The 532,131-nt window shown below is 47.3% G+C and overlaps 3 protein-coding genes and 1 non-coding gene across 10 annotated transcripts; 1 reads left to right on the top strand and 3 right to left on the bottom strand.

Moving 5' to 3' along the window:
- The first annotated feature begins 45,122 nt into the window (after positions 1 to 45,122).
- Positions 45,123 to 86,406, top strand: mtx3 (metaxin 3). 6 transcript variants are annotated; one of them, XM_038805570.1, is made up of 10 exons: positions 45,123 to 45,353; positions 47,978 to 48,047; positions 51,310 to 51,386; positions 55,789 to 55,881; positions 57,715 to 57,897; positions 59,603 to 59,679; positions 70,440 to 70,597; positions 75,898 to 75,968; positions 77,615 to 77,657; positions 80,784 to 86,406. In XM_038805570.1, the coding sequence occupies exons 1-10, from the start codon at positions 45,273 to 45,275 to the stop codon at positions 80,891 to 80,893; spliced, it is 963 nt and encodes a 320-aa protein (XP_038661498.1). In that variant the 5' UTR covers positions 45,123 to 45,272; the 3' UTR covers positions 80,894 to 86,406. The 6 variants fall into 6 exon arrangements, with proteins under 6 accessions (XP_038661498.1, XP_038661499.1, XP_038661501.1 ...); XM_038805571.1 differs by lacking the exon at positions 75,898 to 75,968 and having other exon boundaries at positions 45,124 to 45,353; XM_038805573.1 differs by lacking the exons at positions 77,615 to 77,657; positions 80,784 to 86,406 and adding an exon at positions 76,138 to 76,204 and having other exon boundaries at positions 45,124 to 45,353.
- Positions 52,919 to 53,118, bottom strand: LOC119970815. The gene has a single exon (XR_005461682.1). It is a non-coding gene; the product is annotated as a U2 spliceosomal RNA (small nuclear RNA).
- Positions 86,407 to 153,019: 66,613 nt separating the features above from the next.
- Positions 153,020 to 295,693, bottom strand: LOC119970637. Its single transcript, XM_038805569.1, has 13 exons — positions 295,481 to 295,693; positions 246,347 to 252,890; positions 237,107 to 237,202; positions 233,659 to 233,889; positions 218,996 to 219,018; positions 211,636 to 211,757; positions 206,187 to 206,336; positions 181,094 to 181,243; positions 179,388 to 179,535; positions 173,236 to 173,369; positions 164,723 to 164,837; positions 156,782 to 156,958; positions 153,020 to 154,641 (listed from the first exon to the last, which is right to left on the bottom strand). Exons 1-13 carry the CDS (start codon positions 295,612 to 295,614, stop codon positions 154,389 to 154,391), a joined length of 8,277 nt encoding a protein of 2,758 aa, XP_038661497.1. The 5' UTR covers positions 295,615 to 295,693; the 3' UTR covers positions 153,020 to 154,388.
- Positions 295,694 to 315,892: 20,199 nt separating this feature from the next.
- tent2 (terminal nucleotidyltransferase 2) lies at positions 315,893 to 426,978 on the bottom strand. Of its 2 annotated transcripts, XM_038805566.1 has the most exons (15): positions 426,623 to 426,750; positions 400,168 to 400,302; positions 398,743 to 398,856; positions 391,854 to 392,046; positions 386,653 to 386,767; positions 384,116 to 384,207; positions 383,951 to 384,014; positions 382,988 to 383,054; positions 380,405 to 380,481; positions 371,802 to 371,930; positions 363,081 to 363,124; positions 361,366 to 361,502; positions 342,700 to 342,791; positions 329,780 to 329,859; positions 315,893 to 318,104 (listed from the first exon to the last, which is right to left on the bottom strand). In XM_038805566.1, exons 2-15 carry the CDS (start codon positions 400,263 to 400,265, stop codon positions 318,024 to 318,026), a joined length of 1,383 nt encoding a protein of 460 aa, XP_038661494.1. In that variant the 5' UTR covers positions 400,266 to 400,302; positions 426,623 to 426,750; the 3' UTR covers positions 315,893 to 318,023. The 2 variants fall into 2 exon arrangements, with proteins under 2 accessions (XP_038661494.1, XP_038661495.1); XM_038805567.1 differs by lacking the exon at positions 400,168 to 400,302 and having other exon boundaries at positions 426,623 to 426,978.
- Between the last annotated feature and the right edge of the window lie 105,153 nt (positions 426,979 to 532,131).

Genomic DNA, 532,131 nt, shown 5'->3' with positions numbered 1-532,131 from the left:
GATTACGGGGATAGGGTGGAAGTGAGGATTTAAGTGGGTCGGTGCAGACTCAATGGTACAAATGGCCTCCTTCTGCACTGTATGTTCTATGTATGTTCTATGTGCACTGTAAATTCTGTGATTATCATCTACCTCAATGCCACTTTTCTGCGCTATGTCCATATCCTTTGATGCCATTAGTCTCCAAAAATCTATCAATTTCTGATTTGAATGTGTTCAGTGATTGAGCTTCCACAGCCCTCTGGGGTAGAGAATCTCAAAGATTCACATCCTCTGAGTGGAGAAATTCCTCCCTATCTCAGTTTGAAATTACCTTCCCCTTATTCTGAGACTGTGTCCACTGGTTTTACAATCATCATCCAGGGAAAACATCTTATCCACATGAACCTGTCATGCCCTGTGTGGTGAATGTCACTTAGTAGTTCACACTGTATTTACCAATACTATTGTAAGCGCAGTAGTGTTATCCGACCGCTAGGGGGAGTAGCTCTGGGAATGCTCAGGAGTTTGTACAGGGCTCCACCCTTGGCTCCGCCCACGACTCCTCCCCCTAGACTGCTGTATAAATAACCATGTCCAGAGCCAGCCTGAGTTCATCGAGAGTTCAACAGGTAACAGGCTGGCTCTGAAGTAAGTAGATTAAAACCACTGTTCATATCTGAAAGCACGTGTCTCGTGAATTGATGGTTCCATCAATTTAATCTTCTTAAGAACAGTCAGGATCGATCATGGAATCAGCCCTCAAGCCTGGACGCCTAGAACTCGACCCACAGGATGCAGAGTCAAAATAAATCTTTTCCCACTGGCTGCGGTGCTTTAAGGCCTACCTGGCAGAATCGAGCACAGCCGAAACAACAGAGGAACAGAAGTTAAGTCTACTGCACGCGAGGGTGAGCCACAGAATCTCTACGCAACTAAACTCGGCCGGTTCATATACTGCAGCGCTAGCGATACTCGATAAGATGTATGTAAGGCCCATTAACGAAGTTTACACACGCCATGTGTTCACGACTTGCTGCCAGCGGCCTACAGAATCACTCGCCGAATTTCTAAGGAGCTCAATAATTTATCAAATGACTGTAACTATCAAGCGGTTACCTCGGCTAAACATAGAGAACTTGCTGTACGCGACGTTTTTGTAGCGGGCCTCAGGTCTAATTATGTGCGCCAAAGACTGCTGGAAAAGGGGGCCCAAGACTTAGAAAGAACTGTGGAAATTGCTACCACGATGGAGGTCTCTTTCCGCAGCCTCACCTCGTTCCCCGCGGACCCCACAACCCAATCATGGGCCCCCGACCAGCGACTCCCCCAGGCCTGTGCCACGCGGCCGCCCAGCCACCATGCTGCCCCAGCCACCATGCTGCCCCAGCCAGCCACTATGGTGCCACAGCCACCATGCTGCCCCAGCCAGCCACTATGCTGCCCCAGCCACCATGCTGCCCCAGCCACCATGCTGCCCCAGCCACCATGCTGCCCCAGCCAGCCACTATGCTGGCCCAGCCACCATGCTGCCCCAGCCACCATGCTGCCCCAGCCAGCCACTATGGTGCCACAGCCTGCCATTTCTGAGGCCAGAATCAGCACCCGCGGCAGCACTGTCCGGCCCGCAACGCGACCTGCAGCAGCTGCGGGCGGAAAGGCCACTACGCGAGAGTGTGCCTCGCTAAAAGGGCCCCAGCTTCCAACTCCCCAGCGGCACAAAGTAATCGCTCCCCACACCCGCAGGCCCGCAGGGCCCGAAACGCTGCGGCCTATGCCCCGACTCCGCCCCCTCCCGCCACGTGCGATCCATGGGGGCCGTCATCTTGGAAAACCTCCAACACGCGGCCGGCCACGTGCGACTCATGGCGGCCGCCATCTTGGACGCCATCTGCCTCGCCGCCCGCCACGTGCGATCCACGGGCCCGACCTGCATCTCCACGCTCGGACAACTCACCGGAAGAGTACGACTACGAATTCAGAGGACAGTCATCACGGGGCCACTCCAACACAGCTGATCGAGCCGCCGACTACCCGCAACTCAGCGCAGTCACCCTGGACTAATCGCGCCCGAAGCATCTGCGAAATTCGATGGCAGAGGTCCAAATCAACGGGTACAGCACGCCGTGCCTTTTCGACTCCGGGAGTACTGAGAGCTTCATATACCCAGATCTGGTAAGACGCTGTTCGCTCCCCATTTTCCCCGTGCGGCAAACTATCTCTCTCGCTTCAGGCTCCCACTCTGTCCAGATGCAGGGGCGCACTGCCGTAACACTCACAATCCGAGGCGCTAGCTAAGCAAAATTTCAACTCTACGTCTTGCCCGAACTCTGCGCGCCACTCTTATTAGGCCTAGATTTTCAATGTAATCTTAAGAGCCTCAGCTTCGGCGGGCCCCTGCCCCCACTCACTATCTGCAGCCTCGCTACGCTGCAAATCTCCCCCCCCCTCCTCTCTTCGCCAATCTCACAAAAGACTGTAAACCCGTAGCCACTTGTAGCAGGCGATACAGCCTGCAGGATAGGGTATTTATTAGATCAGAGGTCCGAAGGCTTCTCAGTGAGGGGATTATAGAGGCCAGCAATAGTCCCTGGAGAGCTCAGGTGGTGGTCGTCAAGACTGGGGAAAAATTCCGCATGGTTGTCGACTATAGTCAGACCATAAATAGATTTACGCTCCTCGACGCGTATCCCCTCCCCAGGATTGCAGACATGGTAAATCAGATCGGCCAGTATTGGCTCTTTTCCACGGTAGATCTGAAGTCTGCATACCACCAGCTCCCAATCCACCCGGAGGACCGCCTACACGGCATTCGAGGCCGATGGCCGCCTCTTCCATTTCCTCCGGGTCCCCTTCGGCGTCACTAATGGGGTCTTGGTGTTCCAACGAGCAATGGACCGAATGGTGGACCAGTACGGGCTGCGGGCCACGTTTCCGTACTTGGACAATGTCACCATCTGCGGCTATGACCAGCAGGACCACGACGCCAACCTCCACCGTTTTTTCCAGATAGCACAGAAATTAAACATCACCTACAACAAAGATAAATGCGTTTTCCGCACAAACAGACTGGCCATCCTCGGCTACGTCGTGGAAAACGGAGTCCTGGGCTCAGACCCGGACCGTATGCGCCCCCTCTTAGAACTCCCCCTCCCCCATTGCCCCAAGGCCCTCAAACGGTGCTTGGGCTTCTTCTCCTAGTACGCCCAGTGGGTCCCTCAATATGCGGACAAAGCCCGCCCACTCTTTAAGGCCACACAATTTCCCCTGTCAGCTGAGGCACGCCAGGCCTTCAACTACATCAAGGAGGACACCGCCAAAGCGGCCATGCGGGCGGTGGATGAATCCACTCCATTCCAGGTTGAGAACGGCGCCTCAGAGGTAGCTCTAGCAGCCACACTAAATCAGGCAGGGAGACCAGTCGCATTTTTCTCCCGTACCCTCTCCGCTTCAGAACTCCGACACTCCTCAGTCGAGAAAGAAGCACAAGCCATTGCGGAGGCTATTCGTTACTGGAGGCACTACCTCGCAGGTAGGAGGTTCACCCTCATCACCGATCGGTTGCCTTTATGTTTGATAACTCGCAAAGGGGCAAAATAAAAAATGACAAAATTCTTCGGTGGAGGATCGAACTCTCCACCTATAATTATGATATTAAAAATCGACCCGGGAAGCTCAACGAGCCTCTGGATGCCCTATCCCGCGGGACATGCGCCAGCGCGCAGATTGACCGACTGAAAGTCATCCACAATGACCTCTGCCACCCGGGGGTCACCCGGCTCGCCCACTACATCAGAGCCCGAAACCTGCCTTTCTCCAACGAGGAGGTAAAAGCGGTCACCAGGGACTGCCCGATCTGTGCGGAGTGCAAACCGCACTTCTATAGACCAGACAGGGCCCACCTGGTCAAGGCTTCGAGACCCTTTGAACGCCTAGCGATTGATTTCAAAAGGCCACTCCCCTCAACTAACAAGAACATTTCCTTTCTAAACGTCGTAGATGAGTTCTCCCGTTTCCCATTTGCTATCCCGTGCCCCGACATGACCTCCCACACAGTCATTAGGGCCCTGCATAGTATCTTCACTCTGTTTGGTTTTCCCAGCTACGTACACAGCGACCGGGGTTCGTCCTCCATGAGCGACGAGCTGCGTCAGTACCTGCTCGACAAGGGCATTGCCTCGAGCAGGACTACCAGCTACAACCCCAGGGGGAACGGGCAGGTGGAGAGGGAGAACGCGACGGTTTGGAAGACCGTCCTACTGACCCTCCGGTCTAGAAAGCTCCAAGTCTCCCAGTGGCAGGAAGTCCTCCCAGACGTGCTCCACGCTATTAGGTCCCTCCTGTGCACAGCGACCAATCAGACTCCTCACGAGAGGCTCTTCATTTTTTGCAGGGGCACTACCACGGGGGTCTCACTTCCGGCATGGCTGAGGACGCCGGGCACCGTACTGCTGAGGAAACACGTCAGGGGGCACAAAACCGACCCCCTTGTTGACAAGGTGCGCCTGCTCCACTCCAACCCCCAGTACGCCTTCGTCGAGTTCCCTGACGGCCGCCAAGACACAGTATCCCTCCGGGATCTGGCACCCACCGGATCCAGCACCCCCTCTACCCCCACAGAAGGACCCCTCACCCTACACCCCATGCTGCCGCCCCCTCACGCTCCCGAGCCCACGAGCTCACTCCACCAGTTCCGTGCACCCGCGCCGGCCAGCCCCCAGTGCCCCCAGTCCCCGGTCGAACCAGAAGAGCATGAAGCTCGGACACAACCCTCCCTGGAGTCCGCCATTGTACCCCAGCACACAACACCCATCCAGCCACCGCAAGAGGCTGCAACCCCGGTGCTCCGCAGATCACAGCGGACAATTCGACCGCCGGACAGACTTACTTTGTAGACCACCACCCCCGCCGGACTTGATTTTTTTGCAGGGGGTGAATGCCATCTGAGAATGACCCAATTATTCTCACTCCCTGGGCTGGACTATCTATTTGGGACACTAAGTCCCCACACCGGCGAGAAAACAGTGGTGTTTTACGCCAGGAAAGCCGGCGCAAAACGGCCACTGATTCCCTGCTCCGGGGTGTCTAACAGCCAGGCAGCGTAGAGCTCCCAGCTCTAGCTTCCGATACGGCCCAGGGCATTGCCGGGTCTGTGGCCGCGCATGCGCACATTGGCGGCCTGCAGTGGCCGCCCCATGCTTCATGGCGGATGCTGCTCGCGGACCTGGCCTGCAAAAATAGTCCGTCCGCCCCCCCCCCCCCCCCCCCCTTTGGCTGGCTCATGCGCCTTGGACCACCCCCCTCCCCCCCAACAGTGCCCCCAGCCCCGAATAAGCACTCCTGCCCATGGATCGATCCTCTTCTGACTGTGGCGGCGCTGGACTGAGACCACACTTGACCCACGCTGTCGGGAACATTGTCGGTCAGGGACGGAGCACTGCGGGGCGGGCCTCAGGCAACGTAAGGAGGGCGTGGATACGGCACATGGCGTATTCTTAGAGTAAGCCGCTTTTCAGGGGGCGGAGCATCGTGAAAGCGGTGCTGCCCCGATTTAGTCGTCATCGGGGATTCTCTGGCCCTTCGCCGAACGAAATTTCGGCGCGGGGATCGGAGAATCCAGCCCACTGTTTTCTGTCTGTTAACCAATTCCTACTCCATACAAGCATATTTCCTGCAATCCCATGTGCTCTAATTTGATTTACAAACCTCCTGTGTGAGACCTTTTCAAAAGCCTTCTGAAAATTCAAATACACCACATCCACTGGTTTTCCTTTATCTACGCTTCAAGTAACATCCACAAAAGACTCCACCAAGTTTGTCAAACGTGATTTTCCTTTCATAAATCCGTATTGACTCTACCCAATTTTATCATTCTTTTTTAAATATCCAGTCATCACATCTTTTATAATAGACTCTAACATTTTCCCTACTACTGATATCAAACTAACAGGTCTGTAGTTCTCCATTCCCCCTCTTATACCCTTCTTAAAGAGTGGGATTACATTTTCCACTTTCCAATGTGTGAGATCCTCTCCAGAATCTATAGAATTATTACTTATTTATTTTTCCAATTTATTTTTCCAAAGCGGCAATTTAGCGTAACCAATCCATCTACCCTGCATATCTTTGGGTTGTGGTGGTGAGAACCGCGTAGACAAGAGGAGAATGTGCCAACTCTACGTGAATAGTGACCCAGGGTGGGAACCCGGGTCCTCGGTGCTGTGAGGCAGTAGTGCCAACCACTGTGCCATCTTCCGCCCTAGAATTTTGAAAGATAACCAGCAATGCAACCATTATCTCTCAACCCACCTCCTTCAGCACTTTAGGATGAAGCTAATCTGGTCCTGGCTTTTATCAACCTTCAACCCAGTTAACTTTTCAAATACTACGGCCGCGATTCTCCCAAAGGTAGACAAAGTGCCGACTCCGGAGTGAAACCCGGAGGGCGCGATTCTCCCGAGTTACGAAAAATCGGGAAGCTGGCGTCAAAAACGGGCGCGTTTGACGCCAGCCTCCGCCCCCCCCGACTGGGAACCGATTCATCCCGACCGTGAACTCCGGCATCGCGGGCTTAACGAATTTCGTTAAGCCCACTAGCCAAAGTTAGCGACGGCTGACGCGTCAGATGACGTCAGCCGCGCATGCGCGGATTGGACGACTCCAATGCGCGGATGACGTCATCACGCATATGCGTGAAACCCGCGCATGCGCGGGCCGTTATGCCCCTCAGCCGCCCCGCGAATGGATCCAGCGGGGCGGCGGAGGGAGAAAGAGTGCGCGGGATAAGTACCCGCTGCCCGCGATGGGTGCCATGGTTCCCGAGAACGGGACTTTACGGCCGTTTTTACGAACGGTCAGAGCAGGTGTGTTTTACACTTGTAAAAACGTCCGTAAAGGCCTTGGAAATCGGCCCATCGGCCAGGAGTGAATACGGCGGGCAGCGATTCGTGTTGGGAGGCGGGCGTGGGGGTGGGGGGGAGAATAGCGGGAGGGCGTTGGACCAGCGTGTCCATAAAAATTTACGCCGCCCGCTATTCTCCGATTTTTCGTAAGTCGGGAGAATCGCGCCCAGAGTGTTTCACTCTGGCATCGGAGGCCGCTCCTCGCCCCCTATTCTCCCACTCCCAGGGGGCTAGGAGCGGCGGCGCGTCAATCTTGCGCGCCGGGCCTTGACGCTTGCGTCAAAGCGGCGCCGCCTGAATGACGCGGCTGGCGGCGCCTAAATTACATCAACCACGCAGGTTGGCTAGCGCCAACCCGCGCATGCTCGGTTGCCATCGTCTCCGCGGGCGCCCCGCAAGACATGGAGGATTGATCTTGCGGGGCAGTGGAGGAAAAAGAGTGCGTCTTTCAGAGATACCGGCCCGACGATCGGTGGGCACCGATCGTGGGCCAGACCCCTCCTGAGCACCCCCCTGGTGCTCGATCCTCCCTCCGCCCCCCCACCGGCCCCACACGCAGCGGTCGCGCGATGTTCACGCCGGCAGCAACCAGCTGTGGTTGGCGCCGGCGTGAACCGGTCGTATTAGGCAGGCCGCTCGGCCCATTCGGGCCGGAGAATCGCCGCTCGACCGGAGCGGCGATTCTCCAAGCGGCCTGTCGCAAAACGCGACACGACGTTTTGGGGGGGTGGGAGAATCGCGTGCGGGTGCCAGGGCGCCGTAGTGTGAATCACCCAGCCCTCCCGCGATTCTCCCACCCGCCGTGGGGGGTCGGAGAATCGCGCCCTACTTCTTTACTAATACTAATTTCTATGAATTACTCAGTTTCATAAGTCCCTTGGTAACCTGTTATTTCTGGGAGATTTCCTGTATCTTCTTCCATGAAGAGTATATAGTTTCTCTGCCATTTTCCTGTACTCCTGTCACTGTCCGTGTGGAGTTTGCACATTCTCCCCATGTCTGCATGGGTCTCACGCCCACAACCCAAAACAGATGTGCAGGGTAGGTGAATTGGCCATGCAAAATAACCCCTTAATTGGAAAAAGAAACTGGGCACTCTAATTTAAAAAGAAATTCTATCCCCACATGTAATGGGCCCACATTTGTCCCAATGAATCTTTTGCTTTTCACATGTCTAAAGAAGCTTTTACACTCTGTCTTTATGTTCCTCCCTAGTTTGCACTCACATTCTCTTTTCCCTTTCTTTATTAGTTTCTTGGTCTTCCTTTGCTGGGTTCTAAATTACTCCCAATCCCCAGGCTTATCTCTTTTCCCAGCTACCTTATAAACCACTTCCTTTGATCTAATGCAATCTTTAACTTCTTTTGTTAACCACAGTATATTTACCTTACCCTTCGGGTGTTTGTGTCTTCGAGGAATGTATATCTGTTGCAGGCCATGGTATATTTCTCTAAATACCCGCCATTGCCAGTTTACCACCAAATCTTTTTGTGTATTTTCCCAATCCACCAGCCCCTCATTACTTCATAATTTCCTTTCTCCAGATTTATCGCCCTAGTTTCAGAATGAACTATATTGCATTCAAACCTAATGCAAAATTCTATCATATTATAGTCACATTTTATTTTAGTAATTTAAAAAAAAAAGTATTTTATTACAAATTTGAACCAAAGCAGGTTACAGCAAATAAACATCCCGAGAAACATACTTCCCAACAATCAACTATACAGTCTGTACAGATTTTTCTCCTTTTTCACCCCCCCCACTCCCCATCACCCACCCCCCTGCAATAAATAGCTCCTCAAACATGCGGCGGCATTCTCCCCTACCCGGCGTGACGGAGGGTGCCGGCGTAGGGGAGTAGCACCAACCACTCAAGGGTCGGGCCCGGGCCGGAGCGGTTTGCACCAGACAACTGGCGCAAAAAAGACATGGCTTCCGCCATGGCGGACGCGGAAGGAGAAAGAGTGCCGCCAGGGCACTGGCCCGGAGTCTGAGCGGGGGGCCCCGATCGCAGGCCAGGCCACCGTGGGGGCACGCCCCGGGGTTCGATCGCCCCCCCCGCACCCCCCCCCAGGACCCCGGGGGCCCGCTCACGCCGCTGATCCCGCCGTTCCAGAGGTGGTTTAAACCTCGGCGGCGGGAGAGGCCTCCCAGCGGCAGGACTTGGGCCCATCCGGGCCGGAGAATCACCGTTCGGAGTGGCGAGATTCCGTCGCCGCCACTTCCCGGGTGGCGGAGAATCTCTGCCACGGCGGGGGCGGGATTTTAGGCGGCCCCAGGCGATTCTCCAACCCTGCTGGAGATCGGAGAATTTCGCCCATGGTCACAAACATCCCCCACCTTTTCTCAAACACCCCCCGCTGAGCCCCTTAACTCATACTTTATCTTCTCTAACTGCAGGAAGCCGTACAAGTCAGCCAAACATGCTGCTATCCCCGGTGACGATGCCGACCGCCACTCTTCTAAAATTCCTCGCCGTGCAATCAGAGGGGCGAAGGCCACAACATCGGCCTTCCTCCTCTGCATGAGCTCCGGCTTCTCTGAAACCCCAAATATCGCCACCAAAGGGTCCAGGTCCACCTCCACCTCCACTATCCTGGCTAAGGCCGCGAACACTCCCGCCTAGAATCTTCCCAATTTTTCACAACCCCAGAACATGTGCGTGTGATTCGCTGAACCTCGCCCACACGTCTCACATTCATTTGCTACCCCCTGAAAGAACCCACTCAATCTCGCCCGAGTCATATGCACGCTGTGCAACACCTTAAACTGTAATCAGGTTCATCCTTGCACATGAGGAGATCCCGTTTAACCTACGCAGTGCCTTCACCACTGCTCACCTCACTGCTCCCCAGCCACTTATATATATCCGCAATCCTTCTCTCCCCTTCCAGAAACAACAGTTGCTCCAGCAGGGTGTATCCCAGCAACCTGGGGAACTCCTTCCAGACCTTTCCCGCAAAGTCCCTAACCTGCAGACACCTGAACTCATTACCCATCGGCAGCTTTATCCTCTCCCTTAGCTCCTCCAGACTGGCGAACCCTTCCTCCAAATACAGATACCTCACCTTGACCAGTCCCACTTCCCTCCACCTCCTGTATACACTATCCATCCCCCCGGCTCAAACCCATGAGACTCGCACAGCGGCGTTAGCACCGACATCCCTTCCACCCTAAAGTGCCTCCTCAGCTGATTCCATATCTTCACTGTGGACTGCACCACTGGGCTCCCTGAATACCTACTCGGAATTTTTATTTTTTATATTCTTTCATGTGATGTGGATATCACTGGCTATAGCAGGGTTTATTGCCCATCCCTAATTGCCCTTTAGAAGGCACTCAGAGTGCTTTATAGAATGAACATAAGAACTAGGAGCAGGAGTAGGCCATCTGGCCCCTCGAGCCTGCTCCGCCATTCAATGAGATCATGGCTGATCTTTTGTGGATTCAGCTCCACTTTCCGGCCCGAACACCATAACCCTTAATCCCTTTATTCTTCAGAAAATTACCTATCTTTATCTTAAAAACATTTAATGAAGGAGCCTCAACTACTTCACTGGGCAAGGAATTCCTTAGATTCACAACCCTTTGGGTGAAGAAGTTCCTCCTAAACTCAGTCCTAAACCTACTTCCCCTTATTTTGAGGCTATGCCCCCTAGTTCTGTTTTCACCCGCCAGTGGAAACAACCTGCCCGCATCTATCCTATCTATTCCCTTCATAATTTTATATGTTTCTATAAGATCCCCCCTCATCCTTCTAAGTTCCAATGAGTACAGTCCCAGTCTACTCAACCTCTCCTCGTAATCCAACCCCTTCAGCTCTGGGATTAATTTAGTGAATCTCCTCTGCACACCCGCCAGCGGCAGTACGTCCTTTCTCAGTTAAGGAGACCAAACCTGAACACATACTCCAGGTGTGGCCTCACTAACACCTTATACAATTGCAGCATATCCTCCCCAGTCTTAAACTCCATCCCTCTAGCAATGAAGGACAGAATTCCATTTGCCTTCTTAATCACCTGTTGCAGCTGTAAACCAACTTTTTTGCAACTCATGCACTAGCACACCCAGGTCTCTCTGCATAGCAGCATGTTTTAATATTGTATCATTTAAATAATAATCTCTTATGCTGTTATTCCTACCCAAATGGATAACCTCACATTTGTCAATATTGTATTCCATCTGCCACACCCTAGCCCACTCACTTAACCTATCCAAATCCCTCTGCAGACTTCCAGTATCCTCTTCACTTTTGCTTTACCACTCATCTTAGTGTCGTCTGCAAACTTGGACACATTGCACTTGGTCCCCAACTCCAAATCATCTATGTAAATTGTGAACAATTGTGCCCCAACACTGATCCCTGAGGGACACCACTAGCTACTGATTGCCAACTAGAGAAACACCCATTAATCCCCACTCTTTGTTTTCTATTAATTATCCAATCCTCTATCCATGCTACTACTTTACCCTTGCATCTTTATCTTATGCAGCAACCTTTTGTGTGGCATCTTGTCAAAGGCTTTCTGGAAATCCAGATATACCACATCCATCGGCTCCCCGTTATCTACTGCACTGGTAATGTCCTCAAAAAATTCCACTAAATTAGTTAGGCATGACCTGCCTTTTACGAACCCATGCTGCGTCTGCCCAATGGGACAATTTCTATCCAGATGCCTCGCAATTTCTTCCTTGATGATAGATTCCAGCATCTTCCCTATTACCGAAGTTAAACTCACTGGCCTATAATTTCCTGCTTTCTGCCTACCTCCTTTTTTAAACAGTGGCGTCACGTTTTCTAATTTCCAATCCACCGGGACCATCCCAGAGTCTAGTGAATTTCGGTACTCTCCCTTATTTCCTTAGATATCCACAGTCGATTTTCCATCTTTCTACCGTCCTTCCTTTTTGTTGGTATAAACCTGTGCTGAGCACTGTGAAAAATTGCTTGGAAGGTTCTCCACTGTTCCTCAACTGTTTCACCATAAAGTCTTTGCTCCCAGTCTACCTTAGCTAGTTCATTTCTCATCCCATTGTAATCTCCTTTGTTTAAGCACAAAACATTAGTGTTTGATTTTACCTTCTCACCCTCCATCTGTATTTTAAATTCCACCATATTGTGATCCCGCCTTCCGAGAGGATCCCTAACTATGAGATAATTAATCAATCCTGTCTCATTACACAGGACCAGATCTAGGACCGCTCGTAGGTTCCATTACATACTGTTCTAGGAAACTAGTGTGGATACATTCTATAAACTCCTCCTCAAGGCTGCCTTGACCAACCTGGTTAAACCAATCGACATGTAGATTAAAGTCCCCCATGATAACTGCTGTACCATTTCTACATGCATCAAGTATTTCTTTGTTTATTGCCTGCCCCAACATAATATTACTATTTGGTGGCCTATAGACTACTCCTATCAGGGACTTTTTCCTCTTACTATTCCTGATTTCCACCCAAATGGATTCAACCTTATCCTCCATCGGACCAATGTCATCCCTCACTATTGCCCGGATGTCATCCTTAAATAACAGAGCTACAACACCTCCCTTACCATCCACTCTGTCCTTCCGAATAGTTTGATACCCCCGGATATTTAACTCCCAGTCTTGACCATCCTTTAACCATGTTTCAGTAATGGCCAGTAAATCATAGTCATTCACGATGATTTGCGCCATCAACTCATTTACCTTATTCCGAATACTACGAGCATTCAGGTAAAGTACACTTTGCTGGCTTTTATACTTGTTTTGAATCTTAACACCTCGATCAGTAACCTCTCCTAAGTTATATTTCCTCTTAACTTTTCTCCTAATTTTCCTTGTCGTTGAACCCATATCTTCATGTAACAACCCGCCGTATCGCTTACCATTTACATTTTTACTTCTTGTTTTATTCCTTTTAGTATTACTGGGCCTATTCACTGAGCTCCCCTCAGTCACTGTACCTTGTACTGTCGCCCTTTTTGATTTTTGACTATGTCTTCTCTGCCTTACACTTTCTCCCTTACTGACTTTTGTTTCTGTCCCTGTTTTACTACCTTCTGACTTCCTGCATTGGTTCCCACCCCCCTGCCACATTAGTTTAAACCTTCCCCAAGAGCTCTAGCAAACCCCCACCAGGACATCGGTTCCAGTCCTGCCCAGGTGCAGACTGTCTGGTTTGTACTGGTCCCACCTCCCCCAGAACCAGTTCCAATGCCCCAGGAATTTGAATCCCTCCCTCTTGCACCATCTCTCGAACCACGCATTCATCCTATCTATCCTGACATGCCTACTCTGACTTGCTCGGGACCCAGGTAGCAATCCTGAGATTACTACCTTTGAGGTCCTACTTTTTAGTTTAACTCCTAACTCCCTGAATTCAGCTTGTAGGACCTCGTCCCATTTTTTACCTATATCGTTGGTGCCAATGTGCACCACAACAGCAGGCTGTTCACCCTCCCTGCCCCCAGAATGTCCTGCAGCCACTCTGAGACATCCTTGACCATTGTACCAGGGAGGCAATATACCATCCTGGAGTCTCGATTGCGTCCGCAGAACCGCCTGTCTATTCCCCTTACGAATGAGTCACCTATCACTATAGTCCTGCCATTCTTCTTCCTGTCCTGCTGCGCAGATGAGCCAGCCACGGTGCCATGAACCTGGCCTCTGCTGCCTTCCCCTGGTGAGCCATCTCCCCCAACAGTATCCAAAGCGGTATATCTGTTTTGCAGGGAGATGACCGCAGGGGACACCTGCACTGCCTTCCTACTCTTGCTCTGTCTTTTGGTCACCCATTTTCTATCTCCCTCAGTAACTTTCACCTGTGGTGTGACCAACTCGCTAAATGTTCTATCTACGACGTCCTCGGCATCGCGGATGCTCCAAAGTGAGTCCATCCGCAGCTCCAGAGCCGTCAAGCGGTCTAACAAGAGCTGCAACTGGACACACTTCTTGCACGTGAAGGAGCCAGGGACAGTGGACGTGTCCCTGAGCTCCCACATCGCACACGAGGAGCATGACACGGGTCTGGGTTCTTCTGCCATGTCTTAAGCCTTTGGTTAACTTATACAACTACAATTCCAAAAGAAAACAAAGAAAAGAATAAATATACCAATGAAAAGAAAAAGAAAAAAGAAAAACTACTTTCCAGTCACTTACCAGAGATAAAAAGCACCTCCTCTCCAATGAAGTTCATTTAAAAGTGTCATCAATATAGTAATGGAACAAAGAATTTGCCCACACCAAGCTCCTAAAAATGGCAATGAGATCATCTATTTTAATAATAATAATCTTTATTATTGTCACAAGTAGTCTTACATTAACACTGCAATGAAGTTACTGTGAAAAGCTCCGAGTCGCCACATTCCGGCGCCTGTTCGGGTACACAGAGGGAGAATTCAGAATGTCCAATTCACCTAACAAGCACGTCTTTTGGATCTTGTGGGAGGAAACCGGAGCACCCGGAGGAGACCCACGCTGACACGGGGAGAATGTGCAGACTCCGCACAGACAGTGACCCAAGTGGGAATCGAACCTGGGACCCTGGTGCTGTGAAGCAACAGTGCTAACCACTGTACTACCATATGAAGTTGGCTCAGAGCTGAATATTGGCCAGTATACAAGGGAGAATGTGTCCCACTCTTCTTCAGCGCAATGTGATCTCTTATGTTCACCTGTGAAGGCAGATGGGGCCTTGGTTTAACATCTCATCCAAAAGTGTAACATTCTCACAGTATTGCACGGAAAGATCAATTTAATATTTGTGATCAAGTCACTGGAGTGGGAGTTGAACTCACAATTCTTTAGCCCAGAGTTGAGAGTGCTGCCATGTACTGAGCTATAACTAATTAGTAAATGCAATGTAAATACAAATACATTTCTTTTCTTTCTTCAAAAGGTTCAGTGGTAGAGAAGGGTTAACTGGAGCATTAAGTAGACCATTTCACTGTGGCACACCTCACCCTCCAATACACTGAGGCCAATCGTGCTGACATACCAACCTTGGCAGGGCTGGCTTCAGTGCCAGTTGGCATACACACTCAGACCCTGCCCGGCAATTACCCTTGCTGATTGCAATAGATCATTGGATTTTTGTGGCACTGAAGATACATGCGTCATGCCCACTAACCTGGGCGGTGACCTCTGTCCAGGTGGGGCAACCTTCTTTTCCCGTCCCTGGGCATGAGAATTTTTGCCTGGCACTAACCTCCTCTATAAGGACTCTCGGCACTTATTGGAGAAACAGACGGCAGAGTGCCCACTCAGCTTGTCCTCCCGCCTTCCACAACCATCAGGGGCTGAGGCTATGACAGCAGAAGAAGGATAGTTATTGGAATCCTTCCAGGCAGCTCACTCAGCCTCTCCCACCACTCCCGGAAGCCTTCAGGGTGTTGTCTCTTCTGCTTTTAAGAGGTCCCACATCGGGCCCAGATCCAATGTATTCCCACCCTCCCCGCACTGTGCAGAGCCAACCAGCAGACACGGTTCACGTTGGTGAATCTCAATTGGCCACCCAGCGTAATATTGCATTAGGAATGCAATCTCAGCTGAGAATAGGCCTTACATCCACTCTCAACCACGCTGACTTCCTGCACACCCGAGGGTACAATTCAGGCTGCAATAAAGGTTTTGCCTTTTCAGATACCCAGTAATGTTACCCACATCAGGGTAGCAGATAATAAAATATCCCTAGAACATCCTCATGATTTCTAGCAACTGCTTTAGTGTTGTGGAGGTACATTATATATATACATATACAGGGCGGCATGGTGGCACAGTGGTTAGCACTGCTGCCTCACAGCGGAAGGGAGCGGGGTTCAATTCCAGCCTTGGGTGAGTGTCTGCCTGGAGTTTGCACTTTCTCCATGCGTCTGCGTGGGTTTCCTCCAGGTGCTCCGGTTTCCTCCCACAGTCCAAAGATGTGTAGGTTAGGTGGATTCACCATTCTACATTGCCCCTGGGTGGGATAACGGTGATAGGGTGGGAGGTTGGGCCTAGGTAGGGAGCTATTTCAGAGGGGCGTTGCAGACCCGATGGCCTCCTTCTGCAGTGTAGGGATTCTCATGATTATGGCTTTGAGAGCTATATCATTGGCAGTGTCACGGTCAGAGATAAATATCAGAAGGAACAATAACTTAAAAGAAGGAATTGCACTTGCTGGGGGTGGGGGGGGGGGGGGGGGGGGGGGACTATGTTTTAACCACCACTTATTTATCCATGGTATCTCTGCATTTTGAAATTGAGCAAAAATAATGAAACGTGATGCACAGTGACTTTCACTTCCGTGTTCCACCTTTATGTGCTTGCTGGCATTTACTGTTAACCACAAATTACTGAGGATCACATTTTATTTTTAGGTGGGAACAACCTGAAAGGGTTGAAAAGAAAAATTGATTTTGAGTGAAGTGTGTGTAGAGAGGGGAATGTTATTGAAAAATTTCACCCATAACATCTGGACTATATATGCAGCCATTATCACCCCAAGATTTATTTTTCATGTATGGCTAACTCAGATCAGATTATGTTTTATATATGTAACAGATCCTAAGATTGTACAAATAAATTTCTGATTCTAAGACCAAGACGTAAAGAAAGTTCACTTTACTGCTGGATTTAGTCACTATCCATCTTTAGACCTGAATCTCTTTCATCTATAAAATAAAAATACCAGCTCTTGACCTAAGCCCTGCACAATGTTTGATCTTCATGTACAATGTGCATGAAGGTTCATTCCACAGATGGCTGAGAAAATCTCCATTTCATTTCTAAACAATGTTTTACACAATAGTTTCCAGGTGTCTTATCACTCCTATTTTATCAACAAATTGTGAAAGTAATAAAGGATTAAAGAGCTTTTCTATCACTACCATTTTTGTTCCGTGGCTTTGGACAGTTAATTCATTCTGAAATATCTACCATTAAGCATTGCGAAGATCAGCCAGATTTTTCTCAGTAAAATACGCAGATGCAATCAGGGGACGGAATTCTCCGACCCCCTGCAGGGTCGGGAATTGCCTGGGGCCGCCGTAAATTCCGCCCCCGCCATGGCGGCGCCCCCCCCCCCCCCCCCCCCCCCCCCCCACCCCCCCCCCCCGATGGGCCGAAGTCCCGCCGTTGTCAGGCCTCGCCCGCCGATGTGGTTTAAACCACCTCTGTGTTGGCGGGAGCAGGCGGCGCGAGCGAGCCCCAGGGGGGGTGCCGCGATTGGGGGCCACCGATTGGCGAGCGGGCCTGAGCCGTGGGGGCACTCTTTTTCTTCTGCCGCCGCCACGGCCTCCAATTCCCTTTTGAATGCCTCGATTGAACCTGCCGCCACCACTTTTCTCTGGCAGTGCATTCCAGATCCTACCCACCTGCTGCGTGAAAAAGATTTTTGCGGCAATACTTATTGAGAATGTAATTACTCAGCACACAGACAATAATGCAGAGGCGAATCTTTTCTGGCACAATGGGCAACTACGCCACTTAGTGCAGGACTGAACCAAAGAGATCAGAATGATCCCATTTTCTGGTGCAGGGCTGGTTAATATCAGCCAGGACAACAAACAAGGCTCTGTGGCTAGACTGAAAGAGAGGATGGATCAGCTGATTTTCGTATTTGTGTTCAATGCCCTGTGTTAACAGCAAAAACTATTCATATAATTGACTGAGGCAATAGACAGAGGGCAGGGTTTTCCAGCCCTTCCCGCCAGTGGGATTTTCCAATCTTGCCGAGCATGAATCCCCCACTGCGGATTTCTTGGTGGCAGGACGGGCATTATACTTTAAAACTTTTTCCCACTGTGGAAGTAAGGCTTACAGGTCTATAATTTGATGGTTTGCCCCATGGCAAAATGCCACAGACATCGACGGGACTAGAAGACTCCCCTGGCAGCCAATTGTGAACTGTATTCACCGCTGGAAAACACCATTGTGGGCCAGAAAGTCCCACCCAGAGAGTAGATCGTCCGGCAATACAAAGTTTGGTGGGAATGTAAGCTGTGAGAAGGACATAAAAAGCTGCAAAGAGATATGGACAGATGAATTGAATGGGAACAAAGATGGCAGGTGAAGTATAACGTGGGTCAATGTGGAGTTATTTACTTTGGCCATAAGAATAGAAAGCAAAATATCTTTTAAAAGGCGTGAAACTTGTAGACGTTGATGTTCAGAGAGATTTGGGTGTCCTCATCCAAGGAACATTAGCATGTAGGTACACCATGCAATTAAGAGAGTAATGTTCTCTATGTTCTCTGGAGTTTAGAAGTATGAGAGGTGTTTGCATTGAATCATAGAAGATTCTGAAAGGTTAGACAGGGTAGATATTGTAAAATTGCCTTCCCTGGCTGGGGAATCTACAACACAGAGGCACAGTCTCAGGATAAAAGGATGTTCATTTAGGATAATCTGAGGAGAAATCTCTTCACTTATGAATCTTTGGAATTCTCCACCCCAGAGGGCAGATGATCCATTGTTGAAAACATTTAAGACTGGGATGGGCAGATTTTTAGTCTCATGGGGAATCAAGGGTTATGGGGAGCAGGCAGGAAAGTGGAGCTGAAACCCAGTATTAGCCATGATTGTATTGAGCAGTGGAGCAGGCTTGAAGGGCTGTGTGGTCTACTCTTGTTCCTATTTCTTACGTTATTATGTTTTTATATCCTTATTAAAATTTCATGAGGTAGAAATCGATTTGCATTGCACTGTTTTTCAAGTGGCTATTTCCTTTCTCATTTACAAAAGGAAAAATATTGCAGGTGCAGGAAATCTGAAATATAAGCAGAAAAACCTGGAAATACTTACGGTCAGCCAGCATCTGTCGAGAGCCAATTTGTCAAGCACATCCTCTCACTCCTTAAAACATATTGGCAGTCAGGGCGGCATGTGGCGCAGTGGTTAGCACTGGGACTATGGCACTGAGGACCCAGGTTCGAATCCCAGCCCTGGGTCACTGTCCATGTGGAGCTTGCACATTCTCCCCATGTCTGCGTGAGTTTCACCCACACAACACAAAAGATGTGCAAGTTAGGTGGATTGGCCACGCTAAATTGCCTTAAATTGGAAATACAAATAATTGGGTAGTCTAAATTTAAACAAAAAACATATTGGCAGTCTTTGATTAGCTAATGCACCTCAATGCTCCTTTATATCACCGCTCATTATACTTTTAAACTTTGGAAGTAAGGCTTTCAGGTCTATAATTTGATGGTTTGCCCTAAACCCTTTGCCTAAAAATGGCTATCACAGTTGCTATTTCACAATCTCCATGTGCTCTTAGCAGTTTTTTGCCATTCCTCTACTTTATAAATCTCTCTGCGCTGTTCGTTTCCTGAAACAAAATCAAATTTTTTTATTGTTATGACTGCTAGATTTTTTTGTTTTGTGTTAAACTGTGTCCTGTCACACGGGATCAGGGGTGACCTGGCAAGATGGATACAGAACTGGCTAGGTCATAGAAGGCAGAGAGTAGCAATGGAAGGGTGCTTTTCTAATTGGAGGGCTGTGACTAGTGATGTTCCGCAGGGATCAGTGCTGGGACCTTTGCTGTTCGTAGTATATATAAATGATCTGGAGGAAAATGTAACTGGTCTGATTAGTAAGTTTGCAGACGACACAAAGGTTGGTGGAATTGCGGATAGCAATGAGGACTGTCAGAGGATACAGCAGGATTTAGATCGTTTGGAGACTTGGGTGGAGAGATGGCAGATGTTTAATCCGGACAAATGTGAGATAATGCATTTTGGAAAGCAGGTAGGGGATATACAGTGAATGGTAGAACCCTCAAGAGTATTGAAAGTCAGAGAGATCTCGGTGTACAAGTCCACAGGTCACTGAAAGGGGCAACACAGGTGGAGAAGGGAGTCAAGAAGGCATACGGCATGCTTGCCTTCATTGACCGTGGCATTAAGTATAAGAATTGGCAAGTCATGTTGCAGCTGTATAGAACCTTGGTTAGGACACTTGAGTATAGTTTTCAATTCTGGTCGCCACACTACCAGAAAGATGTGGAGGCTTTAGAGAGGGTGCCGAAGAGATTTACCAGGATGTTGCCTGGTATGGAGGGCATTAGCTATGGGGAGCGGCTGAATAAACTCGGTTTGTTCTCACTGGAACGATGGAGGTTAAGGGGCAACCTGATACAGGTCTACAAAATTATGAGGGGCATAGACAGAGTGGATCGTCAGAGGCTTTTCCCAGGGTAGAGGGGTCAATTACTAGGGGGCATAGGTTTAAGATGCAAGGGGTAAGGTTTAGAGTAGATGTACGAGGCAAGTTTTTTACACAGAGGGTAGAGGGTGCCTGGAACTCGCTGCCGGAGAAGGTGGCGGAAGCAGGGACGATAGTGACATTTAAGGGGCATCTTGACAAATACATGAATAGGATGGGAATAAAGGGATACGGACCCAGGAAGTATAGAAGATTGTAGTTTAGTCAGGCAGCATGGTCGGCACGGGCTTGGAGGGCCGAAGGACCTGTTCCTGTGCTGTACTTTTCTTTGTTCCTTGTTCTTTAATTTCAGGTAAAAACCTAACGGCCTGGAACATGGGTGTGTTTGAAATTGTGACAAACTCAGCCTGGTAATTAACCCATGGCTTGGTTCCCATGGGGACAGGGGGTCCAGGTTAAAATGTATTCAGCATCAGGTGTAAGTTTTAACACCTGAACACAAAGGAGGAGGCAGCTGGCCTTACTGCTGCAGACATACAGAATCTGGGAGTGAGTTAGACCAAAGGGTTTGGGGGAAGCAGATTCACTGCAGCTGCTACCATGCCAAGCAGAAGGAATAGACTTGTTGGAGTAATATATGTTATACATTTGCTTATGCCGAGATGTACTTAATTTTGATGTTGAGAGGGCAGCATGGTGGTGCAGTGGGTTAGCCCTGCTGCCTCGCGTCGCTGAGGTCCCAGGTTCGATCCCGGCTCAGGGTCACTATCAATGTGGAGTTTGCACATTCTCCCCATGTTTGCATGGGTTTCGTCCCCACAACCCAAAAAGATGTGCCGGGTAGGTGGATTGGCCATGCTAAATTGCCCCTTAATTGGAAAAAACTTTGATGATGATGAATACTCAAAGTCGTCCAGTGATAACAAATAATTTATTGAGTAACCAATCAATTAACTGGTGAGTTCGATTCTTCAATACCTTTACTCATAGTTAAATTAAACAATATAGAATTAGATTAACTATGAACATTATACTTTGTACTCTGATATAACTATACACTTCTGTTCTCTAGCCACAACACACCCGAAGAGAGCGGGGAAACAGATTGTGCTTGTATTTATACTCCCTGTTAGTGTTGCCCTCTAGTGTTCTTCTGACTGTACTGACTGCACATTAACCCTTCATGTATATACATATACAGATATCGCTACAGGACTGTTAATCACCAAGTGATGGGCTGGTGAAGTCAGAAGCCATGTTTGACGAAACAAGGACTGAGAAAAGTTAACAGACCACGGAATCACCGGAGGGAACTTTGTGATGGGGAGTCCATTCGATTATTCTCAAAGTTGAGGGAAGAGGACTTAGTTTAAAAGTACATTAAAAGACCTTGATGAAGAGGGAGAAGTGACCCCATTAATGCTGGGAGAAGATGAACTTTAAATTTAGGACTTCATGGCTGGGATTCTCCGAGCCTGAGACCGGAGAATTGCCTCCAGTCACGCGCGTGTGGTCGACGTGGCGCCGGTCGGGGCCAATAAAAGAGGCCCCGCGGCGATTCTCTGCAATCGACCGCTCGAGTTCCCGCCGGCGTGGTTCTAACACGGGCTGGCATTCTCCCCTACCCGGCGGGGTGGGAGTTCCAGGCGTGTCGGAGTGACGTGAACCACTCCGGCGTCGGGCCGCCCCAAAGGTGCGGAAGTCTCCGCACCTTTAGGGGCCAAACCCTCACATTGAGGGGCTAGGCCCGCGCCGGAGTGGTTCCCACTCCTCCGGCTGGCGTGAACGGCCTTTGGCGCCATGCCAGCTGGGGCCGAGATGATTTTGCCGGCCGGCATAAGTCCACGCATGCGCTAGAGCATCAGTGGCTGCTGACATCATAATGGCACATGTGCAGGGGAGGGGGGTCTTCACCATGGCGGAGGGGGAAGAAAAAGAGTGCCCCCACGGCACAGGCCGGCCCGCCGATCGGTGGGTCCCGATCACGGGCCAGGCCACCGTGGGGCACCCCCGGGGTCAGAACGCCTCGCCAATCCCGCCGGTCAGGTAGGTGGTTTAATCCATGGCGGGGGGAGAGGGGCTGGAGAATCTGCCGAACACCGCGGGGGGCCCGCCGAACGCCGCGGTGGGCCCGCCAGCCGGCGGGGCGTAATTCCCGCCCCTGCCGACTCTCGGGGGGCGGATAATTTGGGACACGGCGGGGGTGGGATTGACGCCGGCCCCGGGCGATTCTCCGACCCCCCGGGGGGTCAGAGAATTCCGCCCCTGGTGTCCACTGCACTCATTTCGAGCGGTCGATTGCTGCTGCTATTGACCAAGATACCTATCTTTGAGCCAGGAAGTCCAGAAAAGGCTGCCATCGTTTATAGAACCCTTGTATTGATCCTCTCAGGGCAAATTTGACCCTTTCCAATTTTATAAATCCCGCCATGTCACTGATCCAGGTCTCCACACTTGGGGACCTAGCATCCTTCCACTGTAGCAGAATCCTTTGTCGGGCTACTAGGGACGCAAAGGCCAGGACACCGGCCTCTTTCGCCTCCTGCACTCCCGGCTCTACCGCAACTCCAAAAATCGCGAGTCCCCACCCTGGTTTGACCCTGGATCCAACCACCCTCGACACCGTCCCCGCCACCCCCTTCCAGAATTCTTCCAGTGCTGGGCATGCCCAGAACATATGGGCGTGGTTCGCAGGACTCCCCAAACATCTGGTGCACCTGTCCTCACCCCCAAAGAACCTACTCATCCTAGTCCCGGACATGTGGGCCCGGTGCAGCACCTTAAATTGGATGAGACTAAGCCTCGCACATGAGGAGGAAGAGTTGACTCTCTCCAAGGCATCCGCCCAAGTCCCATCCTCTATCTGCTCCCCAAGTTCCTCCTCCCATTTAGCCTTCAGCTCCTCCACTGACGACTCCTCCACCTCCTGCATTACCTTATAGATGTCAGATACCTTCCCCTCTCCGACCCACACCCCCGAAAGCACTCTGTCCATCGTCCCCCGCGACGGCAGCAGAGGGAATCCCTCTACCTGTCGCCTAGCAAACGCCTTTACCTGCAAGTATCTGAACATGTTCCCTTGGGGAAGGCCAAATTTATCTTCCAGTTCCCCCAGGCCCGCAAACCTCCCGCCAATAAACAGGTCCCTCAATTTGCTGATGCCCGCCCTTTGCCACCCCCGAAATCCCCCATCCTTGTTCCCCGGGATGAACCGATGGTTGCCACCCAGTGGAGCCTCCATCGAGCCCCCTGTTTCCCCCCGATGCCGTCTCCACTGTCCCCAGATTCTTAGGGTCGCCACCACCACCGGGCTCGTGGTAAACCTCTTAGGGGAGAGCGGCAACGGTGCCGTTACCATGGCACCCAGGCTTGTACCTCTACATGACGCCATCTCCATTCTTTTCCACGCCGCCCCTCCCCCCTCCATCACCCATTTACGCACCATTGACACATTGGCTGCCCAATAGTACCCCAGAAGGTTGGGCAGCGCCAGCCCGCCTTTATCCCTCCCTCGCTCCAGGAACACCCTCTTCACTCTCGGAGTCCCATGTGCCCACACAAAGCTCAAAATACTGCTAGTCACTCTCCTAAAGAAGGCCCTGGGGATAAAGATGGGCAGGCACTGAAAGAGGAACAAGAACCTCGGAAGCACCGTCATTTTGACGGACTGTACCCTCCCCGCCAACGATAATGGCAGCATGTCCCACCTCTTGAACTCCTCCTCCATCTGATCTACAAGTCTGGTGAAGTTATGTTTGTGAAGAGTCCCCCAGTCCCTGGCCACCTGCACCCCCAGGTACCTAAAGCTCTCCCCTGCCCGCCTAAGCGGGAGCCTACCAATTCCTTCCTCCTGGTCTCCAGGGTGCACCACAAACACCTCGCTCTTGCCTAAATTTAATTTATAACCTGAAAAGGTCCCAAACTCAGCTAGCAACTCCATCACTCCCGGCATCCCTCCCACCGGGTCCGCCACATACAGTAACAGGTCATCGGCATACAACGACACCCTATGTTCCTCTCCACCTCGCACCAAGCCTCTCCACCTCTCTGAACCCCTCAACGCCATCGCCAGCGGTGCAAACAACAAGAGGGACAGTGGGCAACCCTGCCTGGTCCCTCGGTAAAGCCGGAAGTACTCCGACCTCCTCCTATTCGTGGCCACGCACGCCATTGGGGCCTCATATAGCAGCCTTACCCATCTAATGAACCCTTCACCAAATCCAAACCTCCCCAACACCTCCCATAAGTACCCCCACTCCACTCTATCGAAGGCCTTCTCCGCATCCAGTGCCACCACTATCTCTGCCTCCCCCTCAATCGCCGGCATCATGATGACATTCAACAATCTCTGCACATTCGTGTTCAGCTGCCTTCCCTTCACGAAACCTGTCTGGTCCTCGTGCACAACCCCTGGCACACAGTCCTCTATCCTGGTGGCCAGGATTTTTGCCAGGACCTTAGCATCCACGTTGAGGAGAGAAATGGGCCTGTATGAACCACACTGCTGGGGGTCCTTGTCCCTCTTTAAAATTAACGAGATCAGCGCCCGCGACATCGTCGGGGGCAAAGTCCCCCCTTCCCACGCTTCATTGAGTGTCCGCACCAGCAAGGGGCCCACTAGGTCCACAAACTTTTTATAAAATTCCACCGGGAACCCATCCGGCCCCGGTGCCTTCCCTGACTGCATCTGCCCGATCCCCTTAACTAGCTCCTCCAGCTCAATCGGCGCACCCAACCCCTCCACCTTCTCCTCCTGCACCTTCGGGAAAGAAAGCCCGCCAAGGAACCTCTCCATTCCCCTCCTCTCCCCCGTTGGCTCCGACCGGTACAGTTCCCCGTAAAAGTCCTTGAAGACCTCATTCATCTCTACCCCCTTCCGCACCACATTCCCACTCTTGTCTCTCACTCCAGCAATTTCCTTCGCCGCATCCCGCTTGCGGAGCTGATGAGCCAGCATCCTACTCGCCTTTTCACCATGTTCGTACACTGCCCCTTGTGCCTTCCTCCACTGTGCCTCCGCCTTTCTAGTGGTCAGCAAATCAAATTCAGCCTGCAGGCTGCGCCTCTCCCCCAACAGTCCCTCCTCTGGTGCCTCTGCATACCTCCTGTCCACCTCCAGCATCTTTCTCACTAGTCTATCCCTCTCACTCCTCTCGCTCCTCTCCCTGTGTGCCCGGATGGATATCATCTCCCCACGAATCACTGCCTTCAGGGCTTCCCAGACCATCCCCACCTGAACCTCCCCCGTATCATTCACCTCGAGGTACCCCTCAGTACTTGCCCGGACCCTCCTACACACCTCCTCCTCCGCCAACAACCCCACATCCAACCGCCACAACGGACGTTGGTCCCGCACCTCCCCCATCTCCAACTCTATCCAATACGGAGCGTGGTCGGAGATTGCAATGGCCGAATACTCGGCCTCCTCCACTCTCGGAATCAGTCCCCTACTCACCATGAAGAAATCTATCCGAGAGTAGACCCTATGTACGTGGGAGAAGAAAGAGTACTCGCGTGCCCTCGGCCTCACAAACCTCCATGGATCCACCCCACTCATCTGATCCATAAACCCTCTCAGTACCTTGGCCGCCGCCGGCCTCCTACCCGTCCTAGAGCTGGACCGATCCAGTGAAGGATCCAACACCGTATTAAAGTCCCCCCCCATGATCAGACCTCCCGCCTCCAGATCCGGGACCCGTCCCAACATACGCCTCATAAAGCCCGCATCGTCCCAATTTGGGGCATACACACTAGCCAGTACCATCTTCTTTCCTTGTAGCCTGCCCCTAACCATAACATACCTATCCCCCTTATCCGCCACCACCTCCGATGCCTCAAACAACACATTTTTCCCCACCAGAATCGCCACTCCCCGGTTCTTCACATCCAACCCAGAGTGGAAAACCTGCCCCACCCATCCCTTCCTCAGGCGGACCTGGTCCGCCACCTTCAGGTGAGTCTCCTGAAGCATTGCCACATCTGCCTTTAGCCCCTTCAGGTGAGCCAGTACCCTCGACCGCTTCACTGGCCCATTCAACCCTCTCGCTTTCCAGGTGACCAACCGGATCAGAGGGCGTCCCGCCCCCCCTCCCCCGTTGACTAGTCCCATCGACTGCCCGCCCCAGGCCAGCACCCCCTGCCCGACCCAGTCCCCACAGCGACAACACCTCTCCTCTGTCCCCCCAGCCCCCACCAGCTCCTTCCTGACCCTACCAGCAGCAACCCGGTATTCCCCTTCCCCCCCCCCCCTCCCTTCCCCCCCAGGCTAGGAACCCTCCCAGCCGCGAACTGTCCTCCATTGTACTTCCGTGGGTCAGTTAACTTCTGCTGACCCCGGAAACTCCCGCCAATAACCCGACCCCTCCCAAAGTGGGATCATCCCCCAACCTATCCCTCCTCCAGGCACCGCTCCAGCGGGGGGAAGAACCAGTTAGGGCCCCGCCTCCCCCATCACCATCTCCGCCCCCAAGCCCCACAGCGCGGGAAACCAGAGGAAAGTCCGCACTTTCGCACTGCCCCACCACACCCTTCTGATGCAGCTCCCAAATAACAGCCCCACTCCATACCCTCAACCTGACATAGAATACAACAAACCCCCCCGACCCTCCCCGCAAGATACACAACTCAACCAATGCCCCACAGCAGAAAAAAACATAGCAGAACAACACCCCCATAAATAACCATATCAAAATTGCAAAAGTACAAAAAAAAAGAACATAGCAACAGCAGAATCCAGCACTAAGATATACTGCACTCATTTCTAATTCCTCCTGATTTCTGTTTTAAATCTGACGTGCCTTAGCCTAAAACTATGGCCTCTCATTCTAGAATGTCCAACAAGGGGTACCATCCGCTCTGCGTGTACCCTGTCAGTCCCCTTTAGCTCCCTATATAACTCAATTAGATCTCTTCTCATTCTTCTAAACTCTAGCGAGCATAGGCCTAAACTACTCAAGTCCCTCATCCCTGGAATCAATCTAGTGAACCTTCTCTGAACCACCTCAAATGTATTTGTATCCTTTGTCAAATAAGGGGACCAAAACTGTACACAGTCCTCCAGATGCAGTTTCGCCAAGGCCCTGTGCAGTTGCAATACACCTTCCCTACTTTTATACTCTATTCCATTAGCAATGAATGCCAAAATTCTATTTGCATTCCTTATTACCTGCTGCACCTGCATACTAACCTTCTGTGATTTATGCACGAGGACACTGAGATTCTTCTGTACCGAAGCATTCTGTAGTTTCTCTCCACTTAGGTAACAAGTTATCTTCATATTCCACTGACCAAAATGGATGACCTCACACTTATCCACGTTACATTCCATCTGCCAAATTTCGGTTCACTCACCTAACCTATCAATATCCATTTATACATTTCTTATTTCCACATTGCAACTTACTATCCCACCTATTTTAGTGTAACCTGCAAATTTGGCTAAAGTACCTTCTATCCCTGAACCCAAATCATTGGTTGGTTTTTGCCTCATGTCTAGACTGAAAGTCAGAGCATTTTGGTCACTAGATCCCAAATGTTCTCTTACTTCTGTTTTGTTTATTCTTCATGCCTCATTAAAAATAAATACAATATGTCTTTATATCTTGCGGGTTCCCTTTAGAAAGGAGCCCCTCACAACTGCAATAAACTTTGACAGGCCCCATTGTATATTCCAGTCAAATGAGGAAGATTGAAACTCCCAGGTTATCTCAGTCGACTAAACAGCAGGGGGTTCAGAATAACGCCAACAGCATGGGGATTGATTTCCCCATTCGTGCTGAGATAGGCTTGAGGCCTGCCTCCCTGGTCTGCCCGTAGATAAATCATGGAATAAGCCACGGGTCGGTGACCCTTGCATAATCGAGGATGCTACGTGGAGAAGAAGAATTCCATTCAAAATAATCTCACCCTACTTCTGAGTTTATATCTTAAAAACATCATGTGAGTTGACTCCACCGTCATAATTTGGTTGCAACCAAGTATTACCCACTCCTACACCAACTTGTTCCTCTGTGCCAACAGGATGAGGTATTATTACAAAGTTCACATATTTTATTTGTTAAACCTTTTGCTTTCATGCAAGGGCAATCCAGGTTACGCTTCAATTCCTTTCTTTCCCTTTTCTTAATTAGTCGTGACATAGAGTCTTCCTTCCATTGAGGCTTATTCCTCTCCCCTGCTATATTTGTTTAATTTCAGGCTTGTTGCCTTATTTATGCTTTCTGCAAGCTTATTGGTATCCCTCCAATGCAAGTGAAGTCTTTCCCTTTAATGTGCACATGCTCCAGAGTGCCATTGCTCAAGGATACCCTCTCCCGTATCCCCCATCTCCTCATCACAGGTGCACAGCATTGAATAAAAAGTGGACAGTTTCAGATGCACTGGGTTTTTCCTGCTTCACTCTATTTTTCCATCTTGTCCTACCAGTGGACTGACACTCCTGATCCTGACTCCTCTATGCCTATGGGGTGACATATGTCACGCAAGCCTCTTTCTTCCTTCGACAGGGTGGAGAATGGTCAGCCTGTATGGCCAGCTCAATTTCAGCATTTCTGTGCTTTATCGACACAATCTTCCAACACCATATACGCATTCTCTTAATATCTTGTGAGGCCCACATCATGATATGTCACACACCTACCTGACTTTGCAATTGCATGTATGGCGATAACCAAGTAATCAACTCCCATCTCAGAAAGCATATTCATATGCTAAGGTCTTAAATATGTATGTCTGCTCATGGCATTCACCAAATATTCCCCATAGCATTTACATTGCATACAAAAACTGGGGTCCATTCACAAAATACCAGTGACTTTGTAATAATACCTAACGGGAACATGTCTATTGATTAAAAGCCCAAAGTGGAATAACTTGTATGCTGATAAATGCCTCCGCATACATAAACTACCGGTGGTGCTCCCTTAACGTCACTTACTGGAGAATTCTGGAATATAACTCTGTGCATCTCATTATATTTTTGCAGGTCAAAATGTTTTAACACTAGACTTTCAAGGCCAAGCGACAGAGATAGCTACGGATAGCTGTTTGACAATTTTGATCCTGCTCTATCACTGGATCCTACATAATGAATTGAAGAACATTATACAGAGGTATTTCTCCTCGCCACACGTGTGCTACAGCCTTGTTGATTCAACGGACAATGTTAAACTGCTGCTGTACGTAAAGTTCAGAGTTCCTGGTAACATCTCGGAAGTAGAGGCAGTCAGTATCATTTAATCATGTTTATATTAATTTATTCAATTTGAGTGCCATTCGACAGACTTTGTTCTGCTCTGAAATGGAGATCGGGTTGTTGTATCCATCCTTCTGGAGCAATTCATGACAGCGAGTCATGAGGCTACTGGCACAAACCATGATTGCACTGTTTTAATGGTGAGGGAGTTTAGCTTAAGCCAGGGATGGGCAAACTACAGCCCGTGGGCCGCATGCGGCCTGCCAAACGTCTTTATGCGGCCCACCAAGATCAAGTCATTTAAAAAAAAAAATGTTTTAATTTTAAAAATTATTTTTATTTTTGTTTGTTTTTATTTTAAGGTTAATGGGGCGGGGGGGCTGTTGGGTTACTGGTATAGGGTGGATACGTTGACTTGAGTAGGGTGATCATTGCTCGGCACAACATGTGTTTCATATGAAGTTTCTACTTTAAAATATTAATTAATAAAAATTAATTGCTTTTTTTTCTTTAAACTGAGTTACTTTGTTTTTCAAATAAATGTGTTTCATGTAAAGTTTCTACTTTAAAATATTAATTAATAAAAATTAATTGCTTTTTTTTCTTTAAAAACCTTTTATTTTGGCTATATTAAATATTAATTATTTTACTTAATATACTATGCGGCCCTTTAAAATTGTGAATTTCTGAATGTGGCCCTTGCACGGAAAAGTTTGCCCACCCTTGGCTTAAGCTATTTCAAGTTTACAAATTTACAGTCACAAATTACAAAATTGCGCAGACTTATCAAGCAAATAACAAAAAAGGGAATATGAATCAAAAAACCCCAGAAGTTTGAGATGGGACATATACTTTCAGGAGGTTTGAGTTTACTTGAAGGCTACTTATGAGCATGCAAAAATGACAGGGAAAGATCGTCTGGTCCAACAAATGTTCAGCATAGAACATACAGTGCAGAAGGAGACCATTCAGCCCATCGAGTCTGCATCGACCCACTTAAGCTCTCACTTCCACCTTATCCCCGTGACCCAATAACCCCTCCTAACGTTTTTGGCCACTAAGGGCAATTTATCATGGCCAATCCACCTAACCTGCACGACTTTGGACTGTGGAAGGAAACCGGAGCACCCGGAGGAAACCCACGCAGACACTGGGAGACAGTGACCCAGTGGGGAATCGAACCTGGGACCCTGACGGTGTGAAGCCACAGTGCTATCCACGTGTGCTACCGTGCTGCCCACAACGGTGCAGACACGGTGCAGCCTCACAGTGTAATTCAAACACATCTAACAGTAGTAATTGGAATAATGCAAAGTCAACATGGGTTTATGAATAACAAGATATATCTGAAAATTAATTAAATTTAATAAGAAAGAGATTATCCTGAGAATAAAGAAGACTATAAAGATATTTGGAGATGAGGCCATTTCCTCACCTTGTCCAGAATTCTCCAGCCGTTAGGATTTTCTTTTCCCACCCACAGCACACCCCCACCCCCACATCCCAGCGGCGTGGGGTGGCTTCAATGGGAAAGGAAATCCCATTGACAAGCAGCGGGAGTAGAGAATCCTGCCCCTGTGAACAGCGCACCACCGAGAAACATGCGGCTGGGGGATCGGAGAATCCGTCCCTTAATTCCATCGCAGGATTTACTCCATTCAAAATCATTGGCCGAAATGTTCCGGTTGTTCCTGCCAGCGGGGTCTTCCAGACCTACCAATGATGAGCCCTTGCTGTGGGCCTCCCGACGGTGGAGGGTGTGAACAATGGAAAACCCATTGACGGTGGAGGGATCAGAAGATCCCATTGCCAGTCAATTGCGGACCACCTCCACCAAAATTCTCTTAGGATAGATGAGGAAACTAGGACAATCATCCATAGTGGAAGTTCTCCGACTCTGACTGTGATCAGCAGTGGTGGATGAATTTAGAGTTTGACTAAATTAACACAATAAAGGTAAAAGTGTAATGCCTCTGTTGAAATGATATTGAACTACAAGGGAACACAAAATATTCAAAAGAAAGCCATAAAATTCAAACAGATTATCAAGTACTATGTGTTATATAATTGTCCTTTTGGTTCATCGTAGAGCCCTGCTGTAGTAATGCGATCTAGAGCGGGAACAGAGAAGCAGCAGGTCTGAGAGAGAAGACACCGCAATAAAGTTACGTTCGCTTATCGAGTGTTCCTGGGTGTCATTCTCCAAAAATACAACACTATGCAGATTATTTGCAAAGGTGTGCCTCTTGACAATTACAGCTGCTGGAGAAACTGAGAGTGTATGTTTGAAAGGCAAATAGTATTAGCACCAAGAAGAAGAGAAAATAGTTAAGTGCACCTTTCTTTTCCGTACTTTTTGACATCTGTGGTTATTAAAAGCTTCAAAGGGCAAACAACTATAGGCATTTGGAAAGGGGTTAGCCAAGGGTCACATAAATGATGACGATAGCAGATGGCCTGGGATGAATAGTATTCTGAAACACCATGCAGTTGAGACCAATGGCACTAAATGCCTTGCTTTATCTCCCTCCTGTTGAAGGTTTCCTCAAGATTGAACTTCCTGATCATTAATTAATTTGTCTCCCATTCTTGCTTGGAGTTCAATTCTCTCAGTGTGACCCAATAGAAAGGTGACATAAGTTCATGTGCTTACTGTTCTTGAGAGTGGAATCTTCAGAGACTTTTCATCAGACACACAATTTATTTGCAGAAAGAAAGCAGAGTTCTGCACTGTCTTTTGGACATGCACTGACATTTTCACTGTACTACAAAATGTGCTCCAAAATAATAAAAGAAAAATATTCAGCCCATAAACCACTTAATTCATTGCATTCCGGGTTTCACCATTGCCAAACTCGAGACACTGGTGTACAGTAAATTGATGATACACGAGAAGACAGGAATGGAGGAGAACAGGGGAGGCAGTGCAGCCATGAGGGGAAGTGGTGGTGTAGTGAGGGGAGGTGGTGGTGTAGTGAGGGGAAGTGATGGGTTAGTAGTATTGTCACTGGAATAGTAATCCAGAGAACCAAGGTACTGCTCCCAGGACCCAGGTTTGAATCCCATCATGGCAGATGGAGAAATTTGAATTCAATAAAAAATCTAAGAATGACCTTGAAACCATTGTCAATTACTGTAAAAAAACATCTGGTTCACTAATGTCCTTCAGGGAAAGAAATCTGCCACCCGTATCTGTTCTGGCCTATATGTGACTCTAGATCCACAGCAATGTGGTTGATTCTTAACTGCTGCTCAAGGGTAATTAGGGATGGGCATCAAATGGTGACCTTGCTAATGATGCTCACATCCCATGAAATAATACAGGGGAAAAAATAATTGAAATAGCAAACATGAGTAGACTGATAATTGTGGAATACCATTTATATCCAATCGATGAAGATGGTGGATCTGGAGTGGGCAGAGACAGAAACAACTCAGGATTGTGCTCTGCCGAATTCCCACCTGTGGTGGATTCAAGACTGAATCTACAGGCCTTGGAGATTCAAACAAAACGTAGAGATTTGTTTGGAAGATGTTAACACTAGAGGCTGGGCTGTTAGACTGTGTGTTTGCCCATGCCAACGGTCGATAGCATAATCTCCTGCAATCGTTCTCTTAAAAGTGCCCCTGTTCAGCTACAAGGCTGCTTGTGAGGAAACACATCAAGCACTATGAATTGCATTCCAGGAGCTGCTTCCAGGAGCTGAACTGCACTCAGTGTAAGGGAGTTGGATCCCAGTGCTGCATGTAAGATTTCAAACCGAGTGGACACTGAGGGCCAAAATGGAAGATGGGTTTGCACAAGATTTCTCAAAGCATATTCCTCTACAGTGCCTGAGAGCTTTGTCACTGTAAATTTATTTCAGTTCCCTGGTGGTATGTTCACCAACCTATGCAGCAGGTTGCAGGAATTGAAAAGACAGAAGGAGATTTTTTTTTAAATTGGAAAGAGAAGCAACCAAATATAAATGATAGAATTAAACTTTGAACAATTTCATATTTGAAATATTACTAATGTGATGGGACAACGTATAAACAGTTGATATTATATACTTGGTTTTCGGAAACTTTATATCAAGGTTCCACTTTGTTAATTATTATATCAAGCAAAGAATTATGGAATTGTTGATATAAAAAACATGTGAAGAAGAAACAAGTCGTTTAAACGGTAAGACATCTGGTTCTCAACAGGTTCCAAGACAACAATGTGTTGTTGGAATTGTATGTTATGGGGAGAAGGTGGGATTGTGATCAATTGCAAAAGGTATGAACCCTAATGGGCCTTCCTGTTCTTAGAAATTTTTATTTTGTTCTCTGTACTCGTAAAATTTCACTCCTGGTCCACACCCAGGTTGGCAACCTAAAAGTGCCTGCTGCCATTGATTTGGGAAGATCGGTAAAACATGTTTTCAGACATTATCTAAAGTGGTTGCCAAGAGTACTATATCGTATGAAGGGAATTAAACAACGATTGCAAGTCTACTTAAAGAGGTAGTGAGAGCACAAGACAACTGACAACACATCTTTTTTGCGGGGGAACATGAAGCAAAAAATCGTTACAGTAAAATGATGCATTGACGTGGTACAATCACAACTTTGTTTTCAGATGAGACATTAAACCGAGATCTCATCCACCTTCTTAGATGCACATGTTAAAAATCCCATGGCACACTTCTTGGAGAAGAGCAAGAGCTCTTATCCTGGCCAGTATATATGCTTCAACCAGCACCTAAACACAAATGACCGGGCCATCAAAATGTTGTTTGTTTGTATTTGCTGTGTACAAATCAGCTGCTGCCTTTCCTACACTGCAATAGAGACTGAACTTTGAGAGCATTTCATTGGCTATAAAACACTTTAGGACTTGTAAGAGAACCACAAAAGGTGCTATATAAATGGATGTCTTTCCTTCAATGTTTGTCAGCTCTGGCTCTTCTGGTATAAAGGGTTAATAGCTATCATGCTAATAGCTAACGTACATCAACAGTGTGACCAGAGCTCAGAGACTTGATTCTGGAAGGGCCTTGTACATAGTTAATAAATGTTTGCAAGTTCAGAGACCTGGCCTCCCGCAGTTTATGTTCAACACATCCTGGGACCACTTCATGATGGCAGTGGTAAACCTAGCGAATAGCATGAATCCTCAACAAAATTGATGCTGGTGCACTCAGGAATTCACAGAAAGTATTGATATTTTCATAAATGACCTATATCGTTTGGCTGACAGATGCGAGAGTGGGACTCGAAAGGATGAATTCATCCAAGACGTCATTATGATGGTGTGCTTAATGAAGCCTTATCTGGTTTTGTCTAAGTCAGTACAATTAGTGAGACAGCCTGAACTACGGACGTAGGACCGAGTTTTAATCCAGGACCACCACGGCTTCAGGCCATTGACACAATCCTGTTTATGAGCAATAGAAGCACTAATGCTTCTGCTAAAAACAAGACCCAGAATGACGAGCGAGCGGTTGTCACCATGACTCAATGCTCCTATTGTGGAGGAAGAAAATCCCACCAGCACAAAGGCTGCCCTGCTATAAATCCAGAGTGCCATTCTTGCAGGAGGCGGGGCCATTTTAAAGCAGTAATCTACAACAAAAAGCTTTCAACTTCAATTCAAAAATTTACAGAGAGACCAATCTGGTCAATGAGCATCCTGAAAATAGATGATACTGACAAACACAAAGTGCCTTTCCTGGGCAAGGTTGCAAATTCCAAGAGGAGTTTTTGGAGTGCACATCAATGGCAACAAGATGAATTTTAACTTAGACATGGGAGCAGGGTGTCAATTCTCTCTGATACAGTACAATGGCTGAATCCCAAATTTTTCCAGTCTTTAACCATTCAGCTCCATGGTCTTGGAGCATCTCACTGAAGATGCCGGGGCAGATGACTGCCACACTCCGTTATGGGGAAGAGAAATTCCAGGAATGCTGATCACTGAGTCGGAGAACCTGCTCAGATTTACAGCTTACCATATTACATCCAAGCCAAACGACAAGTTTGTTTATCCCAAGAAAGGTCCCACACACACTCTTGGATTTAGATTTAGATTTATTATCATGTGTACCGAGGTACAGTGAAAAGTATTGTTCTGCGTACAGTCCAGGCAGATCGTTCCATACATGAAATATGATAAATACACAATGTAAGTACATAGACATCGGGAGAAGCATACTGAATATAGTGTTAGATGCATGGAGAGATCAGTTCAGTCCACAGGAGGGTCATTCAGGAGTCTGGTAACAGTGGGGAGGAAACTGTTTTTGAATATGTTAGTGCATGTTCTTAAACTTTTGGTGAGACACGAGATTCAATCCATGCTACTCCAGGGGTGACATCACCAGTAATACAATCCACTTGTTGGCGCTCAGTCATGAAATGAAAATTACCTATTGTCACAAGTAGGCTTCAAATGAAGTTACTGTGAAAAGCCCCTAGTCGCCACATTCCGGCGCCTGTTCGGGGAGGCTGTTACAGGAATCGAACCGTGCTGCTGGCCTGCTTGGTCTGCTTTCAAAGCCAGCGATTTAGCCCAGTGTGCTAAACAGCCCCAGTACCAAAGCCTAACAGCTCACTATGTATTTATAATCTTTATTATTGTCACCAGTAGGCATACATTAACACTGCAATGAAGTTACTGTGAAAATCCCCCTAGTCGCCACACTCCGGCACCTGTTCGCATATACTGAGGGAGAATTCAGAATGTCCAATTGACTTAACAGCACGTCTTTTGGGAATTGTGGGAGGAAACCGGAGAACCCAGAGGAAACCCACGCAGACGCAGGGAGAATGTGTAGACTCCATACAGACAGTGGCCCAAGCTGGGAATTGAACCTGGGAGCCAGGAGCTGTGAAACAACAGTTTCACAACCATCTGTGTGGACCTCAAGCAGTTGAACAAGGCAGTTGAGGGAGGGGTTCACCCTATGGCACCCTATGGCAATGAAAACTTAGCAAAACCCACGAGGAGCTTGATTTTCATTAAACTAGATGCAAACGGTGGCTTTCTGCCACCTCCCATTCGACAAGGAATCCAAACTGGTAATGTCATTCAACACACCCTTTGGGCAGGATTGTTTCAATTGCCTGCTACTTAGGATTGCCTCACAGCTGGCATTTTGGTAGGGCTAGAAGGAGTCATCTGTTATACGAATGATATTCTCATTTGTGGACTCACCAGGGTGAGAACAGTGTTACAACGCTTACAGGCTGCGAACCTTACACTTAAATCATAAATGCAAGTTCTCTGAACCCACTATCAATTTCTTAGGCCACATGATTCACCCACCTGACATCAAGGCAAATCCCAGAAAACTGCAGCCAGTTTTTAAAAAATTCATTCATGGAATATGGGCGTCGCAGGCTGTGCCAGTATTTATTGCCCATCCAGAATTGCCCCTGAGGGGGCAGTTAAGTGTCAACCGCATCACTGTGGGTCTGGAGTCACATGTAGGCCAGACCAGGTAAGGTTGGCAGATTTCCTTCCCAAAAAGGACATTAGTGAACCACAATCAACATGGTCATCATTCAATTTTTAATTCCAGATATTTATTGAATTCAAATTTCACCATCTGCAGCAGCGAGTCTTGAACCTGGGTCCCCAGAGCATTACTCTATGTCTCTGGTTTACTCATCCAATGACAACACCACTGCGTCACTACATGCCCTTGCCCGTTAAAGTTACAAAGCTTCAATGTTTCATGACCCTGGTCAGTCAGCTGGGTAAAGTTCCTGCCCAATCTTGCACACATTAATGAACTGTTCCAACAATTCCTGAAGCAGGGCCAGGCCTGTGATTGGGATGAAGGCCAACAGAGGGTGGTTGACACAATCAAATATATTCTCATGTCCATTATGACTCAGACCTACTCGCTACAGTCGCGGCTGGCACATCCATTGTCCTAGGAGTTGTATTATTACAAATCTGGTGTTGCAGCTCTCAAAGACCAGTAGATTCTGCTTGCAGGGTACTGACAGATATAGTGCAGCAGTATGCTATCACTTAGGCTTACAAAACTTTTTCAGGTTATGTCCGAAGATTCAGGTTTACTATCCAGATCTATCATAAGCCATTAGCCAGCCTGCTCAACACTGAAGTATTAGCAAAGATACCATTGTGAATTCAAAGGCATTGGATACAGCTCTGGAGGTATGACACCACTACAGAATATACCCAAGGTACACGCCAGACACAGCTGATGCTTTGCCTCACATCCTGTGGGGCAGTCTGCACAGAATAATAATGGCTGATCAGATGGTAACACTTTGGACAGTGTGGAAGTTTGGTGACGAGGAGAGGGCTGTACTCCTTTGCTTTTCTTTTTCGTCCTGTAGAAATTGGTTCATGCTGTTCTACGGGAAGGAGGTGAGCTGCTGGTGAGTGATGTGGCTTATTCAAAAAGGGATGGTGACAAAAAAATGAAAACTAGATGCCAATTAGCTTAACTTCTGTCAATGTTGGAGTCCATTATAAAAGATGTAACAGCAGAACATTTAGAAATGCATAATAGGGGCAGCATGCTAGCGTAGTGGTTAGCACAGCTGTCTCACGACGCCGAGGTCCCGGGTTCGATCCCGACTCTGGGTCACTGTCCGTGTGGAGTTTACACAGTCTCCCCATGTTTACATGGGTTTCGCCCCCACAACCCAAAGATGTGGGCCTCACGGTAGCATGGTGGTTAGCATCAATGCTTCACAGCTCCAGGGTCCCAGGTTCGATTCCCGGCTGGGTCACTGTCTGTGTGGAGTCTGCACGTCCTCCCTGTGTGTGCGTGGGTTTCCTCCGGGTGCTCCGGTTTCCTCCCACAGTCCAAAGATGTGCGGGTTAGGTGGATTGGCCATGCTAAATTGCCCGTAGTGCAAGGTTAATGGGGGGATTGTTGGGTTACGGGTATACGGGTTACGTGGGTTTAAAGTAGGGTGATCATTGTTCGGCACAACATCGAGGGCCAAAGGGCCTGTTCTGTGCTGTACTGTTCTATGTTCTATGTGCAGGCTAAGTTGATTGGTCACACTAAATTGGCCCTTAATTAGAAAAAAATTTAATTGGTACTCTAAATTTATTTTATTTTTTAAATGCATAATATAATCAAGCATGGCTTCATGAAGAGGAAAACATACCTGACAAAATTTTATAACTATTTGAGGTGGTAATGAGCAGGATAGATAAAGGGGAACCAGTGGATGTAATATACTTGGATTTCCAAAAAGTGTTCAATTAGGTACAACACAAAACGCAAGTTAATAAGATCAGAGCCCATGATGCTGGGGATAGTATATTACATGGTTAGTTGTTGCAGACAACACAAAGATTGGTTGGGTGGTGGACAGTGTAGAGCATAGCTATAGGATGCAATTCACCCAAAAGGGAACAAAGTCCCATTGTGAGCGGGTTTAGACACGAGTTTCCCGCCGCTCGCATTTTCGAGAAACACATGGCTATTCAACATGACTTGCATTATATAAGGGGCCTGAATGGGGAAAGCGTGGCCGAGGCTGTACATAGCCCCATTTCGTACAGAGGGGAGCTCCACTCGCTGGAACTCCCAGTGTAGCAAGAAATCAGGACACTCTCTGGGGCCCCCAAAAGTGATCCCCGACCACCCCTCCCAGCCCAAACGCACTATGGGAGGGTCTCCCCCCCCCCTCCCCCCCCCCCCTCCCCCTCCACAAGCCCCCTAACACCCACACAAGGCATCCCCAGTTCAATCACATGCAACCTGCAGTGGCCACTTTAGCAGTACCAGGTTGGCACCCAGGTGGCACTGCCTGGGTGCCCAGGTGGCACTGCTAGGGTGCCCAGCTGGCACCAGCAGTGCTAGGGCACCATCTGCCCAAAGGGCATGCAGCTAGGGGGTCTCCAAATTCCTGGGAGGCCCCCACGAGTGCCGTTCCGTCTGGTCCCTGTTTGTGGGGACCTGTGCTGAACAGCACTCACTCAAGATCCCCAAGGAAATGGGAATGAATCCCAAAGCCTCAGGTACCTCTGGAATCTACACTTTAGAGTGAGACTAGCTATTTTGTTCTAATATGCTAAAAAGTGATCCTGCCCACAATGGGTGGGATTTACATCACAACGTCTCGTGAGACTGCGCTAGATCTCACGAGGCGTTGCAAGTCGATAGATCCTGGGAGAGTGGTGTCCCGGCCTTTATTGGCCACGCTGTGCCGCGGTGACCTACGTTTCCGGCGCAGCATGGCCATTGGATTCGGCCCATAATCTCCAAAATGATATAGATGGGTTGCTGGAGTGGACGTTCAAGTGGCAGATGGAATTTAACACAGAGAAGTGTGAGGTCATGCATTTAGGGAGGTTAAACAGTTTTAGGGATCACACAATAAATGGGAATGTACTAACAGGTGTAGATAAAGTAAGAGATCCAGGTGTACAATACACAGGTCTCCAAGGCAGCAGTTCAAGTAGACAAGTTTGTAAAGAAAGCATATGCAATGCATTCCTTCACTGGCAGAGGTATGGAATATAAAAGTAAGAATATAATGTTGGAATCGTATAAAACACTGGTGAAATAAGGGAATTGGTATTTATATGCTAAAATGCAGATCCACAGGGTGGGTAACATCAAAGGGGAAAAAATTATATATCTACAGCACATAATTGGAGAAAGGGGCACAGTAGCAGTGTTTTTCAAACGTTTTTGGCTTGGACCCATTTTTATCATCCTTCGGGATCCACATGGGCTGGTCTTTGGGACCCATGCCAGCCAAACTTTGCAACCCACACCCCCTGAACTTCACGACCCACCATTTTTGCTTACCTTTAATGTGACAGGTGAGCCTGCTTGGTCCTCACAATCTCACTTGCTTTGTCATTCAATGTTACATTTGTGCTAAGGACTTCAGCAGATGATTTAAGATCTCATGGCAAGAGGTTTGTTCTTGAACCCGCCATGCTTAGTCTTCAAATGCCTTTGAAATTCTGAGAATTTTAATCTTTAATTTGCCATAATATAATTGTGTTATATATCCCTACTTATAAGAACATAAGAACTAGGAGCAGGAGTAGGCCATCTGGCCCCTCGAGCCTGCTCCGCCATTCAATTAGATCATGGCTGATCTTTTGTGGACTCAGCTCCACTTTCCGGCCCGAACACCATAACCCTTAATCCCTTTATTCTTCAAAAAACTATCTATCTTTACCTTAAAAACATGTAATGAAGGAGCCTCAACTGCTTCACTGGGCAAGGAATTCCATAGATTCACAACCCTTTGGGTGAAGATGTTCCTCCTAAACTCAGTCCTAAATCTACTTCCCCTTATTTTGAGGCTATGTCCCCTAGTTCTGCTGTTACCCGCCAGTGGAAACAACCTGCCCGCATCTATCCTATCTATTCCCTTCATAATTTTAAATGTTATAACACACATAAACTTTGCATCCTGATTTGCATTGGCACAATTAATAAACACATACCTCAAGAAATAATCTTTATACTGCTTTGTTCCATTTGTCAACTTATTCTTAATGGTTGTTCACCAGTGGCCCTGGAGCTTACACCAGCACTGCTGGCAGCTGCAAAATGGCAGAATCTCTCTTGCGCCCGGAGCACATGACATCAGCATACGGGATATGTGACCTGCTCTCTGCCGCCGCTTCTGAAGAAAAGACTCCACTGATTTTTTTTTTTGAGAATCTGCCTCTGGGTCAGCGTGCTGACATCAGGAGGAGGCAGTCTGCCTCGCTGGGTTCCAGGCCTGCACACTGCTGAGGGGACACACATGCGCAGGACAGCCAGCATTCTTAAAAACTGGTTGTGGCCGTTGGGCACTTCTACCCGCCATCTGGAACGCAGCGACCTATGGCCCAGCGACCCACCCGACACCCGCCCGAAGCCCACCTTCAGTAGCAGAAACTACCATCACAGCCACAGCCAGCTGCAGAGAACTATCTCCCCGAAAACAAGTTATTGCTAAAAGGGCAGCCAGTTAAAATCCAAAACACGAACCTAGAAGATTGCGCCTTTGCTGAAACTGAAGATGGTTTTCCCAAATGTGCACAAATAACCTGTTAGTAGTAATTATCTGCTACATTTAGTTTGTAGAATTATATAATATTGGATGTTGTTTGGGAGCAAGGGGCAGCTGAGGCTTTAGGAAACATAGGTAGTTTGGAACAAAGGGGTAACTTCATAGTACTGTGTGTATAGCTATCAGTGTCAATAAGTATACATCTTGTACAAGTTCATCTTGAACTTGTGCCCCGTGTAATATTCAATACCGCCCTGGGAAAAAGCCTCTAATTGTTCACCCTATCTATACCATAATAATTTTATAAACTTCTATCAGGTCGCCCCTCAGCCTCTGTCTCTCTAGGGAGAATAATCCCAGTTTATTCAATCTCTCCTCATCGTACCAGGCAACATCCTGGTAAACCTTCTCTGTACTCTCTCCAAGGCCACCACGTCCTTCAGGTAGTGTGGTGACCAGAATTGGACAGAGTATTGCAAATGTGGCCTAATCAACGTTCTATATAATTGTAACCTAATTTTCAAGCTCTGTCCCCACGCCGGCATGGGAATGGTGGCCTTTCATGCCAGAAAAAATGGCACAAAATGGCCACCGATTCCCCATTTTGAAATGAAAAATGAAAATGAAAATCGCTTATTGTCACGAATAGGCTTCAATGAAGTTACTGTGAAAAGCCTAGTCGCCACATTGCGGCGCCTGTTCGGGGAGGCTGGTACGGGAATCGAACTGTGCAGCTGGCCTGCTTGGCCTGCTTTAAAAGCCAGCGATTTAGCCCAGTGAGCTAAACCAGCCCCTCATGTGAATAAATGTGAATGCTCAGTGCTAGGTGCAAATTCCAGAGGAGTAGTTCATAGATCATAGAATTTACAGTGCAGAAGAAGGAGGCCATTCGGCCCATCGAGTCTGCACCGGCTCTTGGAAAGAGCACCCTACCCAAGGTCAACACCTCCACCCTATCCCCATAACCCAGTAACCCCACCCAACCCTAAGGGCGATTTTGGACGCTAAGGGCAATTTATCATGGCCCAATCCACCTAACCTGCACATCTTTGGACTGTGGGAGGAAACCGGAGCACCCGGAGGAAACCCACGCACACACGGGGAGGATGTGCAGACTCCGCACAGACAGTGACCCAAGCCAGAATCGAACCTGGGACCCTGGAGCTGTGAAGCATTTGTGCTATCCACAATGCTACCGTGCTGCCCCGAGACAGACACCATGATAACGTGCTCTCTATCAGATTGCTATCTTACCACACAAGACTCAATAAAAGATTCTGGTTTGGACAAGTCAAAGCATTTGGTGAGTTCCTTCGTCAAGTACAAAGGACCAAACACAAGACACCATTGCAAAATAACCTGGCTTCACCCAAACTCTTAATTGGTAGGAAATTACACACAGCTCCCAGGTTTCTGAACATGTCTAACAATGTCTCTGAACACCCTCTGAACATGTCTCAAAGTGGCAGAGATAGAAAACATGTGGGATAAAGAGGACCACTACCACACAAACTGGACTGTTACATCCAACTGTCAACACAGGATCTACTTATACTCCTGCTAGATCAGTCTTTGGAACATAGAACATACAGTGGAGAAGGAGGCCATTTGGCCCATCGAGTCTGCACCGATCCACTTAAGCCCTCACTTCCAGCCTATCTCTGTAACCCAATAACCCCCTTAACCTTTTTGGCCACTAAGGGCAATTTATCATGGCCAATCCTCCTAACCTGCACGTATTTGGACTGTGGGAGGAAACCGGAGCATCCGGAGGAAACCCACGCACACACGGGGAGGACATGCAGACTCCGCACAGACAGTGACCCAGTGGGGAATCGAACATGGGACCCTGCCGCTGTGAAGCCACAGTGCTAGCCACTTGTGCTACCGTGCTGCTCCATGTCTGTCTGGGTCCAGAACCAGAACTGGCCTGGTCAGGTTTTGAGTCAGTCCATTCATCCATGCTTCTACCTGGTGCACACTGACCATGGCATCCTTAGAAACAGAAAGGGCAGTACGCTGACACAGTGGTCAGCACTGCTGTCTCACAGCGCCAGGGACCCGGTTTTGATTGTGGCCTTGGGTGACTGTCTGTGTGAAGTTTGCACGTTCTCCCCATGCCAGTGTGGGTTTCCTCCGGGTTCTTCAGTTTCCTCCCACAATCAAAAGATGTGCAGGTTGGAAGAATTGACCGTACTAAATTGCCGCTTAGTATCCATGTGCAGGTTAGGTGGGGTTACAGGGGTGTCTAGGTAGGCTGACCTTTCAGAGGATTGGAGCAGAATCAAGGGGCCAAATGGCCTCCTTCGGCACTGTAGATATTCTATGAGATCTAACTGGTATCCACCAGCAAATGTCTTTCCAGGACAGGGTTGACGACCGGACAACCAAGAAGACAACTTGACCAACCTACTAAATGGTTCATAGCCTCCTCCGCAGGAAGACTGCCATCTTTGGCTTCCTCCAAATGAAGCAAGAACTCGATCACAGACTGGTCAGACCACTAAAGGATCTTTCCCTATGACTCAGCTGTACTGACAGCGACTTTGCGGGGGGGGGATGTTAGGTGGGATGTGTAAATATTTAATGAGTGGAATGAAAGACTTGGAGGAAGATATCGTATAAAGGGTTGAAAATATCTAACATATATCATCAGTGAGGTCAGATCGCATGTGACCAGAGCTCAGAGGGAGATGGCTCTTGAAGGAGCTTGTGCTCATCTATCTGTGTACACAGTTTCATATTGTTAACAAATGTTTGAAATTTCTTAAGAGGCCTCATTTCCCGCAGTCTATGTTAAACACACTGGGATTGTTTACGATGATATTTCAGCTCTAGCCTCCAAGCCACAACCCAGCAGGACTTGCACGTGAAAAGACACCCCATTGCCGCACTGTTGGAGTTGCTGCATTCTGGATGAGATGTTAAACTGAAGCCACACCTTCCCTCTCAAGTGGACATAAAAGATCCTTTGGCATTATTTTGAACAAAGCGCAGGGCAGTTCGGCCTGGTGTTCTGCACAATATTTTTTTCCCTCAATCAACATTACAGAAACAGACTAACTGGTTGTGGTACCTGTAATACAGTGGCAGTACCGTAATACATGCAAAGTGTTACCACATTGGTAGCACATTGCATGTATTATGGTGCTGCCACTGTATTACAGGTACCACAGTAAATCCCAGCTTGCTGGCTCCTCCCAGCAGGCCAGGTATAAAAGTGTATGCTCTCCTGTGCTGCTCCCACTCTGGTTCCAGCTGCAGGAGCACAACATCTTGTGCAATAAAGCCTCGATTGTTTCAACATTCTCGTCTGGTGGTAATGTTGCGGTTTAGCTCGCAAGGCTAAATCGCTGGCTTTTAAAGCAGACCAAGCAGGCCAGCAGCACGGTTCGTTTCCCGTACCAGCCTCCCCGGACAGGCGCCGGAATGTGGCGACTAGGGGCTTTTCACAGTAACTTCATTGAAGCCTACTCGTGACAATAAGCGATTTTCATTTCATTTTATCACTGGTCACTGTCACAGTGCTGTGTGTGGGATCTTGCTGTGCGCAAACTGCACTTCCGGCATTACAACAATAACTGCATTTCAAAAGTACCTCATTGGCTGTAAAGCACTTTGAAACATAAATGCAAGGCTTATTCTTAAATAAGAAGGGGAAAAGGGGGACAGTACACCACGATCTTGAAAGACGATTGTTCTTTTAAGGATGGGCGTTTTGTTTTGAAACGAGACACTGAACACATAGTTGATTAAAAAGAGTTGAATAACACCACCCTTGCAGTGTGTTAACTCTTTCAGGTATATCTAAAGAAATATAGATCTAAAATATGTACATGAACTCTTTTGGGCCAGACAACTATAAAACAGCAGTAAGTTTGAGAGTGCATGTGATTTATGAGGAAGAGGGGAGTTGGAAGGTCTCTGCAGTGTGAAGGAGGGTGAGTGTGTCCTGGGCTGACACACGGTTAGCGCAGCGCTGGTGAATGCTGGCCTCGCTGCATTAGCGGCAGCGACTGCGCTGCAACTGTGCCAGACGGAGGCGACTGGTTCCGGCTCAACCACGGTGGGGACATGGCGTCGCCCATGGAGCTGATGTGCTGGGGAGGAGACTGGGGTTTGCCCTCCGTTCACACCGACTCTCTCATCGTATTGGTAAAAACAAAACACACATACAGAATGTACGAGCGAGCGCCCGTGGAAGTCTCGGCTGTTCTATTTATTAATAGTGGGGCGCGCAGGGGGCTTCTTTGGCTGGAGGCTGTAGCTAAATCTAAATTGTTTACTGCCGACGTTGATTGTGAACAAAAGAAAAACCGGATGCATAACCTCTCACAGAAAGAGTAAATTAATAAAGCGTCGCCTTGATGAAGCTGCCGCCTATGTGTGTTTTCTGCAGCCAGGGCCGCGTAACCTGTCACTCAAGGTCAGCCTGCCTCCATCTCCTGTGACCCTGGGGGGGGGGGGGGGGCTGGGCATTTGTACAATCTTTTGCATTCTGCAGTCACTGTAATGAAACCTAATCCGGATCTGGCGCATTAGTTAAAGTGGGGGACATTTTGGAGTTTGGGATATGTAACTTGACTGTAAGTTGCACTATCTCACTGTGGGGTAGAGTTGCTTGTGAGGCAAGCTTAAGTGAGGCGCTGAGGGAAGCAGTGGGAGTGACAATCTTCTACACTTAGGGAGAGTATGACCTCTTTCACAGGTATAAGGATCGATTTGTGATTGTTAGATTACTGCAGAATATGTTGAATCCAAAATGAGTGGCTGCCACAGAGGAATAAATTCTGGACTGGTTGTTTGCTTTGTTTTATTGGGTTTTGGAGATTAGAGCAGGTTTGGAACTTTCTGTCACAGAGGGTGAAGTATTACAGGGCAATCCTGTCATTTCTATCTTCAGGAAACTGGAGGCCAGAACTCTTTTGTGTTGTCCCAATGCGCACCGAGTCCTATTCGTCATTCACTCCTGTACTCAGCTGATATTTTGATTTGGAAAAACCCTATACAACATCATTTGAGTGGGTACTAATGTTTTAGTTACCTTCGTCATTTGCCTGGTCCCAAAAATGAATTTTTCTAAATTAGCGTATAGTTTATCCAAAAAATGTTGTTGCAAAACAAGTTCCCATTTTACTGAAAATGACAAGAAGCATTTTCTTTTCGTAGCCACGTAGAATGGCTTGTGTTACAAGATAGGGGTGGCACACTGCCGCCGCAAAGCGGCAGGACCCAGGTTCAATTCCGGCTTTGGATGACTGGAGTCTGCACGTTCTCCCTGTGTCTGCGTGGGTTTCCCCCGGATGCTCCGGTTTCCTTCCATAGTCTAATGATGTGCAAGTTAGGTCGATTGGCCACGATAAATTGCCCTTGAGTGTCCAAAAGTTAGGAGGGGTTACAGGGATAGGGCGGGGGGAGTGGGCCTAGGTAGGGTGTACTGTAGGAGGGTTGGTGCAGACTTGATGGGCCGAATGGTCTCCTGCACTGTAGAGATTCTATAGTCAGGTGATGAGGCTCAGGTATGTCAGCTGAAGTTTCACATTCCCCATTTACAATATTGTTTTAACATCAGAATGGGTAACTGCAGCTGACATTCTGTGTGAGAAGTAGAGATCCATCAGATGGTTTGATTCATTTTGTGGGGAAGGCATCTGTCATACATATGGGTAGTCTAGACACTTGATTTGAACGGCTGTTTGATTTGAAATGTAGGAATCCATTTTTATTTTACTGCATGTTACACTCTGCTTCTTTTATCCTAACTTGCACAAGTCCTGCTGGCCCATCACTCCTGTGCTTGCTGACCTCTGTTGGTTCTTGGTCTGGCAATGTCTACATGACTTTGTCCCTTTCTATCACTGTAACGTCCTCCAGCTCTACAACCTACTGAGATCTCAGCATTCCTCCAGTTCTGGCCTCTTGTGCACCCCCAGTATCCTTTGCTGCAGCAATGGCAGCCATCTCAGCAGAGGCCCTAAGTTCTGAAACTCCTTCCCTAAAGCTGTCTATGTCTTTACCTGTTCTCTTCCTTAAAACTTCCCTCTGTGGTCAAGCTTTTGGTCACCTATCCTAATATCCCTCCATGCAGTTCGGTGTCAGATTGAATTTGTTTAAAGCCCCAGTGATACACCTTGGAATGCTTTGCTACTAAAGGTGATATATAAAAGCAAGTTGTTGTTTTAGTGTGTAATTCATACAGCCCTTCCCAATATGGAATCATAAAACAGTAACACATGAGAGCTTCATAACATTCACAGTGCAAAACTGCTGTAACCTGGCAGATTTATCTGACCTGAATAATGGTGCCTGGTAAGTAGCCCAGAAGAGATTACTGGCTGAAAGTCATATTTGGGGCAGGGTTTATTTTTAGCATATCTTCACACACAGGCACACAGTTTTTCCTTTTGGGGAATAGTGGGGAAAGGATTCCCAAGCTGATTATTAGCCCGTTGAACCTCTTTATGAACATTTGTTCCGTGACCAACAGGTCCTGGTGTTGGACTTGAACCCGTAGCTTCTGGTCCAGAGATAAAGGTGCTACTACATTGCCACAAGACCTCCTTTGGGGAAGAATAGAAACAACTTCATTCTGTATCCAACACCTTTCGAGTGTCAAGTGGGTGCATGAAACCGGCAGTGGATGCAAAGATTTAGACATAATGAAGGTCCTCACTTGGCTGAGTGGAAAATTCAACTCTTGGACACTTTGAAAAAGAAAAATGAAAGTGGCATTTCCCCGCAAACAATGTACATCTCTAACGTTTTCTTTTCCACTGCAGGCATATGCCAAATTTTCACGGGCTGCTCTGAAAGTGCACTTTATTAATAATCCATGGAAGACACCTACAGGTACCATTTTAAAATATGTTTAAATTGTGAGAGCTTTTAGTATTAAATTGAGTACCAATATTGTCATTAGGATCCCAGTAATGTATATTGGTAGCTTTGAGAATTTTTTAATATTATGCCCTGTCCGTTTGAATTTTACACATCGTCTGCAGTATATATTTATTCCTTACACGTTTATATTGGAAGATGATTTTGAGTTCTATCACATTTAAGGTGAAGTAATCATTGGAATAATGTGAGGTGATTAATTTAGAATATCATGTGCAAGACATGAATGCACTTTTCTCCATAGTTTATTGATAGAAATGTGCTAAAGATGCATAATGACAATATAATACAGAAAGTCCTTTCAGATTCTGCACTTTTTTCATTCGCGATTGAGAAAATTATTTCCTAAAAATGCCACAGAAGAAAATAAAAAAAATGCAGGATTTTATTATATATTCCAGAAGTCAAATATATCAAAGCAAACTAAAAAACAAAAATGTGCTTTTTTTTTAATATTGCATTTAATAGGTATTTTGAATGATTTTTTGGGATTTTGATTCAACATATGATGATTGTGGATAAAAATGAGCAGGATCCTTTGTAGGTTTGTATATCTACATTACACAGTACACAGGTTCTCTGATTGCTATTGTTTTAACACAGGTGGCCTTCCATTGTAAACAGTGTATAGAATAACGCTGACCGTAAAAATGTAGATCGTGAGGCGGAGGGGGGTGACATAAATTGGCCACTGCTTTATAATTTTTCATTCAAAAAGAGGATCTTCATTTGGGCCAACCCGGTTATTTTTTAATATAAGTAAAGCAAGTACATAAAGTTGCCATAGTCCCAGAAGACCACGATGTATGTGCTTTCGCCTTTGAGGGGAAGAGGTGACTGGTGCTGATTTAACCTGAGGAGCACCACACCTCAGTCGAGGGGCAAGACTGAGAAGGCGGGGCCTTCATGAGTAACCTCAGCCGGTAAATGAGTTGAACCTGTGCTTTTGGCCTCGCTCTGCAATATGAGCCAGCCACCCAGCCAACTGAGCCAAATCGGCCTGAGCTATATCTAGCCAATGATCATAGAATTTACAGTGCAGAAGGAAGCCATTCAGCCCATCAAGTCTGCACCAGCCCTTGGAAAGAGCACCCTACTGAAGCCCACACCCCCACCCTATCCCCGTAACCCAAGGCTCAAGTGATGGGCTCAAGTCGCTCCAGATCGGCTCCCATATGGGCCTCAAACACTGAGCTTAAATCAAGTCAGCAGTGAAACTGTAGATTTAATCTGATACCAAGCTGCGATTGTATGTCCCTCCCCTTGACTGATTGTAAATTAGCCAGAGAAGAAGCTGAAAATCCCAGAATAAGCAAATAAAAGATACAATTCATAACCAGTAATATATTCCTCACACTTCTGCCTTAAAATTCGCCCAGATTTTCCTTCGCTTTGATTATAGCAAGTGAACAAGAGCATCGTGAATGTAATTATTTATGTGATTGGGGATGGCATTGCTTAGTGATGTATGAAGTGATTTATTTGGGTATTATTGTTCATGGGTGACTAAACTTTGGATCGTCCCAGTGTAGATTATAAAGTTTTTAGTTATTAGTCTAGTCCATGAGGATTTTTAAAATGTGGAACAGGCCATTGATGTCCAACAAGCCTTTCAATTTGTAGTTTAATTAATTATTTCCTACTGATTCCAAAACTGTTTCAATTAACTTGTGAATCTATTCAAATAATTTCTTCAATGACCTTCCATGGTCATTTATTTAATGGGTATCTTGTTCCTTGCATGAATAAAGTCCACCTGACTTCCTTTCTTACTTTTGATTTCTAACTTTCAACCTGTGGTTGAACCCCACAACAGCATTTTGCCTGGAATAACATCAACATAATTTCCCTTCAAAAGATGTACCGGGTTTTTCATATGACGAGGTTCCCGATCCTGCCTCTTGAAGACTCTGCGGCAACAGATCCTCACTGATAAAGACTGTCCCACAGCCATTTAATGTTTCACGGTGAATTAATTGGCTGGAGTTGGGACTTTCACTCCTCTCTTAGGAGGAAATCCCACCTCCGAGATCTAATTAGCCAGAAGCTCTCTAGCCTGAGCAGCTCCAGAAGCTCCAGTGTACAGGACTGGGACGACAACCAGATCCTGGCATTCAGGACCAGTTCAGTGTGAGAGTCTCAGGGTGGGTGTGGAGAGGAAGTGAGACTTGGCAGGGTTGCGGGGAGGGGACAGGATGTTGAAAGGAGGCCAATGATGGACACCTATTCCCGCTCAAGGCCTGAGCAGGGTCGCTTTCCAGGCCTCCCCATGCTGCTGAACCTCTCCTGCCAGTCTGAATATTGAGGCCGGGTGGCAAATGGTCCTTAAGTGGTCATTAATTGTCCACTTACGGTCATTTTTCTATTCATTCATGGGATGTTAGGCATCACTGCTAAGGCATCCATCCATAATCACCTTTGAGGGCATTGAAGAGTCAACCACATTGCTGTGGATCTCGAGTTACATGTAGGCCAGACCAGGTAAATATGGCAGATTTCCTTCTCTAATTAAGCAGATTTCTTTTTATGACAATCGCTGATAATTTCATGGCACCATTACTGAGGCTGGGATTTGAACCTGTGTCCCCAGAACATTTGCCTGGGGGGTCTGGATTTCTAGCCCAGTGACATTGCCACAACGCCACTGTCTCAGCCTATTGAGGCAAGGGTAGGGTACGGGATGGTGATGGTAGGGCTCTCCTAGGTGTAAAATTGTGGAGAGACTGAGACGGATGGGAGGGCAGTAGGAAGGTCATCTGAAGAATTAGACAGCCTCACCCCTCCCCAATCCACTGGTGGACAACGTAAAATTCTACCCGTCAAAAATTTGTTAAACCAGTTACTGCCACAGTTTAGGGAAATATCAGGTTTTATCCCTAATCTGTACTAAATGAGTTAATATCAGCCAGGGCTGATCAAACAATACAATTGGTCTTAATGTCTCTAAATTACGGAGAGGAATTACATTGGCCAAGTTCCCAGTCCTGGTTGCTGACCACTGTAGCTGTGAGCATGAATTGACTTTAGTCTAATAGTCTTCCTACACCCACCATATAGATACACACACGCACACCCCGACCAGAGAGCTCTGCATTACATCTTCTTTTGAGAATCTTCAGGGGTTTTGCTAACGCTGCAGGACGATGTATGCCACACACATGGTAACGTCCTATTTGTGAAAATCGGTTTCTAATGTGATTTTCTCTCCATACAGGAGACATTCCAGTACTAACTTCAGATAACACAAATGTTGTGCAACCTGAAAATATTCTGAATTTCCTGAGGAAACGGGTATGTTTGTTGCATCGTACTAATGAAATGAAAGTCAATACTTGCAGAATATTTGTAAAGGTGCATGTTGGATTTTGCTCTTGTGAGGCATCCGTAAGGCATTTTGTAGCCTTATTAGAGTGCATCACAAGAAACACAATGCATTGTTATTACTGATTTTCATGAACCTTTCAGTCTAACATCTCATGTAGCTCTTGTAACGGGTACACAACTAAATCTTAGATTATATCTGAGATGTGTACGCCAGCTCCAAGGGTTTGTAAGGATGGATGATAGTCACTGAACCCATTTAGCTTAAAAGGAACAATGATACATTTGCATTACAATGGGTTCTTTCATGACCTCAGGATGTCCCAATGTACTTTCAGCTATGAGCTACTTGTAGTGTGTGTTGTCCATTATAAAGTAGGAACAGTGACTGTAAGATTCCCAAACAGCAAGTGATCATAACTAGATATTGTTTGTAATAATGACCGTGCTCTAGCAGCCCTGTTAGCCACAGCCGCTAATCCCGTAACGGCTGCTAAATCTTGGGAACTGACAAAATCAGGACATGCGCTGGTGAGATCTCAATTGGAGATCATACCCACCCTCCACACCATAACATCCCCCCCCCCCCCCCCCACCCCCCCTCCGATTTTCAAAAACAAAAATTAGTTATGATAACCACATTGGGGCACACAGAGTTATGGCCCCCATATGGTGCGGGGTTTGTTAGGGGTGGGGGGCGCGGGGCTTGTTAGGGGGGGGGTTGTGATTGCATTGTGGTGGGGAGTGCGGGGTTTGTTAGGGGGGGTGTTGTGATTGCATTGAGGTGGGGGGCGCGGGGCTTGTTAGGGGGGGTTGTGATTGCATTGTGGTGGGGAGTGTGGGGTTTGTTAGGGGGGTGTTGTGATTGCATTGGGGTGGGGGCACGGGGCTTGTTAGGGGGGGTTGTGATTGCATTGTGGTGGGGAGTGCGGGGTTTGTTAGGGGGGGTGTTGTGATTGCATTGAGGTGGGGGGTGCGGGGCTTGTTGGGGGGGTTGTGATTGCATTGGGGTGGGGGGTGTGGGGCTTGTTGGGGGGGGGGTTGTGATTGCATTGGGGTGGGGAGTGTGGGGTTTGTTAAGGGGGTTGTGATTGCATTGGGGTGGGGGGTGCGGAGCTTGTTAGGGGGGTTGTGATTGCAGTGGGGTTGGAGAGACCAGTGCATGTGAAGAGGGGTGGGCGTTGCCAGCTGGAATGCCGGTGAGGGGGTGGGTGGTGGGGGGCAGTGGCGATATCTTTGAAGTGGGGAGTGCCCTGATGCCGGTGTAAGTTGTCATTGTTGAAATAGTACTGTGGAACTTTTACACTCAACTGAGAGGGCAAATAGGGCCTCAGTTCATTATAACATTGAAATGTAACATCTCTGACCCACATGGAAATGTCCAGAGCGAGACTTGAATTTATAACCTTCTGACTCAAAGGGAAGATGCTACCACTAAGCCATTCTTGTGTGAGGCAAAGGTTATCTACAGTCACCAATCCTAATTGACATCTTTTTTTAAATAACTTTTTCTGAGTTACAAAGCCAGAGCTCAGACTGGTCAGGGGCGAACCCCTAATCCAGCTCCTTGCCTGCTCCAAAAACCAATTCAAATTCAAATTGAATCCAATTCATGGTTCCCACTAGAGAGACATACCAGATCTGAGCCAAAAGGCAGAGCAGATACTACACTTGATCTTAGCCAAAAATGCCGAGAAGCGATCCTAATTGATATCTTTAATGATGTCATGGACTAACCTGTAAAGTATGGTTTTTGAACTTTCTGTTCTAGGTATTTTATGGGTATTGTAATGCTCATTTTCACATGATACTATAATTGGCAGAATCACCTTGGCACCTGTTGTGATGTAGCCACATCTTTGCCATCTTAATCAGTGGGCCTATCAGGGCATATAAAGCGGTGGTGGACAATTATACAACTCGCTGGAGGAGGAGGAGGCTCCACAAATACCCCATCCTCAATGATGGAGGAGTCCAGCACACATATGCAAAAGACAAGGCTGAGGCATTCGCAATAGAACTGCCGAGTGGATGATCCATCTCCGTCTCCTCCGGGGGTCCCCAGTACCACAGACGTCAGTCTTCAGCCAATCCGATTTACCCCACGTGATATCAAGAAATGGCTTAAGGCACTGGATACTGCAAAGGCTATGGGCCCTGACAATATCCCGGCAATAGTACTGAAGACGTGCTCCAGGACTTGCTGCACCCACAGCAGAATATATTTGGAGGTGGTGCGATCCTTTTTTTAAAAAACATTTTGTTGAAGGCATTTTCAATATATACATAACCAAGAAGAACAAAAGCCAACCGTGACAACAGGAAACAAACCCCTCCCTCCCATGAACAAAGAAAAAGACCTACCACCCCCCCCCCCTCTCCATTCCCTCCACAGATTGACCCCCCACTTCACTCCCGTTAACTAGCCAACCAACTAGCATGCTGGCCCCCACTCTCCCTCCACCTTCTCCCCCCCCCCCCCCCCCCCCCCCCCAGCTGCCCTTGTCCCTCAGTTCCCCCAAAACAGTAAAACACACTTACTCACTCTGCACCCAGACTCATTAAGCCACCCGGCACACAGACCGAAGTTCCCCACATTAACATCTCCCCAAGTTTAAAAAAAAATTTAGAGTACCCAATTAATTTTTTCCAATTAAGGGGCAATTTAGCATGGCCAATCCACCTAGCCTGCACATCTTTGGGTTGTGTGGGCGAAACCCACGCAAACACGGGGAGAATGTGCAAACTCCACACGGACAGTGACACACCTCCTCTGGCTCTCTGCCACGAGCACCATCTCGGCCTCCGATGAGCTAGTCGGTCCTCATGCTCTCCCACTGCCTCCTCTACCTTCTGGTGTGTCAGACCCTGCACTTCCAGCCTCTACTCCACTCTCTCAATAGTTCCCCAAAGCGGCTCCACCACCTTCACCAGGTCCTCTGGAACTTTGCCTTCAAAAAGTCCACCAGCTGCTAAGTAGACCATTGGGCTGGCAACGGCACCGCAGAACCCTGCCACCATTTTTTCCTCTGTTGCATCTCGAATAATCTCTCTGCCAAGCTGCTGCCTCTTACTCGTTACGCTCCTCGTCTGGGAAGCCGTAAGTGTCTGAACACGACTATTTCTCAGTACTCACGCACCTCACACCAGCAAAACACCCTTAAATCGCGTGAAAAGGACCAAGCAATTCCAACTTGAGCGGGAGCCATCAAATGTGCGACCATTCACTCCATGACCGCCACCGGAAGTCCCTGGAGGTGGTGAGATTCTGCCCAATATTTCAGTGGGGGGGGGATGATCGGAGAAGAACCTTTTAGCCTTTCTCCCCCTTTTTCGATAAATGGCAAATTAAATTCAATATTTTGAAATGATGTGGCTCATTTCGGTAGGAGCAATAATGAGGCCACTTATTCGTTGGAAATTAAGTTAAATGGGCTAATGTTTGAAAGTGATGTGAGAATGCAGATGCATAAGTCGCTAACCATAGCAATATAAATTGATCGTGATTAGAGAGTGCAAACTGTTCACTTGTATTCAAATCTAGAAGATTCGAATTCAAAAATGGAGAGGTATTAAATCTATATAGAACCTTGGTTAGACCACACTTGAATACTGTGAATGATCTGGCCCCCATACTACAGAAAGAATGTCGAAGAACAAGAGGAGGTGCAGAGAAGATTTACAAGAATCCCAAGAATGGAAAGCATCACTATCCGGAAATTTCTCTCTGAACACCACACCTGTTGGAGGTCTTTAAAATGATGAAGGAGTTTTGATACAGTGGATGTGGGCAAACCGTTTCCGCCTATAATATAAGATCAAATAAAGAATTTAGGTGCAGTTCTTTTACACGGAAGGTGGACGTAGGGAGCTCATTATCACGTGGACTGGTTGAAACAGATTCTGGCACTTATAAGGGGAGATTTGATGCACGTGTGAGGGAGAAGGGAATTAAGGAATATTGGAGTATGGTCAAAGGAGGCCTGTGTGGAGCATAAACGTACAGAGCAATGTTGTAGACACTATACAATTATTTCTAATGGAACAAAACCTATGAACAAAATGTTATTTCTCATTTTGTTCTTATAAGCATGTGACCTAGATACTGGGCAATTGAGAAGTACATTGAGTCATAATTGTGCTAGGTGTAAAGCATAAATGAGAATACTACAGGTGCTGGATGTTAAGAAGGCATGTGACTATCTGTAAAATATATTGACCAGGAGGGTAATGGATAGGAGGGCCCAGAGCAGTGTGATTATTGAGCACAAACAGCATTATATATGGCACAAAGTAGGTTCCAAAATGCCTGAATTAAAACCCCAAGTTATTTGTTCAACAATTAATTTACTTAATTTGCTTAATTTGACAGAAGTACGATGCAGACTATGAATTATCAGCTAAAGAAGGAGCTGACACGCTGGCATTTATTGCACTGATAGAGGAGAAGCTGCGTCCTGCATTGGTAAATAATCCAACCAGTATATTCTCCGCTGGCATTCTTCAATTTGTCTCTCTGTAAAGTTATGATTCTTTATTTTGAGCCCTGTTAAAATTTTTAACTATTCTTTCCCCCATCTGGTGCCCCGCCCCGCCAAAATAAACCTGCATCTTTGCATCTTCGGCTGGAAATCCGTGTGTCAAACCTTTATTGATAATAATAATAATTAATCTTTATTGTCACAAGTAAGCTTGTATTGCAATGCAGTTACTGCAAAAATCCCCTAGTCACCACATTCCGGCGCCTGTTCGGGTACACAGAGGGGAGAATTCAGAATTTCCAAATTACCTAACAGCACGTCTTTTGGGACTAGTGGGAGGAAACCGGAGCACCCGGAGGAAACCCACGCAGACACGGGGAGAACGTGCAGACTCTGCACAGACAGTGACCCAGCCAGGAATCGAACCTGGGACACTGGTATACCTCTTCATTCACCTGAGGATGGAGCAGTGCTCTGAAAGCTAGTGTTTGAAACAAACATGTTGGACTTTAACCTGGTGTTGTAAGACTTCTTACATTGATTATTATAACATGGCTAAGATATAATGAGTGAACATAAACAATATTACCACGCTGTATAAAACCGCTGCACCGGATCAAAGCAGCTTAAAGATTTGAATCAAACCTATCCTCATCCACTTTCACACCTTGGTCATCCACCAGGATAATTATAGAAATACAGAGACCCACATATCCAGCTCAAGTCAAATTCTGGAGGGGTTTGTTGGGGGGTGGCTGGTGATGACCTATTCTTTTGCCTCAGATTAATATATTGTACATGCAAACACAGGGCATGGAGATATTAGGAATCAACATCCCTAAACGTAAGATGCTTAGAACACTTGGAGGAGTGACAGAAGCCACTGGACCTGAGAAGGTACCTAGGTGATTCTGCATTATAGAATAGAATAGAATCTTTTCACAGAATCCCTTCAGTGGAGAAAGGAGGCCATTTGGCCCATAGAATCTGCACTGACCCTCTGAGGCAGCACCCCACCCAGGCCCACGTCCCCGCCTTATCTCCATACCCCCACCTAAACTTTTGGACACTAAGGAGCAATATATCATGTCAAATCTACCTAACCTGCACTCCTTTAGACTGTTGGAGGAAACCCATGCAGACACTAGGAGAAGGTGCAAACTCTACACAGTCACCCAAGGCCGGAATCGAACCCGGGTCCCTGGAACTGTGAGGCAATGGTACTAACCACTGCCACCCACAAATCAGATGCACTTCAATAAAAATTACATTTAAAAAAATTTTCTGACTTCTCCACTAATTAATTGTTGCGAGTATTTTTAAATGATCATTGATTTTTAAAATTTCTTTTAAAAAAATTTTTAGAGTACCCAATTATTTTTTTTTCAATTAATGAGCAATTTATATTGGCCAATCCACCTATCCTGCACATCTTTGGGCTGTGAGGGTAAGACCCACGTAGACACGGAGCAAATGTGCAAACTCCACATGGACAGCGACCCAGGGCCCCGGGATTGAACCCGGATCCACGTCGCTGTGAGGCAGCAGTGCTAACCACTGGGCCCGTGCCACCCCTGAAATGCTTTCTCCATGTACTATGAATAGGACAAGATTAAGTAGGCCAGTAGTTATATGAATACTTCAACCTGATCAAATTCTGGGATAATTTGATTTATGGTTGAAGATATTTTCTGGAGGATTGGTTCACTGTGCAACCCAGGGTTATCATGGTGGTGCCAGTTTATCGTGCAAGTTTGACTTTAGTGTTTTGTACAAGAAATTGCAGATAAATAGTGTTTTATGGCCTTTCTGTACAGCTGCATACTTTCTGGGTTGATATTGAGAATTACTGCAATCTGACCCGACCATGGTTTGCTTCAAGAATCCCCTTCCCACTGAACTTCTACTTACCAGGGCAGATGTCAAGATCGGCAATGAATCAGATTGTTCTGACCAAAGGAGAACCACCTTTCTACAACCTTAAGGAGGTAGAAGCACAGGTAAGGGAGCTTTTTAAAAGGGAAAAATATATAAAACAATTTAATATAAGTTAATACAAGTTAAAGTTGAAATACCTATCCGTTTAAATTTGATTTCTTATCGGAAGACATTTATTTTGTCTTCCCTTCCCAAGATTTTATTACTAAAATCTGAAAATTTTTTTTTTTTTTAATTTAGATTACCCAATTATTTTTTCTATTAAGGGGCAATTTAGCGTGGCCAATCCAACTACTCTGCACATTTTTGGGTTGTGGGGGTGAAACCCACGCAGACACGGGGAGAATGTGCAAACTCCACACGGACAGTGACCCAGAGCTGGGATCGAACCTGGGACCTCAGTGCCGTGAGGCGGTTGTGCTAACCACTAGGCCACTGTGCTGCCCTCTAAAATCTGAAATATGATGCACTGTTGGCAATAGGGATGTTCAGTGAACATGTACATCTACTTCATTATTAAATATGAATTTCAGCTGTCTGTAAACCAATATAATTTAATCAATTTAAACTGTCCGAAGTATATAAAACCAATTAAAGAGCCAATAACAGCCAAGACCCTTGTTCTTTTTAAGTCAGCTGTGGAATGGGTCCATCCAAATTAAAATCAGGTGTTGCGAATATCTGATTTTGTGGGCTGGATTTTACGGGGGTGAGGTGGGTTGCTCTCCCCACCCTGGAAGGAAATTCGGCTGATCCAGCAAAGAGGAACTTGCCTTGCCCATAATAAACTGATTGGTTGACAGCTCTAGTTGCGCCAGCAGTGCCAGAGCTCAGTAATGGGCACTGCTGAGGATTCGGGCAGGACCGGGAAGAAGGGAAGAGGAATGCCAGAGCCTGGTAAATCCAGAGTTTTTGGGCAGCTAAGGAAAGGTGAAGGGGCCTGGTTTTAGAGGCCAGGCATGATCGAATGAATGTGGTGGATTTGGGGGGGTAGAGGTGTAAAACTTTAGGGGGAAGGGGTGCCCCGATGCAGATGAAGCACTCCCAAAAGGATGTACCTCCCTTCCTTTCCGAATTTCATGATTTTTCAGATGAGAACTGCAAACAATAACAATATCTGTTATAATTTATATGAAAAATAGTTCAGAGGTCACATGGCTAAGGAGTGCATCTTGAAAGGAAAAGATCCCTCCTCAATGCTGAATAAATTGGTGGTAAGGATAAAGTAGCTGTAATCACAGATGAGCATAGGCTCCTGAGGGGGATCCAGTTGACTGGTGGTGGTGTAACCTGAAGGTTACCGCATCTCAGGCAAGGGCGAGAAGGCGAGGCCTTTATGAATAACCTTAACTAGTACGGGAATTGAATGTGTGCTGTTGGCCTTGCTCTGCATCACAAACCAACTGTTCAGCCAACTGAGCTAAACCAGCTCCCTACAATTGGCATCAGTGTCTGTGATAGGGAGGGGAGGATGCATTGGCTCAATTAATCATGATAACTATCTATTGACCACTGTGGGTACAGCGTGCTTATGGGGAGAGGATTGGTTTGATCATAATCCCTTTGCATGAGAATATTCTGTCAATTCTCCCTATCTACAGTTGAACATAAACATATAGCAGCATGCAACTTATTTCAGGCAGCAAGACACTGCTCTGTGAAGTACCTCATTACTATCCTGTACCATTCTGATTTTCAGTTGATATATGTTTAAGAATTAACTGTGTAACTGGCTCAATTATGATTTCTGTGGCACGTTTCGAACAGATTTACAGAGATGCCAAGGAATGTCTGAACCTTCTATCCTACAAATTGGGAGAATCAAATTTCTTCTTTGGGAAAATGTGAGTATTGATGGCGAAGATATGACCTAATTGGTGTCTAACTTTGGTGAGGCCACAGCTGGAGTACTGTGTGCAATACTGCCCGCAACACTATCGGAAGGATGTGATTGCACTAGAGGGGGTGCAGAGGAGATTCACCAAGATGTTGCCTGGGATGGAACATTGAAGTTATGAAGAGAGGTTGTAAAGGCTTAGTTTGTTTTCTCTGGAGCAGAGAAGACTGAGGGGCGATGTGATCAAGGTGCTCAAGAATATGAGTGGCATGGACAGGGTAGATCGCGAGCAGGAGTTGGTATCCCTGTTGAACCCGGAGGAGATCATGAAATGCAGAGCATGAAATGCTCTGGGACAAGACGGATTCCCTGTTGAATTCTATAAGAAATTTGTCCATTGTGGTTAGATATGTTTAACAATTCCATATCTTGGGAGGATATTGCCGGGCATACTGGCATCGATCTCATTGATTTTGAAGAAGGATAAGGATCCAACAGAGTGTGGGCCGTACCGTCCCATCTCGTTATTGAATGCAGACGCTAAGCTGTTGGCGAGAAGTTCTGGCAATGCGTTTGGAGCCCTGTCTCCCAAGGGTGACATCGGGGGAACAGACTAGTTTTATTAAGCTATCGGCCAACATACGGCAATTACCTAATATTATTTTGACCCCCCCCCTCAAGACCTGAGCCAGAGGTGATTATTTCAGTGGACGCTTAAAAAGCATTTGATAGGGTGGAATGTGGGTGTCTGTTCCAGATTATTTGGGTCTAAATTTATATCCTGGTCTGTCTTTATACAGAACCCTCAACGCGAGTGTTCATACAAATGCCCTGAATATTTACAGTTGGAATATTTACAGTTGAATAGAGGTACGAGGCAGAGTTGTCCAATGCCCCCCCCCCCCTTGTTTGCCTTGGCAATTGAGCCTGTGGCCATAGCATTGAGGGAATAGAGAGGGAGGGAGGGAGCATATGGTGTCCTTGCATGCAGATGATCTGCTGTTATATATAACAGATCATCTCGCCAATATAGAGGGGATAATGAAGCTACTTAGGGTTTTGGCCCCTTCTCCGGGTATAAGTTGAATCTGGACAAAAGCAAATACTTTCGGTGAACTCCCCCAGGAGGGGAGCCGATATGGAGACATTGCCATTTCTTTTTTTAAAATAAATTTAGAGTACCCAATTATTTTTTTCCAATTAAGGGGCAATTTAGCGTGGCCAATCCACCTAACCAGCACATCTTTGGTTTGTGGGGGTGAAACCCACAGGGATGCACAATTTCCCCTCCGTCGCCCGACAAAATCAAGCCGCCACATCTTGTCGGGCGGCGGTGGAGAAATGCGGAACCGCGCATGCTCGGGTTCCGTCAATGGCGTGATGACATCACCCGCGCATGCGCGGGTTGGAGCCGGCCGCACGTCATCTTGGTGCGCTGCCTTAACCACGGTCGTTAAGGCTGCGACACCGTGATTCCCGGGGTCCCGCTCCTGGTCCCGCTCCTAGCCCCGATGGGGGGGGGGGGGGGAGAATCGGGTCCCGGGAACGGGCGTGAAGGCTGCCGTGAAACACGGGCAGTTTCACGGCAGCCTTTACGACTCTCCGCATTTGCGGAGAATCTCGCCCATTGTCTTTTCACTAGGCGAGGTCTGGCTTTCATTATCTGGGAATCCGGTGGCCCATGACTGGGCCTCACTGCATAGACTCAACTTTACTGTCCTTGTGAATGGGGTTAGGTCTGACTTGAAGAAGTGAACAGCCTCCCTTTGCCTTTGGCAGGCAGGGTCCAGTCTGTAAAAATTAATGTCCTCCCAATGTTTTTAGTTTTGTTTTAGGGCCTCTCGTTTTCCTTCCAAAATCATTCTTTGTGAAGGTTAATAAAACCTTCACAAAGAATGATTTTGGAAGGAAAACGTGGGCAAGGAAATGTTCTTGGGAGAGGCAGTCGGAGGCTTAGCGCTGCCTATTTTGTTATTTTTTTTTATTGGACTGTGAACATTGAAAAAGTATGGGGGAGGGTTAAGGATCCAGATTCCGTGCACGAAATGGAAGCGACGCTTGTAGAGATACTAGATGAGGGCTGTGGTTACGGCTCCGCTTCCGTCTCTCCTCGGAAGTTTCCCATGGCAGGTTGATGGAAAAAGTGAAGTCGTATGGGGTTCAGGGTGTACTAGCTAGATGGATAAAGAACTGGCTGGGCAACAGGAGACAGAGAGTAGTGGTGGAAGGGAGTGTCTCAAAATGGAGAAGGGTGACTAGTGGTGTTCCACAGGGATCCATGTCGGACCACTGTTGTTTGTGATATGCATAAACGATCTGGAGGAAGGTATAGGTGGTCTGATTAGCAGGTTTGCAGATGATACTAAGATTGGTGGAGTTGCAGATAGTGAGGAGGACTGTCACAGAATACAGCAAAATATAGATAGATTGGAGAGTTGGGCAGAGAAATGGCAGATGGAGTTCAATCCAGGCAAAGGCGAGGTGATGCATTTTGGAAGATCTAATTCAAGAGCGGACTATATGCTCAATGGAAGAGTCCTGGGGAAAATTGATGTACAGAGAGATCTGGGAGTTCAGGTCCATTGTACCCTGAAGGTGGCAACGCAGGTTGATAGAGTGGTCAAGAAGGCATACAGCATGTTTGCCTTCATCGGACGGGGTATTGAGTACAAGAGTAGGCAGGTCATGTTACAGTTGTATAGGATTTTGGTTCGGCCACATTTGGAATACTGCGTGTAGTTCTGGTCGGCACATTACCAGAAGGATGTGGATGCTTTAGAGAGGGTGCAGAGGAGGTTCACCAGGATGTTGCCTGGTATGGAGGGTGCTAGCTATGAAGAAAGATTGAGTAGATTAGGATTGTTTTCGTTGGAAAGACGGAGGTTGAGGGGGGACCTGATTGAGGTCTACAAAATTATGAGAGGTATGGACAGGGTGGATAGCAACAAGCTTTTTTCAAGAGTGGGGGTGTCAATTACAAGGGGTCACGATTTCAAGGTGAGAGGCGGAAAGTTTAAGGGAGATATGCGTGGAAAGTTTTTTACGCAGAGGGTGGTGGGTGCCTGGAACGTTTTGCCAGCGGAGGTGGTAGAGGCAGGAATGATAGCATCATTTAAAATGCATCTAGACAGATATATGAACGGGCGGGGAACAGAGGGAAGTAGACCTTGGAAAATAGGGGACAGGTTTAGATAAAGGATATGGAATGGCGCAGGCTGGGCGGGCCGAAGGGCCTGTTCCTGTGCTGTAATTTTCTTTGTTCTTTGTTGAAATGGAAGAGTATTTTTTAAAGCAAAACAATGTTTATTCTATGAACTCAAGTTAACCTTTTTAAAACATACAGTGAACATCTTAGTAACCATTAATTCAAATACAACCCCCAAAGAATACAACACTAAGTAATCCTTAAGCTGTCCTTTTAACATCGATAAGACTTTAAAAAAACTTTTAACAGAAGCACATCCGGTTAAAGTTACTACTGAGAGCAGTTATTAGTTTTAAATCACCAAAGGATCGATTTACATTCTTTAGATTACAGAGAGAGACTCTAATACACCTTATGGCTGTGACTGCAGCTATCCAGCTCTGAAAACCAAAGTAAAACACACCCTGCAGCAAACAGCCTAAAACGCAAGTAAAAAGCTGACAGACAGCCCAGTTCCACCCATTCTCTGACATCACTGCAGTAATGAACACTCATGTCTTAAAGGTACTCTCACTACAGATACTTACATACACTCCCATTTATAAACACCCATTTCTTAAAGGTACTCTCACATGGCATACGTTTTGCTTTTCCGGTTGGGAAGGAGGGTAAGTTTGGAATCATATTTGTTCTGTACTGTGGTTTTTACCATGTTATAATGAAACATTTTCTCAATAAGAATATTTATTGTAAAAATATTTCAAAGACCAGTCAACTACAAAGCAATTGTTTATATCCACTGTTCAAGGATTTGTTAAATTACATTTGTGTATGCTTTTGTGTGGTGCAAAAACTAAAATAGAACAGAAAATGCCAGAAATTCGCAGTTGTGCAGGCAGTATCTATTGAGAGTGAATCTGAATTGGGTAAATTGTCTTTCAAACAAAGATTATTTTTGCCAGTATTTTCGGTATATAAAAAGAATTTGGGACACTCGAATGACAAAACTGTTTGACTTCTGTATTTTGTTTCATGTAATTATGAGCCAGCTAGAGTTGGCATGAAGGGTATCTTTCCCTGCACAATTTCCAAAGGTAGGTTGGAAAATGAATCTGTGTCTGGATGTTTTATCCGGATGCTGATTAAACTGTATGTAACCGAGCCATGAACAGATCTTCCGAATGAAGTCACGTGTAAGCACCCATACTTGGCCGCCTTCTGTAAATCAGTACACAGTATTGTGTCTTTAATCACAGATAGACATAGAATTTACAGTGCAGGAGGAAGTAATTCTGCCCATCGAGTCAACACCCCACTTCAGCCCACAGCTCTGTCCCATACCCGTAACACAGCAACCCCACCCAACCTCTTTGGACACTAAGGGGCAATTTAGTATGGCCAATCCACCTAACCAGCACGTCTTTGGATGATTACTTTGATGATTTCATTGATTTGACTTCAGATGGCTTTGGACAGTTTAAGTACTGGGAAATTTTCATTGGTTCTGGCAAATGATCTGGGGCGGAAAAATGACCAAGCGTTGTTTTGGGGGAGAAAGCAAGTGCGATTCCTGCCGGTTCAGCAGTTGCAAAGCTGACTGTGATCTTTTCAATAAATGAACCCACACATGAAACCTGCTGGGCTGGAGTCCCAGGCATCTGATTTGCCCGACTTGGGCGTCAGCTGGGCGCTGCTAAAAAGGGGGAGCTGCATTTAATTACTCCCTCTGCACTCGCTCCCAGTCAAGCCAGGCGGATGCCAACACGGAGACCTGCTCCTCACTCCCTGGAAGGAAATGTGAACAGGCTTCTAGATGCCATGGAGGAGAGGCGGGGCACCCTGTACCCTTGTATGGGTAGGACACCCCAAAGTAAGGTGACTAACCCCGCCTGTGATGCGGTGGCAGCTGCAGTCAGTTCCAGCAGCCTTACCAGGAGAACCGGCATCCAACACGGAAAGAGAATGAATGAAGGCCTATGAGCTGCAAGGGTGAGTTCCCAGCTGTCTCCTCCTGGCATCAGTCCTGTCTGTCATCCCTGGAATGTCGCCATTATTCCACTCGCTGCCACCTCGCACCCTCCCAGCACCCAACCTCCCAGCATCTTCCTCTGAACCCCACCTAACTCCTCATCACAACCCCTACTTATCTAGGCACGGTGCCCACACATGTCACTTGCTGTAGACCCCTGACCTGCCAGGCGTCTGGCTCACAGTGACCTCTTTTTGACCTCACAGGAGAAGATAGCCAAGAGTAAAAGGGAGAGGGAGAAGATGGGTGGCGGAATGCCTGAGTTATGACTCCTAACCCCTACGAGCAAAGGGCAATGGAGATAACAAGGAAGGGCCTGGAGCAAGCCATGCCTGACTGTGAGCTTGGCCAATGCCAGACCTGTCTCAAGTGAGTTGTCAGTTATCCAGATCCTCGTCCTCCCCATTTACAGAACCCATGCCCCTTGAATTGCGAGATCTCTATCTGATGAGGCCTGGACAGCACCCCACTCAACCCTCAACAGCATCTCTCACAATCCACTAGTGCAGAGACGCACACCCCAGTGGGCGATCTTAACCCATAGGCTTCAGGGTAACTATCTGGTGAACACCACATAGCTGCTGTTGCAAATCTGGTGGAGGCAGGAACGCCTCAGGGATCAGGCAGTTGGAGGTCAACTGGATCCCAGGATGCAGCTGGCCCCCAACCAGATGCCGAGCCTCTGGAAAAGGCAGAGTCGGGATATCCAGGAAGGGTTGTCAGTGATACTCTTGCAACTGCAAGGCTGATTGGAGAGGTCCCAAAGCCTTCAGCCACAGGTCACGTTGCCTGCATTGTGTGACAGCCAGGCCAACACTACAAGGATGGCAACCGCAGTGAAAAGCCTGGGGCAGGATATCGAAGTCATGAGTGGTAGAGTCCAAGGCATGGCCCAGTCTCTGAGGACAATGAGAGGGCCTTGAAAGCATGACACAGTTACAGAGGGCCATTGCTGAGGGGCTTCAGAGCTTGTTCCAGACACAGAGGACCATGGCTGAGGGATTCAACGCCAGGTGTAGATAATAGTGGACCTCCCGGACTGGCAGTGCCAGGTGACCAGAGGCTTCTGGCGCTTACTCCAGCTGACCTCCATCCCAAGGTCGACAGGCTTTCTAATACCCTCTTCCTGACATGAGCAGATCTCAGAGACAGTGGGCAGAGCAGGGTGACACATTATGTACACATTATGTATTAGCGAGAAGCAGCACAGTTTTGTGATGGGGAGGTCATGTCTCACTAATTTGATAGAGTTTTTCGAGGAGATCACAACGATGATTGATGCAGTAGGCAGTGGATGTTGTCTATATGGACTTCAGTAAGGCCTTTGACAAGGTCCCTCATGGCAGACTGGTACAAAAGGTGAAGTCACACGGAATCAGACGTGAGCTGGCAAGATGGATACAGAACTGGCTAGGTCATAGAAGGCAGAGAGTAGCAATGGAAGGATGCTTTTCTGATTGGAGGGCTGTGACTAAGTGGTGTTCCGCAGGGATCAGTGCTGGGATCTTTGCTGTTCGTAGTATATATAAATGATTTGGAGGAAAATGTAACTGGTCTGATTAGTAAGTTTGCAGACGACACAAAGGTTGATGGAATTGCGGATTGCGATGAGGACTGTCAGAGGATACCGCAGGATTTAGATCGTTTGGAGACTTGGGGGGAGAGATGGCAGATGGAGTTTAATCCGGACAAATGTGAGGTAATGCATTTTGGAAGGTCGAATACAGGTAGGGAATATACAGTGAATGGTAGAACCTTCAAGAGTATTGACAGTCCGAGATACCTAGGTGTACAGGTCCACAAGTCACTGAAAGGGGAAACACAGGTGGAGAAGGTAGTCAAAAAGGCATAAAGCATGCTTGCCTTCATTGGCCGGGGCATTGAGTATAAAAATTGGCAAGTCATGTTGCAGCTGTATAGAATCTTAGTTAGGCCACACTTGGGAGTTTAGTGTTCACTTCTGGTCATCACACTACCAGAAGGATGTTGAGGCTTTAGAGAGGGTGCAAAAGAGATTTACCAGGATGTTGCCTGGTATGGAGGGCATTAACTATGAGGAGAGGTTGAATAAACTCGGTTTGTTCTCACTGGAACGATGGAGGTTGAGGGGCGACCTGATAGAGGTCTACAAAATTATGAGGGGCATAGACAGAGTGGATAGTCAGAGGCTTTTCCCCAGGGTAGAGGGGTCAATTACTAGGGGGCATAGGTTTAAGGTGTGTGGGGCATGTTTAGAGGAGATGTACGAGGCAAGTTTTTTTACACAGAGGGTAGTGGGTGCCTTGAACTCGCTGCTGGAGGAGGTGGTGGAAGCAGGGACGGTAGTGACATTTAAGGGGCATCTTGACAAATACATGAATAGGATGGGAATAGAGGGATATGGACCCAGGAAGTGCAGAAGATTTTAGTTTAGACGGGCAGCCTGGTCGGCACAGACTTGGAGGGCCGAAGGGCCTGTTCCTGTGCTGTACTGCTCTTTGTTCTTTTGACACGGCTACACCAGTGACACCAGGAAGTCGGCTGGGTCCCTTCAGAAGACGCCCGCTAAGGACATCTCAGGCTACAGGACAAGGAAGGCAGCAGGCTGCCTCCATTTCTGATGTGCATCCTGGGGTACCACCTAGATGTAGCGGTAAGCCTCGTAAGATTATGAAATTTTAGGATCACAGATTGGGTACAGGTGAAGTCAGACACCGTTAGTAAGGGAGTAGTAATGTAGCTTAAAGAATTTCACACCTCAATGCCTCTGTCTTTGACCCCTATCCCGCAGAGAGGGGAAAGCTTCCCAAGTGGTCCTCCTGCAGACCATCTCAGCAGTCCCAACAGTTAGACACCATGAGATCCACAGTAACAGGCATCCTGGAATCACTGCTTCTTCACTCACTGAATCCTTGGTCTTGTCCCTTTTCCCCCCTTGGATCAGTGGGACAAAGGAATGTACCTCCGACCCTCACTCAGACATGATCCCGGGGGTCCGTGTGCATTCAGTAGACAGACAGGAGTCAGACATAAACTGAACCGGACAGCTTACCTCCAAGTGAGTTGTCATCACCCTCTGGCCTTGACAAGCGATCACCCACACTGCCAATCCAGGCCCATCATCCTGGTATGATGTCAAAAGACCTTTGTTTGGGGGGGTCCTCCCTAGTCCTCTTGGCCTGCCACACAGTGGCTGTCGCAGGTCCTCCATACTCCGGGTCCTCCTTGGGCTTGTCCTCCACTCACTCCTGGTCCTCATCTACGTCAGAGCTGCACCAGGTTATGGAGGGTACAGCTGACCATGACAGTGTGGGAGGCCCATCGGAGGCTGTACTGAAGAGCACCACCAGAGCAGTCCAGGCAGCAGAATTGCAGCTTCAGCAGCCCTATGCCTTGCTCAATTATTGACCAGGTGGCACTGTGAGCCTCGTTATAACAGGACCGCACCTCGGTCTCGGGCCTCCGCACTGCTGCCATCAGCCACGACCATAATGGGTAGCCCTTGTCCCCCACGGGCCATCCCGGCAGCCTGGAGTGGTCCTCGAAGATCCCAGGGATCTGCGATTGCCCCAGTATGTAGCTATTGCGCAGGCTTCCTGGGTAGCATGCGTACATACACGTGATTTTGAGGCGGTTGTCGCACACGAGTTCGACATTGAGGGAGTGGAACCTCTTTTGGTTGATGAAAGGCACTCCCTGATATCATGGTGCACTTAAGGTGATGCGTGCCGTCAATGGCCCCCTGGACCTGAGGCATCCCAGCGATGGCGGTGAATCCTGCAGCCCGGGCATCTTGGTGGGCCTGGCCCGGAAATATAGAGCATCTGTCATCTCTCGGATGCACTTGTGGGCTGAAGATTGAGAAATGCTACACACGTCCCTGCTCAAACTCTGAAATGACCCAGTAATTATAATGTTCAGGGCTGCCATGAGCTTCCCGGCCACTGGGAGCAGTTTCCTTCTCCTCCACGAGGTGCCAGGTCCACAGCGGTCTGGCAAATGTTCAGCACTGTTTGGTCAACCGATGTCTCTGTCGGCACATGATGTCCGACAGCTCGTTGAGGACATCGGGGCCCTGTACACACAGGGTCTCCTTCTCCACTGTCTTCTGTCCCCCCCCCCCCTCCTCAGCCTGACGGGCAGCCAGGACCTGAGCCTGACTGGCGAACAGCCTCTTGTTCTGCCGCAGGTTCCAGCCTGGGTTGACCTTGTTTGACCCAGCGACGTCTGTCCGCCCCTGGGCATTAATCAGGATGATAGCCAGCTCCACTGGGTCCATCTTGGTACAACTCAATAATCTGGGAGGAATGGGAGAAGGAGAGAGTGAGACAGTCACTTTGATCTTCCATCCCTGGCCCTCAATCCCTCCCAAGAAGAACAAAAGGTTACATGTTGGCAGTTACTTAAAAAACAGGGAAGAAAATGACGCACACAAACTTCAGCAGGTGAACATGAAAAGTAAATGGAATGCATTATTCTTGCCTTAAAAAAGTGATCCAAAAACCACAAATATGGTGAACAGAAACAAAACCTGAATAGGTCCCCAAAGTAAGCTCACAATTGATCCAATATACAATTTTTAAAATATAATTTTCAGACAAGCACTTAATGCAGAACTTGAGTTAGATAGGTGAGGTAAAGATCCTTTACTTGATACAGGTCTCAGATTATGGGGGACACTGTCTACTTAGGGAAGGTACCTTTTGCAATTAACATTAAAAAAAAATTATCGGGAAATAGTCTGCAACAGTTGGCAGCTACATAAGTAACACTGGATAAACAGGCTGTTTAAAGTTTAAATGAAGGTAACAGGGAGCAGCTACTATACGCGCACGACTGGAAAATAGGGGACAGAGATTTAGAAGTAGCTTTGTCTGATAGAGGAAAGCCAGCAGTTATTATTGGAAAAGGACATGGAGTAGGTGTGCACAAGCCTTATGAAAAGGAGCATCACTGTAAGGTTGAGGATGATGAAAAGAAATGTAATTGCAAGGCATGGGAATAAGAAAAGGCAGCTCTGGAGTGCACACAAATTGGTAGTGAGCAGACTGGTAACTGCTACAAAATAATCACGACATTTAGCATGATTGCAAATTTTTAGGAAGAGAATGATATAGATTAAGGATGTTTGTATTGTGTGGGCAGTGAAGTGCAGCTGAAAGAGTGGTGTTTATCTTAATAGTAAACGCTTACTACATTTTAAGGAGTAAGTCCATGAATTATAATTAAAACACCATGATTCTTGCTGTTTTAAAAATAAATAAAGAAATCATTTTTATTGTCACTTTAAAAAAAATAAATTTAGAGTACCCAATTAATTTTTTCCAATTAAGGGGCAATTTAGCTTGGCCAATCCACCTACTCTGCATATCTTTGGGTTGTGGGGGTGAAACCCACGCAGACACGGGAGAATGTGCAAACTCCACACGGACAGTGACCCAGAGCCGGGATCGAACCTGGGACCTTTTATTGTCACTTTTAACCTCTCAACAGCAATCTATAGGCTTGAATTCAAAGTGTCCCCACCTTTTGTTAATCAATAACACAGTACTGTGGAAAAAGCCTGAGATTTCGAGGTGTTGTTCCATAACTTGTGCCTTTGCTTTATATTTAGACCAACCAGTTTTGATGCCTTTGCATTTGGATTTCTTGCTCCTCTATGTAAAGCAGAGCTGCCTAATGCCCACCTCCAGAAGCACTTACATCAGCTTCATAATCTGTGCCAATTCTGCGAAAACATCCTGGCTCAGTACTTCATACAAAACTCCACAGGTGAGTCATTGGATATAGTGGGTGGAATTTAGTAACGGCAACCAATTCAAGATCCACGCAGCATTTCAGTAAAGGTACAGTGGCTTCCTATTACGTAGGATATGTAAGATAATCCAGAAATAACATTGTGCCAGGAAAGGACGTAATAAAAATGTGTTAGCTGAGCAGAGGGGATTTGGTAACTAGCTTGCTTTTGCCAAACATACATTTGTATTAAAGTGACATGTCTGTGGATTGCAGTGGAAATTGTTACAGGTATTACGTAAGCCAGTTGTTTTAATAGCATCATTTTTGACTTTGAATAAAACATCAGTCATGGCAAAACAGTGACAGATGGAGTTCAGTATAGGAAAATGTGAGGTTATTTGCTTTAGACATAAGACACCATAAATCAGAGATGTTCTTAATAGGGATAAGCTGGGCAACGTGAATGAGCAGAGAGAGCTTTAGAGTCCTGAATACAGAAATCCCTAAAAACTAGTGGGCAGCCAATGGAATAATGTCCTCTCAAGACGCTGGAATACAAAAGGCTGGCTATGTTGTAGCTGTACAGAGCTCTGGTTAGACCATATTTGGAGTACTGCATTCACCTCTGGCTGCTTCACCTTAGGAAGGGTATATTGGTCCTAGAGGGTGTGGATTAACGAAAATGATACCCGGACTGAAAGAATTCAATTATTGATAACAGACGTCATAGATTAGACTTCTATTTCCTTTGATAATGAAGTTTAAGTGGTGTCTTAGTTGGAATTACAATGACTAAAGGCTTTGATAAGGTAGATAGAGATAATTCATTTCCTACAGTGGAAGTCCATTACCTTAAAATTGGGCCATTTCAGATGAGGTCAGAAATTACTTCTTCACACACAAAGTAATAGAAATCACTCTTTCCTCCAAAAAGCGATGAAGCTGCGTCCATTAAAAATAACAAGACTGATATTGATAGATTTTTGTTGGACTTTTGTTAGACAAGACTGTTCAAGGTTACGGAACCAAAGTGGGTAGCTTGGTGTTGAGATACAGATTAACAATGATATAATTAACTGGCAGTAGAGATTCAAGGTGCTGATTTCTGTTCCAATTAAGGTATGTTTCGTTGAAAGTTTCAAGTCCTTACCCCACTAATCTGAAACCCAAGTTTCCTGTATGTTTGTTGGATGAAAAAGGAAAGTTGAAATTCTTATGAGATCCAAGGGGTGAGAAGATATAAAAATATTATCTATCCACGTACGAGATATTATCTCTAATGGAGAAAGAATGTTTATGGTTCTTTTTGGACAATGGCTAGCTACTTATTTCTGCTTACAACTGAATGAATCTAATTCTGAGTTGTAGGTTTGTTTGGATGGGCCGGTGTTGTCACATCTTTATCTACATCAGCCCAGTTCAAAACATATTGCACCAAGGAAATGGATATGTATCTTTTCACCTGTCACCCTACATCCGTATCAGTTCCCTTCAGTTGGTGTTAATATTCCCTTCACACCTCAAAGCAGATGGTTTTACAGAGCAGAATTAGGAAAGACTCTGCCATCTCCTGTTTGGAGGACTGAAGTGTTCTGAATGGCCAAGGCGGTCTAAGAACTGGAAAAAGAGGGGAAATTCATGGTGAAGCCGTGAGATTGCTTCCAGTGAGGCAACATCCTTGAATGCAGCTTCAGAAGTTAAACCACTCAATAATCCAATCCCAAGAGCTTCCAATTGGAAGCTTCTGTCTCTTTTTAACCCCTGCGGCCGTAGCCAATGTCATTCCCAAGGCACCTGTTGTCCTGTAGGGCACTGTACTCCTTTACCTTTGTTCATGCACATTGTGTACTGTACACAGACTCGTACCGTCAATCCATGCTGTTGCAAGGCGTGCACAGACTCTGTATAAAAGAAATTTGAGGTCATCACGGTGGTGCAGTGGTTAGCATTGCTGCCTCCCGGCTCTGAGGTCCCAGGTTCGATCCTGGCTCTGGATCACTGTCCGTGTGGAGTTTGCACATTCTCCCTATGTTTGGGTGGGTTTCGCCCCCACAACCCAAAGATGTGCAGGGTAGGTGGATTGGCCGTGCTAAATTGCCCCTTAATTGGGAAAAAATGAATTGGGTACTCTAAATTTTTTTTAAAATGGTTTTCAGAGCATCGTGCAATGATGAAACGCAGAAGGGGACATTCGGCCCATCGTGTAAGGGCTATCCCATCAGTTCCCTTCCACTTTTTCTCCCTGTAGCCTATGCACTTTTCCGCTTTATGTATGTATTTATTCAATTCCATTTTGAAATGTATTATCGAATCACTCCCACCACCATTGCAGAACGCTGCATATCTTTGTTTTCCTCCTCATGTTGTCTCTGGTTCTTTTAAGAATTACCTTTCTAAATTTGTGTCCTCCAGTGGAAATAGTTTCCCTTTATTTACTCCATAAATGACACTTGATCATTTTTAATACCTATCAAATCTTCCCCGTTTCTCTGTTTACCATGTAACTGAAATCATTCAGGCCTTTCTAGTAAATGCCTTCTTCAACTTCTCTGAAGCTTTGACAACCTTCCGAAAGTTTGGGGCTCAGAATTGGCTTTGAATTATCCAGCTTGACCTAACCCATTGATTCATAATTGGTTCCTTGCATTTCATAGAATTTACAGTGCAGAAAGAGGCCATTCGGCCCATAGAGTCTGCACCGGCTCTTGGAAAGAGCACCCCACTTAAGCCCACACCTCCACCCTATCCCCATAACCCAGTAACCCCACTGGACCTAAGGGTAATTTAGCATGGCCAATCCACCTAACCTGCACATCTTTGGACTGTGGGAGGAAACTGGAACACCCGGAGGAAACCCACGCACACACGGGGAGAATGTACAGACTCCACACAGACAGTGACCCAAGCCGGGAATCGAACCTGGGACCCTGGAGCTGTGAAGCAACTGTGCTAACCATTATGCTACCGGTCTGAGCTAAGTTCCATTTGCCATTGTCTGTTCATTTCACCAATCTATGTTCTTTTAAAATCTGTTATAATCTTCTCCACTGTTAACTATATTTGTGTTTTGTGTCACCTGGAGACATTGAAATTTAGCCATGTATATCCAAGTCAATAATATGTTATCAAAACACCACAGTATGTTTTTGCCAGTGAGAAAACAACAGTTCATAACTACTTCTTTCTGTCCCTTAGCTAATTTTGTATGATCTCAGTTATGTCCCTTTAATCCTACAGGCTTCACTTTTGATGATAAGTCTCGAACAGACTTTATGAAACATCTATTGAAATAATACTAGAATACAAGACTAGGGATGTACCTCTGAGGCTGTAAAAGACTCTGGTTCAGACCCCATTTATAGTATTCTGAGCAGTTTTGGGCCCTGTATCTAAGGAAGGATGTGCTGGCATTGGAAAGGGTCCAGAGGAGGTTCACAAGAATCATCCCTGGAATGAAGAGCTTATCGTATGAAGAACGGTTGAGAACCCTGGGTCTATACTCGTTGGAGTTTAGAAGGATGAGGGGGGATCTTATTGAAACTTACAGGATACTGCGAGGCCTGGATAGAGTGGACGTGGAGACGATGTTTCCACTTGCAGAAAAAACTAGAACCAGAGGACACCATCTCAGACTAAAGGGACGATCCTTTAGAACAGAGATGAGGAGGAATTTCTTCAGTCAGAGGGTGGTGAATCTGTGGAACTCTTTGCCGCAGAAGGCTGTGGAGCCCAAATCACTGAGTGTCTTTAAGATGGAGATAGACAGGTTTTTGATCAATAAGGGGATATGGGGTTATGGGGAGAAGGCAGGAGAATGGGGATGAGAAAAATATCAGCCATGATTGAATGGCGAAGCAGACGCGATGGGCTGTGTGGGCTAATTCTGCTCCTATGTCTTATGGTGTTATAGAAAATGGGGATGAGAAAATAACAACCATGATTGAATGGCGGAGCAGACTCGATGGGCTGAGTGGCCTAAATCTGCCTCTATGTCTTATGGTCTTATGGAAAACTGACATACACAACATCGACTGCACTACACTCATGAACCCTCTCTGTCTCTTCAATCAAGTTCATTAAAGACTTTTACCGCCAGCTTGTTAGGTTTTATTTTCCCCATGTTCAGGCTGATATTTCCCAAAGTTCTTAGGTATCAATGTTTTCCCAAGACCGATGTTTAAGCTGACCGACCTGTTTTGAACAGAACTGTAACCGTTGCAATCTTCAAGCCCTCTGGCACCACTCCCATCTACAAGGAGGATTGAAATATTGTGGCCTGAGCCTCCACAATTTCCACCCTCGCTTCTCTTAGGAGCTTTGTTTTATTCAAAATGTTAAGGGCCCTTTTTATTTAATTCCACATTCCCTTTCAAGGCAAGGCTTTAACAGAGCAGTGCAAGTTTGAAATGAAAGGAAAATTCTAACACAGTGTTAATACAATGACTTACTGAAGAAGGACTCCACGATTCTAGAATCCTGTCTTCTCTCTCTTTTCCTCATAGAGAGTGTATTTGTACAGGGGCAGAAATCAGGTCATGGACTTCATATCTATGTTTAATCTTGTCCCTGTGGATTCTATCTGTTGACCTCCAAGGTACACTGACGGTATTGCAAAATCTGAAATGCATAGAAAGAGCTTTTGGGATGGATCAGCCATTTATGTACATTGTTTGCTTTTCAAAGCACTGCTTCATTTCTCATTCACAAGGGAGTTCAGTTATGTGGTCAGATTGGAGAAGTTTGGGCTGCTCCCCATAGAGAGGAGAGGATTGAGAGGAGGTTAGATAGAGGTGTTCAGGATCATGAGGGTCATAGACAAGGTAGACAGTGAGAAACTGTTCCCAATGGCAGACGGATTGTGCACCAGAAGATAGCAACTTGAGGTGAATAGGATAAGAACCAATGGTGACCTGAGGAAAAACTTGTTTCTGTGCAGCTAGTGGTTAAGGTCTGGAATGTACGGCCTGAGAGTATAATTGAGGCAGGTTCAACCGTTGCTTTCAAAAGGGAATTGGAAAATGAATCTGAAGAAAGTGAATTTGCAGGGCCCCGTTGAGAGGGTTCAGGAGTGGGACTAGCAAAGTTAGAGGGCTGCCATGGAAATGACGGGCCGAATAGCCTCCTTCTGTGCTTTAAATATTCTATAATTCTATCCATAAGGTAGCTTGCACCCTACTGTGTAAGTTGGACTTTGCAAGTATTGTTGCTTTCTCAGTGCCCCAATATCTGGGGTTGTAACAGTTAATTGCATGCGTACTTCTTTGTCTCACTATTGCTGTAATACTCTTCTTCCTGCTGTTTTGTTCTGTGTTTTTCTCCTGCTGGCCTCTTAGATGATATTGTGGATGCAAAACTACAGAAGTTGACGCAGCTTGTAAACAAGGAATCCAACCTGATTGAGAAGGTTGATTCTTTTAATTGCTTTTTCTATTGAACCTGTCTGTTCTATAAAGTGCTGTTAAATAGTGATTCACCCTAGTCTAGTTAGCATGCTTAGCAGCATATGTTAGATTAAAATTTTCCTACGAGTCTATTGCATAATGCACTACGATTGAATTATAATGCACTGCCAGGTGGAATGCTGAGTCATACAGACGAAGGAGGCTCCACATGAAGGCCCTTGTTTGTGCTGAATTGGAAGTACGTACACCGCAATTGTCCTGTGTTCCTGTCCTAAAGAAGGGAACAGTCACCCAAGATTCCAGTTTCCGATGACTATCCAGTAACTGGGTAAAAGGGGAGGCGGTATTGTCACTGGGCTAGTAATCCAGAGTTCTGAGGGCCACTTATCTGGATGGCTGATTTGTGATGTGGAGCGACGCCAACAGCGCGGGTTCAATTCCCATACCGGCTGAGGTTATCCATGAAGGTCCCGCCTTCTCAACCTTGTCCCTCGTCTTGGGCGTGGTGGCCCTCAGGTTAAATCACCACCAGTCAAGTCTCTCTCAATAAAAAGTGGAGAGCAGCCTATGGTCCTCTGGGACTGTGGCAACTTTCAATCCAGTGACCCAGGATACTGATCTGGGTACCCAGGTACGAATACTACCATGGCAGATGGTGAGATTTGAATTCAGTAGAAATCTGGAATTAAAACTCTAATGATGACCATGAAACCATTGTCGCAAAAACCCAACTGGTTCACTGATGTCCTTTAGGGAAGGAAATCTGTCACCCTTACCTGGTCTGACCTAAATGTGACTCCAGATCCACAGCAACGTGGTTGACTCTTAACTACCCTCAGCAAGAGCCAGCGATGACGTCCACATCCCATGACCAAATTTCTTTTTTCCTGAAAGTGTGTGGATGCCTGGTGAAGGCAGAACCCAACCTGGTGGTGATTCCCCAGCAGTTGAATATCCTGCTAATATTCACTGTGTAAATTCTCACACGGTGCTGGGTTAGAAACCTGATGACGCCTACAAAACTGCCAGCAGGCATTACCATGTTCATGGGAAGAGGGAAGAAAAATGGAAAAGGAAATTCCGACACGTATCTCAATTATGTGCAATGCTGATATTTTCTCACGCTCTGCCTCTCGTTGCGGAACGAGTCGCTAATTCTGCTGATTATATTAACTCGCATGTTTTATACATTCTGGGTCAGGAGTTGAGGATAGTGAGAGAAAATTGGTGTATTTCTCAACAGTATAATTTCTGATCCTAACTTTCAATTATGGCAGTGTTGAATTTATATATTTTAAATTATTGTCAAATAACCTTGAAGTAAATGTACTGTTATCACGGTATTATACAATATATTTGAATTCTTACAAATAAGCAGTGTTGAAATCTAATTGGCCTTCTAACAATATAGTGGTTGCATTGATCTGCAGCAGTACATGGTAGAGTGCCCTATTTCTATCTTATCGTCAGATATGACCTATTAAAGCATTGACCCATATTGTGAAAGAACAGTGTTTAGGAACAATGTTTTTTGAAGCAGATAAAAGCAATGATGTCAACTTAAGAAATGTAAATTGTCTAAAATTACTTTTATTAAATAGGCATGAAAATACATCTGTCAAACCTTTTATTTTTCCACTCCCTGTAGATGGACGGCAATCTTCGCAACAGCCCCCAACACAAACCGCAAGGTGCGACCCCTTCAAAACCAATCCCCACGAGCAGTGAAACCTGCTCGTCACAACATTGATTGTCTTGACTGCTTTTACTACCGATATATTTGCAGCAGGTCTTTGAGTTAATAGAATTTTTAATGTGGTCATGGGTCTAAGAGTAGGGAAATGAGAGATAAAAAAGAAGTGCCATTTTGAGGTGAAGTGTCTGAACATCTGTCCAAGATGGAGGTCGGGAAGCTTCCATGTAAAACAGCGGGACTCACCAGCTATTGTTTCCAATTCAGCAACTGGAGCTCGGCAAACCGTGTACCCTTTCAGGCATAACATTTCAGACACGCACCTTTTTGAATCTTCTGAACGAGCATTCAAGAGTTTAAAATGTTTCAAGCTCCAATAGATAATCAACTGCTGTTGGGGGTTCTAGCTTCACTTATTATAGATGGATGTAAAATGTGCCAGTTTCTGAAGGGTTGAGCAGGTGGCTACCAATTCTGGAGGCAAACATCATCTGGAAGCAGCAATATTTCCTAGAATACTGTACTGTTTAAGCCCTGCTGTCTACACTATACAGATACTGTCCAACTCTGGTCTGTCTTGCAACGAGTGAACAATCCCACCTTAATAGCTCTCATTAGTAGTGTGTTTGAACTGAAAAAGTTGTACCTCAAATAATGTTTCTAAAGGGCTGCAGTTACTTGGCATCAATCGATGCATCGTTGACTCCATAGTTTTAGTGGAGACTCCTTTAGTACAGAACGTTTAAAGTATTGTAAATAATGTTAGGATATTATTTTCGTAAAATTCCATAGATCAAGTAATAAAATAAGGGCAATATCAGTTGCATTTAAAACATTTTTGACTTGAGAAGTAGCAAATGCTTTTGAACTTTGTTCTGTTACATGAATGTATGTAATGGTTGCTAACTAGCTGAAGTGCATGAGAAAACAATCAATTAGAATCGGTTTAGATTCATACCCTATCAAATTTAGATCAGATGCTGCAGTGATTTGAAGTCATAAAACTTAGTGCAGTTACAACTGAACCAGTTAACTTGGGTTACTGTGTCGAATGTAATCTCAATTTGTGCGATGGGAAGTATCTCCAGGAGGGAACCTGAACAATTTTTAATGGACTGTTTATACCAAATTTCTTGGACCCCAATTATTCAAGAAAGGTTGCAACTCGGTTTAAACTGTAAATTGGAACATGAAAATGTCAATCTGAATGACGTGCTTTAATTGCAGTTCTCGTGTGATAATATTTTCGAAAAAGGACATTGTTGTTTGTGCCTTTCCTTTGTTAAACTCAGATTCTGTCTTGATAAAATATCGATAGCTCTCCTTATCTAAAAAAAATTGGTTTTCATGCTGAGAGAAAGCACTCAAATCATTGCATTAGCAAAGGTTTTTGTGTACATTAATATGCTTTGAACATTTAGTACATTTTGAGTTCGATACTGTCTGATGCTAAACATTCTCCACAAGAATACTTCATTTGTAAATTCAAAATCTGAAGTTTGGACATCCTCACGCCACGTGTACGGTGAAATGCAGTTTAAATACAAGAACAATGGTTTTCAGTAGGCGACCATATCCTTGAGAAATACAGTTTTTAAGGGTTTTTTGAGGATTGACAATATTTGCACGAGGCTATAGGTATGAATTTGAGTTTCTATTAATTATCTATCTTTCTGTGCTTAAAACAGAAGGTGCTGGAAATGCTCAGCAGGCCTGGCAGCATCTGTGGAGAGAGAAACAGGGCGTGATTCTCCGCAAATGCGGCGAGTCGTAAAGGCTGCCGTGAAACTGGCCGTGTTTCACGGCAGCCTCCACGCCCCCTCCCGGGACCCGATTCTCCCCCCTGGGCGGGGCTAGCAGCGGGGCCCCGTGAACCATGGCATCGCGGCCTTAGCGACCGTCGCTAAGTCCAAGCGTCACGCCGGCTGACGCGCACGATGATGTCAGCTGCACATGCGCGGATTGGATGGCTCCAACCCACGCATGCGCGGGGCCGTCATCTCCCTCGGCTGCCCCGTGGACTGATCCTGCGGGGCGGCGGAGGGAGAAAGAGTGCGTCCGTTTGCGGGCCCATGCCCCCCTTGGCACGGCCGTGGTACTCCACATTCTTCACGACAATTGCCGTGGTACTGCCGTGCCAATCGGGGCCCTGGATGCCCAGAACGGGCATGTTGCAGCCGTTTTTACGACGGCAGCAAGCAGGTGTGTTTGCTGCCGTAAAAACGGCTGTAAAGGCCTGGGAACTCGGCCCATCGGCCTGGGGAGAATCGCTGTTCGCCGTAAAAAACGGCGATCAGCGATTCGTGTCGTGGGGCGGCCGCGGGAGGGCGTGAAAAATGTTGGGTTCGCCCTCCCGCTATTCTCCGACCCGTCGTGGGCAGCGAAGAATCGTGCCCCCTGAGTTTAAAGTTTTGGGTGCGATATGATTTCTTCAGAACTGAAGGAAGATAGAAATGTGATGTTTTTTATGCTGTTGAAAGGCTGGAGCGGGAGGCAGAACAAAAGTGTGAATGGCAGAATAATTAACAACTCTGACCGAAAGCATGAAACCATGAAAAACAAGATCCAGACTGGCACATGGCAACAAAGCAGAATCAAGTTTGTGTGGGGGGAGGGGGGGGGGGGGGGGGGTGGTCAGAGTTGATGGTCTGAAATCGTTGAACTCGATATTGAGTCCAGAAGGCTGTAAAGTGCCTAATCAGATGAGTTGATGTTCCTCGAGCTTGCGTTGAGCTTCGAGGGAACTCCGCAGCAGGCCAAGGACAGATATATGAGCATCTACAGCAAGGTGGTGAATTTAAATGGCTACCAACTGGAGGTTCTTGGGTTATGCTCGCAATCTGAGGAGAGGCTTGCTCATATTTCTGTCCTCAGCCCTTTGCGGTGTTTCAACTCTGGACAAGTGCTTTGTTTCTTCACGACAATTGTCACCACTCCCTTTTGTTCCATGGCATCTTTATCATTTCATCTCTCCTATCCCCTACCCCACATCTTCCCTTTGGTTCCTCCTCCCCCTTGTCCCCTTCCCACTTGCAACGACAAAAGCCATCAAATTTCTATCATCTTTCAATGCTGAAGAAGGGTCGTATTTGACTAGAAAAGTTATCTCTTTCTCTCTCCACAGATGCTGCCATCTCGATGTATATTTCCAACACTTGCGGTGTTTATATCAGGTTTCCGCATTATCTTGATTTTTATCTTTCTCCAGTATTCACTTTAGATCTGAGTAACTGAATATTACACTTTCAATTATTTAGTGCCTCTCAAATCCTTTAATGGCTTGTATGTTTGCTTTGTGTGTGCTTGGTAGAACTTGAGCAGGTGGGAACACAGTTTGTTTGTTCGGTGTTACAGAGCCTGGGGATTTGTCTTTGTTTCTTGTGTAACAGCTAATGCAGCTGATATTTATGTTGCTGCTTTAACGTTTAGGTACCTATATTTCGTATATAGTCAGGATATGATTGCTCTGTACCTGAACTAGTTAGGATATTACTGCTGCATTCAGCACTTTATCGTTTAGCTAAAGCATTATTTTAGGGTGCTTGAACTTGAGACTGACCATCTCTGAATGTTTGTGTACATTTTCTTGTTGGAGTTTTCCTCAGTCATTTAAAAGTTTCTGATCAAGTACAATGCAATTACTGTTTTTTTTTAAACTTGAAAACCTATAAAGTAGTCGTAAATATGGGAATTGCAGGCCAGAGTCTGAATTGGTGTTTGTTTCCTGTTTCCTTGGTCTGATCAGATTTGGTGGGGTTTTTCTAAGTTACAAAATGTTCACTTCCAAACGCTCCTCTTACTTACCATTGTGGTAAATATAGATCTGCGCATTGGCATAGAAAGAGCATTCGACCCAAAAAAGGCAGGTAAAAGCTGCCCTGAGGAATATGTGTGCATACTTGGGCAGAGAAGAGCAGCCCATAGGGGTAGTTTACACATATGAAGGCAGTGAAGTAACTCCGAGAGAATAGGTGTGCCTCCATAGCTGGGCAAGTGTTGCTCTAAGACGCATAGATGCTTATGTACAGTGGTCCAAGATGCAAGGGATAGGTAATAAATGCTGCCCTTGCCAGCGACGCTTAATCCTAAGAATTAATTATAAAAGCTTACAAAGCAGCTTGAAGAAGCAGATGTTGCAAGGTGTTTGTAACATAAGCACAATTTTCTAAGTTTTGTGGTTTAATATTAATTTGGTTTAATATACAAACAAGGGATCCTGTTTATAGCTTTAATGCAGTTTTTGATGTTTGATGCCATAAGTAAGCTTGTTTTCCATTCACGATGAGGAAATTATATTTGATTCCAAGTTTGTGCTTCAAGGAACTAAGTTTGGTACTGGTGCAGGCAGTAGCATTTCTAAAGCAAGGTAACCTCTACTGCTTTTTAAAACTTCATTCCTACTGCGGAATAAATATTTATTTGGCATAATCTCTGCACCTTTCTCCAGTCTTTAGTTGAGATTTTTATCTCTTAAGATCTTTTGTTAACAGCATGGGACTATTTTAAAATGTTCTTGCGGCTCAAAAGATCAGTTTTTGAAAGAGGTGGTATGCCTTGGACTGACCACATGTTGTAACATGGTTGAAGCAATGGATCGACCATTGGTGACAAAGCTAGATAGGCACACCTGTTGTGCAGAGTGACTTGTCTGAATTTTTGTGACTCCTAACATGAGAAAAGGGAGCAGGACTAGGGCATTTTTGATCTATTTAAGCTGCTCTGCTATTCAGTAAGATCCATGGCTGATCTCATTGTGACCCGGACTCCACTGACTTGCCCATTCACCAAAATCTTTGACCTCCACCTCAGTCAAAAATCTGTCTAACTTGGTCCTGAATATATTCAATGACCCAACCTCCACTGCTCTCTGGGATAGAGAATTCCATTGGCTAACAACCTTCTGAGGTAAGAATTTCCTCTTCATCCCCGTCTCAAATGGGATATCTCTTATTTTCAAACGGTGCCCCCAGTTCTACATCTCCCCATGACAGGCATCATCCTCTCAGTATCTGCCCTGTAAAGCTCCCTCAGTACCTTACATGATTCATTAACTTCTCATTCTTCTAAACTCTCATGAATATAAGCTCAATCTGCTCAACCTTTCCTCGTAAGACAAACCCCATTCACCCCAGGAACCAGCCAAGTGAACCTTCTCTGAACTCCGTCCAATGCGAGTATATCATTCCTTAAGTAAGGAGACTAAAACTGTACACCGTACTCTAGGTGTGGCCTCACCAATGCTCTGTACAGTTGTAGCAAGACTCCCCTACTATTATACATCATCACCCTTGCCAAAAAAGCTGATGTTCCATTTGCCTTCCTATTACTTGCTGTACCTGCATGCTAACCTTTTGTGATTCATGTACAAGGACATCTAGATTCCTCTGTACTGGAGTATTCTGTAGTCTCTCACCATTTAACTAATATTCTGCTTTTCTATCCTACCAAAGCAGACAACCTCACATTTTCCCACGTTACATATGCCATGTGCCGACGTTTTGTCCACTCACTTAGTCCATCAATCCCTGTGACGAATCTTTGTGTCCTCCTCACAGCTTGCTTTCCTATATTAGTACCAACAGCAAAATTGGCTACAACGCAATCCGTCCCTTCAACCATGTTGATATAGCTCGCAGATAATCGAGGCCTCGGCACTCTTTGGAGCTGCTCTTGTCAGCCAGGTATGCACAAATATTCAGCTTTAATTGACGTCTCCAGTGTGTATTGCCCATCCCTAGTTGCCCGAGGGACTGGTAGTGGGTCACCACCTAAAACCACTGTTGTACAATGTGTGATTCTTTTTTTCGGTGGCAATTTGGTCCAACTGAGCGGCTTGCTTTTTAAACTGAATTCATATTCTCAAACTGACATAATGAGATTTGTTTTTGGTTTAATTAGTCCAGGTCTCTGGACTGTCAACCCAGCAACAACCACTCCTTTTATGCATACATATTCTCTCCAACAATGATGTAACCTCAAACAGGGTACTATGACAGGCAGTGCGTTGTTACCTCAAATTAAGTTCAATTGTGTAACAGGCCTTAGTTGTCCTTTTTGAAAAAGTGTTATGTTGTAAATTTAATAAAGAGATCTTGTATGAAAGATCCAGATAGCCAAAGTAGATTCAGTGCTTCAGACTGAGAGATGTCAGTGCTGCCCTCATGAAAATATAAAATTGCAAAAAGGTTATCTTTTTGAAAAATGTCATTGTGATGGATGGTAAAATATTCAAAATCATTAGCTTTAATGTAACCATGACAAAAATTTAGACTATCACTGTCTTCTAGCTGTGATTTGTTCTGAACTCTTGAGCAATATGCCTTAGATTTTAGGCGCTGTGGGTTCATTAACATTCCGAAAGAACCAGTTTGAATGCAGAGCAGGTTAGAATCGTTTCTCTGTTTGTTACTGTGGATTATCAACTAAAGAATAGTTTGCAGGCAACTGCCACTGATCATACCAGGGGATCTAAACGGGTAGTAATACAGGGGACATGAGAGCCCTCCCTCTGAATTAAGAGTCCTGTGGGGGGGGGAAAAGTATTGTAGCGGAAATGCTACATCATAAAGTGATACAGCCCCTTGAAAAGAGCTTTCCAATTAGCCCCATTCCCCTGCCCTTTCCCCACAAATTAATGGGCGATATTTCTCATTGCCGAGGGCAAGCTGAAAGATGTGCTGCTTTGTCTGTTATGCAGTACTGCTGAAGTGAATTTGTATCCTTTTCAAGGTTAATGGTGAGTTCCATTTGAGTTTAATTTCTCTTGGGTTTGCAAAAGCTGCAAAGTCAGAGCCCCAAATGAGATGCCTGGGCTTTGACTTTTTACAGTGACTGCAATTTCCAGGTCAGTAAAGTATTTTCCCCTCACTTTCTCTGTTTGTATTGCAAGTATACACTAATCCTTGTTTAAGTCAGAACATGTGGTACCCTATAAGAATGACAACATTATATCATGTCAGGAAGTTGGCCAGAAATGCCTGGAGAGCCAGTGCACTCGTGGAAGAGTGGGAATCTGATTGAGTCACGATCCTGTTGTACTTGCGGATGGGTTAGGTGCCTGTGCCATTTATTGTACTTGCGGAGTGTCTGTCCTGCTGGGAGCCAGGAATATTAGAGCAGAATTTGGAGCTTTAGCTTTCAGACCTGTTTTTTTTTCTAAAAGTTGAATTTTTTTTGAACAAAACAACATTGAGATTTTAAAATGGCTATTGGGAGATCAAGATGGTGGCCCTCACTTCTGTCAGCATGTTGACCTGGAACACAAGTCTGTGCGGGATTCTTGGCAGTGACATCCTCCCATTGGTCCTGCCTCAAAAGAGATTCATAATACAGTAGTAGGGGAATCCGAGAGGCCTGTACCCACCTTTTGTCAGAACTTTTTATTTTAACGACTGTAAAAAAAGTGTGGAGCCGGGTCCTGTCCCAAGCCCTGTTCCACCCCTCTCCAAACTTGCATCCTTTCCACTCTCTGTTCAGCGCAGCAATTTTGGGTTCATTAATATATTATTTTGCTGGAAACGTGTCAGTAAGTACACATTTTTCCCAATTATATGGTGTAATTACACTGCATTCTTGAATTCAAAGCTTGGCTTTCTCATTTTTTTCTTCATGTTATTGGTAAGGTCAGTTAGGAGTTTTGATATTTTGACTCCAGCAATATGTTCTGTGCCAAGGGAATAAATATCACTTTACAGACTCTTTGTATGTCACAGACAATAAGTTCACGTCTAGACGGGCATGATTTTAAAAAAAAAAAACACGCACTACACATACTTAAGACACGTGAAGGCCAGACCAGGTAAAGACAGCTGATGTCGTTCCCAAAGGGACATTAGTAAACCAAATGGATTTTTCCAGCAATCAATGATAGTTTCTTGTTACTGCGACTAGTTTTTTAAAAATTCATGAAACATATTTTTATTAATTCCACCAGAATTGCCGTGCCATTTTTAAAGGCTGCCACGGTACATAAAACTTTGAATGGGACTCCCCCATACCCACCCAATGCAACATACCCTCGGCATAGCCCAGGCATGACCCCCCCCCCCCCCCCCCCCCCCTTGAGCGAAACACTCACCTGCTCTCCTCTGGCCTGATAATGAAATTCTGATTTATTATAATGGTATTCCGATGTTGAACTTTGGGATTCCCGTTATGTCACTGGAGGGGACAACTGCGGCGAAACATCACACCAAACCCGCCCAAACAGAACGGGAGCAGAAAATCCCGTCCGTTAACTAATCGTTTGTATTTTTGCTAACCCATGGGCAGGGAGGGTCGGTAACCCAAGGGCACATTGAAAGTACTTGACAAGGGCCAGTAGAGAGATGAGAGTCTTTTAATAATGCAGCGAGATGCTTTGATCTGGAATGCACTATTTGAAAGGGTGGTAGAAGTAGATTCACTGGTAACTTTCAAAAGGGATAGGATGAATACTTGTCAATGAAAATATTGTAGAGCTAGAGGAAAGCACAGGAGTGTAGGACTAATTGGGTGGTTCTTTCAAGAGCTAACACAGAGAGTGGGCTGACTGGCCTCTTCCTGTGCTGTATCATTTTGTATTGTGTTAATGACATGGGCTGATTTAGGAACATTTGTTTTGTTTGCAACTTTGGAATGTAAACTGTTTTTGAAGGTTGCACATCTTGTATTGTATTTTTCTAAGCCTCTGCAGCTATTGCAATATTGAATGTACAAAAAAAGTCACAACCAAATAAAGATTCTTAAAGGTCTTTTTTTGTGTAATATATCACAGAATATGCTTATTTTTGTTGCTACACATCTGCCATTTATTTGGTGATTCAGGCCTTAAAACCCCCCACAGAAAGTCGGTAGGGCGCATGGGACAGTGGCCAGAATGAGCAGGTTCCTTGAGGGGATGGAGGATAGGTGTGGGGGGTTCCCCGGGTGGGGCCCGCGAACAATGTCCACATGTTCTGGGCTTGTCCCATACTGGGGGGATTGTGGCAGCTCTTAGCTGATGTCTGAGGTACTGAAGGTGAAGGTTGTCCTGAGTCCAGAAGTGGCGATTTTCGGAGAGTCGGAAGACCCGGGAGTCCAGGGGGTAAGAGGGGCCGAAGTCTTGGCTGGTAGCCCGGAGACCGATCTTGTTAGAATGGAGGGACTCGGAGCCACCGGAACTGGGGGGTGGGTGAGCAACCTTGCGCAGAATTCTTGGAGCTGGAAAAGATTAAGATTGCCTTGAGGGGGGGGGGGGGGGAGTAGGGGTGGGTGGGGGGGGGGGGGGGGGGGGGGGTTCTCCAGAGATGGAGATCATTTATTGACTTCCTCAAAGATGGTTAAGATGTCAGCAGTGGGGTGGGGGGGGGGGGAGGTTATAAGGGTTATAACTGGAGAGGTAGGGTGGAGGAAGAGAATGGCAGGATGGGTTGCGGTGTTATTTATCGGTTATGTGACTCCTTGTTTGTGGTCTTTTTCTTGGTTTTCGATTGTGTTTTTAAAAAAATTTAGAGTACCCAATTATTTTGTTCCAATTAAGGGGCAATTTAGCGTGGCCAATCCACCTAGCCGGCGCATCTTTGGATTTTGGGGGTGAAACTGACGCAGACACAAGGGAGAAAGTGCAAACTTTCCATGAACAGTGACCCAGAGCCGGGATCGAACCCAGGTCCTCAGCGCCATGGGTAGCAGTGCTAACCACTGCGCCACAGTGCTGCCCTGGATTGTGTTTTATTTATATTTATAAATACCTTAATAAAAATATATATTTGTAAAAGCCCCACAGAGCACCCAGACTGAGCCTAGTAAAAACCAGCATGAGACAAAGAACCATTCCAAGAATGTAAACCTGTGCTTGAGCATTAAAACAAACCTCCACCCATTACCCTCAGCTAGAGTTGGGGTGAGTGGAGAGGGACCAGGCAAGGAGGGTCGCAGCAGGGTTTCTGCCAGCAAGATGGGAGCTTACTGCTGTGAGGATCAACGGTTGATACGTTGCAGCAGGAACGCCTGTCAAACTAATGAGGGAGGAGGAGACATTTTAGTTTAGAAAAGGAAGGCAAGGTTTGTAGCAACTTATCCTGAACTGAGGAGATGCGAACAGGCAATATGAGGGCCTTTACAAGGGGGTAGTCATTCTCCACTGTGGAATTTCCAACTTCCCTCGTCTGATAAGGTGGGTGGTAATTGCAGTCTTAAGGGAGGAATGTTGGCTGGGTCCGATGTCTACCCATCGTTTATATGCAGTAGTTGACCAACGTTGCTGCTGTTAGCAGGGGCTGCAAAATCTATCACCATGCTGGTGGGCTTCAGATGTACCATAGGACGGTCATGTTCAAAGTCAGGGTCGTGGCCCGCGGGCAGGTGTCAGGAGGGTCGCAGGGCCATGCGTCGCGGCATTCCCGATTGTGGGAAGTAGTGCCCAATGGCCGGGACCAGCTTTTATAAATGCCGGCTGCGACCTGCTTTTAGAACGTCAGCCAGCCAGTGCATGCATATCCCCTCAGCAGTGTACAGGCCCAGATCCCAGCAGGGCAGATCGCCTCCTCTTGACGCCAGCACGGTGACCCAGGAGCAGAGTATTTTTTAATACAAACAGTTTTTTTTTAATCGATGGAGTCTTCCAGCCTGCGGCGGCGACAGAGAGAAAGTAACGCGCCCCGTACACTGGCATCACGTGCTCTGGGTGTGAGAAATTCCTCTATTCCTCCATTTTGCAGCTCCCAGCAGTGCTGGTGTGCTCTCCAGGGCCTCTGGTAAACAACCCATGAAGTCAAAGCTGGAAACAAGAACAAAGCAGTATAAAGATGATTACTTGAGGTGTGGGTTTATTAATTGTGCCACTGCCAATCAGGAGGCTAAGTTCATGTGTGTGATGTGTAGGGAAGTACTGGCAAATGAAAGTTTCAAACCCTGAAAACTTCAAAGGCATTTGAATACTTAAGTATGGTGAGTTTGAGGATAAAACCTCTTGCTATTTTTCAACGGATGTAGTGAGATCTTAAATCATCAGCAGAAGTCCTTAGCAGTAATGCAACATTTAATAATAAAGCAAGTGAGATCGTGAGGATTGTGGTGAATGCGATTCACACTATATATAGTTGCCAATATCACTCCATGTATATATGTTCGTTATCTACCCATTGTAAGTGCAGTTGCACTATCCGACCACCAGGGGGAGTCGCTCTGGGAGTACGCAAGAGTTTGTACTGGGCTCCTCCCTAGGCTCCGCCCAGGACTCCTCTCCCTGGGACCGATGTATAAAGATCAGTGTCTTAGAGCCAGCCTGCCAGTTCACCTGAAGTTCAACGACGAATAGGCTGGCTCTATTGTAAGTGTATTAAAGCCTCTGTTCAGATCCAACTACACGTGTTCGCTGAATTGATGGTTCCATCAAGAATCAAGCAGGCTCCCCTATTACATTAAAGGTAAGTGAAATTGGTGGGTCGCGATGTTCAGGAGAAAAATCCAGATAAGGACATTTACTACAATTGATCTCATGTGAGCAGAACTACAGGGGGAAATGAATAATACATGTACAAAATACAGGTGGCCTGAATGAAAATCTGGAAATGTCTTCTTTTTTTGCATAATCAAACAAAAATAAATAGGTATGGATGCACACGTGATGCAAAGTTGTTCTGAAAGTGGATTGGCTGTTAAGTATATTTCTGCATGGGCTTCCACTTTGAATTATTAAATATGCTAGCCCTGGTCAACATTTATCCATCAACTAGCATCACTTTCATAAAAATCAGATTAATTAGTCATTTGCATCATTTCTGCGTGTGGAGTCTATCTGCACACAATTTGGCAGGCTGCATTTGTGTAGAAAATAATGACAGCACTTCAGAAGAGTTTCATTACCGCCAACAGCATTTAAAAAATTTTAAATATAAATTTAGAGTGCCCAATTCATTTTTTCCAATTAAGGGGCAATTTAGCATGGCCAATCCACCTACCCTGCACATCTTTGGTGTGGGGGCGAAACCCACGCAAACACGGGGAGAATGTGCAAACTCCACACGGACAGTGACCCAGAGCCGGGATCGAACCTGGGACCTCAGTGCTGTGAGGCAGCAGTGCTAACCCACTGCTCCACCGTGCTGCCAACCTCCAATAGCATTTTCAGATACACCCGTGGATATGAAAAGTGCTGACAGATAAAAGGCAAGTGGCGGGATTCTCCGGTCGCTGATGCCAAAATCGCGTTTGCCGATCGGCCCGTGAATCAACATCCTCAGGAGGTTATCTGAGGCCCATCCCCCAATGCTCCGCCCCCGACCAGCAGTGTTCCCGGCAGCGTCGCTCGCGTGTGCTATTTTTTGTTGGGAACTCGGCATGGCGGCTGCAGACTCGGGAGGGGGTGGGGCAGGGGGGACTTTGGCAGGGGCTGGGGGCTCTGTTGGGGGATGGTCTGGGCGTCGCAAGCCTGGCCATAGGAGGGGACTATCTGGCAGGCCAGGCCCGCGCACGACTGGAGCCATGTTGCATGGCTAGGCCACTGCAGGCCGCCGCCGAGCGCATGCGCGGCCACGAACCCGGCAATTCTCCGGCTGGATCAGCAGCTAGAGCTGGGTGATCTACGCTGCCTGTCTGCGATGCCCCTCACCAATCGGAGAATCGGTGGCCGTTTTGCATGATTTTTAGGTCGTAAAACGCCACCGTTTCCACACTGTCGTCAGGACATCACCTGAAAATCGGAGAATCCAGCCTGCATTCTTTCCAACCATGGTTGCCGTGCAGTTATTGTTCACCACTCTCCCTTTTAAAAAAAATCTAAATCCAGCGGGCCAGAGGTAGCTCAAAGATGTTTCATGTCGAAAATGCCCTTCCAACAGAGAGAGCAATTAATTGTTCAGGCACTTTCCATCTATCCATGTGTGTGAAACATAATGATTTTCATGCAGGGCATATTTCTGTTTCCCACACCACAGTTGATCAGCAGCTGTGGAGTCTACAATATCGGACAACGGTATTTAATTTTGCCAATCTGACCAACTCTGTTCATTTTCAAATGGCTAATTATGGCACGACAGTAACAAGTTTGTAACAAGATTGTCTCATCCCCAGATGCCTACAACAAATTAGACCCAATTCAATTAAAATAAGGCTACCTAATTTACTGATCTGGCACGGCGGTTGGGATGTTTTGGCAGGAAAATTTGTCCTTGCTATTGATTCTTTGGTAATGGTTAAGAGCATGACTTATTGCAGAGTAAAGAAACCTTTTGGCTGTTAAAATGCCTGACACCTGATCTTGTGTTTCACATCTCAGTGCAGGGTGTTTGGGACGGAAGGTCAACAAGAGGCATCTGTCAGATGGCACTGTTTAATATTCAGCTCTTTGGCTGTCGTCCAGAACAAGAGTGTTTTAATATGCATGCAGCGTAGTCAGAAACAGTTTATTTAACCATGGAGTGTGTGCTGAAGAAAAGACTAATTATCCAGGCCACCCTTTCAAATCTTTCACTTGAAAATGGATAGAATAAATGGACTCCAAACCTCACAATGCTAGCATTGACCCATTGCGTCACCTTTAGCCAGTAGCCCTGCAGGGGAAAGAAGTATCGAAGCAATGGAAGACAATTGCCATGTTTTTTAAAAGGGAAAAGGTGGAACGTGCAAAGCCAAAAAGCCGTGGATGACAAAGGAAATAAAAACCTTTTTTTCCCCTTCTCTGTTTTATTTCAACCTGTGACAAATATCAGGAGCGAGAGTCAGTTCATAACCAGGGGGAATTCTGGAAAGTACATGAGGAAACTGGCAGAGTTAATAATAATAATCTTTATTAATGTCACAAGTAGGCTTACATTAACACTGCAATGAAGTTACTGTAAAAATCCCCTAGTCGCCACATTCCAGCGCCTGTTCGGGTACACATAGTGAGAATTCAGAATGTCCGATTCACCTGACAAGCACGTCTTTCGGGACTTGTGGGAGGAAACCGGAGCACGCGGAGGAAACCCACGCAAACACATGGGAGAAGGTGCAGACTCCACACGGACAGTGACCCAAGCCAGGAATCTAACCTGGGACCCTGGCTTTGTGAAGCAACAGTGCTAATCACTGTGCTACGTGCCGCCCAGTAGAGGTGACAAAGAGAGGTTTTGACAAAGGATGAACAGACAACAGGTTCAATTTAATTAACTAATAGGCCTGGATTTCCGTCTGCATGCCAGGTGCGCAGAGACTGGGGAATCCCCGGATCCATGGATCCATTTAAAAATGACCGCCCGGGAGCCAGATATTCGATCTGTGAATGGGGTTATATGAGAAGTCGGGCCGGCGACCCTGGAAGTCGTGAGGAGGCTGCCAGTTACAGAGATGGATGGGTGAAAGGCCTGCCTCAGGACTCTGGAGCTGTGTCCAAAAATTTTAAAGAATAACGCATTAATCACCCATCCAGCCCCCCCCCCCATGACCCCTCATACCCTCCATACTAACCTATGCCCCCGTACCCACTTCATTGCCCTATATACCAACTTAGTCCCCCTATCAATTTAGTGCCAACTCATGAATCCTCAACCACCTCCCTTTGCCCTTACACCCGCTGAGCCAATTCACCCAGTATCGACCATGGACAGACCTCAAAGACTCACCCACAACCCAATGATGTGCAGGGTAGGTGGATTGGCCATGCTAAATTGTCCCTTAATTGGAAAAAATGAATTGGGTACTTTAAATTTTAAAAAAAGGAAAAAAAAGGACTTGTAGCTGTCAACCAAACTGTGAAATGATAGGCACCATATTGTGATACTGGATGATTGTGAAATTAGTCATGCAGCAGTAATCCAGTAATGGAAGTTCACAGGTTATGTCGACAAAGTTAAATTGCAAGCAATGAGCGCAATTCAACGACCACGTTGTGCCCGGTGCGGGATCTGGGCGTGCCGGCTGAATAGCGGGTGGTTTGCACGGGTTGAACCATTTTATGATTCACCCAACCTGCTCTCAATGGCGAGCTCTGGATACTGCTTAAAAATGGCGTAAATATCATTAACGCTCATTTGCATTCATTTCAATTCCATTAACGAGATTGATGTCGAATGCAATGGCCTCCCAGGAATTACCCCACACCCCGGCAAAAACGAGATCGCCGTTGTCGTCTCGCGCTCACCTCCGCTTCAGCCGTTCCTCCCACCCAATCAATAACTGAAGTCCTTCATCCCTGGTAACATCCTGGAATATCATCTCTATACTCTTTCCAAAGTGTGGTGCCCAGAGCTGATAGAATTTATAGACTTTACAGTGCAGAAGGAGGCCATTCGGCCTATCACGTCTGCACCGGCCCTTGGAAAGAGTAGCCCACTTAAGCCCACATCTCCACCCTATCACACACAACATCTGAACACCCAGGGGATGTGACACCGCTCTGGGAACATGTTCACGGCCAGAGTGTGGGTGAGTGCCACGGGGGAGGGGAGGATGCCTGGAGAGATGGGCCAATGGTCCTGGAGTTAGCCCGCATTGTGGATGGAATTGACAGAGGCATCATAATGGTAATGTGAAAAGAAGTTTTTTAAAAAATATTTTTTATTCTCCTTTTTCACATTTTCTCCCAAATTTACAGCCACCAACAATAAACAATAATCAGTAACAAATATGTCAATCCCCATATCAATAACAACAATCCCATCCTCCCACCAAACCCCAAACATTAACCCGCATGTTCACACAAACAAATGACAAAAAGGAATCAGGAATCACCCATAGTCGCCATTAACACACACCGCCCCCCCCCCCCCCCCCCCCCCCCACCCCAACCCTCCCACCCACCCACCCCCCCAACTAATGTTCGCTGTTATCCAGTTCTTGAAAGTGCATGATGAATAATACCCATGAATTGTAGAACCCCTCCATCCTTCCCCTCAGTTCAAACTTAACCTTCTCAAGAGTCAAGAATTCCAACAGGTCCCCCCGCCACGCCAGGGCACAGGGTGGAGAGGCTGCTCTCCAACCCATCAGGATCCGCCTTCGGGCGATCAACGAGGCAAAGGCTACATCTGCCTCTGCACCCATTTCCAACCCTGGCTGGTCTGACACCCCGAATATGGCCACCTGGGGGCCCGGGTCCAGTTTCATGTGCACCACTTTAGAAATTACCCTAAAAACCTCCTTCCAGTAATCCTCTAGCTTTGGACAGGACCAAAACATATGAACGTGATTAGTGACCCCCCCCCCCCACCCCGGCAACATCTTCCACTCCCTCAAAGAATCGGCTCATCCTCGCCCTGGAGTGTTCTGTATACCCCCTTCAGCTGTATCAGCCCCAACCTCGCACACGAGGTGGAGACATTCACTCTCTGGAGCACCTCACACCAGAACCCCTCCTCTATATCCTCTCCCAACTCTTTCTCCCACTTTGCTTTGATCCCTTCCAATGGGGCCTTCTCCTCTTCCAAAATAGCTCCATACTACACTTCCAGCTCCTTCAGTCCTGCAAATCAACCCCAAAGAAACAAATCTTCTAGTGTCTTAATCCCCTTCTCCTCCCATTTCCAAAAATTTCCATCCCACCTCCCTGGCTCAAATCTGTGGTTCCATTTCCGAAAATTTCCATCCCACCTCCCTGGCTCAAATCTGTGGTTATGCGAAAAGAAGTTTAATGTGTTGTACAAACTCCACTCCCGATGGTGGCCCCCCACCAGTCCCCCCTACCCCAGTGCCAAGAGTGATCCTCAACGTGCCTGGCCCTCTTAGCTCTACTACTACGTCATGGTGTTTTCTCAGGATGCACATCTTGAGGTGGAGGCAGCCAGCTGCTTACCCTGTCCCGTGGCCTTTGATGCTCCTTCGGCCATCCTCTGGGGCCGAAGGGCCCCCGCCCACTTGTCGGCAGCACATGCACGGCCGTGCCACCTTGTCCCGTGTGCTGACTTTAAGAGGCGGCTTCATCAGAGGGGTGGAACCTGAGGGAGTTGGCGGCCACTGTCGCCACTCCATGGGACAGGTCCGACATGGCATCCAGCGCCTCTCCTCCCAATCGGTACCGTTAGGACCCTGGGGTTCACCTTAGGACGGAGGGGCAGCTGGTTCGAGCCACCGCTGCCCCTGCATCATCTGGCGTTGCCAGCCCTGGCAGTCCCCCATGGTCCACACGATCGTGTTGACATCCTCGGTGATGCTCCTCAGTGACTGGTACACGCTCTGCAGCACCTCAGCCATGCCCACCTGCGACTGGGTCAAGCTCACAGTGCCTCCGCTATTCCCATATGAGAGCGGGACATGTCCCGCAGAATCTCATCAAGGTCGCACTGGTACAGGGTCACATTCCCAGCGAGTCGCACATTCTGTTGAGACCCGCCGTCACCGACTGTGCGACGCCTTGGATACCTTCACTAATGGTGCCGATGTCTTGCACCAGGCTCTTCACTGTGGTCGCCACCCTAACAGTGTTGGCCTCGGTGCCACTCATTGCCAGCACCATCGCCTGTGCCTGTAGGAACTGGGACTCATCCAAACGGCTATGTATCTGAACGGCTAGAAATCTGCTGGAGTGACGCTGACATCTCCCTCTGAATGTTCAGGTTGGTTCCCATCATCTCCATCAGCTCCGGATAACTTTGCCCCACAGGCTCAGCATCAGACTGGGACCCAGCTGGGACCCAGACAGCCCTCCGACTGCTGTCTCGCCTGGGGGTTGCTGCCTCCACGTGATGTGCATCAGCAGCAGTGTGGTGCTCACCAGATTCTGCCCCAGAAGCCTGACTGCTAACAGGAGAGGGTGCTGTCTGGGATAGGCCGGTGCTGTCAGCTGGAGGACCTGTGGGAGAATGGACATGTGGTCAGTGCGAGGGATGGGTCAGTCAATAAGGCAATCATTATTCACGTTTGGAGCCTGGTGGTTCCTCACCTCTGCAGCGTCCACCAACCCCCCGCTTGGCTGACCGTTCTGTCCTCGGCCACACCGGTCACCTCCAGGGCACGCTCCTCGAAGGAGGTGAGGATTTCTATGTCCGGCACCACTCCGCCAGTCTGGGTCCTCTCCCGACGGTAATGGGAGGGATTTTCCTAAGGAGACACAGAGAGGGCATCGTTAACCTTACCTGTGGTTCACATTGGTGGGAGAGAGGGTTGAGGGGGGTGGGAGATGGAGGAAGAGCTGGGGGACGCATGCAGAGTTGTGGGGTGGATGCTCCCTTGGGGGAGGCGGGTAGCATTGGTGTCTACTCACTCGTGCTGTCCGGTGTTGACCTTCTTCCTGCACTGGAGGCCAGTCCTCCTGGTCACACTCCCCGAACTGACAACTGCCGCCATCTCATCCCAGGCAGCACTAGCTGCCCTATGGCTGACCCTCCAGGAACCTCGGGGGAATAATACATCCCTCCTGGTCTCCATGCCTTCTACCAGCCTTCCCAGGTAAGCATCTCCTAATCTTGGGCCGGTCTCTCGGCACCATTGTTACGAGCTGGCTGGCGTTGGCTGAGTAAGTGCAGCTTAAGTACTGCTCGACCTTGTTAGCGGGGGGCTGGCGAGCCCGGTCCCGGCGAATCAGCTGGTGAGCCGTCATTTGCGATGAGAAGCCCGTGAGGCTTCGTTAAGTGGACCAATTGACGTTGAATTGCGTTGCCGATCTCGCTGGGCTGAGTGCCGGTAGTTCACAGTAATTTCTGCTTGCTACCACACATTGAAGTTTTTACGGAGAATTGCACCCTTAGTCACTTTTTTTGGCCCTGGGGAGTTTCTCACCGGTTTAGCTCACACTTAGAATTTTTTTGGGGAATGGGGAGCTGAACTCAAAGATTGGGCCGCCATTTTGAACAGGTGTCCTGATCTCTAAGTGAGCTTGTGGGTCACCCCAACCCATGGGCAATGTCACCCCCCCCCCCACCCACCCCACAACCCCAAAGTGAGAACACCCCACTATGGAGTCGCTGGGGGTCCCCCCTCTTCGGGACCCCCAAACCTCCTTACAGCACTCCCCATCCTTCCAGGAACCCCATCCATCACCCCTCCAATCTTCCAGAGATTACCTGCCTTACCCCCCTTTCAAACCCTCCCTCCACCCTCCTTTCATGGGCATGGGCCTTCTCATGTGGCAGTGCCTAGGTGCTTGCGTTCCAGATTGAGGACCAGAGATGGCCACCCAGGGTTTTCTGGAGAATCAAAGGATTCCAGTCAGTAGATTGTAAGTAGGTTTCAGACCTACTTCCAGGAGCGTTGTTTGATCCCGCCCCTTTTAAGCAGAGTTCCGACTCTAACGTCTCGTGGAACTTGGGTGAATCCCGCGAGGCGCGGAGGCTGTCAGGAGGTCCGCGAGAGGCATCTCCTGGGATTCTGTGGCCGTGTTGTGCTCTCGCTGAGGGCAGCGTGGCAAGAGAATGTCGCCTAATCCAGATCGTGACATCCACCTCAGGAGTCTCGAATCTCGAGAGAAACCTCTCGTGAGGCTCACCGGCCTCGCCATGTCACCAAGTTTGGAGCGACAATGCCGGTAAATCGCGTCCAAAGATTGTGGGGGGCATTGGTCATAACCTTTCAACCCTCCTTGGATGCACGGGTAGTGCTGGAAGAATGGAAGGTTACCAACGTTATACAGTGCCATCATTCATGAAAGGGGAGAAAATTAGGCCAGACAGCCTAACTTAGTTGGTAGGGAAATATTGGAAACCGTTATCAGGATAAATTAAACTTCCATTTGGAAAGGCTTGGGTTAATCACCAGTCTGGATATGCAAATCATGTTTAATGTATGTGGTTGAATTCTTTGACTAGGGATTTAAAGTGATTGATAGAAGGATTAGAGGGGAGATGAGGAAATATTTTTTCAACCAGAGGTTAGTAGGGGTCTGGAACTCACTGACTTAAAGGTTGGTAGAGGCAGAAAACCTCAGCTCATTTAGAAGGTTTGTGCACCTGAAGTGCTGTATCCCTGCGTGATCGAAGCTGGAAAGTGGGGTTAGGCTGGGTGGCTCATTTTATTTACAGCTGGCACAGATGCGATGGGCCGAGTGACCTTTTTGTGTCATAAGCATGCCTTCAATTCCTGTTTTCAGAGTAGGAGGTAGCTTGCGGTGGCGATTCCTCAGGGGTAATTTTAAGTCTGTTACTTTTCAATTTTTATTAACGATCAGCATTTGGAGGAAAGGAGAAGCATTTATTAAGTGTGAAGATGATGCAGATGAAACTTGATGACATAATAATGAGTGATGAAGTTGGCTGTAGACTTCAGGATGAAATAAGACAGGATAGTAAAATAGGCAGAAGCAAAATAGACAGTGTTCTATACACAGGAGTATGATGTGATGCAATTTGGAAGGGCAAATGTGGAAAGGCAATGTACTTTTTTTTGGAAAAATTTAGATGTACTGAGAGATCTTTGTGTCCATTTATACAAATCCTTAAAGTCAGTAGCGCAAGTTGGTACGGTGATTAAAAATTGCTTACTTGGGCTCATGAAAGGTAGTGCAGAATATAAAAGGAAAGAGGTCGAGATGGAACTTTATAAATCGTTGGCTAGGCCTCAGCTGGAGTAACAGGGACAACTGGAGTAAGTAGGCAGCACAGTGGTTAGTGCTGTTGCTTCACAGCGCCAGGGTCCCAAGTTCGATTCCTGGCTTGGGTCACTGTCTGTGCGGAGTCTGCGCGTTCTCCCCGTGTCTGTGTGGGTTTCCTCTGGATGCTCCGGTTTCCTCCCACAGTCCACAGATGTGCAAGTTAGGTGGATTGGCCATGTTAAATTGCCCTTAGTGTCCAAAAACGTTAGGTGGGGTTACTGGGTTACAGGGATAGGGTGGATGTGTGGGCTTAAGTGGGCTACTCTTTCCAAAAGCTGGTGCAGACTTGATGGGCCGAATGAGATAGAGATAGAGAAATACAGCACAGAACAGGCCCTTCGGCCCACGATGTTGCGCCGAACTTTTGTCCTAGGTTAATCATAGAATTTTGGACAATTTGTCATGGCCAATCCACCCAACCTGCACATCTTTGGACTGTGGGAGGAAACCGGAGTACCCGGAGGAAACCCACGCAGTCACGGGGAGGATGTGCAGACTCCACACAGACAGTGACCCAAGTCGAAATCGAACTTGGGACCCTGGAGCTGTGAAGCAATTGTGCTATCCACAATGCTACCGTGCTGCCCTTAAGAAGTTAACCTACACTCCCTTATTCTACCCTAATCCAAGTACCTATCCAATAGCCGTTTGAAGGTCCATAAATTTTCCGACTCAACTACTACCACAGGCAGTGCATTCCATGCCCCCACTACTCTCTGGGTAAAGAACCTACCTCTGACATCCCCTCTATATCTTCCACCATTTATCTTTAATTTATGTCCCCTTGTAATGGTGTGTTCCACCCGGGGAAAAAGTCTCTGACTATCTACTCTATCTATTCCCCTGATCATCTTATAAACCTCTATCAAGTCGCCCCTCATCCTTCTCCGTTCCAATGAGAAAAGGCCCAGCACCCTCAATCTTTCCTCGTATGACCTACTCTCCATTCCAGGCAACATCCTGGTAAATCTCCTCTGCACCTTTTCCAAAGCTTCCACATCCTTCCTAAAATGAGGTGACCAGAACTGCACACAGTACTCCAAATGTGGCCTGACCAAGGTTTTGTACAGCTGCATCATCACCTCACGGCTCTTAAATTCAATCCCTCTGCTAATGAACGCTAGCACACCATAGGCCTTCTTCACAGCTCTATCCACTTGAGTGGCAACTTTCAAAGAACAATGAACATAGACCCCAAGATCTCTCTGCTCCTCCACATTGCCAAGAACCCTACCATTAACCCTGTATTCCGCATTCAGATTTGTCCTTCCAAAATGGACAACCTCACACTTGTCAGGGTTAAACTCCATCTGCCACTTCTCAGCCCAGCTCTGCATTCTATCTATGTCTCTTTGAAGCCGACAACAGCCCTCCTCACTATCCACAACTCCACCAATCTTCGTATCATCTGCAAATTTACTGACCCACCCTTCAACTCCCTCATCCAAGTCGTTAATGAAAATCACAAACAGCAGAGGACCCAGAACTGATCCCTGCGGTACGCCACTGATAACTGGGCTCCAGGCTGAATATTTGCCATCCACCACAACTCTCTGTCCTCTATTGGTTAGCCAGTTTGTTATCCAACTGGCCAAATTTCCCACTATCCCATGCCTCCTTACTTTCTGCATAAGCCTACCATGGGGAACCTTATCAAATGCCTTACTAAAATCCATGTACACTACATCCACTGCTTTACCTTCATCCACATGCTTGGTCACTTCCTCAAAGAATTCAATAAGACTTGTAAGGCAAGACCTACCCCTCACAAATCCGTGCTGACTATCCCTAATCAAGCAATGCCTTTCCAGATGCTCAGAAATCCTATCCCTCAGTACCCTTTCCATTACTTTGCCTACCACCGAAGTAAGACTAACTGGCCTGTAATTCCCAGGGTTATCCCTATTCCCTTTTTTGAACAGGGGCACGACATTCGCCACTCTCCAATCTTCTGGTACCACCCCTGTTGACAGCGAGGACGAAAAGATCATTGCCAACGGCTCTGCAATTTCATTTCTTGCTTCCCATAGAATCCTTGGATATATCCCGTCAGGCCCGGGGGACTTGTCTATCCTCAAGTTTTTCAAAACGCGCAACACATCTTCCTTCCTGACAAGTATCTCCTCAAGCTTATCAGTCTGCTTCACGCTGTCCTCTCCAACAATATGGCCCCTCTCATTTGTAAATACTGAAGAAAAATACTTGTTCAAGACCTCTCCTATCTCTTCAGACTCAATACACAATCTCCCGCTACTGTCCTTAATCGGACCTACTCTCACTCTAGTCATTCTCATATTTCTCACGTATGTGTAAAAGGCCTTGGGGTTTTCCTTGATCCTACCCGCCAAAGATTTTTCATGCCCTCTCTTAGCTCTCCTAATCCCTTTCTTCAGTTCCCTCCTGGCTATCTTGTATCCCTCCAGCGCCCTGTCTGAACCTTGTTTCTTCAGCCTTACATAAGTCTCCTTCTTCCTCTTAACAAGACATTCAACCTCTCTTGTCAACCATGGTTCCCTCACTCGACCATCTCTTCCCTGCCTGACAGGGACATACATATCAAAGACACGCAGTACCTGATCCTTGAACAAGTTCCACATTTCACTTGTGTCCTTCCCTGACAGCCTATGTTCCCAACTTCTGCACTTCAATTCTTGTCTGACAGCATTGTATTTACCCTTCCCCCAATTATAAACCTTGCCCTGTTGCTCGCACCTATCCCTCTCCATTACTAAAGTGAAAGTCACAGAATTGTGGTCACTACCTCCAAAATGCTCCCCCACTAACAAATCTATCACCTGCCCTGGTTCATTACCAAGTACTAAATCCAATATGGCCTCCCCTCTGGTCGGACAATCTACATACTGTGTTAGAAAAGCTTCCTGGACACACTGCACAAACACTACCCCATCCAAACTATTTGATCTAAAGAGTTTCCAATCAATGTTTGGGAAGTTGAAGTCGCCCATGACTACTACCCTGTGACTTCTGCACCTTTCCAGAATCTGTTTCCCAATCTGTTCCTCCACATCTCTGCTGCTATTGGGGGGCCTATAGAACACTCCCAACAAGGTGACTGCTCCTTTCCTATTTCTAACTTCAACCCATATTACCTCAGTAGGCAGATCCCCCTCGAACTGCCTTTCTGCAGCTGTTATACTATCTCTAATTAACAATGCCACCCCCCCACCTCTTTTACCATCCTCCCTAATCTTGTTGAAACATCTATAACCAGGGACCTCCAACAACCATTTCTGCCCCTCTTCTATCCAAGTTTCCGTGATGGCCACCACATCGTAGTCCCAAGTACCGATCCATGCATTAAGTTCACCCACCTTATTCCTGATGCTTCTTGCATTAAAGTATACACACTTCAACCCATCTCCTTGCCTGCAAGTACTCTCCTTTGTCATTGTTACCTTCCCCACTGCATCACTACGTGCTTTGGCGTCCTGACTATCGTCTACCTTAGTTGCTGGACTACAGATCCGGTTCCCATTCCCCTGCCAAATTAGTTTAAACCCTCCCGAAGAGTACTAGAAAACCTCCCCCCCAGGATATTGGTGCCCCTCTGGTTCAGATGCAACCCGTCCTGCTTGTACAGGTCCCACCTTCCCCAGAATGCGCTCCAATTATCCAAATACCTGAAGCCCTCCCTCCTACACCATTCCTGCAGCCACGTGTTCAACTGCACTCTCTCCCTATTCCTAGCCTCGCTATCACGTGGCACCGGCAACAAACCAGAGATGACAACTCTGTCTGTCCTGGCCCTTAACTTCCTTCTGGCATCCTTCTGCACTGTAAAGCCTATAAATTCTAAATTCTATCAACTCTGGGCACCACACTTTGGAAAGAGTATAGAGGTGATATTCCAGGGATGAAGGACTTCAGTTATTGATTAGGCGGGAGGAACGGCTGAAGCAGAGGTGACAACGGCAGCGAGATCCATCCGGGAGAAGCAAGTGACAACACCAACACCAGACCCATTTGGGTATTGCCCACTGTAATTGTTTCTCCGGCACCCAAATGTATATCTACCTCCCCAGTCTCCACACCCCCTCTCCCCCCATAAACAGTTGCCTACTTATGTGTTATAAATAATTTTGCCAGTTGTACAGAGTTGCTGCTGTTGAGCTGGTGCATAGTACCCTACCAGTTATTTAACTTTATTTTTTGTTTTATTTTTTATTATTACTTTTTTTGGGTATGTTTGTGTGTGCCCTTCTCTTCTATATGTATATATATGTCTTATTCTGTGTACTTAACGGTAAATATACTTTGTTCAAAAACCCAATAAAAAAACATTTATAAAAAACGTTAGTGATTGGGAAAGTTGCGACTGTTCTCCTTAGAACATAGAGGGTTAAGAATGATTTCAAAAAGGTTTTCAAGTTGAAGAGAGGTCTTAATAGAGTAGACAGAGAAAGGCAAGTGAGTCAATAACAAGAGGTCGTAGATTTAAAATATTTGGCAAAAAGTTCTAAATATAAAATGTTTTCACTCAGTGTTGCTGGGATCTGGCATGCTCTGCCTGTAAAGATGGAAGAAACTGATTCCACAGAGACTTTTAAAATGGGGTTGGAAAGATGTTCGAGGGGCACACAAAAAAAAGACAAAAAGCAGGGATGTGGAAGTAAATACACTGCTTCTTCAAAGAGACCAATTTTAATTGGTGTGTTGAATATTGCTTTGCATATAGAAGGTGTGTTTTTAATTATTTAAACATTTTGAAATTTATTTCTAACAATGCTTTGCAGTTAACTGTCAATTATCATCAACTGGTGCATTGTCCATGTCAACACCTCTACCAATCAGTGTCTACTTGCCAACCAATCAGCACTCATTCTCTTCTCATACTGTATAAATGTGTTGGTTTACCTGACATTGGTGTACTTGCAAATTGTCCTGATGGGTGCAAAATGAAAAGCTGTCTCTTTCTTCAGCAATTATTTTTTGTTCCTTATGAATGACTGGCTTGAACAACAAAAGCATGAAATCACATTGTGAAACAGCTTGTTCAAAATAAAATAAAATTCTCCATTTGACAAAACTTTTGGGAACGGCTCAACGCCTGTCGAGAAGACTCTCCCTAACATTGCTGTTGGTATACATACACCACAAAGCTATTCATCCATCACTGTCTCCAGGGCAATTGGGGATGACAATAAATGTGGGTTTGCCAGTGATGCACATATCCCATGAACAAATACTGAAAAAGTTCCCAGAATGTGGAGCCCCTTCAAAATGTTCCAGCCTGTTTCATTGGCCAAGTCAAAGGCAAAGCTATTGGAACTACACATTTGTTAATTGTCTTTTGTCAGCTTTGGAAATGATGACCAATTAGCTAACACAGCAAGTCAAAGAAGTTTATTGTTTCAAACGCAAAATACCATGGATGCTGGGGATCTGAAATAGAAACCCAACAGGTCAGGCAGCATCTGGAGAGAAAAACAAAGTTAACGTTTCAGATCAAAATTATTATTACTTATTTGATTGCAACAGTTAGTGCACTTCAGCCCCACTGAGCTGTACTTTATTATCCTTGTTGTCACTAACCCACACTGGTTTCCAGTATCCCAACAAATCAAACTGAAAATCCTCATCCTCCTCTACGCATCCTTCCATGTCTTTACCCAACCCTAACTTGGCAGTATCTTACAGTCATATGGTCCCCTCCTGTACTGCCTGGCCTTGCCTCCAATACATTCCTAATTCCTCTGCTCCACCTCATCTGCTGGCAAGTACAAGAGCCATTTCACCCCTACTCTCTGGAACCCTTAACCCCCTAAACAATCCCCATCCCCTCTACTTCTGCCAAGTGAAGCAGTAAATATGGAGGAGGGTGTCTTGAAATAAAGCAAAGGAAAGAAATCCAACTGGGAACGCTGGATATGTGCAATAAAAGAAAGCATTTGCTCATTACGTCATTTACATCACTTGGCTGACTCAATTCCTTATGCTTTAACGAGGCCAGCCAGTGGCTCCAAGTTATAGACAGGAAAAATGAGTATGTGAGAAAAAAATGTAACAGTCCCATTTTCTGTGAAGCTCCTAAGATTTATTTGATGAATATTATGTAATGGGTTGAAAAATCCATTAAAAAAAACACATGGCGACTAACTTTGATTTGTAAGATTATAAAAGCCGACATTGGTTAAAGAGCAATCAGGCTCCTAGGCAGGAATGGTTTAAAATTCTAACCTTGTCCGTATTGTGAGGAAGGTTTCCATCGGTTTGTCTCTGGTTGACATTGTGTCAGTGGCATTTTCTAAGAAACTGGTTAGTTAAAAACATCTATTGTTTGTCTGGGTTCTGACTCATTGAGGATTGTTGGAGCGGGCAGAGGTTGTACCTCTGGAAGTTTGGAGCACTGGCCAAGACCCAGCAAATCTGGATTCTAGTGTATTTCTTGAGCTTTCCACTGCCCTCATGCCCAATTTCTGGAAACATTTTACTACCACAGACACTAGTTTGACAAGATGGTTTCAGAGAATGGTCTTCTAAACATCAATTGTGAAAAACATGATCAGCAGAAGCCTCAGAATAGACACCCCAACCCACCGTTGCCGAAGTTTGATACTCTCCCTCTACCTAGCTTCTGACATAGAAACAAAGAAAATAGAAGCAGGAGGAGGCCATTCGGCCCTCCGAGCCTGCTTCGCCTTTCATTATGATCATGGCTGATCGTCAAGTTCAATACCCTTGATCCCTTTAGCCCTGAGAGCTATATCTAATTCTTTCTTGAAATTACATAACATTTTGGCCTCAACTACTTTCTGTGGTAGTGAATTCCACAGATTCCCCACTCTCTGGGTGAAGAAATTTCTCCTCACCTCAGACCCTCATCTTCAAGCTATGACCCCTAGTTCTGGGCTCCCCCAACATCGGAAACATTCTTTCTGACTACCCTGCCTAATCCTGTTAGAATTTTATGTGTTTCTATGAGATCCCCTCTCATTCTTCTAAATTCCAATGAATATAATCCTAACCGTCTTAGTCTCTCCTCATATGACAGTCCCACCATCCCAGGAGTCAGCCAGGTAAACCTTCGCTACACTCCCTCCATAGCAAGAACATCCTTTCTCATATAAGGACAGAAAAACTCTGCACAATACTCCAAGTGTGGCCTCATCAATGCCCTATACAATTGCAGTAAAACAACTCTATTCCTATATAGGGCAGCATGGTAGCGCAGTGGGTTAGCCCTGTTGTCTCACGGCGCTGAGGTCCCAGGTTCGATCCTGGCTCTGGGTCACTGTCCGTGTGGAGTTTGCACATTCTCCCTGTGTTTGCGTGGGTTTCATCCCCACAACTCAAAAAGATGTGCAGGATAGATAGATTGGCCACATTAAATTGCCCCTTAATTGGAAAAAAATAATTGGGTACTCTAAATTTATTTTTTTTAAACTCTATTCCTATATTCAAATCCTCTCGTTATGAAGGCCAACATACCACTTGCCTTCTTTGCTGCCTGCTGTATCGGCACGCTTACTTTCAGCGACTGATGCACATGGACACCAAGGTCTCACTGAATATTCACCTCTCTTAATTTACACCCATTTAAATAATAATCTGCCTTCCTATTTTTACTACCAAAGTGGATAATCTCACATTTATCCACATACTGGGAAAAAAAATTGTTGGGTACTCTAAATTTTAATTTAAAAAAAGAATAGAGCTGACACTGCAGCATTGATTTCTGTTTTGGCTGAGGTAGATTTGGCTCCTGAGAGTAGAAGGCAAACCACATGTGACTAAAACTGCCGAGAGAAACAGCTCGGGATTAATCATCGTCAGACAATAATTAAGGGCCTTCCTTTGAGCAGAACACATATCATAGCTTCCTCAGCGTATCAGGTTGCTGTAATATTGGGCCTGCCCCAGCTGTTGCTAGAGTTTGGGGGTGAGTGGAAAGGTGGGGGTGTGCTGCAGGTGACCTGCCCTATATGGCTGGAAACTCCTCCCCATTTCCCGATCTGACCTTGTCCTCACTAGCCAGCTTACAAAATGATGTGATTTCTTTAGGAGCCTGGGGTGCCTCCTTGAACTTGGGCTCCATTTGGAAATACAATGGGCCTCCACTCAAAATGGAACAGGAAATGCTGGCAGATTTGGACGCTGTACTGAAATAGGTCATTGAAATTTGGAGTATGTGTGGAGTCATTGGTAGGGCAGCTAATTCACATCGGTGAATTTGATCCAATCTGCCAGGATCAACTTATGAGGTGAACATTAAAAACAGTCATGTGGCTTTTTATCTGTACTGTCTCTAAGCGCTCGAGTTCTTCCTTTGTTCCCTAGCAAGTACTTGCCTTGTACGGGATAGGGAAAGTATAATATCCCACATGGGACTCACGGAATGATTATCCTCCCTGTGGCCCTCACAGTGTAAGAGCTCCCTCGCTGGGGGGGGGGGGGGGGGGGGTGGAGACTCTAAATAACTGTTTGATAAAGGTAGGCCAGTAAGGCACCAACCCCAGAGAGAGACCCGATAGAATCTACCGGGTAATGTACATATCGTTACTGTAAATAAATCGAAGTCCTTTATTTTACTGGGTTGTGGACTCCGTATTAAAGAAAGTTTAAAATAAATCTAACTTAACCCTTTAGGTTAAGTTAGAGATTTCCGGAAAAGACAGGAGACTGAACCTGAAGAACTCATTGAAACTTACAACATTCTTACAGGTTGTGGCAGGGTAGGTAGGATACCTCTTGAATCTAGAAGCAGGGGACACAGTCTCGGGATAAGGGGAAGGCCATTTCAGACTGAGATGAGGCGGAATTTCTTCACTCAGAGAGTGATGAATTTTTGGAATTCGCTACCCCTCTACTGCGGAAGCTCAATCATTGAACATGTTCAAGACAGAAATTATAGATTTCTAGATATGAATAACATCCAAGGATATGGGTGTAGCGTGATCAGCCATGATCTGTTTGAATGGAGGAGCAGGCTTGACAAGCCAAATGGCCTCCTCTTACTCATATGTTCCTATGTTCCTAACTTTGTCTGTTATCACTTGTGAACCAGAAGCACATTGCAAAGTCAGGACTAAAATGACATACACTGAAACATTGTTTTTTTGCAGATGATTTAATAATTTGCATTTGATCTGCAACTTATGAGGTGAACTAACCCAACATTAAAAACAGTCATGTGGCTTTTTATCTGTACTGTCTCTAAGCGCTTGAGTCCTTCCTTTGTTCCCTAGCAACTGGAACTGGGCACAGTTTTCAAAGTATTGTCAAACCAAGATTACATATGTTCAATCACTTCCTCTGTTTTGGCTTTGAAGCTAAGATTGCTATAGGCTTTGTTGGGCATTGATTGGTTATGTTGCCTGGATGAGTGCACCTCCAACAACATGTAACAAGCCTGACAACAGACAAAGCAGTCTGCTTGATTGGCACCCCATATACCACTTATAACATCCATTTTCATCACTACAGACACACAATGGCATCTACAAGATGCATTGCAGCAACTTAACACCTTCCAAACCCATGACTTCTACAACCTAGAAGGACAAGGGCAGCAAATACATGGAACACCACCACTTGTGAGTACCTTACAAACCACTCGCTGCCCTGTTTTGGAACTATATTGCCATTCCTTCACTGCTGCTGGGTTGAAATCCTGGCAATCCCTTGGTAACAGCTCTGTGGGTGTACCTACACCACATGGACTACAGCAGTTCGAGAAGGCGGCTCACCACCACCTTCTCAAGGACAAATATGGATGGGCAACAAATGCTGGCCATGTTCTGTGTAAGAATAAAAATAAATATTGTGCACTCAGTTTACTAAGAGTCCTCGGACTCTTTCAATTTAATCTTTTCTTGTTTCAACAAAATCAGAGAACATAGGTATTTCGAGATAAAATAAGACAATGGACACATTAGGCCACCTTCTATCATCCTGGTAGATGTATGATATGACAATAAGAAGTTGTTGATTAACCAAGGCAATCAACTCTTTATCAGTTAGTCTACAGCAGACCCAGAAAAGATGCAACAAAAATCTCTGTGGGCACCATAGGTTCAGAGTCACCTGCTCCTCCCAAGCACATTACACTGTCATGTCTCAAATTATTCTTACACTGCACATAAAATGTATGTGACTTCTTCCATCACCTCCCTAGGGGCCCTGTTCCATAGATTGACCATTCATTTACTGAAACGTAGGGCAGAATTTAATGTCCTCCTCAATAGCATGTTTGGCGCTGAAGTGGCATGTGTGGATCCTGGCACTCTCTAATCTCCATCCCAGATAATTTCATGGCTGGAAGACTAATGGAGACTTTCTTGCTGCCACAGCAACTGATATTAACCCAGCAGCAGGCAAGAAGGGGGCTTGCAACACTCGAAGCAGACTACAGTTCTGCACAAACTGTAATCTAGTTGTGAGATAACCATTGGGGATGAGAGACCATAATATGATGGAGTTTTTTATGCAGGGTGATAGTGAGGTCGGTGATTCTGAGACCAGGGTCCTGAACCTTAGTAAAGAATATCTATGATGGTATGAAGTATGAGTTTGCTATGATGGACTGGGAAACATTACTGAAAAGAAGGACAGTGGACAGGCATTGACAGGCATTCAAGGAACGAATGGGTGAACGCCAAAAGTTCTTTATTCCTATTTGGCGCGTGAGTAGAAAGGGAACTATGGCCAAACCATGGCTTACAAAGGAAATTAGAGATAATATTAGATTCAAAGAGGAGGCATACAAACTAGCAAGAAAAAGCATTAGATCTGAGGATTGGGAACATTTAAAATTCAGCAAAGACAGACCAAGGAATTGATTAAGAAGGGGAAACTACAATATTAAAGTAAACTAGCGGGGAACATAAAAACTGATTGTAAAAGTTCCTATAGGTATGTAAAGAGAAAAAGATTGGCAAAAACGAATGTAGGCCCCTTGTAGTCAGAAATGGAGAATTCATAATGGGGACCAAAATAAAGGTCGAGGAACTAAATTTGTACTTTGCTTCTGTCTTCACAAAGGGAGACATGAATAATGGACCACAAGTTCTGAGAAACACAAATTTCAGTGAGGGAATTAATATTAGTAAATAATTGGTTTGGGGAAATTAATGGGATTGAAGGCTGACAAATCTCCAGGGCCTGGTAATCTTCACCCCAGAGTATTAAAAGAAGTGGCTTTAAAATTAGTAGATCCATTGGTGGTCTTTTTTCAAAATTCTTTGGGCTCGGGAATGATTCCTACAGGTTGGAGCTAACCCCACGATTCAGAAAGGGAGGTAGAGAGAAAACAGGGATCTATAGACCAGTGAACCTAACTTCAGTAGTAGGGAATTTGCTAGAGTGTATTAACAAGGATTTCATAGCACAGCATTTGGAGAGCAGTGATCTGGCAAAGTCAGCATGGATTTACGAATGCTTGACAAATCTAGTAGAATTCTTTGAAGATGTAACCAGTAGAGTTGACATGGGAGAACCAGTGGTTATGGTGATTTGAGACTTTCAGAAGGCTTTCGGCAGGATCTCACATAGAAGATTACTATGTAAAGTTAAAGCGCATGGGATTGCGGGTAGTGCCTTGAGGTGAATAGAAAGCTGGTTAGCAGACAGGAAGCAAAATGTTGGACTAAGTGGGTCTTTTTCCAATTGGCAGGCAGTAACTAGTGGGGTACCGCAGGGTTCTGTGCTGGGACCCCAACTTTTCACATTATATATTAATGATTTGGAGGAGGGAACTAAAAGTATTGGGTTGGATTTGGGCATTGTGAATTCTCCCTCTGTATCCCCGAACAGGCGCCGGAATGTAGCGACTAAGGTTTTTTTACAGTTACTTTATTGCAATGTAAGCCTACTTGTGACAATAAAGACTATGTGCTGCGCCGGCATGGGAACAGTGGCGTTTTACGCCCGAGAAAACGGCGTGAAAGCTGCACCGATCCTCCATCTGGTGGGGGGCTAACAGGCATGCAGCGTAGAGCCCCCTGCTCCAGTTGCGGAAGCGGCCGGAGAATTGCCTGGTTCGTGGCTGCGCATGTGCACAGCAGCGACCTGCAGCGGCTGTGTCGTGCAATATAGCATTGACTACGCACGACCCAGCCTGCCAAAAACTGCCACTTTGGCCAGGCTCACCACCCCCAGACTACCCCCCGCCAGTGCCCCCAGCCCCCGCCAAACCCTCCCCTGCCCGCGAATCGGCTCCCCCCCCCAACTGTGGCGGCACTGGACTCAGTCCGCAGCCACCACACCGGGTCTCGAAAAGAAATAGCACACAGGCCCCATGCCGCTGGGAACTCGGCCCATCAGAGGCGGAACATCAGGGGAGGGCCTCAGGTGACGTCCTGAGGCTGTCCCGATGGCGTGCGGCGTACGAGTACACCGTTTTGGAGGGGATGGAGCATCACAAAAGCAGCGCCGGCCCAATTTCGGTGAAAACGGGAATTCTCCGGCCAATCGCCAAAAGCGATTTCTGCGTCGGAGACCGGAGCATCCCGCCCATTATCTCCAAACATGCAGATGATACAAAACTGGATGGGAGGGTGAGCTGTAAGGAGGATGCAGAGATGCTTCAGTGGGATTTGGACAGGCTGAGTGAGTGGGCATATAAGTATCATGTGGATAAATGTGAGGTTATCCATTTTGATAGCAAAAATAGAAAGGCAGATTATTATTTGAGTGGGTGTAAATTGAGAGAGATGGATACTCAGCGAGATCTTGGTATCCCTGTGCATCAGTCATTGAAAGTAAGCACGCAAGTACAAGCATGCAGTAAAGAATAGCCTTCATAGAAAAGCAACAGAGTATAGGAATAGGAATATTTTACTGCAATTGTACAGGGCATTGGTGAGGCCACACCTGGAGTATTGTGCGCAGTTTTGGTGTCCTTATCTGAGGAAGGATGTTCTTGCTATGGAGGGAGTGCAGCGAATGTTTACCAGGCTGATTCCTGGGATGGCAGGATTGTCCTATGAGGAGAACTAAGTTGATTAGCATTATATTCATTGGACTTTAGAAGAGTGAGAAGAGATCTCATAGAAATTTATAAAATTTTAACAGGATTAGATGGGGTAGATTCAGAAAAAGTGTTCCCAATGGTGCGGGAGTCAGAACTACGGGCAATAGTTTGTGGATAAGAGGTAAACCTTTTAGGACTGGTCAGGAGAAATTCCTTCACCTAGAGAGTAGGGAATCTGTGGAATTCACGACCACAGAAAGCAGTTGAGGCCATAACATTGTACAATTTGAAGAAGAATTAGATATAGCTCTTGGGGCTAAAGGGATCAAAAGATATGGGGCAAGGTGGGATCAGGGTATTGAACTTGATGATCAGCCATGATCATAATGAATGGTGAAGCAGGTTTGAAGGGCCAAATGGCCTCCTCCTGTATCTATATTCTATGTATGTTTCTGTGTATTTTGTCATGGTCCACTTTATCTATTCTCTTTCAAATCATAAAAGCAGCAATTATATCACCTCTCAACTTCTTTTTCAATGAGGGACATACCTATTTCTCCTTCCCCTGTGCAAAGAGGAACCTACTGGTTCACTAATTCCCTTTAGGGAAGGAAATCTGCCACCCTTACCTGGTCTGGCCTACATGTGACTCCAGACCCACAGCAATGTGGTTCACTCTTAAATGCCCTCTGAAATACTCAGTTATATTCAACTGCAATGAAAACACAAAATAGAAAAGAAACTGGATGGACCATCCGGTATCGACCCAGGGTCTGTAAACGACAACAGCACACCCAGCTCTGTCGACACTGCAAACTCCTCCTTACTAACATCTGGGGGCTTGTGTCAAAGTTGGGAGAGCTGTCTCACAGACTAGTTAAGCAACAGCCTGACATAGTCATACTTGCAGAATCATACCTTACAGCCAATGGTCCAGACACCATTATCAATATTCCTGGGTATGTCCTGTCTCATCGGCAGGACAGACCCAGCAGAGGTGGTGGCATAGTGATATTCAGTCGGGAGGGAGTTGCCCTCGGAGTTCTCAACATCGACTCTGGATCCCATGAAGTCTCATGGCTTCAGGTTAAACACAAGCAAGGAAACCTCCTGCTGATTACCACGTACCGCCCACCATCAGCTGATGAATCAGCACTCCTCCATGTCGAACACCACTTGAAAGAAGCACTGAGGGTGGCAAGGACACAAAATATGCTATGGGTGGGGGACTTCAATATCCATCACCAAGAGTGGCTCAGTAGTACCCCCACAGACTGAGCTAGCCAGATCCTAAAGGACATAGCTGCTGGATTGGAAATTCAGTGTACCAACAAGAGGGAAAAGTATACTTGACGTCACCCTCACCAATCTGCCTGCTGCTGATGCATCTGTCCATGACAGTATCAGTAGAAGTGACCACTTGTCAGTTGTCGAGACAAATTCCCGTGTTGTATGGGACTATGCTAAACCGGATAGACCTAAATTTATTTTTTTTAAGTGTTATGCTTGCAAATAATGGAGGCAAAATACTTTGCAGCTAGAGATGTGCAGACAGTGTACAGCCTACCATGCTTCCTAGTTCTACAATAGGTAACCCATTGATACACAGAATGCCGTGCTGGTTGACATTTGAAATTAGCAGAAGAAGCTGTTGCTCTGACAACAGTAGTGGGTGAGACCTGAGACTGAAGATCAGATTGGGGAATGTTATTGAGCCAGAGCCATATCCATTCACACAAGGATTTAGTACAACGGGACGTCTCAGACAAGAGAATTTCCCAGAAAAAAAAAGGCATGAAATTATGAGAATGTCAGTGAGTGTTACAAATTGGTTAAAGATCATTTAAAGATCATCTTTAAGATTCTTACAGCGAATGCTTTTCATATGAACTAATGGAGCCCATAGGATGATACAATCTGGTACTCATTCGTCATGGTATAACTAAAGCTTCCAGAATTTCAGACATTCAATCCTTCTGATTCTGAGCTCCCAAACACATGGCAAAAATATTGAGATGGCCCTGGGGGTTAGCTCATGGTAGGACACCGTTGGAGTAGGGGGGGGGGGGGGGGGGGGGGGGGCTACCTTCCACTTCCTATATTTGTTGCAAATAAATTGTACATTAGTCACAATTTGCAAGAATTGCAAAATCACGACAACCTTAAAAGTTTGTTAAAGTCGGAAGTAAAAAAGAACCTGCAAAGGTGGGGCACACAGACTCTCACTGGTGGGGAGAGTGCTGACGATCAAAATGAACATACTGCTGAGGTTCCTCTTTAAATCCTCTTCCTGTTTAAATCCATACCAATCTTCATCCCCAAGGCCTTCTTCCAAAACGTAGACAGTTTAATTATGCCGTTTGTGTGTGCTGGGGAAGGGGGGGGGGGGGGGGGGGGGGGGGGGGGGTAAGAATCTTAGAGTCCCCAAACCAACACTACCAAATCTGCAGGGGATTCGCTGGGCGGCAATAACAGAAAGAGTGAGGGGATGGGTACACGAACCCGCCTCGGAGTGGGTGCGGATGGAGGAGACCTTCTGCAAGGGGACAACCCTCTGTGCTCTAGCCACAGCAGCACTCCTAGCCCCCACAGGAAAATACACATCCAGCCCAGTAGGAACAGCCACACTGAAAATGTGGAACCAATTCAGACAACGCTTCATGCTGACCAAGATGTCCCCCCCCATGGCCCTCATCTGCGGAAACCACAGGCCATGCTAGACACAACCTTTAAAAAATGGAGACAGAATGGGGGATAGCTGACAGTTAGGGACTTCTATATAGGAAACAAACTAGCGATGCTGAATGAACTGACGGAGAAGTTGGAACTACTGACAGGACAAGAAATGAGGCACCTACAAATAAAACACTTCCTCCGCCAAGAGACAATAGGATATCCCAGGGCCCCCGAGACCACACTATTAGAGGACCTGATGAACATGGACAGTAAGGTGGGGGACTCTGTGGGAAGATATATGGACAGCTACTGGACAGAGCCCGAACACCACTAGACAAGACCAGACGGAATTGGGGGGACGAATTGGGGACAGAGGTGGGTTGGGGACTCTGGAGCGAAGCACTGACCAGGGCCAACTCCACTTCCTCCTGCGCAAGGTTCAGCCTCATGCAGTTCAAAGTGGCGCACAGAGCACACCTGACCAGAACCCGAATGAACAGGTTCTTCCCGGAGGTGGAGGACAAATGTGAACGGTGCCAGAGAGGTCCGGCCAACCACACTCACATGCTTTGGGCCTGTCCCAGACTTGTTTGGTTCCGGACAGTCTTTTCTAAGGCAATGTCCAAGGTTGTGGGAGTGAGGGTGAAGCCATGCCCAAATGTGGCAATCTTCGGGGTACGGAGCAGCCAGAGCTACGCATAGGGAAGAGGGCCGATGCCCTAGCTTTCGCATCCCTAATCACATGCTGGAGAATCCTGCTCGACTGGCGATCAGCAGCACCACCCACAGCTGCAGACTGGCTGGCAGACCTCTTGGAATTTCTCCACCTGGAGAAGATTAAATATACCATCCGAGAGTCAGAGGAAGGCTTCCTTACTGCATGGGGGCAATATGTCGGCCTCTTCCAAAACCTGTCCAAGGCCAGCAATAGCCAGTAGAGAGGGAAACTGGAAAGTTAAAAAAAAACTCAAAGAGGAACATCAGGACGCACAACCCAGAGGGAGGAGGAGGAGGAAGAGAAGAGAGAGCCTGAGTGGAACAGAAGAAACAAAGAAATAACGCGGGAGGGAAGGGGCAAACCCCCCACCCACAAAGTGGGCACAGCCAAAATTGAAAGGAGGAGAAAAGAAAGGGGGGATAAATGGGGGAAATGAGGAGGAAGGGGAACACTCCCCAGAACAAGTAGGGAGGGCATTGGGGAGGGGGGCGAGGAAGAGGGGGGGTTAGGAAGAGGGGGGCTGGGGGGCTAAGGAGGATTGTACGCCGAGCCACACGGCGACAATCGAAAGGTGTTGAGTTAGGCTTCTTAATGGTAGAAGACACATGTTTTTTGTCAACGTTTCCCTTCACGCCTTGCTCTATACAATTGTTGGTTTTGCTGGGTAATTTTACAATTATGTGGGTTTTTTTATTCCCACCATTATATTGAAATAAAACAGAAAGTGCTGGATAAACTCAGCAGGTCTAGCAGCGTCTGTGCTGAGAGGAAAAGCAGAGTTCGCGTTTCGAATCCGCGTAAAGAAGAATCATATTAGACTGGAAACGCTAACTCTGTTTCTCTCTCCACAGACGCTGCCAGACCTGCTGAATTCATCCAACATTTTCTGTTTCAATTTTAGATTTCCAGAGTCCGCTGGAATTTGCTAATATTTTACTTGACACCTTTTGGTTTTTGATGCCTTTTAAGGAAGAGGTGAGGTTGGACATACTTTTTGCCAATTCCCAACATTCTGCATCACTGCTATGAAGAAGGGAAATCTATTCGGAGCCAGCAAATGCGGGCACAAAGACCCGATAGGCATCTTGCCACATTGGTCCTCGAACCTGTGTCTAAGGAAAACTGCTCTTGTCATCCCAACTCGATAAAGTGAGTTGCAACAGAGATGGAAAGTTAAATTGGGACGGGTGTAAAACAGCTGGCAGAATGGATTCCATCAGCTTCCTTCTGGTGGGATTCGATTTAAGTTATCCCTTGGTCACCGTTTGAGGGAACAGTCTATATTACAGCACTAGACTACCATTTGACAGCGGATTAAAGTATAGCTCAGCGATGCAATCAAGCTGAACTTTCCTTTTCCAGCACAAAACAGACTGAACTATTTATTACAACCACAGCTTGGGGAATCATTCTTTGATTTTCTTTTTGCAATAACATGTGCTCTTTCTTGGCCAAATGACTCAATTCACTGCATAAATGTATGTTATCGTAAGACTGAGATTAGGAGAGTTTTTTTCTCTCTCAGAAGGTGATTAGTATGTGGAAGGCTGGGTCATTGGATTTATTCAAAACAGAGTTAGACAGATTTTTTAGACAAGGGAGCCGAAGGTTATGGGAGAGCAGACAGCTAGGTGTAGTCAAGACCATAACTAGATCAGCCATCATCTTATGGAATGATGGAATGGCTTGAAGGACTATAAGACCATAAGACCATTAGACATAGGAGCAGAATTAGGCCACTCGGCCCATCGGGTCTGCTCTGCCATTCAATCGTGGCTGATATTTTCTCATCCCTATTCTCTATAATGTATAGAGGATAAGGCAGCATGGTGATGAGTCTGTAAGGAAGGATAGACAATTGATAGGGCAACATTGTACTCAGTGGGAGGGGTTAAAGTGTGTCTGTTTCAATGCAAGGAGTGTCAGGAATAAGGGAGATGAACTTAGAGCATGGATCAGTACTTGGAACTACGATGTTGTGGCCATTACGGAGACATGGATTTCACAAAGCAGGAATGGTTGTTAGATGTTCTGGGGTTTAGTTGTTTTAAGAAGAATAGGGAGGGAGGTAAAAGAGGAAGGGAAGTGACACTATTAATTAGACTAGGGGGTGCCCATATTGGATTTGGTGCTTGGCAACAAACCAGGCCAGGTGTCAGATGTCTGGGTGGGAGAGCATTTCAGTGACAGTGACCACAACTCCTTGACTTTTACCAGAGTCATGGAGAGGGATAGGAACACACAGTATGGGAAGGTATTTAACTGGGGGAGGGGAAATTATACTGCTGTTAGACAGGAACTGAGGAACATCAAGTGGGGACAGTTGTTCTTGGGGAAATGCACAATAGTACTGTGGGGGTTGTTTAAGGAACACTTGCTGCAAGTGCTGAATAGTTTTGTCCCACTGAGACGAGGAAGGAATGGTAAGGTGAAGGAGCCTTCAATGACAAGAGAAGTGGAGCTTCTAGTCAAGAGGAAGAAGGAAGCTTATGTAAAGTTAAAGAAGCAAGGATCTGGCACGGCTCAAGAGGGTTACAAGGTAGTCAGGAAGGAACTCAAAAATGGACTTAGGAGAACCAGAAGGGGGCATGAAAAGCCCTGGCTGGAAGGATTAGGAAAAACCCCAAGGCGATCTACACTTATGTGAGAAATAAGAGGATGATCAGAGTGAGAGTAGGGCCGATCAGGGATAGTGGAGGGAACTTGTGCTTAGAATCTGAGGATATAGGGAGGCCCAAAATGAATATTTTGCTTCAGTATTCATTGGAGAGAGGGACTTTGTTGCTCATGAGAACAGCATGAACCACGTTAATAGGCCCGAACAGGTCGATATTAAGAAGGAGGATGTGCTGGAAATTTTGAAAAGCATCAGGATAGATATCCCTGGGCCAGACGGGATATACACAAGGTTCCTACAGGAAGCAAGGAGGAGTATGCTGCGCCATTGGCGATGATCTTTGTGTCCTCACTCTCCACTGGAGTGGGACCTGATGATTGGGGATAAGGGGAATGTTGTTCCCTTGTTCAAGAAAGGGAATAGGGAAATCCTGGGAATTAGAGACCAGTCAGTCTTACGTCTGTGGTGAGCTAACTATTGGAAAGGATTCTGAGAGATAGGATTTATGATTATTTAGAAAAACATAGTTTGATTAAAGATAGTCAGCATGGCTTTGTGAGAGGCAAGAGATGCCTCACAAGCCTCATTGCGCTGAATTCTTTGAGGATGTGACAAGACACATTAGAACATAGAACATAGAACACTACAGCGCAGTACGGGCCCTTCGGCCCTCGATGTTGCGCCGACCTGTGAAACCATCTGAAGCCTATCTGACCTACACTATTCCATTTTCATCCATATGTCTATCCAGTGACCACTTAAATGCCCTTAAAGTTGGCGAGTCTACTACTGTTGCAGGCAGGGCGTTCCACACCCCTACTACTCTCTGAGTAAAGAAACTGCCTCTGACATCTGTCCTATATCTATCACCCCTCAATTTAAAGCTATGTCCCCTCGTGTTGGTCATCACCATCCGAGGAAAAAGACTCTCACTGTCCACCCTATCTAACCCTCTGACTATCTTATATGTCTCTATTAAGTCACCTCTCAGCCTTCTCCTCTCTAACGAAAACAACCTCAAGTCCCTGAGCCTTTCCTCGTAAGACCTTCCCTCCATACCAGGCAACATCCTAGTAAATCTCCTCTGAACCCTTTCCAAAGCTTCCACATCCTTCCTATAATGTGGTGACCAGAACTGCACGCAGTACTCCAGGTGCGGCCGCACCAGAGTTATGTACAGCTGCAGCATGACCTTGTGGCTCTGAAACTCAATCCCCCTGCTGATAAAGGCTAGCACACCATATGCCTTCTTAACAGCCCTATTAACCTGGGTGGCAACTTTCAGGGATTTATGTACCTGGATGCCGAGATCTCTCTGTTCATCTACACTACCAAGAATCTTGCCATTAGCCCAGTACTCTGCATTCCTGTTACTCCTTCCAAAGTGAACCACCTCACACTTTTCCGCATTAAACTCCATCTGCCACCTCTCAGCCCAGCTCTGCAGCTTATCTATGTCCCTCTGTATCCTATAACATCCTTCAGCACTATCCACAACTCCACCGACCTTCGTGTCATCTGCAAATTTACTAACCCACCCTTCTACACCCTCTTCCAGGTCATTTATAAAAATGACAAACAGCAGTGGCCCCAAAACAGATCCTTGCGGTACACCACTAGTAACTGAACTCCAGGATGAACATTTGCCATCAACCACCACCCTCTGTCTTCTTTCAGCTAGCCAATTACTGATCCAAACCGCTAAATCACCTTCAATCCCATACTTCCTTATTTTCTGCAATAGCCTACCGTGGGGAACCTTATCAAACGCCTTACTGAAATCCATATACACCACATCAACCGCTTTACCCTGATCCACCTGTTTGGTCATCTTCTCAAAAAACGCAATAAGGTTTGTGAGGCATGACCTACCCTTCACAAAACCGTGTTACAAAAACATTGATGAAGGTCGGGCAGTAAATGTGGTGTATATGGATTTCAGTAAGGCATTTGATAAGGTTTCCCATGGTAGGCTCATTCAGAAAGTTAGGGGGCATGGGATACAGGGAAATATAGCTGTCTGGATACAGAATTGGCTGGCCAAAAGAAGACAGCGAGTGGTCATGGATGGAAAGTATTCCGCCTGGAGGTCGGTGACCAGTGGTGTCCCACAGGGATCTGTTCTGGGACCTCTGCTCATTGTGATTTTTATAAATGACTTGGATGAGAAAGTGGAAGAGTGAGTCAGTAAGTTTGCCGATGACACAAAGGTTGGTGGCGTTGTAGATAGTGTCGAGGGCTGTTGCAGGTTACAACAGGACATTGACAGGATGCAGAGCTGGGCTGAGAAGTGGCACATGGAGTTCAACCTAGATAAATGTGAAGTGATTCATTTTGGAAGGTCGAATTTGAATGCTGAATAAAGGGTAAAAGGCAGGATTCTTGGGTGCGGAGGAACAGAGGGATCTTGGGGTCCATGTACATAGATCCCTCAAAGTTGCCACCTGTGTTGATACGGTTGTTAAGAAGGTGTATGGTGTGTTGGCTTCCATTAACAGGGGGATCGAGTTTAAGAGAAACAAGGTTCTGCTGCAGCTTTATGAAATCCTGGTTAGACCACACTTGGAATATTGTGTCCAGTTCTGGTCGCCTCATTATAGGAAGGATGTGGATGCTTTGGTGAGGGTGCAGAGGAGATTTAGCAGGATGCTGCCTGGACTGGATGGCAAGTCTTATGAAGAAAGGTTGAGGGAGCTAGGGCTTTTCTCACTGGAGTAAAGAAGGCAGACAGGTGACTTGATAGAGGTGTACAGGGTGATGAGAGGCATGGATAGAGTGGATAGCCAGAGGCTTTTCCCCAGGTGGAAATGGCTGTCACGAAGGGACATAATTTTAAGGGATTGGAGGAAGGTACAGGGGAGATGTCAGAGGCAGGTTCTTTACACAGAGAGTGGTGGGTGCATGGAATACACTGTCAGCAGAGGTGGTGGAGTCAGAGTCATTAGGGACATTTAAGAGACTTTTGGACAGGCACATGGACAGCAGTAAATTGAAGGCGTGCAGGTTAGGTTGATCTTAGATTAGGATAAGTGGTCGGCACAACATTGTGGGCTGAAGGGCCTGTACTGTACAGTTCTATGTTCTATGTCTTTTCCCCATAACCCCTGATCCCCTTATTAATCAAGAACCTATCTATCTCTGTCATAAGACTAAATGGTCTACTCCTATTCCTACGTTCCTATATATGTAATATATACAAATTACATATGAATTAGGAGTAGGCCACTCGGCCCTTCGAGCCTGTACTGCCATTCAATAAGATCATGGCTGATTTGATTTCAGCTTCAACTCCACATTCCCGCCTCCCCCCAATAATCTTTATCCCTTTGTTTATCTTTAGATTTAGATTTATTGTCACGTGTACCGAGGTACAGTGAAATGTATTGTTCTGTGCACAGTCCAGGCAGATCGTTCCGTACATGAAAACATAGAACATATGATAAATACACAATGTAAATACATAAACATAGACATCTGGTGAAGGATACGGAGTGTAGTGCTACTGAGTAGAGATGATGCATAGAGAGATCAGTTCAGTCAATATGCCTGGTAACAGCGGGGAAGACGCAGGTTTTGAATCCATTAGACTTTTTTTTATCTCCTGCCCAATGGAAGAGGTTAGGAGAGTCAATAACCCGGGTGGGAGATCGAGAATCAATCTACCTCAGCCTTAAAAATATCCAAAGATTCTGCTTCCATTGCCTTTTGAGGAAGAGTCTTCCAAAGACTCCTAACCCTCTGAGAGAAAACATGTATCCTCATTCTGTCCTAAGTGGGTGAGCCCTTATTTTTAAACCGTGGCCCCTTTTCCTGAATTCTCCCACAAGAGGAAGCATCATCTCTACATCGACCCTGCCAAGACCACGCCAGATTTTATGGATGGGGTTCTCCGTCCTGCCAGCCCCATTTTCCGGTGCGGCACGCCCCTGCTGGCAGCGGGATTCTCTGTTCTCACAGCTGGCCAATGGGGTTTCCCATTGTGGCCACCCCCATACCGTCGGGAGACCCACGTGTGTCTGTGCACTGCCGACAAAACGAAGGATCCCGCCGACGAAGAATCTCGCAGTCGATGTTTTGATCAGGTCACCTCTTATTCTTTGAAACTTCAGTGGATACAAGATGGAATATATGGAAGTACGGTTACTAACCGAGCAGACTTACCCAATTACTCAATTATTATTTTTATTTTTTAAATTTCCAAACAAGGGTCAATTTAACGTTGCCAATCCACCTCCCCTGCCCATGGTTGGATTGTGGAGTTGAAACCCTCACAGACACTGGGAGAATGTGAAAACGCCACACGGAAAGTGACCTGGGGCCAGGATCGAACCCGGGACTTCAGCACCGTGAAGCAGCAGCGCTAACCACTGCGCCAACATGCCACTCTCAATTGTTGAGCAGAATTAATCACCTTTTTCACAAGTATCTTGACTGTGATTTTCAGGTCCAGCCAGCAGCCAGCCACGGGTGGGACTGGAAGCACAAAAGTCCTGCTCCCAGCTTCTTTAGTTCATCAAACCAATTGTCACTCTTGAATTTTCCAACTGGATTTAAATAACTCTTTTTATGTGAGTGAACTGAGTCCCTTATTGGTCCATTTTAAGCCATGTTTTATTTGCCTGTTGGCTTTTCTTTTGATTTATTTAGTTAGAAATTTAAAGAACTGGAGTAGGCCAGGAAATCCGTATGGGGTGCAGTGTAGCTCAATCCTATTTATTTGGATTAGGAGCCTCGATAACAGGGTAAACAGTCTGTGGAAGCACTATGGATAGAGTTAAATAATAGCAAAGGATACATCACTTTTATAGGAGTTGCTGTCATAATATACACCAGTATATCATGGTGCAGACACACACTGATGGACACACACAGGGACCAATCAACATGTACAAACACCGCAGCCAATCACCAGTTAGAATACACACACTATAAAGGCAGAGGGCACCACGGTTCCCGCTCATTCTGGGTGCTGCCTCTCAGTGTAACAAGAACTCATCCAGCCCAGCACAGACTCACACCACGTGCTGAGAGAATCAACTGGTTCGGACAAGGCTTAGGTCTCTAGTTTAAGTTAGCATCATTTAGACCCACAGTCATCGTGTGTTAGTTAGATAGAAGTTAGTTAATAAATTGAGTTGAACCTTCATCAGTGTTGGAAGTGTCTGTTCATCTCTCAAGTCTACACTAGCCAACACTTCAGTTGCCCACAGATCTACTGATTAAATTGATGTTTGGTGGGGAGGCTTAGAGTGTTGTGGGGGAGGGTGGTGTCCAAATAGGGAGATCAAGAAAGCAAGTAGCAAAAATAGCGAGTATACTGATTTAAATTTTCACAGAGTGTTAGAAGCAGGACAACACTAATGGTAATATTTGGGACAGTTTCTTATAACAATGGCTGAGAAATTTGGTAAGAAGTCTTACAACACCATGTTAAAGTCCAACAGGTTTGTTTCAAACACGAGCTTTCGGAGCACGGCTCCTTCTTCAGGTGAATGGAAAGGCTTGTTCCAGAAATGTTTATATAGACACAGTCAGAGATGCCCCGGAATGCGAGCACCTGCAGGCAATCAAATCATCAAAGATGCAGAGAGAGAGGTAACTCCAGGTTAAAGAGGTAAGACTTCTTACTGTGCTCACCCCAGTCCAACGCCGGCATCTCCACATCATGGCTACCATTGACACCGCAAACTGCCGGCTCAAAGTGGAGAGGATCTCCAGGAAGATCGCGCATATAGACACTGACATTCAGTTTCTACAAAGATGCAAAAAAGCAGACAAGATCCCGAAAGGACTACAGATCAAAAACCCACTCAAGTCGACTTACAACACAGACTACGCTGAAAGACTCTGCCACCGCACCTCTGTCACACTCCTCAAACACCTCGTACACCAACTCTACAGCAGTCGACGCAACCTGGAAACCAAGAGAGAGGCCATATTCTCAACTTGCGCTCAGGACACAGCAGACCAGCTGCGGAACACCGCCAAACAGATGAGACAGCAATACTATGCCACCTACATGCACACCAAGAACAGGAAGCTTGAGAAACTTGGCATCACCACCAGCAGCAATCAAGCTTCTCCCGGTACAACAGTCGAAAACAATACAGGGAAATCCATTGTCAACTTGTCAGACTACACCCTTCAACCAGACGAAATCGAAGTCCTCAGCAGAGGGCTCAATTTCTGCACCACCACCAAAATGGACCCCATCAGTCTCGCGGCAGATACGGAGGAATTCATCAGGCGAATGAGGCTCCGGGAATTCTTCCACAGACCCCAAGAGGCCGACAGCGAACCCAGGGACACGACCAATGAACCGGAACAGCAGACCGCGAGATCTGCAGTGCAGCAACCGAAAAGGAAAGAGTCAAATTGGACCCCTCCGGAAGGCCGCTGCCCTAGACTCGACATGTATGCTCAAGCCGTCAGAAGTCGTGTCAATGCCAGATTCATCACTCGCAATCACAAGGCAGCCTCAAACGTCACCCAAGCACAACGCAACGCCATCCGCACTCTCAAGACCAACCGCAACATCATCATCAAACCAGCAGACAAAGGAGGGGCCACCGTCATACTGAACAGAACAGACTACTGCAAAGAAGTATACCGACAACTCGACAACCAGGAACACTACAGGCAGTTACCCGCAGATCCAACCAAGGAACACATCCGCCAACTCAGCAGACTGATCAAGACCTTAGATCCAGACCTTCAGAACACCCTACGTGCTCTCATCCCACGTAATCCCCGCATTGGAGATCTCTACTGCCTCCCGAAAATACACAAGGCCAACACACCAGGCCGTCCTATCGTTTCAGGCAATGGGACCCTGTGTGAGAACCTCTCTGGCCACATCGAGGGCATCTTGAAACCCATCGTACAAGGTACACCCAGCTTCTGTCGCGACACGACGGACTTCCTACAGAAACTCAGCACCCATGGACCAGTTGAACCAGGAACATTCCTCGTCACAATGGATGTCTCGGCACTCTACACCAGCATCCCCCATGACGACGGCATTGCTGCAACAGCCTCAGTCCTCAACACCGACAACTGCCAATCTCCAGACGCAATTCTGCAACTCATCCGTTTCATTCTAGACCACAACGTCTTCACCTTCGACAACAAATTCTTCATCCAGACACACGGAGCAGCCATGGGGACCAAATTTGCACCTCAATATGCCAACATTTCATGCACAAGTTTGAACAGGACTTCCTCACCACACAGGACTTTCAACCGATGCTATACACCAGATACATCGATGACATTTTTTTCCTTTGGACCCACGGCGAGACATCACTGAAACGACTACACGATGACATCAATAAGTTCCATCCCACCATCAAACTCACCATGGACTATTCTCCAAATTAAGTTCCATTCTTGGACACACTCGTCTCCATCAAGGACGGTCACCTCAGCACCTCGCTTTACCGCAAGCCCACAGATAATCTCACGATGCTCCACTTCTCCAGCTTTCACCCGAAACACATTAAAGAAGCCATCCCCTATGGACAAGCCCTCCGTATACACAGGATCTGCTCAGACAAGGAGGAGCGCAACAGACACCTACAGATGCTGAAAGATGCCCTCGTACGAACGGGATATGGCGCTCGACTCATTGATCGACAGTTCCACCGCGCCACAGCAAAAAAACCGCACCGACCTCCTCAGAAGACAAACACGGGACACCACTGACAGAGTACCCTTCGTCGTCCAGTACTTTCCTGGGGCGGAGAAACTACGACATCTTCTTCGCAGCCTCCAACACATCATCAGCGAGGATGGACATCTTGCCAAGGTCATCCCCACACCCCCACTACTGGCCTTCAAACAACCGCGCAACCTCAAACAAACCATTGTTTGCAGCAAATTACCCAGCCTTCAGAACAGCAACCACAACACCACAAAACCCTGCCAGGGTAATCTCTGCAAGACATGCCAGATCATCGACATGGACACCACCATTACACATGGAAACACCACCCACCAGGTACGCGGCGCATACTCGTGCGACTCGACCAATGTAGTCTACCTCATACGCTGCAGGAAAGGATGTCCCGAAGCGTGGTACATTGGCGAGACCATGCAGACACTGCGACAACGAATAAACGGGCATCGTGCGACTATCAACAGGCAGGACTGTTCCCTTCCAGTGGGGAACACTTCAGCAGTCAAGGACATTCAGCCTCTGATCTCCGGGTCAGCATTCTACAAGGAGGCCTTCAGGAGACGCGACAACGCAAAATTGCTGAGCAAAAACTTATAGCTAAGTTCCGCACGCATGAATGCGGACTCAACCGGGATCTGGGATTCATGTCGCATTACATTCGGCCCCCCCCCAACAAGCCTGGACTTGCAGAGGCCTACCGACTGAACTGGCTTGGGCCAATTCACACCTCTTTAACCTGGAGTTACCTCTCTCTCTGCATCTTTGATGATTTGATTGCCTGCAGGTGCTCGCATTCCGGGGCATCTCTGACTGTGTCTATATAAACATTTCTGGAACAAGCCTTTCCATTCACCTGAAGAAGGAGCCGTGCTCCGAAAGCTCGTGTTTGAAACAAACCTGTTGGACTTTAACCTGGTGTTGTAAGACTTCTTACTGTGCTCACCCCAGTCCAACGCCGGCATCTCCACATCATGAGAAATTTGGATGTGTAGAGCCTGTTTTCTGAGTGCTAAATTATCTGCTCCAGCCTCTAGTATAACTGGAAGGAAGTACACCCTCATTATGAATTCAGAGGTGCGATGTCCACCACAATGATTTAAAAAAAAAAATTTAAGAGTACCCAATTCATTTTTTTCCAATTAAGGGGCAATTTAGAGTGGCCAATCCACCTCGCCTGCACATCTTTGGGTTGTGGGGGTGAAAGCCACGCAAACACGTGGAGAATGTGCAGACTCCACACAGACAGTGACCCAGAGCCGGGACCGAACCCGGGACCTTGGCGCCATGAGGTAGCAGGGCCAACCCACTGCACCACCGTGCTGCCCATCCACCACAATGATTACCATGCAATGCCCACTGGTGAAACAGGCATTGGAGCCTTTTGCCTACATCAGAAAATTAATTAATTTGCTATGAGATTACCGAAAGACATAAAATCTGCTTTAGCTAACCTCCTCCCCTAAATTGAATTATTGAATAACTCAGATATGATTTTGCAGCTTACTTTTACAATAGCATTTTATTTACATTGATTAAAATCAGTTCAGGTATTTCGCTGAAACACATTGAGCTGGATTCTCCGTTTTTGTGGCTAAGTGCCGGCTTGAACGAAGAATCTGCGGGAGGTTTACATGAAAAAAATCAGCGCCAACCCCTCACCAATTCTGGCACCGGTGAGGAGCTAGCCTCCCGCGCTGAAAACGGCCGGAGAATGGCCGGGTCCCAGGCCATGCATGCGCACGACTGGCGAGCTGCAGCGGTAGTGCTGTACAACATGGCCCCAGCCGTGCGCGGACCCAACCCACCATCCGCGACCCCACATCCCACCCCCAGGCCACCAATACCAGTCCCCCCAGCCCTCGCAGAAGCCCCCCCCCCCCCCCCCCCCCCCCCCCCCCCCCCCCCCCACCGGCCAGCGGCATGGGTCCTGGCCGAGTGTTGCGGCGCTGGACACAGACACCGTGGTGGGCCAGCAGATGAGGCACCAACGGCATTGTGACTGCATGGCGCGCATCACAATGACGCCATTTCAGAGGGGGCGGAGCATGGCTGACCGGCGTCAAACCGGAGCCGGCCCGGATTTCGGCGTCGGGGCTCTTTCTCCGCCCGATTGCCGAACATGATTACGGCATTGGGCAAAGGAGAATCCCGACCATTATTTGTTTTGCTATGTATTGGGTATGGAATCATTGTTATTTTTACTCTGAAAGGAAACAAATTCTTCAAGTGTTCAAAATTATTTTCAGTACCATTACATTAAGTTAAGTGAATACCTTACAAAGTTACTGTTACACCATTGCTGGGACACATAAACCATTGATCTGGACTTTGCAGTCATTGATAAAGCACAAAGACTCATAGAATTCATAGAATTTACAGTGCAGAAGGAGGCCATTCGGCCCATCGAGTCTGCACCGGCTCTTGGAAAGAGCACCCTACCCGAGGTCAACACCTCCACCCTATCCCCATAACCCAGTAACCCCACCCAACACTAAGGGCAATTTTGGACACTAAGGGCAATTTATCATGGCCAATCCACCTAACCTGCGCATCTTTGGACTGTGGAGGAAACCGGAGCACCCGGAGGAAACCCACGCACACACGGGGAGGATGTGCAGACTCCGCACAGGCAGTGACCCAAGCCGGAATCGAACCTGGGACCCTGGAGCTGTGAAGCAATTGTGCTATCCACAGTGCTACCGTGCTGCCCTCACTCATTGCTGATCCTGAAGAAATCCATTCACAAAGAGCTAGGCTGCGATTCTCCGCAAATGCGGCTAGTCATAAAGGCTCTGTGATGCCTCTGTGCCCCCTCCCGGGACCCGACTCTCCCCCCCGGGCAGGGCTAGCAGCGGGGCCCCGTGAAGCACGGCATCGCGGGCTTAGCGACCGTCACTAAGTCTGCGCGCCAAGCGTCACGCCGGCTGACGCGCACGATGACGTCAGCCGTGCATGCGTGGGTTGGACGGCTCCAACCCGCGCATGCGCGGATGATGTCATCACGCAGATGCGTCAAACCCGCGCATGCGCGGGCCGTCATGCCCCTCAGCCACCCCGCGAACTGATCCTGCGGGGCGGCGGAAGAACAAATAGTGCACGGTATCGGACCCGCTGCCCGCGATCTGTGCCCACTGTTTGCAGGCCCATGCCACCCTTGGCACGGCCGTGGCGCCAATGGTTGTCCGGGACGGGCACTTTGCGGTTGTTTTCACGAACGCTGAAAGCAGATGTGATCGCGGCCGTGAAAACGGCCGTAAACTCCGCGATATTCGGCCCATCGGCCTGCGGAGAATCGCTGTTCGCCGTAAAAACCGGCGAGCAGCGATTCATGTTGGGGGGCGGCCGGAGGGGGGGTGGGGAGAATAGCGGGAGGCCGTGAAAATTGTCAGGAAGGCCCTCCCGTTATTCTCCAACCCGTCGTGGGCAGCGGAGAATCGCGCCCCTAGTGATCTGTGTGGATCTCCCCTATCCTAAAGTTAATTTTAATCTGGTGCCAAAAAAGGAGATAGTCAGGCATCCAGCAAGTAGTGATGGCAGGGAATATAGTCAATCACATTGGTGTATTCTCACAAGCAAAAAACCAGGAAGAAAAATTATCCTTCATTTTTTAATAAGTTTTCCAAAGAGCAAAATTATTGAATGGGGCTTGCATGTTAGCAGCTGAAATAGCATAAATATACTTGCCAATAAATTCTGTGATTCTTTATCAGAATGAAAAAGTTTAATATCATGCAAAGATAAAATTAGTTTTTCTGAACCAGCAATTTATTTCAGCAATAATTATGACCTGGTGTACCACTGAATGTCAAAGGGAGATAGTCTATCTCGTTGGAGATTGTCATTGCCTGAAACTTGTGTGATGCGAATGTTACTTGCTTCTAATATCAATGGAACTGAACATTGTGCAATCATCAGTGAACCTCTGTAGTTCCAACCATGAAGGAAAGTTGTCAAATTAGTGATTGAGGCAAAGATTGTCATGGAGTTATGGAAACTCTGGAGTTTCCAAAAGGGCAGGTAGGGATCGTGATGTGGAAGTCCCATCGTTATTTTCAACAGATGCAATTTTCACCCGTAGGGGAAAAGCATGATTCACACATGAGGGAAACCCAAATCCAGCAGGGCTGGTTAAACTTAGTGCTGAGTTCAGATTCCATTTTAGCTGCTGCGTGGGGTTTAGCCCACAGCGTGGGAGTTACGGGATGGTTGGAAAGGCTTTTGAAGGGCAGCTAACGTCTGTGTAGCTGTCATGATGTGAAGTTATCTAAATCCCTAACCCTTTAAAGAATGAAAATTAAACAAGCTGCAGGTGTCAGTGAGAGTTAAATAGAACTCTCTTCTCGCATTGTGTTTGTTGACAATTGCTGACTTGAACTGCCCAACTTTGTGGAATAATTTAGTAATTCTTTTGCTGTGAGTGTCATTAAAAAGGCCAGCATTTATTGCCCAATCCCGGTTGCTTTTGAGAACTTGATGGTGGACTTCCCTGCCAACATCCTGGGGGTTACCAATGACCAGAAAATAATCTGCTACATAAATACTGCAGCTACAAGACAGGTCAGAGGCTGGGAATTCTGTGGCAAGTAACTCTCCTCCTGACTCCACAAAGCCCATCCACCATCTAAAAGGCAAAAGTCAGGAGTGTGACGGAATACTCTCCACTTGCCTGGATGAGTGCAGCTCCAACAACACTAAAAATGTTTAAAACCATCCAAGACATAAGGGCCCACTTTAATGGCACCCCTTCAACAAACATTCAATCCCTCCACCACCATGCACAGTAGCAACCATGTGTACCATCTACAAGATGCACTGCAGGAACTCACAAAGGTTCCTTAGGCACCACCTTCCAAACCCATTAACACTACCATCTAGAAGGACAAGAGCAGTAGATACATGGGAACCCCACTACCTGGAGGTTCCCTTCCAAGTCACTCACCACCCTAACTTGGAAATGTATCACTGTTACTTCACTGTTGCTGGGTCAAAATCCTGGAACTCTGCCTCCCCAACAGCACTGCGTATGTATCAACACCACATGGATAGCAGCAGATCAAGAAGGCAACTCACCACCACCTTCTTAAGGGCAATTAGGGATGGACAATAAATGCTGGCCTAGTCAGTGATGTCCACATCCAATAAATTAATTTTAAAACATTTCTGCTTGAACTATTGCATTTTCTGTGGTGAAAATACTTATACAGTGTTGTTGGATATGAGTTCCAGGTACTGACCCAGGGATATGAAGGAATGGTAAAATTTGTCTGAATCAGGATGGTATGTGAATTGGATGGAACCTTGCAGATGATGGAGTTCCTATAAATCCACACCCCTTGTTAGATGTTATGGGTTTGGAAGGTGCTGCTGAAGGATCCCAGTGACTTGCTGTGGAGCATTATTTACGTAATACCCGTTGCAGCAATAGTACACTAATGGTGAATATTTAGAAGTAGAAAATAGTGCAACAAAACACCTATTCTGGGAATAATTAAACACAGATAAAAGGCAAGATCATGACTGATGACAATAATACACATAAAGGGTGACTAGCACTTGGAATGATCAACTTCCTGGGGGTTACCATTAACCAAAACTGAACTGTAGCCATATAAACATTGTGGCTACAAGAGCAGTCAGATGCTGGGAATCCTGTGGCAAGTAACCCATCTCCTGACTTCCCAAAGCCTGTCCACCATATGCAAGGCACAAGTCAGGAATGTGATGGAATACTCTCCAATGCTTGGATGAGTGCAGCTCCAACAACACTTAGAATCACCATCCATGACAAAGAAACTCATTTGATTGGCACCTCATCCAAAAACATCCAGTCCCTTCACCACCAACCCACAGTGGCAGCGGTGTGTACCATCTACAAGATGCATTGCAGGAACTCACCTTCCAAACCTACAACCACCACTTTCTAGAAGGACAAATGCCACAGGTACATCTAGAATTACAAATGCCACACCACCACCTGGAAGTTCCCCTCCAAGCCACTCACTCTCATTGTCATCTTTCATTCTCACTCCACAGTATAAATATCTCCCACTTTCTCTGTCTTTTAACTTTGACAAAGGGTCATCTGGACTCAAAATGTTTGCTCTTTTCTCTCCCTACAGATGCTGCCAGACCTGCTGAGAATTTCCAGCATTTTCTCTTTGGTTTCAGATTCCAGCATCTGTAGTAATTTGCTTTTAGTCACTCACCATTCTGACTTGGAAATATATCACTGTTCCTTCCCTGGTGCTGGGTCAAAATCCTGGAACACCCTACCTACCAGCACTGTGGGTATACCTACACTACATGTACTGCCACACAGTTCAAGAAGGCGGCTCACCATTACCTTCTCAAGGGCAATTTGGGATGGGTAATAAAGACCGAGTCAGTGACACCCACATTGCATGAATTAATTTGAAAAAAGGCAGGGCACCAGCTCTAGGATCAGTCAAGAAATAGTTGACGCTAAAAGTTTTGTGGGAACCCTTCAGGCTTTCTGACCTTGTTACAATTGTCACCATCTACTCTCAAAAGATGTACTTAATTGAAATTTGTATTTTAAGGTGGGGTTTTCTGTTTGTGCGCTTGTCAGCCTGTGATTTGCCCCCCACCCACTCTCCTAGTTTTAATGGTCAGGATCACCATCAACTGGGACATATTCAAATGGCAGGCAGTGCCCCACTCTCAGAACAGTAGCTGGATATTGCTGTGCAGCACCAGTGTCCAGTGGCGGCGTGACTCACATGCTGCACACTTGCCCTTGGCTATCCTTGTTCCCACTTTACCTGTGAAGTACTTTGGCTAGTTATTTCTGGGGGAGGTTATCCTAGTCTCTAACGGTATTTGAATGAAGCTCTTCAGATATGTGCGTGACATTGGAAAGGCAGACCAGTTGGCGTTTTCCCCCTCTTGCAGTGATCTGCTTGATGAACATTTGGTGGAATATCAGAAACAACTTCATGGTGAACTGCTTTGCAGGACTCTGTAAGTCCAGTCAACTGTCTTCACTGTTGTGGTGTGGGCCATTCTGGTCAGTTGAGCATAGTCCATAAAGTAATTTACCGAACCTTGCATACCTGCATCTAACTTGACCCATTATAGCTTAACTTTTGAAGATCCCAAATATAACTGATTGTTGTTCAGTGATTTATCGCTCATTTGCGTTTCTTTCGCTCACTCGTGTATCCGTCACTAATTCTTGTACTCGGAGAGCAGTTAAGTACGCTGCTAAATTTTTCATAGTTTCCAACCTCAACAGCACTCAGTTAAAGCAGCTGTCAGGAAGGAACCACATGAAGCATGGTACATAATGTCAGGATTGTTCAGTTTCTCCATGGTGGGTACTCTGTCTACAGACAGCTGAGCCGTAATAACAACCTGTTAAAGATACATAAGCCAATCCGGGGGGGGGGGGGGGGGGGGTGGAGAGATCCCCTTTTACATTCTCTACCTCTTATGCATGATTCCATTCAATGCTATCAAGCAACCAATGCCATTATTTTCTCAAAAAGAGCTTCATTTTACAAATGACTAGTTTATAGCCTTGCTAATTCCTTGAAGTGTCAGGAAAATACAAATGAAAAAAATGCATAAATTAAGTGCTTATCCAGTGAGCAAAACTCAGACATGGTCAGACATATAACAATGTTCCCACTATGTGTAACTCGTTTAGAACTTCTAATTGCTGCATTACATCAAAGAAAGGCAATTAGAGTTGAAAGCTTGTGTAGCTGTGGCACGACCTCTCAAATCAGAAACATATGTAATATTAGTCATTTTATTAAAACCCCATCAGGTAAAACATGTGCTACTTGTATTACAGTTATCAGCACTGTAACAGCAGGATGATCTCTGATCAAAGGGGCTGCAGCTCATTAGCTTGATGGGGGGAAAACACAGAACAAAAGGAACAATTTTAACACTGATCATTAAAAGACTCCCAGTGTTTGATGTCAGATAGTGTCGACAGAGGGAATGTGCTATCATGTGGCAGAATCACCAGAACAAAATAGAACTGTAAAAACAATTACCTGACTTCCATTTTAGATCATCGGTTTCTGATACTTTTGGAGGAAAATTTAACCAGCAGTTCTGATCATATATAAGCTTTCCATGAGTATTCGATTGTGCAAATAACAGGAATTCCATTATAAATGTTTTGCGTCTTCATCGAATTCAGAAATGCAAGTTCCACCAGTATATGGTAATTGATTACTCATTTCTGTGTGAATGTAGAAATGAGTGACTGGCCCAATTCTGGCCCAATTACATATGGGCCAGAATTTTACGCTGCTCAAGTGGGCACCCAGAAGTGTGTGAATTTGTACAAGAAGACGAGGGTAAGCTGGCAAAGGATAGAACATAGAACATAGAACAGTACAGCCCCTTCGGCCCTCGATGTTGTGCCGAGCAATGATCACCCTACTTAAACCCACGTAACCCGTATACCCGTAACCCAACAATCCCCCCATTAACCTTACACTACGGGCAATTTAGCATGGCCAATCCACCTAACCCACACATCTTTGGACTGTCGGAGGAAACCGGAGCACCCGGAGGAAACCCACGCACACACGGGGAGGACGTGCAGACTCCACACAGACAGTGACCCAGCCGGGAATCGAACCTGGGACCCTGGAGCTGTGAAGCATTGATGCTAACCACCATGCTACCGTGAGGCCCCGAATACTTAAACGGTTGACGGTGGATAGGCAATGGCAGGCATTTAAAGAACACATGGATGAACTTCAACAACTGCAAATCCCTGTTTGACGCAAGGATAAGACCGGGAGAGTGGCTCAACCATGGCTAACAAGGGAAATCAGGGATAATGTTAAAGCCAAAGAGGAGGCATATAAATTCACCAGAAAAAGCAGCAAGCCTGAGGATAGGGAGACATTAAACATTCAGCAGAGGAGGACAAAGGGTTTAAGTCGGAAGGGTAAAATATAATACGAGAGTATGCTTGCAGAGAACAAAAACTGACTGCAAAAGCTCCTATAGATATGTGAAGAAATAAAGACTGGTGAAGTCAAATGTAGGTCCCGTACAGTTAGAATACAGGTGAATTCATAATGGGCAACAAAGAGATGGCAGACCAGTTGAACAATCTGCCTTCTCTAAGGAGGTCACGTATAAGCTTGTGGAAATATTAGGGGACAGAAGGTCTAGCATGAAGGAGGGACTGAAGGAACTCCTTATTGGACAGGAAATTGTATTGGGGAAATTGATGGGATTAAAACCCAATACGTCCCGCAGGGCCTGATGTTCTGAATCCCAGAGTACTTAAGAAAATGGCTCCAGAAATAGTGGATGCATTAGTGATCATTTTCCAGCATTATGCAGACCCTGGAAGAGTTCCATTGGATTGGAGGATAGCTAATGTAACCCAACTTTGTAAAAAAAGGAGGGAGAGAGAAAATGGAGAATTATCGACCGGTTAGTCTGACATTGGTGTTGGGGAAAATGCTGGAGTCAATTATTAAGGATGAAATAACTGAGCTTTTGGAAAGTGGGGACAAGATCGGTCCAAGTCAGCATGGATTTGCGAAAGATAAATCATGCTTGACAAATCTTCTGGAACTTTTTAAGGATGTGACTAGTAGAGTGGACAAGTTTGAACCAGTGGATGTTGTGTGTCTGGGCTTTCAAAAGTCTTTTGGCAAGGTCCCGCTCCATAAGACCATAAGGCATAGGAGCAGAATTAGGCCACTCGGCCCATCGAGTCTGCTCTGCCATTCAATCATGGTTGATATTTTTCTCATCCCCATTCTCCTGCATTCTCTCCATAACCCCTGATCCTCTTATTGATCAAAAACCTATCTATCTCAAGAGATTAGTGGGCAAAATTAAAGCTCATGGCATTGGGGGTATTGACATGAATAGAGAACTGATTGGCAGACAGGAAGCAGAGAGTGGGAATAAACGGGTCCTTTTCAGAGTGGCAGACAGTGACTAGTGGGGGACCGCAGGGTTCAGGGCTGGGACGCCAGCTGTTCACAATATACATTAATGATATGGATGAAGGAATTGCATGCAATATCTCCAAATTTGCAGATGACTCTAAGCTAGGTGGTAATGTGTGCTGTGAGGATGATGCAAAGAGGCTGCAGGGTGACTTGGACAGGCTGGTTGAGTGGGCACATACGTAGCAAATGTAGTATCATGTGGGTAAATGTGAGGTTATCCATTTTGGTGGCAAAAACAGGAAGGCAGATTATTATCTGAATGGTGGCAGATTAGGAAAAGGGGAAGTGCAACGAGACCTGGGTGTTATGGTGGAACAGTCGCTGAAGGTAGGCATGCAGGTACAGCAAGCGGTGAGGAAAGCTCATGGCATGCTGGCCTCCATAGTGAGAGGATTTGAGATAGGAGTAGGGATGTCTTGCTGCAGTTATACAAGGCCTTGTGAGGCCTCACCTTGAGTATTGTGTGCGGTTTTGGTCTCCTAGTTTGAGGAAGGACATTCTTGCTATTGAGGGTGTCCAGCGAAGGCTCACCAGATTAATTTCCAGGATGGCAGGACTGATGGTTTAGCACACAGGGCTAAATCGCTGGCTTTTAAAGCAGACCAAGGCAGGCCAGCAGCACAGTTCAATTCCCGTACCATCCTCCCCAAACAGGCGCCTGAATGTGGCGACTAGGGGCTTTTCACAGTAACTTCATTGAAGCCTACTCGTGACAATAAGCGATTTTCATTTCATTTCATTTTTTTCACATATGAAGAAAGGTTGGATCGATGGGGCTTGCACTCACTGGAGTTTAGAAGGTTGAGAGGGGATCTCAGAGAAACATATAAAATCCTGATGGGCTAGATGTGGGAGAATGTTCCCGATGTTGGGGACGTCCAGAATTAGGGGGTCACAGCCTAAGAATAAGAGGTAGGCCATTCAGGACTGAAATGAGGAAGAACATCTTCTCTCAGAGAGTTATGAACTTGTGGAATTCTCCACCACAGAAAGCTGTTGGGGCCAGTATGTTTGATATATTCAAGAGGGAGTTGGACATGGCCCTTGTGGCTAAAGGGATCAAGGGGTATGGAGAGAAAGTGGGAGTGGGATACTGAATCTGCATGATCAGCCATAACCATACTGGATGGTGGTGCAGGCTCGAAGGGCCGAACGGCCCACTCCTGCACTTATTTTTTATGTTTCTAAGACATTGGGCGCGCCTCCTGTTATCATCACGCACTTGCACTATTTTAGTCGGTGCAAACACGCATCAAATGCAAGCCCGCCGACAATTAGGAAACTAATCTAAAGGATTGAAACTCCAATTGACCTGGATTTTATTTACAATAAAAATTACCGCGCAATTTTAAAGTCAGCACACTGGCAACACGAGCAGGCGGCCAAACCATTTTGTCATCCAAGAATGGAATAAAAGGGAGCAGGAGCAAAGGCAGGCTGATTGGGAGCAGTTATTGAGAGTTTGGTGTGGGCTTGGACTAGAATATTGTAAACGTTTTGCTGCTGTCTTTTAAGGTTTGTGCATCTTGATTGGAGTTTCCAGAACATTTCAGTCTTGTGACATCTCTCTGAGATTTCCAACCTTTTGACATTCTCCGAGCACGGGTCAGCCCCATTACCATTTCTATAGATGGACCTTGTCTACACAGCAGGGAGCACCTCCTCTGGGGCGGAAGACTGGGACCAAAGAGAGATGAGGGCAGTGTTTACAGGCATCACCTTGGAGGAGAGGTGCAGGGACAAGGTATTCAGGGCCAGCAGGGAGGGCAAGGAGGACACTTCCATTATCCAGCTGGCAGGGTGTACAGAGATTGATCCAATAACCTTGACATAATAAAGGTCCAGTGTCGCAGGTGGCTTTCGCTTTCAAGGGAAGCCGTCATGTCCACTTGCTAGATGATTGGGCCGTAGATAGATTCCAAATATGTGGGTGGATACCCAATGCCCATGGCTCTCAGGGTTCATAGATCATAGCATCCCTACAGTGCAGAAGAAGGCCATTCAGCCCATTGAGTCTGACAGAGCACTCCTCCTGAGCGCACCTCCCTACCCTAACCCAATAACCCCTTAACCTAACCTGCACATCCCTGGCCACTAAGGGCAATTTACCATGGCCAATCCACCTAACCTGCACATCGTTAGACTGTGGGAGGAAACCGGAGCACTCGGAGGAAGCCCACACAGACACGGGTAGAACATGCCAACTCCACACAGTTTCCCAAGGCTGGAATTGAACCCAGACCCTGCCATTGCGAGGCAGCAATGCTAACCACTGTGCCACCATGCTGCCCTTACTGTTACTGTTACCCTTAACCTTTATGCCTCCGGATCTTTCCACGGGTCTGCAGGAAATCTTTGTGGAGTCTCTCTGTCAGCTGCGCAGACCTGCGTCAAGCTGGTGACTGATGCTCTCTTTCGGCAGATGAGAGCATTCATCTATTTCAGGATGGACCACACCAGCCAGGCTGAGCGGTCCAGATGCTTTGCAGCTATTGCACCCATGTGGCCACCAAGGCAAGAGTCGGCCATTTGAGCGCATTTGTCAATAGGAAGGGGTTTCATTCCACAAACATTCAGATAGTTTGTCACCACAGGATACAGATTCTACAGGCTTGTGGAGATAGCCTGGCAGCGCCCATGATGCCTACATACTGAGACATTCACAAGTGCCAAGGCTGTTCGCTGCTCCACCTCGGCTCATTGTTGAATGACTAGGGGTATATCTTTAAAAGGGGCTAATGATGTCACGCAGACACCCGATGTCAGAGGCTGAGGAAAGATACAATCGCTGTCATACCTCCAAAAGGGCGGTGGTGGAGAGGGCAATAGGTCTGCTAAAAATGGTTGGACTGCTTGTCCTGCAATACCCTCCAGAGTGAGTGTCGCTCATCTTCGTTGTCTGATATGTTCTGTGCAATCTTGCTCTCCTTGGGGGGGGGGGGGGGGGGGACCCAGGAGGACACTGAGGCGATGAACTCGCCTCAGTGGAGGAATCTAATGATAACTCAGGCGCAGAGCCTGGACAGGAAGATGGTGAAGAAGAAGAGGCTGAAATGAGGAACATTCAAGGAGGTAGGAACACCTGGGAGACTTTGATTCAGCGTTCCTTCAGCTTGGCTGCCAAGGCTTCCCTTCCATCTGAGATCAAGGGCACCACCACTTTGCCTTTGCCAGCGCTGCTGATTTTGAGAGGATTCCTGCCCTGATGGTACGATGTAAACCTACGGATGATGGCTGCTAGTGATGAAGTTGATCCATCTGATGGGGGTCTTGGCTGTGTGGTGCAGAATATCAGGGCCCCATTTCAAGAGGCGCGAGGCATTCTTATGGAGGCGACAGTGGCGCGCAAGGAGGTTTTAGTAACAGATCACTGTCTTTGGGGGAATTTGTTGGGGCACATTTAATCCTGTTTCCAAGGCCTGGGGTTAGGTTGGCCTTCTGACCCTGGAGATCTCGGGCTAGTGCTGTTCAATTCTGGTGTTCACAAAGGGGGACCAGAAGGAATGTCACTGGTGGGGGTCTCCCAGGAAATTGGAGGCCCCCAGGTGCTTGCCCGCTGGGCAGGGTGGCACCCTGACACCGCTGGTGCCACCTGGGCCCCTTGGCACTGCCAGCCTACACCCTGGCAATGTTAGACACCCAGCAGTGCCACCTAGGTGCCAGCCTGGCACTGCCAAGGTGCCCAGGTGGCACTGCTAGCTGGCAGGGGTGCAGCAAGGCTGGCTCTGCCAAGGTGCCAGGCTGGCATTTCTCCTGTGCAACGGATTGGACTCCCTGTGCAGGGAGTGTTGGTGCAGGGTGTGTGAGGGGGCTGGGAGGACCCCATTATAGGTGAGTTGGGGCTTTGGGGGGGGGGGGGGGTTTGGGTGTCTGCACGGAGGAGTTTCAGCGAGCGGAGCGCCTCAGTGCAGAAAATGGGACTGTGCAGCCTCGTTGGGGTGTTCCCCATGAGGCCCCATAGCTACCCAAGTGGGGGTTCAATAGCGTGGTGTTTCTCAGTGCTCCGAGCGCCGGGCAAACCCGGCTAAATGTGCTTGTATGGGACTCTCATTTGGGTAGATTGCACCCAGACTGTTTAAATTGTTTTTTTTAATCTTTCCCATGGGAGATCCTGGGCTGAGTAATAAGGTTTGGTAGCACCCACTACACCCTTTGTCATTTTGCTGTCTTGCAGTTATGGGATGGCTGTCTGTCATGGCCTGGATCTGGGGAGGAATTTAAATTGCGTTGCGAGTGTTAGTTGATTTCCCCTTAGCGCTGGGTTTCTCAGGTTATGGTTTTCTCCTTCTGTCATTTAGTTTTGAAGCTATGGGTATGATGAAAGTCTGTAATGTTGTCTGTATTCTGTTCGGGTACAGGCAGGTCATTTATCCATGGAGGGAGCTTGTTGGGGATTTTGTTCCTGATTCATTCAGTCTTGTTTGTTCCCAATTATGTAATGACTACTGTTTTATGGTGTATCTGTTGTACATTGATACCTATAGCTATCTTTCTGCTTTTGCTACTTTTGAGGCAATTTTTTCAAACAAAATGGAAAATTCCCAAGAAATAAACATTTAAGACAGAGAGGAGGGCAGCACGGTGGCGGAGTGGGTTAGCCCTGTTGCCTCACGGCGCCGAGGTCCCAGGTTTGATCCCAGCTCAGGGTCACTATCCGTGTGGAGTTTGCACATTCCACCCCTGTTTGCGTGGGTTTCACCCCCACAACCCAAAGATGTGCAGGGTAGGTGGATTGACCACGCTAATTTGCCCCTTAATTGGAAAAAATGAATTGAGTACTCTTTTTTTTAAAATGTAATGGTAGATTCAGTTAACATATCAGATGTTCCAATTGTTGGTGTTCTTTGAATCTTAGTTATTTATCCGACAGCCTGAGTTATAAAATTAATGAAATAAAGCATGGAGATCCATGGTATTGAAGGTTCTACAAATTCCACTACAACTACTGATTAAAGAAGCAGCACAATGGCAGGGTGGTTAGCATTGCTGCCTCACGGTGCCGAGGTCCCAGGTTCGATCCTGGCTCTGGGTCACTGTCCGTGTGGAGTTTGTACATTTTCCCCATGTCTGCGTGGGTCTCACCCCCACAACCCAAATAGATGTGCAGGGTATGTGGATTGGCCACACTAAATTGCCCCTTAATTGGAAAAAAAAAACTACTGATTAATGAGCTTGATTAGCACCCCACCCACTACTTAAATATTCATTCCCTCCACCACCAACGGACAGTGGCAGCTGGGTGTACCGTCTACATGATGCACTTTCAACATCTTCTAACCCTGTAACATCTACGACCTCAAAGGACATGCATGGGAACACCACCACTAGCAAGTTCTCCTCCAAGCCACACAACATCCTGAGTTGGAAATGGATCATTGTTCCTTCATTGTTGCTGGGTCCTGTTCTAACAGCACTGTGTGTGTACCTACACCATGTGAACTGCTGGTTTAGCTCAGTGGGCTAGACAGCTGATTTGTGTTGCAGAACAAGGCCAGCAGCGCTGGTTCAATTTCTGTACCAGCTTACCCGAACAGGTGCCGGAATGTGGCGACTAGGGGCTTTTCACAGTAACTTCATACTTGTGACGATAAAAGGTTATTATTAATAGTTTAAGAAAGTGGCTCACCACCACTTTCTCAAGAGCAATTAGGGATGGGCAACAAATGCTGGCCTTGATGCTCCTGTAATTGAATAAAAAGATTTTTTTTGTCAAAATATGTCACATTTTCTACCCTTTCTGCATTAGCATTAGGAGGTACTGCTCTAAAATAAAGTGTTTTTGATTTTTTTGACATTTCCTCCTATTTATCCCTATTTCTAACCCAGTTGATCCAGCAGCTGCGGAGGGAGCAGCTGCACAGACTGCATTGCGGGAGCTCTACCTTTTAATTGAACTAATACATCATCCGTGGCATTTCCCATGGGTGGTCTGCAAATGACTGAGAGCAGAACGGTGAAAAGTGTGAGGTAGCACCTGCTGCTGCCTTTTCATATGTCTCTCCCAATTTTAGGGACAGATGATTTGCAAATAGATGACTCCTTCTCCAATTGGTACCAGACTTAGTGATGAGGAAGACTACCATGACGTCACTGTTTCAATGAAACTCTCTTCTCCCCCCGCCCCCCGTTTCCTCACCTCTACTGACAAAGATCACCCCTCCGCTTTCCCACATCAGGGCTAAAACTGAGATCAGTGACGCTCAGGCATAAACCAACTTCGCACAATTTCTTTCGAAGGATCTTCATTCACCAGGCAACAGTTTCAAATGTCATGTGCAAGGGGGAAAAAATGCTCATTGGAGAGTCCAGTGGAGAAAGCCACTCGATTCTGACAGGCAGCCACGTCGTGTCGATGGAGAACGATGACATGTACCGGCCTAAGATTTGCTACAAAGCTCTATCTATGCATTCAACCCAATTTGACAAAACTGAAAACATGGTACATTAGTTTCAGGATAATTAGGAAGTTAAGATCAGCAGTACCACCTACAAATTCTGAATGGGTAAAGTCACCGAATTAAAGAAGATCAGTCTTACTAAAATCATTCAGACCACAGTTTAGAAAATGCTTGCAAGCTTCAGTGTGAGGTAAATATGATATCTCGTGACGTGATGAATGTACCCACTATAACAGCTGTACCATTATCCCATGATCTTCGGAATTGGTGCCAAACAGACAATCAGATTAACACCCTCTGGAGAGACAGACAAGTCTCTTTGTTGCTGTGTTTTGCATTCAGCTCATTAAAACAAGCTTGGTCGGCAGGACTGTAAATCTGTTTTAAAGTTATTATGTAGATAAAACAAGAAGTTTAATGGCCAGCTGAATCATTTTGAGTGAGGCTGACATAATGTTCAGACTGGCATTAACACCACTTGCATCCGCAGATTATCTGCAACCTGGGCCAACGCACATTGCATTGAGATGTATATGAATAGAATGGGTTGCTAATTAAATGTAAATGATTAGCATTAGTTCAATTATCAAGGCTTGGAGGCCTTTGGAAAATGACACACGGCAACAATGCCACACAGCATTGTTAATTAACACTTTGATAGGCTTGGGTTCTCGTCGCTGCAGAGGTCATGAAGAACAAACTGCTCACGCCAGACAGTCAAACAACATTGCTATCAACGTTTGGGAAAATATTGCAATTGTTTCAATGCATAGTTTGAGCTGCAGAGAAGAACAATCTGGAGCTGGATTCACCACCATGCCACATTTCTGTTTCACCCTGCCGGCGGGATGCTCTGTTACGCCGGCTGGTCAATGGGGTTTCCCATTGTGGGGCAGTCCCATGCCGTCAGGAAACCCCCGACTTTCGGCAAAATGGAGAATCCCGCCGGCGGAGAATCCAGCCCCTGATGTTGCAGGTGAGGTGGAAAATTTGACAGTGCAGCCAAAGGTCCATTGACTTTGGATGGGGATGTTTGGTGCAGAGGCGGACAGGAGCGGAAAATCCAGGCCACTATGTGCCTCAATTTTATCAACAAATCGTCTTTGTGGCACCTGGTCAAATTCTCTTTCTTTGAATTTATATATAAACAACATCCACTACATTCCCTTTATCAATACATTGCGGGAAAATTCAACTTTTTTTTCCTGCCCTTTGGGTGAAATCTTGAGGTTGAGGGGAGGCGGTAACGTAGTGGTATTGTCACTGGACTAGCAATCCAAAGACCCAGGATAATGATCTAGGGATCCGGTTTCGAATCCCACCACAGAAAGTGATGGAATTTAAACTCAATAAAATATCTGGAATTAAAATGTCTCGTCATGACCATGAAACCATTGTTGATTGTTGTAAAAACCCATGTGGTTCACTAATGTCGTTTAGGGAAGGAAATCTGCCATCCTTACCTGGTCTGGCCTACATGTGACTCCAGACCCACAGAAATGTGGTTGTCTCTTAACTGCCCCCTCGAGGGCAATGAGTGAAGGGCAATAAATGCTGGCCCAGCCTGCGACGCCTACGTCCCATGAATAAATAAAAAACATTTCAGTTTGCTCCGTTGGCAGTCCTGTCGAAAATTTAGGTAACAAAACTGCAGTGCAGAGAAAACATTGGGCATGATTCAGCGGCCCCGTCGAGCCCGACTTGGTGTCGGGAACAGGCTGCTGAATCTCGTGAGAGGCCTCTTGCAAGATTAGCAATGCTTGAAACATCTCTGGCGAGATACGTCGCAATGTGGTTCGCTGGGCATGAACTAGATCAGCATATTTAACTGACCAATAGTCCAATAGACATCTGGGATCTAATCGTCATGCTTTGGAGATCTCACCAGGGTGACATTTAATACTGGTCCACACAAATATGGATCAGTCATAATGGCACCTGGGGAGGTTCGGGTCTCCCAGGCCATTAGACACCCCGGGTGGTCAGGGACAGGGCAGAGTGGCTCTCCGGCACTTCCATGGGCACCTGGGCACTTTGGTATTGCCAGACTGACAGTGGCACTTACAGTGCCAGGGTACCCAGGTGCGAGGTTGCCACTGCCAGGGATCAGGGCGGGGAGGGCCTTACCAAGTGGAGGGGGTGAGGAGGTGCTCCCGGGGGCCGCCCCAAGTTTGGGGGAAAGGGGGGAGGAGATCAAGGCAGCCTTCTAAAATGGGACTCCAATCTGCGAGATGCTTTTCGCTCACCAGCAGGAAAACACTCTAAGCGTGGTCCTGGTGGAGAGAAACTCCCTGAGGCCAGAAAAATGACAAAGTGTTGTTGAATAGCGGGGTGGTTCTTGGCACTGCAGCCACTGAGTAACATTCCGCTAAATGCACCCAAAACCAGGCATAGAATGTTTTTGGTTGAATCACGCCCATTGTTTGTTTGAAAGCTGACTCTCTGATCCCAGTGGCCAATTTCACAATGTTTGTTGACATAAGTAAACTTAAAAGGGCCTGGATGATTGACACTTTTATTAGCTTGCTGTCCAGACCTTTATTTTCATAGGAAAATGTGATCAATGGATTTCATTCTTTCAGCTTTTTTAGAAAAGGCATCCCACTTTACACGGTGGTGTTCCATGATTGTAGAATGTTTACAGCAGGTCAATGGACATGGAAGTGCCAGTGCCCGACATGGGGTCATGATGGGATATGAGGGTGGGTGGAAGGACAGAGCCTCGCATAGGGGCATGAGGGGTCCTGGGGGTGGCTGGAAGGTCAAAGCTGGGCAGAGGGCATATGAAGCCATTTGGGTGGGCATGTGGAGTGTTTGGAGAGTGAAGAGGTTGTGAGAGGTGACGGATAGAGGATTTTGTGGGTTTTCTTTCACTGGCCTATTAAACAGCCCACTCAAACCTGACCCCCAGAAATGAAGATCCTGTCAAGGTGGGCACTTCCTTCCGAGGCTGGTGGACCGAGCTAGGAATCTTTCCATCTTCCTCTGCCTGCCTCGAGGATGAAAATCCAGGCCGTTACTCGAGAGGGGTAAGATAGGGAAACATTGAAACCTTAGGGCAAGATTTTTCCTGTGGAGTTCTCAAGCTGGTGTGTGGACCATGAAGGCCCAGAAAACCGTGGAAAATAGTTAACAATTGTGATTTTCCCTGTGTCATCCAAAGGATGGGGAATGACCCTGTACAGGGAGCTGCAGCATCCAGGCAGGCAGGGAGAGTCTTTAGGCCTGAAAGTCCAACCTCCCCAGCCTGCCATCGGGAGGCTACCTCCAAACAGTTAAACTGGCCCCTGCTGGCTGCAGGAATCTGGAGGCTGACGCGCCTTCATAGGCCATTAAAAACCTTGCTTGCCCACCGATCATGTGCAGATCTCTGTCACCTCCACAAAACCAGCCTGGGGGCTGGATGGAGCCTGGGAACAGAAACATAGGCTTGCCTGCCTCTGATCCCAACCCTGATGGGGCCTAAAAATCACATCTGCAGAAGTCCAATAGAAACCACTCTGTTCTGGATAGTTTTGCATCAATTAACACTCAATTTCAAATAAAGCATAATACTGCATTTTTTGACATTTCAAACCATTCTTTATTTTACTGCACACATATGTGAACAACATTTACAGTATTCCAAAAGAACAGTTTGCCTCTCTTTCTAGAAAGGCAAACGCAAGTACGTCAAGTTATACGCACAATTAATAGTTAGCATAGAGATCATTGTCCAATTCCTCAACAAACTGTGTGTAGTTTATGCCAGGGGTCAAGAGATATCATGGGCTGGATTCTCCGTCGGTGGGATCTTCCGTTTCGCCAGCAGAGCACTCAATCCCATGGATTTCCTGACGGCGTGGGGGTGCCCACAATAGGAAACTCCATTGGCCAGCTGCTGGGACGGAGAATCCCACTGTCGGTGGGCGTGCCACACCCGAAAATGGGTACGGTGGGACAGAGAATACCGCCCATATTTTGAAAATAAGTAAAAATTCAGACAAATGATCTCCATTTGCAAAGTAAGCAGATTTCATTCATTTATTGTTGCGCCTGTTAGATAATAGACCATCAAGAAGATTTCTTTTCACTAAGGGACAAGGGCAGGCTGACTTATATTTTGCTTGACTTTATGGTGAATTAATTTTGTGATTCATTCACAGACACAAGGGCATTTTTAGTTCAAAGATTCTGACTATGTTGCAATCTTAGAACCTAGATAATGGGGTGGTGCATGATTTGTAGTGCAAAAGCCAAGTTCAGGCGGCATTGTACAATTACCTTCTCTAAGCTTTCAACCAGCTATACTGCTGTATTTACAATCTCTGAAATAAGTTTTAAATCCCCTCAGTCCAGATGTCGCTATGTCTTTTTCCTCTGGTCAATTTTATATAGACTGATACCAAACTTCACAGATATCTGTGGATACTCACATTAGAGACACGAGTATTTTAACATTTCTACTTTTAAATGTCTTTATTCAGATCAATGAAATTATCCAATAACCCTGCCATGTATAATTATAATATCTTCAGATATCTAACTCAGCAGGTAGATTTCAGAATAAATGCAATGCATGGCATTGACGTGACAATTGATTTTTAGCTTATTTTTCATGAAACAAATATAATTTATAATAAATAAATCCACAGCAGCAGATACCATTAGTAATGAATATGTCATTACACCATCTAACAAGGCATCACTCCCCCTTTAATAGAGAAATTATTAACACTGATCTACAGTACATCTCTTTCAGAATATTCTTTAAGTGCAGCTCATGAACAGTTCTAGAGAAGAATTGTATGAGCTTTCTTTCACAAACTAATATATGGACGAGCAAGGCAATTTAACCCACTCTAGTTAATCCATTCAGGATAACCTACAGTTTCTCACTGTTTCTTAAATTACCATAAGTTTTATTTCCTCTATTGCTTTATCCAGAAGTCTATTCCACATGTTGATCATTCTTGAGAACTTCCTGACATCAGGCTCAATTTTGCAATTTACTCGTTTCTTCCCAACACAATTGTGTAATGCTAGCAATTAGCCTAATGACTTTCCTTCTGGTCTAGAATATTTGTTTTGTGTATCAATAGGCCACTCAAGGTGCAGTTGGATTAGAATATTAGAATATAAAATTAGAATCTTGAAAAGTTTTAGCACAATATAATTTGACTTGCACTTCAATGGCTTAAAATACATAATTCTGTATGTGTTGTTGATGTCTACTCACATCCTCCCACCCTCTTTCAAATGTACCATTAACTATTGATTAAAATGGTCAATTAGAAGGCCGACCTGATTGAGGTACACAAGATTATGAGGGGCATGAACAGGGTAGATAGGGAGGAGCTGTTCCCTTTAGTTGAAGGGTCAGTTACGAGGGGACATAGGTTCTTTTTTTTTTAAATTTAGAGTACCCAATTCATTTTTTCCCAATTAAGGGGCAATTTAGCGTGGCCAATCCACCTACCCTGCACATCTTTGGGTTGTGGGAGCGAAACCTATGCAAACATGGGGAGAATGTGCAAACTCCACACGGACAGTGACCCAGGACCGGGATGGAACCTCGGAGCCGTGAGGCAGCAGGGCTAACCCACTGCGCCACCGTGCTGCCCGGGGGGGGGGGGGGGGGGGGGGGCTTAGGTTCAAGGGGCAGGAGGTTTAGGAGTGATTTGAGGAAAACTATTATTACTCAGAGGGTGGTGATAGTCTGGAATGCACTTCCTGGGAGGATGGTAGAGGTGGGTTGCCTCACATCCTTTAATAAGTATCTGGATGAATACTTGGCACGTCATAACATTCAAGGCTATGGGCCAATTCTGGCAAACGGGATTAGATAGGCAGGTCAGGTGGTTTTTCAAGCGTTGGTGCTGTCTTGATGAGCCGAAGGGCTTCTGTGCTGTATTATTCTGTGATTATTCTTTTCATTAAGGGACAAGGGCAGGCTGACTTGTATTTTGCTTGATTTTGATTGACTTTATGGCGAATTTATAAAAAAGGATTGAAGAACTCCATGTTTCATTTTTATTTGTGGCTGTTATGGATTCCTAAACAGCTGCTGCTTTATAAAAACTTTTTTCTTTCTTTATTGAAGGCTGTCAGCATGTTGACAAATTTTGTACCAAAATGAGGCAGTGTGTCACCTGTGCATAATGTTATTCCTTCACAAGAAACATAGCACCTTTAAAAAAAAAATACACATGATTCCATATACAGAATGCAATTGAATGCAGCTCTCATGATCTTTCTTATTCCTCTTCAGAGGGTAAAAGGCAAGGGAGGAAGTGATTCCAGGTGTAAAGAATTTAAGTTATGAGGGAAGGTTAAGGAAGTTGTCATTTTTACGGAAAAACCAAGTCCGGTCATCTAGTTGAAGTTTTCAAGTTCATCAAGGGCATTGGCAAAACCATTTCAGTTAAATTAATCACCATTGTAATAGGGCCAAATACCAAAAAATGCATTCAAAATGAGGAAGTTAAAAGGAAAAGGGTAGGTCAAGGAAAATATTTTCAACCAACGAAAGGAAAAGAAAATTGTGGAATACGTTTCCTAGGAGGCTAATCGAAGTTGACAGCATAAATGGGTTCACTGTCTCAAGGGTAATTCGGGATGGCCTTGCCAGCGACTCAAATCCCATGAATAAAGGGAATAAAAGGGACAATTAATCACTTTTCAGGACACACAATGCTTTCGGGATTTAATGTGATGAGGGGCCGATGAGGCAGATTTATGATAAAGGATCTGTTACTCCTTAAAATTCTGAAATGAATAACAGCTCGGAAGTTAAATGACCGATATGTTAAAGCAACTGGGCATGGCAGATTGTGACTATTCTCGATTTGTTACTTTAAAATTCAGAATCATCTTTAGAAAAAAAAAATTCAAAGTATCCAATTCTTTTTTTTCCAATTAAGGGGTAATTTAGCGTGGCGCGCATCTTTTTGGTTGTGGGGGACGAGACCCACACAGACATGGGAAGAATATGCAAACTCCACACAGACGGTGACCCGGGGCAGGGATTGAACCCGGGTCCTCAGCGCCGTGAAGCAGCAGTGCTAAACACTCTGCCACCGTGCTTCCCCAATTCAGAATCATCTTGGCATCAAACTGGAATAGACCAGCTCAAAATTGAAATTAAACACATCAGCATTTCTGCCGTTCCTCCACATCATCTAACGTCTAGGTTGCCCATTCTGCAGCAAACCAACTTTTTAAAAAGATAAATGCAGTTCAAATTCTGGACAAAGCAGAAAGTTCTCAAAAGAGTTACTAAATGCCGAATGAGTAAAAACTAAATATTGCACAAAATTAAAAACCTTTTTCATCCGCCTACAAACGTTCACAAACTCAAACAATAATCTGCGTTTGCCTTGGTGCTAGCAAATAGAAATTCATTCCAATGCAACGAGTTGGATTCAATAATCAATCAGGAGTTAAGGTAAACTACTACACTACACAATATTCCTTCATTATAACACCCTCATGGCACTTGACCTCAATTTAGCCTTTTATGTTCATGGCTCCCTCACTGACTGGGTAACTGCGCTAGTCGAACAGCCCTGTATGATGTGCCACTTACTATTTTTGTATACCAGTGCTTGACTATTAAATATCTTTGTTTCTCATACTTATAAATCTTAATTTATTTAAAAAACTTTTGCCAATTTTCAACCATATAGTTAAACTACAAAATAATAGAACATGCCCTTGTACGTATAAACAGTCTTATGTACATCACAACGGTATTATATGAAGATGCAGAACAAGCATGAACTGGGAGTAGAGAAAACTGTCAAGGTAAGTATATTATTTTACGATAATTTTGTGGGAGAATATATTACACTAATATAACAGTTGTTACACAAATATAGCAGTTAGAAGTCAGTACATGTCGTGCAAACTCACAAAGTTCCAAGCAAATCTTACCAGTGAGGTAACTTTGTTGGGCATTGCTTTAATTGTGTTTTATCAAAACATCCCACATATCTGTTATAACTAACCTTGGGAGAAAGGATGATTGTTTTTGAACACTGCTTTCTTTGCTTTCTTCCTTCCAATGAAATTGGAACATCTTGTGTAAATAAAGTCAGTACTTTTAAGATAGAATAGGCTGCTGAAACAGTGGAGTATTTTTATTCATTTCCAGAGCAGCCAGTTTTCCAGTGCGGTCAGGGAGAGGAACTAGACGTGGGGTTCGGAGGAGCTTAATTAGAAGCCCACATTCTTTTTTCTTTATAAATTTAAAGTACCCAATTATTTTTTCCAATTAAGGGGCAATTTTAGCGTGGCCAATTCACCTAACCTGCGCATCTTTGGGTTGTGGGGGCGAAACCCACGCAGAGAAGCCCACATTCTTTAAATGTAGGAAGAGCATTTCTGCTCCTCCTGGCCCCACATTCAAAAACATACCCAGGGCAGTCCAATCATGCAGCGATGACCTCGAAAACAGGAGCTAGTCACAATGTTCTAGATAATAAGCTGAGCCGTACAGTTTCTCTGGAAAGGTTCTTCAGTGACTTTTGCAGAGAATGTTTGAAAGTTGAATTCCAAACTTTACTACATTTTTTATGTCAACCACGCGTTCATAAGCAGATCAATAAATTAATTGCACTGGTCATCATAAAAAAAATAATTGAATATTTCTCATTTAATTGAGGGAACCAAGATTGAGGAGTGAAATATGTGCACAATGTTACCCTTCAATTTAAATCTCAATTATTAAAGTATCTTGAAGGGACAATTATTTCAAATTCACTTTGTTCACTTCCACACTCCTATTGTCTATTTTGAAAGATACTTTTAGCTCATAGCGTCAAAAACAAGAAGTGCGTACTTAAAATGTTCACTTATTTAAAAGACCCGAGTTCACAAGGGCTTAAGGTGAATCATATGGTGATACGCCACTGAACATATCCTTCAAACCCATCGTTCATGTACCAACTATTTGGTGCAGCAATCCAACTGGCCGCATTCTCCTGCTCTTTCCCCATAGCCTTGCAAATATTTTCACTTCAAGTATTTATCCAATTTCCATTTGAAAGTTAAATGTTACAATGCAGAATATGGCACAATTTACAGAGTGTTTGGGTAGCACTACTCAAAAATTAACTCTTTCACCTCTGGAGACTCACGTTCAGATTCAACACAGGTAAAGGTGACCTGAAATTGGTAGCAGGTGCATTGTAATACATTTTATAGTGCACTAAAAACAACAGCAGCATGTACTTATATAGCACCTTTAATGTAGTAAAGCACCCAAAGCACTTCAGAGGAAAGAGTTACAAAAAAGAATTTGACGCCAAACCAATTAAAGAGATTTTAGGGCGGATGACCACAGATTTGGTCTAGGAGGTAGGTATTAAGGAACATCTTAAAGGAGGAAAGAGAATAATAATAGTATACATGCCAGTGATTATCAAGTCATCATCAACAGCTTTGGCAATCCCGTGTTAAGGATGATTCTTCTTTTGCAGATGGTTGGGAGGACAAGGGATAGAATCATAGAATCACAGAATCCCTACAGTGTTGATGGAAGCCATTCAGCCCATTAAGTCTGCACCGACCCTCTGAAAGATTACCTTACCTAGGCACACTCCCCTGCCCTATCCCCGTAACCCCACCTAACCATTGGACACTAAGGGGCATTTTGTTTTCTACCATGGTCTGACCATCATTTTTGGACTGCGGGAGGAAACCGGAGCTCCCGGAGGAAACCCCCGCAGACACGGGGAGAAAGTGCAAACTCCACTCAGACAGTCACCAAACGTTGGAATTGAACCTTCGTTGCTGATGCTGAGAGGCAGCAGTGCTAACTATGTGCCACCATACCACTCATCTGCCAGTGTTGGCTGCAGGTTTGCAGATGGCCTATGAGCTATTACAGAGCTCTCCCACAGTGAGGACATCAACTATCAGTTGGTGGAGGTGGCGACGGATTGATGGCTCGAGCAGCTTCCCTCAATTTCTATCTGTCTCGCTTTCCTCTCTCAGTGGCTGCTCGTGGTGAGTTGTTGACCTATCATAGCACAGAGGGAAGCTATTCGGCAAATAAAGTCCATACCAGCTCTCTGTAGAGCAATCCAATCAGTCCCATTCCACGTCCATGCCAGCTCTCTGTAGAACGATACAATTAATCCCATTTCCCCCATTCCTTTCTTGTAGTCTTGCAAGTTTGATTTCCTGAAATACTCATCCAATTTCCATTTGAAATCATTGATTCTCTCCATTCCCATTGCCCTCGCAGGCAGTAACTTCCAGGTCATCACCACCCACTGCACAAGACCCCCCCAATCCATATCTCTTGTCCAAAACTCCAAATCCGTGTTACCTAGTCCCTGTAACATCAGCTAATGGGTGTGTGGTGAATGTAATATATAGATGTATGCACGATAATTCACACTGTCTTTGTAAGCGCAGTAGCGCTATCCTACCACTAGGGAGAGTAGCGCTGGGAGTACTCAGGAACTTGTACTGGGCTCCACCCTTGGCTCCGCCCACAACTCCTCCCCCTAGTGCAGCTGTATAAATACCCTTGTCCAGAGTCAGCTTGAGTTCACTAAGAGTTCATCAACGGGTAACAGGCTGGCTCTGAAGTAAGTCGATTAAAGCCTAGATTCTTATCGGAAACATGTGTCTGGTGAATTGATGGTTCCATCAGGGTGCAGTCCATCCGGACCTGTCAGAATCCTGTATACCTCCATCAAATCCAATTGGAAGTTCTTGACGCCAGCTATGATGATGGATCATCATTTTAGTTGTGATTGGACACCTGCTTCCTAAATGTAATGGGGCAGACCTTCAGGGGGTCTTTGAAACATTCCTTGGGTCTCCATGCAAATGGGCTCCCTGGCGTAGCACTGAGCAGAGCATCTCTTTTGGGCAATCTTGAGCGGGGCAGTCTGATGACTTGTCCCTCATCCATCTCAGCTGCTTTGAGGTTATTCAGGTCTGCATTTTGTATATCTGTGTCTTGGAGAGTGCTCATTTTGTTTTTCAGTCCTCCCATTTGATTTGCAAGATCCTTCTAAGACCGCGTTGATGATGTTGTTCTAGGGTCTTGAAATGGTCCAAGTTTCAGCCCCATAGAGAAGTGTGGGGCCAACCGCTGCCCAATAGACTTTGAGTCTGATTGGTTCTGATATCACAATTATCAAACACTCGGGTAAGTAATTTACTGAAGGCTGAGCTGGCACATTGGATTTAGTGATGCACCTCTTCACCATTGTCAGTCTTTTCATAGCTTACAAGACACAGGAAGTGAGCATGACTTTTCAACACTTCACATGAATCGCAATTGGATATTGGATATGACACATTTGGGATGTGGGTTGGTAAGGACTTTGCTCTTCTTGGTGTTCAGGGCAAATCCCATGCTCACATGCTCTCATTGGCTTCAATAAATTTCTTTTGGAGTTTCTTTTGTTTGTGGCTTTCAGCTGGTAGAGATTGAAGTGATCATCACCATCAGTGCGATAAAGTTATTACCACACCTTGAGGGAATGTTGAGTGGTGAGTTGCAGTGAAAGATTGAGAATAGTGTTGATGTAGTGACTCACCCTGGCTTGATGTCTAGGAAAGGAGTTTATGGTAGAGCCATTGAATTTGCACTGCTATCTGCAGTCTTGTAGGAGACAGATGATGTTTGTGAACCTAGCTGGGCATCCACGTCACTGTAGCACCTTCCAAAGAGTAGTTTGATTCTTCGAGCCAAAGACATTTGTCAGATTGATGATGATTAGTTATGGTATTTTTGTGCACAATAGATTTACCAACAACTGTCAGTGAGGCTCTTTCATCTTCCCGGGATCAACTGAGAAGGATAGAACCATCCCTCGGCAGTAACGATCAGGGATACATTATTCTCAAATGGTTAGGCTGCTTAAGTGTTGGATTTGTTCATTTATTTCACAAATAAAGAAACAAGAGTAGTTCTTCAGTTCTATCAGATTGTTCTGGCATTTAATTTGATCAGGCTATGCTGTACCTTCATTTGCCTGCCTTTCTTCCATATCTCCTGACACCCTTACCGAAGATAGAAAACAAAAGCTCACTGGGGTCTGAACCCAGGCCACATGGTGAGCATGCTGAATTGCAACTACTAAATAATCAGGAGCACCAACCATTCCTCTATTGGCCTGGGGAAGATGGAAAAACAGTCAATGGAATAAACCATTAGTGCTGATGTGTCACTTATTAATATAATGTGTATAGAAACACAATAAGTGACCATCATTGTAGGTCCTAACCACCAGATCACTAGGAACCTCTGAAAGGCACCTTTCACTTTTTCCTTGCTTTCAAAGTCCATTTTCTTAGTTTTGAATGTAACTGACAATGTTTCCAATGTTGCCAAATGTACAAAGAAGAAAGAATAATCAGAGGTGAACATTAGAGCAATATGGGTCAACAGGTTACAATGCTTAAGGTTGTTTACAGGTTGATATCCAAATTTTATACATCATAACATGTTAATTTGTTAGTGAAGCCCTGCAATAATTATGGCTGTAGTATGAAAAGAAAACTTTCCAAGCAAGTCCATCCATGGAAAATACTTTGAAGTACCCAAAACAATCCAGATGGGAATGCTACTTTAGCAAGTATGCAATACCATGAAAAAGCTATTAATGTAAAGCAAAATGTGAAGACATTCTTCTTATCTCAGCAAACATAGTGGCTAGGATATAAACACATCATTAAATAAACTGCATATTTTAATTAATGAAGATGCTTAGATCCTGAAAATAACCTTTTACTAGCTGAGAGAATGCCTAATATGTATTGGATGAAAATGCCTTTTCTTCCAACAAGATCTACAAAACGTTTCCACTGAAATAGAGTGAAAGCAATGATCATAATACTTAAGTCTTTTAAAAAAAAAATCAAAATTAGGCGATAATACATAAAGCCTGGGATTGGCTCAGGTCAGACCCCAGTTCAACTGATGGAGATAAGACAAATAAATAAAAAATTCCAAGTGACAGTCAGCGCTTTCTCTTGGTTGAAAGTAGATTTTTGTAAGATTGATAGCCTCACAGTAGCATTTGAGCAAAATGCAACACATTTTTCTTTTTGCTCGGTTGGGCATATATAATTGAACTGCAGAGGCTAACCTTATTTGCCGATAATCATCCATACTGAATTATTATTAACTCACTTCTGATGGGTCAGGCATATCTTTGAATATGTAATAGGTTAAGTTTAGGGTGCCCTCAGGGGGGAAAAAAAACACTGCAATGTTCGTTAGCTACTGTTCAAAAACCTGGACAATTAAAGACTTTGATGGTGAGAAAAATGAATGCCATTAACTGCATTTAGCAAACTCAGGTAATTCAGCGCCAGTGCAGACAGTCAGAAATCCTGGTTGCTCAATAATGAATGCTGGGCATACGAAGCCAGTGAATTGGTGCTGGAAGGTATGAAGTAACTGTCCGCTTTGGGCATTGAAGAACGACAACTGACCAATGTCACAGTTCACAAAAACACCAACTCTTGCTGGGAAATCTGTGATAAGGACATCATGTGATGCGCCGTTATGAAGAAATTCATACATATGCCTAATAGAAAGAGAAGTAACGTTAACAAGATAACAGATTAGTCAAGAATGGAGCAGAATTAAATTAAACAATTAACAGGTTGCACGGAGTTTAAACATGAATTATTACTGAATCAACCATATCAACAAAAGTCTATGAGGAACGAGAACATTTATGTGTGTGAGGGATACAAGCAAACTCATTTTACAATTTATCGACAATAGTCAAATGACTGTGTCCATGAAAATAAATTACTTAGAGAAAAAATGTTCAATGCACCAGCAACCTTACCTACATATACATTACTCCACTATGTGTTGGGGTATGCTGTTTGAGGCCACAGGTCTTGTGGCAATGAACCATCAGTCCTGTGATAACATCAAGCTGGAAAAGCTACCCTGCAAACACCTTCAATGTTGCATTAACTACTGCTTTCAAGAAAAGGCTTCAGAAATTGCCTTAGTGGTTTAGTAAGTGAATGCACCACATGAATCATGCAGACCAGAAAAATCTCAAATTTGTTACGTGAGGGAGATATTAGGAAATTGGGTCCAGAAATGAAATGAAATGAAAATCGCTTATTGTCATGAGTAGGCTTCAATGAAGTTACTGTGAAAGGCCCCTAGTCGCCACATTCCGGCGCCTGTTCGGGGAGGCTGGTACGGGATCAAAGATGGGTTCAAAGATGCAGCAGGCAATTTAGGGGTTAAACAGACTGAGGGAATAAACCGCTGGAGCGGAGTCAGAGGGATACGCCCGCACCTGGCATGTGTTACATCATCATAATCTTTATCAGTGTCACAAGTAGGCTTACATTAACGTTACAATGACGTTACTGTGAAAATCGCCTAGTTAGCCACACTCCGGCACCTGTCCGGGTACACTGAGGGAGATTCAGAATGTCCAATTCACCATTTTCTGGGACTTGTGGGAGGAAACCGGAGCACCCGGAGGAAACCCACATAGACACGGGGAGAACGTGCAGACTCCGCACAGATAGTGACCCAAGTTGGGAATCAAACCTGGGACCCTGGCGCTGTGAAGCAACAGTGCTAACCACCGTGCTACCGTGCCATACCATATCGGTGATTTAGAATATAGAACAGTACAGCACAGAACTGGCCCTTCGGCCCTCAATGTTGTGCCGAGCAATGATCACCCTACTCAAACCCACGTATCCACCCTATACCCGTAACCCAACAACCCCCCACTTAACCTTACTTTTTAGGACACTACGGGCAATTTAGCATGGCCAATCCACCTAACCCGCACATCTTTGGACTGTGGGAGGAAACCGGAGCACCCGGAGGAAACCCACGCACACACGGGGAGGACGTGCAGACTCCGCACAGACAGTGACCCAGCCGGGAATCGAACCTGGGACCCTGGAGCTGTGAAGCATTTATGCTAACCACCATGCTACCGTGCTGCCCCTAAATTGGGTTTGCAATTGGATTTGGAGCCCAGTCCCCCGGGGGCCGTAATTGGGGTGTAGGACTAACCGGAGCTGCAGACCGGGAGTGGGGGCAGACATTTTAGCCTTCGCCTCGCTGATTGCTCCCAGACAGGTCATGTTGGGGTGGAGGTCAGCCTCACCACCCATTGCCTCAGTATGGCATGGGGAACGGATGGAGTTCCTGTATTTGGAGAAGGTTAAGTATTCCTTGAGGGGGCAATTAAGGGGTTCCACAAGAGTTGGGGTATGAAAGTACCCAATTCTTTATTTTTCTAATTAAGGGGCAATTTAGCGTGGCCAATCCACCTACCCTGCATATATTTTGGTTTTGGGGGTGAGACCCACACAAACACGGGGAGAATATGCAAACTCCACACAGACAGTGACCCAGAGCCAGAATCAAACCCAGGTCGTCAGAGCCGTGAGGCGGCAGGCAACCACCTACATCACAGTGCCGCCCTATTTGACTAGAGTTAAGGCTAGAGTTATTCTATTGAGCAAGAGGTTTGTTTGTCGCTCCATATCTATCTATACCCTTTCCTAACCATTGCCCAGAAAGGTTTAGGCAAAACTAGTGAGGGCTAACCCCCTTTAGTAGAAGCTTGAATGCAAATGTAAGTTAGGATACAATTGAGCTAATTTCTATTATAATGAATGAGCCCTCCCAATCCCACTACTATTCAGTGAATATGGGACAAACCATACCCAGCGGGTGTTGCATAATATCGCATGCACCATGATGTTCTGTTTTTCCCCAGTGAACTACTTCTTGTCGTGATGGAATTTGCTACTCCGATCCTGTAGGCCTCACATCGGTCTACTATTGCTTCCCAATAAAGTCGACCACGAGCAGGCAAAGATTCTCCAAGAACAGCAGAGCAGCTGTGGAAAGAGTATAGATTCACTGAGGTTAATAACTTACACAACACAGTAGTCGTTCTGTTTTCGATAACGAGCTTAGTGTTTTTGTTCAGTTGGCAGTTAGGTTTAGTAGAAGTAGGTGTTAGTTGTTCATGTTGACCTCACTGGTTTGTGTGTGCGTATTTGGGTGTAGTGTTTGAGGGCGACGGCAAGGACGAGGGTGGGGAGGGGGATGGAGGATAGGGTTGGTTCGCTGACGGTGACTGCAGATTTTTGTCTGTTTAATCTTGTTTGTGTGTTTGGTGGCCATCTTGGATGGGCCTGGTTTCTGTATTTTCTATGTAACTGTTGAATAATCCCTCGTGGTGGAAATGGCTGACAGTGGGGGATGGGGGTGGTTGGGGGGGGGGGGGGGGGAGGGGAGGCCCCCAATTCATTTGGTGGCCTGGAATGTAAGGGGGTTGAATATAAGGGGGTTGAATGGCCCAGTGAAAAGGTTGAGGATATTTGCTGATGTGGTGTTTTTGTAAGAGACTCAGTTGTGGGTCTGAGACCAGACAAGCTTGCAGAAGGGGTGGGCGGGATAAATCTTTCATTCGGCTTTGACAGTAGAGCCCGTGTGTGGCAATATTAATCAATAAAATGGTTCAGTTTTCTGCCATAAAGATCTTGGATGACCCCAATGGTAGACATGTTGCTGTCTGTGAATCTTTGATGGGCACCTTGGCAATTCTGGTTAAAGTCTATGCTCCAAACTGAGACGATTCGGATTTTATTAATAAGCTGCTGGTCTCCACCCCCGATTTAGATTCGCATCAGCTCGCTTTGCTGGTGCCTGAAATGGTGTTCTGGATCCCAGGCTGGGTTGGTCCAGACCCAAACCTCTGACTCCATCAACTCATCATCTGGGAATCCGGGTGGCCCGTGATTGGGCCTCACTGCATAAATTAAATTATACTAGCCTGCTTGTGGTGCCAAATCAGAGTTACAGAAGTGGGACAACCTTCCCCGGTCCTAGGCAGACAGGCTCACACTATTAAAACAAATGTGCTCCCGAGAGTTTTATTTCTTTTACAATGTCCCTCCACTTTTCTACCCAAGTTCTTCTTTGGTAAGTTAATAAATTAGTGACCTAAATTGTTTGAGCGGGTAAGACCCCAAGGATAGATAGGCAATCAGGAGGCTTGGCTTTACCCAATTTATTATTTTAGTATTGGGCAGCCAATATTCAGACAGTAATGTTGTGGTTCAGTAATCCGGGTTCCATATGGGGGCAAAAGGAGGGGAGTTCCTATACGTGTTCTAGCCTTGGTATAATAGTAACTGCATCTTTTCTGTTCTCTCTGGTAAGACTTTCCTTGAATTCGATAGTGGTGTCTACCCTGAGAATCTGGAATGAGTTCAGACAGCATTTTAAACTTAGTTCCATGTCTTTACTGGCCCCTATCTGCAATAATCAGGGGTTTGGATTCGACATTTAGGTCACGAGAGGAGAAACATTTGGAGAGTTTTGGGGGCCTGTTCGTGGAGGGAAGGTTTGTCAGCTTTGTGGAGCTGTCAGAGAAATTCCATCTCCCTGGTTCAGATACTTCCAGATTTATGATTATCCGCACAAGACTTTTCCCTCTTTCCCCTTGGCACCATCCTCCTCCCTGTTGAAGAGGATTTTGTCTTTGACCTGGTCTGGTGAGGGGAGTTCTGCCCGAGTGAAGGTCTCCTACTCCACCCAGTGCCTCGGCCTGGTCCGGTGACTCCATGGGCGCGATACTCCGAGGCCGCGCCGGTTGGGAGAATCGCCGGCTGCACCATTTTATCGCGCGACGCCAGTCCAACGCCATCCCGCCATTCTCCCAACTGGCGAGAACGGCCCCGGCGAGTTCTGTGCCGCGCCAGCCGGAGAATTGCCCTAGACAGTCAGAACGGCGATTCTCCGGTATCCCCGCCATTCTCCGGCCCGGATGGGCCGAGCGGCCGCCCCGACCCGACAATTTCCCGCCGGCACCGTCCACACCTGGTCACTGCCGGCGGGAACTGTGCGGGAATGCTGGGGGGGGCAGCCTGTGGGGGGGGGGGGGGGGGGGGTGGGGTTCCTTCACCGGGGGGGGGGCCTCCGATGGGGTCTGGCCCGCAATCGGGGCCCAGCGATCGGCGGGCCAACCTCTCTAAAAGAGGACCTCCTTTCCTCCACCGCCGCGCAAGATCCATCCGCCATCTTCTTGCGGGGCAGCCTCGGGGAGCACGGCAACCGCGCATGTGCGGGTGACTTCATTTACGCAACGCCGGCCGCGTAATTTACATGGCGCCGCGTACCCAGCGCACGTAAAATACGCGATGTCGCTCCTAGCCCCCCGGGGGCGGGAGAATAGGAGAGCGGGCTCCGACACCGGAGTGAAACACTCCGGTTTTCACTCTGGCATCGGGACTTTGTCTCCATTTCGGAGAATCGCGCTCCATGTCTTTCTCACATTTGGAGAAGGTCAGGTACACCATTAGGGGGTCGGTAGAGGGGTTCTACCCAAAATGGCAGTCATTCATTTCCCTTTTTCAAGAGCTAGTCACCGTCAGTTGCTAAGGGGTTTGGTTTAATTTGGGGGGGGGGGGGGGGGGAGAGGGTTAAGTAAATTTGTGCTTTTGTTTGTTTGTCTTCTGCAAGATATCTGTCACATATTGCAATAGGATAATTGACTTGGATAATTCAGGAAGTTTACACAGAAGCACTTCACACTTACAAAAATAATGCCTGCACTTAGTTCAATGTATTCACCAGTTCAACATCCTTCTATCAACAAAAGGTGATGGACACTTGGCATATAAATCATTGCTGATGGCTGAAGAGGCCTATCACCAAGAGGTAGCTTCTTCCACAAGTGATGTAGGCAAAAGGAGCATGAATAGGCCATCTGACCCCTTGAGTTCAATTAAATCATGGCTGATCTTCCACCTCAATGGTATTTTTCCACAATATCCCCATATCCCTTGATGTCTTTGTGACTAACTCCGGATCTATTGATCTCGGTTTTGAACATGGCAATGACTGCATCATGGAATCATTACAGTGCAGAAGGAGGCCATTTGGCTCATTGTGTCTGCACCTCCAGACTGAGCCCCCACAATCTTCTGGGCTAGAGAATTACAAAGATTTCCACGCTCTGGCTGAAGAAATTGCTCCTCATCTCAGTTTTAAAGGATCGTCCCTTCAGTCTGAGGCTGTGCCGAGTGACTCCCAAGTGCAATTATCAATATCAAGCCCTTCATGTCACACTTGAAGCGGTGTTTTGGCCATCCTGCTGGCTCTCTGGCTCCAATGGCCCCACCATACAGAAGGTCTTGGGTATGTAACCATCTTCCATTCTGCAGATGTGCCTGAGGCAATGAAGCTGCCTCTGTTTGATGAATGCTAACAAACTTGAGAGCTCCGCCTTTAATAGTTCTAAAATCTATCAAGACTAAAGACAAAGAGTATCACGGGATTTGTGTGGGAGTATCACGGGATTTGTGTGGGCGCATGGGACTCCGAGGGTTCGAAGAGTGTTCCTGGAACGAGGCAGGGATAGGGGGGGGGCTGGGGTTGCCCAACCTCTGTGGATACTACTGGGTGGCCAACGCAGCGATGGTGCGTAAGTGGGTAATGGACGAGGAAGGGGCAGTGTGGAAGAGGATGGAGGCGGCGTCTTGTGTGGGCACGAGCCTCGAGGCACTAGTAACGGCGCCGTTGCCGCTCCCTCCAACGAGGTATACCACGAGCCCGGTGGTGGCGGCTACCCTCAAAATTTGGGGGCAATGGAGACGGCACAGGGGGGAAATGGGGGGCTCAATGGAGGCCCCGAAACGGGGGAACCATCGGTTTGTCCCAGGGAGCATTGATGGTGGATTTCTGGGCTGGCACAGGGCAGGGGTTAGGAGGTTGAGGGACCTGTTTGTGGAGGGGAGGTTCGCGAGCTTGGGGGAGTTAGAGGGGAAGTTTGGGCTCCCCCCGGGGAACATGTTTCGGTACATGCAGGTTAGGGCGTTTGCAGGCGGCAGATGGAGGGGTTCCCCTTGTTGCCCCCACGTGGGGTACGGGACAGGGTGCTCTCGGGGGTGTGGGTTGGAGGAGGGAGGATTTCAGACATATACCGGGTAATGCAGGAGGTAGACGAGGCCTCGGTGGAGGACCTGAAGGGTAAATGGGAAGAGGAGCTGGGTGAGGAGATTGAGGAGGGGACGTGGGCGGATGCCCTGGAGAGAGTGAATTCCTCCTCTTCCTGTGCGAGGCTTAGCCTCATACAGTTCAAGGTGCTGCATAGGGCCCACATGACTGGTTCGAGGATGAGCAGGTTTTTCGGGGGCGAGGACAGGTGTGCTAGGTGCTCGGGGAGCCCAGCGAACCACGCCCATATGTTCTGGGCATGCCCAGCGCTGGGGGAGTTTTGGAAGGGGGTAGCAAGGACGGTGTCGAGGGTGGTGGGATCCAGGGTCAAGCCAGGCTGGGGACTCGCAATGTTTGGGGTTGCAGTGGAGCCGGGAGTGCAGGAGGCGATAGAGGCCGGTGTTCTGGCCTTTGCGTCCCTAGTAGCCCGGCGGAGGATCTTGCTCCAATGGAAGGATGCGAGGCCCCCAAGGATGGAGGCCTGGATCTCTGATATGGCGGGTTCATTAAATTGGAGAGGGTGAAATTTGCCCTGAGGGGATCAGTACAAGGATTTTTCAGGCAGTGGCAGCCTTTTCTGGACTTCCTGGCGGAAAGGTAGGGAAATAGGCCGATAGCAGCAGCAGCCCGGGGCGGGGTAAGGATTGGGGGGAGGGAGAACTGTGCACATGGGTTTGTGGAGGGTGCTATCTCTCTCTTTTTGTTTTTTTCTGTTTTCTTTTTCTTTGTTTTTGTTCTTTCCTTTTGTTTGAAGTTGCTCTTGAAGCTGGGGGGGGGGGGGGGGGGGGGGGGGGAGGGGGTATTGTTCATGGGGTGTTACCGCGGTTGTATGTTAATAGAGTTAAGATGTTTATATTTTGTATTTTGTAAAAATTTCAATAAAAATTATTTTTAACAAAAAGACTAAAGACAAAGACAAAATCAGATTGGGCGCAGCCTACCGGCTGTTCAGGCTGGCGGGAAATTCCAGTCCCATTTCAGCACATGGGTTTCTCGGCAACGAGGGGTGCTGTCACCGGGAAATTCCGTTGACAACGGCGGGGTCGGGAGATCCCACTGGCAGGCCGCCTCTGCCACAGCAAATAGTGGAAGTGGAAAATCATGTCCATTGTGTCCTTATCAGGAACCCTTCTACACTGATGATGCTACGACAGTCGGCAACATGGACAAGTCAGCTACAAAGACAAATGGATTGTCTCTCCCATTCCTGTAACTTGTTCTGCACGACTATAAGTAGCATGGGACATGGTGGTGCACCTCCATCGCTGATCACATTGAATAACATCCCGCTCGAAGTGGTTATAAAATTCTGCTATCTTGGGTCCACGGTGGTGGGCAACCCACCCCGTGATGTGGCACTCAATGCACACGTAGGGAAAGCAGCTACCAGCTGTGGCTGATTGACAAAACACTCATGGAAAGTCAAGCTGACCTTTAGAGGTGTGGGCGGGGAGCAAGCGAATCATGCGCACATGTTTTGGAATTGCGAAAAATTGGGAGGATTCTGGGCGGGAGTGTTCGCGGTCTTAGCCTGGGTAGTGGAGGAGGTGGACCCGGACCCTTTGGTGGCGGTATTTGGGATTTCAGAGGAGCTGAAGTTCATGGAGAGGAGGAAGGCCGATGTCGTGGCCTTCGCCTCTCTGATTGCACAGCGGCGAATTTTGCTGGAGTGGCGGTCGGCATCGCCACCGGGGGTAGCGGCATGGTTGGGTGACCTGGGGGCATGTTTGCGACCGTGTTTGAGGAGCTGTTCGGTGCAGGGCGTGGGGGGTGGATGATGGGGGGTGTGAAAAAGGGGAAAAATCTGTACAGACTGCATAGTTGATTGTTGGGAAGTATTTTTCCAGGGGTGTTTATTTGCTGTAACCTGCTTTGGTACATGTTTATAATAAAATAAGTTTTAAAAAAACGAATGGGCAACAAATGCTGCAAGCCCACACCCCGTAAAAATGAATTTAAAACAAGACAAGGTCGCAATAGACTGCAAATAAGTTGACTTTGGCTGTCTACCATTACTTGGAAAGATTCTGGAGCAGGAAAATTGAATACTGCCACAATTTTTACAACTACTTTGCTGCTGCTTCTCCTTGGTTGCTGGTTTGGTTCCACGGGAAACACAACTCATCTCCGGTCACTTGGGTTGGGGCACCTCACATATTGTTCCTCAATGAGTTCTTCAGCTAGGAATGGACACACTGCATGGGGTAGCGATTCCTGTAGGATCAGAACCCCCTAGCCGTCCTCTGCAGAACATCATCCACATTATCCTCCTCCTTCAACATGTCCAAAGTAAAGGTTACTGATGCCACTGTGTGAACAATGCTTCTGACTCCTCTGAATGTCAGAACCGCTGCCAATTTCCACACTGTCTTCACACCAACTTTGCAGCAGCTGTGGCACTGAGAAAAGCTCCTCGTTCAACAATAATGCAATTTAAAGGCTTTTTTTTAATGTGTAGAAAAACGTGCCAAGGACACAAGCATTGTGAATGGGTAACATGATAAATTTCACCCAATTTCACCCCCAATTGAGTCTGAATATGTTGAAGGCTTTATGGAGATTTTCAAGAGACAATGGAGTGGATTAAAGATGATGAGTGAGGTTACAGGAATGGAAGGAAGCAGATCCCAGGGGCGTGCACTGGGACAAACATCAAATACGGGCTGGAGGATTATCAACTCAATGAAAGGCGCTCTTTGATCTGCCCGAACGTGCTGGTCTTCCAGTGCAAAGAGTTGTCCTCAACTGAGTGTTGCAGGCAGGCACATTCCAAAAGTCAGGACTATGTGCTGAAGATGCCCTAAAGCTTGGGCAGCTGCTGCAGAGGTGAAATTGGGAATGGTCATTGTCTAAGGCCATATTACATAGCGGGGCTGAAATTTGTGTAGAACCCCTCGGGCTATATAACTCACACTGACTGTATATAGCAAGTATTAAATGTGCCACAATTGTATTGAATCACCTCAGAGTGCAACATGAATTATGTAGAAAATTTGAATATTATTGCACTCTCTGTGGTGGCCATCTTGAATTTTTTTGTCTTTCTTTTAGATATATCAATAAAGAATGCTTTTGTAAAAAAAAAAGTTGGGAGTTCGGAATATTTTCTACATTTTTCTCTTTCCATTTGGGAAACAGGTTGGTTTTAATAATAGAAATCATACAGAGCAGAACAACGCCATTCAGCCCTTCATGCCCATTCTGGTTCTTTGAAAGAGCCATCCATGTAGTCCCACTCCCCTGTTCCTCCCCCCAAACCCCTGCAAATATTTCCACTGCAAGTATTTATCCAATTCTCTTCTCAAAGCTATTAGCCGATCACCTAAAACCTCATTTAGAAAGGGAATCTCATTGCTTGGCGTCCAGACAGATGAAGGAACAGCTGCCAATGGTGGGACCAGGGAAACCAGGGATATGTCCAGCAGGCCGGAATTGGCCAGAATCTCCTTGACCGAAGGAGGTACTTGACTTTCACAAGAATCATGGAGATGAAGCTGAATCCGATCACACAATGACAGAGGACAATGGAGCTTTAATTTGTTTGGTCATCATTGCCCTTTTTCGGGCTATGTTACAAAATGTAAAGTCTTCAGCCAACCACCAGTTACAGTGTGACGGAATTGTTCTTTTCATGTTTTAATATTGTGGCTACTCACTCGGTCAGGCGACTTTCATTTTCCACAGCTAGCTCGTCAAAGTGAATGACTGTCCCGGCTTCAGACAGCTGCAAATGTGGAGGGACTGTTTCTTTGTTCAGTTGAAAGCGAGTATCTATTTAGTGACAAATTAATTTAAAAAATGAAATGCAGTCTATACTAACAATCCCTTTTCAACTTTCAAATTATACAGACTCCCCAAATAATCAAGTAAAATTCCAGGAATCCATTTATCTTCACCCCCCCCCCCCCCACCCCCCAACCAGCTTTGAGCCATAGATAGTCATCAAGCAGCACAGTGACCATCCAAAAAGTATGTAATCATTTCAGTCTACACTGAAGTGCATAGTTTTCAATCCTGTACCAATCGGTATTTGCCTTTCCTCCAAAGAGAAAACTCAAAAAGGTAAGAAGTAGCAGCATGGAAAAGAGTATATAGCCTCTCAAACCTGCTCTGCCACTGAATACATCATGGCTAATCTTCTTTCACCACTCCATATTCCCATCTATTCTCCATATCCCCGAAACACCAAAATTCTGACCATCTCAGCCTTAAATATATTTTTGTAGAAATATATAAACAGTGCATCTTCGGGGGTTGAGAATTCCCAGGGTTCACATCCCGTTGAGTGAAGTAATTTCTCCTCTTCTCAGTCTGAAACGATCGATCCATTATCCCGAGACTGTGCCCCCCCAGCCAACGGAAACAATCTCTCAGTATCTACCCTATCGAGCCCCTTCAGAATCATATGTTTTTATGAAATCACCTCTCCTATTCCTAAACTCCAGAGAGTACAGACTCAATTTACTCAACCTCTCGTCAGAGGACAACCATCACATCTCAGGGACTAATCAAGTGAATCTTCGCCGTAATGCTTCAAAGGCAAATATATCCTTCCTTAACATGGAGCCCCACCCCCACATATGGAAGGGGAACCTCCCCCAATGGAGCAGGGTAACCCCCTACCAATGCCCCCTGACATTGCCCTGTACTGGGGACAATGCCAACGGTGCAATGCCCAAGCATGTACCTCACCCCCCAGGTGCTACAGGCATCTCCGTGCCCCTGGCATGCTCATCACAACTTGTTTTTTATTTTTGAACACCAGTAGTGATTCACGCCAGCGGGACCTCGGTGGGGGGGGGCATAGAAACATCATGGGTGGACGATATGGTATCAAGACCAGTAATTATCTTATAATTTATAAAAATGTATGGAAGTGAGGTTCACGCCTTTTTGGGTCATTACGGGATTTGCACTCAAGGCGAAGGTCGCTGCTAATCTCCTACGTCATTAATATAAATTGTAAATAGATGAGGCCCCAGCACTGTGCCATGTGGAACTCCATAAATTACGGCGACCACCTTGTAAAAGCCACATTTATCATTACTCTGCTCCTGTCCGTTAGACAATCCTCCATCCACACTAATATATTACTCTCTACTCCTTGAGCTTTTATCTTGCATGGCACGCTATCGAATGTTTTTTGAAAATCTAAGTATACTATATCTACCAGTTGTCCTTTATCTATCCTAACAAGTTAAATTCTCAAAATGTCTCAAATAAATTTACGAAACACAATCTTCGTTTTGTAAAACCATGACTTTGTCTGATCAGACAATGATTTCTTAAGTACATTGTTAAGACTTCATAATAGATTGTAGCATCTTCCCAACAACTGTCCCGGGTGCACGGGTCAGGGATGTCTGCTGCAGGACATACTGAAGGGGGAGGGTGAACAGCCAGTTGTCGTGGTGCATATAGGTACCAATGATATAGGTAAAAAACAGGATTAGGTCCTACAATCAGAATTTAGGGAGTTTGGAGATAAGTTAAAAAGTAGGGCCTCAAAGGTAGTAATCTCAGGATTGCTACCAGTGCCACGAGACAGAGTAGAAATTCAAGAACAGTCATAATGAATACGTGGCTTGAGAGATGGTGCATGAGGGAGGGGTTCAGATTTTTGGGACATTGGAACAGGTTCTGGGGGCGGTGGGACCATTACAAATCGGATAGTCTACACCTGGGCGGGACTGGAACCAATTTTCTCGGGGGTGCTTTTGCTAACGCTGTTGGGGAGGTTTTAAACTAATGTGGCAGGGGGATGGGAACCAGATTAGGAAGTTAGAGGTCAGTAAAGAGGCAGCAACTAAAGCCAGTAAGGTACTAAATAATAAACTCATTGTGACTAAGGGGAAGAGTAGACAGGGAAGAGAAGATGAACGCAAAGGGACAGGTGGTCTGAGGTGCATTTATTTTAATGCGAGAAGTGTAGCAGGTAAGGCAGATGAATTTAGGGCTTGGATTTGTACCTGGGAATATGATGTTATTGGTATTACTGAGAGAAGTTGAGGGAAGGGCAAGATTGACAACTAAATATCACAGGGTATAGATGATTCAGGAGGGATAGAGAGGGAGGTAAAAGGGGTGGAGGAGTTGCATTACTGGTCAGAGATGATGTCACAGCTGTGATTAAGGAGGGCACCATGGAGGATTCGAGCACTGAGGCAATATGTGTAGAGCTAAGAAATAGGAAGGGTGCAGTAACATTGTTGGGACTTTACTACAGTGCCTCCAAAAAGCGAGCGTGAAGTAGGTGAGCGTGAAGTAGAGGTACAAATATGTAGACAAATTATAGAAAAATGTAGGAGCAATAGGGTGGTCGTGATGGGAGATTTTAACTTCCCCAACATTGAATGGGACTCATGTAGTGTTGGAGGCGTAGATGGAGCAGAATTTGTAAAGAGCATCCAGGAGAGTTTTTTAGAGCAGTATGTAAATAATCCAACTCGGGAAGGGGCCATACTGGACCTGGTATTGGGGAATGATCCCGGCCAGGTGGTTGAAGTTTCAGTTGGTGATTACTTTGGGAATAGCGATCACAATTCCGTAAGTTTTAGAATACTCATGGATAAAGACGAGAGTGGTCCTAAAGGAAGAGTGCTAAACTGGGGAAAGGCCAAGTATAACAAAACTCGGCAGGAGCTAGGGACTGTGGATTGGGAGCAGCTGTTAAAGGGTAAATCCACATTTGAAATTCGGGAGTCTTTTAAGGAAAGGTTGATTAGACTGCAGGACAGACATGTCCCTGTGAAAATGAGGGATAGAAATGGTAAGATTAGGGAACCTGGATGATGGCTGAAATTGTGAGACTAGCTAAGATGAAAAAAGAAGCACACATAAGATCTAGGCGACTTAAAACTGAAGAAGCTTTGGAGGAATATCGGGAAAGTAGGACAAATCTCAAACGCGCAATAAAGAGGGCTAGAAGGGGTCATGAAATATCTTTGGCTAACAGGGTTAAGGAAAATTCCAAAGCCTTTTATTCGTATATAAGGAGCAAGAGGGTAACTAGAGAAAGGATTGGCCCACTCAAAGACAAAAGAGGGAATTTATGCATGGAGTCAGAGGAAATGGGTGAGATTCTTAATGAGTACTTTGCATCGGTATTCACCAAGGAGAGGGACATGAAGGATGTTGAGGTTAGGGATGGATGTTTAAATACTCTAAGTCAAGTCGACATAAGGAAGGGGGAAGTTTTGGCTATTCTAAAAGGCATTAAGGTGGACAAGTCCCCAGATCCGGATGGGATCTATCCCAGGTTACTGAGGGAAGCAAGGGACGAAATAGCTGGGGCCTTAACAGATATCTTTGCAGCATCCTTGAGCGCAGACGAGGTCCCGGAGGACTGGAGAATTGCTAATGTTGTCCCTTTGTTTAAGACGGGTAGCAGGATAATTCAGGGAATTATAGACCTGTGAGCTGGACGTCAGTGGTAGGCAACTGTTGGAGAAGATACTGAGGGATAGGATCTATTCACATTTGTAAGAAATAGACTTATCAGTGATAGGCAGCATGTTTTTGTGCAGGGAAGGTCTTACAAACCTAATATAATTCTTTGAGGAAGTGACAAAGTTAATTGATGAGGGAAGGGCTGTAGATGTCATATACATGGACTTCAGTAAGGCGTTTGATACAGTTTCCCATGGCAGGTTGATGGAAAAAGTGAAGTCACATAGGGTTCAGGGTGTACTAGCTAGATGGATAAAGAACTGGCTGGGCAACAGGAGACAGACAGTAGTGGTGGAAGGGAGTGTCTCAAAATGGAGAAAGGTGACTAGTGGTGTCGCGATATACATAAATGATCTGATTAGCAAGTTTGCAGATGATACTAAGATTGGTGGAGTTGCAGATAGCGAGGGGGACTGTCAGAGAATACAGCAAAATATATAGATAGATTGGAGAGTTGGGCAGAGAAATGGCAGATGGAGTTCAATCCAGGCATATGCGAGGTGATGCATTTTGGAAGATCCAATTCAAGAGCGGACTATATGGTCAATGGAAGAATCCTGGGGAAATTGATGTACAGAGAGATCTGGGAGAGGGAAGTAGATCCTTGGAAAATAGATGACAGGTTTAGATAAAGGATCTGGATCGGCGCAGGCTGGGAGGGCCGAAGGGCCTGTTCCTGTGGTGTAATTTTCTTTGTTCTTGTTTCTAACTGATGCTCGGCTGCCTGGTATGTAGTGTTGGGTTGTCATCCAAAATATTAATCAACCTTTCCTAATGATTAACTTGTTGTGTATTTATGGCATTGTTTGGTTAACTCTACTTTTTGAGTAATGGCCATTTCTTCTCCAGGGCTTAATGAAGCTCGACTATTTCCTTTGCATTTCATTTGCCTCTTTCTTCTCATTTGCATAAAATGATCTGTCCCCATTTTCATGACTGCTTATCTGCCACAATTAATTTTCACAATTATATTTCTATCTCTGATTCATTCCCCAAGGCTCCCAGCTGATGTTTGGTCCTTTTAAGTAGACTCATGGTCAATAATATCTCCAATTTTCAATGTTCTTTCAAACACCACTCGATATTACAACCCACCCTCTATCCTGCAACATCTCTCTACAGCATTGCTACCTCACTCTACATCCTAGCTTCCCTGCTGCTCAGTTTCAATTCATCCAGTGTCTCATTCCTGTTCTTTCAGAACTATTCTTCTTCATTCCACGGAGTAAGAACAAAGTGTTGCCTCTTCTGCCTACCCTATTTCCATCTCTGACCTCATTCCTCTTCATGAGGGAGGGCAAAAAGAGGGCATGAGATTGTCTTGGCAAAGGAAAATCCAAAATGCTTTTACCAATACATAAAAGGGTGAAAGGGTGACTAGGGAGAGGGTCGGGCCTCTTAAGGATAAACAGGATCATCTACGTGCAGATCCACATGGGATAGGAGAGGTCCTAAATGAATATTTCTCATCAGTATTTATTGTTGAGAAAGGCACGAATGTTAGGGAAATTGGGGAAATAAAATGCGGTGTCTTGAGGAGTGTCCATATTACAAAAAAGGAGGTGCTGGAGGTATTAAAGCGCATCAAGATAGATAAATCCCTGGGACCTGATGAAATGTATCCCAGGATGTTGTGGAAGGCTAGGGAGGAAATTTCAGGTCCCCGAGCTGAGATATTTGAATCATCGACAGGAGAGGTGCCTGAAGATTGGAGGGTAGCAAATGTTGTGCCCTTGTTTAAGAAGGGCTGTCGGGATGAGCCTGGGAACTACAGACTGGTGAGCCTTACTTCTGTAATGAAATGAAAATGAAATGAAAATTGCTTATTGTCACAAGTAGGTTTCAAATGAAGTTACTGTGAAAAACCCCTAGTCGCCACATTCCGGCGCCTGTTCGGGGAAGCTGGTACAGGAAGTTGTTAGAAGGTACTCTAAGGGACAGGATCTATAGACATTTAAACAGGCAAGGGGTAATTAGGGACAGTTCGCATGGCTTTGTAAGGGGAAAGTCATGCTCGCCAATTTGATTGAGTTTCTTGAAGGGGTAACCAAGAAGGTAGATGAGGGCAGTGCAGTCGACGTTGTCTAGATAGACTTTAGCAAGGCCTTTGACATGGTACCGTATGGTAGGTTGTTGCAAAAGGTTAAATCTCACGGAATCCAGGGTGAGGTAGCCAATTGGACACAAAATTGGCTTCGCAACCGAAGCCAAAGGATGGTTGTAGAGGGTTGTTTTTCAAACTGGCGGTCTGTGACGGGTGGTATGCCTCAGGGATCGGCACTGGGTCCACTGTTATCTGTTATATATATTAATGATTTGAATGAAAATATGGGAGGCATGGGGCTGGTTTAGCACGGGGCTAAAGAGCTAGCTTTTAAAGCAGACCAAGGCAGGCCAGCAGCACGGTTCAATTCCCGTACCAGCCTCCCCAAACAGGCATCGGAATGTGGCGACTAGGAGCTTTTCACAATAACTTCATTTGAAGCCTACTTGTGACAATAAGCGTTTTTCATTTCATTTCGATTTTCATGGTTAGTAAGTTTGCGGATGACACCAATATTGGTGGCATAGTGGGTAGAAGAAGGTTACATAAGATTGCAACAGAATCTTGACCAATTGGGCCAATGGGCCGATGAATGGCAGATGGAGTTTAATTTGGATAAATGTGAGGTGATGCATTTTGGTAGATCAAATCAGGTTCAGTTAAATGGTAGGGAGTTGAAGTTGTTACAGAACAAATAGATCTTGGGGTACAGGTTCATAGGTCCTTGAAGGCGGAGTCACAGGTGGACAGGGTGGTGAAGAAGTCATTCAGCAAGCTAGGTTTTATTGGTCAGAATATTGAATACTGGAGTTGGGACGTCTTGTTGAAGTTGTACTTCATTAGTCAGACCATATATGGAATACTGTGTTCAGTTCTGGTCACCCCATTATAGGAAGGATATTGTTAAACTAGAAAGAGTGCAGAAGAGATTTATGAGGATGCTACCAGGACTTAATGGTCTGAGCTATAAGGAGAGGCTGGATAGGCTGGGACTCTTTTCCCTGGAGCGTAGGAGGCTTAGGGGTGACCTTAAAGAAGTTTATAAAATAATGAGGGCATAGATAAGGTAGACAGTCAACATCCTTTCCCAAAGGTAGAGGAGCCTACAACGAGAGGGCATAGGTTTAAGTTGAGAGGGGAAAGATTCAAAAGAGGCCAGAGGGGAAATTTGTTCACACAGAGGGAGTGAGCATCTGGAATGAATTGCCAGAGGCAGTGGTAGTGACGGATACAATTTTTTCCTTTAAAAGACAGCTAGACAATTACATGCGTTGGGTGGATAAAGAGGGATATGGGCCAAATGTGGGCAAGTGGTACTAGCTTAGTGCTTAGCGGCACGAAACAAGCTGGGCCAAAGGGCCTGTTTCCATGCTGTAAACATATGACTCTATGATGATTTTGCTATGCCCTCTATAACATTACCCTTTTGGACTCACTAATCTGTGCTCCTAGGGATACAGCGTCATCATTTTCTCAATTCACCTCAACGAGTTCAAGCTTGATGTTGAACTAATTTCCTGACACCTTCTCTTCCACATTTTTGTTTATATTATCTGTCCTTGGGATGTGGGTGTCATTAGCAAGGCTAGCATTTACTGCCCATCCTTAACTGCCCTCCAGTAATTGTAGGTGAGCTGCTGACAACTGACTGGCTTGCTGAGCCATTTTCAGGGGGCTGTTATGGGTCAAATAGAAGTGACTCTGGATCAGGTAAGGAAAGTAGATTTCTTCCCTGGAAGGCCATTAGTGAACCAGATGGGGTTTCATGACAATCTGGTAGTTTCATGATCGTCATTTATTTCGGATTTGTTAATTGAATTGAAGTCCCTCTAGCTCCCTCCCATGGTGGGATTTGAACACATGATGGCAGAGCATTAATCCAAGCCTCTGGATTACCTATTTCAGTAATTTGAGGAAGCCAGCTGTATTGGAACAAGGATTTATTGAACTATATACAATACTCTGCCCACGGCAGCACCCCTCTCCCAATCCAGTCCTTGTTGGGACAACCAACAATTCCGGGCCCTGCTTGGCCCGGCTTTTATATGTAGGTCTTTAACAAGCTCCAGCTGGATGGCCCCCGCCCCCCTACTGGGGAAGCTCTTACTCCACGTTTCCTACGGAGAGATCGACAATGGTTTCCCTGTGATCCTCATGGGGGTTCTGACACCCATCCAGTAACATTCCATCTGTGCTACTGACACCCACCCCCGTTGACTAAGGTGCTCCCGCCTCATCATTCTAACTCTTTCTCCTTCTGTCAACCTCTCTCTTCCTCCGGCTTTGACCTCATTTTCTTTCACTGAGAACTGTCACTGAGCCACATTGGGCCACCCAGATTTCTAAATCTTCTTTTGACTGTTTTATTTAATTGCAATTCTGTTTCTTTCAATATGTTCTTTTACATTTGTTGCACCTCATTCCGATTTCTTCGCTAATTAACCTGCTTAATTTGCCATTCTTGTTTTATTTTGTGCATAGAAATTTGCCTGCTCCTTCAGCTCAACAAACTGTAGCGCATCGAGATGTCAGATTGTATCAGTCACAGAAACAGTCAGCAACCTTTGTACAGTCGTCTAAAATTGCAAATTGTTCTTTAAAGAATGAGACAAAAATCCAGTAACTGCAGATTTCAATCGATAATTGCATCGCAAGATGTTGAAACAAATCACCTACTTTTAGTAGAAATCAGTGCTGGCTTGCTTGTATCACTCGTTCCTAGAGTGTTCACAGCTTTCACAAAGAATAGAAACTTCTCTTGTGGCTGTAGCCTGACTGTCAGCTCACACCCTCTGATCCCTGCTATTGACCTAAAAGAAGATGAAACGTAAAGTCAGTGTTACTAAACACAATTGAACATAAGGCAGATCTCAGCTTGCAAGGATTCCATCACGGTAAAACGACTTTCCGGCCTACTTGTGCCAATATATGATTCATCCCACCAAGTGCGAGTGAGAACCCAGAGTATTTGATTCTAAACTGAGCTTCGAACCTGCCCCTTTCATATTGGAGAAGAGCTTCCTTTGAGTCGGTTATCACCGGTGCCAATGTTGAAATGTCAACTTAGTTCAGTTGGTAATGTTTCCTCCTCTGGGGGCAGAAGGCTTAGGTCTGACTCCAACTCTGTGGACATTTTGCACACCAATACTGTATGGCAGTGATGTTCAAAACATGTTTGGTCAGCTTCTCTGATCTGACCTGCAAATCAACTTTCTCTTCAGAACTTGTGCTCCACACAGACCTCAGCACCTTCTCGATGTTTAATGTTCAAAAGCCTGGAGGATAGAAGAGGGCTGCTCCCTGATTGGGGCATTTAGTTGATAAGGATGCAGCTTTTAATAGGCCAAGAAGTCCAGCGAATTTAAAGAGCTGAATCATTATACGCTGTTCCCTCGTCTACTTCTATATTTGTCTAACTGTGTAATACCATCCAGATGGCAGGATTCAATGTCAGATTGACCATCAATCATCGGTACAATAATCTTGAGGCCCTTAACTCTCAGGAGCTCCATTTCTAACAGCACTGTGAGAGTACCTACACCACATGGGCCTCAGCAGCCCAAAAGGAGGCTCACAGCCACCTTCTTAAAGGCAATAGGAATGAGCAAAATTGCTGACCTTGCCAGTGAATCCATCACTCATGAGGTAATTTTTTCATCTGCAAAAAAACTAACAAAAAGCATATTTCTGTTGGAAATATTCCGAGATAACCAGAGGACAGGGAGGCAGAAAAGAAACAATAGGAGAGGACAGGGAGACAGCTGGGGTCAGAGATAACGGCTTGGAGTTTTAGCCCAGTGGCAAGTTCCGTGTGCCGATGGTGAGGGAGGCTGTTGTGATGGCAGGAAACCTGGGAGAGCTTGAAGAGGAGCGGGAGAGAGGGGGGAGAAAGAGACAGAACATGAAGGAAGAAAGAGGAAGCAAGGAAGCAGACAGCAAGAATGAGACACAAAGAAAAAGAGAGGAAGAAAGAGAGAGAGGAAGAGAGAGGAGGAAAGAGAGAGACAGAAAGAGAGAGGGGGAAGAGAGAGATAGAGAGAAAGAAAAAGAGAGAAAGAGAGATTGGGAAGCAAGTGAGAGGGAGAGAGGGAACAAAGAGGAGAGGGGGAAGAGAGATAGAGGAAGAACTAGAGAGGGAGAAAGAGCGAAAGAAAGGGAGAGAGAGCAGAAGAAAGAGAGAGGGAGCAGAAGAAAGGGAGAGAGCAGAAGGGAGAGTGGGAAGAAGGAGAGAGAGAGGGGAAGGGAGCGAGAGCAGAAAAAAGGGAGAGGAAGCGGAAGAGAGAGAGAGGGAAAAAGGGAGAGGGGAGAGAAAGGGAGAGAGGGAGAGAGAAAGGGAGAGAGAGAGGAAGAAAAGGAGAGAGGAAGAAAGGGAGAGAGACAGCGAGGGAGAGGGAGAGGAAGTATGGGTGTGAGAGTGGAAGGGAGCGAGAGAGATTTAAAGGGAGAAAGAGAGGAAGAACGAGAGGAGAGGAAGAAACAGAGAGGGGAAGAAAGGGAGAGAGTAAGAAAGGGGGAGAGAGGAAGAGAGAGGGAAGGGAAGAAAATGAGAAAGTAAGAAAGGGGGAGAGAGAGTAAGAAAGGGAAAGAGGGAGCAAAAAGAGAGAGAGGAAGAAAGAGAGGGAGAAGAGAGAGAGGAAGTAAGGGAGAGAGAGGAAGAAACAGACAGAAGGAAGAGAGAAAGAGGAAGAAATAGACAGAACGACGTGAGTAAAATGAAGAAAGGGTGAGAGGAATAATGAGAGCAAGAAGAAGAAAGAAAATGGGAGGAAGGAAGAGTGCAAGATAGGGTGAAAGAGAGAGACAGAGAAATAGAGCAAAAAAGGAGAGAAGAAAGAGAAAGAGAAGATGAAGGAGAGAGAGAGAGACGTTGAAAGAGAGGGGGAGGAAGAAATGGAGACAGTGAGGCAGAAAATGACAGAGGGAGAGAGAGAGAGAGAGAGAGAGATGAAGAAAGATAAAAAGTGAGGAAGAAAGAGAGAAAGGAAGAATGGGAGAGAGAATGGAAGAAGGGAGAGGAAGAGAGAGAGGATGAAACAGAGATAGACAGAGGAAGCAAGAGAGAGGAAGAGAGTGAGAGAAGAGAAAGGGAGCGAGAGAGAGAGGAAGAAAGGAAGAGAGAAGCAGAAAGAGAGAGGAAGAAAGAGAAATAGGTGAGAGAGAAAGGTGAAAGAGAGAGAGGAAGAGAGAAAAGAAGAGAGAAGAAAGGGAAAGAGAGAAGAGAGAGATAGGTGAGAAAGGTGAAAGAGAGAGATGTAGAAAGGGAAGGTGAGAAGAGAAGAAAGAAAGGGAGAAAGAAAGAGTGAGAGTAAGAAAGGGAGAGAGTAAGAGAGAGAGCAAAAAAGGGAGAAAGAGGAAGAAAGAAAGAGAGAGAAATAGAGAGGAAGTAAGGGAGAGAGAAGAATAAATAGAGAGGAAAAAGGAGAGAGAAAGAAAGGGAGAGAGGAAGAAAAGGGGACGAGAAAGGATGAAGAGAGGAAAGAGAGAGGAAGAGAGAGAGAGGAAGGAAGGGAGAGATGAAGAAAGAGAGATAAAGAAAGAGAGAGATGAAGAAAGAGAGAGACAGGAAGAGAGGGAGCAATAAAGCAAGAGAAAGAGAGGATGAAAGAGAGCAAGGAAGAAAGGGAGGCAGTGAGGCAGAAAACGTGAGAGAGGAAGAACGGGAGAAAGGAAGAGAAAGAAAGGGAGAGGAAGAAGGGAGAAGAAAGAGAGAGGAAAGGGAGAGGAAGAGAGAGAAAGGAAGGAAGAGAGAGGAAGAGAGTGAGAAGAAGAAAGAGGGAGAGAAAGTGGGAGAGATGAAGAAAGTGAGAGAGCGGATGAGAGAGAGAGGATGAAAGAGACAGCGAAGCAGAAGATGAGAGAGAGAGTAAGGGTGAGAAAAAGGAGGAAAGGGAGAAATAGAGGAAGAAAGGGAGAGAGAGGAATAAAGAAAGGGAAAGAAATTGAGAGGGGAGGAAAGGGAAAGAGAGGGGAGGAAAGGGAAAGAGAGAGGAAGAAAGGGTAAGAGAGTGGAAAAAAGGGAGAGGAGAAATGGGAATAAGAAGGGGGAAAGGAGAAAGAGGCAAAATGGGAGAAAGAGGGGCAAAAGGGGAGCAAGGAAGGAAGAAAGAGAGAGAAAATGAAAGAGAGCGAAAGGAAGAAACAGAAAGAGAGAAAGAAAGTGGGGAAGTGAGAGCGAGAGAGAATGAAAGACAGAGAAAAATTGAGCAAGTAAAAGAGAGAAAAAAAAGACAGAGGAAAGAAAGAGAGGGAGGAAGAGAGAGAGGGAGGAAGAGAGAGAGGGAGGAAGAGAGAGAGGGAGGGAGGAAGAGAGAGAGGGAGGAAGAGAGAGAGGGAGGAAGAGAGAGAGAGGGAGGAAGAGAGAGAGGGAGGAAGAGAGAGAGGGAGGAAGGGAGAGAGTGAGAAAGGGAGAGAGGGAGAAAGATAAAGAAAGAGAGAAAGAGGGAGGGAGAGAGAGAGAGAGAGAGAAAGAGGGGGGAGAGAGAGGGAAAGAAATATGGAGAGAGAGAGAGAGAGAGAGAGAGAGAGAGAGAAGGGGGAGGGGAGAGAGAGAGAAAAAAGGTCCAAACCTTTGTGAAGTTTGAATGGTCCAGACCTTAGCCAAATTGGTGTTGGAGCCTGGAATCCACAAGTCCTGCCCCTAAACCCGACAGACACAATTTTTACCCGTCTGAGAGATTTTTCAAACATCCATGGTTCAGGGAGGCAACTGCATGTTTAGAAGTATTTCTGGCTGGAAACAGAACTAATTTTAGTAAACCAGGTTTCTAAAATACAACTCGTGGGTTTGAGACTGTTGAGGAAAAAGTCTAAAGCTACCGGAATTATTTGGAGAGGTTAGGTACCCTTTTAGGAGAGATCAGTTACCATTGGGATTGTTAAGAGTAGGCGTTAGTGTGTGTAAATGAAGAAAAGGTCTTTGGAATTGTCAGTCTCTCCAGCCCTTTAAATACCCGGCTCTTTAAATTTGGAAACAATTGGCAACCTGCAGTTGATTAAGACAGTGCTTGCAATTTCAAGAGATGTTTGTTGATATAAGCCTGAGGGTTATCATTATAGGAATAGTGCTGTTTGATTGCTTTTACAACCTGTCATTATTATAGTGGAGCCCTGCAAGTTCACAGTTTGACTCACAGCTCTGGGAAGTTATATTATCTTTGATATGTTTTATAGGGGACTAGTACTAGAAGGAAATATTTTCATAAGGGATTAACTACTTGAATTAATTTAAATGTATTGAAGGGGCTTTTACAATGTGTATTTTTTAAACACAGTGAAGTCTATTTTATTTCATCCCAGCATGGCTCCGGATGTCTGTCTATGGTGGACATTGGATAGTTAGCATTGAGTATGTAAGGACAAAGTGTAGTGAGTGGGATAGGCATGGGCTGGTATGTGTTGGTAAGAAGTTGGCATGGTGGATATAAGGGGCATAGGTTGGCATGGAGGGTATGAGAGACCATGGGGGGGAGGGGGAGGGGTTATGTGGCGGTTGGTATGGGTAGACTTAGATGGTCCCTGGGGAGTGTGTAGGGATAAGACTTGAGGCTATTTTTGATTTTTTATTACAACCGGGATAGTCTCGGATCACTGTGGTGGGCCTTTCAAACAGTTCGCCTAGACACACAGCAACCCCCCACATGAAACAGCAATCTGATCATTTGGGCAGTTTCTGAGTCAGCTTTGCTGGGTTGGGAAATTTCCTGACTCTGTTCTCCCAACTTGGGAGAAAATTTGGCCCAAGAGAGTCAGAGAGAGAGAAACAGAGAGGGAGAGAAACAGAGAGACAGAGAGACACACGAGAGAGAGACACACACACACATAGAAAGATGCCAAGATAGAAAATAGGGAGAGAGAGCAAAAGAGAATGCAAGAGAAGATATAGAAAAGATCTATAAGCTGTAGGAAAGAGAGAGATGGCAGAAGATTATGCATAGACCAGGAGAGGAAAAAGAGGATCTAATAACTAGGAGTAGAAGATCCAGAACTGATGGGAAGAGTGAAAGGTGGGATACTGAGTGAGGAATGTCGGGCACATGTTCAGTGAGATGGACCAAGAGCATCCTCAGTGCTGGCAGACTTGTTTACCCTGCGTAAGAAGGCAATCTTTACACATTCGGACCCAGGAAATTTGATGGGGGCTAGGTAGCTTTATTGCTGGCCCAGTTTCTATCAGGCACCCAGTGAAATAATTCCTCAAAAAAGCTGACAGCAGCATGACCTGGTGCATTATTTCTCTCATACAATCGCTTTTACGGTGCTCTTGCCATCAAGGTCAGTAAAAGAGGCATGTGCGTGAACATGTGATCATGGAAGCTGTGGGGTACCTTAACATCTGTTGCAAGTTTCCAATTATGGGGACAGTAGCTGTAGCTGTTCTCTTTTGGAGAAGAGAGAATTAAGGGGAGACCTGATAGAGGTGTTGAAATCATGAGGGATCTGGACAGGGTAGATAAGGAGAGACTGTTCTCAATGTTAAAAGGCTCGAGAACTAGGGGACTCTGAATTCAGGTGATAGGCAAAAGAAACAACAGCAACATGAGGAAAATATTCTTCACACAGCGAGTGGTTAGGATCTGGAATGCACTAAACCGAGGAGGTGATGGAGGCAGCTTCAATTGTAGCTTTAGAAAAAGGAGAACTGGATCATGGCTGTAGAGGAGAGAGGTACTGGGCACATTGTTTCTGCAGAGAGACAGCACAGAAAGAACAAGACGAATGGTCCCCTTCTGCGCTGTACGCAATCGATCTCCATAAATTCCAAGCATCTGCTTTTGATAAAATGGCTGTTAAACAAATCCTGACGTCTTCGCAGGTGGAAGCAGACTGACCTGAAAGTCAACTTTTTAAAATCACTTTGTCTGTGGAACTCGAGAATAAAGTATTCAACAGCTTCCAGGTCTGCTGATGTCCAGCGGATAGTGGCACTGTCCCAGCACTCAGTACACTCCTCAACGTTAATGATGGGTGCTGATGGAACTATGGGAAGGACAAATGGGAAATTGGATCAGATACTGTCTGCTGCCAATATGGTGAACTATTTTCTTAATTGTTAAAAGAATACCTGCGCTCCTTCAAGATATACAGGCCAGCATGGTATTCCCATCACTGGAAGCCTGGGAAAACTCTTAACAATAAGGATGATCTTGGTCAATTTCAGCTGGTAAGTCCAGCACACCATGTGACTCCAAGCCACACTGACACAGGTCCAGGTTCAATTTCCAATCTATGTTGAGCTACAACTGGCCTTGATGGGGTAGATTTTATTTTTTAACCTGCAGGGTGGAGAAACCCAATGTTATCCACTCCGTCCTCCATTTTATTTCAATTGAATTCAGTGGCAACCCAATGCACGATGCCAGTGGCGGAAGTTACAGGTTACATTTACCCAGGTTTCCGATTTGGGATCGCTGAAGGAGGAAAATAAACCAGGGTTCCAGCACCTTATCATTCCTTAAAGGAATGCATATAGAAGCAGTAGGCAAGGACAGGCCCAAGGCCATGATGGAACAAAGTTAGAAACTCTACTGCAGTAAAACATGTGAGAATGCCCTTTGATGTGACGCTAGGGACAAAGCTGGTCTTGGCCTGCTGCATGTCTCCTCTTTTGGAGAGTTACACTTCCGAGAGGCAGGACAGGATCTCCAGCCTGAACCATTGTTCTCATTTTCTGCACATGTTGGGGGAGTGACAAATGACAAACAAATCAAATGAAATATGGCCTTGTTCAATGGCTCTGACTCTTCGCGAGCACGTTGATAACAGTCTCCAATTCAATGTTAGACATCTAGCTCGAGCCTGACAAATTGATATATTTTAAACCGGATATTTTGGCAAGATCATCTGCAGACAGGGGGCAGTATTTTGGGTTGGGGCCCCGACATTGGGGTCAAATGGGGGCCACGACTCTGCACTGTGGAGAAAACACTCAACCACCAGTGATTTTCCCAAAATGTGTTAATTAGTGTTCAGAGGGCAGGATCACTGTCCAATTAAGTACGGGGCTGGACTCTCAAAGCCCGAGTGTCAACAGCAGAGCTTGGAAGGAGATGAAGCCTGCTGCAGTTCAAGCAAGGTTGAGGGAGGGTGCGTCAATCTTGAGGCTTCCCGTCTCCAACTTTTTAAAACTGTTAAATGTCCTTGGCAGCCAGGCCACCGTTGTGCAGGTGAATTTCTCCACAGGACGGTCTATGGCCATTGCTGTATTCAGGCAGGGAGGGCCGCAAAACCTGAATGCAAACCCAATCTCTTCTGACCCGATATTCACACACACAGTACAGATCACTGAATGCTGATCCAGGCTGGATCCTTGACCTTAACATGAAGGCACTGTTGCCAATTCTCGTTTCTAAACCTCTTCATAGATTGGATAAGATACTCATTAAGTAAGGGTGCTGAACCTTGGAGGAGGGACCTGAACTCTTGGAAGCCATTTGTATGGAACTTCTGGCAAAATGTAATATTTAGCAAATGATCACTTGAGCGATGTTACAGGCTGGGTGTTCCTTTTTCTACTTAATTACTGGGATGGACTTACCAGTCTGAACTACCACCTTCTCACTGGGCAAACTGCATCCTGCAAAGTTCACGGCCATCACCCAGACCAGATAACACCGGTTTGGTTCCAGATTGTCCAACGTACAGTAACTCTCTTTCACAGCCATCTTGTATTCATCGGCTATACTTCCTTTAAAATAAAAGAGCGTGATCAGTTAGGGTCGATGCACTAAGTCATTATCCAGCTACACCATTTCTGCTGTAATTTATAATTCTCCGGTTCCACTGTGCAAATTTAAAAGCCTCACTTGAGTAGGTCCAAGAGAAAACACTGACATTCATCTTTCAGAGATTAATCCACTTGTCAAAAAGTATTATTTTCAGGACTTGATTGCATAACAATCTTTCTTCTGAAGAAAACATAAATAGATTAGGCAGCCTAGGGCATGCCTCCCACTATAGGGCCTAGCTACCTCCCAATAGCTACAATACAGGGCCTAGCTGCCTCCTGATATAGGCCCAGCTGTCTCCCGATATAGGGCCTAGCTGCCTCCCATTACAGGGCCTAGCTGCCTCCCGATATACGGCCTAGCTACCTCCTGATATAGGGCCTAGCTACCTCCCGATATAGGACCTAGCTACCTCCATCTGCACTATCAATTACAATGAGAAGAGAGTAGGATGTAATCGAGGCTTTAGTACACAGAGATGGCGAAATGGCTGTTGTTCTGAGAGCACACACATTTATACTCCGCCTACTGGGCGGAGCCAGCAGGCAGGGATTTACCCCTGTACCTGTAGTACAGGGGCCTTACCGTAATACCAATATATACAATATAATACAACAGTAGTGACTACCACATTCACCACCTGTTAAAAATGAGTCCAGCGGGGCTGGTGGAAACTATTTACATACAGGTTGGTATTAAAATTACAGAGAAGGTTACAAATTTAGACGATTGGGCGCCTTAACCTGTCGTTGAGAGCGCCGTAGTGTTGGTAGCAACTCAGGCGTCGGCTTGGTCTTCGGTGACTCCGGGAGCATGTTGAAATCCTCTTCATCCCCGGGTGGGAGCAAGGGGAGGACGGATCGCCCTGGAGCGGGGGCTGCGGTGGTGTGCGCTGGGGGAGGGAGGGTGGCGCCGGGGCAGAGGGGGGGGGGGGTGTGCGGGAACCCAGCTGGTGCCAGGTCTCTGAGGGAGACTGTGTCTTGGCAGCCATCGAGGTACGCCACGTAGGCGTACTGCGGGTTTGCATGGAGTAGCTGTACCCTCTCAACCAACGGGTCTGCCTTCTGGAGCCACACGTGTTTACGGAGGAGACCGGGTCCTGGAGCTGCCAGCCACATTGGGAGCGAAACCCTGGAGGTGGACTTCCTGGGGAAGGCAAAGAGACGTTCATTGGGGGTTTCGTTAGTCACGGTGGACAGGAGCGATCGAATGGAGTGAAGTGCGTCGGGGAGGATCTCCTGCCAGTGGGAGACCAGGAGATTTCTGACCGTAGGGCCAGCAAAACAGCCCTCCAGACCGTCCCATTCTCCCTCTCCACCTGCCCGTTTCCCCTGAGGTTGTAGCTGGTCGTCCTGCTCGAGGCAAAGCCCCTGTTGAGCAGGTACTGCCGCAGCTCATCGCTCATAAATGAGGATCCCGGTCGCTGTGGACGTAGGCGGGGAAACCGAACAGAGCGAAGATGGTGTTGAGGGCTTTGATGTTGGTGGCAGATGTCATGTCGGGCATGGGACGGCAAAGGGAATCGGGAATACTTGTCGACCACATTAAGAAAGTACGTGTTGTGTCGGTGGAGGAGTGGGGCCCTTTGAAGTCCACGCTGAGGCGTTCAAGGGGGCGGGAGGCCTTCACCAAGCGCGCACAGTCTGGCTGGTAGAAGTGTGGTTTACATTCCGCGCAGATCTGGCAGTCTCTGGTGATCACCCTGACTTCCTCGATGGAGTAGGGCAGATTGCGGGCCTTGATGAAATGGTAAAAGCGGGTGACTCCTGGGTGACATAGATCGTCGTGCAGGGTCCGGAGATGATCCACTTGTGCGCTGGCACATGTATCTCGGGACAGGGCATCGGGGGACTCGTTGAGCTTACCAGGACAATACAAAATCTCGTAATTGTAGGTGGAGAGCTCGATTCTCCACCTCAAGATTTTATAATTTTTGATCTTACCCCGCTGTTTGTTAAACATGAAGGCAACCGACCGTTGGTCAGTGAGGAGAGTGAATCTCCTGCTGGCCCGGTAATGCCTCCAATGTCGCATAGCTTCAACGATTGCTTGGGCCTCCTTTTCGACGGAGGAGTGCCGAATTTCGGAGGCATGGAGGGTGCGGGAATAGAATGCCACGGGTCTGCCTGCCTGATTGAGGGTGGCGGCCAGAGCGAAGTTTGATGCATCGCTCCCGACTTGGAAGCAGAGCATCGTGGCCTTGGCGATGTCGGCCTTGATACGGTTGAAGGCCTGGTGTGCCTCGGTTGTCAGTGGGAAAGCGGTGGATTGAATGAGTGGGCGAGCCTTGTCCGCCTAGTTTGGGACCCACTGGGCATAGTACGAAAAGAACGGCAGGCATCGTTTGAGGGCCTTGGGGTAGTGGGGGAGGAGGAGTTCCATGAGGGGGCGCATGCGGTCGGGGTCGAGCCCTAGAACTCGGTTCTGAATCACATAGCCGAGGATGGCTAATCGGTTCGTGCTGAACACACACTTCTCCTTGTTGTAAGTTAGGTTGAGGAGTTTGGTGGTGTGGAGAAATTTGGAAAGGTTAGCGTCATGGTCCTGCTCGTCGTGGCCGCAGATGGTGATGTTGTCCAGGTACGGGAAAGTGGCCCACAGCCCGTACTGGTCAACCATTCGATCCATCTCCCGTTGGAAGATCGAGACCCCGTTGGTGACGCTGAAGGGAATCCTAAGGAAATGGTAAAGGTGGCCGTCTGCTTCGAAGGCAGTGTATGGGCGGTCCGTCTCACGGATGGGGAACTGGTGGTAGGCAGATTTCAGGTCCACTGTTGAGAAGACCCGGTACTGCGCAATCTGATTGACCATATCAGATATGCGTGGGAGGGGGTACACGTCAAGCTGCGTGTACCGATTGATGGTCTGACTGTAGTCAACGACCATCCTGTTTTTCTCCCCAGTTTTCACCACTACCACTTGGGCTCTCCAGGGCTGTTGCTGGCCTCGATACCTTCCCATAGCAGCTGCTGGACCTCAGACCCGATGAAGGTCCTGTCCTGGGTGCTGTACTGTCTGCTCCTGGTGGCGACGGGTTTACAATCCGGGGTGAGGTTTGCAAACAGGGAAGGCGGGTCGACCTTAAAGGTCGTGAGGCAGCAAACAGTAAGGGGTGGTAGGGGCCCGCCAAATTTCAGGGTTAGACTCTGGAGGTTGCACTGGAAGTCCAGGCCGAGTAGCAAGGTAGCGCAGAGGTTGGGGAGGACGTAGAACCGGAAGCCGCTGAACTCTACGCCCAGGATGGTGAGGGCGGCGGTACAGTACCCCCAGACCGCCACAGAGTGGGTTCTGGAGGCCAGGGTGATTTTTTGGTTAATGTGGTATACCGTGAGGGAGCAGTGCCTCACCGTATCGGGGTGGATGAAGCTCTCAGTGCTCCCGGAGTCCAGAAGGCAGGATATCTCCAGCCCGTCGACCTTCACCTTTGTCGACGCAGTCGCGAGGTTGTGCGGTCGAGACTGGTCGATCGTGACCAAGGCGAGACGAGGCTGGTCATCAGCGGTTGCAGGCGATGAGCAGGAGGCCGACGGGCAGGAGGCCTGAGGTGGGTAAGATGGCGGCGCCCAAGGGCCGCACATGTCCTGGGGCAGGCAAGATGGCGGCGCCCATTAGTTCTGAGGCAAGCAATGCGGCGGCGCCCACGGGCCGCACGTGTCGTGGGTGGAGCAAGATGGCGGCGCCCATGGGCCGCACGTGGTCTGAGGAGAGGAAGATGGCGGCACCCACTGGGCAGAGCCAGCAGGCAGGGATCTACCCCCGTACCTGTAGTACAGGGGCCTTACCGTAATACCAATATATACAATATAATACAACAGTGGTGACTACCACACTGATATAGTGCTTAGCTGTCTCCTGATATAGGGCTTAGCTGTCTACCGATATAGAGCCTACCTGCCTCCCAATATAGAGCCTTGCTGCCTCCCAATATAGAGCCTAGCTGCCTCCCAAGTTAGGGCCCAATTGCCTCCCAAGTTAGGGCTTAGCTGTCTCCTGATATAGGGCCTAGCTGTCTCCTGGTATAGGGCTTAGCTGTCTCCTGATATAGGGCCTTGCTGCCTCCCAATGTGGGGCCTAGTTGCCTCCTGAAATAGGGCCTAGCTGTGTCCTGATATAGGGCCTAGATACCTCCTGTTATAGGGCCTAGCTGCCTCCCTAGATAGGGACATATATTGAAGCAATATGTGTATGGGATGTATGGAAAAGAGGGGTTTAAGTTGGAGGAGAAAGATAAAAATCTAAAGCTGTCAAACTCCACGTTGAGTCCTGAGGGCTGCACTGTGCCCAGCTGGAAGACGAGATGCTGCTCCTCCAGTTTATGCTGGGCTTTAATGGAGCATTACAGGCGGCCAAGGACTGACATGTGGGCATGACAGCAAGATGCTGAGTTAAGGTAGCAACAAATAGGAAGGTTGGGGTCATGCTTGCGGATTGAACAAAGGTGTTCTGCAAAGCGGACACCCAGTCTGGGTTTAGTCACCCTAATGTAGAGGAGACTAGATTGGGGACAATGAATACAATAGACCAAATTGAAGGAAGTGCAAGTATTTGGGGCCTTGACCGGTGAAGAGGGAGGAGGTAAAGGGAGGGGGAGTTGGGCGTGATGAATAAGTGAACCAGGGTTTCAATGAGGGAGTGGTCCCTGCGGTATGCTGACAGTAGACGCTGAGCAGAAGATATGTTTCGTGGCAGCATTGCGCTGGAGTTGGCAGAAATGGTGGAGGGTGAACCTTTGAATAGGGAGGCAAGTGCGGTGAAAAGTGAGGTCAAGGGGGACCCTGCCATGGTTCTGGGAGGGAGGGGAAGGGGTGAGGGCAGACACGAGGGAAATGGGTCCAACTCAATTGACAGCCATGTCAACCACAGGTGGGAGAAAACCACGATTAAGGAAATAAGCAACCATGTCATTTTCAAAGGTGACATCATTAGCACAGATACAAGAGGCAGAGAAGCTTGGAGGATGGGATAGAGTTCTTGCAGGAAGCAGGTGTGGGAGCCTTGTGTTTACTTGTGTTTACTTTTTGTTGCAACCTCCCACAGCTCTGACACATTCGCTTTCCCTTCAGTTCTGACAAAGAGCCAAAGGACTCTTAGGGTGGCACGGTGGTACAATGGTTAGCACGGCTGCCTCACAGCACCAGGTCCCTGGGTTCAATTCCGGCCTTGGGAGACTGTCTGTGCAGAGTTTGCATATTCATCCCGTGTCTGCGTGGGTTTCCGCCGGGTGCTCTGGTTTGCTCCCACAGTCCAAAGATATGGAGGTTAGGTGGATTGGCTATGCTAAATTGCCCCTTAGTGTCTAATGATGTGCAGTTTAGGTGGGTTTGCAGGGGATAGGATGGAGGCCTGGACAGGATGCTCTTTCAGAGAGTTGGTGCAGACTCGATGGGCCAAATGGCCTAATTCTGTACGGTAGGGTTTCTATGGTTTCTATGACTCGAAAGGTTGTCTCTGCTTTTTCTCCTTACAGATGCTGCCTGAGTTTTTCAGCATCCCCTACTCTTGTTTCAGATTCCAGCAACCGCATATTTTGCTTACTAATATTTTAAAGTTAGTTACAACATTTTAGCTTAGCTCAAAAGTCCAATGTCCAAGGCACAGAGGGTATGCAAAAAATGGGCTAAGGGACGGTGGACTGAGAACCATCTGATATTCCGATTTAAATGGTAGACTTTGGATGGTTCTGACTGTACCACCAGAATAGTGATGAGGATAAGTTAGAAAAATTACAACAACTTCTAACTTCTGGGTAACGAAGAGTGATGCCCCCCCCCCCCCCCCCCCTAAAAACGCAATACCTCCCAACCCCCAACAGGATAGCCCCAACTACACCCCAACGACCTTCCCACCCTCTCGATTACCCTCTTGATCACCGACCATCCTCCCGACCATCCCCAACGCCCGACTGCCCTCCTACACACCTGATTATCGCCCTGCCCCCCCCCCCCCCCGAACTCCACGGCTGACCACCACCCACCTTAACGACACCCTCTGCACTGATTAACTTCCACACACACCCTGGGGCGGCACGTAGCACAGTGGGAATAAGGCGCCGAGGACCTGGGTTCGAATCCCGGCCCTGGGTCACTATCCTTGTGGAGTTTGCACATTCTCCTCGTGTCTGCGTGTGTTTCACCCCCACAACCCAAAGATGTGCAGGCTAGGTGGAATGGCCACACTAAATTGCCCCTTTGGAAAAAATTAATTGGGTACTCTAAATTTATGAAAAACAAAACTTCCAGACACCCGACTACCCACCAGACACACCAACCATCCCTCCCAAAACCCCTGACCATGCTCCCACACACCTGATTTACCTCCTGACCCCCCCCAACATCTCGACTAACCTTCACCCTCCCGACTGCCAGCCAAGACCCCCCATTAATTAGCCTCCAGACACCCGACTACCCACCAGACACCCCAACCCCCCAAACCCACCCAACACTCTACGCTCCCACACATCCTACTAAACTCCTGACCTCCCAAACTCCCGACTACCCCCCACCACCCACAACATCCCAACTATCACCCAACTCCCCCCCACAACTGATTAGCTCCCATTCACCTGACCCATTCAACCACCACCCCAACCTTCCTGGTTATGCCCCCAAAACTCCCCACTGGCCACCAAATAAACAGCCCCCCCCCCCCCCTCGAATGATCACCTAACCCCCATCCACCTGATCCTCTTCCCACCAACTACCTGACTCCCATCACCCCCCACGACCACCCCCGACTCTCTACTAACCTGACAACTCTCTACTAATCATCCCCCCCATACACCAACCCCCCCCCTTACCGACCGCCCTACAAATCCCACCGACCACACAACTCCCCCACATCCCCTTCGCTGATCATCCCCCCCCTTACCGACCACCCCACAACTCCCACCGACCACACAACTCCCCCACATCCCCTTCGCTGATCATCCCCCCCATACACCAACCCCCCCTTACCGACCACCCCACACCTCCCACCGACCACGCGACTCCCCCACACCCCTTTCACTAATCATCCCCCCCATACACCAACCCCCCCCCCCATACCGACCACCCCACAACTCCCACCGACCACACAACTCCCCCACATCCCCTTCGCTGATCATCCCCCCCATACACCAACCCCCCCTTACCGACCACCCCACACCTCCCACCGACCACGCGACTCCCCCACACCCCTTTCACTAATCATCCCCCCCATACACCAACCCCCCCCCCCATACCGACTGTAGCCATGCTGGCCACGCAAAATGGACACTGAGCCAAACTAAAATGGAAGACTGCTGGGAAACAGACAGTTTAGCCAGAACAGCAGTCTGCAAAGAGCAGTTTGCATTCTGCAGCAGCAGAAACCAGTTTGGGCTCAGGTGAAAAGACCTTAGCTAGGTGCAAATGGCAAAACGCTTTGCATGCTAATGAGGCCATCAGACTTGAACACCCACACAATAGATACATTTGGTTCTGAATGGACACATTCTAATCAAGACCCAGACATCGAGGCACCAGAAACCTCCAAACAAAAGGACATAAGAAACGCCCCCTCCATCACGGAGACCCCCTCGCATTGGGGAATTAATCCAGTATCGATAAGAAATTGATCCAATAGGTAGAGCCCGCCCGAGAAGAGGGAAGGACAATGGAACCCCTATAAAAGATAGGGACCTCGTGTTGTCCGGTCTGTTAAACCCGTGCTCCGGCTCTGACTGACATCTCGCATCCTGACTCCAGCCGTTGAGCACCAGCCGCCGAAACCGTAAGTTCAACGCTCGCTACGCGATCCAAGCCCACTAGACTCCCAAGTACCAGAACGCTTGCTGAAGGCTGCAGACAAAACCAGGACGAAGGCCTCGTTCTCTGACCTTGCCTGTTCCTGTTAGATAAGTATTCTGTTTGCTTAAGTTTAGTTATAGCTTAGTCTCTTAGTGTGCATGAGTATTTATTATAACTGTGTAATAAATATTGATCGTTTGAACTTTACTAATCGGTGTATCGTCTTTATTACTTTGAACTTGACCTTGGAATACTTGTGACGTTGCCTATACGGCAACTGGCGACTCCAGAGCTAAATAATTACATAGAACAGAGCCTAGCAGTGTTAAGCACACGTCGAACTCGGAGGCGTGTTAATACACTCCAATAAACGCGTTTTACGCCCATAGTAAAACGTGCAACATTTAGTGGCGACATCCGCCGGGACCCTGTTGTAAGTGGAAACACCACAGTGTCCAGGACCCTGAAATTTGAATTAGAACTCCAAATTGCAGAGAAAGAAAGAGATCACAAGTATTCAAGGTGTTCAAAATAATAAGCGAAATTCGGAAGTGTGTTTAGTGCATGCGTACTAACAGGGCTGTAAGGTAAAACTGAAAGCTTTTTGTTGCGACAAACTTTCGGTAGTTTTGTGATCGGAAAATAGCGTAAGCCGTACCCTTTTCTCAAAACACCACCCCAGCAACCCCCTGTTCCAAATTATAAAAAGAGAGTCAGAGGAAATGGCCATGCAGGCAATGGAACGTCTGATGGATCCAGCAAAGTTTGTGGTCGCAGCGACCAGCAGCAGTAGCAGGGTAGGCCAGTGTCCCACGTGGGAGCTGGAACTCCGCAAATATCTGCAGGGAAAGGGATGGCCCCTTTGGAAAGAGTTTTGTGCAAATGAGGAGACAGGTCCCGGAAGTATAGGTCATACTTGGTGGGAGAACCTCTCTCAAATACACAAAAAGAGTTTAGGTAAAGCACGCAAGCCGATGGCGATTGTGTCCTGCTTGGCACAGTTGCGAGGCGCAGAGGAGGTCATCAGGACGCTCCGGACAGATTTAGAGGAAAGGAACCGAATGAGTAAGGTCGATGTCAGGGACATCGAGAAAGAAAACCTGGAATTAAAAGGGAAGTTGGCAGAGAAGGATAGAGAGGTGGATGATGCCAAGAGGGCTCACCAGTCTTGTCTAGCTCATCTGAACAGTTCCCAGACCCAGTATGAGAAAGCCTATCAGGACGTGCAACGTGCCGTTCTGATAAGACAGGAATCGGAAAAGCAGGTGGAAGCATTGCAGAGGCAATGTTCCGATCTCAAAGCAGCTTTGAGAGCACTCCACGCTGCAACGACCGAACAAAGACAAAGCACAGTTGACCACGCGAAATGCAGGAAACAGATTGCGGAACTGCAATCTCTGCTTTCGGTGCAGAATGGCTTCCAAAGCACCTTTGGAGCTCAGTTAGATGGGGAAAACGCCCCAGATTGGCAGGAATTAAGCGAGACAGCGCAGCGTTATGTTCAGGGAACATGTGCGCCCGCAGCTCAGCAGAAACGACAGGCACCCCAACCCCCCACAGCTCAGATCATAAACGCACCCATGAATCCCGTAACCACACAGAGGAAAGCCGAATCAGAAGGCGCCCCAGACATAACTTACACCACCCCTTTAACAGTAACCCAGCTAAGGGACGCTTGTGAAAAGATCACTCCGTTCCTCCCCACCGCAGACCCCCACCAGTTCTTTGCTAAAGTAAAACAGCAGGCTACCATGTACGGCCTGGATGAGAGAGAGCAGGTTAAGCTCACCGTGCTGAGCTTAGACCAGAGTGTAGTGGCAGCCCTCCCCGACCCACAGAACGTGGCAGGAGGCAGCCTAGAGGAGATGCACACTGCCATTCTAGATGCCATCGGGTACAATAGAGGTGACCCCGTAGAAGGATTGAATAAGTGCAGGCAGAAGAGATCCGAACACCCCACAGCATTTGCAGGAAGGCTGTGGATTCATTTCAGCGCAGTTTTCGGACAGCTAGATAGAGCGCATTTAACCCGCGAAAACATGGTTAAGTGGACGCGCACAATTATCTCACACGCAACAGAAGCAGGACAGAGCGCTTGCAATAGTTACGACCCCTCAGAAGAGGCCCATAACGAAAAATGGGTCCTGAAAAGATTGTCCCGCGCTTGGGAGCAATCGCTTCAGGCAAAAGGAAAGGTTAGATCCCCAGAAGAGGCTCAGGCAGCTGCAGATATCCAAGCAGTCAGAGAGCACCAGAAGCCCGCATGGGTAAATGAAGGCAAGAGCAGCCCACAACAGAAAGGACAGGAATGCTATAACTGTGGACAGTTAGGGCATTGGGCAAAAGAGTGTAATGCACCCCAGCGATCTCAGAGAGGCCAGCAGACAGGCACTCTGAACCGCAACAAAGCAAAACCCATCCACAATGTAGCAGTACAGTCAGGACCCACCAATGTGGACGAGACGAACTGACGGTGTTCGGGCTCCCCCACTTGGGTCTGTGACACACTATGGGACTCATCAGGGAGGCCCGTAGTCACGGCAAAAGTCAAAGGGAAGCCCATAGAGTTACTGTGGGACACAGGAGGATCCCGCACCACCATTAACTCCACAACCACGGCACACGCAGACACGTGGCCGACCACCTCCACCATCACACTTAGCGGGTTCACCGGACACTCGCAGCAGGGACATATCACAGCACCCGTAGCGATCCAGCTAGGGAACATTAGCACAAGACACCCCGTAGTTTTAGTAAATCTTCCCCGGACAGCAGAGCACATCCTGGGGATAGATTTTATGAACGCTCACAGCTTGTCGTTCGACCCAGTGAACCAGTGTGTCTGGCGAATGGCTAGATCAGACAGAGCCCCAGCCACCCTCACAGTAGGAGACTACGCTAATCGGATTAGCGCAGTGGGAGAGTACTCATTCGACCTGACTACACTCCACACCGACCGACAAATTAAGGCCCTACTAAACAAACACAGGACAGCATTTGCAAGTCACCGTCATGACTGTGGCAGAATGACTGGACAAGTTCATGTTACCGGACAGGACCCCCGACCGCAAAAGCAGTATAGATTTCCCCTCGAGGCAGAGGTGGAAATAGAAAAAGTTATAGGCAGCTTGTTGGACCAAGGTGTACTGAGAACGGTAGCCTCCACCAACAATGCCCCTATTTGGCCAGTGAGGAAGCCCGATGGATCATGGCGTCTGACCATCGATTATCGGGAACTCAACAAACTAACCCCCGCAGTAGCCCCAACGGTAGCTACTAGTCCCGAGACCATGCTCAAGCAGGGTCTCAACGCCAAGTACTTCACGGTATTGGACATCAGTAATGGATTCTGGTCAATACCATTGGCAAAAGCGTGCCAATACAAATTCGCATTCACTTTTAAAACACAACAGTATACGTGGACATGCCTCCCACAAGGATTCCACAATTCCCCCTCCATTTTTCACCGACAGCTGGCAAGTGGATTAGAAAAATTTTCCCGACCCGAATGTCTGGTACAGTACGTAGACGACCTACTACTGCAGACGGACACAAAGGCAGAGCACATTTCGCTTCTGGCCGAACTCCTAGAACTCTTAACTGAAATTGGCTGTAAAGTTAACCCGAAAAAGGCCCAAATATTGGAAAGTAAAGTGATGTATTTGGGATCAGTCATCACGCACGGCAAACGCGAGATCGAATTCAAAAGAATTGATTCGATCGTCAAATTGCCCCTTCCCCAGAATGTTTCAGCTCTCCGGTCGTTTTTAGGACTGGTTGGCTATTGTCGGAACCACATAGACGGATTCGCGACAAAAGCCGCCCCACTTTCAGACCTCCTTAAGAAAGGAGCCCCCTGGGAATGGCTTCCGCAGCATACAGGCGCTGTGGAAGAGTTAAAACGAGCCCTTAGTGCAGCACCCGCGCTGCTAGTCCCCGACCAACTTTCACCGTACGCAATAGAGGTAGCGAGCACCGATCTGACCCTCTCGGCCGTGTTGCTTCAGGAACGGCACGAGCAGCTAAGACCAGTGGCTTATGCCTCCCGACTGTTAGACCCGGTAGAACAAGGATTTTCAGCCTGTGAGAGGCACCTCCTTGCTGTCTTCTGGGCAGTACAGTATTTCTCATACATCACCGGACTCAACCCCATTACTATTCTGACCGAACACACACCCACACAGCTACTACTAGACGGTCGACTGAAGGACGGTTCAGTTAGCCAGATTAGGGCAGCTAGGTGGACCCTACTTTTACAAGGACGGGACATTACTGTAAAACGGACACGCACACACACATACTTAGCAGACAACCTCCAATACCCCGGACAGCCCCATGACTGTGAAATTGTAGCTCCCCTGCATAACACAGGACCCTTTTTAGCAAAAACACCCCCCAGGAAGATAGGAAACCCGAAACAAAGCCCCCAGCCCACAGACACGTGTGGACCCTTGAGGATTTATGTAGACGGTTCCTCCACAGTTTTAAATGGTGAGCGTATCACAGGATGCGGCATCTATGTAGAGGACGCGCAGGGGCGCGCTCTCGAAGAGATAGCTCTTAAGTTACCAGGTCACTTAGGCGCGCAGGCAGCAGAGCTAGCAGCCATAGCGTACATAGTGGACCACCCCGATTCTTTCCCCAGCCCAGCAGACATATATTCAGACAGCTTATATGTCTGTAACAGTTTAACCGATTTTCTGCCCCTGTGGAGGACACGAGGTTTTGTCTCCGCAGACGGAAAACCCCTTCCATCAGCCCCCTTACTCCAGCATATCCTAGAGAAAGCGAAGGACAGGACCTTCGGCATTATAAAAGTTCGAAGCCACCATAGGTCATCACCCCCTGGGAATGTAAAAGCCGACGCGTTGGCTAAGGCAGGTTCCAGGAGAGGACACTTATGGACCCCCCCAGCTAGCGCACCAGCTAGCGCCCCTGTGAGCGCAGTCCAAGTCCCACAGACTGATATTAAAGATCTCGTGGCAGCACAAAAACAGGACGGAGACCTCAGGGAGGTTTTCAAGGGAAACTTTGTGCCTGCTTACGAGCACTTTAAACACGCACTGATCACACATGAGGGTGTGATCATTAAGGACCAACTTTATGTGGTCCCACAGCAGGACAGGAATCAGATGATTGCCTTGTTCCATGACGGACACGGGCATCAGGGAATTGATGCAACAACGAGGCACCTCAGGCAACTCTGTTGGTGGCCTAATCTCAGGAATGATGTAACGCACTACATTGAGAATTGCCTGATTTGTGCTCAGAATAACCCGGAGAGGTATTCTAAGAAGGCACAACTTCGGCATACTCGCCCAGTTAACGGCCCTTGGACAAACCTCCAGATCGATTTTATAGGTCCATTGCCCCCTTGTAGGAATGGCTATAAATACGTTCTGGTGGTGATAGATACCTTTACCAAATGGGTAGAGGCATTTCCCTCACGAACAAACACAGCTAAGACAGCTGCAAAGATCCTGACCCACCACATCTTCACGAGATGGGGTTTACCCCGAAGTATCGATTCGGACCAGGGATCTCACTTTACAGGACGGGTCATGAGGAACGTCCTGACAATATTCGGAATCAAACAGAACTTCCACATTGCGTATCATCCACAGTCCAGCGGGATTGTGGAGCGCATGAATCGGACCCTAAAAACTACCCTCAGAAAAATGGTTCAAGAGAACAATTCCACATGGGATTCAGTGCTCCCCTTTGCACTCATGTTCATAAGGAACACTGTCTCCACATCTACAGGATACACGCCACACACACTCATGACCGGACGCCCTATGAAAGGTACAGAATTCCTTTTAGGACTGGACATGACAAGCCCCGAAGTGACGGCCCTCACACATGAAAAGGCAGTTAAAGATCTAGTTGAGACTGTGAGGTCTGCACAGCTCGCAGCCGCAGTCCAGCTAGGGAAACGCCGACAGCAACGGACTGCCTGTTTCAACAAGACCGTACACACCACAGAATTCCAGGTTGGGCAACAGGTAATGTTATCTGTTTATAACCCCAGCAGTTTTTTGGCTCCAAAATATTCCGGTCCCTACTCAATTTCGGACAAAATTAGCCCCTCCGTTTACAGGATAAAGTATCCTAATGGGAAGACCGCGTGGTTCCATATAAACCAGTTAAAGGCATATGGAACACAGGCCAACCATGCCCACCACGTCCTGCTAGACGCAGCAGAACACTTCACCCCGCCCACCAGAGACACTTTTCCATCATCCCCCTCACAGACCAGTTCATCCACGGACTCGCCCACGACTCCGCCCACAGACCACTACAGACCACGCCCCGACACGCCCACAAGCTGCCACAGCAGAGACAGTAGGACAGACACTGACTCTGAAGACAGCGACAGCACACAGCCATACAGCCCACACTGCACCAACTACGACCCCGACTCCAGTGACCCCATGGAAGTCACCTACCTCAAATATCCAGAACCACCACCCGACCCCGACTACCCCGACAACACACTCGACGCCACACAATGGCACAGGGACAATTCCTACAGACTTGTCCGCAATGACGAGAGTGACCCCCGGTCACACAACTCCAAAATAGCATGCCTGATCCACACAAGGGTGTGGGATCCGGGAGAGCAGGACGACACGGTGTCTGACTCCCGACACGGCAACCCCTTTGTGACCCTGTTCACAGAGGCAGAATCAAAGTGAGGTGTCCAGATGATGCAAGATAGGAATCGTTTGAGGGAAACGATGTCCTTTCTGATGGAACCTGCACGTATGTTTGTCTTCGTTTTATGTTTGTTTGTTTTCAGGAATGTACATTGTTCAGCTGGAGGATGGACATCTTCTTTTCAGCTGAAAAGATTGTGACCACCTCACATACACGTTAGCTTGTCCGCAGATACCTTTGAGAACTTCGGTTTGATTGGAGATCTTTTCCAAAGTTGTAACACTTGTGACAGCCTGGTGAGCAGCTCACCGTATCGTCTAAAATATCTGAAGACCAGCTCATGTCCTCAGTTGGAGCATCTTGGCTCCCTTGGTTTTTTTAGGTGCCCCTCTATTCGGCGAAATAGAGGCTGCAAGTCATGGTCAACACATTCGTACCCGTTTCTTTCCAGGTTACTCAGGCAGTGGACAAACGGCACTGAGGACCCGCCCTGTCTGAGAACCAACCCTTGGTCAGCCAAGCTCGGGTATGGCACAGCACGCCCTACCCGGGGATTCCATCCAACTCGTACCCGTCGCGGCCCATACGCAACTCATTCGGATGTTTGTTTCCAAGTTTGTTTTCATTTTAGGTTAGGTAGCCCTTCGGCCACCATCCCACATGCTATTTACATCCGGGAACATTCGGATGGTAAATCAGCAAAGCCTGCGAGACGGCTCGCAGAAGGAAGGATTGTTAGGTGTATGCTGGTCTTTAAATTCGCTTTTTGAAAAAAAAAATGAGGGGAGTCACAGGGTGTGACTTAGCCAGTCATTTTAAAGGGTCAATTGGGTTTTGAAAGACAGATGCACTAACAAGTAAAGGTCTTAAACTGTGTACTGACAGATACTGTGCTTGATCCCAAAGGTTTCAAAGGACGAGACAGAGGTCGAAGCCAGGATTGTCAATACCGGAGGAAGAAGGAAGAGAAAGAAGAAGAACAACAAAAGATGATGGAAGCCCACTTATTACTGTTTAATGTCATATGTATATGTGTGGAAACAAGACACGTTTCCCCCACAACCCCCACCGTAAATGTTTCCATTACAGCAAACCCCCAGTGCTCAGCTCTGATCAGCGAGGTTCAGACCTGGTGTACTAAATTCATGACGTGGTACTCCATGTCCTACATAATCGAATCACTGTTGGTGATCGCGATCCTCACCATCCTAGTGCAGACCCTCAGGTTGAGGAAATGGAAGAGGAGAGCCTCTCGTTCCAGCACCTCACCCATCTATAGAGTGCAATCCCCCATCTTCGGATTCCACCAAACCCCTCAACCCCTCACTGATTACAACACTCTGTAAATAAAATTCAGCCATGTATTATATTGTTCCATACTCGACTGCCGAGTTGGGAAGTGTGATGTTGTGGTGTGAATGGTTAAGATTTTAGAGTGATTAAATGTTTAAGTTAAGGTTAAGGTTAATAGTGATAGGTAGAGGTTCCCAATTGTAGTAATGCATGTCCCTTTTGACATAGGGCCAAGTAGAGATGTTAGTTAAAAAATTTTTTCTCTTCTTCCCATAGTTTAGAACAGAGTAGAACAGGAACTGGCAAGAGGTCAGAACACAAGGAGGCAAAGTACATAGGTGATCCTTCACAATAGTATGATTGTGAGGATCACAAGGAGGGAATGTAGCCATGCTAGCCACGCAAAATGGACACTGAGCCAAACTAAAATGGAAGACTGCTGGGAAACAGACAGTTTAGCCAGAACAGCAGTCTGCAAAGAGCAGTTTGCATTCTGCAGCAGCAGAAACCAGTTTGGGCTCAGGTGAAAAGACCTTAGCTAGGTGCAAATGGCAAAACGCTTTGCATGCTAATGAGGCCATCAGACTTGAACACCCACACAATAGATACATTTGGTTCTGAATGGACACATTCTAATCAAGACCCAGACATCGAGGCACCAGAAACCTCCAAACAAAAGGACATAAGAAACGCCCCCTCCATCACGGAGACCCCCTCGCATTGGGGAATTAATCCAGTATCGATAAGAAATTGATCCAATAGGTAGAGCCCGCCCGAGAAGAGGGAAGGACAATGGAACCCCTATAAAAGATAGGGACCTCGTGTTGTCCGGTCTGTTAAACCCGTGCTCCGGCTCTGACTGACATCTCGCATCCTGACTCCAGCCGTTGAGCACCAGCCGCCGAAACCGTAAGTTCAACGCTCGCTACGCGATCCAAGCCCACTAGACTCCCAAGTACCAGAACGCTTGCTGAAGGCTGCAGACAAAACCAGGACGAAGGCCTCGTTCTCTGACCTTGCCTGTTCCTGTTAGATAAGTATTCTGTTTGCTTAAGTTTAGTTATAGCTTAGTCTCTTAGTGTGCATGAGTATTTATTATAACTGTGTAATAAATATTGATCGTTTGAACTTTACTAATCGGTGTATCGTCTTTATTACTTTGAACTTGACCTTGGAATACTTGTGACGTTGCCTATACGGCAACTGGCGACTCCAGAGCTAAATAATTACATAGAACAGAGCCTAGCAGTGTTAAGCACACGTCGAACTCGGAGGCGTGTTAATACACTCCAATAAACGCGTTTTACGCCCATAGTAAAACGTGCAACACGACCCCCCCACAACTCCCACCGACCACACAACTCCCCCACACCCCCTTCACTGATCATCCCACCATACACCAACGCCCCCCCCTCCCCCCCTCCCCCCCCCTTACCGACCACCCCACAACTCCCACCGACCACACGACTCCCCCACATCCCTTTGACAGATCGCCCGCACACTGACTGGAAATTACCTTCTGCACTCCACTGTAGGCCCGGGAACCCGTTGCACTGCACTATTCCCACCCAAACCGGGTCCCGAAGTGTAAGTAAACAGGAAGGGAGTGGCAATCTGTCTGTGATTGGAAGATCAGGCCCTACATTTGTAGCTTTTAATACTTCAGCCATTCAAACCATTGGAAAACATTTGTCTCCATCCTATAAATAATCAGGTGGCTCTTTCGTACTGGATTGCTCAACATTAGTGAGACACACGGGCTTGATATTTTAAACATAACATCAGGCCTGATGTGGTTCCACAAGACTTTTGAAAACAGGGGTATATCAGCGGTATAATCAGACAAAATCAGCATGGATTTACGAAACGAAAATCATGCTTGACAAATCTACTAGAATTCTTTGAAGATGTAACCAGTAGAGTTGACCAGGGAGAACCGGTGGATCTGGTTTATTTAGATTTTCAGAAGGCTTTCAACAAAGTCTCACAGAGCAGATTACATATGTAAAGTTAAAGGGTATGGAATTATGGATAGTATCTTGAGATGGATAGAAAGCTGGTTAGCAGATAGGAAGCAAAAGATTGAAATAAATGGCTCTTTTTCTTTTTTTTTAAAATTTAGATTACCCAATTATTTTTCCAATTAAGGGGCAATTTAGCGTGGCCAATCCACCTACTCTGCACATTTTTGGGTTGTGGGGGCGAAACACACACAGACACTGGGAGAATGTGCAAACTCCACACAGACAGTGACCCAGAGCCGTGATCGAACCTGGGACCTCAGCGCCGTGAGGCGGTTGTGCTGACCACTTGGCCACAAAATGGCTCTTTTTCTGATTGTCAGGCAGTGACTAGGGGGTACTGCAGGGATCTGTGCCAGGACCCCAACTGTTCACATTATATATTAATGATTTGTATGAGGGAACTAAATATATCTCCAAATTTGCAGATGATACAAAGTTGGGTTGCAGGGTGAGCTGTGAAGAGGATGCAGAGATGCTTCCGCGGGATTTAGACAGGCTGAGTGAGTGGGCATATGTGTGGCAGATGCAGTATAATGTGGATAAATGTGAGGTTATCCACTTTGGTAGCAAAAATAGGAAGGCAGATTATTATTTGAATGGGTAAATTGAGAGAGGTGGATACTCAGCGACACCGTTGTGTCCTCATGCATCAGTAAAGAAAGGAAATGGTATTTTGTCCTTCACAGTGCGAGGATTTGAGTATAGGAATAGTGATGTTTTAGTGCATATGTATAGAGCATTGGTGATTAATGCACATTACTGCGAATGCTGGAATCTGAAATGAAAACATAATACTGGGAAATCTCAGCAGGTCTGACAGCATCTGTGGAGAGAAAAGGGAGCTAATGTTTTGAGTCTGGATGACTCCTTGTCAAAGCAAAGGGCATTGGTGAGGTCACACCTGGAGTATTGTGTGCAGTTTTGGTGTCCTTATCTGAGGAAGATATTCTTGCTATAGAAGGAGTGCAGTAAAGGTTTACCAGACTGATTCCTGGGATGGCGGGACTGTTATATGAGGAGAGACTAAGTCGGTTAGGATTATATTCATTGGAGTTTAGAAGAGTGAGAGAGGATCTCATAGAAACTTGCAAAATTCTAACAGGATTAGACAGGATAGATTCAGATAGACTGTTCCTGACAGTGGGGGAACCCAGAACTAGGGGTCATAGTTTGAGGTTAAGGGGTAAACCTTTTAGGACTGAGGTGAGGAGAAATTTCTTCACCGAGGGAGTAGTGAATCTGTGAAATTTGCTACCACAGAAAGTAGACGAGACCAAAAGGTTTCAGGATGCATCACAAAGGAAGATAGAGAGGGGGTGTAGAGGAACTAGGAAGGAATTCCAGAGTCTAGGACCTACGCAACTGAAGGAATGGCCACCAAATTGTGGAGCAATTAACATGAGGGATATTAAAGAGACCAGAATTAGATGAGTGTAGATATCTGGGAGGGTTGTGGGAGTGGAGGAATTTTAGTGATAAGGAGCGATAAGGCCATAGAGCCATTTGTAAACAAGGATGAGAATTTTAAAACCTAAGCATTGTTTAACTGGGAGCCAGTGTAGGTCAGTGGCCACAGGGATGATAGGTGAACAGAACCTGTTGCAAGTTTGGACACAGGCAGCAGAGTTTTAGATGATCTCAAGTGTATGCAGGGGAGAATGTGAAACGTCAGCCAGGAGTTTAACAAGGACGTGGGAAGTGCACACTGAGTAAAAATAAGAACAAAGTTTTATTTACAAACAATATATATACACTTCCCAGCTTACACCTACCAGGTTCCTCTTTGGTCGATGCCTTACTGGCCGACCTTATATACACTGGTTAATTAAGATACCCCCACCCCCAGTGAGGGAGCTCGTACTCCACATGTGCTGGCATGGTAGCACAGTGGTTAGCACTGTTGCTTCATATCGACAGGTCCCAGGTTTGATTTCTGGCTTGGGTCACTGTTTGTGCGGAGTCTGTGCAGAGTCTGCACATTCTCTCCGTGTGTGCGTGGGATTCCCCAAGGTGCCCTGGTTTCCTCCCACAGTCCAAATATGTGGAGATTAAGTGGATTGACCATGATAAATTGCCCTTAATGTTCAATATGGTGAGGTGGGGTTACTGGGTTACACATATAAGGTGGAGGTGTGGGCTTAAGTAGGGTGCTCATTCCAAGGGCCAGTGCAAATCCGATGGCCGAATGGCCGCCTTCTGCACTTAATTCTATGATTCTATGACAAGCATTCCTACCCCACAGGTCCCGTTGGGATATTACAGGGGTTATTTTAGAATAGCCAAGTCTAGAGGTTACAAATGCATGGATGATGAATTTAGCAGCAAATGAGCTGAGGCAAAATTGGGGAATGTTATGGAGGTGGAAATAGGCAGTCTTAGTGATGACTCATATATAGTGGTTGGAAGATCATCTTGGGGTCAATTATTACACCAAAGAGTCTGGTTTAGTCTCGGACTCTTGCCAAGGAAAGGGGGGGATGTATAAGTGGACTATTATACTCCCATGTGGAACGTGTAACAAATGTGCATTGTACCAGTAATTAATTACACCATTTGTTACAAACACTCGACCTTATAGATGGTTATGTTTTAAAATGTCTCCTTTGACTTCCAGTGAAACAGAACACTCTGGAGATTGGGATGGTGAGGTCATACTAAGCACCTCCTCTTGGAGATAGACCTATGTGATCTGGTTGCCATGGGGTGGGGGGGGGGAAATTCATACAGAAACTATTTAAATATCTAGTGACAGCTTACACACCTGGGTCAGCTGCAATATCAGAGAGAGCAAGTGTGTGAATGGACAACTAGGTGTTTAGAAATAATTTTCATCTCTCTATGAGCACTAGCTTGGAGTTTGGAACTCCTGAGGTTACATCAGGATTCAAAAGTGGCGCGAGGCAAGTGGAAGCAGCTGATTGGGTGAGTGCAGTCAGGTATGTATTTACCATTTTTATACTTAGAGTTTTTAAGGTCTATATTTTGTGGTTTATAGTTTGTAAGGCTTTATTATTAGGGGTAAGTCACGGCAGGAGAGCTCAAAGCCATGGGTCGGGATTTACCGATCAACCCACTGTGTGTTTTTCGGCAGTGGAGGAGGCACCCCACCAGAATTTCCTGGTCACGCTGTTGTTTACAGGATTACCTGTTGGCTGCACCTCCTGGCCGGGAAACCTGGGCGCCGTTGGTGGGACGGGACTATCACGCTAGCGTGAATAACCGGTAAATTCCACCCATTGTGTGCTCCTCATGATCTATGTGGGAAGCTGGGAACACTTCCGGTGCCCAGAGCCAGCATAGGTGTAGGATGTGTGGTCAGAAGGTTCAGGAATCCCAGATTTCTGAGTTAGGCCGGGTACACTGTGGGGCATTTGCAAGATGGAGAGTATCTTGGGTAGCACGTATAGAGAGGTGGTCACACTATAGGCTAAGACTCCAGAGGCAGGAAAGGAATGGATAATCTCCAGGCAGAGCAAGAGGACAGGCAGATAGCGCAGGAATCGTCTGAGGCCATTCCCATGCAAAACTGATATACCGCCTTAAATACTGTTGAGAGGAATGGGATCAGTTCAAACTGGATGGGTTACACCTGGGAAAGACCGGGACTGATGTCCGAGGGCAAGTAATAATAATAATCTTTATTAAGCTTACAGTAATACTGCAATGAAGTTACTGTGAAAATTCCCTAGTCGCCACATTCTGGCGCCAGTTTGAGTACAGTGAGGGAAAATTCAGAATGTTCAATTCATCTAACAGGACGTCTTTCAGAACTTGTGGGAGGAAACCGGAGCACCCGGAGAAAAGCCATGCAGACACGGGGAGAATGTGCAGACTCCGCACAGATAGTGACCCAAGCTGGGACCTGGGACCCTGGCACTGTGAAGCAACAGTGCTAAGCATAGTCAGGATTACAGAGACATGGCTGCAGGGTGACCTAACTCTCCCATCAAACTTACTCCCACATGAGGGAAGGGCTCCAACAATGTAGAGACATGGCAAATCTCTTTCCTCAAATAATCAGTCACGGATTGATCAAGCCTACCTCAGCTTGCGCCACCACTTAATTCTTCCTATTTTAATAGCTCAAAAGAAAAAAAAAGACTCAAAAAACACCACACATCAAGGAAAAGTCAGAAGGAACCCAGTGCTCCCCAAGATACATAAACAACGAGCATGGATTCTTACATTCAAAATAACAATAAACACAATAAAGACCAGATGCAGTTATCTCTAACTGTAGGGGGCTACCTTCAATCTCAGTGAGGACCTAACTCACCCTATCATCCAACTCCACACCAACCACTCATCACCCTACCATGGCTCTGCTCATCTTCATTATAAATGAGATAAGGAGTTAGGGTTTGGGTTGGGGTTCAAAAAGGACTTCCCTCCCATAACTACAAAGATTCTGACACATAATGACAAGGAAGAGTAAAACTGTGCATAGACCACATTCCACATAATCGACTCAATATGGTTTATACTAGAACTTGATAACGTGTGACACTCACCCTCCTGCTCACCCTCAATGCTCTTACAGGAGAAAAGACAACAAATAACAAACAACATGTCCGTGTGAAGTTCGCACATTCTCCACGTGTTTGCGTGGATTTCGCCCCCACAACCCAAAGTTGTGCAGGGTAGCTGGATTGACCACACCAAATTGCCCCTTGATTGGAAAAAAATAATTGGGTACTCTAAATTTATATAAGAAAAAATAAACAACCTAATCACAAGGGAGTAACGTCCAAGATTATTGAAGAACTGCTGGATAATAGCACCATCTATTTTGCTCTAAAAGACCAAAGCCATGACAGGATTGTTGAACATTCCTCAGGATCTTTCCACCGCCCGAGCGCCCAATGAATCCACAGCCTAGGCCCTGGCCAGGGGAGATGACTCAACACGATCGGCCACTTTAAACCCCTCACAATGAGCTTTGAGAACAGGATAATATGGGGCCAGTGGTTGGAAGGCCCAACCGACTCCAGGCCTCAAAGACAATACACACTGTACTCTGTGTCTAACTTCAAGATTACTGAAGCATGGGAGCCAATTTTCAAACTCAATCGGAAAAGCACTTCCCACCTCTTGCACCTGGCTCATGGACACTCCTCGTCCAGCCCCTACTTCCTGAGCCTATCAGGATAGACGACACACCGTGCAGCAGGATCTCAACAAATCGAAAAAGCACCATTACCAGGGAAAGCGTTTTCCCAAGCTCTGGCTCTGCTCGTCTTTTAATCCTTTATTTTATCCTAGTCCACATTTCATAATTGTGCTCTATCGAATACAAGGATTCTCTCCTGGGCCTCCACCATTCTCCCAAAGACACCTTGCAGTTCTTCAAAGTGAGCACCAAAGACCTGCTCCACGGAGCCGTGATCCTCATCTATAACAACATTCTCAATGGTGGCCATCATCCAGATGCACACAGCACCGCCGGAGTGAACCCCCACTCACCACAGCATGGCCGGGGTGAACCCCCACTCACCACAGCACGGCCGGGGTGAACCCCCACTCACCACAGCACCGCCGGAGTGAACCCCCACTCACCACAGCATGGCCGGAGTGAACCCCCACTCACCACAGCATGGCCGGGGTGAACCCCCACTCACCACAGCACGGCCGGAGTGAACCCCCACTCACCACAGCACCGCCGGAGTGAACCCCCACTCACCACAGCACGGCCGGGGTGAACCCCCACTCACCACAGCACCGTCGGAGTGAACCCCCACTCACCACAGCACGGCCGGGGTGAACCCCCACTCACCACAGCACGGCCGGGGTGAACCCCCATTCACCACAGCATGGCCGGGTTGAACCCCCACTCACCACAGCACGGCCGGGGTGAACCCCCACTCACCACAGCACGGCCGGGGTGAACCCCCACTCACCACAGCACCGCCGGAGTGAACCCCCACTCACCACAGCACGGCCGGGGTGAACCCCTGCTCACCACAGCACCTTTGGGATGAATCCCCATTCACCACAGCACCGCCGGGGTGAACCCCCACTCACTACAGCACGACCAGGGCGAACCCCTGCCCATCGCAACACCGCCAGGGTGAACCCCCGCTCACCACAGCACGGCCGGGGTGAACCCCCGCTCACCACAGCACGGCCGGGGTGAACCCCTGCCCATCGCAACACCGCCAGGGTGAACCCCTGCTCACCACAGCACCTTTGGGGTGAATCCCCGCTCACCACAGCACCGTTGGGGCGATCCCCCGCTCACCACAGCACGGCTGGGGCGAACCCCTGCTCACCACAGCACGGCCGGGGCAAACCCCTGCTCACCACAGCACCTTCGGGGTGAATCCCTGCTCACCACAGCATGGCCGGGGCGAACCCCTGCTCACCACAGCATGGCTGGGGTGAACCCCTGCTCACCACAGCACTGCCGGGGTGACCCCTGCTCACCACAGCACGGCCGGGGCGAACCCCCGATCACCACAGCACCACCAGGGCGAACCGCCGTTCATCAGCAACATTGTCAGGGCAAACCCCCATTCACTACAGCACCGTCTGGGCAAACCCCCGATCATCAGCAACAACACCACTGCAAGCTGCGGCCCACTCCAACCAACTCTGATCTCCACGAGACGATTCTCTACGATTTAAGTTTCTCCACATCTCAAAACCACAATCAGGATCATCCAGGGACATATATCCCAAATAGACAATTATGAGATGTGCAGTCAGATAAAATAAAGCATCAAAAGAGAAGCAGAGCCCAAGCTCGCAAAATCGCAGCTACGCCCCCACTCACAGTCACATGACACCCCCCCCCCCCCCCCCCCCCCCCCCGCCCCCGCCGCCTCATTGACATTTCTAGCAGGGCCATAAACACATTCTGTTGGTCAAATTTATGATTTAACTAGAATAGCAAACGTTGGGAAATACTTCCACTCTATTCACCATATTACTAACACACAGCAGCCAGAGGAAATCTTCCCCTGCGTTGTTCTTTTTATTTGTGAGATTGTGATGAGGTGAAATGGATAATTACTGGAATTAACTTAAATGTTACTGAGTAAATTTTTTAAATCAAAAACAAGATGTACTATTCATGAAATTACCAGAATTACTTCATAGTTACTGTTTACTACATTCTTGTAATATTCAAAAATGGAGACCAATTGATGTTAAGGCCCTACCACTTTGCTCTCTGTTGCCCTCTGATTCTTCCATACAGTACACCTGGAAATAATCAATGACATCTTCGTTCCCAACTTTCCAGTAGACGGTTATTGTGGTGCTTGTTGCAGTGTTTGGCTCCTGGGGGACAATTGTTGGGGACTGAGGAACTGAAAGCATATTCGTAAAAAAAACATACACAGTGATAAACCTCAAACGTGCGACATGTCAAAAAAAGGTAAACACTTTCTTAAATGTTACAGGCACTAATGGGTTAAAAATGTTTTCCTTTCACTTGCACTTCAGAAAGGAATGCGTGAACTGCGCTGATGTAAATGCACGATGAACAACAGTCTATTAAAAGCAACTGCACGATGGAGAAACTCAAGCAGTGTTTACCAGCATTTGTTGGCCCCTGTTTCATCCCTTTTAATGACTTTCCTCAGACTTGAATCCAGCCCTGACAAAGTCCTTGAAAAGGATGCAACATTGACTAATAGCCATGACAAAACTTTCACCTAAGATGCACATTTTTCTACTTCAATTCCCTTAAAATGTTTGGTGTGCAATTTGCACTTGTTAAAAGTCTTATATTAAAAGCCATTGGCACAGGCTCTGCTATTAACGGGTAGAGTGTGGGCAAGAAGGCTCCTCATGCTCCAGAAGGAGTGCTGAAAGAGTTCCATACCTTGGGGAGCGGGTAGCTGCAGCCTCAGATCAGCTGCCAGGAACCCCACCGCTCAGCTCTCTCTCTTGCTTCCTGCTAAATCCTTCCTGCTAAATCGAAGTTGCGGTGCAGATGCTGTCACTAAGCCTGCCTCTTCAATCTGTGTTCTATGTATTTTAAAGGGGTGGGAATGTGATCAGGTTTCCCCGTTCCGTTATTACCAAAACCTGCTTGCCCATTGAAGTGGGTACTGATAAGGATTAGGCCACAGGTTGCCATCCATCACTTTTCAGTCCTTCAGAATGTAGCTTCGCTTGATAGGAAGGCCCACTGCTTGAAGTAGTGATCACTGACTCCATCAAAATTACCTTTGTGCAAGCTCCAAACATCGAAAGTGCCTCTAGTCAGGAATTCAGTCACAAGTGTGGTGGTTGGAGAGAGACAAGTTTTAAAGGGCATCATCTACTTAAAAGAACCTGGGGTTTCCCGGAAGCGTGGGGTGGCTACAATGGGAAATCCCACTGGCCGGGGGTGGGAACGGAGGATTCCGCTACCAGCAACGGCACGTCACTGAGAAACACACAGCTGGGGAAGTGGTGCATGCACCCCCCTAAGTAAATGCAGAATCTTAGTCAACTTAATATAAGTTTTTTTTAAATGTTAACGGAGAAAACAATGGGATCTGATGGTTCCACCCAATATAATGGCAGAAATTTGAGATGTATTGGTCAAAAATTCCCAAAGATCTAAGATTTAAGAATCTTGCAATCCTTTCGATTGGAAAATTGCAAATGTCACATTGTATTTAAGAGAGTTCAGTCGGCCATAGCAATTTCAGACCATGCTCCGCACTGGGTCGATCTGGAGATGGGGGAGGCGCGGGACCAGCACCCGCTGTGGCGCCTGGACGTGGGGTTGCTGGTTGATGAGGTGTGTAGGAGGGTCCGGGGAAGTATTGAGGGGTATCTTGAGACCAATGACACGGGGGAGGTCCGGGTGGTGATGGTTTGGGAGGCTCTGAAGGCAGTGATCCGGGGGGAGCTGATTTCCATCCGGGCCCATAGGGAAAGGAGGGAGAGGAGGGAAAGGGAGAGACTGGTGGGGGAGCTCTTGGATGTGGATAGGAGGTACGCGGAGGCCCCGGAGGAGGGATTGCTGGGGGAACGGCGTAGCTTGCAGGCCAAGTTCGACTTGTTGACCACCAGAAAGGCGGAGACACAGTGGAGGAAGGCGCAAGGCGCGGTTTATGAGTATGGGGAAAAGGACAAGCAGGATGCTGGCGCATCAGCTCCGCAGGCGAGATGCGGCTAGGGAAATTGGTGGAGTGACGGATAAGGGTGGGAATGTGGTGCGGAAGGGGGCAGAGGTGAGCGGGGTCTTTAGGGACTTTTACGAGGAACTGTACCAGTCGGAGCCACTGGTGGGTTGGGGGGGGGGGGGGGGGGGAGGGAGAGCTTCATGAACAGGCTACGTTTCCCAAAGGTGCAGGAGGAGCTGGTGGAGGGGCTGGGGGCGCTGATAGAGTTGGAGGAGCTAGTCAGGGGATTGGTCAAATGCAGTCAGGGAAGGCGCCGGGGCCGGATGGGTTCCCGGCGGAATTTTATAAAAAGTATGCGGATCTGGTGGGCCCCTGTTGGTGGTGCGAGCCTTCAATGAGGCATGGGAGGGGGGGGGGGGGGGGGGGCTTCGCCCCCGATGATGTCACGGGCGCTGATTTCTTTGATCCTGAAGCAGGATAAGGACCCCTTGCAGTGTGGATCATACAGGCCTATCTCGCTCCTCAATGTTGATGCCAAGTTGCTGGCGAAGATCCTGCCCACCAGGATAGAGGACTGTGTGCCAGGGGTGATACATGAGGATCAAACAGGATTTGTCAAGGGAAGACAGCTTAACACGAATGTGCGGAGGTTGTTAAATGTTATTATAATGCCGGCTGTGGAGGGGGAGGCGGAGATAGTGGTGGCGCTAGATGCAGAGAAGGCGTTTGATAGAGTTGGGTGGGGGTACCTGTGGAAGGTGCTGGAGCAGTTCGGATTTGGGGAGGGGTTCATCGGGTGGGTGGGGTTGCTGTATGAGGCCTCGATGACGAGTGTAGTTACTAATGGAAGGAGATCAGAGTACTTCAGGCTCTACCGTGGGACCAGGCAGGGGTGCCCCCTGTCCCCCTTGCTTTTTGCACTGGCGATTGAACCTCTGGCTTTGGCGTTGAGGGAGTCGGGGAGGTGGAGGGGTCTGGTGCAGAGTGGGGAGGAACATCAGGTATCACTGTATGCGGATGACCTGCTGCTGTATGTGGCGGACCCAGAGGGGAGAATGCCGGGGGTGATGGAGCTATTGGCTGAGTTTAGGGGCTTCTCGGGCTACAAGCTGAATCTGGGTAAGAGCGAGGTATTTGTAGTGCACCCGGGAGATCAGGAGGAGGGAATTGGGAGGCTCCCGTTTAAGAGGGCAGTGAGAGTTTTAGGTACCTGGGGGTGCAGGTGGCCAGGAGTTGGGGGACTCTCCACAAGCTTAATTTTACCAGGCTGGTGGAGCAGATGGAGGAAGAATTTAAAAGGTGGGACATGGTGCCGCTATCGCCGGCGGGTCGAGTGCAGTCCATCAAAATGACGGTGCTCCCGAGGTTCTTGTTCCTTTTTCAGTGTTTGCCCATCTTTATCCCTAGGGCCTTTTTCAGGAGGGTGACTAGCAGCATCATGAGCTTTGTTTGGGCGCATGGGACCCCGAGGGTGAAGAGGGTCTTCTTGGAGCGAGGTAGAGATGGTGGGGGGCTGGCGTTACCCAACCTCTCGGGGTATTAGTGGGCGGCCAATGTGTCGATGGTGTGCAAGTGGGTGGTGGAGGGTGCAGCATGGAAACGGTTGGAGATGGCATCCTGTGGAGGCACAAGCCTGGGGGCACTGGTAACGGCGCCATTGCCGCTCCCTCCTACGAGGTATACCACGAGTCCGGTGGTGGCGGCTACCCTCCAAGATTTGGGGGCAGTGGAGGCGACATAGGGGGGAAGTGGGGGGTTTGATGGAGGCTCCGCTAAGGGGGAACCATTGGTTCGTCCCGGGGAACATTGATGGGGGGTTCCAGGGTTGGCACAGAGCGGGCATCAGACAGCTGAGAGTCCTGTTCATGGAAGGGAGGTTTGCGAGCCTGGGGGAGTTGGAGGAGAAATTTGAGCTCCCCTCGTGGAACATGTTCAGGTACCTACAGGTAAAGGCGTTTGCCAGGCGGCAGGTGGAGGGATTCCCTTTGCTTCCCGCGAGGGGGGTGAGTGATAGGGTGCTTTCGGGGGTCTGGGTCGGGGATGGGAAGATATCTGACATGTTCTGGGCATGCCCGGCACTGGAGGAGTTCTGGAAGGGGGTGGCAAGGACGGTGTCGAGGGTGGTAGGATCCAGGGTCAAACCAGGTTGGGGACTCGCGAATTTTGGTGTTGCGGTGGAGCCGGGAGTGCAGGAGGCGAGAGAGGCCGGTGTTTTGGCCTTTGCGTCCCTAGTAGCCCGGCGGAGGATCTTGCTACAGTGGAAGGATGCGAGACCCCCAAGCGTAGAGACCTGGATCAATGACATGGCGGGATTTATTAAGCTGGAGAAGGTCAAATTCGCCCTGAGAGGATCAGTACAAGGGTTCTTTAGGCGGTGGCAGCCTTTCCTCGACTTTCTGGCTCAGTGATAGAGTACTGGGTCAGCAGCAGCAGCAACCCGGGGGGGGGGGGGGGGGGGAAAAAAGGGGGGGGGGGGGGGGGGCGTTGACTATGTTTATTTAATTTAATTTATTTTTAAGTTATCTTGTTGTTTACTGGGTTTGGGGGGGGGGGGGGGTGTGATACATGCGATGCTACGGTCTTGGGGGTGTTATACTTATTATGTTGTTTTATTGTTGCTTGCTATTGTTTCAGAAGGTTGAGGGATGATCTAATTGAGGTGTTAAAACGATCAAAGGTTTTTATACAGTAGATGCAGAGAAACTATTTCATCTGGTAGAGGAATCCTGAACAAGAAAGGACATAATCCTAAAATTAGGGATAGGCCATTTATGCCTGTAAATAGGAACACTATGGGCGAATTGTCCCAAGCCTCCGTCAGCGGGTCCGATGGCAGGCATGGGGGGTGTATATGGCGGGAGGCCCAGAAATCATTTACAGTGGGGTCTTCTGCTGGTGGATGCCATGGCAGGTTGGAAATCCTGCCAGAGGCTGGCATAAACCTCATTTGTATCCTATTAATGGCCGACTCCTGCTCCTAATTTCTATGTTGCTGCAGTGACCGTGAAACCATTGTCAATTGTAAAAACCCATCCTGTATACTAATGTCCCTTTCGGGAAGGAAATCTGCCATCCTTACCTGCTCTGGCCTACCTGTGACTCCAGACCCACAGTATTTTGGTGGACTCTTTTTTAAAACTTTAAAGTACCCAATTCTTATTTTTTCTAATTAAGGGGCAATTTAGCATGGCCAATCCACTATCCTGCACATCTCTTTGGGTTGTGGGGGCAAGACCCGTGTAGACACGGGGAGAATGTGCAAGCCCCACATGGACAGTGACCCAGGGCCGGGATCGAACCTGGGTCCTCAGCGCCGTGAGGGAGCAATGCTAACCACTGTGCCACCGTGCCACCCTAATATGATCCACTCTTGAATGCCCTCTGAAATAGCCCAGCAAGCCGCTCAGTTCAAGAGTAATTAGCATTGGGCAACAACTGCTGGTCTCCCAGTGACACCCACACCCCATTGAAACAACTGCTGGTCTCCCAGTGACACCCACACCCCATTGACAGAATAAAAAGTAATTGAAAGTGATGGTCGTACCAGGCAAATTTTTTAGAGACTCAAATCCAGGCCTTGCAGATTTGACAGCAAGATCTTCGAGAGAGGAGCACCAACTTGGCTTTAAATCCATCGAACTTGCTGCCTCCAAGGCAGAAATCACACTGTGTAAACATATATTGATTTATCAGTTACTCTAATTCCTTATGAACAATTTGAATAAATTAGTTATTAACAGCAAGCACTGAAAGCAAAGCAAGATTTTTTCTTTTTTTAAATGATTCATAGAAAAGCTCTTCTTTATTTTGGAAAATGAAATGGTCCAGGTTGCACATGCCACTTTCAATGGAAGGCCACAAAGGATATTGACTTCCTTCCCACAGATCAAGTTGAATATTGAACTTTGGTGACATTCAACCTGAGGATCACCACACCTCAGGTGAGGGGCAAGGTTCAGAAGGCAGGGCCTTCATGAATAACCTCAGCTGGTACGGGAATTGACCTCGCTCCGCTTCACGGACCAACTGTCTAGCCAAGGGAGCTAATAGTACCTCACAATAGAAAAAGAGTAATACTGAAAACAGGCAGAATTGTTTTTTGCAGAAAGAATTTAACAACCAAGGCAATGTGAATAAAGTAGGACCACCCTGAGTGTACAAAATATTTCAAATACAGATATCATTAGGCTGTAAATAAGAATAACGAGGTCAATTAGGCAGTTTACATGGAACTCTACTTTATCAGAGGTACTGATTTATCTGAGGTAGATTATGAAAAGAATTTATCTTCAGAATACCTTCCACAAGAAAAACTTTACAGATCAGGGGCGGCATTCTCCCCTACCCGGCGTGACGGAGGGTCCCGGCGTGATGGAGGGTCCCGGCGTAGGGGAGTGGCGCCAACCACTCAGGGGTCGGGCCTCCCCAAAGGTGGGGAATTCTCCCCACCTTTGGGGGCCAGCCCCGCGCCGGAGCAGTTTTCACCAGAAGACTGGCGCAAAAAACCGGCGCCCCCAGCAGCGGGGCTGGCCGAAAGGCTTTCGCCGGTCGGCGCATGCGCGATGTGGGGTTCTCTTCCGCTTCCGCCATGGCGGCCGCGGAAGGAGAAATAGTGCACCCACGGCACTGGCCCGGAGTCTGAGCGGGGGGCCCCGATCGCGGGCTAGGCCACCGTGGGGGCACCCCCCGGGGTTCGATCGCCCCCCGCCCCCCCCCAGGACCCGCTCGCGCCGCTGATCCCGCCGTTCCAGAGGTGGTTCAAACCTCGGCGGCGGGAGAGGCCTCCCAGCGGCGGGACTTCGGCCCATCCGGGCCGGAGAATCACCGCAGGGGCCTCGCCAATCGGAGTGGCGAGATTCCCACCACCGCCATTTCCTGGGTGGCGGAGAATCTCTGCCACGGCGGGGGCGGGATTTTAGGCGACCCCAGGCGATTCTCCGACCCTGCTGGGGGTCGGAGAATTTCGCCCCAGGATAAAGTAAATCATTGAGATAAAAACTGAGGAGTCTTGTAAGATTTTTGGAGATACAATTCAGAAGAAAGATTAGGCTGGTAGGAGGCATCCTGACATCCCTTCTCAAAATAATCAATTGTTGGGGATGGAATATTAGTCATTTCCTGAGATGCTTTCAGCAGAGACTGAGACAGTGGGACACAGGACTTTACAACTAAATCAGTAGATTCTTCTTCATACAAGGGTGATCCACAGGTCGAGTAAATTTTCAGGAAGGATCTGTCCATCCAGATAATATAGCCATTCTCTGCCAGGGACCCTCGGCCTCTCTCTCTCTGTGTGTTAGAGAGACAAATGGTTGCATCAATACAGCTGGCCAGGACTTTCTCCTGCATTTCCTGCCTGCCATGGGTGTGATGGAAGAATTAGCAAGTTAGTTACCAACCTGTTTGGACGTGTCATGACAGTCGACACTAGACTTTAAAACTATTTTTTGAAGAAACAATGCACGGTGAAATTGAAAAACGTTAAAATCTCTCAGGATGAAAGAATAAAGAAGGGTTCATCTAATCTTCTAATTAACGTGGGTCACCATGAAGTTAGCAAGCTATGGATTCCTTTTGTTAGTGGAAGCATTTGTGATAATCACTAGACTAAAAGGCTAGTGTCGACTGTCATGACACGTCCAAACAGGTTGGTAACCAGACTTGACTCAAAAAGGAAGAGAGACAGAAAGCAGGAAATTCCGGGCTGGTTAATCTGTCATGGGGAAAATATCAGAATCCATGATTAAAGATGTTATGACAGGGCAGTTTGATAAATACAAGGTAATTGGGTATAGTTAACACGGGCCACGATCGAACGGCCTCGTCATGCCCGACTCGGTGATGCGACAAGGCCTCTGATGAGATTAGCGATGCTCGGGACCTCGTGATCTGGATCTCACACTTGCTGGGGCAAATCCAAATTTACAAATTTAAGTGAGACATTGGGCTCATTTAAATATGTCCGCACCCAATTTTCCCGATGCCCGGGAACGAATGCCCTCGCATAGGACACCTTGCTATGTAGACCAGGTGTAATGGCACTGGGGGGAGGTCTCCCAGGCCATCAAAGGCCCCTGGGAGGTCAGGTTCCTGGCAGGGTGGTACCCTGGCATTCCCGCTGCCACCCGGGCACCATGGCACTGTCAGCCTGACACTTTGGCAGTGCCAGTCTGGCACTGTTTGCATGTTCCCGCTGACGTGGGGAGGGAAGGCCAGTACGGTCGCTAAGGCGGGCAGGACCGGAGACCGGTCTGCCACCAGGCGCCCAACCCATTCCCGATCTTAACGAAGGGGAGTGGAGAATTTTGCCTTAGGATTCAGTTGTACAGGGCACTGGTGACAGCACATCTGGAGTACTAGTCTCCTTATTTTAGGAAAGGTGTAATTGTGCTAGAGGCAGTTCAGAAGTTTGCTGGACTAATACCAGGAATGGGCGTGTTGTGTTACGAGGCAAGGTCGGAGGGGTTAAATTTGTAATCACTAGAGTTTAGAAGAGTAGGAGGCAACTTAATCGAAATATTTAAGAACCCGAGGGATATTGACAGGGTGGATGTAGAGAGGATGTTTCCTCTTGTCGGAGATCTAGAACTAGAGGTTACTGTTTAAAAATAAGCGGGCGACAAAGATGAGGAGAATTATTTTCTCTGAGGGTCGTGAGTCTCTTGAACTCTCTTCCTCAAAAGGCAGTGGAAGGAGGGTCTTTGGGCGGAGAGTGTCAGGCTTTGACTGAAAATCGCTGTCCGGCTCTCCAGCTACACAGCTGAGTTTTTAGTCCTAATTTTCAGGGGCTCTGAAAGATAAAGAGTGGACGAGGCTTACACCATCAGTCTGTCGGGTTGGAGCCTGAGAGAGCCAACAAGTACAGCTCCTTAGAGATAGGGGCACCATCTTTAAAGGACACCCTGAGCTGCACAGAAAGTAAAGACCCCCAGCCTCCAACCTCTCGCACGGAAACGGAAGACCCCCCTCACAAACATCAGGGGCTCTCCACCACCCCCCCGCTTGCCAACATCAGGGCAACCCTCCCCACCACAATGGCAAAATCCCACCTCCCCTTCACAGGCACCAAGGCTCTCCCTCCCCCATCGCCGCAGTCGTGAGGACACTCTACCTTTCACAGGCATCAGCCCCCCCCCCCCCCCCCCAACACACGTGGGAGAGGCTGCCCAGAGAGCCCACCCTGGCACTGCCTTCTGGCACAGGTTGGCACTGCCATGTGGCTGTTAAATCTTACGAGCGGCCTCTCACGAGATTTGTGGCACTCGGAACACCTCACGAGATCTAACAAGATCTCGCGAGATGTTGCGATCTGCATCTCGCCCTCTACGCGAGATCCAAATATACATATTTAAATTAGCCATTTGGGAACAAATGCCCGGGAGACCTCACCAGGGAGCCGTTTAGCACTGTGCACACAGCCACCTGAGGGTTCTCCCAGGCCATCTGAGGCCCCCGGGTTGTTAGGCTCTGGGCAAGGTGGTACTCTGGCACTCCTGCTGGCACCCAGGCACAGTCAAACTTGCAGGGGCACTCCAGGGTGCCAAGCTGGCGGTGCCAACATGCCCTGGTGCTAAGTTTCCTGGGATTGGGTCCGGGGTTGCCTTGCCCTTAAGAGGTGGGGTGAGAGGCTCAAGGCCCCCCAAGAGGTAGGTTGGGGCACTGGGGGAGGGGGTTTGGAGGCCGTGGTGGGGATTCCGAAGGGGTCAAGAAATCAGGGCGACTTTTAAAAATGGTGCCCCAATCTCTCCCTGTACTAGTGAGCTGAGCTGAGCTCGTCTGTGCAGGAAGCGAGGTAAGTGCAGCCTTTCTGAAGCCAGAAAAAAAAACCAAGAAACCTGTTTGATAGCGAGAACCAGCCCACGAGACGCGCCCAAAATGGGACTCTGTTTATTGGGCATTAAATTGCGGACAGTATATTTAAATGAGGTCCCCACCTTCTCTGGGTGGGAACTTTGTTACTTCACTGGTGAGGGCTTGGGAAATTCAGGAATTGCAACCTCGATGAGAATAAATCCCTCCCCCTCCACCCACGTTTCAATGCTTTAAAGACAGAGCTAGATAGGTCCTTGATTAAGAGGGGATTAAAGATTATCGGGGGTGGCAAAAATGTGGAGTTGAAGTTACAATCAGATCAGTCATGATCTTATCGAATAGCAGAGCAGGCTCGTGGGGCCAAGTGGACTACTCCTGCTCCTGATTCATTAGTGAAAATGAAAATTGCTTATTGTCACAAGTAGGCTTCAATTAAGTTACTGTGAAAAGCCCCTAGTCGCCACATTCCGGCGCCTGTCCAGGGAGGCTGGTACGGGAATCGAACCGTGCTGCTGGCCTGCTTGGTCTGCTTTAAAAGCCAGCGATTTAGCCTGGTGAGCTAAACCAACCCCTTATATGTTTGTTTGTGTAACAGAGCCTCCATATCTGCTCTGGGGAGGCAATGGCATAATGGTAATGTCGCTGGACTAGTAATCCAGAGACCCAGAATCATCTCTGGGGACCCAGGTTCAAATCCTGGGCAGATGGTGAAATTTGAATTCAATACAAAAATCTGGAATTAAAACTCTAGAGGTGACCATGAAACTAATGCTTCATAAAATCCCATCTGGTTTGCTAATGTCCTTTAGGGAAAAACTGGTCTGGCCTATATATGTGACTCCAGACCCATAGCAATGTAGTTGACTCTTAAATGCCCTCAGAGTTGGTCAATAAATGCTGGCCTAGTCAGCGACACCCACATCCCATGAATAAAAATATATATATTTTTGAGGTCCTGGCATTACCAGGACAAATGTCATTGTGCAGGAACCAAGGTACTAATAAAGTCAACTTCTAAATAGTAACCTCCAAATTCAATACCTTCAATAAAGGTTTGTGAGGGTTTGTAAGAGTGTAATCACACCTTTGGCAAACACCTACCAACATGAGGTTTTGCTCTCCTTACCTTTTATTAAATACATTTAGAGTAACCCAATTATATTTTTTACCAATTAAAGGGCAATTTAGTGTGGCCAATCCACTTAACCTGCACATAGAATCATAGAATTTACAGTGCAGAGGAGGCCATTCAGCCCATCGAGTCTGCACTGGCTCTTGGAAAGAGCACCCCACCCAAGCCCACACCTCCATCCCACCGCCATAACCCTCAGCGCCGGCTCTAGGGTTGCTGGCGCCCCGGGCAAGCTGAACTTCGGCGCCCTTGGGGGGGGTGGGGCTGGGGGCGGGGTCGGGGGTCGGGGCCGAGGGGGGGCGGGGCCGAGGGGGGGCGGGGCGGGGTGGCAGGGCCGAGGAGGGGCGGACCCGAGGGGGGGGCGGACCCGAGGGGGGGGCGGGGGGGCGGACACACGGGGGGCGGACGGACCCGAGGGCGGGGCGGGGGGGCGGACCCGAGGGGGGCGGGGGGGGACCGAGCGGGGGGGGGGGGGGCGGACCGAGCCGGGGGGCCGCCCTGGGGCCGGGCGGCCACCGCGCATGCGCTGGTTGGCACCGGCCCAACTGCGCATGCGCGGGACCCGAGTCTCTGGCGCCCCCGAGCACATGGCGCCCCGGGCGACAGCCCGAGTTGCCGGTGCCTTGAGCCGGCCCTGATAACCCTTTAACCCCACCCAACACTAAGGGCAATTTTGGACACTAAGGGCAATTTATCATGGCCAATCTACCTAACCTGCACATCTTTGGATTGTGGGAAAAACCCACGCACACACGGGGAGGATGTGCAGACTCCGCACAGACAGTGACCCAAGCCGGGAATCGAACCTGGGACCCTGGAGCTGTGAAGCAATTGTGCTAACCACTATGCGACCCTAATCTTTGTAGAGATTTTTGGGTTGTGGGGATGAGACCCACACAGATACGAGGAGAATGTGCAAACTCCACACAGACAGTGACCCAGGGCCGGGATCGAACCCGGGTCCTCAGCGCCGTAGGCAGCAGTGCTAACCACTGCGCCACCATGCCGCCCCCTGGTTTCCTTAACTAAGAAAGGAGATACTTACCATATAGGGAGTGCAGAGAAGGTTCACCAGACTGATTCTTGGGATGGCAGGATTGTCGTATGAGGAGAGATTGGGTCAACTGGGTCTGTGTTATTGGAGTTTCGAAAAATGAAAGGGGATCTGATTGAACCGTATAAAACTCTGACAGGGATGTATGTACTTGATTCAGGGCTGTTGTTTCCACTGGCTGGGGGAAGAGGGGGGGGGGGGGGGGAGGGGGGTTCTAGAACCAGGGGTCAAAGTCTCAGGATACAGGGTAGGATATTTAGGACCAAGAGGAGGAGAAACCTCTTCACTCAGAGGGCGGTGAACCTCTGGAATTGTTTACCACAGGAGGCCAAGTTACTGAATATATTAAAGAAGGTAAAAGATAGATTTCTAGATTCTAAAGGCATCAAGGAATATGGGGAGTGTGGGGGAGTATGGGTTGAGTTAGAGGATAAGCCATGATCATATTGAGTGACAGGGCAGACTCGAAGGAGCGAATGAACGACCACTGCTCCTATTGTCTGTAGCTATGTTCTCATATTCAGGCAAGATTGCCGGAGCAATGTAGCAGTGAGAACACGGACTGTTATCAACAGAGTTTATCAGCTTATTTTCGTATTTGGAACAACGCATTTTGTTTAATCTTCTTGACTATGTTGTCCCTAAACTGATTATGAAGTTGGAGGAAAAGTATATAACATGACATTATAAACATTTAAGTCCTGGTATAATTTTGCAAACTTATACATTGTAGGAAGGTTCTATAATCCAAGCGGGGTTTAGTATAGTGTTAAAAACATTCCATGTGCATTAATCAGGAACATCAAGGCTATTATGCTTTTCACTGTAATGGCATCGCTCAATAGTGAGATTAGTACAAAAACCACTCTTGATTAAAGAGAGCATAGATTGATTGGTCCAAAGTACCTGTCATTGATCATTCTGAAGGACTGTAGATAAAAAGAGAAAGATTAAATGAAGAGTAAAAGCATCTACATGCTGTCAACAACAGGCATGAGACAAGAACACTCAAATTTCTCATCTGTGAACTTCAATTGGGATTAAATAACTGGCAAAAAGAAGTCTTAATTAAATTGACAGATTTTTGAGGGAATTAAATTAATTTTAAATTAACCCAGTTTCATGTAAATGACTGACATTTTATGCACCTAATTGCTTTCAATTAAATCAATATGGAGCATAAACATTTCAATTAGTCAAAAATTAAGAGGAAAATAAAGTAACTGGATGGTTGTTATCTGCATTGAGAGAGAAGCAGAGAAGCAGCAAAATGCACAAAGAAGTGGCTTAATCATTCCAATATTTGAAAGTTTCCAGGTCAAAGATGAGATCAGCCTTTGCTCAGTGTTAGTCACCTTGCTAGAGAAGGAAGTTCTGGTTTCAAAGCCATTTTAGAGAGAACATGATCTCAGCTAACATGTAAGTGCAGCAATGAGGAAATGCAGTAATGGATTTCAGATGAAGACTTAATGGAGACCCTTCCCACACTCAGGTGGAGGTATAATATTTGATGGCATTGATTTGAAGAGGAGCAGAGGAGCTCCCCTTGTCTTCATCAACAGCTGGTTTAGCTCACCGAGCTAAATCGCTGGCTTTTAAAGCAGACCAAGCAGGCCAGCAGCACGGTTTGATTCCCGTACCAGCCTCCCCAGACAGGTGCCGGAATGTGGCGACTAGGGGCTTTTCACAGTAACTTCATTGAAGCCTACTCGTGACAATAAGCGATTTTCATTTCATTTCATTTTCATAATATGTAACGACAACAATCTCTCCCTCAATGCCAGCAAAACTAAAGAGCTGGTCATTGGCTTCAGGAAGCAAAGTATTGGGCACACCCCTGCCTGCATCAACGAGGCCGAGGTGGAGATGGTTGACAGCTTCAAGTTCCTATGAGTGCACATCACCAACAATCTGTCCTGGTCCACCCACTTCGACGCTACGACCAAGAAAGCACAACAGCGCCTATACTTCCTCAGGAAACTAAGGAAATTCGGCATGTCTACTTTGAGTCTTACCGATGTTTCCAGATACACCATAGAAAGCATCCTATCTGGCTGCATCACAGCCTGCTATGGCAACTGCTCAGCCCAAGACTGCAAGAAATTTCAGAAAGTTAATAGCACCACCCAGTCCATCACACAAATCTGCCTCCCATCCATTGACTCCATCTACACCTCCCGTTGCCTGGGGAAAGCGGGCAGCATAATCAATGACCCCTCCCACCCAGCTTACTCACTCTTCCAACTTCTTCTATCGGCTAGGAGATACAAAAGTCTGAGAACAGGCACGAACAGATTCACAAACAGCTTCTTCCTCGCTGTTACCAGACTCCTAAACGACCCTCTTATGGACTGACCTGATTAATACTACACTCCTGTATGCTTCACCCGATGCCTGTGTTATGTATTTACATTGTGTAAATACATAGACACCTTGTGTTGCCCTATTATGGATTTTCTTTTATTTCCATGTACTAAATGATCTGTTTGAGCTGCTCGCAGAAAAATACTTTTCACTGTACCTCGGTACACACGACAATAAACAAATCCAATCCAATCTAATTAAAATCAGACTATCTGATCTTTTATTTTATGCTGATCATGGTGCCCAGCTGCACCCAAATTGCAATGATTACCGACATTATGGTCTGCATTTGCGATGTAATTAATTGGCTGAGTGGCACTTTGAATGTATAAGATACTGGAAAGTGAAATGTAAATAAATGTAGGTCTCTTCTTATGAAGTTTAACTTACAACAAAATGGAGGTATGATCGGTAGCAAATCATTCACAAACTGCTTCATTTTAGAAAGAAAATTCCGGTTATGGAAGTAATGTTTGAAATGACTGACATTTTATGCATCTAACTGTTTTCAATTAAAATTAATATGGAGCATGAACATTTCAATTAGTCGAAAAATTAAGAGTAGGAAAGTAGGAAAATAAGCTAACTGAATGTTTGTGATCTACTTGAGAGTGAAGCAGAGAAACAGCTTCGTCAGGGTCTCATTCTGCTGCGGGCAGGCATGAAATGAACTTGCAGCGTAGTTTCCAGTTGGAAGCCCAGTGCAAGTTAAAATGCTCCAGAGTGCGTTGGCTTCCGGAGGAAGTAACTGACTAATCATTAGCCCACATGGAAATGCACATGGTGACCCTCGATTTCAGCAGTCAATGTTTTGTGTGGTGGGTGATAACAGCTTCTGCACCGAGCCTTTGTCTCACCAAAGATGCAATCAGCAATCACATGACTATGGCAAGCCACAGTGCACAAGAGGCAGCAGTGCACAAAGGCATTTCTCCAAATATCCTCCCTTTCAGAGAAGGGAAACAAAACGCATTGTATGCACTGTCATTTGCAGTTGCAAGTTACCCACATACACCTTCTACAAAGAAAGTAATCACAGCAAACAGAAATCCGTTCATTGTAGTTTGTCTCATTTCCTTCTGTCTAATGGTACATGTGGTAAACCACTGTAATCTATAATATGCGTATTGTGGTAAATGGCCACTGTATTATATGTAATGTGGTAAACCACTGCCCGATGGCTCCACCTCCCCACGGGCCCAGTATAAAGGTGGCTGGTCTCCTCCTCCGATCCAGTTCGGGATCAGAGGCCAGGAGGCTTACAGTTTAGTTTATTAAAGCCTCAGTTACGTTCACCACTCGTCGTGTGTTCATTGATGGCATATCAATTTAATAAACTAAACTTCTAAGAGGAATTCATCACTCAAGCCTGATCACCTGGAGCTGGACCCACAGGCAGCCGACGCCACTGCAACATTCGAGCACTGGCTAAGCTGCTTCGAAGCGTACCTCGGATCCTTCACCAACCTCCAAAATAAGCAGATCCTCCACGCACAGGTGAGCCCGCAAGTCTTTCTTCTCGTCAGGGACACCCCCTCGTATACGGAGGCGATAATGCCGATGAAGGGACAATATGTTAAGTCCATAAACGAGGTTTATGCTGGGCACCTTCATGCCACGAGACGACAACGCCCTGGGGAATCACTAGCAGAATTCCTGCGCGCCTTGCGGGTACTCTGCCAGAACTGTGACTGCCAGGCACTTTCTGCTGCCCAACACGCAGAGCTGTTGATCAGGGACGCTTACGTCGCAGGCATGAAATCAAACTGCATCCGCCAGCAATTGCTAGAAGGGAGTACACTCGGCCTCCCAGAGACAGTGCAGCTCTCAAACTCACTGGAGGTGACCTTCCAGAACATGGAGGCCTACACCTCCGACCGCGCGGTACCCTTGTGAACCTCGTGGGCGCCGCCATCATCCGACCCGGGTACGGCGCAAGCCTGTGCCGCGCAGCAGCCCGCCAACGCTGGAAACCCGAAGTGCTACTTTTGAGGCTACAGTAATCATCCCAGACAACGCTGCCCTGCACGGAACACGACTTGCAACAGGTGTGGGAGGAAGGGCCACTTTGCGAAAGCCTGCCAGGCCCAATCACTGCCTAAAGCTTCTAGGCCCAGCAGCGCTGCCTGCTGCCTGTCGGGGCCACCCCCAGCTGCCACGCCACCCGCCACGTGCGACCCGTGGGCGCCACCATCTTCGCCGCCATCTTCGATTTCGGCCGCCACGTGCGACCCATGGGGGCCGACATCTTTAACACCATCTTGGACTCTACCCGCCACGTGCGACCCATGGGGGCCACTATCTTTGACGCATCCCCGATGCCACCCGCCACCCATGACCCATGGGGGCCACCATCTTGGGAGCACTCCGCAGCCTCCCGGGAGCCCTGCTCACCCGGTCATACGCTGGCCGCCGCTACCTCCGACGGACCTACCCATCACCTTCCGAAACTCACCTCCATCACGTTCGACCAGTCCCGGCCTCATCACCTCACAAAATCTACGATGACCGTCCGGATCAACGGGCACGAGACGGCCTGTCTTTTCGACTCCGGGAGCACAGACAGCTTCATACACCCAGATACGGTAAGGCGCTGCTCCCTCACAATCTTACCTGCGACCCAGAAAATCTCCCTAGCTTCCGGATCACATTCAGTAGAAACCCGGGGGTACTGTGTCACAACCCTTACTGTACACGGCGTAGAGTACACTAACTTCAAACTCTACATCCTTCCCCATCTCTGCGCTGCCCTATTACTGGAGCTCGACTTCCAGTGCCACCTCCAAAGCCTTACTTTAAAGTTCGCCCCCCCCCCCCCCCCCTTCCCTCACCATCTGTAGCCTCACGACCCTTAAGGTCGCCCCACCTTCGCTAACCTCAACCGGACTGTCAGCCCGTCGCTACTGGGAGCAGAGGATACAGTGCCCGGGACAGGGCCTTTATCAGGTCGGAGGTCCAGCGACTCCTATGAGAGGAGATCATTGAGGCGAGTAACAGCCCCTGGAGAGCCCAAGTGGTGGTCATCAAGACTGGGGAGAAGCACCGGATGGTCATCGACTACAGTCAGACCATCAACCGGTACACGCAGCTCAAAAGGTACCCCCCTCCCCAGCATAAGAACATAAGAACATAAGAACTAGGAGCAGGAGTAGGCCATCTGGCCCCTCGAGCCTGCTCCGCCATTCAATTAGATAATGGCTGATCTTTTGTGGACTCAGCTCCACTTTCCGACCCGAACACCATAACCCTTAATCCCTTTATTCTTCAAAAAACTATCTATCTTTACCTTAAAAACATGTAATGAAGGAGCCTCAACTGCTTCACTGGGCAAGGAATTCCATAGATTCACAACCCTTTGGGTGAAGAAGTTCCTCCTAAACTCAGTCCTAAATCTACTTCCCCTTATTTTGAGGCTATGTCCCCTAGTTCTGCTTTCACCCGCCAGTGGAAACAACCTGCCCGCATCTATCACCATCTATCTGACATGGTGAATCAGATTGCGCAGTATTGAGTCTTCTCCACAGGTGACTTGAAGTCCGCGTACTACCAGCTCCCTGTCCGCCCCGAGGACCACCAATACACTACCTTCGAGGCAGATGGCCGCCTCTACCACTTCCTCAGGGTCCCCTTCGGCGTCACCAATGGGGTCTCGGTCTTCCAATGGGAAATGGACCGAATGGTTGACCAGTACGGGCTGTGGGCCATGTTCCCGTACTTAGATAATGTCGCCATCTGCGGCCATGACCAGCAGGACTATGACGAAAACCTCCGGCACTTCCTCCACACCGCTAAACTCCTGAACCTCACCTACATTAAGGAAAAATGCGTTTTCCGCACAACCCGCCTAGCCATCCTTGGCTATGTTTTGGAAAACGGAGTCCTTCCTGACCCCGACCGCATGTGCCCTCTCCTGGAACTCCCCCTCCCCCAGTGCCCCAAGGCCCTGAAGAGATGCCTGGGGTTCTTCTCCTACTATGCCCAGTGGTCCCCCAATTATGTGGACAAGGCCCGTCCACTTATTAAATCCACCATTTTTCCCCTGATGACTGAAGCCCGCCTGGCATTCAATCGCATCAAGGCAGATATTGCCAAAGCCGCGATGCACGCTGTGGATGAGTCCATTCCATTCCAGGTGGAGAGCGATGCATCGGACTTTGGCCTGGCCGCTACCCTTCAACCAGGCGGGCAGGCCCGTGGCTTTCTTCTCCCATACCCTCCATGCCTCCGAAATTCGGCACTCCTCCGTCGAAAAGGAAGCCCAAGCCATTGTAGAAGCTGTGCGACATTGGAGGCATTACCTGGCCGGCAGGTGATTCACTCTCCTCACTGACCAACGGTCGGTTGCCTTCATGTTTAACAATACACAGCGGGGCAAGATCAAGAACGACAAGATACTGAGGTGGAGGATCGAGCTCTCCACCTATTACTATGATATCTTGTATCGACCTGGGAAGCTCAATGAGCCCCCAGATACTCTATCCCACAGTACATGTGCCAGCGCACAGGTAGACCGACTTCGGGCCCTCCACAATGACCTCTGTCACCCGGGGGTCACCCGTTTTTTTCACTTTATCAAGGCTTGCAACCTGCCTTACTCCATCGAGGTCAGGACCGTGACCAGGGACTGCCAGGTCTGCGCCGAGTGCAAACCGTACTTCTATCGGCCAGACAGAGCGCACCTGGTAAGGGCCTCTCGCCCCTTTGAGCGCCTGAGCATCGATTTCAAAGGGCTCCTCCCCTCCACTTGACGTAACGTGTACTTCCTCAACATTGTTGACGAATACTCAAGATTGCCCTTTGCCATCCCATGCCCTGACATGACCTCCGCCACCATCATCAAGGCCCTGCATAGTTTTTTCACCTTGTTCGGGTTCCCCACCTTCATCTATAGCAATCGGGGTTCCTCCTTCATGAGCGATGAGTTGCGTCAGTTCCTGCTCGGCATGGGCATCGCCTCCAGCAGGACGACCAGCTACAACCCCTGGGGCAACGATCAGGTGGAGAGGGATAACGCGCCGGTCTGGAAGGCCGTCCTCCTGGCCCTACTGTCTAGATGTCTCCCAGTCACCCGCTGGCAGGTGTTCCTCTCCGATGCGCTCCACTCCATCCGGTCGCCTACTCCTCATGAACGTATGTTTTCTTTCCCAAGGATGTCCACCTCCGGGGTCTCGCTCCCGTCCTGGCTGACAGTCCCAGGGCCCGTCCTCTTCCAGAAGCATGCAAGGAGTCATAAATTAGATCCTCTCCAGCTCTCTGAAATCACCGAGAACGTCCTGCTCCTCCTTGCTAATCCACAATATGCCTACGTGGCACATCATGATGGGCGGCAGGACACAGTCTCCCTCCGGGATCTGGCACCTGCAGGCCTGCCGGCGACCATCACCACCACCCCTGCCCATATCCCCCCCACCAACTCAACAACTGGGTGAAGAAGAGGACAACACACTCCCAGACACGCAGGTCTCGACACCGGTGCCCACACCACAGCCGGGACTGAGGCGATCATGGCCGAAGGTCAAGGCCCCCGACAGACTTGATCTTTAAGCCCACTTCACCCCCGCTGGACTCTTTTTTTAAACAGGGGGTGAATGTGGTAAACCACTGTAATGTATAATATGTGTTGTGGTAAATGGCCACTGTATTATATGTAATGTGGTAAACCACTGCCCGATGGCTCCGCCTCCCCTCGGGCTCGGTATAAAGGTGGCTGGTCTCCGCCTCTGACCCAGTTCGGATCAGAGGCCAGGAGGCTTACAGTTTGGTTCATTAAAGCCTCAGTTACATTTACCTCTCGCCGTGTGTTTATTGGTGGCATATCAGTACATGTACAGGTTGTTGTTGGTTGTTTGCCTGATGTCTGCTGGTCCCTGGTGCGATATTGCCTCCCTGGGGAATGTCATTGCCATGGCGAGTGTTGCTGCTGATCGGAGGGTCGGTCCGGTTCTTGATCAGCTGGCCAAATCGCCTCTTCCTCAGCTTCTTTGGTTGCACGTTATGTGTCGACGGTTGTGGTGACACAGCTGGTTGTTCACTTTCACTGTGTACAATTGAGGTGACAACTGCTTTACGCAGGTTCCAAGTGGAATTACTTTTGTCGAGTTCGCTGAATGTTCGCTCTCTGACCAGCTCTGCAACTTTCAACTCTCAGAATGATTTGGCTGCATTATCAAAGTGAAATGTGTTTCTGTTGTTTTACTCTGATTTTGTCACTCATTTCTGTTACTGCTTCTGAATTCAACAGCTTTTTAACTATTGGAAGAATATCTTGGGTGCGGCATGACATTAGCCACTGGACTGGACACTTTTCATGTCTTTAGTAGGTGTGTTTCTCCACTCGAAGATCACCCTGTACACACTGGATGCTGGATCTACTCAATTTTTAATGAACCCTTTGGCAATTTTCACCACTGCTTCAGGCTTTCCATTTGACTGAGTATAGTATGGACGTGATGTTTTGTGCTGGATTTCTCTATGATATTTACATGATGGGGGGGGGGGGGGTGTTGTGGTGTGGAGAAGATGAATGTGGGAGACAGAGGCAGACAAAGAGAGAGAGAGAAAGAGAGTTTGTGAATGTGGGAAGGGAGAGAGAATGTGTGAGTGTGGGAGAGAGAGTGTGAGAGTGCGAGTGAGAGGGCATGTGTGAATTTGGGAGAGAGTTTTTGAGAGAGTGTGAGCATGGAAGAAAGTGAATGTGTATGAGAGAAAGGAAGAATGTGGGCAGCACAGTAGCACAAGTGGATAGCAGTGTGGCTTCACAGCGTCAGGGTCCCAAGTTCCATTCCCCACTGGGTCATTGTCTGTGCGGAGTCTGCACGTTCTCCCCATGTCTGCGTGGGTTTCCTCCGGGTACTCCGGTTTCCTCCCACAGTCCAAAGATGTGCAAGTTAGATGGATTGGCCATGCTAAATTGCCCTTAGTGACCAAAAAGGTTAGGAGGGGTTGTTGGGTTACAGGGAGTGAGGGAGGTGGAAGTGAGGGCTTAGGTGGGTCGGTGTAGACTCGATGGGCCAAATGGCCTCCTTCTGCACTGTAGTTCTATGTCTTGTGGTGTGCATCTGGTTCACTTGCTGTCTCAGGATTCTTACTCACCCCTACACACCAACACACAATTACACCACTCACACAGCTTAAAGTTTGTACGAGTTTGGGAATGAACTGAGCAAATACTTGGCCGGCTTGACAAAGAAAACGGCTGACAAAAGGCGATTCCCTCCGTGCAGCTTGTGGGAGGGAAACGGGTCATGAAGACAGAGGAGATAAACAGGACTTTTAGGGAATTCTATACCGAATTATACAAGTCTGAGCAATCTGATAACATGTTGGTAGGTATGGAGCATTTTGTCTCTTCCATGGAGCTACTAGAGGCCTTGGAAAGCCAACGCAGGGCTCTTAATGCTCCCCTTTCTAAGGAGGAGGTGTCAAAAGCTGTTAACAAGCTTCAGCTGGATGAAGCGCCGAGATCGATGGCTTTAGGCGCGTATTTTACAGGGAGTTTAAGGATTTGTTGTTGGACTGTTGGTGAGTCTGTATTGTTTCTCTTTTGAATCAGGGCTGTTGCCACTGGCTTGTCACGAGGCTAATATCTCCTTGATTTTGAAGGTGGGCAAAGAGGAATTCGCTTCTTCTAGGCCAATTTCTCTTCTAACTGTTGACTTGAAACTGTTATTTAAGGTTTTGGCAAGAAGGCTGCAGGATATCATGCAGGAGGATCAGACTTGGTTTATGAGATTTTCTTGTAACAATATTAGAAGGTTGCTGAATATAGAACATAGAACAGTACAGCACAGAACAGGCCCTTCGGCCCTCGATGTTGTGCCGAGCAATGATCACCCTACTCAAACCCTGGTATCCACACTATACCCGTAACCCAACAACCCCCACCCCTTAACCTTACTTTTTAGGACACTACGGGCAATTTAGCATGGCCAATCCACCTAACCCGCACATCTTTGGACTGTGGGAGGAAACTGGAGCACCCGGAGGAAACCCACGCACACACGGGGAGGACGTACAGACTCCGCACAGACAGTGACCCAGCCGGGAATCGAACCTGGGACCCTGGAGCTGTGAAGCATTTATGCTAACCACCATGCTACCGTGCTGCCCCTATGTATGATACATATTTTTCAAAAGTGTCACTGGATGGGCTGGCGATTTCTTTATGTGCAGCGAAATCTTTTGACTGAGTGGAGTGGGATTATCTGGTGCATACATTGCGAGGCTTTGGGTTGGGTGAGAATTATATCAGGTGGGTTCAATTATTGTGTCATAGATCTGTGGCAGCAGTGCTCACCAACAGCTAAAGTCGACAAACTTTGGGCTTCTGAGAGGGACTAGGCTGGGGTTGTCCGCTCTCCCCCTTGTTGGCCATTGAGCCACAAGTGGAATCCATTAGATCAGATCCTCCATTATCGGGATTAGAGGGCGAAATTCTCCCAAAACGGGAAAAATCGTCAAACCGCCGTAAAACCCGGGCGGGTTTTACGGCATCGCGCCCCTTCCCGACGGGGGACCGATTCTGGTCCCCCGTCGGGGCTAGCAGCCCGACGTCGGAGGCTCCGACAAGTCGGGCTTAACGAAAATCGTTAAACCCGCTTGTCGGACTTAGCGCCGGCTGACGCGTCATATGACGTCAGCCGCGCATGCGCAGGTGGGAAGACGCCACCCGCGCATGCGCGGGTGACGTCACCGCGTTTTTGCGCGAAACCCGCGCATGCGCGGTCCGGGTTGCCCCTCAGCCGCCCCGCGTATTGATACTGCGGGGCGGCGGAAGGACAAATAGTGCGCGGGCATCGGGCCCGCTGCCCGCGATCGGTGCCCACCGATCGCGGGCCCATGGCACCCTTGGCACGGCCGTGGTACTGCCGTGCCAATCGGTGCCATGGTTATTTTTTTCCAGGTAGTCACGACGTTTTTACGAACGGCAGGACCAGGTGTGTTTGCCGTTCGTAAAAAGGTCGTAAAGGGCTGGGACTTCGGCCCTTCTAACAGCTGTGAATCGCTGCCGGCCGTAAAAAAAACGGCGGCAGCGATTCGTGTCGGGATTTCGGCGGGGGGGTGGGAGAATAGCGGGAGGGCGTCAAAAAAGTCGGGAAGGCCCTCCCGCTATTCTCCCACCCGTCGTGGGGGGCGGAGAATTTCGCCCAGAGTGTGCGGTAGAACAGCACAAGATCAGGCTTTCCGCAGATGACATGCTGCTGTTTGTGTTGAACCCTGGTGTTTCAGTCACCGCCATGAGTGGAGTGATAGATAGATTTAGTGCTTTCTCTGGTTATATGATCAACTTTCCTATGTCCCAGGCTATGTTAGTGTTCGAGGGGTAAGCTATGTCCTGTTGCTAACTTCCCCTTTAGGTGGTTCCCCCCAGGATATAAAACCTGGGATTTCAATTACCCCCTCATTTAGAAGTTGTATGGGGCCAACTTTCCACAGCTGATTGTGACCATAAGGTGGGACCTTGCTCGGTGGTCAGCTCTACTGATGTCTTGGTTAGGCAGCCCTAATTAAAATTAATGTGTTGCTCAGATTGTTGCGCCTCTGCAGATACTGCCCATATTGTTATCGGCTAGAGTCTTTAAGGAAATTAATGGAATGATTAGTACATTCATGCAGAACAAAAATAAATTTTGCCTCAAATTTGTTGAGCTCCACTTACCAGGAGCTAAGGGAGGGTCGTGTCTCCTGAATATCAGGCTACATCAACTGGCCTCTCATCTAAGATTCAAACGGGATTAGGTTAGGAAGGATCCTGCATTACCAAATTGAATGCCTTGCAGTCATGGGAAAAAAGACTTAGCAATCAATACTGATGAGGAGACATGGGGTAACATATGGGACTATGTCACTAAAAGTTTGGTTTGTAATAAAATGGATGAGACCGTCTTCATATTACGCCTAGTCTTAGATACAGAGTCGATGCTGCTGTATCCCTAATGTGCCGAAAGTCCGTGGTAGTCAAGGGGGCCCATATGAATTGTGTCTGGGCCTGTACCAAGATTGGTCAGGTATTTCAGAGAGCTGGAGAGGGTTTTTGAGAGTCTAATCCTGTGTTCCTGATACTGAGTTTCCCAGATGGGAGAGTCATCGATTCTAATGAAAAAAAGCTACACAATATCCTGACTGCTGTTCAGAAGAATATTCTATGCTTGTGGATTAGTGACAAATATCCTTCTATCCAAAACTGACACAGGCCGATTATGGAGTGCATCCCCATACAATTCTTGACATCTGTACTCCGTTCTAAGTCTGATGCATTCCGTAAAGTATGGGAACCCCATCTTAAATTCATAAGCTCCACTTTGGCTGACTTGCTCCTGTTGGGCTTTCCATGAGGTAACTCAATCCAATTCAATCAAATTCATTTCATGTTTTCTTAATCATAGAATCCTAGAATTTACAGTACAGAAGGAGGCCATTCAGCCCATTGAGTCTGCACCGGCCCTGGAAAGAGCACCCTACCTAAGTCCACACCTCCTTCCTATCCCCGTAACCCCACCTAACCTTTTGGTTTGGACACTAAGAGCAATTTAGAATAGTCAATCCACCGAACCTGCGCATCTTTGGACTGTGGGAGGAAACCGGAGCACCTGGAGGAAACCCACGCAGACACAGGGAGAAACTGCAGACTCCGCACAGACAGTGACCCAAGCACGAATCGAACCTGGGACCCTGGTGCTGTGAAGCAACAGTGCTAACCACTGTGCTACCGTGCCGGTTTGAATCACAATACTTTAGGGAGTGCAACCTGAATTGTTATCCTTCTGTATTCATATGATCTTGCCCTCTTTCCCAACTCACTGTGTTAACCTGTTGTTGGATTGATCCAGCATTTATTTTAGAGACTCTGGTTCCTCAAGTGTCCTGTTCCGAATTTATTCCATACTGTTTGGTGTGTATTTTACTGGCGATAACTCTTGCTCTGTCTTGTACCCATTTTGTACCAATTTCCGTGTCATTTATTGTTAAAAAAAACCTAATAAAAAATATTTTTCTAAAAACCTGATATACAAATGAAAGCCTTTTGTTTGTACACCATCGCCTAGTAAAGAGCTGCACATCTAAAAAGCATGGAGGCAACATAGGTCCAGCTTTAAGAAGCTGACTGTAGGTTCAAGTCTGGAAATGGAGCTGAACAAATCAACATTAAATACAATATAAGCCAAGAAATGCCTGCAAACAAACACTACAGCTACTGGCAGCAGATCCTTCCTGTTGAAGCTCACGGATAAACAAATGAGGAGACCTTTCCCATACAGAGCCTCTATGACACGCCCCAGGTGTCATGTAATGTGGGAATTGGCTCCCAATATGTATCAGCATTACAGGCGACAACGGTTACATTCAGGCTCTATATATTCTTGTGAAGATAGCTACAAGAGGCTTTAAGCACGCTATTTCAATATTAAAATAGTAATGTAGGAAATGTCAAATTGGCAATGGAGGATAATGTTATATCAGAGGCTACAGTCAGAATTGACAGTGAATAAATTTAAGTTGTTTGAAGGCATACAAATAGAGGTAGGGATATTTGACAGAGGTTTATGGTCAAGCACCTCGCCCGAGCATTGAATTTGACCGGTTTAGGAGTTCAAGTTGGATCAAACCCAGACACTGTGGGCGCGATTCTCCGACCCCACGCCAGGTGGGAGAATCGCGGGAGTGCCGGGTGAATCACGCCACGCCGCCCTGGCATCCGCACGCGATTCTCCCACCCCCCCCAAAACGGCACGTCGCATTCTGCGACAGGCCGCTCAGAGAATCGCCGGTCGAGCGGCGATTCTCCGGCCCAGATGGGCCGAGCGGCCTGCCGAATCCGACCGGTTCACGCCGGCGCCAACCACACCTGGTTGCTGCCGGCGTGAACAGCGCATGAGCGCTGCGTGTGGGGCCTGTGGGGAGCGGAGGGAGAATCGAGCACCAGGGGGGTGCTCGGGAGGGGTCTGGCCCGCGATCGGTGCCCACCGATCGTCGGGACGGCGTCTCTGAAAGACGCACTCTTTTTCCTCCGCCGCCCCGCAAGATCAATCCTCCATGTCTTGCGCGGCAGCGGAGGGGAAGACGGCAACCGTGCATGCGCGGGTGACGTCATTCAGGCGCCGCCGGCCGCGTCATTCAGGCGGCGCCGCTTTGACGCAAGCGTCAAGGCCCGGAGCGTGAGATTGACGCGCCGCCGCTCCTGGCCCCGGGGGGGGGGGGGGGGGGGGGGGGGGGGGGGGGGGGGGGGGGGGGGGGGGGGGGGGGGGGGGGGGGGGGGGGGGGGGGGGGGGGGGGGGGGGGGGGGATTAGGGGGCGAGGAGCGGTCTCTGATGCCGGAGTGAAACACTCCGGTTTTCACTCCGGGGTCGGCACTTTGTCTCCCTTTGGGAGAATTTCGCCCAGTGCCTCAGCTGCTTTGCTCATTTCCAATAGTGATAGAGAAGGCAGTGCCAGGCACATCAGGTAAAGATCAAATAAAGCCATGGTCTACATGCTGAACAGTGAACTGGGCTAGATCAGCAAAGTTGGTTTTGGTAGCAACTTAATTAAAATGCAAAATGCGCTGAGTTTATAATGGTGACTTTAATAAATAAATTGCTGTTCATACTTAAGGACACATTTTACTTGCATGACTGATTGGAGGGGGTGGCCAATAATGATATACATGTTGCTACTTTTCATAAATCTTAATGAATCATGAATTCAAATTTCATGGTGCATGCAATCATCTAACAACAACAATTAATAAGTAGATATAAATCTGTTGGCAATTAGTATACATCAGGACTAATGTGAAGTCAAGACAGAATAAATTATGGCAATCTTTAAACCATCTCCCACTTAACTTTTTCCAGCACTGAGTTTTATTCACAGCAAACAACATATTTCTAATAGTGGGCGGTCCCCCAGCCGCATGTTTCTCGGCGATTTGTTGGCGGCGGGATTCTATATTCTCCCTGCCTGAAAGTGGGATTTTCCATTGTAACTCCCGGGAAACCCGCGGGCGAGGGTGCATTACCGGCAGGAAAGTGAATCGCAATGACCAGAGAATTCCGGCTATTGTCTTTGAATATCTGGGGCATCTATCTCATGCTTTGTGCGACAAAAATTAAAAATTTATAACTCTGCACAATTTGATTTCTTAAAGGTTAAATATGAAGCTCCCTCATTTTGGTCCTGTATAATATTACTCTATTTGCAATATGAAGAGGTCTCTGTAAATATACCTTTAGGAATGTCATGTCATCGAGCTTGAAACACTTCTTTGTCTTCTCAACAGCTTCCTTTGCAGAATCAATACCACATCGATAATGTGCCATCTGGTCATACAAATGCTCCAGTTTCATTTTCTTCTCCTCTTCCAGGACCTGTGACATTTCTGTGTACTGTGACAGCAGCAACTTCATTACTTCCTCATGCTCCTCCTCAAGACATCTTTCTTCCTTGGCGCAGTTCTCCTGTCATTGTCAGAGAAATAATCATTAATGAAATTGTCCCAAGGTCCTTCCTTGCCTAGAATGATGTTTGTTGCTTATTCAATGTGCCACCCAAAATCTCCAAAAGAATCAGCAAGTACATTTTCAATTGTTGTATCAAGATGGGTCTGTCAACTTCAGTTAAAAAGAAAGAAATTAAAGAGAGAAGAAATTAAATAGATTTAAACTGGATATTTTCAGCTTTGTGTACACAATGAAGGGTTATCTACTTAAAAGTTCCACAGCAAGAGAAAATCCTGGGATTCCCAGTTGGCAGAACAACAGGTCGACAGCCAGTCCTCAGATATAGGTCAAGCAAACTCCTGTACCAGATGAAGTTAAAAGGATGATGCATGGCTTAGGGAAGGCCGCATCTCGAACACTAGCTTGGATCTTGCAGTCAGCAGCAAAATAACAGTGCTTCACCACTGATTGCAAAGAGAAGGACGCACAAGGATCTTAGGGTCCAGCAATCTCTGGGCAGTGTATTTCCCCTTTCCTAAAATCAGGTTGACTTTGGTGCCAGTTCAAGGGGATCTCCAGGCATCCAATAGAACTGATCAAGGAGGGTAAGCACATAGAAGAGTTCTCACATGCAGCAAACCAGGAGGTAGAATGCACTGAATGTTTCGCTTCTAATTGAAATTTTGCAAAATGAAATGAATGTTTGGGACATATACATGGGATTAATGTAGAAACTGAAATGTTAATTTATCATAATAGAGAAATGTGTGCCAGGATTCTCCAATCCAACGGCCAAGTTCTAACGCTGGCGTGAAAAGCGGCGCGAGCCACTCCGGCATCAATGGGCCTCAACTGGCAGGTATCCACCCCTTCCTTGGGGGCTAGTATGGCGGCGGAGTGGTGTCCTCAGCTCCGGCGCCCAAAGCCGGCGCGTCACGTCCGGTGCGTGGGTTCTTGTCTCCGCGCCGGCCCCTGGGAAATATGGTAGAGGAACATAGGCCCCCACGGAACTAACCCGCCCGCCCGCCGGGGTCGGATCCCCCCGCCAGGACGGACCCCGCAGACAGATCTCGGAGGTCCCGCCGAATGGGATCATACGTAACCCACGCCAGCAGGACTCGGCCGAACTCGGCCTGTTGAATCGCTGGGGGGGGGGGCACGGTGATCCCGCGGACACCTGGAAATCAGCGCCAGAGAATCGGCGAGCCGGCGTCGGGGCGGCATGGCGCGATTCTCACCCCCCCCCCCCCCGATTCTCCGATCCGGCGCGGGTTCGGAGAATCCCGGCCGTGATGGTCCCCAAATTTAACATGAGTATTCTAGGGCCACTTAAGGTGTTCGTTGTGAACTTTTGAACAATTCTGAACTTAGTGCGTCATTAAAAATCCAATGACACCTCATTCAACAAGGTATGACTTTTTCCAATGGATTTTACAGCTAGATTCATTGGGAAAAAGAGCAAATTCTGGTCAGCTCAGTGATTTTTTTTTTTTACTTGATTGTCCAAGGGGGGACTTCACCATTGCTCCCAATGGGGAAGTGCAGAATCGCCAACTGCAACTTGTGGATTTCCACGGTTAAATGCGCATTTGCGACTTCAGCGGTTGCTGTCAGTTTCAAAGCCGTGACAATGTCAAACCTGGGAGTTTCTCGGTCATTACTTTTGCAAATTCTGGGTCATTGTGTCAATTTTGATCCCTCCAGATAGCAGGCGAAATGGAGATGTTGAAGATTATTCAGAAGAAGGCAACAGGAATTGGGTGTGATATTAGTTAGTAAATAGAGATATAATTAGGGGGCAGCCACATAAAATACGAGAAGATTGGTCAAATGCCAGGAGGTTCTGCTTTTCAAGTAGAGTCACTGCCGTCTAGAGTAAGTTACCAAGCTTGCAGTGATTATGCACTCACGTTGGTCAAATATTTTGAAGCCAAGAGCTTTTAAATACTAGATGATGATTTGCTACAAATTATTGACAGTTTATATTGGACAATTACTGCAACCCCCCCCCCCCCCCCCCCCCCCCCCCCCGGGGCTTGCTTGACTGCCTTCAGAGGAGAGGGACACATTTCCCAATTTATGTTCCTAAAATAATGAGAGGTTTTATCTCTTTTTTTCTCCCCTCTAATGGAAGATTGAGTGGCTGGACGTGGAGGGAGGGAAGTTGGCGCACTGATGATATATGTCGGCTGCCCCATATTTGCCTTTTTCTGACCTTTTTAATATGTTTATGTTTGGTAAATGCTTCATTGCCAAATGAACTCAATTCGCACTTCAGTCTCCTAAACACAGTCTTCCCGGCTAATTAACATTTAGTACAGAAAATTGGTGCCTCAAGATGATCACCATGGCTTGTAATTTTTTTTTTAGAAATTTAGAGTACCCAATTCTTTTTTTCCAAAGAAGGAGCCATTTATCGTGGCCAGTCCACCTAACCTGCACATCTTTTGGGGTTATGGTGGTTAGATCCACGCAGACAAAGGGAGAGAATGTGCAAACGCCACACAGACAGTGACCCGGGGCTGTGATCTAACCCGGATCCTCAGCACTGTGCCGCCCCCTAACCTTGGCCTGTAAACTAAAGTTCCACTTGATGTCTACTTCTAAATCTTTTCATTGGTTGCCTTGAATTTTTCAACCATCCTGTGTGCAGTACAGTGCAGCAGACCAAAACCTTACTGCACTAGACCATATGTGAAAACATCATGCTCTTACCCACAAACAGCCACCAGCATCATTAATAGGTTTCTTAACAATGATCCAATGAAAGCTCTGAAGGATTAATTTGAGAAAACAATTTTTTTAAACATGCGATTTAAGGCTAACGTGTGTATTAAACATATCATAAAATATAGGTGCAGATGAAGATGAGGAGCACTGATAGGAAATTGGTTGCCGACAGGGAAGAATTTGGATCCAACAGATTTGTAGAATGGACAGAATGGTAAGTGTAATGTCATGTGTGGGAGTATACATTTAATGAAAAGAGGATGTGAATGAACAATGAGGGCTAAGAGTTCAAATATGTAACTCCCTAAATTGTGGATAAAGCCACAATTGGCCATTTTATGAGTAAAGAAGCAAATGATGAATTAATATCAACTATTGTTTAGTTAAAGTACAATGGCTGTCCCATTGCAGAAGAGGCATTAATGTGCAATTTTATGTTATCCAGTATTATATAGCTACTGACTTCACAATGGAAAATGTTGCCATTGTGTGCATAATAACTCACCTCAACAACATTGAAAACATCTTCTAGTTCAGTCACAAATTCTTCCGTTCTGTTTGCCCTTTCTTCAGCTGCTTCCACACACTCGTCCAAGTTTTCCTGTTAAGAAAAGCATTTAAAAATCGAAGACAATTGCAAAATTAATTTAAAAATTTAATATCTCTAATGCAACGGTGAACAATTTATGTCATCATTTTCCAGTCAGAAATCAGTCGATTGTTCACTTGCAAAGACATTTTCTCTCAGGGATTTAGTGGGGAAGAATTTCATTTCCTGCTGCAACCCTTATGTTTGAGCAGGAATGAGACAAATACATAAATGTATCTGTGGTGTTCTTTGTGATTCTTGTTCTCAGGATGGATGGTGTAGTGTTCATAAAGACCACAAGAAGCCATGTTAATAAACAAAGCTAACATTTATTTAGACTACTTAAATTAAGCTTGATCACTTACTCCTAAAGTAAACAATAATCTAATCTACAATCTACACTCAACTACACTAGTCTCAACACTCTGTCTAATACTGTACTGAACTCTCTATCACTGCTCTCTCTAGCTCTCCTCTCCAGCTTTCTCCCAGAGGTCTGTGAGTCAGTGCTTTATATCGTCCTGCATCTAGCTCCATCTAGTGGTTAATTATAATATGACAGTAACCCTTTGTCATCTGTACATTTCCTATAATGTCACAGTATCCTTGTATGGATATACTGAATGTGTGAAAGGTTTGATTAAGCTATACGCTAAGCTCGAAAATTTATCACCTTCAAGTTCCCAATACATAGTTGCCCTTGTGTGGTTTAAGTGCTACCAGTCTGAGTGCTTAATACATTATGAACATTAACTTTAATGTTTAAGAATTTCACTAATTAGAGGAGTGGATAGGACATCTCATTACAAATAAATATTATCCTCCAACAGATGATTTCAGCAACTAGTGGGGGAAAAAAAAGTCAGATTCTGACACCAAAGGAAGTCACGGGAAATGGGTTGAGTGTCATGTCAAGAGTCAGAGGAGCATGCTGGTCCTCAATAGTGATCTTAGCAATAAAATAGGATGAAAAGGTGTAGTGGCAATGTCCCTGGACTAGTAATCCAGAGGCCCAGGCTAATGCTTGGTTCAAATCCTGCCCATGCAGCTGGAGGAATTTAAGTACAATTAATAAAATCTGGAATGTAAAGCTTTTTTTCATAAATTTTAGAGTATCCAATTTTTTTTTCTTCCAATTAAGGGGCAATTTAGCATGGCCAATCCACCTGCCCTGCACACTTTTGGGTTGTGGGGGTGAAAGCGAGACACATGGAATGTAAAGCTGGCCTCAGTATGGTGGTCATCATTGATTGGCCTCAGGACCCTCCTGGTTCATTAATATCCTTTAGGGAAGGAAATCTGCCGCTCTTACCTGCTCTCATCTGAATGTGACTCCAGACCCACAACAATGTGGTTGACTCACAGTGGCCATCTGAAATAGCCTAGCACTCAGATCAAGGACAAAATGCTGGTCTTGCCAATGATGCCCACATCCAGTGAGAGAATAAGCGGAAAGCCTTTTGCAGACACCTATCAGAGCCAGTGGTATTATTTGCAAAACCAGAATTCCATGGAACTCCGGGGTTCTGAAGAAGAATCATATTGGACTCGAAACATTAACTCTGTTTCTCTCTCCTCAGATGCTGCCAGACTGGCTATGTTTTTCCAGCACTTTGTTGTGTTTATTTCAGATTTCCGGCAGCTGCGGCATTTTTCTTTTATTTCAGTGCATAATTCTCGTGATCCTGGAAATGTTAAATTAAGGTTGAAAATTTAGAAAACGCTCAGGCGGTCAGGCAGCATCTTTGGAGGGAAACAGAGTTGTTCCAGGTCAATGATCTTCCATTTCAAAACTCAATGATGAACATTCACTGAAAATTAACCAAGTTTCTGTCTCCATTAATGATGCCTGGCCTGTTGAGAGTTTCCCAGCATTTGCTGTGTATTCATTTCCCTTGTTCCAGCATCGAAGCACGGAAACAATTACACTTTAGGCAACAGAGGCCTGTAGCATCAATATTCTACTCTCCATCTCTAACTCAAATTGACCTAAAACGCAACAGATTTGAGAGTTTCCCTCTCAAGCTACATTAAAAACTCACAAAATATTCAGTGGGATAAAGTAAAATAAAATCATATAAGATTTAAAATGGCTCACAGAGGTAAACACAACACAGGCCTAAAACTAACATCCCAGAAAGCGGAAACATTTTATTGAGCAATCTTTCAGTGCTGTTCATCAGTGTTTAGCATTTAGCAATCATTTGGTTGGTGCTTTAAGAGACCTTAAATAATCCAAAAGTAATGTCATAGTCTTTGTTTCCTGTGGGAAAGATCTTCGACTTTTTTTTTTTAAAAAGCTGTTGATCGAGTAAATATTTTATTCATATTCATTTCTGGAATGCAGATTATGTAACTGTAAAATACAAGATACTCACTCCACCAAGAATGCTGCATGATCTAAAAAAGAAAATGGCTGTAAGGATGCCCCCATCAATTACAGGCCAGTTGATTTAACACCAGTGGTGTGCAAGCTTCTGGAAACAATTATTAGTAGTCACACAGAAAAACATTGATCTGCCGTTTCCGCGCGGCCGCTCGGCCCATCCGGGCCGGAGAATCGGCGGCCCTGCCAGTTCCTGCGGCCCGGGGCAAATGGCGCCGATTCTCCGCACCTCGGAGAATTGCGCGCAGGCGTCATGGCGCAGTTGCGTCGATTCTCCGGCCCGGCGCAGGGCTCGGAGAATCGCGCCCGTGTTGTTAGGCGAATTGGACATTCTGAATTCTCCTTCTGTGTACCCGAACAGGCCCCGAAGTGTGGCGACTAGGGGATTTTCACAGTGACTTCATTGCAGTGTTAATGTGAGCCTACTTGTGACAATAATAAAGATTATCATTAAACTTCCATCAATCTTGACAGGGCATCCACTAAGATTAAGAACATATAACTTAAAAGTGGACTAGTGAAATCTACATGTACTTGCACCTATGGTCTTCCTGGTCACTCCCAAAGGTGTAAGGAGGCCGAAGGGGAAGCTTCTGGGTCTCTTGGCATAAAGGTTACCAGGTCCACAATATCCGTGTTGAGCCGGGCCACCAAATGCAGCTCCTCGCGAGCATCTTAATTTTGGAAACCCCAGAATGTTTGTTACAATTCCATTAAGATTGGGCTTGCCCTAGATAGGGAACGTGTACCTGAGACCCCCAGGGATTATACCGTTCTTAACACTCTGTGCGTGATCACTGGCCATGTTGCGCTCGAGCGCGGTGTGGCCGGTGAATGCCGGGTGAGCCCTCTTATGGGCTTCCCCGAGGTTTTCAGGCCTCACAGGTTCACCCAGGTCCAGGGAGGCTTCGGAGTCAGGGGGCGGAACCAAGCGGCGACGCCGAACCTGGTTGTAAACTGGCTTTGCCAAAATTACCCTGTATCCACCAGCATCACGGGATCTACCGGCCTCCCCAGTGAGGCTGCAAACATGGACCAGGCGGAACGGCACATGGGGGAGTCTCCCAGGCCATCAGAGACCCTGGGTGGTCAGGGTCAGTGCAGGGTGGCCCCGGCCCCACCTGGAATGTGGGCACCTTGGCACTGCCGCCCTGACACTGCCAAGGTGCCCAAATGGCACTTCCAAGCTGGCTGGGTGTCAAAGTGGCATTGAAAGGGTGCCAGGGTGGCACGGCCATGGGTCAGGGGCTGAGGGGCGCCATGGCCATGAAAGGAAAGTGGAGTGGGGGGGGGGGGGGGGGGGTTTGAAGGGTGGGAGTGTGCAGGGCAGGTAAGTAGGGGCCTCCGGAAGGTTGGGGGAGGTGACACTTGGGACTCCTGGAATGGAGGGGGTCCTGTAAGGAGGCATGGGAGGGGGCCTGAAGGGATGGCGTCACTTGGGGGGGGGGGGGGGGGGTGGTATAGTGTCCATGTGTGTGGGGGGTGACATTGTCCGCCCATGGGTGGGGGTGTGGGGGGCCTACAAGCTCACTTAAGAGATCGGGGCACCCTTTCAGCTCCCCAGTGCTGAAAAATATTTTAGGCGTGCGATTCTCCGGAAAGTTTTCTAAGTGTTGTAGCGAGCGGGAATTGCGGCGAGCTTCCCGATGCTTGGCCCAGTGTGGCTGACAATGCTATTCAACATTAATTGGTGGACTTAGCAAGGCCTCACGGGCTTCTCGCCGCCAACGAAGGCTCACCAGCTCATTCACCGGCACCACGCTTACCAGACCCCAGCACGGTAACATTGTGGATAGCGCAATTGCTTCACAGCTCCAGGGTCCCTGGTTCGATTCCGGCTTGGGTCACTGTCTGTGCGGAGTCTGCACATCCTCCCCGTGTGTGCGTGGGTTTCCTCCGGGTGCTCCGGTTTCCTCCCACAGTCCAAAGATGTGCAGGTTAGGTGGATTGGCCATGATAAATTGCCCTGAGTGTCCAAAATTGCCCTTAGTGTTGGGTGGGGTTTCTGGGTTATGGGGATAGGGTGGAGGTGTTGACCTTGGGTAGGGTGCTCTTTCCAAGAGCCGGTGCAGACTCGACGGGCCGAATGGCCTCCTTCTGCACTGTAAATTCTATGTTAAAAAAAAACAAAGTTGAGCAGCACTTAAGCTGCATTTGCTCAGCCAACCCCAGCCAGCTCGCAACAATGGTGCCGAGGAGGCCAGCCAGATTCTGGGACGCTGACTCGGGGAGGCTGATCGACGCAGCGGAGACCAGAAGGGATGTCCTGTTGCCCCAAGGGTCCAGGAGTGTGAGCTATAGGGCAGCCAGTGTCACCTGGGACCAGGTAGTGGCGACAGTGAGCTCAGGAAGTGTGACCAGGAGGACTGGCCTCGAAATTCAGGAAAAAGGTCAATGACCTACACCCGGCAGCACGAGTGAGCAGACTCTCCCCACCTCAGGAGCGTAAACCCCTCTCCGCCTTCAACCCCCCCAACCCCTCCTGCATCCCCTCTGCCTTCAAACCCCCAACCCCTCCTCCACCTTCAACGTCCCCAACTCCTCCTTCACCCCCCGCCCTCCCAACCCCTCCTTCACCCCCGCGTCCTCCCAACCCCTCCTTCAACCCCCCTGCCCTCCCAACCCCTCCTTCACACCCCCGCCATCCCAACCCCTCCTTCAACCCCCCTGCCCTCCCAACCCCTCCTTCACACCCCCGCCCTCCCAACCCCTCCTTCACCCCCCCGCCCTCCCAACCCCTCCTTCACCCCCGCGTCCTCCCAACCCCTCCTTCATCCCCCCGCCCTCACAACCCCTCCTTCACCCCCCCGCCCTCACAACCCCTCCTTCACCCCCCCGCCCTCCCAACCCCTCCTTCACCCCCCCGCCCTCCCAACCCCTCCTTCACCCCCCCCCGCCCTCCCAACCCCTCCTTCACTCCCCCGCCCTCCCAACCCCTCCTTCACCCCCCCGTCCTCCCAACCACTCCTTCGCCCCCGCGTCCTCCCAACCCCTCCTTCACCCCCTCCCCCGTCCTCCCAACCCATCCTTCACCCCCCCCCCCGCCCTCCCAACCCCTCCTTCACCCCCTGTCCTCCCAACCCCTCCTTCACCCTCCCATCCTCCCACCACTGTAAACCACATGTGCAGCTAACGATGCCCCTTCTGTGTCTCCCCAGAAAAGGGGTACAATTGGTAAGGGTATGCAGGAGCAGAGGGACCTGGATGTATATAATATAAAGATCACTGAAGGTGGCATGAGGGCAGATAGCAGTTAATAAAGCATGCAGTATTCTGGTCTTTATTAATAGGGGCATAAAGAGCAAGTAGGTTATGCTGAAGTTGTCCTAGATACTAAGTGGACCTTTGAAATATTGTGACCAGTTCTGGGCACCATGCTATAGGAAGGATGTGAATACATTGGAGAGAATGCTGAAGAGATTTACAAGAATGGTTCCAGGAATGAGAAACTTGAGTAATGAAGATAGATTGGAGAGGTTGGGACTGTTCCCCTTGGAGAGAAGAAGGTTAAGAGGAGATTTGATAGAGCTGTTCAAAGTCACAAGGGACCTGGACAGAGCAGATAGGGAATACTGTTCCCGCTTGTTAAAGGATTGAGAATGAGGGCTCAGATTTAACATAATTTGCGAAAGAAGCAAACATAATGTGAGAAAAAGCCTCTTTACACAATGAATGGTTCGGGTCCGGAATGCAGTACCTGGGAATGGTCAATCAAGGCATTCAAGAGGGCATTAGATAACTATTTGAACAGAAACAATGTACAAGGGGTACAGGGAAAAGGCAGGGGAATGGCACTAAGCCAGGATGCTTGTTTGGAGAGCCGGTATAGACACAGTGGGCCAAATGGCCTCCTCCTGCACCATAACAATTCTGTGATTTGTGATCTAATATGAGTGCTGTATAGTAATCCTAAGTATAACTATCTAGCCTTTTTAGTACAATTAACAGTATTCTGACAAATTTCAATGTAAATATTAAACAGACAAATACGATTTTCCTATTTCTCCTTATTTTTCTCTCCTTGGCCTATTCTCTGCCCCTGTGACATGGACATAACCTGGTTGGAAAGGTCGGGCCTCTGTAACCAACCATTTGGAGATGCATGAAAGCCACTCAGAGTTAATACCTAATGCCTTCCACACCCTTACCCTTTTGATTTTAAGCCTCTGAAAGAAAGTCCCTTATCTCTACTCTGGACTTACCGGGCACCCAAACAAGCTCAGAACCTCGGGGCGGGATTTTCTTCCACATTGGCCAAGGCTGATGCCAGGCAAGGAAAGCGACATTGAGGCTGTAGACAGCAATGGCGGCTTTTTCTGTTATATAATGCAGGATTTGGAAGAAAAATAAAGGAGCAGGCAGGGGTTCCCTGTTTGATTCACTCACCCTGCCATCAACTGTACGAATCGTTGATCTGGGTGCCATTTTTAAAGTCTGTCCCAGTGCACAGCGAGCTCACCAGGAAACAATCTTTACCCAGGTGCACTCCCCCACACAGCACCTAGTTGGCACCACCCTGGCATTAAGATGACATCACTCTGGTATCATCTTGGCACTCCCTGGCATGATCCTCTCCTCCCTGTGCACTGTGCTCACCTCCGAGCTCCCCTCAAGAGTATTGGTCATTAGGTTCATGGCTTCTAAGGCCAGTCGTACTTCAATCCCTTTGCATGGGGGTATGATTCTGTTGTATGGGCCCGATAATGAGATGCTAATTTACCACAATGAGGTTCACAGTGAACATTGGGAATTATGACCCACCGCCGATGGGGGGAGAGGACAATTGCTTCCTGCTTTTACATTGCCGTGAAACATGACTTTGGCCTTCTCATGATATTTTCCACTCTCATCGTCAAACCCACCCGACTAAAACAGGAGAGGAAAATCGCTGCCCTGGTATATGTACAATTATAGGCACAACTTCATCCATCACTATAAACCACAGAATTTAGTACACCAACATGCAACAATACAGGGCCACTCATGTAATGGTTGTTATTGTAATAATCCACTCTCTCTTTACTGTGTGCCCACTGTGTGTTTGACAAAACACTTTGTGTTGCCACTAGGATTTATATACATGGATGGCACAGGTAAGAAAAATTAAAGAATAGGAAACATGAAATTCCTGTGCCTAATATTTTAATTGAGATGCTAATAAATATATTAATCTCAAATTTCAAATGCCCTTACTTGGCTCGGTTGGAAACTGTATATGTACTTAAGTGACAGACTTAAGTGTGAGGTAGAGCTTGAACCTTGAAATTTAATTAAGGTAGATAATATTTATTTATAATTCTATTTATTTGTTCTTACATGCTAATCCTGACTGCTCCATAACTCAAATTCTCACCTACATGTCTCTTGTGCTTCTATCTCGACTTAGTCTGGAATTAAGTCAGCCTTTCTGGTTGTCTGCAAGATGTGCATTCATAAACAAACCTCTTCCACTCTGCTCTCACTTGTGCACTAAGAAAATAGGTTCAGGAAATAACACTAGGAACTCAAACTAGTTCAATCATCTTTACCCCTGTATGTCTTCTACTGTCACTCGAGGTTTCAGGGAAGCTGAAAACCCCCTCCAAAGACTAGTCTCCATATTCATGCAGCTGGGTGATTAAAAAATAGCTCGGCAAAACTTTCAGCCAGGATGTGTGCTCCTTCTGACAAGACTATTTATATATCCAGTTAAAGAACAAGTTGACCCAAAGATAATAATGTCAGTCATTGCTGAGTTTCCATTGCTTTGTTTTGTAGAAAGACAATGAACAAATTCTAACAGGACTATACAGGATAGATGCAGGAAGGATTTTCCCGATGGTGGGAGAGTCCAGAACTGGGGGGTCACAGTCTGAGGATAAGGAGTAGGCCATTTAGGACTGAGATGAGGAGAAATTTCATCACCCAGAGAGAGTGGTGAGTCTGTGCAATTTACTACCACAGGAAGCAATTGAGGCCAAAACATTGTTATTTCAAGAAGCAGTGAGCTATAGCTCTTGGGGCTGAAGGGATCAAATGATAAGAGGGAAGGCAGGAAAAGGTCACTGAATTGGATGTTCGGCCATGATCACAATAAATAGTGGAGCAGGCTCGAAGGGCCGAATGGTCTCCACCTACTCCTATTTTTTATGTTTCTATGTAAACATAATCTAATAATCTATAATTATCACAAGTAGGCTTACATTAACACTGCTATGAAGTTACTGTGAAAAGCCCCTAGTCGCCGCACTCCAGTGCCTGTTCGGGTACGCAGAGGGAGAATTCAGAATGTCCAAATTACTTAACTGCACGTCTTTCGGGAGGAAACCGGAGCACCCGGAGGAAACCCACACAGACATGGGAAGAACGTGCAGACTCCGCACAGTGACCCAAGCCGGAAATCGAACCTGGGACCCTGGCGCTGTGAAGCAACGGTGCTAACCACTGTGCTATAGTAGTCAATAATTTTCTTTTGCACTCATTTGATAGGCATTGCACAAATTTTCAAATGTGACGTATCACGAATTCAATTCTAGCTAGAAGATTAAGGTTTGGTATAAGTCCAAGGCTGGTTTAGCACACTGGGCTATATAGCTGGCTTTTAAAGCAGACCAAGGCAGGTCAGCAGCACAGTTCAATTCCCGTACCAGCCTCCCCGAACAGGCGTCGAATGTGGCAACTAGGGTCTTTTCACAGTAACTTCATTGTGACAATAAGCGATTTTCATTTCATTTCATTTCCATGTGGAGAATGATCTAAATGTATTAATCCTTTAAAATTAAAGTTCTCACCTTTACTTTTACAACAGCTGTATCTATTGCTATGACATCATGATCTTGATGTTCTCCAAAAAGCTTATCAATTGCAAAAATTGGAAGCCCACAAGTAACGCAAAAGGTATCTGTTGGTTTTGGTGGTTTCTGTGAGGTTAGCACAGCTGCATCTTCTTCTCCTTTCCTTGCCTCAACATGTGTGCCTTCCAGTTTATCTTCAGCAAGTTCCTGTAATTCTTGATCCTCAATATCCAGACCACCATCACAGATTTCAAATGCGTCACCATCATCTATAATTTTCACATCCTCTAATAAAGGCCAATCGCTGGATTCTTCTATGGCTTTCCCAAATACATTCTCAGGGTCTTCATGAAGGTCTGTTTCATCTACCTGACAGGGGGCAATTTCTTGTGGGTAATGCTGTTGTGCAGTGTCTGTTTCATTATTTTCTGGCTCACTGGCCTTTCTAGGAGTTTGGGAATCTTGCTCAGTTTCCGACTTATACTCGCATGTTAATATGGCATTCACTGTTTCCTGTGTTGCTACTTCCAACGGCTCACATTCACTTTGTAGGGGTTGCACAGAGTTTCCAGTGAGGCATTCTCCTTCTTGCTTTTCTCTAGCGTGATCCACAATGGCTACATAATTATCAGGTCTTGATATAGTCGTGTCATTCATTATTTGAGAGCTGGCTACATCTAGTGCCTTTGCTTGTTCTTGATTTTCAAGGTTGACCTCTTCCTTTGCCATGCATTCGGTACCTGGTGGATACATGATTTCAGCAGCTAACACTTCCAGCTCATCACTGGCCCCAGGACTCTCTGTTAATTCTAAATGATCAGCAAAATCCGTGATTCCTTTCAGGGCGCCTGTACAAGCTTCTTGATCCACTTTCGCAGAATGATCTACTTCCTCATATTCTTCGATTACAATCCGTGGTGTTATTGCACCAATCTCTACAATGGGCTCAATGTTACTCGTTTGATCAGGCACCTTATTTTCAGCCTTTATTGACTCGCCAGATCCTTCACGTTCAGTTTCTTGTTGTAATTCGGCAAGATGGTGTCCAACCTCAGGCCTGCATTCAGGTTCTTCTTCCCCGGCAGATATATCAGTCTTAATCTGATCCACAGGTGTTTCCCCTTGGAATACGTCTTCCTGAATATCTTTGATTTTCACGGAGGTGGAAGTATTGCTCACTTCTTCTAATCCTCCTTCACTTGGGAGGTTTCCATATTCTTCAAAGGAGTAACCTATATTGGCAAGCTGTCCGGTATCCAAGTGATTTTCAACATTAGAGGCAGGCTTCTCAATATCTTCTACTAGTGGTTCTTCAAACAATGCTACTTTTCTGTTCTGTATTTCTTCACAGACCAACTCATTATTATTCTCTTCCAATAGCTCAGTTGCCTGACTTGGTTCCTCTTCTATTTCCTCATATTTCACAGAACCAATATCTGACAAAATGTTACTGCCCTCATAAATATTCTCGCCAGTCTCACATTTTTCTTCACATTCTTTCTGTACCTCCAAAACTTTATCAGGATCCATTTTTTGTGTCGGAATTTCTGCCCGACCCATGAACATTTGAAGAAACTGGCCATCACTTTCTGGAAACAATACATGTCTTTCTGCACCAATTGCATCATTTTGTGACACGGCTTCCAGCCAAGAAGGTGATCCCTCTGGTTTAGATTCTGTTGAAGACTCAAGAACATCATCCCTCAGGACATACTTTTCAAAATATAATCCATTTCCATCATCTGTATCAGATGATTGACAAGGGAATGAAAATTCAGGATTACTGCTTTCTTCATCTGAATGTTCACCATTTTGTTCTTTCCGTCCTTTAGCTTCCTCATAAAGATCTTTGTAATAAAACGCTAATGCAGGTGGTTCCTCCAGAAGCGCAAGATCAATCAATTTGGTTGATACAGGAAAATTATAGGAACGTGTCAGGACTCCTTCATCCATGTCAAATAACAACGAACCAGCCTCCTTTTGACTTAGTGCATCGGTCATATTTTTATTAATATCTTCTTGCTTTCCTTCACTGCATGGTTCAGAGATGGGTGCTAGTAGAGAAAATTCTGTTGCATTATTAAGGGTGCCAGGAGTTCCTGACACGTCAAACTCCTCAAAATTGAAAACCTCTGTATCTCCGGAAAATGATGTACTTTGCAGCTTTGACTCCGAAGGGTTCTCCACCTCTGGAATCAGCACTTCCTGTGATTTTGGTTTCACTGTTTCCAGGTCAATGGGGACATTTTCATCCACTAAAGTATATTTTTCAAAATAATCATCATCCCCATTTCCACCTTTACTTGCAGATGCAGCAACCATAGGGGATTGTTCAATGGAACTGGGATTAGAATCTTCAACGACAGAAGGATTAGCTGTTCCAACCATGGGAGGATTGGATGCGACCTGCTGGGAGGGATCGGATCCGACTGCATGGGAGGGATTGAATCCAACCGCATGGGAGGGATTGAATGCAGCTGTATGGGAGGGATCAGATCCGACTGCATGGAAGGGATTGAATGCGGCTGCATGGGAGGGATCGGATCCGACTGCATGGGAGGGATTGAATACGGCTGTATGGGAGGGATCGGATCCGACTGCATGGGAGGGATTGAATGCAGCTGCATGGGAGGGATTGAATGTAGCTGGCTGGGAGGGATCGGATCCGACTGCATGGGAAGGATTGAATGAGGCTGTATGGGAGGGATCGGATCCGACTGCATAGGAGAGATTGAATGTGGCTGCATGGGAGGGATCGGATCCAACTGCATGGGAAGGATTGAATGAGGCTGTATGGGAGGGATCGGATCCGACTGCATAGGAGAGATTGAATGAGGCTGTATGGGAGGGATCGGATCCGACTGCATGGGAAGGATTGAATGCGGCTGTATGGGAGGGATCGGATCCGACTGCATAGGAGGGACTGAATGTGGCTGCATGGGAGGGATTGAATGTAGCTGGCTGGGAGGGATCGGATCCGACTGCATGGGAGGGATCGGATCCAACTGCATGGGAGGGATCGGATCCAACTGCATGGGAGAGATTGAATGCAGCTGCATGGGAGGGATCGGATCTGACTGCATGGGAGGGATTGAATGCAGCTGTATGGGAAGGATCACATCCGACTGCGTGGGAAGGATAGAATGAGGCTGTATGGGAGGGATTGGATCCGACTGCATAGGAGAGATTGAATGCGGCTGTATGGGAGGGATCGGATCTGACTGCATAGGAAGGATTGAATGCGGCTGTATGGGAGGGATCGGATCCGACTGCATGGGAGGGATTGAATGTGGCTGCATGGGAAGGATTGAATGTAGCTGGCTGGGAGGGATCGGATCCGACTGCATGGGAAGGATAGAATGAGGCTGTATGGGAGGGATTGGATCCGACTGCATAGGAAGGATTGAATGCGGCTGTATGGGAGGGATCGGATCCGACTGCATGGGAGGGATTGAATGTGGCTGCATGGGAAGGATTGAATGTAGCTGGCTGGGAGGGATCGGATCCGACTGCATGGGAAGGATAGAATGAGGCTGTATGGGAGGGATCGGATCTGACTGCATAGGAAGGATTGAATGCGGCTGTATGGGAGGGATCGGATCCGACTGCATGGGAGGGATTTAATGTGGCTGCATGGGAGGGATTGAATGTAGCTGGCTGGGAGGGATCGGATCCGACTGCATGGGAGGAATTGAATGCAGCTGCATGGGAGGGATCACATCCGACTGCATGGGAAGGATTGAATGCGGCTGTATGGGAGGGATTGAATGCGGCTGCTTGGGAGGGATCGGATCCGACTGCATGGGAGGGATTGAATGTGGCTGCATGGGAGGGATTGAATTTAGCTGGCTGGGAGGGATCGGATCCGACTGCATGGGAGGGATTGAATGTGGCTGCATGGGAAGGATTGAATGTAGCTGGCTGGGAGGGATCGGATCCGACTGCATGGGAAGGATAGAATGAGGCTGTATGGGAGGGATCGGATCTGACTGCATAGGAAGGATTGAATGCGGCTGTATGGGAGGGATCGGATCCGACTGCATGGGAGGGATTGAATGTGGCTGCATGGGAGGGATTGAATGTAGCTGGCTGGGAGGGATCGGATCCGACTGCATGGGAGGAATTGAATGCAGCTGCATGGGAGGGATCACATCCGACTGCATGGGAAGGATTGAATGCGGCTGTATGGGAGGGATTGAATGCGGCTGCTTGGGAGGGATCGGATCCGACTGCATGGGAGGGATTGAATGTGGCTGCATGGGAGGGATTGAATTTAGCTGGCTGGGAGGGATCGGATCCGACTGCATGGGAGGAATTGAATGCAGCTGCATGGGAGGGATCGGATCTGACTGCATAGGAAGGATTGAATGCGGCTGTATGGGAGGGATTGAATGCGGCTGCTTGGGAGAGATCGGATCCGACTGCATGGGAGGGATTGAATGCAGCTGCATGGGAGGGATTAAATGTAGCTGCATGGGAGGGATCAGATCTGACTGCATGGGAGGGACTGAATGCGCCTGCATGGGAGGGATTGGATCCGACTGCATGGGAGCGATTGAATGCGGCTGCATGGGAGGGATCGGATCCGACTGCATGGGAAGGATTTGATGCGGCAGCATGGGAAGGATTTAATGCGGCCGCAAGGGAGGGATTGGATCCGACTGCGTGGGAGGGATTGGAATGTATCACAGAGGGAGGGTTGGACTTTCCCACAGTGAAAGGATTGGAGCTCCATGGATTAGAAGGATTTGCACTTTGTTCCAGCTCGTTGTGTTTTGACGCATCCAGTGATCTTGTTTGCTGTTCATCTTCCACTCTATTAAAATTATTTTCAAAAGTGTTTCTTTTCATAATCGGATTTGTTTGCAAATAGATCAGGTTGTCCTTCATTTTGCTACATGCCTCTTGATCCACAGAACAAATTTGTGCTGGAGCAACAATGTTTAATATCTCAGAGACTTCAGCCACAATATTGAAACTAGCTTTCTGATTTTCTGTACCTTCTTTATGGTTTAGTTCATCTCCTGTGTTCTGCGGCACCACTACCTGTGATTGAGAGGCAGCCTTGAGATCTCTACAAGTTTTGCTGCGTAAGGAACCATTCAGCTCCACATCTATCACTTCTGAAGATTCAGGATTTGTCCTTGGGTAGAACACATTTTTGCTTATTGCAGCTTCTTGCTTTTCTGGCCAGTAAGGCAATACCGTATCTGCAAATGTCCTACCAGCTGAAGCGCAAGACAGATTTTTCAAATCTCCAGTTTCCATGCCCTCATCTTTGATTGCTGATATGGAACTAACCGTATCCATACAAGTTACTGCTGATGGTAGACTTCCCACGGGGTTAGCAAGCTCTGAACTGCTGGTTACAAAAGTATTTGGATCTTTGCCTTCTAGATCTGCCATTGAATAAGATTGATCTTCTTTTACAAATATTTTACCAGCTGGACTTTCATTCAAGTAAGAATTATCCTTTAATAGAACAGGTATTGGATCCGTGTCAAATGCTAAACTTTTAAAGTCTGAAATAATTGTCTCAGGAGATGGGGACCAATGGATATCTGAGCCAGCAACTAAAGCAGTCTTTTTCAAGACTTCGGTGCCTGTGTGAATTGCTCCATTCGTTGTTATTTCCGTGTCTGCTGAAAGGAGGTTATCTGCGTCTGTACAAGGAGCTTGTGGAACCATGACAGGCTCTGAAACGATTGTTGCGCACAGCCCTGAATCCCCTTTGTTTTCTGGTGGAGCCAAACTCATTCTTTCCTCTGAGAAATATTTTGAAGCAGTTTCGGATTCTTCCTTTTTTCTCGGTAGTACCGAAGAGGCATTTATGTGTTGTTCAGGTGGCGCCGAAAATGAATTGTATAAGCTGTGATTTTTGAGATTCATGCGTTGCTTACTCCGTTCAATTGGATTTTCATTACATTTCCTTTGACCGTGTACTGGGGTATGTTGTTGCACACTCGCGTGAACAGAGGAAAATACCTCACACACTTCATTTCTATCCTTATTGGACTTTCCTGCTATTTTTGATGCCGTTGGGCTGTGCTCAATTGGTGACTGAAGCTCTGGCTGGGTTTTGTTAGAATCCTGCACATGCCTTGACTTTGACACTTTCTCTGTTGCAGTATTGAATATCACGGTCGGTTCATTTTTTCCTGGTTGGGCTCTCAAAACAGGCAAACTATTTCTCGGTTTCTTCGGGGCATCTTTTAATTCTCCTGACTTAGGGTCGGCCGTCTCTATGTGGCGTTTTTCAATTTTACTACCTTGGCGTTCATTCGCACACGGAGACTGAGGTAGTTCGTCCATTATGAATATTACTTTGCCCGGCGGAGCGCTCGTGGAGGTGCCATCCACGCTGTAAACATCAGAGACTGTGCTTTCTGATGCCCATGGTGTGGAGGATCGGCTACTTGACACAGTCTCCCAGATGATTCCACTGTCCTCACTTTGAACTGTCAGCATGGAGAAGGACGAACTGGACATAATGTAATTCACCTTAGGTTTGACTGACTGGTCTTTAATGGCATTCTTGAAGCTGTGAGGAAATAAACACACAGGGGTTTAAGGTCAAGTTGTGGTGTGTGTTTTCAAACTGCTAGAAAATATATCAATCTATGCAAGATTAAAAATTAACTATTAATATCAGACACAATTCACATGTCCAAACGTAAGACGTTAAATAAATTGTAAATATCTGAATAAAAAAGTGATGATAGTAATGCCAGCTGTGGCTCAGCGAGCAGCACAGGGGGACTGGACTGGGCTGGTAATGCAGAGATCCAGCGTACTGCTCTGGGGACCCAGGTTCGAATCCTACCACAGCAGATGGTGAAATTCGAATTCAATAAAATCTTGAATTCCAAGTCCAGTGATGATCATGAAACCATTGCCGCCCGATTATAGTACAAAAACTGTAAATCTGCTGTCCTTACCCGGTCTGGTTGACATGTGACTCCAGATCCACATTAATGTGGTTGACACGTTAGTGCCCTCTGTAATGGCCTAGCAAGCTATTCAGTTCAAGGGCAATCCCATCCCATGAGAGAATAAAGAAGGGCTCTGGGTTCAGGTCCCATTCCAGCACAAAAGAAAAATGATGTTATGCTCCAGGGTAGTACTGAGGGATTGCTGCACTGTCAGAGGTGCTGTCTTTCAGATGCCCCATTTGGATGTTAAAGATTCCCATGGAATCTTTCAGAGGAACAACTGAGGGGTTATCCCAGATGTCCTGGTCAATGTTTATCCTTCAATCAACATCGCAAAAACAGATTATCTGGTCATGTGGTCATTATTGTTGTGCACAAGTTGGCTGCCACACTACAACAGTGAAGACACCTAAAAAAAAAAAGTACTTCACTGGCTGTAAATCACTTGGGAGATGTCTGGTAGTTATGAAAAGCCCTATATGCAAGTTTTTATTTTAATACACTTGTTTGTGAAATATAAATTGTTGTGAATTTGTCACTGTAACAGACAATAAACACTTTTTTATTCTTCATGGAGGTCCCCGCCTTCTCAACCTTTCCCCTCGCCTGAGGTGTGGGTGATCCTCAGGTTATATCACCACCAGTCAGCTCTCCCCCTCAAAGGGGAAAGCAGCCTGTGGTCACCTGGGACAATGGCGACTTTACCTTAAACAATTTTTGAAAAAAGATACAATTAATACTGTTCAGAATTATTTTCGTGTAGGAGTTAACATTAATGTGAGCTTCGTGTAGACACCGAGTTTGATGGGCACCAATCATTTGGAAACCCCCCCCAGCTAATTGGATACTGTGTGCTGACCTTGCTCAACACAATGGGATGTTAACCAATGTCATGTTAACCTGCATATGGTCCCCCTCACCACTGATGTTTTAAGGCAGCATGCAGTACCTACAGGTTAGTTGCTAGTTTGCCAATTTTACACTTGTTTGACTTGTAAAAATATTTGACAGTGGTCTATCACACTGAATTCAGACTTGACAGTCAGAGAGTTTTGACTGCTTTTTGCAAAGCTATTGTTTGTCTCACTGATTGCTCACACTCGTATGTGGACTGGTAAATCTTATCTCTGGGTATGAAGCATTATTGGGAACACCAAGTAAGCCACATCATTGGGAATAAGCCACCAGAAGAGCGAGTAGGAGGAGAGGAGCGCTCAACTGGAGATGGATTCCACACAGGGTTCACAAAGCAATTCTCCTCATGCAACTTCATTGGGAAGAAATATATGAGACGCCTTCACCACCAAGGAGGTTGTTCCTGAGCCATGTCAGCCACTACAGCCACAAGTGCAGGCTCAAACCAGGCATAATAGCACTCCCTACAGCTGTCAACATTATCATCTTACTCAATACGCCACAGACAACGTCCGTATCGCAACAGTTGACATCAGCACCATTTCACAGTATTCAAAAGTATCAAGGACGCTCTCTAACTGAGAGAGAGAGAGACAGAGAGACAATTGCATCTCTTTCCTTATTGACAGAGGAAAATCTGAATGAGAGACCACAAGGTTTTCCTTACATGGCCGGTGTTTCCATGGTGCAATGTGCTATTGGCTTCAGACACATTGCCTTGCATGCTCCAAATCAGCAGCCTGGAATTCCATTTCATCACCGTACAAGAGGTTTGTGATCACAGGCAGCACATCTTGCAGGATATGCCAACAGCAGGCATGACTCTTTCATTCTGTGCCAGTCATTGTCATAGGCTTTTATTCTAATTAAGCATCCAAGTTAAAAGGCTGCCTGCTGGGTGACAAGGGTTATCCCCTCCTAACATGGGTCCTGACTCCAGTTAGGAAGTCATATGCAACTGCATAGCATGAGAGCCAAGATTCCACAAGGATTATCATGATGCAAAGCATCGGGTTGAGCCGTGCCCCTAGCCAAGTTGTTCCAGCATAGCTACAATACTGGCATCTACCAGGCAATGTGGAAACTAGACCAGGGGCGCGATTCTCCGACCCCATGGCGGGTGGGAGAATAGCGTGCCGCGCCAGTTTTTCACGCGACGCCGGTCCGACGCGCTCCTGCGATTCTCCCAAACGGCCAAATCGCTTTGGTCGTGTTCTGCTCGGTAAAATCCGGATAATCGCCCGAGGCACCCAAAATGGCGAATCTCCAGAACCCCCGCTATTCTCCGGCCCGGATGGGCCGAAGTCCCGACGGTGTGACCCCAGTTCACGCTGTCGCCGTCCACACCTGCTTTTTATAGTCGCCAGCCAGTCGTGCTGGCTGACGCGAGCAGTAAGGAGGTGAGCGGACCGTCCCGGAGTCTCCGCAGACTGGGGAAGGCATCCCTGAGAATGCAGCGGCCAGTGGGGGGGGGGGGGGGGGGGGGGGGGGGAAGGGGGGAGGGGGGGGGGGGAGAGGGAGTAGTGGGGGGGAGAGGGAGCGAGTGGTGGTGGGGAGACGGAGTAGTGGGGGGGGGAAAGGGAGCGAGTAGTGGGGGGGAGACGGAGTAGTGGGAGGGGGGAAGGGAGCAAGTAGTGGGGGGGGAGAGGGAGTAATGCGGGGGAGAGGGAGCGAGTGGTGGGGGGAGACGGAGTAGTGGGAGGGGGGGTGGAGTGGGAGCGATTAGTAGGGGGGAGAGGGAGTAGTGGGGGGGAGAGGGACTAGTGGGAGGGGGGAAAGGGAGCGAGTAGTGGGGGGGAGAGGGAGTAGTGGGGGGGAGAGGGAGCGAGTGGTGGGGGGAGACGGAGTAGTGGGGGGGTGGAGTGGGAGAGATTAGTAGGGGGGGGAAGAGGGAGTAGTGGGGGGAGAGAGGGAGTAGTGGGAGGGGAGACGGAGTAGTGGGAGGGGGTGGAGAGGGAGCGATTAGTAGTGGGGGAGAGGGAGTAGTGGGGGGGAGAGAGGGAGTAGTGGGGAGGGGGAGAGGGAGTAGTGGGAGGGGGGAGAGGGAGTAGTGGGAGGGGGGGTGGAGTGGGAGCGATTAGTAGGGGGGAGAGGGAGTAGTGGGGGGAGAGGGACTAGTGGGAGGGGGGAAAGGGAGCGAGTAGTGGGGGGGAGAGGGAGTAGTGGGGGGGAGAGGGAGCGAGTGGTGGGGGGAGACGGAGTAGTGGGGGGGGTGGAGTGGGAGAGATTAGTAGGGGGGGGAAGAGGGAGTAGTGGGGGAGAGAGGGAGTAGTGGGAGGGGGAGAGGGAGTAGTAGTGGGAGGGGGGAGAGGGAGTAGTGGGGGGAGAGAGGGAGTAGTGGGAGGGGGAGAGGGAGTAGTGGGAGGGGGGAGAGGGAAGTAGTGGGAGGGGGGAGAGGGAGTAGTGGGAGGGGGGAGAGGTAGTAGTGGGGGGGAGAGGGAGTAGTGGGGGGGGGAGAGGGAGTAGTGGGAGGGGAGAGGGAGTAGTGGGAGGGGAGAGGGAGTAGTGGGAGGGGGAGAGGTAGTAGTGGGGGGGAGAGGGAGTAGTGGGGGGGGAGAGGGAGTAGTGGGAGGGGAGAGGGAGTAGTGGGGGGAGAGGGAGTAGTGGGAGGGGGGAGAGGGAGCGAGTAGTGGGAGGGGGAGAGGAAGTAGTGGTAGGGGGAGTAGTGGGAGGGGGAGAGGAAGTAGTGGTAGGGGGGAGAGGGAGTAGTGGGGGGTGGAGTGGGAGCGATTAGTGGGGGGGGGAGAGGAAGTAGTGGGGGGGGGAAGAGGGAGTAAGGTGACCAAGGTAACCATGGTGACCAAGGCACCATGGTTCAGCAGGCCATTCAAGGGGAGGAAGTAAATAGGCAAGTTGTAGTTGTAGGGGATTCTATTATCAGAGGGATAGATAGTATCCTTTGTGAGCAGGATAGAGGGTCCCGCATGGTATGTTGCCTGCCCGGTGCTAGGGTGCGGGACATCTCTGACCGGCTTGAAAGGATATTGGAGAGGGAGGGGGAGGATCCAGTTGTTTGTAGTCCATGTCTGGTACCAACAACTTAGGCAAGTCTAGGAAAGAGGACCTGTTTAGAGATTATAAAGAGTTAGGATTCAAATTAAAAACAGGCCTCAAGGGTCATAATCTCCGGATTACTGCCCGAGCCACGTGCAAATTGGCATAGGGAGGCAAGAATAAGGGAAGTTAACACGTGGCTGAAAGAGTGGTGTGGGAAAGAGGGGTTCCTTTTCATGGGACACTGGCATCAGTTTTGGGACAGGGGGGACCTATACCGTTGGGATGGTCTCCACCTGAACCGAGCTGGGACCAGTGTTCTGACGAAAAGAGTAAATAGGGTGGTCAATAGGACTTTAAACTAGAGACTGGGGGGGAAGGGAAAGTCAGGGAACCAAGAGGTGAAGGAATCAGTGGGAAGCGTAGCTGCTTAGGATTACAAAAATCACGAAAAGACAGAGCTCAGGAGAGGTTACGATAGTCCCCATCTCACAAATATGACACAGTGTATGGAAAGGCTCAGTAAACCAAGGTCCACCACACTAAGAAAACAAAAAGGGACAGTCAATAGGGAATTAAAGGTGCTATATTTAAATGCCCGCAGTGTACGGAACAAGGTAGATGAGCTTGTGGCCCAGATTGTGACTGGCAGGTATGATGTGGTAGGCATCCCAGAGACATGGTTGCAGGGAGTTCAGGACTGGCAGTTTAAACATCCAGGATTTACAACCTATCGAAAAGACAGAGAGGTGGGTAAAGGGGGCGGGGTTGCCTTGTTAATTAGAAATGAAATTAAATCAATAGCACCTAAACGACATAGGGTCAGACGATGTGGAGTCTGTGTGGGTAGAGTTGAGGAACCACAAAGGCAAAAAAACCATAATGGGAGTTATGTACAGGCCTCCTGACAGTGGTCAGGACCAGGGGCACAAAATGCACCACGAAATAGAAAGGGCATGTCAGAAAGGCAAGGTCACAGTGATCATGGGGGACTTCAATATGCAGGTGGACTGGGTAAATAATGTTGCCAGTGGACCCAAAGAAAGGGAATTCATTGAATGTTTACAGGATGGCTTTTTGGAACAGCTTGTGATGGAGCCCACGAGGGAACAGGCTATTCTGGACTTAGTGTTATGTAATGAGCCAGAATTGATAAAAGATCTTAAAGTAAGGGAACACTTAGGAAGCAGTGATCATAATATGGTAGAATTCAGTCTGCAATTTGAAAGAAGGAAGGTAGAATCAGATGTAAAGGTTTTACAGTTAAATAAAGGTAATTACAGGCGCATGAGGGAGGAACTGACGAAAATCGACTGGAAGCAGAGCCTAGTGGGAAAGACAGTAGAACAGCAATGGCAGGAGTTTCTGGGAGTAATTGAGGACACAGTGCAGAGGTTCATCCCAAATCAGAGGGAGGATTAGGCAGCCATGGCTAACAAAGGAAGTCAGGGAATGCATCAAGGCAAAAGAGAGAGCCTATAATGTGGCAAAGAGTAGTGGGAAGTCAGAAGATTGGGAAGGCTACAAAAACAAACAGAGGATAACAAAGAGAGAAATAAGGAAGGAGAGGATCAAATATGAAGGTAGGCTAGCCAGTAACATTAGGAATGATAGTAAAAGTTTCTTTAAATACATTAAAAACAAACGGGAGGCAAAAATAGACATTGGGCCGCTCCAAAATGACGCTGGTAATCTAGTGATGGGAGACAAGGAAATAGCTGAGGAACTTAATAAGTACTTTGCGTCCGTCTTCACAGTAGAAGACATGAGTAATATCCCAACAATTCAGGAAAGTCAGGGGGCAGAGTTGAATATGGTTGCCATCACAAAGGAGAAGGTGCTAGAGAAACTAAAAGGTCTGAAAATTGATAAATCTCCGGGCCCAGATGGGCTACATCCTAGAGTTCTAAAGGAGATAGCTGAAGAAATAGTGGAGGCGTTAGTTATGATCTTTCAAAAGTCACTGGAATCAGGGAAAGTCCCAGAGGATTGGAAAATCGCTGTTGTAACCCCCCCTGTTCAAGAAGGGAACAAGAAAAAAGATGGAAAATTATAGGCCAATTAGCCTAACCTCGGTTGTTGGCAAAATTCTAGAATCCATCGTTAAGGATGAGATTTCTAAATTCTTGGAAGTGCAGGGTCGGATTAGGACAAGTCCGCATGGATTTAGTAAGGGGAGGTCATGCCTGACAAACCTGTTAGAGTTCTTTGAAGAGATAACAAATAGGTTAGACCAAGGAGAGCCAATGGATGTTATCTATCTTGACTTCCAAAAGGCCTTTGACAAGGTGCCTCACGGGAGACTGCTGAGTAAAATAAGGGCCCATGGTATTCGAGGCAAGGTACTAACATGGATTGACGATTGGCTGTCAGACAGAAGGCAGAGAGTTGGGATAAAAGGTTCTTTTTCGGAATGGCAACTGGTGACAAGTGGTGTCCCGCAGGGTTCAGTGTTGGGGCCACAGCTGTTCTCTTTATATATTAACGATCTAGATGACGGGACTGGGGGCGTTCTGGCCAAGTTTGCCGATGATACAAAGATAGGTGGAGGGGCAGGTAGTATTGAGGAGGTGGGGAGGCTGCAGAAAGATTTAGACAGTTTAGGAGAATGGTCCAAGAAGTGGCTGATGAAATTCAACGTGGGCAAGTGCGAGGTCTTGCACTTTGGAAAAAAGAATAGAGGCATGGACTATTTTCTAAACGGTGACAAAATTCATAATGCTAAAGTGCAAAGGGACTTGGGAGTCCTAGTCCAGGATTCTCTAAAGGTAAACTTGCAGGTTGAGTCCGTAATTAAGAAAGCAAATGTAATGTTGTCATTATCTCAAGAGGCTTGGAATATAAAAGCAGGGATGTACTTCTGAGGCTTTATAAAGCACTAGTTAGGCCCCATTTAGAATACTGTGAGCAATTTTGGGCTCCACACCTCAGGAAGGACATACTGGCACTGGAGCGGGTCCAGCGGAGATTCACACGGATGATCCCAGGAATGGTAGGCCTAACATACGATGAACGTCTGAGGATCGTGGGATTATATTCATTGGAGTTTAGGAGGTTGAGGGGAGATCTAATAGAAACTTACAAGATAATGAATGGCTTGGATAGGATGGACGTAGGGAAGTTGTTTCCATTAGCAGGGGAGACTAGGACGCGGGGGCACAGCCTTAGAATAAAAGGGAGTCACTTTAGAACAGAGATGAGGAGAAATTTCTTCAGCCAGAGAGTGGTAGGTCTGTGGAATTCATTGCCACAGAGGGCGGTGGAGGCCGGGACATTGAGTGTCTTTAAGACAGAAATTGATAAATTCTTGATTTCTCGAGGAATTAAGGGCTATGGGGAGAGAGCGGGTAAATGGAGTTGAAATCAACCATGATTGAATGGTGGAGTGGACTCGATGGGCCGAATGGCCTTACTTCCGCTCCTATGTCTTATGGTCTTATAGTAGTGGGAGGGGGGAGAGGGAGTAGTGGGGGGGGGAGAGGGAGTAGTGGGAGGGGGGAGAGGGAGTAGTGGGAGGGGGGGAGAGGGAGTAGTGGGAGGGGGGAGAGGGAGTAGTAGTGGGAGGGGGGAGAGGGAGTAGTGGGAGGGGGGAGAGGGAGTAGTGGGAGGGGGGAGAGGGAGTAGTGGAAGGGGGGAGAGGGAGTAGTGGAAGGGGGGGAGAGGGAGTAGTGGGGAGGGGGGAGAGGGATTAGTGGGAGGGGGGAGAGGGAGTAGTGGGAGGGGGAGAGGGAGTAGTGGGAGGGGGGAGAGGGAGTAGTGGGGGAGGAGAGGGAGTAGTGGGAGGGGGGAGAGGGAGTAGTGGGGGAGGAGAGGGAGTAGTGGGGGGAGAGACGGAGTAGTGGGTGGGAGGTGGAGAGGGAGTAGTGGGTGGGAGGTGGAGAGGGAGAGGGGAGGGGGGAGAGGGGGGGGGGGGAGAGAGGAGTAGTGGGGGGGACGGAGTAGTGGGTGGGAAGGTGGAGAGGGAGAGGGAGTAGTGGGGGGGGGGAGAGGGAGTGAGTGGGGGGGGGGGGAGGGAATGAGTGGAGTGGGTCGTCGACCCCCAGATTCAACATTTCAGCCACCCTGCCATGGCAGGACGGTGATGAGGACCCCCCCCCCCCCCCCCCCCCCCCCGCTCCGTGTGCACTGCTCCACTTCAAGATCACCGTTACCACTGGGGCACAACGGTATGGCACGACATTGATGGCTGTGCCAGCGGGTCGCTGAGTTCGTCAGGGACACTCCATCACGTGCCCGCGTGGGGTACCTGGCGTCGTAGTGGGGAGGACTACGGTGTCCGACTGTGGGGGGGGGGGGGGGGACTGCACACCCGGCACCGAAGTTTCACCGCTTGTCACCCCCAGTGACACTCGGTAACCATCACGATCCCTGTGGCAACGGAAACATCACACAGTCTTACAAGTTAGGTGCAACAGTGAGTTTAATGGTGACTATTATGTACAGATGCTCTCGCCCCTACAACTAAACTGTACCCTTCACCCGTACTAACTTACTCTGTGTCCCTCTTCATTGCCTTACGGACCCTACCACTACGTCGAAGTGAATGCCCAGATGATACAGCAGGAGTGGAGGCGGACTGCTGAGAATCACGCCCCGCGACATGTCTCCCCGTCGGCATTCGTTTCCTGGGGCAACCCGGCCTTGATGGGCCAGGCTGCTCTGCGGGCGTTTCGGATGACGTGGTGCCACCCTGCTCTGCACGCTGCCCACCCGATGCACCAGGGATGGGACGGGGGGAGGCCGAGCATTCAGAGACGTCCCGTGATGGAGTTAATGGGACGGGCCCCAGAACCTCCTCCTCCCTCGGGGAGCCCAGTGGCCCCCAGGCCTCACTGTGGGACGGAGGTGCGAGCGGGGAGGTGCCCCGTCGCCCCACCGACACCTGGCACTGCCAGTCTTGGAGGCCTGCAACGGAATCGACCAGGGTCCGAAAGTTCGCTGAGACGGAGTCCGGGGAGTGAGACATTCCTGCCAGGGACGTGCGTCAGGCGGTCGATGCTCTCCGCAACTGACTGCTGGGACTGTGCCATGGCCTGCTGGGACTGTGCCATGGCGGCAGGGACTGGGCCATGGCCTGGTGAGACTCGGCCAGGGCCTGTAGCACGCCGGCAATGTCATGTTCGCTCTGGCGCATTGCTGCCTGTGAGAGGGCAGCCCTCTCCTGGGCCATGGATGACACGTGCACGTGAAGCCCAATGCCTTGCAGAACCTGACCCATGGCCGATACCGTTTAACCCATTGCCTCGACCGCGGACGCCACCCGTGCAGTGTCGGCCTGGGTGGCTGCCATGAGCGGCACCACTCCCTGCTCCTGGACACGGTTTGACTCCTCTAACTGCGTCTGCAGCTGCTGGAAGACTGCCCTCATCCCGTCATTGTGTCCCTGCGTTTCAAAATACATCGGCTGTCCAGGTGGGTCAAGTAAATCCAGGAACCCGGGAAACGCCTGGGTTACAGCTGGATGCTGGGCCTGGGCTGCCCTCCGACCGTCCAGCCCCTCGGCTGCTCCGACCTCCACCTGCTGTACCGGCTCAGCTGTGTGGTGCACAACAGACCATGACCCAGGAGCCTCATCACTTAATTGCCCAACCGAGGTGAGTGTCTCTGGGATGGTGGATGGTGTGGGAGACGGCAGTGCCGCAAGCTCGAGGTCCTCGTCCGTCAGAAATTCAGGAGTGTCCTGGTCCCAGTCATGTCCCAGCGCAGGGCGCACGCGGCCCATGTACGGGTCAGCGTCAGGTGAGTCCGTTGACTGCGTCGCCGTCCTCTGTGCATCTGGGTCCACTAACCCCATCCTGTCCTGTCTCACGGCCCGACCTTCGGGCAACGCACAGCCACGAAAGTCGTCCTCTGTACGTCCTGCTCGAGAGTCCCGGATTTGGAGGATGGCACTCCTGGCCGACCTCCTGCCAACCTCTGGCATGCGATCCTGGGTGCGGTGGTCGTCGCAGATGGTCGCCTGTGTGTGGCACCAGACAGCCCTGGACGTTCGGCAGCTGGCCCTGGGGAACAGAATGATACGGGGTTAGTTCGACACGCTTGGCCAGGCGTAGGATGGTCCAGTGGGCAGAGTGTGAGGGGAGAGAGGATGGGGAGTCCAGTGGGTAGAGTGTGAGGGGACAGAGGATGGGGGGTCCAGTGGGTAGAGTGTGACGGGACAGAGGATGGGGGGTCCAGTGGGTAGAGTGTGACGGGACAGAGGATGGGGGGTCCAGTGGGTAGAGTGTGAGGGGACAGAGGATGGGGGGGGTCCAGTGGGTAGAGTGTGAGGGGACAGAGGATGGGGGGGTCCAGTGGGTAGTCTGTGAGGGGACAGAGGATGGGGGGGTCCAGTGGGTAGTCTGTGAGGGGACAGAGGATGTGGGGGGGAGGGGGGGGTCGTCATGCAGGGTTGTCTCATTTGGTTCTGTACCTCCAACCTCGCATTGCGCGACCTCCCGGGTGGCAGATCCCCCAGCAAGGTCCAGTGCCCTCTGCTCGAACACTGTCAGGGCGTGCATAACGGGTGAACCCCCTCCGGTTCTGTTGCGCTCCCGGCTGTTGTGAGCAGTCTTGTCCTGTTGGGGGGGGGCATAGATAGAGCATCACATTTAGGCAGGTATCATCAGGGCGTTCAGATATTGTTTGCACTGGAGTGCTGAACTGGTTGCATTTGAGTGCTGCAGTGAGAGTTTGGTGACTGAGGGAGTATAAGGGTTCATTTTTATTTAAAGTCTAGTATTTCTTTTATTTACTTAATTAAAAGTTACTGTTTGGTCTATAAGAAGGTAAATTTTGAATCAGCTTTAAACAAGGTTCTACTTGTAGGTACTTGCAGCTGGAGCTTGTTAATTAGTTAATTGGATTAGGCCAGTTTTCAGAGGCTAGAGTCACAGTATAAATCTGGGCTAGTTACAGTGCTGAACTGGTTGCATTTGAGTGCTACAGTGAGAGTTTGGTGACTGAGGGAGTTAGGTGAAGAGGGAGTAAGGTGATCCTTATATTTCATTTCCTATATTTATCAAAGAGCATGAAAGGAGCCAGGAGTTTAGAGTATAGCTGACTAGAAGCAGAGTCGGAGGGCGGAGGTCCAGTTGGTCTACGGGATAGGGGATGGAGGCTAGGGCAATTGCATGCTCCTCCTGTAGGATGTGGGTGGTGAGAGATACCACTGGTGTCCCCGCTGACTATACCTGCGGGAAGTGCACCCAAATTCAGCTTCTCAGAGACCGTGTTAGGGAACTAGAGCTGGAGCTGGATGAACTTCGGATCATCCGGGAGGCAGAGGGGGTTATCGAGAAGAGTTACAGGGAGGTAGCCACACCCAAGGTACTGAACAAGAGTAGCTGGGTTACAGTCAGGGAAAGGAAAACTAACAGGCAGACAGTGCAGGGATCCCTCGTGGCCGTTCCCCTTCAAAACAAGTATACCGTTTTGGATGCTGTTGGGGGGGGGATGACCTACCGGGGGAAGGCCCTAGCTGCCAGGTCTCTGGCACTGAGTCTGGCTCTGGGGATCAGAAGGGAAGGGGGGAGCATAGAAAAGCAATAGTAATAGGAGATTCAATGGTTAGGGCAATAGATAGGAGATTCTGTGGTCGCGAGCGAGACTCCCAGAAGGTATGTTGCCTCCCGGGTGCTAGGGCCAGGGACGTCTCGGATCGTGTCTTCAGGATCCTGAAGGGGGAGGGTGAGCAGCCAGAAGTCGTGGTGCACATTGGTACCAACGACGTAGGTAGGGCAAGGGGTATGGAGCTAATAAACAAGTTTAGAGAGTTAGGCTGGAAGTTAAAGGCCAGGAAAGAGTTGTCATCTCTGGTTTGTTGCCGGTGCCACGTGATAGCGAGGTTAGGAATAGGGAGAAAGTGCAGTTGAACACGTGGCTGGAGGGAGGGCTTCAGGTATTTGGATAATTGGAGCGCATTCTGGGGAAGTTGGGACCTGTACAAGCAGGACGGGTTGCATCTGAACCAGAGGGGCACCAATATCCTGGGGGGGAGGTTTTCTAGTAGTCTTCGGGAGGGTTTAAACTAATTTGGCAGGGGAATGGGAACCGGATTTGTAGTCCAGCAACCAAGGAAGCCGATGTTCAGGACGCCAAAGCACGTACTGATACAGTGGGGAAGGTAACACTGACAAAGGAGAGTACTTCCAGGCAAGGAGATGGGTTGAAATGTGTATACTTCAATGCTAGAAGCATCAGGAATAAGGTGGGTGAACTTAAGGCATGGATCGGTACTTGGGACTATGATGTGGTGGCCATCACGGAAACTTGGATAGAAGAGGGGCAGAAATGGTTGTTGGAGGTCCCTGGTTATAGATGTTTCAACAAGATTAGGGAGGATGGTAAAAGAGGTGGGTGGGGGTGGTGGCATTGTTAATTAGAGATAGTATAACAGCTGCAGAAAGGCAGTTCGAGGGGGATCTGCCTACTGAGGTTATATGGGTTGAAGTCAGAAATAGGAAAGGAGCAGTCATCTTGTTGGGAGTTTGCTATAGCCCCCCCAATAGCAGCAGAGATTTGGAGGAACAGATTGGGAAACAGATTTTGGAAAGGTGCAGAAGTCACAGGGTAGTAGTCATGGGTGACTTCAACTTCCCAAACATTGAGTGGAAAATCTTTAGATCAAATATTTTGGATGGGGTAGTGTTTGTGCAGTGTGTCTAGGAAGCTTTTCTAACACAGTATGTAGATTGTCCGACCAGAGGGGAAGCCATATTGGATTTGGTACTTGGTAATGAACCAGGGCAGGTGATAGATTTGTTAGTGGGGGAGCATTTTGGAGGTAGTGACCACAATTCTGTGACTTTCACTTTAGTAATAGAACATAGAACATAGAACAGTACAGCACAGAACAGGCCCTTCAGCCCTCAATGTTGTGCCGAGCCATGATCACCCTACTCAAACCCACGTATCCACCCTATACCCATAACCCAACAACCCCCCCCCTTAACCTTACATTTTTATTAGGACACTACGGGCAATTTAGCATGGCCAATCCACCTAACCCGCACATCTTTGGACTGTGGGAGGAAACCGGAGCACCCGGAGGAAACCCACGCACACAGGGGGAGGACGTGCAGACTCCACACAGACAGTGAGCCAGCCGGGAATCGAACCTGGGACCCTGGAGCTGTGAAGCATTATGCTAACCACCATGCTACCCTGCTGCCCCGGAGAGGGATAGGTGCGTGCAACAGGGCAAGGTTTACAATTGGGGGAAGGGTAAATATAATGCTGTCAGACAAGAATTGAAGTGCATAAGTTGGGAACATAGGCTGTCAGGGAAGGACACAAGTGAAATGTGGAATTTGTTCAAGGAACAGGTACTGCGTGTTTTTAATATGTATGTCCCTGTCAGGCAGGGAAGAGATGGTCGAGTGAGGGAACCATGGTTGACAAGAGAGGTTGAATGTCTTGTTAAGAGGAAGAAGGAGACTTATGTAAGGCTGAGGAAACAAGGTTCAGACAGGGCGCTGGAGGGATACAAGACAGCCAGGAGGGAACTGAAGAAAGGGATTAGGAGAGCTAAGAGAGGGCATGAAAAATCTTTGGCGGGTAGGATCAAGGAAAACCCCAAGGCCTTTTACACATATGTGAGAAATATGAGAATGACTAGAGCGAGGGTAGGTCCAATCAAGGACAGTAGTGGGAGATTGTGTATTGAGTCTGAAGAGATAGGAGAGGTCTTGAACAAGGGGCCATATTGTTGGAGAGGACAGTGTGAAACAGACTGGTAAGCTCGAGGAGATACTTGTTAGGAAGGAAGATGTGTTGGGCATTTTGAAAAATTTGAGGATACCCAAGTCCCCCAGGCCTGACGGGATATATCCAAGAATTCTATGGGAAGCAAGAAATTAAATTGCAGAGCCGTTGGCAATGATCTTTTTGTCCTCGCTGTCTACAGGGGTGGTACCAGAGGAGTGGCGAATGTCGTGCCCCTGTTCAAAAAAGGGAATAGGGATAACCCTGGGAATTACAGGCCAGTTAGTCTTACTTCGGTGGTAGGCAAAGTAATGGAAAGGGTACTGAGGGATAGGATTTCTGAGCATCTGGAAAGACACTGCTTGATTAGGGATAGTCAGCACGAATTTGTGAGGGGTAGGTCTTGCCTTACAAGTCTTATTGACTTCTTTGAGGAGGTGACCAAGCATGTGGATGAAGGTAAAGCAGTGGATGTAGTGTACATGGATTTTAGTAAGGCATTTGATAAAGTTCCCCATGGTAGGCTTATGCAGAAAGTAAGGAGGCATGGCGTACCGCAGGGATCAGTTCTGGGTCCTCTGCTGTTTGTGATTTTCATTAACGACTTGGATGAGGGAGTTGAAGGGTGGGTCAGTAAATTTGCAGATGATATGAAGATTGGTGGAGTTGTGGATAGTGAGGATGGCTGTTGTCGGCTTCAAAGAGACATAGATAGGATGCAGAGCTGGGCTGAGAAGTGGCAGATGGAGTTTAACCCTGACAAGTGTGAGGTTGTCCATTTTGGAAGGAAAAATATGAATGCGGAATACAGGGTTAACGGTAGGGTTCTTGGCAATGTAGAGGAGCAGAGAGATCTTGGGGTCTATGTTCATAGATCTTTGAAAGTTGCCACTCAAGTGGATAGAGCTGTGAAGAAGGCCTATGGTGTGCTAGCGTTCATTAGCAGTGGGATTGAATTTAAGAGCCGTGGGGTGATGATGCAGCTGTACAAAACCTTGGTCAGGCCACATTTGGAGTACTGTGTACAGTTCTGGTCACCTCATTTTAGGAAGGATGTGGAAGCTTTGAAAAAGGTGCAAAGGAGATTTACCAGGATGTTGCCTGGAATGGAGAGTAGGTCTTACGAGGAAAGGTTGAGGGTGCTAGGCCTTTTCTCATTAGAACGGAGAAGATGAGGGGTGACTAGATAGAGGTTTATAAGATGATCAGGGGAATAGATAGAGTAGACAGTCAGAGACTTTTTCCCCGGGTGGAACACACCATTACAAGGGGACATAAATTTAAGGTAAATGGTGGAAGATATAGGGGGGATGTCAGAGGTAGGTTCTTTACCCAGAGAGTAGTGGGGGCATGGAATGCACTGCCTGTGGAAGTAGTTGAGTCGGAAACGCTAGGGACCTTCAAGCGGCTATTGGATAGGTACATGGATTAGGATAGAATAATGGAGTGTAGATTAATTTCTTCTTAAGGGCAGCACGGTAGCATTGTGGATAGCACAATTGCTTCACATCTCCAGGGTCCCAAGTTCGATTTCGACTTGGGTCACTGTCTGTGTGGAGTCTGCACATCCTCACCGTGTGTGCGTGGGTTTCCTCCGGGTACTCCGGTTTCCTCCCACAGTCCAAAGATGTGCAGGTTGGATGGATTGGCCATGATAAATTGCCCTTAGTGTCCAAAATTCTATGATTAACCTAGGACAAAAGTTCGGCACAACATCATGGGCCGAAGGGCCTATTCTGTGCTGTATTTCTCTATATTGACACAGGGTGGGGGCAAAGTTGCAGCCACACCATGGCATCTCTCCAGGGGGTTACAGCGCTCATGTGGGCCTGTGACAACTTTGTTAACCACCTTCCACTCACTCTCGCCCCCCCCTCGTGCCTGCAAGGGGGGGGGGGGGGGGGGGGGGTGATGAGGGACATGGCGGGATGGTTGTGACCCGGGGGCACCCTCGTGGCACTTACCCTGGCAGCCCTGGTGAGGTCATGGAGCTTCTTGAGGCACTGCTCCCCGGACCGAGGGGTCTGCCCCACAGCACTGACTGCCGTGCCCACCTCAAGCCAGGCCCGTCGCACGGTGATGGAAGGGTGGCGATGCCCTTGTCTTGGGCAGAGGATGCCCCTGCGCTGCTCCACCTCATCGAGGAGGATCTCCAGGTCCATATCACGGAACCTCGGGGCGGCCCTCCGTGGCTCCGACATTTCCCTCCCTCCTTTCCGTGCGTGGATCGCGCCCTTTTACGACGCGGAGCGGCGTCATTCGGGGGTTGCGCGCTGACGACGCGCTTTCGACGTCACGCCCCCCTCCGTGTTCCTCGTGGCCCCGATGCTAGCCCATTCCCGGGGCCAGAATCAATCGCGATCGGGGCCGTTTCGCGCCGTCGTTGAACTCGACTGAGTTCACAACAGCTTTCCCGATGCGGTGAGACTTCGGAGAATCGTGCCCCAGGTATATCCTGTACACAAGAAACAGGACAAATCCAACCCGACCAATTACCGCCCCATCAGTCTACTCTCAATCATCAGCAAAGTGATGGAAAGAGTCATCAACAGTAATATCAGCAATACTGACTTCCGGTTGCGGTGATGCGGAGCTAAGCCGCACGTTCGGTAGCTCCCGCTAGTTTTGGTCTTTTGGGCTCTTTTAAGGGCCCGCAGCGGTGCTGGTTGGACTTTTCCCCGGGTGGGAACACATTCACTGTGCTTATCTGCCGGTGGATGGACTGGACCAGGAGCGGAGCGATCAAAAAATCAGCTTTGGAGCAGAGAAAGGTGCGAGGCAGGAAAAACAAGATGGCGGCGGGCGGGGAACCGGCAGCGTGGCAGCAGTGGGCGCAGGAGCTGCTCCATCGCTGCTTCAGAGAGCTGAAGGCTGAGATCCTGGAACCGTTTAAGGCCTCGCTGGACAAGCTCATGGCGACTCAGACGGCTCAGGGTGTGAAGATCCGAGAGCTACAGCAAAAGGCCTCGGAGAGCGAGGACGAACTCTTGGGCCTGGCAGTGAAGGTGGAGTTGCACAAGGCGCTTCACAAAAAATGGTTGGCAAGGATGGAGGAGATGGAGAACCGCTCCCGTCGCAAGAACCTGCGGATTCTGGGCCTCCCAGAGGGGCTGGAAGGTTCAGATTTGGGGGCCTACGTGGTTGTGATGCTGAACTCGTTAATGGGTGCGGGGTCGTTCCAAGGACCCTTGGAGCTGGAGAGGGCCCATTGAGCGCTGTTGAGGAAGCCCAGGCCGAACGGCCTGAGCTTCATGCGGGCTTCATGCGGCGAATGTTCACCTTGAGAGGGTCCTTGCTGGGGTTCTCCCGGCGGTGGCAACATTTAGAACATAGAACAGTACAGCACAGAACAGGCCCTTCGGCCCTCGATGTTGTGCCGAGCAATGATCACCCTACTCAAACCCACGTATCCACCCTATACCCGTAACCCAACAACCCCCCCCCCCCCCCCCCCTTAACCTTACTTTTTTTTAGGACACTAAGGGCAATTTAGCATGGCCAATCCACCTAACCCGCACATCTTTGGACTGTGGGAGGAAACCGGAGCACCCGGAGGAAACCCACGCACACACGGGGAGGACGTGCAGACTCCGCACAGACAGTGACCCAGCCGGGAACTGAACCTGGGACCCTGGAGCTGTGAAGCCTTTATGCTAATCACCATGCTACCGTGCTGCCCACTTCTTTGGCTTTTCTTTGACTTTCTAGGGGAGCGGTAAAATGTCAGCAGCAGCACCAACAGCGGGGGGGGGGGGGGGCTCAGGTGGGGGAACTGTCTATTTAATGTACATTTTCTTTTTGTACAATGATGACAGCCACCTAGTTTTGTTAAATATTTTTTGTTTATTTTTCTGTTATAAGTTATGTTAAAATTCTGTTTGAAAAACTTTAATAAAAACAATTTTTAAAAAAATGAGTGTCAGGCAATGACTATCTCCAACAAGAGAGGATTTAACCATCTGCCCTGATATTCAACGGCATGGCCATCACTGAATCACCTACTATCCATAATCTGGAAGCTACCATTGAACAGAAACTGAATTGGACAGCCATACAAATACTGTGGCTACAAAAGTAGAACAGAGGTTGGGAATTCTTCAGCGAGTAGCTCACCTCTTGACACCCCAAAGTCTGGCCATCATTTACAAGGCACAAGTCCGGAGTGTTATGTCTTCACTTGCCTGGATCAGCGCAGCTTGAAAAAGACTGAAGAATCTTGGTACCATTCAAAACAAAGCAGCCTGCTTGATTGCCATCTCATCCAGCACCTTAAACATTCACATCCTCCACCACTGATGCACAGTGATAGCAATGTGCACTATCAACCAGATGGAATGCAACAACATGCTTCTTCAACTGTACCTTTCAAACCTGCGACCTCTGCCATTTAGAAGGACAAGGTCAGCAGGCGCAGAAGAATGCCACCATATTGCAAGTTCTATTCCAAGTCACACACCATTCAGACTTGGACCTATATAGCCCTTCCTTCGTAGCCACTGATTCAAAATCCAGGAATTCTCCTCCCCCTAAGAGATCTGTGGGTGTACTACAACATTGGACTAAAGTCGATCAACAATGCAGCTCACTGCCACATACTTAATAATCTTTCTTGTTACATTAACAGTGTAATGAAGTTGCTATGAAAAGCCCCTAGTCGCCACCTTCCGGCACCAGTTTGGGTACACTGAGGGAGAATTCAAAATGTCCAATTCACCTAACAAGCACGTCTTTCGGGACTTGTGGGAGGAAACCGGTGCACCCAGAGGAAACCCACGCAGACACAGGAAAAATGTGCAGACTCCGCCCAGCCAGTGAACCAAGCCGGGAATCGAACCTGGGACCCTGGGGCTGTGAAACAACAATGCTAACCACCGTGCTACTGTGCCGCCCCAAGGGCACGTAGAGGTGGGGAGTAATTGTTGGAGTTACCATTGACTCTCACAGCCCATGAACGAATAAAATCAAAATCCCCATTCTGCATTCACCAACAGCTACACATAAACCTCTATTCTGATAACCACATTGACTTCCTTCACTCCACACTTATTAGTCACTTCAATACAAACATATATTCTAATAACCATTCCAAATTCCAAACCAAAATTCATCAAATAAATAATTTCAAGCTTTACAGGAAGTCTTACTCCTCAACCTTAGTTGATTATTTTACATGTTGCATTGCCCACGATCAGTGTTTGCTCTAGTTGCTTGGCCATGTGGTTCTGTGCAGAAACCTGAACACCGCGCAGCCCACACAACATTTGCCCTCTTTTGAATTACCAGCTGCCAAATAAATTTCAAATGAGTTGGCCGCACGCTACAAAAAAAGTATGTTGACGATGATCTGCATAAAAGGTGCAGATTTCTTATTTATGGTGATTGGCAAACGAACCAGAAATGAGATGAGGAAAAGATCATTTATGCAGTAAGTTATGATGATTAGGAATGCATTGCCTGAAAGGCTGGTTGAAGCAGATTCTAGAGTAATTTTCAAAAGTTAAATGAATAAAGGAGTAACATTTGCATGGTAACGGTGAGAGAGCATATGGGAATTGTTACGACACCCCTGGGCTTAGTGCGCGGCCAATTCCAGCCCTCTTGACCCGGAATCGCAACACAATTGAAATTGACAAATAATTCTGAGAAAACGTCTTCGGCCCTCGGCTGCCCAATAATGACAGTCACCAGGTTTGTAAATTTAAACACAATTAATTTTATTAGTAACGATAACTATGGTTAAATAGGCAGCAAATACAACAGGTTAATTATTATCTAATTACTAAACACCCCCTCCACTTTAACTCGCCCCACCCTCTTAGACCATAAGACCATAAGACATAAGGAGCAAAATTAGGCCACGGCCCATCGAGTCTGCTTCACCATTCAATCATGGCTGATATTTTCTCAACCCGTTCTCCTGTCTTCTCCCCAAAACCCCTGATCCCCTTATTAATCAAGAACATATTTATCTCGGTCTTAAAGACATTCAGTGATTTGGCCTCCACAGCCTTCTGTGGCAAAGAGTTCCATAGATTCACCACCCTCTGGCTGAAGAAATTCCTCCTCATCTCTGTTTTAAAGGTTTGTCTCTTTAGTCTGAAATGGTGTCCTCTGCTTCCAGTTTTTCCTACAAGTGGAAACATCCTCTCCAAGTCCATTCTATCCAGGACTCGCAGTATCCTGTAAGTTTCAATAAGATCCCCCTCATTCTTCTAAACTCCAATGAGTACAGACCCAGAGTCATCAACCATTCCTCATACGACAAGTTCTTAATTCCAGGGATCATTCTTGTGAACCTCCTCTGGACCCTCTACACACACTCAAGACAGACAAAGACAGAGAGGGCAAGAGGGGTGTAAAATAATGATAAAAGTAAAAAGGATAAGAGTCTTTGTTTCAGCCGATTGTCTTCTAGCACACCTTCCCCCAATTCAAGCTTTCAGTTTGAATTTTTAAAAATTCATTAATGGGATGTGGACGTCACTGGTTAGGCCAGCATTTATTGCCCTTCCCTAATTGCCCTTCAGAAGGTATTGGTGAGTTGCATTCTCGAACTGCAGTAGTCCCTGGGATGTAGGTACACACACTGTGCTGTTAGGGAGGGAGTTCCAGGATGTTGCCACAATGACAGTGAAGGAGCAGTGATATATTTCCAAGTCAGGGTGGTGAGTCATAGAACATACAGTGCAGAAGGAGGCCATTCGGCCCATCGAGTCTGCACCCACCCACTTAAGCCCTCACTTCCACCCTATCCCACTAACCCAACAACCCCTCCTCACCTTTTTGGACACTAAGGGCAATTTAGCATGGCCAATCCACCTAACCTGCACGTCTTTGGGCTGTGGGAGGAAACCCACGCAGACACGGGGAGAACGTGCAGACTCCGCACAGTGAGTGACCCAAGCTGGGAATTGAACCTGGGACCCTGGGGCTGTGAAACAACAGTGCTAACCACCGTGCTACTGTGCCGCCCCCAAGGGCACGTAGAGGTGGGGAATAATTGTTGGAGTTACCATTGACTCTCACAGCCCATGAACGAATAAAATCAAAATCCCCATTCTGCATTCACCAACAGCTACACATAAACCTCTATTCTGATAACCACATTGACTTCCTTCACTCCACACTTATTAGTCACTTCAATACAAACATATATTCTAATAACCATTCCAAATTCCATACCAAAATTCATCAAATAAATAATTTCAAGCTTTACAGAAAGTCTTACTCCTCAACCTTAGTTGCCTATTTTACATGTTGCATTGCCCACAATCAGTGTTTGCTCTAGTTGCTTGGCCATGTGGCTCTGTGCAGAAACCTGAACACCGCGCAGCCCACACATCATTTGCCCTCTTTTGAATTACCAGCTGCCAAATAAATTTCAAATGAGTTGGCCGCACGCTACAAAAAAAGTATGCTGACGATGATCTGCATAAAAGGTGCAGATTTCTTATTTATGGTGATTGGCAAACGAACCAGAAATGAGATGAGGAAAAGATCATTTATGCAGTAAGTTATGATGATTAGGAATGCATTGCCTGAAAGGCTGGTTGAAGCAGATTCTAGAGTAATTTTCAAAAGTTAAATGAATAAAGGAGTAACATTTGCATGGTAACAGTGAGAGAGCATATGGGAATTGTTACGACACCCCTGGGCTTAGTGCGCGGCCAATTCCAGCCCTCTTGACCCGGAATCGCAACACAATTGAAATTGACAAATAATTCTGAGAAAACGTCTTCGGCCCTCGGCTGCCCAATAATGACAGTCACCAGGTTTGTAAATTTAAACACAATTAATTTTATTAGTAACGATAACTATGGTTAAATATGCAGCAAATACAACAGGTTAATTATTATCTAATTCCTAAACACCCCCTCCACTTTAACTCGCCCCACCCTCTTAGACCATAAGACCATAAGACGTAAGGAGCAAAATTAGGCCACGGCCCATCGAGTCTGCTTCACCATTCAATCATGGCTGATATTTTCTCAACCCGTTCTCCTGTCTTCTCCCCAAAATCCCTGATCCCCTTATTAATCAAGAACATATTTATCTCGGTCTTAAAGACATTCAGTGATTTGGCCTCCACAGCCTTCTGTGGCAAAGAGTTCCACAGATTCACCACCCTCTGGCTGAAGAAATTCCTCCTCATCTCTGTTTTAAAGGTTTGTCTCTTTAGTCTGAAATGGTGTCCTCTGCTTCCAGTTTTTCCTACAAGTGGAAACATCCTCTCCAAGTCCATTCTATCCAGGCCTCGCAGTATCCTGTAAGTTTCAATAAGATCCCCCTCATCCTTCTAAACTCCAACGAGTACAGACCCAGAGTCCTCAACCATTCCTCATACGACAAGTTCTTCATTCCAGGGATCATTCTTGTGAACCTCCTCTGGACCCTCTACACACACTCAAGACAGACAAAGACAGAGAGGGCAAGAGGGGTGTAAAATAATGATAAAAGTAAAAAGGATAAGAGTCTTTGTTTCAGCTGATTGTCTTCTAGCACACCTTCCCCCAATTCAAGCTTTCAGTTTGAATTTTTAAAAATTCATTAATGGGATGTGGACGTCACTGGTTAGGCCAGCATTTATTGCCCTTCCCTAATTGCCCTTCAGAAGGTATTGGTGAGTTGCATTCTCGAACCGCAGCAGTCCCTGGGTTGTAGGTACACACACTGTGCTGGGATGTTGCCACAGTGACAGTGAAGGAGCAGTGATATATTTCCAAGTCAGGGTGGTGAGTGACTTAGTTATAGAACATACAGTGCAGAAGGAGGCCATTCGGCCCATCGAGTCTGCACCCACCCACTTAAGCCCTAACTTCCACCCTATCCCCCTAACCCAACAACCCCTCCTCACCTTTTTGGACACTAAGGGCAATTTAGCATGGCCAATCCACCTAACCTGCACGTCTTTGGGCTGTGGGAGGAAACCCACGCAGACACGAGGAGAACGTGCAGACTCCGCACAGTGACCCAGCAGGGAATCGAACCTGGGACCCTGGCACTATGAAGCCACAGTGTTAACCACTGTGCTATCGTGCTACCCTTAAACTCCATTTCCCGGCCCAAGACTCCAACTAATTTTTTATATCTCGCTTTATCCTCTGACAATCCTCTTTACTATCCGCAACTCCACCAATTTTTGTGACGTCTGCGATCTTACTAATTAGACCAGCTACAGCCCAAACCTGTAGCCAATGCAGATACAAAGATGTCAGTAAAGGCACCTTCAATTAACTCCCTTGCTTCTCCCGGTATTCTGGGATAAATCACAACCGGTCCAAACTTGGAGGGGAACCTCCAGGTCGTGGGGTTCCCAGGTATCTGCTGCTCTTGACCTTCTAGATGGTAGCAGTCGTGGATTTGGAAACTGCTGACTAAGGAACCTTGGTGAATTACTGCAGTGCATCTTGTAGATGGGTGGCACGGTAGCACGATGGTTAGCACTGTTTCTTCACAGCACCAGGGTCCCAGGTTCGATTCCCAGCTTGGGTCACTGTCTGTGCAGAGTCTGCCCGTTCCCCCCGTCTGCGTGAGTTTCCTTCGGATGCTCCAGTGTCTTCCTACAATTCCAGAAAGACGTGCTTGATAGGTGAATTGGACATTGTGAATTCTCACTCTGTGTACTCGAACAGACACCGGTGTGTGGAAACTAGGGAATTTTCTCAGGAACTTCATTGCAGTGTTAATGTGATCCTACTTGTGACAGTAATAAAGATTATCATTAGATTATACACAAAGCTGCCATTGTTAGTCAGTGCTGAAGGGTTTGAATGCTTGTGGAAGGGACAGCAAACGGACTGGATGGTGTTGAGCTTCTTGAGTGTTATTGGAGCCGTACTCGTCTAGCCGTGCAGAGTATTCCATTTCACTCCTGACTTGCGCCTTCTGATGGTGGACAGGTTTTGGGGGGTGGGTGTGGTCAGGAGGTGAGTTACTCGCTGTAGGATTCCTAGCCTTTGACCTTACCTGGTAGCCACAGAATTAAGATGGCTACATCTGTAATGATTTTCACTACAGATTCATTTAGGCCTCTACCGTTTCAGAAATTCAGCAGTTAGGCAGCTTTTCTGGAGAAACCGTAAGAGAGAAAGAAAGAGAGCAGCTTCTTTCCTCTGAGTATCCCGGACTCAACTGTCCTGTCTTGGTTGTCTGAATGAAATTATCCCACCCGGGCAGGATATAATTGCCTGTTACCGGGCAGAGTACAGTCTTTTGGTCAATTCATCGACCAACAGCCAGCCAACCAATCAAACCGAGTGCCACCAATTCCTCGGGTGCCGAGTTCTGCTGTCCGAAGGCTGACACAGTGTTCTCTTTTGTAACTTCTGAATCCCTCATTTCCCCTACTTAAAGGAATATGTTCATTAAGCATCCATGGACAAAATGATAACAGCAAAAGTAAAGAAATGGGAAATAGGGGAATCAACAGGAAGCCACTTGCAGAATGGACTAATTCGATACCTCTTTCACGGGAACAAGAGGTCAAAGCACTCCTTCAATGCGGTCATATTCAAACCCAATTCTCCTACAAGGTTCTTCCTTCAAGGCTGCAACTTGGAAGACAGGAGAGAGTGTAGCGATTCCATTTAGCACACTCTGTGGATGTTCTTGGAGGACAACCTCAAGCACCTCTGGGCCTAGTAGGCACCAATTTGACTGAGGCTGCAGCAATGTGGAATAGCAGGGCACTGGCAGAATGGCTGGCTGGCGAGGAGACAGGCAACCTTCCGGAGAGAGGACAAGTTTCGCTCTTGGAATGGCACCTCTTCATCTCTAGTACCCTTTTAGAGAATAGTATGCTGAATTGGTGTGATATCCTGGAAGCCCTTTCCAACTGAGCCGAGATGGCAGCTGTCTGAGCTTCCATAGCAGCAGGATGTTATAATGTCAGGATACAATTGTCGACAGGATGGTCTTGTTACTATAGAAACTAGACCGGAGGATATTACATACAGAGTGGTTAAGAACGCAGAATTAGATGGCAATGACACACTTGAGACCTCAAAGAGGAAAAGGAGGTAGAAGGTGATGATGAAACATTAAGCTTAAGGTGACGGTGGGGCAAAAATAATCTTTCTCAGCAGGGCTATAAATGATGCCATGAGAAGAGAGAGAGAGAGACGAGCAAAGCACTGCTCTATGAATTGGTGGCAGAGAGCTTGGCAGGGAATACATGAACGTGGGAGCATATTTCAGGGAGGAAAGAGGGAGGGGAGGAACAACTGAGATTTGCAGCATGGGAAGGGTGTTGAGGAAAGGGTGTCAGGAAGGTGGAGACAGCAGGAGGTGGCAATTTAGCTTTTAAAGGATATGGCGGGCTTCATCAAATTGGAGAGGGTGCAATTTGCCCCGAGGGGATCAGTACAGGGGTTTTTTAGGCGGTGGCAGCCTTTCCTGGACTTCCTGGCAGAACGGTAGGAAAAGAGGCCGGCGGCAGCAGCAACCCGGGGCGGGGGGGGGGGGGGGGGGGGGTTTGGTTTCGGGGGAGGGGAGAAATGTGTACATGTGTTCATTGAATATGCCGAGTGCTTACCTATTTCTTCTTTTTGTAGTTGCTGGGGGGGGGGGGGGGGGGGGGGGTGTTTGGTTTTGGGGGTTATTGTGTTTTTTCTCTTTTTTTGTTGTTAATACTGTTTCCTTGTTGTTATTTTCTGTTTTTGATATTTTTGGAAAATCGCAATAAAAATGATTTTTTAAAAAAAAAACTTCGCTTTTAAAGAAAATAAGTCCTTATATCTCTTTAATCAAGATGGGACAGATCTAGTGGGGGGGGGAAAAAGCTTCTCTATCGCACCTATTCTCCACATTGTTCCTGCCCAACCAGAACACTCAAGAGCCATACCACATGACCCCAAGATACCAGCCATCAGATTTGGAACCATGATGAGTGATACCTGAGGGAGCGATGTGGTAAGATGAAAATAAGGGCATTAAAGAGAGAAACAAAGCCTTTGTTGAGTCAAGGTGCCAAAAGGGAGTTAGAGATAGGGTAGGGTGCTGCATGGAGCAAAGGGGTGGATTGTTTCTTGAGGAAGAAGATAGTGCGGGGCACAAAAATGTTGCAGGAGTTTAAGGGGCAGTAAAGGAGATGAGGAAGTAAGTGTCCGGGGCAGCAGCCAAGATACTCACATGGGCAGGAGCATAGTATGTTTGACTTACATAAACAAATCATGAGCTAAAAGTCCTTAAAATAGAAATTGGAGAATGATAGCTGGAGTTGGAATTTTAGTACGGTCAGAATGGAATAGTCACGTATGTCATATAATTCTTAGCATATAAATGTCCACTCCCAGTATAGGAACATAATATACCCCATCACTCAATTTTGCAGGTTTATTAAAAGGAACTTGCAATTTTGTAGTACGTTTCACATGCTCAGACTGTCAAAGTGCTTCACAGCTAATGAAGTTCTTTTGAAGTTTAAGTTTAATGTCTGCAAAGACAGCTGCAAATCTGTGCACAGCAAGGTCCCACAAACAGCAAAGTGATAACTGACCAAATATCTTTATTTTTAGTGGAATTGGTTACGAGACACAACTCCCCCTTCTTCAAATAATGACACACTTGATAGTTCATCCCTGCAACCATAATGCACTGCAGGCAGGCTTGACAAGGCTATTGTGGGACTTCCGCCCCCTATTGGGGAGGAGGCACACCCTCTAGAGCTGCCCGTCAATTGGATTGGCCTAGGGGGCTTCCCCTTGATCCGCAAAGGGCAACCCCCAAAGATTGTATGGCATAGGAAGTGTACTATCAGCGTCAACTGGCTTGGTAACAACTCTATTTGGCCTTCATAGCAAGAGGAATCGAGTACAGGAGCAGGGATGTCTTGCTGCAATTATACAGGGACATGGTGAGACCACACCTGGAATATTGTGTGCAGTTTTTGTCTCCTTATCTGAGGAAGGATGCTCTTGCTTTGGAGGGAGTGCAGTGAAGGTTTACGAGACTGATTCTTGGGAAAACGGGACTGACATACGAGGAGAGATTGAGTCGGTTAGTTCATAAGATATAGAAGCAAAATTAGGCCATTTGGCCCATCGAGTTTGTTCTGTCATTCGATCATGACTGATTATGGTTCATAGAATTATAGAATTTAAAGTGCAGAAGGAGGCCATTCAACCCAGCGAGTCTGCACCGGCCCTTAGAAAGATCATCCTACTTAAGCCCACCCTATCCCTGTAACCCAGTAACCCCACCTAACAGTTTTCGACACTAAGGGCACGTTATCATGGCCAATCCACCTAACCTGCTCATCTTTGGACTGTGGGAGGAAACCAGAGCACCCGGAGGAAATCCACACAGACATGGGGAGAACGTGCAGACTCTGCACAGACAGTGACTCAAGCTGGGAATTGAACCTGGGACCCTGGCACTGTGAAGCAACGGTGCTAACCACTGTACTGCCGTGCCGCTGAACTTCCCTATGGCTGGGGATTCCAGAACCAGGGGTCACAGTCTGAGGATATGGGGTAAACCATTTAGGACTGAGATGAGGAGATAGTACTTCACCGTGAGACTGATGAGCCTGTGGAATTCGCTACCACAAAAAGCAGTTGAGGTCAAAACATTGTATGCTTTCAAGAAGGAATTAGATATAGCTCTTGGGGCCAAAGGAATCAATGGATAGGAGGTGAAAGCGGAAACAGGTTACTGAATTGGGTGATCAGCCATGATCATAATGAATGGTGGTGCAGGCTTGAAGGGCCGAATGGCCTCTTCCTGTTCCTATTTTCTATATCTGATTTCTGAGTTTCAACTTTACATTACCCTAATCTGCACATCTTTGCATATCAATTGCAGAGTTAACAGGCGTGTTAATTTCAGATAATATAGGAGGAGCTAAGATGTGTATAAAATTGTTTTTGCAGTTCCACCTAATCTGAAATGTTGTTTGCTGGAACTAACTGAAGCGATAATGAACATGGAGCCTTTGCAACAATGGTTGTGCCTGTCATGTCTTAGAGAGAATGCACAGCAGGCGAGGAACGTACAAGTGTTGCTGAACAGTTGGATGTGGCAATGTAGAGTGAAGACAGCAGATTTCTCTGCACTAGATCCTGCCACTGTCAACGGCGGGGGTTCAGTGTCTGTGCGACAAGAAGATTATAATTATATGATAAACAGCTTTTGGAAGAGATCCCGAAGATGAGCTGGTGTATTAGCCTATCAAAGGTGATCTAAAATAGCTGATTCTATTGCTGATTTTTGCATATTGTACCACACCACCAGGGCCATGTGGGTGAGGGCAGGAATGTTCGGGAAATCCTATGCACCACCTCCTCCTCTTAATGGAGATTCATCACAGTGCTTCCTGCAACATCCTGGGGGGGGTTACCATTGACCAGAAACCAAACTGGACCAGCCATAAAAATACTGTGATTACAAGAGCAGGTCAGAGGCTGGGAATCCTGCAGCAAGTAATTCACCTCCTGCCTCCACAAAGCCTGTCTACCCTCTACAAGACACAAGTCAGGAGTGTGATGGAATACCCTCCACTTGCCTGGGTGACTGCAGCTCCAACAACACTCAAGAAGCTTGACTTCATCCAGGACAAAGCAGTCCACTTGTTTGACACTCCATCCACAAACATTCCTTTATTTCCCTTCCTCCTTCCTTCTCTCCACCACTGACGAACAGTGACAGTCGTGTGTACCATCTACAGGATGCACTGCAGCAACTCACCAAGAGTCCTTAGAAGATGCTTCCAAACGCACAACCTCTACCAACCAAAAGGCCAAGGGCAGCAGATATATGGGAACACCACCACCTGGAAATTACCCTCCAAGTCACACAACATCCTGACTTGGAAATATATTGATTACTGTCCCTGGGTCAAAATCCTGGAACTCCTTCCCTAACAGCACTGTGGGTGTACCTACTGTCATTTAAAAAAAAAAATTTTTTTATTAAGGTTTTCACAAAATATAAACAACAAAACAATATTAACAGAATAACCATTGTTAAAAACCCAAGAACAACACCCACCCCCCTACAAAAGCAACTACTAAATCGAAAACAAAAGAAAAGCAAACAACTGAAAGGAAGGAGATAACACCCGCCACATCCCACAAACCCATGTACACACTTCTTCCTCCCACCAAACCCAATCCCCTCGTCCCCTTCCCTCCTTCCTTCCCGCCCCCGCCCTGCTGCTGCTGCCGGCCTATTTCCCTACCCAGGAAGTCCAGGAAAGGCTGCCACCGCCTAAAGAACCCCTGTACTGATCCCCTCAGGGCAAATTTCACCTTCTCCAATTTGATAAACCCCGCCATATCATTGATCCAAGCCTCCACACTTGGGGGCCTCGCATCCTTCCATTGAAGCAAGATCCTCCGCCGGGCTACTAGGGACGCAAAGGCCAGGAGACCGGCCTCTTTCGTGTACCTACTGTCATAATATACACACAGGTAGATGATGGTGCACAGACAGGCAGTGATTGACACAGAGGATGACCAGTGAACACACAGAACACAGCAGCCAATCACCAGACAGGACACGACCACTAATTTTCCCGCTCTCTCGGGATCCAGCCTCTGAGACGGTCAGAGCTCATGAGCAGCAATTAGAACAAACACCATGTTGTAGGAAGATAGTCTGGTCAGGTTAGCCTCAGGTCTCCAGTCAAGTCAGCATAGTGTCAACTCACAGTTAAAGCATGTATGATAGTTAAGAGTTCAATAAAATCTCTTCAAGTGTTGGAAGCCTGTCTCTCTCACTGCTGCAGTAAACGCAGTCCTCGCAGACCCAGCTTACCCAACACATCACCTACATCACATGGCCTACAGTGTTTCAAGAAGGCAGCTCATCACCTTCTCAAGGGAAAATAGAGATTTGCAGAAAATGCTGCCTTGCCAATGACGCTCACATCCCACGAACGAATGAAAAAAACAATCAGGAATAATAAACCCAAACCGAGTAGAACACAGCGAATAAGTAACGAGTCAGTGGGTGAAGATTTTAGTAAGGACTTGTGGGGGCACAGCCCACACAAACACGGGGAGAATGTGCAAACTCCACACGGACAGTGACCCAGAGCCGGGATCGAACTTGGGACCTCGGCGCCGTGAGGCAGCAGAGCTACTCACTGCGCCACCGTGCTGCCCAGGCCATCAATATTATGACCATCTGGCACTCACTCTCTGTAATATTGTTCAACATGTTTGTTTCAAACACTAGCTTTTGGAGCACTGCTCCTTCCTCAGGTGAATGAAGAGGTATGTTCCAGAAACATATATATAGACAAATTCAAAGATGCCAGACAATGCTTAGAATGCGAGCATTTGCAGGTAATTAAGTCTTTACAGATCCAGAGAGAGGGGTAACCCCAGGTTAAAGAGGTGTGAATTGTCTCAAGCCAGGACCACACCTCTTTAACCTGAGAGTGAACGCAATCTCACGTGACGTTGCAATGTGAATCCCGCCCACTATGGGCAGGATCACCTTTTAGCAAATCTCCATATTAGAGCGAGGTAGTAAGCCTTACTCTAATGTGCAGATTCCCGAGATGTCGGAGGCTTTTGGATTCAACCCCTTTGCCTCAGTGACCTTGGGGGAGCACCATTTGGCACTGGTCCCCACAAATGGAAACTCGTGAGAGTCTCCCAGGGGATCGGAGGCACCCAGCTGCATGCACTTTGGGCAGGATGGTGCCCTGGCACTGCCGGTGCCAGCTGGGCACCCTGAAAGTGCCAGCCTGGCACTCTGGGAGTGCCACCTAGGTGCCAACCTGGCACATCCAAAGTGCCCAGGGGGCATTGCCAAGCTGGCATTTTTTATGTGCATGTGATTAGGTGGGGTTGCCTGTTGTGGGGTGCGGACGGGCCGGGGACCCTCCCATATTGCGTTCAGCTTGGGAGGTGGGGGATTTTTTTCGGGGATACGGACATTGGGTCGCTATTTAAAAATGGAGTCCTGCTCTCTCGCTACAATGGGCAGAGCCCCAAACTGTAAAAAACGGGGCTATGTGCAACCTCAGCCGTATGTTCCCCGTTCAGGCCCCTTATTCAAAGTGAGTTGCATTGAATAGCCACCCATGTGTTTCACGGCACTGTGAGGGCCAGGAAACACGTGGCTATACGCGCTCACTAGGGGACTTTTGTTCCCTTTTGGGAGAATCGCACCCCAGGATTGTTTTACTGGAGCATGCCGTGTCGCCAGCAACTTCGTGCTCAGCATGTATGGCACACCCTCAAGGCGCTCAAACAGGCATCTGCAGAGGGCCAGTGGAAAGCTCTATCCTGGCATCACACAGTCCAACCTGTTGTTTTAAGGTGTTGAGGACTACATATAAGGGTTAATATGGGACTGGGGAAAACAGTATTCCCCCTCTCCAACATTATGACGTAGAGTCACATGGGAGTAGTAGAATGTGATGGTGAGTTTGGTAGAGATCACCATGATGATAGAACCTCGTCAGGACCATATATATATATATATATATATATATATGTACCAGCTGATCTACAGCAGAATATTTCATTTGAACCATGCAGATCCAGGCAGCACATTTGCACATCACTCAGGAAACCAGCACAAAGCTGCAAGGTGGACCCTGCACGGTGTTCCTTAAAGGGCCAGGTACTCCAATTATAAGTGAAACAGTTTTGAAGAATTTCTCCCATTATAAATTCTCAGGACATCTCCGGAGTGTTTCTGGAGGCGTGGTGATCCCTGGATTTGCCAGCGAGTGTTGCAGCATCCTCATCGGGAGGGCAGATCGATAGTTGTTCTGTGCACATAAATGGCTGCAGCAGGAAAGGAGGCAGCAGTGGCGGTGTCTCTGGGTCTGAAACACGACAGAGAAGCAGAGGCTGCAGTGGGGGGCAGGGAGCAAGCTAGGCATCATACCCTCTGCTAACTTGGAGCGAGAGTCCTCCATGCTCCTTTCAGGTGACTAGAGGCTGTGTGGCAGGTCAGCCAATGCAGCCAGCATCCCTGTGTGCATCCCAGTCAGTGCTTCCCTGTATGCCGTTCCATTGACATCCTGATCAGTTTCACCTGTAGCAGGAGCCGTCTGCAATCTTGCCATCGGTGAGTTGGCATATCCTTTACTTCTGCCTGGCTGCAGCCAACTGCGGCCAGGTAACTCTCCACAGCTCCTTCCATTTCCCAACTGCGGCCAGGTAACTCTCCACAGCTCCTTCCATTTCCCAATTGCACCCAGGTAACTCTCCACAGTTCCTTCCATTTCCCAACTGCGGCCAGGTAACTCTTCACAGCTCCTTCCATTTCCCAACTGCGCCCAGGTAACTCTCCACTGCTTCTTCCATTTCCCAACTGCACCCAGGTAACTCTCTACAGCTCCTTCCATTTCCCAACTGCGCCCAGGTAACTCTCCACAGCTCCTTCCATTTCCCAACTGCGCCCAGGTAACTCTCCACAGCCCCTTCCATTTCCCAACTGCGCCCAGGTAACTCTCCACAGCTTCTTCCATTTCCCAACTGCGCCCAGGTAACTCTTCACAGCTCCTTCCATTTCCCAACTGCGCCCAGGTAACTCTCCACAGCTCCTTCCATTTCCCAACTGCGGCCAGGTAACTCTCCACAGCTCCTTCAATTTCCCAACTGCGCCCAGGTAACTCTCCACAGCTTCTTCCATTTCCCAACTGCGCCCAGGTAACTCGCCACAGCTCCTTCCATTTCCCAACTGCGCCCAGGTAACTCTCCACAGCTCCTTCCATTTCCCAACTGCGGCCAGGTAACTCTCCACAGCTCCTTCCATTTCCCAACTGCGGCCAGGTAACTCTCCACAGCTCCTTCCATTTCCCAACTGCGGCCAGGTAACTCTCCACAGCTCCTTCCATTCCCCAACTGCGGCCAGGTAACTCTCCACAGCTCCTTCCATTTCCCAGCCTTCAAGGTAAGTGCAGTCACAATATCTGAACTGGCGGTTGTGAATGTCAGATCAAGTGACAGGTTCTCTTCATTAGTGTAGCGCTGTTGCTGTCTCTCTTCCTCCCTGGGCAGGAGGAGTGCTTGAGAGTTTTAAAAACAGGAAATTAGAAGCAGATTACCGAGAAGGAAATGGAGGTGATGTGAAAAGCAAGAGGTGCATGGTCATCCGTGAGCAGCTTGCTCATCAGGCCAGATTGCAGGATGAGCGTGTGTTGGAAGTTGAGAAGGGGCAGACTGCCATGCAGGTCTCAGCAATGCTACATGCCACAGGCTCTGTCACAGCCTGTCACACGCTCATGTTGTTGAGAGTCAGCTCCTCTGTAAGCTCAGAAGATTCAGCCGCTCCTGCCCCCTGCCAGTTCTGTTCTGTTCTATTTTATTGGCTTGAATTTTACTCCCCTCCCCCCACCCCCTGCAGGGAATGCCCACCACACAAACCTGACTGCCAATTTGGTGGGGGTCCCTCTTTACGCTTCCTTTTCTCCATAGAAGAGTCCCCAGCAGAAAGGATGTTCTTGCTTGAACCACCCATCTCCTCCCATCGCTGGCCTCTGAATCATCACCACCTCCACGCTCCTCTCCCACCACTGCCTCGCTGGGGCCTATCTTCCCCCATTGAGGCTGCCCCATTTACCGCGAGTTTCGGCCTCCAGCAGCACTTCTCCTTGCTGACTAGTTGCAGCCCCAAAAGTGGCCACACCTCCCGGTGGAGTAGTTGAGACTGGAGAATTGTTGGCCCTCTGATTGGCTGTCAGATCTTGGAAGTGGGCTATGAGGGGAAAGCCAGGACATCAGGCACCTAATTTCCTGATGAGTGTAAAATCCAGTTGTGGCTTCCAGGACCCTTGCCCTTGACTTTTGAACTGGTGGATGGAGCTGCTACCTTATCTGACACCTCATTTTGCAATGGAGGGGGCAGACTGAGATGTTTGGGTGATATACTTACCGTGGCTGAATAGCTGGAGGCAGTGAGAGGCAGTTGTGAGGTTGGCAGCATTGTGGAAATGCGGTGGAGTATCTGGATGTGAGTCACGAGTGCTGAGTGGCAGGTTGCAGGGAGTGTTGCTGTGTGTGGTGGGGGTGTGATTCATTGAGCAGCGTGAGATATGGATGGTTAGTGGGTGGATGTCATATGAAGAGTTGAGGGGGTTGGATTATGAGGAGAGGTTGAGTAGACTGGGAATGTACTCGTTGGAATTTAGACGGATGCGGGGTGGAATCTTATAGAAACATATAAAATTATGAAGGGAATAGATAGGATAGATGCAGATTTAGTAGATTTAGTACTGAGTTTAGGAGGAACTTCTTCATCCAAAGGGTTGTGAACCTATGGAATTCCCTGCCCAGTGAAGCAGTGGAGGCTCCTTCATTAAATGTTTTCTAGGTAAAGATAGCTAGCTTTTTGAATAAAGGAATAAAGGGTTATGGTGTTCAGACAGGAAAGTGGAGCTGAATCTATAAAAGATAAGCCATGATCTCATTGAATGGTGGAGCAGGCTTGAAGGGCCAGATGGCCTACTCCTGCTCTTAGTTCTTATGTTCTTATAAAGATGCATTCGCTGACTTCAGTGTGAAGTTATTAGACTTCTTGTGACATTGTTGCCAGGTCCTCGGGACTAGACCCTAAAGATTGATCTCCCTGGCCACCTGCACCTGCTCTCCTGAGGGTGCTCCTTGATTTGATTCCCGTCCCCTACGTAATCTCTCCTCCTGCCCACCTTTACCTGTCTCCAGAGACTCAGATGTTATCATGAAGCCCTCCCTCAGCCCTGGGGTATTTTCCTTATTTTAAATTCCAGCATCATTATCCAGTGCTAAGAGGGGCAGACTGCCTTTAGGAAGAGCAGACCAGCTGCAAGATGTGCTCTCAACACAATGCTAATCTGCTGAACACAGTGGCAGCTGGGAGCGGAGCAAAGGAAGTCATTTGGCCCTATGCTACAATCATGGGAGTGAGGTGGGAGCACCAAAGTTGCAAGTTGTTCACCTCCAATGGAACCAGCAGATTTAAGTCACGAAGAGCGACCTTTACATCCAGAAAATAAGGGCAGATGAATTTTTAGCCTCTTATTTTTTTCTTTACTTAGAGATACCCCTGACACCTCTATCCTCATAGCTAATTCCCCCTATTGCTCTCTTCTGCATGGAATCCTTGGTCTGAATGACCCATCGTATCATGGGGACTATAAAGTATGTGCAGCATTCCTGATGTGGCCTGATCAGCAATGCTCTAGATGGACATATGCAATTGAGTTAGCAATATAAGCCAGAATTACCAATTTCAAATCTAATCACTGCTCCCATTTTTTCAGACAGAGGGTATTGATAATTTTGATCATTTAATCTTTCCTGCCTTCCCCCCTATCATGGACCTATTCTTTTGTTTTTTTCCTTGTCAGCCCCCTTTCGCTGTCTCTATACCTGGAATAGTCTCCAGACCTGAAACAATGTCACCAGCCTGAGTTACTGGTCAGGATCTTGGGGGTGACGGGGGCCTTGTCTGCTGGCTGGAGAGCAAGTGAGACACCCACATTGCCTCCTTTAGGGAGGGTCCACTGAACCACAAGTCAATCAGGGAATTGAGAGGCCACCGGTGATTTTTCTCCCCAGGACTGGGACCCCAGGAGTGGAGGTTCTACCCACTGAGAGCTTCCCGCCAGCGTCATCAGGGAGGTGGTGGCTGCTGCTAGAATGATACCCACCGGAGGCCCAGCAACACGAACAACCAAGGCCACAGGTAAGTTTATAATGGCAGCAGGGGTTTTGTATAGTGGGGATAGTAGGTTGGGAGGGTCAGCAGCAAGAGCAGGGGGTGGGTCTCAGAAGGCAGCCCCTTCCTGATTCAGGTCCCTCCGTTTGACCCTCGCTCGAGCAAAATGAGGCCAGTGAATAGCGGGATAGGCTGAAAGTGAGAACCACGCCAGGCGCTAAACAGGTTGCGAAGCAACCAGCTTGGCAAGAAACCTATTATCACCACTTATGCCCTACTACTATACAATTAATGGGAGCTACCCCATATCCAGTGGCCTGCCATGATTTAGAAGCCTCTCCAGCAAAGTGCTCAAGCCGGCGCTGATTAGTACTTCGCTTGAAAGACATGAACCTGGCGGAAGGACTTCAGTGGGGAGCCGAGGAGGTGAGTAGCTATCTTTGTTCACAGGCAAAGAGCCTGGGGATGCTGGGCTTGCCACACCCTGGGGGGAGGGGGGGCACCCTCAGTTCAGGGGTGGGCTGCCATGGGAGGGTGGGAGGAGGCCCTGGGGGGTAACTTCGTATGGCACCACCATGCCAACAGCTGGATCATGTGTACCCTTTCCAGGGGCAATCCTTGTCCCTGTTCATCTGTCCCACTGACCACCCATAACCCCACCGACTACCAAGGCAACTGGCCATGCGGCTGTGGCTATTGCTCATAGGGAATGGGCAATTGTGGTTTCGTGAGCACGTCACACAACCCAAGTGGATTCCCGTGGATGGGCGGGCCATGTAGCATTGCCTAGTATCCCAATCAGACCATGATGTCTTGACAGCGTGCTTGAACAATCAATGGGGGAATTGGAAGGTCCCAGGGTGGGAGCCACTGCTGTTTGTCAGTTTAACACCCTCTCCCAATGCCTTACAGATAATGAACGCTATGGCAGGGAATTTGGACCTAGAACCTGCCCTAGCTGTGCTGCTGCTCGGCTGGGCGGCCAGACGCCGGAGACAGCAGCAGCAACATCTGCAGGTGCCCAAGCAGCAGACCATGTGCTGGACCCTGCTCCACGCCCTGAGGACCCGGCCACCCATCAGGCCATTGAGAGCCCCAGAGGGGGAGTCCTACGAAGACTCAGGGTGTACAGGCATCGCTGGTCATTTGAGCAGATAATGGACAGTTCGTGCCGCAGGAGGTGCCCTCTCAATAAGGAAACGGTGCGACACCTGTGCCATGTTCTCGCAGACTTGGCACCACATGGGGGAGGACATCCGCACCTGGTGGCCGTCAAGTTCACTGCAGCCCTAAACCTTTACATCTCGGGATCATTCCAGGGCTCGAGCGGGGACCTATGTGGTATCTCACAGGCCACAGGTGCATCCGACAGGTCATGGATACCCTGTTTGCCCGGACGGAAAACTACATCGGGCAGGATTATTCGTCCCGCCGCACCAGAACTGCTGTGCCGCGTCCCTCCAGTGGCGCAATTCTCCGTCGCTCCAGTCGACCTTTGGTTTCCCATTGTGGGCATTCCCATGCCGTCAGGAAATCCCTGATTGTGCTGCAGGCACAATGGAGAATCCCAACCACGGAGAATGTAGCCCATCATCATTGACATGGCCAGCAAGATGTCTGGGCAGTAGGTTTCTCCACCATTGCCAGGTCCAGGGGGTAATAGATGCCAGACATGTTGCCCTATACTCACCATGCCATCTGAGAGTCCCCAACATTAACAGAAAGGGGTTTCATTCCCTAAACATAAAGCTAATGTGCGACCCACCAGATGAAGATAATCAACATGTGCGTACACATCCCGGGGAACGTGCACGACAACTACATCCTGGGACAGTCAGCCATCTCCGGTCTCTTTGAGGACCACTTCAGGATGGGCGGCTAGCGCTTGGGGGATAAGAGGTACCCACTGAGGACCTGGCTAATGATGCCAGTATGGACCCCGGAGACCGACGCAGAGACCAGGTACAACAAGGCTCAATCTGCTGTGATTGAGTAGTGCATCGGACTCCTCAAGATGTGGTTCCGATGCCTTGTCCGCTCTGGTGGTGCACTCCAGTACATCCTCCTATGGGTCACCCACTTTGTGGTGGTCTGCTGTGTCCTCCACAACCTCGCATAGCCTTGCATAGCAGCGGAACGGCGAGGTAGAGGTTGGTGATGATGAACATGAGGTCACCCCGAGGAGGAGAAAGACGAGGATGATGAGGCAGTGCCGGATCAGCAGGGGCTCGAGGGCATCAGATGGAGGCAGGAACCCTCAGGCGAGAAAGAAGTCGGAAGTACGCAGGATCCCAGGACCCAGTTGGGTCCCAACCTGATGCTGAGCCTGTGAAAGAGGTTTCCCCGTGGCTGATGGAGACGTTAGGGAGCGTTAAGGACATTCAGAGGGAGATGTCAGCAACACTCCAGCAGATCAATGGCCGTTGGTAGGAGTCCCAGAGACTATGGGCGTAGGAGATGTCGCCGGCAATGGGTGGCACTGAGGCCAACACTGCTAGGATGGTGACCGCAGTGGAGAGCCTGGTGCACGTCGGCACCATTAGTGAAGATGTCCATGGCTGAGGGTCTCTGCAGAATGTCTGGGGGATGTCACCCAGTACCAGGCTGACCTTGAGGAGGTCTGCGAGACATGTCCCGCTTTCAGCTGGGCATGGCCGAAGCACTGCAGAGCATGACCCAATCACTGAGGAACTTCGGCGAGGGCTTCGACAAGGCATAGCATAGAGCTAGAGGGCAAAGCACATCGAGGATCACTGAGGGCACCAGGAGAGGGTAGGGTAGGTAGGGAGTGAGTGGGTTGGGGGTGGGGAAGGGGCAGCACCATCAGGAATTGGGGAATTGTAAACCACAATGAACACCTTTATGCACAACTAGTTTGATGCCACAACTTCTTCCACAACACATTCCACATGCCAGCCGCCATGGCCGGATGCCCTGGCCTCTGAGCCCACTATCTACCTCAAATGATGGTGGGTGGTGTGGTTGATCTAGTCTACATGGACACTAGTAAGGCTTTTGACGAGGCTGATGAAGAAGGTAAGGGCCCATGGGATCCTCCTACCACTAAGCCAGATGTGAATCCAGTTTGCCAAATTGCCCTGGATCCTGTTCCTGAACTTGAACTTGTGTCCCCTTGTAACTGACCCTTCAACTCCCTATTCACCCTATCCATGTCCCTCATCAACTTGTACACCTTGATCAAGTCACCCCTTGGTCTTCTTTGCTCCAGCGACATCAACCCAAGCACATCCAACCTCTCTTCATAACTTAAATGTTCCATCCTAGGCAACATCTGCATCACCTCCAGTGCAATCACATCCTTCCTATAATATGGCGACCAGAATTTCACACAGTACTCCAGTTGTGGCCTCACCAAAGTTCACCAGCAGTGCCAGGGCACCACCTTGTCCAAAAGGAATGCAACTGGAGGCCACCAATCCCGCGAGGCATGGCAAGCAGGGTAGATCCCAGGAGCAGGGGATCGCACCCTATGACTCTATATGACCATTACCATGCTTTGTGAAAATATTCCCGCTAATACTGCTGACTATTTAACATGTTTATGCTCAACTGTCATGCACATCTTAATTTCCAAGCGGCTTGCAGTTTTTTAGTAGGCCATGTTAGCTAATAAAATGTTACTATAGGGAAGACAGTTACATACAACAACTACATACAAGTCACCATCAATTTTGGGGGGTTTCGCAACAGTAGTGAGCGAATACGCAAATTCGACCGTACCTGCCACCTCCACTGTGAGAACCATTTAATTCACAAGTATGGTGACATCAAAATTGAATACAAGGCTTGCTGGGCATGAGAAAAAGGGCAGCATATGAAAGCAGAAAATACTTGATGATGGGCCAGGCTTGTTTGTTGCCTTATCTTTTGCTTATTGGTGCTGATCATCCTGTTGTGCATTTCTAGAAATTCCTGTTTTAATTACCAATTTCCAATCTTCACTTTCTTTCTTATCTTCATCATGGCTTGGAGCCAGTGTTGCAAATGCTTTAACTCCCACTTCCATTATCATGACTGATCTTTGTGGATTTTGCATGGGAGACTTTTGTCCATGGATTAAATCATGGCACTGAGATTAAATTTTAAATATTCAGTTTAATTACCAGTGTATGCTCACATTGCTAACTAGAGGCAAGTTCGCAGAATCATGGAATGGTTACAACAAAGCGGAGGCCCTTCGGCCTGTAGAGCCTATGCTGGCCCTCTGCAAGAGCAACTCAACTAAATCCCACTCCTCGCTTTTTCCTGATAGACCTGCAAATGTTTCCTCTTCAAGTGTTTATCCAATCCCAGTTTCAAAGCCTCCACCACATTCTCCGGCAATACATATCAGCTCCTAATATTTTAAAAGATTTTTTTTTGCTCATGTCACCAGCAGTTACTTTGCCAATCTCTTTAAATCTGTGTCCTCTGGTTCTCAACCCTTCCACCAAAGTTTCTCTCCTATTCTGCCCAGACCCCCATGATTTTGAACACCTCTAATCAAATCCCCTCTCTACATTCTCTCCTCCAAGGAGATCAGCTCCAGAAACTGGAGTTGGATTAAAAGTTGTACAACAGACTAAAGAAATGATTTGTTTCATATACCAGACCATGAATAACACTACTATTCAAGTCAATTATCGGATGTTTCAGTCCTTATCATACAACCTCATTACGGAACGGGCTAGAGCTTTTCAAAGCGTGAGTCGCGACCAGCGGGTAGGTTGAGGATGAGTGTGGGGAATGACATGGAGCCATCGGTCACAGCATTCTCATGGTGGTCCTATTTGTGGGAGAAGCACTCAACGGCGGCTATTGGCATGTTTATCGAGAATGGCGGCCGCTGCCTTTTAAATAAGGAGTAAATTAGGCTGTGTGCAGTCTTCTGACTAGAAGCAGCAGCAGTGAGTAGGTCACGAGACCTGCACGTACACTTGACGTCAAGTGCCCGATATGTACGTGCTTTTGCCGCCTAATCGCCATGGAGAGCTTCTTCCATTTTCTAGCTGCTGGCAAGAAAGGCATGAGGACTGTGAAAGTGAATTATTTTCTTAAAAGTAAGACATGGCCAGAGACACAAATAGGCTGTGTACCTATTGGCCAGAATCTCACAAATAAATCTCCTGGAGAGAGCTGCTCAGGCGAGTCCATAGCAGGACAGAGGAGTGTAAGTGGTACCTCGGTACAGATCTCCAGAGCCTTTGGTTAACAGCTTACAAAAAATAAACTTAACTCGGGAACAAAGCTGTAGAAAGATGATTTCTTGAAGTTTTTTCAATTGTGCCAATTCAAATATGGACGCAAAGCCCATGTGTGTTATAAGCAGATAAGTACTGGAAAAGGAGGAATTACTAAGCGGCATCGTGACACAGTGGTTGGCACTGTTGCTTCACAGTGCCAGGGACCCAGGTTTGATTCCTGGCTTGCGTCACTACCAGTGCGGAGTCTGCACGTTCTCCCAGTGTCTGCGTGGGTTTCCTCTGGGTACTCCGGTTTCCTCCCACAAGTCCTGAAACTGCTTGTTAGGTGAACTGGGCATTCTGAACTCTCCCACAGTGTACCCGAACAGGAGCCGTAGTGTGGCGACTAGGGGATTTTCACAGTAATGTCATTGCAGTGTTAATGTAAGCCTACTTGTGACACTAATAATGATTATCTTAATTAAGAGAAGAGGTGGCTGAAATATTCCTTTTGAGGTCGAGACCCCACAGTCAATTATTAACTTACAATTGACTCCAAATGAAAGACTACGGTGCTGTACCCGACCTGTGATAGCACATTAAAAACACACCAAAAGCCCATGTGGCTGTTGGAAATCTGGAGTAGCATCTCCGAGGAGTATCAAGTGCTGAGTAAAACAAGCATTGTGTTATTATTGCTCTTCCCAACAACCTACATGTCTGAGGCTTGATTTTCCATTGTGACAAAGATTAAGATGGCACAAAGGAACTGGCTGATGTCTTCACCCCTATATGCGCACTGCCTTTTCCTCCTGTGAGCCTGATGGTGTGAGATCATGAGGATCAGGTTCCTCTTTTGAATTAAAGGTAAGCGAACAGGGCATGTGTCGCGAAGGTCAGCTGGTTGGCAAGTGTCGCGGGAAAAATAACGTTTGAAAGACATTGGGCTAGAGTTGCATATCCTCCAGTATCGGCTGGCAAATTCCAGGAATTGAAGATAAGCATGGCAGTACAAGTGGATAGCACTGTGGCTTCACAGTGCCAGGGTCCCGGGTTCGATTTCACGCTGGGTCACTGCCTGTGCGGAGTCTGCACGTTCTCCCCGTGTCTGTGTGGGTTTCCTCCGGGTGCTCCGGTTTCCTCCCCTAGTCCAAAGACGTGCAGGTTAGGGGGATTGGCCATGATAAATTGCCCTTAGTGACCAAAAAGGATACGGGGCTAGGGTGGAAGTGAGGGCTTAAGTGGGTCCGTGCAGACTCGATGGGCCGAATGGCCTCCTTCTGCACTGTATGTTCTATGTTCTCATAAATCTCCAGGACACTGTTGTCTTCAATCCAGGAGAAACATCAAGTTCATTTTTTTTGTCATTTTCTTTGAACATTTCTCTATATCAGATATAAAAACACTGAAAATGTGTGTGTGTTTGTGTTGGGGGGGGGGGGGGGGGAGACGTGGAAGCCGTTTGGTTAACAACCAAGCACCATCCAATTGGGTTATGAGTCTTCTTCTCGCCCACAAAGTGTCATCCGACAACGGCATTCCGTTTAATGCAAAATTATTTTGGTTCTAGCAGACAGCTAGTAGGAGGGGCAGAGATGCGATGGTATCTGGTGTCTGAGTCACTTTAAATAGCCAACGGTACAAACACTGCCACTGCCAAACTGCAGGCGAGGAGCCTGAGCAAAGTTAATTTGATTGCCACACAATTGCACTTGACACCATTTTTACAACCTTTCCCAGCACCATTCACCGTGGCAAATTAGCCCCAAATTGCCCCCCATCCTGACTAAACTGGTTTCCCCTGTAAATTCCGTTACCTTTCCCCAAGTTCTTCCTCCTCCTCCGTCTCCAACTCTCCACCTTCACACGTTTCATCCTCCAGCGTGAAGGAGATTTCTGGCTCCATTTTATCGGGGCTTTCTGCAGGAAAGCAAGCTTCCAAGTTTTCCATTTTCGCTCCTATTTCCTGTTGCACTGCCAGTTTAATGGAGAGACTCTAGAAGCCCGGTCATTGCAGAGCCCAGGTTCCCTGACTCAGGGCACTCTTTAAATAGAAATGTCAGCGCCAACAAATAGGGACTCCCCTTGCCTCCCGAACCTGCCGTCCCCTGGGTCCTAAAGCCCACCAGAACCCAAATAGATCACACAAGACAATTCCGGCCCACATCTTAGTCCATTCAACCTGATTATTTTAACATTGCCAGCCATCGCAGCATCGACCCTTAACTGCTGGTATGTTCTACACGGGCGTTCCCTACATTCAAAAAAAAGTATACTAACTTAAAGCCATGTCTCCCATCTCTAGCCCCACGGTTTAAAGTAATCCTAGAAACCCTACAGTGCAGAAGGAACTCATTCAGCCCATGGAGTCTGCACCGACCCTCCGAAAGAGCACGCCACTCTTCTGTCCACCCCACCCCCTAACCCGCACATCCCTGGATACTCAAGGGGCAATTTGTCATGGCCAATCCACCTCACCCACAAACCTTTGGACTGTGGGAGGAAACAAAGCCCCGGAAGGAAACCCACACAGACACGGGGAGAATGTGGAAATTCCACAGTCACCAAAGGCCAGAATCGAACTTGGGGGTCAAGTGCTGTGAGGCAGCAGTGATAACCACTGTACCACCATTGTAAATTAACTTTTTCTCCAGTCTTGCCTGTTCATTAATAGGCTGAAAGGTGCTAACTCAAACCTCTGACAATGGGGCTCAGCTCATCTCCACACTCTTTCCAGTTCATAAATATCTAACTGGAAATTGGGGGCAGAATTTAAAGCGTGGTGCAATTTAGGGCACCAGAATATTTCACAGCCTCCCAACATTAAATTTAAACCACTTCTAATTGCAACAATTATTTTGAGATATGCTGACACTGAAAGTGAATTTGAACACAGGTACCATTCAACTCACCAAAGTGGCTGGTCTCCCCAATACAAGGGGCAGCATGGTGGTTAGCATAAATGCTTCACAGCTCCAGGGTCCCAGGTTCGATTCCCAGCTGGGTCACTGTCTGTGCGGAGTCTGCACGTCCTCCCCGTGTGTGCGTGGGTTTCCTCCCACAGTCCAAAGATGTGCGGGTTAGGTGGATTGGCCATGCTAAATTGCCCGTAGTGTCCTAAAAAGTAAGGTTAAAGTAAGGTTTGTTGGGTTACGGGTACAGGGTGGATACGTGGGTTTGAGTAGGGTGATCATTGCTCGGCACAACATCGAGGGCCGAAGGGCCTGTTCTGTGCTGTACTGTTCTATATCTATATCCAGGCCTAAGAATCAATTATCCGATCCTGCAAATTCCTAAGTGTACACATCACCAACACTCTGTCCTGGTCCACCCACATTGATTCTATGACCAAAAAAGTACAATAGCGCCTATACTTTCTCAGGAAACTAAGGAAATTCGACATGTCCACATTGAGTCTTACCAATTTTTACAGATGCCCCCTCACCATAGAAAGCACCCTATCTGGCTGCATCACAGCCTAGTATGGTAACTGCTCGGCCCAAGACCGAAATAAACTACAGAGAGTCGTGAACACAGCCCAGTCCATCACGCGCACCCACCTCCCATCCATTGACTCGGTCTACACCTCCCGCTGCCTTGGGAAAGTGGGCAGCATAATGAAAGACCACTCCCATCCGGGTTATTCTCTCTTCCAACCTCTTCCATCGGGCAGGAGATACAAAAGCCTGAGAACACACACTGACAGATTCAAAAACAGCTTCTTCCCCGCTGTTATCAGACTCCTGTATGACACTTATGGACTGAACTGATCTCTTAACGCATTTTCTCTACTGAGTAGTACTACACTCCGTATACTTCACTTGATGTCTGTGTCTATGTACATTGTGTATTTTTGTATGTCCTATGTTTTTTCATGGATTGAATGATGTGTCTGGAATTTATGCAGAACAATACTTTTTCCTGTACCTCAGTACATGTGACAATAAATCCAAATCTAACCCTTCACGAACAGACTCCTGGACCTTGCTCCAATCTATCCCCAAAAGATCCAAGGAATTCTGTCTCCTTTTGCAGTGTTGCCATTCCTCAGGTTTGCTGCTCTGAAATACTGCCAATTGTGACACCTACCCTCCATGTTGCCAGACATCTCCACTGTACGGCCTTGCCCCGACACAATCCCCTACCCCCTTCCCATGCAAATCCTCAATTCTGACACCCCATGGATGCTCAGATACTCCCTATTGCTGGCAGCTGTTTCTTCAACTCCTTGTGCCGCAGTTCGAATGTATGTAGAATCGCTCAGCGTCCTTAAATATTTATTTCAGCATACAACTTGGAGGATGACTTTTTAAATAATTTTAATTGTCACAAGTAGGCTTACATTAACACTGCAGTGAAGTTACTGTGAAAAGCTCCTAGTCACCACATTACAGTGCCTGTTCGGTTACACAGAGGAAGAATTCAGAATGTCCAATTTACCTAACAAGCACATCTTTCGGGACTTGTGGGAGGAAACCGGAGCAAACACACAGACACAGGGAGAACGTGCAGACAGTGACCCAAGCCTGGAATCGAACCTGGGACCTTGGTGCTGCAAAACAATAGTGCTAACCACTGTGCTACTTGATGCACGATCAATTGCACAAAGACTCAGATTGGGTACAACTGTGGCTTTATTGCAGTCAGATTGGATTGGATTGGATTGGATTTGTTTATTGTCACGTGTACCGAGGTACAGTGAAAAGTATTTTTCTGCAAGCAGCTCAACAGACCATTCAGTACATGGGAAGAAAAGGGAATTAAACAGAATTCAAGAAAATACATGAGAATACATAATAGGGCAACACAATATATACAATGTAACTACATAAGCATTGGCATCGGATGAAGCATACAGGGTGTAGTGTTAATGAGGTCAGTCCATAAGAGGGTCATTTAGGAGTCTGGTGACAGTGGGGAAGAAGCTGTTTTTGAGTCTGTTCGTGCGTGTTCTCAGACTTCTGAATCTCCTGCCCGATGGAAGAAGTTGGAAAAGTGAGTAAGCCAGGTGGGAGGGATCCTTGATTATGCTGCCTGCTTTCCCCCGGCAGCGGGAGGTGTAGATGGAATCAATGGATGGGAGGCAGGTTCGTGTGATGGACTGGGCGGTATTCACGACCCTCTGAAGTTCCTTGCGGTCCTGGGCCGAGCAGTTGCCATACCAGGCTGTGATGCAGCCCGATAGGATGCTCTCTATAGTGCATCTGTAAAAGTTGGTAAGGGTTAATGTGGACATGCCGAATTTCCTTAGTTTCCTGAGGAAGTATAGGCGCTGTTGTGCTTTCTTGGTGATAGCGTCGACGTGAGTGGACCAGGATAGATTTTTGGTGATGTGCACCCCTAGGAATTTGAAACTGCTCACCATCTCTACCTCGGCTCCGTTGATGCTGACAGGGGTGTGTACAGTACTTTGCTTCCTGAAGTCGATGACCAGCTCTTTAGTTTTGCTGGCATTGAGGGAGAGATTGTTGTCGTTACACCACTCTATCTCCCTCTATCTCCCTATCTCTATCTCCCTCCTGTATCTCCCTCTATCTCCCTCCTGGAGTTCTCTATCTCCCTCCTGTATTCGGACTCGTCGTTATTCGAGATCCGGCCCACTATGGTCGTATCGTCAGCAAACTTGTAGATGGAGTTGGAACCAAGTTTTACCATGCAGTCGTGTGTACAGGGAGTAGAGTAGGGGGCTAAGTACGCAGCCTCGTGGGGCACTGGTATTGAGGACTATTGTGGAGGAGGTGTTGGTGTTCATTCTTACTGACCGTGGTCTGTTGGTCAGAAAGTCAAGGATCCAGTTGCAGAGTGGAGAGCCAAGTCCTAGGTTTTGGAGCTTTGATATGAGCTTGGCTGGGATTATGGTGTTGAAGGCGGAGCTGTAGTCAATAAATAGGAGTCTGATGTAGGAGTCCTTGTTTTCGAGATGCTCTAGGGATGAGTGTAGGGCCAGGGAAATGGCGTCTGATGTGGGCCGGTTGCGACGGTATGCGAATTGAAGTGGGTCAGGGCGTTCCGGGAGTATGGAAGTGATGCGCTTCATGATCAGCCTCTCGAAGCACTTCATTACAACTGACGTCAGGGCCACCGGGCGGTAGTCATTGAGGCACGTTGTCTGGTTCTTCTTTGGTACCGGTATGATGGTGGTCTTCTTGAAGCAGGTGGGAACCTCGGAGTGGAGTAGGGATAGGTTAAAGATGTCTGTGAATACCTCTGCCAGCTGGTATGCGCAGGCTCTGAGTGCACGACCAGGGATCCCGTCCGGGCCCATCGCCTTCCGTGGGTTCACTTTCAGGAAGGCCGATCTGACTTCGGAAACTGTGATGGTGGGTATGGGTGAATTATGGGTTGCTGGGGCGCTCGATAGCGGATTGTTGGTTACCTGCTCAAACCGAGCATAGAATGCATTAAGTTCATCGGGGAGGGGTGCGCTGCTGCCAGAGATACTGCTCGGCTTCGCTTTGTAGCCCGTTATGTTGTTTAGTCCTTGCCACAACCGCCGAGAGTCTGTCTGTGACTCTAGCTTAGTTTGATATTCTCTCTTGGCATCTCGGATGGCTTTGCGGAGGTCGTACCTGGATTTCTTGTATAGGACAGGGTCGTCTGCCTTGAACGCCTCAGATCTGTCCTTCAGTAGGGAGTCAATCTTGCGGTTGAGCCATGGTTTCCGGTTGGGGAACATACGTACTGCTTTCTTTGGCACGCAGTCGTCCACACATTTGCTGATGAAGTCTGTGACGGTGGTGACATACTCATTTAAGTTAGTCGCTGAGTTCTTAAATATGGACCAGTCCACTGTGTGGCCTCCTGCTGCAGATGGCGAAATGGCAGATCAATGGAGGACACGCATATTTATACAGCTCCTACTGGGCGGAGCCACCTGGCAGGGGCTACCAGCGAACCTGTAGTACCGGTTCTACCTTGCATCCCCTAATACAGGTGTACACAGTGGTTCACCACATTCACCCCCTGTTAAAAATGAGTCCAGCGGGGGTGGTGTTGAGAATTATGTACAGTGTCTTAGAAAAGTGGGGTAGAGAAAAAAGTCCATTTTGACGGAGGTTCAGTCGATCCGGTGCTTTGACGATTTGCTTGGAGCGATGTAACGGTGCTGGCGATGTCGGGGCTGGTGTCACCAATGTTGGTGCTGGCAGTGCTGGTGCTGGCCTGCTGTCGGATGGCTCCGGGAGAGTGCCGAAATCTTCTTCGTCCTCTTCCGTGGGCAGGGGAAGGAGGGATGGACCTGGTGGGGTTAATGTTGGTAGCGCCGGGGGAGGGGAGGATGGCGCCTGGGTGGGGAAGTGTGTTTGGTTGGAACCCGACGGTGCCAGGTCCCTGAGGGAGACAGTATCTTGGCGGCCGTCGGGGACCTCCATGTAGGCATACTGGGGGTTGGCATGGAGCAAGTGTACCCTGTCCACCAACGGGTCCACCTTGTGGAGTCGGACATCCTTTGGAGCAGGACCGGTCCTGGAGCTGCGAGCCAAGTTGGGAGTGACACCCCAGATGTGGACTTCCTGGGGAAGGTTAAAAGACGTTTATGGGGTGTGTTATTCGTAGTGGTGACCGGATGGAGTGTAGTGCATTAGGAAGGACCTCCTGTCAGCGGGAGGCTGGGATGTTTCTGGACCGTAGGGCCAGCTGGACGGCCCTCCATACCGTCCCGTTCTCCCTCTCTACCTGCCCGTTTCCCCGGGGGTTGTAGCTGGTCGTCCGGCTGGAGGCGATACCCCTGCTGAGCAGGAACTGATGCAGCTCATCACTCATGAATGAGGATCCCCTGTCACTGTGGATGTAGGCGGGGAAACCGAACAGAGCGAAGATTGTGTTGAGGGCCTTGATGACGGTGGCAAACGTCATATCGGGGCATGGGATGGCGAAGGGGAATCTGGAGTACTCATCGACCACACTGAGAATATACGTGTTGCGGTCGGTGGAGGGGAGGGGCCCTTTGAAATCCACGCTGAGGTGTTCAAAGGGGCGGGAGGCCTTCACCAGGTGCGCACGGTCCGGCCGGTAGAAGTGCGGTTTGCACTCCGCACACACCTGGCAATCCCTGGTGACTGTCCGTACTTCCTCGACGGAGTAGGGCAGGTTGCGAGCCTTGACGAGGTGGTACAGTCGTGTGACCCCCGGGTGACAAAGGCTGTCGTGTAGGGCCCGGAGTCGATCTACTTGTGCGCTGGCACATGTACCTCGGGAGAGGGCGTCTGGGGGCTCGTTGAGCTTGCCGGGGCGATACAAAATCTCGTAATTATAGGTGCAGAGCTCAATTCTCCACAGCAAGACTTTATCGTTTTTGATCTTGCCCCGCTGCGTGTTGTTGAACATGAAGGCTACCGACCGTTGGTCAGTGAGGAGAGCGAATCTCCTGCCGGCCAGGTAATGCCTCCAATGCCGCACAGCTTCAACGATGGCCTGGGCCTCTTTCGATGGATGAGTACCGAATTTCTGAGGCATGAATGGTGCGGGAAAAGAATGCCACGGGTCTGCATGCCTGATTTAGAGTGGCGGCAAGGGCGACATCTGAAGCATCGCTTTCTACTTGGAAGGGCAGTGTCTCGTCTACTGCGTGCATCCCGGCCTTGGCTATGTCAGCTCTGATACAGGCGAAGGCAGGTTGTGTCTCGGCCGTGAGGGGAAATTGGATGGACTGTATGAGTGGGCGGGCCTTATCCGCATAGTTTGGGACCCACTGAGTGTAGTACGAAAAGAACCCCAGGCAGCGTTTGAGGGCCTTGGGTCAGTGGGGGAGGGGAAGCTCCATGAGGGGGCGCATGCGGTCGGGAACGGGCCCCAGAAGTCCGTTCTGGACTACATAGCCGATGATGGCTAAGCTGGTCATGCTGAACACACACTTCTCTTTATTATACGTAAGGTTGAGAAGAGTGGCGGTGCGGTGGAATTTAGTGAGGTTGGCATCGTGGTCCTGCTGATCATGGCCGCAGATGGTGACATTATCCAAGTACGGAAATGTGGCCCGCAAACTGTACCGGTCGGCCATTCGGTCCATCTCCCTTTGGAAGACTGAGACCCCGTTAGTGACGCCGAAGGGAACCCTAAGAAAGTGATAGAGCCGACCGTCCGCCTCGAAGGCAGTGTATGGACAGTCCAATTTACGGATGGGGAGCTGGTGGTAGGCGGATTTCAGGTCAATTGTTGAGAAGACCCGGTACTGCGCAATCTGATTGACCATATCAGATATGCGTGGGAGGGGGTACGCGTTGAGCTGCGTGTACCGATTGATTGTCTGGCTATAGTCCAGGACCATTCTGTGTTTCTCCCCAGTTTTAACTACTCCCACTTGGGCTCTCCAGGGGATGTTGCTGGCATCGATGATACCTTCCCGAAGCAGCCTCTGGACCTCGGACCGTAAAGGTTGTACCGTCTGCTCCTGGTGGCAACGGGTTTGCAATCCGAAGTTAGATTGGCAAAGAGGGAGGTGGGGGGTCAACCTTTAGGGTTGCGAGGCCGCAAACGGTGAGTGGAGGTAGGGGCCCACCGAATTTGAGGGTGAGGCTCGAGCTTGCACTTGAAATCCAGGCCCAGCAATACTGCAGCGCAGAGATTAGGAAGGACATAGAGACGGAAACTGCTGAATTCCAATCCCTGGACTGTGAGATAGACCGTGCAGCACCCTTGGATCGGGACAGAGTGGGATCCGAGGGCAGGGATTGTCAGGGTGAACCGCGAAGGAGCAGTGCCTTACCGTATCGGGTGTATGAAGCTTTTGGTGCTCCCGGAGTCCAGCAGGCAAGAGGTCACGTGGCCATTGATTTTCACCGTTGTCGAAGCGGTGGCCAGGTTATGTGGACGAGATTGGTCCAGCGTAATTGAGGCGAGCTGCAGGTGGTCGTCAAAGGTTTCAGACGGAGAGCGTTGGCGGCCCAGGTCGTGGGATGTCGTTGGCGTTTCTGCACCGTGGGGAAGACAAGATGGCGGTGTCCAGACGTCCTGCGGGAACAAAATGGCGGCGGCCACTGCGGGGGCGGGACAAGATGGCGGCGCCCATGGGCCGCACGTTAGTGGAGCTGGGCAAGATGGCGGCACCCATGAGCCGCACGTGGACTGAGCGGAAGGAGATGGCGGCACCCACTGGCTACACATGGCCCCGGGAGGAGAAGATGGCAGCGCCCAGTGTGCGTTTGGCAGAGGGGATGGGGCGATAGCGGCGACTGCGCGGGCCTGGCACACTGCGGCAAAGTGGCCCTTTTTGTTACAAGACTTGCAAGTGGCTGCGCGGGCCGGGCAGCATTGGCGGGGGTGCTTCTGTTGGCCACAGAAGTAGCAGCGGGGACCCCCAGGGTGCGCGGATTGGCATGCGGCGCAGGCGTATTGACTAGGCAGGGCCCTGGCTGGGGTGGTCATTTGCGGGGTCCAAGAGGGATATGAGGGGTGGGCCGCGCGGCGAGGGGGGTAGGCCTGAACATTACGGGAGGCGACTGTTATGGAGAGCGCTAATGATTTTGTCTCCGTTAGGTCGAGTGTGGTCCCTTCTAGCAGCCGTTGTCGGATGAGGTCCGACCCAATCCCCGTTCCGAACGCATCGTGCATGAGGAGATTAGAATGTTCGGTGGCCGTAACGGCCTGACAGTCACAGTCCTGGACGAGTGGGATTAGGGCCCGCCAGAAGTCTTCGATGGACTCACCAGGGAGTTGAGAGCGAGTGGCGAGTACGAGCTTGGCGAAGAGTGTGTTTGCTTTCCACGCATAGTTCTCTTTTAGGAGTGCCATTCCTTTCGTGTAATTCGGGGTGTCCTGGATCAATGGGAACACGCTTGAGCTCAACCTGGAATACAGCTCCTGTATCTTCTGAGCCTCCGTTGGTGTGGGGGTCGCTGCGTTGATGTAAGCCTCGAAGCAAGCTAGCCAGTGATTAAAGTCCTTTCTGGCGTCGGGCGAGTGCGGATCCAGTTGCAGGCGATCTGGTTTGATTCTGATATCCATCTTGTTGAAAATCTGACTGTAATAAATTGATGCACGATCAATTGCACAAGGACTCAGATTGGGTACAACTGTGGCTTTATTGCAGTCAGATGCGTGGCCTCCTGCTGCAGCTGGTGAAATAGCAGATCAATGGAGGACACGCATATTTATACAGCTCCTACTGGGCGGAGCCAGCTGGCAGGGGCTATTGGCGAACCTGTAGTACCGGTTCGACCTTACATCCCCAGCTCCAGGGTTCCAGGTTCGATTCTGGTTTGGGTCACTGTCTGTGCGGTGTGCGTGGGTTTCCTCCGCAAGCTCTGGTTTCCTCCCACAGTCCAAAGATGTGCAGGTTAGGTGGATTAGCCATGATAAATTGCCCTTGGTGTCCAAAATTGCCCTTAGTGTTGGGTAGGGTAACTGGTTTATGGGGATAGGGTGGAGGTGTTGACCTTGGGTAGGGTGCTCTTTCCAAGAGCCGGTGCTGACTCGATGGGCCGAATGGTCTCCTTCTGCATTGTAAATTCTACGATAATACAGGTGTACAGTGGTTCACCACACTACTGTGCCGCCCAGTCTCCATCCACCATTAAAACTTCAGATTTTTCTTTTTCCTATAATGCACCCACAATCCCTGGAATTAATTTGAAACATTTTTTCCCTCACAGGTACTAAAATATTGCCAGAGGAAAAGCAATATGTGAAAGAAAGACAAAAAGCTTGGCACATTTTCAGATGCCACAACATCTGAAACAGCAATTGTGCATAAAAGATGCATTCATCAACAGCCTTTCAGAGAAACGTCAGCCTTTCAGAGTTATCTTGCTGGATATAACAATTTTGAAATTGCAATTTGTGGTTGCTTTGGGAAGAGCCATTTTTATTCCATTGAATCTCTACAATGCAGGAGGCGGACACTCAGACCATCGAGTCCGGATTGTAGCCACCTGGGGTGGCCACTGCCCAACACAAAATGGAAGATTACAAAGAATGCAGGGAAAATGGGCATGTTGCAAAAGCAAGCAGCTTGCAAAAGCGCTTGTGTATTCTGACTGCTGCAGAAACCAGACAGCACTGTGAAAAAAAATAAGTTAGCATACTAATGAGGCAATACCCGGTGATTCCCAGGTACAATGGAAACAAGTTAACTGAAATCGCTACATTGAATAGAAGGCCAGACTTCTCAGCGCCAAGAGAAGTCCAAAACAATAAGCCCCAAGAACCGCCCAGTGATCGAGGGACTGCCCCATTATTGGGAAAATTCAAATCAATCGATTGGGAAGAGACCCAATTGATTGCGAGTGTATAGAGGGTCTGCCCAGGTGGGCGCGAGACCCTGGGAGAGGTATAAGACAGAGACCCCGACCCCAGCTCGCTCTCTTGACCAGCTCCTCTTAGCCAACCTCTCCTTGACCAGCTCTCTCAGCCGGCCCTTCCAACAAGAACACCTTTGTAGCAGCTCTCGAACTTGACCACAGAGAGGAGAGGCCTGGTCAGCAGCCACCATCAAGTAAATGTCATACAACGCACGCTACGAGAGTAGATACTCCTGACTCCTTTAGTCCACACCGACTGGAAGCCTGCGGATCCAGGACAAAGCTAGAGGCCGTTGTTCCCTGATCTGGCAGTTCCCTTATTCCAGATAAGTATTGGCCTGTTAGTGGTAGGATTAGCCTAGTCTTGTAGTTTTATATGCATAATTAGTAGATAACTGTATTATAATAAACATGTCTTGTTGAACTTACTAACTGGTGTATGGAGTTATTGGTCTGAACTTGAAACTTGTGGTGGTATCTTAACGATACCTGACGACTCTCGAGCTAAAGAACGAAACAGAGCCAAATTGAGTGTAAAGCACACTCACCCAGAACGAGCAACAGGATTGACCCACCGAAAGAGCACCCTGCCTTGGCCCATTCCCCCACCCTATCCATGTAACCCCACATAGCCTGGGATAGGAAGCCAGAGCACCTGGAGGAAACCCACACAGACATGGGAGAACGTGCAAACTCCTCACAGTCACCCGAAGTCGGAATCGAACCCGGGAACTGGCGCTGAAAGGCAGCAGTGCTAACCACTGTGCCGCCCCATTCAGCCAATCTCAAACCAACAAGCTGGAGCAGCATCCCTCTTGGCATTTAGGCTTACCAGCAACATGTCAATGTGGTCCAGGAATCAAAATTGTTCCAACAGGCAGAGGTTCCATTTCGTGCACCAATAACTCCAAAGTGTCGATCCCACATAAAAACATCTCAAATATCCAGAGGACTGGGCTATAAGGATGCAGAAGTTAGGCTGCAGCAGCTTTACAAAACACTGATTGGACCCCACTTGAAATACTGAGAGCAGATCTGGGCATCACGCCTTAGGAAGGATATTCTGGACTTGAGGGAGTGCAACGCAAGTTTACAACAATGATACCTGGACTTCAGGAGTTAAATTATGAGGAGAGATGAAAATAGTTCTGTTTCCTAGAATTTAGAAGGTTAAGGGGTAATCTGGTGGAAGTCTTCAAGATATGTGGAGTTTATGTGGACTTTGCACTTTCGCTCCATGTCTGCACGGGTTTCCACCGGGTGCTCCAGTTTCCTCCCCTAGTTCAAAGATGTGCAGTTTAGGTGGATTGGCCTTGCTAACATGCCCTTTAGTATCCAAAAACGTGCAGGTTAGGTGGGGTTATGAACATGGAGTCGCAGGTGGACAGGGTGGTGAAGAAGGCGTTCAGCATGCTAGGTTTTCTTGGCCAGAATATTGAAATCAATGGGATGTCTTGTTGAAGTTGTACAAGACATTGGTAAGACCACAGATAATAATAATAATTGCTTATTGTCAGAAGTAGGCTTCAATGAAGTTGCTGTGAAAAGCTCCATATGGAATACTGCGTTCAGTTCTGGTCACCCTATTATAGGAAATATATTGTTAAACTAGAAAGAGTGCTAAAGAGATTTACAAGGTTGCTACAAACTAGGACTTGATGGTATGAGTTATAAGGAGAGCCTGGGAGTTTTTTTTCTCCTGGAGAGGAAGAACCTTAGGGTTGATCTTATATTGGTCTATAAAATAATGAGGAACATAGATGAGGTAGATAGTCAACATATTTTCCCAAAGGCAGAGGAGTCTAGAACTAGAGGGCATAGGCTTAAGGTGTGGGGAGAGATACAAAAGAGATCAGAGGGGAAATTTCTTCCACAGAGGGTGATGAGCAAATGGAATGGGCTGCCAGAGGCAGTGGTAGAGGCAGGTACAATTTTGTCTTTTAAAAAGCAGTTAGACAGTTACATGGGCAGGGTGGGGATAGAGGGATATAGGCCAAGTGCAGGCAAGTGGGGCTAGCTTAGTGACAGAAACTGGGCGGCATGGGCAAGCTTGGCTGAAGGGCCTGTTTCCATGCTGTAAATATCTATGACTCTATGAATAGGCTTAGGTAAGTTGCTCTTCTAGAGGGTCAGCGGCATCAATGGACCGAATGGGCTCCTTCTGCCTTGTGGAAATTCTAATGTTTATATATTGACAGGAAAAGACAGGGTAGATAAAGATAAACTGTTCCCACTGGTTGGAGATTCTAGAACTAGAGGGCATAGTCTAAAAATTCAGGCCAGACCATTCAGGAGAGATGTTAGGAAGCACTTCTACATACAAAGGAAGTCTCTTCTATAAACAGCAATTGATGCTGGATCAGTTGTTAATTTTAAATCAGTTTTTGTTTTGCGAGGTCTGAAGGGATATGGGCCAATGGTAGGTATATCGAGTTAGGACACAGATTAGCCATGATCTCATTGAATGGCAAAGTAGGCTCGAGGGGCCGAATTGCTTACAAAGTCCTATGTTCCAAAGTCTAACACTGTCATCTACTCTACAATGTAGATGATTGCTCTGGAATGTCCTGGAGACAAGAAGCAGGACAATTTTAATCTGGCTACTTATCGTCCCATTAGTCTACGCTCGATCATCAGTGGTTTTCAGGGGCTGGTTTAGCACAGTGGGCTAAACAGCTGGCTTGTAATGCAGAACAAGGCCAGCAGTGTGGGTTCAATTCCCACACCGGCCTCCCTGAACAGGCGCTGGAATGTGGCGACTAGGGGCTTTTCACAGTAACTTCATTGAAATCTACTTGTGACAATAATCAATTATTATTCCACTGGAACAATAGAGGCTGAGGGGAGACCTGATATTGGTCTACAAAATTATGAGAGGCATAGACAGTGTGGATAATCAGTGGAAGTGCCAATTACAAGGGGGCACAGGTTCAAGGTGAGAGGGGGAAGGTTTAAGGGAGATGTGCAGGGTACATTTTTCACGCAGAGAGTGGTGGGTGCCTGGAACGCGCTGCCAGAGGATGTGGTGGAAGGAGGCACATTAGCAACATTTAAGAGGCATCTGGATGGGTACATGAATAGAGAGAAAATAGAGGAATTTTGACCGAGTAAAGACAGAAGGTTTGAGATCATGATTGGCACAGACTTGGAGGGCCGAAGGGCCTGTTCCTGCGCTGTACTTTTCATTGTTCTTTGATGGAAGATATCATTGCTAGTGGTTCAAGTATCACTTGCATAACAGTAAGCTGCTCATCGATGCTCACTTTGGGTTCTCCCATGGCCACTCAGCTCCTGAACTCATTACAGCCTTGGTCCAAAACATGGGCCACAGAGCTTAACTTGAGGTGTGGGGAGAGTGACTTCCTTGGGATTAGGTCAACATTTGACTGATTGTGGCAACAAGTAGACCATGAAAAATTGAAGTCAATGGGAATTAGGAAAAACTATCCACTGGTTAGAGTCAAAATTAACACCAAGGAAAATGGTTGTGGTTGTTGAAGGCAATTATCTCAGTCCCACAACATCGCTGAATTTCCTCAGGTTAATGTCCTAGGCTCAATCATCCGCTACTACTTCATCAATTAACTCCTCTTCATCATATGGCCAGAAATGGAGATGTTCGCTGTTGATTGCACAATGCTTAGCACCATTTGCACCGTCTCAGATATAGAAGCAATCCATGCCCATATGCAGCAAAACCTGGATAATGTGCAGGCTGGGACTAATAAATGGGAAGTAACAATCATGCTACACAAGAGCAATGCAATGCTCAGCTTCAATAAGAGAATCCAATCCTCATCCCATGAAATTCAGCAGGGGTACCATCACTAAACCCCCATCATCAATATGAGGAGGAAGGGTCCATTGAACTAGCCATATAAATACTGTGGCTACAAAAGCAGGTCAGAGGCTGGAAATTCTGCATTGGAAACTTGCTTCCTAAACCTGTTCACCAACTCTCCAGAGCTCGTCGACCAGGCGAGTGCAGCTCTAACAACTCAAGCTCAACACCAATCAGAACAATTCAGGCTGCTCATCCTCCACCACCGTAACAATTCACTCTCTCCAAACCAGCAACACACAATGGCAGCAGTGTGCATCATATAAAAGATATACTGCAGCAGCTCATCGAAGCTCTTTTGGCAGCACCTTCCGAACCCATGACCACTACCACCTAAACACAAAGTCTGCAGATGTATTGGAACACCACCACACACAAGTTCCTCTCCAAGTCGCACACCAACCTGACTTGGAACTATATCAGTTCCTTCACCGTCTCTGCGTAACATTCCTGGAACTCCCTTCCTTACGCCCATTTTGGGTGTACCGACACCAGATGAAGTGCGGCAGTTCAAAAAGCAGTTCACCACGACCTTCTCAAGCATAGTTAGTTACAAATGAGAAAGCAAGTATTCTATTACTGTACTTATTCTTCTGATGCATTTTGAATGGTACTCAACACTAAATTAGTAGGGCAGCACGGTGGCACAGTGGTTAGCATTGCTGCCTCACGGCGCCAAGGTCCCAGGTTCAATCCCAGCTCTGGGTCACTGTCCGTATGGAGTTCGTACATTCTCCCCGTGTTTGCGTGGGTTTCACCCCCACAACCCAAAAGATGTGCCATGTAGGTGGATTGACCACGCTAAATCCAGCAGGGCGGAGCTACTGATTGGCGGTTCCGGGGACATTTGCATACGTGCAGTGCGGTCAGCGTAATTTGAAGGTGCACCTGTGCAAGAGACCAGAGTTGTTCAAGTGAAGGAAAGCATCCAGCAGAGAGCAGCAGAGCAGAGCTACTGATTGGCTGTTCTGGGGAGATTTGTATACGTGCAGTGCTGTCAGCGTAATTTGAAGCAGGTTTGTGAAGGTGCTGTTGTCAAGTGACAGTTAAACCTGAAACACTTCCTCAGTGTTTCCCTCCCTACCCCCTCCTCTAACCAAAAAAAAAACAACCGTGGTTGTCGGGAAGGTAAGTTTATCTCTTTAAAAACTTACCTTGAAGGGTGACATCACAGCAAAGCAGTGACCTGATTGGCTGGTAAGGAAAGTGCTCCAATTATCAGTAGCTGGGAGAAATTTAACTCTGTGTTGGTGAGTATTGTGATTGGTAAGTAAAATCTTTATTCCTTTCACTTATTAATTATTTGATATTATATTTGTTGTCAGTTAAGGTAAAGGGTAAAAATGGCAGAAGATCCCAGACCCGTGTTATGCACCTCGTGCTCAATGTGGGAGTTCAGGGACGCGGCCGATGCCCCCAACTCCTTCATGTGCGGGAAGTGTCCAGCTGCAGCTCCTGTTAGACCGCATGATGGTTCTGGAGCTGCGGATGGACTCACTTTGGAGCATCAGCGATGCTGAGGAGGTTGTGGATAGCACATTCAGTGAGTTGGTCACACCGCAGATTAGGATTGGTGAGGGGGACAGGGAATGGGTGACCAAAAGGCAAAGAGAGAGCAGGAAGGCAGTGCAGGTGTCCCCTGCGGTCATCTCCCTCCAAAACAGGTATACCGTTTTGGATACTGTTGGGGGAAGATGACTCACCAGGGGAAGGCAGTAGTAGCCAGGCTCATGGCACCGTGGCTGGCTCTGCTGTACAGAAGGGCAGGAAAAAGACTGGCAGGGCTATAGTCATAGGGGATTCAATCGTAAGGAGAGTAGACAGGCGTTTCTGTGGTCGAAAACGAGACTCTCGAATGGTATGTTGCCTCCCAGGTGCACGGGTCAGGGATGTCTCAGATCAGCTGCAGGACATACTGAAGGGGGAGGGTGAACAGCCAGTTGTTGTGCTGCATATAGGCACCAACGATATAGGTAAAAAACGGGATGAGGTCCTACAATCAGAATTTAGGGAGTTAGGAGATGTTAAAAAGTAGGACCTCAAAGATAGTAATCTCAAGATTGCTACCAGTGCCACGAAACAGTCAGAGTAGAAATTTAAGAATAGTCAGAATGAATAGGTGGCTTGAGAGATGGCGCAGGAGGGAGGGGTTCAGATTTTTGGGACATTGGAACTGGTTCTGGGGGTGGTGGGACCATTACAAATTGATGGTCTACACCTGGGCAGGACTGGAACCAATGTCCTCGGGGGTGCTTTTGCTAACACTGTTGGGGAGGTTTTAAACTAATGTGGCAGGGGGATGGGAACGAGATTAGGAAGTTAGAGGTCAGTAAAGAAGCAGCAACTAAAGCCAGTAAGGTACTGGATAATAAACTCAATGTGACTAAGGGGAAGAGTAGACAGGGAAGAGATGATGATCGCAAAAGGACAGGTGGTCTGAGGTGCATTTGTTTTAATGCGAGAAGTGTAGCAGGGAAGGCAGATGAATTTAGGGCTTGGATTAGTACCTGGGAATATGATGTTATTGGTATTACTGAGACTTGGTTGAGGGATGGGCAAGACTGGCAACTAAATATCCCAGGGTATAGATGCTTCAGGAGGGATAGAGAGAGAGAGTTAAAAGGGGTGGAGGAGTTGCATTACTGGTTAGAGATGATATCACAGCTGTGATTAAGGAGGGCACGATGGAGGATTCGAGCACTGAGGCAATATGGATAGAGCTAAGCAATAGGAAGGGTGCAGTAACATTGTTGGGACTTTACTACAGGCCTCTCAAAAGCAAGCGTGAAGTAGAGGTACAAATATGTAGACAGATTATAGAACAATGTAGGAGCAATAGGGTGGTTGTGATGGGAGATTTTAACTTCCCCAACATTGAATGGGACTCTTGTAGTGTTGGAGGTGTAGATGGAGCAGAATTTGTAAAGAGCATCCAGGAGAGTTTTTTAGAGCAGTATGTAAATAGTCCAACTCGGGAAGGGGCCATACTGGACCTGGTATTGGGGATTGATCCCGGCCTGGTGGTTGACATTTCAGTCAGCGATTACTTTGGGAATAGCGATCACAATTCCATAAGTTTTAGAATACTCATGGAGAAAGACGAGAGTGGTCCTAAAGGAAGAGTGCTAAATTGGGGAAAGGCCAACTATAAGAAAATTCAGCAGGAGCTCGGGAATGTGGATTGGGAGCAGCTGTTTAAGGGTAAATCCACATTTGAAATTCGGGAGTCTTTTAAGGAAAGGTTGATTAGAGTGCAGGACAGACATGTTCCTGTGAAAATGAGATAGAAATGGCAAGATTAGAGAACCATGGATGACGGGTGGAATTGTGAGCAAACACTCATTAGCATTTTGCAAGCAGCAAAACCAGTTTCTGGCCAGGTGGAATGATCTCCAACCAAAGGTGATAATTGGCAGAACGTTTACATACTAATGAGGCCAGTCCAGATCTAGGCACACACAATGGGCAACATTTGGGTTTGAATAAGGATACTTTAAGTGGATGTCCAACAGAGCGGCACCAGAAGTATCCACTAGAGAAACCGCCCCACCATCGAGAAAGACCCTCACATTGGAGGAATTCAAAAGATATCGATTGAAGCGATCCAATCGATACCTGAAGTAAAGCCCGCCCAGGAAGAGGGAAGGACATTGGGGACCCCTAGTAAAAATAGACCCCCACACATGGTCCTGTCTGTTGTTTCGTGCTCCGGCTTGACCAAGACCTCCAACGTGTATCCTGACTCCAGCCGTTGAGCACCAAGCCGCCGAACCGTAAGTGCCAATACGACGCTCGCTACGCGAACCAAGCCCACTAGACCCCCAGTGACCAGCATAGCCAAGATGAAATAAGAAGCATACATAAGATCGAGGCGACTCAAAACTGATGAAGCTTTGGAGGAATATCGGGAAAGTAGGACAAATCTCAAATGCGCAATAAAGAGGGCGAAAAGGGGTCATGAAATATCTTTGGCTAACAGATTAAGGAAAATCCCAAAGCCTTTTATTCGTATATAAGGAGCAAGAGGGTAACTAGAGAAAGGATTGGCCCACTCAAAGACAAAAGAGGGAATTTATGCGTGGAGTCAGAGGAAATGAGTGAGATTCTTAATGAGTACTTTGCATCGGTATTCACCAAGGAGAGGGACATGATGGATGTTGAGGCTAGGGATGGATGTTTAAATACTCTAGGTCATGTCGGCATAAGGAAGGGAGAAGTTTTGGGTATTCTAAAAGGCATTAAGGTGGACAAGTCCCCAGGACCGGATGGGATCTATCCCAGGTTACTGAGGGAAGCGAGGGACGAAATAGCTGGGGCCTTAACAGATATCTTTTCAGCATCCTTGACCATGGGCGAGGTCCCGGAGGACTGGAGAATTGCTAATGTTGTCCCTTTGTTTAAGAAGGGTAGCAGGGATAATCCAGGGAATTATAGACCTGTGAGCTTGACGTCAGTGGTAGGCAAACTGTTGGAGAAGATACTGAGGGATAAGTCTATTTTCTTCCAGATGTGAATAGATCCTATCAGTGATAGGCAGCCTGGTTTTGTGCAGGGAAGGTCATGTCTTACAAACCTAATATAATTCTTTGAGGAAGTGACAAAGTTAATTGATGAGGGAAGGGCTGTAGATGTCATATACATGGACTTCAGTAAAGCATTTGATAAAGTTTCCCATGGCAGGTTGCTGGAAAAAGTGAAGTTGTATGGGGTTCAGGGTGTACTAGCTAGATGGATAAACAACTGGCTGGGCAACAGGAGACAGAGAGTAGTGGTGGGAGTGTCTCAAAATGGAGAAAGGTGACTAGTGGTGTTCCACAGGGATCCGTGCTCGGACCACTGTTGTTTGTGATATACATGAATGATCTGGACGAAGGTATAAGTGGTCTGATGAGCAAGTTTGCAGATAATACTAAGATTGGTGGAGTTGCAGATAGTGAGGCGGACTGTCAGAGAACACAGCAAAATATAGATAGATTGGAGATTTGGGCAGAGAAATGGCAGATGGAGTTCAATCCAGGCAAATGCGAGGTGATGCATTTTGGAAGATCTAACTCAAGAGCAGACTATATGGTCAATGGAAGAGTCCTGGGGAAAATTGATGTCGAGAGAGATCTGGGAGTTCAGGTCCATTGTAACCTGAAGGTGGCAACGCAGGTCGATAGAGTGGTCAAGAAGGCATACAGCATGCTTGCTTCCATCGGACGGGGTATTGAGTACAAGAGTCGGCAGGTCATGTTACAGTTGTATCGGACTTTGGTTAGGCCACATTTGGAATACTGCGTGCAGTTCTGTTCGCCACATTACCAGAAGGATGTGGATGCTTTAGAGAGGGTGCAGAGGAGGTTCACCAGGATGTTGCCTGGTATGGAGGGTGCTAGCTATGAAGAAAGGTTGAGTAGATTAGGATTATTTTCATTGGAAAGACGGAGGTTGAGGGGAGACCTGATTGAGGTCTACAAAATTGAGAGGTATGGACAGGGTGGATAGCAACAAGCTTTTTTCAAGAGTGGGGGTGTCAATTACAAGGGGTCACGATTTCAAGGTGAGAGGGGAAAAGTTTAAGGGAGATGTGCGTGGAAAGTGTTTTACACAGAGTGTGGTGGGAATGTTGCCAGCGGAGGTGGTAGAGGTGGGTACGATAGCATCATTTAAGATGCATCTGGACAGATATATGAACGGGTGGGGAACAGAGAGAAGTAGACCTTGGAAAATAGGCAACAGGTTTAGATAAAGGATCTGGATTGGCGCAGGCTGGGAGGGCCGAAGGGCCTGTTCCTGTGCTGTAATTTTCTTTGTTCTAAATTGCCCCTTAATTGGAAAAAAATAATTGGGTACTCTAAATTTAAAAAAACCCCACTAAATTAGTTGTTTGAAAGCCAGACTGTTAGTGTATGACTGCTGATTAGAGAGCTAGGAGGGTATGGAAATAAGCCATACTCTTTCCGTGTACATGCTAACAGTAAAAAGGCTTGCTGCTAGTGCAGCTATGTAACATACTAATAATCACCTTTAGTCAAGTTGCGGTTCAAAGGAAGGGTATGCAGATCTATGGAAGCTTTTGCTTTGGGTATAGTAAAAACTACTGGGGAGTAACCAAAATTGTTACACTTCCTCTAGAAAAACAAAGTAAAACTTGCAATTAACAACAGTAGAACAGTGTAACAGAAATATTTATTTATTTATTTACAGTGTAATTCATGCCATTTTATGGAAATCACTTGGTCCAGACAAGTTAATAAGGAATGGCTGCTGCAATAAACCTTGAATCTCTTGCAAAGAATTACTTCCATACCAACTGAGGCCAAATAATTGTGCGAAAATGTGCTTTGCTAACCAGACATTATATATTTCTATAACAAACAAAAATGAGAACATTCACTAAGTTTGGTTGTCACACATTACATTTATGTTTTAGAATGGTAGATTTAAAAATACTTAATCAATAATTTGAGATTACTATTTTTAAAACATCTTATTTACTTATTATTCTAACTCAAGGAAATTCAACTGATCAGTGACAAATTCAAACTTTTCCCTCATCATCTTTACGTGCTTTTTCCATTATCTTCAATTAGAAGTGATTTTGTCAAAATTATATTTGTTGCCTAGCCTTCATTAGTCATCCTTTGCACAAGCATGTAAAGGTAATTGCAACCTTGTAACTTAATACTATGGTCTTGGCTTGAATCAATTATGCGGATGATTTGGCCTCTGTTTACTTGCATTCCTCTGTAAAAAATAAAAATAATTTAATCACAAAATATTTTTAAAGGAGGGAAACCTGAAATGGTAATATGATCCAGAAATAGTATAAAACTTTAGCTCCAGTTATAAAGTTGCTACAAATTCAAATTGGAAAGCTTTTCAACTTGGGTGAGGCCATATACACAGTACAAAGCCGAGTATTACAATGTTACCTGGTAAGCCAGTGTAACATTGATTTGAGGCTACTCTGCAACAAAATAATTGGCAGCAAAATAATTGAGTCGGTGACTGTGCAAACACAACTAATAATGCAAATTACTCTGTGGTCTAAAAGCGGCTTGATTTTTCAATTCATAATAATGCAAGTTGTCTCATGGTAATTGAGTCAAACTGCATCTGAGCACCAAGTTCAAAAATGCTAGTGTCGGCTACCAGTTACAGTTGCTAGTTTGTAATTGCTGAAACCAATGTAATTTACAGCAGGTTGGAAGTTGAATCAATAGCCATGTAAAAGTAGTACAATATTTCTCTGTAAATGCTTAATTCAGCAAGTTTTTCCATATGCAAACTTTATTTAAATTTAGACAATATACAAAATACAAAAGGGAATTTCAAAAGAAAAACAATATATAGAACATAGCAAAGACTGATTTCCATACTTTGTACAATAAACTTGGACAGCAATAAACATAAAAGGAACAAGTTAATTACTTAAAAAGACAGCACTTTTTGAATTTGGCCTCCAGAATGGTTCAATAAATAAACTGAAAAAACCTCATCTTTCACCAACATTTTGCGTAGCATCCTACAAGATGTATTTTCTGTTTTGATTTTATTCATAGTAAATAAAGGAAGATTTAGATGGCATTGTGTTTGAATGAAGCTTTATTTGATGTCCAGGAACAAAGGATTAGACTATGAAAACGCATTTGCTCAGTATATGTTACATAGAGTAACAATAATTGGGGGGTGGGTGGAAATGGATAAATATGTATTCTTAATCTGCGAAAGGGGCAACAATTATTGTTAGAGTGGAACAGGACACCTTTTAACTCAAAAGTTAAAGTTTACTACAGTTATAACACTGCAAATAATAGCCCTGCCACCATTCAAAATAGTGCAATGGAGATGGTGCATTTGCTAAACTTTCTACTATTCATCATTTCTCATATCCTTCCCACTCACTTATCCCGTTCCAAATTGCACAAACCGAACTTTTGCAGCAAATCCATTAGAATCACTTAAGTAAATGTTTTACCTTTTGAGGATTCAGAAGGATCTTTCAAAAGACTGTTTTAATAATCATCTGTCCTTAATTCTAGGATTCTATTCTTCAGTGTTATTATGTAGGCTTCATTGCCAGCTTGTTGCGACAAATGTAGGAAACAAAAAAGACAAAAAAAATCCATAGTTTTTGTTGCCACATAAAAGCCAAAAAAAAAGTTAGAAATCAGACAAGTTTTTAAATGAAATCATCACTGCCAGACGAAATCCTTCCATTGATGGAAGCATCGGTGTTTGTTCGCAATAGGATTTCCACTTTTCTTCAAGACACGCCCTGCATTTAGAGACAGTCCGTCATCTTCCCCCACACTCTGTTGTTGCCGCTGCTGGTAGGATGCTGAACAAGTCTCTCCTTTCTTTAAGCTTGTGCCACGACTAAAAAAGAAAATCATACCCGAATCACTGCATCTTGCATATATTTCATGGCTATTATTAAAAACACAACTATGTACCGGATCAACTTGGGCACAATAGTACAGTCAGAGACATTGGAAGTTCAAGTCACACAATAGTAAGGTGTGAAACTGAAAAATAAAATTCTGGTAAATTATGGCCTGGTGCAAAAACCATGCGTTTGTCGTAAAAATGCAACTGGTTAATTTTTGCATCAGGTAAATGTGCAAAGACCTTCTCAAAAACAAGATTAATTAAATATTATTAAACAGAAATCTGATATTAACTGAAATCAATTGAGACAAAGTGTGTTATGTTGGGTAAACACCTTACAAGCTGCTGGGCTAACATAAAAAAAATATATACTTCTGGAATTTTTATATTAAAAATATACAACCAAAACAATCACAACACCAATATCAAAAATTACAAATAACAAAGTAACAGAACCGCTTAACCCAAACAGAAATACAACCACAACCCCCCCCCCTCCCCCCACTAACAGCGACCTATTCCTTAAAGTGCAAAAGGAAAGGCTGCCATCTAAGGTAGAACCCTCCAATCGACCCCCTCACTGTAAATTTGGCCTTCTTGAGGCACAGAATCTCCATCAAGTCATCTAGCCATGCCGAGGTACTACTGTTCAGTAGAATTTGTCTCTGAGCAATCAGCGAGGCAGAGATCTGCCCTGCGCCCTTCCTCAGCTCTGGCTGATCAGAGACCCCAGATATATTCACCAGCGGACAGGGCTCTAAATCAATATTTAGGATTGCCGATGTGGTGCTAAAGAAAGACATTTAAAAACATACCAATTTGGGACAGAACCAGAACATGTGCATATGATTCACAGGCCCGCTCGAACACCGCTCACACCTGTCCTCAACCCCCTCAAAACATCGCCTCATTTTGGCATGGCAAGGTGTGCCCTGAACACCACCATGAGCTCACCTATCGGGGCCTGCTCCTCCCCCATCTATCGGGGCCTGCTCCTCCCCCATCTATCGGGGCCTGCTCCTCCCCCATCTATCGGGGCCTGCTCCTCCCCCATCTATCGGGGCCTGCTCCTCCCCCATCTATCGTCGGGGCCTGCTCCTCCCCAATCTATCGGGGCCTGCTCTCCCACCATCTATCGGGGCCTGCTCCTCCCCATCGATCGGGGCCTGCTCCTCCCCCATCTATCGGGGCCTGCTCCTCCCCCATCTGTTGGGGCCTGCTCCTCCCCCATCTGTCCCGGACGGGGTACCCTCTTCCTGCCCTGTGAAGGAAAGAATCCTCTCCAATAAAGTAAATGATGGCGCCACTGGAAAATGTCCTACGAACAAAATCCAGTACTTGGAGGTAATTTGGCAGCGACCCGCCCCCCTCCATCTGCATATTCCCCTCTGTAAGAACCCTCCTCTAAATTTGAGGAGCTCTCTCCTAGCCCAGAGAAAGCCCGTTATGACCTGCTCCAACACCCGAAAAAGCGACTTTGGCAGAAAGACTGGGTGGCATTGAAACAAAAAGTCGCATCAATATGCTCATCTTAATGGTCCACCAACAACAACGAAAGGCTGTCCCACCTCCGCAAATCTACCCCGCCCCTGCTCGGCAGGCTGGTGCAAGTCCCGACCAAACCCATGCCACCTGGACCCCCAGATACCAGAAGTTAGTCCCAGCCAGTCGAACGGAAGCACCCCCAACTTAACTCTGCCTCTGGAGGGCCAACCACAAAATAATCGCTTTCCCCCTAAATGTAACTTATAACCCAGAAGGAGCCGAACCTCTTCAATATTTCCATAATGTCCCCTATGACTTGCCCGGATCCCTTATGTACAACAGAAGGTCATCTGCATACAGGGACAGCAGGTGCTCTACCTCACCTCTAACAATTCCTCTCCACTGGTTCGAGGCCCTCAGTGCAGTGCAAAAGCCAATGGCTCGATCGCCTATGCGAGAGGAGATATAGGACACACTACCTCGTCCCACTATGCAGCCGAAATGACCCAGAACTCGGTGGTGTTAGTATGTAAGCTTCCAGATGGGGTTTTGTACAACTGCACACCCACAAAACAAATCCAGGACCCAGCCCAAACCTCTCTAGCACTGCAAAAGAAAAGCTCCATTCAACTCTATCAAACGCTTTTTGTGTGTCCAGTGAACTATTATGTCCGGTTCCGACTGCACTGCTGGGGTGAGAACTACATGGAGTAGCCACCTCACATTGGATGGCAATTTCCTGCCCTTCACAAAACCAGTCTGATCCTGCCCCACTACCTCCAGGAGACAGGGCTCCAATCCCGATGCTAAGACCGTACCCAAAAGCTTCACATTTACATTGCGCAAAAAAATCTGGTGGTATGACACACACTCCATGGGATCCCTATCCTTCTTCAAGAGGGAGATAAACACCTGCCCCAGCGTCTCTGGGCGAGAGCTCCACGCCAGTCCACTGAACATCCCTAACAGCAACGGAGACAGCTGATCCACGAACGTCTTATAGAATTCTACCGGGAACCCATCCAGCCCGGTGCGCTCCCCGCCCGCATCTTTCTCCAGCTCCAACGGTGCTTCCTACTCCTCCCGGAAATCCTCCCCCACCTGTGGGAACTCCAAAATCTCTAGAAACTATAATCTCCCACTTGTCCTCTTGATGGCTCCGACCTGTACAGCCCCTCATAAAAGGTTTGAAACGTTCTATTCACCTTTTCTGGGGCGGAAACAAACCCATTCCCCTGGCACCCTCATCTGCACAAACTTGCTAGCCACTTGCTGTCACCTTAACTGGTGAGCCAGAAGGCGGCTAGCCTTCTCCCATATTCATACAGCATCCCTTTTAAGCGCTTTAACTGGTGTACTGGGACACCAGGTCAAACTGCATTTGCAGCTTCTTCCTGCTTGCCCATAACTCTGTCATTGGTCACTTGCATATTCCCGGTCCACTTCCAAAATCACATCTACCAGCTCCTGATGCTCCTTCCTGGCTCTATTCAAATGTGCCTCATACGAGATGATCTCCCCCACAATCATCGCCTTTAATGCCGCCAACAAAGTGGAGGGCAAGACCACCCCATTCTCATTCAACTCCATTTATTCCTTTATGGCCCTAGAGATCTTCACACTAAACCAGTATCAGCGAACAGTCATACATTAAGTCTCCATCCTATGTGCTGCATCTGACCTGCCTCCAACACCAAGTGTGGCGCGTGGTCAGAAATAATCCTCATCCAGTATTCCACATTCTTCACCACAGGGAGCAGGTTCCTACTCATGGCAGAAATGTTGATCCTCGAGTACTACACCCTCCCCCCCCCCCCCCCCCCCCCACACACAAAAGCCCTACTGTCAAAACATGACTCACCCAGGCCTTCTGCAGCATAGCCTGTTCCTGCAGGTGAGAGTCTCTTGTAGAAACATCACACCGTCCCTTCAAACCCTTTAACCCCCCCCCCCCCCCCCAACTAGGCCCCACATGTTCCAGATGACTAACTTTGTTGGGCAGGGGGGGGGTTCCACTCGCACTCCTGCTTGAGCCAGCCATATGCACCTTGGTGCAATTTTCCTACATCATGTTACAATCTTCCTACGTAAATTCCTTTGTCCCAGGCCCACCTAAGATGGCTTCCAGCCTCATCTCTAGGGTGAGACAAAGATTCCCTTAGTTATTGTTAATTGCAGTGCCTTCGCCTTGTTAAAGGCCGCACACCTCTTCGCCAGCTCAGTCCTAATGTCCTGGTATAATCACTGTGTGCCCATACCAGTTGATGCTGAGGCTCCTTTTTGCCCACCCCAAGGCCTTCTCCGATAATTGAGAAACGGATAATTACCACCCACAACATTACCATCATTCGACCGTGGCTTATGCTGGAGCACCAGATGAGTTCTATCCAACTCTGGTGAGACCAAGGTCTCATCCCCTCCCACTGGCCGAGAAAACATTTCCGAGAAGTACTCAGTCAGTTTTGAGCTGTCCACTCACTCTGGCAACCTCACCATCCTGACGTTCAACCATCTCGATCTGTTCTCAAGATCCTCCACCTTCAGCCTCAGACTCTTGTTGCTGTCTGCCATGAGCAGCAACTCCGCTTCCATCGAGGCGAAACGCCTGTCATGCTGCGACAAGGCCTCCTCCAGACCCATCACCATCTCAACTTGTGCATTCACCACATTCAAGGTCTTTTTGAGCTGATTACGAGTCTCGTTCAGTACCTCCTTGACAATGGCTTCAAATGACGCCTTTATCGCTTTGACCTGCCATTCAAACTGCTATCAGCTTGCCGTATTTTGCCAGCTCCATCACTATAACCAGCTTGGCTAATGTAATGGGTGTGGCAGCCATCGTCCCTCCTTCAAGTTCTTTCGATCGGCTACCATCCTGGGCTTTCTTTACAGTGGGCTTCTTCGTTGAGGCTTTTGGCATGACTCCACTGGGAAACAGTTTACTAACTCCACTAAATGAGTTTGGACATCAAAAACACATGAAAAAACTGGTAAAAGGGATCAAAAGCAAAGACCCTGCTGTGAGCCACCTTTCATGAATCTTGCTTTCACATGATGTCATCAGAAACCCTGCTGGGTTAACATAAAATTCTAACTAATTCACTTTAGGAAGGGAAATCTCCCATCTTTACCTGGTCCAGCCTACATTTAATTCCAGACCCTCAACAATGTGGCAAACACTTAACTGCCCTGTCAGGTTGTTTAGCCAGCCACTCAACTGCATCATACATTTGTACCATCTTACAAAAAGCACAGACCCAGCCCAATTCTGCAGAGCCTGCCTCACTATCAGGGTACCTGTGCCAAAGTTGGGAGAAATGTCCCATAGACAAGGGCAGCACGGTAGCACAGTGATTAGCACTGTTGCTTCACAGCACCACGGTTCCTGGTTCGATTCCCGCTTGGGTAACTGTCTGTGCAGAGTCTGCACGTTCTCAGTGTCTGCGTGGGTTTCCTCTGGGTGCTCCTGTTTCCTCCGGGTGCTCCCGTTTCCTCCCACAAGTCCCGAAAAACATGCTTGTTAGGTGAATTGGACATCCTGAATTCTCCATCTGTGTAGCTGAACAGGCATCAGAATGTGGCGACTAGGGGATTTTCACAGTAACCTCATTGCAGTGTTAATGTAAATCTACTTGTGACAATAATAAAGATTAAAACAAGTTAAGCAGCAATCTGATAACCATAGTCAGAATTATATCCATCGGCCAATGCCCAATTCTCCTCCATCAGCAATCCATAGCATTTTTTGTTCCATCACGAGGACAGGAACCCATGAGGTGGAGAAAATGTTACCCAATGCTGGGTGGTTTGCCAACTGTGATTAAATATATTCCTGGAGGTTTAATCACATGACTTGCATCCATACTCTTGCCATTAGTCAACAACATATCCAACTTCAGGATGCACTACCTTCCTACAACAATTGGGAAGCACAAATATTCATCATTTAATTGGATGATGGTTGACTGTCAACCAAATAACATTCTCCACCCCCCCATTTTCATGATTTGTATATCTGGTAAAGAGGAGAGAAAAGACCAAAAATATATTTTTTGATGTCTTGACGATTTTTATCCAACGTTGCACAAAGCAGTGTTCTGGAGATTGGTTTCCAATTGCTGGAAACTCCAGGGCAATCGTGGACCCTAGTTGTAGAAGCTGGGGTGCGGAGTGACCCTGTAAATATTTACCCATACCTCTAGACCCAGTCAATTGTTGGCAAAAATATATTACCACCCACAATTGAATTAGTTCTCCATATTGAACAAACATTGGCGGGGAGCAAGGACACAAAACGTACTGTGTTGTGAGCTTCAAGATTAAACCTGGTAGGTGCATCATTTTGAATTACTTAGTTGTCAGACTGGTTTTGCAGCAGACTGCGAGAATGTCAACGTCATTAATCGCTCTCTGGTGCACCCATCCATTAAAGCATAAATAAATTGATCCATGTTACATCTTCACACTGAGGACAACTTTGAAGTGTGTGGTACTGCACCAAGATAAATGGGATAGATTAAGTACAACTCTAGCATCTCAAAACTAGCCATCCACGCTGGTGCTGTTGGACCAGAACTGTACTCCCACAATCTGTAATTTAATGGATTTACATATCATTCACTCCTCCATAACTATCAAATATTTTGGTTTTAAAGACAAAATGCCAGAACATTCACCAAGTAAAATATGAAACTTATCACAATGTACTAGAAAATGAATTATGCTTTTGGTTCTTCTCCATTGTATTCTATATCTTACATGTGAAAATTCTGGATTGTATACTTTAAGAATTATTTTGCCAGCAGTGAAAATATTTGAAACAACGTTCACTCTTGTGGTTTAAATAATAATAACAATAATCTTTTATTGCCACAAGCATGAAGTTGCTGTGAAAAGCTCCCAGTTGCCACAATCTGGCACCTGTTTGGGTAAGCCGGTACGGGAATTGAACCCGTGCTGCTGGCCTTGTTCTGCATTACAAACCAGCTGTCCAGCCCAGAGCTAAATTATGACAAACTTACATTTCACTAGTTTAAATTATGACAATATTACATTTCATTAAATCTTAACTGCTCCTCAGGTGCAAATACTTTGGGATGTTTGTGAGTAATTAGATATATGAAATGAAAATCGCTTATTGTCACGAGTAGACTTCAATGAAGTTACTGTGAAAAGCCCCTAGTCGCCACATTCCGGCGCCTGTCCGGGGAGGCTGGTACAGGAATCGAACCGCGCTGCTGGCCTGCTTTAAAAGCCAGCGGTTTAGCCTTGTGAGCTAAACCAGATTAAGATTTGAGTAAGATATTTGTTAGTTTTCTAAGTGGGCATGTCTCTAGAGGAACAGTTTGCTGGTCATCTTTAAAGAATTGTTTCAGATACAGGTGAAGTACACTGCCAGGAGGGATAAAGGAAGAGCAACCAAATCCAGAGATCCTTATATGATGCAGCAGAGAAAGGTGCTTATGACAGATTTCAGGTTGATATAATTCAAGTGCGAATGAGGCTAAATATGGAACGTTTAGAGGAGAAATTAAAGGGAAAATGAGTGGCAAAGAGCAAGTTTGAGAAGAAACTGGTAGCTAACAAAAAAGGGAATCCAAAAGTATTTTAAAGGCATATAAATAGTACAAGGATATGTGACGAATGGAAGAAGTTTTTAATATAGACTTTATATATATCTGTTGCGTTATTAAAAGCCTGTATAAGGTATGTATATGTTGCAGTAATGTTAGTAAAGAACCTAGGTTACGATAACCAGTCTGTGTGTCTGCTAGGACTACAATTAAGATATTGTAAAAGTGAGATAATTAGGCACTTGTTTACCTATGTGGGGTTAGTGGAATATTAGGTATTTTGGATTGTTCCCTGTGGGGTAGATAATTTCAAACAGTGCGTTTGACTTAGGTAATCAGGTTACGGGATCTGAGTGGGATAGAGATGATGCAATTTATGTGAGGAGCAATTAAATAAATCTACTGGAATTCTTTGAAGATGTAATTAGTAGAGTTGACCAGAGAGAACAGACGGATGTGGTTAATTGAGACTGTAGGTTTTCGACAAGGTCTCACGTAGCAGATTATTCGGTAAAGTTAAAGCGCATGGGATGTGGCTGGTGTCTTGAGATGGAGAGAATGCTGGTTCGCAGACAAGGAGCAAAGAGTTGGAATAAATGGGTATTTTTCTGATTGGCAGGCAGGGATAGTCGGGTACTGCAGGGATCTATGTCAGGACTCCAAATGTTCACATTATATATCAATGATCTGGACGAGGGAATAAATGTATTATCTCCAAATTTGCAAATGATACAGAGGGCGAGTAAGTGAGGAGGATGCAGAGATGCTTCATTGGGATTTGGACAGTCTGTGCGAATGGGCAGATGCATGGCAGATACAGTATAATTTGGATAAATGTGAAGTTATCCACTTTGGTAGCAAAAATAAGAAGGCAGATTATTATTTGAATGGGTGTAAACTGAGAGAGGTGGATACTCAGTGAGACCTTGGTGTCCTCGTGCATCAGTCGCTGAAAGTAAGCACGTAGGTACAGCAGGCAATAAAGGCAAATGGTCAAAGAACATTATAGCACAGTAACAGGCCTTTTCGGCCCACCAAGCCTGCGCCGATCTTAATTCCTTATTTAGACCTACTACTTATTTCCTAAATGATCTGTAGCCCTCCATTCCCTGCCCATTCTTGTGTCTACCAAGATACATCATAAACGCTGCTATTGCGCCTGCCTCCAACACTCCCACTGGCAATGCGTTCCAGGCACCCACCACCCTCTACATGAAAAGCTTTCCCCACACATCTCCCCTAAACTTTCCCCCTCTCACCTTGAACCTGTGCCCCCTTGTCTTCCATGCTGGGTAAAGCTCCTGACTATTCACCCTGTCTATACCTCAAGTAATTTTGCAGACCTCAATCAGGTCTCCGCTCAGCCTCCATCTTCCCAACGCTACAATCTGACTTTATTCAACCTCTCCTTATGGCCAACATCCTCCAGACCAGGCAACATCTTGGTAAACCTTCTTTGTCCATAGCATCCATGTTCTTCTGTTAGTGTGGCAACCAGAATTGCACGTAATATTCCAAATGTGGCCTAACTAAAGTTTTATACAACTGTAACATGACCTGCCAACTCTTATACTCAATGCCCCGGCCTCTGAAGGCAAGCATGCCATCTGCCTTCTTGACCACCTTATCCCCCTGCATTGCAACTTTTATGGGGCAATGGACCTGAACTCTCAGATTCCCCTGTATGTCAATGTTCCTAAGGGTTCTGCCATTTACTGCATAATTCACACTTGAAGTTGCTCTTCCTTAATGAATCACCTCGTATTTGTCCGAATTGAACTCTACCATTTTTATGCCCAACTCTTCAATCTATCTATATTCTGCTGTATTCTCTGACAGCAGAATATAGAGGCATCTGCGACGTTGCTAATCAGACATTTTCCTCCAGATCATTTATATATATTATGAACAACAATGATCCCAGCACTGATCCCTGTGGAACACCACTAGTTACAGATCTCCATACTGATAAGCTCCCTTCCAATGCTACTCTCTTATCTCGTGTTGCCAAGCCAAGTTCTTTATCCATCTAGCTAGCGCACTACGGGTCCCATGCGACTCTACCTTTTGTACCAGTCTGCCATGATGGACCTTGTCAAACACCTCACTAAAGTCCACGTAAACAACATGCACAACCTTTCCCTCATCAATTGATTTTGTCACTTCCTCAAAAAACTCAATCAAGTTGGTAAGCCATGACCTTTCCCGCACAAAACCATGTTGCCTATCACGAACAAGTCCATTTGCTTCCAAATGTGAGTAAATCCTGTCTCAGTATCTACTCCAACAGCTTCCCCACCACTGACGTTAGGCTCACCGGCCTATAATTACCTGGATTATCCCCGCTTCCCTTTTTAAACAAAGGAATCTCGCCTGTGGCCCAAAGATGATGCAAAGTTTTCTGTTAAGGCCCCAGCTATTTTCTCTCTTGCCACAGTAACCGGGGATAGATCTTATCTGACCCAGGGGACCTTAATACACCTTAAGATATTCAACATTTCCTCCATCATTATGCTGACATGTCTTAAAGTATTCACACATCCATCCCTAACCTCAACATCCATCATGTCCCCCTCCTTGGTGAATACCGATGCAAAGTACTCATTAAGAATCTCACCCACTTCCTCTGACTCTACGTATAAATTCCCTCCTTTGTCCTCGAGTGGGCTTACTCTTTCCCTAACTACCCTCTTGCTTCTTATATATGTATAAAAGGCATTGGGATTTGCCTTGACCCCAAGTTTACTATTTAAAAGTGCTCATTCTTGCTGGTTGATCAAGTCTTGTAGTCCCTGATTTACTTCATAATTGGGGGTTTATTGCAAACAACCTGTGCCCCATGAATCAATTTAGAACACATTAGAAAGAATGTGAAAGCTTTAGAGGGGTGCAGAAAAGATTTATGAGCATCATTCCAGAGATGAGGGACTTATATGGGTAGATTAGAGAAGCAGGGAGTTTTCTTCTTAGAGAGGAGAAAGTTGAGAGAAGGATGTGTTCAAAAACTACAAGAGGTCTAGGTAAAATAGAGGGAAAACTGGTTTCTACTGGCGTTTCTAAAAACGTATCAATTTCGGACTTCAATATACTCAACAATTGAGCATTCACAGTTCTTTGGGATATGACATTCCTTTGTATGAAGAAACTTCCCTTTATCTCAGTCCAAAATAGCTGACCCATAGTTGGAGACCGAATGGACCCCGAAGATGCTCTGCGGCCTCTTGGAATTCCCAATGCAATTCCTCCATGGGAACTGCCCCAGATGCTTGAACGTCTGATGGACAATCCCCCTGCTCTCATGACCCTCTGGAAAAATCTTCAACTCCTTACTTTAAGAATCGGAGACTTCAGATGGTTCTTACTTTTTATCTTGATAGTTACCATGAAACGTTAGGAAAAAAACCTAATCTTAACACCCGAGTACGTATACAACTGACCCCCCCTCCCCTGCAATCACTCAAATTGAACCCTCTACAGCTACCCACTATGACTCACTCGAGCCCCCAACTGGTCCCCTTGACGCCCAACTTGAACTGACTATCCCCCACCACTCAACTGGACCACCCCGGCTCATCTACCTACTTGACACCTTGTCCTAACCCGCTAGACGATTTCAAAGCATCTTTGGTACATTTAAACTCTACTTACCATAATATGGCAGCTGGTTCTGGGAAAAAAGGGGTGCGGTTTCCAGATGGATTCTCCAAGTTGTTCCCTACAAGGTTTGCTGCATTGGCTTGAATGCGAATGATCGTCTATCATTTTATTTGTCTGATCAGGGTCTCTTGTTCTAAGACAGAAGCCCTGATTCTTACTGAGCCCAGAAGCTCAGCTAAAGAAACTTCCTCACCAATCTGGCAATTTCTGAGTAAGGCACTGAATTTAATCCCTTTACAAAGTAGCTTCACAATTTCCACCATTGATCTTTTCATCCACCTTTCGGTGTACTGCCCAATTCCTAACCTTCCGGTAAAATCGTACGGACTTGAAATAGTCTATTTCTCTCTTCACTGATGCTGCCAGGCCTGCTGAGTTTTTCAAGCATCTTGGATTTTAGTCCTAATCTTACTTGTTCTCTAAGGACCGACAGACATTTGCCTCCCAGATTTGTTTCAATTTCTTCAGTCCAGTTTCTGTTCTGCCCAAAACTTGAAAACACCAAGTGGTTTGAAACCTTTCTGTATAATAGTTATTAGAAATGTAAATTGGTCGTACTAGCAGCTAATACCCTGAAGATAGTCATAAGTACTTTGTTTTGTGGGGATTGGTTCTAATATAACTGGAAGCAGCTACTAACTTTTTATTCACACCTGCTTATTTACTGTGTAGTGAAAATTTAGCACATTAAATAGACATCCAATGATCATTAAAGGAGCTATATAAATCCACATCTATAATTTCTTCTTATTCCCTGATTTTGGATTAACAATGATTATATTTTAATGGTAGCCGTATATAGAAGTTATGCTTTATATTTATTTGTTTCAGAATTTGAATAGGTCCAGCATATTCCATGAAGATGAAATCATCATCGTTTTAATCTTAAATTAAATTGTATGTATATAATGTATATTTTAAAACATTCCCAATCTTTTTAGATTTTACCTGGATAAACTCCTTTTTGATCATGTCAAACTTGCATTTTTCATGGACCGCTCGAGCTGTGTTTGTTCTGTCAAAAGGTTCTGCAATGTCAAAAAATAGACACGAGCTGAACACATTATTTCATTGTTTTACAAACACTTTAGCATAGACAGGCATAAACAAATGATCTGGAACAAGAGCCTTAATGTCCTTGAAAAGATAAAACAGAACGGACAGAGATGGCTTGAGCTTTGCTGCTACCAGAAACCTTAAGAAGTCTTACAACACCAGGTTAAAGTCCAACATGTTTGTTTCAAACACTAGCTTTCGGAGCACTGCTCCTTCCTCAGGTGAACGAAGAGGTACCTTTAACCTGGTGTTGTAAGAGTTCTTACTGTGCTCACCCCAGTCCAACACCGGCATCTCCACACCAGAAACTGTGTGTAATTACGACCTTCTTTTAGAACAGATGCCCTGGAAACATCAAGATCTAGCTTTTGGCACAGCTGGAATAGATCATTATTTGATTTGTTTATTGTCACGTGTACCAAGGCACAGTGGAAAGTATCTTTCTATGAGCAGCTCAAACAGATCATTAGAAAGAAAAAAGGTATCTCTTCATTCACCTGAGGAAGGAGCAGTGCTCCGAAAGCTAGTGTTTGAAACAAACATGTTGGACTTTAACCTGGTGTTGTAAGACTTCGTACATTCCTCACCCCAGTCCAACGCTGGCATCTCCACACCAGAAAGTGTGTGTAATTACGACCTTTTAGAACAGATGCCCTGGAAACATCAAGATCTAGCTTTTGGCACAGCTGGAACAGATTATTGGATTTGTTTATTGTCACGTGTACCAAGGCACAGTGGAAAGTATTTTTCTATGAGCAGCTCAAACAGATCATTAGAAAGAAAATAAAAAGAAAATACATAAAAGTGCAACCTGCCATGATTCTGAACAACATTCCCAACACTCAGCTACCACATTACTAACTATGATACAGATCACTTTATGATGCACTGGACCAGGGTCAGGATGCAACCCTTGAAGCTTTTTCATTCAAAGCAGAAATCAGCAATAACACATACCCAGATAAAAAACAACAGTTCCTCGACTCGATCGAACAGATGCGCTCTCCAGCATTTCCACAGTGCAGAGGTGAAACGGAACAACTGCACTCTTAACATTTGGGAAGCAAGAGTGGAAAAAATGCTAACTGGTTCGAGGTCAACATTACGGTAATGGAACCAGTCATTGAAGCCAAACGGTCCACTCTCATTAATTACAAGAGAGTTCAGAGCGGGATGATTCCGGATGCACCAAGAGCCACTCAAAGGTCCAACAGACTGCTAGGCAGGATGTCAATGACTGCTGTGCCAGAATATTGAGAAGTACTTCATAGTTATGACATAGGGAGTGCTTGGGTCATATATGAAGGCAATAGGATCATCAGCAAAGAAAAATTCTCTATTGAAGACAAAGACAGTGGAGGTCATTACTGACTGCAGTAAACAGTTGGAGAGATGGGTGGAGCACTACCTCGAGTTGTGCTCTACAGAGAACAAGGAAGCTCGAGACACCACAGGAAGCCTGTGTCATGTCAGAGTTGGATATCAAACACAGTAGAAATTTAGCAAAGCTGTTGACTCACTTGCCATGAGCAAAGTTCCAGTTGCTGCCCCTATCCTGCCGGAGCTCAGCAAGTGTGGAAATCAGCACTTCCGCAGCATTTCCACAAATTTCAGTCTCTTCTAGTGAATGGGTAGTGCCCCAGGATGTGTGAGATGCAAATATTGAGATACTATACAAAAGCAAGGGCAACCTTCGCAAATAGAACAATTATTGAGGCATCTTCCTGCTGAGCATTGTGGGAAATGTCTGCCATATTGTTGTAGCCCTGCCCCTAAGCATTCTGGGAAATATAGCCAAGTTACAAGGGACACTACACTATAGCCTGATGGATTCGTAAAAGGCACCAGCAAAATGAAGCCACCAGTAAAACCTGGTGTTAAAAAGGCTAACTCTGTATCAGCATAAGCTGCATAAACAGTGAGAGTCTGCAGTGAAGAACACGATGTACAGTCAGGGAGGGAGCACAGGAGCTGATTGGACAACGACTGTTTCTATGCCTTGGACAGAGAATGATCAAATGCAGTCCCATATATTGTGTTCCTGTGAAGAAATACAACTCCCCAGTGAGTCACGACTAACATTTGTGACTCAAAATCATTGATTGATTAGTGTTATCCTGCGAGTGTATGACTAGAAGCATGAGGTCAAGCGCCGTAAAATCTGTATATGAAGTAGAGGCAAAGAGATTATCAGTGTAACCTCGAGGAACAACATCACACAAGAAAGGAGCAGCAAGACTCCAGCTCGAGGACTGAGTCCAATTCCCACTTAAGCCTGCAAAGTGCAATTGGGTAGTGATATCCTCCAAAGATGTTCGATACATATGAACAGTTTAACATATGCTTGTGAACTTGTTGTGGTTGCAAAGGAAGGTAGAATCTTTTATCTGTTTTCAATGCAGTGCATGATAGAACTCCTCTTATATTAGTGCCAAGCAGTGTGATCTGAATTATATTTGTGATGTGATTTGATTTTAAAGATAAAGTTGTGTCCATCCAATTGAATTGGATTTCTTTTTTGTCATGTGTACCGAGGTACAGTGAAAAGAATTGTTCTGTGTACAATACAGACAGATCATTCCAAAGATGAAAAAAAAAAACATAGGGCATACATAAATACACAATGTACATACACTAAATACACAGGCATCGGGTGAAGCAGGAGTGCATTACTACTCAGTAGAGAGGATTTGTGAAGAGGTCAGATCAGTCCATAGAAGGGTCATTTAAGAGTCTAGTAACAGCGGGGAAGCAGCTGTTTTTGAATCTGTTCTCAGACTTTTATATCTGCTGCCTGCCCAATGGAAGAAGTTGGAAGAGTGCAGGGGCTGGTTTAGCTCACTGGGCTAAATCATTGGCTTTTAAAGCAGACCAACAGCACGGTTCGATTCCCGTAACAGCCTCCCCGGACAGGCGCCAGAATGTGGCGACTAGGGGCTTTTCACAGTAACTTAATTGAAGCCTACTTGTGACAATAAGCGATTTTCATTTTCAAGAGTCAATAAGCCAGATGGGAGGGGTCTTTGATTATTCTACCTGCTTTCCCAAGGCAAATGTTGATTGTAATCTTCCAGTCCGAAGCTACACTAGATGTTTTTAGCCAAGATCTGCAGTCTCACAAGGGCAGTGTTGACCAAGACCCTCACTCCAGTTAATCGGTGCCAAAGACGAACCAGGCCTTGGCATCTATCGTTATGAAGTGCTTCGAGAGGTTGGTCATGAGGCATATTAACTGCATTGGGCAGCACGGTAGCATTGTGGATAGCACAATTGCTTCACAGCTCCAGGGTCCCAGGTTCGATTCCGGCTTGGGTCGCTGTCTGTGTGGAGTCTGCACGTTCTCCCCGTGTGTGCGTGGGTTTCCTCTGGGTGTTCCGGTTTCCTCCCACAGTCCAAAGATGTGCAGGTTAGGTGGATTGGCCATGATAAATTGCCCTTGGTGTCCAAAATTGCCCTTGGTGTTGGATTGGATTGGATTTGTTTATTGTCACGTGTACAGAGGTACAGTGAAAAGTATTTTTCTGCAAGCAGTTCAACAGATCATTCAGTACATGGGAAGAAAAGGGAATTAAACAGAATTCAAGAAAATACATGAGAATACATAATAGGGAAACACAATATATACAATGTACTACATAAGCATTGGCATCGGATGAAGCATACAGGGTGTAGTGTTAATGAGGTCAGTCCATAAGAGGGTCATTTAGGAGTCTGGTGACAGTGGGGAAGAAGCTGTTTTTGAGTCTGTTCGTCCGTGTTCTCAGACTTCTGAATCTCCTGCCCGATGGAAGAAGTTGGAAAAGTGAGTAAGCCGGGTGGGAGGGATCCTTGATTATGCTGCCTGCTTTCCCCCGGCAGCGGGAGGTGTAGATGGAATCAATGGATGGGAGGCAGGTTCGTGTGATGGACTGGGCGGTATTCACGACTCTCTGAAGTTCCTTGCGGTCCTGGGCCGAGCAGTTGCCATACCAGGCTGTGATGCAGCCCGATAGGATGTTCTCTATAGTGCATCTGTAAAAGTTGGTAAGGGTTAATGTGGACATGCCGAATTTCCTTAGTTTCCTGAGGAAGTATAGGCGCTGTTGTGCTTTCTTGGTGATAGCGTCGACGTGAGTGGACCAGGATAGATTTTTGGTGATGTGCACCCCTAGGAATTTGAAACTGCTCACCATCTCTACCTCGGCTCCGTTGATGCAGACAGGGGTGTGTACAGTACTTTGCTTCCTGAAGTCGATGGCCAGCTCTTTAGTTTTGCTGGCATTGAGGGAGAGATTGTTGTCGTTACACCACTCCGCTAGGTTCTCTATCTCCCTCCTGTATTCTGACTCGTCGTTATTCGAGATCCGGCCCACTATGGTTGTATCGTCAGCAAACTTGTAGATGGAGTTGGAACCAAGTTTTGCCATGCAGTCGTGTGTGTACAGGGAGTAGAGTAGGGGGCTAAGTACGCAGCCTTGCGGGGCACCGGTATTGAGGACTATTGTGGAGGAGGTGTTGGTGTTCATTCTTACTGACTGTGGTCTGTTGGTCAGAAAGTCAAGGATCCAGTTGCAGAGTGGAGAGCCAAGTCCGAGGTTTTGGAGCTTTGATATGAGCTTGGCTGGGATTATGGTGTTGAAGGCGGAGCTGTAGTCAATGGGTGGGGTTACTGGGTTATGGGATAGGGTGGAAGTGCTGACCTTGGGTAGGGTGCTTTCCAAGAGCTGGTGCAGACTCGATGGGCCGAATGGCCTCCTTCTGCACTGTAAATTCTATACTCCCGGAATGCCTAGATCCACTGCAATTTGCATAATGCCACAACGGGTCCACAGCAGATGCCATCTCCCTGCCCTACCCTCATCCCTGGATCATCAACATAACAATCAACATAATCTTAATTTCAGCAGTTGTAAGGGAAATGCCATGAACAAAGGACAGAGTCAATGGATCGCTTGATGGAGTGGGCTGTGTTCACGACTCTGTAGTTTCTTACGGTCTTGGGCTGAGCAGTTGCCATTCCAGGCTGTGATGCAGCCAGATAGGATGCTTTCTATGGTGCATTTGTAAAAATTGGTAAGTCAATGTGGACATGCCGAATTTCCTTAGTTTCCTGAGAAACTATAGATGCCGTTGTGCTTTTTTGGTTGTAGCGTCGACGTGGTGGACCAGGACAAATTGTTGATGTGCACACCTCGATTTGACGCTGTCAACCATCTCCACCTCAGCACCATTGATGCATACAGGGGTGTGTACGATACTTTGCTTCCTGAAGTCAATGGCCAGCTCCTTAGTTTTGCTGACATTGAGGGAGATTGTTGTCGTTACACCACTCCACTAAGTTCTCCATCTCCCTCCTGTATTCTGACTCATCTTTGTTCGAGATCCGACCCACTACGTTCGTGTCATAAGCAAACATGTAGATGGAGTTGGAGCCCAATTTTGCCACACAGTCGTGTGCATCTATAGGGAGTATAGTAAGGAGCTAAGGACGCAGCCTTGTGGGGCCCCAGTATTGAGGACTATCGTGGAGGAGGTGTTGTTTATCCTTACTGATTGTGGTCTATGGGTCAGAAAGTCGAGGATTCAGTTGCAAAGTGAAGAGCCAAGTCCTATGTTTTGGAGCTTTGATATGAGCTTGGCTGGGATTATGGTATTGAAGGCGGAGCTATAGTCAATGAATTGGAGTCTGACATAGGAGTCCTTGTTGTTGAGATGCTCCAGTGATGAGGGTAGGTCAGGGAGATGGCATCTGCTGTGGACCCATTGTGACAGTATGCAAATTGCAGTGGATCCAGGTATTCCAGGAGTATGCAGTTAATATGCCTCATGACCAACCTTTCAAAGCACTTCATAATGATCGATGCCATGGCCTGGTTCTTCTTTGGCACCGATTGACTGGAGCGAGGGTCTTGGTCAACACTGCCCTTGTGAGACTGCAGATCTTGCCTAAAAACATCTAGTGTAGCTTCGTACTGGAAGATTACAATAAACATAATCTTCTCAGTTCAGCAGTTGTAAGGGAAATGCCATGAACAAAGGAGACCACTATATATTGCTTTATCAAGCTCACCAATGCATTTGACCATGTGAGCAGAGACAATCTATTGAAACATTTGAAGAAAATTGGCAGCCCACTGAAGCTTTTCAGTGTAATTTCCTCTTTCCATTAGGGCATGAAAGGTAAAATCAGCTATGATGGGCAACATTGGAATCCTTGATATGCACAGTCCAGTCAAATAGGGTTTTGTCCTGGCACTGGCACTCTTTGCAATATTCTTTCCTTTACTCCGTCATATGCCTTCGGATCATCTACTACTTACCAACCAGAACTGATCCTACCCGAGATCCAAGCCAAAGGTGTGGCAAGTCCTAATCAGAGTTGCTCTACATCAATGATGCTGCAGCAATATTCCATACTGAGGAACACCTTCAGTGGCCAATGGACAAACGCCATCATGTCTGTAAAGAGTGTGACTTTTGCATCGCATCAAGAAGACAAATGCCTTGGTCCAGGATGTTGCTATATCAGTTTTGGCAATGTGATTCTGGGGGTTATTGACAGCTTCACATATCTAGGCTACCTGATGCTAAAATCATCAAAACGCATCAAAAAGCTGCAGCCAGTATGTCCAAGCTGAGCGAGAATGCTTTGAATAACAGCAACCTAAGAACACAAAACAGAGTCTGCCAAGCCTGTGTTCTCAGCACACTCTGCTACAGTGGGGAAGTCTTGACAACATGAACATGTTCGGCAGAAGGAACGGCTGAACAGTTTCCACCATCGCTGTCTCAGACATGTCCTCAGCATTTCTTAGCATGACAATGTCACCAACTCAGAGGTCCAGGAGAGTGCTAATTTCATCAGCATATACTCGTTGCTAAACCAACGATATCTGTGCTGGCTCGGCCACATTCATCAGATGGATCATGGCTATCTGCAGAGGGAACTGATCATTTGGTCATAACCTCCTGAGCGTCCATACCTCTGCTCTGCTACAAGGATGCCTGCAAATGAGATACAAAGATGGTGGATATTGACCCTGAAAAATGGGAGACAGTCGCTGACAGTTAAATCCTTTGATGGCTGGCTGTTTGGAAGGGCATTAGAAGAGGCAAAGAGAAATAAAAAGCTAAGCTTATCAAGAGGAGAACCCAGAGAAAAAAAAAAGACCAGAGAAAAAAATAAATAAAGAGGCCAACGAACCTTGCACCTTCTCAGCCCACTATCTTCCTCTGCAGCAAATGACTACCATGCCAGAGCGGTGCATCTGAGCCACACCAAGTGATGCTTAACACAGCTGACCACCACAGTGCGAATCATTGTCTTACGAAACAGAAGGCTGCTATTATGATCAAGTTTTCTTAATTTTGATGGAACCTACATCGCACTATTTGACCATCTCCCATTTTAATTGTACAACTATTGATGCTCTTGCTTTCAACTGCCTGTGTCTTAATCCTCACTGTAACTTTCTACCTCTCCTACTTTAAGATGGATCTTAAACACTTCCCGATTTAACTAAACTTTTGGCCATAGATCCTACCTAATATTGCCTCGAGACCATAAGAAATTTCAGAGTCGTGAACACTGCCCAGTCCATCACACAAACTTGCCTCCCATCCATTGACTCTATCTACACCTCCCATTGCCTTGGTAAACGGGCAGCATAATCAAAGACCGCTCCCACCCGGCTTACTCACTCTTCCAAATTCTTCCATCGGGCAGTAGATATAAAAATCTGAGAACACGCACAAACAGATTCAAAAACAGCTTCTTCACCGCTGTTACCAGACTTATAAACGACCCTCTTATGGACTAACCTGATTAATACTACACTCCTGTATGGTTCACCCGATGCCGGTGTCTATGTATTTACATTGTATTTACAGGGGCTGGTTTAGCTCACTGAGCTAAATCGCTGGCTTTTAAAGCAGACCAACAGCACGGTTCGATTCCCGTACCAGCCTCCCCAGACAGGCGCCGGAATGTGGCGACTAGGGGCTTTTCACAGTAATTTCATTGAAGCCTACTCGTGACAATAAGCGATTTTCATTTCATTTCATTGTGTACCTTCTGCTGCCCCATTATGTATTTTCTTTTCATATACTAAATGATCTGTTTGAGGTGCTCGCAGAAAAATGCTTTTCACTGTACCTCGGTTCATGTGACAATAAACAAATCCATCCATCCACTATGATGATCAAAGTCTGAAGCACCTGGTCTGGTTTATTACACTAAAGACACTGTATAAATAGAATATGTTATGAACAGTTCTAGTAATGTATCCCCTTCTGTGACTATTAATTTTTGTCTGATTGCTCTCCTGAGAAGTGCCTTGGGATATTTTACTACGCTAAAGCTGTTAAATATATCCAAATTGTTATTATAAATTCAGGTCTGGACAGGTACCTACTGGGGTTCAGGTGGCGTCAGTCACTCATTTATGTGCTCTAGTTGCCTCTTGTTTACAGAAAATTATTCTCATTGCTTGCAGTGTATGGAACCCAGGTGTTTAACAAGGAAAGTCCATTGGGATTGGGATCTTGTTCCATGACTTACGTTCAGCTAAATAGTGGGGGGGGTGGGGTTCAGTTGTATGGAAAATTAGAAAATTAAAATTAAACGAGGTGGTGAGATTGCAGGTTAATGATGAGGACTTTAAACGGGTTAAGGGCCGAGAGGTTAGTAAAGTTTCCAGAACATTTAATAAAGCAGAGAGTATAGAAAGTGGCAAGAATCTAACTTCAGGCACAGCAAACAAAAAATAGGACAACAATGAGAAGGGGCAGTCAATGCAGGACTAAGGATGTTATACCCAAATGCTTGGGGTATACAAAACAAGGTAAATTGAGCTCTTTGCGCACATTGAAATTGTCAGGCATGGTATTGTCGGCATCACACAGACGTGCTGCAAGGTGATCAGGGCTGGGATCTAAATATCCAAGGATATATGTCCTATTGATAGGAGAGGCAGATGGGTAGAGGAAATAGGGTTGCATTGTCCGTAATAAATGAACTAAATCGATAGCAAAAAGCAATATATGGTCGGAAGGCGCAGAATTTGGGTGGATAGAGTTAAAAAAAGACCCTGAAGGGAGTTATGTACACGCCCCCTAACAGTAAGTCAGGATATGGGGCAGAAAATAAATCAGGAGAGGCGCAACATTACAATAATGGGGACTTCAATGTGCAGGTGGACTGGGAAAATAGATTGGTAGCGGATCCCAAGAAAAGGAAGGGAATGTCTAAAAGATGGTTTTTTGGAGCAGCTTGTGATAGAGCCCACTCGGGAAACAAGCAATTCTAGATTTGGTATTGTGTGATGGGGCAGACTTGATGAGGGAACTTAAGGGGAAGGAACCCTGGGGGGGGGGCAGGGTTTTTGGTAAGATTTTAGAGTCTATTATTAAAGATGAGATTATGGAGAACTTAGAAGTGCATGATAAAATAGAAACGCGTTAGCATGGATTCGTCAAGGAGAGGTCATGCCTGACAAATCTATTAGAATTCTTTGAGGAGGTAACGAGGACATTAGACAAAGGAGAGCCAGTGGACGTGACCTATTTGGATTTCCAGAAAGCCTTTGACAAGGTACCGCACAGGAGGCTGCTAAGAGCCCATGATGTTAGGGGCAAGGTACTGGCATGGATAGAGGATTAGCTGACTGGTAGAAGGCAGAGAAGGGGAATAAAGGAGTAATTTTCAGGATAGCACCTGGTGTTGTTCCACATGGGGCAGTGTTGGGACCACGGCTATTCACGATATACATGAATGATCTGGAAGAAGGAAGAAGGCTTTGTTGCTAAGTTTGCAGAGGATATCAAGATATGTAGAAGGACAAGTTTTGTTAAGGATGCAGAGATGATGCAGAAGGACCTGGATAGGCTTGGAGAGGCAGTAAAGAAGTGGCAGATGGAATACAATGTAGAAACGTGAGGTTATGGTAGGAAGAATAGAGGTATTGACTATTTTCTAGCTGGGAAAAGGCTTCAGAAACCAGAAGCACACAGGGATTTAGGAGTCCTAGTTCAAGAGTCTCTTAAGGTTAACATGCAGGTTCAGTTGATAGCCAGGAACGCAAATGCAATGTCAACATTAATGTCGAGAGGGCTAGAAACAAGAGCAGGGATGTACTCGAGGCTGTAGAAGGCTCTAATCAGAACCCATTTGGAATATTGTGAGCAGTTTTAGGGCCCGATATCCAAGGAAGGATGTGCTGGCCTTGGAGAGGGTCCAAAGGAGGTTCACATGATCCCATAAAATGAAGGACTTGTCGTATGAGGAGCGGCTGAGGACTCTGGGTCTGTACCCGATGGAGTTTAGAAGGATGAGGGAGGATCTAATTGTAACTTGCAGAATACGGAGAGGCCTAGATAGAGTGAACGTGGAGAGGATGCTTCCACTAGTAGGAGAAACTAAAACCCAAGGGCACAGCCTCAGACTGAAGGGACGATCCTTTAAAACAGAGACATAGAACATAGAACAGTACAGCACAGAACAGGCCCTTCGGCCCTCAATGTTGTGCCGAGCCATGATCACCCTACTCAAACCCACGTATCCACCCTATACCCGTAACCCAACAACCCCCCCCCCCCTAACCTTACTTTTTTATTAGGACACTACGGGCAATTTAGCATGGCCAATCCACCTAACCCGCACATCTTTGGACTGTGGGAGGAAACCGGAGCACCCGGAGGAAACCCACGCACAAGGAGGAATTTCTTCAGCCAGAAGGTGCTGAATCTGTGGAACTCATTGCCGCATAAGGCTATGGAGGCCAAGTCACTGAGTGTCTTTAAGACAAAGATAGATAGGTTCTTGATTAATAAGGGGATCAGGGGTTATGGAGAGAAAGCAGGAGGATGGGAATGAGAAACATATCAGCCATGATTGAATGGCGGAGCAAAATGGCCTAATTCTGCTCCTATGTCTTATGGCCTTGTGTACTCGATTAATCTCTTACCAGTAAGAAGTCTTACAACATAAGGTTAAAGTCCAATAGGTTTGTTTCGAGTTTCGGAGCACTCCTTCCTCGGTGATTCGAAACAAACCTGTTGGACTTTAACCTGGTGTTGTATGACTTCTTCCTGTGCTCACTCCAGTCCACCACCGGCATCTCCACATCAATCTCTTACCAGACAGGCCTAGTTAACATTGGGTGAGATATAATTTGGTTCAGTTTGTAAGGACAAAACAAAATATTGCATGACAATTTTCATTTGGTACCAGAAGTAAGTTTTATACTCTCAGATGATAAGAACAAATATATGCAAGCTGTATTAAAAGGGGAATTTTATTTGACAAATAGATTTCTCTATTTGTCCAATCAAGAATGCAGAGGCAATTTCCCTCTTGCAGGTTGTCAGCTGCACTTCTAACTTCTTTTGAAAGCCTCTTGTTAAAAAGTCTAATTTATAAGACAAGCAGAGATCAAGAAATATGTCAAAACCAAGGTCTTAAGAACATAAGAACTAGGAGGTGTAGGCCATCTGGCCCCTCAAACCTGCTCTGCCATTCAATGAGATCATGGCTGATCTTTTGTGGACTCCGCTCCACTTTCCGGCCTGAACACTATAACCCTTAATCCCTTTATTCTTCAAAAAACTATCTATCTTTACCTTAAAACCATTTAATGAAGGAGCCTCAACTGCTTCACTGGGCAAGGAATTCCATAAATTCACAACCCTTTGGGTGAAGAAGTTCCTCCTAAACTCAGTCCTATATCTACTTCCCCTTATTTTGAGGCTATGCCCCCTAGTTCTGCTTTCGCCCGCCAGTGGAAACAACCTGCCCGCATCTATCCTATCTATTCCCTTCATAATTTTATATGTTTCTATAAGATCCCCCCTCATCCTTCTAAATTCCAACGAGTACAGTCCCAGTCTACTCAACCTGTCCTCATAATCCAACCCCTTCAGCTCTGGGATTAACCTAGTGCATCTCCTCTGCACACCCTCCAGCTCCAGTACGTCCTTTCTCAAGTAAGGAGAGCAAAACTGAACACGATACTCCAGGTGTGGCCTCACTAACACCTTATACAATTGCAGCATAACCTCCCTAGTCTTAAACTCCATCCCTCTAGCAATGAAGGACAAAATTCCATTCGCCTTCTTAATCACCTGTTGCACCTGTAAACCAACTTTCTGTGACTCATGCACTAGCACACCCAGGTCTCTCTGCACAGCAGCATGCTTTAATATTTTATCATTTAAAAAATAAACCCGTTTGTTGTTATTCCTACCAAAATGGATAACCTCACATTTGTCAACATTCATTTGTCTTCCTTTGGTCTGCCAAAGAACTAACGATACTCCCTATTTTGTGTAAACTTTGACATCACTCTTTATGAGTTAGTCAAGACAGCATACTTTAGGAAATGAGTGGAGCTGATTTTGCTGTGCAGTATGTTTATGCTTCACATGTTGTATCTACAGCAGCAAGAGACCATGGTGAATTTATCCAGTTTTGAATGAAATTGAATTCATTCATTGCAGACCAGTCACAAGAATACGACAGCAAATTATTCCACCTCCTTATTTAAAACCTGGCAAAGTTTACCGTTCATATAATTTTCAACATCTCAGTTCAAAATTATCAAGTCTGGGATGCCTGCATCTAGATTCAAACATCCACTTTTGTTGGGAAATGGTTCAGATGATCTTATCTTGGGAAACCTTTATTCTGGTGGAACATGACTTCAGAAAATCACTTACTGAAAAAAGAAAATGTAAAAATTTATAAAACCAGAAAATCCTTCTTTTAAGACACCAGAAGCACTTTGCTAAGTAAATAAACTGTATACATTAGTCATACAGGAACATTTATTACATACCTTCAACACAAATATATTTATTTTTCCATTCCATTTCATTGGTTTTGGGAATCACTTTGGCTTCACGAATTGAAATTATTGAACTATTCCAACTGATGGGGTAAAAGTGAGAACAGACATGTATTAATATCTGATTATAATTTTAACTATTTCAATGGAGCCATTTGTGTAAATGATCTGCAAGCACGTAACGATATATCACAAAGTTCACTTTTAAAGTCTGAAATCTTTGTCGTAATGCAATTCTTCTCAATCCTCCGTCAGCAAGAATCACGCACAAGAACTTTGTGACAGATTATTACTATTAGTAACTTCCAGGCTGTGGTGCACGTCAGCCCTCCAGCGATGCTTTAAAATAACTGCTCAACTGGATAACGACAAAGGTGAATGCCAATTAAAAAACCAATGGCTTTATATCACGGAAATAAAACATTGCAAAATCACTTTTTTAGTACTGAATCTTTTGTCAAACTTGCATGTTTGTTAACTGCTAAGCATGATTTTTCTTGGGTATTTTTGACTCTCCAAGGTGCAGAAATTTGTACAAGGCGCTGTGTGACTTTGCTTGTGAAAATGCATTATTTCATTATTCTTTCATGGAATGAATCACTGGCCAGGCCAGCCTTTATTGCCCATCTCCAATTTCCCTTGAGAAGGTGGTGGTGAGCTGCTGTAGTTCATGTGATTATCATAGAATTTACAGTGCAGAAGGAGGCCACTCGGCCCATCGAGTCTGCACCGGCTCTTGGAAAGAGCACCCTACCCGAGGTCAACACCTCCATCCTATCCCCATAACCCAGTAACCCCACCCAACACTAAGGGCAATTTTGGACACTAAGGGCAATTTATCATGGCCAATCCACCTAACCTGCACATCTTTGGACTGCGGGAGGAAACCGGAGCACCCAGAGGAAACCCACGCACACACGGGGAGAACGTGCAGACTCCACACAGACAGTGACCCAAGCCGGGAATCGAACCTGGGACCCTGGAGCTGTGAAGCAATTGTGCTATCCACAATGCTACTGTGCTGCCCTCATGATGTAGGTAAGATGCTAGGTAGGGAGTTCCATGATTTTGCCTCAGCTGTGAAGGAACGACGATATACATAGATACATAGAAGATAGAAGCAGGAAGAAGCCTTTTGGCCCTTCGAGCCTGCTCCGCCATTCATCACGATCATGACTGATCATCCAACTCAATAGCCTAATCCTGCTTCCTGCCCCATAATCTTTGATCCCATTCGCCCCAAGAGCTATATCTATCCGCCTCTTGAATATATTCAAAGTTTTAGCAACAACTAATTCCACAGGCTCACCACTCTGTGTGAAGTGTCTCCTTATCTCTGTCCGAAGTGGTGTACCCTGAATCCTCAGACTGTGAAGCCCTGGTTCTGCACACACCCATCGTTGATAACATCTTCCCTGCATCTCCCCTGTCTAGTCCGTTAAAAATGTTATAAGCCTCTGAGAATCCCCCCTCATTCTGCTGAACTCCAGTGAGAACAATCCCAACCTAGTCAATCTCTCCTCCTGACAGCCCCTCCATCCCCGGAATCAGTCTGGTAAACCTTCGCTGCACTCGCTCGAGAGCAAGAACATCCTGCTTCAGAGAAGGAGGCCAAAACTGCACAGAGGGGCTGGTTTAGCACGCTGGGCTAAATAGCTGGCTTTTAAAGCAGACCAAGGCAGGCCAGCAGCACGTTCAATTCCCGTACCAGCCAACCTGAATTTTAGGATTACTTTAGTGTTGTATTCTTTGGGGGTTGTATTTGAATTAATGGTTGCTAAAAACCACACCGACCTCCTCAGAAGACAAACACGGGACACAACTGACAGAGTACTCTTCGCCGTCCAGTACTTTCCTGGGGTGGAGAAACTACGACATCTTCTTTGCAGCCTTCAACACATCATCGATGAAGATGAACATCTTGCCAAGGTCATCCCCACCCCCCCGAGCAAAAGCGTATAGCTAAGTTCTGCATGCATGAGTGCGGCCTCAACCGGGATCTTGGATTCATGTCGCATTACATTAACCCCCCACCATCTGGCCTGGACTTGCAAAATCGTACCATCTGTCCTGGCTTGAGACAATTCACACCTCTTTAACCTGGGATCACCCCCTATCTCTGGATCTGTAATGATTTGATTACCCGCAAATGCTCGCATTCCAAGCATTGTCTGGCATCTCTGACTTTGTCTATATAAATGTTTCTGGAACATACCTCTGCATTCACCTGAGGAAGGAGCAGTGCTCCGAAAGCTCGTGTTTGAAACAAACCTGTTGGACTTTAACCTGGTGTTGTAAGACTTCTGACTAAACTTCTTCAATGTTATTGCAGCTGCACATTATTGAGGCAAGTGGTGAGTATTTCATCACTCTCCTGATTGTCTTGTAGGTGGTTGACAGTCAGGAGATGCGTTGTGTGCCACAGAATCCCAGCCTCTGACCTGCTCTTGTAGCTACAGTATTTATACAGCTGGCCCAGTTCATTTCCTGATCAATGGCAATCCCCAGAATACTGATGGTGGGAGAATCAGTGATGGTAATCATTCAATGTCAAGGAGAGATGGTTCCATTCTCTCTTGCTGGAGATAGTCATTTTGTGTCACTTAGGTTGTGCAATTGTTATTTGTCAATTATTAGCCCAAGTCTGAATGTTGTCTAGGTCTTGCTACATATGAACATGGACTGCTTTGGTGTTGGGGAAGTCGCAAATGCTACTGAACATAATGCAATCAATAATGAATATGATTACTTCTGACCTTGGAGATAAAGGGCAGGACAATAATGAAGCAACTGAAGATATTTGGGCCTAGGTTACTATCCTGAGGAACTCCTGCATGACGTCCTGGGACTTGGATGATTGACCTCCAACGACTACAACCATCTTCGTTTGTGTTAGCCATGACTCCAATCAGTGGAGAGTGACCCACTGATTTGCACTTCCATGAGTTTTCCTCGGGCACCTTTATGCCACATTGAGCCAAATGCTATCTCAATATCACGACTACACTCTCACCTCACCAGTTCATCTCTTTTATTTATATGTGGACCAAGGGCATAATGAGGTCAAACGCAAAAGTGCCTTGTGGAACCCAAACTGAGGATTAATGAGTAGGTTATAGTTGAGTAAGTATTAGTTGATAGTACTGTACTATTCCTTTGAGATGTAGTCAAGAAAAATGCACAGTCATTGTCCTGTTTTTTGTGGACAGGACATACCGGACAATTTTCCACATTAGAACATAGAACATAGAACGATACAGCGCAGTACAGGCCCTTCGGTCCACGATGTTGCACCGACATGGGAAGTCAAAAACTAAAGGCCATCTAACCTACACTATGCCATTATCACCCATATGCTTATCCAATAAACGTTTAAATGCCCTCAATGTTGGCGAGTTCACTACTGTTGCAGGTAGGGCATTCCACGGCCTCACCACTCTTTGCGTAAAAAACCCACCTCTGACCTCTGTCCTATATCTATTACCCCTCAATTTAAGGCTATGTCCCCTCGTGCTAGCCACCTCCATCCGCAGGAGAAGGCTCTCACTGTCCACCCTATCTAACCCTCTGATCATTTTGTATGCCTCTATTAAGTCACCTCTTAACCTTCTTCTCTCTAACGAAAACAACCTCAAGTCCATCAGCCTTTCCTCATAAGATTTTCCCTCCATACCAGGCAACATCCTGGTAAATGTCCTCTGCACCTGTTCCAAAGCTTCCACGTCCTTCCTATAACGAGGCGACCAGAACTGTACGCAATACTCCAAATGCGGCCGTACCAGAGTTTTGTACAGCTGCAACATGACCTCATGGCTCCGGAACTCAATCCCTCTACCAATAAAGGCCAACACACCATAGGCCTTCTTCACAACCCTATCAACCTGGGTGGCAACTTTCAGGGATCTATGTACATGGACACCAAGATCCCTCTGCTCATCCACACTGCTAAGAATTTTACCATTAGCCAAATATTCCACATTCCTGTTATTCTTTCCAAAGTGAATCACCTCACACTTCTCTACATTAAACTCCATTTGCCACCTCTCAGCCCAGCTCTGCAGCTTATCTATGTCCCTCTGTAACCTGCAACATCCTTCCACACTGTCTACAACTCCACCGACTTTAGTGTCGTCTGCAAATTTACTCACCCAACCTTCTGTGCCCTCCTCTAGGTCATTTATAAAAATGACAAACAGCAACGGCCCCAGAACAGATCCTTGTGGTACGCCACTCGTAACTGAACTCCATTCTGAACATTTGCCATCAACCACCACTCTCTGTCTTCTTTCAACTAGCCAATTTCTGATCCACATCTCTAAATCACCCTCAATCCCCAGCCTCCGTATTTTCTGCAATAGACGACCGTGGGGAACCTTATCAAACGCTTTACTGAAATCCATATACACCACATCAACTGCTCTACCCTCGTCTACCTGTTCAGTCACCTTCTCAAAGAACTCGATAAGGTTTGTGAGGCATGACCTACCCTTCACAAAACTATGCTGACTATCCCTAATCATATTATTCCTATCTAGATGATTATAAATCTTATCTCTTATAATACTCTCCAAGACTTTACCCACAACAGACGTGAGGCTCACCGGCCTATAGTTACCGGGGTTATCTCTACTCCCCTTCTTGAACAAAGGGACCACATTTGCTATCCTCTAGCCACATTGTGACATAGATTCCCATGTTTCAGTTGTACTGCAACAACTTGGCTTTGGCATGGCTATTCCGGAGCACAAGTCTTCAGCACTATTGCTGGAATGTTCTCAAGGCCCATGAAATTTATACCACTCAATGCCATCAGCCATTTCTTTGTATTGTTCAGCTGCATTTCTAGTCACAATAATGGATGCTTACAACAGAGCATTAAGGCATAGAATCATAGCTTTAGAATCATAGAATTTACAGGAGGCCAGCCATTCGGCCCATCGAGTCTGCACCGGCTCTTGGAAAGAGCACCCTACCTAAATCCACACCTCCTCCCTATCCCCATAACCCAGTAACCCCACCCAACACGAAGGGAAATTTTGGACACCAAGGGCAATTTAGAATGGCAAATCCACCTAACCTGCACATCTTTGGAGAAGGTAGCTAAACAAATGAAATGGAAGGAAACCGGAGCAGCCAGAGGAAACTCACGCACACGGGGAGAATGTGCAGACCCTGCACAGCGTGCAGACCCCGCAGCATCGTAGGCCAGAACTGAGCAGAGTAGCTGAAAAGCTCTCTCCTTTACAATTTGTATGGTTCAGAACTGGAAAATGGTCCAGCAGTTTTAACCTGTCACCAGTGGCTACAAGTCTTTAATGCAAAATCTGGTCTTTCTTTTTTGGAATGAAATATGATCACTATATGGAATAGAAATCCACGTGCAATGACTGAAGTAGAAATGATGGTTACAAACTCAAAATGAACATTGTGCACTCAGTCCATAAAAATCACAAATCCCCATTGGCAGTCAGTACGTGTGTAATACAGGCTGTAACTTATACCAGTGACGTATTTCTCCCTCCCGCAAGCATTCATACACTGCCCCTGTAAAAACAGCTGAACATTAAAAGCTGCACTTTTGGCTGCAACATCCATCTGTTTCAGAGGCCTCTATGTCTAAATCACACCTGCTGCCTTCATTCATTTTTGTGAAACCAGAACCTAAAGAATTGACACAGCAAAATGTACCCACCAAGGATATTCAGCTTTCATTTAGACTAAGACAGTAAATTGGCTGTTGCTGCTTTACAATAAAACTCAAATACTGATTTTTGGAAATTTGGAAGACAAAAAAAGATTACCTGATTACAAACATTACTATTTTAGTTTGGAGGTTGAATTCCATTTTTATTATCGTAACTCGCACGCTTTAATACGTTTAATTAAGAAATTGGAACAGACTTTGAATGGTTTGACAAAATGGGTTTCAATGTTGTTTATTAAGTTATAGTTAATAATCTCCTAATAGTTAATAGTTAAAATCATTATAGGATAGCAATAATCTGCTAGTTTAATGCACAACAACATTCTGCCCTGGTAATTTATTTGTAGAACGTATCTTCACTGCACCATAAAAACAGCATACTTCCATCTCCACAACACTGACTGCCGCCATTCCTTTACCTTGAAACCCTACACCCTTATCACCTTCAGCCTTGTCTACAATTTGCTGGGTTCCCAACTTTTATTCTCCATGAACACTCTGCCCAAAACTCTGCTGCAAAGACCTTGTACCAGAGTAACTCTATCCAGCATGCCACCCTGTATTTGATGGCCTACAATAGATGCCTGTCCTCCAAAAGTCTCAAATTCAAAATGCAGTCATCTTTAATTCCTCCCACAACCATTCCCCATCCTACCAGACATCCACAAACTGCCAACATTCTACATTCCCTACAAACATGCAATTCCTCAAGTCCCAGCCTGCGGTGCACCCCCCCCCCCCCCCCCCCCCTCCTTCAATCACCCAACAAGTGTCAGTGTGGAATTCCCTCCCTATGTCAAGGGAAGTTCAAAATAGGTTAGCAATGCAAAGAGCTGTTGAGGAGCAAAGGGATTTAGACACCCATGTACTCAATCACTAAAAGCTAGGCCACAAATACAAAGAAATGATCAAAATGTTAATAGATCTTGGAAATTATGTCAATATAATAATAAAAGGAGATTGGAATCTAAAAAGGTGAAGTAGTGATAGATCAGCAGTATAGAGCCTTGGTCAGTCTTCATTGAGAAAGAGGACTGTTTATAAGCATCTAGAAAATTGTGGTGAATGTAGGAATTTCGGATATATATTGTATTATATGCATTTGGTGCATAAAGGGTTAAAAGCCTGGGTTAATCTGTATGTCTGCTGCAGTAATGCTTTTTAAAAATCCTGATTTACATGACCAGCACTTTGGTTTCAGAGGTGCAATTAAAACATGGTAAAAATGAAATCATCATTCAATTCCAACCATAGAACATAGAACAGTACAGCACAGAACAGGCCCTCCGGCCTTCGATGTTGTGCCGAGCAATGATCACCCTACTCAAACCCACGTATCCACCCGATATCCGTAACCAAACAACCCCCCCCCCCCCAACCTTACTTTTTAGGACACTACGGGCAATTTAGCATGGCCAATCCACCTAACCCGCACATCTTTGGACTGTGGGAGGAAACCGGAGCACCCAGAGGAAACCCACGCACACACGGGGAGGACGTGCAGACTCCACACAGACAGTGACCCAGCCGGGAATCGAACCTGGGACCCTGGAGCTGTGAAGCATTTATGCTAACCACCATGCTGCCCATGTATATAGTTTACCTGAAATAGGGTCAATGTAATTTTGTTTGCATAAAGAAGGTTCCCTGGTGTGTAGATTAGAGACTGTGTTTAGCTTTAGTAAGGTTATGTAGTGGGAGAAGCTAGGGGATAAAGCAGTCAGGTGTTGAGTTTTGGAGTTCAGTTTTGATCTGTTTGTCAACAGTATAGTTAAAAATATTTTGCCTGCAACAGAACAGCAGTTTCTGAAAAGGCTGGCGGGTTAAACAGTAGTTTGACACAGGCAAGAATCTGCAAGCTGTTGCCTGAAGGATCTCTCTCTCAAAGTGCTTTATCCAAGACATTTCTTTACGGCAAGCATCCCCGACTTGGCCAACTGTGTAATAGCATAGTGCTATTAGCACTGTTGCTTCATAATGCCAGGCTCTCAGGTTTGATTCCCAGCTTGACTCACTGTCCGTTGGAGTCTGCACATTCTCCCAGTGTCTGCGTGGGTTTCCTCCGGGTGCTCTGGTTTCCTCACACAAGTCCCGAAAGACGTGTTGTTAGATAATTTGGACATTCTGAATTCTCCCTCCAGGCACCGGAGTGTGGGGACTAGGGGATTTTCACAATAAGTTCATTGCTGTGTTAATATAAGCCTACTTGTGACAATAAAGATTATTAAAAAAGTGGATTTTGACCAGAGAAGTTTTTCTTGAGTGGAGATAAAAGTTAAGTTAGGATTCAGTGTTTCATTGTCATTGGTGAGCATTGTTTAACCTTTCCTCCCAAGATACCATACCCATTTCAGGTTCTGATGGACTTCACCCTCGGGTTTTAACGCAAGTGGCTAGCTTTAAATTTTCCAAATTCCCTAAATTAGGAGAAGGTCCCATTAGATTGGAAAATAGCAAATGTTGTAATTTCTTTATCCCACACTCGTCCAAACAAACTGGAAAAACCTCAAACCTGTCGAACAATTTATTCTCCATAGTTAGTTCAAAAACTAAGGCTCCTGAACTTGTGCCCCCAGGTCCCCTTATCTGCCTTGCGCGTAGTCACACCCTCCTGTTTCTAACCACTATCCAAATCTGAAGACCCTGCCCTCAGGGGTGCGACTTCCTCCTGATATTAGGTGCACAGGTAACTTTCCCACTCCCTGACGCATCAGTGTCTACAGCTCAGCCACCAGCTCAATGACTCTGAGCCAAAGATACTGCCGACAAGTTTGCCATGGATCAGATTGGCACTCAGGAATGGCCACATGCTGTAACCATGACACATCACCTCTCCTGCCATCGTTAATGTGTTTTAATCAACTACTTGAATTATTCAATTAATTATGGAAGGGCCCTTCCTGCTGCTTCCCCTCTTTCTCATTTCTTTCACTTTGTGGTTATCATTTTTGATCCATGGAAAATTAATGGACATATATATACACCTTTACGTCAAACAGAGGCAGTGAGGAACTCAAAGTTGCAAATTAGTACAGGAGAAAATCAAATTACTGCGGATGCTGGAGTCTGAAACTAAAAGAGAAATGCTGGAAATATTTCTGGAGCACGTGTGAGAAACAGACACTCTCAGATGCTCTCCTTAGCACCCACGATCCGACTGTCACTTCCTTCGTTCTTTGAAAACCATCCCACACGGGCAGGACCCAATCACCACCTGTCGGCGGGCAGAATGCAGCCGATTGCCAATTTATTGGCCACCAGCCAACCAATTGAACCTGAATCCCTCCGATCACTCAGGAGCCCGAAAGTTTGAGTAATGCTGTTCAAAAGGCTATATCTCCAACAGCAGTGTACTAGTTTGCAACCAGAAGAGAAATTGCTGGAAAGTCTCAGCAGGTCTGATAGCATCTGGAGGGAGAGAAAAGAGTTAACGTTTCGAGCCCAGATTACTCTTTGTCAAAACTTTGAGGTCTGGCAGCATCTGTAGGGAGAGCAAAGAACTAATGCTTCGAGTCCAGATAATAATAATAATCTTTATCACAAGTAGGCTTACATTAGCACTGCAATGAAGTTACTGTAAAAAGCCCCTAGTCGCCACATTCCGGCACCTGTTCAGGTTGACCCTTTGACAAAGAGTAATCTGGTTTGATTAATCTGGCTCACCTTCCTCCAAATCTAACACCTGTCCTGGTTCATTATCCAGTACCAAATCCAAAAAGGCCTCGCCTCTCGTTGGCCTATCTACATACTGTGTCAGGAAATCCTCCTGCACACATTGGACAAAAACGGACCCATCTAAAGTACTCGAACTATAGTGTTTCCAGTCAATATTTGGAAAGTTAAAGTCCCCCATAACAACTACCCTGTTACTTTCGCTCCTATCCAGAATCACCTTTGCAACCCTTTCCTCTCCATCTCTGGAACTTTTCGGAGGCCTACAGAAAACCCCTAACAGGGTGACCTCTCCTTTCCTGTTTCTAACCTCAGCCCATACAACCTCAGTAGTCGACTCCTCATCAAACGTCCTCTCAGCCACCGTAATACTGTCCTTGACTAACAATGCCACCCCTCCCCCTCTCTTACCACCTTCCCTGAGCTTACGGAAATATCTAAACCCCAGTACCTGCAACAACCATTCCTCTCCCTGCTCTATCCATGTCTCAGAAATGGCCACAACATCGAAGTCCTAGGTACCAACCCATGCCGCAAGCTGATCCACCTTATTCCGGATGCTCGTGGCATCGAAGTAGACGCACTTTAAACCACCTTCCTGCCTGCACACTCCTGCCACATTGAAACCTTACTCATGACCTCACTACCCTCAACCTCCTGTATACTGGAGCAACAATTCAGGTTCCCAATCCCCTGCTGAACTAGTTTAAACCCTCCGGAAGAGCATTAGCAAACTTCCCCCCCACCCCCCCACCGGGTATTAGTACCCCTCTGGTCCAGGTGTAGACCATCCCGTTTGTAGAGGTTCCACCTACCCCAGAATGAGCCCCAATTGTCCAGGGATCAGAAACCCTCCCTCCTGCACCATCCCTGCAGCCATGTGTTCAACTGCTTTCTCTCCCTATTCCTCGACTCACTAGCACGTGGCACAGGTAACAACCCAGAGATAATAACTCTTTTTGTCCTGGATCTAAGTTCTAAGTTTCCACCCTAGCTCCCTGAATTCCTGCCTTACATCCCTATCCCTTTTCCTACCTATGTCGTTGGTACCTATGTGGACCACGACTTGGGGCTGCTCCCCCTCCCCCTTAAGGATCCCAAAAACACGATCCGAGACATCGCGGACCCTGGGAGGCAACACACCAGCCATGAGTCTCTCTCGTTCCCACAGAATCTCCTATCTATCCCCCTAACTATAGAGTCTCCAATGACTAATGTTCTTCTCCTCTCCCCCCCTTCCCTTCTGAGCAACAGGGACAGACTCTGTGCCAGAGACCTGTACCACATGGCTGACCCCGGTAAGTCCCCCCCCCCCAACCAAAAGTATCCAAAGCAGTATACCTGTTACTAAGGGGAACGACCACAGGGGATCCCTGTACTGACTGCTTCCCCCCAGCCCCTCTCACCGTCACCCATCTATCTTCTGCACTGTAAATTCTATGAAAAAAATATGATAATGTCATTTAGGAAAGGAAATCTGCCATCCTTACCTGGGCTGACCTACCTACATGTGACTCCAGATCCACAGCAATGTGATTAACACTCTGAAATGGCTGAGCAAGCCACTCAGTTCAAAGACAATTAGGGATGGGCAATAAATGTTAGCCCCGCTAGTTGTAGTATTGTGTGAAGCAAATAATGGCATGATGGGAAAACTAGTCAAGTCTTCTTGGTACAAGTGAATTTAAACTGATTTTCATATAACCTAAGGCCCAGAATACAGAGACAGCCGAGGTCAGCATGTCTTGGGAACTGGGTGACTGAGAGTCTAGATAAGGCTTGGAGCCCGAAGTAGTCGTAATACATAACAAGCTGAACAACTATCTCTTCCTGTTCCTAAACAACTTCTTCCCTTACTTAAAACAAAGACAAGATAATAATATGAAACTCACGTCCCCTGGCGGTCAGCAAGGAGCCGCCATGGTAACGATTATTACTTATGTTTTACTTTTGACCAAATTCCTGACCAAGCTGTATTCATGTTATCTTGATCCTATAATGTATAAGAATCGCCTTCTTTTTCTGTACTAGCGCAGACTTGGGACGGACTCCGCAGTTTGTAATTGACTGCCTTCCGACTTTCCAAGTATCAGCCAATTTCTGCTAGCAGTTCTAATTAGTGAATAAAGTACAGTTTTGCTTACCTAATGAATGCTGTTTGAATTTCTCTATCACAGTCAAGACGCGGGGAAAATATAAAATACAACAAGTGATGTCCATAAAAGACAAATAGATCACTTCTCATTATAAATGCCAGGGTAAATAGGCTTAGTCCACTTCCATCTGTTGTTATATCATGTTATAGCATTTATAGTTAATTTGTTATAGTAAACAAGGATGTCCGGTGGCGGCATGTAGGTGGAGGGACGATCCTTTAAAACATTGTTAACGAGGAATTTCTTCAGCCAGAGGGTGGTGAATCTGTGAACACAGAAAGCTGTGGAGGGTGTGACACAGGCCAAATCACTGAGTGTCTTTAAGGCACTCTTGATTAACAAAAGGATCAAGGGTTATGGGGAGAAGGCAGGAGAATGGGGATGAGAAATACCAGCCATGATTGAACGGCGGAGCAGACTAGATGGGCCGAGCGGCCTAATTCTGCTCCCATGTCTTAAGGTCAGGTGGCTCCTGTTAGAGTCTCTGGTATTTGGATTTTTATGCCCTGTTTCATCGATACTTTGTGAATTAGTTGGTGTGGGAAATTATAAGGAAGACGTGAAGTGTTGAAGACCCAGATAAGGGAACCGGAAAGAAGGGGCCGTGTGAAAGTCCATCATCCAGCAAGTCAGAGAGTCCTGTAGGAAGAAAGATGGCGGGGGTTGGGTCGTCGGGTTGGGCCGCTCTCCTTATGGTGGAAACCCTGACCAAGGTAATGTTGGTGGAGCTTGAGGGGCTGTTTGCCAAGCATGTGGAAGTGCTTTGGAAGGAGATTATGACTGTGATGAAAGAGTGGGTGGAGGAAGTGATTGCCTCGTAAAGGTAGCAGTCATGAAGATGTCGATCAAGGTGCGGGAGCAAGGAAAGAACCTGAAAGGGATGGAGGAGGCATTGTCGCAAAACGGCAACCAGTGCACCTCGATAGGTGAGCATCTACCGAGGGTGGCAGAGGCCAACAAAGGTCTCAGAACTAAGGTGGAGGATCTTCCCAATAGCACCTGCTTCTTCATTGCTGGAGGCGGTGCTGTCAGTGGGGGGTTGGAGAGGTGGGTCGCCTCTGTGATTTGCAGGGGGCTTTTGGAGGATCTTGGTTAAAGGGAATTGGGTGGAAGAGTTGTGGGTAGCACTGGAGGAGGGTCTGTGGTGCAAGGTGTTGCGGAGGGAAAATGCCTTGACTTCTGAGTGAGAGGCTGGGGCTGATACAGTTGAAGCTAGTGTATAGGGTGCACCTCACAAAGCCGAGGATTAGCCGGCTGTTTGAAGGGTTGGACATGTCTGTGAGCGATGTGTGAACCATGTGCATTTGTTTTGGATACAGCCGAAGCTGGATAGGTTTTGGAGGACGGTGTTCAGCACCATTTCAGGGTGTTTTGGGGAACTGGGGGGCTTTTGTGGGGTTGTTTTGTATTGTAAAACTGTTGAAAATTTGTTGGAATACAAATACTTCCAAAAAAAAAAAAAAAAGTATCTTTGTAACATCAGTAAATATTACACTCAGTCCCCTCATTTACAACAGCTGAAGCCCAAGTATTGATTCTAGAGGTACCCGCTATTACCACAAGCCAAACCAAAAAAGCTTAATTTATTCCTTATTGCTGTTTCCTGTCCATTAACCAATCCCAATATTTTGTGATAACCTCTTGTATGCCACCTTAGCAATTACATTGACTCGTTCACCTTCATCCATTTTTTCCCTTCATTCTTTCAGAGGTACCATCGGATAAGCCAGCATTTATTGCCCATCCCAATTGCCATTTAAAAGGTGGTGGTGAGCTACCTTCTTGAACTGCTACAGTCTATGCAGTGTAGATACGCCCATTGTTAGGGAGTTCAAGGATTTTGACCCAGATGCAGAACAGTGATATCGTTCCAAGTAAGGATGTTGCGTGGCTTGAGAGGAGAAACTTGCAAGTGGTCGTGTTCCCATGTGTGACCACCCTTGTTCTTCTAGGTGGTACAGGTTGTGGGTTTGGAAGGAATCTTGGTTAAATGTTATAATTAATCTTCGAAATGGTACGCTGCTGCCACTGTGCATCAGTGGTGGAGGAAATGAATGTTGAAGGTGGTGGACAGGGTGCCAATCAAGCAGGCTGCTTTGCTCTGCAAGGTGCCAAGTGTTTTGTTGGAGCTCTACTCATGCCGGCAAGGGAGAGTATTCCAACCTAACTTGCGCCTTGTAGACAGTGGACAGACTTCAAGGAGTCAGCAGGTGAGCTACTCGTCACAGAATTCCAACCCTGTAACCGGTTCTCACAGTCATAGTATTTAGATGACTGATCCAGTTCAGTTTCTGGTCACTGATGACCAGCAGGATGTTGATAGTGGAGGATTCAGCGAATGCAATGCTGTTGAATGTGGAGGGAAGATGGTTACACTCTCTTCATGGAAATGGCCATATGGCACTTCGTCGTTTTCTGGCATTCGTGTGGTGCAAATGGTACTTGCCACTTAACAGCCCCAAACCCGAATATTGTCTAGATCTTACTGCATATGAACATGGACTGTTTCGGTATTCGAAGAGTTACAAATGGTGCTGAGTATTGTGCAATCGTCAGCGAATATCCTAATTTCTGACTTTGTGCTAGAGGGAAGGTCATTGTGAAGCCGCTGAAGATGGTATGGCTTCTGACACTACCCCGAGGAATTCCTGCAGTGATGTCCAGGACTAAAGTGAATACCTCAGACAACCACAACCATCTTCCTTTCTGCGCGGTAGAACTCCGACCAATGGAGAGATTTTCCACGGATTCCAACTGACTCCAGGTTTGCTGGGGCTCACTGATACCACAGTCTGATCAGATGCTGCCTTAATACCAAGGACCGTCATTTTCACCTCTGGAATTTGGCTCTTTTCACTTTGTTTGGACCAAGGCTGTAATGAGGTCAGGACTCAAGTGGTTCGGAGGCATCCAAACTGAGCAGTGAGAACATTATTGCTGAGTAAGTGCCGCTTGATAGGACTGTTGATGACACCTTTCAGCACTTAGTTGAGAACTGAGCGCTAACTGGCCGGGTTGGATTTGTTCAGCTTTTTGTTGACAGGACATATCTGGGTAATTTTAATGCCAGTGTTGTAGCTGTACTGAACAGCTTGATTAGAGGTGCGGCTAGTTCTCGAGAACAACCTTCGGTACTATTGCCAGATCTTTGTCAAGGTACAGTTCCTTCAGTAATTTCTTGATATCACATAGAGTGAATCAAATTTGTTTAAGATTGGCACTTGTGATGCTGGTGTCCTCAGCAGAGATGGATCATTCACTCAGCATTTCTCATAGAAGATGGTTGCAAATGCTTCAGCTGTCTCTTTTGCACTGTGTTGGGCTTCCCTGTTATTGAAGATCCGGATATTTTTGGAGCGTCCTCCTCCAGCTAGAAACTGTCCAGCACCATTCACAACTGGACATGGCAGGACTGCAGAGCTTAGATCTACGGTGTAGGATATACGATTGCCTAGCTGTGTATATTGCATGCTACGTTTGCTGCTAGAATGTAATTAGTACTGTATTGCAGTTCCATCAGGTTGACATCTCATTTTTGTTGCTCCTGCACTCTTCATTCAACGAGGATCGATCCCTCAAACTTGATGACAATGATGGGAGTGGGCTATGCCGGGCCATGAAGTTACAGACTATTACTAGAAAAAGAGACACATCAAAGCTTTTTAATCTTGCACTCATCAGACACTTCACAGGAATACCAGTTTTCATAATGGCCATTAGATCCAACCTATTAATTTATATCAGTGTTATTAATGCACCTAATTTGACATAAATGCTTACCTTCTTGCATTCAGATATAATGGACGTGAATTAACATGCTAAAAACAAAGTCTTGTTTGGGCGCATATAGCGGGCTCTCTCAATGCCTGCAGCAGAGAAAGATACTATCAACCGGGATTCTGTCGTTTTTCCTGGCCTTGTTAAGGAATGCCCCGCCAAGGCCTCACTTCCTGCATTGACAAACTCATCAAGTCTATGCAGGACGAGATCGGGGCACCATTTTTAAATCCCCCCCCCCCCCCCCCCCCAATGGCCTCCGGACCCCCACTTATCTCATTGAGGTCCTTGAGCCCCCCTCCACCCCCACCCAAGGGCAGGGCACATGCCCGATCCCTGACACGGGCAACCTGGCACCCAGGCAACAACACCAAGGCACCTAGGTTTTAGTGCCAAGGCAGCCGGAGTGCCAGGGTATTATCCTGCCCAGAGCCCGACCACCTAGGGGCTTCAGATGGCCTAGGAAACCCTACCCCAGGCATCGTTTGTGTGGATCAGGGCTAAACGGAGCCATGGCGAGATCTCCTAGGCATGAGCGTTCGTTCCCAGGCCTCGGGTGAACCAGGCGCCGACTTATTTTGTTCATCTGGATCTTGCCCAACGAAGGCACGATCCAGATCGCAATGTCTCGCAAGATCTAATGAGATCTCGTGAGGCGTTCAGACTGTTGCAAATCCCGTGAAGCCTCCTCCTGTGAGATTTAATGGCCTCGTCACACCCCACGTCACCGAGTCGGGCGCAACAAGGCCGTTCGATCGCACCCAACACCTTTAATTTTGACTATTTTCCAATTTCCCCTGACATCTTAGCTCCTGTAACTTTTGTTACTTTCATTGTCCCTTCTTGTCTCATTCTGCTTATTTTCTCCAAACAGCTGCTGTGATCTCATCCATTGACATTCACTTTGCTGTATTTGAATGCATTCTTTCCTGGACCCAGCTCAAGTTGAGCAGAGCAATAATTTGTTCTTTCACCAATACTAGTTTCAGCAATCGTGAAGCAAAACCCTGCCTTTCACTAAGAGTATTTATAAAAATAATAATACAATGGGAAATATTCCTTAGCCGTCAGACTTCATAAACTGATGATGCAACGAACTTCACAAACAGAGCACTGGATTTGAAATTATAACATTTCTGGGAGGTAATCTTGGTTCTATACCGTACATTGGCTTCAGAAAGGTGAAGGAAACTGATGCAATACAATCACCAGCTGTAACAAATCTGAATGCTATAACAGTAACTTACAGCTACAGAGAGGGTCAAAGGTCGAAAAATGTCTTTTGTGTCAAAGATGAAATCAGAAAAAATAGAAACCAACACAAAAAAAAGACATCAACAGCACTCCCCAAAAATAAAAGCACGCCCCAAAAATCACAGATTTTATAGTACATCTAAAAAAAAAGGGGGTGGAGGAAAGACTGAAGAGGAAGAGAAATTCCAGAGGGTGAAGGAAGGGGGGAGGGGAATAAAAGACCAGTAGAATGGAGGGTGTTTGGGCGGTTACAATAATGGAGACGGTTACAGCAATGGGGTGGGATGAGACCCTGAAAGGATTTGAACATATAAAAATATTAATTGAATGTGTTGGTAACCAACCTAAGTCAGCAAGGATAGGGTATACAGAGGCTAGAGGATGAGGCGCTGGCCAGGGAGTATTTTGGAATATCTTGGAGAAAAAAGCACGGCTCAGACTTTGGTGATAGCTGGGCTACGGTAAGTATGTAAGCTGTAGAAGACTCAGACTTAAAGCATACTTAAATTCCAGTTACTTTCAAATACACCGTCATTAAAAAAAAAAATCTATTCCCCATTTTCATTCAGAGGGCCTTTTTTAGGAGGGAGAATAGCAGCATCAAGGGATTTGTTTGGGCGCACGGGACTCCGAGGGTGAGGAGGGTCTTTTAGGAGCGGGGCAGGGATAGAGGGGGGCTGGCGCTGCCCAACCTCTCTGGGTACTATTGGGCGGCTAATGTCTCGATGGTACGTAAGTGGGTAATGGATGGGGAGGGGGCAGCATGGAAACGGATGGAGATGGCGTTCTGCGGAGGCATGAGCCTGAAGGCACTGGTAACGGTACCGTTGCCGCTCCCTCCAACGAGGTACACTACGAGCCCGGTGGTGGCGGCTACCCTCAAGATTTGGGGGCAGTGGAGGCGACACAGGGGGGAAGTGGGGGGCTCGGTGGAGGCCCCGCTGCGGGGGAACCACCGGTTTGTCCCAGGGAACATGGATGGCGGGTTCCTGGGGTGGCACAGGGCGGGCATAAGGAAGTTGGGAGACCTGTTCATTGACGGGAGGTTTGCGAGCCCAGGTGAGCTGGAGTAGAAGTTTGAGCTCCCCCCGGGGAATATGTTCAGGTACCTTCAGGTCAAAGCGTTTGCTAGGCAGCAGGTGGAGGGGTTCCCTTTGCTGCCCCCGCGGGGGGTAAGGGATAGGGTGCTTTCGGGGGTGTGGGTCAGGGATGAGAAGGTGTCTGACATCTACCAGGTGATGCAGGAGGTGGAGGCGTCATCGGTAGAGGAGCTGAAGGCTAAGTGGGAAGTGGAGCTGGGGGAGCAGATTGAGGGGGGGGACATGGGCGGACGCCCTGGAGAGGGTGAACTCCTCTTCATGTGCGAGGCTTAGCCTCATCCAGTTCAAGGTACTGCACAGGGCTCATATGTCCGGGACGAGGATGAGCAGGTTTTTTGGGGGTGAGGACAGGTGCATTAGGTGTTCGGGGAGCCCAGCGAACCATGCCCATATGTTTTGGGCATGCCCGGCACTGGGGGAGTTCTGGCAGGGGGTGGCGAGGACGGTGTTGAGGGTGGTAGGGTCCAGGGTCAAGCCAGGCTGGGGACTCGCGATATTTGGGGTTAGGGTGGAGCCGGGAGTGCAGGAGGCGAAAGAGGCCAGCGTTTTGGCCTTTGTGTCCCTAGTAGCCCGGCGGAGGATCTTGTTGCAATGGAAAGATGCGAGACCCCCAAGCGTGGAGACCTGGATCAATGACATGGCGGGATTCATTAAGCTGGAGAAGGTCAAATTCGCCCTGAGGGGGTCGGTACAAGGGTTCTTTAGGCGGTGGCAGCCTTTCCTCGACTTTCTGGCTCAAAGACAGGGAACTAGGTCAGCGGCAGCAGCAACCCGGGGGGGAGGGGGGAAAAAGCGGGGGGAAAACATTAACATTATTTATGTTAATTTAATTTATTGTTAATTTATTTTGTTGTTTATTGGGTTTGGGGGGTTCGTTATATGCGTTGTTATGGGTGCCGGGGGGGGGGGTGTTTGTTATTATTATTATTATTATGTTGTTATACATTTTTCAAAAATCTCAATAAAAATTATTTTTAAAAAAAAATCTACTTACTCAAATTCTGTCGCATAGTATCGCAGAAAGCCCACAAGCAGGTCTCCCAGGTTTGAGCTATTTAACGAGAGGTATGGACTAATGCTATTTCCTCTTCGGTGCACAAACTGCAGCTGCATAGTGGGCTCAAAGCACTCCTAAAAACATTCAAATGATTTTTTACAGTACTGAGATACATTTCTAGAATACCGGATACAGCAAACTACAAGAATGCAAGCTGCATGCACAAGGAGATTATTTTCTGTTGTTAAAAAATACATTAAGCTGGCAGTGTTCCCTTACAAGCATCTAATTATACATTTCCTAGACATGTTTTCTTTTGCATAATCTGGAGCTATCATTTGTTGCCTCAATGATCAGGAAACTAAACCCAAGTATTTTTTGCTCTGGCACTGGAGGAAAAGGGAACCAAATTTCTTTGTGGTCAGAGGAAACTGGTTCTGTTACACCCTTAAAAGCTATGGGTTCAATTCAGAAACCTACACTTGGGTAAATTATCTCCCCAAGACATTTCTTACTGACAGTTCAGGTCTGTGCACTTAACTGCTAAAATGGCTGGTACCTTCAAGCTCATTACTTCAATTATTTTTACTTTATTTACTTGCATATGCCCCATGAGGAAATAAGTCTAAATAGACACTTCCTGAGATCACTTAGAAGCAAGTGCCAGTGCAGTCATAATTCTTTCTAGAGCATCAACTAATGCTCGGACCAGGTCATTGCAATATCCATAAGCCATCAGGGGAAAAGACTGGCTTACAACTTCTTTATTTCTTTTAAAAAAATGTTCCAATATAACTTATTGGTATTTTACATAACCTATGGTGGGACATGTCTCAAACTAGATATATCCTGTATACCTGTAAAAACACAACATACAAATCTTAACAGAGGGTCATGGCAATTTAAAATATAATATCTACTGTGTATTTTGAACCCAGATGTTCAATTTTGGTGCCACCATTCAGCTCCAGGTCTGATTACAGCTTTGGTCCAAATTGGCGATAAGACCTGAATTCCAAAACAAAAGGTGACTGTTTTGGACTTTATATCAGTGATTTGTACATGGACACGCAAGTTCTTTTGCTTCTCCACATTTCATAAAGTCTCTCTGCAATAAAATGCTCTGATTTGTATTTTCTTGATTTTAATTAACTCTCACTTCCAGAATTCCAACCACCATACTTTTTGCCTACTTAATAGCTATTTCCCTTTTCTAGCTTCCTGCTCCCATGTCACCTTTCTTAGAAGGACCAATATGAACTTTAACACAGCAACTCCTATTTACTGAATATAATAAACTTTCGCCAATATAAATACTTCCATTAGACTTGAATGATATTGCATTAATCAGCCATTCCCTTATTGAGCAAATTGTATTCTTGTTGCTATGACCGTGCAAAATCCTAGTTTATTCAATGTAACTTGGATCACCTCACCATAGCTCATTTCATATCAGCATATGATTAACTATGAATATATTTGTCACCCCAAGTCATTCATGCAAATAAGGATTTCAAAGCTTCCAAAGGAAAACATTAGAGAACAGTTGATATCGACAACCATGTTTCATAAGTTGGCAATTTGCACTACACAAAGCTGGACAGAAATTACAATTCATATTTATATTTGCAGAAAATTGAACTTTTTGGATTAAAAATTGCAAATTTTACTATTAACATTACTTCAGTTGTAGAACTAAGAACATCACTTACTGGGTGCTCCTTCTGAAGAGATGGGATGACAGGTTCAGGTAGAGCTTAAAAACAAACAAAAAATTCCATAAGTACATAAGAAATAGGAGTATTTTGGCCCCTTAAGCCTTTTCTGTCATTCAATAAGATCATGGCTGATCTGATTGTGGCCTCCACTTTTTTGCTTGCCCCCAATAAACATCGACTCACATCAATCAAAAATCTGTCTAACTTAGGTTGAATATATTCAATGATCCAGCCTCCATTGCTTGCTAGGAAAAATACTTCCAGACAATTCCCTCGAGCAGAAATTCCTCATTTCTATGTTAAATGGGAGATCCCTTAGTTTTAAACTGTGCCCACAATTCTAGATTCCTCCACAAGGAAGCAACCTCTCAGCATCTACCCAATAAAGGCCCCTTAGAATTTTAACTGTTTCAGGATCATCACCTTTCATTCTTCTAAACTCCAATGAGTCTAGGTCCAATCAGCTTAACCTTTCCTCATCACAAAGCAAAACCCTCATCCCAGGAAACAGGCCAGTGAATCATCTCTGAACTGCTTTCAATGCAAGCATGTCACTCCCAAGTAAGGTGGCTAAAACTGTATACAGTAAATGCACCAGTGCCCTGTACATTTGTATAGCAAGACATCTCTACTTTTATATGCCATTTTTCTTGCAATAATGCTAATTACTTGCTCTGTCTGCATGTTGACATTTGTGATTCATGTACAAGAATATCCAGATCATTCTGTACAGGAGCATTCTGTAATCTCCCTCCATTTAACTAATATTCTGCTTTTCTATTTTTCCTGTCAAATAGATAACCTAACCTTTTTTTCCAGATTATACCCTATCTGCCAAATATTTTCCCACACTTGAGCCATTCATGTCCCCCCTCTGTAGATTCTTTATATTCTCCTCACAACTTGCTTTCCTACCTATCATGTCATCAGCAAATCTGGTTACAATTTGGTCCCTTCGTCCAAGTCATTGATACAGGCTGTAAATAGTTGAGGCTCCACAACTGATCTCTATGGCATCCCACTAGTAATAGTTTGCCATCCTGAGATTACCAATAGACCCTGACTATTTTTTGTTGGATAGCCAGTCCTCTATCCATGCCAATATATCACCTCCAACCTTATCAAATGCCTTTCGGGAAAACTAAATACACTATGTCTACTGGTTCCCTTTAATCCATCCGGCATGTTAGAACGCCAATAAATTTGTAAAATACCATTTTCCTTTCACAAAACCACATTGGCTCTGCTTGATAGCATCAGGATTTCCTAAATGCTCTGCTACTACCTCTTCACTAACGGATTCTAACATTTTCCCAATGGCAGGGTCAATGACAACTTGTCATTAAAATGCAAAATCGGATTACAATAAAACCACTATTGTCTTACAGCAATGTATAAAATTAATGCAATTTATTTCTAAAGTATGTCACAGGAAATAAAAAGCCTAATTATAGAAAATAAATAAAAGCAATTTTCTAAAAAAGCAATACGGTTCAAACAAAGAATTGGAACATTAACAGTTCACTGGAAATGACATTGCTGGTATAATACACACACGTTTGAGAGCATTTGCTCTTTTATAACAGATGTTACAATATACGATACACAATGCAATGTAATATCAAAGTAATTTAATGGCAGACTAGATGAAGTCAAATTTTGTCTTTATTACATGGGCATCTGGGATTTTCACTGCTGCTTTAGGAATTACATTCTGTGACTCTGTTATATTATTCTGTGAATACTGTAAATATCTTTCTTTTTATCTACTCAAAGCAAGCCAGAAGCAGAGCAGTCAGCTGGGCCTCTGAATTTCATAGAATTTACAGTGCAGAAGGAGGCCATTCGGCCCATCGAGTCTGCACTGGCTCCCGGAAAGAGCACCCTACCCAAGGTAACACCTCCACCCTATCCCCATAGCTCAGTAACCCCACCCAACACTAAGGGCAATTTTGGAAACTAAGGGCAATTTATCAAGGCCAATCCACCTAACCTGCACATCTTTGGACTGTGGGAGGAAACCGGAGCACCCGGAGGAAACCCACGCATACACGGGGAGGATGTGCAGACTCCACACAGACAGTGACCCAAGCCGGAATCGAACCTGGGACCCCGAAGCTGTGAAGCAATTGTGCTATCCACAATGCTACCATGCTGCCCTATTATTCACTGCCTGCCAATTCCATTATTTCTTTCCTTGCTTTTGTTTATAAAGTTTGGGCTTGGGAAAATTAATAGACAGAAAATCATGAGCTCAGGGTACACAATTGCCCTGATATGTGCCCATTTGCAATTAGCAACGTTTAAAAAAACATGCATTTAGAATACCCAATTCTTTTTTCCAATTAAGGGGCAATTTAGCACGGTCAATCCACCTACCCTGCACATCTTTGGGTTGTCTTTCGGCGAGATCCACGCACACACGGGGAGAATGTGCAAACTCCATATGGTCACTGAGCCGGGGCCGGGATTGAACCAGGGTCCTCCATGCTCTGAGGCAGCAGTGCTAACCAATGCACCGTGTCACCCGTGCAGTTAGCAACTTGCCAGCAACATATCAGGTGCGATTCAGCCCAAAGATTTCTATGCCCAGTTTTGGGCGCATTTAGCGGTGTGTTTCTAGGTGGCTGCAGTGCAGAGATTGATACCATTATTCAACAGCACGTTGCTGTTTATATGGACCTTGGGGAGTTTCTCCCCATCAAGGCTACACTTAGGTAGCTTTTCTGCACTGCACATCACAGATCAGGATGCCATTTTGAACAGTTGCCCGATCTCTACACCCACCCCCTTTCAGGATTCCCCTTCTCCAACCCCAATTGTGCTTTGTCCTTTCAAATCCCCATCACACTTCCTTTCATGGGCATGGCCCCCCAGGCCTCGACCCCTAGCAGTGCCAACCTGGTACACAGGTTGGTGGCAGTGACAAGGTGCCCAGGGTCCATGGTACTAGCCTGCCCTGTCCCAACCACCTGGGAAGCTCTAATGTCATGCAAGATCATCTGCCTCCTCCCCACCCAGCTCCCCGAGATGCCATCATGCTTGGCCCATATTTGTGGAAAGCAGTGCTAAATGGCACCCGGTTAAGGATTCGCAGGTGCTGCCACGTGCGGCGTCCCAATAATTAAAGGAGGCTAATGGCTCATTTGAATATTATGATCACGGTCAGTGAGAGCATGATCCAGATCGCGCTGGGCGTAGCGAGTTGGGCGACACGCGATCTGTCCAGTGCGACCCCTGGTTTGGGGATCTCCTATTGTGCAGGCACCAAGTGACCTTGGGGGTACATGTGTGCAGATCCTTGAAGGTGTCTGGACATAATAAGAGTAATTAGCAAAGCTTACGGGATCTTAGGCTTATTGAGCCTATAAGCGGGGATGAAACTTTATAAAAAACTCGGGTTAGGCCCCAACTAAGTGTTCAGTTAATGTTGCTTCTAGTTTATACTACAGTAAGAGTCTTAAAACATGAAATCTAGTTGTGTGATTCTTTCAGCCATTCACTGGAAATTCTGTTTTTAAAAAAGTTCTGTTTCTATGGGGATCGTAACACGTTTGTACAAAGCAAATGGCAGAGTGCCATAAACTGACCAGTGAGTTTTGGAGATTTGCAACTTATGGTGTATCTCATTTTCCCAAAACCTGCTGGACGATTTGCACATTAATAAAAGTGTGCATTATGAACTCGCTGTCATCTATTCAGACTCGCCCCTAGGGCTTAATAAAATTACAAAGATGATATTATCGGTCTCCGACAAAATCCCATTACCAATACTGTTAGAAAACAAATATTGTTCCAAGATTCTCTCTTCGGTTTCCTGTACTTTGGTATCCCTGCTTTGTTATTTGCCTGATGGGCTGAGTTCTGGTCACCACATTCTAGGAAGAAAGTGAGGAATTTGAAAGTGTTGCAGAGGAGATTTACCAGAATGATTCCAAGAACGTGAGATTTTCACTATAAAGTTAAGGTGGAGAAGCTGGGTTATTCTCCTTGGATCAAAGAAGATCAAGGAAAGATTTGATTGAGGTGGAGAAGCTTGTGACCGGCTTATATATGGTAAGCAAAGAAAAGCTCTTCCCATTAGCTGATGGTACAGGAACAATGACGCAGAATTGAGGTTATGGGCAAGAGATGAGAGGGAAAACATTTTTATGCAGCAAGTGGCAAAGAGCTGGAACTTGCCACCTATAAAAAGTGGTGGACGTGGAGACGATCAATGATTTCAAAAGGAAACTAGATGGCAACTTGAGTTACAGGATTATGGCAACAGAACAGAGGAAGCGAACAAACTGAATTGCTCTTCAGTAAGCTGGCATGGACGTGAAGAGCTGAATGGCCTCCTACTTTGCAATTGTGACTGGCTGCATGGATGAAAGCAGATGTTACAGAAAAACTGCAAGTATAGCAATGCTTCCAAGGGTTCTGCACATCAGGCAGATCCTTAAAGAATCTATTGAGTGTAGCCCACAATACTAACATTCAGTACATCTTGAGTACACTGCAATTTATAACCGGAATATGTAGCAAGAACACTGTCTTTGGCAAGTACTGCTGCATTCACAACGGTGGGCGAAAGTGGCCGTTTAGAAAACAGTACCAGGGCAGCTTGGTGACACAGTGGCTAGCACTGCTGCCGCACGGCGCTGAAGACCCGGGTTCAATCCTGTCCCCGGGTCACTGTCTGTGTGGAGTTTGCACATTCCCCCCCCCCCCCCCCCCCCCCTTGTCTGCATGGGTTTCACTCCCACAACCCAAAGATGTACAGTGAATGATATAACCCTCAAGAGTATTGAAAGTCAGAGAGATCCAGGTGTACAGGTCCACAGGTCACTGAAAGAGGCAACACAGGTGGTGAAGGTAGTTAAGAAGGCATACGGCATGCTTGCCTTCATTGGCGGGGGCATTGAGTATAAGAATTGGCAAGTCATGTTGCAGCTGTACAGAACCTTAGTTAGGCCACACTAGGAGTATAGTGTTCAATTCTGGTTGCCACACTACCACAAGGATGTGGAGGCTTTAGAGAAGGTGCAGAGGAGATTTACCAGGATGTTGCCTGGTATGGAAGGCATCAGCTATGAGGGGTTGAATAAACTCGGTTTGTTCTCACTGGAACGACGGAGGTTGAGGGGCGACCTGATAGAGGTCTACAAAATTATGAGGGACATAGACAGAGTGGATAGTCAGAGGGTTTTCCCCAGGGTAGAGGGGTCAATTACTAGAGGGCATAGGTTTAAGGTGCGAGGGGCAAGGTTTAGAGGAGATATACGAGGCAAGTTTTTTTTACACAGAGGGTAGTGAGTGCCTGGAGCTCGCTGCCGGAGGAAGTGGTGGAAGCAGGGACGATAGTGACATTTAAGGGGTATCTGGGCAAATACATGAATAGGATGGGGAATAGAGGGATACGGACCCCGGAAGTGTAGAAGATTTTAGTTTAGACGGGCAGCATGGTCGGCACGGGCTTGGAGGACCGAAGGGCCTGTTCCTATGCTGTACTCTTCTTTGTTCTTCTGTGCAAGATAGGTGGATTTGCCGGGTAGGTGGATTGGACACGCTAAATAGCCCATCAATTGGAAAAAAAAAGAATTGGGTACTCTAAATTAAAAAAAATATAAAACAAGTGCCAGATTCACCATGATGCTACAAGAATGCAAGTTCAAGGACATCATGGAGCCCATTGAAGATCTGCACCAGAGAAACAAGCAAGTTCTTTTGCCTCCTTCCACTTTCAGAAAGGAATTATCTGCACCAATATCATAGAATTTACAGTGCAGAAAGAGGCCATTCGGCCCATCGAGTCTGCACCGGCTCTTGCAAAGAGCACCTACTTAAGCCCACACCTCTACCCCATCCCCGTAACCCAGCAACCCCACTGCACCTTTTTGGACACAAAGGGCAATTTATCATGGCCAATCCATCTAACCTGCACATCTTTGGACTGTGGGAGGAAACCCACGCACACAGGGGGAGATGTGCAGACTCCACACAGATAGTGACCCAAGCCAGAATCGAACCTGGGACCCTGGAGCTGTGAAGCAATTGTGCCATCCACAATGCTACCATGCTGCCCAATATATGTGTGGAACATGCCCTGCATCAATCAGAAGAGCAACAGAGGAAGGTCAAAGCAAGCCACTTCACTGCTTTATTTTCCAAAGTTAAAAAAGGCCAAAAGTATATAGCACTTCCTGGCTTGCCAATCCGAGCAACACACCTCTTAAGTGGCTTAGTTAAGTAACCTTATATTGGTTATACCCTCATGGTATACCATAGTCATTTGCCTTTGGTCCCATCTTTTTCAGGTAATGGACTGCCAATTCTTTCCAGCAGCACTGGGAATCTGTGCTCTATGAGTTCTAAAAACACAATTCCTCCACAAACTCTCCTTATACAAAGTGCAATTTTCTAGCCAAAGCAGAATGGATGTTGAAGCATTCTACCTCCACAGATTTGTCAATGGGCTTCGGCAGGAAATGTTTCGCCATGCAACCAAAAAAAGATTGGCCTAAATTTTTAGTAATGATTGTCAACAGTGATGGCTGGCATGATCTGCACAGATAAATGTGGAAAACAGAAGCTGCTACATATGATTCTATCCTTTTCCAAAGGATCGTGTTCAAGCAACTCCAGATTGCAATCATTTAGAAATCACTGAACTGACAAGCACTTGTTTTTTTATGGTTTGGTATAAGTCTTGCTATAAAAATTCTCAAAATAAATTGCACCTTTTTGTGATAGGTGTAACTGGGTTTTTTTTTTTGAAGGGTTCACATTTATTACTATTGCTGAAAAACCTTTCTGGCCCTGAAAACTAATTTTATATTTGTGGAGTATCAAATTCCTCCACTGAGACAAAAATTGCTATGTTTTTCTTAACTTTTTAAAAACGTTTATGATATTCCAGCTTCTATCTTAATGCCATCCATATGTCCCAAACATTTATTTTGTTCTCTGCAAAATTCAAAGTGAAGGATGCATTTTCCTTACTGGTTTGCTATGAGAATACGGACGTGATCGTCTGTTTATTCTGCTTGATGGCATGGCACCCCTGTTGCTGCATGTTTGGGGGTCTCTCTGACTTGGCATCAGATTAATGCTGGAATTAAGAAAGGAGAAATCTACATCACAGTTTTCTTCGAAGGAAAAGATGTCGTTTCATCACTGGCAGCATGATAGCACAGTGGGTAGGACAGTTGCTTCACAGCGCCAGGGTCCAGGTTCGATTCCCGGCTTGGGTCACTGCCTGTGCAGAGGTTGTACATTCTCCCTGTCTGCTCGGGTTTCCTCCGGGTGCTCCCGTTTCCTTCCACAAGTCCAGAAAGACATGATGTTAGTTGAATTGGACATTCTGAATTGGGGCCTCACGGTAGCATGGTGGTTAGCATCAATGCTTCACAGCTCCAGGGTCCCAGGTTCGATTCCCGGCTGGGTCACTGTCTGTGTGGAGTCTGCACGTCCTCCCCCTGTGTGCGTGGGTTTCCTCCGGGTGCTCCGGTTTCCTCCCACAGTCCAAACATGTGCAGGTTAGGTGGATTGGCCATGCTAAATTGCCCGTAGTGTAAGGTTAACGGGGGGATTGTTGGGTTACGGGTATACGGGTTACGTGGGTTGATCATTGCTCGGCACAACATCGAGGGCTGAAGGGCCTGTTCTGTGCTGTACTGTTCTATGTCTATGTCTACCCGAACAGGCTCCGGAGTGTGGTCACTGGGGGATTATCACAGTAACTTCATTGCAGTGTTAATGCAAGCCTACTTGTGACAATAAAGATTATTATAAATCCATTTTCTTCACCCCAGCAACACTCGACGCCTATTAACTTAAGACCATATTTGGAACACTCCAAAAAATAACTTGGGCCTTTCTCCTTAGGTACTAGGAAGAAGGAAATTAATCTAGGAACTAAAATCCACACAATAAGTGTCCATAATCTAACGTGCTGCTGGAGTAACAGCACAGAGAAAAGTCCCATAAAGAGAGAGGTGGAAGGAATACGTTAGCCAGGAAACTGAAAAGAAATTGCCCTAGCTGTCTTTGCAAAGGATCATGTTATCTTCTAAAAACAAACCATTGAAACTTGCACTTCAACATCTCTCTTGAAAGATTGCAACTGCGACAAAATAGCACTACATATAGCACAGTGAAGTGTCAGCCGAGATAGCACCTGAACTGCACCTTCAATCCACAAAATTCAGGAGTCAGAAGCAAGTGGGATTACATTATGTCTATGTCAACCAGTTGGGCTGAATGTCCTGTTTCAGTGTTGCAACTGCTATGCAAGGTAAGACTTCCATGAACTTTGCCTACGTACAATTGGGGCGACTGCATTCTTTTTCTCCGGCATGAATTTTAAATAATACACATAGGCAACCAGGGACTATCAGCCCACATCTCCAGCCACTATGTGGGATTTAAACTGTGGTCTGTGACTTAGCAACTACTTCAACCTTATAGAACAAAAGTTTCAAGTTCTGACAGCGTGGAATTATAAATTGAGTCACCAGGAAAATCTACATCGTCAGCCTTCGGCTAAAGAGTCAAGCATAGAGTTATAATATCAAGATTGAAAAACACCCACTATATTTTCGCAATGTCATTGAGGATTGAATAGGAAAACTCCAAGGAGATACAGACACACAAACGTGCATTGCACCCATAGGGCCTTAGGGCGAGAAAAAAAATGATAAATTTATATAGACATCACAAATGTATACTTACTTTGTAGATAGTGCAACACCATCAGCACCAAAGAGTAACTACTCAATGTGCCACGGCTAGCATCATTTATTCCATGGTAACGTGCCCACTTTTTCACAACTAGCACGAGGGGACGAACACGACTCTCAACTGCATTAAAAAAAAAACTATTTTAGGAGAATTTACTTGGGAGAACAATTTGATTTTTAAGTGGTTTTAATTTCCATCTTTCTGAACATGAATATAATTTTGTAATCCTACATAGCAACACAAGAACTGCTGGACAAGTCCACCTGGCTTACTTCCCATTAGGGCAGTCATTTGATATGATAACGGAGTTGTCAATTAATCATAGTAATCAACTCGTATCAATAGTTTACAACCGACCCAGACACAATGCGAGAACAACACCGGGGTAGAAAGCTTTGATGTAAAAAGTTACCCATTCTTCTTAAGCATCCTACACATCAGGGGTCAGACATAAGTCATGTGCAGTAGCCCAAAACATTATTTTCTGGAAACAATTGTCATTTTCACTTTAATCAATCAATAAATGCATTTGAAGGAGTATACTTGTTAGGGGTGGATGGTCTGTGCTGTAAACACTAAATTCCTTTGTAAATGAATTCTTTGGAAAGGTTTCAATTTCAGTTAATTATCCACTGCATCACCAATTAAAAGAATATTTACAGATATGCTAACTTCCAATTAACAATGCAAATAGTCGAATCTCTTAAATACATCAGAATATTCTGAACATATATCTAACACAATTACAAAGCCAGTCAAGCAAAATGTGTGAAGACAGAGTTTTAAATCAATGCGGAATTACTCAGGAGTTAAATATATGCCTATAGAGGCAAAAGGCCAATGGCTGCCTGGTATAAAACTGAAAGCAAGATGATTCATTCATATTTATAATCTTTGGTGGCATGGTTGCTGTTTATTTTGAATGAGATTTCATATAGAAGTAAAAAAGTGTTTTGAAAAATATTTGTTGTAGTAAAAGGTTTCAGTTTTGGTTATTCAAGATAAGACAAAAGTATGCTACTGTAGAATTGGGTAAAATGGAAGATAAGTAACTGCAGATACCGGGCATGAAAATTTGTTCAAATGGACAACACTGACCTCTAGTGGAAAATGCTAATGAAAAGGAATTGCAAATAGCAGAAACAGTTCTTATCCCCAAATAAAAGGTAGATATAATCATAGCTGGAAACTGTGACACTATTCAGAGGCCCAGCCAATTTCAGCATGTTCCCTGGAGTTCAAAGCTGTTGAATGGAATTTAAGCCAACTAAATAGGGATAAAAATCACTGCAAAGTGTTGCACAAATTAGCTGAATATTCCGAGAAAAGGGCAGAACGGTGGTGCAGTGGTTAGCATTGTTGCCTCGCTGCGCCAAGATCCCAGGTTCAATCCTGGCTCTGGGACACTTTCCGTGTGAAGTTTGCACATTGTCCCAGAGTTGGCATGGGTTTCGCCCCCACAACCCAAAGATGTGCAGGATAGGTGGATTGGCCACGCTAAATTGACCTTTAATTGGAAACAATGAATTGGGTACCCTGAATTTATTTAATAAAAGAATATTCCAAAAGAAGAAGGTCAAAACTTCCTGCTGTACTAACTTACAACACAGTGAAAACAGCCTTCCTCACAAAGGTGTTGGTGTCAGAGATACTTTTAATGCAAAATACTGCGGTGCAGAGAATAAATTCACAGGAAATAAACCCTTGCCTTTCTTAGTGTTTCAAGTTTTTAAAAATCGGGCTGTTTCCCCTAGGATCTAACAAAATAATTCAACCAAAAATGGAGAAATTATTAGAACCATTAGAGGAACTGTCATTTATACAGCACCTTCCCATTTTCCTCCCCCTAGGCCTGCAAACCCCAAACCACCCACCCACCCTCCTCCTAAATCTCCTGACTTCCCATCTGGTATTTACAACCCACCTGGTCGACCTTCTCCCATCATCTGATAAATCCCCCGGCCACTCCTAATCATCCCCCCATCCGACTCATTCCCCCTTCCTGATCAATGCACCACTAGTCTGCCCCTTTACAATTGATTTTTCCCTGCCATTGTCTTGATCTACCCCACTCCAACCCAACCACTCAGGATTACTGAAGCATATCAGGAAGAGTATGCAGCAGACCAGGTGTAGTGTAACACAAGTCCGATCACAATGAAGCAGACTGGGTGGAGTTGGAAGCATAAGAGGATCACCACGAGGCAGACTAGGTGGAGTTTGAAGCAGGTGAGAATAATTGTGAAGCAGATTGAGGATCACTCTCGAACAGACTGAAGAGGGGTTTGAAGGTGAGGATCATTGTGGAGCAGACTGGGAGGCATACAAAGAAATCGAGAACCACAATGTAGACTGGCGGAGTTTGAAGTAGGTTGTGATCACTGAAGCAAGAAAAAAAAAAATCAAACTACAACATCATAGGAAAGCTATGAATTAATTGGCTGATGAATTATAGCTTTGTTTCCCTTTTTCCCCAAGTTGTCCAAGGACCTGGAAGATTTAAAATTTCCATTTTCTTTATAATATGGGTTAGGTAAAGCACTTAATTTAAACTCTCAAGTGAGAGCAGAAGAGGAGAGTAGCTGTTGAGTCTTTATTTTTTTTAGGTTGTAATTTTTATTATCTAATGGAAAGATGGATGACAGGGCAGGTCTGACCCCAAGAATGCACAGCTTTGTTCCACGTGGGAACCCCAGGATCTTTCCTATGACCTGGATAACTATACGTGCAGAAACTGAGGTCAGCTGCAGCAGCAGGAGTTCCAGGTTTTAGTTTGAGCAGCAGCTGACATCACTGAGTCACAATGCAAGGTTCAGAGTCTTGTGGATAGCACATTTATTGATGCAGCCAGCCTGCAGCTTAAGAGTATGCAGGGAGAGAAGCAATGGCTAAGCACCAAGCAGTCAGTAAGAAACAGACTGGAGCACAGGAGTCCCCCTGAGTGTATCTCACTCATTGATGATACAGCTGAAGATGGTTGGGACGAGGACCCTATCCTGAGAAACTACTGCACAATGTTCTAGGACTGAAATGATTGACCTCAAACAACCACAATCATCTTCCTTTGTGCTCGGTGTGATTCTAACTAGTGCAGAATTTTCCTCTAGATTTCTAATGACTCCAGTTTTGCTCAGGTTCTTTGATGCCACACTAGGACAAAACCTGCCTTAAATGTCAAGGGCAATTTACTGCATCTCTTCAATTCAGCTCTTTACTCCATGTTTGGATCAAGGCTGTAATGGGACCAGGAGCCAAGTGGCTCAATGGACAGGTTATTGCTAAGTGCTACTTGATTGCATTCCACATTGCCAGGTCGATTCCGGTGCTGCATCTGTACAGGAACTCCTGTGCTAGGGATGCAGCTAGTTCTGGAGCACAGATCTCCAGTACTACTGCTGTAAAATTGTCATGGCCCACAGCCCTTGCAGTATCCACGTCTTCAGCCATTTCTTGATGTCACATGGAATGAATCAAATTGGCTATGACTAACATCAGTGATGCTGGGACCTCAACAAAAGGCTGAGATGCATCATTCATTTGGCACTTCTGGTTGAAGATGGTTGCAAATGCTTTGGCCTCATCTTTTGCACTGATGTGCTGGGTTCCTCCATTATTGAGGGTGAGATAATTGGAGAGTTTCCTCCTCCAGTTAATTGCCCACCACCATTCACAAGAACACAAGAAATAGGTGCAATAGTAAACCATATACAAGGTTCATCGAGTCTGCTCTGCCATTCAATACGACCATGGCTGATCTTAGGTTTCAGTTCCTTTTTCCTGCCTGCTCCCCATTTTTCCCAACTCCCTATTTGCCTGCCTCCTATTTCTCTCAACTCCCTGAGACACCAAAAATCTCTCTATCCCAGCCTTAAAGGTATTCAACAATAGAGTTTCCACAACCCACAGTGGTAGAGAATTCCAAGGATTCACAACACTTAAGAGTCAAGCAATTACTCTTCATCTCAGTTCTGCGTGATTGGCCCCTTATCCAGAGATTATGACCCAGTGCTTTAGATGCCCCAACCAGCAGAAACAATTGCTAACTATATCAAGCCCCTTCAGAATTTTGTAGATTTCTCAAGGGGCACCTTCTATAAACATGGCGAGAAGGCAGGCCGTCTTTTTGCACATCAACTCAAGAAGCAGACAGCCTCCGAGAAATTCCTCAGATTCAGAGAAAAGAAGGTAATCTAATCTCAGCCCCTCTCCAGGTAAATGCGGCTTTCAATAAGTTTTACCGTGAGCTATACGAGTGAGAGCCTCCTCCAGATACTTCACACGTTGAGGTTTCTAGATGGTTTACACATCCCAACCTTTGAGGAAGACAGGAACCGGGAACTGGAAACCCTCTCAAACCCAGAAGAAAATCAGAAATGTATCGGTTGGCGGCAATCTGGCAATGCTCCCGGTCCTGACGACTTTGCACCCGAATTTTATAAGAGGTTCTCAGAGCAACTAATACCTTTAATTTTAGACATGCTCAATGATTCACTGCCTGGGGGATCATGATCCCCGCCCTTAGCGCAAACATATTCTCGGTGCTCCTGAAAGAGGATAAGTACCTAGTGGAATGTGGGTCTTAAAGACCCATTTTACTCCTTGACACGGATGTTAAGATTCTGGCAAAAGTCCTGTCAACCCAGATGGACTCATATCTTCCTGATATAATTTCAGAGGATCAGACAGGCTTTATCATAAGTTATCCGCCTATGTCTCTTGAACATTGTCCTATCCTCCTCATCTGCTCAGGAACCTGAAGTTATAGTATCTTTGGATGCAGAAAAGGTGTTTGATAGAGTGGAGTGAACTACCTTTTTGAGACCTTGGATAGATTTGGCTTTGGCCCAAATTCTCCTCCTGGGTTCGTTTGATGTACAATTCCCCGAAAGCCAACATCCGCACAAATATGACATCCTCTGAATCATAGATTATCATAGAATTTACAGTGCAGAAGGAGGCCATTCGGCCCATCAAGTCTGCACCGGCTCTTGCAAAGAGCACCCTACCCAAGGTCAACACCTCCACCCTATCCCCATAACCCAACACAAAGGGCAATTTTGGACACCAAGGGCAATTTATCATGGCCATCCACCTAACCTGCACATCTTTGGACTGTGGGAGGAAACCGGAGCACCCGGAGGAGACCCATGCACACATGGGGAGGATGTGCAGACTCCGCACAGAGAGTGACCCAAGCCGGAATCGAACCTGGGACCCTGGAGCTGTGAAGCAATTGTGCTATCCACAATGCTACCGTGCTGCCCACTTACTTTCCGTTAAGTAGGGGCACCAGTCAGGACTGTCCCCTTTCTCCATTGCTCTTTGCGTTGGCCACTGAACCTCTGGCAATAGCGTTGAGGTCGTCAGAGGGATGGAAAGGGATACACGGAGAAAGGGAGGAGCACCAGATCTCACTCCATACTTTTATATATTATGGATCCAGTCTCCTCAATAGAAAACATCATGAAGATACTTATGAGATTTGGCACATTCTCAGGCTACAAATGAAATGTCAGTAAAAGTGAGTGTTTCCCACTGAACTCGCCAGCCAGAGAGGCTCAGCTTGATTTGCTGCCATTTTGCCTCTTGCCCTCTAATTTTTGATATCTGGGGCGCTCGTGGCCCATAACTGGGCCTTACTTCACAAACTGAATTTTTTAAGCCTCAAGATCAAAATGGAATGAATAACCTCCCCCTGACAGAGCAGGATCCAAACTGGAATGTACTACCTAGGTTTTGGTTCTTATTTCAAAGTATCCCATATTTTTTTAGCCAAAGGATTTTTTATTATGGTCAACAAATTAATATCGGTGTTTGTCTGGGCAGGTAAGAATCCCAGAGTCCGCAGCATTCTGCTTCTGAGAGACAGAGGATCGGAAGGCCAACTTGCCCCCCAAATTTCCCGTTTTATTACTGGGCTGCCAACATGCAGAAAATCCTACAATGGCTGTCTGACCCGAAATCAAACTTGAGTAGATTAGAGGCTTCCAAATTTGCTTGTGTTTCAGATTCCAGCATTCCCAGTAATTTGCTTTTAGCTTAAATTAGAGGCATGGTCTTGTGTCACAGCCTCCTCCCTACATGCCATAATTACCGCATCGCTGCCCTTCTCCCCAGTGGGTCTTTCCTTGACCCCTGTGGTGACTTTGTCACTGAGGATTTGGAAGCAGTTTCGGCAGCACTTCAATCTCCTTTCACTGTCCTCACTTGTCTTGACACGTAAATTTTGAACCATTTCCTTAAATTCTACAGTCCTTTAAATTCTTTTTTGATCAAGAGGTAAGTATTGCACTGAGATTTTTTTTATAAAACACTCAGGTCATTTTCATAAATGAACAACAATGAACAATAGACTCGAGCGCATTCCATTCAGTACTTCCACAAACCCCACTGTAACACTTGAAAAGATTATTCATTGTTTTCAACCCACTCAGCTAGTTTCCAAACATACTCTGGATCTGCTCTGAATGACCTGCTTTTGAATTTGATTATTAGCCTGCAATGTGGAACTTTGTCAAATACCTCTTTTGAAACAAACACATTCCAACATTCCAGAAATCATTCTCATATTAAAACATATTTCACTTTAAGACTTTGCACAGCCAAAAGTGGGATAGACCACCTTCTGATTGGTTAGTTTAACCTTCTCCGAACGTAATGTAACAAGCTGACATTAATTATGAAACACAAGTTGACACATTCAATTATCACAAAATTTGGACAATCTGTACACCGGACAGCATCTGCGGAGAGACTACTGAGCGTGGTGCTCTCTCCACAAATGGTGTCAGACTCGCTGAGATGGCCCAGCATTTTCTGCTTTTGTTTCAGATTCCAGCATCCACAGTACTATGCTTTTATCTCAATATTCAATCATCAGTTGGAATGTATGCTTCAGAGTCTCTGACTTTGTAAGACAGTGATAACTACTGCACCTTTGCTGTCTTCCAAAGAAGTCAGCTGTAGGTTCAGCTTGTAGCACCCACACCCCTCAGTTTGAAGGTTGTTGATTCAAGTGCCACTCCAGGATCAAGGGTGACATTCCAGTGCAATAGTAATGGAGTGTCAGGGTATTGTAGGAGCGGTCTTTCAGAGGAGACATTAAACGAGACTCTGATTGCCAAGACTCTGCCTGGGTTGTACAGTGGCACAGTGGTTAGCAGTGCTTCCTCACAGCGCCAGGGACCCGGGTTTGATTCCGGCCTTGGGTGACAGTCGGTGTGGAGTTTGCAAGTTCTCCCCATGTCTGTGTGGGTTTCCTCCGGGTGATCTCGTTTCCTCCCACAGTCCAAAGATTAGCTCAATTGGCCATGCTAAAATTGCCCGTTAGTGTCTAAAGATGTGCAGGTTAGGTGGGGTTATAGGGATAGGGTGGGGAGTGGCCTGGGTGGGGTGCTCTTTCAGAGGGTCAGTGGAGACGCCATGAGCCGAATGGTCTCCTTCGCACTGTAGGGGATTCTATGGATTTTCAGGTGGACATAAAAACTCCACATTTCTAAGAAGAGCAGGGAAAAGAAGGCAGTCCTCTACTTTACAACGTTTGAGCTATGACGAACAGCACTTACAACATTTAAAAATTAACATTCGGTTTCAAATTTACAATTCAACACCAGCCCACCGTTTATATTTCATAAATATGATTTATTAATTTGGTAGCTTTTGAATGAGCCCAAAGAAGTTATGAAATCTGCCACAAAAACACTGGGCCCCAGTAACAGGTGGGCCAGAAGGTCACTACGGAGAATGGTTACTGAGACCTGCCAGCAGAACGCTGCCTGACCAAGTGAGAGCCCAGGAACTGGAAAACTATGTTTGAAAACTGGGAATTGAGGCTGCAATTTGCTGGTAAAAATGCTGCCTTGCCCCACTGATGGAAGCAACTCCCCCATTTTTAACATGGTCCATATAGGAAAACCCGTTCATATTCAGTATATTTTGACTTTCGACCCGGTTTCCAGGAAACGATTGCGCCATAAGTCAGAGGACTGTCTGTATTCCTGGTGTCCTGGCCAATATTCACAACTCAATCAACATCACAAACCAGACTATCTGGTCATTATCAAATTTTTGTTCGTGGGATATTCTGCAGTCAAAAAAAGGTACCATCTGCAAGTCTTTTTTACTGCTCTGAGAATGCTGCATCCATAATTTGTGGGAGGAGGAGAAATCAAAATTACAATACATCACATCCAAAATATGTTCATACGGCATCTTGTCTAACATTCACATGTTTAAGTTGACCTTAGACAAAACTATCTGAAATTGTTAAATTTAATGAAACCTATAAATAGGGAGGTCAAATTCATCCAGATTATAAAATCTCATCAGCCTGCACAACCTCTCAAACCACCAAAATTTCTGAGCAAAGCATTTTTCATGGTTTTATCTGAACATTCCAATTATAATCTCAGTGGCTCCAGTAACATTTTAAATTTAACGAAGAACAATAAACTACTTGCCCATTTTTGCTGGATATTCTACAACTATCATAGGGATAAGCAAGATAGCATGTTAGCATACTTCACATAATTTAATGATTATGTCTTATTAGCCAAGAGGATGACATGATACATATATAATGGTAGAGTACTTACTATATGCATAGCTTCTCAGCAGGAATGTATTTCTTATTCCCACAACATTGTTTACATTCAAGTCAAATTCCACACCACTGAAAATGCAAAAAAAGTGACAATTGAATTTTGACATTTATTTACTTCTGAAATTCACTAGGTTCAAGAGATTCCGGAGGAGTTAAATGTAGTTCAAGCAACTCCACAATTGTACTTTTGAAATGCTCAGGAAACATAAAAATATTCAAAAGTTAGGATTTCCATCTTTACCGGAAATCTATAGTTATTTTGGGACATCGACCAGGCCAGTATATATTTGGAAAATCATAACTTAAGATACTATAGGAAAAAGGTTGTGTTTAAAACACTCTGCTGATTACGTTTTAAATACAAGAGGTATACAAAGGACTTCTGAAAACTTTAATAAGTATAAGGTAAGGAGGCATGTTTCGAAGTTATTAATTATGAAAAGCTTTGCCAAAGGGAGAGACTGCTATCAAGACAACTTTTTTTATCTAAAGGAAGTTATTAATTGTGAAAAGCTTTGCCAAAGGGAGAGACTGCTATCAAGACAACTTTTTTATCTAAAGGAAAAGGGAATAAATATCGGCAGCAGAGAAAAAAAAAAGATTAATTCGTCATTACTCCAGCAACGAGTAATCACAAAATCAATGGGTCAAATGTTCTCCTGTTGTGCTATAAAACATGACTAGCAAATTAAAACAGTCAGTAGAAAGTAATTTTTCAAGCTGACACCAAGTTATGTGAATGTACGTGTATCCTCTGTATTAAAGATAGGCACACTTGAATTTCTATTCCAATTGAAGAATGACAGTCTTTGTTATCTACAGTTTTCTGTTCCAATTGATATCAACAATTAAAAAAAAAAGGTTTATAGAGCATGGGTGAGGAAAAACATCAAGCAATGCTCCGGAGGAAAGTTCTCTTTGGTATTTTTCCCCATGGATGTTCTGAGTATTTATTTCAGGTAGAGGTCAAAAGGAAGAAGGAGTTATCAGCAATGTTGCATTAGACCCATTAAAAAAAAATACTGTTACAAATTGATGAGTGCAAGTATGAATCAGAGTGCTATAATGCACTGCAATTAATTAGTCACCCAGGTTCAATCTTGTTTTTGAAGGTTGTGGTTATTAAAACCCCACATTTAGTTCTATAATTACATTTTAGCCTAGAGACAGCTTTGGTCTAAAAGGAACAGTCTTTACTCTAACGTTTTGCAGAATTTAAGTCTACACCCAGATTTCTGTTATCCAAGTCAGCAATCAACTATTAAAGCATCTCACCCAGGAAACATATGAGTTGCTTAAGGGGAATAGCTTCGGATACCTGCAGATGAGGGACCTTGTAAGAAGAGAGGTACCGTCATTCCTGGGGCTGCTGCCTCCGGTGTTGCAAGATAAGCTGTTGTCCAGGATGACATTGGGGAGGGGAGAGTGTTGGACATTTATGGAGAGTTTATGGAGAGGGAGGGCGCTCCGGTGGAGCAGATCGTGCAAATGGGAGGAGGGGTTGGGTGGGGAGGTGAAGGTCAGGACTTGGAAGGAAGCCCTGCGGAGCGTGAACGTGTCCTCGCTGCGTGCAAGGTTAAGCGTCATCCAATTTAAAGTGGTGCGGTGCAAAGGGTCCACATGACAATTGCGAGAATGAGCTGGTTCTTTGCAGGGGTGGAGGATAGGTGCAGGCGGTGTGCGGGGGCACCCACGAATCTAGTCTACATCAGTGCATCTCAAACTATCTGATGTGGCGTACCGGCAGTTTTTTTTCCAATGTGCCAGGGACCGGTGAGCGAAACAAGCCAATCCAGGATTACTGTCTCTTTCTTTTCTGGAAACACTCCAAGTACCAGCAGACGATGGCTCGCGTACCGGCACCGGTACGCGTACCACACTTTGAGAAGCACTGGTCTACATGACCAAAGTGTGTCCGAAGCCAACAGCGTTCTGGCAGGGATTCTTGGATATCACGTCCAAGATTCTGGGTGTAAGAGTAGCCCCGGGTCCAGAGGTAGAGATATTTGGAGTGTGGAAGTTCCGGGAGTCCAGGTGGGGAGAGAGGCAGATGCCTTGGCCTTTGCCTCCCTGATAGCCCGGAGATGGATTTTGTTGAGCTGACTGGACTCCGAGCCACCAAAGACAGGGGTGTGGATGAGCGACCTGGCAACATTCCTGCACTTGGAGAAGGCCAAGTTCACCTTACACTGGCGGAGAAGGGATTCACTTGGAGGTGGAAGACATTTTTTGATTTTCTAAAGATAAATTAATGTGTAAACGGCAGGGCAGGGGTTGTTTAGAGGTTTGCTTTGGTCACTTTGGGGAGGGAGATAAAGGAGGGAAATTGAGGAGGCAGGAGAGTTGTGGGCTTGGTATCAGGCAATGTTGTGGGTCTGTGTTCTTTGTTCCTGTGGATTTTTGGTTTTCTGATATTTCTATGTACATATATGCAAAATGCCGTTAATAAAAATATATATTTTTAAAATTGTATCATTTATCATGGTAGCCAAGTACAAAATTTAGAAGGCAAAAAATCAGCATCACTACTATTTATAACGAAATGGGTTCCAGCAGAAAAAACTCAATCACCTACCTGACTTTATCCCTGAATTTTACTATTGGCACTTTTGCTCGGATCAGTTGAGGTCTGTCAATATAAGCTGCAAATAAAATGAAAAAACTGAATCTGTCTTCAAAAAATACTTTTAACTACTATCCAGCTGAATTTGCCCCAGCACCTCCCAGAGTTGGACCCTTTTTGGGATCCTGCACAACACCCACAAGTTCTCTGATGGACAACATAGAAGCAGGAGGGGAGACTGTTGGGCAGTGGTAATGGCCACTGGACTAATAATCCAGAGGCTCAGGTTAATGCTCCGAGGACATGGGTTCAAATCCCACCACAGCTTAAAGCTCAGGAATGGTGATTATCAATTGTCATAAAACCCAATCGGGCTCACTAACCTGCCATCACTAATCCTATCTGGTCTGACCTATGTGACTCCAGATTTACAACTCCAGATCAACTACAATGCGGGTTGACCTCTGAAATGCCAGTTATAGGGCAATCAGACATGGGAAAGAAATGTTGGCCTTGCCAGCGATGCTCACGACCCATGAAAATAAAAGTTTAAATGCAAGAAGGCGGTGACCAGCTTTTCAGCAAAATCCTGTCACATGCAAAACAGTAGTTAAGAGTGGTTTGCAAGGGTGTTTTGCTTATGTTTCCTTGTTGCGCCTGCCACCTGCAATACTTTAAATCTTTCCTATCATAACTGAATAATCAAAGGGAAAAAACCCTGGTGTCGGAGCAAAATTTGTCTTCAACTAAAATGAACACAGAAATTACAACCTAGAAGTGGGATGTTCTGTCCAAGCAGTTTGTTTTGGTGTTCATCAGCCACATAAGCATTTTCCCCCATCCAAAATACCTACCCCAATCCAGTATCCTTTTATCCTCTTTTCATACACATCACCCAACTAAGCCATTGTTAAATGCTGACATGTTCTACACACCATAACACTAACAGCATAATGACTTTGAGAAGTAACTTACATAGTCTGTAGAAAAGCTGTTGAACTAAACTGAGTATGTGACATGCTTCACTTCTTTGATTGATCTACAAGAATATAAAAAAAAAATGCCTTTCAATATAGCAATTTTCCAGATATGTAATAATTGGCAAAAAATGCTAAAATTTAACATGAAAACCGAACATACCGGCTCTTCTTTCAACACCAGACACAGGTCTGCATCACTATAGCGAGTGCCAAAGCCATTCAGTGAAGAACCAACCAAGTATAACCTTGTCTCTGGGGTAAGAAAAAAGTAGAAAGAGACGGTTTTCAATTTACAGGCACCTGCCAAACAACTTATTTTAGTTTGACTTTATTGTAGTTTCCCTTTCCTTTAAGTTTTACTGTCATTCCCGTAAGGAGTCAGGGTCAAAATTAAACAGCGATGCTTATTTACAATAAAAAATATGAAGTGATTTATGTGAAACCTTGTAAATTCACAGCATGAAAGAACAATAGTTTCTACTGCCATTAGAAAAGCATCCAATATCTAAAGTGAAAATTAACAAATGTTGCAGAGGCCCTTAATTAGCAACTTTTTGCGAAGTCTACTGAAATCATCTAGAGACCACAATGTAGTGGTAATACAAAAAATTCTTTGTTCCTTCTCAAAACATTACCACAAGAACTGTTATTACTAATTATTTCTATCTTCGTAATATCGTCCCTACCTCTGGTCAAATGCTGTTGAAACTATGCCTCTTAGACCCACTTGACTATTCCCACACACTCAGTCCTGGCCCCCTACTTCTATAAACAAGAGGTCATCCAAACTTCGGCTGACAGCTCCCTTCCTTACTTGCAACACGCCCCGAATACCCATCACCTGATGCTCATTAACCAACACTGGCTCGCAGTTAAGTAGTCTCTGATTTTAAAATTTTCAAACTTTGTTTTCAAATCCCTTCATTGCCATACCCCTCCCTGTTTCTGCAATTACCTCCAGCCCCACCATCCTCAGATTTCTGGATCATTGAATTCTGACCTCTTGAGCATTCCCAATTCCCAGTATATTTGCATTAAAAGACTAATTGGTCTTATTGGGACTATCGTGGAAATCTGAATGCAAGAGTGTTACAAATGCATTTTCATGTCACATCGAAAATAAAAAATCTTCTGCAATACGTGTTCTTAAACATGCTATGCCGAATATGCATCAATCCTGATTACATGATTTTAAACTTTATTTTCATACTTGAATGTTTCATTCTTAATTGTGTTATGATTTCCCACTTTCTTTGGGGCTCTACTGATTTCCACTTGTTTACAGTTGCTTTTGCAATCTGGCATATGTTAATTACCTGAGCAGAAACCTTGGGTATAAACAGACACTGACAAATTAGGCACAATTTCAGGTATAACGCTATGATTAAAAAAGTTCCATAATACATTCCAGCCTAAGGGAAACTACAAGAGTTACGGTAGTGATGCTGCAAAATTCCCCAGTCTTTTGAAATCAATGAGTAGATTGTAGTATTAATAACCAGCACTTCTGCTTGCTCCAGAGGTGTAACCCCACATAGCTAACTGAAAAAAATACATTTGGCTCTAAATAATGACAAGCAATTTGACAAGCCTTGGGAGGAATATATGCATTTTCCAGGCTGAGTGTCTTATTGCTTCTGCACATTAAGTAAACCCAAGTATTTTAAACTGTGAAGGGTTAGAGTAAATAAAGAGAAACTGCTTCTAATGAAGGTTTGATAACAGCATGCATAGATTTAAGGTGCAAAACAGGGACCAGTAGACATAGTGGGTGGGATTCTCACCCACTAAGTGTTGACGCCGCCATAAACGCCGTAGTGTTTCTCGACGGTGTCAACATGGCCTCAGGTGCTGCGATTCTGACCCCTACAGGGGCCCGGACGGCACTGGAGCGACCCACGCCACTCCAGCTGCCGATCCCCGGCATCAAACGGGCGATGCGGGGCCGGCGCCAATGCACGCATGCGCAGCGGGACCGGCGCCAATGCACGCAGTGGCTCCCTTCTCCGCGCCAGCCCTGGAGGAACATCGTGGAGGACTACAGGGGCCTGCACGGAACAAAAGAGGCCCCCAGCCCGAGAGGCCGGCCTGCCGATCGGTGGGCCCTGATTCAAAGAATTCTAACAGATTTGTCAGGCATGACCTCCCCTTGACGAAGCTCTGCTGATTCAGTCCTATTTTATCATGCACTTCCAAGTACTCTGCGATCTCATCTTTAATAATGGACTAAAATCTTACCAATGACCAAAGTCAGGCTAACCGGCCAATCATTTCCCGTCTTCTGTCTCCTTCCCTTCTCAACAGTGGTGTTACATTAGCCACTTTCCAGTTCTCTGGGGCCTTCCCTGCCTCCAGTGATTCTTGAAAGATCACCATCAATGCCTCCACAATCTCTCCAGCGATCTCTTTTAGAACCCTGGGGTGGTAGTCCATCCAGTCCAGGTGATTTATCTACCTTCAGACCCTTCAGTATCCCAGAACCTTCTCCTTAGTGATGGCTAGTACACTCACCTCTGCCCCCTGATTTTCCTGGAATTCTGGCATCCCAATGGTGTCTTCCATCGTGAACACTGATGCAAAGTAACTATTCAGTTCCTCTGCCATTTTTAGGTTTCCTATTATTATTTCTCTAGCCACATTTTCCAGTAGTCCAATGCCTATTTTTGCCAATATACCTTTTATATTGAAAAAACTTACGTGGGAATATTCGCTGGATTTCTCTCTGAATCTGTGTCCGACATAGATCCTTTTTTTCTAGATCAATCGACTGTTGTTGGCAGTTACAGAAAAGATCCAAAATTTGTTGACTCAGCTGCAAGCAATATAACAACATACCTTAGATAGTCTTAAAAAGTGAAATTATTTTAAAAAGTTGTTTTGAATACATTTGAAACTGTCCATGTTCTATTATTTGGGGCTAATTACAATAATTGGAAGGGGCAAGAATAACTTTCCAACATCGCAATCTTAAAAATAATCCATGAAGTCTGTCAAATACACAGCTTTCTTTTAACTTTGGGGATGATTCTCTTGCAGCGTTGCGCTCAAGCGAGAGTGCAACATGGCCAGAGAATTCTGGGAGAGGCTGCCAAGCGGATTCAACCAAGTCCCGCGAGATGATGTTGGAGCTCTGACCAAAATGGGCGGGATTAAATGACGCTCATGGAAGGTGGTCATAAACCTCCTTACGACCTACTTGCCCAGGATCCACTGGCCTCCGTTGGATTTTTCAGCCTCCCCAGGAAGGCTGCAGCTGGGCGCCGATTATTACAGTTCCACACAAACGTGAACCAGGTGGAACGGCACCCCGGGGGGGGGCGTTTCCTGGGCTATTCGAGACCCTTCGGTGGTCAGGGTAAGTGTAGGGTTGCCCTGTTGTCAAAATTAAACAGCGATGCTTATTTACAATAAAAAATATGAAGTGATTTATGTGAAACCTTGTAAATCCACAGCATGAAAGAACAATAGGGTTGCTCTTTAAAACTTGCAATTTTGAAAAACAATTACATTACATAGAATAAAAAGGGAAATTTTAGATGTTACTTTCATTTTAAAACTAAAACAAAAAAAAGGAGGTTTTGGTGAGCAGGTAGGGCAAAGACACTGAGAACTTATTCTCAGAATGAAGTTCACTCTGTACATGAAAAGAGTATTCACATTATACAGTTATTGCCATCCCTTTATAGAAACTCATGTCTCCTACAGCTCCCTGTTTGAATTTCTCCAATCAGATTTTCACAGCTCTCAAAAAGATCATCACTATTAATAAGCAGACCATGGAATTTGCATTCAACAGCGGTAACTTGTACTGTTAGTGAACATTAAATTCAAGTCATTTCCCATTGGATCTGGGAAATGCAGGTATATGCATTTCAGGTCAACAGCAGCCAGCCAATCTCTTAGCCCGACTTGTGGGAGAGTTAGCACTTGATTTTGTTTTGGTTCAAATGTTGCGAATGCTGCTGGTAAGGCACTGCCCTCGAGAAGGTGGTGGTGACCCACCATCGTTGAACTGCTGCAGTCAGGCTGGTATCGGTACACTCACAGTGCTATTAGGGAGTTCCAGGATTTTGACCCAGCAGTGAAGGCACGGCAATAAAGTTCCAAGTCAGAATAGCTTGGAGGGGAACTTTGCAGACAGGGCATTCCCATGGGTCTACTGCCCTTGCCCTTAGTAAAGACTGAGGGTATACAAGGTACTGTTAAAGACAGCTTGGTATATTGCTGCAGTGCCCTCTTGTAGAAGGTATATACTGCTGTCTCTGTGCACCAGTGGTGGAATGAGTGAATTTTTAAAGTGATCAATGGGATGCTGATCAGGTGCTCTGCTTTGTCCTGGATGCTATAAAGCACGAGTGTTGTTGGAACTGTACTCATTCAGGCAAGTTGAGAGTATGCCATCACACTCCTGCTTTGTGCAATGGTGGACAGGCTTTGGGATGCCATGAGGAGAGTTACTTACTCTCGGGCAGCACGGTAGCACAAGTGGATAGCACTGTTGCTTCCCAGCACCAGGGTCCCAGGTTCGATTCCCTGCTGGGTCATTGTCTGTGCGGAGTCTGCACGTTCTCCCCATGTCTGCGTGGGTTTCCTCTGGGTGCTCCCGTTTCCTCCCACAATCCAAAGACGTGCAGGTTAGGTGGTTTGGCCATGGTAAATTGCCCTTAAGTGTCCAAAAAGGTTAGGAGGGATTACTGGGTTACGGGGATAGGGTGGAAGTGAGGGCTTAAGTGGGTCGGTGCAGACTCAATGGGCCGAATGGGCTTCTTCTGCACTGTATGTTCTATGTACTGCAGAATCCCTAGCCTTTGCCTGTTCATGAAGCCACAGTGTATCATATGGCTGGTCCAGTTCAGCTTCTGGTCAGTGGTAACCCACAAGATGTTTAAGGTGAGAGATTCAAAGATGGGTGATGTTGTTGACCATTATGAGGAAATGAGTATATTCTCTTTTGTTGCAGATTGTCATTGCCTGGCAATTGTGTGAAAATTACTTGGCACATATCAGCACAAGCCTGAATGTGGACCAGGTTTTGCTGCATGCAGGCACAGACCACTTTAGTGTCTGAGCAGTCACATCTAGAACTGAACAGTATACAATCAGCAAATATCCTCACTTCTGACATTATGATGGAGAGAAAGTAATTGATGCAGCAGCTAAAAGCTTCTGGCCGAGGACACTACCCAAAATAATTCCTCCAGCAATCTCTCTTGGGCAGAAGATGACCAACCTTAAGCAATCACAGGAATCTTTCTTTGCATTTGGTTATGACTGCAACTAGTGAAGCATTTTCCCTCTAATTCCCATTGACTTCTGTTTTACAATGGCTCTTTCATGTCACTTTGGCCAATGTGGCCTTGATGTCAAGGGCAGTCACTCTCACCCCATCTCAGCATTTTTTGTCCATGTTTGGACCAAGGCTTCAATTAATCCAGGGGACAAATGCCCCTGGTAACAAACAAGCTGTATTTCAGTGAGCAAGTTACTTGAAGTGCCGCTTGATAAATGTATCAAGGACCCCATCTATCACTTAACTGACAAGCAAGATTAGACTTTCAGGGGCAGTAACTGACCAGATTGAATTTGTTATGCTTTTTGTGGGCAGGATGTGCATGATTAATTTTCTACATTGTTGGTTAGATGAAAATGAAATGAAATGAAAATTGCTTATTGTCACAAGTGGGCTTCAGTGAAGTTACTGTGAAAAGCCCCGAGTCGCCACATTCGGTGCCTGTTCGGGGAGGCTGGTACAGGAATTGAACCGTGCTGCTGGCCTGCTTTCAAAGCCAGCGATTTAGCCCAGTGTGCTAAACCAGCCCCGGCAGTATTATAGATGTACTGGACAGTTTAGCAAGGCTTGTTCTGGAGCACAAGTCATCAGCATTACATCCAGGATGGGGAGGCACTGAGGCAGTGGTTAGCACTGCTGCCTCAGCCCCAGGGACCCAGGTTCAATTCCGACCTCAGGTCACTGTCTGCGTGGGGTTTGCATTTTCTCCCTCTGTCGGTATGGGTTTCCTCCAAGTGCCCCGGTTTCCTCTAGTCCAAAGATGTGCAGGTTAGGTGGATTGGGCCATGCTAAATTGCCCTCGTGTCCACCGGTTAGGTGGAGGTATGGGGATAGGGAGAGAGATTGGGCCTAAATGGGGTGCTCTTTCAGAGGGTCAGTGCAGACTCGATGGGTTGAATGGCCTTCTTCTGCACTATAGGGATTCTATGATTCTATTCTATGATGATTCTATGTTGTCAGAACCTAAAGCCTTTATTGTAGCCAGTACCTTCAGCCATTTATATGATCACATCAAATTTGAATTTAATTGGCTGAAGACTGATGACGCTGGAGAGGTAGGCCAAGGTAGATCAATCCGTTCCACACTTCTGGCTGAAGATAGCTGCAAATGTTTCAGCCTTCTCTTTTGCATCAACCTGCTAGGCTTTCCCATCATTAAGCATGGGTATGTTTGCGAAGCCTCTTATTCCCGTTAGTTGTTTAATTCTCCACCAGCAACCACAACTGGATGAGGCAGAACAACACAGCATTGATCTGATCAATTTGTAGGATCATTTTACTCTGTCACATGCTGTCCAGTGTCTTGTATGCTTGTGGTCCTGTTTTGTAGCTCAACCGGTTAGTCACCTCATTTTTAGGTATCCCTGGTGTTGCTCCTGGCATGCTCTCCTAAACTCCTCATTGAACTGGGGTTGGCCCCGAGTTGATACAATGAGGGATATATTGGTTACAGATTGTAGTTGAATAAAACTTTGCTGCACAATGCCTCATGCATGACTAGTTTTGATTTGCTAGATCTGTTCAGAATCACTCCCATGTATCACAGTGATAGTGTCACAGTATGACAAAGGGTCTCCTCAGTGTGACGATAGGACTTCGTCTCCACTATAATTGCACAATAGTCACTTCTAACAACACTGTCATGGGCAGATGGATGTGTGACAGGTTGGTGAGGGCGACATCAAGTTGGTTCCTTCACCACGTGCCACAGATCCAGTCGAGCAGCTATCTCCTTCAAGACTTGGCTAGCTCAATTAAGAGCGATGCTACCCAGCCATTCTTGGTGATGGACAGTGAAGACCTCACCAGAGTACCTTTGGTGCCTTTGCTATCCTCAGTGCTTCATTCAAATGGTAATCAGCAAGAGTTTTTTTTTGTTGCCACATTTGACCTGATGCCTAAGACCTCATGGCGTTGGGAGTCAACGTTGAGGGATCCCAGGGCCACTCTCTCCTGACTATATACCATTGTGCCCTTGGAACAGGACATAACCCATGGACGGCGATGCGATGAAATCCACTGTATGTTTAGGGAAAGCAAACTCATGGACTGAACAGGTCATGCAACCTTTTTCTATACCGAAGGAAAGTAAACCTGTGTGTAAGTAAAGAAGGACAAAGAAAAGAGACCTCACATTTAAATACACTTGCTGATCTTGTCTAATAACAATGAATGTGCTTCGAATATTTGGTCCAAAGAACTGCAAAATGTCCCAAAGATGCAATAGGCTATCTAAACTTTAAGTACTTCCTTTCTTGAAATTTAAATATTCTGTCCAATATTAAACATAGCTAACTTTGAATTTAATAGAAATTGTACTCGAGTCGTGTAAGCTGAAGCTATCAACACATGAATCTGGCTCTAAACATGATCCTTTACTCATTTACAGAAGGAGCTTACTTTGACGTGCAACCTACAAAACAATGTCTATTTCCTGTGCAAATATTTCATACACATTAAACTTCAGAATGCACTCTCCACTATTCAGCCTCCCAATTATCCAAAGCACTGCACTATTTCCCAGTTGTGTTTGTTAAAAACAGTACTTCAGCACTGTTGTTCAGTATTCTCTAACACATTACTAAAATATTTAGTAGTGAATCAATACCTTATCCCTGGCCACTTGGAGCGTGTTTTGTGGGTGATCCGTGAGTGGAAGCAGAGATGAAATTCCAGGTGAAGGAACTGAATACCTGCGATCAACTACAAAAGGCACTGAACTGCCAGATGGTCGAGAAGGTGGTGACTGAAACCGCTGGCGCTTGACTTCATAAGGACTACGTCGCTCATCACTTCTTCGTCTGTAAAACAGAGGAGATATCTGTGCATCAGATCATTAAAATTGGCATTTAAAATTAAACCCAGGTATCACCAAATCCAAAACTCAATTTGCATTGATATGAAGGTCAGAAAATATAAATATTTAATAATAATCTTTATTATTGTCACAAGTAGGCTTCCATTAACGCTGCAATGAAGTTACTGTGAAAAAACCCTAGTCGCCACACTCCGGTGCTGGTTCTGGTACAGAGGGGGAAAATTCAGAATGTCCAATTCATCTAATAAGCACGTCTTTCGGGAATATTTAGATGCTGTAAAATTAAATTTGAACCAATGTTTGATGGTGATGTTCCATCACAATTCTGGAAACTAGCATAAACAGAATAATTCAATTTGAACATTCAAATTTAAAAACACATTTCAGAAATGTACAGAAGATATAATAGATAGAAAATGTACAGATCATTTGCCTCCTTTACCATTGAAAATTGAGAAACATTACTGTTTATGTTCACAATTGTTACCATCATTATATTCACATCATACAAGTTATTGTGCTCAGAATAATAATTAGAGGACTTGCCAAAACCTCACAATCACTTCCTTTTGTTAACGATACATCTATTGTGCTTAATTTTACATAGGTGGTGGAATATAAGACGTAGGAGCAGAAATAGGCCACTCGGCCCATCACGTCTGCTCCATCATTCAATGAGAATCCTCACCACTTTATAGTCTTAGCCCCATAACCCTCGATTTTCATTCTGATTAAATATCTATCTGTCTCAGCCTTGATTCATTGGGGATTTAGTAGGAAGACACTGTGGCTATTGAGTATTGAAGTGAATACTTTAATTTTTTTTTTTAAATTACGAGTACCCAATTATATATTTCCAATTAAGGGGCAATTTAGTGTGGCCAATCCACCTAACCTGCACATCTTTGGGTTGTGGGGGCGAATCCCACGCAGACACGGAGAATGTGCAAACTCCAAACACAGTGACCCAGGGCCAGGATCCAACCCGGGTCCTCAGCGCTATAGGCAGCAATACTAACCACTGCACCACTTTGCCTCCCCAAGTGCATATTTGTAATGTGCATTTCTGGAAAAGTATATAAAGGTTGGCCCGAATTCTGTCCTTCACCATCTGGCTTTTTGGGGTAGAACAGCTTTTTCCAATAAGTAGTAATTTTCAACGTGCTAACATTTCATCTGGTGTTAGTGCAAAATATTGATATAATACACAACAGTGCTGAATTTGGTGCAGTTGAGTGCTATAGTGAGAGTTTGGTGACTGAGGGAGTTAGGTGAGGAGGGAGCAAGGTGCTCCTTTCATTTCATTTCCACAAAGAGCGAGAAGGGAGCCAGGAGTTTACAGAGAGTGCAGCTGACTGGGAGCGAGTCGGAGGGAGGAAGTCCAGTTGGTCCACAGGGCAGCTATATTCTGTAAGGTAAGAGGGGATGGAGGCTAGGGCAGTTGCATGGTCCTCCTATAGGATGTGGGTGGTGAGGGATACCACCGGTGTCCCCGCTGACTATACCTGCGGGAAGTGCATCCAACTCCAGCTCCTCAGAGACCGTGTTAGGGAACTGGAGCTGGATGAACTTCAGATCATCCGGGAGGCAGAGGGGGTTTTCGAGAAGAGTTACAGGGAGGTAGCCACACCCAAGGTACAGGACAAGAGTAGCTGGGTTACAGTCAGGGGAAAGAAAACAAAAAGGCAGACAGTGCAGGGATGCCTCATGGCCATTCCCCCTCAAAACAAGTATACAGTTTTGGACGTTGTTGGGCAGGGGGGGATGACCTACTGGGGGAAGGTCCTAGCGGCCAGGTGTCTGGCACAGAGTCTGGCTCTGGGGCTCAGAAGGGAAGAGGGAGAATAGAAAAGCAATAGTAATAGGAGATTCAATGGTATGGGGAATAGATAGGAAATTCTGTGGTCGTGAGCGAGACTCCCGGAAGGTATGTTGCCTCCCGGGTGCCAGGGATGTCTCGGATTGTGTCTTGAGGCTCCTGAAGGGGGAGGGGGAGCAGCCAGAAGTCGTGGTGTACATTGGTACCAACAATGTAGGTACCAATTTTGTGGAGGTAATAAACAAATTTAGGGAGTTAGGCTGGAAGTTAAAGGCCAGGACAGACAGAGTTGTCATCGCTGGTTTGTTGCCTGTGCCACGTGATAGCGAGGCTAGGAATAGGGTGAGAGTGCAGTTGAACTCGTGGCTGGAGGGAAGGCTTCAGGTATTTGGATAATTGGAGCGCATTCTGGGGAAGGTGGGATCTGTACAAGCAGGACTGGTTGCATCGGAACCAGAGGGGCACCAGTATCCTGGGAGGGAGGTTTTCTAGTACTATTCGGGAGGGTTTAAACTAATTTGGCAGGGGAATGGGAACCAGATTTGTAGTCCAGCAACTAAGGTAGCCAATATTCAGTACGCCAAAGCGTGTAGTGAGGCAATGGGGAAGGGAACACTGACAAAGGAGAGTACTTGCAGGCACGGAGATGGGTTGAAATGTGTATACTTCAACGCAAGAAGCAACAGGAATAAGGTGGATGAACTTAAGGCATGGATCGGTACTTGGGACTACGATGTGGTGGCCATCACGGAAACTTGGATAGAAGAGGGGCAGAAATGGTTGTTGGAGGTCCCTGGTTATAGATGTTTCAATAAGATTAGGGAAGACGGTAAAAGAGGTGGGGGGTGACATTGTTAATTAGAGATAGTATAACAGCTGCAGAAAGGCAGTTCGAGGAGGATCTGCCCACTGAGGTAGTATGGGTTGAAGTCAGAAATAGGAAAGGAGCAGTCACCTTGTTGGGAATTTTCTATAGGCCCCCCAATAGCAGCAGAGATGTGGAGGAACAGATTGGGAAACAGATTTTGGAAAGTTGCAGAAGTCAAAGGGCAGTAGTCATGGGTGACTTCAACTTCCCAAACATTGAGTGGAAAATCTTTAGATCAAATATTTTGGATGGGGTAGTGTTTGTGCAGTGTGTCTAGGAAGCTTTTCTAACACAGTATGTAGATTGTCCGACCAGAGGGGAAGCCATATTGGATTTGGTACTTGGTAATGAACCAGGGCAAGTGATAGATTTGTTAGTTAGTGGGGGAGCATTTTGGAGATAGTGACCACAATTCTGTGACTTTCACTTTAGTAATGAAGAGGGATAAGTGCGTGCAACAGGGCAAGGTTTACAATTGGGGGAAGGGTAAATATGACGCTGTCAGACAAGAATTGAAGTGCATAAGTTGGGAACATAGGCTGTCAGGGAAGGACACAAGTGAAATGTGGAACTTGTTCAAGGAACAGGTACTACATGTCCTTGATATGTATGTCCCTGTCAGGCAGGGAACAGATGGTCGAGTGAGGGAACCATGGTTGACAAGAGAGGTTGAATGTCTTGTTAAGAGGAAGAAGGAGACTTATGTAAGGCTGAGGAAACAAGTTTCAGACAAGGCGCTGGAGGGATACAAGATAGCCAGGAGGGAACTGAAGAAAGGGATTAGGAGAGCTAAGAGAGGGCATGAAAAATCTTTGGCGGGTAGGATCAAGGAAAACCCCAAGGCCTTTTACACATGAGAAATATGAGAATGACCCGAGCGAGGGTAGGTCCAATCAAGGACAGTAGCGGGAGATTGTGTATCGAGTCTGAAGAGATAGGAGAGGTCTTGAACGAGTACTTTTCTTCAGTATTTACAAATGAGAGGGACCATATTGTTGGAGAGGACAGTGTGAAACAGACTGGTAAGCTCGAGGAGATGCTTGTTAGGAAGGAAGATGTGTTGGGCATTTAAAAAAACTTGAGGATAGACAAGTCCCCTGGGCCTGACGGGATATATCCAAGGATTCTATGGGAAGCAAGAGATGAAATTGCAGAGCCGTTGGTAATGATCCTTTCGTCCTCACTGTCAACAGGGGTGATACCAGAGGATTGGAGAGTGGCGAATGTCATGCCCCTGTTCAAAAAAGGGAATAGGGATAACCCTGGGAATTACAGGCCAGTTAGTCTTACTTCGGTGGTAGGCAAAGTAATGGAAAGGGTACTGAGGGATAGGATTTCTGAGCATCTGGAAAGACACTGCCTCATTAGGGATAGTCAGCATGGATTTGTGAGGGGTAGGTCTTGCCTTACAAGTCTTATTGACTTCTTTGAGGAGGTGACCAAGCATGTGGATGAAGGTAAAACAGTGGATGTAGTGTACATGGATTTTAGTAAGGCATTTGATAAGGTTCCCCATGGTAGGCTTATGCAGAAAGTAAGGAGGCATGGGATAGTGGGAAATTTGGCCAGTTGGATAACGAACCGGCTAACCAATAGAAGTCAGAGAGTGGTGGTGGATGGCAAATATTCAGCCTGGGGCCCAGTTACCAGTGGCGTACCGTAGGGATCAGTTCTGGGTCCTCTGCTGTTTGTGATTTTCATTAATAACTTGGATGAAAGAGTTGAAGGGTGGGTCAGTAAATTTGCAGACGATACGAAGATTGGTGGAGTTGTGGATAGTGAGGAGGGCTGTTGTCGGCTGCAAAGAGACATAGATAAGATGCAGAGCTGGGCTGAGAAGTGGCAGATGGAGTTTAACCCTGAAAAGTGTGAGGTTGTCCATTTTGGAAGGACAAATATGAATGCGGGATACAGGGTTAACGGTAGGGTTCTTGGCAATGTGGAGGAGCAGAGAGATCTTGGGGTCTATTTTCAGAGATCTTTGGAAGTTGCCACACAAGTGGATAGAGCTGTGAAGAAGGCCTATGGTGTGCTAGCGTTCATTAGCAGAGGGATTGAATTTAAGAGCCGTGAGGTGATGATGCAGTTGTACAAAACGTTGGTAAGGCCACATTTGGAGTACTGTGTGCAGTTCTGGTCACCTCATTTTAGGAAGGATATGAAGCTTTGGAAAAGGTGCAAAGGAGATTTACCAGGATGTTGCCTGGAATGGAGAGTAGGTCTTACGAGGAAAGGTTGAGGGTGCTAGGCCTTTTATCATTAGAACGGAGAAGATGAGGGGTGACTAGATAGAGGTTTATAAGATGATCAGGGGAATAGATAGAGTAGACAGTCAAAGACTTTTTCCCCGGGTGGAACAAACCATTACAAGGGGGCATAAATTTAAGGTGAACGGTGGAAGATATAGCGGGGATGTCAGAGGTAGGTCCTTTACCCAGAGAGTAGTGGGGGCATGGAACGCACTGCCTGTGGAAATAGTTGAGTAGGAAACATTAGGGACCTTCAAGCGGCTATTGGATAGGTACATGATTACAGTAGAATAATGGAGTGTAGATTAATTTGTTCTTAAGGGCAGCACGGTAGCATTGTGGATAGCACAATTGCTTCACAGCTCCAGGGTCCCAGGTTCGATTCCGGCTTGGGTCACTGTCTGTGCGGAGTCTGCACATCCTCCCAGTGTGTGCGTGGGTTTCCTCTGGGTGCTCCGGTTTCCTCCCACAGTCCAAAGATGTGCAGGTTAGGTGGATTGACCATGATAAATTGCCCTTAGTGTCCAAAATTGCCCATAGTGTTGGGTGGGGTTACTGGGTTATGGGGATAGGGTGGAAGTGTTGACCTTGGGTAGGGTTATCTTTCCAAGAGCCTGTGCAGACTGATGGGCTGAATGGCCTCTTTCTGCACTGTAAATTCTATGATAATCTATGATTAATCTAGGACAAAGTTTCGGCACAACATCGTGGGCCGAAGGGCCTGTTCTGTGCTGTATTTTTCTATGTTCTAACTTGCTCTTCGTCCTTGGAGAAAATTGATCTGCTGAACTTACTTTTTGTCTGACCAGAAAGCCACTTTTTGCCTGACCAGAAAGCTGCTTAATTCTTCTATGCCAACATGGCTCATTTGGACACTCTTGTTTTAGTCAGAAGGTGGAAGGTGCTCAATGTCTACGCTAGGGTTTGAGCACAAGAATAAAGGCGGACACTCCACTGCAATGCTGAAGACGTCATCTTTCAGATAGGACATTAAATTAGGACTCTGTCTGCCGTTTCAGCTGGATATAAAAGATCCCAAGACACTGTACAATGTTTCAAAACCGACAAACCTACGACCAAAACCTTGTTCGATTTTGGATCTTATCAGATTTTGGCTTGAGTGGTTCCAGCAAAAGCAGGTAGGGTGGGGTCAAGGGTGGCTTGGAGTAAAGTGGATAACTAATCTGGTACGCCAATGCACCGTCTAGCCAAATTGTCCAGGTACGGTTTTTATTTTACTCAATTAAAATTGATGTATGGCACATTCTAAAAATGTCCAGTTACTGGACAACTCCAGGTTTTGGACTGGTAGATTTCAAACACTAACTATATCTTGAAGTACAGTAGGGGCATTGTCCCTCATGTCCTGGCCAATATTTATCTCTCAATTATTACTAAAATGGATTATCTGGTCAATATCACTTGGCTGTTTATGGAAGTTTGCTATGTGCAAATTGTTTGTCTCATATCCTAAATTACAACATGACCGCACTCCAAAAGTACTTAATTAGGTGTAAAGTGATTTGATCCACCCAGTGGTTGTGGAAGGTGCTATCTAGATTCAAGTTCTTCTTTTTCTACCCAGTCAACAATTGATATGCGGCAAGAAAATATAATTTGTGATTTTAATTTCAAGTTTACAAACTGAAATACAGGCCATCGGCCATCAGAAAGGGTTGTTCTTCTCATTAAGCATTACTCTAATAAAAAACAATCAGGAGGAACAGACTAAGCAGTACTTACTTCCTTCCAAGGCTGTTGGCCAGACCTGGTGAATATGTAGGGCAGATACTACTGAAGGGCCACACAATTGATGGTTGGGGAGTAACTACTCCCGTCAAGATGGTACCAGAAAGTCTGCAAATAAGTGATCGACATTAAACAAAATTCATTAGATCAAAATAATTCACATGATTTACAGATTCTAAACTTTCTTGAAATTCATAAAGTAGCAAAGGGTCACAGGTCATCTGGGCTCAACCAATGATAAAATACGGCATCTACATTTGGCAGAAGAATGTTAATTACAGCAGCAATACTCTGAAGTGAAACAAATAAAATATTCCAAATATGTCCTCATGTTCGAAGGAGTTTTGGTGGTGGTGGTGGGGGGGGGGTGTATGGTTAGACTTTTGGTAAGTAATGCACTAAGACAATCGTACAGAATATTGCAATGGAACTTGCAGAAGAAGTTAAATTAAAATAAGTAGATGTGCAAAATAAAATCAGGATGTTGCAGTTTCAAGCAAAAATTCTGGTTCGAACAGTCTCCAATTTGTACTCATTTTTCTTTAAGTATTTGCAACAGATTTGATTTAAGGCCATATGGACGAAATTCTCAATAGTTAATGTGAAAATGGTACTCAATCCGAACAGTTTAATAAGACTGATCTATACGTCTAGTACCAAATGCCTATTTAAAAATGAACATATTTGTTACAAATAGTTTCCAACTGACATATTTTAAGCTTAACATGCATTGCCACAACTGGTGTTACTTTCTTAATACGTTTTGTATGTTACAATGTCCTTCATATGTAAACATGAGCACTCACTACGCAATCTTTAAAATTGCCAGAAAATAGAAATCTCTAAAGACTTAACTGATGTTTTTACTGAAATGTACTACATGGGAGAATGAAATCCAACTGCTTTCACCCGAATTGCTTTCACTGTTAGCGCATCACATAAAATTCTCTTCAGCCTCTCATAAATTAGTATATTTTGTGGGGAGATCAGTAGTTAAGGGTATTCAATGTGCTATCATTTCAATCCAGTGGGCATGAACCACGACAGTATACTGTGCAGTCAGGTTCTATTCTGAAGATTGGTTTCTAAATTGTACATCTGTGGGATATATGCTCAAAATTGTAACTTGAATGTGTCAATTCTATCAGAATGAGCTATAAGTCAAATAGTTGAACATATAGCAAAGCAATCAAAGCATTTGTGCAACTGTATAATGTAACATCATTCCATTTTTTGGTCATAATGGTGGCCAATAACATTTTTGATTTCCAAACTAGTCACAATTTATGAGATTTCTCAAGTTTATCCAAACATTTTGTAACTGCAAAACAAAAAATATAAATCCAATAAAATAATTAAAATATGTGCACCGGATATTAAAACATGAGAAGATCCATCACTGGAACCCTGCTGACTCACGTTGCATTGCTGAAGTTGAGAGCACTGATGAGCTGCTGCTGTGAAAGAAGAGCAGGAGAGAAGGGTGGACGACCCACATTAGGAGAGTTAGGGAACATGCTCTCCTTGACTTGACGTGAACATTTAATCCTTCACCTAGAAAGGATATACAAAAATGAAAATGGTCTGTCCAAGCCACATTTACTAAAATGTTAGGCCCCCGGACAGTTTTGTTGAAACAACTAAAGTACTAATCAAAAATGTTAGCCTCTAGCTGCTGTTGAGTAAAGAGTCAAGAGATCTGCTCCTTTTACCAAACACATTTTGTTCCTTTGAACACACAGCACCAATAGCATCACATCACATGCTCCAAAGGCCACCTGTAGCCTCTTTACATATCAGTGCCAATTATTGGACCAATGAGACATCTAATTGGAATGTTTCTTAACCCATTCCTTAACAGTCTCCCTTCCATGGAGAAAAAAAATTATTCGGTGAAAACAAAATTTCAAGAAACTCCAAAACACACAATTTCCCCCCTCTTCTTTTTTTTGAAAGGAAAAAAAGCAGTCACAGAAACAGGGGCCCTTCATTAACAATATCCAAAAATTTCTGTCAACTAGCCCCTCTTTTCATTAAACAGCCGGACAACTGACCTTACGTCGACTAATTTAATTTTTGCTATCTCTCCTCTGTCCAACATCTGCTTCAAACTTGTGATGTCCATCCTTAGCCTTTTCTTATCGACACTTTTTGTAGAGTGCATATTTTCCCACAGGGATTTATTGTCAATGTGACACTCAATGGGTTTGTTACCCAAATCCCCTAATCCCAAAATATCTGTCAATATCTGAGATATGTAAAAGAGGCCATATCCACCACCTCTACAAGGCTTAACGTCTCAGCAGCCAAAGTGCTTTTGACCACTTTGCTTATAAGAACATAAGAACTAGGAGCAGGAGTAGGCCATTTGGCCCCTCGAGCCTGCTCCGCCATTCAATTAGATCATGGCTGATCTTTTGTGGACTTAGCTCCACTTTCCGGCCCGAACACCATAACCCTTAATCCCTTTATTCTTCAAAAAACTATCTATCTTTACCTTAAAAACATGTAATGAAGGAGCCTCAACTGCTTCACTGGGCAAGGAATTCCATAGATTCACAACCCTTTGGGTGAAGAAGTTCCTCCTAAACTCAGTCCTCAATCTACTTCCCCTTATTTTGAGGCTATGCCCCCTAGTTCTGCTGTCACCCGCCAGTGGAAACAACCTGCCCGCATCTATCCTATCTATTCCCTTCATAATTTTAAATGTTTCTATAAGATCCCCCCTCATTCTTCTAAATTCCAACGAGTACAGTCCCAGTCTACTCAACCTGTCCTCATAATCCAACCCCTTCAGCTCTGGGATTAACCTAGTGAATCTCCTCTGCACACCCTCCAGTGCCAGTACGTCCTTTCTCAAGTAAGGAGACCAAAACTGAACACAATACTCCAGGTGTGGCCGCACTAACACCTTATACAATTGCAACATAACCTCCCTAGTCTTAAACTCCATCCCTCTAGCAATGAAGGACAAAATTCCATTTGCCTTCTTAATCACCTGTTGCACTTGTAAACCAACCTTCTGTGACTCATGCACTAGCACACCCAAGTCTCTCTGAACAGCGGCATGCTTTAATATTTTATCGTTTAAATAATAATCCCGTTTGCTGTTATTCCTACCAAAATGGATAACCTCACATTTGTCAACATTGTATTCCATCTGCCAGACCCGAGCCCATTCACTTAACCTATCCAAATCCCTCTGCAGACTTCCAGTATCCTCTGCACTTTTCGCTTTACCACTCATCTTAGTGTCATCTGCAAACTTGGACACATTGCCCTTGGTCCCCAACTCCAAATCATCAATGTAAATTGTGAACAATTGTGGGCCTAACACGGATCCCTGAGGGACACCACTAGCTACTGATTGCCAACCAGAGAAACACCCATTTATCCCAACTCTTTGCTTTCTATTAATTAACCAATCCTCTATCCATGCTACTACTTTACCCTTAATGCCATGCATCTTTATCTTATGCAGCAACCTTTTGTGTGGCACCTTGTCAAAGGCTTTCTGGAAATCCAGATATACCACATCCATCGGCTCCCCGTTATCTACTGCACTGGTAATGTCCTCAAAAAATTCCACTAAATTAGTTAGGCATGACCTGCCTTTAACGAACCTATGCTGCGTCTGCCCAATGGGACAATTTCTATCCAGATGCCTCGCAATTTCTTCCTTGATGATAGATTCCAGCATCTTCCCTATTACCGAAGTTAAACTCACTGGCCTATAATTTCCTGCTTTCTGCCTACCTCCTTTTTTAAACAGTGGCGTCACGTTTACTAATTTCCAATCCACCGGGACCACCCCAGAGTCTAGTGAATTTCGGTAAATTATCACTAGTGCATCTGCAATTTCCCTAGCCATCTCTTTTAGCACTCTGGGATGCATTCCATCAGGGCCAGGAGACTTGTCTACCTTTAGCCCCATTAGCTTGCCCATCACTCCCTCCTTAGTGATAACAATCCTCTCAAGGTCCTCACCTGTCATAGCCTCATTTCTATCAGTCTCTGGCATGTTATTTGTGTCCTCCACTGTGAAGACCGACCCAAAAAACCTGTTCAGTTCCTCAGCCATTTCCTCATTTCCCATTATTAAAACTCCCTTCTCATCCTCTAAAGGACCAATATTTACCTTAGCCACTCTTTTTTGTCTTATATATTTGTAAAAACTTTTACTGTCTATTTTTATATTCTGAGCAAGTTTACTCTCATACTCTATCTTACTCTTCTTTATAGCTTTTTTAGTAGCTTTCTGTTGCCCCCTAAAGATTTCCCAGTCCTCTAATCTCCCAGCAATCTTTGCCACTTTATATGCTTTTTCCTTCAATTTGATACTTTCCCTTATTTCCTTAGATATCCACGGTCGATTTTCCCTCTTTCTTCCGTCCTTCCTTTTTGTTGGTATAAACCTTTGCTGAGCACTGTGAAAAATCGCTTGGAAGGTTCTCCACTGTTCCTCAACTGTTCCACCATAAAGTCTTAGCTCCCAGTCTACCTTAGCTAGTTCTTCTCTCATCCCCTTGTAATCTCCTTTGTTTAAACACAAAACACTAGTATTTGATTTTACTTTCTCACCCTCCATCTGTATTTTAAATTCCACCATATTGTGATCGCTCCTTCCGAGAGGATCCCTAATTATGAGATCATGAATCAATCCTGTCTCATTACACAGGACAAGATCTAGGACCGCTTGTTCCCTCGTAGGTTCCATTACATACTGTTCTAGGAAACTATCGCGGATACATTCTATAAACTCCTCCTCACGGTTGCCTTGACCGACCTGGTTAAACCAATCGACATGTAGATTAAAATCCCCCATGATAACTGCTGTACCATTTCTACATGCATCAGTTATTTCTTTGTTTATTGCCTGCCCCACCATATCGTTACTATTTGGTGGCCGATAGACTACTCCTATCAGTGACTTTTTCGCCTTACTATTCCTGATTTCCACCCAAATGGATTCAACCTTATCCTCCATAGCACCGATGTCATCCCTTACTATTGCCCGGATGTCATCCTTAAATAACAGAGCAACACCACCTCCCTTACCATCCACTCTGTCCTTCCGAATAGTTTGATACCCTCGGATATTTAACTCCCAGTCATGACCATCCTTTAACCATGTTTCAGTAATGGCCACTAAATCATAGTCATTTACGATAGTTTGTGCCACCAACTCATTTACTTTATTCCGAATACTACGAGCATTCAGGTAAAGTACACTTATGTTGGTTTTTTTACCTCTGTTTTGAATCTTAACATCTCCAGTTTTATTCCTTTTGTTATTACTGGGCCTATTCACTGTGCTCCCCTCAGTCACTGTACCTTGTACTGTCGCCCTTATGGATTTCTGACTATGTCTTCTCTGCCTTGCACTTTTCCCCTTACTTCCTTTTGTTTCTGTCCCTGTTTTACTACCTTCCAACTTCCAGCATTGGTTCCCATCCCCCTGCCACATTAGTTTAAACCCTCCCCAACAGCTCTAGCAAACACCCCCCCTAGGACATCGGTTCCAGTCCTGCCCAAGTGCAGACCGTCCGGTTTGTACTGGTCCCACCTCCCCCAGAACCGGTCCCAATGCCCCAGGAATTTGAATCCCTCCCTCTTGCACCATCTCTCGAGCCACGCATTCATCCTATCTATCCTGACATTCCTACTCTGACTAGCTCGTGGCACTGGTAGCAATCCTGAGATTACTACCTTTGAGGTCCTACTTTTTAGTTTAACTCCTAACTCCCTGAATTCTGCTTGTAGGACCTCATCCCGCTTTTTACCTATATCGTTGGTGCCTATGTGCACCACGACAGCTGGCTGTTCACCCTCCCCCCCCCCAGAATGTCCTGCAGCCGCTCCGAGACATCCTTGACCCTTGCACCAGGGAGGCAACATACCATCCTGGAGTCTCGATTGCGTCCACAGAACCGCCTGTCTATTCCCCTTACGATCGAGTCCCCTATCACTATAGCCCTGCCATTTTTCTTCCTGCCCTGCTGTGCAGCAGAGCCAGCCACGGTGCCATGAACCTGGCTGCTGCTGCCTTCCCCTGGTGAGCCATCTCCCTCAACAGTATCCAAAGCGGTATATCTGTTTTGCAGGGAGATGACCGCAGGGGACACCTGCACTGCCTTCCTACTCTTGCTCTTTCTTTTGGTCACCCATTTTCTATCTCCCTCAGTAACCTTCACCTGCGGTGTGACCAACTCGCTAAACGTGCTATCCACGACCTCCTCAGCATCGCGGATGCTCCAAAGTGAGTCCATCCGCAGCTCCAGAGCCGTCAAGCGGTCTAACAAGAGCTGCAACTGAACACACTTCTTGCACGTGAAGGAGCCAGGGACAGTGGACGTGTCCCTGAGCTCCCACATCGCACACGAGGAGCATGACACGGGTCTGGGATCTCCTGCCATGTCTTAAACCCTTGGTAAACTTAAACAACTACAATTTCAAAATAAAAATAAATAAATTAGACAATGAAAAGAAAAAGAGAGACTACTTACCAGTCACTTACCAGGGTTAAAAAGCACCTCCTCACCTTTTCTTTGTTTCCCACACAAGAGGCCATTTACTATTGTTCCCCAAAAGGAAAATTATAAAACCTCCTGCGCTTGAAACCCCATCACATAAATTTGCATAGGACGCATCACTATAAACTATGAGTTTCAAGTGCCCAACTGGGAACTGGGAACCTCAAAACACACTCCTGCATTTTTAGTTTGACCAACGCTTTATTTGCTCTCATTATGTCTTCCACTTTAAGATCATTCATTTTTGTACTCAACTCGAAGACATCAAAACTAACGTCCGGTCTAGTCTGTCTACCTAACCAATTCAGTTGCCCAATTAAACTTCACAGTTGTTCTTTTTCCATCCTTGAAACTACTGCGTCTTTTTGGGAAACCCAACTATGACTAATTACTATTGGGCTGATGCTCTCCGAATAAGATTTTTGATGTAAAGTTGCCCCTAACTTAGTCTGTCCAAATTTCAGTCCAATATATTTAAATGCACCCAAAGCCTGACTTCCAACCCTGAATTCTTTCCTCAAACCAGAAATTACAATAGCTTCAAAATCACTAGTCCCACCCCACAAGAAATCATCGACATGCATCATAAAGATGCCAGAAAGAATTCCCTTATGGTGACAGTAAAACATTGCCAGATCTGCTTCCAACTGGCAACGGCCTAACTTTAACAAAACTGACCTTACCGAAAAATACCAGACTCTAGATACATCATTTAATCCATATACACATTTGTTCAACAGTACCCTTTCTGTGTTAGCTGCCTCTTTAGGAGGACGGAGAAAAATGTCTCTCTGAAGCCGATACACCTGCAAAAAGCAGCTTTTATATCTATAGATTTGCATTCCCATGCCTTTGTGGCTAATAGAGCCAAGAAGATCTTTAAAATAACCTTTCCTGCCGTAGGTAAATCAACCCTTAAACCCTGATCTTCTAAGTTTTCTTCAAATCCCCTTGCCACAAGCCTGGCCTTTGCCTTATAAGTTCCATCCATCTGTGGGATAGAGCTCTTTGTCCCCGATCTGGTACTTCCATGTATATCCCAAATTCACGCCAACTATGCAGTTCTTGCTGTTTAGCATCTTTGATAACTTTTTTCATCTAATTTTTTGGAGGCCACCAAAATCTCACGTGCATGTGGGCATCCACTCCTAGTAGCATTCAGTCTTACTCATGTTCCGAGACCTTGACAAACTACATACCCTCTCCAACCTGGTATGTCGTTCTGTACTGTTGCTGCTTGATCTTTCCCTTCTATGGGATGTCCTTTCAATAGTTCTCTACCTTTTCCTGCGGATCTTTTCACTATCCGATGTACTATCTAAACAGGCACTGGGTTTCTGTGTCCTCCATTTTTGAACTTTGTGTTCCCAATCCATTGTCTTGGCTCCTTCCCCTGAATGCTGTACATTTAACCAATGTTTATACATTCACTGCTCTACTAATAACAGTTGCATCCTTCCATTGACTAGACCCTTCAAGCAAGTATGTCACTTTTGTACCAACTTTTGGCAGTTGTCCTTTCGGAAAAATTACCCATTCTAATTCATCAGAAGTGTTGTGTTCCTCTACAGAAACCATATCTATGTCAGTTAACTGATCCTCATAGTGCTGTAACACATGCGTACCAGATGACTCTGGTTCCTCGTCATGTCTGTCTGCTCTGTCTAAATTTGTAATCAGTAACCATTATCCTTGTCAGAAGTCTTACAACACCAGGTTAAAGTCCAACAGGTTTCTTTCAAACACTAGCTTTCGGAGCGCTGCTCCTTCCTCAGGTGAACGAGGAAGGAGCACCTGAGGAAGGAGCAGCGCTCCGAAAGCTAGTGTTTGAAACAAACATGTTGGACTTTAACCTAAATGTTGTAAGACTTCTTACTGTGCTCACCCCAGTATCTCCAAATCATGGCTCCCATTATCCTTGATGAATGTACCCTAACGGTTTGATTGCCATGTTGCAAAATAATTGATTTGCCATCTATGCCTATGATCTTCCCTGGGCCTTTCCATTCATTAAAATTGCCTCCCTTATAGTATACTATGTCTCCTTACTGAAAAACGGTATTTGATGGCCGTACATGATGTCTTAAAGCTCTGCGAATTCTTGCAGAGACTTCTGCTTCCAAAAAAGCTTTTCGACTGCTATTTAATGCATTTAAATGCTCAGCAAAGGCAGAGCTAATTGTAGTCCCTTCCCAAGCTGGAGGCTGGTCATCTAAAATGGACGGAATTTTAGGATTTGAAACACTAATTGATAGAGACTACAGCCCCCAACCATCTGCAATGAATTCTTTGCATGTACTGCCCATGCTGAAGCTGAATTTAGCTTGCAGTTTGGTCTATCTGCCAAAATTTTCTTGTGCATGTCTACTATTACCGTATGGTTTCTTTCACACACACCATTACTAAATGGGTTTTCCGCAGCCGTATTCATAACTGTGATATTCAGATTTTCACACATATCCCTAAACACATCATTAGCAAATTCTCCCCCATTTTCCGTAAGGAATTTTGCCGGTGGGCCCATTTCTGTCTCTATCCTTTTTTCCACGATCTGATCCAGGATTACTCACTTTTCTTTACTTCATACAATAGTTGATTGACTAAATCTGGCTGATAAATCTACAAAATGCAAAGTAAATATATTGTTAGCTTTATCCCAGATCTTAAGGTCCATGGCCATAATGTCGTTAAAATCCCTGGCCAAAGGTAGGGTTACTATCGGCCGTGATGGTGTCCTTCTGTACTTCCTACAAACCTCACAGCGATCACTAACTGTTCTATCAGCTTAGTATAGTCTTCATCCCTTACCCCTGCATCCTTTAAGAAATTTCTCAGCCTCCAAGGCGACGGATGCACAAATTGCCTATGCAGTTTTAATACAACAAGCCTTTTACCAGCTAAAGTCCCATTTCCAGCTGCCAATAGCACATCCTTAACAACTGCACTGGAAATACAATAGTGTCCTGAATGTGTAAATTGTAAGTCCACCGCCTTTCCAAAAACTGTTGCCTTATCCTGTTCCATATCCATTTTTATGTGTGCTTTCTTCATTGATGGACTGCTCAGAAGCAAAGGTATCTCACTGATCCGTGCTAATGAAATGATTCACTCCGGCAATATTGCAAGGGGTCACCACTCTGCACCTTCAGAGTATTATCATTCCCAAACTTGAAACTTGTTAAACTTTCAAATTCCTTAACCTTGTTACGATTTTCATCATTCAAAGAGTCCAGGTAACATTTTAACCAGTCAATTCCACACACAGTAGATGTGCAGCCACTGTCCAATACAGCACAATTGAAGGATTCTGCAACCAACACCCTCATTACTGGAGTAAAACTGCTTGTTAATAGGACAATGCCTTCTTTCTGGTCACTATCTTTTTCCTCTTCTGACTCTTCCATGTCATGTGTATCTCCAAACACTCTTATTATAACGTGTTGGACAGTTGAAAGCATAATGGTATTGAGAGCCATACCGAAAACATTGGTTTATCATACTCCGGGCATTTCTGCGGTTCATTTCCTATTTCCATTCTCCATGTCCCTCCTCCTCTTATAGGTTTTCAATGGGTTTCTAATTTCTGGGTCCCGATCTCCTTCCATATTCTATTAACCTGTTTGTCGCCGTACAATCTCGCCACCCTGTCAGCAGTCTGTCTTCCAGTCTGCTTTATTGCTGACTGATCCATTTGTGACACAAGAGCCATAGGAATTGAATGTTTCCCCAGGAACTTCTTTAAGGCCTCTATCATCTGATCGAATAAGGTATCATTATCCGCAAACTCAACTCCCGTCAAAATCAGGAGCCTTTCCACAGTGGACACTCTAGCACAGTCCAGTAACTTAAATGCAAACACATTGTTGCAATTCCAGGCGGTGTCTGTGTAGCCTTCTATATTGTCTGCTAAATTCCATTATGTAGTCCTCAATAGAAATATCCTGTTTTCCGGAATCTATCGAATTCTGACCAGGCTTCATACGCACTAAACAATTCATCCTCGTTAATAAATCTTATACATATAACGTAATAGTCTCCAGACCTTCTTCTGAGTCTAACTCTTCCAATTCCAGCTCAGAAAACACAGCTTTGGATTTACTCTCATAAGGTAGAGAAAGAGCCAATGCCATACCTTGTTTCCTCTTTCCCAAGGCAGTTACCTTAGTCCACATAACAATTGTACTTCTCCAGTGGTTGTACGATCCCCTTTCAGAAAATAACGGTGGATAGTTATATCCAGCCATCTTTATCCTAGGTTCAGCCATATTTTCTTTTTTCCTTCTCACTCACTCTTTGGTTGATGCGGAATTTTTTTTTCTGGAAAAGTATCTTTCAACCTTTTTACATTTGCATAGCAACCATCTTCTGCTACCACTATTAGCCCCCAGCAGCTGTTGAGTAAAGAGTCAAGAGATTTGCTCCTTTCCCCAAACACCTTTATTTTTCCTTTGAACACACTCAGTACCAAACTCTTATCATCACATCACATGCTCCAAAGGCCACCTGTAGCCTCTTTACATATCAGCGCCAATTATTGGATCAATGAGACATCTAATTGGAATGTTTCTTAGCCCATTCCTTAACAAAAAAGCAGAGATTTGGGGAGCCGGATCAAAAGAGAGAAAAACAAAACACACTAGCAACAGGTTCTAAAGGTTTTTGAAACAGGAAAACAGGGATTGCAAGACCGAGTCATTTAGTTAGAAAGCTGCAGGTTTAAAGGAATCACCACTAACAGCCAAACAGGAAGCAGTAGTCTACATTCAATTAATTAAAAACACAAGCCATAAAGTGGAATGGAGCTAAAACCTGGAGAGAAATTCTGAAATTTAAATTGATTTGTTGGTATATAGACAGAGATTGGAGTTTTGTGAAGACACTGGTAATTGGTGGAAGCTAATCAGAGAGACGGCTCAGACCTCAAGTGTGTAGATGAGATATAGATTGTTAGGAATGGCAGGGTCAAGAGCATTTGAGAAATAAATACTCAAGCTAGTAAAGGGCTTCTGGAGCATTGCAGCCTGAGCTTGGAAGATGCAGTTAAAAGCATGCCAATGTCGACAAGAGCCAAAAAAAGGTGGCTTTAGATTAGCAACTCTGCTGTGGGAATTGATGTCAGTTACTGCCCGAGGACAGAAACAGCAAAGAAAAAGCAATATCATTTTTTAAAATAAATGTTTTTTATTGGGTTTTTGAACAAAGTATATTTACCATTATGTACACAGGATAAGAAACATATATATATATACACATACACACACACACACGTGAGAAGGGCACACCCAACATACCAAAGTAAAGAAAATAGTGAATAATGAAAAAAATACAATGAAAAAGTAAAATAGAATATCTGGTAGGGTATTGTGCACCAGCTCAACAGCAGCAACTCTGTACACCTGGCAAAATTATTTACAACACATAAGTAGGCAACTGTTTGCGGGGGGGGGGGGGGGGGGGGGGGGGGGAAGAGATTGGGGAGGTAAATATACATTTGGGTGCCAGAGAAACAATTACAGTGGGCAATACTCGAATGGGTTTGGTGTTGGTGTTGTCGCTTGCTTCTCCCGGACAGATCTCAGCTGCCGTCTTGTGCTCACCTCCGCTTCTGCTGTTCCTCCCGTCTTTCGTCTTTATGCTCCTCGTTCCCTACTCCTGGAGATGCCATGTTCGTTATTGTATCCCATGCCTTCCTTCTGGCTCTCATTTCCCTCCCTCCCACCTCCCTGGTTCTCCTCTCTTGTTCCCTGCCTCTTCCCTCCTCCTCCTCCCCCACCCCCCCCCCTCCCGTGGTTCGCCTTTCTTTCCTCTTAGATGGAGGGGGGGGGGTCAGCTAAACCTATCTCTCCCTCTCATGCTTTGGCTACTTTCCCCTGATTCTTAGCTATCTGGCTATTCTTCCGCTTGTTCGTTGGCCACAACCTGATCCCGGAACAATTGCGTGAATGGCTCCCACGTTCTGACACTCGGTTGGCGAATTTGATTTTCTCCATTTGGAGCGATTCCGACAGGTCGGACAGCCAGTCTGCAGCTTTAGGTGGTGCTGCTGACCGCCAGCCGAACAGGATTCTACAGCGGGCGATCAGGGAGGCAAAGGCAAGCGCGTCCGTCCTCCTCCCCAGGAATCGATCTGGCTGGTCCGAAACCCCGAAGACCATAGCAAAAAAGAAATATCATATGAAACAGGAAAATGAAGTGGCCAACATTATCAATGGAAGCAGAGAGGTTGAGGAATGATAAATTGCAACAGTCCAAAATGATAATAGGTGTAGCAGCATTACAGTGCTGTGCTACTAGGTTAGTTATCCAGAGGTCTAAACTAATGATTTTGGGGGAAGACTGTGGCATTGTGATAATGTCACTGAACTAGTAACCCAGAGGCCCAAGATTATTTTGATTTAATTTGATTTATTATTGTCACATGTATAGGTATTCAGTGAAAAGTATTGTTTCTTGTATGCTGTACAAACAATACATACCGTACATAGGGAAGGAAGGAAAGACTGCAGAATATAATGTTACAGTTATAGCAAGGTGTAGAGAAAAGATCAACTTAATACGACGTAGGTCCATTCAAAAGTCTGATAGCAGTAGGGAAGAAGCTGTTCTTGAGTTGGTTGGTACGTGACCTCAAACTTTAGTATCTTTTTCCTGACGGAAGAAGGTGGAAGAGAGTATGTCCGGGGTGCGTGGGGTCATTACGGTCTGGGGACAATGATTCAAATCCTACCATGGCAGCTGGTGAATTTCAATTCAATTAATAAATCCAGAAGGGAAAGCTAGTCCCAGTAATGGCAACCTTGAAACTATCATTGATTATCAGAAAAACCCATCTGGTTCTCTTATGTCCTATAGGGAAGGAAATCTGCCATTCTATCTGGTCTGGGCTACATGCGTGGTTGACCTTTAACTGCCCTCTGAAACAGCTTAGCAAGCCATTTAGTTGAAGGGTGATCAGGGGTGTGCACAAATGTTGGCCTTGCCAGTGATGCCCATATCCCATGGAAGATGGGAAGGGGGGCAACACGGTAGCATGGTGGTTAGCATAAATGCTTCACAGCTCCAGGGTCCCAGGTTCGATTCCCGGCTGGGTCACTGTCTGTGCGGAGTCTGCACGTCCTCCCCGTGTGTGCGTGGGTTTCCTCCGGGTGCTCCGGTTTCCTCACACAATCCAAAGATGTGCGGGTTAGGTGGATTGGCCATGCTAAATTGCCCGTAGTGTCCTAAAAAGTAAGGTTAAGGGGGGTGTTATTGGGTTACAGGTATAGGGTGGATACGTGGGTTTGAGTAGGGTGATCATGGCTCGGCACAACATCGAGGGCCGAAGGGTCTGTGCTGTACTGTTCTATGTTCTAAGAATTAAGAAAACATTTGAAGACATGAGCTCATATTCTATCAAGTTAATTAAATAAATTGGAATAAAAACCTAACATCAGTGATTATTCTAAAGACCTAACTGGTTCACAATTGTCCTTCAGGGAAGAAAATCTGCTTGCTGCCTTTACTCCATCTGGCTTATGTAGGACTCCAGACCCACAGCAACGTGGTTAACTCTTAACTGCCAGTTGTATTCATGAAGGTGGCTCACCATCTTTGCATCTAAGTAAACATACACATGTAGTGAACATGTTTGGCAAGCTATAATTACAAAGAGCAATGTGGGAATGAGACAGAGGCAATAACGAAAATAAGGTTTTAAAATGGCATGGACTGGGTGCTTAATATTCACAGGTAGGGAAGGAAGAAAAGAAGATGGGTGGCAATTTTTATTGAAGACATTCTGCAGGATTCTCCGTCGGGGTGGATCATTTGGCCTACCTGCAGCGCACCCATGCCAGTGCATTCCCAGACAGCGTGGGGTGGCCCACAATGGGAAACCCCATTGGCCAGCTGCGGGAATGGAGAATCCGGCCCATTATAGTATTGGAAAGAGCGGATGCTCTTGAGGGGGCAAGGCCAGAATCCATTTGGTTAGGTTGCAAAGCATAAGTGGTATGATCAGGCTTCAGGGTGTTTTCTTTATAGGCCTCCAAATCATAAATATGACTGGATGACTGGGGAGAAGCATATCTGCAGGGAAATCACAGATATGCAAGAACAAGATAGGAGAGAGCCATTGCTGGATCTGGTGCTGGGGAAAGAGATGGAACAAGTGGATCAAGTGTTAGTGGGTGGAACACTTTGGTAAGAGTAGTCACTATATCTTATGGTTTACATTAGCAATGAAGAAGAGCACAAAACAAACCGAAGTAGAACTTCGAACTTGGAAGAGGACTAACTTTAATGGGAACCAGGTTGGACAAAATGGAACCAGTTTGACATGAAAAACTATGATAGAAAAATGGATGATCTTTAAAGAGATGCTTCAGCTACAGGCTAGATACATTCTAACAAGAGGAAAAGGCAATTAAACTAAACCCAGGGATCCTTGGGTGAAAAGGGAGATGAAGAATATGATGAAACAGAAAGTTAGCAGAAGTGATGCATGTCACATGAATTCTTAAAGTGAGAACTAAGCCTGTGAGAACAAGACGCTGAGGGGAAATGAAGAGGAAAATAATACCAAAGGGCGAACATGAGAATACAATGACAGTCAACATAAAAGGGAACATGAAAAACGTTCCATCAGCATGTAAATAGTAAGCAGATAGGAAGAGATGGGGTGGGGGCTATCAGGAACAGAGGTGATATATACTTAAAGAACGCTTTGTATCGGTGTTTACCAAGAAACAGGATGCTGACAAAATATTGGGGGAAGTGGCAATGGCTGAGGTAAAGTGGAGCTGTAGCCCAAGGTCAGCCATAATGTGGTGAATGGTAGAACTGGCTTCACAAACATTATCATCTTCTCCTGCTCCGATTTCCTCTGTTCTGTCCCTTCTGACAAAATGCATCACTCCACATTTCTTTTATTCCATTTGTCATTTCATTGCCTAATGTGCTTCTCTTTTATGGTCCTCTTGCGCTTGATTGGCACTATCCTCAGTTCGCCACCCTTCAATCCTCTGGCACCTCCCCCTTATCAAGGAAAATAATGTTTCAAGCCTTCTGCGATCTCCCATCTCCAATTTCTATAGCGGCCCAATATGAAAGCCATCCTGACCAACCGCCATATCCAGTCAACGCACAGCTAGTCTTTCCAGTAAATCCTGCCCAGCTACGCTTAGGGCTACAGATCTATTTTCCAATTTGCACTCCAAATTCTGCAATTTCCTCAGACACAAAAATCGGTCTACCTTGGCCTTAAATTTAAGTCAACTAAGGAGCAGCCACAACCCTCTAGGGGGTACAGCATGTGAAAGGTTCACAACCAATGAGTGAAGTAATAACACTATCTCAGTCCTAAATGATCTGCCCCCTACCCCGAGACTGCACCCTCATGTTTTAGATGAAGATATCCAGTAGAAGCAATCCCTCAGTCTCCACTCTATCAAGCCCTTTCAGAATTAGATAGAGAAATACAGCACAGAACAGGCCCTTTGGCCCACGATGTTGTGCCGAACTTTTGTCCTCGGTTAATCATAGAATTTTGGACACTAAGGGCAATATTTCATAGCCAATCCACCCAACCTGCACATCTTTGGACTGTGGGAGGAAACCGGAGCACCCGGAGGAAACCCACGCACACATGGGGAGGATGCGCAGACTCCACACAGACAGTGACCCAAGTCGAAATCGAACTTGGGACCCTGGAGCTGTGAAGCAATTGTGCTATCCACAATGCTACCATGCTGCAAATTCTGTAGGTTTAAATGAGATTGCCTCTCATTCTTCTAAACTCGAGAATATAAGCTCTATTTACTCAGCCCATCATAGGACAACTTCCTCATTCCAGGAATCAATCTAGTGAACCTTCACTATACTGCCTCCAATGCAAGTATATCCTTTCGTAAATGTGGAGACCAACATCACATACAGCATTCCAGATGTGGTCTCACCAAAACACTGGACAATTGTACTCAAATTCTCTTGGAATAAAGGCCAACATGCCATTTCCCGTCCTAATTGTTTACTGTAACTGCATGCCAACTTTCTGCGCTCTTATACGAGCACAACCATATCTCTGAACATGAACAGTCAAAATAAATCTTTTTTTTATACTTACGACCAAAATGAATAACATCACAATCATAGAAAACCTATAGCGCAGGAGGCCATTCAGCCCATTGAGTCTGCACCAACCCTCTAAAAGAGTACCCCACTCCCCCACCCTATCCCCGCAACCCCACCTAAACTGTACAAACAGGATGGGTTACACCTGAACCAGAGGGTCACCAATATCCTGGGAGGGAAATTTGCTCCAGCTCTTCGGGGGGGGGGGGGGGGGGGGGGGGGGGGGGGGGGGGGTTTAAAACTAATTTGGAAAGGGGATGGGTAACTGATTTGTAGTCCAGGAAATAGCATTGCTGGACTTCAGAAAGTTGAGGGTAGTGCAGTACTAAGGAAGGTACCAAGGTCACAAGAGTGGACCGTAGGCATGAATGTGGTTTGACGTGTGTCTACTTCAATGTGAGGAGCATCAGGAATAAGATTGGTGAGCTTGAAGCATGGATTGGTACCTGGGACTACGATGTTGTGGCCATTACAGAGACGTGGATAGAACAGGGACAGGAATGGTTGTTAGAGGTTCCGGGGTTTAGATGTTTCAGTAAGATGAGGGAAGGTGGTAAAAGAGGTGGAGGGGTAGCATTGCTAATCAAGGATGCTATAATGGCTGCAGAAAGGCAGTTTGAGGAGGATCTGTCTACTGAGATAGTGTGGGCTAAAGTTAGAAATAGGAAAGGAGTCGTCACTTTGTTAGGAGTTTTCTATAGGCCCCCAAACAGTAACAGAGAGGAGGAAAAGATTGCAATGCAGATTTTGGATAGGTGCGGTAAGCACAGGGCAGTTGCCATGGGTGACTTTAACTTTTCAAATATTGATTGGAACCACTATAATTCGAATAGTTTGGATGGGCTGTTTTTATCCAGTGCATGCAGGAGGGTTTCCTCACACAATATGTGGATAGACCAACAAGAGGCGGGGCCACATTAGATTTGGTACTGGGTAATGAACCGGGCCAAGTGTTAGATTTGGTTGTGGGAGAGCACTTTGGAGATAGTGACCACAATTCGGCACTTTCACTATAGCAATAGAGAGGGATAGGAATATACGGCAGGGCAAGGTTTATAACGGGGGGAGGGGTAATTACGATGCAATTAGGCAAGAATTGGGGAACATAAGATGGAAACAGGTACCGTCAGGGCTAGGCACAATTGAGATGTGGAGCTTGTTCAAGGAGCAAATACTGCGTGTCCTTGATATGTATGTCCCTGTCAGGCAGGGAGGAAATGGTCGAGTGAGGGAACCATGTTTTACAAAAGAGGTTGAATGTCTTGTCAAGAGGAAGAAGGGGGCTTATGTAAGGATGAGAAAACAAGGTTCAGTTAGGGCACTTGAGGGTTACAAGATAGCAAGGAATGAGCTAAAAAAAAAGGGCTTAGGAGATCTAGGAGGGGGCATGAGAAGTCCCTGGCAGGTCGGATCAAGGAAAACCCCAAGGCTTTTTACACTTATGTGAGGAATAAAAGAACGACCAAGGTCAAGTTGGGGCCGGGCAAGGACAGTAGTGGGAACATGTGCATGGAGTCTGAAGATATAGGAGAGGCCCTAAATGAATATTTTTCTTCAGTGTTCACAAAGGAGAGGCGCCATGTTGTTGGGGAGGATAGTGTGATACAGGCTGGTAGGCTGGAGGAGGTAGATATTCAGAAGGAAGATGTGTTAGAAATTTTGAGAAGCCTGAGGATAGATGAGGATAGATAAGTCCCCTGGGCCTGATGGGATATATCCTAGTATTCTTTGGGAGGCACAGGATGAGATTGCACAGCCTTTGGCTTTGATCTTTATGTCCTCACTGTCTACAGGAATAGTGCCAGAAGACTGGAGCGAGGCGAATGTTGGCTCCTTGTTCAAGAAAGGGAATAGGTATAACCCTGGGAATTATAGGCTGGTTAGTCTCACTTCGGTCATAGGTAAATTATTGGAAAGGTTCCAGAGGGATAGGATTTATGATCATTTGGAATGATCCAGCTTAATCCAGGATAGTCAACATGGATTTCTGAGGGGTAAGTCTTGCCTCACAAGTTTGATTGTATTCTTTGAGGAGGTAACTAAGTACATAGATGAAAGAAGAGCAGTTGATGTTGTATACATGGATTTTAGTAAGGCGTTTGATAAGGTGCCCCATGGTCGGCTCATGCAGAAAGTAAGGAGGCATCGCATAGAGGGAAATTTGGCCGATTGGATAAGTAACTGGCTATCACATAGAAGACAGAGGGTGGTGGTAGATGGTAAATTTTCATCCTGGAGCCCAGTCACCAGCGGTGTACCACAGGGATCAGTGCTGGGTCCTGTGCTATTTGTGATTTTTATCAATGACTTGGATGATGGAGTTGAAGGTTGGGTTAGTAAATTTGCTGATGACACCAAGATTGGTGGAGTAGTGGATAATGTGGAGGGCTGTTGTAGGCTGCAAAGAGACATCGATAGGATGCGGAGCTGGGCTGAAAAGTGGCAGATGGAGTTCAACCCTGATAAGTGTGAGGTGATTCATTTTGGTAGGACAAATCTGAATGCGGATTACAGGGTTAACGGCAGGGTTCTGAAGAATGTGGAGGAGGAGAGAGATCTCGGAGTTCATGTCCATAGATCTCTGAAGATTGTCACCCAAGTGGATAGAGCCGGGGGTTATGCTGCAACTGTACAAGACCTTGGTTAGACCACATTTGGAGTATTGTGTACAGTTCTGGTCACGCAATTATAGAAAGGATGTGGAAGCATTGGAAAGGATGCAAAGGAGATTTACCAGGATGCTGCCTGGATTGGTGGGTGGGTCTTATGCGGAAAGGTTGAGGGAGCTCAGGCTTTTCTCATTGGAGCGAAGGAGGAGAGGTGACTTAATTGAGGTGTATAAGATGATGAGAGGGATAGATAGAGTGGACGTTCAGCAACTTTTTCCTCAGGTGGATGTAGCTGTTGCAAGGGGGCATAACTATAAGATTCATGGTGGAAGATATAGGAGGGATGTCAGAGGTAGGTTCTTCACTCAGAGTGGTTAGGGCGTGGAACGCACTCCCAGCTATGGTAGTGGAGTCGGACACTTCAGGAAATTTCAAGCGGCTATTGGATAAGCATATGGAGTGCACTAGAATGATTGGGAGTAGGTTGAGTTGATCTTCATTTCAGACTAGTTCGGCACAACATCGTGGGCCGAAGGGCCTGTACTGTGCTGTACAGTTCTATGTATGTATATGCACATCCTTGGACCGTAAGAGGCAATTTTAGTCTGGCCAATCAACCTAACCAACACATCTTTGGACAGTGGGAGGAAACCGGAGCACCCGGATAAAACCCACGCAGACACAGCGAGAATGTACAAAAACAGGGAAGTTACGCCCAACCTTTATAAAACTTCTGGTTAGGCCACATTTCTGGTCACCACACTTTAGAAAGATGTGAAGATCCTTGAGACAGTGCAGGTGTTTTATCAAAATGATTCCAGGAATGAGGGATTTTAGCTATAAAATTTGTTTGGAGAAGCTGGGGTTATTCACATAGGAACAAAGGAGATTAAGGAGAGATTTTATAGAGGTGTACAAGATTATGACAGGTTTATATATGGTGGAAAAGGAAAATCTGTTCCCATCAGCAATTGGTACTAGCATTGGGAGACAAAGATTTAGGAATTTGGCAAAAATACAGGGTAGATGCAAGGAAGAACCTCACTGACTTTTAGGGTGGAGGAAGAGGAGATAATCAATTATTTCAGAAGGAAATTGGATAGGGATGAGGGAAATAAAACTCTCGACTAAGGGCACAGAATTGTGGAATTGAACTGGTCGGATTGCTCTAAAGGAAGACGGCATGAGGTAGCAAATGGCTTCCTTTCAGTGTAGCAATGACTGTGAGTCTAAACTGTGAATGAGTAAAAAGAAACAGTCACTTCAGCGAGGTCTATTTTGTAATCATGTCCCATGTGAGTTGCTGATCCTAAAAATAGCACCAATGACAAACATGTCGTAATTTGGGGACTAATACAGAATAAATATTCCCCAGCTGCTCAATTAACACATTCGTCGCTAAAATTATAATTTGACATTACTTAAAATCAAAAGATGTTATACATAGAAACATACATACTGCAGAGTCATGAACAAAGCCCAATCCATCACACGAACCCGCCTCCCATCCATTGACTGTCTACACCTCCCACTGCCTTGGGAAAGAGGGCAACACAATCAAAGAGAAAATACCCCACCCACCCAGGGTATTCTCTCTTCCAACCTCTTCCATCGGGCAGCAGATACAAAACTCTGAGAACACGTATTAATAGATCAAAGACAGCTTCTTCCCCGCTATTACCAAACTCCTGAATGACCCTCATATGGACTACTAATCTCCCACGCATCTTCTCTACTGAGTAGTACTACACTCCGTATGCTTCGCCCGATGTTTGTGTCCATGTATTTATATTTTGTATCTATCATATGTCCTATGTTTTTTTATTTATAGAACGATCTGTCTGGACAGTACACAGAACAATACTTTTTACTGTACCTCGAGACACGTGACAATAAACCCAAATCCAAAAACAGATGCAGGAAGCAATTTGGCCCAGTGAGCCTGCTCCGCTATTCATGATGATCATGGTTGATCAGCAAATCCAACCCCTGATCCAGCCTTCCCTCCCCATATCCCTTGATGCCTTTAGCCCCAAGAACTAAATCTAATTCCTTCTTGAAATCACACAACATTTTGGCCTCAACTACTTTAGTTGGTGGTCAGTTCCACAGATTCACACTCTGGGTGAAGAAATTGCTCTTAGTCCTAAAAGGTTTACCCCTTAACCTCAAACTATGACCGTAGTTCTGGAATACCCCATCAGGAACATTCTTTCTGAATAATCATATAATAATCTTTATTATAGTGTCACAAGTAGGCTTACATTAACACTGCAATTAAATTTCTGTGAAAATTCCCTAGTCGCCACACTATGGCACCTGTTCGGGTACACGGAGGGCGAATTCAGAATGTCCAATTCACCTAACGAGCTCGTCTTTTGGGACATGAGGGAGGAAACCGGAACACCCAAAGGAAACCCACAAAGACACGGGAAGAACATGCAGACTCCGCAGAGACAGTGACCCAAGCCGGGAATTGAACCTGGGTCCCTGGCAGTGTGAAGCAACATACTAACCACTGTGTTACCATGCCGCCCTCTACCCTGTCTAATCCAGTTAGATTTTTGTAAGTTTCTATGAGATCTCCTCTCACTTTTCTAAACTCCAATGAATATAATCCTAACCAATTTAGTCTCTCCTCATATGACAGTCCCATCATCCCAGGAAGAAGCCTGGTAAACCTTTGTTGCACTCCTCCATAGCAAGAACATCCTTCCTCACACAAGGACACCAAAATTGTATACAACACTTCAGGTGTGGCCTCACCAACGCCCTATACAATTGCAGAAAAACATTCCTATTCCTAAACTCAAATCCTCCCACTATGAAGGCTAACATACCATTTGCCTTCTTTACTGCCTGCTGTATCTGCACGTGAACTTTCAGCAACTGATGAGGAAACCAAGGACACCCTGAGTATTATCTCGCTCAATTTACACCCACTCAAATAATAATTTGCCTTCCTATTCTTGCTACCGAAATGGATATCACATTTCTCCACATTATCCTGAACGTGCCCACTCACTCAGCCTGTCCAAATCAAGCTGACGCATCTCTGCATCTGCCTCACAATTTACCCTCCCACCTAATGTTGCATCATCTGCAAATTTGGAGTTAATAATTTTAGTTCCCTCATCCAAATCATGAATATATATGTGAACAGTTGGGGTCCTAGCACAAATCCCTGCTACACCATTAGTCACTGCTTGCCAATCGGAAAAAGATCCATTTATTCCAGCTCCGTTTCCTGTCTGCTAACCAGCTTTCTAGCCATCTCAAGACTCTACCTTCAATCCCATGCGCTATGTCGAAAGCCTTCTGAAAGTCTATATAAACCATATCCACCGTTCTCCTTGGTCAACTCTTCGAGTCCATGGATCGACTATTTCTAGGGCCACTTCCTTAAATACTCTGGGATGAATATTAGGAGGCCCTTGAGATTTATCCACCGTCAATCCCATTAATTTCCTCAAAAACATTCTCTATTACTGATTTTTTTCAGCTCCTCACTAAAAAACTTGTGTTTCCCTGAACATCCGGCACATTATTCATGTCTCCCTTTGTGAAGAAAGAAGCAAAGTACGAATTTAGTTCCTCAGTCATTTCTTTGTTCCCAGTTATGAATTCCCGTTTCTGACTGGAAGAGGCTTACATTCGTTTTGGTTAATCTTTTTCTTTACATATCTATAGAAACTTTTACAGTCAGATTTATTCCCCCCGCTATCTTACTTTCATGCTCCATTTTTGCCTTCTTAATCAAGTGCATCTTCGTTGAATTTTGCCTCAAGTCTACTGATTTTTCTTGCTAATTTGTTTGAATCTTCTTTGAATCTGATATTATCTAATTTCCCTTATAAGCCGCGGTTTGGCTACAGTTACCTTTGTACTCCTGCTTCAAATAGGGATGAAGACCTTTTGGAGTTCATTCATTCCTTGAATTCCTGCCAATGCCCGTCTTTCCTTTCAGTAACGTTTCCCAGTCCATCATAGCGAACTCATGCCTCATACCACCAATACATTTATTGAGATTCAAGACCCTGGTCTCAGAATCAACTACCTTACTACTGACTTTGAAAAATAATTCTATCATATTATGGTCACTCCCAAGGGTTCTGTCACAACTAGATTGCCAATGAATCCTTTCTCATTCAACAATACCCAGTCCAAGATGGCCTGTTCCCTTGCTGGCTCCTCAACATACTGGTCCGGAAACCATCCCTTATGCACTCCACAAATTCTTCCTCCATTGTACTTAGACTAATTGGACTCCTCCAATTTATATGCAGATTAAAGTCACCCATAATCACAGATGTTACTTTATCACATGGATCTCTGAAATGAGCGGAATGATGGTTGCAGCTTGGCAAAACACTTAAAACCTGCACATGCTGGCAATATGAATCAAAATACTCTCTTTAGGAACGATCAACTTCTCTTTTTCCTCCATGAATGCTGCCTAAACTGAGTTTTGTTTGGGCTGGGGGAAGAGCTGGGGGGGGGGGGGGGGGGGGGGGGGCAGGAATTGTTGAGGGGAGTTTTCTGGGCTTCAATTCCAATCTGTCAACTCAGATGTGAGAGCTACCCACTGCACCAAGTGGATGCTTCTTTTCTTTCTGCTATTGCTTAAAGTTGGCCACACACTTGGGAGCGCTCCCTACTCCTCTTTGATTAGCACTGAAGGATATTTACCAGCAACTGAAGCCCTTCAATTTAGCATTTCACAGAAAGCACGCACGTCTAACAAGGCTCCCTTGAGAAATTGCTTCAACTCCTTCGATGTTGCCTTAGTTTTCATTAAGATTCCAGAGATCAAAGCGAGCTGGCTCCCAACCTTTAGACTAGCAGATTCAGCTTTAGCAATCGGCAACACATTTTTAAAAAAGCACCACAATTATGGCAGTTAGAAATAAGAGACCGAAACATCAGTGCTCATAGGTACTGCTTTCCCAGAAGCGGCTCTAGATCACAATGTCATGATCTATGATCAACCTCAGAAATCTTTGACGCATTTACCTAACATGATACAACATGTCACACCAAAGAGAATTGAAACAAAAATGCTTGTATCACAATGGAGTTGAATTAAAAATAAGTCTGTGCTCTATCTGAAAGCCAGGGTTCACAGGCAAACGGTCACTATTAGCGACATGTTGTGCTACAGTAAATGGATAGGTGCTTCACTTGAGAGCAACAACAAATGTTATTGAAACATTGCACCTGGCAGGTACCAAGGGACAACAGGGAAATGCAAATTGTTACCAAATCCTCAACAATAATGTCAGCCCAAAACAACAAAATAACCCTCTGTCCAGAGTCCCAGCAGTAAGAGTTGGGGCGGGGGGGGGGGGGGGGGGGGGTGGGGGGGGGGGGGGGGGGGGAGAAGGGGGGTGTTGGGGGAGAAGGGGGGGTGTTGGGGGAGAAGGGGGGTGTTGGGGAAGCCGGAGTAGGGGGTGTTGGGGTGGGGGGGGTCGGGGTGTTGGGGGGGGGGGTCGGGGTGTTGGGGGGGGTCGGGGGTGTTGGGGGGGGGGGTCAGAGTGTGGGGGGGGGGTCAGGGTGTTGGGGGGGGGGTCAGAGTGTTGGGGGGGGGTTCAGAGTGTTGGGGGGGGTTCAGGGTGTTGGGGGGGTCAGGGTGTTGGGGGGGGTCAAGGTGTTGGGGGGGGGTCAAGGTGTTGGGGGGGGTCAAGGTGTTGGGGTGTCAGGGCGTTGGGAGGGGTGTAGGGGGGGCAGGGGAGGTCGGGGTGTGGGGAGTAATGAGGGTGGTGGGGATGAGGGGGGAGGTCAGGGTGTGGGGGGGCGGGGGAGGTCAGGGTGTGGGGGAGAGGGGGGGAGGTCAGGGTGTGGGGGGAAGGGGAGGTCAGGGTGTGGGGGGGCGTGGGGGGAGGTCAGGGTGTGGGGGGGCGGGGTGAGGTTCAGGGTGTGGGGGCGGTGGGGGGAGGTCAGGGTGTGGGGGGGGCGGGGGAGGTCAGGGTGTGGGGGGGCGGGGGAGGTAAGGGTGTGGGGGGGTGGGGGAGGTCAGGGTGCGAGGGCGGGGGAGGTCGGGGTGTTGGGGGTCGGGGCGGGGGTGGTCGGGATGTGGGGGGGCGGCTGGGTTGGGGGAGGGAGGAGGCTGGGTTTGGTGGGGGAGGGGAGGCCGGGTTTGGGGGGGGCCAGGATGGCGGGTTTGGGGGGGGTGGTCGCGGGTTTGGGGAGGGGGGGCGGGGGTGAGGTAAGGGGTGTGCGGGGGGGGCGGGGGGCGGTCAGGGTGTGGGGGGGCGGGGGGGGGGAGGTCAGGGTGTGGGGGGGGCGGGGGGGACGGTCAGGGTGTGGGGGGAGGTGGGGGGAGGTGGGGGGAGGCCGGGTTTGGGGGGGGGGGGAGGAGAGGGCGAGGCCGGGTTTGGGGGGGGGGAGAGGGAGGCCGGGTTTGGGGGGGAGAGGGGAGGCCGGGTTTTGGGGGGGGGGGGGGAAGAGGGGAGGCCGGGTTTGGGGGGGAGAGGGGAGGCCGGGTTTGGGGGGGGAGAGGGGGAGGGGACGCGGGGTTTGGGGGGGGGGGGGGGGGAGAGGGGAGCGGGTTTTGGGGGGGGGGGGGGGAGAGGGGAGGCGGGTTTGGGGGGGGGGGGGGAGAGGGGAGGCGGGTTTGGGGGGGGGGGGGGGAGAGGGAGGCGGGGGGGGGGGGGGGGGGGGGGGGGGGGGGAGAGGGGGGGGTTGGGGGGGGGGGGAGAGGGAGTGGGGGGGGGGGGGGAGGGGAGAGGGGAGGCCGGGTTTGGGGGGGGGGGGGGGAGGGAGAGGGGAGGCGGGTTTGGGGGGGGGGGGGGAGGGGAGGCCGGGTTTGGGGGGGGGAGGGGAGGCCGGGTTGGGGGGGGGGGAGGGGAGGCCGGGTTTGGGGGGGGGAGGGGAGGACGGGTTTGGGGGGGGGAGGGGGACCGGGTTTGGGGGGGGGGGGAGGCCGGGTTGGGGGGGGGGGAGGGGAGGCGGGTTGGGGGGGGGGGGGGAGGGGAGGCCGGGTTGGGGGGGGGGGGGGGGAGGCGGGTTTGGGGGGGGGAGGGGAGGCCGGGTTTGGGGGGGGGAGAGGGGAGGCCGGGTTTGGGGGGGGGGGGGGAGAGGGGAGGCCGGGTTTAGGGGGGGGGGGGGAGGGAGGCCGGGTTTAGGGGGGGGGGAGGGGAAGCCGGGTTGGGGGGGGGAGGGGAGGCCGGGTTTAGGGGGGGAGGGGAGGCCGGGGTTTAGGGGGGGAGGGGAGGCCGGGTTTAGGGGGGGGGAGGGGAGGGGAGGCCGGGTTTAGGGGGGGGAGGGGAGGCCGGGTTTAGGGGGGGAGAGGGGAGGCGGGTTTAGGGGGGGAGAGGGGAGGCCGGGTTTGGGGGGGGATGAGGGGAGGTCGGGTTTGGGGGGGGGGAGAGGGGAGGCAGGGTTTGGGGGGGGGAGGCCGGGTTTGGGGGGGGAGGCCGGGTTTGGGGGGGAGGACGGGTTTGGGGGGGGGGGGGCCGGGTTTGGGGGGGGGGCGGGTTTGGGGGGGGGGCCGGGTTTGGGGGGTGGGGCCGGGTTTGGGGGGGGGGGGGCCCGGGTTTGGGGGGGGGGGGGGGTGGCCGGTTTGGGGGGGGGGGGCGAGGCCGGGTTTGGGGGGGGGGGGGAGGCCGGGTGTGGGGGGGGGGAGGCCGGGTTGGGGGGGGGGGAGGCAGGGTGTGGGGGGGGGGGAGGCGGGTTGGGGGGGGGGGAGGCCGGGTTTGGGGGGGGGGAGAGGGGAGGCCGGGTTTAGGGGGGGGGGGAGGGGAGGCGGGTTTAGGGGGGGGGAGGGAGACGGGTTAGGGGGGGGAGGGGAGGCCGGGTTTAGGGGGGGAGGGGAGGCCGGGTTTAGGGGGGAAGAGGGGAGGCCGGGTTTGGGGGGGGAGGGGAGGCGGGTTTGGGGGGGGGAGGCCGGGTTTGGGGGGGGGGGAGCGGTTTGGGGGGGGGGGGGGGTTTGGGGGGGGGGCGGGTTTGGGGGGGGGGGCGGGTTTGGGGGGGGGGGCGGGTTTTGGGGGGGGGCGGGTTTGGGGGGGGGGGGGGTTTGGGGGGGGGGGGGGTTTGGGGGGGGGGGGGATTTGGGGGGGGGGGGGAGGTGGGTTTTGGGGGGGGGGGGGGGAGGCCGGGTTTGGGGGGGGGGGGTGGAGCGGGTTTGGGGGGGGGGGGAGGCCGGGTTTGGGGGGGGGGGGAAGAGGCCGGGTTGGGGGGGGGTGGGGAGGCCGGGTTGGGGGGGGGGGGGGGGAGGCCGGGTTGGGGGGGGAGGCCGGGTTGGGGGGGGGGGGGGGGGAGGCCGGGTTGGGGGGGGGAGGCCGGGTTGGGGGGGGGGGGGGGAGGTGTTGGACTCGAGCTTCTGCCGCGCGCAGCGTATCGGGAGCAGCCGTTAACTGTCGGTGGGGGCGGGGGATCAGGAACCCGTCCTGAGTCTCTGCCACCGGTGAGTTTAAACACAATCCGACACCACACACACAGCGCGCCATGGCCGTACGGGTCCGTTTGACTCAAGCCGCTGCCCATGGCGGATATTTAAAATAAATATAAAAACCAAGCTCCTCAGCGCGCGCGGGGAGAGCGGTCGTGGGACGAGTGTCTCTCGCTCTCTCCCTCCCCCTCCTCTCGACCCTTTAACCTCCCCTGTTCTGATCAAACACTCACCGAGTTTCTATCCTCCTCGGTACCCCCGACGTTTTCATTTTTTTTACGGAAGGTCTGTTGATGTCTGTCACCTACAACTCCGAGTAATAGGTGAAAGGGCACTGGTTTCGGTCAGCCTGACTGGGGAGGGAGGGGAGTGTGAGGTTGTCAGCATCTCAAATAAACTTGTCTCTTTTTCACGTTACCTCATCAGTCATTGTTAAGGGCCGTGTTGCGTCTTGATAGATGCCTTTGTGATTTGTTGACTAATTCCTGATTAAATGTCTGGAATAAAAAACGTTTTAAAAACGCTTGCTATTTTTAGCCCTTTTTCTGGTGTGAACTGGGGCGGTGTCTCAGACAGTCGCTCGGCTCAAGGATGACTTACTTCCACTTGCAGAGCAGATGGTGCAAAAGGGCTGGATAAAGGGAGTTGTTCGCAGGTTTGTGCGCTCCCTCTGATGACTCAAAACTTCAGCTCCAGGTTGTTCCTGAAGTCTGAATGTGTTTGGTGCCTTCCCAAACAAACCTTATCCACTGTGGTTGGTCACAAGCCAGGGACCTCCGTTTGATGTTTGACCTCTTCAGATATGCTTTGAGGCTCAAGTGTTTCCACTGCCTCGTGCCATGGGGGGGGGGGGGGGGGGTTATCTCTGAGTTTGTTTATTACGTTAATTCACCCTAAAAAACAATTTCCTGCTGTGATTGATTATGAGGGGAACAGTTGCTGGGTGGGGGGTGGGGGGGGGGGGGGGGGAAGAGAGCATTTTGGGCAGAGTGGATGGGGGAAGTGGTATGCAGAGCTGCTTTTGAGTGATTAGTGCCCAGATGTTGGGCATCTTGGCTTGGAGAGGACTCTTTAAATATTTTTATTGAAGACTTTTCATTTATAACAAACAAAATGATGTGTTATGTACTGTGGGATAACACAGGCTTCAACTCGATGCAGCTTTAACCAAAAGATATTCCAGACCTTGAAGTTAGTTCAATCTAATTTATTGAACCAGTCGCACAGTTCTCTATGAGTTCGACTCTCTCCTAATCTAAGTGCGGTTACTCTGTCTGACTGAACCAGATTAGCTCTTAGCCATGTGCTGGAGGTGTGATACGGTACATACACCCTGACTCACTCTGTAGATGTTCACCAGTGGAAAGAGGCGGAGTGTGAGTGCCTCGTGCCTTTTATAGTGAGATACCACCCCTGAGTGTCCTGCCTAGTCATGTCCAGTTCTCTGTGTTCATTAGCTGCCTGCCTGTGCCTGTCTGTATAGCATATTGGGCTAAATCGCTGGCTTTTAAAGCAGACCAAGGCAGGCCAGCAGCACAGTTCAATTCCCGCACAGGCGCCGGAATGTGGCGACTAGGGGCTTTTCACAGTAACGTCTACCACATTGAAGCCTACTCGTGACAATAAGCGATTTTCATTTCATTATATAATATCTGCATGTCTGCATATGACATAAAATACACAATAACAACATGGAAAATGGATATTACAAGCACAGTATTAGAAAAAACAACCAACTATACAAATCCATCCAGGAAAGAACTGTCGTTCCCCAACAATTAAAACGGAGAACTAATTCCCCCCCCCCCCCTCCCCAAAACAGCTGATGATGATTCGCTTCTTCCCCACTGTCACCAGACTCCTAAATGACCCTCTTATGGACTGACCTCATTAACACTACACCTGTATGCTTCATCCGATGCCAGTGCTTATGTAGTACATTGTATATCTTGTGTTATCCTATATCTATTTTCTTTTATCCCTTTTTCTTCCCATGTACTTATGATCTGTGGAGGGCTCGCAGAAAAATACTTTTCGCTGTACCTCGGTACACGTGACAGTAAACAAATTCATCCAATTATGGTTTTACATATATTGTTTCTTTTGTTGGTGTATCTATACCAAAAAAGCTCAATAAAATGTTTATTAAAAAAAAAAAAATCTTTATTGTCACAAGTAGGCTTACATTAACACTGCAATGAATTACTGTGAAAAGTCCCGAGTTGCCACATTCCGGCGCCTGTTCGGGTACACAGAGGGAGAATTCAGAATGCCCAAATTACCTAACGAACACGTCTTTCGGGACTTATGGGAGGAAACCCACGCAGAGACAGGGAGAACTTGCAGACTCCACACAGACAGTGACCCAAGCCGAGAATCAAACCTAGGACCCTGGCACTGTGAAGCAACAGTGCTACCCACCGTGATACTGTGCTGCCCACAGATGTTCTTTTTATCTGGATAGGCACATGAACAGACGGGGTATAGAAGGATGTAGGCGGTTGATCTAGATAGGACCCGTGATCGATGCAGGCCTTGGAGGGCCAAAGGGCCTGTTCCTGTGCTGTATCTGTTCTTTTTTTCAGGAGACCCAAAAACTTACCATCCTGGAACAGGACCAAACCATGTGGGTGGGATGAACAGGTCCCAAAAAAACACTGCTCACGCCTATCTTACCAGTCCCAAAAAACAACTGCTTCAATCTAGCTTTAGTTAGTGTGAGCCCTATGTACCACCTTGAGCTGAATTGGACTAAGTTAAGAGGATGTGGCGTTCATCCTATGAAGGGCTTCATAATGCACGTTTGTTATCTAAAGTGGGTCCCAGCTCTCCCTCCCCATTTTGTCCCTACCTTGTCAAGTAGGGCAAACCTCCGTTGACAAGATTTGCCCATAGATGTTGGAAATGCTCACCCCATCAGACCCTGCAAGCGATGGGATCCTACTCAACAGGGAGGGTTACAGAGCCGAGGGGAATGTGGGAAAAGCTTTCGAACAAAATCATGCTGGAGGGTAACAGAAACAAGTTCATCCATGAAGTTGAAACCTTGCGATAATACCTCCAAGGAATGCTCAGCGGACTCTTGGGTCGTACCTGCCAAATAAAAGAGGCAATAAATCTATAATCTTAGCGAGAAAGGATTTGAGGAGAAATATCTGGGGGCACTGAGAAATAAATAAAAACTTTAGGAGAATATTCATTTTTATAGTCTGGATCTTGCCTCCCAAGGACAGAGGGAAATTATCCTACTTTTGCAATTCGGACCTCACCCTGCTCACCAGACTCAATCTATGGAGTGAGGGCCACCCGGATCCCTAGATACACCTCTGGCAAGATGTAACTAATACCCCCAGATCTGTTCCCCTCCCTGGGGGGTTAACTGGAAAACATTCACTCTTTTCCAGGTTCAGTTTGTATCCCGAAAAGGAGCCAAAGCTCCTGAACAGCTTCATTATTTCATCCACAGAAAAGACTGGATTTGTAATATATAGAAGTAGATCGTCGGCATATGGGGACACCCAATGCTCCCCCCCCCCCACCCCGTTCTATCTCCCATTTATCCCACGATCTCAGCACTATTGCTAATGGCTCAATTGGCAGCGCAAACAGGAATGGTGACAAGGACATCCATGCCTACTACCCCTACTTAATCAGAAATATCCAAACCTTGAAGCATTGGTGTGTAAACTGGCGAGGGGGAAAAAGAGAACATTAAATAATCGCCGCACATTAGGCAACGATTGTCGACCTTTAATGAAACCTGTCTGGTCGTCGGCTATCACCTCCAAAACACATGTCTCCAAATGCAGCTCCGACACCTTAGCCATCAGTTTGGTGTTGACGTTTAGGAGAGAAATGGGTCTATAATAAATAACCACATTCAGTGGGACTTTTATCTTTTTTCAGAATAAGAGATATAGAAGCCTGGGAGAGTGTACTGGGGAAGGACCCTCGCGACAAGGAATCGTTAATCATGTCACTATCAGTGGGCCTGACCTGACTGCATCAATCCAATGCCCTTCAGAACTTCCTCTGGGTTCAATGGGGCCCCCAACTCCTCCTGCCTTTCTCCACCATTGGAAAGAACTACCCATCTAATAACACAGACGTGACCAACTTATTCTCCAGGGGCTCTAGCAAAGGCCAGTAGGAAATTTTCAAACATAAACAAAGGGATGCTGAAAAAGTAATGAAAAGAGCAAAGGTAAATTACGGGAAAAAAACAACTGGCGCAGAATATCAAAAAGGATAGCAAACTGGTACATAAAAGGGAAGAGAGTCGCTAAGGTGAATGTTGGTCCCTTGGAACACAGAAATGGCAAAGATTCTAAATCAATACTTTGCCTCAGTTTTCACGGTGGAGGACGCTAATACCATTCCTATAGGAAGGGGCAATTCAGTGGCTCTGACATCCATCATCATGAAGTGATTAGAAAGGCACGAATCAACTCCAGCCTCCCAGATTACCTTGATCCACTAGAGTTCGCATACCGCTGCAACAGGTCCACAGCAGACACCATCTCCATGGCCCTGCACTCTACCCTGGAACACCGAGATAACAAAGACACCTATGTCAGACTCCTATTTATCGACTGCAGCTCAACCTTCAACACCATCATTCCTACGAAACTCATCTCCAAACTCCTTGGCCTTGGCTCCTCCCTCTGCGACTGGATCCTGAATTTCTAACCCACAGGCCACAATCAGTAAAGATAGGCAACAACACCTTCTCCACGATAATCCTCAACATCGTTGCCCCACAAGGCTCTGTCCTCAGCCCCCTACTATGCTCCTGATACACCTATGACTGTGTGGACAAATTCCCCTCCAACTCGATTTTCAAATTTGCTGATGACACCACCGTAGTGGTCGGATCTCAAACAATGATGGGACAGAGTACAGGAATGAGAAAGAGAATCTGGTGAACTGGTGCAACGACAATACTCTCTCCCTCAATGTCAACAAAACGAAGGAGATTGTCATTGACTTCAGGAAGCATAGTGGAGAACATGCCCCTGTCTACATCAATGGGAACGAAGTAGAAAGGGTTGAGAGCTTCAAGTTTTTAGGTGTCCAGATCACCAACAACCTGTCCTGGTCCCCCCCATGCCGACACTATAGTTAAGAAAACCCACCAACGACTCTACTTTCTCAGAAGACTAAGGAATTTGGCATGCCAGCTATGACTCTCACCAACTTCTACAGATGCACCATAGAAAGCATTCTTTCTGGTTGTATCACAGTTTGGTATGGAGCCTGGTCTGCCCAAGACTGCAGGAAACTACAAAAGGTCGTGAATGTAGCCCAGTCCATCCACCAACCAGCCTCCATCCATTGACTCTGTCTATAATTCCCACTGCCCTCGGAAAGGCAGCCAGCATAATTAAGGACCCCACGCATCCCGGACATACTCTCTTCCACCTTCGTCCGTCAGGAAAAAGATACCAAAGTTTGAGGTCACGTACCAACCGACTTAAGAACAGCTTCTTCCCTACTGCCATCAGACTTTAGAATGGACCTACCTCGTATTAGTTAATCTTTTCTCTGCACCTTGCTATAACCTGTAACATTATATTCTGCAGTCTCCTTCCTTCCCTATGTACGGTACGCATTGTTTGTACAGCATGCGAGAAACAATACTTTTCACTGTGTACTAATACATGTGACAATAATAAATCAAATCAATCAAATTCAAAGGTATAGAAAGCAGAGGTAATTCAACATCAATAGGGAAATGGTACTCAACAAACTATTGGGATTGAGGGCAGAGAAGTCCCATCCCCAGGGCCCGATGGCATACATCCGGGAGTGTAAAGGAAGTGGCAGCAGAGATAGTGGATCCAGTGATTATAATTCCAAAATTCCCGGAACACAGGAAAGGTTCCAGTTGATTGGAAAAATGTGAATGTAACGTCCTTATTCAAAAGGAGCGAGGCAGAATGTGGGAAATTACAGACCAGTTAGTTTTAACATCTTTTGTTGGAAAATTGTTAGAATCAATTATCAAGGATATAATATCAGGACATTTCAAAAGCCAAAGCGCTATCCATCAGAGTCAGCATAGTTTTATGAAGGGAAAATCATGCTTGACTAATTTGCTGCAGCTCTTCAAAGATATAACAAGCAAAGTGGATAATGGGGATCCTGTAGATGTAGTATATCTGGACGTCTTGAAGGCATTGATGAGGTGCCACGCAGAAGGTTAATTCACAAGGTGAGATCACATGGGATTAGGGGTAACTTGGCTAGAAGACTGGCTGATGAACAGGAGGCAGAGAATCGGGATCAATGGGTTTTTTTTGGATGGCAAGATGTAACCATTGGGGTGCCACAGGGTTTGGTTCATGGTCCCAGCTCGTTACAATCTATATTAATGAGAAGGAAGGTTCTACAGCCAAATTCGCAGATGACACACAAAAATAGGTGGGACAGTAAGTTGCAATGATGATATAGAACCTTTCAAATGGATACAGATAGGTTAGAGAATGGGCCAAAATGTGGCAGCTGGAGTTTAAAGTGGATAAGTGTGAGGTCATGCTTTTTGGTTGAAAAATTGGAAAGACTTATTATCTAACTGGAGAGACACATCGGTGTGCTCCCTTCAGAGGGATCTGGGTTCCCTCGTGCATGAGTCACAGAAAACAAGCATGCAGGTGCAGCAGCTACTAAGGGAAGCAAATGGATGTTGGCAATTTATAGCAAAAGGAATTGAGTATAAAGATATGGAAGTGTTGTTGCAACTATACAAGGCATTGGTGAAACTGCACCTGGAGTGTTGTGCACAGTTTTGGTCCCGTTGTAGTGGCTTTGGAGGCAGTTCAGAGGAGGTTCACTAGATTGATTCCAGAGTTTGTCATATGAAGAGAGGTTTAGAAGAATGAGGGGAGATCAAATCAAGTTATCCAAGATGCTAAAAGTATGGATAAAGTAGATGTTGAGCAGATGCTTCCTCTTGTGGAGCATTCTGAAATGAGAGGTTTTATCTTAGAATAAGAGGTAGCAAATTGTAAAACAGATATGGTTAGGAATACTACTCACAAGGGGTGTGTATCTGTGGAATCGCTACCTCCAAGTGCGGTGGTGTAGGGACAGTGAGTAAGTTTAAGGAGGAGATAGACAGATTGTTATTGGTAATGGGTGAAGGGTTATGGAAAACGGACAAGACAGTGGAGTTGAGGCCATGATGGGATCAGCCATGCTAACATTGAGGGTGTTTAGGCTCGGGAGGCTTCCCTGTAGACACTAGCCAAAACTCTATCTGGAGCCTCTGACTTTCCTTCAACAACCCTGCCTTTGAGTACCTCCAATGCACCCTCTTCCACCAACCTTGCCACCTCTGCTCGTTCCACCTTTTCCCTGTGTGCCTGAATCAAAATAAACTCCACTCTAACTGCAGCCTTGAATGTGTCCCACAGCGTGGCGGCCGTGACCTCCCCCACATACCCCTGGATGGCAAGGCAACCCTCACCCACTCACACACCTCCTCATCCACCACAACACCCACATCCAGCCTCCACTGCGCCGCTGCCCCCCCCCCCCACCCCCCACCTCACAAATCCACCACTGTGGTGCATGGTCTGAAGCCACAATTGCTGAATACTCTGAGGTGACTAACACCTGCCAGCAACGCCTTGTCCAGCACAAAGAAATCATTGTGGAGTACATCCAGTGCACATGAGAACTCCACGGGTCTACCCCACCCCCCTCATCCGCTCCAAGAGCCCTTCCACCTTCCTTCGCCACTGCCAACACCTCCCCGATTTCGGGCTCCACCGGTCCAACTTATTCAATGACCGTGTTAAAATCCCCCCCCCCCCCCCATGATCAACTGGTGCGTGTCCAGGTCAGGAATCTTCTCCAGCACCCGTCTCATAAATTCCACATCGTCACAGTGTCCATGTGAGAGTACCTTTAAGAAATGCATGTTTACAGCAATGTACCTTTAAGAAATAGAGCAGCTCATATTACTGAAGTGATGTCAGAGGGTGGGGGGAGCTGAGCTCACTTCTGCTTTTAGTTTCAGTTTGAGAGAGAGCAGCTGAAAAGTGCCTGGCTGGTTTGCTGTGAGCTGTTTGAAAGGGGAAAGCCAGTTTTTGAGGAAAAGAGCTTGGGTGTGTCTGTGTTTTGCAGTGAGCTGTGATCTCTGCCAGGAAAGACTATCTCTGAATCATTTGGGTGATTTAAATTTGTAATAGTAATGTCTTTAACCTGATGTGTTTCTTTTTAAATGTTTTAAGTCTCTTGGATGTTTAAAGGAACAACAGAAGGATTATTTAGTGTTGTATTATTTTCGGGGTTATCTTTGCAGTAAGGGGTGTTGAGTGATCCAATGTTTATTTAAAAGGTTAAGTTGAATTCATGGAATAAACATTGTTTTGTGTTTAAAAACCCACGTGTCCATAATTGTAATACCACACCTGGAGAACAAGCCATGTGCTTCAAAAGTAACAATACATTAAAGGGGGAGGTTGGTTGAACTCCATGATACATTTTGGGGTTCTGAAAACACCGCTCCCATAACATCAGTTTGGGACATAAACATTTACCAAAACCATCAGCAGCTCATCCAGCTTCCCACTCACCATCACGAATCTATACCCCCCCCCCCCCCCCCCCCCCCCCCCCGAATCTGCAGAATGTTCCCCACCTCGAACGCCACCCGCTTATTCACCAGCCCGGCCACCCCACTCATCTTCATGTCGAGTCCAAAATGGAGCACCTGCCTTGCCCATCCTTTCCTCAGCCTTGTTTGATCCCCTATGTTTAAATTGTCTCTTGTTAAAAAAAAAAGCCACGTCCGCCTTCAGACTCCTCAGGTGCGCGAACACATAAGACCGTTTGACCGGCCCATTCAGCCCCCTTATGTTTCACGTGACGAGCCTGGTTGGGTGGCTACCCGCCCCCTTCACCTGCCGGTCAACATATCCCTTCTTGGGTCAGCCCCCGGCCCATGTCAGGCGACCCTCCAGGCCCATCTTCGGATGTCCACCAATCATCACTCCCTTTCCTGCTGCGGCACAACAACACCCTTGTCAGCAACCCCTTCCCCCCACCTGCACCAACCAACAATGACCAAAGAAACCACCTCCTCAAAAGATCAGTGTCCTCCTTCTCCTGCCAGTCCATTGTCCCTCAAAAATTCTGTCACCTCCTCTGGCGTACCAAAACAATATTCCCGATTCTGGAAAGTCACCCAGAGGCGGGCCGGGTACAGAATTTTTATTTCTATCCGTTTATTTTAATTTCTTCCATTCATCTGTTTTTCCCTCACCCTTCCCCCAGCCCACTTGGGCCATCTGTTTCCGAGTTGCTCTTTGACACACCCACACCCCTTTGTTCTGCCATTCACACGTTCTAATCTCTTTACATCCACTATCAGCATCCTTCTTAGCCTTAATCATCTCCATTTACATTCCCTTTGTCTTTCTGTCCACAACATCTTTGTCAATCTCAACCTATCGCTGGCCACCTATCCAGCTCCAAGCGTCCCCACAACAGTATAATCTGACTCTATTTCTCTCTACCTTTGACAAAAAAGTCATCTAGGTTCAAAACGATAGCTCCCTTCTCTCTCCACAGATGCTGTCCAGATCTGCTGTGATTGTCCAGCATTTTCTATTTTTGTTTTAACTGCATCCGCAGTAATTTTCTTTTATACAGTAATATACTGTGTGTTCAAAAGGTTTCTGTGATATGTCTTGTGTGTGGTGAAGTGAGTTAGTGTGCATCCCGCTATATGTGAACTTTCTTTCCCCCTTGACTGTCAAGTCAGACTACCTGAAGGTGCTTGGGATATGGCGTGGAGGAGCTAGGACATTTAGCCATGGTAACATAAAAACTGGACATATGGAACTGAACCTCCCTCTCCGTGGTAAGAACCTAGTGCAAGGCACTCTTAGTGTTGCTCTATATAGTGCAAGCCAGGCCCATACCCAACTCCTGTCCAGTGGCGGTTACGTGAGACATCTTTTGCATTATCTGAGTTCGAAATTGGCCATGTCGACAGGGACACAATGTACAAACCTCCAGATAAAGGGGGGGGGAAGAGTACTAAAAGCTGTGTGTTGACCCTCGGTACACTAACAGCAAGCGTCACCACAAGTTCCCCTCCAAGTCACTCACCATCCCGACTAGGAAATATATTGCAGTTCCTTCATTCGCTGGGTCAAAATCTTGGATTTCCTCCCCTAACAGCACAGTGGGTGTAACTACGCCATTTGGACTGCAGCAGTTCAAGAAGACAGCTCACCACCACCATCTAATTAAGGGCATTTAGGGATGGGCAGCAAATGCTGGCTGAGTCAGCAATGCCCACATACTGTAAAACATGTTTTTAAATGCTGAGGTTCTACCTGTTCCTAGTGTCTTGAACGATATGTTTTGCAAGTGTGAGCTGGTTGAATGTGGTCTGTATTCTGTATATTCTGAACAATTGAAGAAAGAAGATCAGCCAATCAATGGGATGCATGGTCTACATATTTGCCATTGAACCGGCCCTGAAATTCATGCACAAAGTTGCAAGCAGAACAACATTTTGGACAGATGCAGAATCCTATTGGTAGAAAATGCCACTCATGTAGCTGCTGCATAGTAACAATGTGAAACAACTTGCTGCTGTTCAAATTTATGAGATACTTTGCCATTCCAGGGTAGTTTGGGGCAGACCCAAGCATTTCCCAACCAGCCCACACTTGCAAAACCAAAAATAAAACACCTGGGCGCGATTCTCCGCACCCGCGAAAAGTCGCGAAACTGTCGTAAAAAACGGGCGCGTTTTACGACGGTCGGGAAGGGTCCATTTCCCGACGTATTCACTTCCGGGAAAAAGGCTAGTAATGCGGCCGCGTCAATCACGTGCGCGATGACGACGGAACGTGGCGACGACACGATCACGCCCACGTGACGCCGCCCGACGCCGTAAAAAAGGCGCGGGCGAGCACAGAATCTGTCGGCCATGATGTCGGAGTCCAGGAGAGCTGCACCTCGTTTTGTGGAGGCCGATGTCGAGACTCTGCTCGATGCTGTCGAGCAGAGGAGGGCATCCTCCCCCGAGGAGAGGGCATCGCCAACCTGCCAGCGCGGTACGCCAGGCCTGGCGTGAGGTGGCCGCTGCCGTCATTGCTGTGGGGCAGAACCCTCGCTCTGCAGAGCAGTGCCGGAAAAAGCTACACGACCTCACCAGGGCTGCCAGGGTAAGTGCCAAGAAGGTGCCCCTGGTCACAACCATCCTCCCCCCCCTTTACCTAATCACCACCTCCCCCCCCCCCGCACGGGGGGTGGAGGGGGGATTGGGCCAGAGTTATTTGAGGGATGGTTCACAAGTTGTCACAGACCCAGCGCTCTGGCCCCGTGGAGAGATGCAATCGTCTTATGACAACTGACCCCCCAACTGTGCCAGTATCTGAACGGACTGCTGATACCTACCGTATTGTAATGATCTACCTATGTACCCTCCCCCAACAGGCCAAGTCCGCTCACAACAACCGTGAGCGGCACAAGACTGGAGGGGTGTTCGCCCAACCTGCACCCCCTCACCACCGTTGAGCAGAGGGCACTGGACCTTGTTGGGGGGGTCTGCCACCCCGGGATTCGCGCTATGCGAGGTTGGCGGAGCTGCAACAAGTGAGACAACCCTCCTTGACAAACACCCACCCCTCCCCCATCCTCTGTCCCATCACACACACCCTGCCCACTGGGACACCTCCCCCATCCTCTGTCCCTTCACACACCCTGCCCACTGGGATACCTCCCCCATCCTCTGTCCCTTCACAGCTGCCCACTGGACCGTCCAGCGCCTGCCGAGCAAATCTAAATAACCCGTCTCATTCTCTTCCCTAGGACGTGATGCCGAACGACCAGGGCCGTCTGGCTGCAGACGGACACAGGCATCTGCCGCCACCTCACCCGGGAGAGGGTGCCCGATCAGCGGGGAGCCCCATCGTCACCAACCCAATCTGCGGATCAGGACGCCCAGAGGGTGGCGAGACCACAAGCCACGGAAATGGCCAGGGATAACCCTCCGGACTCTGAGCGGCCCCACACCATTGAGGAGGGGCTAAATTGCGAAAACATCGGGCTTGCGGCACTGCTATCTCCCACAACATCCATCATCCCAGAGACACTCACCCCGGCGGGCCTATTTAGTGATGAGTCTCCTGGGTCACAGTCTGGTTTGCACATCACAGTTGAGCAGGTACAGCAGGTGGAGGTCGGAGCAACCGAGGGCCCGGACTCGCGAAGGCCAGACCAGGCCCAGGATGCAGCTGGCTCCCAGACTTTTACCGGAGTTCCTGGAGTTTCTCAACCCACTCGCACAGCCGATGCCTCAAGAAACCCAGGGAGACAACGACGGGATGAGGGCTTCCTTCCAGACTCTGCAGACACTGTTAGAGGAGTCGAACCGCGTCCACGAGCAGGGAGTGGTGCCGCTTATGGCAGAGACCCAGTCCGACAACCGCACGGGTGGCATCCGCGGTGGAGGGCAATGGTCAGGTGATGCAAGGCATTGGGGTTCATATGCACGCGTCATCCTCGGCCCTGGACAGGGTTGCCCTCTCACAGGCAGCAATGTGCCAGAGGCCAAAACGACATTGCCGGCGCCCTGCGGGCCTTGGCCCAGTCTCACCAGGTCATGGCCCAGTCGCAGCAGTCAGTCGCCGAGAGCATCAACCGCCTGACACATGTGCTGGATGGCGTCGTGCACCCACAGGTTGAGATCGCACAGTCCCTGGCGGGAATGTCTAACTCCCTGGACTCCGTCTCTGCAAACCTTCGGATCCTGGTGGATACCATTGCAGGCCTCCAGGACTGGCAGCGCCAGGTGTCGGTGGTGCGACGGGGCACCTCCCCGCTCGCACCTCTGTCCCAAAGTGAGGCCCAGGGGCCACCGGGCTCCCCGAGGGAGGAGGAGGTTTCGGGGCCTGTCCCATTAAGTCCATCACGGGACGTCCCGGAATTCTCGGCCTCCCCCCGTCCCATCCCTGGTGCATCGGGTGGGCAGCAGGCAGAGCAGGGTGGCACAACGTCACCCGAGACGCCCGCAGAGCAGCCTGGCCAATCAAGGCCGGGTCGCCCCAGGAAACGTTTGGCCAAGGAGAAAAGAGTCGAGGGGGGCGATTCGCAGCAATCCTCCTCCACTCCTGCTGTATCATCTGGGGAGTCACTTAGACGTAGTGGTAGGGCCCGTAGGGCAACTAAGATAGACACTGAGTAAGTTGGCACGGGGTGAAGGGCACAGTTAGTTGTAGGGGCTAGGGCACCTGTAAATAATTGTTAACATTAAACGCACTGTTCCACCTTACTTGTAATACCGTGTGATTGTTCCATAGCCACAGGATTTGTGATGGTGACCGAGTGTCGCTGGAGTTGACGAGTGGTGAAACTTCGGTGCCGGGTGTGCAGTCCCTGCCCCTCCCCCCCCCCCCCCAACCCCTCCCACAGCTAGCCCACGCGGGCATGTGATGGAGTGTCAGTGACGATCTCAGCGGCCACCAAGGTGGATGGTTCAGCTATTGCCATGGGTCAGACTCTCTCTAACGATTCTGAGCTCACAGCTCATCGCAGAGCGGGCTGTCATCATTCCACATGGCACTGATCACACCCGCTGACACAGCCATCAATGTTGTGCCATACCGTCTGGACCCAGTGGTAAGGGTGATGTCGAAGTGGAGCAGGGTACACTGAGAGGGGGTGGGGGGGGGTTGTGGTGGTGGAAGTTGTGTGTTGACCCTCTGCACGACTAGCGATGCAGGTGGTGGTTTGGTGTTCAGCGGGGACGTCACATGCGATGCGTGAACCGTGCTGCCACCAAGGCGTCGCGTGCCTGCCGTCCTCGCCGGGTCTATCGTGCCGCCTCCATGACATCACCAGCACCTGGGTCGTGTCTGCGTGCTGCGCCCGCCACTCCCCACCAGCCTCCTCCTCCTCCCTCTCCTCCTCCCTCTCCTCCTCCTCCTCCTCCTCCTCCTCCTCCTCTGTGCTGGAACCACTGCCACTGGCTTCTCCCTCCACCTCCTGCAGCAGGTCATCTCCCCTCTGCATCGCGATGTTGTGCAGCGCACAGCCGACCACAACAATGCGAGCGACCCTTTCGGCCTGGTACTGCAGGGCCCCTCTGGAGCGGTCCAGGCACCTGAATCTCATCTTCAGGAGGCCAAGGCAGTGCTCCACCACACCCCTGGTTGCTGCATGGGCCTCGTGTTTCCGCATTGGTCTGAGGCCTCCGTATAGGCGTCATCAACCAAGACCTCAGCGGATAACCCCTGTCGCCTAGCAACCAGCCCCTCAGCCGGGGGGGACGTCCCTCAAACATCGCAGGGATGAACGACTGCGCCAGTATGTAGGAGTCATGCACACTCCCTGGGAACCTTGCAGAGACGTTCATGATCCTCATGTGGGGGTCGCATACCACCTGGATATTCATGGAGTATGTCCCCCTTCTGTTTGTGAACACATCCCTGTCCCCTGCAGGCATGGGGACGTGAACACAATCGATTGCCCCCTGCACCCTCGGTATCCCGGCCATGCTGGCAAATCCACGAGCTCGTGAGTCTTGACTTGCTTGGTCCTCGGGAAAGGTGATGTAGCGATCCGCGATGGCATAGGGGGCGTCGGTCACATCCCGGATACACCTGTGGACCGATGACTGGGAGATCCCGGAGAGGTCCCCGCTCGGAGACTGGAAGGAGCCGGTAGCATAGAAGTTAAGAGCGACCGTCACCTTGATGGCAACCGGGATCACGTGTCCTCCCCCCGTTCCACATGGGGCGAGGTGCGACAGGAGTTGGCAGAGATGTATCACCGTCTGCCTACTCAGCCGGAGTCTCCTCCTGCAGATGATGTCAGTCATTGTTAGGAAAGAGACCCGGACACGGTATACCCTCGGCTTTGGTCGTCGCCTCTGGTGCCGTGGCTGCACCCTCACTCTCTCCTCTTCCTCTTCCTCCTCCTCGTCCTCCTCCCCATGCTGCTCGACGACTGGCAACTCCTCGGCCCTTCCCTCTGCTGCTGCAGCTGGCCCTGCATCCACTGCGGGTTGTGGGTGTGGAAGCTGCTGCATCGCCAAATGCAGTGCAGCGGCCCCAACCACTGCGCAGAACATAGGCGTTCTGTTCACATGCATTGTGCTAACCTACAGAAGGGTGGTGGGGGCAGAGAAACGGGACATGTTAGACGGAGGTTAGTCGACACCTCGGCAGCCGCCTGCCACGGGATACCTGTGTGTCCCGGTGGCCTGGTCGCGCTGCTGACACGCGGGCAGCCTAACCCCTGGTCACTTTCTGCATCCAACGGGCAGTAAACTATGTCCTCCTCACGGGTGCGTCAGTGGCCTGTGGCCGTAAGCCACAGGGCAACCAGCGGCCGTTCCTCGTGACCGGCACGCCATGGCATGGTGGCAGACATTTTGTTACGGGGTTGGACGGCTCACTCGCTCACTCTCTACCTAACCCCCCCCACTCCCACTCCCCCCCATCTCCCACGCTCCCCCCCCACTCCCACTCCCCCCCATCTCCCACACTCCCCCCCCATCTCCCACGCTCCCCCCCCCCCGTCTCCCCCACTCCCCCCCCGTCTCCCCCACTGCCTCCCGTCTCCCCCACTGCCCCCTCCATCTCCCCCACTACCTCCCCCGTCTCCCCCACTCCCCCCTCCGTCTCCCCCACTGCCCCCTCCGTCTCCCCCACTGCCCCCTCCGTCTCCCCCACTGCCCCCTCCGTCTCCCCCACTGACCCCGCTCTGGACCCCCCCTCCCGTTCTCAGGGATGCCTTCTCCGTTGTGGCCAGACTCGAGCGGTGCGCTGAGCGGTGCGCCAGCACGACTGGTTGACAAACTTAAATAGCAGGTGTGTTTCACGCCGTGCAAACAGGGTGCGATGATGTCGGGACTTCGGCCCATCCGGGACGGTGAATAGCGGGGGGGGCTATTAGTGGCGAATCTGGTCGTGTCGGGGGCGTGAAGGAGGCGTTTGTCGGGAATGGCGACTCCGAGATTTTGCGGGGTTCGGAGAATAGCGGGAGGGCGTCGGAACAGCGTCGCCGTAAAAATTACGACCCCCGCTATTCTCCGCACCGTCGTGAGTGCGGAGAATCGCGCCCCTGGTGTTTGATGTGAGGCAGCACTTGTTGAGCAAGCATGAGTGCATTGATAGCCACATTAACAAGCAAAGTAATATCAACAGTCAAGCTTGTTTACACTTATTAGAAGCAACATACATTCAGATGCAGGTACCAACTCTCTGCAAACAAAAGGAATATGTTCAAGCCTTGTACCACTTTTGAATTACCCGGGAGTTTGGGCAACTGATAACTCCCTGTTACTTTCTCCATGGCAATGCCTCGGCCAATCAGAGTTTTTTTTAAAATAATTTTTATTGGAATTTTTTACAGAAAATATAAAACATAACGACAAACAATGAAATGCAACAAAATAACCCATAATAACTGTAACACCCCCCAGACCGTATCGACGCATGTATCACATCCCCCCACCCCCTCAACCCCAATGAACAACAAAAGAACTTAAAAATAAATTAAAATTAAATAAACAAACATAGTCATCGTTCCCCCCCCCCTTTTCCCTCCCCCCTTTTCCCCCCCCCCCTCCCCCCCCCCTCCCCCCCCCCTCCCCCCGGGTTGCTGCTGCTACTGTCCCCGTACCCTATCGTTGAGCCAGAAAGTCGAGGAAAGGTTGCCACCGCCTAAAGAACCCTTGTACCGACCCTCTCAGGGCGCATTTGACCTTCTCTAGCTTAATGAAACCCGCCATGTCATTGATCCAGGTCTCCACGCTTGGGGGCCTCGCATCCTTCCATTGTAGCAAGATCCTTCGCCGGGCTACTAGGGACGCAAAGGCCAGCACACCAGCCTCTTTCGCCTCCTGCATTCCCGGCTCCACCCCAACCCCAAAAATCGCGAGTCCCCATCCTGGCTTGACCCTGGATCCCACCACCCTTGACACCGTCCTCGCCACCACCTTCCAGAACTCCTCCAGTGCCGGGCATGCCCAGAACATATGGGCATGGTTCGCTGGACTCCCCGAGCACCTGACACACCTGTCTTCACCCCCAAAGAACCTACTCATCCTCGTCCCAGTCATGTGGGCCCGGTGCAGCACCTTGAATTGGATGAGGCTAAGCCGCGCACACGAGGAGGAAGAATTAACCCTCTCCAGAGCATCAGCCCATGTCCCATCTTCGATCTGTTCCCCTAGTTCCCCCTCCCACTTAGCTTTCAGCTCCTCTACTGATGCCTCCTCCGCCTCCTGCATAACCTTGTAGATATCAGATATCTTCCCCTCTCTGACCCAGACCCCCGAAAGCACCCTGTCACTCACCCCCCTCGCGGGAAGCGAAGGGAATCCCTCCACCTGCCGTCTAGCAAATGCCTTTACCTGCAGATACCTGAACATGTTCCCCGGGGGGAGCCCAAATTTCTCCTCCAACTCCCCCAGGCTCGCAAACCTCCCATCAATAAACAGGTCCCTCAGCTGTCTGATGCCCGCTCTGTGCCAACCCTGAAATCCCCCATCAATGTTCCCCGGGACGAACCTATGGTTCCTCCATCGAGCCCCCACTTCTCCCCTATGTCGCCTCCACTGCCCCCAAATCTTGAGGGTAGCCGCCACCACCGGACTCGTGGTATACCTCGTAGGAGGGAGCGGCCATGGCGCCGTTACCAGGGCCCCCAGGCTTGTATCTCCACAGGACGCCCTCTCCATCCGTTTCCATGCTGCCCCCTCCCCCTCCATTACCCACTTGCGCACCATCGACACATTGGCCGCCCAATAATACCCCGAGAGATTGGGTAACGCCAGCCCCCCCCCCCCCCCCCCCATCTCTACCCCGCTCCAAGAAGACCCTCTTCACCCTCGGGGTCCCATGCGCCCAAACAAAGCTCATGGTGCTGCTAGTCACCCTTCTAAAAAAGGCCCTAGGGATAAAGATGGGCAAACACTGAAAAAGGAACAAGAACCTCGGGAGAACCGTCATTTTGACGGACTGCACTCTACCCGCTATCGATAGCGGCACCATGTCCCACCTTTTAAATTCCTCCTCCATCTGCTCCACCAGCCTGGTAAAATTAAGCTTATGGAGAGTCCCCCAACTCCTGGCCACCTGCACCCCCAGGTATCTGAAACTCTTCACTGCCCTCTTAAATGGAAGTCTCCCAATTCCCTCCTCCTGATCACCCGGGTGTACTACAAATACCTCGCTCTTGCCTAAATTTAACTTATAGCCCGAGAAGCCCCCAAATTCCGCTAACAGCTCCATCACCCCCGGCATTCCCCCTTCTGGGTCCGCCCAATACTCGGCATCCTGCACCTTCGGAATCAATCGCCTGCTCAGGACGAAAAAATCTTTTCGGGAATAGACCCTATGAACAAGGGAGAAAAGGAATACTCCCGCGCTCTCGGCCTCCCAAACCTCCAGGGATCCACCCCTCCCATCTGGTCCATAAACCCCCTCAGCACTTTGGCTGCCGCCGGTCTCCTACCCGTCCTTGAACTGGACCGGTCCAGTGGGGGATCCAGCACTGTGTTAAAGTCTCCCCCCATGATCAGGCCCCTGCCTCCAGGTCCGGAATGCGGCCCAACAAGCGCCTCATGAAGCCGGCATCATCCCAATTCGGGGCATATACATTAACCAGCACCACCTTCTCTCCCTGCAGCCTACCCTTCACCATAATATATCTGCCCTCCTTGTCCGACACCACCTCAGGCGCCTCGAACGCCACCCTCTTCCCCACCAGAATCGCCACCCCCCGGTTCTTCGCGTCCAATCCTGAGTGAAAAACCTGCCCCACCCACCCCTTCCTCAGACAAACCTGGTCCGCCACCTTCAAGTGGGTCTCCTGGAGCATAGCCACGTCCGCCTTCAGCCCCTTCAGATGAGAAAATACCCTAGTTCTCTTAACCGGCCCATTCAGCCCCCTCACGTTCCAGGTGATCAGCCGGATCAGAGGGCAACCCGCCCCTCTCCCCGCCGGCTAGCCATAGCTTATCGACTGCTCGCCCCAGGCCAGCTCGCCCCGCCTGACCCGTTCCCCATGGCGATAATGCCTCTCCTCTACCCCCCCGGCCCACACCAGCTCCTTCCTGGCCATTCCAGCAGCAACCCGGTATCCCCCACCCCCGCCCCCCTCACCCCCCCAGGCTAGGACCCCTCCAAGCCGCGACGCACCCTCCATGGTATTTCCGTGAGTCAGCTGACTTCTGCTGACCCGGCAGTTCCCGCCAAAACCCATCCCCTCCCGGCATGGGGTCATCCCCCTCTTGCCACACCTCCTTGGCACCGCTTCAGCGCAGGAATGAAAACCAGTAGAGGCCACGCCCCCACCTCCAGCTCCGCCCCCCCGCCACACAGCGCGGGATTCAGAGGAAAGCCCGCGCTTTCACACTGTCACACCCCACCCTTCTGACGCAGCTCCCCAAAATCTAGTTTCACCCCAATCCCCAGCCACGTACAGAAGAGAACATATAAAGCACATACCCCCAACGTTCCCCACATACCCCACACCCAACAGACAAACCCACCTGGAAACAGAGCAAAAAGAAAACCAGCATTAAAAAACACGTGTCAAAATTGAAGAACAGCAACAGCGAAAACAGCAATGGCCATAGTGTGTCCCCAGACCCTAGTTCGAGTCCAGCTTCTCCGCCTGTACAAAGGCCCACACCCCCTCCGGGGACTCGAAATAGTGGTGCCGGTCCTTATATGTCACCCACAGACGCGCAGGCTGCAGCATTCCAAATCTGACCTGCTTGGCATGCAGCACCGCCTTTGTCCGGTTGAACCCGGCCCGCCGCTTTGCCACCTCCGCACTCCAGTCCTGGTAGATTCGCACTACTGAATTCTGCCACTTGCTGCTCCTCTCTTTCTTGGCCCAGCGCAGCACACACTCCCGGTCACTAAATCGATGGAACCGCACCAGCACCACCCGCGGGGGTTCATTTGCCTTAGGCCTCCTGGCCAGCACTCTGTGAGCTCCCTCAAGCTCCAGGGGCAAATGGAAGGACCCCGCTCCCACCAACGAGCTCAACATCGTGGTCACGTACGCCGGGAGATCCGACCCCTCCAGCCCCTCCGCCAGGCCCAGGGTCCTCAAATTCTTTCGCCTCATGCGAACGTCCAGCTCCTCTAAGCTGTCTTGCCACTTTTTGTGAAGTGCCTCGTGCAACTCCACTTCCCCCACAAGGACCACGGCCTCCTCCTCCCGCTCAGCGGCCTGCTGCTGCAACTCCCGAATAGACGCCTCCTGGGCCGCCTGGGTCCCAAGCAGCTTGTTGGTAGTCGCATTCAGGGAGTCCAGCAACTCAGCCTTCAGCTCCGCAAAGCAGCGCAGAAGAGAGGCTTGCTGCTCCTGCGCCCACTTCCACCAGTCCTCAGGTGTTCCGCTGGCCGCCATTTTGTCCTTCTTCCCCCGCTTTTCTTGGGGAGCTGCTGCAGCTTCTTCCTTTGCCCCACTCCGGGTGAGCACCGTAAATTATGGGGAATGCTCCTCTCGACACCTTCCCCCACCGGGATTCGTCGAGACAGCGCCGTTTGTCCAATCAGAGTTGACTTGCCAACAATCAGCACCCTTTTCATCTGTAGCATAAAATGTTGTGGTCATTTGATATTTGGCATTCTTTCATTTGTTTTGGTGAGTGCAAGATGAAAAGCTTCGGTAACATCTTTCTTTTCAGGAAGTCAAATTCTGAACTTTCAATTATGATGAATGGAGGGCTTTAGGAATATTAGCTTCTAAATACTGTGACAATTTAAGGGTTAAAAGCTTGTGGTTGTGGTGTTTGACTGCAGTGGTCATGCTTTTAAAATTAATTTGTTTTGCTTCAGGGAACAGCAGGTGAAATTTACCAGAAGAATGTGGCTTGATTGGTGAAGTCCCTGGGGAGTTAATGTGCTTTTGAGGCCTGCAGAGATAATTTGTTTTTCAGCTTGGTGAGATGAGGATATTGCTGGATGGAGTCCAGGAATACAGAGAGGCAATTTAGTTTTGTAGAGAAGAGGTGAATTCTGATTTTCCTGAAACGGAGTCCACAATTCTCTCACAGTAGGATAGTTATAAAAGAGTAATAATCTGTAAAGCAGAGCACTCTTATCTGGGGACCAGGAAGATGCTGAAACATGGTAGGTGAACCAGCTTTTTGAAGATATTCAGCCAGAGTCTTAAGGGATTCTAACAGGAGCCAAATCTGTTTTATAAACCAAGTATTGCTCTTTGCCATGCTAATTTTAAAATGAATTGAAAGCTGTGTGTTTCTTTTCTTGTTGTTTAATGGGAAATTGTGTAGTAATGTCAAGAGATAATTGTTAGCTGTTCCTTTTGGGTGTGAGGTTAAAAAGTTTAATATTGTATCCATAATAAAGTTTTTGTTTTAGAAATACCCAAGCCCTACTTCTTCATGCAATCACTCCTGGAATGTATTATTCTTTCCGCAGTCTTACAAATAAACTAAAATATTGGGGTTTCAGTCCAGTATCCAAGCCAGAATCTTAATATAATCCATTCATCCTGAATAGCGCCATAAAGCAGGACTGTGTCCTATGGTCTGGTCCTAGAGATGCACATCGAGGTAAACAACAGCAGTAGCTAGAGGACCATCAACACAGTGAAACACACTCCTTGACCTGCCTGAAAATTGTTAATCTACCAAAGCAAAGAGTTGTCATTAACCAATTTTTTCAGACTGGCGTGTTCCAAGGTCCAGGACTCTGTACTGAGAGAAGCATTAAAGTTTGGTGCAGCTGCCGCAAAGACACAATGGTGAGCAGGCACTGCCTAAGACCCTTCCACCATTGTACAGGGAGGGATTATATGTTTGACATATAATGAATATTGTAAATATTAACTGTAATTGTAAATTTAGTAATATAGAATATTGACAGAAACTGATTTTTTTTGCATTTTTTAATGTCAATTTTGAATGGTCACGTAATGTACTATATTCATAAAATTTATAAAAGTATATTTTTGCAAAAAAGTCTTCTCATTTTCTGCCTAAAGGAGAGCCAAATGTGTACGTCCCTCCCTGTAAATACACAGCTACTCAATCAATAAGTCCTCTGCTGTGCCTCCCCATGACGAAATGAATGAAAAATGAAAATCGCTTATTGTCACGAGTAGGCTTCAATGAAGTTACTGTGAAAAGTCCCTAGTCGCCACATTCCGGCGCCTGTTCGGGGAGGCTGGTACGGGAATCGAACCGTGCTGCTGGCCTGCTTGGTCTGCTTTAAAAGCCAGCGATTTAGCCTGGTGAGCTAAACCAGCCCCAGACGACACGGGAATACTGGTTAGCGGCAGGAACCCTCACAATATTTTAGAAGGTTTCGATGAGCACTTGAAATGCCATTGTTTACAGGACTACGGACCAAGTGCTAGAAAATGGGATTAAAATAGACAGGTGCTTGATGAACGGTGCAGACATGAAGGGCCAAAGGGCTTCTTCCTGTGCTGTAACACTCACTGACTCTATGACTTCTGGCCCCAGGCTGTAACTTCAGAGGAATTACAAGGAGGTTTGGTTCCCAGATATTCAGTGTGCAGGCCGATCAGCATGTAGACAGATCCTGGCACTCGTGAATGAAAATACGAGCTACGGAAGAATATATCTCAGGAGAGCTGAAGGCTAAGGGATTATACCCTGACAAAAAAAAATCTGCACTATTCCTGAAGCCAAGCTGGTTCCAAACATAAATGTTACCCAGGCATGCGTCCTGGAGAGGACACCCCAATTTTGCTGCAGAGCATTAACACAATGAGGGAGATTGCTGTTCTGAGTGATAAGTTGAATTTGATAAATGTAGAGACTGGCGCCATGGGCTGCCTCCAACAGTGGGAGGAGCCATTATGTCCCACTGGTCAGCCATCATACATGTCATGAGGGGGATTTCATAGACGTTATAAAATTCTAACAGGATTAGACAGGATAGATTCAGAAAGAATGTTCTCGATGGTGGGGGAGTCCAGAACTAGGGCCCATAGGTTGAGGACAGGGTTGACCTTTTTCGGACTGAGGTAAGGTGAAATATCTTCACCCAGAGAGTGGGGAATCTGTGGGTTTCACTACCACAGAAAGTAGTTGAGGCCAAAATGTGTGCTTTCAAGAAGGAATCCCCCCCCCCCCCCCCCCCCCCCCCCCCCCGCTCGTAAGATGCTGGCTCACAATGGCCTATCTGCTAAAATGGGTACTCTGAGCTTAGAGCTCAACAGGCGGACCGAATCCATCGCACCATGCAAACAGACAAGTGAAAAGAGAGAAGATGCTAACTCTTCAATTGTAAAGCTGGAATGTCAGAATCATGTGCACAGGATTGGCAGATAGACAACACAGATCTATTACAGGAAAATTAGGCAGGAATAGAGATGTGGCAGAGTAGGACCTGACTGCATTTATATGCAAGAAAAAATAATGATCTGCCATGGTAATGACTGTTTCCAACAAGAGAGAATCTAACCATCTCTCTTTGATATTCCATGGCATTACCATCACTGAATTACCCACTATCAACATTCTGGGGTTTGTCGTTAACCAGAAACTAAACTGGACTAGCCATATAAATAATGGGGCTACAAGAGTAGGGATTTCTACAATGAGTAACCCTTTTCCTGACCCACCAAACCCTGTTCACCATCTACAAAGCACAAGTCGGGGGTATGATAGAATACACTCTAATTGCTTGATTTAAAAAAAAAAAAATTTCTCCTCCTTTCTCACAATTTTTCTCCCGAATTTACACCCAACAACAATCAATAACCAACAACAAATATCTCAAAGCCCATAACAGTAACAACGATCCCATCCTCCCACCATGCCCAGACATCAGCCCGCATGTTAACATAAACAAATGACAAAGAAAAAAAAGGAATCAGGGATTACCCATAGCCATCTTCAACATACACAGCCCCCCTCCCCCCGCACCCCACCCACCCTTCCCCCCTCCCCCAACTAATGTTCGATGTTATCAAGTTCTTGAAAGTGCATAATAAATCGTGCCCATGACTTGTAGAACCCCTCCGAGCTTCCCCTCAGTTCGAACTTAACCTTCTCAAGGGTCAAGTATTCCAACAGGTCCCCCCCGCCACACCAGGGCACAGGGTGGAGAGGCCGCTCTCCATCCCAGCAGGATCCGCCTTCGGGCAATCAACAAGGCGAAGGCTATGATATCTGCCTCTGCACCCGTTTCCAACCCTGAATATGGCCTCCCGGGGACCCGGGTCCAGCTTCATATGCACCACCTTGGAAATTACCCTAAACACCTCCTTCCAATACTCCCCAAGCTTTGGACAGGACCAAAACATATGAATGTGATTAGTGCCCCCCCCCCCCCCCCCCCCCCCCCCCCGGGGCAACGTTCACACACATCTTCTACCCCTTCAATTGGCTCATCCTTGCCCTCGTGAGGTGTGCCCTGTACACCGCCTTCAGCTGTATCAGCCCCAACCTCGCACACGAGGTGGAGGCATTCACTCTCCGGAGCACCTCACACCAGACCCCCTCCTCTATAACCTCTCCCAATTCTTCCTCCCACTTCGCTTTGATCCCCTCCAGTGGCGCCTTATCCTTTTCCAACATAGCTCCGCATACCGCTGACACTGTCTCCTTCTCCAGTCCACTTGCCGCCAACACCTCCTTCAACAACGTGGAGGCCGGTTCCTCCGGGAAGCTCTGTATCTCCTTCCTGGCAAAGTCCCGAACCTGCATATACCTAAACACTTCTCCTTGCTCCAGCCCATACTTCGTTTTCAGCTCCCTCAATCCTGCAAATCGACGCCGAGGAAAGAAATCTTTTAGAGTCTTAATCCCCTTCTCTTCCCATTTCCGAAAGCTTCCATCCCAACTCCCTGGCTCAAATCTGTGGTTCTCCCGGATCGGCATTTCCCTCGACCCTGCCCCCAACCTGATGTGTTGGCGAAACTGCCTCCAGATTTTCAATGAAGCTAATACTACTGGACTCCCTGAGTATTTCCCCGGAGCTATCGGGAGCGGGGCCGTTGCTAGTGCTTTCAGCCCTGCCCCCCTGCACAAACTCTCCTCCATTCTGACCCACTGGGAATCAACCCCTCTGACCCAGCTCCGCACCTTCTCCACATTCGCCGCCCAGTAGTTGTACATCAGGTTCAGGAGACCCAAATCCCCTGCCTGCCTTCCTCACTCTGGCCACCTTCCTTCCCCATATAAATGAGGTAATCCTCCCCTCAATCTCCCTGAAAAAAGACTGGCAGGAAAATCGGTAGGCATTGAAAAATAAACAGAAATCGCGGCAACACATTCATTTTAACCGCATGTACCCGACCCGCCAGTGACAGAGGGAGACCATCCTACCTCGCCAGGTCAGCTTTCACTCTCCCCACCAAACTAGTGATGCATCTGCGAAGCCTTCCCCACTCCCTGGCAACCTGCACCCCCAAATACCTAAAATGAGTCCCTGCCCTACGGAATGGCAGCCCCACCACCCCTGCCCCCACCCCCGGTTGAGACACCACAAAATACTCACTCTTGTCCAAGTTCAGCTTGTACCCTGCGAAAGACCCAAATACCTGCAGCAACTCCAATATTCCTCCTATCGACGCACTCGGCTCCGACACATACAGCAGCAAGTCGTCGGCATACACGGATACCCTATGCTCTATCCCCCCCCTCACTATTCCTTTCCATGCTCCCGAACGTCTTAATTCGATGGCCAACAGCAAGGGGACATAGGACATCCCTGCCTCGTCCGACGGTGGAGAGAGAAGTATCTCGAAACTGATATTGTTCATGCGGACACTCGCCTTCGGCTCCTTATATAATAACTTTACCCAGTTCACAAATCTTGGTCCAATCCCAAACCGTTCCAGCACTGCCATCAGGTACCCCCATTCCACCCGATCAAATGCCTTCTCGGCGTCCAGTGCCGCCACCACCACCTGTTTCCTTCCCTTCCGCCGGTGCCATAACGACATTCAAGACCCTCCTAATATTCAAAAACAGCTGCCTCCCTTTCACGAACCCTGTCTGATCCTCATCTATCATCTTCGGGAGGCACCCCTCCAGCCTACCCGCCAGTACCTTTGCCAATACCTTTGCGTCCACATTAAGAAGTGAAATGGGCCTATACGACCCACACTCTGTCGGATCCTTATCCTTTTTAAGCAACAATGAAATCGATGCCTGCCCCAAGGTTTGCGGCAGCACTCCCTTCCCTATCGCCTCTTCAAACATCCCTACCATCAGGGGTGCCAACTTATCCTTAAATTTTTTATAATATTTCACCGGAAACCCATCCGGCCCTGCCACCTTCCCCAACTGCATCCCAATCGCGTCTTTTATCTCCTGCTCCAGCATTGCTCCTTCTAATGTAGCCTTGTCTCCCTCACCTAGCCTCGGGTACTCAAACCCATCTAGAAATTCCAGCATCTCACGGTCTCCCCTGGGTGGCTCTGACCTGTACAACCTCTCGTAGAATTCCTCAAAAACCTTGTTAATCAGCTCCGGAGCCACCACCAACTTCCCGGCCCTATCCCTTACCTGAAGAATTTCCCTTGCTGCTGCCTCCCTCCGGAGCAGACCTGCTAAACTGTACCCCTCGCTCGCCTCAGTTGGCGCACCGCCTTCCTGGTGGATAGTCGGTCGAAGCTCGCCTGTAGTTCCTTCCTCTTTCCCAGCATTGCTGGGTCCTCATCCTCCGCATAACTCCTATCTGCCTCCAACATCTCATCTATTAGCTTCTGCCACTCCAGCCTCTCCTCTTTGTCCACCCTGGCTTTAAACAAAATTACCTCACCACTCACTACCGCCTTTAGAGCCTCCCAGACGACTGCCATTGACACCTCACCCGTACAGTTAAATCATACATATTTCTTAATTATCTTTTCAATTTTTTCACAGAATACTTGGTTCCCCAAAAGCCCCACATCCAGTTTCCACCCCAGCCTCTGCACTAACCCCTTCTCCAGCACCATATCCACCCAATGTGGCGCATGACCTGACACAGCAATTGCAGAGTATTCCGACCCCTTGACTCCAGCCAGCAAAGCCTTTCCCACCATAAAAAAGTCAATCCGTGAGTATACCCTATGGACTGCTGAGAAAAACGAGTACTCCCGTTCCCCTGGGTGCAGGAACCTCCAAGGATCCACTCCTCCCATTTCCACCATTAGCCCAGCTAGCGCCTTTGCCCCCCATGATGGGACCAGCATGTGCGGCCGTGATCTGTCCAACTTTGGCTCCTGCACCAAGTTCCAGTCCCCCTCCACAATCAGCTCATGTGTGTCCAAGTCAGGAATGGCTCCAAAAACCTTCCTTGCAAATCCCGCATCGTCCCAGTTGGGACCATATACACTTACCAGCGCCACTAATCTCCCGTCCAGCGCCCCGGCCACAATCACATATCTACCCCCCTGATCTGCCACTACCTTCTCCATCTGGAAGCGTACCCTTTTGCTGACCAACACTGCTACCCCTCGAGCCCTTCCATCAAATCCAGAGTGAAACACTTGGCTAACCCAACCCTTTTTAAGTCTCACCTGGTCCTTCACCCTCAAGTGAGTCTCCTGCAGCATTGCCACATTGGTTTTCAGACTTTTAAGATGCGCAAGCACCCTTGACCTCTTGACCGGACCTCCTAGCCCTCTCACATTCCACGTAACTATCCTTACTGGGGGTCTCTCACCCCCCCCCCCCCCCCCCCCACCCCACCTTTCTTATCCACCATCAACATACCGCCGGGCCCTGCCCCATAAGCCTGACCCGCCCCTGTCCATTGTTGACATCGAACCCCTTCCCCCCTCCCGAAAACCCCCCCTACCTTTCCCCCAGAAACAACATCCCCCAGCATCCAACCCTTCCTCTCCCCCCCCCCCCCCCCCCCTCGCTCGCCTCGTAGGCCCATTGACGCCTGCTATCCAGGCTCCATGTTCGCAGCCCTCCTCTCCTCTCACCTCTGTTCACTAGCTGACTGACTTTAGCTAGCTAGTGCGGGTGGCTCTCTCTCTCCCCCCCCCCCCCCCCCCCAAGACATATCATCCCCTTCCACCCAGTCCCAGAGGAAAAAAAAACAAACCCAACAATCCAATCCATACAATTCACCAACATAACATTTAACCGTCGCAACACAGAGCGCCCATCAACCCACCATTAACTTAAACTCTATAACAATACAAAGCGAAGTAGATTACAATACAAATCCGTAAAAAGAAAGTTACAACATTTATACATTTTCCGGCTGTTCAAACACAGTCCACAGTCTCTCTTCCAGCTCCGCTCTGCATCTCTGTCCCAAGCCTTCTGCCTTCACGAACGCCTCAGCCACATCTGCTGTCTCAAAATAAAAGTCTTTGGCGTTATACGTTACCCTCAACCTCGCTGGGTACACCATACCAAACCGTACCCCCTTCTTGTACAACGTCGCCTTCACTCGCCCAAACGCCGCTCGTCTTTTTGCCAACTCCACCGTCAAGTCCTGGTAGATCTGGACCGTAGTACCATCCCACAGCACCTCGCGCTTCTGCTTCACTCAGTTTAACATCTTCTCCTTCATGCAAAACTTATGGAAGCAGATAATTACTGCCCTTGGCGGCTCGTTCACTTTGGGCTTCGGCCTTAATGACCGATGGGCTTGGTACAGCTCGTACTGGGAGGGGCTCTCACCCTCCCCCATCAGCTCCACCAACTTCTTAGCGAAGTATTGTGTTGGCCTTGGGCCCTCTGTCCCTTTGGGCAAGCCCACAATTCTCAAATTATGCCGCCTTGAGCGGTTTTCCAAGTCTTCCAGCTTTGCTTGGAGACCTCTATTAATCAGCACAGCCCTCCGCAACTCATCTCCCATCGAGGTGACATGGTCGCTGTGTCGTGACATGGCTTCCTCCACTTCTTTCATCTTCTCGCCCTGCTCTCTCACCTCGGCCAATGCCTTTGCCACCGCCACCTTCAGCGGGGCAAATATCGGGGCGATTGCCTCCTCCACCAGTAACTTCAATGTGGCCGCTGTCTCCTTTTTCCAGGCCTCCATGTGCCTCGCAAACTGTTTTTCCAGCTCCACCGCCATCACCTCGGCCATCTTCTCCACCGTAAATAGTGCGACCCCGCTTTGCAGTTCGGCTTCCGCCATCCTATCTCCACTTTTATTCGTCTTCTCCTTCAGCGGCGACCCCACGTTTCCTCTTTTCTTCGACGCTGCTTTTCGCATCCTTTAGCAGCTTATTGTTTTTCACTTTCTTTCTCTTCTCCTCTCTCTCCCTCCACCCTTCTGTCCTTCATCAATCTGAATTATTCTTTTTTTTTAAAGACAAAGGGGAGGAAAAAAAAACTTCACCAAACTTCTTTAAATTTCTTTAAATCCTCCAGCTCTCTTCCTTTCCCTTCTGTACTCAACCAGAACTGCCCTGGGACCAGGTTCCAGCCTTCTTTCTTCCTCCTAGGTGGGACCCAGCCGTTGTGGGACACTGCCCTTACATGGTGTCCTGGACTCGGGCCTGCCTCCTTGGCTTCCTCGTAGCTCCGCCTCCGCTGCTCTGGCCCCGACGCCGCGCTGGGCCCAGGACCTCAGCCCCCGCCGCTCCAACACCCGCGCGGGGTTCTTCACCGGTTTTTAAACCGGCCCTGCTCGCCACGGCCCCAAAGGCCGATGGTAGTCGGGGGGGGGGGGGTGAGTTGAAACTCGGGGATTTCCCCGAAATCGCCGCGACTCGCGGCCACCGGCGGGAGCTCTTCGCGCTGCGGCCGCCCTGCACGCCCACACCACCGGATGTTCTAATTGCTTGGATGAGTGCATTTCCAACAACATTCAAGATGCTTAACAGTATCCAGGACCAAGAAGCTTGCTAGCTTGGTATCCCTTCACCACCGACACAGTGGCAGCAGTGTGTACAGTTTACAAGATGCACCCGCAACAACTCACCAAGGCTCCTTCAACAGCACCTTCCAAACCTGCAACCCCTACCACCTAGAAGAACAAGGTCAACGGATGCATGAGAACAGCATCACTTGAAAGTTCCCTTCCAAGCAACACACCATCCTGACTTAGAACATATCCATATTGTGTTTTTCACTGTCATTGGGTTAAAATCCTGGAAATCCCATCACAACAGCATGGAGGGTGAACTTACATGGACTGCATGTGTTCAAGAAGGCAGCACACCACGACCTTCATCGAGGAAAATTAGGGGTGGGCCTAGCCAGCAATGCTTGTATCCCATGAACAAATACATTTTAAAAAACTCCCAATCATATTTCAATTACTCTTTGCACAATATGCATACATTTTTTTAAAATATTCACTCATGGCATGTGAGAAAGGATGTGACAATGAACCTTCAGAAGCTCCCTCCTCCTGCTCCTCGGAGATGGTTGGTGCAGCAGCCAATGTTTCACCTGATGAAGAACACCATCATCATTTGAGATGACCACAGATGGTAAACATAGTTTAAACCTCAGCTCCTTCAACATTGAGATTCTTCCGTTCTTCCCAAATTCTGCAAGCTTTCAAAGTCCAGACTCATCAATGCTACCTCCCTGTCACCGTACCCAGTTTTCACCCATCCCCACTCCCTTCACCACTATCTTTTCAGGTGAGAGCTCTATGCCCCTAGAATCTCATTACCACCTCAGTTCACCCAAAGATGTGACTCCACTGGTTCACTTCTAGCTCTGGGACATCTTCCTCTGGAGAGGTGAAAATTGCCAAGTAGATTTGACCACTCTTCTCCTGCAAATAAAATGGACATTGTAATGAATCTGCTGTGGAAACATCATACCTTCAATAATAATAATCTTTTATTGTCACAAATATGAAGTTACTGTGAAAAGCCCCTAGTCGCCACATTCCGGCACCTGTTCAGGTAAGCCGGTACGGGAATTGAACCCGCGCTGCGGTCCTTGTTCTGCAGTACAAACCAGCTGTCTAGCCTACTGAGCTAAACTGGACCTACCCAACATGTCTTTTGTCAGCAGCCAACAATTAAGTCTCAATGATTATTGCTAACTGGCAGGTGTTGCATCTCTAAGGCCTGTTCCAGAATCCCCAATTGCCATAGAGTGGCATCTCTGCTCCATGGTGCCTTGTACACTTGGCCAAGACACTAGGCAATCCCACACTTGGCACACATCACACACCTATACCCTTCCACATCGGCCAATCAGCAAAATGGTTACCCATGCACCCTGGCAGATCATACAAGTTATTTTGAGCCTTTTAGGGCACTACAGCCATGTCCTGTGGCTGGCCCCACAGCTATTCACTGTTTCTGCAGGTTGCTGTGATCTGGCTGGGAGGTCTTTCCTTCCCGTTAGTTGGTATGAGTGTGGTGAACACGACCAGTGGTATATTATATGTATTACGGCACTGGCCATATATTAGAGGTACGTTGGTAAATCCTTGCCTGCTGGCTCTGCCCAGCAGGCGACATATAAATGTGTGCGCTCACCTGCGCTGCAGCCATTCTGGTTCCAGCTACAGGAGGCACATCTCATTCAATAAAGCCTCGATTGTTCCACCATTCTCGTCTTGTGGTAATTGACAGTGCATCAATGAGGACCTTATCGCTCCCAGCCTAGATAAGGATAAATAGGGAGTCATCATTATACTATGGTGCTGTACTTGGTCTGGGTACCTTAACAGCTGCACCTTCCATTTTCTATGTCATATGGTAGCCATATAGACTCCATGGAGAGACAAAGCAAGTTTAAGGGTAGAATTTGAGTCTTTCTAAATATTTGTTATTCGTAAGTGGAATGGGAGAGGTGTGCTCAAATGCTCTTTCCTCCCTGGCAAAGGTCCCGAATACTACATTGTTGGCACAATAATCACCAAAATTTAAAAATAATCTTCTACCTGCTGTTACTCCAATAATTCAACGAGTTTACATGTCTTCATGGTCCAAAGCTCTGTCTCCAGACTACTAATTGTTTGTTGGTGCAGCTATCACCAACCTGTGCCAGGGAGCATCAAATGGGTGGCTGGGACGACTTCTGGTTCATGGCCTAACCCCTTTCTCTCCAGGCATCCCGCACTGGAGCCCCTGTTGGCTGCACTGCCCACCATTGCAGGCTACTGGGCAGATGTCTGCCAGGCAGCTGCTAGTTAGCCGATAAATTTATTGGTGTCTTTAATAGGTGAGGGTGGGAGTTGGCAAACTGCACACTTCTGGGAGGGGAGGACTTTTTACCTCCTGTCAAAACATCTCTCAACCCCCTCAAAGCCGACGGGAAACCATTGTCGATTTCCCCAAGGAGCTTGTGAAGGACGAGCTTCCCAGGTAGGGAGCAGATACCACCCACCTGAGGCTCTTTAGAACTGATGAGACCATCAATTCACGCGACACGTGGTTAGAAGTGAACAGTGGTTTTAATCGTCTTACAACAGAGCCTGCCTGTGACAAGATGAACTCCAGATGAAATGGCAGGCAGGCTCTCAGCATCAACCTTTATACTTCCGGTTGGGGGGAGGAGCCGTGGGTGGAGCCAAGGGTGGAGCCCAGTACAAACTCCCGTACACTCCCAGTGCATCTCCCCCTAGTGGCAAAGCAGCGCAACTGCTCGTGTGCCGAGCTTACAGAGACATAGTATGACATGTGTAATACAGTGTGAATTACGCTACTGTGATTCACCACATTCACCCCCTGTAAAAAATCAAGTCCAGCGGGGGTGGTGGCTTACAGATTGAGTCTGTCCGGTGGCCGAGTTGTCCGCTGTGATCGGCGGAGCACCGGGGTTGCAGCCCCTTCTGGTGGCTGGATGAGCACCGTCGGTTGGGGTACTATGGCGGACTCCGGGGGCGATTCCGCCCGAGCTTCGGACCCGTCTGGTTCGACTGGGGACTGGGGGCGCTGGGAGCTAGCTGGCGCGCAAAAAAAATGTAGCGAACTGATAGGTGCGGGGGCATGGGGGGCGCGTTGGGTGGGATGTAGTGTGAGGGATACCTCGGCGGTGGTAGTGGGGGGGTTGGATCCTGCAGGTGCTAGGTCCCGGAGGGATACAGTGTCCTGACGGCCGTCAGGGAACTCTACGAAGGCGTACTGGGGGTTCAAATGCAGTAGGAGCACTTTCTCTATGAGTGGGTCAGTTTTGTGCGCCCTGATGTGCTTCCGGAGGAGTACTGGGCTCGGTGTCTTCAACCATGCCGGGAGCGAAACCCCCGTGGTAGTGCCCCTGGAAAAAAATAAAGAGCCGCTCGTGAGGGGTCTGGTTGGTAGCGGTACATAAGAGGGACCTAATAGCATGGAGCGCGTCGGGGAGGACTTCTTGCCAATGGGAGATCGGGAGATTCCTGGACCGGAGGATCAGTAGGATGGTCTTCCAGACCATCACATTCTCCCTCTATGCAGGGCCCTAATGACTGTGTGGGAGGTTATCTTGGGGCACGGGATAGCAAAGGGAAAGGGAAAACGGGAGAACTCGTCTATGACGTTCAGGAAGTATACATTCCTGTTAGTCGAGGGGAGTAGCCCTTTGAAATCGATAACGAGGCGTTCAAAGGGCCTAGAGGCCTTGACCAGGTGGGCCCTGTCTGGTCTGGAGAAGTGCGGTTTGCACTCCGCGCAGATCGGGCAATCCCTGGTGATGGCTTTTACCTCCTCGGTGGAGAAAGGCAGATTTCGGGCTTTAATGTAGTGGGCGAGCCGGGTGACCCCCGGGTGGCAGAGGTCATTGTGGATGGCTTTTAAGCGGTCGCTCTGTGCGCTGGCACACGTCCCGCGGGACAGGGCATCTGGGGGCTCGTTGAGCTTCCCCGGTCTATACATAATATCGTATCTGTAGGTGGAGAGTTCGATCCTCCACCTCAGAATTTTGTCATTTTTAATTTTGCCCCTTTGCGAGTTGTTAAACATGCAGGCAACCGCTCTTTGGTCGGTGATGAGGGTGAACCTTCTACCTGCAAGGTAGTGCCGGATAGCCTCCACAATGGCTCGTGCTTCCTTTTTGACTGAGGAGTGTCGACGTTCCGAAGTGGAGAGGGTTCGGGAGAAAAATGCGACTGGTCTCCCTGCCTGATTTAGTGTGGCTGCAAGAGCGACCTCTGAGGCATTGCTCTCAACCTGGAAAGGGACGGATTCATCCACCGTCCGCATGGCAGCCTTGGCGATGTCCTCCTTGATGCAGTTGAAGGCCTGGCGAGCCTCAGCTGACAGGGGAACAAGTGTGGCCTTAAAGAGTGGGCGGGCTTTGTCCGCATATTGAGGGACCCACTGGGCATAATACGAAAAGAATCCCAAGCACCGTTTGAGGGCCTTGGGACAATGAGGGCGAGGGAGTTCTAAGAGGGGGCGCATACAGTCCGGGTTGGGACCCAGGACTCCGTTTACCACGACATAGCCGATGATGGCTAGTCTGGTTGTGTGGAAAACGCATTTCTCCTTGTTGTATGTGAGGTTAAGCTTCTGGGCCGTCTGGAGAAATCGGTTGAGGTTGGCATCGTGGTCCTGCTGGTCATAGCCGCAGATGGTGACATTATCCAAGTGCGGAAACGTGGCCCGCAGCCCGTACTGGTCCATCATTCGGTCCATTGCTCGTTGGAACACGATTAAATTGATGAGACCATCAATTCACGCGACATGTGGTTAGAAGTGAACAGTGGTTTTAATCGTCTTACAACAGAGCCTGCCTGTGACACGATGAACTCCAGATGAACTGGCAGGCAGGCTCTCAGCATCAACCTTTATACTTCCGGTTAGGGGGAGGAGCCGTGGGTGGAGCCAAGAGTGGAGCCCAGTACAAACTCCCGTACACTCCCAGTGCATCTCCCCCTAGTGGCAGAGCAGCGCAACTGCTCGTGTGCCGAGCTTACAAAGACATAGTACAACATGTGTAATACAGTGTGAATTACGCTACTGTGATTCACCACAAGAACTGAACATAAAAGCTGGCCCAAGCAGGGACTGAGGAGTTGGTGATTGTGGATAGTTACTGCTATGGTCAGATTATTGTAAATAGTTCAAATAAATCTTTGCTTCCTTCCGGTGGCTTCCTCGGTCATTTAGCTGTTGATGAAGACAAAGGAGACTCCGGACCAGCTAGTTGAAATGCCCAGGTGCCCTGGGCGACTAACATACAGGAATGTGAGGATATAAAGTTTCAGTATACCACTATTTGGTAAGCTAGAGGCCTTCAACGCGGGCCTGGAAGATTGGAGCCATACGTAGGATGTTTGTGGTATTTCTTTCAGGCCAATGGTCTCTTGGAGAAGGCCGTTAGAAAGTGATACTCCTGACCGCCTGTGGGGCCTTGACGTTTGGTATTTACCCTGCTACACGGAATCCAAATCATTGGTTGCATTTGTGGCTAAACTTTCTGTTGTAATGTAACGTTATGGGTTCAACATGGCTGTGCAGTCTCTGGGTGAGTCAGTCACTGACCTTTTGACCCGCCTTCAGTGACTGGCTGCGCACTGCGGGTTCTGCCCGTCCCTCTCGGAAATGTTGAAGAATAGGCTGGTTTGTGGAATAAACAACACACCCACACAATGGTAGGCTGTTGGTGGAGCCCAGATTAGGCTTGAAGCAGGCCAGCGAGCTGTCACTATCCGGTGAACATGCAGAGAAAGGGGAGCAGGTGCTTCAAAGGTCCATGGACTATGTGCGACATGGTGGCAGAGTGGTGAGCACTGTTGCCTCACAGCGTCAATGACCCGGGTTCAATTCCAACCTTGGGTGACTCTAAGACCATTAGACATAGGAGCAGAATTAAACCACTTGGTCCATCGGGTCTGCTCCGTCATTCAATCATGGCTGATATTTTTCTCATCCCCATTCTCCTGCCTTCTCCCCATAACTCCTGATCCCCTTATTGATCAAAAACCTATCTATCTCTCTTTTTGTTTTCTTTAAAAAATTTTTTTAGAGGACCCAATTCATTTTTTTACAATTAAGGGTCAATTTAGCGTGTTCAATCCACCTACCTTGCGCATCTTTGGGTTGTGGGGGCGAAACCCACACAAATACGGGGAGAATGTGCAAACTCCACACAGACAGTGACCCAGAGCTGGGATTGAGCCTGGGACCTCGACGCTGTGAGGCAGCAGGGCTAACCCACTGCGCCACCATGCTGCCCATCAATCTCTGTCTTAAAGATACTCAGTGATTTGGCCTCTACAGCCTTCTGCGGCAAAGAGTTCCATAGATTCAACACCCTCTGGCTGAAGAAATTCCTCCTCATCTCTGTTTTAAAGGATCGTCTCTTTAGTCTGAGATTGTGTCCTCTGGTTCCAGTTTTTCTACAAGTGGAAACATCCTCTCCACTCCACTCTCTCCAGGCCTCGCAGTATTCAGTAAGTTTCAAGACTATCCCCCCTCATCCTTCTAAACTCCGAGTACAGACCCAGAGTCCTCAACCGTTCCTCATACGACAAGTTCTCCATTCCAGGGATCATTCTTGTGAACTTCCACTGGACCCTTCCCAAGGCCAGCACATCCTTCCTTAGATAAAGGGCCGAAAACTGCTCACAATACTCCAAATGGGGTCTGACTAGGGGCTTTTCACAGTAGCTTCACTGAAGCCTACTCGTGACAATAAACGATTTTCATTTCATTTCTTATATAGCCTCAGATGTACATCCCTGGCCTTGTATTCTAGCGCTTTCGACATGAATGGTAACATTGCATTTGCCTTCTCACTGCCGACTGAACCTGCACATTAACGTTAAGAGAATCGTGAACAAGGACTCCCAAGTCCCTTTGTGCTTCTGATTTCCTAAGCATTTGCCCATTTAGAAAATAGTCTATGTCTCCATTCCTCCTTCCAAAGAGCAAAACCTCACACTTTTCCACATTATGTTCCATCTTCCACTTCTTTGCCCACTCTCGTAACCTGCCCAAGTCCTTCTGCAGCCCGCCTGTTTCCTCAATATTACCTGTCCCTCAACAGATCTTTGTATCATCTGCAAACTTAGCAACAGTGCCTTCAGTTCCTTCTCCCAGATCATTAATGTATGTTGTGAAAGATTGTGGACCCAGCACCGACCCCTGAGGTGCACCACCATTCTCCGGCTGCCATCCTTAAAAAGACCCCTTTGTCCCCACTCTCTGCCTTCTACCAGTCAGCCAATCATCTATCCATGCCAGGATCTTATCCTTAACACCATGGGCTCTTAACTTATTTAACAGTCTCCTATGCGGCACCTTGTCAAAGGCCTTCTGGAAATCAAAATAAATCACGTCCACTGGTTGTACTTTGTCTAACTTCCTTGTTACTTCCTCAAAGAATCATTGAATTTACAATGCAGAAGCAGGCCATTCAGCCCATCGAGTCTGCATCGGCTCTTGGAAAGAGCACCTTACCTAAGCCCACACCTCCACTCTGTCCCCGTAACCCCACCTCACCTTTTTGGACACTAAGGACAATTTATCATGGCCAATCCACCTAACCTGCACGTCTTTGGACTGTGGGTGGAAACCGGAGCACCCGGAGAAAACCCACGCAGACACAGAGAGAACGTGCAAACTCCACACAGGCAGTGACCCAAGCCGGGAGTCAAACCTGGAGCTGTGAAGCAACTGTGCTAACCACTGTGCTACTGTGCTGCCCCAATCTCTAACAGATTTGCCAGACATGACCTCCCCTTGACGAAGCCTTGCTGACTCAGTCCTATTTTATCATGCACTTCCGAGTACCGCAAGAATGGACTGTTTGTGTTTGCACTTTCTCCCCACAATCCAAATATATGCAGGTTAGGTGGATTGGCTCTGCTAAACTGCCCCTTAGTGTCTGCTTAAAAGGTTAGGTGGGGTTACGGGGATAGGGTAGCAGTGTGGGATTAAGTGGGGTGCTCTTTCCAGGGGCCAGTGCAGATTCGATGGGTCGAATGTCCTCCTTCTGCACTGTAAATTCTATGATGCTATGGAGTTTGGCCAGCCCTCAGTTTTGGACTCCCGCTTCATCATGGGGCAGTGCCGGACTGACCAGATCACCCTCCAAGGGACAATACAAAGCGCAGTTCCGCAGATGGCCCGAGACTTGGGAACTGCGGGATATCTCCCCAAAGGATGACTGCTGTCTTCCTTGGATGTTCCTGCCTCCATCAGATCTGCATCAGCAACTATGTGGTGCTCACCAAATTGTGCCCCAGAAGCCTGCCCACTAACTTCAGCCACCGAGGTGTGTGTCTCTGCGCTGGTAGAAGATGGGAGTGAGAGCTCGATGGTGGTCTCCTCAGAGCTTTCTCTGAGGTGGTCCCCGAGTGGTGTGGGGGCATGACTCCCGATGGCCCAGCCTCATCATATGGAGATCCTGCGAGACAATGGGGGCTGGTTTAGCACACTGGGCTAAATCGCTGGCTTTTAAAGCAGACCAAGGCAGGCCAGCAGCACTGTTCAATTGCCGAACCAGCCTCCCCGAACAGGGGCCAGAATGTGGCGACTAGGGGCTGTTCACAGTAACTTCATTGAAGCCTACCCGTGACAACAAGCGATTTTCATTTCATTTCATGAGGTCAGTGAGAGGGAAGGATCATTTTGTCTGACATAAACTACTCACTTGAGACAGGTCACCTGGGTGAAGGGGCAGTGGATCCTCACCACAATAGCACAGGCCAACCTTGCTGTCGGTGACTGCTCTCTCCTCAGTCAGTCAACCCCGCGATCTCCAGGGCTCATTCCTCATAGGGGGTGAGGACTCAGATCTCAGGCATCACACCTCCATCTTGGCCCTTTTCTGCTTATTATAGGCTTTCTTCTCTTGCGGGTTAAAGAGAGGGCTTTGTGAGCCGCATGCTTGATGGGTTAGGGGAGGCCTACAGGAGATGGCATGTGTGAACACCACACCTGGAAATGAAGGGGTTGTGCTGGTGGGAGCCAGGGGATTCTGAGGAACACGCACAAAGATCGGATATGGGGAGGGTGCGAGGTGTCAGCCAGTTCACTTATGGGGTGGGAGGTTGGGAATTTGTGGAATAGCAGGCAGAACTGATGCCAGGAGACAGGTGGTAACTTACCCTTGCGGCTCGATGGAGGTCATTGGTCTTCTTCCGACATTGGACGGTGGTCCTCCTGGACATGTGGCCCGCACTGACAGCCGCTGCCACAATCTCCCAGGCGGCGTTGCTGACCCTGCTGCTGGTCCTCCATCCTCCTCAGGGGAACAGGCTGCCCCGTGTAGCCACCTGGGGTGGCCACGTCCCGATTCCAAAATGGAGACTCGCAGAGAGTGCAGGGAAAAATGGACAGCACTCGAGAAAACAAGCAGGTGCAAAGTTTCCTGTGTATTAAGATTTGCAGAACCCAGACAGAACTGAAACCAATAGCCATTAGCATATTAATGAGCTATCTCCAGGGACAAAAAGAAACATTGAAACAATCGAGACCAGGACAGACTCCCCGGCGCCAGTGGGAGCTAAAACAAAGGCAGGCCAACGGTTACATAGGGCCCGCCCAACGATCAGGGAACGACTCCGGTATTGGAGAAAATCAATACGAACGATTGGAACATGGTCCAATTAATTGGGACCAAGTCCGGGGTCCGCGCAGAAGGGCGCGAAACCCCTGGGAACTATAAAACAGAGTCCCCAAGGTCAGTTCGCACTTTTGGAAGCTCTTGGAAGAACTCTGACCTTGGCTTTGGCTCTCAGCGACGAGAGGTCCGCCAAGCACCAGCCAAGTAAGTCTGAGGTCAACGCACGCTACGAGATAGACGCTCCTGGCTACTATTCCGTATTAATTCGAAGCCAGCAGTATCAAAACCGGACAACGACCATTGTTCCTCTGACTGAGTGGGCCACTCGAAGCTAAGTATAGGCTTTAGTAGTAGTTGTAGTTTAGCGAATAGAGTTTATGCATGAGTAATAATTGACTGTGTGTGTAAATAAATGTGTATTGATTTCAAACTTACTAACTGGTGTATCGAGTCATTGATCAGTATTCGGCTTTAAACCCTGTGGTGGTACCAGAAAGATACCTGCCGACTCTTGAGCAAAGGTAATTAAAACAGAGCAAATTGAGGGAAAGCATAATGAGCAACATTTACTGGCGACCTCTGACAGGACTCGACTTAGAAGTGGCCCCCCCACTCCGAGAGAACCCAAAATTTGAATTAGAGATCCAATTGGAAACAGAAGAACCACAAGAGTTTAAGCAGTACTGATCAATCCTCCAGAATTCGGAAGTGTGTTAATGCATGCGTACTAACAGGGATATAAGTTAAACCTGAGAGATTTTGTTGCGTAAAAGTGTCGGGAGTTTTGTAGGCCGGAAATTAGCATAAGCCGTACCCGTGTTTACATCACCGCTTCATCACCCCCGTTCCAAATTTTATAGAGAACCCAGATATAGGAAAAATGGCAATGAAGGCAATGGAACACCTTATGAACACACAGGAATTCGAGGTCGCAGCGACCAGCAGAGTAGGACAGTGTCCCGTTTGGGAAGAGGAAATAAGGAAGTACCTCAAAGGGAAAGGATGGCCCCTTTGGAGCGAATTTTGCGCGAATGAAGAAACAGGTCCCGGGAGTATAGGACATACTTGGTGGGAGAACCTGACAGAGATTCACAAGAAGAGCTTGGGAAAAGCTCGCAAGCCGATGGCAATCGTGTCCTTTCTGGCACAATTGCGAGGCACAGAGGAGATCATTAGGACGCTCCGTAGAGAGATAGATTGAGATAGAACGCGTAAGGTAGATGTGAGCAAGATAGAGAGAGAGAACAGAGAGTTAAAAGTGAAGTTAGCAGCAAAAGACAGAGAGGTGGATGATGCCAAGAGGGCACACCAGTCTAGTCTGGCGCACGTAAGCAGCTTCCAGACCCAGTATGACAAGGCCTACCAGGACACACAACGTGCAGTCCTGGTAAGACAAGAAACAGAATAGCAGGTAGAGGCATTGCAGAAACAGTGCAGTGATTTAAAAGCAGCCCTACGAGCACTCCATGCTTCCACAATGGAACAAAGGCAGAGCTCGGTAGACCACGTAAAGTGCCGGAAGCAAATTGCAGAATTGCAATCCCTGCTTTCAGTTCAAAATGGCTTTCAGAGCACATTCGGCTCCCAACTAGATCAGGAAAACGTCCCCGATCGGCAGGAATTAAACAAAACAGCACATAGATACGTACATGGAGCATGAGCGCAGGAGAAGCCCCAGAAAAGGAGAGCACCCAACCCCCCCACCGAACAGGCCGAACACACCCCCATGAATCCAGTAACCACCCACCGCAGAGCCGCAGCAGAAGGAGACACGGATTTCCTGTATACAACCCCCTTAACCGTGACCCAATTACGGGACGCGTGCGAGAAAATCACACCGTTCCTCCCCACTTCAGACCCCCACCAATTCTTCGCGAAGGTTAAACAGCAGGCCACCGTGTACGGCCTGGGTGAGAGAGCAGGTAAAGCTCACAGTTTGAGCCTCGATCCTTCAGTTGTAGCAGCCCTTCCCGACCCACAGAATGTAGGAGGAGGCACCCTAGCAGAGATGCACACAGCGATTCTTGATGCGATTGGCTATAACAGAGGAGACCCGGTAGAAGGCCTGAATAGATGCAGGCAAAAGAAGACAGGGCACCCCACAGCGTTTGCTCAACGCTTGTGGATTCATTTCACTGCAGTTTTTGGAGAATTGGCCCACGCCCACTTGTCCCCAGATAACATGGCCAAGTGGACTCGAATCTTGGTCTCTCATGCAACAGAGGCAGGACAGAGAGCTTGCACGAATTATGACCCCTCAGATGAGGCCCACAATGAGAAATGTGTTTTGAAAAGGTTGTCCCGCGCTTGGGAGCAATCCGTTCAGAATAAGACCAATTTTAGGAAACCCGATGAAGAGCAGGTAGATTCAGATATGCATGCAATTAAAGCGCACCAGAACCCCGCATGGATAAATGAGGGTAGAAACAGCCTACCCCAGCCTAAATCACAGGAGTGTTACAACTACGGACAGTTATGACACTTTGCATGAGAGTGCAACGCCCCACAAAAACCACAGAGAGCCCAACAAACAGGCACCCTAAATAGAAATAGGGCAAAGCCTATTCACAGCGTTAGCGCCCGTTCAGACCAGGGAGACATGAACGGCACAGACTGACGGTGTTCAGGCTCCCCAACTTGGGTCTGCGACACCCTTTGGGATATGCCCGGCCGACCGGTCGTAGCAGGCAAAGTCCGGGGTCAGCCCGTTGAATTTCTTTGGGACACAGGCGGGTCCCGCACCACACTCAATTCCTCCTCGATGTTTCAGAAGGACACGTTTTCCACAACAGACACCATCACCCTCAGAGGCTTTACAGGCCACTCACAGCAGGGACACATCACAGCCCCTGTATCCATACAAATCGGCAATATAACCACAAAGCACTCCATAGTGTTAGTAGATCTGCCCCACACAGCAGAACACATTTTAGGAATCGATTTTATGAGCTCCCATAACCTTTCATTTGATCCAGTCAACAAATGTGTCTGGAGAATGGCAAAAGCAGCAAGAGCCCCCGCCACGCTAACAGTAGGCGATTAGGCAAATAGGATCAGCTTAGTAGGCGAATACTGGTTTGATCCAAGGACAATTAGTGCAGATAGACAGGTTAGGGCAGTTCTGCAAGAACACAAAGCAGCATTTTCATAGCACAAGCATGACTGTGGCAGCATGGCTGGCTCTGTGCAGATTACAGGTCCTGACCCCAGACCCCAGAAACAGTACGGATTTCCCCAGGAAGCAGAGGGAGATATCTCAAAAGTAATAGACAGCTTGTTAGAACAGGGCGTACTGAGATCAGTAACCTCCACTAATAATGCTCCGATTTGGCCCGTCAGGAAACCCGATAGATCATGGCGACTGACCATTGATTACCGGGAACTAAACAAAGTAACCCCAGCAGCAGCCCCCACCGTAGCCACAAGTCCCGAGACCATGCTCAAGCAGGGACTCCAGTCACGATTCTTTACGGTTTTGGACATTAGTAACGGCTTCTGGTCCATTCCATTGGCTAAAGCGTGCCAGTACAAATTTTCCTTCACTTTTAAAGGACAGCAGTATACGTGGACGTGCCTTCCACAAGGCTTCCATAACTCCCCCTCCATTTTCCACCGACAGCTGGCAATTGGTTAGCGAAATTTTCCCGCCCCGAATGTCTGGTCCAGTATGTAGACGGCCTGCTACTACCGACAGACACAAAGGCAGAGCACATTTTGCTTCTAGCAGAACTCCTAGGACTCCTGAAAGAAATTGGATGTAAGGTTAACCCCAGAAAGGCCCAGATTTTGGAAGAAAAAGTGATATACTTGGGAACAGTTATCACGCATGGTAAACGCGAGATCGAGCAGAAAAGGATTGACTCAATTGTCAAATTGCCCCTTCCCCACAACGTCTCAGCCCTCCGGTTGTTTTTAGGACTGGTTAGCTGCCGCCAAAACCACATCGACGGTTTTGCCACTAAAGCAGGGCCCCTATCCGACCTTCTTAAGAAAAAGGCACCGTGGGAATGGCTTCCGCAGCATACAGAAGCCGTGGATGCTTTAAAAAGAGCACTCAGCACAGCCCCAGCACTACAGGTCCCAGACCCACTTTCCCCCTACGTTATAGAAGTAGCAAACACCGACCGAACCCTTTCGGCCGTGCTCCTCCAGGAACGGCATGACCAGTTAAGACCCGTAGCACACGCATTCCGAGTTTTAGACCTGTCGAGCAACGTTTTTCTGCCTGTGAAAGGCACCTGCTCACAGTTTTTTGGGAGTACAGTACTTTTCATACATTACAGGACTCAACCATATCACCATCCTCACAGAACACACCCCAACACAGCTATTATTAGACGGCCGACTTAAAGGTGGCACAGTCAGCCAAATCCGAGCAGCCCATTGGACCCCACATCACAGTTAAAAGAACAAAGACACACACTTCCCTCGCGGACAATTCACAGTACCCAGGCACCCCTCATGAATGTGACATTATCTCCACACAGCACAACACAGGCCCATTCATTCCAAAAACACCTCCCAGGAAGATAGGTAGTTCACCCCAGAGACCCCAGCCCACAGACATGTGCGCACCCTTAAAAATCTATGTGGATGGCTCTTCCACAGTTTTAGATGGCAAACGCATAACAGGATGCGGTATTTATGTAGAGGATGCGCAGGGACACGCCCTAGAAGAGATTTCACTAAAGTTGCCAGGACACTTAGGCTCGTAGGCAGCAGAACTGGCAGCGATATCATACATAGTAGACCACCCCGACTCGTTCCCCACTCCAGTAGACATCTACTCAGACAACCTGTATGTCTGTAACAGTTTAACGGAATTCCTACCCCTGTGGGAAGCAAGAGGATTTGTTTCCGCAGACGGAAAACCCCTACCATCAGCCCCATTTCTCCGCCATATTTTAAAACAGGCAAAGGACAGGAAATACGGCATTGTAAAAGTTCACAATCACCACCGTTCTTGCCCACCTGGAAATGTAAAAGCAGATGCCCTAGCAAATGCAAGTTCTAGGCATGGTTATTTTTGGAACCTCCCCGAAAATGCCCCAGTACCCGCAGTTCAGGTCTCACAGACCAACATACAAGATTTAGCTCAGGCACAGAAACAGGACGAGAAGCTCAGGGAAGTTTTAAAGGGAACCTTCCCAGCCCCTTACGACAAATTTAAGAATTCCATGACCACACATGATGGTGTGATTCTTAAAGACAGCCTTTATGTGGTTCCAGAGCAGGATAGGAACCAACTCATTTGTTTGTTCCATGACAATCATGGACATCAGGGAATTGAACCCACTCTAGCCCACCTCAGACCGCTTGGTTGGTGGCCAAATTTAAAAGCAGACATCACCCACTACGTTGAGAATTGCTTGATCTGTGCCCAGAACAATCCGGACAGATACGCAAAGCAGGCTCAACTCAGCCACACCCGCCCCGTTAATGGCCCATGGACTAACCTCCAGATAGACTTCATAGGACCCCTACCCCCTTGCAGAAACGGATATAAGTATGTTTTGGTGGTCATCGACACCTTCACAAAATGGGTGGAAGCATTTCCATCGCACACTAATATGGCAAAGACCACAGCCAAAATACTAACCCACCACATCTTTACAAGGTGGGGACTCCCCCATAGCATAGAGTCTGATCAAGGCTCCCATTTTACAGGATGAGTTATGAAAAACGTCCTCACAATTTTTGGAATTACTCAAAAGTTTCATATCGCATACCACCCCCAGTCAAGTGGTATTGTCGAACGCATGAATAGGACACTGAAAGCCACCCTTAGGACAATGGTTCAGCAGAACAATTGCACCTGGGACTCAGTTCTCCCATTTGCATTGATGTTTTTACGAAACACAGTATCCACGTCCACAAGATACACCCCCACACTCTCATGCCCGGACTCCCCATGAAAGGAACGGAATATTTGTTAGGATTAGATTTGACCAGACCCGCAATGACGGCCCTCACACACGAAAATGCTGTGCAACAGCTAATCGAAAATGTTAAAACGGCCCAACTAGCAGCCACAGTGAGAATGGGCACAAGGAAGCAACAGAGCAAGGCTTGTTTCGATAAGACAGTGCATGCCACGGAGTTTGAAGTAGGGCAGCAAGTAATGCTTTCCCTTTACAACCCCAGCACATTCCTGTCACCTAAGTACTCAGGTCTGTACTCCATTTCGGACAAAGTAAGCCCTTCCGTGTACAAAATAAAATACCCCAATGGAAAGACTGCGTGGTTTCACATAAACTAGCTTAAGGCTTATGGCTCGCAGAACAACCACACACACCACATCCTGCTCGCAGCAGCAGATGAGCTCGCCCCGCCCACAGAAAACGCATTCCTACCCTCCCCCAGCCAGTCCAGCCCATCCTCAGACTTGACTTCGACTCCGCCCCCTGACACACGACTCCGCCCCTCCCCGCCCCCAGACAGCAGCAACAGTGACTGCGAAAGCACTGACGACAGCAACAGCACACCACGATACTATCCCCCTGCACCAGGCCCCACTCCCAGCCACTCCGAGTACAATTCAAGTTATCCCTTCGAGATCACATACATTAAAGCCCCTGACCCAGACCCACCGCCCGACGATTACGGACTGAACTCCAGTACCTCCCAACTAGACTCACGAACCTGGCACACAGCTGCGAAGTGGCCCTTTTTACAGCAGAATGTGCAAGTGGCGGTGCGGGCTGGGCAGCATTGGCGGTGGTGCTTCTGCTGGCTGCAGAATAGCAGTGGGGACCCCCAGGGTGCGTGGCGTGGCGGGCGGTGCAGGCGTATTGATCAGGAGGGGCTCCAGCCGGGGGGGTGTCATTTGCGGGGTCCAGGAGGGGCAGGCCACGCGGTGAGCGGGGTTGGCTTGGACGTTTCGAGATGCGACCGTCATGGAGAGCGCTAAAGTTTTCGTCTCCGTTAGGTCGAGCGTGGCCCCTTCCAGCAGTCGTTGTCGGATGGGGTCCGATGCAATCCCCATTACAAATGTGTCACGCATGAGGAGATTGGAATGTTCAGTGGCTGTGACGGCCTGACAGTCACAGTCCCGTACGAGTGGGATAAGAGCTCGCCAGAAGTCTTCGATCGACTCACCAAGTAGTTGTACGCGAGTGGCGAGTACATGCCTTGCGAAGAGTGTGTTTCTCTTCGAGCGTGGTTCTCTTTTAGGTGTGTCATTGCTTCTCCGTAACTTAGGGCATCTTGGATCAACGGGAACACGCTGGAGCTCAACCTGGAGTATAGAACTTGAATCTTCTGAGCTTCCGTCGGTGCAGGCTCTGCACCTTCAACACACTGTTTGGCAGGTACTGCTATAATCATCTGCACCTTCAACACACCGTTTGGCAGGTACTGCTATAATCATCTGCACCTTCAACACACCGTTTGGCAGGTACTGCTGTAATCGCATGCCGTTCGGCATTGTCTTGGCCTCGGAGAAATTCCATAAAATCATGGAGCAGGTGATGGACGGCATTGAAGGGGTTCGTGTGTATGTGGACGATGTTATCATATGGTCTACGACCCCCGAAGAGCACATCTCTCGTCTCCAGCAGGTATTCCGCCTTGTCCATGCCAATGGCCTCAAGCTGAACAGGGCCAAGTGTTGCTTTGGCAAGTTCTTAGGTGGCCAGATATCTCAGCAGGGTGTGTACCCGGACACAGCCTTGGTCAAGGCCATCGAAGCCATGAAGACCCCTGCAGACACGAAGGTGGTGCTGCGCTTCCGAGGCATGTTAAACCTTTTGGGCAAGTTTATCCCAAACCTGGCCTCACACACCACGACCCTCAGACACCTGGTGAAAAAGTCCACTGCCTTTGAGTGGCAGGCAGCTCATCAAGCAGAGTGGTTGGAGCTGAAAGCCAAGCTCACCACTGCACCTGTATTGGCATTTTTTGACCTTGACAGGGAAACGAAAATCTCGACAGATGCGAGCCAGGATGGCATCAGCGCGGTGTTGCTCCAGCGCGATGGCACCTCATCCTGGGCACCGGTTGCCCATGCATCACGGGCGATGACACCCACCGAGCAGCGGTACGCCCAAATTGAAAAGGAATGCCTGGGCCTTCTCACTGGAATGATCAAGTTCCACAATCATGTCTACGGCCTGCCGACGTTCACCGCCAAGGCGGACCACAGGCCTCTGGTCCACATTATCCACAAGGACCTGAATGACATGAAGACCCAGCTGCAGCGTATCATCCTCAGACTCAGAAGGTACGACTTTGAACTAGTGTACATGCCTGGCAAGGAGCTCATTATTGCGGATGTCTTGTCCCGCTCCATAACCTTGCCTAGTGAACCGCCGGCATTCATCCAACAGATTGAATCACAGGTGTAGCTGTGGGCCAGCAACCTCCAGGTGTTGGATGAAAAGGTGATTCGCATTCACGACAAGACAGCCAAAGACCCTCTTCTGCAGCGTGTCATGCGCAACCTCGTCAATGGCTGGCAAAAAGGGCAGTGCCCTCAATTCTTCAATGTGAAGGATGACCTGACGGTGGTTGATGGTGTCCTCCTCAAGCATTGTCATTCCACTCAGTCTCCCGAGCTAGGTGCTCCGGCAAATCCACGAGGGACATCTGGGTGTTGAGAAGTGCAGGCGCAAAGCCAGGCAGGCTGTCTACTGGCCTAGGATTAGTCAGGACATCTCGAATATGGTCCTCAACTGTCCGACCTGCCAACGCTTCCAGCCAGCACAGAGCAAGGAGACGCTTCAACAGCATGAAATCGTGACCTCCCTGTGGTCCAAGGTGGGCATCGACCTCTTTCACGCCAATGGTCGTGATTATGTGTTAATCATTATTATTTTTCCAACTACCCAGAAGTTGTGAAGCTCTCGGACCTCACATCCAAGACCGTCATCAAGACCTGTAAGGAGACATTCTCCAGGCATGGTATTCCACTCACTGTCATAAGTGACAATGGTCCTTGCTTTAGCAGCCAAGAGTGGTCAGGATTTTCCCAGTCATATCAGTTTAGCCACATCACTTCCAGCCCACATTACCTGCAGTCCAACGGGAAGGTTGAGAAAGGGGTGTCCATAGTGAAGCAGCTCATCTGCAAGGCCACGGATTCTGCTTCTGACGTCAACCTTGCGCTGCCTGCGTACAGGGTAACCCCTCTGTCTACCAGCATGTCACCGGCTCAACTCCTGATGAACAGTGACCTGCGGACGACACTTCCAACCATACACTTGCCTGACCTGGATCACCTCCTGGTGCTGCAGAAGTTGCAGAAACTCAGGGATCGGCAAAAGCAGGGCTATGACGCTCATGCCACTGATTTCCCTGTGCTATCCCCGGTGGATGCTGTTCGGATCAAGCTACCTGACAGAGGCTGGTCAGTTCCAGCTGTTGTTGTTTGACAGGCTGCTCCTCAATCGTATGTTGTGCGTATGGCTGATGGCTCTGTTTTGCGGCGAAACAGACGGGCACTGCGCACAGTTACCTGCCCGCAACCACATTCTTCGTTGTTTCCATCTGTTATTGTACCACCTCCTGATACCTCGACCCACGAGGCTACCAGTCAGGCTTCAATCCCGCCTATCAAGGCGTCGTCATCCCAATCACCACCTCTCCGGCGGTCGACCAGGATCAGATGCAAGCCCCAGAGACTGGACTTATGAACATTTGTTTTGTTTGTTATGTTCTCCTTTCGACAACTTTAGACACCTGTTTTCACATGTACAGATGTTATCATCTGCCATAGTATGTAAATAAGTTCGTTTTTCGGCCTACACATGTAAATACTTCCATATATGCTACAGAAAAACATTTCAAAATGAGAGATGTCATGATATGCAGACATGCACATAATGAGATGCAGACAGGCAGCTAATTAACACAGAGAACAGGACATAACCAATCAGCAGGCAGAACACTTGGGGGTGGTTTCCCACTATAAAAGGCACAAAGCACTCACACTCCGCCTCGTTCCACTGATGAACATCTACAGAGTGAGTCAGGGTGTATATATCACATAACACCTCCAGCATGTGGCTAAGAACTAGTCTGGTTCAGTCAGACAGAGTAATCACACTTAGGTTAGTAGAGAGTCGAACTCACAGAGAACTGTGCTAACTGTGTGACAGGTTCAATAAATCAGATTGAACTAACTTCAAGGTCTGGAGTATCTTTCAGTTAAAGCTGCATCCAGTTGCAGCCTGTGTTATCTCAGTGTGCTTAACACTACAGTTAGTGGCGAGAAGCTGAGGCACGGGTCCCGGGTCTCATTTTTGGCACTAATTGCCATTGAATACAGGCCGCGATCCCGCCAACATGGCCGTTGAGAAACACCTCACCAAACGTGCCCATTATCTCACTTAGAAATGTTTCCATTGAATGATGCCCGTTGTATCAATCTGGCTAGAATCAGCCAAAAAGGATTGGAGACTATGGAGTGACTCAAAGACAATAGGCTCAATTCTCCAATCTGGAGACTAAGTGCTGACGCCAGTGTAGAATGTGTCAACTTTCACGACAGGAAATTTGGCGCTGACCCTCACCGATTCTGTACTGACGAGGGGCTAGCACCGGCGCTGACTTAAACCCCCGCTGCCTGTGCCAAAAACTGCCGAAGAATGGTTGGGTCCCGGGCCGCGCATGCGCACGGCCGACCACCTGCACGGGTCACACCATACAACATGGCGCTGGCTATGCGCATAACCTAACCCGCAAACCGTGACCCCCACAGCCCACCCCCTGGCCAACCCCCACCAGTCCCCCAACCCTAGCAGACGATCCTCTGGCCAACGGCATGGATCCCGGTTGAGTGATGCGGCGCTGGACACCGTCTACAGCCGGCACGCAGGCTCAGACCACACGTGTCCCATGCCATCGGGAACTCGGCCCATCGGGGGCAGTGCATCGCCGGTGGCTGACCGATGATGAGCCAAAGGCACGCATCACGATGATGCCATTTTGGAAGGGCTGAGCATGGCAGACCGGCGTCAAAATGGCGCCGGCCCTGATTTCAGTGTTGGTGCCCATTCTCTGCCCGATCGCCGAACACGATTTCGGCGTCAGGCTACAGAGAATCCCACCCAATAATTTGGTTTCACCTTATGTTGAACTGGAAGAAGTTGTGGTTAATTCACAATTTAAGTTTGTCTGATAGCACAGGGGTAGTTGAGAAGAGTTGTTAAGGTAACGTTTGATATAATTGACATATCTCCATTCTGATCAGGAATCTGATCAAGAAAAATGGAGAACTATCAAGATAAATGCTTCACACTAAAGTGTAAATAAAAGGGAAAAATTTTACAAGAAAGAAAATAACCCTGAATGCAACTTAGGCTGTTGCAACGACATGTATTTTGAAGGCTGATTTTGGTGAGGGAATTATAAAGCATAGGAGGAATTTCAATTCGTTGTTAACCAAACAATTTGATTAAGTGGTGCTTCAATAAAGTGTTCCCAAGTGAATAATGAGTTTCAAAGCAATTCTGAGTAATCAGAAGAAATGGAGGTTTTGAGATTCATGATAACAGTGGTACGGTCCATTATTCAACGCAATGAAGGATTTAACATGAACAAAAGTTCTGTAGAGATCACTTTTATCTCCAAGATGCCAACTCTCTATGTAAATGATAACTATTCATATTTTAAAATAAATTTAGAGTACCCAATTATTTTTTTCTAATTAAGGGGCAATTTATCATGGCCAATCCACCTAACCTGCACAGCTTTGGATTGTGGGGGTGAAACCCACGCAGACACGAGGAGAATGGGCAAACTTCACATGGCCAATGACCGGGGCCGGGATTTGAACCAGGGTCCTCAGCACCGTAGGCAGCAATGCTAACCATTGTGCCACGTGCCGCCCCTATGATAACCATTCATATCATTAATGTAAATGTACGTGAACATTAATTATGAAAGGAGAAATTGATATATGCATTCAAATACAAAAAACCTTTACAGCACTTTTGAGTGAATTGATTTTGTTCAAATCCTGTTAATTTTAAATTGTGCCAGCATATATACTAAGACAGAAATGTTAATACCAATTATTTTGTAGATGTTGCAAATCCTTAGAACTGGGTTGAGTCCTCGAACATATTTTAGTGACTGCAGACTAGTCCGACGTGAGCGGATAACGGAAACAAGTTTTATTAAGAAGTTATAATATGTACAATACTGTTCAAATCCCAGTCGGGTCTGAGGTGTCGGTACCAAAACTGGCCGACCTTTATATTACAAATGATTAGAGTTTCCATGGGCTCCCTGCTGCTCAGTACTCCACAAGGCTCACGGGGAGGCTAATTGCTTCTACCCCATAGGTCTCATGCGGGCACAGCCTAATGCAGGGGTGGGAAAACTACGGCCCGTGGGCCGCATGCGGCCTGCCAAAGGTCTTTATGCGGCCCACCAAGTCATTAAAAAAAAAAAAAAAAAAATTTTTTTTTAAAAAAAATTTTAATTATTTTTTTTAAGGTTAATGGGGGGGGCTGTTGGGTTACTTACTGGTATAGGGTGGATACGTTGACTTGAGTAGGGTGATCATTGCTCGGCACAACATCGAGGGCCGAAGGGCCTGTTCTGTGCTGTACTGTTCTATGTTCTATATGAGGCGCCCAGAATCATAACCGGGTGAAGTAATTATTTTACTTAATATACTATGCGGCCCTTTAAAATTGTGAATTTCTGAATGTGGCCCTTGCACGGAAAAGTTTCCCACACCTGGCCTAATGAGAGGCGAATTGCGTTCTGCGCACGGCAGCAGGTCCTCAATAGAAATAAACAATACCTTCTCCTTCAACAGCAGAGAGGAAAGCAAGAGCTCCGATGAGGTGATAAAGTACTGATATCGGCATTGCTCTCCGGAAAAAAATGAAACATTTGAATGTTACGTATTTCTTCCGCGTACCCAAAAAACAGGTGAATCTTTAAAAAATATATATTTTTATTCTCAATTTTCACATTTTCTTCAAGATTTACACCCCACCAACAAACGTAAATGGTAACGAATACAATGTCAATCCCCTTATTAACAACAATCCCATCCTCCCACCACCTCCCAAGCAACGGCCCGCATGACAATATAAGCATCAAATAAAAAGAAACCTCTCAAGGAGGAAATAAAAAGAAAAAAAGATAAATGAATCAGGAATCGGCGATGGTCACCACTGACATATATAGCCGCAACCCCTCCCCCCACCTTGATGTGTTGTCTTTGTTGGTCTAACATCGACTGCAACTGGATGCAGTAAAACGAGAAACAGGCTTCCGACACAGGAGATGGTCCAACACTGTTTTATTGAACCTGTTGATTGCTTTACATAATCTGCTGTGGGTTGACACTCTATTAACCTAACTGATAACCTCCTACTGGCTTGACCAGACTAGCTCTCTATCACATGGTGATGATGTTCATTGGCCTGTGCACTGCGACTATCTCCCTGGCCGTGTCCTGTGAGAGAGGGAGAGCCTTAATGCTCTTGTGGGCTTCATAGTGGTGGTGTCCTGTCTGGTGATTGGTTGTTCTGTGTCGTGTGTGTTCATTGGTTATCCTGTGTGTCAATCACTGCCTGTCTGCATCTCATGATATACATGAGTGGATATTATGACACACCTCACTCCCGTTCACTGGCCGGCTTAAACCGGCCAGCGTGAAGGCCCCCACCTCGGTCTCCTTCCCCTTTGCCTGGTCCCAGGAAAACCAATAAATCCCCTCAGCACACAACACCAGCATACCCACCCAAGCCCCAAAGAACCATCATTGCAAATGAAAGTCCCAACTCTTCTCTTGTCCAAATATACAGCCGTCGACTCATTTAGTACATACACCAACACGCAGTGAAAAAATAAAGTTACATGAGGCTACATCGGTACAAGACCCACTCTCAGTCCCAATTCTCAATTCTGCCACAGTTCTTCTGCCTTCGCAAACCCCTCTGCCACTTCTGCCGTCCCAAAATAAAAGTCCTTGGATTTGTAGGTCACCCTCAACTTAGCTGGATATACTATGCCGCACCGCACCTTACTGATGTACAGTGCCTTCTTCACCGGGCCGAAGGCTGCCCGCCTCTGCGCCAGCTCCACCGTAAAGTCCTGGTATATACATATACCAGCTCCAGCCCACTGCACCTCCCGCTTCTGTTTTGCCCAGCACAGGACCTTCTCCTTCATGCTGTAACTACGGAAACAGTTACTACTCTTGGTGGCTCACTCACCTTTGGTATCGGCGTCCACGACCTATGAGCCCGATCCAGTTCGTATCGAGAGGGATCGTCCCCCTCCCCCAATAGCTCCGCCAACATCGTGGCAAAATACTCCGCTGGCCTTGGGCCTTCCACCCCTTCGGGCAGACCCACGATCCTCAGATTCTGCCGCCTGCATCTGTTCTCCAGGTCTTCCATTTTGGCTCGCAGACCCTTGTTGGTCTCTATCACCCTCCCCAGCTCCTTCCCCATCGAGGTGAGTTGATCACTGTGCTGCGATAATGCATCTTCCACTTCCTTCAATGTCTCACCTTGCTCCCTCTGCGTTCGATACCGCCGCCCTCACCAGGGCAATCGCCTCCTCCACCAGCACTTTCAATACCGCCCCCATCTCCTTCTTCATCGCTTCCATGTGCTTTGTGAACTGTTTTTCAAGTTCCACGGCCATCACCTTGGTCATTTCTTCTGCTGTGAGCGATGCAGCCTCCCCTCGTGCTCCAGCCTCTGCTTTCCTTACAGTTCTTGTGCTGACTTTTCCACTCCCTGGTGGACTTTCATTGACCCCTTTTTTCACAGCCGTTTTTTTCCCCAACTTGGACATTTCTCCTCACTGTGCCTTCTTTCAGCTTTTGCAGCCTCCGTTGCCCCTGGGACTGGGCGTTAAAACCCCGAAGATTCTTTTCCCGAACGGGAGGCCTCCAGTGTGCGGCTGCCTCCCGCCCGCCATCACCGGAAGTCCCAAGCCGGTGAATCTTTTGATAGCTTTGTAACCAATTTGCAGCTGAAGGCCCAGTCCTATAGCTTCAGTAATCCAAAGTCATCGATGTAGTGTTTGGTATATCGAATGATAAACTCCGCGAGTGATTGTTATGGGAAGAAGACCTCAAGTTAGAAAATGTTATCAAGATCTGCCATGCAAGTGAGCTGGCTGCACAGCAGATCAGTATGCTCAGCTTGAAACATTTTGGTGCCAATGTGGAAGAAGACACCAGTACCATCAGCACTGTGATACAGTTCAATAAAAAACATGGTGTCAGTGTGGGCGGCCATTTTAAGCGGGCGACCAGGTCAGCCACCTTATGCCAATGATACGGCAATCGTCATGGGCCATGGCAATGTCCAGCATATGGAAAAGTATGTTCCAAGTGTGGCCATACAAATCATTTTGCGAAGCAATGTTTTTGCGTCCCACAGTGGACCAAATGATATCAGTCAATACAGTTGATGAGATGTCCCTTGAAGAACAGTTTTTCATTGATCTGATTTCAACCAAGGACACGATGTGTCCAAATCTGAAAAGTGAATAAGTCTCGCTGCTGACTTTAAAATGGGTCGCCTCTTGCGTAAACACATAATTCCATGTGCAATGTTGTATTTTACAGAAGCCATTGCAGATGATACTGACTCCGATGATGAATACTATGATGATTACTATGAAGACCAAGACCGTGAGTACGATGAGGAAGGTGGAGACTCAAGTGGTGAGCTAGATGAGGATGACTATGAAATGCTAGTAAGTGGTTTGGCGGGAGTGACGATGTGATCACAAGGGACTCCCAGTCTACGCAGGAAAATAAGAAGTGTGAAAGCTCTAAGATGGCATAAGCAGAGGCTGAAAGTGAGATTGCCGTAGCAGACACTTCAGATGAGAGCAACTCAGCTGCGAACAGACTGATAACTGAAGACATCATCCCCAATCTTGAGAAACTGGCTCCAAAGGCATAAGGTGAATCATTTCAGGCCCATGGGAATATAAATGTTGACTTTCCAAAGGAAGGGGGATGTGGTGATATGGCTGTGCACAGTCTGTATATAGTTAGCAATGCAACCTCTAACCAGTTGGTGGCATCAGACATCCATCATGTGACTTGAAATACCCGCCAGTTGGTAGTAAGACATACGAGAGGATAGACGCACTTAGAGTGGCTCCAGGAGAATTCAGAGAATTCATTTAATAGCCATTGTCTCCATAGTAATCTGTTAGTTATCTTTCCACGTGTTTACTAATAAATCATCTTTCTAGTTAAACAACGACCTACAGTCTTTGTCGCAGGTGGGGCATACGTTGTTTGGCGGATTGGGTGGGTGGTGTGCCTGGGTTGCCATGCGCATTTTCATTGTCAATGTTTGGCTTCAGCTTGCTTTCAGCTCCTTCCTAGATGTTTTATCTTCACTTCAAGCGGTTTTCGGTCAGGGACTCCCATGTGTTGGTGGGGATGTTGCACTTTTTCAAGAAGGCTTTGAGGCTATCCTTGAAGCATTTCCTCTGTCCTCTTGGGGCTCACTTGGTGTGTCGAAGCTCAAAGTAGAGTGTTTGTTTTGGGAGTTTTGAGTCAGACATGCGGAGCTGATCGAGCATGGTTAATAATGGTAATGTTGGCTTGTGTAAGAACACTGATGTTGGTGTGTCTCTCCCGCAATGGGTTTGCAGGATCCTGCAGAGGCAGTGCTAATTGTACTTCTGTAGGATTTTGAGGTGCCTGCACATCGCCCAGGTCACTGAGCCATATAGGTGGGCGGGTAACACTACTGCTCTGTAGACCATGAGCTTGGTGCTGTCCCTGAAGTCCTGGTCTTCCATTATTCTTCCTCAGGTGACCAAAGAGTGCACTGGCACCCTGAAGGTGGTGTTGAACATCATCGTTGATGTCTCCCCTTGTTGACAGTAGCTCCCCAAGCTACAGAAAGAGGTCCACATAGTCCAAGGCCTCATCATGGATCTTGACAACAGGGAGGCAATACAATGCGGTGGAGGCAGATTGGTGGAGGTCCTATGTCTTATGGATGTTAGCGTAAGGCCCATGCTCTTGTATGCATCAGTGATGGTGTTGACGATGGCTTCGAGCTCGGCCTGCAAGTGTGCGCAGACATATGCCCCATCTGCATATTGTAGATCAATGACAGAGAATGGGACAGCCTCAGATCTGGCCTGCATGAAGCAAGTTTTGACAGATTCCCACTTATTCTGTAGTTAACTCCAGTCCAGTGGGGAGCTTTCTGAGGGTGAAATGGAGCATTGCAGCAAGAAAGATCGAAAAGAGCGTCAGTAAGATGACACAACTTTGCTTGACACCAGTCCGAATGTGAAATGGGTCTGTGGTGGTTCTGTTGGTCAGTATCATAGCTGAATGTCATCATGGAGCAGGAGTAGGAGCAGGAGTAGGATGATTAATTGTGGCCATCTTCAAAAAGTTGCTAGGTCCGACTGCAGTAACTACAGAGGAATATCCCTGCTGTAGGCCACAGAGAAGTCCTCCTTAATCACCTTCTCCCTGTGGCTGAAGAGTTCCTCCCAGAGTCTCAATGTAGATTTTGCCCACAAAGGCCACAAGACATAATCATCACCGTGTGGCAACTACAAGAGAAATGCAGGGAACATCACCAACCCTTGCATATGGTGGGCGGCATGGTGGCATTGGGATTAGCACTGCTGCCTCATAGCTCCAGGGACCCAGGTTTAATTCCAGCTTCGACTGTGTGAAGACTCAGAAGAGGAAAAAGATAGTGACCAGAAAGAAGGCATTGTCCTGTTAACAAGCAGTTTTACGCCAGTAATGAGGGTGTTGGTTGCAGAATCCTTCAATTGTTCTGTATTGGACAGTGGCTGCACATCTACTGTGTGTGGGATTGACTGGTTAAAATGTTACCTGGACTCCTTGAATGCTGAAAATCGTAACAAGGTTAAGGAATTTGAAAGTTCCACAAGTTTCAGATTTGGGGATGATATTACTCTGAAGTCGCTGAAAAGAGTGGTTATCCCTTGCAATATTGCCGGAGTGAATCATTTCATTTGCACGGATGTTGTATCAAGTGAGACACCTTTGCTTCTGAGCAGACGGTTGACCACACATGAAACTGGATATGGAACAGGATAAGGCGACAGTTTTTAGAAAGACGGTGGACTTACAATTTACACAGTCGGGACACTACAGTATTCCATTACTGACAAATAATATTTCAAGTACAGTTGTTAAGGATGTGTTAATGGCAGTTGAAAATGGGACTTTAGCTGATATAGCTTGTTTTATTAAAACTGCATCGGCAATTTGCGCATCCCTCTCCTCGGAGGCTGCAAAATTTATTAAAGGATGCAGGGGTAAGGGATGAAGACTATACTAAACTGATAGAACTTGTTAGTGATCACTGTGAAGTTTGTAGGAAGTACAGAAGGGCACCAGCATGACCGATAGTAACCCTACCTTTGGCCAGGGATTTTAACGTCATTGTGGCCCTTAAGATCGGGGATAAAGCCAATAATATATTTATTTTGCATTTTGTAGATTTAGCAACCAGATTTAGTCAAGCAACGATTGTACGAAGTAAAGAAAAGAGAGTAATTCTAGATCAAATCGTGGAAAAATGGATAGGGATAGGAATGGGCCCACCGGAAAAATTCTTTACAGACAATGGGGGAGAATTTGCTAATGATGAGTTTTGGGATAGTGTGAAAACGTAAATATCACAGTTTATAAAAATGGCTGCGGAAAGCCCATTTAGTAATCGTGTGTGTGAAAGAAACCATGCGGTAATAGATGACGTGCTCCGGAAGATTTTGGCAGGTGGACCAAACTGCAAGCTCAATTCAGCTTTAGCATGCGTGGTACATGCAAATAATTCATTGCAGATGGTTGGGGGCTATAGTCCCTATCAATTAGTGTTTGGTAGAAATCCTAAAATTCTGTCCATTTTAGATGACCAACCTCCAGCTTGGGAAGGGACTACAATTAGCTCTGCCTTTGCTGAGCATGTAAATGCATTACATAGCAGTAGAGAAGCTTTTTTGGAAGCAGAAGTCTCTGAAAGAATTCACAGAGCTTTAAGACATAATGTACGGCCATCAAATACCATTTTTCAACAAGGAGTCATGGTATACTATAAGAGAGACAATTTTAATGAATGGAAAGGCCCAGGGAAGATCATAGGCATAGATGGCAAAACAATTATTTTGTAACATGGCAATCAAACTGTTAGGGTACATTCATCAAGGATAATGGATACAGATTACAAATTTTCAAATTTAGACAGAGCCGACAGACATGACGAGGAACCAGAATCATCTGGTACGCATATGTTACAGAAGTATGAGGACCAGTTAACTGAAATAGACAGGGTTTCTGTAGAGGAACACAACACTTCTGATGAATTAGAATGGGCTTTTTTTCCGAAAGGACAACTGCCAAAGGTTGGTACAAAAGTGACATACTTGCCTGAAGGGTCTAGTCAATGGAAGGATGCAACTGTTATTAGTGGAGCAGGGAAGGCCACTGGAAAGTATAAACATTGGTTGAATGTTCAGCATTCAGGGGAAGGAATCAACACAATGGATTGGGAACACGAAGTTCAAAAATGGAGGGCGCAGAAATGCAATGTCAGTTTAAATAGTACATTGGATAGTGAACAGGTCCACAGGAAAAGGTCGAGAACTACTGAAAGGACAACCCACAGCGGAAGGGAAAGATCAAGCAGTAGAAGTACAGAACGAGATACCAGGTGGGAGAGGAGATGTAGTTTCTCAAGATCTCAGAACATGAGTAAGACTATGAATATTATTAGGAGTTGAAGCCCACATGTACATGAGATTTTGGTGGCTTCCAATAAATTAGATGAAAAAAGATATCAAAGATGCCAAACAGCAAGAACTGCACAGTTGGAGTGAATTTAGGGTATACGCGGAAGTACCGGATAGGGGACGAAGAGCTCTATCCCACAGATGGATTTGCACGGAAAGGTTCTTCCAGATGGAACTTATAAGTCAAAGACCAGGCTTGTGGCAAGGGGATTTGAAGAAAACTTTGAAGATCAGGATTTAAGTGTAGATTCACCTACGGCAGGAACGGTTATTTTAAAGATCTTCCTGGCTCTATTCGCCACAAAGGCATGGGAATGCAAATCAATGGCTATAAAGCTGCCTTTTCCCCGGGGCCATAGCTCCAGAGAGATATTTTTCTCCGTCCTCCTAAAGAGGCATCCAACACAGAAGGGATACTCTGGAAGTTGAACAAATGTGTATATGGATTAAATGATGCGCCCAGAGTCTGGTATTTTTCGGTAAGGTCAGTTTTGTTAAAGTTAGGCTGTTGCCAGTTGAAAGCAGATCCGGCAATGTTTTACTTGCACTATAAAGGAAATCTTTCTGGCATCTTTATGATGCATGTCAATGATTTTTTTGTGGGGTGGGGTGGGACTAGTGATTTTGAAGCTATTGTAGTCTCTGGTTTGAGGAAAGAATTCAGGGTCGGAAGTCAGGCTTCCGGTGCATTTAAATATATTGGACTAGAAATTGGACAGACTAAGTTAGTGGCAACTTTATGTCAGCAATCTTATTTGGAAAGCATCAGCCCAATAGCAATTAGTCGTGGCCGGGTTTCACAAAAAGACACAATGGTTTCAAAGATGGAAAAAGAGCAACTGCGAAGTTTAATTGGGCCACTGAATTGGTTAGATAGACAGACTAGACTGGGCATGAGTTTTGATGTCTTCGAGTTGAGTACAAAAATTAATGATCCCAAAGTGGAAGACTTAATAAGAGCAAATAAAATGTTGGCCGAACTAAAAATGCAGGAATGAGTTTTGAGGTTTCCGGTTTTAGGTGATCTTAGACACTTGAAACTCATAGATTATAGTGATGCGTCCTGAGCAAATTTATGTGATGGGGTTTCAAGCGCAGGAGGTTTTATAATTTTCCTTTTGGGGAACAATAGTAAATGTTTCCTTCTAGTGTGGGAAACAAAGAAAACAAGGAGAGTGGTAAAAAGCACTTTGGCTGCTGAGACGTTAAGCCTTGTGGAGGCGGTGGATGTGGCCTTTTATATATTTCAGATATTGACAGAAATTCGGGTATCAGGGAATTTTTGCAATATACCTATTGACTGTCACATTGACAACAAATCCCTGTGGAAAAATGTGCACTCCACAAAAAGTATCAATGAAAAAAGATTAAGGATATACATCGCAAGTTTGAAGCAGTGTTGGACAGAGGTGAATTGGCAAATATTAAATGGGTCGACAGTAGCTATCAATTGTCAGACTGTTTTACAAAAAGAGGGGCTAGTTAGAACATAGAACATAGAACAGTACAGCACAGAACAGGCCCTTCAGCCCTCGATGTTGTGCCGAGCAATGATCACCCTACTTAAACCCACGTAACCCGTATACCCGTAACCCAACAATCCCCCCATTAACCTTACACTACGGGCAATTTAGCATGGCCAATCCACCTAACCTGCACATCTTTGGACTGTGGGAGGAAACCGGAGCACCCGGAGGAAACCCACGCACACACGGGGAGGACGTGCAGACTCCACACAGACAGTGACCCAGCCGGGAATCGAACCTGGGACCCTGGAGCTGTGAAGCATTAATGCTAACCACCGTGCTACCGTGAGGCCCCCATGCTACCGTTCACAGAAACTTTTGGATATTGTTAATGAAGGGCACCTGTTTCTGTGACTGGTTTTTTTTCGTCCAAAAAAAAAGAAGGGGGGAAATTGCGTGTGTGTTTTTGAGTTTCTTGTAATTTTGTTTTCACCTCATAATTTTTTTTCTCCAAGGAAGGGGAGACTGTTAAGTAACGGGTTAAGGTTGGCGAGTGGAGCGGGTCGCAAAAAAAGGAGCTCCCGCAGGTCAACGAGGTCGGGGCCTTTTTTTTCGGGGGGGTCTCCGCAACGGGAGGAGGGGGGGGGGAAATTCAAAGCCCGCGAAATTGGTGGCAGGGGAACCGGGCCCTCGGCAGCGGAGCGATTCGGCAGCGGCAGCAGCAACAAAACCACCCCCCCAATGGCACCAGAGCGCAGGCCAGGATCGGAGCAGCAGCGGCCTGGACCGAAGCGGGGCCGAACCTGCAGAGAGGAGGGAACGGAGGAGCAACCCAGCCACCCCCACCAGGAGAGCGCAGGGTGTGACGAGCGGTGGCCCGGACCAAGCAGCGGGGACAGAGCAGCGGGGACCGACCCACCCTCCCAACCGACAGTGACCACCACGTGCAAGAACAAAGAGGCCTCTCTCTCTCTCCCTCTCTCGACCCTGGGTGAGTGAGGGAAAAGGAAGGGAAAAAGAACTTTTGCAAAAACAAAACTCTGAAAAGAAATCTTTTAAAGAGAGGGGAGGGGGGAAAAAAATATATTATTTTTTCTCTTTTTGCACTCTTTTTTTCTCACCCAAAACAAGCCCACCTGAGAAGAGTTTTACAAAAGAGAAAAAATAAAGTGGTAAAGGAAAGAAGGGAGGAGAGAAGAAAAAGGGGAGAAACAAAAAAAAAATAGGGTGCGGAAAAGGGGGGAAAGAAAAAAAGGGGAGAAGAAAAGAGAAAAAATGCCAGAAGGGAGCCAAAGCAGAGGGAGAAGGGGCACCAAAGGCAGACGGGGCAATGGGCGAGCCAGTCCAGACGAGCGAATCAGCGCATGAAGCGGCAGAACGGAAGTATCGCCGCATCAAAAAGTGCTGGACAGACAGGTGCACTCTCCCCCGGGGCCGGGGGGGGGGAGCTGGAACTGGAAGGCAGCCTTTGCCGAGGCGCTGAGGGAGCATCAGCAGGTAAACAAGGCAGAGGCGAAGGCAGACATAGAGGCCGCAGTGCAGGCAGCCGTGGCCAGGGCCATGACATAGGTGCAGCAGGCCCTGACCAGACTAGAGGAGAAATTGGATGCCCAAGGGGAGAAACTGGAAGCCCAGGGGACGACCATTAAGGAGCTGGAGAAAGCAGCGACTGACATGAGCGTCCGGGTCACGGCCCTGGAGAGGGAGGTGACGAGACTGGGCACAACACAGGGGAGCCTGAAGGGCAGAGTAGACGACCAGGAAAACCGCTCGAGAAGGCAAAATGTCAGGATAGTGGGCCTGCCAGAGGGGATCGAGGGTAGAAACCCCACAGCATACGTGGCCGAGATGCTGGGCAATTTAGTGGGGAGGGAAACCTTTCCCAACCCACCAGAAATGGACAGAGCACACTGGTCGCTGCGCCCAAAGCCCAAGGCAGGAGACCACCCGAGAGCAGTTATAGCTAAACTGCACCGGTACCAGGATAGGGAAACAATCCTACGATGGGCCAGGAAAAATAGAGCCTGCAAATGGGAAGGACACGCCATTAGAATTTATGAGGATATTGGGGCAGATCTAGCCAGGAGACGGGCAGAGTTCAATAGAGTGAAAGCAGCTCTTCACAGGAGCAACGTGCGTTTTGGTATGCTGTACCCAGCGAAACTCTGGGTCACATACCAAGAAAGAGAATACTTATTTACAGCCCCCGCTGAGGCAAACAAGTTTGTCGAGGAACACAGGCTGGAAAACCAGCAGCGAGGGTAGGGATGAGGGGCCCCTGGCAAGGTGCAACAACACGCCGACGGGGGGAGTGGGGAAGGGTGAGGCAATGCCAGGCCCCCCCGCCCCTGCCACGGCAAGAGCACCCTAACAAAGAGCAAACCACTGCCCGAGGGACCGCTCCAGGTGGGAGGCCAGGCCCCAGCACGAGGGAACGAGAGTAGATGAGAAGGGAGAGCAAGCGAGAGGGGTGCAGGATAGGATGGGGGAAGAGCGGGCAGAAAACCGCAGAGGCCAGGCAGGGGGGAAGCGAGACAGTAACTCCCGAGAGGGGGGGGGGGGCGCCGTACTAGCAGGAAAGCTAGCACCGGGGGTACGCAACAAAGCAGGGCCGCAGTGCGCCCCCAACAGGGGGGAAGGCGCCAGGCAGGGGATGGGGGGGACTACCCATCACAGTCGGGAGAGCAAACGGGGACAGGAACAGGGGAAAGAGGGACAAAAGAGGGGTATACGGGGGAGGAGGGAAAAGGGAGAGACCAGGGGCGGGGGGTACACAGGGAGCGAGAGACAGGGGAGGGGGGATGCAGGGAAGGAGGGACAAACGAGGCTAGAAAAGGAACAGGGCTACAAAGTGCCACAACCAAGGGCTCGAAACAAGGAACCGCTGCAAGCACCCACCCAGTACGGTCTCTGGGCGAAGGGAGACCCCAGCGTGCAGGGGACTACCCGCGTGGCGTACACACAGTGGGTGGCCATGGCGGGTGCCCCCGGGACAAAGGGAAACCCCGGAGCGCAGGGACCCGACCGCATGGAGAGAGCAGCGACAGCGGCCATCCTGGACGGCCCCCTAACAAAGGGAAACCCCGGAGGGCAGGGGCGTGTCCACCAGATGAGTATAGTTAATCCCACAGGAGTGAGGGGGCAGAAGCCCCCCACATGATAGTCACCTGGAACGTAAGAGGACTCAACGGCCCAGTGAAGAGATCCAGAGTCCTCACCCACCTAAGAAATACACCTAAGAGACACACCTGAGAGAGCAGGACCGACTGTGGGTAAGAAAGGGCTGGGTGGGACAAACCTACCATTCCTGCTATGGAACAAGGGCCAGGGGGGTGGCGATATTGATCGGCAAGAGGACGATGTTTAGGGCGACAAAGACGGTTACGGACCCGGGGGGACGGTACATCATGGTCAGCGGGGCCCTGGATGGGGCACCGGTGGTACTAGTCAACGTGTACGCACCCAACTGGAACAACACGAGCTTCATCAAGAAGACCATGGCAGAAATCCCAGTCATAGCGACGCATCGACTAATCATGGGGGGGGGGGGGGGGGGGGGGGAGACTTCAACTGTGTACAGGATCCAAAGACGGACAGATCAAACCCCAAAACGGGGAAAACCTCAAGCATGGCAAGGGAACTCAGTCACTTTATGGAACAGATGGGAGCGGTGGACCCCTGGAGGTTCGCCCACCCGGGGGAGAAGGAATTCTCCTTCTCCCCAGTACACAACGTATACACCAGAATTGACTTCTTTGTGGTGGGGAAAACGGTGCTTCCAGGGATAGACAAAGTGGAATACTCCGCAATTGTGATATCAGACCACACTCCACATTACATGGATGTGCGGCTAGAGACGGGCAGGGCCCAACGCCCCACATGGAGGTTGGATGGTGCCTTACTAGCTGACAAGGCCTTTAACGAAAGGGTAGCGCAGGACATAGCAGAGTACACGGAAAACAACCAGAACGGGGAGGTCTTACCCTCCATGTTCTGGGAAGCGCTAAAGGCCGTACTAAGAGGGGAAATCATCGCTTTCAAAGCGCGAAGAGATAGGGAGGAAAGGGCGGCTAGGCAGCAGCTGGTCGACTCCATACTGGAGTTAGACCGTAAATACTCCGAGGCCCCGACCGTAGAGCTCCTGGCGGAGAGGAAAGAGCTACAAAGGAACTTTGACCTGCTCTCCACCAGGAAAGCAGTGCACCAACTTCGCCAGGCGCGTGGGACTCTGTATGAACACGGAGACAAAGCCAGTCGCCTGTTGGCACACCAGCTGAAAAAGCAGGCAGCCACCAGAGAAATTGCACAAATCAGGGGTACCAGAGGCACGTTAGTAACAGAACCAGAAAAGCTTAACAAAACCTTCAAGGCCTTCTACCAAGAGCTCACCTCAGAGCCCCCAAGGGGGGAGTCTGGGATGAAACGGTTCCTTGATGGACTGGACATTCCAGTCGTGGGGCAGGGCAGAAAACGGGATCTGGAAGCACCACTAGCACTGGGAGAGATCATGGACAGTATTAGCTCCATGCAGGCGGGGAAGGCGCCGGGACCAGACGGATTCCCGGCAGACTTCTACAAAACATTTGCAACACGCTGGCCCCGCACCTGCGGGAGATGTTCACAGACTCGCTAGCTAGGGGCACACTGCCACCCACGCTAGCACAGGCCTCAATGTTGCTGATACCTAAGAAAGACAAAGACCCAACGGAATGTGGGTCATACAGACCCATTTCACTGCTGAACGCAGACGCCAAAATCCTAGCCAAAAGGCCAGAAGACTGTGTACCTGAGGTGGTCACAGAGGACCAGACGGGCTTCGTCAAAGGTAGACAGCTTACCTCGAACATCAGGCGCCTGCTGAACGTGATAATGACCCCCTTCGGGGAGAGAACACAAGAGGTGATCGTCTCCCTAGACGCAGAAAAGGCCTTCGACAGAGTCGAATGGAAATACTCATAGAGGTACTGGAGCGGTTCGGGCTTGGAACAGGGTTCACCTCCTGAGTAAAGCTCCTATACAACGCTCCCATGGCGAGCGTACGGACCAACAATACCAACTCCCAATACTTCCAACTGCACAGGGGCACCAGACAAGGATGCCCACTGACCTGCTGCTGTTCGCCCTAGCGATCGAACCACTAGCAATCGCGCTCAGAGCAGCAAAAAGCTGGAGGGGGATCCGAAGGGGAGGCAGAGAGCACAGAGTCTCACTCTATGCAGATGACCTGCTCCTCTACATTTCGGACCAACAGAGCAGCATGGACGGAATCATTGCGCTCCTGAAAGAGTTTGGAGCCTTCTCGGGCTAAAAACTCAACATGAGCAAAAGCGAGATCTTCCCAGTACACCCGCAAGTTGGGGGGGGGCAGCTCTAAAGGGGCTGCCATTTAAACAAGCCTGACACAAATTCCGCTACCTGGGGATCCAAATAGCCCATGACTGGAAAGGGATCCACAAATGGAACCTCACCAGTCTGACGGAGGAAGTAAAAAAGGACCTGCAAAGATGGAACACACACCCACTCTCCCTCGCGGGGAGAGTCCAGACGATCAAAATTAACGTACTGCCCAGGTTCCTCTTCCTGTTTAGATCCATTCTGATCTACATCCCCAAGGCCTTTTTCAAAGCGCTGGACAAACTAATCATGGCGTTCGTATGGGGGAGGAAAAATGCTTGGATCCCAAAGAAGGTCCTACAAAAAACAAAATCCAGCGGGGGGCTAGCCCTCCCAAACCTACAATTCTACCACTGGGCGGCGCGGCCGAGCGAATAAGGGGATGGATCAAGGAGCCAGAGGCCGAGTGGGTGCGCGCGGAGGAGGCCTCCTGCGTGGGGACCTCCCTCTGGGCCCTCGCCACGGCAGCACTCCCATCCCCACCCAAAAAACACTCCAGCAGCCCGGTGGTGATAGCCACCCTCCAATCCTGGAACCAACTGCGGCAGCAATTTGGCCAGACCAAAATGTCGGATAAAGCTCCCATCTGCAACAACCATAGGTTCACACCAGCACTGACTGATGCCACCTTCAAAAGGTGGGGGCAGGACGGAGGGACACTGACAGTCAGGGACCTATACACGGATGGCAGGATCGCAACACTGGACGAACTGACAGAGAAATTTCAGCTAGCCAGGGGGAACGAGCTAAGGTATCTGCAGCTTAAAAACTTCCTACGAAAGGAGACAAGGACGTACCCACAACTGCCGCGACAGACACTACTGGAAGAACTATTGGACGCAAGCATACTAGACAAAGGAAACTGTAGTGACATGTATGAGCGACTGATAGAAAGGGCCGACACCGTACTGGACGCAACAAGAAAGAAATGGGAGGATGACCTGGGGATTGAGATAGGGTGGGACTCTGGAGCGAAGCACTGCATAGGGTGAACTCCATCGCCACGTGCGCAAGGCTCAGCCTGACGCAGCTGAAAGTGGTACATAGAGCCCACTTAACAAGAACCCGTATGAGTAGGTTCTTCCCGGAGGTGGAGGATAGATGTGAACGGTGCCAAGTAGGCCCGGGAAACCACGCCCACATGTTCTGGTCTTGCCCCAGAGTTGTGGAGTACTGGACAGCCTTCTTTGAGGCAATGTCCAAAGTGGTGGGGGTGAGGGTGGAGCCATGGCCGAAAGTAGCGGTCTTCGGGGTCTCGGACAAGACAGATCTATTCCTGGGGAGGAGGGCGGACGCCCTTGCCTTTGCCTCCCTGATCGCCCGCCGTAAATCCTGTTTGGCTGGCGGTCAGCAGCACCACCCAGAGCTGCCGACCTCTCGGAATCTCCAAATGGAGAAAATCAAATTCGCCATCCGAGGGTCAGACGACGGCTTCCACAGAATGTGGGAGCCATTCACGCGAATGTTGCCAATGAGCAAGAGGAAGAATCCAGGTAGCCAAAAATCAGGGGAAAGTAGTCAAGAATCAGGGGAAAGTAGCCAAGGCATGAAAGGGAGAGATAGACCGGGGGGGGGGGGGGGGGGTGGGAGTGGACAGGACAGCTAAACCTGAGGAAAGAAAGGCGAACCGTGGAGGGGGGGGGGGGGGGGAAAAAATATATATATTTGGACTGCCCCAATGGCATAAAGTGTGTTGATCTATGCAACACAGCTAAATAACGTTAGTGATTTGGTAACTCTTTCCAGCAGTCAGTGGCCCTGACTGAATAATTATTGCAAATCAGATAACTCAGGATTGGTTGCATTTTGACAGTTATCAGCTTAACAGCAATCAGTGATTTTACTCTCATAATGATGGTAATGAATAATGCAGAAACAAAAAAAAAAAGTAACGGGTTAAGAGATTCCAATTAGTTGTCTAATTTAGTTAATTATCCAATAATTGATACTGATATGTAAAAGGTCTTTAAGTGTTCTTTGTGTCAGGTGATGTGAAGATAGAGTTTTGTTCAGAGTCTTTTAAAGTGGAATAAAGTTGTTTGTAAAAGGAGCAGTACCGTTGACTCTTTCTACAACAGCAACTAAACGGGGGGGGGGGGGTTGACGTTACTGAACTTGCTGCATTACGATTGGGCAACGAATGTGGAGAAAGTGAGGCGGTGGTGGGAAGGAGGGGGGTAGAATGGATTAGGATGGAGGAACAGTCCTGGAGGGAGACCACCCTGAGGGCGATGGCGATGGCGGCGGCGGCGTTACCGCTGGCACCAAGGAGATATACCGGAACCAGGTTGCACAGTCCACAATTAGGGTGTGGAAGCAGCAGATTTGTACTTCTATAAATTTAGTATGTTGTATTTGATGCTCACATTGCAGTCTCCTCTGCATTGGGGAGACCTAACTAGGTTGAGTAACTTCTTTGCGGAACAACTCTGCTCAGTGCAAGCATTACCCCAAACTTGCTATTTAAATTCCCACTTTGCTCTCATGCTCACCTTTTTGTCCTTGGCCTGCTGCTGTGTTCCAGTGAAGTTCAACATAAGCTTGAGGGACAGCTCATCTTCCTTAAAGCCTTCTGGATTGAATTCAACAATTTCAGACCATGAACTCCCTCTGTTTCCCAATTTGAATGTTTTTTTGCCATGTGCCAGGAAAAATAAGTTTGAAGCATTTAAAAAGTCCAAGGAAGCCTCTGATGAGTTTCTTAAGATGCTGAATAACCTTCCTCATCTGTAATTACCTTGAAACAGAAATCAGTTGTGACAAGTACATGTCTCACATTTAGCAGTCATCAGCATTAAGCACTCACTCCCAACTCAGAAGCAGAATTTTACACCTGCGCACGATCCGGAAGCACGTGAAATAGCGTATGATGATATCAGGCACGCATCCCTATGTTATTGCGCTGGGCCACGCGCTCGATGTCTGCTTCGATGCCGGGCCACCAAACGTAGCTATTAGCTAACATTTTCATCTTGGACACTCCTTGATGTCCATTGTGGAAGTCCATCAGGAGCAGGGCGCATCCACATTCGGGACCAGCACCCGGGTCCCCCAAAGGAATACTCCATCTTGTATGCTCAGCCCCTGCATCTTTGTTGTGTCGGCCTTCAGGTCCTGTGGTAAAGCCCGGTGCTGAGCCCCATACTGTACCATGTGGAAGACGCGTGATAGTTGAGGGTCAGTCTGGATCGACCTGCGAACGCGGGATGGCGTGACCGGTAATGAGTCCATAAAACGGAGGGTGTCACTGACCTCGCCAGCCACTGCTCATGTAAGTGCCTGGTTGGCAGGGGCAGACAGCTTAACGCATCAGCGTGGGAATCTTCGCCCTGGAGCGGTGTTCCAGAACATAATCATATGCTGCCAGCAGCAGTGCCCATCACTGTTCGCGGGCGGAAGCAAAGGGGGGAATCGAGCGATCTTCCTTGAAGCGTCCGAGGAGGGGCTTGTAGTCTGTGAGAACGGTGAAGCGATGAAATTTCTTGACTCTGAACATGGCAGCCAAACCCTCCTTCTCGATCTACGCGTATCGTTTCTCCGTTTCTGCCAACATTCGTGAGGTAAATTAGAGGGGACGTTCAGATCCGTTGTCCATTGGTGTGGGCTAGGATAGCCCCAAAGCCGAATGGAGCGGCGTCATAGGTCAACAGGAGTGGTCATGACAGGTCAAAGTGGGTTAGCAGTCTTGCTGAGGACAGCTGTTGCTTCACCCTGGTGAAAGCCGTCTGCTGTTACTGGGCCCACTCCCAGGATTTCCCCTTCTTTAACAGATGGTGGAGGGGGGGCTAAAGAGGTGGCCCAGTTAGGGAGGAACTTGCCATACTAATTGACTAGGCCTAGGAATGAACAGAGTTTGGTCGGGCCACCTGGTACCTGCTGAATTGCCTGCACCTTTTCTTCCACCAGGTGCAAACAAAGTCGATCAATGCGGTCGCCGAGGTATGTTACCTTGGCAGCATTGAAAATATGCTTTACCCTCCGGAGGCAGACACTGGCCTCCTCAAAACACCTCAGTATCGTGACCATGTTTCACAGATGCTCCTGGTCGAACAGGCCCATGATCAGGATGTCATCCCGATAGACCTCCACATGAAGTAGGCTTTGCAGGATATTCTCTATTACATTATTACGCATGCAGAGGAAACACCAAAGGGCAGGTGGGTGTTTTCATATAGCCTCTGGTGGGTGTTCATGATTACAGGGTTCACTGGTCGGAATACAGGACCAACTAGAAGTAAGCGTGGCACATGTTGAGTTTCGAGTTTCGTAAACGTGCGACCCTGCTCAGAGAGAGCGGATAGCGGTCCAGCCGAGACACACAGTTGACCATCATCTTATAGTTTCCCCCACCATAAACCTACTGTTCCAACAGGTTTCATGGCTGGAACGACCAGGGATGACCGGCGCTGCTGAGTCGGAGAACTGCACCAGGCGTATGATGCCCAACCTCTCCATCCGGTCCAATTCTGCATCTACCTTGGGTCATAGGACGTACGGAACAGGTTGGGCACGGAAGTAGTGAGATTGAGCCGCCGGTTCCACGCTTATTCGGGCTACTGCCCCTTTGATGGTGCACAGGCCTGCCTCGAATACTGACGGAAATCTGGTTGGAACTCCTTCAGAGCCATGTGGGTGCATGCGGCACACCCACTGGCAATCTAACAGCAGGTGGCATAACCAGTCGCACCGCGTGAAGTACAGACCGCTCCGATGTACCACCACCTGAGGAAGACTTGCAGATTGCTGACCATACCCAACCAGAACAGTTGATGTGCCTGCTATTAGGTCATGCCTCACAAGCCTCATTGAATTCTTTGAGGATGTGACGAGAAAAAATGATGAAGGCCGGGCAGTGGATGTGGTGTATATGGATTTTAGTAAGGCATTTGATAAGGTTCCCCATGGTAAGCTTTTTAGAAAGTTAGGAGGCATGGGATACAGGGATATCTGGCTGTCTGGATACAGAATTGGCTGGCCAAAAGAAGACATCGAGTGGTAGTGGATGGAAAGTATTCCACCTGGTGGTCGGTGACCAGGGGTGTCCCACAAGGATCTGTTCTGGCACCTCTGCTCTTTGTGGTTTTTATAAATGACTTGGATGAAGAAGTGGAAGGGTGGGTTAGTAAGTTTGCCATTGACACGAAGGATGGGGGAGTCGTAGATAGTGTTGAGGGTTGTTGCAGGTTACAACAGGACATTGACAGGATGCAGAGCTGGGCTGAGAAGTGGCAGATGGAGTTAAACCTTGATAAATGTGATGTGATTCATTTTGGAAGGTCAAATTTAAATGCTGAATACAGGGTTAAAGGCAGGATTCTTGGAAGTGTGGAGGAACAGAGGGATCTTGGGGTCTACGTACATACATTCCCTCAAAGTTGCCACCCAGGTTGATAGGATTGTTAAGAAGGCGTATGGTGTGTTCGCTTTCATTAACAGGGGGATTGAGTTTAAGAGCCGCGAGGTTTGCAGTTGCTCGTTAGTATAGTGGATAGTATCCACGCCTGTCACGCGGGGAACCGAGGTTCAATTCCCCGTCGGGGAGTTTGTAGCTATCGGGAAAGTCGACAGGGATCATTTTGGGGCTAAACAGCTGGCTTGTAATGCAGAACAAGACCAGCAGCGCGGGTTCAATTCCCGTACCGGTCTCCCCGAACAGGCACCGGAATGTGGCGGCGAGGGACTTTTTACAGTAACTTCATTTGAAGCCTACTTGTGACAATAAGCGATTACTATTATTATTAGAGAAGGTAATTGATTCAAGATTAATTTTTTTTAAAACTACTACAAAAGGAGCAGCATCAATATCGGGCAGCATGGTAGCACAACTGATTAGCACTGTGGCTTCACAGCGCCAGGGTCCCAGGTTCAATTCCCCGCTGGGCCACTGTCTGTATGGAGTCTGCATGTTCTCCCCGTGTCTGCATGGGTTTCCTCCGGGTGCTCCGGTTTCCTCCCACAGTCCAAAGATGTGCGGGTTAGGTGGATTGGACACGCTAAATTGCCCTTAGTGACCAAAACGGTTCGGAGGGGTTATTGGGTTACAGGGATAGGGTGGCAGTGAGGGCTTTGGAAGTGAGGGCTTAAGTGGATTGGTGCAGACTCGATGGGCTGAATGGCCTCCTTCTGCACTGTATGTTCTATGTTTTGCTGCAGCTTTATAAAACCCTAGTTAGACCACACCTAGAATATTGTGTCCAGTTCTGGTTGCCTCATTATAGGAAGGATGTGGATTCTTTGGAGAGGCTACAGAGGAGATTTACCAGGATGCTGCCTGGACTGGAGGGCATGTCTTATGAAGAAAGGTTGAGGGAGCTAGGGCTTTTCTCACTGGAGCAAAGAAGGACAGAGAGGTGACTTGATAGAGGTGTACAAGGTGATGCGAGGCATGGATAGAGTGGACAGCCAATGGCTGTCATGAGGGGACATAATTTTAAGGTGATTGGAGGAAGGTATAGGGGAGATGTCTGAGGTACGTTCTTTACACAGAGAGTGGTGGGTGTGTGGAATACACTGCCAGCAGAGGTGGTGGAGTCAGAGTCATTAGGGACATTTAAGCGACTCTTAAGACAGGCACATGGACAGCAGTAAATTGAAGGGGTGTAGGTAGTTTGAACTTAGACGAGGGTAAATGGTCGGCACAACATCGTGGTCTGAGGGCCTGCGATGTACTGTTCTATGTTCTATTGCCAGAAATTTGCATGCATAAATGGGCAACCCAGCGTTGGTGTCCAAACGGGTGAGTGTTTGTAGGCCAGACCGAATGCAGTCAAATGTATGGCGACTGACTACAGACATAGCCGCACCAGTGTTGAGCTCCATGCATATGGGGTGTCCATTAATTTGCAACTGCTGGTCGGCGCAGTCATCATCTTCCACATAGTAAGCCCTGTCACAAAGGCGGTGGAGGGAGGAGGGTGGTCGCATCTGACAGGTAGATCTGCGTGGGCCTCCTGTTCCCCTAGTCCCTGTGGTCTGGTGCAGCCTCCGCTGGGGGCCGTATTCCTATTCACAAGGTCAGTAGAGTCTGCACAGCGGTGCTCCTGGCCTCTGTTACGGCAGCCCATATTCCTCCTGTTGGTGTGCCACTGCTGAGGGCCAGCTTCTTCAGTTCTAGCTAAGTGTGATTGGCGCTCGCCTTGGCATCCAGGACTGAGCATCGCCATTCCCTAGAGTTCCTGGACCCTTCTTCGGCCATTTCTCTGGAGATGGCTCTTTCAACCGCACGATGCAGGTCCAGCTAGTAATTTCTTCAGTGTGGCCACATCGCTGGGTCCACACACTAATTGGTCCCAGAGCATCTCATTTAATGTTGCTCCGAATTTGCATGTCTCTGCCAGTTTTTGGAGGCGGGCCAGGAAGTCACTCACTGACTCAGCTTGGGCCTGAGTAGCTATGAAGTGGCATAAAATGAATAGTGGTTTCTGGTCAAAATGCTCCCCCACTAAGGCCACCAGGACTACGAACGATTGGGTATCTGGGGGGTCCAGGTGAGTTGGACTTTTTATCACACTGTAGGTAGGCCTTCCGCAAGCTGTTAGCATTACCACAGTTTGTTTCTCATTGCCGATAATCGCATTTCTCTTAAAAACATAGAACATAGAACATAGAACACTACAGCGCAGTACGGGCCCTTCGGCCCTCGATGTTGCGCCGACCTGTGAAACCATCTGAAGCCTATCTGACCTACACTATTCCATTTTCATTCATATGTCTATCCAGTGACCACTTAAATGCCCTTAAAGTTGGCGAGTCTACTACTGTTGCAGGCAGGGCGTTCCACACCCCTACTACTCTCTGAGTAAAGAAACTGCCTCTGACATCTGTCCTATATCTACTACCCCTCAATTTAAAGCTATGTCCCCTCGTGTTGGTCATCACCATCCGAGGAAAAAGACTCTCACTGTCCACCCTATCTAACCCTCTGACTATCTTATATGTCTCTATTAAGTCACCTCTCAGCCTTCTCCTCTCTAACGAAAACAACCTCAATTCCCTGAGCCTTTCCTCGTAAGACCTTCCCTCCATACCAGGCAACATCCTAGTAAATCTCCTCTGAACCCTTTCCAAAGCTTCCACATCCTTCCTATAATGTGGTGACCAGAACTGCACGCAGTACTCTAGGTGCGGCCGCACCAGAGTTATGTACAGCTGCAGCATGACCTTGTGGTTCCGAAACTCAATCCCCCTGCTTATAAAGGCTAGCACACCATATGCCTTCTTAACAGCCCTATTAACCTGGGTGGCAACTTTCAGGGATTTATGTACCTGGATGCCGAGATCTCTCTGTTCATCTACACTACCAAGAATCTTGCCATTAGCCCAGTACTCTGCATTCCTGTTACTCCTTCCAAAGTGAACCACCTCACACTTTTCCGCATTAAACTCCATCTGCCACCTCTCAGCCCAGCTCTGCAGCTTATCTATGTCCCTCTGTATCCTATAACATCCTTCAGCACTATCCACAACTCCACCGACCTTCGTGTCATCTGCAAATTTACTAACCCATCCTTCTACACCCTCTTCCAGGTCATTTATAAAAATGACAAACAGCAGTGGCCCCAAAACAGATCCTTGCGGTACACCACTAGTAACTGAACTCCAGAATGAACATTTGCCATCAACCACCACCCTCTGTCTTCTTTCAGCTAGCCAATTACTGATCCAAACCGCTAAATCACCTTCAATTCCATACTTCCTTATTTTCTGCAATAGCCTACCGTGGGGAACCTTATCAAACGCCTTACTGAAATCCATATACACCACATCAACAGCTTTACCCTGATCCACCTGTTTGGTCACCTTCTCAAAAAACTCAATAAGGTTTGTGAGACATGACCTACCCTTCACAAAACCGTGTTGAGTATCGCTAATCAACTTGTTCTTTTCAAGATGATTATAAACCCTATCTCTTATAACCTTTTCCAACATTTTACCCACAATCGAAGTAAGGCTCACAGGTCTATAATTACCAGGGTTGTCTCTACTCCCCTTCTTGAACAAGGGGACAACATTTGCTATCCTCCAGTTTTCCGGCACTATTCCTGTCGACAAAGACGACATAAAGATCAAGGACAAAGGCTCTGCAATCTCCTCCCTGGCTTCCCAGAGAATCCTAGGATAAATCCCATCTGGCCCAGGGGACTTATCTATTTTGACATTTTCTAAAATTGCTAACACCTCCTCCTTTTGAACCTCAATTCCATCTAGCCTGGTCGACTGAACCTGAGTGTTCTCCTCGACAACATTGTCTTTCTCAAGTGTAAACACTGACGAAAAATATCCATTTAATGCTTCCCCTATCTCCTCTGATTCCACACACAACTTTCCCCTACTATCCTTGATTGGCCCTAATCTTACTCTAGTCATTCTTTTGTTCCTGATATACCTATAGAAAGCCTTAGGGTTTTCCTTGATCCTATCCGCCAACGACTTTTCGTGTCCTCTCCTCGCTCTTCTTAACTCTCCCTTTAGGTCCTTCCTGGCTAACTTGTAACTCTCAAGTGCCCTAACTGAGCCTTCATGTCCCATCCTAACATAAGGCTTCCTCTTCCTCTTAACAAGTGCTTCAACTTCCTTAGTAAACCACGGTTCCCTTGCTCGACAACTTCCTCCCTGCCTGACAGGTACATACTTATCAAGGACACGCAGTAGCTGTTCCTTGAAAAAGCTCCACATTTCGATTGTACCCATCCCCTGCAGTTTCCTTCCCCATCCTATACATCCTAAATCTTGCCGAATAGCATCATAATTGCCTTTCCCCCAGCTATAATTCTTGCCTTGCGGTATATACCTATCCCTGCCCATTGCTAAAGTAAACATAACCGAGTTGTGATCACTATCACCAAGTGCTCACCTACATCTAAATCTAACACATATTGTATGCGTTCCACGTATTGTCCCCAATCATTTGTTTCTGTGTTAAATGGCTCCAGCTTCCTTATATGCAGCATTTCGTGGTCAGTAGAGAGGCCTCCCAAGATCTAGACGAGGTAGACCGGGCGCATAGCAACCAGCGTCACCGGCAGCTCTATTGAATCCTCGTCGCCAGCATTGAATCTGCAGTAAGCAGGAAACATAGATGTAGAAATTAATGAACTAGGTTTATTGAGATACAAATCCAAATTCCTCCACTCCCGACATGGCATGGCTCTTCCACGACCTGCATCCAGGCCAGGGTTGTTATGTCAGTTTGGGGCTCTCCCTTTAAAGGGAAACCCCGCCCCCTTAAAGTGGCAGTTCATATTCCAGAAAGGTCATGGGAAATCATATGGTCCTGATCCCGGAACCTCCATTGGGATTATAAAATTTAGTATTTTTCTTTTCTTTTAAAATTGATTCTTGTCCAGAAACTCGGGTTGCAAAACTTCTTATACGTGTAATTAGGAATAACTTGTACTCTAGTTCACATTCTCAACTTCGTCCTGCCTTATACTCAGGTGTTACTCCATACAAAAGCAAACTACTTTCATGTTATGAAAGGGGATCTCGACCCGAAACATTGGGCTAGATTTTTGCTACTGAGGCAGGTGTATGACCAAGTTGGACATGCCACCTCCGGAGGCAGTTCGGAGGCAGCTATTGAGTTGGGCAACTGCCAAGGTGATCTGTTTAGAAGGCCTGTTCTCTGAGACTTTGGCCCGTTTGTAAGGCCGTAAGGCCCTCTGGCACTCAATCCCCCCCCCCCACCCCCCCCCCCCATGTCCCCTCTGTTATGTTCCATGTTCTGGTCTAGCATTGAATCTACACAACTACTGGTGACTTAGCCAGAACTAGGATTTATTATGCACGCATGGTAAGATAACAATTGGACACAGACTAAGTTATCATAGTTATATTAGACTCTCCTGGAACTACCCTTATGCACGACTGTCCTTATGTACGCCTTACAACCTTCTGGTGGTAGCCAGAAGTCCCCTGGACTTATATCGGACGCCACCTGCTGGTGGGAGGTCACACTGTTTAGTACATGTAATCTTATCTGCAGGCATATCACCACACCCTCTATGCCTCTTCACACTGCCTATGCTTCCTCCAAGCCACCCATCCAGTATCCACTATGGACAGACCTCCACAATCATGTGGAGATTTAAAAAAAAATTAACTTCTAACGATCTAATAGAGCACTCACTCCCATTCATGAAATCCATTCAAAGTGATCAATCTAATATCAAAACACAAAAACCTCTATAAGTAACCATATTGAAAATAGCTATTCATTAATACCCTCTTAAAATTGTCAAACAAATATAAACTTAGCTGCCAACAGCCCCTCCCCATCCTCCATAGAGATAAGTAGTTTTGGACCCTTTGAAATTCAGCCAAGCAATCGTGATGTGCTCAGTTGTAATAACAGCCATTGGGAAATGTCACAGGAACAGATGGCAGTGAATTTTTCTAAGCTACACTAGATAGCCTGCCAATCAATGCAGTCCAGCAGCATGTGTTTTTTTTGTTAATTCACAGCTGCAGGTTTTTATTAAAACAAATTCCGATCATAACAATTAAAAACACCTGAACCGTCCTTCAACAGCACTTACATTTCCTCCATATATTTGTGATATCCACACTGTACAGTAAAGCCCTTGGAACAGCAAAAATGGGGTCTCCTTAAACTATTTTCAAATAACCCAGAATTGTGCGATTCATGCACTACCCTTTCCCCATATCAGTTAGAATTGGGGTGGAACGACCGCGTCTGGGTTAGCCCACCATTTTTAAAGGTCTTCAGAGTTACCTTGACTCTACCGAAGTCCGGCCTGTTACTGTTTCACTCAACTAATGCTGCCTCTCTTGCTGAGTATTTCTCGCATTTTTTTGTTTTTTACATCATTCAATATACCTGATTAACGCTGATTATAATGTTAACAACTTGTAGAAAAATAGTTATGGATATTATTCCAATTCCCAGAGCTCATTGTGACTTTTAATAGCATTCTTCCAAAAGAATACTTTTATTGTTCATGGGATGTAGGCACCTCTGGCTCGGCCATGCCCATCCCTAAGAGCATTTAAGAGTCAACAACATTGTTGGGGATCTGTGGAACTGGAGTCACATATAAAAGGCATTAGTAAACCAGATGGGTTTTTACAAGAATGGTTTCATGGTCGCCAATAATAATAATAATCTTTATTGTTGCCACGAATAGGCTGACATTAATACTGCAATGAAGTCACTGTGGAAATCCCCTAGGGGCCACACTCTGACGCCTGTACGGGGAATCCAAGGGAGAATTCAGGATGTTCAATTCACCTAACAGCACATTTTTGGGACTTTTGGGAGGAAACCGGAGCATCTGGAGGAAACCCTCGCAGACACGGGGAGAATATGCAGACTCCGCGCAGACAGTGACCCAAGCCAGGAATCGAACCTGGGACATTGGCGCTGTGAAGCAACAGTGCTAACCAATGTGCTCCCGTACCGCCTTTTTATTCCAGATTTGACGTTTATTTAATTCAAATTGGACCATCTGCCATGGCAGAGTTTGATCCTGGGTCCCCAGAGCATGACTCTGGGTCTCTAGCTTCTAATTCCAGCAATAATACCACTACTCCACTGCCTCCCCTAGCAACTTGAGCAACTTCTTTAGATTTGTCTGTTGGTACTGCCAAATAATTACACGAGTTTCACAAAATTTCTTCAAGAATCACCGTAGCATTAGTAAACTCTCACGTTGATCTAACTAAGCAAAATAAAATTGCTCATGTTTTCTTCTGGAATTCATGTACCATGAAAGAGTAATCTCACATAACACCAGCATTGTAGGAACAATATTCTCCAGTTTTTAATTACTAACTAGAATAAAGAAGAAAATCTCTCTTGGAAGACTAATGAAGGTAGGGGGTCAGCTTTGTCACCTGAGCAGCCACCTGGCTTCGAGGATTGCCTGCTTTGTAAAGCCTGCATGATTTTGAACTGAGTTACCTTAGCTTAAAAACAGGTTAGAGATGCCGCCCTCAAAATAGTTTCTTCTTAACTGCATGCTCGGAAATTGGCTTAAATTCTTCTGGCTCTGCATGAAATCTATTCAGGTGAAGCCAGTCCAGCCAATGTTTGTGATTGCTTAGGCAGATGGTAATTACTCAAGTGCAAGAAATAATTAACCTACCACCAAGGTATTAAACATAGTTGCCAATCGTCCACATTTTGTGCAGATGGTCAGTGTTTCTGTCTTAATTCACACTGTTTGAACTGGGCCTTAGATACCAAATTGTCCCACAATACATTTTACTTTTCTCTATGGGGCACGGATGATTTTTTCAACACATGAGCAGAAATGATTATACACAATGTATTATATGTGAGTTCATGCACAAACAGGGGGCTGGATTCTCCTTTTGGGAGACTAAGTCCCCACGTTGGCGTGAAAACAATGGTGTTTTACGCCAGGAAAACTGGCGCAAAACGGCCACCGATTCCCCGTTTTGCTGGGGGCTAGCAACGAAGCAGCATAGTGCTCACAGCTCCAGCTGCCGATACGGCCCTGAGCATTTCCGGTTCCGTGGCTGCGAATGCGCATGGCGGCGGCCTGCAAAGGCCGCACCGTGCTTCATGGCGGACTCAGCCCGTGGACCCGGACCGCAAAAGTAGTGCACTCCTTCGGCTGCTCGCATGCTCCTGGACCACCCACTCACAGTGAACCCAGCCCCTAATAAAGCATCCATGCCCGCGGATCAGCCCTCCCCCGAATGTGGTGGTGCCGGACTGTGTCCGCAGCCGCCACGCTAAGTTTTTAAAAATATATATTATTCAAGTTAACAGATTTTCAACAAACCCCCCCCTTACAGAAAAAAGAAACAAGAACACAACGCACAATAATTATACAAAGGATTTCCCAAAATACAATAGCCCCCCCCAGCCGCCACGCTAAGTTCACAACGGGTGAGACCATGAGAGTCCCACGCGCTGGGCGGCATGTGACGCAGTGGTTAGCATTGGGACTGCGGCGCTGCGGACCCGGGTTCGAATCCCGGCCCTGGGTCACTGTCCATGTGGAGGTTGCACATTCTCCCCATATCTGGGTTTCACCCCCACAACCCAAAAGATGTGCAGGTTAGGTGGATTGGCCACGCTAAATTGCCCCTTAATTGGAGAATAAATAATTGGGTACGCTAAATATTAAAAGCAAAAAAAGAAATGAGAGTCCCATGCGGCTAGAGTACGCCGCTTTTCAGGGAGGGCGGAGAATCCGAACACGGGCACCTCCACCGATATTGGCGTCAAAATGGATTTGCTGTCCCATCGCTGAACGCAATTTCAGCGTCGAGGAGCGAAGAATCCAGTCCAGGGTTTTGGAGTGTTGTTGGGTTTGCGTGCGTATATTTACCTATTATTTTATAATATATATGAAAATAACACAATAGTTTCCATCAAGTTCTCAACACAGATTCTGCCTTTGTTGAGAAAGAAGAAGTAAAGCCTTGCATTTATGTGGCGCTTCTTACAACCACCGGACATCGCAAAGTGTTTTACAGCTAATTAAGTCCTTTGTGAAGTGTGGTCACTGTTGTAATGTAGGAAATGCAGCAGCCAATATGTGCAGAGCAAACCTACAAATAGCAATGTGATAATAGCTAAAATAAAAATCAATTTTCGTGATGTTGATTGAGGGATAAGTGTTGGCTACGGCACCTTGGCTACCTCCCATGTTCTCCTTGGAAATACTTCCCTGGGATCATTTATATCCACCCCAAGAGGCAGATGAGGCCTTAGTTTAATGTTTCAGCTGAAAAGCATTGCGTCCAACAATGCAGTTTTTCGTCAGGAATGTACTGAAGTGTCAGCCTGGATTTTTGTCCTCACACTCTGAAGTGGGATTTGAACCTTGTGATTTAGAGCAGTATTTTTCAAACTTTTTTTCTGGGGGCCCATTTTTACCAATCGACCGACCTTCAGGATTGTAATAATTGAGGCCAGGCCTTGGAGATTTGCCAATTGGAATATTAGTTCCCTGATTGGTAGCCCAATAACAGGGACTGTCGGTCCTCTGCACTCCCGATGTACACAGCAGACTGAATGGTCATGGTTGTTCAGCTGTTCAGTTTGTAAATAAAAAGAATTCTGGTGACGGCACTTCTGTCTCCGTGGACTTATTACAGGGATCCATGCCAGCCAGCCTTCGCGACCCACGCCACCCCAACTTTGTGACCCACCATTTTTGCTTCCCTTTAATGCGACAGGTGAGCCTGCTTGGTCCTCATGATCTCACTTACTTTGTCATTCAATGTTATATCTTTAAAAAAATATATTAAAAAATATTTTCAATTAAGGGCCAATTTATCGTGGCCTGCCCTTCTTTGGGTTGTGGGGGTGAAACCACACAGACACAGGGAGAATGCACAAACGTTACATTGTCAGTGTCCCGGGGTTGGGATCGAATCCGAGTCCTTGGTGTCATGAGGCCGCAGTGCTAATCACTGCACCACCATGCCACCCTCCAATGTTACATTTCTCTATGGATTGTTCATCAGAGGTCCTGGAGCTCACACCGGCACTCCTTGGTCCTGCCGTGGACTCTATTGCGAAGCCCTCTCCTGCAGATTCAGTTGTGATATCTTGTCCTGTTTGTGTCTCTGGCCCTCTCTTCCTTAGTCCAAAAAGATCCATCTTCAGTTCTTCACACAATCCTGTTGCTTGCTTGTTGGCAGCTACAAAACAGAGGAAGCTCTGCTCAGTAATTTCGTGTCTGGGCGTGCGCACTGCTCCATCCATTTCGGGGGGGGGGGTCGGGGCGGGGGGGGGGGTCGGGTCGGGTCGGGGGGGGGTCGGGTCGGGGGGTCGGGTCGGGGGGGGTTGGGTCGGGTCGGGGGGGTCGAGTCGGGTCGGGTCGGGGGGGTCGGGTCGGGGGGGGGGTCGGGTCGGGTCGGGGGGGGTCGGGTCGGGGGGGTCGGGTCGGGGGGGGGTGGGGTCGGGGGGGGTCGGGTCGGGTCGGGGGGGGGGGTCGGGCCGGGTCGGGGGGGGGGGGTCGGGTCGGGGGGGGTCGGGTCGGGTCGGGGGGGGTCAGGTCGGGTCGGGGGGGTCGGGTCGGGGGGGGGGGGGGGGTCGGGTCGGGGGGGGTCGGGTCGGGGGGGGGGGCCGGAGTGACCTGGTATATGACCGGGACTCACCGATCGGCGGGCCGGTCTCTCTGTCGGCAGGTCTCTGACGCCGGTCACACACTCGTTGATGGCGCCCCCTAGCACATGGCGCCCCGGGCGACTGCCCAAGTTGCCGGTACCTTGAGCCGGCCCTGCTGCTTTGCGAAGACCACCATCATACCGGTGCCAAAGAACAACCAGAGGTTGATCATGAAGTGCATCACCTCCATACTCCCAGAACGCCTTGATCCACTGCAATTCGCATACCGTAACAACCGGTCCACAGCAGATGCCATTTCCCTGGCCCTACATGCATCCCTGGAGCATCTCAACAACAAGGACTTTCACATCAGACTCCTATTTATTGACTAGAGCTCCGCCTTCAACAACATAATCCCAGCCAAGCTCATATCAAAGCTCAAAAACCTAGGACTTGGTTCCCTACTCTGCAACTGGATCCTCGATTTTCTGACCAACAGACCACAATCAGTAACAATGAACAACAACACCTGCTCCACAATAGTCCTCAATATCAGGGCCCCTCAAGGCTGCGTACTTAGCCCCCTACTCTACTCACTGTACACACACGACTGCATGGCAAAATTTGGTCCCAGCTCCATCTACAAGTTTACTGACGATATGACCATAGTGGGCTGGATCTCGAATAACGACGAGTCAGAATACAGGAGGGAGATAGAGAACCTCATGGAGTGGTGCAGCAACAACAATCACTCCCTCAGTGGGGGGCAGCACGGTGGCCTAGTGGTTAGCACAACCGCCTCACGGCGCTGAGGGTCCCAAGTTCGATCCCGGCTCTGGGTCACTGTCTGTGTGGAGTTTGCACATTCTCCCCGTGTCTGCGTGGGTTTCGCCCCCACAACCCAAAATGTGCAGAGTAGGTGATGGCCACGCTTAAATTGCCCCTTAATTGGAAAAAATAATTGGGTACTCTAATTTAAAAAAAAATAAAAAAAAAAAATCCACTCCCTCAGTGCCAGCAAAACTAAAGAGCTGGTCATTGACTTCAGGAAGCAAAGTTACTGTACACACCCCTGTCAGCATCAACGGGGCCGAGGTGGAGATGTTAGCTGTTTTCAAATTACTAGGGGTGCACATCTCCAAAAATCTTCCTGGTCCACCCACGTCGACGCTACCACCAAGAAAGCACAACAGCGCCTATACTTCCTCAAGAACTAAAGAAATTCTGCATGTCACATTAACCCTTACCAACTTTTACAGCTGCATCATAGAAAACATCCTATCTGTCTGCATCACAGCCTGGTATGGCAACTGCTTGGCCCAGGACCGCAAGAAACTCCAGAGAGTCGTGAACACATCCCAATCCATCACACAAACCTGCCTCCCATCCATTGAGTCCATCTACACCTCCTGCTGCCGGGGGAAAGCAGGTAGCATAATCAAAGACCCCTCCCACCGGCTTACTCACTCTTCCAACTTCCTCCATCGGGCAGGAGATACAGAAGTCTGAGAACACGCACGAACAGACTCAAAAACAGCTTCTTCCCTGCTGTTACCAGACTCCTAAATGACCCTCTTATGGACTGACCTCATTAAAACTACATCCTCTATACGTCATCTGATGCCGGTGCTTATGTAGTTACATAGTCTCCCTTGTGTTGCCCTATTATGTATTTTCTTTTATTCACTTTTCTTCCCAGGTACTGAATGATCTGTTGAGCTGCTTGCAGAAAAATACTTTTCACTGTACCTCGGTACAAGTAACAATAAACAAATCCATCCATCCATCAGTCCAGAGTACGTGATGTCAGTTTACCAGGCGCGTCACCGGCTCTTTGTCGTCACCTCTGGCGGGAAGACTGATCGATTATTTTAAAAACTGCTTCTGGAATAGCGCGCTGACGTACGGAGGAAGCAGTCTGCCCTTCTGGCTCCGGGCCTGCGCACTGCTCCATCCGGCTGAGGGGGGCACGCTGATGCACGATCAATTGCACAAAGACTCAGATTGGGTACAACTGTGGCTTTATTGCAGTCAGATGTGTGGCCTCTTACTGCAGCTGGCGAAATGGCAGATCAATGGAGGACACGCATATTTATACAGCTCCTAGTGGGTGGAGCCAGCTGGCAGGGGCTACCGGTGAACCTGTAGTACAGGTCCTACCTTACATCCCGTAATACAGGTGTACACAGTGGTTCACCACATTCACCCCCTGTTAAAAATGAGTCCGGCGAGGGTGGTGTGGGACTATATACAATGTTACGAATTATGTACAGTGTCTTATAAAATTAGTGGGGAAGGAAAAAAAATGTCCATTTTGACGGTGCGTGCCTGTCAGAGGGTTCAGTCGATCTGGTGCTTTGACGGTTCGCTGGGAGCGATGTAACGGTGGCGGCGATGGCGGTGCTGGTGTCACCGACGTTTGATGCTGGTGGTGCTGGTCGGCCTGTAGTCAGATGACCCGGGAGTGTGCCGAAATCTTCTGTCCTGTTTGTGTGGGCAGGGGAAAGGGGATGGACCTGGTGGGGTTAATGGTTGGTAGCGACGGTGGAGGGGAGGGTGGCGCATGGGTGGGGAAGTGTGTTTGGCTGGAACCTGAGTGAGCCAGGTCCCTGAGGGAGACAGTATCTTGCCGGCCATCAGGGAACTCCATGTAGGCATACTGGGGTTTGGCGTGGAGCAAGTGTACCCTGTCCACCAGGGGTCCGCCTTGTGGAGTCGGATGTGCCTTTGGAGCAGGACCGGTCCTGGAGCTGCGAGCCAGGTCGGGAGCGACACCCCGGATGTGGACTTCCTGGGTAAGGTAAAAACACGTTCATGGGGTGTGTTATTTGTGGCGGTGCACAGTAGTGACTGGATGGGGTGTAGTGCATCAGGGAGGACCTCCTGCCAGCGAGAGGCTGGGAGGTTCCTGGACCGTAGGGCTTGCTGGACAGCCCTCCAAACCGTCCCTTTCTCTCTCTCCACTTGCCCGTTTCCCCGGGGGTTGTAGCTGGTCGTCCTGCTGGAGGCGATACCCCTGCTGAGCAGAAACTGACGCAGCTCATCACTCATGAATGAGGATCCCCTGTCACTGTGGATGTAGGCGGGGAAACCAAACAGAGCAAAGATTGTGTTGAGGGCCTTGATGACGGTGGCAGACGTCATATCGGGGCATAGGATGGCGAAGGGGAATCTGGAGTACTCATCGACCACACTGAGGATATACGTGTTTTGGTCGGTGGAGGGGAGGGGCTCTTTGAAATCCACACTGAGGCATTCAAAGGGACGGGAAGCCTTCACCAGGCGCGCAAGGTCCGGCCGGTAGAAGTGAGGCTTGCACTCCGCACAGACCTGGCAGTCTCTGGTGACTGTCTGTACTTCGTCGACGGAGTAGGGCAGGTTGCGAGCCTTGGCGAGGTGGTACAGTCGTGTGACCCCTGGGTGACAAAGGCTGTCGTGCAAGGCCCGGAGTTGGTCTACTTGTGCGCTGGCACATGTACCTCGGGAGAGGGTATCTGGGGGCTCGTTGAGTTTGCCGGGGCCAGACAAAATCTCATAATTATAGGTGGAGAGCTCGATTCTCCACCGCAAGATTTTATCATTTTTGATCTTGCCCAGCTGCGTGTTGTTAAAACATGAAGGCCTACCGACCGTTGGTCAGTGAGGAGAGTGAATCTCCTGCCGGCCAGTAATGCTCTAAATGCCACACAGTTTCAACGATGGCTTGGGCCTCTTTTCAACGGATGAGTGCCGAATTTCAGAGGCATGAACGTGCGGGAAAAGAAAGCCATGGGTCTGCATGCCCTGATTTAGAGTGGCGGCAAGGGCGACATCTAAAGCGTCGTTTCTACTTGAAAGGACAGTGTCTCGTCTACTGTATGCATCCCGGCCTTGGCTATGTCTGCTCTGATACGGGCGAAGGCCTGTTGTGCCTCGGCCGCGAGGGGAAATTGAGTGGACTGTATGAGTGGGCGGGCCTTGTCTGCATAGTTTGGGACCCACTGGGCGTAGTGCGAAAAGAACACCAGGCAGCGTTTGAGGGCCTTGGGGCAGTGGGGGAGGGGGAGCTCCATGAGGGGGCGCATGCGGTCGGGATGGCTAAGCGGGTCGTGCTGAACACACACTTCCCTTTATTATGAGTGGCGGTGCAGAGGAATTTAGCGAGGTTGGCATCATGGTCCTGCTAATCATGGCCGCAGATGGTGACATTATCTAAGTACGGAAACGTGGCCCGCAAACCGTACCGGTCGACCATTCGGTCCATCTCCCTTTGGAAGACCGAGACCACGTTAGTGACGCCGAAGGGAACCCTAAGAAAGTGATAGAGCCGACCGTCCGCCTCGAAGGCAGTGTATGGACGGTCCGATTTACGGATGGGGAGCTGGTGGTAGGCGGATTTCAGGTCAATCGTTGAGAAGACCCGGTACTGCGCAACCTGATTGACCATCAGATATGCGTGAGAGGGGGTACGCGTCGAGCTGCGTGTACCGATTGATGGTCTGGCTATAGTCCACAACCATTCTGTGTTTCTCCCCCATTTTACTACTACCACTTGGGCTCTCCAGGGGCTATTGCTGGCCTCGATGATACCCTCCTGAAGCAGCCGCTGGACCTCAGACCTGATGAAGGTCTTGTCCTGGGCGCTGTACCGTCTGCTCCTGGTGGCAATGGGTTTGCAATCCGAAGTTAGATTGGGAGGGGGTCAACCTTGAGGGTCGCGAGGCTGCAAACGATGAGTGGAGGTAGGGGCCCGCCAAATATGAAGGTGAGGCTCTGGAGCTTGCACTGGAAATCCAGGCCCAGCAATAGTGCAGCGCAGAGGTTGGGGAGGATGTAGAGACGGAAACCGCTGGATTCCACACCCTGGACCGTGAGAGTGACCATACAGAATCCTTGGATCAGGACAGAGTGGGATCCGGAGGCCAGGGAGATCCGTTGATTGGCGGGGTGAACCGCGAGAGAGCAGCGCTTTACCGTATCTGGTTGTATGAAACTTTCGGTTCTCCCGGAGTCACATGGCTGTTGATTTTCACCGTTGTCGAAGCGGTGGCCAGGTTGTGTGGACGCTGGGCAAGAAGGCGGCACCCATGGGACGCACGTGGACTGAGGGGGAGGAGATGGCGGCACCCACTGGCCGCACGTGTCCCCGGGAAGAGAAGATGGTGGCGCCCATTGTGCGTTTGGCAGGGGGAGGGGGCGATAGCGGCGACTGCGCGGGCCTGGCACACTGCTGCGAAGTGGCCCTTTTTGCTACAGGACTTGCAAGTAGTGGCACGGGCCGGGCAGCGTTGGCGGGGGTGCTTGTGCTGGCCGCAGAAGTAGCAGCGGGGACCCCCAGGGTGCGTGGATTGATGTGCGGCGCAGGCGTATTGACTAGACAGGGCCCCAGCCAGGGAGGTAGTTTGCGGGGTCCAGGAGGGGTAGGACGGGTGGGCCATGCGGTGAGGAGGGTAGGCCTGGACATTACGGGATGCGACCGTCATGGAGAGCGCTAAAGTTTTTGTTCCCGCTAGGTCGAGCGTGGCCCCTTCCAGCAGTCATTGTCGGATGGGGTCCGACGCAATCCCTATTACAAATGCATCGCGCATGAGGAGATTGAATGTTCAGTGGCTGTAACGGCCTGACAGTCACAGTCCCGGATGAGTGGGATTAGGGCCCGCCAGAAGTCTTCGATGGACTCACCAGGGAATTGAGAGCGAGTGGCGAGTACCTGCCTGGCGAAGATTGTGTTCGCTTTCTGCGCGTAGTTTTCTTTTAGTAACTCGGGGCGTCCTGGATCAACAGGAACACGCTTGAGCTCAGCCTGGAATACAGGACCTGTATCTTCTGAGCCTCCGCCGGCGTGGGGGTCGCTGCGTTGATGTAAGCCTCGAAGCAAACTAGCCAGTGATTAAAGTCCTTTCTGGCATCGGGCGAGTGCGGATTCAGCTGCAGGCGATCTGGTTTGATTCTGATATCCATTTAGTTGAAAATCTGACTGCAGTAAATTGATGCACGATCAATTGCACAAAGATTCAGATTGGGTACAACTGTGGCTTTATCGCAGTCAGATGTGTGGCCTCCTACTGCAGCTGGCAAAATGGCAGATCAATGGAGGACACACATATTTATACAGCTCCTACTGGGCGGAGCCAGCCGGCAGGAGCTACCGGCGAACCTGTAGTACAGGCCCTACCTTACATCCCCTAATACAGGTGGACACAGTGGTTCACCGCACACGCATGTGCAGGAGAGCCGGCATTCTTCAAAGCCGGTCACAGCCATTGGGCACTTCTTCCTGCGACCAGGAATGCCACGACCGATTACTTCTCAACCCCTCCGACACCCAGCCACGACCTATCCAGGGGTCGCGACTCTGATTTAGAAAATGACAGATTTAGAAGAAAGAAATGTAAAGCACAGGAACAGGCCCTTTGGCCTTCCAAACTTTTGTGAGGGCCACGAAGAATCCAGCACGAGTCTTCAGGATACAAAGAAATAACATTTATTTACAATAACATATACATACACAACAGCAGCAACTTCCCTTGCAGCTAACTCCTCTCTCTCTGCTGGTTCCAAACTGACCAGCTTTATTTATGCAGGGAGTCTGCTAATGATTTCTCCGCCCCTCTCATTGGGGAAGCTCATACTCCCACAGGATTGTGGGATTGTCATTAGTCCCCAGCCAATGGTAAGCAGGCAGGTTATAACATCCCTCCCCCCCCAAAGTCCAAGGAATCCACCGAAGACCCTGGTGAAGGAGGGCGTCGGACTCGTTTTGCCGCAGGCCAGACCCCATTTGCACGAGGCGCTGGTTCGGGCGGCGTGTAACGAGATGGAGACCGGCGCTTCCGTGATGAACGGTGCAACGGTTGTCCATCCACGACTCGTGGGCCCGAGTATTCCCCCTCTGAGGCGTCCTGTGTCTCCATCTCGGAGTCAGAATCTGCTGCCTCCGTTATCTCGGCGTCTTTATCTCCACGCGGTTCTGTCACGACCTGCGCAGGCTTTGAGTGAGGCACCAGAGGAAGATTGTGAGGAATACTTTCCATTGTGTCTGGTCTCTGTGGCTGTAGAAATGAGCTCCGGGGGCGGGGAATTTTTGGAAGGGATGGTCTTCTTGAGCGAACGTGGTCTCCATGCTTGCGCTGGAGACGACCCTGGGCTTGCACCTAGTAAGAGATAGGGCCCATTTGGCGAAAGATTACAGCTGGGACCCACTGGGCACCACCAGCAAAATTCCGAACGAACACTGGGTCACCGGGCGTAAACTGCCGAATCGGGCGATGCCGAGAAAAACCATGTCCCTGCCGTTCTTGTGTGCGGCGTACTTTTGCGCCAATGTCCGGGAAAACCATGCTAAAGCGGGTGCGAAGTCTCCGGCCCATTAGGAGTTCTGCGGGAGCTACCCCAGTCACCGCATGGTGAGTGGTCCTATAGGAAAACAAAAAACGAGCCAGTCTCGTGTCCATCGACCCGGAAGACTGCTTCTTGAGGCCTTGTTTGAATTTCTGCACTGCGCGCTCCGTCAACCCATTTGAAGCCGGGTGGTAAGGGACAGTGCAGATGTGGCGTATGACGTTCATCTTCATGAACCTGACAAACTCCTCACTTGTGAACGGATTGCCGTTGTCCGTGACCAACGCCTCGGGGAGGCCATGCGTACTGAAAGACAAACGCATCTTCTCGATTGTTGCGCAGGATGTTGTGCCTGTCATCTTATGCACCTCTAGCCATTTAGACTGGGCGTCGATTAATAGCAGGAACATGGATCTTTGAAAAGGGCCAGCAAAATCCGCATGCAAGCGTGCCCAAGGCTGCCCTGGCCATTCCCAGTGATGTAGGGGCACGGCCGGCGGAAGCTTCTGATGCTCCTGGCAAATGGAACAGTTTTGGGCCACCTTGTCAATGTCGGTGTCGAGGCCTGGCCACCAGACATAACTCCGGGCCAACATTTTCATTTTGGTCACACCTGGATGCCCATTTTGCAAGCCTCTTAGTATCAGCTCCTGTCCTTTTTCCGGGTCAATCACACGCGTCCCCCACAAAAGGATGCTGTCTTCCACGCTGAATTCGGACAGCTTGGAGGAAAATGCCCGCAACTCGCCTGGGAGCTGTCTATGCTGCCCACCATACAGGACTATGTGCCGAACCTTTGACAGGACTGGCTCCGTCTGGGTCCACTCACGGATCTGTGATGCCGTGACAGGCAAGGTGTCCATAAAATTTAGGGTTGCAACCACCTCACTGGTCGGGGGGGTTGACATGGGGCCGGTCGATAAAGGCAATCGGCTCAGTGCGTCGGCATTCCCTATCTGGGTTCCTGGTTTGTGCTCCAGAGAATACTCGTATGCAGCGAGCAACAAAGCCCAGCGCTGGATCCGTGTGGAAGCAATGGGCGGTATTGGCTTATCCTCTCTGAAAAGTCCCAGGAGAGGCTTATGATCAGTCACGATAGTGAAGTGGCAGCCATATACGTACTGGTGGAATCGTTTCACCGCAAAGACCACTGCCAGGCCCTCCTTCTCGATCTGCGCATACTTTTTTTCCGCTGCCGTCAGTGTGCGGGAAGTGAAAGCTATCGGCCGCTCGGCCCCGTTCTCCATCTTGTGGGACAGGACAGCCCCAATACCATACGGGGATGCATCACATGTGACGAGCAAAGGCTTTCCAGGATCATAGTGGGTTAGTAACCCAGACGACGACAATTGTTGTTTTACCCGCCGGAAAGCGGTTTCTTGCGGCTGACCCTAAATCCAGGTGTGATTCTTCTTCAGCAGAATGTGCAACGGGGCTAGCGTAGTTGCCAGATTGGGGAGGAACTTTTGAGAAACGAACAAAGATGCGAAGTGTCAGTCGGGACGGGGGGCTGTTGAATTGCGCACACCTTCTCTGCGACGGGGTGCAAAACTTCGTGGTCCACCCGATAACCCAGGTAGACTACTTCCTTCGCCTGAAAAATGCACTTTGTGCGACGTAAACGAACTCCAGCCTCCGAAAAGCATCGAAGGACAGCCTCCAAATTTTCCAGATGTTCCCGCTCCGATATCCCTGTGATCAAAACGTCATCCAAGTAGACAGCAACACGTGGTAAACCTCTCAAAATGCCCTCCATAACGCATTGAAAAATAGCGCAGGCAGAGGATACTCCAAAGGGCAAACGTGTATATTCATACAGGCCCCGGTGTGTATTAATCATTCCATATGGCTGGGAGGCAGGGTCCAGCTCCAACTGTAGATAGGCGTGACGCATATCTAATTTTGTGAATGAGAGTCCGCCTGCAAGCTTCGTGTAGAGATCCTCTATGCGAGGCATTGGGTATCGGTCGAGTCGGGAAGCCGTATTCACTGTAAGTTTATAGTCACCGCACAAGCGAACTGTGGCATCTGGCTTCATTACAGGTACAATTAGTGTTGCCCAGTCAGCGAAACCTAATAATACCCAAAGTCTCCAAATGAGTGAGCTCCCCTTCTACCTTCTCGAGCAAGGCGTAAGGCACCGGGCGCACCCGGAAATAGCGCTGCGTGGATCCTGGTTCGACTTGGATACGGGCTCAGCCCCTTTTATTTTCCCCAAACCAGGCTGGAATACATCTGGGTATCGTCCTAGCACCTCAGTCAACCCTCCAGAACCTGTTTGGAGGATGTGCTGCCACTGCAGCCGCAAATGGCGCAACCAGTCCCGATCCAACAGGCTGGGCCCATAATCGCGCACCACGATAAATGAGAAATGCCCCTCCTGGCGTCAATAAACAACAGGGGTCATCGTAGTTCCTGCAATGTCCAATGGTTCCCCCGTGTAGGTTGCCAACCTGGCCTGTGTGTCGGTTAATGTAAGGGTCTGTATACCCTGCTTGGTGCGATCGAATGTACTCTGGGCGATGACGGAGACCGCTGTGCCAGTGTCCAACTCCATTTCAAGCAGGTGACCATTGACCCGTACTGTCACCTTAATGGGGGCCACACGAGGAGCTGCCACACAATGCAGCTGCAGGCAGTCGTCCTCCGTCTCCACGTCCTCGGGAGTAGTCGCCGCAGGTTCATCCAAATGAAAGGTACGGCCCCTGGGCTGGCCCCAGTTTCGGTCAGAACGACGGTGCATCTGGCGCCCCCAAGACCGGCGTCCGCGACGGGGTCGGCGCCTACAAGTCTGACACGGACATGGCTCCTCATCCATTGGTTCTGGAGAGGGCTCCCTTCGGGGAGGAATGTCCGACGGCCACTGGCGTTGATCCGGACGTCGCCTCGCCCAAGGTAGCGCAGGAGTGCAGGGGGACGCTTTCGGACGGAAGAGGTTGCACCCCAAGGCATGCACCTCCATTCCCTGTAGCTCCTGCACTCCTCGTTCTGCGCTCTCTCGGGACAATACTATTTGAATGGCCTGCTGAAAAGTCAATGTTGGCTCAGCTAACAACTTTCTCTGGGTGGCCGCATTTTTATTACCGCAAACCAAACGGTCGCGTAACATTTCTGATAAGGTCTCACCATAGTCACAGTACTCCGCAATCCTGCGTAGCCTGGATAGAAAGTCGGCAAGGGATTCTCCTGGGGTCCTCTCAGCAGTATTAAACCCGTAACGTTGGACTATCGTGGATGGGGTTGGGTTAAAATGTTGCCCCACTAAGTTCACAAGTTCATCAAATGTTTTGGTGTGCGGCGCAGCTGGGTACGTAAAACTCCTAATCACCCCAAACGTATGCGGGCCACAGGCGGTGAGCAATATGACCACCTGGCACTCGTTTTCGGTGATATTGTTTGCCCGGAAATAGTAACGCATCCGTTGTGCGTACTGGTTCCAGCTTTCCAGCGCAGCATCAAAAACATCCAAACGTCCATACAGAGTCATGGTGTGATAGAAAACAACTTCCAACCTGTATCCAACAAAAATCTAGTGAGGTGGCTTCAGCAGTGTAGACAGCTATTCACTTTAACCCTCGTCGCCAGTTTTATGAGGGCCACGAAGAATCCAGCACGAGTCTTCAGGATATAAAGAAATAACATTTATTTACAATAAAATATATATACAACAGCAGCAACTTCCCTTGCAGCTAACTCCTCTCTCTCTGCTGGTTCCAAACTGGCCAGCTTTATTTATGCAGGGAGTCTGCTAATGATTTCTCCGCCCCCTTCATTGGGGAAGCTCATACTCCCACAGGATTGTGGGATTGTCATTAGTCCCCAGCCAATGGGAAGCAGGCAGGTTATAACACAAACCTGTGCAGATCATGATGTCCTAAGTAAAAAAAAAACCTTCTGCCGTTACTCGGTCCGTGACCCTCCATTTCCTTGCTATTCATGTTCCGATCCAGATGCCTCTTAAATGTTGCTAATGTGCCTGCTGCCACCACATCCTCTGGCAGTGCATTCCAGGCACCCATCACTCTTTGTGCGAAAAACTTACCCTGCAAATTTCCCTTAAACTTTCCCCCCTCACCTTGAACCTGTGCCCCCTTGTAATTGAAACTTCAATCTTGAAAAAAGCCTCTGACTATCCACCCTGTCTATACCTCTCATAATTTTGTAGACCTCTCTCAGGTCTCCCCTCAGCCTCCATCTTTCCAGTAAAAATAATCCTAGTTTATTCAACCTCTCCTCATTGCCAACGCCTTTGAGACCAGGCAACATTCTGGTGAACCTTCTTTGCAATCCCTCCAAAGCTTCCACATCCTTCTGATAATGTGGTGACCAGAACTGCGCGCAATACTCAAAATGCGGCCTAACCAAGGTTTTATATAGCTGCAACATGATTTCCCAACTCCTTTACTCAATTTAGAAGCACAAGTACTAACATCTGAGGCTAACTAAGGAAGGTTAAGATTTAATTTTGTTTAATTTTGATTTTAATTTGTCTATGTGGAGTCTGCATGTTCTCCCAGTGTCTGCGTGGGTTTGCTCTGGGTGCTCCCGTTTCCTCCCACAGTACAAAGATGTGCAGGTTAGGTGGATTGGCCACACTAAATTGCCCCTTAATTGGAGAATAAATAATTGGGTACGCTAAATTTTAAAAAGGACAGGAGCTGATACTAAGGGACTTGTACAATGGGCATCCGGGTGTGACCAAAATGAAAATGTTGGCCCTGAGTTATGTGTGGTGGCCAGGCCTCAACACCGACATTGAGAAGGTGGCCCAAAACTGCTCCATTTGCCAGGAGCATCAGAAGCTTCCGCTGGCTGCGCCCCTATATTACTGGGAATGGCCAGGGCGGCAATGGGCATGCTTACATGCGGATTTAGCTGGCCCTTTTCAAGGACACATGTTCCTTCTATTAATCAATGCCCAGTCTAAATGGTTAGAGGTGCATAAGATGGTTGGCACAATGTCGTAAGATGGTAGGCTCAACTTCTGCGCAACAATCGAGAAGACGCGTTTATCTTTCAGTACGCATGGCCTCCCCGGGGTGCTGGTCACGGACAACGGCATGAAGATGAACGGCATACGCCATATCCGCACCACTCCATACCACCCGACTTCCAATGGGTTGGCGGAGCACGCAGTGCAGACATTCAAACGGCCTAAAGAAGCAGTCTTCCGGGTCTATGGACATGAGACTGGCTCATTTTTTGTTTTCATAAAGGACCATTCCACATGTGGTGACTGGGGTAGCTCCCGCGGAATTCCTAATGGGCCGGAGACTTTGCACCTGTCTTTGCATGGTTTTCCCGGACGTTGGCGCATAAGTACGCCACACTCAAGAACGGCAGGGACATGGCATTTCTCAGCATCGGCCGATTCAGCCAGTGACTCAGTGTTCGTTTGAAATTTTGCTGGTGGTGCTGAGTGGGTCCCTGGCGTTATCTTTCGCCGAACGGGCCCTATCTCTTACCAAGTGTAAGCCAAGGGTCGTCTCCAGCGCAAGCATGTAGACCACGTTCAGTCCAGAAGACCATTTCTTCCAAAGATTCTCTGCCCCCGGAGCTCATTTCTACAGCCACAGAGACCAGACACAGTGGAAAGTATTCCTCACAATCTTCCTCTGCTGCCTCACTCAAAGCCTGCGCAGGTCATTGCAGAACCACGTGGAGATAGAGATGCAGTGGAGGAGGCAGTGGACTCCGAGATGGAGACACAAGATGCCTCAGAGGGGGAGTCCCGGGCCCACGGGCCGTGGACGTACAACCATTACGCCGTTCATCACGGAAGCACCCTTCTCCGTCTCGTTACATGCTGCCCGATACAGCGCCTCGTGCAAATGGAGTCCGGCCTACGACAAAATGAGTCCGACGCCCTCCTTCGCCAGGGTCTTTGGTCGGTTCCTTGGACTTTGGGGGGGGGGGGGGGGGGGGATGTTATAAATTGCCTGCTTACCACTGGCTGGGGACTAATGGCAATCCCACAATCCTCAGGAGAAATCATTAGCGAGTCCCGTGAGCAGCAAGGGAGTACTGCTGCTGCTGCTGTGCGTGCGTGCGTGTGTGTTTGTGTTCTACCACTCGTGCTGTGTTCTTCGTGGCTCTCACAAAACCCCGCAACACCCTTTCCACATTCTGTTTTCAGATATGAGAAAAAGAGAAAATTCCATTTTCGAAATCAGTTGATGTCGTCTACTGAGGTGTAAGCGATTTATTGTAAAATTAGTGTTGACAATGTCAGCCTTAGTTGGTACAAAAGCGAGTGTTTTTATATTTCTGTCTGAATAAATTGTGCCTTCTTTTACTTTTTGCAAGGATTTTGATGTTAAGTGAAGTCAGTAAGTGTTTGATTATAATTGATCATTTGCTATCTGTAAAATACGGAAATGTGTACAGAAGCAGAACCTGAAGTGCATGTCTACAGATCACTAAAGGGAGAAGAACAAGTACATTATGGGCTGGATTCTCCAGCCCTGCCCACCACAAAAATGCCATTGGCGAGAGGCGGCCGGAGAATCCCGCCCAGTATGGTTAAGAAGGCATTAGAGATGCTTTCCTTTATTTCCCAAGGCTTGGAGCATAAGAGCAGGGAAGTTATGCTAGAACTGTATAAGAAAACTTGTTCAAACTCAGCTAGAGTACGTACTGCATACAATTCTGGTCCCCGCTTTACAGGAAAGCTGTGACCACAGTGGAGATGATACTGAGGATATCTATGCGGAAATTGACAGGAATGGAGAATTTGTGTGATGAAGGAAAGTTGGATAAGTTGAGTTTTTCCTCAGAACAGTGGGGGTTGATGGGAGATTTGTTTGAGGTGTACAAAATTATGAAGGTCCCAGATGGAGTAGATTGTAAGGACCCATTTCTATTATCAGGGAGATCAATGAACAGGGGCCATAAATTTAAAGTCATTGGTAGAAGGATTAGAGGGGAGTTGAGGAGGAACGTATTCACCCAGAGACTATGTGTGTTTGGAATGCACGTGCCTAAAAGAATGGTAGAAGCAGAAACCTTCAACATATTTTACATTAATTGGTCCTGAATTTTCAGAATGGTGATTGCTCAGTGCCCATCACACAGAAGGTTGATGGAATGCATCCACATAGGTTCTGAGAGACACGCTTCCATTTAATCTCATGTGAGTGCTGATTGGCAGCAGGCAGGACTTGTGCCTCACTTGGACGGATGTCCCGCTTTGGAGAGTTATTGGCCAAACTGATGACTCAGATGACTTCCTGGGCAAGGTCAACAGTGCGGATTCCATTCGCGTACCAGCTCAGGTCATTCATGAAGGCCCTCGCCTTCAAAAACCTTGCCTCTTGCCTGAGGTGTAGTGATCCTCAGGTTAAATCAACACCAGTCAGCTCTCCCTTCAATGGGACTATGGCGACTCAACTTACTTTAATACTGTTTTGTTGAATCGATCTTCCTCAGTAACTGTCTCAGCATTTGACAAACTTGCCCAAAAACCCATGGTGTTAACAGTCAGCAAAAAGCCTTCAGCAGCATGATTTTAAGGCTTTTCATTTTTATACAGATCTTGTCTTCTTAGGCTGCTAGTTAACTTCTTGCCCCTTTAGGCTATTTTCTGCATTCTGCTGTTGCATTTTGATTTCTGTGATAAACTTTGTGTTGGCCCTGGACTGTTTTTAAGTGTTTTGCAAACAATTTATTTAATGTATATGGCATCAGAGAGAACAATTGAACATGTTTCATCTAAGATGCTAACAGTGCAGCACTTGAAAGTGCTTTCAAACTCACCCAAATAGATGTTTCATTTCTGAAAAAAACATTAATACTAAATACAACCAGCTGAATGATTCATAAAATTGCTGCTCTATATTGTTCATTTGAAACATCTCCTTGAAGTCAAATAAGAAATCATGTATTTCTTAACCACTTAAATCTGATAAGATGTTGTCACAATGGTTACAGATTTGACTGAAAACATATTTAAATCTTCAAAGGGTCAATTCTAAAACGCATTATAGATATGTTGCTGTTGCAATAAATAGGTCTTAGGATATCCTTTGCAACAACCGAAGAAGCCAGGGCTGAAAAAAAATCTCAATTTGTCACACTGAAATGCATTCTCTGGCATTGAAAGTTATTCGTTATATATGACTTTAGATTGTTTTTCTAACCCCCCCCCCCACATTGTGTGCTCAGTCTTCCACCCACTAAATATTAATATTCTAAATTGTTTCATCCAGTTTAATAGTATTTCATTTTTCATGTGCCTGCTGAATTGTCACACTAATCTAAATTGACTTGCAAATTATTTGCAGCACTTTGACTTTTCCAATTATTGTGCCATTGTTTGCTAATGGACATAAAATCATCGGCTGTGTAGTTGTGACTTCACAGGATGTTCTTTTTTGTGAGTGTCATGTCCTTCTGGAAGCACAAAGTCATCCTTATGTTACATCTCAAATGGTTATTTATCCAGTTTAGTGCTTCACCCTGATTTCTTGGGGTTTTCAAAGTTTCATCTGAACTATCGCCTGCAGAATTCTATCAAGCACTTCTGGAACCATGTCTTTCTTTGTTCAGTTTCTTTGCCATGCTCATTCGTCATCATCTCGTGTGCACACATGTGTCTGTATGCATGTGTGTGTTTTGTGAATATGTGTACAAAAATGAGTATATCATGAAAGGTTTTTATAAAAATTCAAGACTGAAATGACACATTTGGGGCATTAATAGTGCATATGCCTTAAGTGTCCACCGGAAAAACTGGCAACTGGCAAATGACATTTGTGCCACACAAGTGCCAGGCAATTACCATCTCCAACAGGAAAAGTTGAACCACCTCCCATTGACATTTAATAGCATTATAATCACCACGAACAACTCCGTGGGGTTTCTATTGACCAGAACCTTAACTGGACCAGCCGTATAAATATTGTAGTGACAACAGGAGGTCAGAGCTCAGACAACCATTATTCTAATTGAATCAGCTGTGCCTCAGAGAAAACATGATTTGACTGACAGGTCAGACTCTCTGATCTCTACAGTCAATTTAAAATGTTAATTTACACCAGGTTAAGTAGTTTCAAAAGCTTGGGCTTTTTATTATTGATACTTTAAAGGGTCTGGATGATTGACACTTCCATTGCCTTCTAGTGAAATTACTTTCTTTTCAACATAATAGAAAGTTATGAATGAATTACTTTTTAAAAAGCTTATTTTATGCACACTACTGACACTATAGGGTTCTTTGATTCTATAAAATGTATAGTGGGTTAATAGCCATGGAAATAGGTTGGTATTGGGCATTTGGGGGAATCATGGGGTGGGTAAGGGGCATAATGTGGCATGGAAAGTGTGTGGGGTGTGAAAGGCAAAGGCTAGAGAACCTCATGTATTTATTGTAATTGGGATGAAGTCCCACAGCAGCAAGGCAAGTCTTTTAAACAGCCTTCCTTGGCACCCAGCAACATCCATGGCTGCCTCTGAATTATATCCCAGATTGGCTGGTTTGACTCAGCTTTGCAGGCAATTTTTCCTGAGGTGGACAGGCTGAGCCTCGAATTTAGTTGACCCATCTCGAGGATGAAAATTCAGACATTAAACTCTTACTTACCAGAATCCAGCAGCTGGTGCCATAAAATGGGGAGTGGCCTCTGTACATATTCCCTTTGCAGGATCTTCCATCGGAGGATTGGCCAAAATAATTGGAGGAAGGCAAGTAGGTAGTTTCTGGTCCAATCAGGGGCAGAAATAGCGGGTCTGACCCTGATCGGAAGATTTGGATCCATGTAAATTAGCATGGAGCATAAAGTTGGTAAGGTGTCTGCATCAAAAGCAAAGGTTGAGATATAATCCTGCATTGCGATCTCTGCACATGCGCCCATGATGTTTTTTTTAATATCGCGGATATGCACCATTAAGGGAAAACATTACTGATGTACATTAATTTTCTACCAATAGTGTATAACCTATTGCTAGATATGTAGTGCGTAGTGGGGAGCATACTCTGCTGTACTGTAAAGAGAGGGGCTACTGTGTATAATTGCTTTTTGGACCTTCCTGGTTTAAAATCAGTTACTATATTGACCTCTGAGGTCTTCACAGATAATCACTGTTTCTAGCTTCATCACACACATTGGGCGGGATTCACTGTTGCCTGACGCCGAAATCGGGACCGGCGATCGTGCGGAGAATGGCTCCTGATGCTGAAATCGCGGCAGGGGTTGGTTTGACACTGGGTCGCGATGCTCTGCCCCTTCCAAATCGCGTCATCAGGACGCATGCCGCGCGCAGTTGCAATCCCATTGGAATGTAATTAGCGGGCCCACCCGCGATGCTCCACTTCCGATGGGCCAAGTTCCCGGGAGCACGGGTCACGTGTGGTCCCAGTGATCGTGAACCTGGCATGGCGGTTGCAGAGAGAGAGGGTGTGCGGACAATGTCCAGCATCGCCACACTAGGCCGAGATCTGTGCCGCCTGCCAGGGGGCTTCTACCAGGGCTGGGGGATGGCCAAGGGGTGGGCTGTAGGGTAGGGGTGGGCAGGTACGCAGTCCAGCACAGCCGGCACCATTTTTTCCGGCGTGATTAGTGCGTGTCTGGGGGTTGTAGGCGTGCGCGTGGCTGCAGCTTGTCAGCCCTGCGCATGTGCAGCATGGACCCGGCGATTCTCCAACTGTTTTCCGCAACTTCCGCGTGTGCTTCACGCGGCGCCGGTGCTAGTTCCTCACTGGTAGCTGAATCGGTGCGGGTTTTGTGCCAATTTTTCCAACGTGAAACACCATGGATCCTCTGTTGGCGTCAGCACTTCAACGCAGGAATGGAGAATCCAGCCCACTGTATATACAATTGGAAGAAACTGAAAATACATGGCTGGTCAATCAACTTCTGCAGAGAAAAGAGAGCTTTAGGAACTGCCTTTTCCCTCCCTAGATGGCAACTGATCTGTTGTGTAATTCCATCTATTACTATTTTTATTTCACATTTGCAGTTTTGGCTTTCCATTATTAACTTTATGTGTGGCGCAGCACGGTGGCGCAGCATGGTGGCGCAGTGGGTTAGCCCTGTGCCTCACAGCGCTGAGGGCCCAGGTTCGATCCCGGCTCTGGATCACTGTCCATGTGGAGTTTGCACATTCTCCCCGTGTTTGCATGGGGTTCGCCCCCCACAACCCAAAGGTGTGCAGGCTAGGTGGATTGGCCACGCTAAATTGCCCCTTAATTGGAAAAAATTAATTGGGTACTCTAAATTTATATAAAAAAACAAACTTTATGTGTGGGTGGAAGAATTTCCCTTCCTTACAGGTTTGTCTGCATGTACTTAAACTTCTCTCTCTTTTTCTCCAGATTGCCTGCCTGCCTGTTGCATCAGTGCTTCATGACTTCGCATCATTGCACTGTTAATAGCCCAAAGGTACTCTTCCATTTCTTGGCATGGTGTAGCCTTAATTACTGTGTCTCATTCTCCATTTTAAAGTAAACTACCTGTTTTTTATTAGTCTTTGTCTCTTCTAATCACAGATTAGGTTCACAATCTGTTTTTATTTTTCCCTATATTTTCCAAAATGTTTTTGAGAATGACTTTACTGATTTAAATTTAAATTGTCTCCTCTATTTGTGATGACAGTAAGAAGTCTTACAGCACCAGGTTAAAGTCCAACATGTTTGTTTCAAACGCTAGCTTCCGGAGCACTGCTCCTTCCTCAGATGAATGAGGAGGTATGTTCCAGAAACATATATATAGGCAAATTGCACATGCACAGGCCAGACAATGCTTGGAATGTGAGCATTTGCAGGTAATTCAGTCTTTACAGATCCAGAGATAGGGGTAACCCCAGGTTAAAGAGGTGTGAATTGTCTCAAGTCTATTTCTGATGGAATTTGGACACTAAAGAAATAATAAATATTTAAGGTTGCATCCTTTCAAGTTGAGCCTATTTGTGCTAACAGTGAGTATTTTACACAGAAATCATGTTTTTGCTGAGGAAAGTTGTCTTTTTTTACTGCTAGGTTACATGCAAGTTGTTTTATACTTTCTAAACCTTTTAGAATTTATTTTCTACTGGGTGATATTGGGGAAAACCCTGAAGTTTCAAAATTAATACCATAATTTGAACCAGTGTGCATTTTCTTCCTGTGCACCCAAACCATATTATGTTAAATCACGAGTGGATTAGTAATGATTGATGATTACATTGATGGATTTTGAACTCCCATTACACCTACTACCATTAAACCAAATTGCTCCATATATGGAGTGTTGCGTAATAGTAAACGGGCAGAATTCTCTGGTTCCCCAGCCGGGTGGTTCTCAGCGGTGCACCGTTCGCTGGCGGCGAAATTCTGCCTTCCTGCCTCCTGTCAATGGGATTTCCCATTGAAGTCATCCCGCCAGGAAACCCACAGACGGCAGTGCGCTGCCAGCAGCAAAAGTGAATTACAACCGGAGAATTCCGGCCATCATGTTTCTGAGCCATTTTAGTTCTGAAATAGTGTCAACTGCAACTTAGGAGCAGCCCATTTATCCATGCCTGGTTTATTGACCTCCTAGAATCATCGGTAGAGTGACTGCAGATATCATGTATTTTATTCTTGGCAACTGAACATCATTGGCAAGGGCAGCACTGATTGCCCACCCCTATTAGCCCTTGAGAAATGGTAGTGAGCTGCCTTCTTGAACTGCTGCGGTCCACGTGGTATAGATATGCAAACACGGCTGCAGAGAGGGATTTTCAGGATTTTGACCCCGTCACAATAATGGAACAGCAATATAGTTCAAAGTCAGGATGGTGTGTGACTTGGAGGGGAACCTGCAGGTAATGGTGTTCCCAAATATTTTCTGCCTTTGTCCTTTTAGGTGGTAGAGGTGGTGGGTTTGACATGTGCTGTTTAAGGAGCCTTGGCAAGTTGCGGTGGTGCATCTTGTAGATAGTACAAACTGCTGCCACTGTATGTCAGTGGTTCAGGGAGTGAATGTTTAAGGTTGTAGATGGGGTGTGAATCAAGTGGGCTATATTTTCCTTGTTGGTGTCAAGCTGTTTGAGTGTTACATAGATACATAGATACATAGAAGATAGGAGCAGGAGAAAGCCTTTTGGCCCTTCGAGCCTGCTCCGCCATTCATCATGATCATGGCTGATCATACAACTCAATAGCCTAATCCTGCTTTCTCCCCACAGCCTTTGATCCCATTCTCCTCAAGTGCTATATCCAGCTGCCTCTTGAATATATTCAAAGTTTTAGCATCAACTACTTCCTGTGGTAATGAATTCCACAGGCTCACCACTCTGTGTGAAGAAATGTCTCCTTATCTCTGTCCAAAATGGTTTACCCTGAATCCTCAGACTGTGATCCTGGTTCTGGACACACCCATCATTGGTAACATCTTCCCTGCATCTACCCTGTCTAGTCCTGTTAGAATTTTATACGTCTCTATGAGATCCTCATTCTTCTGAACTCCAGCGAGAACAATCCCAACCTAGTCAATCTCTCCTCATGACAGTCCCGCCATCCCTGGAATCAGTCTGGTAAACCTTCACTGCACTCCCTCGAGAGCAAGAACATCCTTCCTTAGAGAAGGAGACCAAAACTGTACACAATACTCCAGGTGTGCCCTCACCAAGGCCCTGTACAATTGCAGCAACACATCCCTGCTTCTATACTCGAAACCTCTCGCAATGAAGGCCAACAAACCATTACCATGTCACAATTCATCCTCCCACCTAACTTGGTATCATCTGCAAACTTTGAAATGTTACCTATTGTTCCCTCATCCAAATCATTTATATATATTGTGAATAGCTGGGGTCCCAGCATCGATCCCTGTGGTACCCCACTAGTTACTGCCTGGCAATTTGAAAAGGACCCATTAATCCCTACTCTTTGTTTCCTCTCTGCCAACCAGTTCTCTCTGCCAACCAGTTTTCTATCCATCTTAATACATTTCCCCCCCAATCTCCTACGCTTTAATTTTGCACAATAATCTCTTATGCGGGACTTTGTCAAACGCCTTCTGAAGGTCCAAATATATATGGTATATCCATATAATGGTATGTTGGTCTTTCATTGCGAGAGGTTTCGAGTACAGAAGCAGGGATGTTGTTGGTGTTGTACTCATCCATGCAAGTGGGGAGTATTCACAAAACACACACATGCATACAGTACCACATGTGCCTTGTAGCTGGTGCGCAGGCTTTGGGGAGTCATGAGGTGAATGACTTGCCAAAATATTTCCAACCTGTGACTTGCTCTTGTACCCACAGTATTTAAATGGCTAGTCCAATTAATTTCCTGGTCAGCAGTAACCCTCAGTATGCTGATGGTGGAAGATTCAATTATGGTAATGCCATTGCATATCCGGGGAAGATTCTCTCTTATTGGAGATGGTCATTGCCTGACGCTTGTGTAGCATGAATATTACTTGCCACTTATTATCCCAAGCCTGAATGTTGTCCATATCTAGCTGCATGTAGGTGCTGACTGCTTCAGTATCTGGTGAGTTACAAATGGAACTAAGCATTGTGCAATCATCAACAAACAAAGCTATCTGACCTTATGTTGGGGAGAAGGTCATTGATAATGCTGCTGAAGATGGTTGGACCTAGGACGCTACCTTGAAGAACTCTGTAGCAAAATCCTGGGAGTAAGATGATTGGCCTCTACAACCACCACGACATTCCTTTGTTTTACGTCTGACTCCAACCAGTGGAGAGTTTTCCCTCAAATCCCATTGACCAGGGTTCCTTGATGCCACACACAGTCAAATGCTGCCTTAATGTCAAGGGCAGTCACTCTCAACTCTCCTCTGAAATTCAGCTCTTTTGTCTATGCTTGAAACAGGGACTCTGTGACTTTATGGCTGTGGTGACGTCTGGAGCCGAGAGGCCCGTCATTGTTTTCATGGTGTGAAAAAGAATTATACCTGAAGAAAGATAACGTGGATCAGAGAAGCTAAGATCAAACATTTGGAAGAGTAAGAAAAACCAAGGCAAGAAAATTGAACATTCAAGAAAGTAGAAATTAAGGCAGAAACAGGAAGAGGAACTACAGCATCTGATGGAGTTCCAAATTGCTGACAAAATGAAACAAAAATGCATGCACAAAAATAAATAAATCTCAATCTGGAGGCTTATTGTCAGGGCTTGTATAGTTTATTTTGGTAATAGGAGGCATCCATATAACTGGTATTTTCGGTTGAGTTTTGGTAAACAATGGTTAGCACTGTTGCTTCACAGCACCAGGGTCCCAGGTTCTATTCCCGGCTTGGGTCACTGTCTGTGCGGAGTCTGCACGTTCTCCCCATGTCTGCGTGGGTTTTCTCTGGGTGCTCTGGTTTCCTCCCACAAGTCCCGAAAGACGTGCTTGTTTGGTAATGTCGACATTCTCAATTCTCCCTCTGTGTGCCCGAACAGGCGTCGGAATGTGGTGACGGGGGGCTTTTCACACTAACTTCATTACAGTGTTAATGTAAGCCTACTTTTGACAATAAAGATTATTATTGTTATTATTATTAAATAGAAGCTTTCCCACATCATCTTCCAACGAACAAATTCCTCAGGAGAATCTGTAATTTGCATTAGATAATCAAGGATATATCCTGCACGGAGAAATGGGAAGGAGGTCATTGAAATGAAAATAAGGACAAATAGGGTGGAATTCGCCATTTTCAAGACTAAGTGCGATGATTGACAGCTCCGGCGGCACCTTACCCATTGACCAGAATGGTGGGGTCTTGCATCAGATTCTGTGCTTGGAACCTTATTAATTATGCACAGGGCAGCTGATTGTCTGCCCGCCGTCAGCTGGCGGGTTCAAAGGTCCCGGTGCCAGGCCAGCAATCACACGCCACTCTCTCCAGCCCACCTGTCTTCACCAGACCGTGCAGGATGTCAACATCCCAGAAGCAAAAGGCGAGAAGCCTCCAGACGAAAGCAGCAGCTGCTTTCACTGCCAAGGCCCTCGAGGTATCCGGGCCCACCAGCATGAGCACGACCCCAGGGATGGCTCGAGAAAGCAGACAAACCGCACCCCTCCGGCCTGGGAGGCCATTGTCCAGGAGGTCAGTGCGGCTGCAACCTGCCCAGGAAGCACCCTCCGCAATCAAACTCTCGGCATGGCATCAAGAACTTAAACAGCTATTCTCTTCAGGGTTCGCAGGGGACACATATCAACACTTACTCATTCAATAAGATTTTCACAGCACCACCATCCCATCTGTCTTGTTGCTCACACTCCATCCTTTCTGGGTAGGGCATGCCACACAGGGCACATGCTTTCACCCAACCTCTGCTTCACCTCCTCTGAGCACATCTCTTTCTTTTGTCTCCATACAGGCCAAATGTGCGCACAAGTGAGAATAATCCTAGACGAACAGATATCATCACGTTCACCGAATTCCAGGAGGCTGCAGCAGGACCTGCCACCAAGGACCGGGATCGCTCCTGTGG

This window comes from Scyliorhinus canicula, chromosome 8 (genome assembly GCF_902713615.1).
Source record: "Scyliorhinus canicula chromosome 8, sScyCan1.1, whole genome shotgun sequence".
Lineage (NCBI taxonomy): Eukaryota > Metazoa > Chordata > Chondrichthyes > Carcharhiniformes > Scyliorhinidae > Scyliorhinus > Scyliorhinus canicula.
Note: the sequence above shows the minus strand (reverse complement) of the source record. Positions and strands in the feature narration are given on the sequence as shown.

Excerpts from the sequence above, each read along its gene's own strand:
- mtx3 (XM_038805570.1), top strand. The coding sequence starts at position 45,273 with ATGGCGTCGCCCATGGAGCTGATGTGCTGGGGAGGAGACTGGGGTTTG. Across the intron at positions 75,969-77,614 it reads AATCCAACCTGATTGAGAAG|ATGGACGGCAATCTTCGCAA; the intron begins GTTGATTCTTTT and ends CACTCCCTGTAG. Across the intron at positions 77,658-80,783 it reads CCCCCAACACAAACCGCAAG|ATGCTGCCATCTCGATGTAT; the intron begins GTGCGACCCCTT and ends CTCTCTCCACAG.
- LOC119970637 (XM_038805569.1), bottom strand. The coding sequence starts at position 295,614 with ATGGAAAACTTGGAAGCTTGCTTTCCTGCAGAAAGCCCCGATAAAATG. Across the intron at positions 237,203-246,346 it reads CAGCTGTTGTAAAAGTAAAG|GAAAACTTGGACGAGTGTGT; the intron begins GTGAGAACTTTA and ends TTTTCTTAACAG. Across the intron at positions 219,019-233,658 it reads ATGACATGACATTCCTAAAG|TCCTTCAGAATGATCAATGA; the intron begins GTATATTTACAG and ends TTTTATCTACAG.
- tent2 (XM_038805566.1), bottom strand. The coding sequence starts at position 400,265 with ATGTTCCCTAACTCTCCTAATGTGGGTCGTCCACCCTTCTCTCCTGCT. Across the intron at positions 386,768-391,853 it reads TCCAAGTGGCCAGGGATAAG|CTGAGTCAACAAATTTTGGA; the intron begins GTATTGATTCAC and ends TATTGCTTGCAG. Across the intron at positions 363,125-371,801 it reads GGTGTTGCACTATCTACAAA|CTCTACCTGAACCTGTCATC; the intron begins GTAAGTATACAT and ends TTTGTTTTTAAG.